Source organism: Neofelis nebulosa, chromosome 1, assembly GCF_028018385.1.
Source record: "Neofelis nebulosa isolate mNeoNeb1 chromosome 1, mNeoNeb1.pri, whole genome shotgun sequence".
Classification (NCBI taxonomy): domain Eukaryota; kingdom Metazoa; phylum Chordata; class Mammalia; order Carnivora; family Felidae; genus Neofelis; species Neofelis nebulosa.
The window spans coordinates 237,719,718-238,207,304 of record NC_080782.1 but is presented as its reverse complement, the minus strand read 5'-3'; the positions used below and the strand labels follow the sequence as shown (position 1 = coordinate 238,207,304).

Sequence of the window (487,587 nt, the reverse complement as noted above, 5' to 3'; positions counted from 1 at the left end):
AAAAAAATTTAAAAAAAAATAAAATAAAAAAAAAAATAAAATCTAGTTTGTCTGATATAAGTATGACTACTCTGGCTTTCTTTTGACATCCATTAGCATGGTAGATGGTTTTCCATCCCTTCACTTTCAATCTGTAGGTAGGTGTCTTTAGGTCTAAAATGAGTCTCTTGTAGGCAGCATATAGATGGATCTTGTTTTTTATCCATTCTGATACCCTTTGTCTTCTGATTGGAGCATTTAGTCCATTTACATTCAGAGTGATTATCAAAGGATATGAATTTAATGCCACATGTTACCTGTAGAGTTGGTGTTTCTGGTGATGTTCTCTGGTCCTTTGTAGTCTTGGTTGCTTTGGTCTTCTTTTTTTTTTTTTTTTCTCAGAGAGTCCCCCTTAAAATTTCTTGCAGGACTGATTTAGTGGTCATGAACTCCTTTAGTTTTTGTTTGTCTGGGAAACTCTTTATCTCTCCTTCTATTCTGAATGATAGCCTTGCTGGATAAAGAATTCTTGGCTGAATATTTTTCTCATTCAGCACATTGAATATTTCCTGCCACACCCTTCTGGCCTGCCAAGGTTCAGTGGACAGGTCTGTTGCTAACCTTAGGTGTCTACCCTTGTAGGTTAAGGACCTTTTGTCTGTAGCTGCTTTCAGAATTGTCTCTTTATCTTTGTATTTGCAAGTTTCACTATGATATGTTGTGGTGTTGACCTGTTTCTGTTGATTTTGAGGAGTTTTCTGTGCCTTTTGGACTTGAATGCCTGTTTCCTTCCCTGGATTAGGGAAAATTCTCAGCTATAATTTGTTCAAATAAACCTTCTTCTTTTTCCCCACTCTTCTTCTTCTGGAACTTCTATGATACAGATATTGTTTCGTTTTATTGAATTACTATTACTATTGGATTACTATTGAATCTTCTCTGCTTCTTCAATCTTCATTGTGACTGTATCCAGTCAGTTTTGCATCCCAGTTACACCATTTTTTATTTCAACCTGACTAGTTTTTAGGTCTTTGATCTCTGCAGCAAGGGTGTCTCTGGTTGCTTTTATGCTTTTTTTTTTCAAGCCCCGCTAGTAGTCTTATGACCGTTGTTCTGAATTCTTGTTCAGATATATTGTTTATATATGTTTTGAGCATGTAGAGACTGTGATTTCTTCTTGGCCTTTCTTTTGGGGAGAATTCCTCTGTCTTGTCGTTTTGGCTGTTTCTGTCTTTTGCGTGTTTTAAAAGCTTGTTATGTGTGCTGCACCTGAGAATACTGCTATATTAAAAAGGGGTCGTACAGGGTCCAGGACCTGGCACTTCAGGATGTGTTTCTGGGGTGTGCCGTGTGCAGTCTGCTGTTGCATTTTGGCTGCTCTTCCCCACCGGTCAGTCCTCTGCCGAGCTCCTCCTTGCCTGCAGTGGGGAGTGTTTGGGCCTTTCACTAGGTGTGCTTTGGTTTGTTTGTTAAGATAAGACTTGCACCTGCCATGCTGTCTCCCTCCGACCGTGGAGATCCTTTTGCCAGTCTGCAGATTGATTTCCTGGGTGTTGCAAAGGATCTGACCTCACTACAGCGGTGTTTCTGTATTTATATTTAAAGTGCATTTCTCGCCACTGCCGTATTGTTGGATCTTGCTTTCTTGTTGAGTCTGACAATATCTGAGTTTTATTTGGAGTATTTAAACCATATATATTTAATGTAATTATCAGTGTAGGTGGGTTTAAATCTACCAGCTTTGTTTATTTTTTATTCCTCTTATTTCCCATTCCCCCCCCCCACTTTCCCTGCCTTCTTTTTATTTTTAGTATTCCATTTTATCCAGTAAAATGTTTTATTAGACATACCATTTTATTTAAGCTTTTAGTGGTTGTCCTACAATTTACAGTGTACCTCTTTAATTTTTCACAGACTATGTTTAAATAATATGTCATGTAAGCTATAGTGTAAAAACTGTATGGTAATATTCTTTCCTTTTCTCTCTCCCTTCCTTTGTGCTATTGTTGGCATATGTTTTACTTCTACATATGTTATAAACCCTACAATACATTGTTACTAATTGTGCACTAAATAGAAACAAATTTTTTAATTAGAAAATAAAATTCCTTATGTTTATCCAAGAATTCACCTTTTTGAAGTTTTTTATTCCTTTGTGTAGATCAGATTTTCCATCCCTTATTACCATGTTCTTTCTGCCTGAACAACTCCCTTTAAACCTCTTCTTTCAGTTCAGGATTGTTAGTGATAAACTCTCAATTTTTGCCTGAAAATGCCTTACCTTCCCCTTTCATCTTGGAGGATATTTTCATTAGCTATAGAATTCAGGTTGACAATATTTTTTCTTCTTTCAGCAAATTTCCTTTTGGGCTTCTCTGAGAAGTCAATGGTCATCTATTTGCTTTTCCTTTCTTAACTTTATAATGTGTTTTTTTTAACCTTCTGGCTAATTTTGAGACTTTCCTCCTCATCCTTGATTTTCAGCAAATTTATTATGCTTGGTTTGTTTGTGTGTGTTTAGCATAGCCATGGGTTGGCTATGCTTCTCAGATCATGCTTGGAAAATTTCCCACCTTTATTTCTTCAGTGATTTTTTTTCTGTTACTTTCTCTATCTGCAGTTCTAAAAATTGCATGTAAAACTGTTTGATATTGTCTTACAGGTAATTGCTCTTTTTCAGTTTTTGTTCAGCCTTTTTCTTTGTGTTTCAGTTTGGATAGTTTCTACTGCTGTGTTCAAGTTTATATATATACATATGTATATATATATGTATAATACATATACATATAATACATATATATATAATACATATATATGTATTATATATATGTATAATACATATATATTTGATTCTGCAGTGTCTAATCTACTAAACTTATTCAATAAAATTTTCGTATTGTATATTCTTTTCAGCTCTAGAAGTTTCATTTATTTCTTCATTTATGGTTTTAATTTCTTTCCTCATTGTGTTCATGTTATCTTGAAGTCCTCAAACATATTTGTAATAGTTATTTTAAAGTTCTTGTCTGTCAGTTCCATTACCTCTGTCAGTTCTGGGACTGCTTCCATTGACTTTTATTTTGGTTACAGATTAGATTTTCCTGCTTTGAATATCTGTTTGAGTATTTTTGACAAGATGTTGGACATTGTTACTATTACACTAAAGTGGATCTGTTTTCTGCTGTTAGAGGGTTTGTTTTTCCTTCCAGGCAGCTAAATTAACTATGGATCCCCCTAATGATTTGGATGCTTATTTTTAAGCTTTCCTAAGATAAGCTTTGTTAAAGCAAGATTATGGGTCTATAGTAGTTCTTGTTCTAAGTGCTGGCTTAGCCTTACTATTAAGGTATGGCTCTGGGGTCTTTGTGGAATATCTCAAGTATTCATCAAGCCCTTTCTACCCTATTTGGTTGAATATTGAATCCTGTGGAAGTTGTAGGAATTGTTCAGCTTAAATGTCTCTGGTAGCTGTCTTTGCCATCGTCATTGAGTTCCACTCCACATATATGTAGGTGAGCATCTAGTTATTCACTCTGTGACATCCCTAAAGAAATGTCTACAGCTCTGTGTATAGCTCCTTTCTCAATAGTACCATAACCAGAAAATATCAGCTGCCTCAGCCTCCCCAAATTTTTAGCTTAGTTTCCCCAGTTCACTGAGAGTACTGTGCTTTGCTTGGGTACTACTTTCCTGTACCTTGGTCTGGAAAATGCCTCTAGGAAGAAAGCCTGGGAAATAGTATGGCTTTTAATTCCTTTCTCTTAGGGATTATATCCCTATGCTGCCCTTTGTCCAATGTCTGAAAATATTTTTCTCATATATTTTTCCAGTTTTCTAATGGTTTTAAGTAGGAAGGCTTGTCTAGTACATTATGATTGGAAATAGAATTACCCTGTGTTATTTTTAAAAATAGCTTTATTGAGATTTAAATCACCAATTCATCCATTTAAAGTATAGGATCCAGTGGTTTTTTAATGTATTCATTTTAACATGGGCAACTATTACTGCAGTCAATTTTAGAACATGCTTATCACCCTCAGAAAGAAACCCTGTAGCTTTTTGATATTAACCCTTTCCCCTTCATCTTCCCACCAGCGCTAAGCAACTACTAATCTCCTTTATATATCTATAGTTTTGCTTATGAACTTCCCAATGGAATATTATATGTGGCCTTTTATGATTGGCTTTTGTTTTTTTACTTAGCATAATTTTTTTTTTTTTTAATTTTTTTCAACGTTTTTTATTTATTTTTGGGACAGAGAGAGACAGAGCATGAACGGGGGAGGGGCAGAGAGAGAGGGAGACACAGAATCGGAAACAGGCTCCAGGCTCCGAGCCATCAGCCCAGAGCCCGACGCGGGGCTCGAACTCACGGACCGCGAGATCGTGACCTGGCTGAAGTCGGACGCTTAACCGACTGCGCCACCCAGGCGCCCCACTTAAAGTTTATCCATGTTATGCATGTATATTAGTATTTCATTACTTGTTATGGTCAGATAATATTCCATTGTACGGACATACCACATTTTGTTTATCCATTCATGGATAACTTTTTGAGATATTAATTAGATTTTTCTCCCCATGTTTTTCTTGTTGTCTCCATTCAAACAGTTATCAGGCTTTTTGGATTATTTCTTCAGAGGAGTCCTTTGATAGGATAGAAAATAAAGGTTCCACCTTTAAAAATTCTGGTTTTTGCTTTTAAAAACTCACTAAATAGAATGGTTGTGAGAAAGGGGACTTTGGACTACAGGAGGAATTTGAAAGCTATCTGTTCATTCCCTCAGCGTGCCCTGGAATGATAATGTGTTCCAGGAGAGGAATGTCTTTGCTGGTGATGTTAGACCACATGTGCAATATTGTGATTTATAAGAAGTATGTATTTGGTCAAGATGGTCATCTGAATGACCAACATACATTTCTCATATATATTTATTTGGTCTTTGTCCATGGTTCCTGGCCCATAGCAACCAAAACCCTTGGGATTCCCTGAGTGATAAGAGCAATGAGAACTTCTTTTGTTTTATTATTCAGTGTCTTGTCATCAGTTCCTGAAAATGCTTTGGACCCTTAGAGGCGAGGTGCTGTCTTTTTATTCCTAATCAATCCCTTTCTATCACAATTGGGTTTATGTTAATGAAGTTACTTTTAGAAAGCACCTAAGGATGGGGCCTGGTTGCCAGGGGAACCAACAATAAATAGAGGGTTGGAACTTTGAGTCTCACCTACCGCTTTCTGAGGAGGGGGAAGGAGTGGAGTTGAATCAGTTACCAATGGCCAGTAATTTAATCAGTCATGCCTTCATGTAATGAAGCCTCCGTATAAACCCAAATGAAAGGTTTCAGAGAACTTCTGGGCTGGTGAACCAGAATGTTTCCATGTGTTAACATGCTGGGCCCAAACTCCACTGAGACAGAAACTGCTTTGTTTGGGACCTTGCCCTGTGTATTTCTTCATCTGGCTCTTGAATCATATTCTTTCATATTATTTAATATCCTTTGTAATAAATTGGTAATCTAATGAGTAGATGGGTATTCTGAGTTCTATGAGCTGCTCTAGCTAATTAATTGAACCCAAGAAGGGTGTCATGGGAACCTTTGATTCATAACCAGTTGGTTAGAAGCACGGGTGATATTCTGGACTCGGGATTGGCATCTGAAGTGTGTATGTGTAGGGAGGGGCAGTCTTGTGGGGCCGAGTCCTTAACTTGTGGGATCTGATGCCATCTTCCAGGTAGATAGTGTCAGAATTGAGTTGAATTGTAGGACACCTGGCTGGTATCTGAGAATTCTTTGGATGTATAGGGAAAAAAGCTCTCCCACATCGCAGAATTAGGACCCAGAATCATTAACAGGCGTGGGATTTCCAGCCTCCTCAAGGGTTTCAGTTTCCCATACTTGGCTCAAAAGCCTCATAAAGTGACCAAAATAAACCATTTGTTTTAGTGGTGACCTGTGTGGGAAGACGACAGAAGAACAGAGGGGTGTCCCGATGCTGTGCACTGTATGAAACCCTGGAAAGTTGGTAGACGCCTGAGGCACAGTCCCAAGAATGATTGTGGTTGAATTTCCTACTAAGTCCTAATGTAATGGACATTACATTCAGTGTACAGAAAATGGGATGTGTTGATTCCTGCACACTGATTTTGAAGCCTGAGATTAGGGTATTTTCCACCTGTTTGAATTCATTGAAATCAAGAGTACCGTGCAGATATTGTACAAGTAAAATATGATTCAAAGTGACAGGACATCCTACTTAGAAAAATACTTTATATTCTGCCTTTGTACGCTCCGCCTTAGTCTGTGAGTTTTCAAAGTACAGAGTTTGTGGGTGACTCGTTTGCAGTTAAGTAAGGGAGGCTTATTCATCATGACAGTCTTTACCTTTTCTCCCAAAACAACTTACACCAGAGCTTAAGTTTTGGTGAAACAGAATGCTTTTAATTTTATACTTCAGACTGAACTGATTATCTCACAACCACAAAAAAGTAAACAAGTTAGGTGAAACATTGAACGCAAATTTTAAAAAAAGCAAATAGGCTTCCCCCATTATTTATATCCAAGGATTGTGACTCTGTCGATACATAAATAACAAATTGGCCAGAGCCACAAGAAATGAGCATTTGGGGGCGTTGGCATGTTCCACAGTCTCGGGGAAGGACATGAGAACACAGGATGTGGTCCAAACCTCACTCGTAGCTGGACTCAGAAGAGATCGGACTATAAGCTCTTACTGGTTTTGATTTTAGTAGCGTCATAAGAACGGACGAGTTCTTCCTGAGTAATCACACCTTGTTCTAGCTGAGAAAATGCGTACCCACCTGAAAGAGTAAAGCACAGAGGAATCTGTTAGGAGCACTAACAGGGAACGTTCTGTTGACAGAAAGCAAGACTCCTACCAGACTGGGCCTCATCGGCCACATCAGCCAGGCCCATGACGGAGGCGGGAAAAGTGGTGAGGTGATGAGGGATGGTAATGGAGCGGCTTGCAAATTTGGCTGTGTTAACATACCCACTCCTGGGGCCACAAGTGAAAGAAGGAAAGTGATTTATGTCCATGTGGCACTGGATTAACTGAAATCGCTCCTGCGTGGAAGGAAAGACAGGTGGTCCCAGCCTTCCCTGCACAGTGTAATCGCCTGGGAGCTGGTGAAATCCCAGGATCCGGCACCGACACCAGACCAGTGCTTCTCAAGTGTGCACCAGAATTCCCGTGGTGGCCACTGGCCCCACGTCCAGAGCGTCTGGTTTCACGAGTCGGCCGCGGGGCTCAAGAACTGATCATTCTGACAACTGCCCAGCCGAAGTGCCTGCCGCAGGCCTAAGTGCCAGGCATGGAGCATCACCGTTTGGGCCGATTTAACCACAAGCTGTGGGTGGACACTGTTATCAGTAGCTTCCAACCCCTGGGGGTTTCCTTCCTCCTCTTTCCTTCCTCCTCTTTCTTTCCTTCCTCCTCTCTCCTTCCCGCTCGAACTCCATCACAACCTCAAGGTGGAAGTTTGCCCTTTTTTTTTTTCTCTTTTCCCCTGTTTTTATTCTTGAGCCTTTTTATATCTTGAGCCCCTGAGCCTTCCAGAGAGCAGGAGGATCTGAAAAGAATACTTCAGATTTGGCCTGAAAGTATATTTCTGCTTGCTTCTGATAAGACTCGTATACAGAGAGGACCTTTTGTGAGCTGAAGTGGCCGCATCACCCCATTCAAAGCTCCGGGTGGTGTTTTAGAATTTTCTTTTGTACGCTAGTGATCTGTTGTGATTTTTTTGACTCATTCTAAACATTTAAACCTAATTTTCCTAAAAAGGTCCCCCAAACTATATAAAGATCTGGCCTCAGAGAAGCAGGATCTGCTGCTACACCAGAGTTAAATGGTGTCTTTTTGGAAACTGGGCCTGGTTTTCCTTTCAGCAGTGTTCCCAGGGAGGGGTGAGGACTGAAGAGGGACAGCAGGGACCATGACCCTCCACCTGCCCAGCCCGCACCCCTCAGCCTGACAGAGATGCGCCATCAGGTCAGCGGCTCAGTCTGACGAACCTTTACCTTCTGTTTGCATCCAAATGGGGAGCTCAGAGGAAGCCTCCAGCTCTTGGCCTCTCCCACTTTTGTCCGTCCTGACAGACGGAAAGTAACAATGGGGCCCTGGGCAAAGCCCTGGATGGACCGCACTCCTGAGCTCCCCCTGGCTGGCTTCCCAGTGCACCTGCTTCCTAGATGCTCAGCCACAGCCAGGGTCCAAGGATAGAGGGAGGGACGTAGAGGTGAAGGGTGAGGGAATATTTCAAGCAGCCAGAATCCAGGGGATGAGGGATGGAGGACGGGTGGGTAGGGGGGAAGCATGAGGGAATTTTCAAGTCATTTTTTTCTTCACCTGGTAAAATGTTTAGCAGATTTCAGAGTTGACCATGTCATTTCTCATTATTTTGGCATAATTGTCTTGTTTAATGCACTTCATTAGAAATTGAGGAGTCTGATCAAATCTTAAAGCCAGAATTTTCTGGCTCAAGAAAGAGTTGTTAATTGCAATTAACAAAGAACTTCCCCTTCTGTTTCTTATTTGAGGAGCTCAGAGCACTTTACAAATTCAAGCTAATATTTTGGTGTACAGCAGAAAAATATACAGGACCCCCAAACCCACAAACTGCCTGAGGGACTTCAAGCAATAAAAGATAATGTTGCAGAAAAAACACCTTAGAAGCTCTTATAATCCTGTAAGATTTCTAACCTTTCAATAACATTCTCTGTTTTAATATTTTTAAAAAGTGGGTCATGAAAATACAATGTTTTTAAAAGTAACTGAAATATATTTTTCTGTTTCTCATATACATTCAGTCAGTGATATTTTCAGGACATTCATATTGGTTTTGTAGTGGTTTTAGGACAGTGTGATTACTGTGTAAAACACCCGTCTATTTGAGTCCAGATACACGTGTCTGTTAACACTCCACACTACCTATCATGACCCCAGTAGCATGAAATGCCAAAAAGGTAGAGACAGTGCAGCTCAGGGACGGTAACTAATATGCCTAGAGTCCCACAGCCAGTCACGAGGCAGAACTGGGATGTAGCTGCCCATCTGTCTGGTTTCCGTGTCTCTTCTCTGGAGCTCGACAATGTGGCACTTTGGAGTGAGACAGACTGAGGCTCCAATCTGGCTTCTACCCATTTCTAGAGATAGAACCTAAGGCAAGGGACAAATTTGCCGAACCGTTTCCTTCTCTGCAAAACGAGGATTCATCCAGTTAACCTGCCATTCAACAAGGATTTAATAACTGTCTCCACATGGTGGCTCCACATATTCAGTGCAGTGAAGCCCGAGCATTTAACAGTGGCCCAAATCACAGTTTTATATCCATAAATATGGGCTCCATTTTGGCCATACTTATAGTTGACGTTGGACAGATGGAAGAAGGAATGGCTATTTGTTGGTATGTATGATTCTGCTTGGAGACTCTTCATTAGTCAGTTCATTCAATGAGATTTGTATAGTGTGTCTACTATGTACATGCATTCTTGGAATGAATTAGTAAAGCAAAAATCCTTGTTATGGAGCTTACCTTCTAGCAATAGAGATACATAAATAAGTACATAATAAGCACATAACATAAAGTTAATCATATGGTGCCCAAGAATGTACTAAAGAGCTGTGAACAACAGAAAAAGTACTTGGACAAAAACTTGAAGGAAGTGAGAGAATGAGTGACACGGATAACATGAGGGATTTGCTTTCTAGGCATAAGTGTTGGCCAGTTCAAAGGCCCTGAGGCGAGAGCATTCCTGATACGTTGTGAGAAGAGCACAGAGGATGGAGTGGAATGAAGGAGGAAGAAGATTAGATGACACTAGGAAAGTAGCGGGGTCCAGACCAAGTAGGTCTGTTCTGACGTTGAATCTGATAGCCACTGCGGGATTTCAAGCAGCAAACTGATGTGCTTGTGCTGACGTCATTTTAAATGCGTCACTTCGGCTACCGTGTAAGAGTCACGGGTAGGAGCAGGAGATGGGTTAAGAGGTTGTTGAAGTAGTGCCGGTGGGCGATGGTGGTCCAGACCCGGGTGCCAGCGGGGGTGTGCGTGGCCAGCGGTCGGTCTCTGAGCACAGTGTGACGGCAGAGCCATCTACTACGTTAGAGGAATTGAGAAGGACTGAAAGGATCGTGGCCCGAACAGTTGGAAGCGTGCGGTGTCTTCAAGCGAAGGCGGCAGGTGGGGCCGGCCGGGAGGGAGAGGAAGCCAGGGGCGGTTTTGGACATCACTGGTGGCCTTGACTGGAGGCGTGTCAGTGGCGTGGCAGGCGTGAAGGCTTACTGGAGCGGGTTCAAGAGAGACTGGGGGGCGCCTGGGGGGCGCAGTCGGTTAAGCGTCCGACTTCGGCTCAGGTCACGATCTCGCGGTCCGCGAGTTCGAGCCCCGCGTCGGGCTCTGGGCTGACGGCTCGGAGCCTGGAGCCTGCTTCCGATTCTGTGTCTCCCTCTCTCTCTGCCCCTCCCCCGTTCATGCTCTGTCTCTCTCTGGCCCAAAAATAAATAAAAAACGTTGAAAAAAAAATTAAAAAAAAAAAAAAGAGAGACTGGGAGGAGGGGATTTGGAGACCCCGGGGACAAACGATGCGATCCGGAGCCGTTGCTGCAAAGGAGCGCGACGGAATGAGGCGCACTCTAATGGGTGACGTGGGGTCCAGAGGAGGTTCTGCTTTGTGAGACCACCTTTTGGAGGCTGGTGAGAACGATCTTATAGAGGAGCGTGGGAAAGTGGCGACGTAGAAGGTAAATGAAGGAGCAGCCGGAGCGAGGCGCTTGGGCGTGCAGGAGCAAAGGGAGTCAGAGGCAGGCGCACGGGAGGGAGAGCCAGTCTGCGCAAACAGGCGGGAAGGCAGGGCACGTGGCAGGTGAGGTGGTGGCGGGAACCCCTGCACGTTCATTTCCGGTGCGTTTTTCTCAGCGATGGAGAAATCAAGGCCATCGGTTGGGAAAGAGGGTGGGAGGGATGTCACCCAAATTTTTAAGACATCTGCCATCCTTTGTTTTCTTGTCCTCGTTCATTTTTTTCTTTTTCTTTTTTTTTTTACCTTTGGTTCCCTTTCAACTGCTGTTTCCTAAGTGTCCCTAGGGTGAGGGGAAGGCAAAGTGGTGGGCACAGGACAGGAAGAGGAAGCAATGCATGTGTGTGCAAAAGAGAAATAGTCAATCCAGAGACACGCAAATCTGTGATATAAAAAATAGACAATAAGGGACACATGGGTGGCTCGGTCTGATAAGCGTCCAGCTCTCGGTTTCGGCTCAGGTCATGATCTCTCGGTCCGTGGGATCGAGTCCCACGTCAGGCTCTGTGCTGATAGTGCAGAGTCTGCTTGGGATTCTCTCTCTGCCCCTACGCTGCGGATGTTCTCTCTCTCTCTCTCTCTCTCTCTCTCTCTCTCTCTCTCTCAAAATAAACAAGCTTAAAATAGACAATAGAATTTTAAAATCCTACAACTTTCAACAAATACGTTGGTCAGAAAGGAGGGGACAGTTAGTCTCCACAAACACCACATGTTCCTTTATTGGTATCACCTTTTGGTTTGACTCATTCTCAGGATCGTACTCAGCACTCACATTGCCAGACGTGAGTCACATGGGACCTAAACATTTCATGTAGGCACTTCTTGGACACATTTCTTTTTGAAGGAAGGGAAAATGAAATAACTTTTAAAGGTTTTCATGCCCAATGTGGGCTATGTTAACATCACACCCCCAATAAGGGTATGTAAGTTTTCTAAGGGTATAAATTATTGGGAGCCAGGTACCACTTTTCCAGTGAAAACGGTAGGCTGGGAATCCATCAGAAGGTCTTGAAAACGCGAGGATGTTAGATTTAAGGATGTTATCATTGAGTGGGAGGCCAGGAATTACTCTTTCAGACCACACTTGCTTTAGGCCAAGCACATGAATTTCATGAATCCAATGGAGCCCTCCTTCTGTATGAGAACTACCTTACCTTTTAAAACATATGTAATACTACAGGTAGTTTCCTTTTTCAAAAAAATTGTGGTAAAATACATGTAACGTAACACTTACCGTCTTAATGAGGGTTAAGTGTACAATCCAGGGGCAGTGAGTACATTCACAGTGCTGTGGAACCATCACCAGCATCTGTCTACGGACCTCCTTTCACCTTCCCAAACCGAAACTCCATGCCCATTAAACACTGAGTCCCCATTCTCCCATCCCCGGGCCCCTGTTAACCCCCAGTCTCCTTTCTGTCTCTATGGGTTTGAGGACTCTCAGCACCTCATAGCAGTGGGGCCATACGGTACTTGTCTTTTTGGGTCTGGCTCCTTGCACTTGGCATAATCTCATCGAGAAGCACCTAACGTTGAATTACTCCTCCTCCTCGTCTGTAGGTGGAGTCTCAGCTTTGCGGCCTGCTTCACGGCACCGATACTCACGCGGGGCGCTTCGATCAACAGATTCATCCTGGAAGACCACCTTGTGCAGCTGGCTGGACAGAGGCAGTTGGAGGCGTTCCGTCTTCACGCTGTGAGTAAACCAATCATAACCTGGCTTTAGTTCATCGGAAAATGAAACAGAACAAAACAAAACAAGTGACGAGGTGAAAGAAAAGAGTCTTCCTCACGTTTCAGAGGGTGTTCATCTAGTTCAACTGAAGTTAAAAAATGATACTATCCAGACACTCAACAAGTGCTTCTTCTAAAATAGGGTTGTGCTTGTGAACGTTTCTTTATTATACAGCTCTCCTAACTGTCCTTCACCGGTAGTTGAACTGAATGACCAATGTCTGGTCCGTCTCCTGGCCTCCCAGAGCACCTTAGAGATTTTATAATGTGTATTTTAAAAATCTTTGTCTCAACTTCCTGTTCTAATGGCAAAGCCATAACTTACGCTGGGTCAAGACTCTGAACCATGTCTATCGGGAAGGGTCAACTCTAGCAAAAGAGCTACCTTCTCCGGTTCCCAAGGCTTATTGTGACACTACACCGGAAGCCCAAGTTCAATACTTTCTAAATTCCACAGAGTGGGTAAGCATAGCGACATAATTAGAGAAGTCCATGGTTTCTTCTTTTTTTTTTTTTTTTTCCTCTACAAGCTGAAAGAATAAAAAAAATACCCAGGCGGCCTAACCTAATCTGCTTTCTCACTCCTAAGATGCCACTAGGCCATAGTGGGGCCTTCTGCTGTTTTGGGATTTCCCATGTATCCTGACATTTGCAGGGACTTGAGGGGCTCACACCCCGCGTGATAAACTGTAGCTGCTTTCGACAGCCGTAAGGGCGCTACGATACCGTGTCCTCCTGCGGGAAGAGGGTCTTCCCTAGAGCCAGCTTCCCCTTCGTGGCTCAGAGGAAGGTTTCGAGGGATGCCTGAAGAAGCAGCTCCTGGGGCGGTGCGGCTCAAAGGTTATTGCACGACAGGGGTGGCCTTTGGAATAGTTGACTACTGGCTTCCCCCTCTGAATTCCCCTCTAGAGTGAAGGTTACTCACTGATAATGTCCTGAACCAGATTTTTGTTTAACTTAAAAAAAAAAAAATAGGATTTTACTTTTGCTCATATATCTAGGAACTGAAGAGCATTTGGCTCTGGGCTTTCCAGAATCCATTTACTCATTTGCATTCCCTCCTCTCCCTCTCTCTCCTCTCTCTCCTTCCCTCCCTTTTCCTTTCCCTCTCTGTCTATGCTAAATTTGACACAGATAAAACATTTACACGGTTAAAAATTGGAAGAGAAAATATGAAAAGTAGAGAATAAACATTGTTTTCCTTTCCCCATCTTCCTGGTTCCTCATTGGTAATCTGTTCTTTACTGGTAATCGCTCGAAGTGCTTTCTTAGCTAATTTTGCAGAGGTGCTTTCTGAGAAAAAGTGCTCATATATTATTATCCCTGCCCTTTGCACTAAAGGTTGCATATTGTACGCGGCGTCTGACAGTTGACTTTTTCGGCTAATACATCCTGGAATCGTTTGCATCTCAGTATCCAGGGAGCTCCCTAACTCCTTTTCACAGCTAGAGAGTATGTTAGCATGACAATGTGCCACAGGTATGGTTGTTCCTAAGTGTTTGCTGTTCCAAATACTGTGGTGGTCCCTACCACTGGGACCTTTGTGAGTATTTTGAGGATGGGAGGGAATGGTACGTTCCCAGAAATGGAATTACCGAGTCAAAGGCCATGTGCAATTATATTTCTGATAGATATTGCCAAAGTAACTGCCATAATTCTTTACTTTCCCATACTTTCACTAACCAAGGGTGGCCAATGATGATGGATGAAAAATATCCTTCCTGTGTACTTAGGATTTTCATTTCTTATTATGAGTAAAGTTGAGAATATTTTAATGAGATTAAGAATCTTTAGTATTTCCTTTTATTTCCTTTTCTGTGAACTGTACTTTGCTTATTTTTCTATTGCTTGGGTGTGGTTGATCTTACTGATTTCTAGAAACAATTTATCTATTGGGGAGGTTAGCCCTATGTTATGTGAGCTTTCTTTTTGCACATTTATATCGTGTTTATCGTTTTGGTTTGGTTTCTTACTGAGATTGATTTTGCATGTGATAGAATGCACAGATCTTAAAAGTACAGTGTAATGAATTTTAACAAAGGTATTTACCTAGGTATCAATCTCCCAGATCTATTTTTTATATCAGTACTATACTGTTTTGATTGCTATAGCAATATATATTAGCTTTAGAAGAGAATGTAATATAGTGTAATAGCTTTGTAATATAGTTTGAAATCAAAAAGTGTGATGCCTCCAGCTTTGTTCTTTCCCAAGATTGCTTTGGTTATGTGGGGTTTCGTGCAAAGTTTAGGATTTTTTTTCTATTTATTTTTTATTTTTTTCTGTTACAACATCATTAGAATTTTGATAGGGAGTGCATTCAGTCTATAGATGACATTGGGTAGTATGCACATTTTAATGTTAACTCTTCTGATCCATGAATGCAGGATATCTTTCCATTTATTTGTGCCCTCTTTAATTTCTTTCATCAGTGTGTTACAGCTTTTGTTATTTAGGTCTTTCACTTCCTTGGTTAAATTTTTCCTTTGTATTTTATTGTTTTTGATGCAGTTGTAAATGGGATTGTCTTCTTTATTTTCAGATAGTTTACTGTTAGTGCATAGAAATGCAGCTGATTTTTGCCTGTTGGTTTTATATCCTGCAACTTTCCTGAATTTGTTTATTCTAACAGTATTTTGGTGGATTCTTAAGGATTTTCTATCTGCAAGCTCATATCAGCAGATAGAGATAATTTTACCTCTTCCTTTCCAATTTGCATGCTTTTTTTTTCTTGCCTAATTGCTCTGTCTAGGACTTTCAGTGCAGTATTGAATAGGAGTGGTGAGAGTGGGCACCTTTGCCTTTTTTTGTGATTTTAGAGGAAAAGTTTTCAACCTTTTACGATGGAGTGTGATGTTATGTGTGGGTTTGTCATATATGGCTTTTATTCTGTTGAGGTGTGTTTCTTCTATACCCAGTCTGTTGAGAGCTTTTATCATGAGAGAATGTTGAATTTTGTCAAGTACTTTCTCTGCATCTATTGAAAAACCATGATTTTTGTCTTTTATTCTATTACTGTGGTATGTCACACTTATTGATTTGTGGATGTTGAACCATTTTTGCATGCCCAGAATAAATCCCACTTGATCATGATACGTGGTCATTTTAACGTACTATTGAATTTAGGTTAGCTAGTATGTATTGAAAATTTTTGCATTTATATTCAACAGGGATATTGGCCTGTAGTTCTCTTGCAGTATCCTTACCTGGCTTTGGTATCAGGGTAATGCTGGCCTGGTAAAAGGAGTTTGGAAGTGCTCCTTCCACTTCTATTTTTTGGAAGAGTTTGAAAGGGATCGGTAAATGTTCTGTAGATTTCACCAATGAAGCCATCTAGTCCTGGACTTTTATTTGTGGGAGGTGTGTCATTACTGATTGAATTGCCTTGTTTGGGTCTATTCACATTTTCTCCATTTTTTAAAAGTGAGATATAATTGACTTATAACGTTTCATTTCAAGTGTACGACATAATGATATGTATAATCACCACAAGTCTAGTTAGCATCCATCGCCATACATAGGTACAATTGTTTTTTCTAGTGATGAGGACTTTTAAGCTCTCTCTTAGTATTTTTAAATATACAAAGTAGTAATATTAACTGTAGTCACCATGCTTTACATTACATCCCCATGACTTACTTATTTTATAACTGGAAGTTTTCACCAATTTCACTCTTCATCAATTTCACCTTACCCCATCACCACCTCTGGCAACCACCAATCTGTTCTCTGTATCTGTGAGTTTGGTGTTTTGTTTTGTTTAGATTCTACATATAAGTAGAATTTTTGTCTTTCTCTATCTGACTTATTTCATTTAACATAATGCCCTCGGGGTCCATCCGTGTTGTCACTAACAGCAGAATTTCCTTGTTTATTATAATTGAATAGTTTTCCATTATATATATATATACACACACATACTACGTTTTCTTTATTCATCCACTGATGGGCATTTAGGTTGTTTCAATATATTGGCTATTGTAAATAATGCTATAGTGAACATGGAGCGGGGTGTGCAGATATTTCTTTAACATAGTGATTTTGTTTCCAGAAGTGGAATTTCTGAATCATATGGTATATCTAATTTTAATTTTAACTGTTTTCCATAGTGGCTATACTAATTTTCATTCCCAGCAACACTGCATAAGGGTTTCCTTTTTTCCACATTCTGCTAACACTTGTTATTTCTTGCCTTTTTGGTAATAGCTGTTCTAACAGCTGTGAGGTGATACATCATTGTAGTTTTGATTTGCATTTCCCTGGTGATTACTGATGTTGAGCACCTTTCCATGTACCTTTGGTCATCTGTATGTCTTTGGGAAAATGTCTGTTCATATCTTCTGATAGTTTTTAATTGGATCGATTGGGGTTTTGCTATTGAGTTGTATGAGTTCTTTATATATTTTGGATATTACTCCTTTATCAGATATGATTTGCAAATATTTTCTCCCATTCTGTAGATTGCCTTTTCATTTTGTTGATGGTTTCCTTTGCTGTACAGGAGCTTTCTCGTTTGATATAGTCCTACTTGTTTATTTTTGTTATTGTTGCCTTTGTTTTTGGGGTCAAATCAAAAAAATCACTAAGACCATTCAAGGAGCATACCTTCTGTGTTTTATTCTAAGAGTTTTAGGGTTTTAGGTCTTACATTCAATCTTTAATCCATTTTGAGTTAGTTTTTGTGTATGGTGCAGATAGTGGTCCAGTTTCATTCTTTTGCATGTTATTGTCGTTTTCCCAACATGTTTATTGAAGATAAACGTTGTATATTTTTGGTGCTTATGTTGTAAACTAACTGACCACATATGTATGGGGTATTTCTAGATACAAATTTCTAGATACAAATTTTTGGATTGTTTGTTCTAATTCTGTGAAAAATGCCATTGGAATTTTGCTAAGGATTGCCTTGAATCTGTAGTTTGCTTTAAGTAGTGTGCACATTTTAACAATATTCTTCTAATCCATAACCATAGAATATTTTTCCATTTGCTGGTGTCATCTTCAGTTTCTTTCATCAGTGTCTTAGAGTTTTCAGTTTGTAGTTTCTGTGTCTCCCTCTCTCTCTGCCACTCCCCTGCTCATGCTCTGTCTCTCTTTCTCTCTCTCAAAAGTAAATAAACACTGAAAAAATTAAAAAAAAAAAGGAACACAACTGGTTTTTGTATATTGATTTTGTACCCTGTGATACAGATTACTGAATTTGCTTATTCCAGCAGGTTTTTTGATGGAGTGTTTAAGGTTTTCTGTATATAATATCATGTCACCTGCATATAGTGACAATTTTACTTCTTCCTTTCCAATTTGAATGAACTCCCTCCCCCACTTTTGTTTTGCTTAATTGCTCTGGTTAGGACGTACAATATTATATTGAATAAAAGTGGCAGGAGTGGGCTTCCTTATCATGTTCCTGATCTTGGAGGAAATGGTTTCAGTTTTTCACTGTTGATTATGATGTTAGTTGTGAACTTGTTACATGTTGAGACCTTGTCATATGTTGTCATAGCTGTGGCCTTTATTAAGGTACATCCCTCTGTACCCAGTTTGTTGAGAGTTTTTATCATGAAAGGATGTTGAATTTCATAAAGTGCTTTCTCTATATCTCTTAAGGTAATCATGATTTTTATCCTTCATTTTGTTAATGTGGTGTATCTCACTGATTAATTTGTGGATGTTGAACCAACATGTTATTGTTGAATTTGGTTTGCTAATATTTTGTTGAGGATTTTGTGTGTATGTTCATCAGGGATCTTGGCCTATAATTTTTGCTTCTTGTACTGTCCTTCTCTGGTTTGGTATCAGGGTAAGTGCTGATCTTGTAAAATGAGTTTAGAAGTGTTCTCTTTTCTTCTATTTTTTGGATGAGTTTGATAAGGATTAGTATTAATTCTTCTTTAAATGTTGGGTAGAGGGGCGCCTGGGTGGCGCAGTCGGTTAAGTGTCCGACTTCAGCCAGGTCACGATCTCGCGGTCCGTGAGTTCGAGCCCCGCGTCAGGCTCTGGGCTGATGGCTCGGAGCCTGGAGCCTGTTTCCGATTCTGTGTCTCCCTCTCTCTCTGCCCCTGCCCCGTTCATGCTTTGTCTCTCTCTGTCCCAAAAATAAATAAAAAACGTTGAAAAAAAAAATTTAAAAAAAATAAATAAATAAATAAATAAATGTTGGGTAGAATTTACCAGTGAAACCTGGTCGTGGACTTTTGTTTATTGGGAGGTCTTTGATTACTGATTCAGTTTTCTTACTGGTAATTGGTTTGCTCATATTTTCTATTTCTTCATGATTCATCTTGGTAGACTGTGTTTGTTTCTAAGAATTTATCCATTTCTTCCAGGTTGTCCAATTGTTGGTGTATAATTGTTCATAGTAGTGTTTTATGGTCCTCTGTATATCTGTGGGATCATGGTAATGTCTGTCTTTTCTTTTTTTTTTTTATTTATTTTTTTTCAATATGACCTTAACTTTAAAAAGCCTCAGGGTACAAATACAATAAAGTCATTCATTAAAATATTTAAAACTGATGGCAACATAATAACAGTTGTATTCCATACTGCTTTTTCGTCTTGGCAGGGCAACTAATAAGACAGGGTTTGGGTTTTTTTTTTTTTTCTCAAATTTTTATTTAAATTCCAGTTAGTTAACATACAGTGTAATGTTAGTTTCAAGTGTAGAATTTCTGATTTATTTGAGTTTTCTTTTTCTCTTCATGAGTCTAACCAAAAGTTTGTCTATTTTTTGAAAAACACAGTAGTTAATTGATCTTTTCTATTGTGTTTTTGCTCTATTTCATTTATTTCTGCTCTGCTCTTTGTTATTTCCTTCCTTCTGCTAACTTTAGGCTTAGTTCTTCTTTTTCTAGTTCCTTAAAGGGTATCATTAGATTGTTTATTTGAGATGTCTTTTGTATCTTAATGTTGGCATTTATTGCAATGAACTTCCCTCTATAGAGCTGCCTTTGCTGCATCACCTAAGTTTTGGTATGTTGTCTTCCCATTTTCATTTGTTTCCAGACATATTTTTATTTCTTTTTTGACCATTGGTTGTTCAATAATATATTGTTTAATCTCTACAGACTGTGAATTTTCCAGTTTTCTTCTTGTAATTGATTTCCAGTTTCATAGCATTGTGGCTGGAAAAGGTGTTTGATATGATTTTAGTCTTCTTAAATATCTTAAGACTTGTTTGGGGGCTGAACATATGATCTGTCTCGGAGATTGTTCCATGTGCCTTTGAGAAGAATGTATATACTTTTGCTCTGAGATGGAATGTTCTATGTGTATCTGTTACGTCCATCATCTAACAAGACATTTAAGGTCAATGTTTCCTTGTTGATGTTCTGTCTAGGAGATCTATCCATTAATGAAGGTGGGGTATTAGAGTCCCCTGCTATTATTGTATTGCTGTCTATTTCTTCTTTTGGGTTTGTTAATATTTGCTTTATATATTTAGTATTCTTATGCTGGGTGCATAAATATTTACACGTATTATATCCTTTTGTTGGATTAACCCTTTTTTCATTGTGTAATGCCTTTCTTTGTCGCTTGTTTTTATTTTAAAGTCTATTTTGTCTGATATAAGTATAGCTACCCTAGATTTCTTTTGGTTTCCATTTGCGTAGAATATCATTTTCTGTCCCTTTGCCTTCAGTCTCTGTGTGTCTTTACATCTGAAGTGAGTCACCTGTAGACAACATATAGATGAGTCTTGTTTTTTTTAATCCATTAAGCCATTCTATTTCTTTTAATTGGATAATTTAATCCGTTTACATTTAAAGTAATTACTCATAAGTATAGGCATACCTCAGTGGTACTGCAGGTTTGGTTCCAGACTACCATAGTAAAGCTAATATTGCAATAAACCAAGTCAGATGGATTTTTTTGTTTTCCCTGTGCTTATAAAAGTCATGTTTATACTATACTGTAGTCTTAGTGTGTCATTGCATTATGCCTTAAAAAATGTACATACCTTAATTAAAAAATAACTTACTGCTGATGACTGATTACCATCACCTGAACTTTCAAGTCATAATCACTGTTGACAGATCACCATAAAAATAGTAGTAATGAAAATGTTTGCAATACTGTGCAAAGTACCAAAATGTGACATAGAGACATGAAGTAAGCAAATGCTGTCAGAAAAGTGGTGCCGATAGACTTGTGGACACAGGATTGCCACAAAACTTCAATTTGTAAAAAGAAAAGGTGCGGAAGAAAAGGGGTATCTGTGAAGTGCAATAAAGCAAAGCACAATAAAACATGATATGCCTATGTGTAGTTAGTGCTTATTTTTGGCTCTGTTGTTTTTTGGCTGTTTTGGTTGTGTACTTATTACCATTTTGTTTGTTGTTTTGAAGGACCGTTGTCCTTCATTTCTTGCTCTCTTTTTTGTGATTTGATGGTTTTTCTGTAGTGGTATGCTTAGATGCTTTTTTCTTTATTATTTTCTTTGTGTATTTACAATAGTTCTTTGCTCTGTGGTTATCATGAGGCTTACCTAAAATGATTTGTAACAGTCTGTTTTAACTTGCTAGCAGTTGAAGCTCAAACGCATTCTAAAGGTCTGCATTTTTACTTTCCCACCCCCCCTTTGTTTTGTATGTCAATTTTTTGTTGTGTTCTATTAACAAATGATTGTAATTATAGTTATTTTTTTTACTTCTTTTGTCTTTTAACCTTCATATTGATTTATCTGTAACCTTTTCAACATTAGATTATTTTGAATTTTACTATATATTTACATTTACCAACGAGATTTATACTTTTCATGGTTTTCTGTTGATTAGTGCCCTATTGTTTCAGCTAAAGAAGTCCCTCTAACATGTCTTGTAAGGCGAGGCCCGTGGTGATAAACTCCTTTCTCTTTTGTTTCGAAAACTCTTTATCTCTCCTTCAGTTCCAGCTTTGTCCAACAGTATTCTCGGTTGGTAGCTGTTTTCCCTTCAGCACTTTGAATATAGCATGCTACCCCCTCTCGGACAATAAGTTTTGTGTTGCAAAATCGGTTGATAGCATTGCCTTGTGTGTGACAAGCTTCTTTCCTTTTGTTGCTTTCAAGATTCTTTGTCTTTGATTTTTGACAGTTTCATTATAATGTGTCTTGGTGAAATCTTCTTCGGGTCATACCTGATGGGGATCTTTCCGCATCATGCACCTGGGTGTGTAGACATATACTTTAAAGTCTCTTGGGTAAATATCTAGAAATGGAACTGTTGGGACATGGGATAAGCTTTTCTTTAAACTGATGAGAAATGCCCAGCTGTCCAGACTGTCTTTTTCAACATCTGTACTTGTTGTTCATCCTTGCCAACGCTTGGGACCGTCACTGCTGAGTACTCACCAGGTGCCAAATATGTGGGTCTTGATTAATCACCCCATTCATTTATTTTATATTCGTCCACTTACAATTTTGCTTCTCCCTAAATAAAATCAAAAATGTGTTTGGGCCTCTTTATTCAGGTCACATCACCCGTTGCTTTTGACCCTTTCCATCTTGGTTAACAAAGTACTGCAAATATAGCAGCCATTCAGTATAGTTAAAGACTTATTCTTTGCCTTATAATTCCTGTATAAATATTCCAGATGCAGAGAAAGCCCACTTAAAACTCCAAGACAGACCAGGCTTCATGGAAGTGCCTTGAATAGAAGAAAAGGAGCATGGCACTTTTACTCAGAAGAACACCCAGGTTATGTCAGACAATTGGAACGGATCTCTCCCTGGAGATAGGTTAGATATAGAGATAAAAAATATTAGTACACTTTGATTCCTAGCATTTGGTCTATTCTTCTCTCAAGGCCATCGGGTCAGGACCAGTGGGAAGAAGCAGCGACTGTGGAAGCGAACACTGTAATTTGGTGTCTTCTTCCCGGGCGGTGGGAGGAAGGGAGCATTTCTAGAAGCAGCCCTGGTCTTTTTCTCTGGCGGTGCCCTCCCCTGACCTCCTGTATCCCCAGCTTCGTCTAGTGGGAAGGACTCAGAGAGAGGAGCTGCTTCCCCTGCACGTCTAAACCTTTCTGCAAGAATCTGCAGGGGAAAGTGGCAGAGATTAGCAGATTCCTTGGCCCAACACAGGTATCTGGGTGTCTGTTCACCAACCACTAGAAGTTAAAGTCAGCATGCATAAGCTTGATGCACCATCTGTTAGAATAATAGCAAGGGAGGTTGTGAAAAGGACGCACCTTTCTTTCAAAATATGTGGGGTGAAATGGAAATGTGATTTTCCAAAACGAGGCATTAAAAAAAAACAAAACAAAACCTTTTGGTGACCAGACATGAGAAGAGAAAGCCATAAGGAGGTATCTCACATTGGTTGTGTGTGTGTGTGTGTGTGTGTGTGTGTGTGTGTGTGTGAGAGAGAGAGAGAGAGAGAGAGAGAGAGAGAGAGTGATGGGACTGTGTGGGACGGGACTGTGTGTAGGGCACTGGAAGCCACTAAAAGGGCCTTGTCTTTCTCTGAGTGAGAGAGTGAGAGGAGAGGTCACAGGAAGGCAGAGAGCAGGGAGTGCTATGGTCTGATTTACCCTGCCAGAGCCTCCTCCCTCTGACTGCTATCTGGAAGGCCAGAAGCAGAGATACCTGGTAAGAGGCTTCTGCAATAATCCAGGAGAAAGATGATGGAGGCTGGACCTGGTCAAGACGGTGCAGGCTGTGAGTAGTGATCAAATTCTCAGGGTTTTTTGTTTTGTTTTGTTTTGTTTTGTTTTGAAGTAGGAACAGTAAGATTTTCTGACACGATGGGGGTGGGATAGGAGAAAGAGGACGTGAGAATGACTTCAAGATTTCTGGCCTGAGAAACTGGAAGGATGAAGTTGCCATCCGCTGAAAGGAGGATCTTACGGGAAGCTGGTGTGGCTGGGGGTGTGAAGTGCAAGAAGCCTGCTGACGTGCACTTAATAAACTTGCGGAATCGTGACCAGTATGGAAGTGCCTGGGAGGGGAAAGGTAGAAAAAGAACAAGGAGATCAGGTTTGTAACAAAAGTCAGGATAAAGGGAAGAGCCTCACCTTTTTTGAAACGCTGTTGGAAGATGAAGTTCTTGAACTCTGCCTCTTTCCATCTTACGAACTTCTTCTAGTAACGTTCTGTTGCAGGTATTTCTAATCCTGTATCGCATGGGAAAGATAAAAAGAACACATGAGCTTTACACAGTGTAAGCAACAATTTCTCCCTCTTGGGTAGCTGGACATCCCTTGCCTACAGGCTGTACGATGAGATGCGATGCGTTGTGCCCAGCCTCCGAGCGAAACCAGAGTCTTGCTTTCCCAGCTGCTACGAGGCGTTACCAGAGGGGGTGCTGCAGCCGCCCCGAACACTGCCGACTCTCCGTGCAAGTCTGTAGATCTGGGTGTGTGTCTGAGTTGCAGGGGCCGTGACTCTGGACGAGTCAATCTGCGTGCATTTTAGCCAGACAGTTGAAGGTTCAGAGGACTGAGACGTGATTCCGTATGACTTTTTCTACCATGGTCACTAGTTGGGAATCTTGATTCTCAAGTTTTCAGCTGTGTGCTGCCTCCAACCCTCACTTGGATCAGAGAGACCTAGGACTACCTGTGCCATTCACAGCAGTCGTAATGGCAGAGTGGATGTGTCCTGTCGGTGCTTGACCACAGGTGTGCGTTTCTGACTTGAAACCGACACGACAGTGCTCTCCCTTTCTGTGGCAACTTGTTTTCATTAGGGTCTCTGTCTGTATTCATGCACTCACCATTCATCCACTCCAGTATTCTTTAAGTTTCTTTGAGCCACAATTAGATACCAAAGCAAAAATAGACATTGTTTCTACTTTCTCTTTTTTAAATTTTTTTAACATTTGTTTCTGAGAGAGAGACAGAGCGTGAGCGGGGGAGGGGCAGCAGAGAGAGAGGGAGACACAGAATCCGAAGCAGGCTCCAGGCTCTGAGCCGTCAGCACCGAGCCCGACGCGGGGCTCGAAGTCACAAACCATGAGATCATGACCTGAGCCGAAGTCGGACGCTTAACCGGGTAAGCCACTCAGGAGCTCCGGTTTCTGCTTTCGCAACGCTTCCAACGTATATAGAGAGACAGTCAACAGACAAGTACACGAATGAGCCATGTCAGAGGGAAGCAGGTATGATGGAAGGGGCCCCACGCGGCACCATTCCGGTGTGAGGCAGAGGTGTTAGCAAAGCGTTCTCTGGAGAAGTGGAATTTGAGCTGGGGTGAAGGAGGAGAAGCCGGTTAGTGAAGGAGGGTGTGGGAGAGCATTCTGGACAGAGGAGACCCACTCTGGGAAACCCCTGTGGCGGGAGGGGCACAGTAAGCATGACCTGAGAGAGGCAGGGGAGATGGGGCCGGAGCAGGCCATCTGTGGCCTTGGGAGGGGTCTGGCAGGCACTAAGAAGTGACACAGAGGACAGCTCACAGACTCCTGGGTAGTCATAGCCGCTCACATCCCCAGACAAGTACGATTAAAAAGTGCAAGAGTTTAGGCTGGTAGTGAGACTTGGTGGTTTATAAATTTTAGGCTGGCTGAGACAGAAAATCACGGGAAGAAGGAAGATTGGGTGATTGGGAGAAATTATTAGAGAGGTCAGTGGTCAAGTTTTGGAACAAAAACCATCAAAGAATGTGATGCCACACACTTCAAAATTGTATTATAAAAGAATTAACAAGCAGGGGTGCGTGGGTGCTCAGTTGGGTAAGCCTCTGACTTCAGCTCAGGTCATGATCTCGAAGTTCCTGAGTTCCAGCCCTGGGTCTAGGTCTGTGCTGCGGGCTCAGAGCCTGAAGCCTGCTTTGGATTTTGTCTCTCTCTCTCTCTGCCCCTTCCCCGCTCACGCTCTGTCTCTCTCAAAAATAAGCATAAAAAAAAAAAATAAATAAAGAATTAACAAGCCTAAACACTATTGTATACTTGAAGAAAAACACATGTGTCTAACTGGTATACTTCAATTTTAGGAATTTTCTAAGCTGTTCCCTAAACAAAGGAAGCTGCCTTTCTCTCTAGTCAGCAGCTGTTCTACTGATATTTTAACTTAAAACCTGTGATGTCACTGTGTTGGCACTGCATTGAATCTCTTGAAATCCTTTTGGATTAAAGTAAAATTATGAACATGTAACAAGCGAACACTTTACCATACTCTTCGTATGTTAACTACAAGGTTTATCTGTCTCAGGTGTATCAGGAAATTGCTGATGGGAAGTAACTTAACAAACGAACAACGAAGGAAATGTAGCTAACAAGATATGGTTTGAATGTTGGAAAAGAAAAGCCATACTTTGACAGGTTCAGAAGTCCGTGATTATTCATTATAAAAAAGCTTTACTTACTGGGTGTCTATCTAACGACATTTTTGGACATCACAATGTAAGGAAAGGTGAAGAGTGATGGAGGAGAACATTTTGTAAAGCAGTTGAAATAGAGGCACAGGCTATATTTGCTGTTTACTCGAAAATGAACAGTTTTTGTTTTATGGAAAGAAAGTTCAAGGTAGAGTATAAACATCTTCTAACACCTGGGAATGGGTTCTAAATAGTAAAATATGGTATTTGTCACTTATGATTTTTCTATAGAATAAACAATAGAACTAAATTGTCAAGGAAGTACGCATGAGACATAAACAAAAAGATCCGTACATAAATAGCAGCATGTGGCAGGTAATTTTCTAAACACTTTATATGTATTAGCTGTTCTAATCGTAATTCCGTGAGCTAAAGTGCTGTCATTTGAAATGTAGATTGGTACGTTAACATTAGGTTGAATTTGAAATCTTACACATTTTATATAAAATAGATATTAAAATGACACCTAAACCACATCAGTTTTCATTACAGCATATATTTGGAACTTTCCGAACTCAAAACCACGCCTGGCTCTAAAGCAGATAGAGAAATGCTCAGTTTGGCTGTCCAGAAAAGCCCTCCCCAGATCATCAGGGCACCCTTCAAGCCACCACATTTTCTCCTCGCTGCACAGCAGGAAGCCCCCCGGGGCGGGGGGCGGGGGCAGCAACCTTGACAGATGAACTTCGCTGTGCTGTGAGTATGTAGCAGTTCATTTAAAAATGCCATCTCAGGGGTGCTGGGTGGCTCAGTCAGTTGAGCAACCGACTCTTGATTTCAGCTCAGGTTTGTGGGGTGGAGCCCCACTTAGGGCTCCACGCCGAGTGTGGAACCTGCTTAGGATTCCCTCTCTCTTCCCCTCCCCACTCACGCGCACGTACACACTCTCTCTCTCAAATAAATAAACGTTAAAAAAAATACAAATGCCATCTCAGGTAAACAATTTGGAAGAATTGAGAAATTAATTCAAGAAAACCAAATTTATGCTTTTTAAGAAATACATACTATCCATATTGTACATGTGCCCAATGAGGTGTTTCAAGCAAAGTTTGATACAACGTGAAAGTGCAGGTGGTTAAGAGGATGAAAATGGAGTGTTTACGGATCTACATCTACCCCTTATTGCCTGATAGGAGAGGACCATCCAGGAGGGTTTCGGATGCCACAGGGCAAAAGATGACTACCTCATTCTGACGTTTCTTACCCGTAAGAGTTTGAGTTCTGAAATGGAGAAACGAATGGTGAGCTAAGAAAGAGCAGAAATAACGCAGCTGATGTGCTGAAGAGCTCATACTGAGGTATTTGTAACGCCACGTGCTGGAACTTAACACCTTTAAAAAAGTTTAACACACTTTCAGGAAGATGCGAAAACTCAAGCTCCAAGTTCCGCAGTGACACCAGCACGGAAGACACGCTTGTGCACTGTCAGCGTGTGGCACATTCTTCATCTACGTGACCGCAGTTAATGCCCAGTCGGTTACTTTGTTCCTCAGTAATTATTTCCGAGGTTAAACTGAAAAACTTGTGGATGGGAGGCGGATTAGGATGTAGTGAGGAATAATTAGGAGAAATATATTGCACGTTAAAATGTAGTAGTTTAAAATTTCCCCAGATCGAGCACTTTATAGAAAGGTTTTTTTTTTTCTTTCCAGAAAGAATCTCATCCAACTTAATAGAAATATTTATACTCAGAGATGGAATAAAGCAATGTGAAGAAAATTGCATTCTGTAAGCAAAAGAAAGTATGGAATGAAACAGGACCAGTACGTATGGCACTGGGGAAATCGATGCTGTGGTATAGATATGAAATGCTCGTTTTAAAGAATGTTTTCATGTTTATTTATTTATTTTGAGAGACCGTGAGGGAGAGAGAGTGTCCCAAGCAGGCTCTGCACTGGTAGCACAGTGCAGACGTGGGGCTCCATCTCACCAACTGTGAGATCGTGACCTGAGTCAAAATCAGGAGTCGGATGCTTAACTGACTGAGCCACTCAGGCGCCCCTGAAATGGTTAGTTTAGGTTGGGAGTCTTCAACGTATCCTAGTTCGGTTGAGGTTTCTGTCTCCCTACTGGCCACAACTCTGCTAGTAGGAACCCTTGGGTACTAAGTAAATAAATGCCTTTGGGGCAGCACATCCTGGAGCACTCAGATTGGAGGTGCCCCCAAAATGGGAAATGGTATGTTTCCAGGGTTTTTTTTTTTTTTTGTTATAATTATTTTTTAAAGTCTGAGATCTGTTAATACAAAGGTGGGTATGTAACTATTAATTACATTAGAATGGTTTCCTCCCCAAATGGCAAAACCTACTGAATGGAAGATAAGATGTACCTGTGGGACTGTGGAGAAGACATTCTGTGCCAGGGCAGAATGTGTACGTTTCAAAATGTGATGAGATCGGAGCCATGGAGATATTCTAGGATTTGTGAGCCCGGAGACACTGGTTTTATCTCACCCCTGCACAACTTTACTCGCATTCCAAAGAGCGGGAACCCATGATCCGTCTCCTTCTCTTCCCCAGGAGAATTTGCTTACATTAAGGAGCAAAGCCTCTCTCCTCTCTCAGCAGAGAAGAGAGGAAAACTGCCGTTCTCCTGCACAGACTCCCAGGTTCATAGTCTGGGGGCTTCCTCCGCTGTGACATACCTTTCATGCCAGGAGGGCTGTCCATCCAGCTCTCCTGGCATGACCCCAGCAGGGGGGCACCAAAGTGGCTGTTGCCACGAGTAAGCACTACTGGCCTGTCTCTGCCCTGAAGCCTCCTGCTTTCAGGATCGAATGAATAAACATGCATATTACAAACGTATTAAGTCCTTTCTCTCCACCTCCCATCGCTAACTTTGGTTGATGAGTTAATAGTGATATAAAGGGTTCTTCAAACGGTTTCTTAAAAGACAATTCTTGCTGAAGGTGGAATGAATGAAAAGACTCCCTCCCCCACACTTGTGCAAGCACGCACGCGCGCACACACACACACACACACACACACAACACACGGAAAGAGAAAAAGAACCTAATATGTTTGGGGGGGGGAGGATTTGAGAAAGATTCACTCCTCTGCTTTGGGGTCTATAAATAATTACATTTGCCCTGATATATAGAGGAATTAAGGAAGAGTTGGACATTAAAAAGCAAAATTAGTATTCTCCCTTCTAGAATATTTCTTTCTCTAACTTCTTAGTTTGAAATTTATGATGTTTATTTTTTAATGTTTATTTTTGAGAGAGACAGAGAGACTGTGAGCAGGGGAGGGGCAGAGAGAGAGGGAGACACAGAATCCGAAGCAGGCTCCAGGCTCTGAGCTGTCAGCACAGAGCGCGATATGGGTCTCAACACCATGGACCGGACCGTGAGATCAGGACCTGAGCCGAAGTCAGGTGCTCAACTGACTGAGCCACTCAGGCTCCCCTATGATGTTGTAAAGCCCTGTTGTTTATGTTACACATTATGTACAATGATCGTGTACAAGTTATTTCTGATTTTTAAAGCTTGTAATTTCATGGGTTCTTTATCTGTAACATTAGGGATTTCAGGGATTTCTAACACCTTAGTTAAAAGCTTTTTATTCCTGGGGCGCCTGGGTGGCGCAGTCGGTTAAGCGTCTGACTTCAGCCAGGTCACGATCTCGCGGTCCGTGAGTTCGAGCCCCGCGTCAGGCTCTGGGCTGATGGCTCGGAGCCTGGAGCCTGTTTCCGATTCTGTGTCCCCCTCTCTCTCTGCCCCTCCCCCGTTCATGCTCTGTCTCTCTCTGTCCCAAAAATAAAATAAAAAATGTTGAAAAAAAAATTTAAAAAAAAAAAAAAGCTTTTTATTCCTGTTGGATTTGGTAAGAAAAAAAAGGGGGAGGGGAGTTTCTGTCATCTAATACCTAAATATTCTGGGGGAACTATATTTAATAGATTCTTATTTCCCATATTTTTAAAAAGTGAAGAATGTCTTTCTAATTTGAACATCTTCCTCCTGTTTCTTATTTTGTTATTAGTTTTTAATCTGTGATCCTCTGGTATCAGATTTTGGTTCCTCTAAAATGGACAGAAGTCCCACTTCTAAAGAGTAAGTGGATGACCTTTCAGGAAAGATCATGAACTAGGTAGTTCACTACCAAATTTACCTCTCATGTATTTTGATAACATCTTTTTTCCCCCCCAAATTGGTTGCTGGGAAATCTACGGTGGTGAAGGCAGAAGACATTTACTTCTAAAAGTCCCATGACTGTTAATATTCATAAAGTGGCAAATTTTCAAATTCAACTTAATTTGAAGACCACATAATTGGAAAAGAAGAATTAACCATGACAGTATATTTTTTTGGTTACTACCTTAATTTTCAACTTACGATGTCCATAGTAGATTTAGAATCAGGCACACAATAGGGACTATGAAGAAACCCAGCCAGAAGTGTGGACAAACCAGGACCACACTGACCTGCAGATAAATAGAAATAAAGAGTATTTACATAGGAATCTTTTAGTTTGTCAGTATTGAGTACCACGTGTAACTTTCAGTTTCCCTTCTCCTCCACAAAAACCTCGAGATGCAGGTGTGGATGCAGTCATAGGAGTCTAGAACTACTCAATCAGTATAAGTACGTAAAACCTAAATATAGTATCAGCTAACTTAATTCAATAGTATATTCTATAAACAGTCAACCAAGTAAATATTTTGATCAAATAAGTTTTATCTCAGGAATGCAAGCGTGGTTCAACCTTATGTTACCTAGCAATACAACTTTACTTAACTTCTAGACATTGTGTGTAAGACATTTGTGCCATTCTAGTCCCCTGCGAAAAATCACTCTTCTCTCTGCCTGATCAGTTGGTAGCTAACTGATCACTTTAGTTGAATCAGGACTGTACTGATTTAAGACTGGGTAAGGCTCTGTATTGTATATATTTTTAATTTTCTGTATATGCTGATGTTTCAACATCTTAACAAAAAACCTTTCTGTGTGGAGACTGCCCCTCCCAGAGCTAGTCAGTTCTTACATATAGTAAGATCTCAGCGGGGAGGATGCCTTTGATCTGCAAACTAATCCACAGCCCTCTCTCCTCTATCTGGCCCATATACCCCAGGAGGCATTATTCCTTTGCCATAATCATTCCAGAACCAGGTAACAGCCAACTAGAAACCACCTTATAGTCCAAAGCCTGCAAAAAATCATTTAAACTAGCCATTCCTGGGCTGTTCACCCTGCTCTGCCTTGCCTTTCCCATGGAAGCCCCAATAAAGGCAAGGCCTAAGCACTCCTCAGCTCCTGTGTTCCTCCTCCTGACCACCCTGGTCTCTTTCCCATGTGGCATGCTGTGATTTATCTTTAGGACCTGTGGGAATAATACATGTTATTAAAATGGCTATAGTAAGTCCTTACCAGTAAGTAATTACTTTAAATGTAAACGGATTAAATTCTCCAATCAAAAGACATAGAGTGACTGGATAAATAAAAAAAGATCTAACAATATGCCGCTGATAAGAGACTCACGTCGGCTTTCAGGCCACATAGGCAAAAGTAAGGGGATTGAAAAAAATATTACAAGTAAATGGTAACCAGAAGAGAGCAGGAGTGGCTATATTAATATTAGATAGAATAAACATTCAGGCCAAATCAGTCATAAGAGACAAAGAAGGTCACTATATAGTATTATGGAGGTCAATTTATTAAGAGGATATGAGAATTATAAGTTTGTTTGCACCTGACATTGGAGCACCTAAATATTTAAACTATAAACAAAACTGAAGGGGGAAATTCACAGCAATATAATAATAGGGAGTTCAATTCCCCACTTTCAACAATGGAAAGATCATTTGGACAGAAAATCGATAAGGAAACAGCTGTCCTCAATAACACAATAGACAAAATGGACCTTATAGGCATATTCAGAACATTCCATCCAACAGCACCAGAATACACATTCTTTTCCAGTGCACATGGAACATTCTCCAGGATAGATTACATGTTGGGCCACAAAGCAAGCCTTAACAAATTTAAGAAGATTGAAATAACATCAAGTATTTTTTTCCCTGATCATAATTATATTTAATTAGAAATCAGTACTAGGAGGAAAGCTGGATAAAATCACAAATAATGTGGAAATTAAACAACACACTACTGAATAATCCAACGCGTCAAAGAAATCAAAAGGGAAACCACTCATGCATCTCTGGAATAAATCCTACTTGGTTGTGATGAATGATTTCTTTAATGCACAGTTGCATTTGGTTTGCTAATATTTTGTTGAAGATTTTTGCATCTGTGTTTATCAGAGATATTGGCCTGTAGTTATCTTTTTTGTAGTGTCTATCTGATTTTGGCATCAGGGTAATGCTGGCCTTATAGAATGAATTTGGAAGTCTTCCTTCCTTTTTTAGAAGTGTGAGAAGAATACATATTAACTCTTATTTAAATGTTTGGTAGAATTCACTTGTGAAGCTATCTATTCCTGGACTTTTGTTTGTTGGGAGTGTTTTGATTATCAGTTCAGTTTCATTACTTAGTAATTCATCTGTTCAAATTTTCTTTTCCTTATTCAGTTTTGGAAGATTGTATGTTTCTAGGAATTTATCAGTTTCTTCTAGGTCGTCTAATTCATTGGCCTGCAATTTTTATAGTCTCTTATAATCCTTTGTATTCCTGTGGTATCAGTTGTTATTTCTCATTCTATGTTTCTGATTTCATTGACTTGAGTCCTCTCTCTCTCATCTTCTAGATGAATCTGGCTGAAGGTTTATCAATTTTGTTCATCTTTTCAAAGAAACAAACTCCTGATTTCATTGATCTTTTCTATTTTTGGTCTTTATTTCTTTTATTTTTGCTCTAGTCTTTATTACGCACATTACTTTGAATTTTTTATTGGGCATATTGCTGGTTTCAGTTTCATTTAGATCTTTTTCTGTAACTTTGTCCTGTTCTTTCATTTGGTACATATTCTTCGGTCTCTTCATTTTGTCTAACTTTCTGTGTTTGTTTCCATGTATTATTAGGGAGGTCAGCTGTGTCTCCTGGTCTTGGAAGTAGTGATCTTGTAGAAGAGAGGCCCTGTGGGGCCCTGCAGCACAGCGTTCCCTGGTCACCAGAACTAGGTGTTCCAGACAGAAGTATCTCCCGTGTGGGCTGCCTGCACCCTACTGTTATGGCTGGGCCACATTTGCCTTTAGCCCCATCAGCTACAGTGACCTCCTTTGCCTGCTGTGGACACACTGGGCAGGGTTTGGTCTCTGCACTGCTGAGGGCCTGTCGATCAGTGTGATACACCGGATTAACAAGACAAAGGATAAAAAACTAGACAGTCATCTCAGTAGATGCAGAAAAGCACTTGACAAAATGCAACATCCATTCGCAATAAAAACTCTCAACCAAGTGAGTTTAGAGGGAACACAGCTCAACATAATTAAGGCCATATAAGAAAAATCCACAGCTAACATGATATGCAGTGGTGAAAAACTGAGAGCTTTTCCTCTAAGATCAGTAACATGACAAGGATGTTCATTTTTACCACTTTTATTTAATGTAGTACTGGGAGCCCTAACTGCAGCAGTCAGACAATAAAAAGAAATAAAAGGCATCCAAATTGGTAAGGATGAAGTAAAACCGTCACTGTTTGCAGATGGCATGATAGTATATATAGAAAATTCTAGACTCCGCCAAACAACTATTAGAACTCATGAATGAGTTCACTAAGGTCACAGGATATAAAATCAATGCACAGAGATCTGTTGTATTTCTATACTCTAAGAATGAAGTAGCAGAAAGAAATTAAGAAAACCATCCCACTTAAAATTTTATTCAAAAAGAATAAAATACCTAGGAATAAACTTAACCAAAGAAATGAAACATCTGTACTCTAAAAACTGTAAAACATTGATGAAAGAAATTTTAAATGACACAAATGGAAAGATATTCCATCCTCATGGATTAGAAGAATTAATATTGTTAAAATGTCCATATTACGCAAAGCAATCTGTAGATTCCATTCAATCTCTATCGAAATACCAATAGTACTTTTTACAGAACTGGAACACGTAATACTAAATTTGAGTGGAACTACAAAAGACACCAAATAGCCGAAGCAATCTTGAGAAAAGAACAAAACTGGAGGTATCACGATCCTAGATTTTGATCCCTACAAGCTATAGTAATCAAAACAGTATGGCACAAAATAGACATGTAGATCAATGGAAAAGAATAGAGAGCTCAGAAATAAACCCCTGCTTATATGGTCAATTAATCTATGACAAAGGAAGCAAGACCATAAAGTGGGGGAAAGACACTCTTTTCAATAAATGATGTTGAGAAACCTGGACAGCTATACACAGAAGAATGAAACTGAACCACTTTCTTACACCATACACAAAAATAAAGTGGATTAAAGTGAGACCTGAAACCATAAAGCTGCTGGAAGAAAACATAGGTGTAATCTTTTTGACATCAGTGCTAGGAATATTTTTCTAGATATGTTTCCTCAGACGGGGGGGGGGGGGGAAGCAAAAGTCAACTATTTGGACTACACCCAAATGAAAAGCTTTTGCACAGCAAAGGAAACCATCAACAAAACAAAAGACATCCTACTGAACAGGAGATATTTGCAAATCATGTATCCATTCAGAACCTAACATCCAAAATATACAAAGAACTTACAGAACTCAGCAACAACAAAACTAAACTAAATTGGACCTGAATAGACATTTTTCCAAGGAAGATTTATAGATGGTCAATAGAGGTTTCCTGAGGGAGGGGCCGGGATGCTGGAGCAACATGGAAGTTCTCTGCTTCTCTCGTCCCTGAAATCCAACCAGATGAGCACCAAGCCATTTTGCACACCTAGAAAATTGATCTGAGGATGAACACAACAATCTGCATAACTCGAGCCACAGAACTTGGCAGAGAGGTAAACTGGGGGAGAGAGGCCATGGAGGGTAGAGAGCTGTTTTTGCAGAGAGAGAACAGAGAAAGGGGGCAGAGTACAGGAAAAGCACTCCCGCTGAAAGTAGCTGGAGGGAAAGAGTGGAAACAGCCACGAGTAACTGGACAAGAAAGGGAGAAAGGAGAGGGTTTCGATACCATTAGGGCTCTATGAACAGGGGAGAGCAGTCAGACATTCCGCAGCTCAATACCTGGCAGGCGAATCCCCGGGAGCAGGCAGTGAGGTCCGAGGTTCTGGGGGCTACGTGGGGAGAAGCAGTTCCCCTGCTAGGAGGGCATTTGGTAGAGGACCTCCCCACAGGCAAAGGTCCCAGCGGACCCCAGGGAACAGCCACGTTTTCTGGCATTGAAACAAAGATGCCAGGATGAGGTCAAACCTGGTGCCGGTTGTGCGTTGTGATTTACCACAGCCCCTTAACCTCTTCTGTGCAATTGCACGAACTTCTGCTGGGGCGAGCCGGCACCCAGCCATTGCTCGGTGAGACCCTCCCCCAGAGGGTTGGAGCAGGTCCAAGCCACAGGGCCCTCAGAAGTGGTGGTGGTGGTGGGGGGGTGGTTGGAAACAGCCCCGTCTGAAATAAAATTCTGGACGGAGGTGCTGCGCGGCAGGATGGCTTGAATGCAGACAGTGTAGAAGCAGGGAGTGGACAGAAAACAGAGACATAGGAGGGTTGCTTGACTGCTGGTCAGTGAGAGTGCGGTGTTCCCGTGCCAGACTGGGAAGCTGGGTAATGCCATTTTCCCCTCTTCCACACACGTGCATCCGTCCATCCCCCTAAGCTAAGCAGAGCCACCTAGTGGAGAATCGAGCCGTTACACCAAGCCCCATCCAACTGCACCAACCAAGCCCTAGAGGACCACAAGTCTCTCCGCCTCCTAAGTGTACAGATACACGGTGCTTTATAGTTTGGCTTCCAGGGCAAACTGGACGTAATTTCGTTTCGATTTCATTCTGTTCGCTGGTCCATCTATTTGGGTTTTTTTTTTCCTTTTCTTCTCTTAATCTTGAATACAGAATAAGAAAAATTTTATTTTTATTTTCCGTTTTTATAAATTTTTAAAAATTTTTTACTATATTTTTTTGTAAATTTTTTTATTCTACTTCCTACAGACCAATAGACACATGAAAGGCTACCTCACATCACTAGTCGTCAGTAATCATCAGAGAAATGCAAATCAAAACCGTAGTGAGACATCACCTTGTATCTCAGAATGGCCAGAAATAAATAACAAATGTTGGTGAGGATGTGGAGGAAAAGGAACCCTTGTGCATTGTTGAGAATGTAAATTGATGGAGCCACTATGGAGAACAGCATGGAGGTCCCTCGAATTTAAAAAGCAATAATGTATGATCCAGTAATTCCAGTACTGGGTATTTACCCAAAGAAAAAGAAAACACTACTTCAAAAACATATGTACACCCCTGTATTTATTGCAGCATTATGTACAGTAGCCAAGACATGGATGCAACGTAAGTGTCTATCAGTAGATGAATGGATAAAGAAATGTGTGTGTGTGTGTGTGTATTATTTTCATAGTAAAAAATGATATCTTGGTATTTATGACATCACAGGTAGACCTAGAGGGTATTATGCTAAGTGAAACACATCAGACAGAGAAAGACAAATACCCTATGATTTGATTTACACATGGAATCTAAAAACAAATGAATAAACAAACAGAAACAGACCCATAAATACAGAGAACAATCTGGTGGTTGTCAGAGGGTTGGGGATGAGAGGATTGGTGAAATGGGTAAAGAGGAGTGGAAGGTACAGGCTTCCAGTTATTGAATGAATAAGTCTTGGGATTAAAGGTAAAGCGTGGTGAAGGAATATAATCAAGGATATCGTAATAGCATCGTATGGTGATGGAGGGCAGTTACACTTGAAGTGAGATAGCATAATATATAGAGTTGTTGAATCACTATCTTTTACACTTGAAATTAAGTAACACTGTATGTTAATTATACTTTAAAAAGAAGGTACAACAACAAAAGTTCAGAAACAAAAGAGGAAACTGGAAAGTATCTCTGGACAAACAAAAATGGAAACACAACATATCAACACTTATGGGCTGTGGCAAAAGCAGTTTTAAGAAGGAAGTTTATAGTAATAAATGTTTACGTCAAGAAAAAAAGATCTCAAACGAGCTAACTTAACAACTTGGGAGCTAGAGAAACAAGAACAACCAAGCCCGCAGCTCGCCAAAAGGAAGGAAATAATAAAGAATAGAGCAGAAATAAATAAAACAGGATTCTAGGACAATGGCAGAATAGGAAGCAATGGGGAGCTGTCTGCCCGCCCCCCCCCCCGACAGTAATTGCACTCATAGGATGTGTCTGTTATAATTGTTTTTGAACTCTGGAATCTGTTGAAGGCTTGCATATTCCAGGGGGTAACTTGCAAAATTAAACTGTGTTTAGTTTTGGTCAATTTCAGCTCTCTGCCCAGTAGCAGCTCCCCATCATGTACTCCCAGCCAAGTGGCACATATTTCTGAAGCATCTCGCATACAGGTTAGGGGAATTTGGCTGAGGGAAAAGGACCCTGTTCTCCAAATATTGGAGGTGTTTGCTCTGATCACGTACTGCTGCTCCTGATCACAGAGGTGCAAAGAGGCATAGTGTTTTCCACAGTGGCCGCACCAGTTTACATTCCCACCAACAGTGCTCAGCAGTTCTCTTTTCGCCACATCCTCACCAACACTTGTCATTTCCTGTATTTTTGATAGTAGCCATTCTGACTGTTCTGAGGCGATATCTCTTTGTGGTTTTGATTTGTGTTTCACTGATGATTAGTAACGTTGAGTATCTTTTCATGTGTCTGTTGGCCAATTGTATGTGAGACTCTTGACTTTTGTATGTATAACAAAAGTAATCAAACTAGGTAACTTCAGCACAAATGGAGTTACTTGCAGGAGGTTTGTTTTTACTGGTTGGGTAAATAGATTTCCTGCATGCTATGCCAAACTCAGAGTGGAAAACCTTTTCTGTGACGTGCGCGTGACGAAAATCAATAGATCTTCTGTATGTAAACACTTTGCCTTTGCTAGCAGTCTTGGCAGTTTTGCCAAGGGTAAAGAGATGATTTATGAATAGAAATAAAAATCAAAGGAAAGGAAGAAATTAAATATATCTTTGCTACAAGCGTCAAGGAGTTTTCACTCTCTAGATTTGAGTATATTTTAAGAACTGAAACAATACATATCCTTAACACCCTGGACCCAGAAACGGGTAGCTCAAGCTCAGAATAACTGGCTTATTATTGTTTGGCTCTCTCAGTGGAGAACAGCTTTCTTCTAGACGTATGCATGAAAGGTGCATTGGGGAAATGATTTTTAAAGGAACTGAGGAACAAGTAAGAAAAAAATATTTCATTTAATATCTAAACAACAAACTGCATATTCCTTCACCTTAACACTCAACTTATGCTTAAAACATTCAGAAAAGTACAAGATTTAAAATGATAAATTTTAGTTTGTGTATGATGTAAGAAAGTGGTCCAGTTGCATTCTTTTATATCTAGCTGCCCAGTTTTCTCAACATCATTTGTTGAAGAGAATGTCTTTTTCCTATTGCATATTCTTGAAGATTAATTGGTCATATAATAATGGGTTTATTTCTGGGTTCTCTATTCTGTTCCTTTGATCTATGCGTCTGTTTTTGTGCCAGCACCATACTGTTTTGTTTACTACAGATTTGTAATATATCTTGAAATATGGGATTGCGATACCTCTAGTTTTGTTCTTTTTTCTCAAGATTGCTTTGGCTATTTGGTATCTTTTGTAGTCCCACTCAAATTTAAGGATTATTTGTTCTAGTTCTGTGAAAATGCTGTTGGTATTTTGATAGGGATTGCACTAAACGTGTAGATTGCTTTGGGTAGTATAGACATTTTAACGATATTTATTCTCTCAATCGAGGAGCATGGAATACCTTCCCATTTGTTTGTCATCTTCAGTTTCTTTCATCAATGTTTTATAGTTTTCAGAGTACAGATCTGTCACCTCCTTGGTTAAGTTTATTCCTAGGTACCTTCTTGGTTTTGGTGCAGTTGTAAATGGATTGTTTTCTTAATTTCTCTTTCTCCTACTTCATTATTAACGTATAGAAATGCAGTAGGTTTCTGTATGTTGATTTTGTGTCCTGCGACCTTACTGAATTCATTTATAAAGTCCAGTAGTTTGTTTGTTTGTTTGTTTGTTTTTTTGGTGGTGTCTTCAGTGTTTTCTACATACAGTATTATGTCATCTGCAAATAGTGACAGTTTTCCTTCTTCCTAACCAATTTGGGTGCCTTTTATTTCTTTTTCTTGTCTGATTGCTGTGGCTGGGACTTCTAGTACTATGTTGAAAAGAAGTGGTGAGAGTAGCTATCGTTTTCTTGTTCCTGATCTTAGGGTAAAAGTTCTCAGGTTTTCATTAAAATTCTCAATTTTAATACAGAATTTATGACAATATAAATATTCTCTCTTAAAATGGGAAAAAAACAGCCTATCACCATTCCCTTACTACAGCGCTTATTCCACCACATTATGAATTAAGGCTCATTTAAATATTTTATGATTTTAACAGCTTTATCAAGGCATAGTTTGACTTAAAATACACTGAACATATTTAAAGTGAACAATTTGATATGTTTGGCATACATTATATCCATGAGCTCATTAACACAAGCAGGAATATAACTAGCACCCCCAGAAGTCTCTTTATCCTTCAGTGTAAGCACTCCTTCCTGCCCTCGTGTGGCATTTACGACCCACCACCCCTGTCTCCAGTTTACTATTGATCTGCTTTCTGTCACTGTAAATTTGTTGGAAATTTCTATAAACAGATCCATACAGTTTGTAAACTTCTTGGCCTGGTTTATTTCTCTCAACATAATTATTTTGAGAGCCATCCAAGTTGTTGTATATGTCAGCAGTTTATTCATTTTTATTGGTGAATAATAATTCAGTTGTATGGTGATTTGTCTTTTTATTCACCAGTCAGTGCACTTTTGGGCTGTTTCCAGTTTGGGCTGTTGCAAACAAGGCAGCCTTGAATATTTATATTCAAGTCTTTTTGTGGACGTATGCTTTCATTTCTTTTGGGTAAATATCAGGGAGTGGAATGACAGGGTCTTATGGTATATGTATGTTATACTTTTTTTCCACTTTTTTTTTTTAACTTAAAGTTTAGTTAATTAACATACAGTGCCATATTGGTTCCAGGATTCAGTGATTTGTCACTTACATACAACACCCAGCACTCATCACCACAAGTGCCCTCCTTAATACTCATCACCCATCTAGCCCCATCTCCCCTCCACCTCCCTCCATCAACCCATGATTTGTTCTATATTGTTAAGAGTCTCTTGTGGTTTGTTTCCCTCTCTTCTCTTATCCCCTTCTTCCCATATGCTCATCTATATGAAATCATATGGTATTTGTCTTTCTCTGATTGACCTAATTCACTTAGGATAATACATTCTGGCTCCATCAACATCATGGCAAATGGCAAGATTTCATTCTTTTTGATGGCTGGGTAATACTCCATTGTGTACATATACCACATCTTCTTTATCCATTAATCGGTTGATGGACGTTTGGGGTCTCTCCATAGTTTGGCTATCGTTGATAATGCTGCTAAAACATTGGGCATTATAGCGTGTTAAATACACGCTATAACACGTACGTTAAGACCTTTATGAAACTGCCAAACTGCTTTCCAAAGCATTTTACATTTTTTTATTAAAAAAAATTTTTTTTAACATTTATTTATTTTTGAAAGGCAGAGAGAGACACAGAACACTAGCGGGGGAGGGGCAGAGAGAGAAGGAGACACGGAATCTGAAGCGGGCTCCGGGCTCTGAGCTGCCGGCACAGAGCCGGAGAAAGCGTTTTACATTCTTAGGCACAGCATATGAGGGTGGCAGTTGCTTTCCCTCCTCAGGGACACTTGGTGTTGACATTTTTATAGTTGCAGCCATTCTCATAGTTGTGTGCTGCTGTCTCAGTTTACTTTTAATCTGTATTTATCTCATAACTAATGATGTTAAGCGTCTTTTCTTTTCCTTTGTTATTCATATGTATTCTTCGGTGAAGTATCTATTTGAATATTTTGACCATTGTATAATTTGGTCATTTTATCTTTATTATTTCCTTTCTTCTCAGTTTGGGTTTCATTTGTCCTTTTTCTAGTTTCTTAACATGGAAGCTAGAGCTGATATTTGAGAACCTTCTTTTTTACAGACATGATTATGGTGCTAAAAATTTCCCTCTAAGTAATGCATCAGCTACATCCTATAAATTTTGATATGTCATGTTTTCATTTTCAGAGTTCATAATGCTCAGTTTCCTCTTTGACATATAAACGGAGTGTGTCTGTTGCCCTTAACTCCTGGATTGACTCTTAAACTGCGAATGTGCGGGGTGAGACTTTCAGAGACCCAGCAGAAAAGAGATGGCAGGTTGAAAAACCAAGCAAAGACGTGGCACCCACCCAGCGCTGGGGAGACAGAGATTGTAGTTTAAGCCTTGCCAAATGGGAATGCCCTTGGTAAACATTCGGGGTCTTCCCGAGATCCCAGAAAAGCCATGGCCTAGATGTAAATGCCTCAAATTAGAAGAAAGTACTACCTACACCATGGAAATAATAACTACCATGGCCTCAAGGGAAAACAAAACTTCAAACAACCCTGGACCCTATCAAAGTCTTTCCCTGATACTGTGCTTCTCACTTCTCTATGGCTGCCTCTTCTTGAGGGTTTTGTCCTTCAAGTCCAGGCATTTCAGCAGCCTAGGACTCTGAATTCTACCTCCCAGTAGAATCACTCCCAGTAAGATCACTGGGAGTGATCCAGTTATCTTCCCAGTAAGATCACTGCATTCACTTTGGGCTTCTTTTCTTGCACTACAAGCTGAGAAATGCTTATAGGGAAGGAGCCAGGGTAAAGAAGGAGAGGATGGAAAAGGCTTCCCTTTTTTTCAAGAATCATTCCGAGTATTATCTCTGTTCGTTTCTAGCCAGTGTCTTCAAACAATTCTTATATCTTGTTTAGTTTTCAGAGTTGTTTTTGTCAGGTTCATCCAATCCTGGCCACTTGGTCATGGCTAAGACAAGAAGTCTCTTAAAATTCTTATTTCCTGGGAAGTGGGCTGCCATGATCCAGGGGTACAAGGGTCATCTCCCATTTCCACAGAGAAAGACAGGAGTGTGAAGGATGACCGTGTGGTAGACAGACCACTGGGATTGAACCGGACAACTCTGGACCTGTGTTTCTCCATTTGGCAAGTGAATAACTTTGGACCAAGGCTACCTCTAGTCTTAAAATCATAATTCTGTGATCCATTTTGTAAGCATCATAGGCCTATTCCCCATAATAGGTATAGACAAAGTAGAATTTATAAATATGTAAACAATTGTAAAAGTCTAAAAATTATATCACCTCTGAGGTTTAACATAAGTGAAATAAAAGTTTCTAATATTTAGAAGCTGGAGCTTCTGGAGGTTCAAGGAATGTCCATTCTGGTAAAACATTTCAAATAAAAATGGTTTCTTAGTTGCCATACATACCTTATAACAAGTACCTAATAATTTAAGCATATAGCACATTAACATGAAAAATATAACTACAATATTAGCTATTTTAGATGATTGTGATTATAGCTTTTATCAGTTAGGCACAAAAGATAACAATTTTGGAAACCATAGCTAAGTAATTTTGAAGTTTGAAGTAATGCGATTTCGATAAAACAATATTATAACTAAAACTTCAACCAGAATTTAGTTGGGTCACCAGCTATTTCTTTTTTTTTTTTTTTTTTAATTTTTTTTTTTTTAACGTTTATTTATTTTTGAGACAGAGAGAGACAGAGCATGAACAGGGGAGGGGCAGAGGGAAAGGGAGACACAGAATCCGAAACAGGCTCCAGGCTCTGAGCCGTCAGCCCAGAGCCCGACACGGGGCTCGAACTCACGGACCGCGAGATCATGACCTGAGCCGAAGTCGGCCGCCCAACCGACCAAGCCACCCAGGCGCCCCTCACCAGCTATTTCTAATTGTATTGATTTCATCTTTTCTTTCCAAATTACTTTGAAAGTAGGTAGCAGACTGTTATTATTTAAAAAAAAATTTTTTTTTAACGTTTATTTATTTTTGGGACAGAGAGAGACAGAGCATGAACGGGGGAGGGGCAGAGAGAGAGGGGGACACAGAATCGGAAACAGGCTCCAGGCTCCGAGCCATCAGCCCAGAGCCTGACGCGGGGCTCGAACTCACGGACCGCGAGATCGTGACCTGGCTGAAGTCGGACGCTTAACTGACTGTGCCACCCAGGCGCCCCACAGACTGTTATTATTAACAAACATAAGTTTTCATGAGGAATGTAAAGCATACTCACCACTGACAGTTACTAGAACTAACCTGCCCTGTCATTTCAGGAGCAACAGGAATGGTGGGCCATAAGAAAGAGTAAATTGCAAAAAACACCAGCCATATAATTATGCTTCCCCAAATTGCCAGATGATTAAACTGCAGAAAGAAAAATATTACAGAAACCCTTCAGCCTTTTCCATTTAAAAGGAAGAAATTATTTAACTCTATCAACTGTCCGGGGCATATGTTCTCACGTGAAGAAAATGACACTCTTTTGATTTCTTGACACTTGAGCTTTCCTTTCTAACATCCTTCTCAGAATAAAGTTTGAACAGAAATCGAGAGGGGTAAAAATTTGACCTCATCGTATATGTCCTGCATGAATAATTCTGGGAAAATGGCCGAAGTTGTGATTCTTAGACTGAATGAAACTGGAGGGTTTTCTGTGTATATCAAGTCCCTGTGTCAGTCAGATCAAGGTAATCTTGGGTGAAGGATCACTGTCTGTGCCTGGGGCTAGAAACTGCCAAATTCTTAATGGTAAATGATAAGAAGGCGGGTCCTTCTGTTGATGTGATCTGTTGCCTTGTATGATTTGTGTTCGCAGAGGAATCGTCATGACAACGAGTAGGAGACCTGTGCTCTAAACCTGGTCGTACTGGGCACCTCAGAGTTACCATCTGTGCATAAATCAGTGATTCGCTAGATGAGATAATCTCTTAAGGGTTCAAGTGCTGTCATCCTAGTAGGTACTGCTCATTGCTTCATCCTATCTGAACAACAAAAATATGGAGGGAAAAACCCCAATCTGCTGTTTATTAGAGTATTTATTGTTACTTGTTTATGAGTCACTTTCAAAGGCAGTTTTTTACACTGTTTGGAAATCATCTCTTACTCAAAGGATTTCTCTCTTGTGGTCACGTAGGAGACGGTGGAGAAGAGAATCCGCTCAAGAGTGTGAGCTTTAAACTCTTCTAACACTTGAGTGCATTTTCATGTAACCATTCCCTTAGAGTTGGCATAAACATGAGCTGCAATGTGAGGCATTCTGCGTGGCTTGGATCCCAGGTGGGTTTCTGTCGGGACCATCCCCTGGGGGACAGCAGTAAGCCACCATTGCTGCTCTAAGATATATTCTGTTATCTCTGCCCTGGCTCCTTCTCTGTACCTAAATAGTGGCTTGCAGAATGTTCTTCCCCAGTGAAGAAGCACAAGCTCCCTCCTGGACTCTCCACACAGGGCAGAGCAGCCTCTGACCAAACGGGAGAACTAGTCCCTTTTCTTTGCTGCCCTGATCCCCAGGCTCCTTCCTACCCAACATGTGAGCTGGAGGGCAGGAGCCTGGTAGCTTGTAGGCCAGAAGAGACCTCTGTGTTTTGTTCAGTCTGCTTTGACCTTGAAATGATGCCGTATTCATAAATGAGATTCACCGTACGTGGGTAGTGTAAGGTCATCGTGGATCTAAGAAACATTCATACTGCAGGGAATTTAATAACAATTAAAAGGAGGAATAGAAAATAACTGCTTTTTTATGTTACATTAATGCAGTATAATACCACATTTACAAGTGGTGTGCCTTATGAATTGCTAATAAAATAATTTTTGTTCGACACACTTCAGTCCCACCTTTATGTTGATGTTCAGTTGGGGACAGTAGCAGTGAGAACTGTGTTGACTACACTGGAGCAGAAACTCATGATGTGCTACATAATCTTAGCTCTCCAAAAGTGACAGACCGGTTAAAATTCATTTTCTGTCATAAACTTTGGAGTGCAACTTGGAAAACAACTTATTTATAGGTGTATATGTACCTACATATAGATTCACTTAAATTACTGATCAGTTTATAAAAACATTCTACATATCAGAAGTTCCACTTTTAATAATATCCTAGGAAAATTATTACTCGTGTCTGTAAATACACAAGTACATCTGTGTTCATAACAATACTGATTATATATCATTTACTGTAACAGAAGTTAAAAAACAATTATTCTAAAAATATAAATAATAAGTATCCAAGTGATAAAATATTATACAGTCATTAAATGAGGTATAAATGTTAAAGATATGGAAAAATGTTAAAGATCTAGTGTCTAGTGAAAAAAAGCAAATCATAAACTATTAGGTACATTAGAATTCTATTTTTATGAAAAATAAATAAATAAAACAAAGACTGAAAAAATAGAAACCAAAATGTCCATGTCATTGACATTTTTATTTCTTTCCTTTTCTGTATTCGCTAAATTTTCTATTATAGTTCTGTACTTGGATAATAATAATTAAGGATCTCAATTAATATCATGATAAATTGAATCTATTTAAGATATAAGGCAGGGAAATGAATTTTTAAAAACATTAGATGATTAACATGCCATCATCAGCTTAAATCATCATTTCGATATGCAAAACAAAAGAAGGTAAAATATGAAGAACAGAACAAGATGCTTATTTTCTAAAGTTTAAAAAGTAAATCATCATGCAAACAACTATACTGGACTGAGGAACTACCCTGAAGAATACTCACTTTATTCCAAGATAGTGTCTCTAAACCAGCTTTCAGACAAACAGTAACAACTACATACTGTGCAAAGAGATGGAAAGGGGAAATAGATTGGGAGAATGTATTAAAATTTCCATTAGGGTCCACATCACCCCACTCCCTCCCTGACTCCCCCTACCCCCGACCCCCCTTCTCCATGTCCAGTGAACTCTGGTGCCATAGTTGCTAATTGCTTTACTAGCTTTTAATTAAGGAGAGAGTGTATTGCCTCTCAGTAAGTGCTTCATATTTAGAAGCCCTTCAAAATATGACAAAAGCCATGCTTCTATCATGAGCTTATATTTACATTCTTTATAAATGGAATGGAAGATTTCTTTCTGATTAGAAATCCAAGTGCCATCGATAAAAAGCACAGTTGAACGAGGGAGATTGAAATCGCCGTAAAAAGCATTTTGGCTTATTCTTGGCCTTTTGCATTTGGACATATACATACTTTAGAAATAGCTCATCAGGCATCTGGGGCTTTTGATTGGGATTACAGTAAATCTATAAATCAATTTGAGGACAGCTGACTTCCTTTATAGTATTGAGTATTCCAATTAATGAGCACGGTATATTTCTCCATTTAGACGTTCTTAATGTTTCCAATCAAGTCTTATAATTTTCCTCAGAAGTCATGGATGTCATTTGTTAGATTTATTCATGTTTTTCCTATTTTTGATACAATGGTAAAATAGTATGTAAATTTTTTATTTTCCAAATATTTATTGTTGGTATATTGAAATAGGATTTCTAATTTTTTAAATATTGGCCAATATCCAGCAGGCTGCCAGCCTCTCTTAGTAACTGTAATATTTTATCTGTAGAATTTTTTTGTGTTTTCTGCGTGCACACTTGTGTCATCTATGGTTGAAAACTAGCTTTTCCCCTTTCAACGTCTTGTGCTCCTCCCCTTATCTTACTCCTCCACGATGGCGAAGAAAGGTGGGAAAACCAAGCAACTTTCTTACTTTTCATCCATTCTTAATCTCAAAAAAAAAAAAAAAAAAAGCTTTCAGTGTTCCATTAAGTATGATTTTGTCACAGTGTGGGTTCCTGTGCAGCAATAGACGTGTGATACACTCGGTGTTTAAAGTCCTGCTTTTGAAGCAGACTTTATGTCCACTCTTCTCGCTCTAGACTCAGCATTGCAGCTAGCCTGCGTCGTCCCATCTAAGCTTCTCCAAAACCTTAAAGGTGGCAAGGCACTGGCCCCTGCCTACCACTCCAAGTTCGTCTTTGCCATTATCCTGAACCTCCCTTGCCCGCCACACAGTTTGCGCTGTGCTTTAGTTCCACTGGCCGCCTTTAATTCCCTGAGAGCATCAAGGAGGTTTACTCCATTCCTCCAGCTGCTATGTTTTGGCTTAGTGCTTCCTCCCAACTCACTGGCACTGGGAACAGCATGTCAGGAAAGCTGGATCAGTGATGTCACCATGCTGCCCCTGCCAACTCTCCCATTTCTCCCCTGACATCTCATTTTGAGGTTTTTAGCATTGGTACAGTCCCCTCTACTTCTTTGGTTGCTGTGCTGAATTGATTTTGCCATAGTTTGTTGTTGCTGGTTTTACTGTGTATATTCATTTTTTGTCTTAGGAGGTTGAGATTCCTTTATATCAATTTACTCGGGCATCTTAAAAGGAATATCATTTATGTTTGTATGCATGCATGTCTGTGTGTGAGGAGGTCTGAAAAGAAGGAAATTTACTATATGCGTATTTCCAAATAAATAAGAAAATACTACCTAACCTCATTTGATGTTTAGGAAGATACAACACAGAGTTAAAAGCCACGCCCATTATCATGAAGTAATAACGACAACCAGCTAAAGTGAAAAGAGGCAATATGCCAATAAATTGCTTCTTATGTAGAAGAAAACATGAGGAAAAACATGGTTTGTGGTTTTGTTGTTCCAACATGTGTTGTTAAATGAAAAAAAAAAAAACCAAACATGCAGAGGAATATGTTTCCACTTGCAGACCAAAAGAATAACATACAACATTGTGAATAAGACACAAAACTCAGAAGCCATAAAGAAAAATATCAATAAATTTAACTACATAAAACCAACATGCAGAATACATGCATGACAAAAATGGCATGAAAAATAATATGCAAAACTGGAAATACATTTATGTAACAAATATGGGGGGAAAATTAACATCCTTAACACATAAATATCTACTACTAATAATAAAAGGACCAACAACCCTGTAGGACAATTGGTAAAGTAATTCAACAAACTTTTATACACACACATACAAAAGAAATGAAAGGGTTTTTTTTTACTTCATGCACATACGCTATCCTCAAAGCAAAAACTGCAATAGAATACCATTTTACCTACTCGATCAAAAAGTGTGGTAAGACTACCGCCAGTGGGGGCTTAGGGAAACTGATATTCTCATGACTAACTGTGTACAACCTATTTGGGGGATAATTTAGTAATAATTTCCAAGATTCACAGTACTCTCTGATCCAGCCAGTTACACTTCTAGAAATTTATCCTACAGATCTACCCACCCGTGGGCATAAAGAATAGACTCTGCAACACTGTTGATAATGGCAAAGGACCCAGAACAATCTTTTCACTAATAGGAGACTAGTTAAATACCATCACCCAGGTACGCTGTGTAGTGAAAAAACAAGATATAAAATAGCATCTCCCTACTTGCACAAAAGAAGAGGATAATATACATTAGGTACATGTATTTCACATTCCTACAAATTACATATTTGTGTGTATATATACACACACACACACAACACACATGGATTTGCAACCACTGTTCCTCCTTGGAAAAAGTATGGGAGCATGAGGGAGATTTAAAACTTACGGAATTCTTATAATGCTTGAACTTTTCAATTAAAAACTAGAAAAAGCGATTGAATCATATGGGTAATCTTACCGTATAAATGAAATTTCCAAGAAACAAATAGTCTGTAGTGTAACCCCCTTGTAAGACCATATCTGAAAAATGAAAAAGTCATTTATTTATTTTTATAGAGTTTTAAATATAGATTTGAATTTATTTTTACCAAAGGTACCCATATTGGCCACCAAAAATGTTTCTCAATTATTGGTCATATTTCTAAAGTGACAACGATGCTCGCTTCACCTGTCGTTGTGACACTTTTCCATTTCCCACTCCAAAGATATATTAAGCAGCAAATGAATCAATAAATTGCAAGGAGCACATGAATGTGATTATTAAACCTAGTTTCACATGCAAGTAAGCCATCTGGGAAACCGAAAGTCCAATCCAATGAGTGACGCTGGAAAACAAGATTAGGATTTTAAGGATTTTGAAATAACACCTCTGACGCTATTCCTTTCCCAGGATTACTAAAATAATAAACCTAACAGGTAACTTAAATTTACAATGGAATTTCATAGTCTCTTCAATTATTGCTAAGTCTGCTATACCTTATGAATTTCATTCTGTATAAAGAGTCAAAACTATCTCAAGACTAGGATGATTTTTTTTCACTTATTTTCACTTTTTATTTTTTTTAATGTTTATTTTTGAGAGAGAGAGACAGAGACAGAGCATGAGTGGAGGAGGGGCAGAGAGGGGGAGACACAAAAGCAGAAGCAGGCTGCAGGCTCTGAGCTGTCAGCACAGAGCCCGGCGCGGGGCTCGAACCCAGGAACCGCGAGATCATCATTACCTGAGCCGAAGTCGGACGCTTAACCGACTGAGTCGCTCAGGTGCCCCTTATTTTCCCTTTTTAAAATTCTCGAATATATACAGGTGCTTCTGGTCCTGGTTGATATGGAAATATTGGGGTGCAAATCCCTGATCTTAATACCAATTCAGAAGCTCACTCATTCCATTTTCTCCTGATTAAGAACTCACTAAAAATACACAAGGCTCATACCCTTTCTTAAAATTGTCTGCAGTGGAATATTAGGGCATCTCATTGACAGAACCTAGAGGTAAATATGTGGGGTCACCTAGGGAAGTGACAATGAGTCTGGATTGTGTATAGACCTAACTTGGTGAGTTTTATTGGGAATGGGGTGACAGTATAGATGAGAACAATCTTTTAACTGCCTAGAAACAGGGAGAAAACTGCAAGAAAAGGAAAAAAAAAGGCCATATTGACTTATGTTGTCCAACTGCACATTCACAAAGGGAAAAGAGAAAGGGAAGCTTTGTTGGGTCACCAGGGAAACTTCCACTATGCACATGGTGATGTGAAACAGAGATTCTTTTCCTTCTGGATACTGTACAAAATCAATGATGCAAATAGAGAAAACCTCCACAGAATCTTTGTCGGGGTAACTAGGAGACAAAAACAAAAAATCCACAATCTCAGAAAGCTAATTAGAGTTTCGAAGCAGCTGAGGTGAGCACAGAAGCTGTGCTTGGTAAGTGATGGTCAAGGCTCCAGGGTAAAGCAAATATCAAGCTGGCTGAGGGCAGCAGACCTCGGAAAATATCGGCAAAAGTACTCCCCTTAAAAGAAACTTCTTCCAGTAGCTGGGAAAGAAAAATCTGGTTTCCTGAGGAATAATACAGAAGTAGCAGGCACAGCATCAATAAAAAGAGACTGTAGGGAAAAAGGCAGGATAGTCTATTCTGCATGATTTATATGGTTATTATCCACTATTCTATACTATACATTTGTGTAATGTATAAAATATGTTTGCATGCTCTGGTTTCTCTTCAAATCGCATAAATCTTTCGCCTTTTACTAAAATATGTTTGCAAATGGTTTGAAAGCAAATAAATAGAAGACCAGCAAAACTTATTAGATGATGTATACTCACCAAGGAATTCTGGAAAAAAACCTATTTTACCCAGCTAACAAAGAAATGATTGGAGAAGCCAGAGCAAAAAAGGCTTGTTGTGAGCGTTTGATATGTTAATTGTAGAATTGAAATGAAGAAAGCAAAACCAAAAACAAACATAGTGTTAGAATAATCGATATGATTGTGGTTATTCAGTGCCCAGACAATGCGGAAATGATGTTAATTCCTACAATATGTGAACGAGATGGGAAGTAGAGTAAGTTTGCAGATTGTCTCAACTATAACTAGGAGTCAAATAAGAACATTCGAAGCTAACAATCAAGTAATGGAATTATAAGTTTATATAAAGTGTAAAGGTTTACCATGTGCAAGATAATGGGATGCTAGAGGAAAGGGAAGGGAAATGGAAGAATGGGAAACAAAATTTTTTCATACTTGGAAACAAATGGATTTGTCCAAAGAAAGAGAGCAATGTCTGTTAAACTTATAATAAAAATAAGCACAAGAACAAAAATCCAAACCTTCCTGAATACCAGAAGACAGTACACAAGGAACTCACAAAGAAATCCAACCGCATAATTAAAGAGTAGAAAAAATATATTAAAACAGGAAATGTGAAATCTGAGATATTGCAAAGAAAACCTATTTTTTGAAAAAAAAAAACATCTCTCTGATTATATGTCAAGAACAGAACAGTTCTATACTGTATACAAGCAACAGGCCTTAAAAAAAAGTAATTCATAAAGGTTGAAAAGCAAATTACAGGAAAGGAAAATACAAATTAAAAGCATACAACATGGTATTAATATTAATTAAGAAATTGAGGGTGAAGAGAATTAAACAAGCACTTTATAATGCCAAATGGCACAAAAGGCAATGAATGTGAAACAACTTGGAGTACTGGAAGAACAAATAACATTTCTAAACCATAAACTATGAGAAATTAAAAGGGAAACAAATATTTTAGTAGGAGAAGACTTTCACTCACCTTTCTCAGTACGTGACAGACCAGTGACAAGAAAATTAGCAAGACCAGGACTCTACCTGCCACCCATGAAGAAGTAACAGTACTTTTCCTCTTGCTATAGTCAATTAGAAAATTGGATGGGGGGGCACCTGGGTGGCTCATTCGGTTAAGCGTCCAACTCTTGATTTCGGCTCAGGTCATGGTCTCATAGTCATGAGATGGAGCCCTGCTTTGGGCTCTGCAGTAAGCATAGAGCCTGCTTGGGATTCTCTCTCTGTCTCTCTCTGTCTCTCTTTCTCTGTGTCTCTGTCTCTGTCTCTCTTTCTCCCTCTGCCCCCTCCCCTGATGATGTATGCGCTCTCTTTCCAAAGAAAGAAAGAGAATTGGATGAAACATATGAAATAATTTCTTCAGACATTGGGTAAAAAGCAGCACCGGACTGTGATCCCTGAGAGACGGGTAAAGAGACCCACTCCTGCCCTTGCTTCATACCTGGAGGCAATTTCTGGTCTGTGCAGGGAGGAAGAGCCCAAAGATGGGTCAACACTTTGGCTAAGTTAGTGAGACAGAGATTGGACCTTAGAGAGGTGGCTGGAATTTGTAGAAATGAACACTGGAAATGAGGGAACTATGCAGAGAATGAGCTCCAGAAATTCTTTGGCTGAATGCCAATCTGTATATGTGTACTGAGAAATTTCACAAGGCCACCAACGAGCAGTTGCTGTGGGAAACCAAGTTACCACAGAACTGCGAGTCAAAACTTGCCAGATCTAATTGCTAGAAATTACTCTTATTTCCATGGGCCAAAGAGACCTTATTCAATATATGAAGCATTCAGTAGACACCCAAGAAGAGATAACCCTTGTATAGGAACTAAATTACTTCTTAAGTAAAAGATACTATAGACTCACTTGAAGAAGAAAAACAAATCTTAGAACGATCAAACTATTCATAAGGAATGTAACTTCCTGTAAAACCAAAGTCCAAGTATTTAAATGTATACAACAGAAAACATTCAACAGCATAAAATTCACAATGTCCAGCACCCATTATAAAATTGTGGTCTATGAAGAAGCAAAACTTTGAACCATAGCCAGGAGAAAACTGGCCATAGAGTCAATAGAAAAAAACAGATACTGCAGTGAATTAGCAGAAAAATCTTTAAGACAGCTATTACAGTTACACTCAATCATTTGAAAGAAAGCAATGAGAGAAAGATGTAAAGAAGAACTAATTAATATTTCTAAAGATGAAGAGTATTAACACATGAAAGGAAAATGTCACTGAATTATTGTTAACCTCAGAGAGGCGGCTAAATAAAAGACCCAGTGAACTTAGGCAAAAGAAACTAAAAATGAACCACAGAGAGAACAAAGATGGTATAAATGAACAGAGATGTGGGAAATATCAAGAGTTCCAATAGATGTGTGCTTGAAGTCCCAGAAAAAAAGGAAAGAGTGAGAGAAAAATATATATAAAAAGAAATGATCAAATTTTTCCATATTTGATGGAATCTATAAATCAGCAGACCCCAAGAGCAATCTCAAGAAGGATAAATGCAAATGAAACAACACCAAAGCATGTCAGTATCAAATTGCTGAAAATCAGCAATGAAGAGAAAAATCTATAGACTACACAAAAATAGAAAACATAATAAATACATGAAGAGAAACAAATAGGAAAAATATCAGACTTCCCAATGAAATAGTGCAAATCAGAAGACAGCAAACATTTTTCAAGTGTTGAAGAAAATAAACTTCCAATCTAGAATTCTGTACACAGAAAATTTTTTTCAAAATTGAAGGCAAAAGTATTTTGAGAAATAAAATTTGAAAGAATATCCATTTCCTTTAAATTTAAAAAGAATTTAAATTATCTTTAGATGCTTATGTTAGAAAAGGAGGCTACAAAATCAATGACCTAATCTTCCAACTTCAACAAGTTGGAAAGGAGCAAATTAAATCTCAGTTAAATAGAAGGGAAAGGAATAATAAGAGTAGAAATTAATACAATAGGGAAAAAGACAAACAGTATATAAAATCAGTGAGACCAAAGTTGGTCTTTTGAAACTGTCAATATCTAGGTGCACTGATCACCACAAAAAAAGAGAATTCAAAATTACCAATGTCAGTAATGAAAGAGAGAATTATCAGTAGTTATCAGTATGGGTATCACACATAATAAGGGAATACTATAAACAAATGTATGTCAATAAATGTGACAACTTGGATGAAAATCTAAAATTCCTTGAAAGATACAAATTAACAAAATAGATTCAATAAAAAAAAAACCCCTGACCATCCTTATATTTAATAATAAGATTAACTTCATAATTAAAAACTTTCCTGGGGCTTCATCAGTAAATTCTATCAAATATTTATGGAAGAAATAATACTAATCTTAAACTTTTTCAGAAAATAGAGACAAGGGAAACACTGCCCAAATCAAGAAGCAAGCACTACCCTGATTCAAAATCCAGACCAAGAATATTATGGGTTAAGTCAGACAAATATCTCTCATAAACTTAAGTACAAAATCCTTAGCAAATATAAACAAATCAAATCTGAAAATAATCACCTTAAGAGATGCATTTAAAAATAATTTGATCAAATCCAAAATCTGTTCACAATAAACAGCTTCAGCAAACTAGAAATTAAAAGAAACTTCCTCAACATGCTAATGGACATCTATGGAAAGGCTAATATCATAACTAATGGTAAAAGGAATTTTTCTTCTTAATATTAGGGAAAAAACAAAACATGTCCACACCTACCACTTCTGTTTAAAATTGTTTTGAAGGTCATAGACTGTGCATTAGTGCAAGAAGAAAGGAAAGAAAAGAAGAAATAAACCTCTCTTTATTCACAATGTGGTATATATAGAAAATACTAAAACAGCAAAAAAACAGTTACTAGGAAAATTAGTGAATTTAGCAAGATCACAGGGTGCAAGTTATTGTGAGAAATAAAATGTATTTCTATATGGTAACAATGAAAAGTTGGAAAATAAGATATAAAAATACCACTTACAGTAGCATCCAAAACTTGCATAGTGATGGATAAGTTTAACAAAAGTTGTGCAAAGACTGTACATTAAAAACTACAACAAATTCCTAGGAGAAATTAAAGACAACTTAAATCATTGGAGAGATATACTATGTTCAGGAACTTGAAAACTTGATAATATTAAGATGTCATTTCTCCTGAAGGTAATCTATAGACTAAATTGCAATCCAAATCTCAGTATTTTTAATTAGAATTTCAACTGATTTTAACAATTTTTATTGAAACTCAGAGGACTTAGAATAGCCAAAATTTTTTTCAGAGAAGTTATATTACCTAGGTCAGGATTTAAATATGAAGTATAATTATCAAGACAATATGGTCTAAGAATAGATTTATGTCAGTGAAACATAGAGATTTCAGATACAGATCCATTCATACAGCTTCAAAGATGCCAACATAATTCCATGGGAAAAGCACAATCTTTTCAACAAAAGGTACGGGAAAAACTGGCCATCAATAGGCAAAAAATAAATCTCAACTCTTACATCAATCCATAAACAAAAATTAAGATCAGAAAACTGAAAAACAAACTTCTAAAAGAAAACAGTATTAAGTGTTTGTAATCTTGCAGTGAGCAAAGGTTTCTTAGGATGAAAACAAAAACACAGACCATAAAAATGTTTGATAAATTGGACCTAAATTTAAAACTTCTGACTTTAACAATATTAAGAAAATTAATCAAGCCATAGATTAAGGTATAAAATTACAGTGTATACGTGACAAAGAACTCTTACCCAGAAAGAACACTAGCAGCTCTGTGGGACAACTACAACAATTCAATTAAAAAATGGGTAAAGTACTTGGAAAAAAAACCTCCCTCAGAGGAGGTATACAAATGGCAAACAATCACATGAGGAGATGCTCTATATCATTAGTCATCAGAAAAATACAAAATAAAATCACAAAGAGCTAGTGTATATTTTAGTGATGTTGTAAACAGTAAGTGAGACATGATAAAATGGGGTGAACTTATGCACATTGGATTTCTAATTTAAGATTATTTGATAGGAAACAGTCAAACATGCAGAATCTGTATGTACATCATACATGTAGTCCCTGATTTATGTGTATCCAAATTGCAAATGGCCTCCCTATAGGATTCGCTTCTATGGTAACAGAACCTTTCCGAGGCTTTTCTGTGAGGCTCTCGTGCTCAGGTCTTGATACTGGCACCCGCCACCACTCCCGCCTTCCTGCCATGAGAGCCTATAAACCACAGCTGCTGGAGGTACCCAACTGCACCTTGCACCCGACCACCTCGACCTCTGTGAACTCTGAGAGGGTGAAAATAGTGGTATCCGAGCAAGTCAGTGACACCATTGGAAGTAAATTAAGGGGAAAATGCGTCCCAAATTCTAAATTTTTAATGACCTTTTGGAATATAAGATTTTCATTAGCTATAAATCACCAGAAATACAGTTAATACCATACAATGCAAAGCATATTAAAGCATTAAAAACAGTGCAAACGTTTTTACATATATATAAAATCATTCCTTGCCTATTTCTTTATTTCTTTACACTTGTACTAGAGCAGTAATTCCCAAACTTGTCTGTACTTCGGAATCTTCTGGTGAGCTTCACAAACCACTGATGCCTGTGGCCGAACCACAGAGATTGTGATTCAGGTCGTTTGGGGGTGGTTTGGGCTTCTGGAATTTTTTAAAAAATCTCTCACTGATTCTGATGTACAGACAAGTTTGGGAACTGCTACATATACTAGAAAATGGTAGGGATGGTGATCCTCTCTCTCTCTACTTACTTTCAAAGTCCTGCATTAATAGATTTCATGTGATACAAGTTAAAACATAACACTATGTAGATAATGTAAGTTTGGTCAGTTACATTTAGTATGACACATTTAGGCTGAATTTACAAAGTAGGAACCTGGAAACACTGGTTGTCATTTCACAGAACTCCCCAATGGTGAGTGAGAGTTTGTGATTACGTGGTTTGCTTGCCTGTTAGGTACGGAACGCCTTTAAATTTGAACATGTATTATACCTATTTGTGTGGTGTTGTGGGCAGTTAAGTAATTCAGTCCCATTAATTTGTAAGGAAATTTGCAAAGATTATTTTATCTTAGTTACTCCTCTGTCCCACCCAGTAAGCACAAATAATCATAATTGTTTATTTCTTGTAGAGAATGTAAGGGTGTTGTGTGTGTGTGTGTGTGTGTGTGTGTGTGTGCGCACATGCTGGGGGACATTTTACATGTTATGAGATTGAAAATTTTAGTGAATCTTAGAGAAAAATGCTTAAAAATGAATGTTTTAAAAAGAATTACTGTATTTTTAAATATTGTTTTAAAAGCAAATTTTATTTTACTTTTGAGAGAAAGAGAGACAGAGTGTGAGCAGGGGAGGAGCAGAGAGAGTGAGAGACACAGAATACGAAGCAGGTTCCAGGCTCTGAGCTGTCAGCCCAGAGCCCAGTGTGGGGCTCGAACTCACAAACCCTGAAATAATGACCCAAGCCGAAGTCGGATGCTTAACCGACTGAGCCACCCGGGCGCCCCAAGAATTACTGTATTTAATACTTGACATTTAACAACAGAAATTCCGTAAGATACAAATTTAATAAAACCATAGTATTTCTTGTTCTGGATTTGCATTCATTATTACCACAGTGGTTCAAATTCCTTTCTCTATTTTGAGGATGAGCTAAGATCCCCCAAATATAGTCTCTTTATTGTATACAATAAGTCTTTACCAGATTTATTGACACATAATTTACATACCATATATCCACACATTCAAAGTGTGCAGCTCAATGGCTTTTAGTATATTAACAGAACCAGGCAACTATCAGCATCATCAGCTTGAGAACACTTTCCTTCCCTCACAGAAGAAACCCCAGACCTCTTGGCTATTACTGCCCCATCCATCCCCCAGCCTTAGGCAAACACTAATCTGCTTTCAGTCTTTATATGATTTGCCTGTTCTGAACATTTCATGTAAATAGACTCATATAATATGTGGTCTTGTGACTAGCTTCTTTCACTTAGTGTAATGTTTTCAAGATTCATCACTGTTGTAGCATGATCGATACTCCATTCCTTTTTGTTAATAAACACTATTCCATTCATTGTATGTATATAGCACATACCCATCATATATCCATTCATTGATTAATGAACATTTGGGTTATTACGAATAAAGCTGCTATGTGTACAAATTTTTCTGTGGCATAGACTTTCATTTCTCTTGGGCATATACCTAACAGTGTAATTGCTGAATAATACGGTAACTCAATGCTTAACCATTACAGGAAATGCCAGACGGTTTCCCAAAGGGGCTACACCATGTTACATTCCTGCCAGCGGTGTATGAGGGTTCCAGTCTCTACATCTTTGCCAGGTCATTGCTGTCTGTCATTTTGATGATAGCCACCCTAATGGACATGAAGTATTACCTCATTGTGGTTTTAATCTGCATTTGTTTAATGATTAATGATGTTGACCATCTTTTCATGTATTAGTTATTTGAATATCCTCTGGGGAGAAAGGTCTATTCAAATCTTTGGCATGTTTTAAAAATTGGGTCTTTTTGTCTTTTTACTGTTGAGTTGTAAGTGTTCCTCATACATCCCAGATAGAAATCCTTGTTATAATGTGTAAATGCTTTGTTCTATTCCGTGGGTTGTATTTATACTTTTTTATTGAAGTATAATTGACATACAATGTTATATTAGTTTCAGGTGTACAACATATTGATTAGACAATTCATTCTCTATTCATTACTCGGTGCTCACCACAGTAAGTGTTAGTCACCATTTGTCACCATAAAAAGTTATTACAGTATTACTGACTCCATTCTCTATGCTGTATTTTTCATCTCCATTTATCTATTTCACCCATTCCCCACCTACCTGCCATCTGGTCACCAACAGTTTATTCTCTGTATTTGTCTAGCATTTTGTTCAATTGTTTTATTCAATTTGTTTTGTTCATTTGTTTTGTTTTTTAGATTCCACACGTAAGTGAAATCATACGGTATTTGTCTTTCTCTGACTTAACTTCACTTAGCATAATAACCTCTAGGTCTGCCCATGATGTCACAAGTGGCAAAAAAAAACCCAACAAAAACAAAACAAAAACCTTGTTCTTTTTTATGGCTGAGTAATATTCCATTGTATGTATATGTATGTGTGTGTATGTGTGTGTATGTGTGTGTGTACACACATACCACATCTTGTTTATCCATTCATCTATAGATGGACACTTGGGACGCTTCTGTATCTTGGCTATTGTAAATAATGCTGCAATAATCCTAGGGGTGTGTATATCTTTTTGAAATTCTGTTTTTGTTTTCTTTGTGTTAATATCCATTAGTGGGATAGCTGGATCATATGGTGTTTATATGTTTCATTTTTGAGGAACCTCCATACTGTTTTCCACAGTGGCTGCCCCAGTTTGCATTCCCATCGACAGTGCATGAGGGCTCCCTTTTCACCACATCCTCATCAACACTGATTTCTTATCTTTTTGGTATTAGCTATTCTGATGGGTGTGAGGTGATATCTCACCATAGTTTTGATTTGCATTTCCCTGATGATCAGTCATGTTGAGCATCTTTTTATGTGTCAGTCGGCCATCTGGGTGTCTTCTTTGGGAAGACATTCAGGTCCTCTACCCATTTTTAATCAGATGCCTTTTTTTTTTATGTTGAGTTCTTTTTGTATTTTGGATATTAACTCCTTATCAAATGTATCATTTGCAGATATCTTCTCCCATTTACTAAGTTGCCTCTTGTTTTGTTGATGGTTGCTTTTGCTGTGCAAAATCTTTTAGTTTTGGTGTAGTCCCACTAATTTATTTTTTCTTTTGTTTCCCTTGCCTGATGAGACATGTGGATAAGTGTGTTGCTAAGCCTAATGTCCAAGGATTACTGTTATATATTCTTTTAAATTTTTTAATTTCAAGTCTCACATTTAGATTTTTAATCCATTTTGAATTTATTTTTGTGTATGGTGTAAGAAAGAGGTCTAGTTTCATTCTTTTGAATGTAGCTGTCCAGTTTTCCCAACACCAATTTTTTTTTGATTTTTAATGGTTTTTATTTTTATTTTTTTTTATGAAATTTATTGTCAAATTGGTTTCCATACAACACCCAGTGCTCATCCCAAAAGGTGCCCTCCTCAATACCCATCGCCCACCCTCCCCTCCCTCCCACCCCCCATCCACCCTCAGTTTGTTCTCAGTTTTTAACAGTCTCTTATGCTTTGGCTCTCTCCCACTCTAACCTCTTTTTTTTTTTTCCTTCCCCTCCCCCATGGGTTTCTGTTAAGTTTCTCAGGATCCACATAAGAGTGAAACCATATGGTGTCTGTCTTTCTCTGTATGGCTTATTTCACTTAGCATCACACTCTCCAGTTCCATCCACGTTGCTACAAAAGGCCAGATTTCATTCTTTCTCATTGCCACGTAGTATTCCATTGTGTATATAAACCACAATTTCTTTATCCATTCATCCGTTGATGGACATTTAGGCTCTTTCCATAATCTGGCTATTGTTGAGAGTGCTGCTATAAACATTGGGGTACAAGTGCCCCTAAGCATCAGCACTCCTGTATCCCTTGGGTGAATTCCTAGCAGTGCTATTTCTGGGTCATAGGGTAGGTCTATTTTTAATTTTCTGAGGAACCTCCACACCGCTTTCCAGAGCGGCTGCACCAATTTGCATTCCCACCGACAGTGCAAGAGGGTTCCCGTTTCTCCACATCCTCTCCAGCATCTATAGTCTCCTGATTTGTTCATTTTGGCCACTCTTGACTGGCGTGAGGTGATATCTGAGTGTGGTTTTGATTTGTATTTCCCTGATGAGGAGCGACGTTGAACATCTTTTCATGTGCCTGTTGGCCATCCGGATGTCTTCTTTAGAGAAGTGTCTATTCATGTTTTCTGCCCATTTCTTCACTGGGTTATTTGTTTTTTGGGTGTGGAGTTTGGTGAGCTCTTTATAGATTTTGGATACTAGCCCTTTGTCTGATATGTCATTTGCAAATATCTTTTCCCATTCTGTTGGTTGCCTTTTAGTTTTGTTGGTTGTTTCCTTTTCCTGTGCAAAAGCTTTTTATCTTCATAAGGTCCCAGTAATTCACTTTTGCTTTTAATTCCCTTGCCTTTGGGGATGTGTCGAGTAGGAGGTTGCTATGGCTGAGGTCAGAGAGGTCTTTTCCTGCTTTCTCCTCTAAGGTTTTGATGGTTTCCTGTCTCACATTCAGGTCCTTTATCCATTTTGAGTTTATTTTTGTGAATGGCCAACACCAATTATTGAAGAGACTGTCTTTCCCCATTGTATATTCTTGCCTCCTTTGTTGTAGATTGACTGTATAGGCTTGGGTTTATTTCTGGAGTCTCTATTCTGTTGATTCATGTGTCAGTTTTTATGTCAGTGCCATATTGTTTTGATTACTGTAGCTGTGTGGTGTATCTTGAATCTGGAATTGTAATACATACCTCCAGATTTGTTCTTTTTCAAAAGTGCTGTGGCTCTTCAGGATTTTTTGTGGTTCCGTACAAGTTATAGGACTATTTGTTCTAGTTGTGTGAAAAATGCTATTGGTATTTTGATAGGAATCACACTGAATCTTTAAATTGTTTTGGGTATTATGGACAGTTTAACAATATTAATTTTTCCGACCACAAGCATGATATATCTTTCCATTTGTTTGTGTCAATTCAGTTTCTTTCACCAGTGTCTTATAGTTTTTGGAGTATAAAGTCTTTTACATCTTGATTAAATTTATTTCTAGGTATTTTATTCTTTTTTGTGTAATTTTAAATGTTTTTTTTTTCTTAAATTTCTATTTCATTAGCAGGATATAGAAATGCAATAGACTTCCACAGGGCACCTAGGTGGCTGAGTTGGTTAAGTGACCAATTCTAGACTTTGGCTCGGGTCATGATCTCATGGTCATAAGATCAAGCCCTGCATTAGGCTCCATATTGTGCATGGAGGCTGCTTAAGATTTTCTCTCCCTCTCCCTCTTCCCTTCTTCTTCCTGTCCCCCCCCAAAAAAAGAAAAAGTAAAAAGAAATGCAACAGATTTCTTTGTATTAATTTTGTATCCTGCCACTTTATTGAATTCATTTATTGATTTGGGAGGTGTTGTGAGCTAAACAGTATTACATCTTTCAATCCACAAATGTTGGATGACTTTATGTCCATTTAAGTCTTCTTTAATTTCTTTCAACAATGTTTTATAATTTTCAAGGTATAAATTTTGAACTTTTGTTAAATTTATTTCTAAGTGTTTTCTTCATTTTTATGCAATGGTAAATAGAATTGTTTTCTTAGTGTCACTTTCTGTTTTCTTATTGCTGTTGTCTAGAAATAAAATTGAATCTTTGTGTGTTAATCTTGTACCCTAAACCTTAATTTATCTTTAATAGTATTTTAATTTTAATAGTATTTAATTTTATATATATATATACACACACACACACACACACACATATATATATATATATATATATATATAAAGTCATGTCATATACAAATAGAGATCATTTTACTCTTTCCTTTCTACACTGGATGATTTTTATTGCATTTTCTTGCCCAACTATACTGCCTAGTATTACCAGAACAATGATGAATAGAAGTACTGTAAATGATAATTTTTTCTCTTTTTTTAAGCATAGTTATTTATTTTTCAGAGCGAGAGAGAGAGAGAGAGCATGCGTGCGAGATGCGTGCGAGAGGGAGAGGGAGAATGAGCGGGGGAGGGGCAGAGAGAGTGGGAGAGAAAGAATATGAAGCATGCTCTGTATTCTCAGCGTGGAGCGTGATGCTGGGCTCAATCTCACAAACTGAGATCGTGACCTGAGCTGAAATCAAGAGTCAGACGCTTAACCCACCAAGCCACCCAGGTGCCCCTCATTCTTGATTTTAGGGGAAAGCATTCAGTCTTTCACCATTAAACATGTTAACTGTGGGAGTTTTGTAGATGTCTTTTATCAGATTCAGAAAGATCAATTCTATTCCTACTTTAGTGAATGTTTTTATCATGAAGATGTATTGACTTATGTCAAATGCTTTTTCTGAATTTATTGAGACAATCGTGTAATTTTTGTCCTTTATTTTTATGATGAATGACATTATTTTTGTGTGTTAAACCAACCTTGCATTCCTGAGATAAATCCCATTTGGTGTTTTTGTGTGTAACCTTATATATATTTCTAGATTTAGTATGTTGATATTTTGATAAAGATTTTGCACCTATACTATTTTATGAAGTTTATTTTAAAATCATTTATGAAAAGACAGAAGACGGAATAATGCATTTACACTGTCTTATATGATCACATAATTTCCTTTATCAATGCTCTTTGTGAACTGGGTTTACTTATTTTTAATCTGAAGAACCTCCTTTAGTATTTCTTGAAAAGCATGTATTACAGTAACAAATCCTGTCATTTTTCTGTTTATATGAGAATGTCTCTGTTTTGCCTTCATTTTTGAAAAATTATTTTGTTAGGCATAAGATTCTTGGTTGACAGGTTTTTTTCTTTCAGCACTGCCTTCTGACCTCCATTTTTGTGTGTGTGTGATGAGAAGTCATCTGTACATCTTAACTGGAGCTCCCTTGTCCATGAGCCACTTTTATTTCTCTGCTTTCAATATTTTCCTGTTGTTTTTGGCTTCCAACATTTTTGCTACATGTGTCTGGGTATGGATCTCTTTGCATTTATCTCACTTAAAGTTCACTGAGCCCCGTGGATGTACAAATTAATGTTGTTCAGCTAATTTGAAGCTCTTTAGCTATCATTTCCTTGAAGAGTTTTACTACTTCATTCCTTTTCTCCTCTGGTTCTTATACCCCATTTGCCTATATTGGTGTGTTTAAAGGCTTCTCATATTTCTGAGTCTGTGTTCATTTTCCTTCATTCTGTTTTTCTCTCTGGTTTTCAAATTGCATACTTTCCATTAATGTAGCATCAAGTTTCATAATTCTTTCTTCTTCCAGTTCACATTTACTGTTGAGCCCCTCTAATGAATTTTTCATTTTGGTTATTAAAACTTTTCAGCTCCAGAAGTTTCATTTGGTTCTTTTTTATAATTGGTTCTTTTTGATAATCTGTTTGATGTGCCTTCATACCAATTTATAATTGGTTCTTTTTGATAATCTGTTTGATGTGCCTTCATACCCTCATACCTTTAAGGATTTCTTATGGTTCTTTCAACATGTTTGTATTGGCTAATTTGAACTCTTTGTAACTCTGACATGTAGGCCCTCTCACAGGAAGTTTCTGTTGCCTACTTGTTACTGGGTATATGGGTCATGCTGCCCTGTCTCTTTGCATGTCTTGTACTTTTTGGTGTTGCTGAAAGCTAGACATCTTACATAATACACTGTAGCTACTCTGGGTACTAGTTTCCCTCCCCTGTCTTCAAGGCTTATATTTGTTTTGATGTTTATTTGTTCTGTGATTTGGCTGGCTATTTTAGTTGAAGTCTATTTCCCCTGTAGTATGAAACCTTGGTATTGCTCCTTGGAAGGTGCAGCCCTGAGCAGGCACACAGTCACCTTGGCTTTATCTGGTCTGTATTGACACTCCTTTTCCCTGATTTTTCCATTAAGCTACCTGACTCACTTGGTATGACACCAGTTGTTAGGCTCCACTAATTACCCACGGGATATTCTATTGTTTTTGACAGTGTTCTAGGGCATTAATTGTACAGCAGTCTGATCTGATTAAATTCAGGCTGGGATAATTTTGAGACAGGTCTTTGAGGTTTGTTCTCACCTCAGGAGGGCTATTTTTATCTGTTTCTGTACCTGGTTCTTTCTGAACCAGGCCTATGGTTTAGCTTGTTGGTCTCAATTAAGAAGAATTATTATCTTTGAGAACATCCCTAGACTTGAACTCTTCCCCCAGTATGTTTCAAACAGTCACTTCCTTTGGAAAGAGTTTTGGGGCTGTCTTTTCTTATGTGCCACCCGTTACCATAGGTAAAACCTTATTGCCACTACCTTTGGTGGTAGTGAGGTTGTCGTCACTGGTCTTCTTGGCTTGCCTTCCCAGCAATCTCTTGGAGATTCTCTTCCCTACAAGCAAGCTGTGGTGAGAGTGATCATGGATCCGGTATTCTTAGCCTATTGTGCCTGTTGTAGAGACTTTGTCCTATGGACATAGGTTGATTGGAAAAGGAGAGCTCTAACCTCTTGGCCACACTCATCAGGAATTTGGCCTCTTCAACTCAAAGTTAGGGGCAGGGGATAAGAAATGCCGGTGGCCTGGCTCTCCTGTGAGATATTGTAACATTGAGTGATCATTGAGAATACTAGTATTCCTAGCCTCTTGGCCACACTTGGCTGTAGTGGAGCTTCCATCAAGCTAGGTTGTGATTAAGATAGGGAAGGAGTAGGTCATGGCTACAATGCCATAGACTCTCAATGTTCTTACTGAGTAGTAGGTTTGCTTGAATAAATGTTTCTTCGTTTGTCTTTAGGACACTATCCAGAGAAGGTGCAGAGTCACGTTTTCATAATTTTGACCAGTTTTGCTTATCTGGGTGGGAGGCAGGTCCAAGGAGCTCCTCACAACTCCATCCTAAAAGGAACTTTTTGTAAACTTGTGATTTTGCTATATTTGTTACCATTTGAAACTTTTGTCCATTGTTTTTACAGTGAAGGCCTTTAGCTATATTAATGGCAGATCCTTTCTTTTAAATACCAACAAATAACACATACAACTCAAACTCAATATTTAAAAAATATGTCCAAGATAAAGGATATATTTCTAGTAACACCCAATGAAAATTAAATATGGTTAAAGAAAAATAATTATATTTCACACCTTACTTTGTGGCTGTGAACCCATTACACAACAATAGCACACTTCATAAATATATCTCCTACATTTAGATGTATTGGACCCACGTTAGTCTGTAGAAAAACTTCATATATAATGTTATTTGGAAAATCGTATATCAGGAAAAGGAGACTTGGTCTAATAATAAAGCGTATTAAACTTGTGGTATAGTCCAAATTGTAGCATGAAGTTTGGGAAGTGAAATAAGAAAATAGACATAAATTTCAAACTTACTAATGGAAGGCACCTATGATTCATTAGAATGATTATGCTTTCTATCAGACCTGCCAACTCAAATATTTCTTAAAAACGAACAATAAAAGCACTAATTCTCAATTTACTTATGTCAGACACAAAGAAAATGCTTTCTAAAGATCAACTGTTAAGTGTCAGCTAGACTGTAATTTTATACATATTTTAAAATTCCCTTTTTGTTGCCTTCAGGTCTTTCTTTGGAAACAAACACACACGCGTGCGCGCACACACACACACACACACACACACACACAGAAATACTGGCCCCAGTGAGAAAAACATGCTCTTTGTTGAATATATGAAACAATGAAGCCTTTACCATGCTCCAGCATTTTCATGGGCAACCAGAAGAGAATGAAGGAATGGACCAAAGCATTTATGCATTGAAACCAAAATACCTAAAAGAAAACAAAGCAAGAAAGTTATGATAGTATGTTGGTCTAAATCTAAAAATATGTGACATTAGGAAATATACTTGCAGTTTGAAACACAGTCATAAAGCCAAAATGTTTTCCTAGATATGGAAAAATTCCATTTCTTCTACTTCTAAAAGAAATGACTATGAAATTAAAGGATATTATTTGAAAACTCATTAAATATAAATGTGTAGGATTCAAATATAGAATATTTGTTATAAAAAGTATAAAAACCTAAATTATCCAGTGAAAAAGAACCAGAAGTAGTAATTTGTAAAAGAAATAAAAATATTTTTCAATCCTTAAATTGTAGTGTTGTAAATATAATTTCTTTCATGTAATACAATCTGCACCTTTACATCGACACCCAGATTTTGGTCAAAGTAAATTTTAATAAACCATATACAATTTTCTTAAAGGAAATATTAATAATATAAAATCTCTAGGGTCAAACAAGAGTACATTGGTTAGGAGATGGTAGAACAACAGCAAAAACAAATCTTTGTTCTTTTAGTTCTAAATGTATCAGTTATTTTTATGTTTGCCAGGAAGACTTACAGATAAAGGACTAGAGGAGAAAAATACGTGGAAAAAAACATATCTGTCCTGTGACCTAAATTTCCTGAAGTAAAGCTGTTTTTAGGAAAGAATGTAAGAAACTGGTTTAAAAACACAACTAGTGCCAAACTGGAAAACCTCAAGATTCATGGAACATTGGGCAGAATACATAGAAGTTTCTGTCTCTGTGGAGAAAAATTATCCTTGGACTTAGCACAACTCCTGTCCTTCCTAATATTAAAATGCAGATCCAAAAGGGCTAAATTGTTTCCAGTTAATGTGCTAGTATTCCAGAACAAAACTCAAGAATAGTCATGGTGATACAAAATAAAAAACTTTTGTGCACAGCAAAGGAAGCCATCAGGAAAACAAAAAGGCATCTTACTAAATGGGAGAAGATATTTGCAAATGATTCATCCAATAAGGAGTAAATTTCCAAAATATATTTGTAAAAAAACTTGTACAACACACACACACACAAACACATAATCTGATTTAAAAATGGGAAGAGAATTTAAATAGACATTTTTCCAAAGAAGACTTACAGATGGCCAACTGACACATGAAAAGATGGCCAACATCACTAATCATCAGAAAAAGGCAAATCAAAACCACAATGAGAGACCACCTTACACCTATCAGAATGGGTAGAATCAAAAAGACAAGAGATAACAAGTGTTGGTGAAGAGATGGAGAAAAAAGAACCCTCGTGCACTATTGGTAGCAATGCAAACTGGTGCAGCCACAGTAGAAAACAGTATGGAGTTTTCTCAAAAATTTACATCTAGTAATGCCATATGATCTAGTAATACCACTACTGGGTATTTACCCAAGAAAACCAAAAACACTAATTCATACAGATACATGCACCACTATATTTACTGCAGCATTATTTGCAATAGCCAAGATATGGAAGCAACCCAAGTGTCCATCTGTACATGAAGGGATAAAGAAGATGTGGTATGTATATACAATGGAATACTGCTCAGCCGTAAAAAAGTAGGAGATCCCACCATTTGCAACAATATGGATGGGCCTAGAGGGTACTATGATAAGTGAACTAAATCAGGCAGAGGATGACAAATACCATATGATTTCACTTATATGTGTGATCTAAAAAATAAATGAACAAACAAAAACCGTAAGAAATTGATACAGAGAATACACTGGAAGTTGCCAGAGGAATGGGAGAGTGGAGGCATGGGAAAAATGGGTGAGGGGGGTGAGGCTTCCAGGGTGGAATGAGTAAGTCATGGAGATAAAAGGTAAAGCACAGGGAATATAGTTAATGGTATTATAATAGTGTTGTATGGTGACTGATGGTAGCTACACTTGTATAGAATAGATGTAGGTAGAATAATGTATAGGCTTCTTGAATCACTGTTTTACACCTGAAACTAATGTAGCATTGTGTGTCAACTGTACTTCAATCAATCAATCAATGTAAAGGGAAGAAATATATTCATGGTTATACAAAAATATCTATCACGTAGGACAAATCCAATTCAGAATTATCAGGCATTAAAAAAAAAGGCAGAAAAACACTACCCAAAATGAGGAAGTAAAAATTAATTAAATCCAACCTACAACCAACACACATATTAAAATTTGCAGATAAGAATGTTGAAAGAGTATAACTCTATTCTTTTCCTTTTTTGAAACAGTATTTATTCTTTATGTTCAAAAGCTTAGTAGGGAAGTAGAAGATATAAAAAATTTCCAGATAGAAATTTAATAGATTAAAAACTATAAATTTTGAGATAATAAACTTACTAGATGGCAGTAATGCAGATTCAGCATTGCAGAAGAAAGAATTAATGGCATAGATATTGCAGAAGTAATTGAAGACAAAATGATAACAAAACACCCAAACAAAACAAAATTTAACAGACAGAAGGATGTATAAAACAAAGGTATAGGTTCAATGAAGTTTTGGACAACTTCAAGTGATCTAACATATGTATAATTGGAAGCAACAGAAGGAGAGAAGATAGGCCAGAAAAAAATATTTGAAAATACAATGGCTGAAAATTTTCCAAATTTGATGTAAACTATAAACCAAGAAACTTTTTTTGTAAAGGACAAGATGGAAAAAAAGTATTTTATTCTTTGGGGGCCACAAGATCTCCATTACAACTACTCAATTCTGCTGTTGTACCTCTACGATAATCATAATGAATTTGTGAATGAATGGTCATGGCTGTTTCCCAATAAAATTTTATGAAATCAGGCAACGGACTAGATTTGGCCTATAGCCCATAGTTTGCTGATCTTTTTTTTTTTTTTTTTTTTTAACATTTACTTATTGTTGAGACAGAAAGCATGAGCGGGGGAGGGGCAGAGAGAGAGGGAGACACAGAATCTGAAGCAGGTTCCAGGCTCTGAGCTGGCAGCACAAAGCCCGACACGGGGCTCGAACTCACGAACCGTGAGATCATGACCTGAGCTGAGTCAGACACCTAACCGACTGAGCCCCGAGGGGCCCCCTCATCTTCTTAGTATAAACCTACAGATCCAAATCCTCAGTGCACCTCAAGCACAGGAACCATGAAGAAACAAGTCACCACAATCCAATTGCTCAAATCTGGGGGGAAAAAAATCTTCAAAGCATCCAGATGAAAAAAGACACATGAAAGGTATAAAGTGAGGATGACAGTAATTCCACATCAAAACAATGCAAGTAAGAAGACAATGGAAATTACTGAAAGAAATAAACTGTCAAACCTAGAATTTTATGCCAACCGAAAATCACTCTCAAAAATGAAGGTCAAATGAAGACTTTTTGAGTTCCATAAAAACTAAGAGTTCACTGCCAGCAGATTTGCACTCCGAGGAATGTTAAAGGAAGCTCTTCAGGCAGAAGGAAATTAGAACACATATTAATGTGAATCCACACAAAGGGTAGAAGATTACTGGAAATAACAAAAGTATGGGTAAAGATCTAAGTGTTTCTCTTACTGTTTAAGTCACTTTTAAAAATAATTGTTCAAGCACAAGTATTAATATGGTGTGGGGTTGTTAACATATGTAAAAGTAACATGTATGACAACATTAGTCCAAAGGTCAGAAGGAGAGAAATGGAAGTGTACTAGTAAGGTTTTTATACTGTATGTGAATTAGTGTATCACTTGAAGTCATACTACACTAACTTTAACAATCCATGGTATAAACCCTAAAGCAAATTCTTTAAAGAAAAGAATTATAGCTAAGAAGCCAACAAGGAGATGAAATGGAATTCACAAAAATTAATCCAAAAGAAGTCAGAACAAGAGAAAACAAGGAAACAAATTATAATTAGGAAAAATAAAAAATGTATAGAAAGATGGTTAAATTTGAACCAAAACACATCAATAAACATACGAAAATGTAAATACTTTAAACACGCAGTATAGAGACGTAATATCAGACTGGATAACAAAGACTACAAACTGCCCACTAGAAGACTCAAATAAATAAATAAATAAATAAATAAATAAATAAATAAATAAATAAATAAAAATAAAAGGATGGAAAAGATATATCATAAAAACACTAAAAAAAGCTGGAGTTGTCATATTACTATCAGACAAAATAGACAAGATCAAAGAAGAAAATAATAAAGGTAATTTCATAATGAAAAAGGGATCAATCAGGACAATATAACAATCCTAAACATTTATACACCTAATAACAGAACTGCAAAATACATGAAGCAAACCTGATAGAACTTCAGGGGATATAGATGAATCCATACTTTGGGTTGGAGATTTTAGTTCCTCTCCAACTGAGTAATTAGACAGAAAATTAATGTAGAAGAATGTAGAAGTTTGAACACTACGAAGTTGACCTCATTTAACATTCTGTCCAAGTAAAGATGAAATATTTATCAGATAGACCATATTCTGAGCCATGAAGTAAGACTCAATACAGGGGAAAGTGGGTGTTGGGCACTGAGGAGGGCACCTGTTGGGATGAGCACTGAGTGTTGTATGGAAACCAATTTGACAATAAATTATATTATAAATTATATAATTATATTATAAAATTATAATATATATAATACATATTATAAATTATATATTATAATTATATTATAAATTATATTTAATATATGGGTGCCTGGGTGGCTCAGTGGGTTAAGTGTATGACTTCTCCACTCATACTCTGTCTCTGTTTCCCAAAATTGAATAAAAGTTAAAAAAATGTTTTAATTGTATTTAATATAAAAAAAAAAAAGACCCATGTTTCTCCCAGGCATCTATATATTTTTTTAATTGAAGCACAATTAGCATAGTGTTATATTAGTTTCAAGTGTACAATATAATGACTAATAATTCTAAACACTATTCAGTGCTCATTATGATAAGTGTACTCTTGCTTCTCTATTTTACCCATTCTCTTACCCACCTCTCATCTGGAAACCACCAGTTCATTCTCTGTATTTAAGAGTCTACTTTTGGACTCTTTTTTCCTTTGTTCACTTGTTTCTTAGATTGCACATATGAATAAAATCATATGGGATTTGTCTTTCTCTGACTGACTTATTTCACTTAGCATTATACCCTGTGGGTCCATCCATGTTGTTGCAAATGGCAAGATTTCATTCTTTTTATAGTTGAGTAATAGTCCATTGCTTATATATACACCACATCTTCTTTACCCATTTGTCTACTGATGGACACTTGGGTTGCTTCCATACCTTGGCTATTGCAGATAATGCTGCAATAAATATATGGGTGCATAGGGATTAATATGCAAAATATATAAAGAACAAGTAAGTTTTTTTATGAGCGTAAGTTCAACTCAATACCAAGAAAACAAATAATGTGATTTAAAAATGGGCAGAGGATGGGCATGCAAGCTGGTGCAGCCACTCTGGAAAACTCAAAAAACTAAAAATAGAACTACCCTACGACCCAGCAATTGCTGGGATACAGGTGTGCTGTTACGAAGGGACACATGCACCCCCATTTTATAGAGTACTATCGACAATAGCCAAAGTATGGAAAGAGCCCAAATGTCCATCGATGGGTGAATGGATAAAGAAGATGTGGGATATCTAGACAATGGAGTATTACTCGGCAATCAAAAAGAATGAAAGCTTGCCATTTGCAACTACATGGATGGAACTGGAGGGTATTATGCTAAGTGAAATTAGAGAAAGACAAAAATGATATGACTTCACTCATATGAGGACTTTAAGAGACAAAACAGATGAACATAAGGGAAGGGAAGCAAAAATAATATAAAAACAGGGAGGGGGACAAAACATAAGAGACTCTTAAATAAGGAGAACAAACAGAGGGTTACTGGAGGGGTTGAGGGAGGGGGGGATGGGCTAAATGGGTAAGGAATCGACTCCTGAAATCATTGTTGCACTATATGCTAACTAATTTGGATGTAAATTAAAAAAAAAAAAAAAATGGGCAGAGGGCCTGAATAGACATTTTCCCAAAGACATACAGATGGCTGACACATGAAAAGATGTTCAACATCACCAGTCATCATGGAAATGCAAGTCAAAACCACAATGAGATATCAATTTATACCTGCAAATGGCTGAATGAAAAAAACTCATGGAATAACAAGTGTTGGCGAGAATGTAGAGAAAAAGGAACCTTCATGTACTGTATAAATGCAAATTGGTACACCCATCGTGGAAAACAGTATGACAGTTACTCAGAATATTAAAAATATAATTATCATGTGGTCCAATAATGGCACTTACTGTGGTATTTACCCAAATGGTACTTACCCAAAGAAAGCAAAAGTACTAATTTGAAAAGATACTTGCAGGTGTCCATATATTTTTAAAGCTTCACTAATGACTGGGATGCAGTTAGGTTTACTCTAAATCTCAACTCCGTGATCCCAGGAAGAAAGCATTCCAGAAGAATCGCTTGTCTCCTCTAAAAATAGGCCTGAGTCCCTCATTTGTATTTTCCAGGATTGCCCCAATGCACAGCATGCCTCCTGAAGCTGCTCTGTGTAGTTTGTGGGACCACACATGGTGCCTTGCTTCTTTTTCTTTAGTTTCCCTCTGCCACATATTGTTATTTAAATCTCAGTTCCCTAGATAAACTAAACTACAAGGTAAATGATTGTATAAGGCTGCATTCCTTGGTTTTTAAATTATTTTTTTTAAGCATCCGAAAAGGAAAAGAGGTACCTTTGGAGTTGAGATGAAAACCTGCATTAAATCTTCTGTTTACCTTTGTGTTGAAAATTTTCCCTGCCTGAGAAATCCTATAGAGTTGTGGGCACCTAAGCAGGCTCTTCTCACTGCAACACTGTTCAAAGATTCCCAGAGTAAGAGGTGGTAATGAAGTGAAAATCTACATAGAAAACAAGGATTTATTAAAAAGAACTTTTAGTCTGTAACTAAATTAATAATATTGTAACAATGTCACTTTCCTGACTTTGATAATGTATTACTACTATTAAGATGTCATTATGGGGGAAGCTGGTTGAAGGATACACAGAACTATTTTTGCATCTTCGGTAAGTCTTAAACTATTTAAAAATAAGAATTACTGGGGTGCCTGGGTGGCTCAGTCGGTTGAGCGTCTGACTTCTGCTTAGGTCATGATCTCGTGGTTCCTGGGTTCAAGCCCCCCACAGGGCTCGGTGCTGACCGCTCAGGGCCTGGAGCCTGCTTCGGATTCTGTCTCCTGCTCTCTTTGCCCCTCCCCCACTTGCACTCTGTCTTTCTCTGGCTGTCAAAAGTGAATAAATAATAAACAATTTTAAAAGTAAATAAAAATAAAAATTATTTACAAAGAAGATATTAATAAGTCACATAGATTCAAACACATTACCAAATCACGACTTAATTTTCTGATCCAACCCTTTGGTTCAGGAGGTTATAACTGTGTAAATGTTGCTTTATGAGCATAAAATGAATACGTTTTTTTCTTCTGTTTAATGAGGTAAGACAAATTGACTATCTAGATATTTTAACAATAGGCATAATACTGCCCAATATATCTACCAATAATGACATTCGTATCCCTCAAAAGAACCAGTTGTTTAAAATTTTTTTTAATGTTTATTTTTGAGAGCGAGTGAGCATGAGCAGGGGAGGGGCAGAGAGAGAGGGAGACACAGAACCTGGAGCAGGCTCCAGGCTCCGAGCCATCAGCACAGAGCCCGACACGGGGCTTGAATCCACAAACTGTGAGATCATGACCTGAACTGAAGTCGGACCCTTAACTGAGGGAGCCACCCAGGGGCCCCAACAACCAGTTGTTTTCTAAGCTAGTTCACTTGACGGGACTGGCACATAGTAATTACTCAGTAAATACTTTTGTGAATGTTAGATTAAACAAAAAATATATTAAAAAATTCTTTATCTTGATAATTATCAGAAACAAAGAGATGTTTCCCAGTCACTTACTCTTCAAATATTTTATTAACGATCATTATGCCAGCGACCGTATTAAATGAAAAGTACATGCCCTTTAAAAAGTTCTGGACCTTGTCAGGGAGGGAACGCTGTAACAGCAGATACAATAACATGAGAAAAATGGGGAAGTAAGGGAAAAGTTTAAGAAGGAGAAAGGGGAGAAAATGAGAGGAGACTAGCAGGAAGACGGAAGTGCGTGAACTATGTCCATTGAGGACTGAGAAGTGCTTTCAGAAGGACTCCTTGGATAAAGGACACTTGAAGCTCACCAGAATTTACATGTTTCTGCTCCATTTGGTTTCAGTGCCTTTGCCAGTTTAACCAGGAATTCTTCACAAAGAGCAACAAGGCTCGCTGAGCAAGTGCTTTTCACACCTCTGGGCCTCTTATGTTTGCTGTTGTCTCATTGGCCAAATCAAGTCACATGACCAAACCCAGAGTCGGTGTGGGTGGGTACACCAAAATTGTGGATACACCAACTGGGGGAGGTTTACTATAACAATCTAACACAACACGCGACTCATGTAGATTTTCTAGAATTTTGTACAAAATATTGACAGCAACTAAATAAAGCATTACTTCTTTTTAAGTTCTTTTGTTTTGTTTTGTTTTTTGACTCATTGCACTGGCTAGGACCTACATATGATGTTGAATCGAAGTGGTAAGAATGTCCATTCTTCTTGGCCTTAGGGGAACAGGTTTTGCCATTAGGTATGATGTTAGCTGTAGGTTTTTCAGAGAAGCACTTTCTTAGTGCTTCTCAGAATGAGTGATAAATTCTCTCAAATGTCTTTACTGCATTTGCTGAGATGATTATATGGTTCTTCCTTTTATATCTTTTTTTTTTAAGTTTTTTTTAGAGACAGCATGTGCGTGTGCAGAGGTGAGGGGCATAGTTGGGGAGAGAGAGAATCTTAAGCTGGCCCTGCGCTCAGCACAGAGGTCATAACCTGAGCAGAAATCAAGAGTCTGCCACTCAACTGACTGAGCCACCCAGGTGCCCCTTCCTTTTAAATCTTATAAAAAGGTGTATTATGCTGAATATTAAATAGTAAACCAAACTGCATTTCTGAGATAAATCCTAATTTGTCAAAAAGTTTTTTATATTGCTGGATTTGATTTGCTAGAATTTTTTGCATCTGCAATCTTGAGGGATATGGGATTGGAATATTCTATTCTATTTTGTCTGGTTTGGTATCTGGGTAATACTGCATCATAAATGAGTTGGGGTATTTCCTCCTCCTCTCTTTTCTGGAAAGATTTGTCTATATTTTGTTAATACTTCTGAAGGTTTTCTTTAATATATGGGAAGGTTTTTAACTAAGAATTTAAAGTTTTTTAATAGATATGGGGCTGTTACGGTTATCTGTATCTTCTTGGGTGATATTTAGTAGTTTGTGTCTTTCAAGGAATTTGTCAATTTTATTCAAAATGTAAAATAGGTCATAAATATTCCTATATTTGCTGATAGCCATTTGTTATCTGTAAGACCTGTAGACCCCTCTACCATTCATTCCTAATATTGGTTAATTTCTATCTTCTTTTTATAGTGTGCTTGATCAGTCTGAATAGAGATTTATCAACCTCATTTGTCTTGTTTTAAGAACCAGTTTTTACTGCCTTTTTTTTTTTTTTTTTTTTTTTTTTTTTTGCTTTACACTTATTTTAATCATGCTGTTTTCTTTTATGTTTATTTTGCTTTGTTTATTCTGGACTTCTTTGAATCTTCCTTTTCTAGTTTGTTCAGGTTGGAGCTTGATGTTAGACCCTAAATTACTGGTATAAGCATTTAAAAAATGTAAGTGTTCTCTAAGCACTGCTTTAGCTACATCTTACATAATTTGAAATTTTTGTTTTTTCTGTTCAAAATATCTCCTAAATATTCCTGCGATTTCTTCTGTGACCATGATGTATTTAGAAGTGTGTTCGTTAATTATCAAATATGTGGGTGTTTTCCTAAGGAATTACTGTTATTCCTTTATTGTTTATTGTTACTGCTATGTAGTTTAAATCCACTGAGATCAAAAGAACATCTTCTGTGTGATTTTAATCCTTTTCAATTTACTAAGACTTGCCTTATCACTCAGCATGTAGTCTATTGATGAGTGTTTTATATGCAACTTGAAAAGATTGTGTATTTTGCTGTTGTTGAGTAGAATTTTCTATAAATGTCAAAGGAAAGTTCTTTTACTGAGGTATAGTTGACTCCTAATGCTACATTAGTCATACAACATAGCAGTCAACAACTCTGTACATGATGCTGTGCTCACTTCAAGTGTAACCACCCCTTATCACCACACAATACTATTATGATATCATTGACTGTATTCACTGTGCTGTACCTTTCATCCCATGACTTATTCATTCGTAACTGGAAGCCTGTATCTTCCACCCACCTTTATGCATTTTGCCCATCCCCCAGCCCTCTGACAACTACCAGATTATGCTCTGTATTCATGGATCTCTTTTGGCTTTGTTGCTGTTGTTGTTAGTTTGTTCACTTGTTTTGTTTTCAGATTCCACATGTAAGTGAAGTCATCTGGTATTTGTCTTTCTCTGACTTATTTCACTGAGTATAATACCGGCTAGGTCCATCCATGTTGTTACAAATGGCAAGATCACAGTCTTTTTTTTTTTTTTTTTTTTTATGACTGAGTAATATCCTTTTGTGTGTATATACATCATCTTTATCCGTTCATCTATGGGTGGACACTTGGGATGCTTCCACGTCTGGGTATTGTAAATAATGCCACCACAAACATAGGGGTCCACATATCTTTCAGAATTAGTGTTTTCATTTCTTTGGGTAAATAGTAGTAAAATTACTAGATCCTGTGATATTTTTATTTTTAATTTCTTGAGGAAACTCTATACTTTTTTCCACAGTGCTTGCACCAATTTAAATTCCTACTAATGGGGATTTCCCTATTGGTTCCCTTTTCTCCACATCCTTGCCAACACTTGTTATTTCCTGTCTTTTTGTTATTAGCCATTCTGATATGTGTGAGGTGATATCTCATTGTGGTTTTGATCTGCGTTTTCCTGATAATCACTAATGTTAAACATCTTTTAATGTTGTCTGTTGGCCATCTGCGTGTCTTCTTTGGAAAAATGTCTATTCAGGTCCTCTGCCCATTTTTCAATCACATTTTTTTAATGTTGAGTTGTATAAATTCTTTACATATTCTGTATATTAATTCCTTATTGCAACGTCTTGCAAATATCTTCTAGGTTACCTTTTTGTTTTATTAATGGTTTCTTTTGCTCTACATTTTATTTTGGTAGAGTCACAATAGCTTATTTTTCTTTTGTTTCCCTTGCCTGGAGAGATATATCCTTAAATATGTTGCTAAGGATGATGTCCAAGAAATTACTGCCTATGCTTTCTTTTAGGAACTTTATGGTTTCAGTTCTCACTTTTAGATCTTTAATCCACTTTGAGTTTTTGTGTATGGTGTTAAGAAAGTGGTCTAGTTTCATTCTTTTGCATGTAGCTGTCTTGAAAAGACTGTCTTTCTTCATTCTTGCCTCCTTTGTCATAGATTAATTGGCCGTTTAAATGTGGATTTATTTCTGGGCTTTCTATCCTGTCCCATTGACCTACGTATCTGTGTACGTGCTGGTGCCATACTGTCTTGATTATTATAGCTTTTTAGTATATCTTGAAATCTGGAATTTTTATGCCTCCAGCTTTGCTGTTCTTTCTCAATATTGCTTTGGCTGTTCAAGGTCTCTTGTAGGTCCATACAAATTTTAGGATTGTTTGTACTAGTTCCGTGAAAAATGCTATTGGTATTGATGGGGACTGCCTTGAATCCATAGATTGCTTTGGGTAGTCTGACATTCTAATGATATGAATTCTTCCAATCTATGAGCATAGTATATCTTTCCATTTCTTCGTGTCATCTTCAGTTTCTTTCATCAGTGACTCACAGTTTTCAGAGTACGGTTCTTTCATCTCATTAGCTAACTTTATTCTTAGATATTTTATTCCTTTTGGTACAGTGTAAATGGGATTATTTCCTTAATTTCTCTTTCTGCTGCTTTATTATTTGTGTATAAAAACATATTTCTGTAGATTAATTTTGTATCCTACAACTCTATTGAATTCATTTATTCTAAAAGTTTTTTTGGTGGCTTCTTTAGAGTTTTTATGTATAGTGTTGTCATCTGTAAATAGTAACAGCTTTTCTTTCCATTTTCAATCTCTTATGCCTTTTATTTCTTTTTCTTATCTGATTATGTGGCTAGGACTTCCAGTACTATGTTGAATAAAAGTGGTTAGAGTGAACATCATCGTCATGTTGCTCGTCTTAGAGGAAAAGCTGTTTTTCACCATTGAGTATGACATATCAGGTGTGGGTGTGTCATACGTGGCCTTTGTTATGTCGATGTATGTTTCCTGTAAACACACTTGAGAATTTTTATCATGAATGATGTTGAATTTTTTTCTGTATCTATTGAGATGGTCATATAATTTTATCCTTCGTTTCGTTAATATGGTGTATGACATTGACTGATTTGCAAATATTGAAACATCCTTGCATCCCTGGAATTAATCCCACTCAATCATGGTGAATAACTGTTTTAATGTATTGTTGGACATGGTTTGCTAATGTTTTATTAAATATTTTCATCTATGTTTATCAGGTGTATTGGTTTGTAGAGTTCTTTTTATGCAGTGTCTTTGTCTGTTTTTGGTATCCAGGTAATGCTGGCTCATAGAATGCATTTGGGAGCTTTCCTTCCTCTTGTTGGGATGGTTGGAGGAGAAAATTGTTTGGTAGAGTCTTTAAATGTTTGGTAGAGTTCACCGGTGAATCCATCTAGTCCTAGACTTATTCGTTAGGAATTTTTGATTACTGATTCAGTTTTGTTACTAGTACTGTGTTCAGAATTTCTATTTGTTCTTAATTCAGTTTTGAGAAGTTATATATTTCTAGGAATTTATCCATTTCTTGGACGTGGCCCAATTTGTTGGCATATAATTTCTCATAATAGTCTCTTATAATCCTTTATATTTCTGTGGTGTTTATTACTTCTAATTTCTGATTTTATTCATTGGAGTCCTCTTTTTTCTTGATGATTCTGGCTAAAGGTTTATCAAATTTGTTTATTTTTTCAAAGAACTAACTGTTGGTTTCCATGATCTTTTTTATGTATATGTATGTATGTATGTATGTATGTTTATTCTCTGTTTCACTTATTTTTTTTCTGTTCTTTATTATTTCTTTCCTTCTACTGACTTTGGACTTTGTTCTTTTTCTGGGTCCATGACATGTAAGCTTAGATTGTTTATTAGAGATTTTTCTTATTTCTTGAGGTAGGTGTGTATGGTTAGAAATTTCCCTCTTTAGAACTTCTTTGCTGCATCCCAAAGATTTTGGACTATTGTGTTTTCATTTTCATTTGCTCCGTGTATTTTTTAAAAATGTTTTAATGTTTATTCACTTTTGAGAGAGACAGACACAGCACAAGCAGGGGAGGGGCAGAGAGAGAGGGAGACACAGAATATGAAGCAGACTCCAGACTCCGAGCTGTCAGCACAGAGCCCATTTGGGGCTCGGAATCACAAACTGCGAGATCATGACCTGAGCCAAAGTTGGATGCTTAACCAACTGAGCCACCCAGGCATCCCATGCCTCCATGTATTTTTTAATTTTCCATTTGATTTCTTTCTTGACCTATTGGTTATTTAGTAGCATGTTGTTTAAAATCTAGGGTTTGTGCTTTTTCCAAAGAGTTTTTTTCTTATAATTGATTTCTAGTGTCATATTATTGTGGTTGGAAAAGATATTTGATATGATTTTAATCTTACTAAATTATTGAGACTTGTTTTGTGGTTTAATATATGATCTACCTAGGAAAATGTTCCATGTGCGCTTGAAAAGAATGTGTATTCTGTTGTTTTTGGATGGAATGTTCTGTATGTATCTGTTGAGTCTATCTAGTCAAATGTGTCATTAAAGACCCTGTTTCTTATTGATTTTCTGCCTGAATGATCTATCTATTGATGTAAATGTGGTGTTAAAGTACCTACTATTATTGTGTTGCTGTTAGTTTCTCACTTTATGTATGTTAATATTTGCTTTATGTATTTAGGTGCTCCAATGTTGGGTGCACAGATATTTATAATTGTTATATCTTCTTCTTGGATTGATTCCTTTATCATTATGCAATGCCCCTCTCTGTCTATTGTTACAGTCTTTATTTTAAAGTTTATTTAATCTGGGGCACCTGGGTGGCTCAGTCGGTTGAGCATCTGACTTCGGCTCAGGTCATGATCTCATGGTTCATGAGTTCGAGCCCTGTGTCGGGCTCTGTGCTGACAGCTCAGAGCCTGGAGCCTGCTTCCGATTCTGTTACTCCCTCTCTCTCTGCCCCTCCCCTGCTCATACTCTGTCACTCTCTCTCTTTCAAAAATAAATAAACATTAAAAAAAAACACTTTAAAGTTTATTTAATCTAATATAAGTATTATGGCTTTTTTCCCCCCATACCATTTGCATGGTATGTTTTTCCATCTCTTCACTTTCAGTCTGTATGTGTTTAAGTCTGAACTTTCTTACAGGCAGCATATAGATGGGTCTTTTGCTTTGTTTTGTTTTTATCAATTCCATTATCCCTTGTCTGTCTGTTTATTTATTTTGAATATGAAATTTATTGTCAAATTGGTTTCCATATAAAACCTAGTACTCATCCCAATAGGTGCCCCCCTCAATGCCCATCACCCACTTTCCCCTCCCTCCTACCCCCCATCAACCCTCAGTGTATTCTCAGTTTTTAAGAGTCTCTTATGCTTTGGCTCCCTCCCTCTCTTTTTTTTTTCCCCCATCCCCTTCCCCATGGTCTTCTGTTAAGTTTCTCAGGATCCACATAAGAGTGAAAACATATGGTATCTCTCTTTCTCTGTATGACTTATTTCACTTAGCATCACAATCTCCAGTTCCATCCACGTTGCTACAAAAGGCCATATTTCATTCTTTCTCATTGCCACGTAGTATTCCATTGTGTATCTAAACCACAATTTCTTTATCCATTCATCCGTTGATGGACATTTAGGCTCTTTCCATAATTTGGCTGTTGTTGACAGTGCTGCTATAAACATTGGGGTACAAGTGCCCCTAAGCATCAGCACTCCTGTATCCCTTGGGTAAATTCCTAGCAGTGCTATTTCTGGGTCATAGGGTAGACCTATTTTTAATTTTTTGAGGAACGTCCACACTGTTTTCCAGAGTGGCTGCACCACTTTGCATTCCCACCAACCGTGCAAGAGGGTTCCCGTTTCTCCACATCCTCGCCAGCATCTATAGTCTCCTGATTTGTTCATTTTAGCCACTCTGACTGGTGTGAGGTGATATCTCACTGTGGTTTTGATTTGTATTTCCTTGATGAGGAGTGATGTTGAACATCTTTTCATGTGCCTGTTGGCCATCTGGATGTCTTCTTTAAAGAAGTGTCCATTCATGTCTTCTGCCCATTTCTTCACTGGATTATTTGTTTTTCAGGTGAGGAGTTTGGTGAGTTCTTTACAGATTTTGGATACTAGCCCTTTGTCCGATATGTCATTTGCAAATATCTTTTCCCATTCTATCTGTTGCCTTTTAGTTTTGTTGATTGTTTCCTTTGCAATGCAGAAGATTTTTATCTTCATGTGGTCCCAGTAGTTCATTTTTGCTTTTAATTCCCTTGCCTTTGGAGATGTGTCGAGTAAGAAATTGCTGCAGCTGAAGTCAGAGAGGTTTTTTTCCTGCCTTCTCCTCTAGGGATTTGATGGTTTCCTGTCTCACATTCAGGTCCTTCATCCATTTTGAGTTTATTTTTGTGAATGGTGTAAGAAAGTGGTCTAGTTTCATCCTTCTGCATGTCACTGTCCAGTTCTCCCAGCACCATTTGTTAGAGTCTTTTTTCCATTGGATATTTGTTCCTGCTTTGTCAAAGATTAGTTGGCCATACTTTTGTGGGTCCAGTTCTGGAATCTCTATTCCATTGGTCTGTGTGTCTGTTGTTGTGCCGATACCCTGCTGTCTTGATGATTACAGCTTTGTAGTAGAGGCTAAAGTCTGGGATTGTGATGCCTCCTGCTTTGGTCTTCTTCTTCTTCAATATTACTTTGGCTATTTGGGGTCTTTTGTGGTTCCATACAAATTTTAGGATTGCTTGTTTCAGCTTCGAGAAGAATGCTGGTGCAATATTGATTGGGATTGCACTGAATGTGTAGATTGCTTTGGGTATTATTGACATTTTAACAATATTTATTCTTCCAATCCATGAGCATGGAATGTTTTTCCATTTCTTTGTATCTTCTTCAATTTCCCTCATAAGCTTTGTATAGTTTTCAGCATACAGATCTTTTAAATCTTTGGTTAGGTTTATTCCTAGGTATTTCATGATTCTTGGTGCAATTGTGAATGGGATCAGTTTCTTTATTTGTCTTTCTGTTGCTTCATTATTAGTGTATAAGAATGCAACTGATTTCTGTACATTGATTTTGTATCCTGCAACTTGGCCGAATTCATGTATCAGTTCTAGCAGACTTTTGGTGGAGTCTATCGGATTTTCCACGTATAACATCATGTCATCTGCAAAAAGTGAAAGCTTGACTTCATCTTTGCCAATTTGGATGCCTTTGATTTCCTTTTGTTGTCTGATTGCTGATGCTAGAACTTCCAACACTATGTTAAACAACAGCGTTGAGCGTGGACATCCCTGTCGTGTTCCTGATCTCAGGGGGAAAGCCCTCAGTTTTTCCCCATTGAGGATGATATTAGCTGTGGGCTTTTCGTAAATGGCTTTTATGATGTTTAAGTATGTTCCTTCTATCCCGACTTTCTTGAGGGCTTTTATTAAGAAAGGATGCTGCATTTTGTCAAATGCTTTTTCTGCATCAATTGACAGGATCATATGGTTCTTTTCGTTTTTTTTATTAATGTGATGTATCACATGGATTGATTTGCGAATGTTGAACCAGCCCTGCAGCCTGGGAATGAATCCCACTTGATCATGGTGAATAATTCTTTTTATATGCTGTTGAATTCGATTTGCTACTATCTTATTGAGAATTTTTGCATCCATATTCATCAGGGATATTGGCCTGTAGTTCTCTTTTTTTGCTGGGTGTGTGTCTGGTTTGGGAATCAAAGTAATGCTGGCTTCATAGAATGAGTCTGGAAGTTTTCCTTCCCTTTCTATTTTTTGGAATAGCTTGAGAAGGATAGGTATTATCTCTGCTTTAAATGTCTGGTAGAATTCCCCAAGGAAGCCATCTGGTCCTGGACTCCTATTTGTTGGGAGATTTTTGACAACTGATTCAATTTCTTTGCTGCTTATGGGTCTGTTCAAGTTTTCTATTTCCTCCTGTTTGAGTTTTGGAAGTGTGTGGGTGTTTAGGAATGTGTCCATTTCTTCCAGGTTGTCCAGTTTGTTGGCATATAATTTTTCATAGTATTCCCTGATAATTGCTTGTATTTTGGAGGGATTGGTTGTAATAATTCCATTTTCATTCATGATTTTATCTACTTGGGTCATCTCCCTTTTCTTTTTGAGAAGCCTGGCTAGAGGTTTATCAATTTTGTTTATTTTTTTCAAAAAACCAACTCTTGGTTTCGTTGATCTTCTCTACAGTTTTTTTAGATTCTATATTGTTTATTTCTGCTCTGATCTTTATTATTTCTCTTCTTCTGCTGGGTTTGGGGTGTCTTTGCTGTTCTGCTTCTATTTCCTTTAGATGTGCTGTTAGATTTTGTATTTGGGATTTCTCTTGTTTCTTGAGATAGGCCTGGATTGCAATATATTTTCCTCTCTGGACTGCTTTCACTGCATCCCAAAGCATTTGGATTGTTGTATTTTCATTTTCATTTGTTTCCATATATTTTTTAATTTCTTCTCTAATTGCATGGTTGACCCATTCATACTTTAGTAGGGTATTCTTTAACCTCCATGCTTTTGGAGGTTTTCCAAGACTTTTTCCTGTGGTTGATTTCAAGCTTCATAGCATTGTAGTCTGAAAGTATGCATGGTATGATCTCAATTCTTGTCTACTTATGAAGGGCTGTTTTGTGACCCAGTATGTGATCTATCTTGGAGAATGTTCTATGTGTACTCGAAGAAAGTGTATTCTGTTGCTTTGGGATGCAGAGTTCTAAATATATCTGTCAAGTCCATCTGATCCAGTGTATCATTTAGGGCCCTTGTTTCTTTATTGGTCCTGTGTCTAGATGATCTATCCATTGTTGTAAGTGGGGTATTAAAGTCCCCTGCAGTTACCATATTCTTATCAATAAGGTTGCTTACGTTTGTGATTGTTTTATATATATGGGGGCTCCTGTATTCGGCGCATAGACATTTATAATTGTTAGCTCTTCCTGATGGATAGACCCTATAATTATTATATAATGCCCTTCTTCATCTCTTGTTACAGCCTTTAATTTAAAGTCTAGTTTGTCTGATACAAGTATGGCTACTCCAGCTTTCTTTTGACTTCCAATAGCATGATAGTTCTCCATCCCCTCACTTTCAATATGAAGGTGTCCTCAGGTCTAAAATGAGTCTCTTGTGGACAGCAGATAGATGGGTCTTGTTTTTTTTATCCATTCTGATACCCTATGTCTTTTGGTTGGAGCATTTAGTCTGTTTACATTCAGTGTTATTATTGAAAGATATGGGTTTAGAGTCATTGTGATGTCTATAGGTTTCATGCTTGTAGTGATGTCTCTGGTACTTTGTGGTCCTTACAACATTTTACTCACAGAATCCCCTTAGGATCTCTTGTAGGGCTGGTTTAGTGGTGATGAATTCCTTCAGTTTTTGTTTGGGAAGACCTTTATCTCTCCTTCTATTGTGAATGACAGACTTGCTGGATAAAGGATTCTCGGCTGCATATTTTTTCTGTTGATTTCCTGCCATTGAAGATTTCCTGCCCTTCCTTTCTGGCCTGCCAAGTTTCCGTAGATAGGTCTGTCACTAGTCTTATCGGTCTCTCTTTATATGTTAGAGCATGTTTATCCCTTGCTGCTTTCAGATTTTTCTCCTTATGCTTGTATTTTGCCAGTTTCACTATGATATGTCGTGCAGAAGATCGATTCAAGTTACGTCTGAAGGGAGTTCTCTGTGCCTCTTGGATTTCAACGCCTTTTTCCTTCCCCAGATCAGGGAAGTTCTCAGCTATGATTTGTTCAAGTACACCTTCAGCCCCTTTCTCTCTCTCTTACTCTTCTGGAATTCCTATTATACAGATATTATTCCATTTGATTGCATCATTTAGGTCTCTAATTCTCCCCTCATACTCCTGGATTTTTTTTTATCTCTCTTTTTCTCAGCTTCCTCATTTTCCATAATTTTATCTTCTACTTCACCTATTCTCTCTTCTGCCTCTTCAATCTGTGCAATGGCCACCTCCATTTTATTTTGCACCTCATTTATAGCATTTTTTAGCTCCTCATGACTATTTCTTAGTCCTTTGATCTCTGTAGCAATAGATTCTCTGGTGTCCTCTATGCTTTTTTCAAGTCCAGCAATTAATTTTACAACTATTATTCTAAATTCTTGTTATGTTATATTGCTTAAATAGTTTTTGAGCAATTCGCTAGCTGTCGCTACTTCCTGGAGTTTCTTTTGAGGAGAATTCTTCTGTTTTGTCATTTTGGATAGTCCCTGGGGTGGCGTGGAACTGCAGGGCACTTCCGCTGTGCTGTCTGGAGTAACTTGTGTTGGTGGGCGGGGCCGCAGTCACACCTGATGTCTGCCCCTAGCCCACCGCTAGGGGGCCACAGTCAGACTGGTGTGTACCTTCTCTTCCCCTCTCCCAGGGGCAGGACTCACTGTGGAGTGGTGTGGCCCCTGCCTGGGCTGCTTGCACGCTGCCAGGCTTGTGGTGCTGCTTCGATGGGATCTGGCCAAGGGCACGTTAGCCAGGGTGGATCCTCAAGGTGCACAGGGGCGGGAGGGGCAGGCTCAGCTCGCTTCGCCGTGGGTGGTCCCCTGTGGGAGGGGCCCTGCAGCACCGGGAGGGAGGCAGGCCCGTGGGAGGGATGGATCCACAGAAGCACAGCATTGGGAGTTTGTGCGGCGCAAGCAAGTTCGGTGTCGGGAACTGGTTCCCTTTGGGATTCCGGCTGGGGGATGGGCGAGGGAGATGGCGCTTCCCAGTGCCTTTGCTCCCCACCGAGCTGAGCTCTGTCGTCCAGGGCTCAACAACTCTCCGTCCGGTGTCCTCTCACCCTCCCCACTCTCCGAGAGCAGAGCTGTTCACTTTTACCATTCCAGATGTTAAGGCCCGCTGGCTGTCGGAACACACTCCGTCCGGCCCCTCCGCTTTTGCCAGCCAGCCTCGGGGGCTCTGCCTTGCCGGGTGGGCTGGCCGCCCCTCCACTGCCCCGGCTCCCTCCTGCCAGTCCGTGGAGCGCGCACCGCCTCGCCGCCCTTCCTCCCCTCTTCCGTGGGCCTCTGGTCTAGGCTGGGCTCCGGAGAGTCCGTTCTGCTAGTCTTCCGGTGGTTTTCTGGGTTCTTTAGGCAGATGTGGGTGGAATCTAAGCGATCAGAACGAGGTGAGCCCAGCGGCCTCCTATGCCGCCATCTTCCCTTGAATCTCCCCATGTCTGTTTTTAGATTTTACTTAAATCCAGGGGCGCCTGGGTGGCTCAGTCTTAAGTGTTCAACTTTGGCTCAGGTCATGATCTCACGTTCGTGGGTTCAAGCCCCGCACTGGGTTCTGTGCTGCCAGCACAGAGCCTGGAGCCTGCTTTGGATTCTGTGTCTCCCTCTCTTTTTGCTCCTCCCTTATTCATGCTCTGTCTTTCTCTCTCAAAAATAAATAAAAGTTAAAAAAAATTAAATTTTGTTTAAGTCCAAGTTAGTTAACATTATTATAATGGTTTCAGGGTAGAATTTAGTGATTCATCACTTACATATAACACCCAGTGCTCATCCCAACAAGTGCTCTCCTTAATGCCCCTCACTCATTTAGCCCATCTCCCTACCCAATACCACTCCAGCGGCCCTCAGTTCTCTGTATTTAAGAGTCTCGTCTCCCTCTCTGTGTTTAATCTTATTTTTCCTTCCGTTTCCCTATGTTCGTGTTTTGTTCCTTAAATTCCACATAGGAGTGAAATCATATGGTATTTATCTTTTCTTAATGGAGCATTTAGACCATTTACATTTAAAGTAATTATTGATAGGTATGTACATATTGCCATTTTGCTCATTGTTTTCTGATTTTTTTTGTAGTCCTCTGTTCCTTTCTACTTCCCTTGTTCTGTTTTCTTGTGATTGATGACTTTCTTTAGCATTATATTTGATTTTATTTCTCTCTATTTCGTGTGTATGTATCATAGGTTTTTGGTTTGTGGTTACCATGAGGTTTGTATATAACTTCCCTAAGTATATAGGAATCTGTATTAAAATGATGGTTACTTACATTTGAACACATTGTAAAGGAATTTCATTTTTTCTCCCCCCTCCACATTTGATGTGTATGTCATAGTTTGCATTTTTTTGTGAGTCCTCTTTTTAGATATAATTGGTTTTGTTTCTTTGGTCTTTAACCTCAATACAAGATTTAGAAGTGATTGTTCTACTACCTTTACTGAATGTTTGCTTTTACCCATGAAATATTTTCTTTTATAATCTTCTAATTATGGCGTTTTCTTTTCCACTCGATTGTAGGTTTTTTCCTTTCAGCATTTTGAGTTTCTCATGTCACTTTGTGTTCCATGCAATTTCTCCTGAAAATCAGCTGTTAGACTTACGGGATTTCCCTTGTACAAACTAGTTGCTCTTCTCTTACTGCTTTTAAAACTCTGTGTCTTTGGGCACGTGGGTGGTTCAGACGGTTAAGTATCTGACTTTGGCTCAGGTCATGATCTCACGGTTTGTGAGTTTGAGCCCCACGTCCGGCTGTGTGCTGACAGCTCAGAGCCTAGAGCCTGCCTCAGATTCTGTGTCTCCCTCTCCGCCTCTCCCCTGCTTGCACTCTGTCTGTCTCTCTCTCTCAAAAATAAACATTAAAAAATTTTAAAAAACCCTCTATGTCTTTAATCTTCAACATTTTAATTATTAGTGTCATGTTGTAGATCTCCTTGGTTTCACTGGAACTCTCTTTGCTTCCTGAACCTAGATGTCTATTTCCTTTCCCAAGTCAGGGGATTTTTTGCCTCTTATTTCTTCCCATAAGTTTTCTGCCCTTTTCTCTCTTCTCCTTCTGGGACCCCTATAATGTGAATGCTTTTTCACTTGATATTGTCCAAGAGATCCCTGAACCTGGGGCGCCTGGGTGGCGCAGTCGGTTAAGTGTCTGACTGCAGCCAGGTCACGATCTCGCGGTCCGTGAGTTCGAGCCCCGCTTCAGGCTCTGGGCTGATGGCTCGGAGCCTGGAGCCTGTTTCCGATTCTGTGTCTCCCTCTCTCTGCCCCTCCCCCGTTCATGCTCTGTCTCTCTCTGTCCCAAAAATAAATAAAAAACGTTGAAAAAAAAAATTAAAAAAAAAAAAAAGAGATCCCTGAACCTATCCTCATTTTTAGAAACTCTTTTGTCTTTTTGCTGTTCCGGTGCTTTCCATTACCCTGCCTTCCAGGTCACTGGTCTGTTATTCTGTTCCTCCAATCTGTTGGTGATTCCCTCTGGTGTATTTTTCAGTTATTGTATTCTTTCAGTTACTGTATTACGAAGAACCTGATTGGTTCTTTTTCATGTTTTCTATCTCTTTGTTGATGTTCTCACTGAGTTCAACCACTCTTCTCTCCAATCTGGTGGGCATGTATTTGACCATAACTTTGAACCTTTTTTTTTTAAATTCTGAGAGAGAGAGACTGACTGTGAGTGGGAAGGGGCAGGGAGAGAGAGAGAGTTCCAAGCAGACTCTGCGCTGTCAGCACAGAGCTCAATGTGGGGCTTGAACTCCCAAACCATGAGATCATGACCTGAGCTGAAATCAAGAGTCAGAGGCTTAACTGACTGAGCCACCCAGGTGCCCCTACTTTGAATCCTTTATTGGTTATCTCCCTTCCGTTTAGTTCTTTCTCTGAGGTTTTTGTCTTGTTATTTCATTTGGAGCGTACTCCTCTGCTTCTGTATTTTCCTTGACTTTCTGTGTTTGTCTTTGTCAATTAGGTGCAATAGCTATTCTCCTAAGCCTGAAGGGATGGTCTTGTGTATGGCTGTCCCCTGTGTAGACTGTGTGTGCCTGGTGACTTTGGCTGGCAGGAGCTGTGGCTGGCACGGGATGGAGTCCCGCATGACTCCACGCTGGGGCTGCCCTGATAAAATAGATGAAGCTGAAATGGGATTGGGTTGGAGTGATCCTGGGCTCTTGGCACAGAGGGTGTCCTGGCAGGACAGCTGAAGCGGAGGTGAGTGCAAGGCAGGACCTGAGGCTTTCTGCGCCGAGGGTACCATGGCAAGACAGCGAAAGCTGAAGTGGGCTCGGGCTGGGGTAGTCCCAGGACTCTTCACACGGAGGGGCCCCTGGCGGGATGACTGAAGCTGTAGTGTGTGCCGGCCTGGGGCCCAGGGCTCTCCACGCAGAAGGAACCCTGGCGGGACCGCTGCAGGTGAGGTGAGTGCAATCTGGGTGTCTCAAAGCGCTCACTGGAAGGGGTGCCCCGTGGGGTGGCTGGCGCTGAGGTGGGCGTGGGCAAAAGGATCCCAGGGCTCTCTGCAGAGTGGACACCGTGGCAGAGCCGCTGGAGCTGAGGCAGGATGCAGGCCAGAGGGTCCTAAGGACACTGCACGGGGGGGTGCCCGGGAAGTCCTGTGGGCCTCGTGCGTCTCATGGTGCTTGGTGCCTCTGTCACCTTGGTGGGGTGACTGGTGCCAGTGTAGACTGATGTCCCGGGGCTCATGGAGGCGGTCGGCTGGCTCGGGCACCAGACCCTGCTCATTCGGGAGAGTTTAAGCCTCTGAAGGCAAGAGTCCATTTACTTAACTTGCCATTTAATTATATCAAGATCTGCTTCATTTCTCCTTAGTTTCTAATAAGCTGTGTTATTAGATTGTTACATAGTTAGGATTCTTAGGATTTCTAATTATTGGGATAATTACAGTGTAATTATAAATGTGGTTCATTTGAAATCTACCATGGTCCTGTTTTCTTCTGTTTGGTGCAGTCTTCTGTTTTACCTTATAGCCTGACTTCTTTTGAAGCAATTGAATATTAAGATTTTATTATATCTCTATTATTGGTTCATTAGCCATAACTTTTGGGGGTTTTAGTTCTTTAAAATTTACAGTATACATATGCAGTGTATCACAAAATTCAAATAATACACTCCCAAATCCCTCCTCACATTCTTTGTGCTATCTTTATCATACGTTTTAATTCTAAATTAATGACAGTTCCCAGAATACATTATTAATTTTGTTTTAAACAGTTATCTGGCATCATGATTGAAAATGAGGGGAAGAGGGAAAGCGTCTTATAAATTCCCACATAATTAACATTTCTGTTCCTCTTTGGACAGATCCAGATTTCATCCTGATGTACTGTTCCTTCTGTTTGAAGAGCTTTCTTTCACATTTCAGGTATTACAGGTCTTCTGGTGATGAGTCTTCTATTTTCTCGGTTCATTTTCAAAAGACATTTTTACCGCATATAGAATTTGGGGTTAATGGATTTGTTTTCTTTCTTTCAGATCTTTAAAGATATTCCACTGTCTTCTGCCCTGCATGGTTTTCAACGAGAAATCTGCTTTTATTCGCACGTTTGTGTTCTGTACACAGTATTGGTTTATGTGGTTGATTTAAAGATTATTCTCTTGGCCACTGATTTTCAGCAATTTGGTTATAAAGAACATTTGTGTGTTTTTTCTTTAGGTTTCTTCTTCTTGGAATTTGTTGAGGTTCTTAGATTTGTGAGCTTTCATCAGATTTGACATTTTCGATCATTGTTGCTTCAAATATTACTTTCTTTTTTGGCGACAGCCTCCCACTTTACAGTGGTTCTTTCCCTAGCTGCGGGTAGACTTTTCTCATGCAGACACAGAGCAGAAGCAATAGTTCGCAGGGGCCAGCTACGGATCTCCGGCGTCACGCTGTCTCTCTCTCTCAGTATAGTTCCCTCTGGCATTCTAGCTGCCTTGGTCCTGCACTCCAACCTCTGTGTCTTCAACTCGCTTAGACACCTGGGCTTTCTTTAGGGTCCATCTTCCTGCATTGTGGCCTGGAAGAGGCCTTCTCTCAAGGATCACAGTCATGAGCAGCCTGTCGTTTAATGTTTGAAAATCATTATTTTATATACTTTGTCTGATAGGTTATTTCTGGCAGGAGGTTTCCTATAGCAGTTAGTCATGCGCGGAAGAAGCAGAAATAATACATGACCTCCAGAAATAGTATGACAACCGATTTAAATTTAGCTCTCTCTTATTGCCAGTAACTATGAAAAATGTCTAGGCCTCCTCTTTTTTCCCCATCTGCAAAATATATTTATAATGAGATAAGATTTAGTAAGTCAATGGCTATTAATAAGTCATCATATATTGTCCTAAAATGTCTATAATTTTAAGTTTCCCACCGTAGCCCTCATTTTACTGTTTGTAAAAAAAAAAAAGTTTCTGTGCTTTTGTTCATTAAAGAAAAAAATAAGACTCTATTGACTAATATCTGTGGCCATGCATTCATATGAATGTTCTTTTTTTTAATTTTCAAAAATGTTTTTTTTTTTGTTTGTTTGTTTGTTTTGAGAGAGGGAGAGCGAGAATCCCAAGCAGGCTCCTTGCTGTCCGCACAGAGCCAATGTGGGGCTTAATCTCATGACTGTGAGATTATGACCTGAGACAAAATCAGGAGTCAGACACTTGACCGACTGAGCCCACCAGACACCCCCATAGTGAATTTTCTGACAGAGAGGAGAGACTGTGCCACTCCCTACCGCAGTATGTAACGACACTTCAAAAACAATAAACAAAGAAACAACGCATCGAGTGTTGTCGTCTGTGACCAAGAGCCTGGGAGCGCAACTGTGTGTATGACCTCAGGTTCAACGGTGTAATGCACTAGCCAGAAGCGCCTGGAGTTGACTTGTAACTGTTCCTAGCACTAGACATCTTTGTATTATCGGACACTTAATGACTTCTGGCCGGGGACTTGTGTCTGTGCTGTTTCAGAGTTTAAGCTCCTAGAAGACAGAATTTGAGGGATTAAGGCACACAGCATCCAGACAGTAACAGGACTGTGACAGTGCAGTACAAAACAAAAGTCATGATATGCTCACCGGGAGCCTATTTGTTACGCTAGGGTTCCCTAACTGCTAATCTTTAAAGTAGAATTAATAATACAAGAAAAATAAACCAAAAATTTTAAGATGAACTTAACCATATTGTTTATTCCCAGTGTTTGAATTTAAAATGAGTTAAGTAATGGTATGGGATTGCTTAGTTGTAGGAAATTCCATTTATTTATTACATTTATTCTTAACATAGGACTCGATATCAAATTCATCATTTCATACAAACACAGGATGATATATTTACAAAAGGACAAATTTTCTTCCAGGTTTAAAGGGCCATGGAGTTACACTATGAACACACACCCACATATACAAAGATAGATAAATATTAATTATATGTATTAAATGGAATTGGTTGAGGTAGAGTTCAGTAATAATTACTTGGCTTAAAAGCCTGAAAACATTGTGCAAGCATTCAGTAAGGAGATTTTGGATGTATTATCAAAATACATTGGTACAAATTTAATGCAGTTGCTATAGATTGAAACCATGTGTGGAGAGCTTGGGCTTCTGCGGGATGTGTCGCAGCAACAAAGGCTCTAAAGATGTATTTGTGCCGCCCGCTATGTATACAGATGATTGACTTAGATACACTTCCCAGACGTAAACAGTAAAGGAATGTCACTGAAGTTTCACATGCTATCAGATAGAGACAGGGAATGCTTACCACATTGTACAAGCCGATGCACCAGCGTTCAAATAAAATCTGCCCAGAAAATCCATTAACAAAGGCGAACCAAAGCTGAAAGAGAACAAAGTTCATGAAGTTTTGTATCAATACTGACCTAAATGTTTCCATTCACTGAAGTACTTAAAATACTATGCTTTATCATTCTTTTTTTCCCATGTCATCAAACGGAATTTTGCCAGAATGTAAATAAAATCAAGCTTGAGTGTTTGAGCTTAACAGAAAGGCAGTACATTTATTTTAGAATTTTTATTTCATTCTTTATTTTTTGATAGAGAAAGAACAAAAACAATTTCAATGAAATGCTTAGATCTGATTGTCCAATAATGCATTGTTTCAGTGAAAAGATCTCTGCCCCTCTGTGTTTACTGCAGCATTATTTACGATGGCAAAAATGTGGAAGCAGCCCAACTGTTCACCAGTAGATGAATGGATAAAGGAGAGGTGGTATATGTACAATGGAATATTAACCATGAAATAGTGTGAGATCCCACCGTTTGCAATAACACGGATGGACCTGGATTGTATAATGCTAAGTGAAATAAGTCAGAGGAAGACAAATACTATATGATTTCACCCCTGTGTGGAATTTAAGAAACAAAAGCAAGCAAGCAACCAACCAACAAGAAAACCCAGCCCCTCAAATACAGAAAGCAGACTGGGACTTGCCAGAGGGAAGGTGAATGAGAGGATGGGTGGATAGGTGAAGGCGATTAAGACTATACTTCTCGTGATGAGCACTGAGTGACGGACGGAATGGTTGAGCCACTATGTCGTACATCTCAAGCTAATATAACAATGTATATTGTTTATCCTCGAGTAGAAGAATTTAAGGCAAAGGACCGGGAATAACTAAGACAATTTTAAAAATACATGGTGAACAGACTCACTCTACCTGATGTTAAGGCTCATGGTGGTGCTACAGAATTCACGACAGTGCGATGTTGGCAGAGGAACAGACACAGAAATCAAGGAGTTAGAGTAGGGAGCCCAGAAACACATCGTGTGTATCTACCTGAGTATGTGCAACTTATTTTAATCGCGGTAAGAACTATGACCAATTTTAGGTGTACAGTGCAGTCACATTAAGTATATTCACATCGTTGTGCAACCGATCTCCAGAACTTTTTCATCTCGCAAAACTGAAGCTCTGTAGCCCTGAACAATTCCCCATATCCCTCAACCCTCAGCCACTGGTCGCCAACACTCTCCTTTGTCTCTCTGAATTTGACTATTTTAGATACCCCACGTAAGTGGAATCATACACTGGCTCTTTGTGTGTGACTCATAGTTAGCCAATGTCCTCAGGGTTCATCCATATTATAGTATGTGTCAGAATTTACTTTCCTTTTAAGGCTGAATAATATTCCATTGTATTTATATATCACATTTTGGTTATCTCTTCATCTGTCACTGGACGTTTGGGTTGCTTCTGCTTGGGTATTGTAAATAATGGTGCATTAAACATGGTGTGTAAATATCTCTTCAAGATTCTTGCGTTCAGGGGCACCTGGGTGGCTCAGTCGGTTAAGTGTCCGACTTCGACTCAGGTCATGATCTCGCGGTTTGTGAGTTCAAGCCCTGCATCGGGTTCTGTGCCGACGGCTCAGAGCCTGGAGCCTGCTTCGGATTCTGTGGCTCCTCCTCTCTCTGCCCCTCCCCTGCTCTCTTCTCTCTCTCTCTCAAGAATAAATAAATGTTAAAAAAATTAAAAAAAAAAAAAGATTCTTGCTTTCAGTATTTTAGATACATACTCAGAAGTGGAATGGCTGAATCATGTAATTCTATTTTTAATGTTTTGAGGAATCATCATACTATTTTCCATAGTGGTTGCACCAATTTTTATTCATACCTGCAGTTCACAAGGGTTCACTTTCTCCACATCCTCACCAACATTTGTTATTCTCTGGGGGTTTTGTTTTATTTTTTAATAGTAGCCATCCTAATTGATGTAATACCTGATTATGGTTTGGATTTACATTTCTCCAATGATTAGTGGCGTTGAACATTTTCTCACATGCTTGCTGGCCATTTATATACTATCTCTGTAGAAATGGCTGTTCAAGTTCTTTACCCAACTTTATGTCAGATTGCTTTTTTGTGGTTGAGTTGTAGGAGCTCACTATTCTAGACATTAGCTTATGAGATATGTAATTTGCGAGTATTTTTCTCGTATCCTGTAGGTATTTTTACTGTGTTGACTGTCACAATCAACACCGAGGTTTTAACATTTGATGTAGAACCACTGTCTGTATTTGCTTCTGCTGCATGTGCTTTCGTGTCATGTCCAAGAAAATTATTGTCAAACACAGTGTCATGAAGATTTTCCATTTTATTTTCTTATAAGAGCTTTATAGTTTTAGGTATTATTTTTAGGTCCTTAATCAATTTTGTTAACTTTTGTAAATGGTGTGTTTGATTATTTATTTAATTTGCATATGGATATCCAGCTTTCCCACCAGCATTTGCTAAAGGGACTATCCTTTCGCCATTATGTAATCTTGGTGTTTTCCAAGATCATTTGGCCATATACACTAGGATTTATTTCTGGGTTCTTTATTTTATTCCATTGGTCTATATACCTGTTTTTATGCCAGTAAAACACATTTTAAATACTGTAACTTTGTATATGTTCTGAAATTAGGGAATATGAGACTTCTCAGTTATTTTTCAAGATTGTTTTGGCTATTCAAGATGCTTTAAGACTCTGTATGAATTTTAGGTTGCATTTTTCTATTTCTCCAAAACATGGGATTTTTGTAGGGATTGCATACAAATCTGCAGATCATTTGGGGTAATACTGTCATCTTAACAATATAAACTTTTACAATCTATAACCATGGGATGTCTTTCCATTTATTTGTATCTTCAAATTATTTCAGCAATATTTTGTAGTTTTTGGTGTACAAGTGTTTTTCCGCCTTGGTTTTCTTAATTTCCCTTTTTGATAGTTTGTTATTAGTGTATGTAAATACAACATTTTTGTATGTTGGTTTGTATCCTGTTGCATTATTGAATTTATTAGTTCTGATCATTATTTTCTGACATCTTTAGGATTTTCCACATATAAGATCTTGTCCTCTGTAAACAGAGATACTTTTACCTATTCCTTTCTGATTTGGATGTTTTTCTTTCTTCCTTCCTTCCTTTCTTCTTCTTTTTTTTTTCTTTTGCCCAAGTGCTCTTACTGGGACTTCCAGTACTGCGTTGAATAGAAGTGGTGAGAGCAGGCATCCTTGCCTTGTTCCTGATCTTAGAGGAAAGACTTTTAGTCTTTCGCCACTGAGCACGATACCAGCTATGGGATTTTCATATATGGCCTTTATTATGTTGAGGAATTTTTTTTTCTTTCTAGCCTGTTGAATGCTTTTATCATGTAAGAGTGTTGAATTTCATCAAATGCATTTTCTGCATCGAGATGATGTGTTTTTTTTTTCCTTTGTTGACTGATTTTCATATATTGAACCATCTTTGCATTCCAGGATATGGTTTCTATTCCTTTTTTAATGTGCTGCTGAATTCAAGTTTGCTAGTATTTTGCCAAGGATTTTTGCACCTGTATTAATCAGGGATATAGGTCAGTAGCTTTCTTGTAGTGTTTTCTAGTGTCTTGTAATGTAGCTTTGGTTTTATAGTAATGCCAGACTCATAAAATAAGTTTGTAAGTGTTTGTTTCTGTATAATTTTTTGGAAGAGTTTGAGGTAGATTTTAATTCTTCTTTGAACGATTGGTATAATTTGCCAGGGAGGTATTTGATTACTGATCTGATCTCCTTACTAGTTATACTCTGTTGATATTTCCTATTTCTTTATTACTTGCCCAATTGATTTTTTACAAAGGTAGAAAACCAATTTAATGGAAAGATAACCTTTTCATCAAATAGCACTGAAGTAATTGAATTTCATGGGCAAAACAAATAGAAAATCTAAACCCTCCACTCTGCACAAAAATTCACTGAAAATGGATCATGACATTAAGTGTAAAACACAAGACTTTTAGAAAACTACACAGAGGAATGTCTTTGGAATCTAGATCTAGGCAAAGAGTTCATGATCCATAAAAGGAAAAATTGTAAATTGGACCACTTCAAAATTAAAAACTCTTGTACTCTGAAAGACTCTATTAAGATGACAAAACAACATGATACAGACTAGAAGAAAATATTTGCAAACTACATATCTGCCAAAGGACTAATGTCTAACATATGTGAAGAACTCTCAAAAATTAACAGTAAAAAATCAATTTAGTTTTTAGACAATTTAGACAAAAGATGGGAAGACACATTTCAGAAGATGTATAGATAGCAAATAAGTATATGAGAAGATATTTAATATCATTAGCCACTGCAGAAATGCAATTTAAAACCACAATGAGGGGGCTGCGTGGGTGGCTCAGTTGGTTGAGTGTCCAACTCTTGGTATCAGCTCAGGTCATGATCCCAGAGTCATGGGATCAAGTCCCAGGGTTGAACCTGCTTAAGATTCTTTCTCTCTCTCCCTCTGCCCCTCTCCCCTACTTACACTCTTTCTCTAACATAAAATAATTAATTAATTAAATGAAACCACAATGAGATACCCTAACCATCTATCAGAATGGCTAAAATACTAAATAGTGATAATATCAAATGCTGGGAAAGATCCAGAGAAACAAAATAACAGATACTTTGCTGCTAGGAATTGAAAATGGTAAAGTCACTTTGGAAAATAGTTGGGAGTTTCTTTAAAAAAAAACAAAAAACTAAATATACACCTACCATATGATCCAGCAATTGTACTCTTGGACATTTGTCCTAAATAAGTGAAAACTTATGTTTGCCCAAAATCTTTATACAAATGCTCTTCAATAAGTGGGTGATAAATATTATGGTCTGGAACAAATGATTGATACAGGGAACAACATGGATCAATCTGAAGGGAATTATACTGACTAAAAAAAAAAATCCAATCTCAAAAGGTTATATACTACACAATTCTACTTTTATAACATGCTTTCTTTTTAAGCTTATTTATTTATTTTGAGAGAGAAAGCATGTGGAGGGGGAGAAAGAAATTCAAGCAGGCTCTGCACTGTCAGTGCAGGGTCCAACATTGGGCTTAATCTTGCAAACTGTGAGATCATGACCTGAGCCGAAATCAAGATCTTGTCTGATGCTTAACCAACTGAGCCACCCAGGCACCCCTACTTTTAGAACATTCTTGAAAGAACAAGAAGGATAGGGATAGGGAACAGATTAGTCACTGTCAGAAGCTACGGGCTACGGCTGGATGTGTATATAAAGGGGTAGCATGAGTGAGATCCTTGTGATGGAATAGGTCTGTATCATTGGGGCCGAGGTGGGGTGGTCTGTCTCGATTTCTGTGATGGTTATATCAATATACACATGGATAAAAGTACATGGAATCACACAAGTGTGGGTAAAGCTTGTGAAGTATGAATCTCAGTCAGTTATATCCTGGTTTTGATAATGTCCTAGAGTTATTCAAGGTGTTATCTTTGGGGAAAATTGGGTGACTGTTTCATGGGACCTTCTAGAAAATATTTTTGGAACTTCCTGTGAATCCATAATTATTTCAAAGTAAAATACTAAACAATATTTTTCCATAGCCAAATTTAAGGCTTATACAAATGCTTAAGTCAGTATGGTGGTTAGAAGACTCAAATTTACCAAATAACTTTGAGCAAAAACCTAAAGCAGAATTGTGTAATGGTAATTTAAATGATACAAATATGGGGAAAAAAACAAAACACTAAACTACCATACATGATGTCAAAGAAAGACCTAACTTTTTCATGAAAGAAAGCATATCTTTTCTTACCTCAATAACATATAACACGACATTTTTGTAGAAACAATATAATATGCATTTTGTCACTCGAAAATAATTCCAAGCTCCATGAACCAACAGAAGCTTCTCCAAGTAGCTAAACTAAAGGAAGGAAACAACAGTCAGGGCAAGTTCAAATGAAACAGCAAAGTATTTGTTAGACCCACTGTTGTAGAATACATACAAAAGACTGGAGACAGATGGGGCAGAAATAGGAAAATGTCCATTTACAGTTCTTGGGCTAACATTCATTCTTGGAAAAGTATAAAATGGCACACACCACGGCATAACATCTTCTCTACAGTCAAAGCTGCTCTTGGGTCAAAGCAAGATGGAGGAAAACAATGTGGCTTAAAGTATTATCATTGCTGTGAAATAGCCTGTTAATGGGGGCCTGAGCATGAATCAGTTCAGTCTCCTGCATTAGTGACTTATTAGTATATATTTTTGAGAGAGAGAAGGAGACAGACAATCCAAAGCAGGCTTGGCACTATAGGCGCAAAGCCCAACGTGGGGCTCAAACCCACAAACCGTGAGATGACGTCAGGTGCTCAACTGACTGAGCCACCCAGGCACCCCTACCAATAATTACATTAAATGTAAACAGTCGAAACACTTGGAAAAAGACATAAGGTGACAAAATGGATAAAATAAATAAGACCTATCTATATGCCGCCTACAAGAGACTCACTTCAGACCTAAAGACACATACAGGCTGAAAGTGAATAGATGGAAGAAAAATATGCCATGCAAATGGAAGTCAAAAAAATAAAAAGTGGGGGGGGGAGGGGATACAATACTTCTATCAGACAAAATAGACTTGAAATCAAATACTGGAGCAAGAGACAGAGTGGGCACTATATAATAATAAAGGGATCAATACAACTAGAGGATATAATTGTTGTAATGATCTATGCACCCAACATAAGAGCACCTAAATAAAGCAAATATTAATAGACACAAAGGGAAACCTTCACAGCAATAAAATAATAGTAGGGGACTCTAATTCCCCACTCACATCAGTGAACAGATCACCCAGGCAGAAAATCAACACATTAGAATGCCAGATGGACTTAAATATATACAGAAAATACCATCCAAAAACAACACAGTAACAATACACATTCATTTTAAGTGCACATGGAACATTCTCCAGGACACATCATGTGTTAGGCCACAAACCAAGTCAAAATAAATTTAAGAAGATTAAAATCATACCAAGCATTTTTCTGACTACAACTGATATGAAGAAGCTAGACATGAATTACAAGGGAAAAACAAAAAACTAGAAAAAGCACAAACACATGGAGCCTAAACAACATGGTACCAAACAGCCAGTAGACTAATGAAGAAATCAAACAGGAGGGGCGCCTGGATGGCGCAGTCGGTTAAGCGTCCGACTTCAGCCAGGTCACTATCTCACGGTCCGTGAGTTCGAGCCCCGCGTCAGGCTCTGGGGCTCTGATGGCTCGGAGCCTGGAGCCTGTTTCCGATTCTGTGTCTCCCTCTCTCTCTGCCCCTCCCCCGTTCATGCTCTGTCTCTCTCTGTCCCAAAAAAATAAATAAAAAACGTTGAAAAAAAAAAAATTTAAAAAAAAAAAAAAAAAAAAAGAAATCAAACAGGAAAATATAAATACATGGAGAGGAATGAAAATGAAAACACAATGGCCTCAAATCCTTGAAACTCAGTAAAAGCAGTTATAAGAGGAAAATGTGTAGCAATATAGGCCTACCTCAAGAAACAAAACCTAACCTTACAACTAAAAGGAAAAACAAACAAAATCCAAGTGATAATGAAAACAGTATGGTACTGGCACAAAAACAGACACAGGTCAGTGGAGCAGAATAGACAGCTGAGAAATATCCCCATGCTTACATGGTGAACTAATCTACAGCAAAGGAGGCAAGAATATGCAGTGGGGAAAAAAAAGTCTCTTCAAAAAAAATGTGTTGGAAAAACTGGACAGCTACATGCAAAAGAATGAAACTGGACCACTTTCTTACATGATGTGGAAAAATAAACTCAAAATAAAATGACCTAAATGTGAGGCCTGAAACTCAGGGCACTAGTGATGAGCACTGCGTGTTGTATTTGATAAATCACTAAATTCTACACCTTGACTAATATAACACTATGTGTTAACTAACTGGAATTTAAATTTAAAAACTTGAAAAAAGGAAAAAAAGAAAAGAAAGGCAGTAATCTCCTGAACATTGACCTTAGCAACACTTTTCTAGACATATCTCCCCAGGCAAGGAAAACAAAAGCAAAAATAAACCATTGGGACTGTATCAAAACAAAAATCTTTTACACAGCAAAGGAAACCATCAACAAAATGAAAAGGCCTACTGAGTGGGAGAAGACATTTGAAAATGGTGTCTTTGAAAAGAAGTTAATATTCAAAATATGTAATGAAGTTACTCAACACCAAAAAGCTGCAAAACATCCAATTAAAAATGGGCAAAAGTGGGTGGGGGATGGGTTAAATAGGTGATGGGATTCAGGAGGGCACTTGTTATGATGTACACTGGGTACTGAATGGAAGTGTTGGATCACTATATTTACACCTGAAACTAATATTACACTGTATGTTAACTAACTGGAATTTAAGTACTTTTTTTAAAAATGAGAGGACAATAGCCACTTTTGCAAAGAAGATATATGATGGCAGGCAAACACATGAAAAGATTCTCAACATCACTAATCATCAGAGTAGTGGAAATCTGAACCGCAATGAGATATCACCTTACACCTGTCAGAATAGCTAGAATCAAAAAGACAAGAAATCCCGAGTGTTGGTGAGAATGTGGAGAATGGGGAACCAACCCTCTAGCACTGCTGGTGGGAATGCAAACTGGTGCAGTCACTGTGGAAGACGGTATGGAGGCTCCTCAAAATATTAAAAATAGAAATACCATATAATCCAGTAATTTCACTACTGTGTATTTACCCAAAGAAAAGAAAACCATTAATTTGAAGATATACGCACCTCTATGTTTACTGAAGCGTTACTGACAATAGCCAAGATAGGGAACCAACCTCAGTGTCCATCAATAGATGAATGGATAAGGAAGATGTGGGGGGTGTGTGTGTGTGTGTGTGTAATGGGAATATCAGACATAAGAAAGAATAAACTCTTGCCATTTGTGACAATATGAATGGACTTGGCGGGTGTTGTGTGAAGTGAAATAAGTCCAACAGAAAAAGGTAAATACCATAAGATTTCACTTACAATGTGGAATCTAAAAAGAACAAGCCAAAAAAGGAGAAATATTTCCCTGGATCCCCAGGATACCTGATACTGGCCAGCCTGGTGTGTGCACAGTGTGTAACAGTTCAAGGCTTATGTCACATATAACTGCTGAGATCATCGGAAGCATGTATCCTGACGGCATTTAGAACAGTTTAGGACAGGATCAGGAGAGTTTGGTGTGGTCATTTCCCTGTTTACAGACACAGGAGCTTTGATCATAGTTGACTGGCACTTCTCGTAACCCAGATACTCTAGCACGTAGGAGCCTCAGTTTTCCCTGTTGTAAAACTAGAACACTTAATCAGAATGGATCTGATTCAAACACTGGGGTAATACACTCCTCATCTATGCTGTAGAATCCTAGGAATCCGTTTTGTTGCCACCCCAGTTTCAGGCACCTGCTTACCTGTGGACAGGGTACTAAATCATCTAGCCTCTCAAAGACAGCCACCACAAGAATAGCCCCAGCAGGGATGTTCTACTCAAAGTATGGGATTATTCCTAGGGAGCTGTTCAAGAATTACATGTGGCTCCCGAATTCACCAAGAGTGAATGAAAAGTCTTATTGTTAGTTGCTCAACTGTGGTGAAAATATTGTATCCATTAAAAGCTGATCTTACATTGATTAAAATATTCTTCAAAAGTCAAAATATTAATATGTAGAAGCAGGAAGTGTTCTTATTAAACAGCTTGGATATTACAAATATGTAGGGGCTGTACATCACAGGCCACACACTCTTCTTAAATGCATTCCAGTAAATGGTACCACTACTGTGGAAGGCAGTTTGGCAGTTTCTTACAAAACTAAACATACTTTTATACTTTTACTGCATGATCTAGCAGTGGCACTCCTTGGTATAAATCCAAAGGAGTTGAAAATTTATGTCCACATACAGAAACCTGCACATGGATATTTGTAGCAGCTTCATTAATAACTGCCCAAAGTTGGAAATAACCAAGATGTTTTTCAGTAGGTGAATGGATAAACAAAGTATTGTACATCCAGAAAGTAGAATATTATTCATCACTAAATAGAAATGAGCTATCAAGTCATAAAAGACATGAAGGGTACTTAAATGGATATTACTAAGTGAAAGAAGCCAATTGGATGGAGAAGGCTACATGCTGTATGAATATGACATTCTGGAAAAGGCAAAACTATGGAGATAGTAAATAGATCAGTGGTTGCCAAAGTGAGTTAGTGTAGAGGGAACGATGAATAGGCAGAGTGCAGAGGACTCTTAAGGAAGTGAAATTACTCTGTATGGTACTGTGATGATAGATACTTGTCATTATACCTTTCTCCAAACCTACAGAATGTACGACACCAAGAGTGAACCCTAATGTAAGCTGTGGACTTTGCACGATGACGGGTCAATGTAGGTTCATAAGTAATAGCAAATGTCCCATTCTGGCAGAGGACGTTGATGGCGGGGGGAAGGCTGGTGGGGGTAGGAGCAGGGGATATATGGGAACTCTATATTTTCTGCTCAATTTTGCTGTGAAGCTACACTAAAATATACAGTCTATTTTTTTTTCATATCTGCCAAGGGGCGGTGCCTACTTTTAAAAAGCAGAAATTGGGAGATTATAAGTCTTCAAGAAATATTCATCAAGAGATGCCACAAAGTAAAGCACACATTACAGATTGAAGAGACTGGGGATTTATAGATTATATCAGCAGAGCTACAGACGCTCAGTGGTATCAGTTGGACCAAATCCATAACTGCTCAAGAAAAACCTTTTTGCTGCAAACTGTATAAGGACGAAACTTAACCCCAAATGTTCTGGTAGTTGCATATGAAGAGCAGCTTAAAGAGTAGGATAGACCTCATGCACTCGACGTGCCCACACCACTGACCTGTGCAATGGCAAAATCTGAGTTGTTGGTGGCCTGCATGCCCTCGTTCCCACTGATTCCCACACCCACGTGGGCCATCTGGATCATCCCAACGTCATTGGCACCATCCCCGATGGCAAGAGTGATGGCCCCTACATGCTTCTTAACCACGTCGACTATTTCTGCCTTCTGGAGGGGAGACAACCTGAAAAAGAAGACAGAAATCACCACTTTTTAGTGTTTTATGTTGGTTTGTTTTACTTCACCTTGTCGTAAAAGACTTTAACATGGAGTCAACGGTAATCTGCACCTAACCACCTTTAAATGACAGCTACTGATAAATTTTCCAATACATTGATCAAGCTTTTAACAGATATAAAAACGTTCCACCCACCAATCTAAAATAAATGAATAAACAGACAAAAAGCAGAATCAGACCTATAAATACAGAACAACCTGATGGCTGGTGGAGGCTGTGGGGTGAAGGGATGGGCAATGTGGGTGAAAGGGGGTGGAAGGTGCACACTTTCAGCTGGAACAGAAGTCACGAGAATACAAGGCACAGCATAGGGAATAGAGCCAGTGATACTGTACTAATGTTGTGTGATGACAGATGGTAGCTCACTTGTGCTGAGCGCGCGTAACAGACAGGCCTCCGGTCAATCTCCAGTCACGTGGTACACCTGAAACTAACGTATCCTTGTGTAGCAGCTACCCTCAAAAATTTGTAAAGTTCCCTCCCCCGCCCACCCAAAGTAAGAAGTAAAGCAAAGAAAGCACACAGTAACTTCTTCAACATCCCCAAAGAAGTACACAGTGGCAGTTGTCTCGTTTACATGGAGACAAACTCTTCAATTTGCCATTCTCCCCACCGCTCCCTGTTTCTAACACCGGCCTGCTATCTTAATTCACATCATCTCGCTACATGAGAGCAAGAAGCGAAGATCTGTTTCTAAACCTGTATAAAGGCATTTCCCCCAAAGGATAAGTATGTGGAGTAGCCTAGGAAAATCAAACTACCCTCAAGTGAACTTTACAAGGAGACAGAGAAACATGAAGATCTCAGTCAGGAGTCTGTGGTGACAATAACAATCCAAAGGTAAGTGATTGAAAATAACAGATGTTTGCTTCTTTCCCGTGGATGTGTCCGGTGCAGATGAGGATACTGTTGATCCTTTCTTTTAACCCAGACAAGCTACGAAAGCAAATTTCGTATTCCTCAAATATTTCAGACTAGCAGACCCTGTCTACACAAAATACTTAACAGACATTCCAAGGAAAGCAGAAGCAAATTTTTTTCTCTCTTATTTATCACTTACGTATTCATTCACTAAATAAATTGGCTACATACCTCCATCCAAAATGATCAGGGACAAAGGTTTTATTTTCGAGTGAGTGTTCATCCCCTTCCCACAAAACAGCTCCTAAAAACTAATTTAAATCTCAACCTTTCAAATTTCAGGTGAGATTATTAAAAACTGAGGAGATAAAGTTCCCTTGACTAGAACACACTCCAAATTTTAAGACAGAAGCACAGACGGAAAACCTTTGGTTTCATAATGAGGAAAATGTGAGTTAACATTAATACACTGTAGATACAGTGTGAAAAGTTGCCGAAGTAGAGGATGTTCCGGAAACCATTTGTAAGTTTAGTTTCCATCTAGAGACACTGTTTTTTTTTTGTTTTTTTTTTTTACTGGAATAACTACAATGATAATAGCTTCACCATTTTGTCTGGCAAGTACTTTTATATTTAAACTATGATATTTGTGAAGAAAAAAAAGAAAACGTACCTCATATTAATACCAAATTTGACTCTTCATACTGTCAAATCTTAATTCTATCGTTTGAGCCAGTGAAGCTCTCCAAATATGAAAAGAGAACTACAGGGACCCAACTAAGCCTTCTCCCCTTGCTAAACATCCTTGAATCCTTCAGTCCTTTTGTGAGGTGGTTCTGGGCCTTTTGCCAAAGCTCCACATCAATTCTGATCAGTTGTTGGCAAGATGTAGAGAAAGGGGAACACTCATACACTGTTGGTGGGAATGCAAACTGGTACAGCTACTCTGGAAGACAGTATGGAGGTTCCTTAGAAAGTTACACATAGAACTACCCTACAACCTAGCAATTGCACTATTAGGTATTTACCGAAAGGATACAAAAATATTGAGTTGAAGGGGCACGTGCACCATGATTTATAGCAGCATTATCAACAACAGCCAAATTATGAAAAGAGCCCAAATGTCCATAGAGGTGGCACATAATATATATATATATATATATATATATATATATATATATATATATATATAGACAAACACACATACACACACATATATACACACACATATGTGCTATGGAATATTTCTCAGCCATCAAAAAGAATAAAATCTCACCATTTGCAATAATGTGGACAGAGCTAGAGTATATTACACTAAGCGAAATAAGTCAGAGAAAGACAACATATTATTTCACTCATATGTGGAATTTAAGAAACAAAACAGATGAACATAAGGAAAGGGAGAAAAAACAGAGGGAAGCAAACCATAAGAGACTCTTAACTATACAGAACAAACTAAAGGTTGCTGGAAGGGAGGTGGGTGGGGGATGGGCTAAATGGGTGATGGGTATTAGGAGGGCACTTGTTGTGATGAGCACAGGCTGTTATATGTAAGTGATGAATCACTAAATTCTGCTCCCAAAACCAGTATTAGACTATATGTTAACTAACTAGAATTTAAATTAAAACTACAAAAAAAAAAAAAAAAAAAAAAGAAAAGAATAGAACTGGATTACCACTATTCTGATTTTGGATCTCCCTCCCCTACATGAAAATAAATCCTGAAATAATAATAGTCTTTTAATACCTATCTGTTAAATGAGCTTAAATTAATAAAACACTTTAGGTCATGTTTCCGGGTATGAGTATTAAGCCAAATTACCCTAATCTTGAAATTTTAGGGTTATACCCAATTGATGATCTTTACATTCATGTCTGGCAAAGTTTATCTTGTCATTTTATTGGCTGAAAAAACATATATACCCCACAGCCATCTATTCACAAAAACTGAAGGGTGAAAAGTCTACTCAGGATAGGAAAAAAAGTCAATATGCTGTTTCAGGACACAAAAATAATAAGAAAACACAGCCCTAAAACACAGTTTGAGAAATTCAAAACAGACATTAACCAGCTAATTTCTGTTCTTTTCATCTGAATGAAAGATGAAAGTATAAAAACCTTCCAAAACATAGTATTTCACGTGTCAACACTCATTGTGATTTTTAATCTATAACATGGAACCAAATAACAAATTCAACAACAATGTAGAAAGAGCACATAATAGATTCCAACCTATAAAACAAACACTCTAGTCACATTTGACTTGATTTAAAAATTGTAGTATTTTTATCTTCTGTTTTCATGGAATTACAAAGATAACTAAACCAACTGACTGGAATAATGTCATGGTTTTTCCATGGCACACACTACTGACTTCTTTATCAATACAATCAGTGTTAGAAATGAAAAATAAAATGGTTTCCATTCAAAATTTGTACAATAGGTTCAACATATTCTATGGCATAGATACTTTCTTGTATATAAAAACAAGTTTTCTTGCTATATTTGTGCTTGGAATTCTCTGCGTAAGCTACTTACAGGTAATCTCATATGCATTAATTATTATTTATTCAGCAAATACTGATGTCCCTACATATGAGCCAGGCACAGTTCTTGATACAGAAAATAGTGCGGAGAATAAAATACATAAGCATTCCTGCCTTCATGAAGTTTACGTTCCAGTGGAGAGGAGACAGACAATAAACCAAGTAAGTAAAACATAAATTATGGCATATGGTGATAAGAACTTTCTTTTAAGTTTCTTTTTCAGTCAGTGCAGAGCCCGATGCAAGGTTTGATCCCATGAACCATGAGATCATAATCTGAACTGAAATCAAGAGCTGGACACCCAACTGACTGAGCCACCCAGGTGCCCCGATAAACTGAATTTTCTAGATTAATTAGATTTTTCTCTCCTAATTATGTTTACCTGAGTGCCACTGATTAAGCAATTGTAACAAATACCATATGACACCCTCCAAGTATCTAAGCTTTTTTATTTCAAAATGACGTCAGTAAGCAAATTATTGGTCAAAACTTTAAGAAAACTTTCTATACCTGTTAATGGCATATAAGGATATTAGACAGTTTCCTTCAGAAAGTAAACAAGTATAAAACTGGAAAATGTGATTAAGAACAAACATTTCAGCCCATCAGAAAATGCCCAAAGGTGGAAAAGAACTCGAGACATGTTTATTCATGAAAATCAGAGAAGTGCAGCAAGTTTGTGACCTTCGTCCTTGGAGGTGTTCCTGTTCCCCTGACCTGGGAGTGAGGGAAAATCTGCAGATTTACTACCCAAGACACGGCGGACGTGGTTTGGAGCAGATGATGAACACCCACATCTTTACCACTTGGGGTGGCTCTCTCAGTTCAGGGAGGGCAGGAAACCAGCTAGAAATGTAACAGGGAGATTGTGCAACAAAAGAATCACGGGAGGGCTGAGGTCAGCAACTTGCCCGTATTCCGAACTGACCACTAAAGTAAGGATAGGCAGGAAAGAGCCCAGAGAGGCTTTCATGTTGTTGTGCCTCTGAAAGCATTCCTCCAACCAGCATATGGCCCTAGCATCAAGGGTAGGAGCGTCAGACTATGACTTGTCTAGGCACAAAATTGTCCAAATAATTGCGTGATGACTAAACTCTGCAGGCACAGGAGAAACTCCTGGGAAGGCAGGCTTAAGAAAAAAAAAAAAGGCTGAGGAAAGATACCAGTAACTGCAAATGAACAGGGAAACATACTTCACAGTCTGAGTCCAGGCAAGTTACGAAAACACTGGGCCAACAAAATGCAGAAGAATAAATTAGAATCCAGATAAACTACACTGTATTTTTCCACAATAGCCACTTATACTCTAAATAAAACAAAATCACTAGATGTGCCAAGAAACTTAAGGGTATTTGTTTTCATTCCCAGTGAACAAAAGCAGCCTGACTGAGAATAGACCTGATATGAGTTAGCAAAGACTTCAAAGCAGCATTATAAATACGCTCACAGAATTAAAATATGTTCAAAGAAAGAAAATTATGATAACTATGAGTCAACAAACAGGATATCCCAACAGAAGAATGGAAACTATTAAAAAAAAAATTAGAAACTCTGGGATGAAGTGAACAATACACTTTGTAACTTAAGATCAGATCTGAGTGGAAGAAATTAGTGAATCTGAAGTTACATCAATAGAAAATACGCAATCCAAAAAGAAAGGAGTTGAAATTGAAAATGCAGTGGCAGTGCCACGGGTCTGTAATCAACATCAAGCATTCAATCATACATGTGATTGGAGTCCCGAAGCAAAGGAAACAAAAGTAGCAAAAACAAAAACAAAAAACAAACAAAAAAACCCCTGAGAAAATAATGGTTGAAAACTTTCCAATCTGGTAACAACAAAACAAAACATTAATTTAGGGATCCATTGAATCCGAAGTAGAATAAATACAATAAGAACCACATTTAGAGCCAACATAGCTAAATGAATGAAACCCAGTAACAAAGAGAAAATCTAGAAAGTAGGAAAACGACACATCACATACAGGGTAACAACAGCGTGAATTTCTCACCAGAAACAAGGGAGCCAGAAGACAAGAGAGTGACAAAATACCAAAGAAAAAAAATCAACCGAGTATTTTCTTTGATAATAGCTTTAAGTTAGAAATCAATAACAGGGAATATACCCAAATGTGTGAGAATTCGATACTTTTAAATAGCCCATGAGTCAAAAAGGAAATCAAGAGAAATTAGAAAATACCGTACTTTGAACTGAATAATGAAAACACAACATATCAGAATTTGTGAAATGTAATTAAATCAGTGCTTAAAGATTTATATCTTGAAATGCTTATAGTAGAAAAAAATTTTAAATCAGTGATAAAAGTTTTTACCTTAAGGGAATGAGAAAAAAATGAGTTCAATCCACAGTAAGGTGAAAGCAGAAAATAATCCAGATGAGTATATATATTGTCTATCAGAATATTATATCATTATATATTATAATACACATATATCACATCATATTAATGTTATATATACATAACATTACATACACATTATAAATATATATCAGAATATAAATAAAAAACTGGACAGACCATGGAGTTGGCCTTTTGAAAATATCAGCAAAACTGGTAAAGCCCTAACTAGACTGATCAAGGAAAAAAAGAGTAAATTATCCATATGAGGAAGGGAAGGAACACCACCACACGTCACACAAAAGTAACAAATAAATAAAGGAATATTGTGAAAAACTTCATGCCAACAAGTTTGACAGCTAGAACAAATGGACAAATCCCTTGAAAGACACAAATCACAAACTTGAAGAAGTAGTAGAAAATATTTGCTTACTAAATTGAATTACTCATCAGAGCCTTCCTACAAAGTCCAGGCCCAGGTGGCATCATCAACAGTGAAGTCTGTCAAACATTTTAGGAAGAAATCATACCAAACACTACAGAAAGTATAGAAAACAGGACAAAGAAACACCTCCCAAATCAGTTTATCAGGTTAGAATGATCTGATAACAAAGCCACTCAAAAACTTGAGATAAAACCACAGACAGATGTCTTTCACGAGTACAGACTAGAAATTCTTCATGACATTTTAGTAGAATATACAGAAAAACTCAGTCATAAAAGTTTGCAGCCATGAAGAAAGTGAGAGACAGACTCTCCTCTCCTCCACCACCACTCCCTCTGCAAAGTACAGTTTCAGCCAGGTCCATACCAAATTGTTTCCATCATTCAGGATGTACCTCGGTCAACAGACTTCAGTTTTGTATTCATTTATGTTTACTGTTCCTCCAATGGGGACCCTTAAAGGGATGATGGGATTAAGGGGAAAAACTAAGACACTGGACCACATAAACCTGGATAATTGAGAGTTGGTGTCGCGGTGGGCTGACAAGTGACCCCTGCAGGAGCTGGACAGGGAGGAGAGTGAGGTCAAGTTGGACCTTCCCCTGCTCCTCCCTGCCACATCCGCTCCAGGTGGCTGTGTCTGTCTACTACCGCTCACTGCTCCTCTAGAGGCAACCGGCTCCGAAGGACTCTTTCCGTCCAGGCACAGTGACTACTCCCCTCCTCCAATCCCTTTGGACCTAGGGGTAGAACAGCTCTTCCCACTGTTACCAGCATGTGTACTATCCCTTTGTTTTCATCTCAGGCTGCCGGCAGCAAGCATCTTTCAGAGCCAAGCACGATGTCCCATTTGCTGAGGTTTATGGGAGAAAGCAGATGTGAAACTTCCCCCGGATGCAGTCCTATGAAGATGCGAGGTCTCTCAACCCCTAACTTGCTGCCAAAAGGGGATCTAGCCTGGGGATAAAGCCTGCACCAGACGGATCAAAAGGGAGACAACATTGGAACCCTACAACAAACCACGAGTAAAGCCAGATTTAGGACCAACCACCACTAGGTCACTGCAAGCCAACTGCTGGAATGTCCATCCTTTGTGGCAAAATTAGCCCATGTTTTCTCTCCTCTTCAATGATGTCCTTTCATTGCTTCCTCCAGCATGAGTAGGAGGTTCAGGTGGAGAGACCGCGAACACTCCTTAAAATACTGTTAGAATGCAAAATGAAAATGGTTCCATAAAGTCTAAATAGTAAAAAGAAAAATAATTCTGGCGAACTGTTGATAAATTTGCTTGCTTCCCTTGAAGTTGGCTTTGCCAACAGAATTTTCAACTATGTGAGCTAATAAATTCCCTTTTAGCCCAAAGGCGAATTTGACTTAGCTTTCTGTCATTTCGGTTCTAACTAATGGAAGGCTATGTCACAAAGAATCCTGAAGGCTAAACTACAGTCGTGACAAGTGAGAGTACAATAAAGAACAGAACGTGCCGAATTCTTGTAGCTGATGCTGAATGAGTGTGAACAAAGAAGGACACCAGGGGGAGACATTTGAAGCATATAGGGAACCTGACGACTGAGAAACCCGTCTAAATCAATACTTAGAAGTCCAAGGCATCAAAACGTCTTCATAATTGGCCCAGTTAATATTTTTATTCAGGAGAAAGGAACAATTACTCTGTACTTAGTTTATTTTCTTAGCTCCATCCATCTTTGTTGTACATGATTTCCCTTTTTAAATTGATGTTTAGACTTCCAGTAACACCGATAACTTCACTTCTCTCTAGGTGTCAGAATTTTTTCAGATATGCCCCTCACTATAAATAGAGGACCTTTGGGGCACCTGGGAGGCTTAACAGGTTAAACGTTCGACACCAGCTCAGGTCATGATCTTAAGGTTGGTGAGTTCAAGCCCCATGTCGGGCTCTGTGCCGACAGCTGGGAGCCTGGAGCCTGCTTCGGATTCTGTGTCTCCCTCCCTCTCTGCCTCTCTCCCACTCATACTCTGTCTTCTTGTCCGTCTCTCTCTCAAAAATAAATAAAGCAGCATAAAAAAATAGGGGTGCCTGGGTGGCTCAGTCAATTAAGCATCTGCCTTTGTTTGGTTCATGTCATGATCTCCCGGTTTGTGAGTTTGAGCCCCATGTCAGGCTCTGTGCTGACAGCTCAGAGCCTGGAGCCTGCTTTGGATTCTGTGTCTCCTTCTCTCTCTGTCCTTCCCCTGCTCATGCTCTCTCTCTCTCTAATAAGCATTAAATTTTTTTAATAGAAATTATTTATTTATTTATTAAATTAATTAAATAGAGGACCTTTGTTCTTACTGGAGACACCTTTCATCTGGTCAATACATCAATAATTTATCATTGAAAAATTATAATCTGTTTTCTACTACATCTTAAGCTTGACGATTAGAATTAAACTCAGATATCTCTCTCCAATTTGAACATATATTTCATCAATAAGGAACTTTTCCTCTACAAAAACTCCTATTTCCATGTCTACATTTTCTTTACATGTTTATGTTAAATATAGCAGGGAAGGGAGAAGAACAGTGAATATATCCTTACCTACAACATAATACCGCTCTACATGAGAGGGCCAAATTGATAAAGCTCCTCTTAACTTCAGGATGGAAGGCATACTTCAGTGTTTCACCATCAATGATGAGGGCCAGGTCATTTTCTTCACCTAACAGGATTCCAAGATCTTGACAGTTCTGATTAACTGCTTGTTGTGTTGCCTAAAACAGAGTGGGGCGGGGGGGGGGGGGCGGGGAACCATTTATTTTTCTCATTTTATATATACATATATAAATATAAATAAAAGACTTTCTGAATCAGTATGGTAGGCAGAGGCATACTTTTTACCTCATTCTTCCCTTCAAGTATCTCACTGAAATGAAAAAGTAAATAACATGAAAAGAAGAGTGACATCATAGATGACCAGCGAAATGCCAAGAGAAACCACAGTGAGATACTACTTTATACCTATTAGCACAACTAGAATCAAAAAGCCAGACAGTAAATGTTGATCAGGATTTAGAGAAACCCAAAACTCTCAAACACTGCTGGCTGGAATGTAAAATGATATAGCCACTTTGGAAAATAGTCTGACAGGTCCTACAGATGGGTAAGCGTGAGTTCACCAGATGACCCAGCAACACCGCTCGTAGGCTTCTACACCCAAGACAAGTGAAAACCTGCGTCCACACAAAACTTGTACGTGAATGTTTATAGCAGCACCATTCACAATTGCCTAGAAGTGAAAACAACCTGATGAATGGATAAACAAAATATTGTATGAATATCCATACAACGGAATATTCTTTAGCCATCAAAAAGTTATGAGGTATTAATGCATTCTACAACATGGACGAACCTTAAAAATACAGTAACTGAAAGAAGCCAGTCACAAAAGACTATGTTATTATGATTCAATTCACATGAAAGTCAAGAATAAGCAAACCCATAGAGTTTGAAGCATATAGGGACCCTGATCTATCAAAGTAGATTAGTGGTTGTTTAGGGTGGGGGAAGGAAGATGAGAGAAATGGTAACTAAAGAGTAGGGAGATTCTTTTAGAGGTGATCAAAGTATTCTAAAAGTTGACTGTGGTGACGGTTGCATGTATGTGTGAAAATATTAAAACAGACTGAATTGTACACATTAAACATAATTTTTGTGTGTGATGTGGATCATATCTCAATAAAGCTGCTTTTCAAAAGGTATAGAAGAGTGAATTCATATCAGCTGGAAAATACAAATGGGTGCTAGCATACCAGAAAGTTCAGAGATTTTTTGAGAAAAATGTCAAAGGTGGGAACAAAATAATGGGAGTGAACTCTACACAACTGAGTCTCCGGTTTCTAAGGGGGGAGTATAGAAGTTTTAGAGACTCATTGTTCAATTTAAGATATGTGGGAGTCACCTCCCTTAGCTTATTTTCCTCAGATCATCCTTCCTTTCTTTCATAATTCACATAAACTGTTGAAAGCTCAAAATTTTAGAGAAATGACTCCCCATGCCAGTAGCAGAGTAGAAAATTCAGATAGTGGAGTATTTTAAGGAAAATACATAACAAAACTATAAGTCATGCAGATTAATGCTAAAGAAAATTCCTTCATCAAATACAAGTGAAATAAAAATAGTATCAGTTACCACTTTCTGTTGCAAGATTAGTGAACTAATAAGCATGCCAAAAGATTTCTTGACTGTTGCCAACTCTTTCATTTCTTCGACTATGTGAAATGAGTGCCATAAAATACTAAATCCTATTTAAAAGCTTATTATTTAACTATTTTGCTTAACTACACTTTTCAGTTCTATTCAGTCATCTGTAGAAATCAGTTTTTTTTTTAATGATCTGTACTTTTCTTAAACATGTTAATGAATGAAATTTTAACAAGATGTGGCACCTGGGGAAAAATTTTAAAACATAACAGGTATCAAGCTCCAAAAGCTTTAATGAAACAATCCTCCTTCCTATTTTCCTCAGAAGGCCTTCATTACTCATTACTCAAATGAAATTACTGTGTTTCCTGAAATCAAAGGTAATTTAATAATCCTTGAATTACCAAGGCCTTTATATAAACCTGCAGGTCTAAAAACAGATGAAATTCAGACACTTAAAATTTGATTTCGTACTGTGTAAGAGCTATAATATATACTATACGTGTATCATATTCAACATTTCCACCTCTGCTTTTTCCACATAGTGGACTACATATCCCATCAGTGATCTCAAATGACTGCAGTTATTTTGCTGACCCCAAAATAATCTGGCAAAATTGAAGTTTTCCTATACGCTAATAACTCTTCTCAAACTTCATTTCATCACTGAACACAAAACTTGGTGCTTTTCTGATTAATAAATTGCTTTCAATTTTACAGTTACTTGGAACATGTAAATGCTTGGAGCTAAAGCTTAACAGTCTTAACATCTTATTTTTTTTCTTCCACTCCTAAATTATTTGTTTTTCTTTACCAGTCCTCCTGCTGCCAATGTTAACAGGAGTGAAGATAATTCCTCCAACATGGTTCACTCTAGAACATGACTACCTGAGCAATTTGCCAACGTTAATTATGTAAAATTCTGCACAGCACAACCTGCAGCACATTACACGGGAAAATTGCATTATCTGCTTCATTATGTAAAGCAAGTGTATCAGTAATGATTATTTAGGAATAATGAGTTCTGGTTTTTTATAATATTAAATATTTTATTTTTTGATGTCTTGAAATGAGTAGTGAGCTTGCTTGCTAAATGGAAAGTGACACTCCTTCCCAATTTTTGTTATAATTGGAGGCTCCATTTTTATTTTGCAACATTATTTTCAATAAATGTGTGAATATGAAGCATTGAGATTGCTTTAAAATCTCTACTAACATGGTAAATTTTTTTTGTAATGTAATTTATTACAAATTGGTTTCCATACAACACCCAGCTCTCATCCCAACAGGTGCCCTCCTCAATGCCCATCACCCACTTTCCCACTTTCCCCTCTCCCCCACCCCCGCATCCACCCTCAGTTTGTTCTCTGTATTCAAGAGTCTCTTGTGGTTGGCCTCCCTTCCTCTCTGTTTGTAACTTTTTTTCCCCCTTCCCCTCCCCCATGGTCTTCTGTTAAGTTTCTCAAGATCCACATGAGTGAAAACATATGGTATCTGTCTTTCTCTGACTGACTTATTTCACTTGGCATAATACCCTCCAGTTCCATCCACGTTGCTGCAAATGGCCAGATTTCATTCTTTCTTATGGCCAAGTAGTATTCCATTGTATGTGTAAACCACATCTTCTTTATCCATTCAGGAATAATGAGTTTTGAAAATGACATAACTCTAAAGTTTACAAGAACTTAAAACATAAGAGAAAATCTTAAAGAAAGTACCAAGATCACCATGGAAATCACAATATGGAAGTGAAATAGAGCTTTCACTCACAAGACTAGCTTCTGGAAAATTCTAATTATGCAACCAAGACCCACAAGGTCACAAACTTTGTAAACACAAATTTGAACACATGTCTCAGCTGCCTTTGCTGTATATAATTTGGAGAAATAAAAAGTATAACTCAGCCTTCATCTAATATTTAACAGTAGAAGAGTTAACAAAACATAACATTTTATTCTGTATTTATTATACTCTTAAGAGACTTATTAAAGACTAGGGGTGCCTGGGTGGCTCAGTCAGTTGAGCATCTGACTTTGGCTCAGGTCATCATCTCGTGGTCCGTGAGTTCGAGCCCCGCATCAGGCTCTGTGCTAACTGATCTGAGCCTGGAGCCTGCTTCCGATTCTGTGTCTCCCTCTCTCTCTGCCCCTCCCCTGCTCACGCTCTGTCTATCTCTCAAAAATAAATAAAACATTAAAAAATTTTTTTTAATTTAATAAAATAGTACAAAGGCTATACACAACCCTCAAAGTATATGCAAACTAAATTGAGAAATAAAGGAAAATATTAGAAAAGATACCACCATTATTATGTGCCATGAAGAGTTAACCATAATGAGAAAGCTGAAGTGATATATCAGATAACATAGCCTTAAAGAGAAAATATTACCAAAAGTAGAGACATTTCATAATGATTAAAAAGTTAATTTTTCAGAAAGAAATAACAATTATATTTCCTAACAATAGAGCCTCAAAATATATGAAGCAAAAATAGGTAGAATAAAAGGGAGAAATATAAAATTCAAAATTACAGTAGGATTTTAATAATTCTTTCAGAAATTGATAGATTGGCTAGAAAGACAACGAGGACAGTTTATTACAACAGTGACTCAGTCACCGTGACTCAACTGATATTTGCACATAGCATTTTACCGAAACCATATACTCGAACATAAAACAAGTCTGAATGGGTTCAAAATGATTAAGACCAATTAAAACATATGTCCTTTGTCCAGAATTAAATTGAATTAAAAACAAGTAACAATAAGACATCTAGAAATATGCCAAATATATGTAAATTTAACACACTTCTAAATAAGCCATGGGTCAAAGAAGAAATTAGTGAAAATTGGATATTTTAAAATAACCTTATTGAAAATATAACACTAATATTTATGGAATACAGCTAAAGCAATGCATAGAAGAAAAATTATGGTTTTAGTGCTTAAGTTAGAAAATATGTTGAAAAATAATCACCTGAATTTTCGCCTCGTGGTAGGCAGGATTTTAAGATTCCCACCCACCAATGTGCATGCTCCATACAATCCCTTCCCATTGACCTCATCTGGTAGGCTCTTTCAAAAGAGGTATTAAAGGTCAGAGACAAAAGGACAGAGATATTCCAAGCTGCAGCACATGTTCTTTTGTTGGCCTGGAAGTAAACTGCCATGTTGCAGAGAGAGCCACAAGGCAGGGACCTACGAGTGACCTCTAGTTCCCGAGAGCAGTCCCTGGCTGGCAGCTAGCAAGAAGACAGGACCTCATACAGACACAAGGAAGTCGATTCTGCCAACCAACTAAGGGAGCTTCAAAGTGGCTTTTTCCCCAGTTGAGACTCCAGATGGGGACACAGCCAGCTGACATCCTGATTTCAGCCCAGTAAGACACTGAGCCGAACCAAAACATGTCAAATTCCTAACCCGTGAAATCCGTAAGACAAAAAAATTTATGTTGCTTTAAGCTGCTAAGTTGGTGGTCATTTGCTATGCAGCAATTGGAAAGTAACACACTGTTCTTAAATATAGTGTATTAATAGAAAATTTGAGATACAGTTAAGGCCAACAGATCAGGAGACAATTGCCGTTCAAAAGACAATTTGTGATACTCACAGATCCCAAGATACGGAAGCAAATAACACAGTGGAGATGGAGGGGGGGGGGGGGGCGGTGGACACATGGGACAGCACTGAGTTCAGTCAGAAGGCAAAGGGAACAGAAGGAAAGTGTGGGCAAGAACCTTTATTGTGCTTTCCACAGAAAGGAACAGGTGAGACAGGGTAAGCAGATGTAGGATTTTGCGAGTTTGAGTAATCTCAGTAGGCTCTGGGGCTTAGGGCAAGTGGATAGTGGCCCAGAATGTGAGAGCCCGATAAAGTAGGTGGTAGGGGTATGGGCTCTGGGTTGGTTGGTTTGCATAAGAAAGGCACATTCACTGGGCATGCTGTTTACTAGCTCTGGGAGTTGCTTAACCCTGGAGGGGAGGGACCTTCCCAGTACCTCCCCAGCAAAGCCCCCAGTAATAGCAAACATCAGAATAAAGATCATGAAAGCCAGGGTTAATATATATACACCTCAAAAAGACTGAAGAACAAATTAAACACGAAGCAGTAGATGGAAATAAGTAATAAAGACAGGAGTAACAATGACATTGAAAACAGACAAAATATGGAGCAAATAACAAAGTCAAAAATCTGGTTCTTTGAAAAGATCAACAAAATGGGTAAACCCATTGCTATAATGATCCAGAAAAAGAGAGAATATAAATTATCACTATCAAGAATTCAGAATTGGGGCGCCTGGGTGGCTCAGTTAAGCACCTGACTCTTGATTTTGGTTATGATCTCACAGTTCAAAAGATCGAGCCCCGCATCAGGCTTTACACCAACAGTGCAGAGCCTGCTTGGGATTCTCTCTCCCCCTTTTTCTTTCTCTCTTCTCTCTTTCTCTCTCTGCCCCTCACCTGCTCATGCTCTCTCTTCCTCTCTCTCCCTTTCTCTCTCTCTCAAATTAAAGTTTAAAAAATTAAACTTTTGGTATTTTAGGAGCAAATAATTGGAAAATTAAGCTGCACATACAATTCCAGTTCCAATATAGCCACATACATAAAGTACCTAGTGACAAATTTAACAAAATATAGTCAAGATTTTTAGTTTAGTGGTACTTGTCTATTTTTGCTTTTATTGCCTGTGCTTTTGTTATCATATCCAAGAAATCAGTGCCAAGTTCAATGTCAAGCAGGTTCCCCCCTATGATTTCTTCTAGGATTTTACAGTTTTGGGTCTCTGTTTAAGTATTTAATCCACTTTGACTTGACTTTTGTTTATGCTGTAATGTAAGAGTCTGCTATGGTCTGAATGTTTGTGTCCCCCAAAATTCATATGTTCAAATCCTAATGCCCAGTGATATTAGGAGGTGGAGCCTTTGAGAAGTAATTATGTCATGAAGATTAATGCTCTTATGGAAGAGACTCCAGAAATCCCTAGACCCTTTTGCCACCTGTGGACACAGCTTAGAAGGCACCAGCTATGACCCAGGAAGACAACCAGCACCAGAACATGACCATGATGGTGCCTTGGTTGTGGATTTCCCAGTCTCCAAAACTGTGAGAAATAAATTTATGTTGTTTATAGGCTAGCCAGTCTGTGGTATTTTGTGATAGCAGCCAGAATGGACTAAGACAGGATCTGATTTTTTTCTTTTGAATGTGGATATCCAGCTTTTCCAAGACCATTTTTTGAAGGGACTATCCTCTCCCCAGTGTGCATTCTTGGCATCCCTGTAATCCATATGCATGGGTTATTTCTGGACCCTATTCTTTCCCATTGGTCTCTGTCTTTATGTCAGTACCGTACTGTTTTAATAATTGTAACTTTGTAATATATTTTGAAATCAGGAAGTATGAGGCTTCTGGCTTTGTTCTTCATTCTTAGGATTGCTTTGGCTATTTGGGGTGTTTTGTGATCCTTATGAATTACAGGCTGTTTTTGCTATGTCTGTGGAAAAAAAAATTGGAACTTCTTGTGTGTGCAGCTGCAGCAAACATTAAGTATGGCCAGATTAGCATAAAACTTTACATTAAAGGCCTTTAGCTCAATTTCTATTACCAGATTCATCATGTCCAGCTTTCAACAAAAAATTACAAGACATGCTAAAAGGCAAGAAAAAGCACCATATCTGAAGAGCTAAAGCAAGCATCAGAACCAGATTCAAAGATAACACAGATTTTGGAAGTATCAGTGAATTTAAAATAAACTATGATCGAGGCTCCTGGGTGGTTCAATCGGTTAAGTGTCTGACTCTTGATTTTGGCTCAGGTCATGATCTCACCGTTCGTGATAGCACAGGGCCTGCTTGGGATCCTCTCTCTCATGATCTCTTTGCCCCACCCTCACTCACAGTCTTTCTAATTACATAAATGAACATCTTTTAAAAATAAGATAAACTATGATTAACATGTTAGGGACTGTAATGGAAAAATAGACAATATATGGGGAAGATAAGCAGAGTGATGGAAACACTTAAAGAATAAAAATGAAATGCTAGAAATAAAAAACACTGTAACAGAAGATTGCCCTTATTGAGCCCAACAATAGACTGGACACAGTCTACAAATTGAATTATGTAATATATAATTAATTAATTAATTAATATAATTAAGCTTGAATTATGTCAACAGAAATTTCCCAAACTGAAATACAAAGAGTAAAAAGAATTAGAAAAAAAATCCCAAATGAAATATTCAAGAACTGTGGGACAATTTAAAAGATCTAACAACATACAGTCAACTGGAATTCCAGAAGGAGAAGAGTAAGAGAACAAAACAAAGAGAATTTTAAGTACTAATGACTAAAAACGTTCTCAAACTAATGGCAAACACATAACCATAAACCCAGGAAGCTTAGAAAACACCAAGCATGATAAATACAAAAAAAAAAAAAAAAAAAAATCTATACCTAGGCATATCACACTCAAACCACAAAATCAAAGGCAAAGAAGAAATGTTGAAAGAAGCCAGAAGGGAAGAATAAAGTAAGAAATAGCAGGCTTCTCATCAGAAACTACACAGTTGAGAAGGAAGTACTGAAAGAACAAGAAATACCAACCTAGAATTCTATATCCAGTGTAACTGTCCTTCAAATGTGAAAGAGAAATAAAGACTTTCTCACACAAAACCAGGAAATTCATCACCAGCTGATCTGCCCAGTAGAAATATTTTTAAAGTTTTTCATGGAGAATAATAATATGTGTCAGAAACTCAGAACTACATTTAAAAAAAAGGATGAAATGGAATAGATGAAATCTATTTAAAATTTAAAGTGAGTATGAAAATTATACAGTAAAAAAAATTAACAGAAAATATATGGCTGTAGCCATTTAATTTTTAAGGGCAAGGATGTTCAGTATTGGATTCCAAAATCCTTTCATTCTTGCAATGTAAATGCCAGGTATCTACTTAAACTTCTGGTAAAGACTGCTATATGCACATATTTTTCTTTCTTTTTTTTCTTTTCCATTTTTAAAATCAAGTATCTGAGTGCTGGGTTTGGTATGATGCTGGGAACAGGGTGATGAAGGACTAGCCTAAGAATGAGGCAAGAAGTGGGAACCAGAGGGGTGCCTGTGTGGCTCAGTCGGTTGAGCGTCCAACTTCGGCTCAGGTCATGGTCTCATGGTTTGTGAGTTTGAGCCCCTCGTTGGGCTCTGTGCTGACAGCTTGGAGCTTGGAGCCTCCTTCAGATTCTGTGTCTCATTCTCTCTCTGCCCCTCCCTTTGTGCTCTGTCTCTCCCCGTCTCTCAAAAATAAAAAAATGTAAAGAAAAATCTTTAAATTTTTTTTTTTTCAAAGTTTTTTATTTATTTTTGGGACAGAGAGAGACAGAGCATGAACGGGGGAGGGGCAGAGAGAGAGGGAGACACAGAATCGGAAACAGGCTCCAGGCTCCGAGCCATCAGCCCAGAGCCTGACGCGGGGCTCGAACTCACGGACCGCGAGATCGTGACCTGGCTGAAGTCGGACGCTTAACCGACTGCGCCACCCAGGCGCCCCAAGAAAAATCTTTAAAAGAAAAAAAAAGAAAGAAAGAAGTCGGAACCAGAGGTAATGTTCCAGTGGACTTGAGTGGGAGTTCAAGACAACTTATATAGATTTTAAGGTGTTGGGGAACACTCAAGTAACAAATTGGGTATACTCGTATTAAATAGAATTTTTAAAATCACTTACCTTGAGTGAGTTTGAATTCAATCGAATACAAGGCATTTTAGTTGATAACAGTTTACAGGAATATGCTACAAAGTGAGAAAGAAAGAGGTCACATATTGCCTTCCACGAGTTCATGTTTTTAATGAAAAATCTATTTATATTCTCTATTCACCATACTGTCTTACAACTAGTTCAAAGTCTAGAGGCTTATCACAAACACTGAGCAAGGGATTGTGGAGGGAAAAAATTGAAACATCGCTTCATTTTTATCTTAATCAGCAATTTAAGTAGAAATGGTTGGGAAACAGCATATAACTAATGGCTAAATCTGTACCTTTAAATGCCTGTGAATTTTTATTTTTATTATCTCTCTGTGACATGAGATTCAGTTCATACTGTGTATCAATTCCACGTCCTGAGGAATCCAGGTTCTGTTGTATCAAGCCACTATGTCAACATATTGTTCCTACTGTACTAATAAAATCCTAGGTGTGGCTAAAAGAAATAAACCCACCCAATGCTCAAAGCATTCAACGTGATGATCAAAGTATACACCTCGGGGGCCACCTGGGTGTCTCAGTTGGTTAAACATCCGAATTCCGCTCAGGTCATGATCTCACAGTTCTCATGGTTCAAGCCCTGCATCGGGCTGTGTGCTGGCAGCTTAAAGCCTGGCAGCTTTAAAGCTTAAACCCCTCCACTGCTCCATGTTTTCTCTCTGTCTCTGTCTCTGTCTCAAAAATAAACATTGAAAACGTTTAAAGATAAATTTATACAGTATCACTTTTTAAAATTTTTTAAAGTTTATTTTTGAGAGAAAGAGAGCATTAAGTGGGGGAGGGGCAGAGAGAGAGACAGAGAGAGAGAGAGAATCCCAAGCAGGTTCCACACTGCCAGTGCAGGGCCTGACGTGAGGCTCGGGCCCATGAACCGTGAGATCATGACCTGAGTCAAAATCAAGAATCAGATGCCTAACTGACTGAACCACCCAGGCCCCCCAGGAGATAATCATTCTTAAATGATCTTCCTCATCAGTTATTGGTTCATCTGATGCTTCCTGTGTAAATCGTGGTTTTTTTCCCTAAAGAATGCAGTGATCTTTAATTTCTATTTTGAAGCCTGTGGATATTCGCTTTGCATTGCTACAGCAGTTTTCAAAACCAGAGTTTCTAAACACTTCTAAGAATTCTAAAGATTCCCTGATACATTTTTTAAATGTTCACTTATATTTCAGAGAAAAATAGGGGGAGCAGGAAAGGGGCAGAGAGAGAGGGCCGATGATCCGAAGCAGGCTCTGCACTGACAGCAGAGAGCCCAATGTGGGGCTTGATCCCAGGAACCATGAGATCATGACCTGAGCTGAAGTCAGACACTTAAATGACTGATTTAAGGTGCCCCAAGATTTCCTGATAAATTTTACTGCAATGTTCATGTTTCCACTTTGACTTTGTCATAAGTTACTGACAAAGTTAACTGCCTAATGCTGTCAGTTTCTGTACCAGAATGCAGGTTGGAGAATTAATATTTGTGCCAGACACAGACAAGCCAGCCTCCACCTGTGGGTTCCAGTGCTGCCCCCAAGAAGAAACTTCTGTCCTGAAGCTGTTGCTGCTGCTGGCTCTATATAAACAAAGGCTAAAAAGTCTCCATATAGAGAGGTTCCTCAAAAAGTTAAAAATAGAACTACCCTACAACCCAACAATGACACTACTAGATATTTACACAAAGGATACAAAAATACCAATTCAAAGAGACACATGCACCCCAATGTTTACAGCAGCATTATCAACAATAGCCAAATGGAAAAAGCCCAAAAGTCCATCAAATGGATGGATGAACAGATAAAGAAGAGGTGATATATATATACATACACACACACACACACACACACACACACACATATATGTATGTAGACACACACACATATAATGAAATATTACTCAGCCATCCAAAAGAGTGAAATCTTGCTGTTTACAATGACATGGATGGAGCTAGAGTGTATTACGCTAAACAAAACAAGTCAGAGACAACTACCATATGATCTCACTCATAGTGGAATTTAAGAAACAAAACATGAAGTAGGGGAAGGAGAGAAAAAGAGAGAGAGGGAGGCAAACCATAAGAGGCTCTTAATGAGAGAGAACAAACTGAAGGTTGCCGGAGGGGAGGTGGGAGGGGATGGGCTTACCGGGTGATGGGTATTAAGGAGGACACTTGGAATGAGCACTGGGTGTTATATATTAAGTGATGAGCCACTAAATTCTACTCCTGAAACCAATACAACACTATATTTTAACTAACTAGAATTTAAATAAAAACTTGAAACAAAAAGTGTCTGAAATAAAAAAATAAATAAAATTAAAAGTCTCCATATATTATGAAAATTTAAATCAGTATGCAGGCACTGATGGCTTACTCGTACCCAGCATCATATTGGGTGCAAAGGAAGATTTATGACAGGTATGTATTATAAGCCTCTTAAAACCTAAGGAATCAAAGCTAACACAAAAGAGGAAAAAAAACAACATACTGGTAAGCCAAATATAATAGTATAAATGCTGCTGAGGTTGAGAAGTAGCAGATTGTGTTGAACTGTGTTATCAGAAAGCTTTCAGGGGAGCCTGGGTGGCTCAGTCGGTTAAGCATCCGACTTTGCCTCAGGTCATGATCTCACAGTTCATGGGTTTGAGCCCCATGTCGGGCTCTGTGCTGACAGCTCAGAACCTGGAGCCTGCTTTGGATTCTGTGTCTGCCTGTCTCCCCGCCCCTTCCCCGCTCACACTCTGTCTCTCTCTCTCAAAAATAAATAAACATGAAAGAAAGAAAGAAAGAAAGAAAGAAAGAAAGAAAGAAAGAAAGAAAGAGAGAGAGAGAGAGAGAGAGAGAGAGAGAGAAAGAAAGAAAGAAAGAAAGAAAGAAAGAAAGAAAGAAAGAAAGAAAGAAAGAAAGAAAGAAAAGAAAGAAAAGAAAGAAAGAAACAGAAAGAAAAGAAAGAAGGGAGGAAGGAAGAAAGAAAGGAAGGAAGGAAGGAAGCAAGCAAGCAAGCAAGCAAGCAAGCAAGCTTTCAGAAGTTAATAGAACTAGTAGTCTTAGAAAACAGACAACAAACATGACAGGAGTCCTCAAACCCGATCCTGACATACTAATTCCTGAACGTATGTCAGTAAGTAAACCTCCCGCCAAGTCCTTGATCCAATTTTGTTTGTAACCAGTAACAAGACTGTTGAGTCTTTTAAGTGCACAGCGTTAGCCAACTTGAGCTCCGTGAGAGATGGCAGTAATGAGAACTGCCACAACATTCACAAAGGCAGCGGCCAACATTTTTAAAGCCCTCGCTGGACCCAGTATTTCAGAAAGAACCGTACATGTGCATCTCATTTAATGGTCACAATCACCAGAGGTATCATGGTTATCTCCATTTTATTAATGAGGAAATTGAGGATTAGAAAAGCCCACAAAAGCACAAGCTTGTAAATGTAAAGGCAGAAGATTCAGGCTCAAAACGTGGTCCTTGTAACTCCGAAGTCTGTGGTTTTAAACCACTATGCTCTAGATTATCTTTGAAAGATACAAAGATGTCAGCTCTCAGACACAGCTCAGTCTTCTTTTTGAATCCAATCCCCAGCCATTCAAACTCACGAAAGTAAGGTGAGAGGTCTCTAACCAAAGGCTATTGCATTTCTTGGAAAAGAAAATGGCCATGAAAGCCTCTAAGAAAACAAATTATATCAGCATGCTCTTCAGTTTATATCAAAGCTCATTGACTCCATTTTTAGCTGGTCTCTGCAGGCGTAGCCTCTAAGGGAGGACAATAAAATTCACTCTGGGACCCAGTACTCAAAAGGTGTCAGGGGACTGTAGGCTGCATTCAGGCAACAGACGTGTTTTGCTTTGCCCTTACAGAATTTTATACATTTGAGCCCACATCTACGTATCAAGATATTTTGCATCAAAATACAGATTTCTGAATCATCTTTTAAAAACAAAAAACCTGTGCCAACAGCAGACTCTCATTTCCAAGAGGCAAGACTACACCGACTGTCCCTGGGGGGCCAGTGTTCCCCCTGTTGGCTTCCTCCTCCGACACGTGTGTACTGCCCCTCACTCTGGTCCTGCTTGATTCTTCCAGATGTTTGCAAGCCCTGCTTTAAGAAATTAGAGAGTTTGTTTCCTTTCTTCCTTCAAGTCCACCAGAGTTACTGTACATTTTTTTTGAATGGATGCAATTTAACATGGCGGTTTTCTAAGAATCCATTATTCTGAGCAAAGAATCCTTCAAGTGAATTACAGACTTCTAACAAAAATAAGTTTCATTCAGTAAGGATAAAAATTCCGCTACTAATAACAATGGCTGTGTCTCATCTAGGTAGGGTTTCAGTCCTGAGCTGAGGGGACAGTTGAAGGCTTAGGAGAAACAAACAGTCCTCAGGTAGCGGGTTTGTAAAGAATGATAGGGTGCACTTTAGGAAGATAGGAAGAGAGCATTCTCCTTTGTGGTGCTGGGTCAGCTGAGCCCCTTCACAGGATATACACTGAGTTACTGTGGTCACTGAGGTCATGGTTATCAAGAAACATAGCAAGTCACACTAAAGCCAAAACATGGGAGAGCTGGCAAGAGGAGAGCATATGCATAGTGTGTCCTCAGATATTTGCCAGGTGGATAAATGAGTGACTACATCGTCCTCTGAGTCCTTAATAATTACATGAATATCTAGCATTCGTGAAGGACTTGTGAATGCTGCACCTCAAGCTAAGGTCTTCACAGAGACTACCTCAAGGCATCCTCACAAGAGCCCTATGAGGTTAAAAATATTATCATTATCCCCATTTTACAGACAAGAAGTTGATGTTTAGAGATGTCAAAATCGATCCTTCAAAAATAACCAACCCTTCACTGACTCTGTGTTCTCTTCCAGCTACACCCTATTTCTCTGCTCCCCTTCACAGCAAAACTCTTTGAAAGACTCCTCTGTGCCCACTGCACCCTCATCAGTGAGGGCTGACAGATCAGCCTACCAGATGTACCCCGATTGGTCCCTCCTCCCCTTCCCATCACATCCTAGTGCAAGTCGCCACCGTCTCTTGTCTAGACGTCCGCAAAGGCTCGCTGCCTGATCTCCTGACTTGATTCGGCCCAGCCTCCACACGGTAGCCAACAGATATTGTTGAAACGCAGATGAGACCGTATTACTCTCCTGCTTGAAAGGGTACACATTTCTTACAGCAGATTCTCATCTCCTGTCTTCTCTGCTTTGTTCCCTGTACTCCAACCACACCGGCCTCTCGACTGTTCCTCGAGCACACACATGCCCGTACCAGGGCCACGGCGCTCACCATACTCCTGGCCTGGAACACTCATCCCAGGGACCTTCCCGATGCTTGCTCCTTCTTTCCATCTCCTTAACAGACGTTCTATTTAATTACCTTCTCCACCTCTTGCTATGCCTTTCTTTGTTTTTATTCTTAGCACTGATTGTAATATAATACGTAGTGATTTGCTTATTAATTTTATCTCCTCTACTCGTATATAAGTTTCATGAAGAAAGAGAGTATTACTCAAGTTTTCATTCCCAGCTCCTAGAGTGTCCTCATATCTAGTAAGTGTCCAATATTCATTAAATGAACGAATGCAGAGTAAACAAATGAGTGGAGACAACAAGTGAAGGGTGTCTGGTGCACACAGACTCATTTTATCATATATGTTCATCTAAAGAGAGCTGGATGCCATGATGATTATGAAAAAAAACATCATAATTTCAATTCCTTGTCACCACTGAAATTTGAATATGCACAGCTAACAGTTAATTTTTCAACTCCTATTCTGCACACCTCAACCCTAAGACACAATCATACAGTAAAGTTAAGGGGGAAAGGGGCCAAAAAAAGTGACATTGGAGCTTGGGGAAAAAACAGCTGAATATTCTAATCAAAATATTTGTGAATAAACATATATAATACAAAGATAGGTATACACATTATAGAGAAAATATGCCGTAACTTCAGGTTTCCAAGGAAAGGAACAAGAAACTACATACTACTCATGTCAGCATTCTGCAGTCTCTATTTCAACAATGTGAAGGAGACACAACAGTTTGCTTTGCTTGGTTTGTTTAAATTTTTTGCCATGCGATGGCAAGGTTCCATTGCACTCCATTTTCCCCAAAGACATATAAAACAATTACTTGAAGGCAGCTCATTCATTCTTGATACTAGGATATGTTTAGAATACCTGTTCAACCAGATTTTTAAAAACTTTGTATCTATTACCTATGTTAATTGCAGTTTCTTGTTTATCTCCTGTCAGGACCCATATTTTTATGTTTGCGTTCAGTAAAGTTGTTATCGTTTCTGGAACACGTGCTTGAAGGTGATCTTCAATGGCTGTGGCACCAAGCAGCAGAAATTCCTAGACGTTTTTTTCAAAGAGATATTTTTTATTATTAGTTAAGATAAAAAAACATTTTAAGACGGAATAAATTGGGCAAATTTTGACAAAAGATACGCATTCTACTTATTATGTGAAGTCCCATACCTGTACACACACGCATACTTTTTTCTTGTCTCTTCCATTGGTCTGTTTGTCCCTAGTTTGTTACAGTATGAGGCAGTGTAGCATGATAGTTAAAAGCATAGACTCACGGATCCATGTCTTAACTCTACAAATCACTACAAGTTATGATCTACGAACGATCATAAGCACGTTACTTAAATTTCCATGCCTTCATTTCTTCATCTATAACTGGCAAAGTAGGGGGAAAATTACTCAGAGAATTATTGTGAGAGTTAACATTTAGAAAGTGAGTAGAATAGTATCCAACATATTATAATTAGGAAATTAGGATCTGAATAGACGTTTCTCCAAAGAAGATACACAAATAATCAAAAAACACATGAAAAGATGTTCAACATCATTAAAGAAGTGTAAATTAAAATCACAGTGAGACAACCGCTTCGTACCCAGTAGGGTGGCTATACCAAGGTATAGATAGTAACACGTGTTGGCAAGGCTGTGAAAAACTTGGAACCCTCATACAGCGGTGGTAGGAATGGTGAATGGTGCAGCCGCTTTGGCAAACTAGTCTGGCAGCTTCTCAAATGGTTACATGGAGCTGCCATATGACCCAGCAATTTCATTCTCAGGTATATTCAGGAAATAAAGAATGCCCACATGAAAACTTCCATGAGTGCATACAGAAGCATTATTCACAGGAGCCAAGTGGAAACAATCCAGACGTCCTTCGACAGAAGAATGGATAAACAATTGTATACCTACACAATGGAATACTATTTGGCACTGAAAATGAATGAGATACTGGTACGTGCCACAATATGGATAAATCCTAAAAACATTAAGCTAAATGAAAGAAGCAAGTCACTAATATTTATGATTCCATTTATATGAAATATCCAGAGGAGGTGAATCTACACAGACTAAAGGAAATTAGTGCCTGCATGGGACTGGGCAAGAGAGTAGGAGGGTACCAGAGAGTGAATAGTAACAGATATGGGGATTGAGAAGGATGTTGAAAATATTGTGTTCATTATGGTGATGGCTGCACAATTCTATTGAATATAGACATTATGCAGCTGAATATACTAAAAACTGTAGATTGTATACTTTAAATGGAGGAATTGTATGGTATGTGAATTATATCTCAATAAAGATGTTGTATTTAAAAAAAAGGAATTATTCAAAGGAAATTTGAGGCCAGAGAACCTCAGAATCAAGTCTAATTCAATCAGCCAATATGTCAGATTCATATTTTACCAATTGAGTGATACTGGCAACATGAAAATTAATTACTTTAGCAGTTACTAAGTTATGATGTACTTACTATCGATACAAATGTGGAGATTGTCTCTCTTACTCTTACCCAACAGGAAACAAATTTAAATTTTATGAGTGTCCTAAGGAAAAATATTCAAGAAGAAAAGAAGTGCTACTGGCCACAAGAGCTAGGAATATCAGAAAATCCCTCCCTATAACTGAAAACAAGTAGAGTCATAACAATGTGCATGGAATTATCTATAAGAACCAATTTCACACAACTAGTTGACCCTGACACATCTTTGGTGTTATATTCCAGTAGTTACCAAAAAGTCCATAAAGAGTAGCCATATAACTAATTAACATAACATCAGCTGGAACTGTGGAAATTAACACAAGTCACCAGGCAGAATATTAGACACTCTTATAGCTAAAAAAAAAAAAAAAAAGATGTAAAAGATCTGTATGCTGAAAACTATAGAAAACTTATGAAGGAAACTGAAGAAGACACAAAGGAATGGAAAAACTCTCCATGCTCATGGATTGAAAGAATAAATATTGTTAAAATGTCAATATTACCCAAAGCAATCTACACATTCAATGCAATCCCAATTAAAACTGCACCGGCACTCTTCTCAAAGCTAGAACAATCCTAAAATTTTAATGGCACTACAAAAGACCCTGAATAGCCAAAGTAGTATCGAAGAAGAAAACCAAAGCGGGAGGCATCATAATCCCAGACTTTAGCCTCTACTACAAAGCTGGAATCCTCAAGACAGTATGGTAGTGGCACAGAAACAGACACATAGACCAATGGAATAGAGAACCCAGAATTGGACCCACAAATGTATGGCCAACTAATCTTTGACAAAGCAGGAAAGAGTATCCAATGGAAAAAAGACAATCTCTTTAGCAAATGGTGCTGGGAGAACTGGAGAGCAACATGCAGAAAAATGAAACTAGACCACTTTCTTACACCATACACAAAAATAAACTCAAAATGGATGAAGGACCTGAATGTCAGACAGGAAACCATCAATACCCTAGGGGAGAAAGCAGGATAAAACCTCTTTGACCTCAGCTGCAGCAATTTCTTACTTGACACATCTCCAAAGGCAAGGGAAATAAAAGCAAAAATGAACCACTGGGACCTCATCAATATAAAAAAGATTCTGCACTGCAAAGAGAACAATCAACAAAACTAAAAGGCAACCGAATGGAATGGGAAAAGATATTTGCAAAGGACATATCGGACAAAGGGCTAGTATCCAAAATCTGTAAAGAACTCACCAAACTCCACACCCAAAAAACAAATAATCCAATGAAGAAATGGGCAGAAAACATGAATAGACACTTCTCCAAAGAAGACATCCAGATGGCACATGAAAAGATGCACAACGTCATTCCTCATCAGGGAAATACAAATCAAAACCACACTGAGATACCACCTCACGCCACAGTGGCTAAAATGAACAAATCAAGAGACTATAGATGCTGGAGAGGATGTGGAGAAATGGGAACCCTCTTGCACTATTGGTGGGAATGCAGACTGGTGCAGCCACTCGGGAAGACAGTGTGGAGGTTCCTCAAAAAATTAAAAACAGAACTACCCTAAGACCCAGAAATAGCACTGCTAGGAATTGACCCAAGGGATACAGGAGTACTGATGCATAGGAGCACTTGTATCCCAATGTTTATAGCAGCGCTTTCAACAATAGCCAAATTATGGAAAGAGCCTAAATGTCTATCAACTGACAAATGGATAAAGAAGATGTGGTTTATGTACACAATGGAATACTACGTGGCAATGAGAAAGAATGAAATATGGCCTTTTGTAGCAATGTGGATGGACTGGAGAGTGTTATACTAAGTGAAATGAGTCAGGCAGAGAAAGACAGATACCATATGTTTCACTCATATGTGGATCTTGAGAAACTTAACAGAAGACCATGGGGGAGGAGAAGGGGGAAAAAAGAGAGAAAGAGGCAAACCATAAGAGACTCTTAAATACGGAGAACAAACTGAGGGTTGATGGGGGTTGGGGGGGAGGGGAAAGTGGGTGATGGGCATTGAGGAGGACACCTGTTAGGATGAGCACTGGGTGTTGTGTGGAAACCAATTTGACAAGAAGTTATATTAAAAATAATCAAAATGGGGGCGCCCTGGTGGCTCAGTTGGTTGAGTGACCGACTTCGGCTCAGGTCATGATCTTGCAGTTTGTGAGTTAATGCCCCGCGTCAGGCTCTGTGCTGACAGCTCGGAGTCTGGAGCCTGCCTCGGATTCTATGTCTCCCCCTCTCTCTACCCCTCCCCTGCTCACTCTCTGTGTCTCTCGGTCTCTCAATAATAAATAGACATTAAAAAAAATTTTTTTTAAATAATCAAAATAAATAAAATTAAAAAATAAACACTGTCTGTTTGCCAGGCACTGTGTACATGCTGGAGACCAGCATTCAGCTGATGATTCACCTAATAACATGAAGAAACCAGTCAGCTTGAGGCCACCGCACTCCCTGACCTTGCCACCCATCTCACATAACCTGGGAAAGGCAAACTTACCTGTTCTTTTTCTTGTCCTATGAATTCCTTACTCTTTTCCCACTTATGACTTCCAGACTAAAACTAAAACTAAAATATAAAATACATCGGTTTGATTGAAAAATAATTGCATAGTAATACTTGTACAGTCTTTCAAGTGCCAGAGGCCAATTTCAACTGCCCGGATTTCTTCCCGGTATGTGGGAGCAACAGACAACTTGCCGGGAACGTAAGGAAGAGGAGGGTTACACAAATCAGTCTCCTTGCTGTGCTGCGTCAACAGACGCGGAGTAATCACCTGTGAGGGTTACTGTGGCACATTCACGTAGTTGGTGTGAAGCTAGGTTAGGTTCCTAATCTTTCAACACACAACTTAAAAACAAAAACATAGACCCAATGATGTCAAGAAAACCCCCGAGTCTAAATCTGCTTTGGCTGTGCTCCTGCAGGAATAAAATGCAGAGTTCATGGAACAAATGACAAAAGAACCCAAGTCAAGAAACTAAGATAAGAATGGACCCAGGAGCCACAAGATCCCTGAGGCCACAACAAGCAAATTCACAATGACCCTCGAGTGACACTCAACAGTCCAGGGTGCAAGAGATCCCCTGGAACAGTAACCACCAGAGAAGAGCACAATAAAATTATATTCATCCATGTAATGAAATACCATGGACTGATCTAAGAAAATAACAGAAGAATATCCAGTGATATGGAAAAAATATCCCCAATTTATTGCAAAGTGAAATTTTTCATGATTCAAGCAGTATTTTCATGGGGAAAATTCGATGGAGATTTTTTTTTTGGCGGCAGGGCGGAGGGGGTAGATTTTTACTTTTAATTTTTATAGGAAAAAATTTGTATATGTGTATTAAATACCTACAATGGAACACCACACATATATGAAGAAAGAGACTGGAAGATTATACACTAGAACTTAGTCATTAGCCCAACATTACAGATGATGGTTATTTACTATTCCAGCTTATTTTTCTGTGAAAAACATGTATTTCTTTTGGAATGGGAAAGGTTATTCAAAAAAAAAAAGGGGGATAACAAGATTGAAGTAATTAGGATATGATTTGGAAAAGAAAGAAATAGTTTTAATATTTTATAAGATATATCTTATGAATCTGCAGTACAAAATGTATACTTCTGAAGAAAAAAAAACACAATTTAACTGAGTTTTTGAAATTACATCAAGACATGAAAACATCGATGAGTGCATGTTTTCAAAACTTTAACTTGGTCTGTAGCATACACATGGGGTATGTTACCTTTTCGATACGATCGTAACATTCTTCCAAACTCTGCCTTCTGTCCTGTATAACTGTACTTGCTTTTTTATACTCCATTAACCACTGTTGATATTGTTTCTCCGTTAAATCTGTATAGGCAATGCAGAGAGTTCTCAGTCCTGTAAGAAAGGATGGAATACAACCTGATCAAGCCATCAGTCAGTGATCAGGGAGAAGCAGAGAATTTGAAAACAAATCCAAAAGTGTTAGAGGTCACGGGAATGTGAAGTCCTTCCAATGGCCCTACCTGATCTGTCCCTGGCTGCCTTACTGATTGATCTTATCTCCTCCCCTCTTCATTGCTTTCTTACTGGTCCTCTTCCTGCTGGTCCTCTTACCTCCCAAAACTTGCACTTCCTCTGCCCTTGTCCTGGAATCTTTTCCCCTGGAAAGCCACATGGTTCTCCTTCCCTTTCTTCAGTTTCTGCCTAACTCAGCCTGCAGAGAGAGCAACCATCACGCTCTGTTCCCCTATCCTGCTTAAATTTTCTCCATGGCACTTATCACCCCCCTGACATTATCTATTATTGGCCAATTCCCTCAGGGCATGAGCTGTCTATGTTTTGTTCACTTCTGTACTGGGAGCTCACAACAGCGCACGGCACTTAATAAATACTCAATATCTATTTACTGAAGGAAGGAGAAGATGAACGAGGCTTTAGTTTTTCAATTTCCAAGTAAGTCAAACAATTGTTAAAATAACAGAATATGAATTTAAATCCCATTTTGTAAAGACTTACTGGGAAAAAAATTAGAAATCATATTTTACTCTAATATTTTAGGCTAACCCCTGAAAAGCATTCAAAGAGTTGGGGATCCCCTAGAAATGAACTCATTACAGATAAGCTAAAGAAGTTGTTATATTGTTTTGAGCCCCATTACAATACAGTTCCTATATGCTTCTACCTGTTGTAACCTGCCTACAGCTCACACCTATTTTAAGATGGCAGTAAAAGGCCCAAAGTGCAACCTTGCAAAATGCCAACACTTCTAGGCAAAACACATGGCTGTGGGAAGCAGAAGCTTATAAACTAAAATGATAAAGGGGGATACAGCTTCCAGGTATTATTAGCTTTACTCTTACATGATACGATACCTTGCTTTTTCAACACTTCTATAAACTTTTTAGTCAGTGTTGTTCGTATTCAAAACTCACTCATGAAATTTTCTTTTTAATTAAAAAAAGTTTTAAGTGTTTATTTATTTTTGAGAGGGCGAGAAAGAGACAAAGCGTGAACAGCAGGGAGGGGCAGAGAGAGAGGGAGCCACAGAACTCGAAGCAGGCTCTGGGCTTGAAGCTGTCAGCACAGAGCCTGAGGAGCTCGAACTCACAAGCTGTGAGATCACGACCTAAACCAAAGTCAGACACTCAGCCAACTGAGCCACCCAGGCGCCCCCTGAAATTTTATTTCTTAAGAGATGGGTGATAAGTCAAAATCAGAAGGATAATAAGAGAATGGCAGGAAAACATTGAGTGGGTCTGCTTTCTGAGTTATATGCACAAAATAGGTAACTTTTTCTCTACTATGGGCCAAGTTCCTAGTACAACAAATAGAAACAGATAATAGATGTCTTTGTAGACAATGCTTTTGGAATAAAGGAAGAACTTCACAGTAGAAACATACTTTTTAGTGTTTGCTCCTAAGCATAAAACACATGGAGAGAGAAAGAAGGAAAAATAATGTCTCAACAGGGTTTATTTGAAGAACCATTTACTTTTAAGCAAACAGAAGGCATTACAAAGTCACATATATGAATGAGCTCCCCTTGCCAGCCAAGCATCAATGACATACATTGTTTATAATTTCAATATTTAAGAAGAGCATTTCAAAAGGAAACGTCATTCTAAACAATTTTCACTTACCTTCTTTGGCAAAATATTCCAGATGGGTTAATGTCTCCTTCACAAAGAGAGAGTCATCTGAAAGTCTCTCATAAATCACTGTATCCTATAAAAAAAAAAAAAAAAAAAAAAAAGTTCCTGTGACTAACATCTTATCTAAGCCTGACAGTCCAAATTCTAAATACTGCATTACAATTTTATTGTCATATACAATAGATGTGAGGAACTCAAGCAGTCCCAGGAAAGGCACAATTCCAAAGAGGATACATTACATACAGAGGAACAGAGGTAACAGACTTTTCACTGAGACAATGCAAGTGATAAGCCAGTAAAGCACGATCTTTAAAGAACTGAAAGAAAAAAATTGTCAACCTGGAATCCTATCTTCTGCAAAAATTTATTTCAAAATGAAGGTGAGAGAAAATAAAGATGAAATAAAAATATTTTTCAGACATAAACAGGATGAAAAAACTTACTGCCAACAGATGCATGCTATAAGATATGGTAAAGGGAATCTGTCAGAGAGGAGATTATAGCAAATAGAAACATGAGTCTGAAGAGCACTGAAAATGATAATGACATGAGTGTGTGTCACACACAGTATTTTTCTTATTTATTTTAACAAGGATAATTGCTTGAGCAAAACTAATAACAATACACTGTGAAGTTTATAACATTTATAAAATTAAAATGTCTGACAAGAGCACAAAGATTGGGTGGAAACAGATGGAAGTACAGAATTGTAAGGTATATAATCACTCCAAGACAGAATGTAATAAATTAAAGATGCCCACTCTAAGACCTAAAACAACTAATCAAATTTTAAAAAGGAGAGATATAGGAATAAAAAAATACTGAAGTAATTCTTGTCATAAATGAAAAAGAACTGGAACAAATAGAAAATAAATGGCAAAATGATGTGTTTAAACCTAGCTGTATCAGTAAGCACATGTAAATGGTTTAATATCCAGTTAAAAGGCAGAGAATTCCAGGATGGATTAAAGATAAAAAACAAAACAAAAAAACAACCAACTACATGCTTCCTAGAAGAATCGTACTTTAAGTATGAAGACACAAATGGGCTAAAAAGAAAGAAAAAAATATACCATAGCAACACTAATCAAAAGAAGCCTGCTATGGCTATGTTATAACCAGACAATAGAGAATTCAGAGTGAAGAAAATTGCCAGGGATAAGGAAAATCATTTTGCACTGACAAAAGGGTCAATTTCATCAAGAGGAATTGGCAATCCTGAATGTTTATACACCTAATGACATAGCTTCAAAATGAAGCTTAAACTAATAGAAGCAAATGCAATGAAGGAAAAGCTAAAAGAACTTGAAGATGAAAAATCACCATTCAGACACAATGATATTTGGGGATTTTAATATCCCCCTTTCAATCACTGATAGAACAAGTAGACAGAGTCATCAAGGATATAAAAGATTTGGATGATAGTATCAGCCAACTTAACTAATAGTTATAAACTACTTTATCCCACAACAACAGAATACTCAGACTTTTTATGTGCATACAAAACATTTAACATTTGATAGGTCATAATATGAACCATAAAACAAGTTCCAATAAAATAAAGGATTCAAGTTATATAGAGTATGTTCTCTACTGAAACAGAATTATGTTATAAATCAATTAAAAGAATAGCTCTAGCAAATTCCCAAATATTTAAAAACACATACTTAAAAAGAACCCATGAGTCAAAGAAGACATCAAAACAAAACTTAGAATATTTTGAATGAATGAAAATGAAAATGCAGCACATCAAAATTTGTGACATTCTGCTAAAGCAATAATTAGGAAATGTATAGGACTAAACATTTGTATTAAAAAAGAAAGAAAGTTCTCAAATCAAGTTCTGCCTTAAGAAACTATAAAAAGACTGAGGTGTTTGGGTGGCTCAGTCAGTTGAGCATCCAGCTCTTCATGTTGGCTCAGGTCATGACCCCAGGGTGGTGGAATTGAGCCCCACATTGGGCTCTGCACTAAGTGTGGAGCCTGCTTAAGATTTTCTCTTTCTTTCTTTCTCTCTTTCTCTCTCTCTCTCTCTCTCTCTCTCTCTCTCTCTCTCTCTCTCCTCCCCCTCTCTCTCTCTCCCTCTGCATCTTCCCTTGCTCACACTCTCTGTCTTTAAAATAAAAAATAAAGAAACTAGAAAAAGAGGAGCAAATGAAGCCACAAGTAGGCAAAATAATAGGAATAATAAAGAGTAGAAGTTAATGAAATAGGAAACAGAGAAACATTGAAGAAAAATCAAATCTGGAAGCACTTTCTTCAGGAATATCAATAAAACCAATAACTAGCTAGCCTACCATATGATTTCACTCATACGTGGAATTTAAGAGATGAAACAGATGAACATATGGGAAGGAAGGAGAAGAGAGAAGAGCGGGAAACAAACCACAAGAGACTCTTAACAACAGAGAACAAAGTGAGGGTTGATGGAGGGAGGTGGGTGGGAGATGGGCTAAATGGGGGAGGGGCATTAAGGAGGGCACCTGTTGGGATGAGCACTGGGTGTTGTATGTAAGTGATGAGTCACAAAATTCTACTCGTAAAACAATACTACATTCTATGTTAACTAACTAGAATTTAAACAAAATCTTGGAAGAAAATAAGTAAATAAAAATGGAATAATTATGAGTTAAAGAAGCTACACGATAAGTCATATATCCTATATGACTTTATATAAAATGTAATAAATGCAAATGAATCTGTAGTTGACAGAAAGCAGACTGGTATCAAAACGTATCAAATTATACACTTTAAATAATGTGCAGTTTATTTTACCTCAATAAAGCTGTTTTTCTTTTTTTTTTTTAATTTTTAATGTTTTGTTTATTTTTGAGACAGAGAGAGAGACAGAGCATGAGCAGGGGAGGGGCAGAGAGAGAGGGAGACACAGAATCGGAAGCAGCTCCAGGCTCTGAGCTGTCCACACAGAGCCCGATGCAGGGCTCGAACTCACGGACCGTGAGATCATGACCTGAGCTGAAGTCAGACGTTCAACCGACTGAGCCACCCAGGCGCCCTGTAAGCTGTTTTTCTTTTAAGTACATATGGCTGTGAACAAATATATACGTGCTTAAAAAAAAAAGGATTTACAGAGGCAAAGCTATTTCCTGAGATTCACCAAATCCAAGCACTTTGGGCTTGAAATGGGGATCAAAATTCCTGCTCTAAACTCTTAGCATCAACAATCTACTCATTAGTTCTCAACAGACCAACTAAGTGACAACAAATTTTTCACTGACATTAAAGCTTAATAAACTCTGGTGTGGATTACCATAAGTTTCAATGACTTGAGTCTTGGGGAAGCTTTGGGGCTACCCAGAAAGGACTTTTCAGCCTTGGCTGATGCTGGCAACGACTAATGGTAACAGCAGATTCAAAGTAACATTGAAAAATAATTGCAAACTTGTAAAAGGCTTCCTCCTGCAAGTTGTTGAAACAGAGGGAAGGCGTTAATACGAATGATGAATCATGATACTTACAGCCCCTTTGCAGTACAGCCGGAGCTTTCCTGTAGGAGTTCGGACAATTACAGACATCCTTTTTCTATTACTAAGACAATATGAAATGCATTATTAGTTTCCATGTTCCTCAGTACATGGTGCTAACACACACACACACACACACACACACACACACACACACACACACACACAAAATCCAAGTTAAAAGAATTCTCAGAGTCCTCAGCTGACCATTAGTGAAAAGGCCAACATGTTTCTTGCCAGCCTCCATTTCTTTTTTCTTTACCTGTTTCTTTAAACTGAGATTCTAATCTAAATCTCCACCTTCTACTACTACTGTTTCTCAGTTACTATCCTTTTCTTCCATGGAAATTTATTAGCACAAATATATATACATATGTGTGTGTATATATATATATATACACACACATATGTATATATTTTACATGTTAATTACATAGTGTGATATGTGTAACATATATTGTGTTTTATATTACTATTATGTAATACATATATAATGTAACATACACTCATGCATTACACATATAAGACATAAATTATATATACATATAGCATATATAATATAATCACTTACGAACTGATGAGGAAAGAGGAAAGCTTCCTTGGTTGTGTATTTTTCAGGCCTCACAACATCTCTGTCAAGTAGACCCTCCTGTCCCCACTCTGCTGCACAGAGATGTTCAACTGCTGGCTTGAGAGATGCCAGTTATTTTTCTGTGTAGTTCTGTCCTCTGGATTTTTTTTCCTTTTTGTTTTTTTATGATTATAGACAGAAGTTAAACTCATTATTTTCATTCCTGAGTTAGCAGCCCAAATAGGCTTGAAGATCTCCCCTCTCCTCCTTATCCCACACCCTGCCAAAGTAAACTGGCCAAAATCTTTTTTTTTTTTTCCTTTTTCCTCATCTTGTCATTCCCTAACCTTAACCTTGGATGGCTCTCCATGGCTTACAACAACTTTTCAAGAGACTCAAACAAACTACCTGCAAATCAGCACCTTCTCAGATATTCATCATATCCTACAATGCTATGTGTTGCACAATCCAGCGGGGAGGGTCCCAGTGAGTAGCCCCACACCTGAACACTTGAGCTAGGAAGCATCTCAATAGGGACAGGGGCCAGCAATCGCTCTAACTGCCTAGCTGTCAGAATGCCACTAAAGGCAATTGAGTCATTCCAGTGTCACCCAGCTAGGAGCTCGTACTTTAAGGGCAGGAAACGAGTGCTCTGGTAGTAGTGACAGTCAGATATGAAGTAAAGGGAGAGCTAGAATCAGCACTGAGATACATTTTCTTGTAATACGGTTTTTAGAAGAAGCTGTCCTCAAGAGACAAGTTGGTAACAACAACTTTTCTGAGGTTCAAAGCTTTTTTTAAAGCATGTCACTGGCCAATAAGTCTTACTCATATGTGGATCTTGAGAAACTTAACAGAAGTCCATGGGGGAAAGGAAGGGGGGAAAATAGTTACAGAGAGGGAGGGAGGCAAACCACGAGAGACTCTTAAATACAGAGAACAAACTGAGGGGGGATGGGGGAAGGGGAAAATGGGTGATGGGCACTGAAGAGGGCACCTGTTGGAATGAGTACTGGGTGTTGTAGGGAAGCCAATTTGACAATAAATTATATTTTTAAAAAGATTTTTAAAATCACCTGGCTTTGGGAAGAACGAATTATTCCTTTCCTAATTTTCTAGCATTTCTCTTTCTAATTTTTCAGATTCCACATTAGAAATGCTCAGATGGTCTAAGAGACTGAGACTCTGTGAGTCTTTAAAACAGTGCAATGAAAATAAAATCATCACCAATGTCCTCACAATAGGCTATGGGGACCAGGCCACAGTAGCTGGACCAGAAGGCCCTCTGAAACCCAAGAGAAGAGAAGACAATGTGGATGCACATTGCCTCCTTTGGGGGTAAAAAAAGGAGTTACTTCACTGTCTTATGTTTAAAGAAATCATTTTGGGTTTATTTGTAAAAATAATGTCCAATATTCATCTATTCATCAAGTGTTTATTGAGCACTTACTGAATACCACATTCCACAGAAGGTGACTCATGCGTTCCTGGGATCCCGAGTCTAGTTGGCGACACAGTCAATAACTAATAACCCGGATGTGAAATCTCAAGTCTGACTCTGACGAGAGCTGAGAAGGAGAGGTGTGGGAACCCCTCTCAGCTACAAAAGGGGATTTGGCCTAATGAGGCCTAAAGAAGTGAGCACCAGGCTCAGATTTAAGGCTCGATGGAAGCTGACCAGAATTTCATGATTCTGCATTAAAGCTTTGATTTACATTTCCAAATCCTAACTGAAGAGTCATGGAAAGAGCCCTGGAGAACACATGAACAAAATGAAAAGGTAGCTTACCTAGAAAACTCCAGGATGTTAAGAATTTCAAATGTGAAGTTTTCTCCCATCTATAGGAAGGTAAGACAACATATTCTTACCTGAGGAAAAAAGTACTCATCTTGCAAAACCGCTCACTCTCCCAGTCGGAAACAAGTTTTACCCGACAACTACACATCTTTTTCAAACCAGAAATTTCCTTACAAACTTGATGAAATGATGGCGCCCTCTTCTGGCAAGAACATTGTTTGCAAACTGGGGAATAGTTAGAAAAATGCTTCTCAGAGTGCAGATTTAAGGCTGAAACACCTCTTTTCAGTATAAAGTCAGCACCACGAGAAACAGTTTATAAACACTCTCATGTTGTAAGGGGACGTGGAGACCATCAACAGACAGAAATGGAAAAACAAGTAAGTCCTGTCATAAAGTCACGCAGTTCAAGTGAAATCCTTAATCCTTAGATAGAGATAAGCATGGAAAGAGACGGCATGCTATAAAATTTTATATCAGTAAAATCTGAATTCTTTTCTAAATTTTTCCAGTTACAGCTTCTTGACTTCCTGTAGCCATGATCAGTTCACCAAGAAGGCAGTGCAGAATTTCAAATAATTAGAGAGTGGTCCATGTGGCATGTACTCTGAGTATAAGGATGAATCATTCAGTCCATTCTGCCAAGGGCTGAATGTCTAGTAAACATCCCTAACCACTGCATTATTACTAGAAAAAAAATTAGTGCGTTGAGCATCATGTTTGCATTGCATCAGTCCTTCCCCATGATATTAAAGGCTTGTGGTAAGTGGTCATCGAGACAAAATATATATATATCGTACATAAATATATATATAATATATATATTTATAAATAATATATATTATATATATGAATAAATAGAATGAACAAATCAACATAATAACAACTCACAAAAAAATAGTTGGAAACATTTCAATTTTTCATAGAAAAAAAGTAGTGTATTTCTTGAAGATCTGATGATTCTGACTCTTTGGAATAGTTCGCTTTCTCTGTGCTTTCTCACTAATTCCGGTTACTTTTCGTACATTAACTCATTTAGTCCTCACAAGAACCCTGTGACACGCACGATAGGGGAACTGGGGTAGACACAGAAGGAACACACTTGAGACAAATGGCTGGGAAGGTGTGGGTCCAGGTGGGCATCCCAAGCACTGTGATCCCAGAGCTCCCAGACTCAACTACTCTACTGCGTCTCTCTGGAAGGGGCACGTGAATCATGAGAATGTAAGATGCTACTCACAGCATTTATGGTGACAGAGGATGGCGTTCTTGTAGTAAAAACAAAGCCAAGTTTCTTCATTCCTTTCACTAAAGCTGCTTCATCTACCAACAAAAAGTCTGTATTAATGGAGAGACTGAATGAAGATATTAACGCTGAATTTAATTTGATACAGATTTCTATTCTCCAGCGCTAAAATACCATGACATTTTTTTAACTTGGCTTTTTTTTTTTTTTTTTTTTGGCTCCAAATGCACTTATCTAACTACCAGATAGCGTTCATGAAAGAGGAAATCTGCTTAAATAGACCCCTTTCAGTGAGGCTGAGATCTATTTACCGGCCTAAATTCCTTTCTTAGTACTCATTACGGTTTTGTTCTACAAGCCATTGATAGAATGGCCACAAAATGCCGCAGTGCCTTAACCTTACTCCTGCCTTGTTACTGATTATGACTAAATGTTCCACCGAGCCCTAGCTCAAAGAGCCGTCTCCACCAACGTCCTTAGGGCAGTCTTTGGGGGTGTGGGGAGCAGGATCCCCAGCGCTGCAGCGTGGCTCAAAACCGCACAGCACCATCAACAGCCCTGATCCATAAGGACAGCTGAGAAGGAGCGACGCAGGGGCAGGCGGGATCAGTGACGGCACCACCTCTTCTCGGGGTTCATCACCTACCGGGTGCTCCAGGAGCACGCGACAGACACCTACCTGGGGAGGAAGCCTGGTAGGTTATATTACCTCCGTCTCTCTCAGGAACAACAGTGTGACACACACATAACAGGGTGAGAAACTCCTTTATGTAATCTCTCGTGGGCTACAAAAAAGGCACAGAGCCAGTGAGTCTCTTCCAACACCGGTGGCACAAGAGTTAGATACAGTCTGCAGGTAGCAACAACTGCGGTTTTCACCTCAGGGACACAGGGAGCCAAGCGCTGACTGCAAACCGCATCGGGCACGCGGAATGTGTTTGCAGAGTGGCTACCAAGGCAGACCGTGCAGGGCCAGGGAGACCTCAGGGAACAAGATGACCCTACCCTCTTGGAGCTTCTCTCCTCCCAGGGGAAACAGGTTTTCTCAAAGCCGGAGGAAATAAGTAGGGGTTGTCACAGAGCCAGGAGGGGCGTATTTTAGGTAGGTGATCTGCGGGGGGGGGGGGGGGGGGGGGGGAATTGGAGGACATAATATCTAAACTAAGACCTAAGTGGAAAAGTTAGTTAGCTGTGTGACTGTGACCTGTGACCGTGGCACAGGCTAGACAAAGGGGATGGACGGCACTTTCAGAGGCTCCGAGGCAGGAGACAGAGTCATAGGTTGGCGAGCTTCAAGTTTGTGTGACTCCAGCATCTTGAGCAAGGGGAATAATGACACAGAATCAGGTGGGAGAGAAAGCCACAGTGACGAGCTAGGATTTTATCTTAAGTGGCGTGCCAGTCCTCCGAAGGTTTTGAAGCAAAGGAAGAACGCGAAAAGATTCATGTTTTAAAAGATCACTTTTAGTTTTGATGGGTGGGGCGCCTGGGTGGCTCAGTCAAGCGTCCAACTCTTGATTTCCTCTCAGGTCATGATCTCACGATTTGGGAGTTCAAGCCCCACATGGGGCTCCATGCTGACAGCGCAGAGCCTGCTTGTGATTCTCTCTTTCCCTCTCTCTCTGACTCTGCTTGTGCTCTCTCTCTCTCTCTCCCTCTTTCAAAAATAAATACACTTAAAAATAAAAATAAATAAAAATAAAAGACCACTTTTATTTTTGAGAAGACCAAGATTTCAAATCAAGTAGATCAGTATTTTAAAATTGGTAAGTGAAGTTATTGGTAAAATACAATAGAACCAAAGCGCTTAAAAGCATTCAGAGATTTTCTTACACAGATTGCTACACAGTAAGATGTTCTTGAGTGATGTTTGGATTCATTCACACCAGTTAGTTTGGCACTCCCCTCATAACATCAGTATGGAATCCGCTGTTCACTATATTAATATCAAAAAAATTTCAAGACCCTCTCTTTCCTGGCTCAGAAAATTATACCTTTTAATAAACCATATATATGTTTTAAAGTTACGTAGCATTACCGTGTTGACATGGAGTGAAAACAGCAGACTTACGTGGTCATCCTCAAAGTTCTGCAACAATGTTGGGTCATTAAATGCACCGGATTCTGTGATGGCAGACGGTGATGCACTGAGGAAGAACAGAGGAGATTTACTGTAATTAAAAGTTCCTGACAGAGCCAGTCAGGGATCAAATGGACCTAAAGTGAACACGCAGCCCCATTTTCTGATTTCAGGAAGTTACACTATGAAGTCTACAGAATTACGGGGGATGCTTGAACAACATGGACTGTGCAGGTCCACTGACACACGGATTTTTCTTGTACAATATGGTAAATGTATTTTGTCTTCCTTGTAATTTTCTTAGTAACACTTCCTTTTCTCTAGCTTTACTTTAAGAGTACAATCTATAATACATGTACAAAACATGTGGTAATCGATTGTTTACGTTATCGGTAAGGCTTCTGGTCCAACAACAGTCTCTGAGTAGTTACTTGGGGAGTTAAAAGCTATACACGGATTTTCAACTGCCTGGAGAGGGTCAGCACCCCTAACCCCTGTGTTGTTCAAGGGTGAGCTGTATAGTAAATATTTAAGGTTCTGTCAAATTATACATCCTCTCAGCCCTCAAGTTGCAAAATGGCATTAGAAAATGCCTAAATCTGTGTTGAAAACCATGTAATTATACAGAGTTTAAGACAGAGTAACCATAAAATCAATAAATCAAAGTCTGGATTCTGGGTTCTTTGACTATCACATGGGAAAGATCCATCCAGGGGAGATTTCTGGGAACTGCCTTTGGAGGTCTGGACAAGGGACAGCTGTGTTACCATATATCAGAACTCCAGTACTGACAAAAAGCCCATTACAGGGGAAAAGGAACATGGGCAAAGTAGAAAAGAATGTTGTCTAGTTACCTTAGGTTGTCCAAAACGGTATCACTTCTGTTTGACAGATTTCTGAGGGAAAACGAGGGAAGTTATAAGGGTATAAATATAAAAAACTTCAGGAATTCTTAAAAAAACACATAAAAAAAGCAGATATAAACCATATTTTTTAACAACTGCCAGTTTTCATTTAAGTTTCAGTCTCATTCAGATATAGCTATGTTATTAGAAATTCATTTAAGTTTTGAAGTAAATACTTATTAATTTGTTTAAAAAATGAGAATTTTCAACAGAGTATGGCAAAAAAAAAGCCACTTACCCATAGATTATACCTGCAATGGTACACTTCTTCAATGTCATAATATTGCAAGTGAGTGTTCCTGTTTTATCAGAAAATAAATATTTTACCTAAATAAAGAAAAACCAAACATGATAAACAACATAAATATAAAAATTAAGAGCAAAGACAAATTTAAGTTCTTTTCTTTAAATCCTCAAAATATTTGAACTTTTAGTAAAAAGAAGTTCAGCCTATAAGAATTCTGCCTTTAATATTTATACTTCTTTCAGAGGTTCTCTTTGTTTTATACTGCAGGTGAAATTTTATGTTAATATGCAAAGTAAATTTCAAGCCATCAAACCTAAGAAAATCAAAACTCCAAGTTCTTTTTCTTGCCACAAGAAATCTCATCAAAGGTCTCTAGAAAACATTAAGTGTATATATAGATAGAAAGATATAGACACACACACACACACACACACACCCCAAAACCAGATAAAGATTATAGAAAAAATTTACAGGCCAATATCCCTGATGAACATAGATGCAAAAATACTCAACAAAATATTAGCAAATCAAATTCAACAGTACACTGAAAAGATTACACAACATCATCAAGTGGAATTTATTCCAGTGATACAAGAATAGTTTAAAAGATCAATGTGATATACCACATCAATAAAATAAAGGATAAAAATAATACAGCCATCTCAGGAGATGCAGAAAAAGCATTTGACAAAATTCAACATCCATTTATGATAAAAATTCTCAATGAAGTAGGGGTTAAAGGGAACAAACTTCAACATAATAAAGGTCAATATGACAAGACTGAAGTTAACACCAATGGTCAACGGTGAGAAGCTGAAAGCTTTTCCTCTGAGATCAGAAAAAAGAAAGGGTGCCCACTCTCACCACTTTATTCAACATAGCATTGGAAATCCTGGCCAGAACAATTAGGCAAGTAAAATAAAAGGCACCTAAATTAAAAAGGAAAAAGTAAAACTGTCACTATTTGCAGAAGACCACACCAAAAACTTCTTAGAATGAATGGATTCAGTAAAGCTGCAGATTACAAATTCAACATACAGAAACCTGTTGAATTTCTATACATTAATAATGACTGTTAGAAACATTAACAATTCCATTTACAATTGCATCAAAAAGAATAAAATACCTAGGAATAAATCTAATCAAGGAGGCAAAAAACCCATGATCAAAGAAACTGAAGAAAACACAAATAGAAAGATATTCCACACTCATGCATTGGAGAAATTAACATTGTTAAAATGTCCATACTACCCAAACCAACTACAGATTCAATGTAATCCCTATCAAGATTCCAGTGGCATTTTTCACAGATTTAGAACAATAATCCTAAAATGTGTATGCAACCACAACCCCAAATAACCAAGGCAATCTTGAGAAAGAACAAAGGAGGTATCATGCTTCCTGATTTCAAACTATATTACAAAGTTATAGAAATCCAAACAGTATGGGATTTGCATAAAAACAGACACGTAGGTCAATGGAATGGAAAAAAGAGCTCATAAATAACCAATGAACATACGGTCAATTAATTTACAACACAGGAGACAAAAATGTGCACTAGGGAAAGGAGAGTCTCTTCAATAAATGGTGTTCAATAAATAAATGACAATCTCACCAATAAACTTGACAACCACATGCAACAGAATGCAGCTGGACCACTTTCTTATACCATGTACAAAATTAACTCAAAATGGACTAAATACTTGAACACAAGACCTAAAACCATAAAACTCCTAGAAGAAAACATAGGTAGTAAGTTCTTTGACATCAGTCTTGATGATTTTTTGGATTTGACACTAAGAACCAAGGCAGCAAAAGCAAAAATAAATAAGTGGGACTACATCCAATTAAAAAGCTTCTGCACAGCAAAAGAAATCATCAGCAAAATGAAAAGGTAACACAATGAATAGGAGAAAATATTTGCAAATAATATATTTGATGAAGGGAGTTAATGTCTAAAATATATAAAGAACTCATGCAACTCAACAGCAAAATAATAATCCAATTTTTAAAATGAGGAGAGGATCTCAATAGATGTTTTTCCAAAGAAGACATACAAATGGCCAACAGACCCATAAAAAGATGTTCAGCACCACTAATCATCAGGGGAATGCAAATCAAAACCATAATGAGATATCACTTCACACCTGTTAGAACAGTTATTACCAAAAGACAATTAAGTGTTGGCAAGGATGTAGAGAAAAGGGGACTCTTGTGCACTGTAGGTGGGAGTGTAAATTGGGGCAACCACTACGGAAAACAGCATGGAAGCTCATCAAAAAATTAAAAACAGAACTACCATATGATCCAGCAATTTCACTTCTGGGTATTTATTTGAAGAAAATGAAAACACTAAGTCAAAAAGATAGATATACCCCTATGCTCATGGCAGCATTATCTACAATAGCCAAGATAAAACAACCTGTCAATGAATGAATGGACCAAAGAAAATGTAGTGTATATGTAATACAGTAATAATTACACACACACACACACACACACAAAATTGAGCCATAAAAAGAAGGAAATCTGGCTGTTTGCACATGAAGGGACTCTGAGGGCATTATGTTGTGTGAAATAAGTCAGACAAAGAAAGACAAATGCCACAGGATTCACTTACTTGTGCAATCTGAACAAGAAAAATAACTAAACTCGCTACAGAGAACAGATTGGTGGTTGTCAGAGGCAAGGAGTGAGCAAAATGAGCAGTGAGCAAAATGGGTGAAGGGGGTCAAAAGGTACAAACTTCCAGTTAGAAAATAAATGAATCCTCAGGATGTCATGGAAAACACGGTGATTGTAGTTAATACTACCATACTGCATGTTCAGAAGCTGCCAGGAAGATAGATCTTAAAAGTTCTCATCACCAGAACTCTGTAACTATGTATAGGGACAGACGTTAACTAGACTTATTATGATGATCGTTTTGCAATATATACAAATACCAAACCATTATGTTGCACACCTGAAACTAATATAATCATAGATGCCAATTATACTCAATAAAAAAAGGAAAAGAGGCAATGTTAAACCATTTTTTTATTATCATGGTAAAGTGATTTTAGATAAAACTTACCGTTTTGACCATTTTGAAGTGTTATTATTGAACACATTGACATGGTGGTGCAACAATCACCACCATCCATCTCCAGAACGTCTTTCTCATCCCAAACTGAAACCTCCTACCACTTCTACAATGACTCCCCATTCTGTCCTCCCTGCAGCCCCTAGCAACCACTATGCTACTTTCTGTCTCTATAAATCTGACTATTCCAAGTACTTCATAGAAGCTGAGTCATGTTCTATTTGTGTCCTTTTGTGTCTGGCATATTTCACTTAGCATAATCTTCAAGATTTATCCATGCTGTAGCCTGTTTCCAGATTTCATTCATTTTCAGGACTGCATAATATTCCACTGTATGTGCAGACCACGTTTTGTTTAATTATTTATTGGACGTTTGAGTTGTTTCCACCATTTGCCTATTGTGAATAGTGCTGCTTAGAACATGTGTGTATATAATACCTGTTTGAGTCCCCACTTTCAATTCTTTTGTGAAAATCCCCAGATGTGGAATTGCTGGAACATATGGTAATTCTAGGTTTCGTTTTCTGAGGTTTCTCCATAGTGTTTTCCACCGTGACTGCACCATCTTACATTTCCACCAGCAGTGCACAAGGGTTCATTTCTACCTCCTCATGAACACGTGTTCTCTGGTGTGAAAGTTTTACAGTCGGTGTCCTGGTGGCTGCCAAGTGCTATTTCATTATGGTTTTGATCTGCAGTTCCTTAAAGATCAGGGATGTTGAGCATCGTTTCAGGTGCTTATTGTTTGTTTATATACATTCTTTGGAAAAATGTCTATTAAAGTCCTCTGCTATTGAGTTGTACTAGTTTTTATACATTCTGAATATTAAACTTATTGTCTTGTTTTCATTTATTTCTGCTCTTATCTTTATGTATTACCTACATAAACAATGTAATTAATTCTTTTTTAACTTTTTAAATGTTTATTTACTTGTGAGAGACAGAGTGTGAGCGGGGGAGGGGTGGGGAGGGGCAGGGAGAGAAGGAGACACAGAATCTGAAGCTGGCTCCAGGCTCCGAGCTGTCAGCACAGAGCCCGACGCAGGGCTTGAACTCACAAACGGTGAGATCATGACCTGAGCCGAAGTCAGATGCTTAACCGACTGAGCCACCTAGGCGTCCCAGTATAATTAATTTTCAAAGCTTGAGTTCCAAAGCCAGTTTTATTATATTGAATTACTACTCTAAAGTAGCTAGAGTCGACTGACAAGGCAAGAGGGATAAACTGATTTTTTTCCCAACTGTCAACAGAAAACATATGTTCTAAAGGATTAGCAAATGATCAGATTTTCACGAGCAGAAAAGTTGCTAGAAAGCGGATTATTCCATCCTCCTTCATTTTTAGTTTTCCAAGGTAAAAAGGCTATTAATGGTGTTCTCAGATCAGGCATTTCCAAGAGCCAGAAATATTCTAAAATAAATTATTTACTGAGAACTCACTATTCAAATGATACTATACAATGTGACCATAAATTAGAAATCATATAAACTAAATACTGGTTAATTAAATCCCTTCTTCACACTGGGTACTGTGCTGAGTGTATTACAAATACATTATCTTACTCAGTCCTGCAAACAACCTTCTGAAGTAGTTGCTATCGACATGCCCGAATTACAGATGAGGCATCAAGGCCAGCAAAGTTACCTAAGAAGCCCATGGTGACACTGCTGGTAAATAGTGAGACCAAGGTTCACTCCCAGGAAGTTTAACTCCGAAATTCTGCTTTTTATCATAATTTACATATTGCTTCCAATTAATTGAAACATGGGAACTTATAATATTATTAAAGAAAAAACATTAATAGCAAAAGTAATTACAAAAAAGTACCAATCAGAAGTCCCATCTTTCCAGGTACCATACGACTGTGGGATTTAGTTGAGTTTTTCCAGCTGTCCTGAGGTATAACTGACAAATAATTGTGGGAGTTTTTAAAAACAATGTATACTTGCAAAGCTGCCACTGTCACTTCGAAGGCAACCAACTGTCCGTTGGTAACCTGGCGCCATTCCTGCCCCTTTCTGTCGCACTGTAGGGGCTCATGACCTGAGGGTACATTTCTCCCAGGATTCCAGTTTAGATTCTACCACTGAAAGGAACTTGCAGTCAAGAATTACAAGCTGCATCGTTGGCCTATTGGCAGCTGTGCGCAGATGCATGGGTTAGATGGGTATGAAATTTTGCAGCAGGCTCCAGATGCTTCCCTGTGGGTCCTCTGCCGTAGGGAAGCAGGAGCATGGCCACCAGTGGCGGATGCCCAGGTTCCTGTGACTGACTCCCTGAAAGCTAACTGAAAACTTGAGAGCTACCTGACGCTTTCACTACCTGCCTCTCCAGCTCTTCTACTCTTTCATAAGCACATTAATAACCTGTATTAGGTCCGTTCGACTTGCAACCCGTGATGCATTATCAATATTTTTAGCTAATAATACTTTTGAAGCTCCACATGGGTATCATGTCAACTACAGCTTATGGCTGAATTCGCACTTTAACTTTGCACACGCTCTCCCTAGATCCGCCTTCTTCAAAGTTCTTGTCACATACCCAGGCCCTGAAGGGGCCCTCACCTGCCCAAGCTCTTCGTTAAGATTGGACGTTCTGGCCATGGCATAGACGTTATCTCCTTCATAATGCATATCTTCATCCTGCGAGAAATGAGCAAAACAGCCAAGCCACGCAGTCAGAACTAGGCTCAAAACGTCTGCAGGTCAACTGGGCTGCCACTGGTCTTCTGACATGGCTGACATGAGAAAGAATTCAAAATGGAGCCTAGAATACCAAGAGAGTCTTGGGTGCTAGTTTCTCACACGCTTTGGCAGAGCTGATTCAGGACAGGCAATGCTACACAGAAACAAATACCAGTGTGTCGTTGGTTTGGTATTGGAAGACTTGGCTTCCAAATCCCGGCTCCGCCTCAGACGCTCCCACAGAGGGTCTGAGATCCCGAGTATGCTTTGCGGCTACTACATCTATAAAATGGGAGCGAGAACACGGATCTCACAGCGCCACCGTGAATTTTAAATGAGAATACACTTAAAAGCACTCTGTCTCATTTTGTGGTTGTCAAAAATAACACTACCCTTCAAGTGACGGGAATTCATTGATACGGGGAAACATTTTAGTAGGACATCTAGCAAAAAATTTATTTCCACAAAAAAATCTTTTTAAGTATAACTAAAAATTGCAAATGCACATTCAAAGTAGAAAATTTGCTCAGTCACATGATACTAAGTATCAATTTAAGTGAATGCATGGTTTTCACCTAAGAAATCTTTTCCTTAGTTTGAAGTCATTCTGGAAAATGGCTGTTTCTGTCACTCTTGCCAACATATGTAAATCTATTGTAAGTCTACTGGACTCTACTCTTCTAGAATATCTTAAATTTTAATGGGCCATCTCTTTGCAGTTGCTACTAAGTCACTAGCTCTTGAGTCTTTCTTGTCAGCTAGGAAAAAACATATTAAGAAACAGTGTCCTCAAGAGTGACACAGAGAGGCCCAGGCACTGCTGAGTCAGGCTGACCCTGATGTTTGGCTCTCCTGTCAGGAACACAACTCGCCTGTGCACCACGGTAGGAACTCAGGCACTCTGATTCTTAAAACCAAAGCCACAGGTCAAGAGAGAACTTTAAAAAAAATTTTTTTTTTTACATTTATTTATTTTTGAGAGAAGAGAGAGACAGAGCACAAGTTCAGGGAGGGCCAGAGAGGGAAGGAGACACAGAATCCGAAGCAGGCTCTAGGCTCTGAGCCACCAGCACAGAGCCTGATGCAGGGCTCGAACTCACAAACCGTGAAATCAGGACCTGAGCTGAAGTCGGACTCTTAACCGACTGAGCCACCCAGGCGCCCCGAGAGAACTTTTTTAAATTTTCTGATTTTCATACTCACCCAGTTTATAAACAGGGCCTGAATATATTTCACAATTTCCAGAGTGACCAGCAGGCTAATGGGGATGAGATTGTGATACAAGATGATGAACACCAATATGTCAAACCCTAAGCTGTGGGAGCTGTAATCTGTGGAAGAAGATCAGAGGAATCATGTCACAGCTTCAGGCAATACCTCTATTCATCTTTGCATTATTACGTTTTAAAATTGTGAAAATTTCTCCATGAAAATTACTATTAAGGGTAAAATTAAATGGACACATAAAATAGTTCTATTTTTTAATATAGTTTATTGTCAAATTGGCTTCCATACAACACCCAGCACTCATCCCAACAAGTGCCCTCCTCAATGCCCATCACCCACTTTCCCCTCTCCCCCACCCCCGTCAACCCTTAGATTGTTCTCTGTATTTAAGAGTCTCTTATGGTTTGCCTCTTTCTCTCTCTGTAACTTTTTTTCCCCCTTCTCCTCCCCCATGGTGTTCTGTTAAGTTTCTCCAGATCCACATATGAGTGAAACGTATGGTATCTGTCTTTCTCTGCCTGACTTATTTCACTTAGCATAATACCCTCCAGTTCCATCCACGTTGCTGCAAATGGCCAGACTTCATTCTTTCTCATTGCCAAGTAGTATTCCGTTGTATATATAAACCACATCTTCTTTATCCATTTGTCAGTTGATGGACATTTAGGGTCCTTCCATAATTTGGCTATTGTTGAAAGTGCTGCTATAAACATTGGGGTACACGTGCCCCTATGCATCAGCACTCCTGTATCCCTTGGGTCAGTTCCTAGCAGGGCTATTGCTAGGAGGGATAGTTCTATTTTTAATTTTTTGAGGAACCTCCACACTATTTTCCAGAGCGGCCACACCAGTTTGCATTCCCACCGACAGTACAAAAGGGTTCCCGTTCCTCCACATCCTCGCCAGTATCTATGATTTCCTGAATTGTTCATTTTAGCCACTCTGACCGGTGTGAAGTGGTATCTCAAAGTGTGGCTTTGATTTGTATTTCCCTGATGATGGGTGACACTGAGCATCTTTTCATGTGTCTGTCTGCCACCTGGAGTTAAGTCTCAGTTAAGCACCAACACTGTAATAGGGCGTGTGCCAAGCGTCAACATACAAGATCTAGCAAGAGACAGACCCTGCTCCCAGGGAGCTTTGGATGCAGCTTGAGAAAGGAAGATGTGTCAGGAATTACGACACAATGAAATCCATGATAGTGCTGAACACGAAGAGTTGCAACGACACAAAATGGAGGGCCCAGAAAGAGGGTGCACAAAAGAAGGTGAGCCCAGTTTTGAGGAAGGGAGTTTGTTAAATGGAGATGAAAGGAAGAGCATGAAGAGGACATTTTATTTAGCTGGAAGTACGTGGCTTGAAGACAAAGAGATAATTAATGATTTTTTAAACTTAGGAAATGAAGGAAAGTAAAGCCAAAAGGAAAATAAAAAAATAAATATCATACTTTGTAAAACCTAGTGATGTACTCATTTTTAAAGAGGTACATGTATTTGAGAGAGTAGTTTTCCAATAAAAGTTCAGTCTAATTTCACAGAAATTTACTGAAAAATATACAGAAGGTATTCAGGAGACATATACAGACTGCTTTCTATAGGTCTTTCTGAAAACTTACATCTCAATCTTATGTATTAAATTTATATGTTGAGTTATAACTGAAAAGAACTAAACAAACTGATTTGTCAGATTAATTAAGCACAAATATGTATACTGAGAGACAAAATTAAATAATTTTAAGGTAAAATTTTATATTCATTTTTCCTAAAAGGGAACACACCTGTAACTCAGAATGATTGTAGTTAAATCTAGATTTCTAAATTCCATCAACCTAAAGGTCAAGTTTAATTCACTATCATATCAATTCAAATTCTTATCACCTTGAGTTTACTAACTTTCCCTTATTTGCCATGATTACACTTTTTTTTTAAAATTGTTTTTTAAGATTTATTTATTTTTGAGACAGAGAGAGACAGAGCATGAACGGGGGAGGGGCAGAGAGAGAGGGAGACACAGAATCTGAAACAGGCTCCAGGCTCCGAGCGGTCAGCACAGAGCCCGACGCGGGGCTCGAACTCGCATACCGCGAGATGGTGACCTGAGCCGAAGTCGGACGCTTAACCGACTGAGCCACCCAGGCGCCCCCATGATTACACTTTTATACTTACTATGCTACCTTATGGTCATAAATCATTCTTTTAGGAATACTAGAGGCAGATATTATTAGGACCGTTTTTTTGGACAGAGAAGTTGAGAAAAGATCTCTAGTGCTTTGCTAAATGTATTAATTACTGAAAATGCAGTTATAGTTTAATTACCCAATACCTTTCTCTTCTTTTAGACTAGAATATCTTGGGCAGAGTGATACAGTCCAGAGTCAATAACAGATTTTTATTCCAAATAAGCCAGTAACTTCCTCTGTGCTTTTTGGTAAATATACAGAATCTATTTCACTTTCATAAAACAAGGGGCTGGGCTAGAAAACAATAGAGTTCTGCTTCTAAATATAAAAATTATTTCTTTTACTTAAAAAATTAATTACTGAGTTCCTATTATGAAAAGGCACTGTTCTTGGAGTTAAAGATACAATGATTCCTGTCCTCAAAAATTCACAATCTAGCTGGAAGGATGGGGCAAACAATGATTATAAAACATGGAAATGGAATGATATCTATTAAGGACATCATTATAGAAGCCAAAGAGGCCTCCTAACTAAGAGAGGGAGATAAGATATAGGAAATGCTGCTGGAGAAGGTAATGCCTCAGCTTGGACTGAAATGAGAAGAGACAGGTATCCAGTCACGAAGAGACCAGAGGTGCACTGAGGCAGAAGGAACTGTAGACAAAAGGCCTAGAGATGCTGAAGCAACTGGTGGATGGAAGGATCACGAAAGAGAACAAAAGTCAGTCTTCTGTGAATACAGACTAAGTACCAGATGATGGAGATAGGACCAGATATGAAAGTCCTGATGTGCCATGCTAAGAGCCAGAGGATAAATAATTTCGGTTTTGCAAGACATACAGTCCCAGTTCCAACTACTCAACTCTGCTGTTGTAGCACTGAAAGTAATCACATGTAAGGGCATCTGGGTGGCTCAGTCAGTGAAGCCTCTGACTTCAGCCCAGGTCACGATCTCATGGTTCGTGGGCTCGAGCCCCCCATCAGGCTCTCTGCTGACAGCTCACAGCCTGGAACCTGCTTTGGATTCTGTGTCTCCCTCTCTCTCTGCCCTTCCCCGACTCATGACCTGTCTCTCAAAAATAAACATACATTACGGGCGCCTGGGTGGCTTAGTCAGGTAAGCATCCGACTTTCGCTCAGGTCATGATCTCACAGTTTGTAGGTTCGAGCCCCACATCGGGCTCTGTGCTGACAGCTCAGAGCCTGGAGCCTGCTTTGGAACCTGTGTTTCCTTCTCTCTCTGCCCCTCCCCTGCTCATGCTGTGTTTCTCTATGTCTCTCAAAAATAAATGTTAAAAAATAAAATAAATAAATAAGCATTAAAATTTTTTTAAAAAAAGAAAGAAAGCAATCACATGTAATACATAAACAAATAAATATGGCTGTGTTCTGATAAAACTTTATTTACAAAAACAAACAATGGGCCATCAGGCAGTGGTCCACCAAGCCATTGTAAACAACAGGATACAGTGAAGCTACTGCATGCATTCATAACTACTTTTTACATACATCTTTCTGGAAACTGTATAAAGAATGAATCTGAGTGGAACTTGACTGAGGGCTGGGCAAACAGTTGGAGAACTGTGGCAGTAGTTCAGGGATGAAAAAGAGTGTGCACAGACAAAATATTGAAAAGGTGGAATCAATAAGACTTTGGAACTGATTGGATGATGAAGGCCATGGGGATAGAAGTGGGGAAAAGAGGAGGAAGCGAGGAGGGGTGAGAGTGACATTTATGTTTCCAGCTTAGATGATGGTTGGATAGCAATGCCTACAATTTACATGGAGAATATTGAAAAAAGACACTCATTTGGGGAAAAAAACTTGAATTTAGTTTTGTACATTATGTAAGAAGTCTACAAGATATCTGGAAAGCAATGTCCAGGCATCATTGAGTTAATAATTCATAGAGGTATCTGGGCTGGAGGCAAGCAGGTAGAAGAGAAATCAACTAATGGATGACAATTGAAATTATTAAAGCAAGTGAGCTCTCTTAGGATTTTCTTGGATAAAACAATCCCTAAGAAGCTAGTGAAGGCCATCCTACAGGAAAAAACATGCACACATAAATATATGACTAAAAGTGTCACAAAATTTTCAGGATTTATGGACCCAAGTTGAGGCATTCCTGGTGAACACAGGATCCTGCAAAACACCAGCATGTAAGAGATGGATCAAGGTTTTCATGAATCAAGTAAGGAACAGATGATTTGTTTGCTTGTTTGTTTTTAATCAGAAGAGGGTGGGACGCTTGGGTGGCTCAGTCTGTTAATCCTCCGACTCTTGGTTTCGGTTCAGGTCATGATCTCACGGTTCATGAGTTCAAGTCCTGCATCGGGCTCTGTGCTGACAGTGCAGAGCCTGCTTGAGATTCTCTCTCTCCCTCTCTCTCTCTGTCCCTTCCCCACTTGCTCTGTCTCTCAAAATAAATAAATAAACTTTAATAAAAAATAAAATAAAACTCAGAAGAGGGTGGCAGAAATCCAATTAAATTCCACTTAAATGACCACTGGGTTTGGCAATTAGGAATTGCCTTGAGGCACAATTCCAGTAGACTGGTTGAAATGGCTAGCAGATGGGAAGGGACCAGGAGGTAAGAAAATAGAAACAGTGAGGGTTGTGTCTCCTTCAAGAAGTCTGACGAAGAAGGCAAGAAAAGGTCATTTGTAGGGTATGCAGAATTTGACATTTTATCAACACCAAAATGTCAGTGACTTCTGTAAGAATTTATGTATGTGTCAAAATAATATAATATTCACAGTCTTGGGCTAGGATAAATTAAACAAGCACATTTAGGTTGAGATTACTTTTTTGAAATCACTGAAAATCTAAAAGCTTGAGCTAAAAACCATACAAGTAACATTTAGAAACCAAGATTGCACAAGAATGAATCCATAGTTTTCTGATACAATCTACAAAGTCTGTATCTTAGCTTCTTTATTTTTAAGATGCTCCCAGACAGATCTGCTCAAGGGAAGTTAGAACAATTTAAAATCCTCAGTTGATAGATGAGAAAAGTAGAAAGATATATGACGGCTAACTGTGAAAACATGGAAAGACCTAAGCAAAAAAAAAAAAAAAGAAAAAAAGACTGAACTTTTAATGGCCAAGTATCAGTTTACCTTTACATCTTTTACCAACCTTCTGGTCCCCTTCAGGGACCCCTGTCTTCATTTGGGGGGCATCATTCCTTGTATACAGAGCACTGTACTAACCCCATAAGGTAGGTATTATCCCCATTTTCAAATGAGGGAAGCATTGCTCAGAGAAGTAAAAAGCCTTGTCCAAGTTCTCCTGGTGACTAAGTGACAAAGCCAAGGACAGAGGCCCTGTGTGTCTGCCTCACCGTCTCATTCCTCTGCCTTGACCCGTCTTCTCTCCTTTATTCTGGAATGCCAAGATTATGTGGCACTGGCAGAACAATCTTAAGAAGGAAACACTCTGTTTCTAAAACTCACTAATCCTCAGTGTCTCAAAAAACCAAAACAAACAACAAAAACTGTTCTGTTCTACCACTTAGAACAAGGGCCTTCCCTTTCAAATAAAAACATGGAAACAAGTGTTTAAAGTCACTTCAAAGCGTTACCACTCTTCAAACGGTAGCTTGTCAACACCCTCGGACACTTACCCTTCGTCCCGATGTACCAAATGTCTCCTCCATGCCCTTCCTTCCAGAGTATGGCTCCCACACAGCTCACCAAGGACATGGCCAGAAGCAGCAGGAACAACACCAGGATCTGCACATTGGTCACCTTCTCAACAGTCGATCTCTTGAGAGGCAATTTGATGGAATTCTGCACCATGGCGAATGCACAGACACCAAAGAGAATGGAAAACAATCAAAGGAATTATAATGCATGAATATTTTTATGGTAAGAGGAGGTCCAAAATCCCAACAGTTGAAAAGGAGAATATGGTTTTTGCCAAGTAAGTACCAACACTGAAGGCACCATGTTGTTGACTGATGGGGCTTTTCCCACTTCAGTCCTTGAGGCATCTTCTACTTATTCACAGAGAACATATTCACACAGCGGACCCACCAACCCACAGTTCTAGGGTTTTTTAAAAAAGCAAATGTGGGGGCGCCTGGGTGGCGCAGTCGGTTAAGCGTCCGACTGCAGCCAGGTCACGATCTCGCGGTCCGTGAGTTCGAGCCCCGCGTCAGGCTCTGGGCTGATGGCTCGGAGCCTGGAGCCTGTTTCCGATTCTGTGTCTCCCTCTCTCTGCCCCTCCCCCATTCATGCTCTGTCTCTCTCTGTCCCCAAAATAAATAAAAAACGTTGAAAAAATAAATAAATAAATAAATAAAAATAAATAAATAAAATAAAAAAGCAAATGTGGTAAATCACACAGTCTAGGTGATCTTCTGTACAGATAAAAGAGAAAAAGACTGTACTAATTTATTGGCTTTACTATTTATAGTTATTGAATTATTTCTGGTTTGAAAACCATGGAAAGATATCTTTTATCTGAGTCTGTTGGGGAAATATTCAAGATTTTACCAGTACAGGGACACCTGGGTGGCTCAGTCGGTTAAGGGTCCAACTTCAGCTCAGGTCATGCATGATCTTGCAGTTTTCATGGGTCTGAGCCCCGCATCGGGGTTTGTGCTGACAGCTCAGAGCCTGGAGGCTGCTTCAGATTCTGTGTCTCCCTCTTTCTCTGTCCCTCCCCACTCGTGCTCTGTGTCTCTCTCTCTCAAAAATAAACATTAAAAAAAATTTTTTTTAAAGATTTTACCAGTACAATAATTATTCTAACACATATTTAGGGACACCAAAGCTCTGGGTTAGGGATACAGGAGAGCTTCAAATAATAACTTTCTATTAGCATTTCAAATTTACCCATAAATTTCTGATAATTGTCTGCATAGGTCTATTAAAATATTGACAAATAAATGTATATTTAACTTTCTTGTATATAACATGTATAATTAGCAAGCATATAAACAGATGTAGATATTTAACTTTGCAACCATACTTTGCCAGATTAAATTTACCATTTCTACATATTTTTTTAAGTAGGTTTCACACCCAGTGCAGAGCCCAACATAGGGCCTGAACTCACAACCCCGAGATCAAGACCTGAGCTCAGATCACTAGTCAGACTCTTAAATGACTGAGCCACACTGGTGCCCCTACATTGTTTTAAGCGTGGAAGCATAAATCCTCAAAGTATATTAGTTATGAAAATATGAGTTAGTAATCTAAATAACTCAGCTTTTTTACAAAGCACAGGAATAAAAATTGAAATCCTAGTTTTAACTGCATTAAGCATATTATTAGAGAACGTCCGTGCATATGTGTGTACGTACTATAATTTATATAATATATACATCTATGTATAATATCTCCAAAGCAATCATGTCATTCCTTCTCTTTTTTTAACGGGTGTAAGTAATGTCTTCAAATGCTATACAATATAGAATAGTTTTGAGCTAAGCGTGTTGTGCTTAAAACCTTTCAGTAAGGAAATATTTACATTTACTAGTTCTTTCTTTCCTGAAGTTGTGAAAAGGCCCACTTTGAGATTTTTGTGATTCTGAAATGACCCAATCAGCATGTATAATAAGCAATGATTTACACCCACAAAATAATGTGGAATAGTAGGATGCACCTTCTCATGAGCTGCTGCACAGACTAGCCACACAGGGGAGATAATGGGACAGGCTCCTTAAATCAACAGTAGGCATTTAAATTTGAGATTGAATGTTGTATCACCAGCTATACAATTAAGTGATAACAGCACGATCATTTGAAGAAAACTGAAGTCAGAAGGGTGTAGCGTTTGAGAGTTGTGCGTTTTACAGCTGAATCACAGGTCACGATTAGGTGGGTCTATGTTGCCCCTGGTTCACTGTCCAGATACAAACTTCTATTTGTGGGTAGACCGTGTCTATATCGCCGTCTTCATCCGGGGTTTTTAGTATACAGAGTGTAAGGAAAACTTACACATTAACGCACTACTGCAGGGTGCAATCCCAGGGCAGGAAGAATGAGAGGAAAAAGAAAAGTGAGACAAGAAACCAGGAAGCAAAGAGAGAGTGGAATGTTACCGACCAGTCATAGCTTTGCAAGAAAATGTACCTAGGGCCCCAGTCACAAGGGCCCCAACTCTCCTCGGACTAGTCTGTCACCATTCCATGCCTTCTTTCTCTGCCATTTACCCTACAGTCACACTGAGCAGCGCTCCCCAAATGGCCCTTGGACACAGGCAAGTCTTGGTCTAGCGCTCTCCCACCTGCCGCGCCTTCATTCTGAACCTCCCACACCCTTGAAACTTTCATCTGCTCTACTCAGCTTTCAGGTCTCGGTTTGTTTACATCGTTCTTCCCCACAACAGCCTCAATGTCAGGTTGGATGGGGCTCCTATAGAAACACACAGCGTGCTACACTTAACCTGCCTTAGTGACCTCTGGCTATTACGTTACCTTGACTGTCTTCCTTCACAGACCGCAGGTAAGTCGAGGGCAGGAAACAGGACTTGTGCCCTACTATACCCCACGGTCTTAGCACAGTGTCTGGCATTACACAGGTGCCAAAGAGATACTTGTGCAAGCAATAGTCAAAGCCAAATGTTATATTTTAGCAGATGGAATAACGGGCGGACTTACTGTCAAAGTATTAAGGATAAGAAATGTGCAAAACATTCCTAGTCCAAAACAGGTGTTTTGAAGGATGTCCTGAAGGGACAAACCAAAGGGTTCTCGAAAGACAGTGATTGGGAAGAATGGTATGTAAGAGTAATAACTTACACAGAACTTCCAATGTCATTTTGGCCAAAATAGTCTTACCACTAATGGGAGCCATGTAGACTAAAATGAAATATGGACCTCCCTTCAAACTTCAGGTTAGTAAACAGAAATGAGCCTCCTAAATTCAAGAGATATATGATGCTAACCCCCCTCACCTCATAAAAAAGGGAAAAATCTAGAGGCAATACAGTCATCACAAATTATTTTACCTGCATGAATTTGGTTTCAGATCCAGTGTAAACAACTATGCCAAGGATCCACTGGGTATTTTTAAGTTGTGTACCTCTTAGCAAGACCTGATCAGGCCCTACTGCAACAGGGCTAAAAATAAAGAGCATGTATACATTACCAAAAAGTTTTTTTTTTTTCTTTTCACAAAGTGAAGCAAGCCTAGGCTTTCATCTTATACATATTTCTTTTTTGTCAAGTTCAACTTTGGGGGGAAATAGCAACAAAAACAAATGTGTCTTCATACAAGGAGCATGGGAAAAAAATGGTTTTATCCTCCATTTCTCACTAACCTAAAGGTAAGTTGATTAAAAGTTCTAGAGAAATAATACCTCTCATACCTAGGGTGACTATGAAACTTAATGTCAAGGAAGACTGGGCAGAGGAATAAATACTTGTGTATTACCAATTTGGTTTTCTATAGAAAAGACTACATGTGGTCATTCAGGGCACACAAAGCAACCTTGGTTTGCCATATTTTCCTGTCCTCCTCCCCTCTGGCACTGGGCTGACTCACTCACTATATAAAAAAATGCTTCCCGGGCACCTGGGTGACTCAGTCAGTTGAGCATCAGGCTTAGGCTCAGGACATGATCTCACGGTTCCTGAGTTTGAGCCCCCACGTTGGATTCTGTGCTGACAGCTCAGAGCCTGGAGCCTGCTTCGGATTCTGTGTCTCCCTCTCTCTGTCCCTCCCCGACTTGTGTTTGTTCGTTCTCTCTCTCTCTCAAAAATAAATAAACATGAAAAACAATGCTTCCATAAAAGTCTTAAGTGGAAGCTAAGCAGAAGTGGAGCAGAAATTAGGGAAAATCCTTCATCATTATCAAACTTCTCTTCTTGGATGACTTTTGAAACTTTGTTCTTCCCACTAACTTAGCCCAAGGGATGTGCCAAGTACTTCTATGCAAAGGGAACTTAGACCTGACTTCTCTAGCCCATTTACAGGTATACCAATTTTAAAAATGCCATATAGGGGTGCCTGGGTGGCTCAGTCGGTTGAGCAACCGACTTCGGCTCAGGTCATGATCTCACGGTTTGTGAGTTCGAGCCTTGCGTCAGGCTCTGTGCTGATGGCTCAGAGCCTGGAGCCTGCTTTGGATTCTGTGTCTCTCTCTCTGTCCCTCTCCCACTCATGCTCTGTCTCTGTGTCAGAAATAAATAAACGTTAAAAAAATTTTTTTAAATGCCATACATTTTCCTCCCATATTTAAGAACCTCTTTAACAGTATATTGATGCCTCCGGTATTTCAAAATCAAGTAAAAAAATGAAAAAACTATTAAACTGAGAGAACAAAAATGGTCATATTTTATGTTCCATTTAAAAAAAATGTTCAATAAGAGAAAAACGATACCTTTTCCCATTTAGATACAAGGTTCCAATGAAGGTATTGAAATGACGATTAGGTCCTTCACATTCTATTTTTCCAGAGAGGCTTGACAATTGTTCTGTTTGCATTTCAGCTGTTTCTAACAAAGCCTGTAAAATAAAGTCAAAGTAAAATTAATATAAAACTTTAATGGCAAAGTTCAGTGTCCTAGTAGTTAACAAAATTATGAAAATGAGGGTCCAAAATGTATTGCACTTACCAGACAACAAATAAGGTACCTCAAACTTTAACATAAAGTTTGTTAGAAAATTTTGCCGTATGAGTATTTTGCAAATATTTTTAATAAGGTTCAAAGAGGTAGTAGGAAAGTCAAATTTTCATCATCTCTACATGAAAATAACATTTTTGAAAGTGTAGTGACTTTAACCAAACATCATGGCATGTTTGATACATTCATAGCTGTAGCTGATGAGGCTGATATCTGGACCACACTTAGAGTAGCAAGGATCTAGAATAATGGCTCCAAACTTTTACATACATCAGATGCACCTGCAAGTCTTGTTGAAACACAGATTGCTGAGATTCACCCCCAGGGGTTTTTTGTTTGTTTGTTTGTTTGTTTTTATTCAGTAGGTCTGAGGTGGAGAGCTAGGATTTGCATTTCCCAAAGGATGCTGACGATGCTGGTCTAGAGAGCATGCCCGGGGAAACACCGATCTAGAGAATGTCTCATTGCAATAAGCAGACCTCAACTTTACAGAGAGGAAAAGAAGATCATCTTCAGGAGAACAAGAATCAAATTGCCATCTGTCTTTTTTTAACAGCAATACGAGACACAGGAAGAGAGTGAATTTTTATTTTTAATTATCGAAATAAAAGACCTTTAAATTCAGAATGTTATATCTTTCCAAATATCAAACAAATGTGAAAGTTTAACGCAAACATTCTCAGGCACGCAAATGTCTTAGAAGTTCTGACGCTCAGAAACCTACATCGAAACAGTTTGGGATGCACTTCTGTTAAAAAAAAAAGATGCCTTAACAAAAATATGAGAGCAAGTTACCAACTGGGAGAAAGCTTTGATGACACGTATAACTGACAAAGAATTGGTATAAAAAATATGGGGGCACCCAAGTGGCTCAGTCAGTGGAGCATCCAACTTCAGCTCAGGTCATGATCTCACAGTTCCTGAGTTCAAGCCCCACATCGGACTCGCTGTCAGTGCAGAGGCTGCTTCAGATCCTCTCTCTCCCTCTCTCTGCTCCTCCCCTGCTCATGCTCTCTCTCAAAAATAAATAAAATATTTAAAAATTTTTAAATATTTAAAGAAGTCCTATAAACCAATAAAAAGTACAAATATCCCAATAGAAAGATGAATAAACAACATGAACAAATATTTCTCAGAAAAAGAAAATATGTATTACCAATAAGCTCAAAAGCAGATGCTCAAGAATGATAGATTAATGAATTTAAAAAGAAAAAGTAGGGGTGCCTGGATGGCTCAGTCGGTTAAGTGTCTGACTTCGGCTCATGTCATGATCTCACGGTTCATGGGTTCAAGCCCCGCATCAGGCTCTGTGCTGACAGCTCAGAGCCTGGAGCCTGCTCCGGATTCTGTGTCTCCCTCTCTCTCTCTGCCCTTCCCCCATTCATACTTGGTCTCTTTCTCTCAAAAATAAACAAACATTAAAAGACATTAAAAAGAAAAAATTGTATCGAGGCTGAAAAAATTAGTAAAAAGTTTAATATGCATTCTAGAAAAATAAAATTCTTAGCAAAACTTTGCAAGGTTGGTGGTTATTTACCAGAATGAAATGCAACTACCCACACTTAACTATAAAATGTTAAAGCATTTCCATGTTAGGAACGAGAAGAGACTGGGTTCTAGCAGAGTTTCTGGGTATTGCCATAAGATGGGGGGTGGGACGGTAAGAAATTAGGTATGATTATTGGAAAGTAAACAACAAAAATAACCTAATTTCTAAAGAAAGAATTTATCACCCACAAAATCCTATCTGCTTGACCTAAAAATTGTAGAAATGTGTAGGAATACTTAGTAAGGTGTTTGGATTTAAGATCAATAAACAAAAATAACTGTAGGTATATCATAACTAAGCCCTTACCCATAGAGGGCAACTGTCTAGTAAAGCCTCTATAGGCAACTCTATAAAGGTTTTTGTGTGAACCTAGGTTTCTACCTCTCTGGAATATTGCAATTACTGGGTCATATAATAGTTGTGTGTTCAATTTTATACAAAACTGCCAAAATGTTTTCCCAAGTGGCTATGCCATTTTATATTCCCACCTGCAATGTATGAATAATCCAGTTTCTCCACATTCTCACCTGCGTTTGGTGTTGGAACTATTTTAAATTTTGACCATTCTGATAGGTGTGTGGTGATACTTCGACTCTGATTTTAATTTGCATTTCCCTAATGGTTAATAATGTAGAAAATGTCTTCATGTGCTTTATTTTCCATTTTTATATCCTGTTCTATGAAATGTCTCTGTCTCTTTTGCCCATTTTCTAAGTGAATTGGTTTGGAGGTTTTGTTTGCTTGTTTTTGTGTGTCTGTTTTGTTTTGTTTATGTAGTTTTGAGAGTTCTTTGTATTTCCAGATACCAGTCCTTTGTCAGACATGTGGTTTGCAAATATTTTCTCCTAGTTTTCAGCTTGTCTCTTCATCCTCAAAAGCAAAAGCTGTTCATTTTGATGAGGTCCAATTTATCAATTTTTCCTTTTATGGATCACATTTTTTGCATTGATTCTGAGAAATCTTGGCCTACTACAGATCCTAAAGATTTTTTTTTCCAATTCTTTCCCCTAAAAGTTGTATTGTTTTACATTTTACATTTAAGTCATGATAAATTATTAATTTTTGCATAAAGTGTGATTTAGGTCAAGGGTTTGAGGTTATTGTTTTGTTTTGCCTGTGAATGTACAAGTGCTCCAGAACCATTTGTTGAAAATGTTACCTTTTCTCTAAAGAATTGCTTTTGCACCTTTGACAAAATCGTTTGGGCATATTTGTATGGATTTATTTCTGGGTTTTCTATTCTGTTGCACTTAGCTATGTGTCTATCCCTTTACCAAAACCACACACTCTTGATTACTGTCGTAGAATGTCTTGAAATCTTATTCCTTCCATTTTATGCTTTCTCGAAATTGTTTTAGTTATTATAGTTCATTTGCCTTTCTGTAAATATTTCAGGATAACCTCATCCATATCTACAAAAGATCTTGCTGGGATTTTCCTACGAGTTCCATTAAATTGGTATGTCAATTTGGGGAGAATTAGTATCCCTTACTGTGTTGAGCCGTCCAATCCATGAACATTGTTTATCTCTCCATTTATCTAGATCTTCTTTAATTTCTTTCATCAACATTGTAATGAAATTTTCAGCATACAGATCCTGTCTATATTGTTAGATTTATACCTAATTCACATTTTGAGTGCTTATAAATGGTATTGTATTTTTAAATTTCAGGGTCCACAGGTTTATTGCCACTATACAGAAATGAAAGTGTTTTGTGTTTATCTGGTATCCTGCATCCTTGCCAAAAACACATTATTTCATTTTATTTTAGATTCCTTGGAAATCTAGGTAGACAACTTTTTTATGTAGACAACTATGTCAAAATCAAATACAGTCTTATTACTTCCCTTCCAATATGTATGCCTCTTTACTGCACTTTCTACTGCTTCCAGTGCTACGTGAGTAAGAGTAATGTCAGCAGAAAACCTTGCCTTGTTCCCATCTGGGATGGGGGGTGGGGGGGAATGCATTTAGTCTTTTACCACTTACATTTCATTGCATATATTTTAATAGTAGCTCTAAGTTTTTGTAGATGTTCTGTACCATCTTGAGAATGTTCCCCTCTATTCCTACGTTTCTCTAATTTTTCTCATTGACATTCAATTTTGTCAGATGCTTTTCCTGCATTTATTGATATTACCATGTGATGTTTCTTCTTTAGCCTAAAATGGTGGATTACATGGATGGATTTCCAATTATTAAATGCACCTTGAATATGTGGAATAAACCTTTATATTTCTTTTCCTATATTTCTGAATTCTATTTACTAGTACTTTTAAAGAATTTTGGTGTCTGTACCCTTGAGGGATATTGAAACATTTTTTTTTTCCACTGTCTTTGTCTGGTTTGGGTATCAGGGTAATAATAACAGCTTCACAAAATGAATTGGGAAGTGTTTCCTCCTTTTCTGTTTTCTGGAGGAGACTATATATAATTGATGTTCATTTTTCATTGCATGTTTGTTAGGATATTCCACTGAAACCACCAGGGCCTTGAGATTTCTTTTGGGGGCATTTTTAAATTATGAATTCAATTTCCTTAGAAGTTATCAGGCTATTCAATTTATCTTTTTAAGCGTTTGTAGGTTTTTCTGTTATGTTTGCCACAATTTCTAGCTTTATTCTCCCATGGGTGGAGAACACGTTCTCCGTGGCTTCAACTTTTTTCATTTTTATGAGGCTTGTTTGATGACACAGGTATCCTGTATCTTGGTGTACGTTCTTTGAGCACCAAAAAGAGTATGTCTTTCTTTTGTTGGGTATTGTTGAATGCTGTATAAATATCAAATAGATCCTGTTGGTTGATGGCATTTAGTTCTGTGTCTTTGAGAATTCTCTGTCTGGTTGTTCTGTCAATTAATGAGACGGGTTGCTGAAGTCTCCTACTAAAAATGTGGATATGCATATTTATCCTTTAAGTTCTAGCAATTTTAGCTTCACATATTTGCAGCTCTGTATTTTGACGCATACACATTAACACTGCTATGTCTTATTGGTGGATCGACTCTCTTGTCATTACATAATAAAAAATGTTCCCTTCTATCTCTGGCAGTTTCATTTGCTCTGATGTCTACTTGATATGCTATTAATAAAGCCACTCCTGACTTATTTTATCTTTACATGACATATCTTTTTCTATCTTTTACTTTTAACCTGCCTATACGATTATAATTAAAGTGAGTTTTGTATAAAAAACTTATATCATCCAGCATATGCTTGGATCATGTTTTTAATCCATTAGATAATATTCTAATCCAATATTTCAGGGCACTTAATATAATTATTGATTTTGTTTGTTTTTTTCTGATTTTGCTTTATTGTTTTTCCTTTCTCCTGCTTTCCTTTGGGTTACTTGAACATTTTTTTAGAATTTCATTTTGATTTGATTGTTTTTTAGTATATTCCTCAGTGTGTAACTATTGTAGTGGTTAATCCAGGCATTACATTATTTATGTATAACTTCTCACAGTTTGTGTCTTCTTACAAGTTTAAACAAAATATAGAAGCCTTGCTTCCTTTTATGTCTCTTTACCCTCCTCTGTTACATACCTTATAGATTTTCTTTCATACATTTACAACCACATCAGATAACTTTATAATTTTTGTTTCAACCATCAAACATAATTTAGAAAGCTGAAGAGAAAAGAAGCGTATTGTATTTGGCCTTATTTTTGCTTATCATATTCTTTATTCCTTGTTTCTTATGTTCCTTTTTTATGGTTTCCTTCCTTCCTTTAGCCATTCTTTACAGTACGTCTTGTGGCAACAAACTCTGTTATTTTTTTCCTTCAATCGGGAATGTTTTAATTCTCTCTTCATTCCTGAAAAATATTTTTGCTACATACTTGATTCTGGACTCACAGTTCTTCCCTATCAGCATTTTTTAAATGTTATGCCACTTCCTTCTGACCTCCATGGGTCTTTTTTTTTTTTAATTTTTTTTTTTTTCAACGTTTTTTATTTATTTTTGGGACAGAGAGAGACAGAGTATGAACGGGGAAGGGGCAGAGAGAGAGAGGGAGACACACAGAATCGGAAACAGGCTCCAGGCTCCGAGCCATCAGCCCAGAGCCTGACGCGGGGCTCGAACTCACGGACCGCGAGATCGTGACCTGGCTGAAGTCGGACGCTTAACCGACTGCGCCACCCAGGCGCCCCAAATAGGACACTTTTTTCTTACCTAGTTCCTCCTTGTTTTTTTTAAAGTACCCTGTAAATAACTGCTGAGGACTCATTACATCTAGACCAGAGTAGTGAGATACTTTTCTTCATGAAAAATAAATAATTGGCACCTGACAAAACTTGACATTGTGAGCTTAAGCATAAAATCAGGATTTAAAAAGGTGTCTTTACCTGCCGTATTTTTAGGTTTGTCTCCCCATCCAGATTAGATGTTGCAACATAACATGTTGCCTCAGGTTCACTAAGGAAAATAAAGCAAATAACATTGAATGAATATCTGTCAAAAAAACTAATTTCCCAATAATATGAACAATGAAATGGGACCTACATCAACAGCTCTGTTTCTTCAAAACCGAAAAGACCACAGTTACTTTTCCGGGAGATATTAACAGTCTGATACCACCAGCCTAAAATTCACCCTGTAGTAGAGAACTTTCTACCCTTCAAAAGCTGTGTGATTACTCTTTAATCTCAAAAAGAGAAATGGCTGACGGTGAACAGGATATGTTATATAGGCCAGGACAGACCAGCATCACAACTAGGTCAAACTTAAAATTCTGTTCTTTTCTAAAATGTGTCCGTGGTAGTTCCCAAGAGCTCAGGCTCTATGGCCTTTACAATGGGGGTAAATCTTTAGGATAACTCTGGACAGAGCTGAAATCCTCAAACACTACATTTGGGCTTCTCCATTTCTATCTAACCTCACCAGTGAAGAAATTAACACTGAATTAACAAACATTTGTCTTGCCAGATTTTACTCCATGTTAAATGCAACTCACTCATGAAAATTAATTATTTGGGGAGGCGGGGAGTGCCACAAAGAATAACAAAAATTGTCATTAAAGTCTTGATTTCAGTCTTATCTCTTTTGACTTATCTCATTCACAGCAGTATCAAGTTTAAAATAAAACAATCTATCAATTTTGCCAGCCAAGACCATATACCCCAAAATAAAAACAGATCTTCATTAAGGATGTCAGTGATATAACAAAGTAAGAACTTCCAAAAACTTTCTCCTCTATGGAACAATGAGATAACTGACAAAAATTACCAGAATCAAGTTTTTCACAACTCTGAAAATTAACTAAAGATTTAAATCAATCCAGGGAGATTTTATTCAAGGAAAAAAAAAAAAAGCCAAATCTTGTTGTTGTTTTTAAAGAGAGCTTTGTAATATTTTAACTTCCTCCTGCCTTGGGCTAAGTAGCAGCTTTAAAAAATAACAGTCCACATATCTAGTACTGAGGGAACATAAAAGAGAATGACCTCTTTCAAAGCCTTATTCCCAAAAAGTTATTATTTCACCTGTCTGATGGTCTCTGGAAGGTCCCACCTGAAGGGCTTGTTTTTATCTGACTTAACCCAGAGCTTACCCAGTGCTCAAATCTAGGTAAACAGTGGTGGGTGTGGGAGAAACATTTGTTGAGAACATTTACAGGAAAGTATTTTAATGTTGCAGCTATCTGAGGTGATGTGTAAGTTAGGGAAAACAACAGACTAACCAAAAAGCCTAAAAGAAAAACTTTCTTTTTAAATTTTTATTTATTTTTGAGAGAGAGAGAGAGAGAGAGAGAGAGAGAGAGAGAGCATGAGCATGGAGGGGACAAGGAGAGAGGGAGACACAGAATCCAAAGCAGCCTCCAGGCTCTGAGCTGTCAGCACAGAGCCCGACGTGAGGCTCAAACTCACGCCCAGGTGCCCCCTAAAAGAAAAACTTCTAATGAAAAGCAACAAAAAAAAATCCTGGAGAGGAGAGAGAATTTGATGGTCAGAGATGCCACATTATATTACTTAAAATGTTCAATTTTCAACAAAAAAACATGAAACATGAAAACCATGAGCAGCAAATAAGTATGAACCATATACAGATTAAAAATCAGTAGGAAGTCTTCCTGAACAAATCCAGACATTGAACTTACCAGACAGGTGTAAATCAGCTATACTAAATATGTTCAAATAGCTGAAGGAAACTATGTCAAAAGAAATAACATATTAGAACGTGTCCCCTCAAATAGGGAATATCAATAAAAAATAGAAATTACAAAAAAGAAAGCAAATAGAAATTCTGGGGTTGAAAAGTATGATAACTGAAACGAAAAACCCACTGCTCAGATTTGAGCAGACTCGAACTGGAAGATAGGTCAATTGAGATAACTCAGGCTAAGAAATAAAAATTTAAAAGAATAAAGAAAAAAAAAACAGAGCCTCAGAGACCTGTGGGACACAAACAAACATAGCAACATACATATAATGGGAGTCCCAAAAGAATTCAGAAAGGGGCAGAAAAAGTATTTAAAGAAATGATACCCCAAACTTCCTAAATTTGATGAAAAGCATTAATCTACACATCCAAGAAGCTCAACAAAATAAGCCTCCAAGTAAAATATTCTCAAAGAAACCACACCTAGACAAATCCTAATCAAACCTGGAAATTAAAGCCAAAGAGAAAATCTTGAGAGCAACAAGAGAAAAGCTACTCACCACTTTGAAGAGATGATAAAAAAGACTATCAAATCTTTCTCAGCAGAAACCTTGGAGGAGGATAGAAGGTACTAGGATGACATAGTCAAAGCACTGGAAAAAAAATTATCAACCAAGAATGCCATATCCAACGAAACTACCTTTCAAAAAATGAAGAACTAACACATTCCCAGATAAATAAAAACAAAGACATTGTTGATAGCAGGCTTACCCTGTAATAAATACTGAAGGGGTTTCTTCAGTATTTATTCAGTAAATGAAAGGTCTTCAGTAAAATGAAAGGTCATTCTTCAGTAAAATGAAAGGTCAAAAGGCAGTATCTCAATCCACATGGAGAAAAAAAGAGTACCATTAAAAGTACCATGTAGGTAAGTATAAAAGACATATATGGCACATATATATATAATATATATATATATATATAATATATATATATAATATATATATACACAGTATATATATATGACCATATATATACTATATAAGTAAATATAAAAGATATATATACTTATATATGTGTATATATATATATATATATATATATATATATATACATAAATTTTTTGCTTGTAACTTTTTCCTCCTTATTTAAAAGTCAACTGATTTCCTAATAAGAAAAAAAAAAACTGTTGTGGTTACCCTTTAGAAGCAGGATCAGCCAGCCACCCACCCAAAATTTGGCTTGAGTGTCAAAACTGATGATGCCACAAACACACCAAAAGGGTGGGAAGATTTATTATATACATGATGAGGTTTTCTGGGGAGAAGAGGGCAGACCTTTGAAGCTGACTCGGAAATGCCTTAAGAGAGCAGGTAAAGGAGACAGGCTTAGGGGTGGGGCTTTTTTGGTGGTTAGGGAGGAAGCCCTCACTCAAGCAGAGGCTTACATGATTTGAAACTCCTGCAGGTGCCAAAGGAGGGAGCACACAGGCTTTTCTGTCAGCCAGTCTAGACATGGGGCAGAGGGGGAAGAGGAAAGGAGGCTTAAAAGCTGTCAGCAAAGATCCAAAAATGGAGTCAGACTCCTTATTAAAAAAAATATATATACATTCCTGTGATAAACCCCATTTGATCATTACATATTACCATCTTTTATACTGTCAGGTTTTAAGATTTTATATTAAAATTAACAGCAAAATGGACTTGTCAGTTTCCTTTCTCATTCTGTATTTGGTAATTTTTTTGTGTCAAGTTTATACCAGTTTCAGAAAATTAGAGGATATTCTTGGTATTTCTTTGAGGAGTTTATTAGAAAATTGGTATTTTCTCTACACTGAATGTTTGATAGAATTTGACAGTTACAGTGTCTGGTCTTGATCGTCTCTTTGTGGGAAGTTTATGTGTTTGTTTAGTTTCATTTTGTTTTGGTTTTTTACTACTTACATAATATCCTTAATGATTATAGGACCATTCAGGCTCTATATCTCTTCTAGAATAAGTTTTGGTATATTTTCCTATGGGTTTATGCATTTCACTTAAATGCTAAAACAAGATCATAAAACTTTCATAAGATCCTCTCTTTACTCTCTGGTGCATTTATAATTATATCAAATTTTCAATTTTTAAACAAATACACATATTTGTGCCTTTCCTTTTCTTCCTTGATTAATCTTACCAAACTTTCATTTATTAGTCTTTTTCTAAGAAGCAAGCTTTGCCCATTTTGATCTTCTCCACTGTTTTTCTTTCATTAATTTCTACTTTTTTTTTTTTTTTTAATTTGAGAGAGGTGGGGAGGGACAGAGGGGGAGAGAGAAAGATAATCTTAAGCAGGCTCTATGTTCACTGCGGAGCCCAATGCAGGGCTCAATCCCATGATCCTGGGATCATGACCTGAGTCAAAATCAAGAGTTGGACACTCAATCAGCTGAGCCACCCAGGCACCCCATTAATTTCTACTCTTATCTCTATTATTTCCTTATGTTTGATTTCTTTGAGTTTATTCTTTTGTACTATAGCTATTTTCTTAGGATTCTTAGCTCTTTTTTTTTTTTGCATTTATTTCTTTTGTAATGAAAATATCTATAAATTTAGTTATAACACAGGAGATTTGATGCATTCTCATAAGTACTAAAATCTAAGTATTTTCCAATTTCCATTATGATTGCCTCCTTGACCCATGATTTACAGGTACGTTTTATTTCTAACACATAAGGTTCCTAGTTATCTTATTATTGAATTCTAACTTAATAGCATTGTGGTCAGAGCAGGTGGCCTATGGGATACCAGTCTCTTAAAATCTGTTGATTCTGTCTTATGACAGAATATATTGACATATATTCCTAACTGTGCTTGAAGATTATGTATACATCACTTTTTGGTATAATACACCAAAAAGTTCTGTTCTATACATGCCATTATTTCAAGGTTGTTATTGTGCTTTTCAAGTATTCTACCTCCATATGGACTTTCTTCTCCATTTGATCAGTTCCTGAAAGCAAATATTAAAACATCACAGTATGATGTGGGGTTTGTAAATTTCTTGTAGGTGTATAAGTTTCCTCTTTTCTCCATAAATTAAAACTTTTATTGTGCAACGGCTCTTTTCTTTTTCTTCAATGAGGCTTTACCTCAACGCTTTTTGCCTCAAAACCTATTTCATCTAATAGTGATACCGTCTCTTCCGGACTTCTTTTCTTTACTATTTTCTGTGTGTATTTTTTCATCCTTTGATTTTAATCTTTGTGAGCACTTGTGTTTTGTGAATTTCTTATAAACATATAGCTGGACAATTTTATAACCTTCTCTTTTTAACTCCTTAAATCCATTTGCTTTAATGATAATTGATGATATATTTTTCTTTATTCTACTACCTGATCATGTGCATTCTGTTTCTCCCTCTTTTTGCCTCTTTTTTCTATTCTTTTAGTTACCTTTGAGGGCTTTTTCCTTCTGCTCAAATAATCTTTCCCCTTGATATGGCTGGAAGTTATATCCTCTATGTCTAATCTTTTAGATATTAAAGTAAATTTTTACACAAATAATCCAGAATTTAAGGTTTCTAGCCAATTGGTATTTTCATCCTCATTCTGAACAATACAAACACAATTCTGATTATCACACTCACAAGACTCTGATGTTTCCTATTATTTACTTCTAGCTTCAGATCCAGGAAACCCAGTGAATCCAAGGGATGGACTTCCAACACTTCTGAAAACCTGTCAGCCATTATCTTTTGGACTGTTGCCTTTTCTTTTCTCTGTTTTATCTCCTTCTAATTAATTAGAGGTTTTTTTCTTTATTTTCCATGATGACATTAAATTCTCTTCTTAAAATCTTTTCACCCCACAGGCCAGGTGAATTCAGAGATCATATCTGCATGAGTCAGCTTGAATTCTCACAGGGAATGTCTCCCCTCCCCTCTGTGCCAAAGTCAAGGCAAGCACATTTCTCTATTGCCCCCTACAGCATGGCAGGTTTTACTTTTCATTCTACCTAAACTAAGATTGTAATTCTCAACTTTATGCAAGAATCCCCTACCCAGTTCTCCACATAGGGGTGTCCCCTGGGCTTTATCCCTGTCTCTTGTACTCACTAAGCTCAACAAAATGGAAGCTTATGGTCTTCATGGTTTGGCAGAAACCCTTGGGGGAAAAGCCTATATTGGCACACGATTACCTTCCAAGATTCTTAGGAAGATTCTTCCAAGATTCTCAGTTCATTCTTGGCTTCAATCTGGTTTTCTTACTTTTATGCCCAATCAAATAAGCACTGGGGTGTGTGTGTGTGTGCGCGCGCGTGCACGAATGCGCAGGTGCATGCATGTGCGTGCACATATGTGTGTATCTGAATTGTTTAGCAGGGGTAGGGTGAAAACTTAGAAATATAATCTACAAAAGTGCCAGAAAAAAGTCCAAGAATAATGATTTTTGTCCCCCCCCCCTTACTTCTCTCCTACTCCAAAAAAAATACTGTTTTCTATATAAGTAGTACTTTTTTGAGAGAAAGGAAGAGGTAAAGAAAGTCACAGAAACAAATAATGTAGAGGTTATAAAAACAAAACACTTTATGGTACATCTCTGGCTCCTATGTCAACCCCATAACCCTAATCAAACCCAAAAGAGAAACACATCAGCAACAGTAAGTTCCTCTGTCCGGTGGGTTAACGCAACCATGACAAAAGAACAAAGTGCATCTGGTAGGAAAAAGAGCTAATGTTGGAATTACTGCTCTTCAAGAAGCTTGGACAATAGCTCTAGAACAAATCTGCTTCTCTTCCCAATAAATCTCTCTATGCTGCAGAGTGACATGTGTCTAGATGGCTAGGAACTTTTTTTTTTTTACCTTGAGATGATTATGACTTATCTAGGGAACCAGTTTACCCAACATGTCAAGTGCAGCTGTGTTCATGACTATAGCCACTCTTACCCACAGATGCCCTAGACTATGTTCTCCTTACAGAGAACAAGAAGGAGGAAACCCAGGAGGGACAACACAGAAGCATGAGGGAGGTGGTCAGATGCCACCTGATGGGAAGGAAATACCCATTGCAGGGAGTCTCTATGTAAGTTTCCTCTAAAACAGCCAGTGAATAAAGCAATGAAGTTCTACAAAGAGAACAGAGACTGTGTTTTTAAATTTGGGTCTCACATGAACCCACTTAATGGTACCAAAAAAAACCACTTACTCTCTGTGCGAGTCACTTTGTTTATAGAATGGGAACATCTCAGAATTGCCATAAGATTAAAATAAGACAGGTGTAAAATTTTCGAATTTTTGCTGAACGTCTGTAGAAATTATAGAAGGGATGGAATTAATCTAAAAATTAGGAAAGAAGAAAATATGCCCAGGGAAATAAAAGAAAAAGATAATAAAAGTATAGAATAGCAGTCAGCAAACTATGGCCCACAGGCCTAATCCAAGCGCTGCCTCTTTTTATAAATAAAGTTTTATTGGAACACGGCCGCACCTATTTGTTTACATGTTGCCTATGGCTATTTCTGATGCCACAACAGAGACTGCATGGCCCCCAAAGCTGAGAATATTTACTATGAGTCCTTTCACAGTAAAACTTTGCAGGTGCTAGTCTATACTATAAAGAGATGGATGGAGAAAGGGGTGAGTAGGGTAGGCCTTTGTTTTCCTTAAAATTTCTCATTCAGAATAAAAGTTCCTTAAATGCACACCAACGTGACTAACCTGGAAGAAATCAGAACCATGTCTGCAGGAAGGAATTGTCCATTTGAGGCCTTCACAATGTCACCCACCTTGACCTTTTAAACCGGGAAAGAAACAACCGAAGCATAAATTCTAAAAGCACAGATAGAGGCAAAACATGTCAAATATTCTTAAGAAAAATTCTGATACGAAAATCCTGAAGCCATGCTAAGAAACTTTGGCTACATTAGAACAATTTTATTTTTTCAGGGATTCATTCCTCTAAAGTAGTTGCTCTTAACCAGAGTCTCTTTTGCCCTCCCCCTCCACCAGGGACCTTTGGCGATGTCTGGAGACATTTTTGGTTGTCACGATGTTGGGGTTTTAGGGGGTCGTGCTATTGGCATCAAGTGCCCGGAGGCCGGGGATACTGCGAAACATTCGACAATGCACAGGACAGCCCCTACAACAAATAATTTTCTGGCCCAAAATGTAAGCTCTGCCAAGGCTGAGAAATCCAAACAGGCCTACTGGTACTAGTATTCTTCCCATGATACGCTGTTCATACACCATCACGCTGTAACTGCTTGCCTAATGATGTGTTTTTCTCTGCTGGTCTGTGAACTTTATGTGGAACAGGGAATGAATGAGTGAATGAATGAATGAACAAATAAATAAATATTTGTTGGCTGAATGTATAAATGAATTCCAACTTGTAAGTAAGAGAGAGATGTAAACACTAGGAACAATACAGAAGGAAAACAATATGAGTTCTTGATGCTTTCTTCTTATGTACTTTTTCTTTGACAAACCCCCTGAGCATTTATTTCCATGGTGCTAAGTATTGAGGACATTAGTCTTAAAAGTGGCAGGCCCTTCCTGGGCAGCTAGAAAAGCAGAGGGGCAGAGGGCAAAATTCTCTCATAAACCAATTTCTAGAACTATGTTGGAAAAAATAATAGTAATATCTTCTGAAGAGGAAGAGAAAAGGAGACTCTATTTTCCTTTTTATGGCATGATCACACAGATCATGTCTACCTTCACTAATTGGGCAAAGGTTAATTAAATACTTCCATATCAAAGTAAAGAGAGAACCTTAAAAGTTGCATGTGTCTACAAATGCAGAGAACACGTGCAACAGCAGGGGAGAAAAATAGATTGACAAATAAACATTCACAACTTACATATTACATAAAAATTCACAATGCAGTGAACAATAAATTTGTAACTTACATAAACGACTAATTTACAATAAGATCTAATAATGGCTAGACTGAGACAAGTTGAAACTTTGTAATTAGATTTCCGCCCCCCCCCCCGAAACAACAGTGACCCCGAAAATTATGCATTCATGGAACTGACAGCAGGCACTCATTCCCCCAAGGGTGGTCATGTCTTACAAGCTCTCTTTCTGTTTTGCCCACAGTACCTCCAAACCAACTCCCTTTTCCTTTTGTAAGCCCCTGATATTTAGAGTGCTCCATTTGATTGTACATGTATAAAAGGAGTCAGACAGATAACAATTCCTGGGCCTTGGCTCTAGCTTTTTGACTTGCTTTTCCAGTGGAAGGCACTGGGGGTAAATTAAAAGTCAATCATGCAGTCACCTCTGCTCTGAGAGAAGCACCCCGCCCACCCGCTGGAGCCTCACTCCTCTCCTCTTGTCATTCTCCCCGGACATTCTGCCATCAGGAATGGAGTGGATCTGTCAGTGGCTTTGTTCTCTTCATCTCAATGAGAGGAGCAAAATGCAATCATGACTGTTTTATCTCTCTTAGGGAAAGAAATACTGATACCTAGAAATCAAAACATTCTTATAATTAGCCTTCAAAGGAATTTTACACTGGTCAGCAATTAATTCCTACTATTTTTAAGTTTATTTATTTTGGGAGAGAGAGAGAGAGACAGCACGCACAGGTGCAAGCCAGGGAGGGGCAGAGAGAGAGAGAGGGAAAGACAGAATCTCAAGCAGGCACCTCACTGTCAGCACAGAGCCTGACCTGGGGCTGGATCTCACGAACCATGAGATCATGACCTGAGCGAAATCAAGAGTCGGATGCTTAACCAACTGAGCCACCCAGGCGCCTCAGCAATTAATTATTGATGAGGACAGAGTCGGTATCTAGCCCCAGTATGCCTTTTATTTATATCCCAAGGAAAATATATTCACGAAAACATCCCCTGAGGTAGTCTCCACATAAAGGCTGCCTTCTACCCTGAGCAACAGTCTGTGAAGCATCATCTTTAGATATTCCAGGAAATGACACAGAAGTAACCCAGAGGCACATTAGGAAGCATGTAGATTGCACCCACTTAGACTTCAATTCAAATCCTAGTTTCACCACTTGTGGGCTGTGTGACCTTGAGCAAAATATACTTAATTCTCTTTGATCCTCTACTTCCTTCATCATGTTTCATAGATAAAAATCTGTAACTTTAAATATGGTAGGCGCCAGGAACGCCTGTGTGGCTCAGTCAGTTAAGCGTCCGACTTCGGCTCAGGTCATGATCTCACGGTCCGTGAGTTCGAGCCCCGCGTCGGGTTCTGTGCTGACAGCTCAGAGCCTGGAGCCTGCTTCGGATTCTGTGTCTCCCTCTCTTCTGCCCCTCCCTCACTCATGCTCTGTCTCTCTCTCCTTCAAAAATAAATAAAACATAAAAAAATAATAATAATAAATAAATATATATGGTAGGCGCTTCTTACTAAGTTAAAAGTTCAAATACATTCTTACCTCTTTCCACATAATCACTTTCCATTCATTCTCTCTGAACACTGAAAAACATATAGCTATATATTAACTGTAACAATTATATTAGGTAAAGTCCAAAATAATAAAAGATACTTTTCCAAAAATCTAAATGTGTTTCTTTACAGGGTACTGTCTTTATTAATTTAACCTTGACATAAAGTGGAAAAATATGTAAACCGTGTTCACACACACTGCACCAAAATAGAGCAATATGTATAATATAACATAACATAAGTATAGACAGATGACAGGTAGAAGCTACGTTAAGTTACTTCCACTCCTGAAAAGTTCGCTGCTACATGCTAAATACTGGCTGATAGCCCAAAAAATAACCTATATTTCTAATCAATTATCAAGATAGCACGGATCAAAACTAGGACTGGGAGAGACTATGTAACACCCAGATCTTTTTTTTTTTTCTTCTAATGTTTATTTTTGAGAGGGAGAGGGAGAGAGAGAGGGAGACACAGACTCTGAAGCAGGTTCCAGGCTCTGAGCTGTCAGCACACAGCCCAACGCGGGGCTCAAACTCCTGAACCGTGAGATCATGACCTGAGTGGAAGTCAGACATTTAACCGACTGAGCCACCCAGGTGCCCCTCCAGATCTTTTCTATTGACGTAAGAATTGCTCATATCCCAAATATTCCAACTTCCCATCTCTTTTCTTTTCTTTTCTCCTAATGAACATAATTGATGATTCTTACATATGGCAACAGTTTCCTTCTGGTTGTTGGTCTTTTGTGTCTCTATTCCTTTAAATAATAGAACGTTATGAAACACAGTATGTGTATCTATTTGGTCAATTTGGGTATTTCCTTACAGTGAGAAGAGATAAAAGCTTAGTCTAATATCTTACCTATTGTGTTCTTTGTGTTGACTAATCTGTCTGCCATATGTCGTTTCTGTTATAGAAAAAAATCCATTACATCGGAAGTTCAGAGTGAATAATTCACATTATAATACAAGTCACAGTAGGTTTAAGAAAGAACAGAGGCAGCAGACCTGTCAGTCTCTTCTTTGTTTTGCCCTTATCTGACTCTCCTAAATGAGAGGTCGTCTAAGGGAGGGGCTAAGTGTGGCCTCGGGAGACGGCTTGCCTTGGCTAACATCCCAGCTCTGCCTCTTACTAATGCAGGCTTCGCAGGTCACTAACCTGTCCGTGGCTCCATTTAAGTGAACACATGCAAACACACACACACACGTGCACGCACACGCACGCACACGCACGCACATTTTACAGGGCCTCCTACATAATGAATGCTACTGAAAACGCTAGCACATTATAGGTTGCTTTCAATGACTATATTTATAGTTAAACACATAAGTAGCAATCGTGGATTTCGCTCCAATTTAGCCCAAGGCTTTAAATCAAGTTTGAGAAATTCTTTCGTATTATAAACCAATCAAAAGACCAGCAACCAAACAGATTTTCCTGCTGTCCTATCTTAATAAGATATGAAGGAATTCGGCACAAGAATATGAATAACAAATAGTTAGCAATTTTGGGAAATGAGCATGAGGATTGTGAGTGAGGAGGAAGGGGCCTCTACTGGAGTGGCCCAGCTGTCTTTATGAGGTAGGGTCAGAGCAAACAGAAAGCAATCTTAAATGTCTCTCTTCTTTTCCTTCACAGCTAAAACCTGCAGGCTCTCGTGAAATTAGAGCTCTGACAAGGTGAAAGGAGAAACGAAGTCACTGCACAATTCCTGACCTCTTAGGATCTTCACCTCTGGTTGCATTATATCCCCAAAGATACTATCATAGTTCTTATGACCACCATTAAGTCCTGCTGGTTTCTCAAACACACACACACACACACACACACACACACACACACACACACTTTAAAATTTGAAACCTTAGAGTTTAATTCACATTTCACATCAACTACAGGTTTAAAGAATTATACCAGTTGCAAAACACGCAGCTAGGAAAAAGAGCAAGAAATACACCTCATGTACTCAAGGCAATAGTTTTGAGAACATTTCACTAACAGTAAACTTACATAATCTTCTACAATCTCTTTGATGCCTGAAATGGTAAGTATAATCATCAAAGGCAAGAGAGTTGTATATTTTCCCGTTGGAGACACATCTGGAATTTGCTGTGAAAACAGAGTTACACTATGAATTCTATGATAAATTTTTCTTGTATTTTGCTTAACACTAAAAGCCAGGCTACTCGTGGCATACCCAGGACATGAAAACAACACACGGTGTTAAATAAAAAGAGACTCTTAGCACATTGAAACCATCCCTCGAGCACGGTGTGAAACATTACATTATGGGAAAGCCACCAGTGCGCCTACTTAACGCTTCAGTCATATGTCACCTTCCCAAGAGAATACTGTTATTACGTTTTGAATTCAGAGGCTTGGACTGTATTCTGAAGCTGACTGTATTTGAAGCTTTCAAAACTTAATTGGCTAAGATAGCATCCTTTCCAAACAGTTAAAGCCAGAAGGTCAGTTATCTTAACCGAATCTTGCTTCTTTTTGAGGTGGAAGAGAAATTTTTTGGAGGCCTGGGAGAATAACGTTGCTTGGGTACAAATTACCTGTGGAGAGGGCTCTGGGGCTATGCCCCACTGTTTAAAGATAGGAGAAATAAAGTGACAAGCAGACTGGCAGTTTTCTGATGGACGCAAGGGTAGATGAGGTTGTAAAGGAGATCCTTTAACAGATTTAGAACAGCTCTCAGGCCTGTATTTCTAGACTTGGGTCTAGAGAGTGGATACTCTCTATGCTGCCTTATTTCCTGCTTGTTATTTCTTTGTGCAGCCAAAGAGTATCTATTCTGAAGCGCTCAATAATTCTTGTGGTTACTTTAAAAGCAGTCAGACACAGAGGAAGAAAGGGAGAGGTTCTAGGATCGCTGAGGCTATCAATGAAACCTGCCATCCAAAGAACTTGCCTCTGCCTGACTTCTCCATCTCTCTGCAGTGCACCCCAAGCCCGTCGTGTTGCTCCCAGGCCCCCCTCTCTCTTTTCCTCAGTTAAAGCCTCGCCGGAGCTGGTCGCTTCACTGTAGCTCCTGACTGTCACTGCCTTCTCACTACAGTCCAAGCTTCTGAATGTAGCTCACAAAGCTTCTCATTACCTGGCCTCGGCCAACATCTTGAGCTTCTTCTCTACACTCCAGACAAAATTTTTACCATTTCCAGAACATTTCACATGCTAGAGAAAATTTTAACACTTTAAATGTTCACAATGCAAAACATATAAGACCTTCTTGGAGAAAAGTCTACCTCTTTCCCTCCCCCACTGGGTCCCTGGTTCTCACAAAAGGCGACCAGTGTTTCCAGTTGCTGTGCCTTTGCTCACACGGTCTTCTGTGCCCCAAAGGTCTTCTCTTCTTCCACTGACCTCTACTTACTGTTAAGCTCCTCATTCTCTAGTCTTTGGCTCAAATGTCTTCTTTTTCAGTACCTTTTCCTGAACCACTCGCCCTCAAGCCCAGCGTAGGCTGTGTTCCCCTAGCACTTTATAAATATTTCTTACAGCACTTGTATGTTAAGACTACCCGCTCTCCAAAGGGAGAACTACGTCTGACAATTCACCCTTGAATTATTAATTTCATGCCCAGGTTTTGGTACACACTATGTGATCTCTATAAATTTGTGCTAATGCCAATCTTCTGTTTAAGGTCAATTCAACAGATTCATTAAATTCTTATCTCAAAGCTTGGCCGTTTTGAAGGCACTGTTCCTTTTCTTTTCTTTTTTTCTTTCTTTCAACGTTTTTATTTATTTTTGAGAGACAGAGACAAGGCGTGAGTGGGAGAGGGGCAGAGAGAGAGGAAGACACAGAATCTGAAGCAGGCTCCAGGCTCTGAGCTGTCAGCACAGAGCCAAATGCAGGGCTCAAACTTACCAACTGTGAGATCATGATCTGAGCTGAAGTGGGACAGCTAACCTACTAGCCACCCAGGTGCCCCTTGAAGGCACTGTTTCTATTCTCAAGGAATTTGCAGTTTGCCAGGAGAAATAAAACCAATTATAATGTATAGCACAGATTACTGCTACAGAAGATAAGGAAGGGAGAAATTAGCATGGGGCATGGCATTTAGTGGAGTTTGGAGGAGGATGGTTTTGAGTTATGCCTTTAAGAGAATGAATGGGTAGGGTGTAGCCAGATGAGTGCCTTCTGGGTTAGAGAATAGAATGAACCAAGGTCTAAAGAGAGGAAGAAAACTGAAGAATTGTGAGGAGACTTGCCTCTTAGATTGTGTTGGGTTGTAGGGTTCATGACAAAAACAAGGTTGAAGAAACAGGAATAAACCAGATTACGGAAGGCCTTGAATTTAAGTGTTTTGAAAAGATGTCATTCCTAAAAGAAAACACAGAGGGAAAGCTTCCAGACTTTGGTCTTGGCAAAGATTTCTGGGATATGACGCCAAAAGCACAGGCAACAAAAGCAAAAACAGACAAGTGGGACTACATCAAACTAAAATTCTTCTGCGCAACAAGGGGAACCATCAAAAAAATGCAAAGGCAGCCTACAAAATAGGAGAAAATATTTGAAAACCCTCCATCTGGTAAGGATATAGAAGGAACTCCAAATCAACAGGAAAAAAAAAAAATAATAATGATCCAATCACAATGGGCAAAAGACTTGAATAGACATTTCTCCAAAGACAACCTACAAATGGCCAAGAGGTACATGAAAAGGTGCTCAATGTCACTAGTCACCAGGCAAATGAAATTCACAACCACAATGAGGTATCACCTCACACATGTTAGGATGGCTATTAATTAAACACAGAAAATAACAAGTGTTTGTGAGGATGTGAAAAAATTGGAATCCTTGTCTACTTCTGTTGGGAATATAAAATGGTGCTGCTGTTACAGAAAATAATATGGAACTTTTTCAAAGAAATTAAAATAGAACTACCATATGCTTCAGCCATCCCACTTCTGGGTATTTATCCAAAAGTTGAAACCAGGATCTTGGAGAGATAGCAGCACTCCCACAGTCAGCACAGAATTATTCACAATAGCCAAGATATGGGAACAACCTCAACGTCTGTCGATGGATGAGTGGATAAAGAAAATGTGGCATCTATACAATGGAATATTATTCAGATTTTAAAAAGAAGGAAATTCTGGGACACCTGGGTGGCTCAGTTGGTTAAGCAGCCAACTTCGGCTCAGGTCAGGATCTCGCGGTTTGTGAGTTCAAGCCCCGCATTGGGCTCTGTGCCGACAGCTCGGAGCCTGGAGCCTGCTTTGGATTCTGTGTCTCCCTCTCTCTCTGCCCCTCCCCTGCTCACGCTCTGTGTCTTTCTGTCTCTCAATAATAAATAAACGTTAAAAAAAATTATGAAAAGAACGAAGTTCTGCCACATGTAACAACGTGGATGAATCTTGAAGGCATTATAATGAAGTAAGCTATAGAAAGACAAATACTGCATGAATCCACTTATGTAAGATATCTAATGTAGTCAGATTCATGGAGTCAGAGTAAAATGGTGGTGCCAGGGTCTAGAGAGAGGGAGAGATAAGGAGTTGTTATTCAATGAGCATAAAGTCTAAGTTATGCAAGATTAAGAAGTCCTAGAAATCTGCTGTACAACAGATGTCTATGGTTAACACTGGTATATCATACACTTAAAATTGTTAAGGGGGTAGATCTCACATTAAGTGTTCTTACTGAAATATTAAAAAAAGAAAAGAAAATTAGCCATTTCAAACTAGCATTTGGACTTTCTTTAAACTCTTTCTTTTAATATAATAAAATTATCCTCTCATGGAGGTGGCATACATTATAAAAGTTAGCCCAATAATATCTCATTAATGATCTAAATCAGGAAGAACTGTGGGCCAGTTCATCTACTGGGCATCAACACGTTTTTCATCCCCCAAATGAGAATTCTGAAGTCTTACTGAGTAACTTAAATATTGTAAGAAGAGAGTTCTCTTCTTGCCGTGTTTCAATTTATTCTGTACGTTCAATTTTTATTTCAGCTAAATGAGCTTTTTACATTTTTCTTTTTTTAAAAAAGCATAATCCAGTAATGTGTTCAGGAATATTACCTGCAATATAGTAATGAACAGGAAGAAAGCATTAGCAGCTTTGCTAAACTGCAGATACAGATATCGAGGGAGGAATGACCATATGCTGTACTTGGCTGTGCTGTAGGCAAAAAGAAAATTACCACTGTCAGTTCACACTCTGAACTCTAAAAACACCAAAGGAAAACCCAGAAGTGGATAAAATATTATTATAAAACACTGACTCTTTTCTTAAGATTTTTTTGTCGTTTTTGAACACTCATTGTTACCTGAAAACAATGTCAGGACAAAGAAAGAATTTTCTCCATCTGAGGAACTAAGAACTACGAATACAATAGATAAGCAAGATGTAGTCCACATTTTCTAATGGCCTGTAATTCTTATAACAGAACTCCTAATCAGCATCTGTCTTATAGTTCAAGGATAACAAGAGCCAGCAATGTTTCTCCCTTCTCTCCCTCCCAGGAGCTTTATCATTAAAAGTTATCTTAAATCCATCTACCCCCAAATGCCTAGGCCATGTCATGGACAAAGAAAACCATCACGGGTGTGTTTCTTTTTTTCTAATGAATCTACTACATTTAAACATCAGAAAGGGGCGCCTGGGTAGCTCAGTCAGTTAAGCCTCTGACTCTTGATTTCAGCTCAGGTCATGATCTCACAGTTCCTGAGATCAAGCACGGCGTAATGCTCTGCACTGACAGTGTGGAGCCTGCTTGAAATTCTCTCTTTCCCTCTCTCTCTCCCTCTCTCTCTCTCTGCCTCTCCTCTGCTTGCATTCTCTCCCTCTCTCTCTCTCTGCCTCTCCTCTGCTTGCATTCTCTCTCTCTCTCTCCCCCTGCCCTGCTTTCTCTCTCTCTCTCAAAATAAATAAATAAACTTTTAAAAATAACCGGAAAGACCAGGAGTTTGGGGAAGATGGCAGAATAGGAGAAACCTGAATCCACCTTGTCCCACAAACACACAGAGATAACAGCTCCATCACATAGAAAAGGCCACACCAAAAAGGGCAGGAAAGGCAGAGCTGCATTTGGGAACCAAGTCCCCAGCACAACTAACCGCAAATGGGAGAGACAGCACAAGTTCCAAAAAGCAAAAGGATGTGACCCCACACAGGGCACCCCCAGCCCTGGGGACCCACACTGATGAGTCCCCATAAAATCTGGCTTGAAGGCCAGTGGGGCTTCAATCCAAAAACTTTAAAATTCATCAGGCTTAACTGTGGGAGAGCCAGAGAGTGAGGGAAAGCTGAGTCCCTGCCCTTAAAGGGCCAGCATACTAAACAATCCAGCCCAAGGCCCAATACAGAAGCAGCAGTTTGAAAAGCACATGGGGTATACATGAAGATTTACTGACTAATCTTAAAACATGTGCCTGGAGGGGCAGGAATCTGCATGAGATTTTTCCGGGAACAAGAGTGCTGGCAGAAGCCATTTCTCTTTCCTTCCCTCAGGCTAGATAGCCAGATGCTTGTGGGAGCCAGCAACACTCTTCATCCACCTTTCTAGCATCAGGTGCCCCAGCCCAGCATTCCCCTGTGGACCCTCCCCATCCGGCCTGCCTGATTCTTCAACAGGCATCCCAGCAAAGCAGCTGCTGCCCAACAGACCCTGCGAGCAGCTCCCACAGGGACCAGCACCGCTCCAAAGGGACTCCTGCCCTGAAGAGAGGGAGACATAACCCCATATAACAACACGCCCACAGTTTCTGCAGCCAGGCGTCTTGGCTGGCTCTGCAGAAAGCAAGCCCTGCCCTAGGGTGCATGTGCAGCTATGGCAGAAAGGCCAACTGCAGACAGGTTGGCTGACTGCTGGCCCTGCCCACCAACAAGCCCACAGTAGCCACAGACATGCCTCTCCACAGTGCAGGGAGCAAACCCTGTCCAGGGCACCAACAGAAGAAAAAATGGGTCATTGCAGCTGTCTGAACTAAGAATAACTGAGGCCCAGCTATAAGTGGAGGGTGCAAGACAGCCCACACAGGAGACACCCTGGAGGATGTTGTCCTGGGGACCAACGGAGATTGCACTATAGGCACCACTCCTATTAAAGACCGCTACATTCAAGTCCAGGAGATGTAGCCAACCTGCCTAATACACAGAAATAGACACGGAGTTACAAAATCAGGAGACAGAAGAATATGTCACAAATGAAAGAACAAGACAAAATCATAGGAAAAGACCAAAATGAAACAAAAATAATATGCTAGATAAAAAAAAAAAAAAAAATCAAAGTAATGGTCCTAAAGATACTCAGAGAACTTGAGAGAAGAGTGGATGAACTCAGTGAGAACTTCAAAAAAGAGACAGAAAATGTGAAAAACCAGTGAAAGCTGAAGAATTCAGTAACAGAAATTAAAAATACAGTAGAGGAAACCACAAGCAGGTTACAGGATGCAGAAGAACAGATTAGTGATCAGGAAGATAGGGTAATGGAAATCAACCCAGCTGAACAGCAAAAAGAAAAACCAATAATAAAAAATGGAAATAGGTTAAGGGAACTCTGCGACATCATCAATAACATTCAAACATAGAGATTTCAGAAAAAGAAGAGAAAAAGAAGGGGGCAAAAAACTTATTTGAAGAAATAATAGCTGAAAACTTCTCTAATCTGGGGAAGGAAACAGACACCCAGACACAGAATGCAGAGAGAGTCCCTAACCAGATGAACCCAAGGACGTCCATACCAAGACATATAATAATTAAAATGGCAAAAAAGTAACGATAAAGAGAATTTTTTAAAAAGCAAGAGACAAGCAGAGAGTTACATAAGAAGAAAACCCCATAAATCTATCATGTGATTTTTTAGCAGAAACTACAGGCCAAAGGGGGTAGCATGATAGATTCAAAGTGCCAAAAGAAAAAAAAAAAAAACAAAAAACCTACAACTAAGAATATTCTATCCAACAAGTTTACCATTCAGAATAGAAAAAGAGATAAGGAATTTCCCAAACAAAAGTTGAAGGAGTTCATCACCACTAAACCAACCTTACAAGAAATGTTTAAGGAAATTCTTTAAATGGAAAGAAAAGGTCATGTAAGAAGAAAATTATAAGAGGAAAAATTTTCACAGATAAAAGCAAACATATAGTAAAGGTGGTAAATAACTCACTTATACATGAGTATGACAGCTAAAAGACAAAGGCAGTAAAATCAGTTATCTACAGAAAATTGGTTAAAAGATACACAAAATAAAATGATGTCAAATATGACATTATATACATAAAACAGAGGGGGTGTAAAAATGTACAAATATAAAAATATAAAATGTACAAATATAAAAATACCAAAAAAATGCTTTTATTTTGTTTTTAATTTTAATGTTTGTTTATTTTTGAGAGGGAGACAAAGACAGAGACAAAGCTCAAGCAGGGGAGGGGCCGAGAGAGAGAGAGCGCTACAGAATCTAAAGCAGGATCCAGGCTCTGAGCTGTCAGCACAGAGCCCAACGTGGGGCTCAAACCCACAAGCTGTGAGATCATGACCTTAATTGAAGTCAGATGCCTAACCAACTGAGCCACCCAGGCACCCCCAAATTTAGTGCTTTTAGAATGTGTTTGAACTTAGGCAACTATGAACATAGACTACAACATACATAAGATGTCATATATTTGATCCTGGTGGTGACCACAGATCAAAAACCTACAACAGATACATAACCAATAAAGAGAAGGAAATCCAATATAACACTAAGGAAAGCCATCAAACCACAAGGAAAGAGAGCAAGAAAAGAATAAAGGAACAGAGAACAACTACAACACCAACCAGAAACAACAACATGGCAATAAATATCTCAATAATTAAATGTGAATGTACTAAATGCTCAAATCAAAATACACAGGGTAACTGAATAAATAAAAACAAGCAAGACTCATTTATAAGCTTCCCTACAAGAAACAAGAAACTTTAGACCTAGAGGCACATACACACGGAAAATGAAAGGATGGAAAAACATATACTATGCAAATGGAAGCCAAAAAAAAAAGCTGGGGTGGCAATACTTAAATCAGACTAAATAGACTTTAAAACAAAGACTACTGCAAGAGACAAATAAGGACACTACATAATGATAAAGGGATTAATCCACCAAGAGAATATAACAATTGTAAATATCTATGAACCCAACACAGGAGCACCTAAACACAAAAAGCAAACATTAGCAGTAATAAAGGAAGAAACTGACAGTAATACAGTAATAGAAGGGGACTTTAATACTCCACTTACATCAATTAATAGATTGTCCAGACAGAAAATCAACAAGGAAACAGTGTCTGTGAACCAGATCAGACTAGATAGACCTAACAGATATAAACAAAACATTCCATCCAAAACAACAGAATCCACACTATTTTCAAGTACATGTAGAACATTCTCTAGACTAGATGACACATCAGGGCACAAAACAAGTCTCAATAAATTTAGGAACATTCAAATAATCTCAAGCATCTTTTCTGACCAAAATGGTATGAAACTAGAAATCAATTACAAAAAAAAAAAAAAGAGCTGGAAAAAACACAAACCCATAGAGGCTAAACAGTATGCCCCTAAACAACCAATGGATCAATGAGGATGACCTCAGTTTGGCTTGTCTGGCATTTTCCTCCTGCTCAGAGTGAGGTGATTTGTTGGGATGGAACACAGAGGTAAAGTGGACTTCTCGTCACATCATGTCAGGGTCCCCATCATCAACACCATTTATTGCTGCTAATGGAAAAACTCAAAAAATACATGGAGACAAATGAATTGAAAACACAATTTTCCAAAATCTTTGGGACACAGCAAAGCCTGTTCTAAGCAGGACGTTTATAGTGATTCAGGCCCACCTCAAGAAATAAGAAAAAAATTCCAAACAACCTAACCTTACACCTAAAGGAGCTGAAAAGGAAGAACAAACTAAGTCCAGAGCTAGCAGAAAGAAGGAAACATAAAGATTAGAGTGGAAATGAATAAGATGAGACTAAAACAATAAAGATAAATGAAATCAAGAGCTAGTTCTTTAAAAAGATAAAGTTGGGGCGCCTGGGTGGCGCAGTCGGTTAAGCGTCCGACTTCAGCCAGGTCACGATCTCGCGGTCCGTGAGTTCGAGCCCCGCGTCAGGCTCTGGGCTGATGGCTCGGAGCCTGGAGCCTGTTTCCGATTCTGTGTCTCCCTCTCTCTCTGCCCCTCCCCCGTTCATGCTCTGTCTCTCTCTGTCCCAAAAATAAATAAAAAATGTTGAAAAAAAATAAAATAAAATAAAAAGATAAAGTTGATAAAGTATAACCAGACTCATCAAGAAAAAGAGAAAATGACTCAAATAAAATCTGAAATGAAGGAGAAGAGGGGTGCCCGGGTGGCTCAGTCCATTAAGTGACCAACTTTGGCTCAGGTCATGATCTCACAGTTCGTGGGTTCAAGACCCACATCGGGCTCTGTGCTAACAGCTCACAGCCAAGAGCCTACTTCCGATTCTGTGTCCCCCTCTCTCTCTGCCCCTCCACCATTTGCACTCTGTCCCTCTCTCTCTCAAAACATGAATAAACATTAAAAAATTAAAAAAGGAAAAAGAAAGGAGAAAAACCAACACCACAGAAATACAAAGGATTATAAGAGAATATTATGAGAAATTATATGCCAAAAATTGGACAACCTAGAAGAAATTCCTAGAAACATACAATCTTCAAAACCTGAATCAGGAAGAAATAGAAGATCTGAGCACACAGATTGCCAATATTGAAACTGAATTAGTAACCAAAAAACTCCAAACAAACAGAGGTCCAGGACCAGATAGCTTTACAGATGAATTCTGCCAAACTTTTAAAAAGAGTTAATACATATTCTTCTCAAACTATTCCAAAAAATAAAAGATGAAGGAAAAGTTCCCAATTCATTCTACAAAGCCAGCATTACCCTAACACCAAAACCAGACAAAAACACTACCAAAAAGAGAAAACAACAGGCCAATATCTCTGATATGAATAGACTCAAAAACCCTCAACAAAATATTACCAAACTAAAACCAACAATACATTAGAAGAACGATTTACCACAATCAAGTAAAATTTATTCCAGGGATGTAAGGGTGGTTCGATATGTACAAATCAATCAATGTGATACATCACATCAACAAGAGAAAGGATAAAAACCATATTATCTCAATAGATGCAGAAAAAGCAACTGACAAAATATAACATCCATTTTTGATAAAAACTCTCAATAAAACAGGTTTAGAGGAAACATACCTCAACATATTAAAGGCCTTATATGAAAAACCCACAGCTAAAATTATACTCAATGGTGAAAAACTAAGAGCTTTTCTTCTAAGATCAGAAACAAGAAAAGGATGTCCACTCTCACTAGTTTTATTCAACAGATCACTGGAAGTCCTAGCCACAGCAATCAGACAAGAAAAAGAAATAAAAAGCATCCAAATTGGTAAGGAAGAAGTAAAACTGTCACTATTTGCAGATGACACTATATTTGAAAAACCCTTAAAACTCCACCAAATGACTATGAGTAATGATAATTTAGTAAAGTTGCAGGATACAAAATTACTATACATAAATCTGTTGTGTTTCTATACACTAATAACAAAGCTGCAGGAAGAGAAATCAAGAAAAAAAATCTCATTTACAATTGCACCAAAAATAATAAAATATCTAAAAGTAAACTTAACCAAGGAGGTGAAAGACTTGTACTTTGAAAACTGTAAAATATTGATGAAAGAAATTGAAGATGACACAAATGGCAAGATATTTCATGATCATGGATTAGAAGAATCAATATTGTTAAAATGTCCATACGACACAAAGCAATCTATGCATTTAGTGTAATTCCTATAAAAACACCAACATTTTCACAGAACTAGAACAGTCCTCAAATTTGTATGAAATCACAAAAGACCCCAAATAGCTAAGGCAATCTTGAGAAGGAAGAACCAAACCAGACGTATCACCCTCCCAGATTTCAGGATGTACTACAAAGCTATAGTAATCCAAACATTATGGTACTGGCACAAAAACAGACACTCAGGCCAATAGAACAGAATAGACAGCCCAGAGGTAAACACACACCTATTTGGTCACTTAATCTATGACACGGGAGGCAAGAATATAAAAAGGGTAAAAGACAATCCCTTCAATAAATGGTACTGGGAAACTGGAAAGCTACATGCAAAAGAATGAAACTGGACCAATTTCTTACATCATACACAAAAATAAAATCAAAATGGATTAAATACCTAAATGTAAGACTTGAAACCATAAAACTCCTAAAAGAAATGTCCATTTGGCATTGGACGTAGAAATATTTTTCTAGATGTGTCTTCTCTGGCAATGGAAACAAAAGCAAAATTAAACCATTGGGACTACACCAAAATTAAAAGCTTTTGCACAGTGAAGGAAACCATCAACAAAATGAATAGGCAACCTACTGAGTGGGAGAAGATATTTGCAAATGACATATCCAGTAAGGGGTTAACATCCTATGTATATAAACCTATTCAAATATAAACGTATTCCCCTCAACCCCCCCCCAAATTAGTGTGATTAAAAATGGGCAGAGGACCTGAATAGGCATTTTTCCAAGGAAGACATATAGATGGCCAACAGACAGATGAAAAGATGCTCAACATCACTAATTATCACGGGAATGCGAATTAAAACCACAATAAAATATCACTTTACACCTGTCAGAATGACTATAATGAAAAATCACAGTAACAAGGATGTGGAGGAAAAGGAACCCTCATGCACTGTTGGTGAGAATGCAGATTGGTACAGCCACTATGGAAAACAGTATGGAGATTTCATGAAAAATTAAAAATATATTTACCATATGATCTAGTAATTCATTACTGGGTATCTACCCAAAGAAAACAAAAACACAAATTCACAGATCTATATGCACCCCTATGTTTATTGCAGCATTATTTACAATAGGCAAGATATAGAAGGAACCCAAGTGTCCGTCCACAGATGAATGGGTAAAGAAGGTATGGTATATATCAAAATGGAAGGACCTAGAGGGTATAATGCTAAGTGAAATAAGTCAGCCAGAGAAAGACAAATACTATATTATTTCAGTCGTGTGTGAATATAAGAAACCAACAAAGAGAAAAGAGGCAAACAAAAAACCAGAAACTTAAATACAGAAAAATAACTGGTGGTTGCCAGAAGGGAGATGAGTCGGGGGATGGGTGAAATAAAGGGGATTAAGAGCACACTTACCCTGATGAGCACCGAGTAATGTATACAATTGCTGAATCACTATATTATACACCTGAAAACTAATATAACACCATATGTTAAGTATACTTCAATCAAAAAAAAAAAAAAAAAAAAGCCTAATGCTAAATTCCCCAATGTAGGATAATGGTGGAGAACTCAGCAGCTCTGTGAGGTTCACTGCAAAGCACTTTACCTTGGGAATGCAAACTGGTGCAGCCACTCCGGAGAACAGTATGGAGGTTCCTGAAAAAGTTAAAAAGAGAACTACCCTACGACCCAGCAATTGCACTACCAGGTATTTACCCAAAGGATACAAAGAGCAGTGATTCAAAGAGGCACATGCACCACAATGGTTACAGCTGTCAACAACAGCCAAACTGTGGAAAGAGCCCAAATGTCCATCAACTGATGAATGGATAAAGAAGATGTGTGTGTGTGTGTGTGTGTGTGTGTGTGTGTGCGCGCGCGCGCGCATGCGCGCGCATGTGTATTTAATGGAATGTTACTCGGCCACCAAAAAGAATGAAATCTTGCCATTTGCAAGATGTGGATGGACCTAGAATGTATCATATGCTAAGCGAAATAAGTCAGTCAGAGAAAGACATAGGACTTCACTCACATGTGGAATTTAAGAAACGAAACAGATGAACATAGGGGAAGTGGAGGAAAAAGAAACTAAGATGAAAACAAGAGGGAGGCAAACCATAAGAGACTCTTAACTGTAGACAACAAACTGAGGGTTGCCGGAGAGGTGTTGGGTGGGGGGGATGGGCGAAATGCGTGATGGGCATTAAGGAGGGCACTTGTTGGGATGAACACTGGGCGTTAGATGTAAGGGATGAATTGCCAAATTCTACTCCTGAAACCAATACTACACTATATGTTAACCAACATGAATTTAAATAAAACCTCGGGGGGAAGAAAGGAAAGCACTTTTACCTCCTAGGTATTGCTAAAGGGCACTCTCGATTGGCAGTGGGCTGCATGGTACTGCTATGAACAGGAGGAACCAGTGAGGGCAGAGGCCAATTCAGAAACAGAAACCTTGAGGGTGAGATGAAGACACAGCCTATTCTTGGTAGTAAACTTGAGAATTCAAAGTTTCTCAGGGTTTGAGACAACTGTTACAGCCTGAAGTATCTACACCAAGTGTATTTTGCAGGTGAGGAGCACATCCTCCTCCTTCCTCTCCTCCCAGCTACACACACTTCTCACCTGATGGAGTTTTTGCAGAAGTTGTTCCTAATGGGCTCATTGAGGTAAATGGTGCGGACTCTGGACACATCTGATCCTTGCAAAGACTGTTGGCAGCCCATCTTTTCCTCCACCTTCTGACAGATTAAAGAGAAATCAACAGGTCCTACAACAAGAAGGCAAAGGAATGTTACCCAGAAGTGCAACTGAAATCAGGCTCCAGGGAACGCATCAAGTGCATTGCATGTTGGACCTCTGTTGAGTCCCCAGGGAGGAGACTGTTTCCCTAGCCTCCAGTTCTTCACCTGTCGCATCCATTTCTCCAGGGGCCAGACATCCAAGACCTCCCCTGTCACCCTGTATTGGCGAGGCGGTTCTGGTTCCCTCATGGCTACCACATCCCCATTCCCTCCCCAGCCCTGGAGGCTCTGGGTGGGCACTGACACTCAGCCCAGGCAGGAGACTGGGGAAGATGCAGTGAGATAGGGCCCAGCAGCTGGCCTCAGAAAAAGAATGGGCGAGGGGAGAAGGTGAATAGGGCTGGGGGAAGCGGAGGGGAGAGTGTCTTGGCTGAAGAGCAGTAGCTCCATGACCAGAGGGCAGCCCCCTGACCAAGATGGCCTTAACATTCCCCTCAGCTTGACTAAATTGGAAATAGCTGTCTTCTTGTCTCTAGTCCCTGAATTCCCTTTCCTTTTTACTAACGTGAAGCATTTACTCTGGAAAAGGTGATTGTATGTTGTTATTCTACTCCCTTTGAAATGTATAGAAATGTCCTGAAAAGCCCCTTGCCAGCTTTAAGATCCATGGGAAAGCTTTTCTCAAGGACCTGGGAGATCCCTGAAATGTAATCATCAAAGAAGTTCTCCATTCCATGGTAGGGTAGGAACCTAACTTCAGGGGGTGCCTTGCTCGAAGTGTAAAATTCTCACAAGTCATGAAGATAAGAGAAAATGTAGTTATTCTTTGGGTAAAGCCAGTTAGCAGACACAGGTGGCCAACAATCCTCCTCCTTCCCCACCCCAGCTTTTTAAAACTCCCCCACCTTTGTTTCAGCCAAGGTGAGCTCAGTCTCTCTCCCCTATTGAAATAGCCTTGAATAGTCTTCCTGGCCCCATTAACTTCACCCAGGTAATGTATATTTTGATATCTCCTACCCCCAAAATAAGTGAGATTTTTGACCAAGGGGCCAAGGAAAGTCTCATTTGTTTCTGACAAGAAATAGAGGCTGGTGTGCCCTCAACAGTAAGAAGCATTTTTATGTCTGAGTCCATGTACCCAGTTTTCCTCAGACTTGCCCAAGGTCCTGTAGCGCAGGATTAATAGGGATATTCAAGTCCTTGAGTCGCGAACTTTCTCACCATCACTGTATGTTTAGTAAGACAGCGATTTCTCTTCAAGCGTCTCCCTAACAATGCATCCATGTGTGAGGGTGAAGAAACAAAAAGTGAGTTACAGTTTACTAAGGGGCTGCTGATGAAAATAAATAAAGCTCTAAACACCTGACTAGACGTGTGTGATCTTCAAGGCTATCAACAGGCTTCAAGGAGGAGCCTGTTGACCTGCTGCCACCTGACAGAAGGGTGCTGGTGACCAAGTGTCCCCAGTTGAAAGGCCTGAGCCTTTAATGTCCCGGCTCACACACTAGGTGCCTCTCACCACACCAACATGTCTCTTCAGCAAATAACTGGTCTCTTAGAGTGGCCCCATTAAATCGTATAATAGTAAAAAGTGAGCCAACATACAATCTATGAAAACGTAATGCAGCCCTTTGCCTATAAAAATGACAAAGCCTAAGGAACAAAAGACAAAGGAAATTCTTGTTTGCACATCAAAAGAGTTAAGTTACAAAACACACAGAAAATACATTTCCTGTAAAAGAAATTAAATATGGCCATTATGAAACAAGAAGTCAAAAACAGAAATATTAAATTATTTTTTGAAGTGATAATGAAACTGCAGAAGAATTTTTAATGTGACCTGAAAGAGCTCAGAAAAGAAATGAAAGAGAAATATCTTAAGAAAAAGGAAAGCCACCTTAGAAGCAACTAAGATAACAGAGAGCTGAAAAGAGGCATGTCCTGCACAGACTATGAAAACTAAGCAAAATGAAATGAGAAAGAGCACAGATGATAAAGAACTGGAGAAAAATTATAGATGTGGGACAAAGGATCCAATGTATGCATATTTCTTGTCCTTAAGAAATTTAAAACACGAAACAAAAATATTGAAAGTCATAGTAGAATAGGTCTTTCTTTAATGAGAACAAAACAACTAAGAAAAATCTAACACAAATTCCAAGACACTTCCTGGTTAAGTTCATTGGGCTTTAAGAATAATGAAAAAAAAAAATCATTATTAGACCAGCAAATCATTTATGAAGTTTGGAAAGAGAGGGACTATTGGGGCCCCACACAGAAGTCATCACTGAGGCAGGAGACCAGATGTCCCATCAAGAAATGAATGAAAAGCTGGTAAACAAGATGTAGAAAGCAGTGATTTACCTGGATACAAAAACAAGGCTCTAGGTAATCATAGGCCATCTTATTGTGACCGAACTTTCTGTTGACACAGCTTAAAATGGTGACTTTTTTTTTTTATTTTTTTTTTATTTTTTTATTTTTGGGACAGAGAGAGACAGAGCATGAACGGGGGAGGGGCAGAGAGAGAGGGAGACACAGAATCGGAAACAGGCTCCAGGCTCCGAGCCATCAGCCCAGAGCCTGACGCGGGGCTCGAACTCACGGACGGCGAGATCGTGACCTGGCTGAAGTCGGACGCTTAACCGACTGCGCCACCCAGGCGCCCCGGTGACTTTTTTTTTTTTAAGGCTTTTTAAATTCACTACTCAAGCGAGTAGCTATTATCAAGCCAAATTTTCATCAAAAACAAAATTCAAGAGAATTAAGTAAAAAATTCAAAAAGCACCTTCCTCCTGAAGAAATGTGCCAATTAACACCAAAATTAACTGTGGGGAAACAGGGGTTATATAAGGCAAGGCTCGGGTCACGCCCAAGATAGAGACTCTGAGAAAACGTCATAGTCACAGAAACTCATCTCAGGGTCAGGGTGAAGTTGAAAGAATGCTGTCCCATTATGCATTCAACCACTCCCACAGGGCCTTGGTATAATTCTGACAAAGGAGGGAGAGACAGAGAGAGACAGAGAGAGATGGGAGGGAGGGAGCTTTCCAGCAGAATAACCCAAACTGGCATCATCAGAGTTGGCCAAGAAATCTCAAGTACTGTCAGTTTAAGATGGTTCAGAATTAGTAGTGCTACAAGGTAAAAGCGGATAAAAACACAAACAAAGAGAGGGAGAGAGAGAGAAATAGGGCAAAAGCAGTGTGTTGGCAGATGATGGCTATGAATTTTTCAGAGGCAAGAAAACCAAGACATCTCAAACAAAGCAAGTCAAGAAGAGTATTACACTTGGATTTATAGTGAAAATGCAGAAAAATCAAGACAAAGAGGAAATCTTAAAAGCGGCCAGAGAAAAATAAGAGGAAGGAATGTTCCCCCCAAATTTTATGAAACTGCATTATGACACCAAAACCAAAGTCAATACAAGAAAAAAACAGTACAAATTCAAATCCATTGTAAGCATGAATATAAAAACCCTTAGCAAGAAATCAAATCTACCAATACGCAAAACGATTACACACCATGACTTTCATGCATTGAATTGCATCTTCACACCAAAAAATGATCCGTTGATGTCCTAACCCCCAGTACCTCAGAATGTGACTTTATTTTGAAATAAGTTGTCTCAGTCTGCTCAGGCTGCTCTAACAAAATACCACAGACTAGGTAGCTCGTAAACAAATTTATCTCTCACGGTTTTGAAGGCTGGGAAGTCTGAGCTCACGGTGCCAGCACGGTGGTTTTGGTGAGGGCCACCTTCCTGGCTCGTAGCTGGTGCATTCTCATTGTGTCCTCACACAGTGGCAGGGGCTAAGGACCTCTCTGGGCCCTCTTATATAAGGCATCGATCCCATTCGTGAGGGCTCCTTCATGCTTCAGCACCTCCCAAAGGCTCTATCTGCTAACACCCTCACCATTGGTGCTTAGGATTTCAACACATGGATTGGGGGGAGGGGGCCACAATCGTTCAGACCACAGCATAAGGTCCTCGCAGCGCTACCCAAATTGAGATAATGTCATAGGGTGGACCCTAACCCAGTATGACTAGTATCCTTATGAAAAGGGGAACTTCGGTCACAGAGACAGACACCCATATAAAGAGAAGACAATGCGAAGAGACAGGAAAATGCCACGTGAACATGGAGGTACCAAGTGGAGTCGTGCTGCTGCAAACCGGGGAACACCCGGAGCAACGAGAAGCTGGAAAAGGCAAAGGATGACCCTTCTCCTATGCATTTCAAGTGGAGTGTAGCCCTGCTGACCTTGATCTTACACTTCTATACTTGAGAATTCTGAGACCATAGATTTCCATTGTTCTAACTAAGTCACCCAGTTTGTGGCACTTTCCCTATGACGAGCCTAGGAGACTGACAATGACCTAGTGGGGTTTATTCCAAGAAAGGAAGTTTGATTCATCATTTGAACATAAAATGATGTAATTTATCATCTCGAAAGACTGAAGGGAAAGAAAACAAACCCTATGGTAATCTCAACAGATACAGAAAAGGCATTTGACAAAGTTCAACATCAAATGATCAAAACTCTCAGCAAGCCAAGAAAATCGGGGAAGTTCTTCAACCTAATGAACGATATCTATGAAAAACATGCAGCAAATATCAGACTTAATGGTGAAAAACCAAATGCTTTCTTCCTAAGACTGGTAATGATGCAAGACTGTCCTTCCTCACCGCATATATACAGTATTGTACTGGAGGCTTTATTCAGTGCAAAAAGGCAAGAAAAGTAAAATTCAAAGAGAAAGGAAAGAAAGAAATAGAAATCTATTGACAAACTACATGATGGCCTACGAAAAATACTCTCAAAGTATCTATTTTAAAAACTGTTCTAGTGTAACATGTAAAAAAAAAAAAAAAAAAAAACAACCTTGGAAATTAAGACTCCCATCTTCATAAAGAGAAAAAAAAAACGTATGACTAAACTGAAAACCAATGACTCTTCTTACATCCATCAGAGAATTGAGGTCACAGGGCAAATTGCCAGCCCCAAATCTAAAGAGATAGGTGGATACAGAGAACCAGAATTTATCTCTGGAGCCCGCAACTGGCAGAAATATGTAGAGGGTCATTGATTAATTGCAGAAGGCTTAACCATGCCCCAGATTTGAGATAAAGTCCTAGAAGGGGACCTTAAGGAATACCACTAGACTCTCAAGGTGAAGATCAGAGAAAAGTCCCCTCATGCTTCCAATAAGGGAAGGGGAAAAGGGACCATTGTAAAATATGCTCAGCACACTGTGTTCTCCTCAACAAGGGCTTGTCCTCAAGGAAAAGTGTTTTACCAGAGCCTCATCAACATGGGAGAAGGGAAATACCTAACTTTAGCTCTTTCTAGTCTTCCTGTCTTACTTAAAAGAAAAACACCCTAAAAAGCACTTGTGAAGAACAAAACCAAATCAAAGGATTATCACAGCTGGAAGAAGTGGCTAAGAACCTATTTAAGAAGGAGTCTCTAGAGAAACCAAAATACACAGTGAATCTACAGCTGCATATGGAACAGTTTCCAGGGGTAGGGAGGGGGAGGCTAAAAACTAGCTTAGCAAACTCCTACACATAAAGTGAACAAAAAAAAAAACCCACATCGGAGTGGGTGGGAAAGGCTGACACCACCTTCCTACAAACCCCACTCTAGGTATGGCAACCCACAATCAGGAGGGAACTCAAAAAACCTGAGCTTCTCCCTGAGGCATGAAGGGTTTGAACCCTACATGTGGCACCTCGACTTTTACCTGCACCTTGGAAAGGAGCCCCCAAAACATCTAGTAGGGCTTGCATCCCTGAGACTCACAAGGCTATGGTGAACTGAGAAAATTGTTCTTAAAAGGTCTCACATGTGCAAACACCCACCCCAGGGCCGAGCACAGAGGCGGCCAACTAAAACGTGCCTAAGCTTTCTGCTAAAGAGATTTATTTTCTCATGTTGACGCACTGGCCTACGGGGCTGACATCTACGTTCACACACATCTGGGGGTCTGCCGAAATTCTCTCCAAATATGGAGGCCTGTGGGCGGAATCTTTGCTCTCCCCCTTTGCCTCACTCCAGCCCTCTGCTATCTCCTAGAGTGGAGCCTGTACCCCCGCCTGGTGACTTCATTTTTACAGCTGGAGGGCTATGCTCATGGGTCCCACTGGACCGTAACCAATGGAGAAAGAGTTTGCACCCAGTCTGCACCCCCAACGTCACAACAGAGAGACAACAGACTGAGGAGCCCAGGCTCTCTGTGAAGCAGGCCAACTAATCTTCACAGGAGTGATCTGAGTGGCAGGGTTCTAATCCAACACATATCTAAAGACTCAGTCATCCTCTCCAGAGACCGTGGAGGGTGGGTTCTGTGTTTGTACTCTGCCACCCTCAAAGCACCAATATTTCCCAGAGGGGAGCTTTTACACACAGCTGGGACCCCAGTTTGTACATCGGTGCCCCAGTTTTTGTGACCGCCACTCAGCGGATGCTGCTTGACTTCCTGGCTCTGGTGGCCAGTGGGGGTTGCATTCCTGGGTCTCATGGGATGGGACTGTAACGATCAGAGAACTGGTTCTCGGCCAGCCCCACTCTCAGGGCGTCACAGGAGCACACGGAAACACATGCCCGGTCGTTCTGCAGAAAAGGGCCATCTGCCGGTCCTGGAGCTTCAGCCTGAGGGCAAGCTACTGGTTTGGCACACAAGGGGCCTGATGAAGTACTCTGCAGATACAGAAGCTGCTGGATGCTGTCTGTGTGCTCTCCCTCTGCCTCACTCCGGGTTGCCAGCATCTGCCAGAAAGGAGCTGGTACCCTCGCCTGGCACCTCAATTTTTGTGACTGCTTCCCAGGGGACACTCTAGGTTGCCTGGCTCCGGTGACCAGCAGGACTCGTGCTTGTGGGTCCCATAAGGCTATAACCAACAGAGAAAGAGTTCTTAACCAACGACCATCCCCAGGGCAGGGCAGAGTGGCAACAGTCTGTGAAACAGGCCTGTTAGCTTTATAGCTGCAGCCTGGGGGACAGCCTTCTAATTAAGCACATGTCTAAGGGCTAACTGGAATCCTCTCCAGAGACCTCAGACGGTGGCACTATCTTTGCAGCTGCTACCCAGGGGACGCTTCTAGATTGCCTGAGTCTGGTGGCCGGGGGAGCTTACACTCACGGTCCTGAAGGACTACACATATTTGTATACATTAAAAACTGCCACCTGAGGGTCTATCTGCCAAGCAGGAAATAAAGACACTAACTTTAAAAGATGTCTGCACACCCATGTTCATTGCAGCATTATTCACAATAGGCAAGATATGGAAACAACCTAAGAGTCCACTGGTGAATGAATAATAAAGAAAATGTGGTGTATATATACACAATTAAACATTATTCAGCCATAACAAAGAGGAAAGTCTTGCCATTGGCAATGACATGGATGGACTTGAGGGCAGTACGCTAACTGAATTAAGACAGAGAAAGACAAATACTGTATGATCTCACTTACATGCGGGAATCAAAAACAAAAACAAACAAACAAGCTTGTTCAATAAGAAGATTGATGATGGCCAGAGGTGGCGATGGGAGATGGGCAAATTTTTAAAGAAGGTCAAAAGGTACAAACTTCTGGTTACAAAATAAGTAAATCCTGGGGATGTAACAAGCAACATAGTGACTATAGTTAATAATACTGTATTGCATATTTGAAAGCTGCTAAGAGCAAATCTTGAAAGTTCTCATGACAAGACTGGGTGCCTGGGTCGCTCAGTTGGTTAAGCGTCTGACTCGGCTCAGGTCATGATCTCACGGTTCGTGGGTTCAAGCCCCGCATTGGGCTCTATGCTGACAGCTCAGAGTCTGGAGCCTGCTTTGGATTCTGTGTCTCCCTCTCTCTCTGCCACTCCTCTGCTCATGCTCGGTCTGTCTCTGTCTCTCAACAATAAATAAATGTTAAAAAAAAAAAAAAAGTTAAAAAAAAAGTTCTCATGACAAGAAAAAAAATTTGTAACTATGCATGAAGACAGATGCTAACTAGATTTGTGGGTGATCACTTCACAATATATACAAATATTGAATCATTATGTTGTACACCTGAAACTAACGTTATAGGTCACCTATATCTCAATTTAAAAAAAAAAACACTTAAACATAGAACTACCATAGGATCTGGGAATTCCACTTTTAGATATATACCCAAAAGAATTAAAAGTATCGGTTGAGCATCTGACTTCAGCTCAAGTTATGATCTCACGGTTCGTGGATTCAAGCCCAGCGTCGGGCTCTGTGCTGACAGTTAAGAGCCTGGAGCCTGCTTCAGATTCTGTTTCCCCCCTCTCTCTCTGCCCCTGCCCTGCTCATGCTCTGTCTCTGTCTCTCAAAAGTGAATAAAGATTTAAAAAAAATTTTTTTAAGTAGGGACTCAAACAGAAACTTGCACACCAGTGTTCACAGCAGTATTATTCACAATGGCCCAAAGGTGGAAACAATCCAAATGTCCGTCAACAAATGACCTGATAAACAAAATGTGGTATGCACATATAATGGAATATTACTCAGCCTTTAAAAAGAATGAAATTCTGATACATCCTACATGGATGAAACTTGTAAATATTATGCTAAGTGAAACAAGGCAAACACAAAAGGACAAATACTACGATTCCACTTATATGAGGTACCTAGAGTAGTCAAATCCATTGAGACAGCAAAAACTAGACTGGAGGTTACTGGGGACTGGGGGAAAGGGAAAAGGAGAGTTATTGTTTAATGGGTATGGGGCTTCTGTCTGGGATGATGAAAAAGTTCCTCAAATACACAGTGGTGATAGTTGCATGATTTTGTGAATGTATTTAACGCTACTGAATTGTAAACTTAAAAGTTATTTGATGTAAGAGACTTTTCAAGATAGAAAATAAACTAAGGGTTGATAGAGGGAAGTGGGTGTGGGATGGGCTAGATGAGTGATGGGCATTAAGGAGGGCACATGTTACAATGAGCACTAGGTTTTGTATGTAAGTGATGAATCACTGAATTCTCCTCCTGAAACCAATACTGCACTGTATGTTAACTAACCAGAATTTAAGTAAAAATTTGAAAAGAAAAAACACAAAACAAAAAGTGGTTTGAATGGTAGATTTTCTGTGTCTTTAACCACAATAAAATAATAGGCGATAGATATTATAAAACCATTATAGTTAAACAGTGACTAGGAACAGAATATTTTTTTTTTCAACGTTTTTTATTTATTTTTGGGACAGAGAGAGACAGAGCATGAACGGGGAGGAGCAGAGAGAGAGGGAGACACAGAATCGGAAACAGGCTCCAGGCTCCGAGCCATCAGCCCAGAGCCTGACGCGGGGCTCGAACTCACGGACTGCGAGATCGTGACCTGGCTGAAGTCGGACGCTTAACCGACTGCGCCACCCAGGCGCCCCTGGAACAGAATAAGCCAGGAAAAGTGATCATCTATACTGGAGAATAATGAGTGGCATTATTAAGTCTTCAGGAAAAGAAAGGCCATTCTGTAAATTGTACTGGACTAATTGGTTAACAGTATGGGAGGAAATTATGTCTCTAATTTCCATCACTTACAAAAATACATTTCAGATAGGCTAAATTGTCTAAGTATGAAAAGCAAAATTTCAAATATTTAAAAGAAAGAATGAAATCTGTATGAGATCAGGGTATGGGAAAGATTACTTCAAAAACGTTCAAAAGCACAGACCATAAAGGAAAATACTAATTAATCTGACTTCATGAAAACAAAGAATCTTTTGTGCATTAAAATAGTAAAACAGGCACCTGGGTGGCTTTGTTGGTTAAACGTCTGACTTTTGATTTCAGCTCAGGTCAAGATCTCCAGGTTCATGGAATTAAGCCCCACCTTGGGCCCAGAATAAATAAACATTTAAAAATAATAAAAAATATATATATTTTAAAAAAGAAAAAATAATAAAACATTAAAAAATTTTAAAAACAAACCACATACCACTAGAGTATATTTTAATGCATATAACTGACACAGGTTTTCTACCCAGATGTTTTAAATGATTCCCACAAATCAATAAAAAATATATATAAAAACATAAGGAAAATGTATGAATTGGCAATTAATTTAGAGAAAGATAAAAGCAAAATAAATATATGAAGATAGCTCAAATTCAATCAGGCTAAAGCTAAATACCAAAGAGCATGACAAGGGTGGGTGAGGGCATGGGGCATTAGAAACCCGGAGGGGACAGGTGGGAGTATAAATTAATAAAAGCATTTTAGAGAGTAAGTGAAGACTGCAGGTGTCCCACAATCCAGTACAGTAGTCGCCCCACATCCATGGGCGATGGGTTCCAAGACCCCCAGTGGATGCTTGAAACCACAGAGAGTACCAAGTCTTATAACAACGATGTTATTTGCTATGCATACACACCTATAGAAGTTTAATTTGTAAGTTAGGCAGGGTAAGAGATTAACAGCAATCATGACAAAATAGACCAATTAGACCAACATACTGTAACACAAGTTATGTGGATGTGGTCTCCCTCTCTCTCTCTCTCTCAAAATATCTGAAAGTACTGTACTGGCCTTCTTCTTGTGATAATGTGAGATGTTAAAATGCCCACATGATAAGACAAAGCAAGATGAATGATGTGGGCATCATGACCTAATGTCAGGCTACTAGTGACCTTCTGACCGTGCGTCAGAGGAGGGTCCTCTGCTTCTGGACTGTGGTCGACCACGGATGACTGAAACCATGGAAAGCAAAACCACAGTTAAGAGGGCACCACTGTATTCCCATTTCTAAATATAACTTTTAAAAAATAACTCATATGTGTATACAAGAAGATGTGAACAAGGATGTGTATTTCAGCACCATTTGTAACAGTGAAAAAAATATGGAAAAATCTCACTGCTTATGAATAAAGAGTTAAGTAAAACCCATCTTAATCATATGATGAAATATTGTGGAGACATTGAAAAGAGTGCTACCAATAGATGATAGATGATTGATATACTAGGTAGAGCTCAAAAATCTAAGAGTGATGTGAAAATGAGGGGCGCCTGGGTGGCGCAGTCGGTTAAGAGTCCGACTTCAGCCAGGTCACGATCTCGCGGTCCGTGAGTTCGAGCCCCGCATCAGGCTCTGGGCTGATGGCTCGGAGCCTGGAGCCTGTTTCCGATTCTGTGTCTCCCTCTCTCTCTGCCCCTCCCCTGTTCATGCTCTGTCTCTCTCTGTCCCAAAAATGAATAAAAAACGTTGAAAAAAAAAAAATTAAAAAAAAAAAAAGAAAATGATATATACATTACTCTACTAAATCATTTATGTAAACTTTTAAGAAATATAACTACAATATTGTGTCTTGCTTATGGATCTATACTTTGTAAATATATATTTGTAAATATATGTATGTAAATGTGTTTTTATTTTTCAAAATATTTATTTATTTATTGAGAGAGAGAGAGAGAGAGAGAGAGAGAGAGAGAATATCCCAAGCAGGCTCTGCACTGTTGGTGCACACTCTGACATGGGGCTCAATCCCGTGAGCTCATGACCTGAGCTGAAATCGAGTTGGACGCTTAACCAAATGAGCCATCCAGGTGCCCCTGTAAATGTACCTTTATATGACTAAAACCACACATAACATATTCAGAATAGTAATTACCTGCAGCAGGGGCCATGGGAGGAAACCAGGAGGACTGAGCCTAGGGGTAATGGTTAAAGGTGATTTTTGCTTTGTTTTATGTTTAATTATTTATTTCTAAAAAAAAAAAAAAAAGAAATTAAATAAAAAATTAAAAACATAAAAAATAAAATGTTAGAGGTTGTGGTGACAGTCTGTTTGTTGAATTTTATACACGTGCACAGACACACATCACACAGACTGACTGCAGTGGCATCCACCAGTGACAGTCCAAATTACTGGGATATTTTTAAGCAGTAGGTAAATTACATAGGAATCTATCATCTCACTTTATCTTTCTCTGGCCACTTAGGGTCGAGGACACTGATCCCAGCCTCTCACACCTGTCCTACAAAATTTCAAGGGCAAGAATCTGCGATGAAGAGAAGGATGGACTCCCTGGGTGAGCCTGGGACATTTGAGAATGGACCCAAGTTCAGTTACTGGAACAGTTGTCCAGCTGCTGCTTAAACGGACAACACACTGAAACAAAGGACTTCCTAGTTACTCACCAGTCAGGCTACGGACTCCACTTTTGACTGGAAAACTGACCTTTTTAGGGTTAATATCCTGAATGTCTTCCCTCAGCCCAAACAGCGCTAATCGGGGGCAGTGGCTGCTGGGCTTGGCCTGGAGTGAGCTGAAACCTTCCCAGCTTGCCTCTGGGAGTTCTGACAGTTGAGGGCTCAGCACCGCCCTCCGCACGGCGCTTCTGAGATGGGGCTGCCCACATTCCCTGTCCTTCCACGCTCACCAAGTGTGCTTTCCTTGTCCTCTGAAGTACCTCCCAGGCTTCAACTCAGCCTAGAAGAAGGATAAGAGAGACTTTCCAAGCTTCAGAGCTAATTCGCTTTTCCTCCGAATGGTGAAAAAAAAGTATGTAATGTGCCTTACTAATAGGTGAACACATGAGGATAAGACCATACCTCACTGGAAACAATGTGAACCTAATGTAGATTTGATAACTGATGATTTCTGCCAATAGCATCATAGAGTAAGTCATCGGCTCTCAAACTTTAGAGTCTCAGGAACCCTTCAGACTCAAAAAATAGCAAAGAACCCAAGGAGTTTTCATATATGTGGCATATATCTACTGATATTTACCATATTAGAAATTGCACTGGTACAAACATTCCTTAAAACAATCCAGCACTGCTTACTGAAACTAAATACATAAGCCCAAACCTCTGCCATCTACTCTAGGATCAATATACCAAACACACACACACACACATACACACACACACACAAACACACTACAGGGCAAATTCATAAGAAGACACATACAAGACATACAAGTTCACAGAGGCAGGAACAGTTGGGAATAACCTAAGTGTGAGTAGAGGGAAAAAATAAGCTGTGGTATGTGAATGCAATAAAGTAATATGCACCAGTCAGAAGCATGTTATATAAAGTAACATGAATAGGTCCTGAAAACCTAATAGTTTATCAGTTAGCCAAATGAGATTTATAGCACAATATCCTTTACATAAAATTGTAAAACTTATACAAAATAAGTATTATATGCTTTTCAAGGAAATATATTCAAAAGAGGGACGACTAGGGCGGGGGAAAACATTAAATACATGAGGGAGTGAGGAGTATGGAAATGCCGGCAGGCAGATAGAGAAAAATCGCTAAGGTAAAATGAAAGAACAAAGATGTAGCCTTTCTGGGCCAATGATTTCGTATTACTAATAAGGAATATGATCAGTGAATGACTCCATTCTGAGCACCTGAGATCCTTAAAAAACAAAGCACTTACTTTACATGAGCAGAAACACTGTTGAGACTTCAGTTAGATTAAATGTTTCTTTAAATGTGAAAACCAGGGGCACTTGGGTGGCTCAGTTGGTTAAGCGTCCAACTCTTGATTTCGGTTCAGGTCATGATCTCCCAGTCATGAGATCAAGCCCTGAATCAGGCTCTGTAGTCAGCATGGAGCCTGCTTAAGATTCTCTCTCTTTCACTCTCTCTCTCTCAAAAACATACATACATACATACATACATACATAAAACTATTCATAGGGCATATATAATAAGTATCCCACAGGAATTCGTGAGTGAGCTGACCTTAAAAGAAACAGTCCATTCTCCTGAATAAGGTTAAACACTATATAATATGAAAGGACAGTTCAAAGAAATGCTGAAAAAAAATAAAATTTCTCTGTTGAACAAATATACTATCACGTTTTTCTAAGTTGGGCTGTCCTGGTATTCAGCAGAGTAATTCTAAATTACATTTCGGGCAAAGTTGTAAGTGCAAGTGAACTACTTTTTAATTAAATATGTGTGAATCTGAAATTCTACACTGATATTTTGTGACATTTTTACAGGATGCAAGATGCTTAAGTACACACAGAAAACTTATAAAACACATCACTTCCGTAACTTCCTTTGATTTTTCTCTGTATTATGCTTTTCCATTATGATATTCCCATAGGCATGTATCCTATATTACATATCTTATAACATACTGTTTGGGAGGCTCTGGAATTACCCGGTTTCCTAAGGAAGAAACCAGAGCAGACCACAGGGAAGCTATAAGCTCTCGTTCAATCACCATGTATTTTGAGCACCATTTATATGTGATCTGTTGCTTTAGACACGATCATAGAGTGATCTACAGGACAGCTTCAGTGGAGAGCCCCACGATGGACGCAAGGAAAGCTTTCCCAGGCCACTTCCAGCAGCCCCATGCCACTCACCAGCAGACAACGTGGACTCTGCAAACCTTTTGTTCTTTTCCAAGCCAGCTCCCACCTCCAATCACATGACTAGATAATGCTCATGAGCATACGTAACACATACAAACATGAAATCGTGGCTGCTCAACTCATGATCCTCCAAGCTGTGATATTTCTAGGACACTACCCACAAAAAGACCCAAAATCTTGAAATAAACACATTAACGCATCCAACTTACATTTCACTATGGAAATATAACATATAGGTACCCACCAAAAGACCCAAAATCTTGAAATGAACACATTAACGCATCCAACTTACATTTCACTATGGAAATATAACATATAGGTAAAAATGTATGGGCATACTCATTAAGCTGTTCAGATAATGAGAATTTCTAATATGCAAAAAAAAAAACAACACCTCACACTTTATGTGAGTTGATATAAACAAAAGTGATTACTGAAATATGGGGCGCCTGGGTGGCTCAGTGGGTTGAGCATCTGACTCCTGATTTCGGCTCAGGTCATGATCCCAGGGTCATGGAATCAGGCCCCATGTCAGGGTTCCACATTGGGCATGGAGCCTACTTGAGATTCTTTCTCTCTCCCTCTGCCCTTCTCTGCTCCCCTGCCTCAAATCAATTTTTTTTTAAAGTGATTGCTGAAATAGTCAAAATCAATGATTATAAGAACACTGAGGTTTTCTGCTGTTCATAAGATTACATGACTAAAATAACAGAAGAAAGAGAATGAGCAAATCATAAGTATATCCTGAGTCCTCTGGGCTATGGGGTGGCCAAGTGCTGAGGGGCTTCTCCTTCATGCTGGACAGCTGTTATCACCTCCTAAAGTGGAACAGGCACCTCCCACCACTCCACAAAAAACAGGTGATACCAGGTTACCTTGTAGTATAGACTTTGCTAAAGTCTTAGTACTAAATTAGAACAGAGCAGGGAGCAACTTGGAATTCAATATCAGACATCATTACTCAAGTGTATGAGCAAATGGTCCCCAAGCCATAGCTTCACATAAGGCTAGCCTGGAAGTCTCTCTCCTTAGCCCTGACCTATAGCATCACTGATGAGAATACTTATCTCCTGGAGAGGAGGGTACTTGGTCCTGTCTTTGATCCTCAAGTCATGGGCCCTGATCCCTTCTCTGGACCAGCCAGGAAAAGCAAAATGGGGAGAAAAAAAAAAAAAAAGCAAGAGACAGTCACTAGTTCAGCAGAAGTGACCTGCCCATGGCCAAGGTAACTACAGGAGCCAACTGTCTCTTCAACTTCTAGTCAATTCTCCCTATACTGTCCGAGTTGTCTTCCCTGGATTCTGTGGAAATAAATGAAGACCAACCAAATGAGAACAGGCAAAGTCCATTTTCTTCTGAGCTTGCTCTAGCAAGGCAGACACCCACCATCACTCGCACTTTGGCAGGGCTGAAAAGCAGGCAGAAAAGTGATAAATTTTCACAGTGGAGGAGAGGGATGGCTCTAGGTGTGCCCCAACTCAAGGCTGTTGACATGGGGATGTGTAGGCGGGCTTCCAAAAATTAGGCATCCTATGCAATTGTTAGGCGTGCACATTTGGCTTTTCCCCAGTTGGTCCTAAAGTGGAAGCGGACACAAAAATTGCAGCTCTCATTTATGAATCAAAGCCTGGTCATCCGGGGGCCAACTGATACAGTGGTTCTTGTTTGGCTTCCAGGGCTGTTACTGGTCTGCCTTCCTACAAGTATGACTTGTAGATATTGGGCTGGCTTCCTGGGCTAGTTGCTGCAGATAGTGGTCAGGGTTCTACTGTTAAATTAGGTCTGGCCATCATGTTTGTACATTCCGCCTCTCAAGTCAAAATTCTCTGGCTCCCCATGGCCTACGGGATCAAGAACAGAGTCTTTAACAGAATACATCCGACCCTTCACCAACTGGCCCCTTAGCTGGTCTTCTGTCCTGTCCCTCCATCCTTTCACGTGGGGATCAAGACACTGAACCGTCCTCAGCACATGGAGCCCCTTCACACCTGACTCCTCCACAGGTACAGACCACCCAATACTGCCCTCCCTCGGCAAACCCTCGCTCAGATGTCCCCTCTTCTCTGCAGCCTTCCCTGATCTTCCCGCTGTTCGCTGTGGCCCTCTCCACTCTGCCCCTACCTCTACGTCAGCACTGCCAGCTGGTTATGATTTCTCAGTACACGTGTCTGATCACCAGGCCAGACACTGACTTCCCCCAGGGCTGAGACTGTCTCATACTTTGTGTTTGGATCTAGCAAGAAGGAGTGCAGTAGGAGTTTGCTCAGTTAATGAACAAATAAGCACACCTCTTATTGATAAGTATCTTGTATGGCTCACGAGAAGGCAAGAGCAAACAAAGGATGGATTCCTCTGTAAGGCCGTCTGCCACTGATGGACAGAACAAATATACGGCTCTTTCACACACACACAAAGTGGTTTATTTTTCGTCCTTCCCTTCCTGTGCCTCATCATTCCCAGGGGAATTACATACATGTGAATATATGGTTTTAATCTCTTCCTACCACCACATTTAAGTTATCAGAGTATCAGTTGATGAAGTGATGTCAGCCCTTCATGTGCCATGACAGCTTGCTTCTGAGTCACTATCCTCGTCTCAAATGTGGAAGGTTTGCTTCCCTGGATGAACCTGAAGGGGAACATCTCATGAGTTCACTGCGCTTGGAAACCAGCACTTTGAAACAGTCAGCTTCCATCCCCTAACTCTGTATTTTTCAAGTGGAACATCACTTATAGCAAATCCTGTAACTGGACGAAGTGTAACGTAAGCCCAGGTGGCGGAAGGCAACCTCTTGAACACACTGAGGGAGAGATAAAGCGACTCGACCCCATATGCTCCTCCACACCACACCCAGCTTCGGGCCCCTCATCAGCTCTCAATAGGATGCCACGACCACGTGATGGGTTACAGTGGAGAGAAACTGACTGCGAGGCAGGCCGTCCTCCTAGACTGTCCACCGGGAGACTTAATGCCCATTCTCATATTAGTTCGGTAGGACCGCCCCAACAAAATGCCACAGACTACATGACTACATGATATAAATCTTATTTTCTCACAGTCCTGGAGGCTAGGAGTCCAAGGTGGTTTCTCCTGAGACCTCTCTCCTTGCCTTGCAGACGGCCACCTTCTTGCTGTGTTCTCACGTGGTCCTTCCTCTGTGGACACACATGCTGGTGGCTCTCTGTGGATTCTAATCTCTTCTGACAAAGGATACCAGTCACAGTGGAGTAAGGCCCACTCTAAAGGCCTCATTTTAACATAATTACTTCTTGAAAGGCCCTATTTCCAATTATAGACACATTCTGAGGTACTAGGGATTGGGACTTCATTATACAAATGGGGGGGGGGGAAGAAGGACATAATTCAACCCATAACAATTGTCAAGGGGTCAGGTGTCTCTGAGGCTTTAGCAGCCAAGGAGCTTAGTGCCAATCAAGGTGCTCATTTTCTGAATCAGGGGCATTTTAAGAGAATCCCTGACACAAAGAATAGGGAGCTTCCACCTCCAGCCTCTGGGTCCCCAGGCATTGTCACCATCTCTTCTCCAAGGTACCTGGTGGGTAAGTGTAGGATATCCTAAGGAGTTATCACATTTTCCTCCCTAAGATAAAGCTTGGCTTACTCATCTTTGGTGCCCTGGTTACCATCACAGCTCCTGGCATCTCAAAAAATTACTTACAAATGTACTTTCTTTGCAAACCATGAAAGTGAAGAAAACTGGGGAGGGTGGGAGAACCAGAAGAGGGTGCCACAAGGGAATCAGAGAGGGTGGGCCAGAAAACACTCTACCGTCCCTTCGCTTTTGCAGTGACCTCCCTGTGCAGAAGCGTTCACTTCCAAGTCACAGCAAGATGCAAGGCAATTTCCAGTTTGAAACTGTGCATGGAAAACAACAAAAATGCTAGCTTTCCTAGGATGCTCTCACACTTACTTAAAACTCATGAGGCTCAAGGGTTAGTGTCTATGTGTTTGACCACAAAAAGGTAGGAACACAGCGCACTCGCCTTCCAGGAAAAACCAGCAGTATACTTGCACTGGACGAACCTAACTGTCAGTCTTAGGACACAAAGTGGTCCATGTCAACTCTTTAGAAGTGAAACTTGGAGAAAGATCTGACCAAGAGAAGGTGAAACCACTTAAGGGCAATGGGGGTCACCTGGGTTGTGAGACCTGATGCGAATAATGAAGGAGAATGAAGACAGACGAATAGGCTGGTAAACTCTGAACTGAAGTTCTACCTTTCTGGTGAGGACTGGCCATTGTTATGTAGGGAAATTTGCCTTCAGTTCACTTCCTAGTATTCTCTAGTCTGTACTTTTACTTTAAGCATGCTCTTTCCAGCCTCCCCTTTAAAGACTGCTATGGATTGAACTATGTCCTTCAAAAAGATATGTTGGTGGCCTATGCCTGGTATCTGAGAGCATGGCCTAATGTGGACATAGGGTCTTTGCAGATGTAATCAAGTTAAGATGATGTCATTAGGTGGATCCTAACCCAACAGAACTGGTATCCATATAAGAGGGGAAATGCCGGGGCGCCTGGGTGGCTCGGTCGGTTAAGCGTCCGACTTCGGCTCAGGTCATGATCTCACGGTCCGTGAGTTCGAGCCCCGAGTCGGGCTCTGTGCTGACAGCTCAGAGCCTGGAGCCTGCTCCGATTCTGTGTCTCCCTCTCTCTCTGACCCTCCCCCATTCATGCTCTGTCTCTCTCTGTCTCAAAAATAAATAAACGTTAAAAAAAAATTAAAAAAATAAATAAATAAATAAAAAGAGGGGAAATGCCATATAAAGTCAGAAACACAAAGAGAATGCCATGTGATGATGGACAGAAAGACTGAAGTGACATATCTACCAGCAAGGGAACACCAAGAAATGACAGCCACTGCCAGAAACCAGGAAGAGGCAGGATAGGATTCTATTCAGAATCTCAGATGGAGCCCAGGTCTATGGACACCTTGATCTCGGACTTGCATCCTCCAGAGCTGTGAGAACACATTTCTGTTGTTTGAAGCCATCTGGTTTGTTGTGCTCCAAGAAACTGACACAAAACTTCAGGACACAACAGCTCTAAGGAACTGATATGAAGACAAACGTCCTGGAAGCAATGTCTATACCGGCCAACCTTACTTCATCAACTCCCATGAACCATTCAACTTAATGAAATTTGTCTGCCATGACTCCACGGAAACCGCTTGCAAAAATCACCAATGTCCTACTTGTCAGAAGCTCCGATAGAACCTTCTTAGAACCCATGTCGCTTCTTGGCAGCATCCTCTTCCTCTGCCCATCTCCTAAATATCAATGGTCAGCATAACTCTGTCCTGGTTCCCTTTCTTTCTCATTTGAAGCCCTCCTACTGCTAGAGCCCATCCATTCTTCAACACCCAGGTCATCATCATAACCATGAGAGAAGCCCAAAGTCAAATCACCCTAAATCTCTTCCAGCTTACATTTTCTATTAAGTCGAGAAATGGTTTCTACAATCTACACTGCTGCCAGAAAACGAACATCCTTCAGCTTACTCTCTTACTCTCCACACATCTAACTTATAAACAATTTCCTCTTAAATACCTTCCCATTAGCCATTGCCAAAAGGCTACTGTAAGCCACTGTTCCTCTCCTGCACTGTTGCAAGACCCTCCTACCTCTAGTTATGCTCTATACTACGATGCTTCTTTCTTTCCAAAATACAAATACGATGCTACTCTGCTTAAAAACACTACTGCCCTTGGGGCACCTGGGCGGCTCAGCCGGTTGAGCGTCCGACTTTGGCCCAGGTCATGATCTTGCGGTTTGTGGGTTCGAGCCCCGTGTCGGGTTCTGTGCTGACAGCCCGGAGCCTGGAGCCTGCTTCCGATTCTGTGTCTCCCTCTCTCTCTGTCCCTCCCCTGCTCATGCTCTGTCTCTCTCTGTCTCTCTCTGTCTCTCAATAATAAATAAATGTTTAAAAAAAGTTAAAAAACAAACAAACAACAACAACAAAAACACTACTGCCCTCAAAATGGAGTCCAAGCTCCTTAACAAGAGTGTTCTGGGGCGCCTGGGTGGCGCAGTCGGTTAAGCGTCCGACTTCAGCCAGGTCACGATCTCGCGGTCCGTGAGTTTGAGCCCCGCGTCGGGCTCTGGGCTGATGGCTCGGAGCCTGGAGCCTGTTTCCGATTCTGTGTCTCCCTCTCTCTCTGTCCCTCCCCCGTTCATGCTCTGTCTCTCTCTGTCCCAAAAATAAATAAATAAACGTTGAAAAAAAAAAAATTAAAAAAGAGTGTTCTATGACCTGACCCCTGGTTACTTACCTGATCTTGCCTCTCACCCTCCATGTTCCAATTAGATTACACATTGAACAACTTTCGGGTCCGTACACACTCAATTCACCTCCTTGCCTATAAACTGTGGCATGTGATACCAAGGACAAGAACTGTGTCTAATTCAACATTCTATCTCCAATGCCAGGCAGTGTGCCTGAAAACTGGCAGGTGTTCAACACTTGTTAAAAATGGGAACGTACTTGTGTATGTTCTGCCTCAGAGCCTTCTCAGAAGCTGAAGTGGAAGGCCACCGGTCTGTTCAAACTCTACCTAGAAACATGGGAGAATTGCTGTTTCCTCTGCTCCCCAGACCCTGTCACCATGCCCCCTCTACGGGCAAACCTTTACCACTGGCAGAAAGCAGACTTCTATCCTTCAAACAAGTAGTTCAAGAAGACATGCGGAACATTCCCGGTGGAATGGAGTTCCCACTGACCACAGTAGTGACCCTGAGAACAAACACACTGTTATAGTAGCTGTTCCTCACTCCATCACTGTCTCCTTATCCCCATCCCTCACTCACGCTTTGCAAGGTGTTACCCAATGGTTCAGCAGTTGAATCTGCAAATACTTTGAAAAAAAAAATCCACATTTGGAGCTCTGTTAAGATTTTCAGCTTAAAATAAATTCAGGGGCGCCTGGGTGGCTCAGTCGGTTGAGCATTCAACTTAAGCTCAGGTCATGATCTCACAGCTCATGGGTTTGAGCCCCGCGTCCGGCTCTGTGCTGACGGCTCAGAGCTTGGAGCCTGCTTCGGATTCTGCATCTCCGTCTCTCTCTGTCCCTCCGCCACTCACACTCTGTCTGTCTCTCTCTCAAATATAAATAAACATGTTAAAAAAATTAAATTCAAATGTTCAGAAACTTTAAAAATGCACTCCTGGGTAACTTGAGTTAAATGAGAAAATAAATAAGAAATTATAAACTGTTTAGGATAATCATTAGTGAATGAAACGTCCTTGGTATCCAAACCTGTGGCTATAGCAATCTTTAGGTCTCGACAGTTCACCACTGTAAGTAGTGGGTAGAGAAATCTTTATTGATAGAGTAGGATCTGAGCTGGTTTTCCCAAAATAAATACATTATCAAAGCCCTTACCCCCAGAAATCCTCCTCACTGGTTTACTGGGGCCAGAGCAAGGACCTCCAACACTGAATCTAGGAAGAAGAATCTAGAGATTGTGTTGACATTTGATGGTCTGAAATTAAAATCATAATGACATCAATAAAGACTCTATGATGCATAATGATGCACCTTTCCACTGACTACATGTAAGAACTACTCAATGGTGATTAACAGTATGTACTTGGAAATAACACATCCCTGAGTCCAAATCCCAGCCCAGCCACTGATTTTGCAGCTTTGGGCAAGTTTTCTTAATTTTTTTCTGAAACCCAATTTCCTCATCTATATGCTGAAGATAAGCTATTGCTATGGGTTGTTACAAATATTAAGATTGAATATGTATAGCATTCAGCCCAGTTTCTGATGCATATACATTGATTAAATAATATTTATTGTTATTACATCTCATTTCATTTCTCCAGAAAGGTTAAGTAAATTGCCTAAAAAGGGAGCGCTAGAATTGGAGCCAGGCTCCTGAATCAGTCTTGACCTTCATGGGGTTTTTTATACGTTATGATTTCTAAACCCAGTACAACACAAATTTGCTCACGATGCTAAACATATACAGCCAAGTTTTTTTCCTTTTCTTTTCACTTGGCCCGCCTTATAACCACACACAGATTATGAAGCTTATCCAATTCTCACAGTGCATGGAGAGCCAGAGCGAGCAGTTAACTTTAACATTCTGGAGCCAACACTGACACTGATAGGCTAATGTTGACCTTGTGACCTTGATAGGCACATTATCTGTTTATATCCCGATCCCTGACAAACAACACCCAACTGATTTTGGTTCCCGGCAAAACCTGGATAGATAGGCTGGAGCCACCCTACTCAAGGTCACTAACTCATTCTCTGTATCATCAAACACAAAGTCGAGAATTACACAGAGGGAAAATAGGACAAAACCAGTATCCATGAACTCCAGGTTGTATGGATTCAGAGATTTATCAGTTCTCTGAATCAATGCTAAGTATCAGTTTCCTGTGGCTGCAGTAACAAATTATCACGAACCTGGTAGCTTAAAACACCAGAAATGTATTCTCCCACAGCTCTCGAGGCCAGAAATCCAAAATTAGTTGTAGTGACCCAAAAATCAAGGTGTCCACACAGCACCTTGCTCCCTCTGGAGGCTCTAAGGAAGAATCTGGTCCTTGTCCCTTCCAGCTTCTGATTGCCAACACTCCTTGGCTTGTGGCCATACCACTCCAATCTCTGCTTTTGTCTTCACATGGCCTTCTTCTCTTTTTCCTGTGTCCAATCTCCCTCTGCCTCCCTCTTAAAGGACACCTGTGATTGTATTTAGGACCCACGCATCTGATCCAGGACAACCTCTCCCATCTCAAGAGCCTTTTTGTTTTTTTAATCACAGCTGCAAACTCTTTTCTAAATGAGGTAACTAACATTCACAGGTTCCAGGCATTAGGATGTGGCTATCTTAGGGAGTGGGGTGCATTTTTCAGCCTACCACAATGGGCTTGTACTTCCCAAAACGCAGCATCTAAGTAATCCATCAGTCTTGCTTCTAAGATGTAAAATGGGCCCGCCTAATCACAAATCTACATTCTTTCCCAAGATTTAACCGGAAACACCTGAAGACTCAACCATGATCCCTAAAAGAGTTGAACTTTTGCTCCTACGGTTCTTCATGCAAGAGTGCTGGGTGTCTGGTGAGTTGCCCCTGTGCAACCATTTAATACTTGCCCGATGAGTCTTCTCGTACATACACCATTGACTGCCTTCGTTTCCTCTAGCACGGTAATTAGTGGAAATAATACATTATAGGGAATATACAGCCTTAAGAAGAAATGCTTTTGCAATGCGTAGCTTAAAAAAGAAAAAACAACAACAACAAAAGCAGAGCAAATCTCGTAAAGGGCCTCTGGGAAAGTAAAGCTGTCCCCTGTACAGCCTTCCAGAAGCTGACCCTCCAAATAGGGAGATAAAGCGGGAACACAAGCACCGACAACACAAGCTGCCACGGAACGAACGCAGGGCTCGCTTTTCCCAGTGGCCGGTGATGCGGAAAGCCATCCTCTCTGCTTCTCGCTCTTCCCCCAGCCCCGGCCACAAACAACCCCGTGAGAGAAGTGCTGGCACTCGCCCCGCTCACAGATGAAGTGGGTGCCAGGAGGCCAGGTCGTCAGCCAGTCACCGGACTTGAAGTGACCCAGCCGGCGCTGCCGTGTCCCCAGAGCGCCCAGCCACTACCTCTCTCGCGCCCGCGTTTCTCTGCAGAGGGCTCGCAGGGGGCCCCGGTGCGCTAGTTCGGACGAAGTGCTGGACAGGGATGTCGCGGGCGGCCGGGTCCGCAACCTGGCGTCGCACCACACGGCCGGCTCGGGGGACTGCGCCCAGCGCGCGCTCCAGCCGGACTCGGGGCCGCGCCCGCCACCGACGCACCCGCGGCTCGGCGGCCTTTGAGCCTCGGCTAGAAGGCCGCGCGCGCGCACGCGCACACGCTCACGCAAAGGCGCGCGCGCGCACGCGCACACCCGTCAAGGGCTAGACCCTGAACTGCCGGAGCTTTGGAGGTGGGCCTCCTGGGCCGCCGTTGTCCGCTCGGCCGGGCGACACCGACTGTCGCGCGTGTCTTAGCCCTATGCTCCCAAATGTGAGCCGCGCTCTGGGTGTGCTGACGCTCCGTCCTCGGATCACCGCTTGCAAACCGCAGAAGAGGGCGGAAGCGTCAGGTTTCTGTCCCCCGCGCCTTTTTTTCTCATCCGCCCACCGCCGACCGGACCTTCGCGCCGGCGACTTCTCCAGAGCTTCGCCCGGTCTGGGGTTCGGGGTGCGTGCTGTGTCTGCAGCCCGCCGAGCCACGGGCCTGAGGACAGCTTGTGCTGCACCATGGGCACCTCTGGCCCTGGCTGCAACGCGGGGGATCCCAGCCTTCGGACTGGAAACCTGGCAAGAAACAACACGACGGAAAAAAAGATCTCAAAACTTGAGCCGGCTCACAAAAGGTGGTTGTTTGGTGGTCATACGGGTCTAATAGTCTCGGGGATAGTGGAGTATGAGAGTTCTTGGGGTGTCCGGTGTAGCTGGTAGGAATGTCAGGCCGCGAACTCTGTCTGGTGAACAAGAAATATCGAGCCTCTTAATATTCTGGATCTCAGTTAATTTCTGACTCCTCGGAACCACAGCCAGTCACCGTTTCCTGCTCCCATCGAATCGGCTGGTTACAAAATAAAAATTACCCCAGTCCTTCTTGGGGTTACCAGGGATTAGACCAAATTCTGACCTGGCGGGGAAATTCATGGTTTAGTTGCCTACCAAAAGACACATTGCCAGTAGGTGACAGGATTCACACCCAGTATTCCTGGATTCCAGAGGTTGTACTCTCAACCAAGATACTAGATCTCTTTCTGCGATGTTTAGCCTCAGCCCTATTTGAAACCAGGTTGGATCACAGTGCTCCGAAGCATAAAGGACACGACCAGAAGTCAGAAGGTGACCTAAAACAAGACTCTATAGTTCTCTGATCTTCAGTTTCCTCTGGATGAAATGGGGTTAACGTGCAAGGTCCAGGAATTCTAGGGAGGGTAACTGTTCGTTTGAAGACCACCCTCCAGCTCATCCTAATGATGGCTCCTGGCCGACAGATTTTCAAGCATAGGTGCAGCAGCTCCAAGGTGAAGTGGCCTCATTGATGCAAAGCTAGATTCTATACCACTCAACTGGTACGCAAGGACAGGTGAGAAATGCTAATGGTGCAAAGGAGGGAGCTACCCACTCCCTCCACTCCCTCTCCACCTCCCCTCAAACAGACATAGACAATGTAACTGTGCCACATGGGAAGAGAGGCTGACTCTTGAGACAATGAGTCTAGTCAAAATGCTACTGATCATTTCAGAGAGAACCCTCACATCATATATGATTGAGTACCAGCTCCTCCTGGAATTATCAGCAGTCCAGCTGAATTTACATTTCACTTTCCAAAACAAATGTAACCAAAAAGAAGAAGAAGAAGAAGAAGAAGAAGAAGAAGAAGAAGAAGAAGAAGAAGAAGAAGAGCAGGACCTTACAGGCACTGCTTAGGCACATTCAATGACTTCCTTGAAGCTAGAGGCCAGTGACACACAAAAGTGTAGACGTGGGCAAGTTTTAAGTGAAATCTGTAGCTATTCTCTCCCTCTCTGTGGGGGCCTTAGTTGGCAAGTCAGAACAGATTCCTGAAGAGGGTTCTGGTTGTGTGAAAACTGATTTGCAGACAAAGGCTTGCACTCCCCTGAGGTAAGAGGGAGTTTTCTTAAATTTAAGATATAATCAAAATGGTTCCTATTGTAACAGACCCTTGGATGCAAATGAACAGCTTTGCTCAGTCACTCAAATGGCAGGCTCATTTAGGCATAAAATCAATCACTGTGTTATTTATGTATATGTTCATGTGAAATTTTACATTTCATTCCAAATAGGAAAGAGATTTTTAATTGCTTCAGTTTGGACATTTTCACCTAAAATCCAAAGTATGCAGAAGGGAAATTCCATTTAAAGGCAATTTGAATGAATGGATGGATGGATGGATGGATGGACGAATGAATGCAGTTGCCCCAATCTTATAGAAACCCTGCCTCTTTCCACTTCTGGGCCCTTTTATAGGCTGCAGGGAATAGGAATTCACCTAGCCTATCCCCCAGAACTCTTGGGTAATGGAAATTTAGGCTGAGTTCTCGACAGATCATGTTGACCCATTCTGATCTTTCAACTCACTGGAGATAGGGATTTCACAGTCTACTCCATAAACCACCTCCGTGTTTAATAACCCTCATCTTTGGAATTGTTTTCCTGGTTCTAATCCAGTCCCTCCTCCAACAATTTAGCATAACCTTAGATCTAGAAAATAACCTTAAAGGTTGTTGTATTAGTTTTCCAACAAATTTAATGGATTAAAACACACAAATTTATTATTTTCCAGTTCTGTACATTAGAATTCCAACAGAAGTCAAAAACTCAACACGAGTCATAAATGTCAAAGTGATAGCAGGGATGCCTTCCTTTTTGGAGGCTATGTATGGAGGCAGAGTGCTCTTTTCTTGCCTCTTCTACCTTTTAGAAGGTATTCCTTGCTTTATAGCCCCCTTCCTCTTTCTTCAAAGCCAGGAATGTTGTGCCTCTCTGCCTGTTATTCACATCATCCTTTGACTGTGACGTCAGCCAGGAAACATTGTCTGGTTTTAAGGACATGTCATTAGATTGTTCCCTCTATAATTCAGAATAATCTCCCCATTTTAAGGTCCTTACCTTCTTCACATGTATAAAATGCCTTCTGCCATGTAAGATAACACTCAAAGGTTCTATGAATTAGGACATAGACATTGTTGGGGGTCATTATTCTACTTACCACAGTCATCACTTCTAATTCTTTTCTATAAGAAGGAATTCCCTGATGGATGCTCCTCTAATCTGAATACTTCCACAGATGGGTAGGTTATTACTTCACCAGGCTGCAAAGGGTAATAATGTCGACCAACCCTAAATGTCAGAATATTCTTATGTTCAGTGCTTGTAGTTCCCATGCATAGTTGTCTTAAGAAGCACAGGAGAAAACCTAAACCAGTATCCCCACTTATACAATCCACCATATGAAGTTCTTAAAATAACAGAAGACAGCCAGAAGTTTTGCCTTTTATTCATTAGTTGAACAAATCGAATACCCATTGTATGTGGGTGCTATTCTAGGCACCCACAGTGATTAATCAGCCAGCCAAAGTCTCCAATCACATAATGCATTTCTTCTAGTAAACAGATGGATAATCCAATAGACAACCTTAGCATCACCTTGAATACCACCCAAGGGTATCAAAATAATTTTTGAAAGAATTTGATATATATTAAAAAACATCATCTGTTTAGCCGACCTGATACTCTATATGGAAAACCCAAAAGATTCCACCAAAAAAACTGCTAGAACTGATTCATGAATTCAGCAAAGTCACAGGATATAAAATCAATGCACAGAAATAGGTTGCATTCCTATACACCAACAATGAAGCAACAGAGAATCAAGGAATTGACCCCATTTACAATTGCACCAAAAAACATAAAATACCTAGGAATAAACCTAACCAAAGAGGTGAAAAATCTATACACTGAAAACTATAGAAAGCTTATGAAAGAAATTGAAGACACCACACAAAAAGGAAAATATTCCATGCTGATGGATTGGAATAACAAATATTGTTAAAATGCCAATACCGCTCAAAGCAATCTACATATCAATACAATCCCTATCAAAATATCACCAGCATTCTTCACAGAGCTAGAACAATCCTAAAATTTGTACAAAACTAGAGAAGACCCCAAATAGCCAAAGCAATCCTGAAAAAGAAAACCAAAGCAGGAGGCATCACAATCCCAGACTTCAAGCTCTATTACAAAGCTGTAATCATCAAGACAGTATGGAACTGGCACAAAAACAGACAGGCAGATCAATGAAACAGAATAGAGAACTCAGAAATAGACCCACAAATGTATGATCAACTAATCTTTGACAAAGAGTAGGAAAGAATACCCAATGGAATAAAAACAGTCTCTTCAGCAAATGGTGCTGGGAAAACTGGACAGTGACAGGCATAAAAATGAACCTGGACCACTTTCTTAACACCATACACAAAAATAAACTCAAAATGGATGAAAGACCTAAATGTAAGACAGGAAGTTATCAAAATCCTAGGGGAGAAAGCTGGCAAAAACCTCTTTGACCTTGGCCACAGCAACTTCTTACTCAACACGTCTCTGGAGGCAAAGGAAACAAAAGCAAAAATGAACTTTGGGACATCATCAAAATAAGAAGCTTCTGCACAGCAAAAGAAACAATCAGCAAAACTAAAAAGCAACCGATGGAATGGGAGAAGATATTTGCAAATGACATATCAGATAAAGGGTTGGTATCCAAAATCTATAAAGAACTTTTCAAGCTCAACACCCCAAAAACAAATAATACAATGAAGAAATGGGCAAAAGACATGAATAGACACTTTTCCAAAGAAGACGTCCAGATGGCTAACAGACACATGAAGAAATGCTCAACATTATTCATCATCAGGGAAATACAAATTAAAACCACAGTGAGATACCACCTCATTCCAGTCAGAATGGCTAAAATTAACAACTCCGGCAACAACAGATGTTGGCAAGGATGTGGAGAAAGAGGATCTCTTTTGCACTGCTGGTGGGAATGCAAACTGGTGTAGCCACCCTGGAAAACAGCATGGAGGTCCTTCAGAAAGTTAAAAATAGGACTACCCTATGACCCAGCGATTGCACCACTAGGTATTTATCCAAGGGATACAGGTGCGCTGATTCATAGGGTCACATGCACCCCAATGTTGATAGCAGCACTATCGACAACAGCCGAAACAGGGAAAGAGCCCAAATGTCCATCGACAGATGAATGGATAAAGAAGATGTGGCATATATATAATGAAGTATTACTCGGCAATCAAAAAGAATGAAATCTTACCATTTGCAACTATGTGGATGGAACTAGAGGATATTAATTAACATCCTCTAATATAAAATTAGTCATCATATAAAATAATGAGTAATTTTCCATTAGCAAAATTTGTTAGAGAAAGACAAATGTCACTCATGTAGAATCTAAGATGCAAAACGGATGAACATAAGGGAAGGGAAGCAAAAAGAATATAAAAACAAGGAGGGGGGCAAAACATAAGAGACTCTTAAATACAGAGAACAAACTGAGGATTGCCGGAGGGGTTGTGCGTGGGGGGATGGGCTAAATGGGTAAGGGGCATTAAGGAAGACACTTGTTGAGATGAGCACTGGGTGTTATACATAGGGGCTGAATCACTGGAATCTGCCCCTGAAATCATTACTGTACTATATGCTAACTAACTTGGATGTAAATTAAAAAATAAATAAATAAAAATTTTTAAAAAAATAAATAATATTGTGTTCATTAAAAAAAGTTTTAATATGGCTAATTAAGTAACATGAAATATGAAAAATGTAAACTCTCAGTGATCCTAACAGTAAGCGGCTAAAAACAACAACAAAAAACAATGTCCACAGCCATACAAAACAATGCGTTAGTAACCATTCCAGGTACTGAGATATCAAGTCCTTTGTCTGAAAGCAGGCAACTAAAAAAAAAAAAAGAATCAAACATTTATTCTAGTTTTTGTGTACAAATGCAGCAGCCCTAGTTGATTAAAGAAAATGTTTTACACAAAATGTGGAAAATATTAAACTTAATTAGAATGTCGGCTTTTTACATGTAATGAATGATCTCACTCAAGCACAGGTCATCAATGAAGGAAACCATTAGATGAAAGTGTGATGGGAACTTCATGGTGGAAAGATCGGCTGTCACCACCTGATCCATCAAGCCATAACTGTGATTAATCGTGCTTCCAAAGATGGCCCCAATGACATCGCCCATCCCTTTTCCTAATGTGACCTGCAACCACCCCATCAAGAGCTAGAGTCTCTTCCCAGTCATTTTGATTTAGACTGGTCTTATGGCTTGTTCTGACCAATGGAATGAGGTGGAAGTCATGCTATGTGTCTTCCAAGGCTGGGCCTTCAGAGACCTGCAACTTCTGGCTTTATCACTTCGAACACACCCTCTTCAAAGCCAGTTGTCTCATAAGACAACCCAGAGACCATTGTGCCATAAGGAAGCCCAAACTAGCTATGTGAAAAGAGAGGCTACATGGATGAAAGCTGACGAGCCAGACATGAAACCTTGTTGCACATACGACCCCAGTGCAGCCACGAGCTGAATGCTGTAGAATGAATGATCCCAGCCAATGTTGTATGGATGATCAGGAAAAACTGCCCAGCCAAGCCCTGCCCAAACCATTATATGTGGAATTGTAAGCAAATAAAAGGGTTATTGTTTTAAGCCAACAACAACAACAACAACAACAACAAAAACTGTCTAGCAATTATGGTGGGGCAGGTAAAACTGGTTAGACCTTTATACATGTATTTTATATTTTAGAATTGTTTACATGTTTAATAATGGAAGAACACCAAAAGCTTTACAGAGACACAGTCCTCTGAAGGTCTCACTCTAGCCCTGAGGGAGAAATAGTTGTAAGTGAAGCAGAACAGTTTCAATTAGAGCAATCAAAGATGGCTTCCTGGAAAAAAGTAGAGCCTTCCAAGATGACCTTCCAAGATTTTAATAAGCAAAGACTAGGCAGGGGACATTCTGTAGATTCCTACTGACACCATGGAGCCAGATGAGAGGGAGAATTGGGGCAGATAAGCCTTTTAGTCTGGGCATATGGCTGAAGATAGGGTGTAATCTGGATGTTTTATTCTAGTGGTTAAATAGAAGTCTTCTTAAAGGCACAGAGAAGACTAGGAATTCAGTGGCAGAGGAATAGCACACCTCTGGCATCTCCTCATACTACCTGCAAAGATTCTGTAAAGCAAGAAAGAACCAAAAGTCAGACATAGAGGATAAGCAAGGCACTTGGAAAGTTGGACTCCCCAGTCCAAAGATATTTTCTCACATAATCAGTGGCACATTGGAATGGGGAATTCTGACTCTGTAATGCCCAAAAGGAAGGTTAACTCGAGCCAACAGATGGTCTCTTCAGAAATAACATGAAGGTGGGACACTGGGGTGGCTCAGTCGGTTGAGCACACAACTCTTGATCTCTGCTCAGGTCATGATCTCAAGGTTCATGAGTTCAAGCCCCACATTGGGCTCAACACCAACAGTGCAGAGCCTGCTTGGGATTCTCTCTCTCTGCGCATCTCTCTGCGCCTCTCTCCCCGGCTCTCATTCCCCAGCGCGCTCTCTCTCTCTCTCTCTCTCTCTCTCTCTCTCTCTCTCTCTCTCTCTCTCTCTCTCAAAATAAATAAATAAATAAATAACTTAAAAAAAAGACGTTCATTGGACTGAGTTATCTGATGACACAACTTCTCCATTGTTGGGAAAGTGATGCATTTTGTAATTAACATTTGAAGTCTCTCCTTCAGTTTGGCTTTCTTCTTAGAATGCTTTGTTGCCAAATGATTGTTTACGTTTGTATATTTATTTTAGGCATATTTGCCTTTAAGATTCAGAAGGATTTGGACTTTTGTTTGGCTACAGATTAACGTCAGTCATAGGTCTGAAGACCTTCTGAATGATTGCTGGAAGTGTTTCTGGCATTGTTTTGTATCCTGTGATGATAATCTTGCTCTCAGTGTTTCCTGTTTTTAAATTCTGTTGGGTCCCTAAGGGGTATGCTCACTTGAAATTCCAAATCCCAATATAAGTGAGCAGGGTCTAAAATGAGAACAAAAAGGTAGTGTAGGGCTAGCATCTGACATAGCAGTCATAGCAGTATAACATTGGTGTCTTATTCTTTCTTGGTGCTCTGCAAAGTTCTGGAAAACTCTGATCACTCCCTTCTGTTACTACGTCTATCACGCCAGGGAACTTGGGCACAATGAGTAGCAACGACCAGTGGTTCCCATTCCTGTGGGGACAAGTGTAATCTTGCTGGGGCAACCACCTAGGACTCGGTTTCTTTCCTTATTTGTACAGAGGTTTGGCTGTTTAAAGATGTAACATGATTGAGACAATTTGAGTGAACCAAGCCCTGCTCACTTAATGTCTACAAATACCACGGAAAATATTCCAAATGTCAAAGTGTACTCTCATAGAGAAAGTTGTTTCTTGGAGGCAGCTCCAAAGTTGACAGGTCTAAGATATGACCTCTACAATGTCAGATCCTTACTGACATTGTAGCTTTACACAGTGGGTGGGAGCTGAGAAAACTTGTTTGCAAGCATATGTGAGATACTCCAAGGAGTTTCATAGAAAGAAGCAAAAACCTTCTTTGAGAAGAGCTGGAGATCATGCTAGTGAAAGTGAGGGCTGTAAAAAATGGTTTACTACTGTTAATTTTATCTGATCTGTCATTGTTCACTACTTCTCTTACCCAAAAGATGTCACGGCTGGTGGATTCATGGGTTCTTCATCATCATCATCATCATCATCATCACCACCAACATTTTAATTCATTGTTCATTTAGTATGAAACAGAAAAATCCAAAACTCCAAAGGATTTTCATATGGTCATATGAAAGGTCAGAGAACTGGAGTGAAGATCTACGAATTCCTTTTCTGAGAATACAGAATCATTATCCAGCTCCAGTGTTCATGAGGCCAAGCTTCATTAAAGTATGCCATAAAGCTACAGTATTAAAAAGCTGATAGCGGGGCACCTGGGTGGCTCAGTCGGTGAAGCATCTGACTTTGGCTGAGGTCATGATCTCGGGGTCTGTGGGTCCAAGTCCGGCATCGGGCTCTGTGCTGACAGCTCAAAGCCTGAAGCCTGCTTTGGATTCTGTGTCTCCCTCTCTCTCTGTCCCTCCCCCACTTGTGCTGTCTCTCTCACTCTCAAAAATAAATAAACATAAAAATTTTTTAAAAAGCTGGTAGAGAAATATATAATGTTCTGTGGAACATTACGCTCTATTTAGACCTCTCTTTCAAGTAGGGGGGAGGAGGTGGTGTATTGGGTATATTATTAAATGCATTATGTTAAATAATTGGCCCTGTTCAGGGGAAATGGTTAAGGTATATTCTTATCTCCAACCATTCATAAAAATTAATTCCAGATGGATTAAATATGTAAATACATCCATTCACTAAATAAATATGCATTAAGACATTACCATGTTCAAGGAGGTAGTAAGTCGGACAAGAATCTCAGTTCTCATGGAGGCTACATTCTAGTGCAGAGTGACAGACAGTAAGCACTTTAGTAGGGATATGTATTATAGAGAAAAACAAAGCAAGCAATGGGAATAGAGAATGGGAGTTTGCAATTTCAAATAGGATGCTTAGGGACGACAACACTACAAAGATGACATCTGGGTAAAGACTTAAGTAAGGTGAAAAAGTTGCCAGGCAGTAATGGAAGGGGGACGTTCCAGGCAGAGGTAGCATTTAATAGAAAGCCCTAAAATGGGAGTACACTTGTTTCAGAAATAGCAAGGAGTGGCTGATGTGACTGAGCACAGGAGAGAATAATGGGAAATGAGGCCAGAGCGGTAGCCAGAGATAGAAAGTTGATAGCCATTATAAGAACCTTGGCCTTTTCAAGTCAGATAGGAAGTAGCACGGTCTGATTTTAATTTTAATGGAATCTATTTTTTGTTTTGAAAACAGAGTCAATGGAGGCAAAGTCAGGGGCAGGGAGACGTGTTAGGAGGCTATTGAAGTCCTCCAGCTGAAAAGAGAGCAATGGCTGGGACCAGGATGGTAGTAGTGAAGGCAGTGAGAAAAGGCTGTTCCTGAATATACGGAAGGCAGAGCCAAAAGGATTTGCTGATGGGTCGGATGTGCAGTCCGAAGAAAAAGAGGAGTCAAGGACGATAAGGCAGGTAAACTCAAAAATGGCCCCCAGGCACTACTGCGTCCTGGTAACCGGGGCCCTTTGTAATCCCCTCCTCTTGAGCGTGGGCTGGACCTAGGGTCTGCTTCTAACCAATAGAAGGCGACAAGGATGATGGGATGTCGCCTCCATGAGTAGGTTACATAATAATGTGACTTCTGTCTTATTAGCCGACTCTCTCACCTTCTCAGACTGCATGCTTTCATGAAACAAGTTGCCATGTTGGGGAGGCCATGTGGCAAGGGACTGAGGGCGGCCTCTGGCCAATAGCCAGCTGGGAATGGAGGCCCCGAGTCCGACAGCTATAAAGAGAAATACGGTCAGATTTTATTTCTTTAGGGAAAAAAATGCATCCAGAAATAGGAATCTATAACACATATAATCAACAAAGTAATAATATCAGTAGGACATATTTGCAGTATTACATTTTAATATTTTAACTTCATAATATATCTAAAGTAATAAGAAAAATATTATAACCCAATAAATACAAACTCAATGAATATATGCAAATGCGTAACAATACAAGCAGGCAATTCACAGGGAGAAAATATGACCTATAAATACATTAAAAGATGCTTAGCCTCACTAATTTAAAAAAAATGCTAATTCAAACAAAAAAATACCATTTTTTCCTGCTTACAACTCTATAAAGTAGGTACAGGCATACCTCCTTTTATTGCACTTTGTAGATATTACATCTATAAATTGAAGGTTTGTGGCAATCCTGCATCAAGTAAGTATGTCAGCATCATTTTTTCCAGCAGTATTTGCATGTTTTGTCTCTATGTCCCATTTTGGTAATTCTTGCAATATTTCAAACTTTTTCATTAATTATGTTTGTTATAATAATCTGTGATCAGTGATTACAACCCACTGAAAGATGATAGTTACCATTTTTTAGCAATAAGGTATTTTTTTTTAATTTTTTTTTAACGTTTATTTATTTTTGAGACAGGGAGAGACAGAGCATGAACAGGGGAGGATCAGAGAGAGGGAGACACAGAATATGAAGCAGGCTCCAGGCCCTGAGCTGTCAGCACAGAGCCCGACGCGGGGCTCGAACTCACGGACCGCGAGATCATGACCTGAGCCGAAGTCGGCCGCCTAACCGACTGAGCCACCCAGGCGCCCCTAGCAATAAGGTATTTTTAATTAAGGCATGTACATTATTTTTTTAGACATAATGCACCGTGAAACAAACAAAAAAATCATTTGACTCATTGCAATATTATTCTGATTGCAAAATTAGCTTTATTGTAGTGGTCTGGAACTGAACCCACAATATCTCCCTCTGAGATATGCCTGTACTAATATCATCCCCATTTTACAGATGAAGAAACTGAGGCACCAAGAGGCTAAGTAACTTGCTCAAGGTCACACAGTTAATCAGTTGCAGAACCAGAATTTGAAACCGTAGGTCTGTCTCCAGAGCTAATAGTCCTAACCACCATACTATCGTGGGGTGTTAGGCAAGCCCCCATCATCTCCCCTCACACACACACACACACACACACACACACACACACACACACACACACACATTCATATATGGGACCATCTTTTGTAATTTCTTTAAAGATGACTTTATTATTTATTTGAACCTAATTTTCCTTGGACATGTTACATGATTTATTCTTTTAGGTCACATCCAGAGAAGGTAAACCCAGAATCCTGTGGGGGAAGACACCAAACAGACTGACATACATATAATGGGAGACCCACAAGAAGAAGAGAATTAGAATGAGGCATAAAAAGTATTTAAAGATATAATAAAATTTTTCCAAAATTTTATTAAAGTTCATAGATCCAAGAATTTCACTGAACTCCAAACAAAATAAATTCAAACAAAACTACCTAGGTACATTGTAGTCAAACTGCTGGCAATCAAAGATAGAGAAAATGTGTTGAAAGAAGCAAAAGAAAGAAGATATGACAAACATACCTTTTTTTTCTCATCAGAAACAACGTAGGACCAGAAGTCAAAGGCAGGGAATCTCTAAAGTGCTGAAAGGGAAATGTTATCAATCCAGAATGTTATATACAGAGAACACATACTTCAGAAATAGAGGAGAAATAAAATATTTTCAGACAACGAAATGTAGTGGGGATCCTAGATAGTGTTAAAAGGCAAGAAAAAAAAGGCATAGATATCAAAAAGAAAAACTTTATTTACGTATGACATCATTGGTACACAGAATACAATTAAGAATCTTTTTGAAAAGCTACTAGAATAAGTGAGTTTAGCAAAATCAGAGAATATAAGTTCAAAATACAAAAATCAACTATATTTCTTTCTTTTAATGTTTATTTTTGAGAGAGAGCATGAATGAGGGGAGGGCGGAGAGAGAGGAAGACCCAGAACCTGAAGCAGGCTCCAGGCTCTGAGCTGTCAAAACAGAGCCCGACACGGGGCTCAAACTTGGGAATGGCGAGATCGTGACCTGAGCTGAAGCCGGACACTTAACCAACTGAGCCACCCAGGCTCCCTGGAATCAACTATCTTTCTATATGCTAGTAATGAAGAGCTGGCAATAAAAATTGTACAAAAATAACATTTACAATAACTTCAAACAACCTGGAAAACGTAGGCATAAATTTAACAAGATATACAAAATACACCAAAAAAAAATACAGATCATTGCCAAAGTTAAAGAAAACCTAAACATATGGAGATGTGTACAATATTGATAGCTTGGAAGATTCAATATTTAAGATGTAATTTCTCCCCAAATTGATCTATAGATTCGGTGCATTCCCAACCCAAATGCCAACATTCTTATGGTTTTGGGTTTTTTTTGCGGGGGGGGGGGTTGTTTTTAAATTTTTATTTAAGTAATCTCTACACCCAGCGTAAGGCTTGAACTCACAACCCGGAGATCAAGTGTCAGATGCTCTTCTGACTGAGCCAGCCAGGAACATCACTCCCCAGCATTCTTTTACTTAGAAATTAACAAGCAGATTATAAAATTTATAGGAAGACACAGAGGAGCTAAAATAGTCAGAGTGTGGAGTGTCATAAGAATAGTTATATAGAACAATGCAGTAGAATAGGAAACTTAGCAATAGACCCCCACATGCACATACTCAACTGATGTTCACCCACCACAGAGCTCGGTGGAGAGGATAGTCTTTTCAACACATGCTACTGGAACAAGTGAGTATCCATATTCAAAACCAAACAAAAATAAATTAATCTGGATTCTTACCTTCCACCACACCAAAAAACAAGCCAAAAATGGATCACAGATTTAAACATAACAGCTAAAGAAGACAAAGAAAGAGGAGGGGGTGGGGGAAGGAAGATGAATTACAGAAGGAGGAGGAGGAAAGAAATCTGTGATCTTGCATTAGGCAAAGACTCTTAGGGAAGACACAAAAAGCATGAATGACAAAAGACAAACACTGATAATTTGGACTTCATCAAAACTAAAAACATTCTTGGGGCACCTGGGTGGCTCAGTCGGTTGAGCGTCCGACTTCGACTCGGGTCATGATCTCGCGGTCCGTGGGTTCCAGCCCCGTGTCGGGCTCCGTGCTGACAGCTCAGAGCCTGGAGCCTGCTTCGGATTCTGTGTCTCCTTCTCTCTCTCTGCCCCCTCCCCCGCTCACACTCTGTCTCTCTCTCTCTCTCTCAAAAATAAAGATTAAAAAAAAATTAAAAAAAAAAAACAAAAAAAACTAAAAACATTCTCCTTCAAAGATGCCATTAAGGGGGCACTCACTTTCGAATGTCCCCTCTCTGTAAAAAGAGTTTTCTTACTATTCTTCCTCTCTAATCTTATGCTCTAATAAACTTTTGCCTGCTGCTCAAAAACAAACAAACAAACAAACAACAACAAAAAACCCAACCTGCCATTAAGAAAATGAAAAGGCAAGTTAAACACTTGGAAGGGAAAACATCTATAATGTGTATATATCTATATATAGTGTGTATGTATATCTATACATATATAGTATAGATAAGTACATAGATATACTTACATAGATAGATATGGATCACAAATGACTGATATTCATTATACATGGAGAGCTCTTACAACTCAATAATAACAAGATAAACCAATGGGGGCAGTGGAGATTATATATAATTACATAGGTAATTATAGATAGATAGATAGATAGATAGGACTAAAGAAGATGTATAAAGAGACAACAAGTACGGGAAAAGATCGTCAACATCATTAATCATCATGGAAACTCAAATCAAAACTACCCTGAGGTACCATTTCACATCCACACCACTGGCTAAAATCAAAGAGCCTGACAGCAGTGGGTTGGGGAGAACGCGGAGCAACTGAGACTCTCATACGAGGCTGGCTTCCCGGGCACCAGGCTCAGAAGAGCTCCACACCTGAAGAGCTCCACTCCGCTGTCACTGTCCTGAAGTTCTTGATAATAATTGTACCTTCGAGCGAGTGTTCTGTAAGTGAAGTCCAATGAAACAATGCAAAAATGCATGTGAGCAGAGCAGATACTCCTAATACACCTGTTTGTTCCTTGATGCTTCCTTCACACCTGGTGTTTGCAGTGTCCCATGAGCACAGACTTCTGATGGACACAATGCATGGGAGTTCAGCAAGGCTCAAAGCAAATAAAAAAGAATCATGTTGTTCCTCAGAGAATTAAAAATAGGATTATCATATGATCCAACAATCCCATTTCTGAGCTTATACCCAGAATGAAATGAAAGCAGAGACTTTGCAGCCCCATGTTCATAGCAGCAGTGTTTGCGATAGCTAAAATATGGAAGAAACTCAAGCATCAGTGGATGAAGGGATAAGCAAAATGTGGCATGTATATACAATGGGATATTATTCGGACAGTACAACATAGATGAATCTTGAAGACATTATGCTAAGTGAAATAGCCAGTTGCAAAAGGACTTTAAAATGCTATAAAAAAAATACTGTATGATCCTCATTTGAAGTACATAATACAGCTAAATTCACAGAGACAGAGGGGTGCCTGGGTGGCTCAGTTGGTTAAGTGTCAGACTTTAGCTCAGGTCACCGTTTGTGAGTTCGAGCCCCACCTCAGGCTCTTTGTGGATGGCTCTTGGAGCCTGGAGCCTGCTTCCAATTCTGTGTCTCCCTCTCTCTCTGTCCCTCCCCTGCTCATGCCCTGTCTCCCTCTCTCTCAAAAATAAATGAACGTTAAAAAAAAATTCATAGAGACAGAAAGCAGAATGGAGGTTGCCCAGGGGGCTGGGGGGAGGGGAAACGGAGAGTTTGTGTTTAATAAGGATAGAGTTTCAGTTTTGCAAGATGAAAAGAGTTCTGTGGGTGATGGTTGCACAATGGTTTAAGTGCACTTAGTGCCACTGAATGTACACTTAAAAATGGTTGATGATTACATGTATTTTACCACAGTTTTTAAAAAAGTAATTATGTTATATCTATGACTGAGGAAGGGGGTCGGGCAAGCACCGACAGCCATAGAATATAATAGAGTTGCCGGATAAAATGCAGTCTGTCCCGTGCAATATTTGGGATGTACTTGTACTAAAGAAATGATTTGCTGTTTGTCTGACACCTAGATTTAATCGTTCATCTCGTATTTTTATTTGCTACCTCCGGCAGTCCTCCTCAAGGGGCCGGCCACACTTTGCATTTGAACCAGAACTTGCTTTGAATGAAGAGAGGTGGCGATCCAAGAAACACGAAACCGCAAAGAACTCTACCATTTCCTTTTTCGCTTGTGTTACCCACTGTGTTAGCCACCTCTTTATGCTATGAATGGAGACGTAAGCCATAAAAGGAACAAAAAAGATCGGGCAACCTATAGTTCCTCTTCCTCTCAGCTCTTCCTTACTCATCAGGAAGCCCAAGGTAGAGTTACCACAAAGTGCACGTGTGGAGAAGAGAAACAGAAACAGCTGAGCTAGTTTCGTGCAGTGTTTCAACTGTCTTCAGAAGAGCGAAATAAACATGTGAGCTATGAAATCCAAACTCTGTCATTTTAGTGAGTCCACTGCAAGCCAAAAGCTCTTGTACCGGCACCGAAAACTTGCTGTTTTGTATTCTTTTATGAGACAATCGGTCAGGTACAGATGTAAGTGGAGCCAGACGAGAGGCTCAGGACAAAACCGAGTTAATTATGCTTACAGGTCCTAGAGACGGGAGCCACACAAGGCTAAATGGGAAGGGCACCAGGGTGGACAAGAGGCAGAAAAGAGGAGCGAAGGGCAGGAGAGCAGGGGGCATGTGTGCTTGTAATGTTGGTGGGGGTGGGACCAGGAGCCACGTACCTAGGCTATGACCCTTATTGGTGTTTCCTTGGAGAAGTCAAGACAGGACAAGAGAACAATGTAGGATAGACTACAGAATAATTTCCGTGGGCTTTAGACTTGAAGGGTGATCCCTAGTTGCCTGGTACCTGGCATGATTAAGTCAGAGGAATATTGCCTGCTGGACGTGCATGGGCCAGATAGAGGAGACAGCTCTGGATTGGTCAGCTTGTATATATCAGAGGCATGCTCAGTCTGTGTTCCTGGCTATCTCTAAGAATTGCCTAGCCCAGTAGGCCATTCTCTGCCCAGTCGGAAAGGGTTTTTAAGATCAAAATATCATACTTTACAGGGGGAAACACACACACATGCACGCACACACACACACACACACACACACACACAATACTGCCTTTTTGATATCATATTAAGGGAAGTTTGGGGTGATAATAGTGGAGATTTTTAGAGTAGGGTATAAGTTGCCCTAAACAGCATAGAAAAAATTACAAGAGTAGAGAGGAGGAACGGAAGTGGAATACCAGTCTCCAGAGGCTGGCCCATAACTGCATTCCCATTCACACGGCATTAGCCAAGAAAGACAGATCTGAAATTTGGGGTTTTTCAAACAATATCCTGGGAAAATTGTATAGTTTGTCAGAAAGATGTTCAGATCAAGGTGGCAGGTCTGGCAGTTATATTGTTGGAGGGCATGGAATGAAATTATTGAAGTATATATAAAAACTAGTGGTTCTGTGTGTAACCAAGGGGAAATAGTGGTTTGGTGGTCATGGTCTGAGATGCAAAGTGGGAGATTGTGGTAGGAAGCCGGAGGTGGGGAGTCGGAGAAGGCAGTGGGGACAGGGGTGTTGAAGTATTGACTAACAGGAAGCAGTTGCCTCCCGGGGAAAACAATAATCTCCATTAATTTTTAGAATGGCCCAGATACTAGTAATTTCTACCAGATTTCTCTTCAGGCACAGGAATATAGGGAGGCGCATTTGAGCAGAGAGCAGGGAATATACCAGGATCACGGGCTAAGCGGACAGTGAGCCCAGAAACGTAAGAGAATCCCTAATATCAAAAGAAGAAAAGCGGAAATGCCTTGCGTCCTATTTGTGTCTTAGGAGAGGCGGTCTATGGGCATTGTTTGGGTGGAGATCTTAGCATCCAGGGTGAAGGATCTCTCCCACAGTGAGCGAAGTCCTCTCCAGTGGTGAGTCTTGGTCAGATACCATGTCATTTGAGATGACATGTTCTCCAGCGGTGAGCTCCTGGGCCAGGGATGTGGGACTGGGGTGTTTCTTCTCAAGCGGGTACTTACTGGAGTTGATGTCGGTCTCAGCGTTTGCCACATTTGGTTGGAACGAATGTTTACTGGAGTGTAACCAAGTGAAAGCACCCAGACTGGCTGTAGTTGCCAGAACGGTGTGCAGCTGGACTCTTGACAGGGTTTTCCGTTTTGTTTTTGTTTTTGTGGAAGTTTAGATTCAAATGGGTCCCAAATCACATGACAGCTGCCTGGCCCAGGGTGCAGTCTACAGTTGATGGATCCTGGAAGAGTATAAATTGGCTAGCTAGGAGGGAGCATTCTCTTCCCAGCCAGAAACGCTTTGGAAATGTCCAAACGTTGCAATGCAAAGAGAAATTCCCATATATATCTTAAACCCGTTGGCGCTGCATAATATAAGGTTGAAATAGCAGTAAACTTTATGTTAATAATTAAGAGCATGAATAGCAAATAAAAACCACCGTGACAAGTCAAGAGAGAGATCGCAGAAGAAAAGAGCTTTGTATTTCCTGCTTTTTGAACAGTGAACCACACGTTTTTAATTTGTACTGGGTCCAGCAAATTATGCAGCTGGCTCTGGCTTACACATTTCTGGGAGGAATGTAAATGGTATGACCATTTTGGAAAACAGTTTTGTGGTTTCGTGTAAAGGCAGCCACGCATTTACCGCGTGACCTGGGGAGGGAAGCCGATTGAGCTAACTCGGTCACATTTGCACCCTACTGAAGAAAGTGAAAGAGATCGTATGATTGGGAGCCCTACCAGAACCACATAGAATGGAGGAAGAGTAATTCCCCCAGAAGAATGGAGAAAGGAATGCTGAGCAAGCCAAAATTAATGGAGGCAGAAAATGGATAAAGGGAGGAGGAGGGTGGTACAAGAAATGAGGATATTCTATTACAGATGGCGAGGCTACAATTTAAGTTTCCCACCCACCTCAGTGAAGCTTTTCTTCTTTGATTCAAGCCTTCGTTAAGGCGTTATCTAGAAAAATGGCTTGTTTCTGCAAAGAATTGCTTTGTAAATTACACCTGAGGCAAATAAACTTGGATTAAACATATAATAATAATAATAATAATAATAATAATAATAAATATGAGGCCCCCGAAGTGCTTTTATGATTTGATGTTCCTACCCGGAAGTTTGGTTTCATACCAGGAAAGCCAGTTGACAGATACCCAGTGACCCAGCTGTGGGACCTATCTAGAAGCTTCCAGTACTGACCACTTGTTCACTACTGGGAGGACAAAGACAAACGGGGTATGTAGGTGTGCCTTAGTAGACTCCAAGATGATGGAAGAAAGAGTGCCATTCTGCCCTTATTCCGTGGATGTAGCTGTTGTAACAGTCTGGCCCAAACTGAAGAGCCTCCACTTGTAAATGTGGAGAACCAAGGTCTGTTTTGGGCACCGCCGCTGGCCTTTTGGTTGACTTGGGCAAATGATTCACTTCTCTGTACTTCATTTGCTTCCAACACAAGCATAAGTTATACCTCCTCAACCCACTGTCAAGTTGGCTTGTTATATAAATGAGTTCATAAGCATGAAATCTCTTGGCAAATGAAATTTCATAGAAAATTAAGATTACATGCTAGTTATCATTATTAGCACGAGGGAGAGGTGCCGGCACCCTCCCTTTCCCTTCCAGATTATTGGCAATGGGAGAAGATCAAATAAGGAGCATGACTGGATTTGGAGAATGACCTTTCAATACACTGCCGTCCATGAAACAAGGATCAGAGAGTTTTGTGGCTCTGGCAGCTTCCTGAGAACCCAGGAAACGGCTATGAATCTGGAAGAGGCATTAGTTGTTAAAACTCAGAGATGGGATATTTTTACAGTGATACAAGGCAGCTTCTTATCTCTTTCCTCACAGCATCACTAAAACAAAACCAAAACCAAAAATGAAAACCTTTAACTGATTCCCAGAAACACAGACTTTGCTTGCAGAAAAGCTGGAGGAGACGGAGGGGGTCAGTGAGCAAGAATAAAAATAGTATGGTACATTTGGAAAGGAAAAAAAGAGACCTCATTATCACACTGGCAGATACTAAGAATAAATGATGAACAAAAGTACCTCAGGGCTAAGCCAAATGGATCACAAATTGGATATGAGTCAGCAACGCAAGTCCTTTATTAGGGAAGCGCAGGCCTGAGTACAATGTTAATAATATTTTCTGCTGATTTTTATGAAGCACTTACTATGTGCCATGGACTTTTAAGTGTATACATGCATTTAATCCCACAGGGTAGGTGTGACTGTTACTCAATTTCACCAACGAGGAGAATGATGGCCAGTAAGTTAAAGTATTTCCACAAGTCCTCCTAGCCATTATGTGGCAAATTGGGGACTTGAGCTGGTATCTGTCACCAAAATCCTGTTCCTAATCCCCGTATTGTAAACTGACCCCCAGAGAGCTCCCTGCTCACGTAGACACAGGTTGCAGTTCTGAGCTTTGGCAAAGGGGCTCGGCAAACCTTATGAGGATTCAAAGGATAGCAGTGAAAGGAATAAGGTGACTTCACTTGGAGAAGAGAAACCTAAGATATGATCCATGGCAATGTTAACCTGTCTGGTGGCAAACCAGTCTGGGTGGTTTGGGAGAGCAGAGGAGTCAGAGTAAACCAGAATCCAACTGTGATTGTTTCCAGAAGCAACCAACGCTAAATATCTGTGGCAGTCGTGAAAACGCAGCATCAAGACAACCTGGTGTGGGCTGTGTAAGTGACTAACAGCCCCCAGGTGTCACACTTTTGGGTCTGCTCTGGCACTCAGGCGCAGGCTGCCCCCGGGCCGCCCCTAGCCGATGACCGAGCCTGAGGACGTATAAGAGCTGGGCCATTCTTGCCCAATGGGGGACCACTCCGTCAGCCCTGACTCTCCATCTGAGAGTCTCAGAACCACCCAGTGGTCTGAAGCGTCTCCTACCCAAGCCTCCTCCTTCTCCCTTCCTTCCTTAGGGATCTTACCTAGAGCCTAGCCTGGAGGTTCTCCTCGCCTACTCCTGCTCTCTCCCCTTTAATCTTAACAGGTGTTTCCCCAGTAGATCCCTCGTATATAATCCTGTGTTGGTGTTCACTTCTCAGAGACCCAAACGGATACAATACTGAGTGTGTAGTGAAAGGGAAATGATAACTTTGTCTTTAAAAGCAGGCATCGCAATTAGTGATTAAGAAAAAGTACAGGCTCTTGGGACCCAAAGAGGATGTGCTTAGAAGACGGTCCACTCTTCTCCTAGGCCTGAGATTCTAAGAGTCTGTATTTGGGGTGTAAATCTAACAGGTTGAATGTTCTCAGCGTATTTTATTTTTAACAAAATTCACTGTATTATGAAAGTAAGAATTATGACCTTAAGGTATTATCTGAATGATAATGAGAAACGCCTGAAATGACATCTTCATTGCACCTGTCACCATCTGTGATCTGAAACCTGCACTGCTCTAACAGATGCTATTAAAATGATTGCAAAAGTGAACAGCGACCAATACTCATTAGAAACAGATGGCTGCAGATCTTAGGCTTGAGCCCTCACAAACCAGCCCCGGAGCTGTCCCGAATCCTTTGAGCAGCACGACTCAGCTCAAACTTCCCCAGAGTCCTAAAGAGTCCAATAGTCTCTGGTGCAGCATTTATTTGCCCTGCACAGGTTAAAAGAGGCCTTTCCCTATACTGAGGCATCAGCCTTACAAGACCAATAGTTAGACATACTTCAGCAGTGAATATGCGGTCAAGCTTTGAATAATTCTTTGCAATTAATAAAGTAAGACATTTAAAAAAGTTACAAGGCTACAACGTCTTCCTTCTAACCAACTGTGGTGTGTGACCTTGAATAAATTGTTTAAGCCATCCAGATCACATACACACACAAAATTCTGTGTATGTGGCAGGTCAACATTACAAACTCATTGAAGTTGTGATTCTCACCCCCTGTTAAGGGGTTATGGTTTTTCTTTGTTTCTCATGAGGACTGGACTATTTCAGAAAATGCCTTTTCATAGGGATAGAGTATACTCCCCTTAGGTGGATGTGGTAATTCTCCCTCTCTGTATATTGAGAGTCAAGAAACTTAAACCTCTGTTCTCACCGCGACAAACTATTTAAAGAGCTTCATGATAATGTTACACTGAATAAGAAGGTGTTTGCTCTTATCAGCTCCCAAGATACAAACAATTCTACTATCAACGGAATAAACACTCTTTAAGATTAAACCTGAAACCTTTTTCTTTGCAAGAAAAAACCCCCAACAATCTGAGTACAGTTAATGGTGAGACACATTCAGAATTAGGCTGTAAAAGGGCCACCGTCTTCTCTAAGGCTCTGGCAACCACTAGGTTCCTCTCCCAGTTGGCTGCGTGGCTCTTGCACAATCAAAATGACCAGCCTATCTGCCCGCTCTTTGGCCGGAAGGCCCTTTGCCCCCTCCTGGTGGTTGGGGAGAGAAAAAATGGAAGCAGTGAGAGATACAAAGGCAGAGCGCACACAACCAAAGCCGCCATTTATCAAACGGGGTGGCCTGATGCGGGAACTCGACCCAGTTGGGCCACTGTGGTAAGTAAACAGAGCAGCTGCGACAGGCCATTGAGGAAAGGGCAACTTGAAATTTGAGAAAGGCCCATCAAAACCCTAGAGGAGAAAGCAGGAAAAGACCTCTCTGACCTCAGCCGTAGCAATCTCCTACTCGGCACATCCCCAAAGGCAAGGGAATTAAAAGCAAAAGTGAATTACTGGGACCTTATGAAGATAAAAAGCTTCTGCACAGCAAAGGAAACAACCAACAAAACTAAAAGGCAACCCACGGAATGGGAAAAGATATTTGCAAAGGACACATCGGACAAAGGGCTAGTATCCGAAATCTATAAAGAGCTCATCAAACTCCACACCCGAAAAACAAATAACCCAGTGAAGAAATGGGCAGAAAACATGAATAGACACTTCTCTAAAGAAGACATCCGGATGGCCAACAGGCACATGAAAAGATGTTCAACGTCGCTCCTTATCAGGGAAATACAAATCAAAACCACACTCAGATACCACCTCACGCCAGTCAGAGTGGCCAAAATGAAGAAATCAGGAGACTATAGATGCTGGCGAGGATGTGGAGAAACGGGAACCCTCTTGCACTGTCGGTGGGAATGCAAATTGGTGCAGCCGCTCTGGAAAGCAGTGTGGAGGTTCCTCAGAAAATTAAAAATAGACCTACCCTATGACCCAGAAATAGCACTGCTAGGAATTTACCCAAGGGATACAGGAGTGCTGATGCATAGGGGCACTTGGACCCCAATGTTTATAGCAGCACTCTCAACAATAGCCAAATTGCGGAAAGAGCCTAAATGTCCATCCACTGATGAATGGATAAAGAAATTGTGGTTTATATACACAATGGAATACTACGTGGCAATGAGAAAGAATGAAATCTGGCCTTTTGTAGCAACGTGGATGGAACTGGAGAGTGTGATGCTAAGTGAAATAAGCCATACAGAGAAAGACAGATACCATATGGTTTCACTCTTATGTGGATCCTGAGAAACGTAACAGAAACCCATGGGGGAGGGGAAGGAAAAAAAAAAAAAAGAGGTTAGAGTGGGAGAGAGCCAAAGCATAAGAGACTGTTAAAAACTGAGAACAAACTGAGGGTGGATGGGGGGTGGGAGGGAGGGGAGGGTGGGCGATGGGTATTGAGGAGGGCACCTTTTGGGATGAGCACTGGGTGTTGTATGGAAACCAATTTGACAGTAAATTTCATATATTAAAAAATAAAAAATAAAAAAAAAGAAAAAGAAATTTGAGAAAGGCATCCTTGGGGGCCCTGGTTGGCTCCAGAGGTAGTGACCTCAGGGTCCTGGGTTCAAGCCCCACATTGGGGGTAGAGCTTACATTAAAAAGAAGAAGTACAAAAGAAAAGAGAATGGCACGCTTTATAGAGTCTCAAGCACTACCATACCACCCTTCGCGATAAATTTTTTAAAATATTTTTTCAATTTCATTCTTTGTTAACTTGCAGGAATATTATTAGATTTTTCTGCTTTTGGCTGTACTCAAATCATATTTCAGAAACATTCTGGGTAGTGTAGATTTTGGGGGGGCTGCCCTGGGGGCATTTCCCCTCTTGCCTCAAACCACAAAAATATGGTAGCTATTGTATCTACAGTAAATGGGTTCCAAGTTTAAAAAAAAAAAATCTGGGTCACCTGGGAGGTTCAGTCTGCTAAGTGTCCAATTCTTGATTTTGGCTCAGATTATGATCTCACAGTTCATGAAATCGAACCCCACTTTGGGCTCTGTGCTGATAGAGCAGAGCCTGCTTGGGATTCCCTCTCACCTTCTTTCTCCCCAAATAACTAAATAAACATAAAAAAAAAAAATCTCACAAACAAGCTTTTAATGTATAAGGTATTTGTAAGCCAGGCCTACCTATATATGAAACTTATATTCATTTCCTTATTAAATATATACTTAGTGACCTACTAGGTACCAGGCATCACACTAGGTGCTGTGGACAAGTTCAAGGAGCTCACAGTTCTTTACAGAAGGTGTAGTGTAAGTGAAGTGCATAATGGGGAGTGAGCAGGGCCATATCATTACTTTCACGGGCTCTTAGCAGCTTTGTGTTGCTGGGCCCCTTTGTCCATAAAAAGTATTAAAATTATGTTCTACTACTGTTATTAAAGAGAAATATAATACAGTTTGGATTACTTGCTCTTTTTTCTCTTGCAGATTTTAAAAGAAATTAAAACATTAAAACAAATTTTTTTAATGTTTATTTTTTAAGAGAGAGAGAGGGGGCGCCTGGGTGGCTCAGTCGGTTGAGCATCGACTTCAGTTCAGATCATGATCTCGCTGTTCATGAGTTCAAGCCCTGCATCGGGCTATGTGCTGAGAGCTCAGAGCCTGGAGCCTGCTTCACATTCTGTGTCTCCCTCTCTCTCTGCCCCTCCCCCACTCGTGCTCTGTCTATCAAAAATAAATAAACATTTAAAAAAAATTTTAAAAAGAGAGAGAAAGAGAGAGAGAGACAGAATGCAAGCAGGGGAGGTGCAGAGAGAGACAGGGACACACGGAATCCAAAGCAGGCTCCAGGCTCTGAGCTGTCAGCACAGAGACCGACACGGGCTAGAAATCACGGACCGTGGGATCATGACCCGAGCCGAAGTTGGATGCTTAAACACCTGAGCCACCCAGACATCCCAGAAATTAAAACATTTTTGTGGGCCTTTAAAATTATCCTGGGTTGTAGACATTGTGCCTGCTATGCTTAACGGAGACATCAGCCCTGGAGATGACAAGGTGAGGGTTTGCAAGAGGTGACATTTAAGGTCAGAGTTAAAGGATACACAGGAATTAATCAGAAAGGCAAGCGGGGAAAGGCCATCACAGGGAGGAAGAATAGCGTGGACGAAACCCTAAAGTGTGAAGGGCAAGGTTAAGGGCCCCCGCAAGGTAGGAAATGAGGTTGGTAAAGGTAAGCAGAGGATAAAATATGAAGAATCTTGTATGTTGTACCAAGAACAGGCAGGAAGTAATGGAGAACAGCTGAGGAGTGTCATGTCTAGACGTGTCTCGTACAAAGATTGCACCTGAGTGATTGTAAGGCTAGGAGACCACGTTAAGAGATGAAGGCAAGGACCTGAGAAATGGGAACGAAAATGATGAGGATTCCAAGAACACGGGTTGGTCAATCGGACAGAAGTAAAGATGCAGAAGTCTGGGTTCTTATTTATTCCCTTCTCAGCCCTTTAATTAGTGCCTGACTACCTACCCATCAGTCACACACCAAAGAAAACCAAGCAACCAAGTTGGCTATGGGAAACAGGCATTTTTCCTGATCACTCTCCTGTTCATCTGATTAAACTAATTTCTCTTGGCCTTTTGATTTATCTCCAGTCCCTCCTGTTCTGACACCCTATTGAAACCCAGTTCTCCATCTCTAAGGGGTATCAGTGCATTGGTCACAATTTTGTACTTGACGTCTGATTCTTTGCGTCCACAGCTATGACTACAAGGTACGCCTGCTGCCCATTCTGACCCCTCGGGCCCATCCTAGCCAAGCCAGTCCCAGCTGACCTCCACACAGGGAAAAGGGATCAGACTTTTCTGCCTTAAATGAACTGGTGAATGGTTAGAGGTGATAGAGTAGGCAGTTAGCTAGGTGTGAGCAGGGAACAGGCATGTGTTTTCTGTTTAGAGAGGAGGAAACCAAGTTTCAAAGAGCTGGCAAACCCCCAGGGGGAGGGGGGAATGCTCTCTTCCCTAGGATCACTACCCTTCAGTGACCTATAGCTTCCTTATGATACATTTACACTGCAGTTCTGACCCCTACCCCCTTGTGGGGGGATGGCTGCCATGACAGTTCTGACAAGCACCATACAGGGCCCAAAACGCCCACTTCTGTTGGTAGGAGGAGTCCCTTAGGAGACCTCAGAGGCCACACCGGCTATGACTCATAACCTATTCAAACATAAAAAGACGACCCCAAACCCTGATGTGTAGCCACCTCTGGACCTGCCTGCTCTCCCATCTCGAGAGTGTACTTTTGCTTTAGCTGCTATTTTTAAAAAAAAATTTTCATGTTTATTTATTTTTGAGAAACAGAGTTGAGGGGGGGAGGGAGACACAGAATCGGAAGCAGGCTCCAGGCTGTCAGCAGAGGGCTTGAAGCCACGAGCCGCGAGATCATGACCCGAGCCAAAGTCAGACGCTTAACCCACTGAGCCACCCAGGCGCCCCTTGCTGTAGCTGCCATTAAACAGCTGCTTAAGAGTTTGGCTCTGAGTTCTTTCTTGGCCAAACTCAAGAACCCAGGCCAGGGAATGGCATGGACTGAGCTCAGAAAAGAGGGTGAGGAACAGTTTGACGGAAAAGGATTACTACTTCAGTTCTAGACGTGTTGGCTCTGAGGTTCCAAAGAGGCAGCCTGGTAGACATTAACCAAAGCAGCCACAAATATGATCCTAGCGGGGCGCCTGGGTGGCTCAGTCAGTTTAAGCGTCCGGCTCTTGGTTTCGGCCCAGGTCATGATGTTTGTGAGTTCGAGCCCCGCATCAGGCTCTGTGCTGACGGTGCAGAGCCTGCTTAGGATTCTCTCTCTCCCCCTCTCCTCTGCCCCTCCCCTGCTCACACTGTCTCTGTCTCTCTCAAAAATAAACAAACTTAAAAAAAAGACGTGGTCCTAGAATTCAGGAGAATGTTCTGAGCTAGAGATGGAGATGTGTGTGCGGAATTCACATAGTAGGCCTTAGGCTATCCGCCTTCGTGAAAGACGGACCCTTAGCTGGCGTCTAGGCACTTGATTTGGGGAGTGTTTCCACCATCCCCCTACTGAAAGAAGTGTCTCAACGTGCCTAAACCACGAATAATGTGGTTCATGCTGAACACTTGCTTTCCTTCTGGGAGTCTGGGATTTTGGTACATGCCAGGCAGAGGTGCCTACATGACCGGCCCCCAATAAAAATCTCGGGCAATGAGTCTGTAATGAGCTTCCTTAACAACAACACTTCTTCCATGTCCCATTTGGTGCTGGAGGAATGCGTGTCTTGTAGGACTGCACTGGGATAGGACTCTTGGAAGCTTGACTGGTTTCATCCAGACTTCGCCCCATGTCCCTTTGCCCTTTGTCTCCTTTCCTTATAATAAATCTTAGCTGTGAGCACAACTATATACTCAGTCCCATGAGTCCTAGCCAACCACTGACCTGGAGGTGGTCTTAGGATCTTCAAACAGAGAGTTATCAGGAACATTAGGTGCTTCAATGATGGGACTGAAAATATAATTAAACCGCTCCCAATCTACGTGCTTGCGCTGGACTGGCCACGTGACCTGACTCCAACTGATCAGAGTGGAATGGTCACTCTGCGTCACCCTTCAGACGAAAATGAAGAAGCCTCCTTCCTATTGTAAAACACACTGTCTGAAATGCAGCAAATGGACAATGGCAACACTCAAGGGAAGATTAAAGAAAGCCCCCAAACCACACCAGAAGTAAAATCTATTTAGCTAAGCAATAGAAGCATCCTTTTAACAAAATACTGAAAGAAAGAAAGAAAGAAAGAAAGAAAGAAAGAAAGAAAGAAAGAAAGAAAAGAAAAAAGGAAGAAAGAAAAGAAAAAAGAGAAAAGGAAAGAAAAGAAAGAAACAGAAAAAAAGAAAAGGAAGGAAAGAAAGAAAAGAAAAGAAAAAAGAGAAAAAGAAAGAAAGAAAGAAAGAAAGAAAGAAAGAAAGAAAGAAAGAAAGAAAGAAAGTAAATGAAAGAAAGAAAAAAAAGAAATAAAAAGAAAAGCCCTAAAGGTGTTGTAAGGGTCACGGCTATTCCCTCTAGTAAATCAAGAACAATACAAGACTTGTGGTGTTTGAGACGAGACCCCAAATGAAACTGTTAAGGAGCTAATTAAAGTTTTAAGGCACTTGTCCAAAAAGCCCCTAACCTATTGTACAGAGACCTGTTCAACATTATGGCAGTTCCTGAACCAAGGATTCACATCAAAGTGCTAAGATCAAACCTGTTCACTAGCATCCTCTCAAACCTTCGAGCCCCTGCCACTCACCCCCACCACCAGTATGGAAATTCTCGCTGGATATCTTTCTGAAAGTGGCCCTCATTCAGGATTAGGCCAGCCAAATTGGCTGACCAAACAACTTAGTCTACATCCAGATAAGAGAGTCAACAAAGAGATGCTTACAAGTCTCCTTATTTCTATCATTCATCCTTCTAAGCTTGCTCAGCAAGATGTGTGTACATTCTATACCAGTAATCAGTGTAATCAGTGACGCTTCTTTCCCCCTTTTTTGTTTGATCTTTATTCCACTTCACTCTATCAGGTAGATAGGAGCCACATTTATCATTTATCCCATAAGCTGGATGGTAAGAAGTCACAATGAATCAAATCCAATCTAATGGAAGAGTGGACACCATCCAGTTCACTATTATGAATCTGAACTCATAAGAGTGGCTAAATTGTGTCACCTCACAGTACAGAAGCTGTAAATGAATTTGTATCGTTTCCCATCGGGGAGAATGTGAAAATGTTTTGCAATGGCACAGAAGACAGTTGGATTCTGGTTATAAATAGGGGCATTTCTGAGGTTAAATGGGTGAGAAGGAAGTGTACATATATACTAGGCAACCAAGAGGTTACACTTTCCAAACAAGACATTAATACAATCGAGGAAAAATACACGTGAAAGCTTTATTTTGGAGAAGATATGGGATTACGCTACTAAAAAAAGGGGGGCGGTTAAGAAAAAGAAAAGTATAGGGGCGCCTGGGTGGCGCAGTCGGTTAAGCGTCTGACTTCAGCCAGGTCACGATCTCGCGGTCCGTGAGTTCGAGCCCCGCGTCAGGCTCTGGGCCGATGGCTCGGAGCCTGGAGCCTGTTTCCGATTCTGTGTCTCCCTCTCTCTCTGCCCCTCCCCCGTTCATGCTCTGTCTCTCTCTGTCCCAAAAATAAATTTAAAAAAAACGTTGAAAAAAAAGAAAAAGAAAAGTATAGGAGCCAACTCAGACTCTTCAGAGATTTAATGCTCAAAATAAATTAAAAAAAAAAACAAAAAAACAAAAAAACTTGCTGAAAGTAATTGAAGATCCCTAATTATTCTAAGGGCAGACATGTTCAGGACCTAATACCTCCATAGTCACTGAAAAGAACTCACAACCTGCCTGTAGACATTGAGGAAAACAGTCACCACTGACACTTACAGTCATGTCCTGTGGAACATGGAACATTTGGCGTTCTCGGTGACAGATGGCTTGCTGGGCAATCATCTTCTGTATTAACAGGCACCCCAGCTCTCTGACCTCCAACGTCCCACAGGATTGAGGAAGAGACCCCAGAGGAGCTTGCTGCCACTGCAAAGGGAAGAACTGCCCACGTATGTGGAGTACTATTTCCACACAACGTCTTCCTCCTCTGGCCAGACGTTATTCAGATGGAGAGGTGCAGGAAGATTGGAAATTCACTGGAAGTTCTTGTCCAGGAGTAGTATTTGTGAAAATACCTCAGACTCAACTTATTAACTACGATCCTTCACACAGGGTCTTCAGGTCCCATCTCTTTTCTGGACCCATCCTCACAATACAGATCCCGCTTTGTAACTTTCAGGAGCAGTCCTCCCGTTGTTTGCGGACCAAGCATTTCTGCTTTTCCAGAATGCAGTTGAGGGGGAAAAGGACAAGCTTTGGAGGCAAACGGTCCTGTGTGTGACTCTGAACTCTGCTACTCGCTATGTGAAGTGGCAATAATACTTCAAGATCTTGGGAGGCTTAAATTACAAATTCACGTTAAAAACTGAAAGGAAAATAACCACAGGGCAAATGAAAGGTAGTCAAGTACAGGTCAATGCTACTTGAAACTATACACATCTGGGATACAAGAGGGAAAGCAGGTGGGAGGCTGACAGTTTTGAAATACAAGTTTGCAAGGCAGCCACACTATAAAGAATAAGCTCTAAGGACACAACATGGAGCACAATATTCAAATGAAGCATTTCAAACTATTTGTTCCTTTCTATATTGGAACCATAAGGCATGCAATCATTGCTAAATAGAGGCTATAAATAGATAAAGAGCCTTTGTATTTGTCATCAGCTTTGTTTACTGGGGAATGAATGAAAATATTACAGAAAACACTCCTTTGTTCCCGACCAGGATACCAATTTACAAAACATATGAAGCCTGCTGCTTAGCGGGAATTTTCCATAAACTGTACAATGTAGTTCTATTTCAAATGCCTATTTGGGGTCCCTTCAATGCTGGTCCTAACCATGCCTTGCAAAGGACCAAGTCAAAGAATCAACGTGCTTGTATTTTTTCCTTTATCCCTACTTGTTTTTCATTTCCCCCTTTCTTTGTTCTCCTCTTGATTTTCCTAACTGATCAAGCCACGGAAGGTAGAACTTCCTGAAGAATATTCCACATGAGCAAAAAATGATGGATTTAGTCTCTGGTCATACTGGGAACAAACGGTATCACTGAAACGAGGGAGAGGTGCATATTTAAGATACATGTCTACATTGGCATAGCTTGAAACACCTCTCTCTCTTCTATTCGGGTGATTTTCCATCTGTGAATATATCGCTCTCCCACTTCATAGTGAACAAGAAACCAAATAATGTCCTTTTTTCCCAACATTTTTATTCTCTTCTCTCTCTTTCCAGTTTCACTGCCATCGCGCTAGGTTAGCTAGTAACTGAGGATGATGATAACCGATGATAAAAATGACCACAGTGGTTCCTTTATTAAGGTTTTTTTGCTTCCCCCCTCTCTCTACTCCACTGTTATGAACACTACACCACACCAATTTTTCTGAAACATGAAAAATGATCTTACCATTCGCCACTAAATTCACCAAGAGACACCAAAAGTTTGTAAGGTGAAGTAAAATTCCTTAGTCTGGCATTTAAAGCATTCAAACCTCCCAGCCCCATGATTGACCTACATAAACCATTTACTCCAAACAAAGTCATGACTCTTACTAAAAGCTTTCCCTCCAGGTGTTAAATGCACTCCCTGAAAACTCCTGTGTATGCATCTTACCTGATGAATATAGTTACTTAATCAGAAGGAAAAACAATCTTGAGATACACGTAAATCTTCCCGAATCTGGTCCTGAGGAATTTGTTCTTGTGGTTTTCCCCAAGCAGTATCACCACAGGAAAACTGTGTCATATATTCATTTAATTCAGTAACTCATTAAATGTTCTCTTCCTGTGAAGATAGGGACTCTGTCCTCAGCTGAATCCTCAGCACCTGTAACACTGTCTGACACCTTGTAGGTGTGAAATTTTTCTTTCTTTGAAAAATAAATCACAGGGGACCAAGAGAAAAGAAGTTCACATACAGCTTTGTTTTAATATTTATTGGTAGAAATAGATCTTCAATGCATACTTCGTGTTCATATAAATTCCACATTCTCTTAAGGGTTTTTTGTTTTGTATTATTTGGAGTTTTTGGCCTCCAAGTAAACTTAACACATTATCTATGCATTTGATTCTTCATAGACATTTTTTTTTTTTTTTAGATTTTAAAAGTAAATTTGAGAAACCATGCATATCTGTATACCTTACTTAATATAATCCAAAGAATTGTTTGCACATTCAAACAAGTCACAAAAAGGCCGAACTCAAGTTAAATAATCTATATGTACTAAAATGTCCATGTTCCATTTCTGAGTAAAGAAATACTTGTTCAGTATTACATATTGCCTGCTGTCTAGTAAGATTGTCAGAGACGCTTCAGTAAATTATCTCTATTTTTAAATATCTACTTCCTCCCAGAGATGATCCTGTAAATGTTACACATTGTGCCATATGCAGTAATAGCCCAAAAGCTTAAATAAGAACCAAACTGGTAGTTTTTAGACGGAATATTTTACCCTTAAAATTATATATCTATATATACATATATGGTATGCTGCATATTAAATTTAACATTTCAAGTAACTTAAATATATAGAGCAAACATTCAGCCAAACACTCTCTCATGAAAAGATATTGTCCTTACAATAAAAAGTTAACGAAAGGCTTATTTAGACACCATTGTCTGGACATGGCACTAAGCCTATGGAAGTTGAAAGTCCACATAAAGTCTGCTGTGCTATTAAGAAAAGGAAGATTGATTGTTAACCTACTGAATTATGCAGATACAAAAGTGCTTAGCATGACGAAATTACCAAAATAAGAACATTTTAAAGATTATTTGGTTCTAGCAATATTGACTATTCTGTACTTGTCGATAATTTAACGTTTGCCATTTTAAGTTTCATATAAATTTTCTTTTTAACAAGTTAAAAAAGCACACAAAAAATAGTGCAAACTATAATAATCTGTTCTTTTTCATCCTGGTTAGCTCATCACAAAGGATTCAACAAAAGGGTGCTTAAATACTCAGCTCTACTAAAATGTACTATTTGAACAGACCCAACGCTTCACCCATTGTTTGCTATGCTGGACCCTAGAACAGGCTGCCGACAGATGGGGCAAGTGCAATTCTCTGAGAGCCAGCGGTCAATACAATGAATGTGAAATTCGTGCATGCAAGGTAATTGCCTGAGCTTGTTTCCAGTCACATAGTCACTGATGCAAACACTACAGATTTTGCCTAGGTCACTATCGATACTGCTATGCTCATAGTTCCGGGTGGAAAGATTGTCAATCTGCTCTTTGGTTAAACCACGTATGTGATCCTCGTCATCACCTTCATTTAGTAAAAAGAAGTGAGCAAGGCGAAGGATAGGTAGTGTTCCAGTTTCAACTAAGTTATTTGAATTTCGCGACTGCCGGCCACCTCTGCTATCACTGTTTCGGGCGGGAGGCCGGGGAGTCTCGTTTTCACCACGCATTTCAGAGCTGTCTTCTCGGGCCCGCCTGTTTTGAGAGGAACCTTCACTGTGCTGGCTGATGTCATTAACTGCACCTACGGTGCTCGGATCTGAGTGCCTCTCTGGTAAATGCTGACCATGTCTCGGAACCTCTGACTCAGATTCGGCCTCCATTAAAGAACTCAATTCTCCAAATCCAGTCATGATCTGCCTTAAAATGGACCGAAGAGCCACTGATGACGGTTCCACAAGCTCATTCTCAGAAATCCTCCGCAGAGGAACTGTGATAGTGCTAACATAGGTTTGAACACCTGACCGCTCTAAACGAGAAATAGTTCGGCGAAAGCCCCCACTATTGCTTTCGATAGTGACTGTATTTTCCGCTAGCCCTACCCTAGATCGAGTTCTACTTGCAATGCTATCCCGATCTCTGTTTTCTCCAGGACGAATCCTTCTCACTTGGAGGTCCAGTGTGATTGTTGGATGTCGTCGTGTAGCAGTTGAAGATCTGCTAGATTCTTCTCCTTCCTCTACTGTTATTCTTGACACAAGTCTGGAGTTAGAGAATGGAGCATAGGCAGTACCTCTACGTTCCCTATCTTGCTCTAAAAAGACACGCGTTATACCTCTCCTCCTAACAGACCTTCTGACGTTTTGCTGTAAAGGTCTACTTTCTCTCTGTGAGTTACGATAAACAGTGCCACTTTGTCTCTGAATTGGTGAGCGGCTTCGACTACTGAAAGCAGACCGTAATCTTATTGGCTCTAATCTTTGGTTTGTATTCCTCACTGTAACATTAGTTCTAGCCCCATTTTCCCAAACATGTGCTGCTCCAAACCGTTGCCCCTCCCTCTGCCTGAGTTCACTACCACCCAACTGGTTTGCGTGACTACCGAAATCAGCACGCGGAGCTCTCGTTCTAGGAATGCCAACTGCTCCCCCAATGCCATTTCTTAATCTTCCCAATGTTGAGAAAGATCCTTCTGCTGAATTCTGCCCCCTTGAACCGAGCCTAGTCCTTGGGATGTTGGAGCTACTACCACTGTGATTCATGGAGGTTTGGCTTCGCGTTCGCCTAGCCACAGGACTGGCTGACCTCTGTTGCCTATTTGTAGTACGATCCCTGCCAAAATCTGAAAGTGGAATGCCTGTCTGATCTTCGCCATGAATTTCAATTTCTCTATTCTCATGATTTATATGGATTTCCAGACTAAACCGAAACTCTCCACTGTTTGGGTTTGTTCGACTCACAGCTCTCCAAGTTTGGTTCCCATTTTGTCCACTTCGGGTTGCGTTTCCCGTGCGTCGAAACGTGTTCAACCATTCTAGCAGAGAATCTTCGTTTGAACTTTCTCTAGGGACTTCTGAGTCTGGAAAGCAAAGCAAATCAACTTATGATCAATTCCTAAAATCTATCTTTAGACTTTTATTAAAGCTTACGAGATAAATTTTTTATTAAATTCAATAATATTTAAGAACATCTATGCATTTTAGTGAATGAAAATGGCAAAAAGTTGGAATTTCTAAAAGAAAAGTATATACTATATGCATAGTATAATACATTCTGATGTATTATAAAACTATAAATACTGTTTGTGCAAAGCTCTGAAGAAATCCTCATTCTTACTTTCTCTATGCCCATTACTGGCAAAATATTAAGGCAAATGAGGAGGCGCCTGGATGGCTCGGTCAGTTAAGTGCTTGACTCTTGATTTCAGCTTAGGTCATGATCTCACCATTCGTGAGTTCAAGCCCTGTGTCAGGCTCTGTGCTGACAGCACGGAGCCCGCTTGGGATTCTCTGTCTCCCTCTTTCTTGGCCCTTCCACCTGCCTGCATACTCAATCTCTCCCAAAGATAAATAAATATTAAAAAAAACTAAAGCAGATGAGAAATACAGCCAATACTAAAACAGTACATTTAAATTGCTTTAGCCATATGGTAAAATCAGTAAAATATAGTGGCAAAACTTATATATAATTCATTGTGAATGGGATTCTTCCGGTAAAGGGAAGTCAACATTTTACAGCTAGAGGTATTTTCATGACCTCAGGAATTTTATCCTATTTCTCAGGAACTGCCAAAAATGTACACTTTAAGAAATGTGGCTTTCTGAATACATATTAGCACTACATGATGTCTTTATGTGAAGCTGGGAAACTTTAGGCATGCTACCTAAGTTCTCTAGGACTGTACCCTTATTTGTAACTTGGAGATAATAAAAGTATAAATGTCATAGGATTATCATGAGAATAAAATACTGGATATAAAATGATTAGTACAATACCTGGCATATAGGAAGCATTCAATAAATGTTAGCCATTATGAATATTTTCTGTTCATTTAGAATGTAAGCTCCAGGAAGATGAAGAGTTTTATCTTGTCTTATTTACTGTTAAATCCCCACCTCTACAACAGTATCTGGTACAAATCAGACTCTCTCAATTAATGTTGAATGAATCAATTTAGAAAAAATGAGCCCCTGATAAACTTCCATAACACTGCTACCACGGGAAGCTTAAGTTTTCCATTTTTAACCAGTGGATTATATAAAGGGAAAAAGTCAATGAAAATCATTCTAATGCACATGAACTACACAGACTTTAACCTTTAAGTTTATTCTACACAAAAATGGCCGTTAAATGAGATGGCTTTGATTTTGTTTCAATCTCTTATAAAAATTTCTTGTAAAAACCATTTTTAAATATTAAAGTTAAAGCTATTAATCAACTGCTGGTGTCAATAAAATAAACCACCTTTAGCCATATCTAAAAGATACAAGCTATTTTACATGCGGTAAGTACATTTTCCATTAAAACATAGTAAAAGGACCAGCATTACCAGCTATAGCAATATGGTGTAACTTCCAAATCTACATATACAGAAAAAAAAAGGAAATCCAATTTCCATTTTAATTTGGAAAGAGACAGGAGTAAAAGGCAGATAAAAAACATGCTAAAGGCAACTTCCATCTTCAGTTACTAGAACGTATGATGACGGTGTGCGTAAAAGAGTTCACTAATAATCTAATGAAACCTGTCCTGCCCTACTCCTTTTACAAATGCACTGTAATGGTCACGTGAACAGCCTGGCCGTTGGGTGCAGCCATGTGACTAAGTTCTCATCAGTGGAATAGGAGTGAAAGTGATAGATCTCACTTTCGGACTGGTGCCTGGACCTCTTTCTGGAACCTAGACCTGCCAGCCAGAACCTAGATGTGGTTGTGACTTAGCTGGATCATGTACACAATATCCTGGAGCAGCGACGTCCAATGAAACTTTTAATATGCAAATATGAAAATACGCAGCAGTGGAAATTTCTACGTCTGTCCTGTCCAATACAGAAGTCACTAACCATATGTGACTACCGAGCACTTCAATGTGGCTAACAGGAGTGAAAAGCTGAATTTTAAATGTTATTTAATTTTACTTAAGTTTAAATGGTCACATAGGACTAGTAGCTCCTGTACTGGATGGTACAGTGATAGAACTACTCTGCTGGCTGGGTTCCAAGAGGATTCATGGAGTAAAGCTTGCCTATCTCCCCTGGACTGTTAACAGGAAAAGAAACTTGTATCTCACTGAGCCGTTGCATTTTTGAGTTTTTAATCGTCTTTGCTCTAATACAATAATCTTAATATGTGAAATGACTTAAAAAAAAAAAAAAAAAAGTGAAACTACCAATAATGAATACCTCTGGGGAAGGAAGTAGAACTGGTAAGAGGTACATTGAGTTGGCTTTACTTTTAATTCTATACACTTCTGTTTAGTTTGAAATTTTTTTCACTTTATTTTTTATAAGAACTTTTTATGACTTAGTGTTTGTTCGGTAACATGACAAACACAAAAATAATAAAACTAACAATAAAGACATGTTTTCTCAATCTTTCTGTATTGCTCTGTAGAAAATTTTAGAAGCGAAGTTTAGTTACATTACTTTAAAAGAAGTAGTGTGTGCATTCTAAGATTAAAAAGAATTATGCTGGTAATTAACTTCATTGTATACTATCTCACATACATGAGCTCCCCAAGGGCAATCTGTGTGTGTAAAGGGTCTTTGTATTCAACCCCTGTCCTATACTGCCTAACTAGGCTGCTTTGCACATGATGGGTAAATACTATCTGAATGAGTACCACATTGAAACTGGAAAACATTAAAAACAAAAGTACTGTCCAAGATCCAGTAAGTTCATGTCTGCCACTGCTCTAATTAAACCTGTTCCTAATGGAAAGGAGTCCACAGTACCTCTGGTATCTGTCCCACTTCTCAAGTCAGGCTGAGATGCTCTTTGTTCCTTGACTCCATCTAATCTCTGCTGTAGTTCTTCTGATGTTATTTCTCCTAAAAACAATAAAAAATTGCTCAGTGAAACTAAATACCTTAAATGATTGTTTTAGGAGAGCTCGTGAAGGGTAAGACTAATAATCTTTAGCGATCTGCAGAAGACATTCTATTATTTTCATGGTCTGTTACATTGATAGACAGTTAAAAATATTTAATTGATGCAAGTATACATTATTTTGGTTGTGTTTTATTAAAATAAAAATAGGGTTTAATTTGAATACTCTTTTAAAAATCCTCTCAGTTGATACACTTAGGAATCTAGAAACCCTAATTCGTAGATTTGTATTAGAGTTAAAAGAAATTTAAAAGGAAGTATTTCTAGGAAAAACTCTGAATCTTTATCTGCTTGAATGTTACCTCAACAGGTCATTATATCAGTCATCAATATACAGTGCGCAAATATGCAATATACAAATATATCCTGTGCAAACATACAAGTTTCAATTAGTTCATTTCTGAAATAAATTTGTAAAAAACTTATGGAACACACTAGACTTTTGAAGCATTAATTCAGCTAAGTAAATAAATAAATTATAACACCTCAAATTAGTTGTTTTTTTTTTTAAATGTTCATTTATTTTTGAGAGAGAGACAGAGACCAAGCAGGGGAGGGGCAGAGAGAGAGGGAGACACAGAATCGGAAGCAGGCTCCAGGTTCTGAGTTGTCAGCACAGAGCCCGACACGGGGCTCGAACTCACAGACCACGAGATTGTTACCTGAGCCAAAGTTGGACACTCAACCGACTGTGCCACCCAGGCGCCCCAGAACTGGGTTTTAAAAAATATCTAATTTACAACTATTACTTAAAAGAGAAACAGGGCCATATATGTAAAAAATTGACACTATTATGTACATTTGTGAGCTCCATGCCTAAGATTCGTACTTATCAAAAAGAGAAGTAAGCCAGTGATTTTCTATTTTGTCATATTCCAAGGGTCTTAAATTCACAAAAATAGTGCCTTATATTTTGGGAGAGGGAAGAAGGGGGGAAAAAACCCTCCTTATTTTGAAACTCCTCCTTACTATAATAAAAAAAGGTGTCTCCTCTTTTACCCATATCTTACCAGGGGTGCCTAGAAGATTGTGGTCTCTCATTAGCCTGTAATCTTCATCACTGAGTTCGTTAATAAACTGATAATAGGCTTCTTCTCTGTGGAGGCGCTCTTGCTGCCGTCTTCTCTCACTTTCATGACGATCATGGGCTCGAGATGAGGCTTCTTCACTACCATCGTCCGATCTCGATCTCGACGGATTCATACTGAGATTCCTGGCTTTCTGTTCAAACAAGATGGACAAGATCCAGGCTGTTAGTCATGGACCACACAGAGCTTCGTGTTTTTGACTTACGGTCTCTTTACTTTCAGTTTAAATTTCGTCCTCTGCTCATATATTCCATATGCCAAATCTTGCAGTGAAGAACTCACACATGAAACGAAAAGCAGCTTCTAGGAGACAGAACACAACTGGACCTACTTCTTTGCTTAAAGCCACTACTTAAAGCAGACTGGATTTGGTTTTACCACGCATTTCTCGTAGCTGAATACCAAAGTGCTCCTCTCATTTCTCTGCCTCCTTCACTCTCTGATAAAGTTGATCTAAAACCCTCACCGATAGTTCGAATATCTGGGTACTTCATGTTAGCATACAAAATACAAGCTGAATTATGCACTTTATGCATGATTTTAAATTGTTTTTTACTTCATAAGCACAGAGCTATTGGGAGGCTATCGTCTACATTTATTTCCAGCAAAGGTATTCTCCCCCAAATAAAACTCACATATGTAATATTACCCTCCGTGGCATTTTCTTAGGTAAAAATAATTTGGCCTACTGTATCTACTGAACAGACTTGGCAGCTGGTCTCTTAAACCTAACGGGAAATGCCACACGCTTGCTCGGAGGACTGTGAATGTGTATAAGGGCACCCTGTGCCTCCCCCATAGCAAACCTCATCCTCAGGCCTGGTTAGTCCCAGAGGTTTCTGAGTGCCCGTGAAACTTCCTGACCTTGCCTAGGCAAACCCTATTTTTTTTTATTATACTCAAGTGTCATTCCTTAGAGGCTTACTTTTGCACAGAAACCAGTGAGGAAAACTACTTGTTTCACAAATATCTTAGAATTTCTTACACGCATCTATTTAGCAAGTCAACGGCTCTCACCTGGGAAGGCACATCAAACTCACTTGAGGAAATTCTTAAAAATAAAGATGCCCTAGGGGCGCCTGGGTGGCTCAGTCGGTTAAGCGACCGACTTCAACTCAGGTCATGACCTCATGGTCCGTGAGTTCGAGCCCCGTGTCAGGCTCTGTGCTGACAGCTCAGAGCCTGGAGCCTGTTTCAATTCTGTGTCTCCCTCTCTCTGACCCTCCCCGGTTCATGCTCTGTCTCTCTCTGTGTCAAAAATAAATAAACGTTAAAAAAAAAAAAAATTAAAAACAAAAATAAAGATGCCCTAGATCTCATCTCAAAGCCCAGATCAGAAGTTTCCAAGGTAGGGCCCAGGTCTACCTTTAAAAGCTAATTTGGGCGTGCTGTGGCAGGAAATAAACTATTCCTTGACAATTTCTAGATGTCAATAAAGGGTGTGTGTGATTACTGCACGACATAATGGAGGCTGGAGGATCAAATAACTAGGTGACCAGAGAAGCAACGGCCGCGCCTCTGACTCAGTGTTTAATAAGCAAACTACTTTAAATACAAAGTAAATTAGTCTACAAGTCTGAACTACGTGTGAGTAAGCAAGTATCCAGTTTCATGTACATGCTAACATTAAGTTCCAAATTTGGGGATTTTATTACAGTGACTATTATGTCCTTTTTTTAAAAGAAAGATCGAATGACACTACCCAATCAAAAGCAAATTAACGTTACTAAAAACCCAAGGTTTGTTTCCATTTTCAGAATAATCAGGACAAGGCCATCATTAGCAAAGAGCACGTGTGCTAGGGAGAGCAGTAATAAAATTTTTGTACTAAACATTTAAAAAATTTGAAACCCATCATAAAAACCAAGCTACCCTGATAATCACTCAAAACTTTAAGAGCTTCTCGGGGCGCCTGGGTGGCGCAGTCGGTTGAACGTCGGACTTTGGCTCGAGTCATGATCTCATGGTTGGTGAGTTCAAGCCCCACATCGGGCTCTCTGCTGTCTGGCCCACTTCAGGTCCTTTGTCCCCCTCTCGCTCTGCCCTCCCCTGCTTACATTCTCTCTCAAAAATAAATAAGAAATCGGGGCGCCTGGGTGGCGCAGTCGGTTAAGCGTCCGACTTCAGCCAGGTCACGATCTCGCGGTCCGTGAGTTCGAGCCCCGCGTAGGGCTCTGGGCTGATGGCTCGGAGCCTGGAGCCTGTTTCCGATTCTGTGTCTCCCTCTCTCTCTGCCCCTCCCCCGTTCATGCTCTGTCTCTCTCTCTCTGTCCCAAAAATAAATAAAAAACGTTGAAAAAAAAAAAAGAAAACAAAACTTTAAGAGCTTCTCGCAGGTAATTTTCTTGTACGATTAACCGCAACTAAACAAAGCGAATACCTTATTTTCCTTTCAACATGCTTTCAATGCACGCAGTGGTGTCCATCCTTCCATTGTTTGTGCTTTTTTGGAGCGCTGCCCATCTGGAGCAATAGGAGAGAATTGAATCATTCAATAAATGGTCTCTTTGAAGGACGGGAATGGCTAACAAAGTCAAAGCTCTGCTGCAAAGTCAAAGCAAAACCTTCAGTGGACCCTGTTAGACGCTCGCCTAGAAAACCAGATCCCCCAAACAATTAGGTCATTAAAACCCCCCGCTAGGCCCTTGTCTCTCCCGCAACAGAAACTAGGCCTTCCCTCCTACACGGCCACAGCTCCTGGGATCACAACTCCCCTCTCAAAGGCCTTCCTTCCCACCCTGCTCCCATTCAGATGTTACCAGGGTCAGGTGTCTTCAGTTTACTTCTGAGCCTTCACTTTCTTGCCACCCCCGCCCTCCGTCCCGCTACTGGTTCCTTTCCTGGCCGTTGCGACGCAAGCTCGCGCCGGGGTACGGTTCGCAGTACAGTAAACAAACTGGGCTCAGGGGCCCAACCAACCTCTTCCCTACCGAGCCTCAAGGAACGCTTCCCTTAGCGACCTGGATTCCCACAGGGAGGCAGGTGACAGACGGTGCATCTGAGCCAATCACCAGTTAGGGGAGGGCATTGAGAGAGCAGTTAACCAATCGGAGGAGAGACGGGGGCCAAGGAGGGCTTGCTTTCCTGAGCGTCGCCCGGAAGTAGTGGCCGACCCGGAGCCTTTCCCCGAGCTCACCTCGCCAGAAGCTGGGCAGTCCTCCTGCCCTGAGGAAAGTTCGCGGCGGGCGGCGCTCCTCTCGGGTCCTGGAAGGTTGTGACCGACGGGCGTGGGCGAGAGGGGCTTGTCTCCGGAGGCCGCTGCGCCCTCTAATCGTCTACTGAAGGGAGAAGTCGGAAGCCCGTGCAGCAGCTCGGGGTCGTCCAGATGACGGGGAGGCTCTAGAGGAGGGACACAGGCCCTGGCCCTTCTTTCCCCGCTGCCAGGTCCCTCCTGGGACAAGCGCAGACGCTGCCCCGCCGGCTGGACGCTCGCTGGTGCGACTGGAAATTGTGTCCGGCGGGATCTAGGATGCTAGCGTTCCGCGCGTTCCGCCCCGTCAGGGCTCGCGGCCGGGACTGGTTGTCCCAGGGCCTCCTTCTAGAGTCCAAGTACTGGGCCGCTCAGCGCTCCTGCAGCCTTATAGTCCCAGGGACACATCCTGATTTCCACCCTTGGGAAGTAGTAGCACCTACTCTGCGCCCTGTTGTGGCTCGTTTAAGGAGCCTGGCTACAGATTGCAACCCAGCAGTCTGTTCTTGTCCCTTTACTGCCCCGGTAGCACGTAACTAATCAGCCAGGCTCTTCTCTTTATTGCTCACTGGCACCTGGAAACTACCAATCCCGATCATTCTAAAGTGCTTTTATCTGTGTTTCTTCACTTTCCTGCCAGGAATGCACTTGGAAACTCCCTGCATTCATGTCTCTAGCTTTAATGCTGAGATGTGACACTTACCAAACTCACTTCACCGTTAATTAAGCCCTTGACTGGGACTCTGCCCAGCCTGGTGTAGGCTCCTTTCCTGACCTCCCTACCATCCAGAAGGCTTAACCATTGCACAGTGCTCACACTGCTATTATTCTTCATTCGTTTGTTCATTAACTCATTCATTCATTCCTGCCTTAACTTTTTCGAAAGTTTATTTAAAAAATATTTTTTTAATGTTTATTTTTGAGACAGAGACAGACAGAACATGAACGGGGGAGGGACACAGAGAGAGGGAGACACAGAATCGGAAGCAGGCTCCAGGCTCTGAGCCGGCAGCCCAGAGCCCGACGCGGGGCTCGAACTCACGGACTTTGAGATGGTGACCTGAGCTGAAGTCGGACGCTTAACCGACTGAGGCACCCAGGCACCCTGAAAGTTTATTTATTTTGAGAGAGCGCACGCATGCACAAGGGAGGGGCAGAGAGGGAGAGAGAGAATCCCAAGCAGGCTCTGCGCTGTCAGCGCAGATCCTGCCTCCGGACTCGATCTTGAGAATGGTGAGATCATGACCTGAGCCAAAATCGAGGGTCAGATGCTCAACAGACTGACCCACCCAGGTGCCCCTTGCCTTAACTTTTGAGGAGCTAGCCTATCCCTACCATTAGGCTTAGTGCCTGTGAAGAAGATGTATAGTCTTAAGCATGGGTGAGTTATTGCTTTAGTAGGGGTAAATGGGCCAAGTCAAGAAAAAAATCATATTGTTACAGATACTAAAATGGAAATACATAAACAGCGACGTCTACCAGGCCCTTTGGGATATGTCTGCTGCATACCTCTATAGACTGATCTCTTCTTGGCATCCCAGAACTACTTGAAGTTCCTCAACAATCATCTGGGAACTCCTAAGCAACACCCAAACCCACTTTTACCTAATTTCCTTTCCCAAGACCCAGATCATATCTCATCCTCAAGGCACTTTTTCTGAGACCTCTGAAGTAACACCCTCACTCCAGCATCCAGCCCAGTATTCACACATAAAACTAGACAGATGTCCCTTTGGGGGCTCCCGTAGCTCCCTCTGTATAACTCTACCTTAGCTTGTATTCATTTACTTAACAAATACTGGGTGCCATTGTGTATTAGGTGTTAGTGATAACATCAGGGAATAAGACAAACAAGGTCCTTGCCCTCCTTGTCAGTGAAAAAGCCACTGAGAAAACGTGATTGTTTTCTGTTAAATTATAGGTCTCCTCCATCTAAGAGTCTAAAATCCTTAAATTTGAACAAATGGTTTTATTCACGTTTATATCCCAGAATTTAGTGTAGCCCCTGACACGCTGTCCTTCGCTTACTGCATGGATGAGCAGAGAAAAATGCGAACTTTCTGCAAACAGGATTACTGCATGTTAGTACAATGACCTCAGAAATTGTGAGTTCAAGTTGAAGAAAGCCACATGTAAGACAACCACAATTTAAGCAGAAGTCATTTTAAGTATCTGTATGAGTTTTAAAGAGTACTAATCCATCAAGTGCAAATACCTTCAAATGTTAAACTAAAAACACACACATACGTGTGTGTGCATGTGTGTGTGTATATATATATACACATATATGTGTGTGTGTGTGTGTGTGTGTGAATCTTGCTGAGTTTGTGGACAGCATTGGAACAGCTACGAGAAATCCAGATTCATCATACTCATTTTTATGATTAACTTTAAAAATTACTCCTTAAGGATTCAGGAAGGCATTAAATGCAACAGTTGAAATACTTATGGAAGGAGCAGCTCTTACAGAACCAACCAAAGAGGAAAGCTGCCACCTTCAAGGTTGCTTCTGGAAGTCCTGACTCAAGAAGGTACTGCAGCAGTTGCTACGGTACAGTGATCTGGAAGCCAACAGCCGAAAGCCTCTGTCACCACCACCATCGGTTACCTCTTAACATCAGCAAAGCCAGTAACTGGGTGCTGAATCACTACTGCAGAAGATCCTCCCCTCTCTACAACCCCTTCACCATCAAGAGAAACAGCCCAAAGGGGGTAGAAATACGGCCTCGGCTTTGGCTCAGTTTTCCACATCTTGGTGAATACATTTGAACTGGCAGAATGTAATTTGCATTAGAACTGTAGTCACAGAGAAGTCTGGGTAATGTCACTTTTAGCGTTCCAGCCTTTATGCAAGATGGTACACTAGCAGAAGGAAAGAATGGAATTTGAGGAAGGAAATCCAAAGCATCCAAAACTAGTCTCAACCTATCCAGTTAGGCCGGAGACTGTCTTGGGTCATGCCCCCTAGAAATAGAGTCTGAGACAAGAATTCCTGTTCAGGTGATGTATTAGGGAAGTACTCTCTGGAGAAGGGAAGTGAAGGAAGCAGGATTGGCCAGGAGGATAAAGAAATAAGAATGAACCTCAGCCGATCCCAAAAATTCACCAGCAGGTGTTATCCAAGAAGGCCAACCTTTTTGTACCTCCATGCCATTAGATGAGGTCTGCAGGGGCAGGAGAACCATTCTCTGGGGAAGGTGGCAGCGTGAATTGTCATCCAACAGAGCAGCTGAAATATAGATGCACTAGCCTATGAAGTGGATTTGGGCAGAGCCCAAAGAGAATTCACTGTAGTCGGCCCTTTGCAATGCTTAGATCACTAACTTTTCACATTAAGTTACTCCATCCAAGCACGATTTTCCCAGACTTCTTATTTGTCACAATTTCTGGGAAATGTTATAAGAGGAGAGTAATAGGACAAACTAGTCTCCACTGCTGCCGCTGGTCTCAACGCCATAACTGATACTCCTTATCTCCACGTCCAACACCCTTTCTAGGTTCCCCTCCACCCCAGCTATCACTTCTGCTAGAATAGGTGGTTTGACTGATAGACTGACCCAGGCACTGTACCCTAGGAGGTTTAATACCCTGGTTATTATGCTGTGGTTGCTGTACTTACCTGTTTATAGTTACAGCCAGACATGGGAACACCAAGAAACGCCCCAGTGGACCACCTGAGGCCAAGCACACTCTGTCTCCATTATGTAGCGGCAGCCCCAATTCCTGCTGATTTGTCAGTCTTATGGCATTAGGAACCCAAAGTGACCAGAGAAGAAACATTGCTCTAAGTTTAGTGGGGCTCTTACAGTGTCCTCTGAAGGAAGCATCCCACGTCTGAGTATCAGGCTCTCTAGGCTAGCAGGGTCTCAAGTCGCAGAGACAGGAAACACAAAGTCTCCAAATGGATCACTGGGAGCGATGGTGAGCAGGCCACTCCTAGTTTTATCCCTTGGTCTCTGGACCCATGTATTCTACCTACTAGGGACCCTTGACCCATGTTATGGCCATTGATTGAAGAAGTGTATTGCATCCTGAAGAATACTGATCCAACCTCATGAGGTGTCGTTTCCAACCTGGAGCCTCAGCTATGCCTTCAACAGGCCATTGCTCCAGTCCATCAAGCTGACAGCTTCCGGCGGTGTGGTGTGTGGTATGTGTTACAACCAGGGGAGCCTCTGGTCAAGTGCCCGCCACCACACCATCTTGCTGTAAAGTGTGCCCCTTGGTCAGCGGCAGCATTTTGTGACGTCCTGTGTCAGAATATCAGACCTCAATCTGAGGCAGTATTCTGTCAGATTCCACATCAGAGTCCTTGGATACTGTGCTGGATGAAGTGCTGTGGGCACGAAAAGCAGACCCACCCTTAGAACACATGTCAAACCTAGTCAGGATGAAATGTCACTGTTTCCATGTCGGGAGGGCTCAGTGCAATCAACTTGCCACCCAGCGGCTGTGCGGCCTTCTTAGAAGCTCAGTACTGGTCTCTGCTGCTGACAGGTCAGACATTTAGTGGTGGACTAACTGTGTTGGCTTTGGAGAGAGAGTCCAAGTTGTTTGACCCATTCGTCCCTCCATCTCTGCCACCATGGCTTCTCCATCCACCAGCCTGCTGTGTCAGAACTCGGGTGACCCCTGATGTAGGCTGACCAACATCTGCTGGCCTACTCATCCTGCTTGAGTTAGCACCTCTTCTGCAGTGGACACTGTCTAATGGGCATCATTTGCCATAAAAATCCTCACGCTCTGTGCTCTCCCGTAGATCCAGCCATCTGTCTCCTCTCCGGCCTTCCCCAATCTTTTTTCTTCCAGCCCCTGACCAATAAGCTAAGCTAACCTCTGTCACTGTAGAGTACCCCCTTACCCTGGCCACCTCTGTCTCCGAAGTCGATGACTAAATACATTGCCTGAAACTCTGCCAGCCGGGAAGATTTCCTTCTACCACTCTCTTTCAGAGCCGCCTCTGAGTGGGGCTAAATCACAGCAGCAGCTATTTTCAGCTTGTATCCGGACCCAGGTGACCCATCCACGAACCAAGCTTGGGTTTTTCCTTCCGTGTCAAATGGTCACAGGGACCCCCTCGAGGCCATGGCTATGTGTGGAGGGAGAAGCATTGGTTCAGCAGTGGTAGGTGACATGGGCATCTCAGCTACCTGTTATGCAGCTCACTACCTAATCCCAGATGCGTGAAATGGCTTACAGCCCACTGCCACTGCAACCCCCTGATCTGCTGACACAGTAAATCCGGCAGAACCCAACTTACGATCACTTGGTGTCTCATTTCAGATGCTTAGTTTCTACGAGGGCCCACTAGCATGACAGGAGCTGTTTTTCAAATGCTGAATAATTCTGGGCTCCAGGTGGCATGGCCTTGCTCCAGAACCCTGGGGTCTGTGCCATGACTCGCCTATTGGGGCTTTCCAGAAGCACTAAGTGGCATTTTTCTCTACAACAGGTACCTCTGGTACCATGGGATCTGCTGGCTCACATGGCCCCAGTAGCAAGGCTGCCTGTGCCTTGGGATGCTTCCTAAAAGGTAGCAACCTTCCAAGCCACTTGATAAATATATCCCCAAGTGCAGTGAATGTGCAAACCTACCGAGGCCCCTGAGCATTCTGCTGTTTTCTTCGCGGTAGAGATGCACAGTCCAATAACTTGCCCTGTGCTTCAGAGTTGCTCCAGCATGCCTAGATCCCTGGACCCCCAAAACCTTCACTGATGGGGCAGGCCCCTGACCCTTTGTAGGCCTTATCTCCTACCTTCTGGAGCAAACGTATATTACCAAGACCCTCAGAGTCCTTGCCGCTTCTTGCTTCTAAGTTCCAGATAACACGGTATCATCGATGTAGCAGCCCAACATAATGTTCTGCTGGATGGACAGGTTGTCCGGGTCCCTTTGGACTATATTATGACAGAGAGAAGGATAATTAACATGTTCCTGGGGCAAGGGTACACCATATTCATGCCATGTGGATGCATACCGCTTCTGATCCTTCTTCCCGGTGGAAAACAGGAAAGAACACCCCTGCAGATTGATAACTGCATACATGTACCAAGGACGTATTAATATACTCTAGTAAAGATACAAAATCTGGCAAATCAGCTGCAATGGGGCCAACAATTGGCTAAGTTTGTGGTGTTCCACTGTCGTATGTCCTCATCTATCAAGCTTCTGCAAAGGTCAGACTGGCAAGTTAAATAAAGCTACGACAAGGAACACCATGCCTTCATTTTCAAAATCTTTGTGGGTGGTATGAATCTCTCCCATCCCCCCTGGCCTGCAATACAGCTTTTTAATTTACTATCTTGGTAAAAGAGAGGTGGTTTTGGGGACTGCTCCTTGGAGTTTCTTACTATAGTAGCTCAAGGAACCAATGTGAGGATTCTGCCAACAGCTAAGCATTCCAATTCTGATGATACATTTGGGAAGCAGAGAAATAACTGAGGCCATGGACTCAGCGGACCCAGTTTGAGATGGGCATGAGTCAGAGCTCCGGTTATTACCTGACTCCCTGTTGGCTCTTCCTTGTACGAATGCGACTTCTCTTTTAACTGGTTGGTTTTGAGTCTAAGAAATGACTCTGGTCTGGAGATTGCACAAGAGACCATGACTTTCTATTGTGGCGCCTGACCTCAACCTTCTGCTAGCCCATTATTAAGTAAGGGTTGTGTTCTATTTACATACAGTTAGCACTATTCTTTCTCACTGCTCATCCCTCTTGCTCCTACAAGCGCTCTGCGGAATCCTCTCCCTGGATCCCTGAAGGTCAGGCCCTTGAAAGTCCAACTTGGCCACCCATCATAGTAATTAAATGGTTCTAATGGTTAAGTGCTTCTATGGCTCAGTGCCGTCACCTGGCCTCTGCTGTTCTGGAATTCTTTAATCCCCTTTGCTACCAGGAAGCCCAGGAATACTGTCTCTTATTATCAGCTTCAGCCTACAGAGAACAGTCTCTTAGTGGTGCTGGTACCCCTTTCACCTGTGAATTTCTTATTGCCTTCGTTTTCTCTGGGAACTCTTGAGAAAAATAATCAGCTGGTGGGCTTTCTGATCTTCTGTAATAGATCCATCCTATCATGCTATTATGGATTGAATGTTTGTGTGTCCCCCCCCCGCCCCCCGCCAATTCATATGTTGAAATCAAACCCACAGTGTGGGGTATTAGGAGGTGGAGCCTTTGGAAGATGATTAGGTAATGGGGGTGGAACCCTCATGAACGGGATTAGTTCCCTTTTAAGAGAAGGCTAGAGAGCTAGTTTGCTGTCTTTCTGCCACGTGAGGATACAAGAAGTTGAATTCTGCAACCCATAAGAGGGTCCACAGGACGCCTAGATGGCTCAGTCGGTTAAGCGTCTGGCTCTTGATTTCAGCTCAGGTCATGATCTCATAGGTCGTGAGTTTGAGCCCCACAACGGGATCTGCACTGACAGCACAGAGCCTGCTTGGGATTCTGTCTCCCTCTCTCTCTGCCCCTCCCCTGCTTGCTCTTTATCTCTTTCTAAAAATAAATAAAAATAAACTTAAAAAAAAAAAAAAAGAAGGTCCTCACTAGATCCCAACCATGCTGGCACCCTGATTTCAGACTTCCAGCCTCCAAAACTGTGGGGGAAATAAATATCTGTTTTTTTTAAATGTTTATTTTGTGAGAGAGAGAGAGAGAGAGAGAGAGTGTGTGTGTGTGTGTGTGTGTGTGTGTGTGTGTGTGTGTGTCTGAGTGGGGGAGGGGCAGAGAGAGGAGAAAGAGAGAATCTGAAGCAGACTCTGTCCTGTCGGCACAGAGCCAGATGCGGGGCTCGAACCCACGAACCATGAGATTGTGACTTGAGCAGAAATCAAGAGCCATATGCTTAACCAACTAAACCACCCAGGGGGTTTCATGGGGAAATGCTCCTACACTGACAAATTCTCCTTTCTCTTGCTTTCTGGTCTACCCGCCTTGCTCCAGCACAATTGTGGTCCTCTCTGACACTTTCTCCCTGTTTTTGCTGGTGAAAAGTTATTTAGGTCCAATTGTTCTTTGGCTTATAACCCCTCTCTACGTACAGCATGACCAGCACGTCCCTAATTGAGTTATGGTGAAACGCGACCCCCAAGTTTTTGGTCTGGTATCCAAAAGTAGGCAGTGGAAAATCCTTGCCTTCATCTGAGATTCCTGAGTGGCAAGGCAAGGAAGGTGCTATCTTCTAGCAAGGGGCAAAGACCACTTCTGCAGGCCCATTAATTCAGGGGAGGGTGGGGGTTCACGTGCCGCACCTACCGGGCAAAGAGATCCGTGTGCTTCAGGGTCCCACTCCCTCCCTCTCAGCGCCCTGCCTTAGGGCAGAACAGATCTGCCTTGACCGAGCATTCAGCCTTCCCTGCAGTGCTGCTGCAAGTTAGACCTCGACCTGCCCCCCCTCAGCTCAGTCTGTTGTCGGCTGCAGGTGATGACGGGCTCTTGAAATGCTGTCAGGAAGGCCCTCTGACTCTCACGCTTCATTTTTTTTTTTTAATGTTTTTATTTATTTTTGAGGCAGAGAGAGACAGAGCATGAGCAGGGGAGGGGCAGAAAGAGAGGGAGACACAGAATCCGAAGAAGGTTCCAGGCTCTGAGCTGACAGCACAGAGCCCGATGTGGGGCTTGAACTCACAAAGTGCTAGATCATGACCTGAGCTGAAGTCGGACGCCCGACCGACTGAGCCATCCAGGCGCCCCTCACGCTTCACTTTTAAGTCACGACGAAGTGACTTGAGCCCGCCATCTTCTTTCCTTGGTACATCAGCGGTGCCCAGCGGTGGCCGTCCACTTGCACAGCCCTTAGAATAACCACTTCCTCCATATCCCTCAACTGCCAGGCAACCAGCCGCTGCGTTCTCTTCCGCCTGTGGCACACACCAACTCTCCACAGGTGAAGGGCTTAGCAGCCGCTCCGCTTCCCATGCCAGGGCTGTCAAGACTCCACTGAGGGCTTTGTGGCCCGTCGCTCAGCAAATGATCCAGCTCCGAAAGTTCATCCTTGCTTCCTGGGATTCCTCCAGGGATGCACTATCTTTGGTCGGACTCCCTAGACACAGAGCCTGAGTCAGTGATTTACTGACGGAGGATTCTTCAGCAAAAATCTTTCAGTAGTGAGGGAAGAAGAGGAGGGGGGAAAGCTGAGCAAACGTTGGCTAACGTCTAACGGAGCGTGGTTCTTTGATTTGGGAAAGAAAATCAATCCGATCTCCCTCTGCGTGGCTAACTCTTTTAGGGCTCATTAGCGCTGGCATCTCTACTTCTGGAGAAGATTCAGTGGCCTTGACTTTGGTTAGGTCTTCTTTCTGTGTGACCTTCTAGTAACTCCTGGTAACCAGGGTCTTTCACTTACCACCTGATATAATTGTCTTCCTATTTGAGGAAGAGAAAGAGAAGTGTTTTCCAAAACGCCTATGTTACTCCTCTCTCTGAGGGTCTTAATATGCCTTAGGGTGAGGGGAGAGGTAGGTAAGGATAGGGATAGGTATATAGTTTACATAACTCCTGTTATACATACAGATAATTCGGATATATTTATAGCTCTACCCTGAATCCCTTAATATCCACTAGCCCAGTGGTTCTCAATTCTGGCTACAATTAGAATCCTCTAAGGAGCTATTACAATTTTTGGCACGTGGGCCTGCCTGCCAAAATATTCAGATTTACTTGGTCTAGGATTGGACCTGGGTGTCAGTGATTTTTTTTTTTAAAGCTCTCAGATTATTCTAATGTACAGTTAGGATTGAGAAGCACTGAACTAGATTGTGAGGTGCATGGGGCAGGCGTATGGTCCTATTCCTCTAGATATTTCCAGGGTCTACCTCGGTATCTGTGGAAGGCATCCAATGATATCGAATAAATGATGGGGCGCCTGGGTGGCTCAGTCAGTTAAATATCCGACTCTTGATTTCAGCTCAGGTTATAATCTCACAGTTTGTGAGCTCAAGCCCTGCGTCAGGCCCTGAGCTGGCCGTGTGGAGCCTGCTTGAGATTCTCTCTCCCTCTCTCTCTCTGCCCCTGCCTGCTCACTCTCGCTCTTTTTCTCTCTCTCAAAGTAAATAAACTTAAAAAAGGATTTAAATAATATCGAATGAATGAATGAAAAAAAGTAGAGAGAGAAATGCAATCTCTTCCCTGTTTGTAAACAAACATACATACACGGACATTTAACAATATTAAATCACATTTGTAAATAAGCTTGACCTGGGGCGCCTGGGTGGCTCAGTTGGTTAAGCATCTGACTCTTGATTTCGGTTCAGGTCATGACTCCCAGCTGGTGGGTTTGGGTCCTGTGTGGGGCTCTGCCCTAACCATGTGGAGCCTGCCTCGGATTCTTTCTTTCCTTCTGTCTGCCCCTCCCCTGCTTGTGCTCTCTCTCCCTCTCTCTCTCTCTCTCTCTCTCTGTGTCTCTCAACATAAATAAACTTAAAAAAAAAAAAAAAAGTTGACCGAAGCAAACTTTCTGTTCTGATTGTCACAGATATTCCCGGAAGAGGTTAAAAGTCACCACATTGTGCCCAGACTCAAAAAAAGACAGTTTTGGCAAATGAGTGGAAGATTAAAGCATATCTATTTTTCTGGAAGAGGCAAGGGAACAGGGATGGACGAGTTCATAAGAAGGTCAACGTCAGTGGGGAAGGAAATAAACATTTATGAGTACCCACCATGTTCCAGACACTATACCAGCTGTTTTCATGGCAGCCAAAAGGGCACAGAGGACCATAGGAGCTCAGTAAATATTGTCGGAGGACTGAGTGCTGATGGAGCAGAGAGAGGGTGGGTGAGTGGAGGAATCACTCCGTGTAAGAAATAGTCCACATATGCCCCATTGAGAACTGTCTTTCTAAAATATGAAGGACATCATATCTGGAAAGAACGACAATGAACTGGGCTGGGAACGAGAACAGGAGACGAGAACTTAAATCTGGAAGTGCTGGAAATTCATTTCAATAATCACTGTTTATGATTCAGAATGCGTATTCCAGAGAAATCATGCAGGGTAATTCCCAGCCTAGCCCCAAAATACACATTTAATCTGCAGTGGATGTAAATTATTAATTGTCCAAATATGGGTTTTAAATTTTGTTTAATGTTTATTTATTTTTGAGACACAGAGAGAGCATGAGCAGGGGAGGGACAGAGAGAGGGAGACACAGAATCCGAAGCAGGCTCCAGGCTCTGAGCTGCCAGCACAGAGCCCCATGAGGGCTCGAACTCACGGATGGTGAGATCATGCCCTGAAGCCAAAGTCAGACGCTCAACCAAATGAGCCACCCAGGCGCCCTTAAGTGTGGGTTTTACTTCCTGTGATCAGCTGCACGTACTATAAAGTACTGCAGAGATGGGAGCAGGGAGATGACGAGGATTTTCTGACAGTCACTTAGAAATGAAGTTTCTGGGGTGCCTGGGGGGCTCAGTCGTTCTGACACTGGCTCAGGTCATGATCTCACAGTTTGAGAGTTCGAGCCCCACTTCAGGCTCGCTACTGTCCGTGAGGAGCCCACTTCAGATTTTCTATTCCTCCCTCTCTCTGTCCCTCCCCCCGCATGCTCTCTCACTCTCAGAAACACATAAAACAGTACAAAAATTTTTTAAAAAAAGAAACGAAGTTTCTAATCTACAAATTATGTTTGAAAATTTGTAAATTGCTGATCAGAACTTAAAACTCATTTCATCAAAAAAAAAAAGTATCCATGGTGGTTTCGTTTCTGTCTAGCCCACAAAGCTTAACTTGGTTGAAATTAACTTTTTTAAAAATTTAATTTGATCCTCCTACTGTCCTTGCCCTTTGAGTTTGTTCTTTATTCAGTTCCTTCTCTTATTATCTGTGTGAACTTGGGCAAATTACTTAATCTCTATATGCCTCTGTGTCCTAATCTATAAAATGACAACCATAGGACCTACCTAATTCTGGGGGTTAAGTGAGTTAATACCTGGCACATAGAAAATATTCAATAAATAATAGCTATTTCCTTTTTTACTTTTTAAAGTGTATTTAATTATTTTTGAGAGAGTGTGCACGCGCATGCACACACAAGTGGAGGGGAAGGGTAGAGAGAGAGAGAGAGAGGAAAGAGAGAATTCCAAGCAGGCTCCAGGTACAATGTTAGTGTGGAGCCCAGTCAGATGCAGGGCTGGAATTCTAGAACTGTGAGATCATGACCTGAGCCAAAATCAAGAGTTGGATGCTTAACCCAACTGAGCCACCCATGGGCCCCAATAATAGCTATTTCTGTTGTGTTATTGTCTGTCTCTGGTTGGCTATCCTCCCCCTACCCCCGCAGAAAGGCAAAGCCTTAGATAAGGATTCATTTTAAAACACTTTACTTAGGAAGTGTTCCCTGGAAAAACCAATAAGGGAATAGGGGAGTGGAACTGGGAAGGAAAGGAGCTTAAGTAAGGGATGCAAGGTCAACTTTGACCTAAATTCATAGAGGGCACAGGACACAGTGCAGGTCCCCCCAGTTGTCCCCGTCAGAGGCTATGAGAGCTAGAGTATTCATACTTGTACCTATAGTTATTAACTGAAGATGGGGGTGGCTTATTTCCGGGTACTTCAGCTTTGCCTGTGAAAGCAAGGTGGGTTCCAGTAGCCTAAAGGTAGCCCCGAGTCAGTGCTCTGAAAGGATATGGTTACCAGCTTGACTTGGCATCTGTTACAACAACATCATCATCATCACCTCCCATAAGACACGCAATGGTATATAGTATAAAAGGCATTGTGTCATGTTCTAAGGATAAAAAACAGTCCTTGTCTTTTCATGCCCTTGAATTCTTCTGAAGACACAGGATAAATACACAAAGGTAAGAGATGTATATATGCAAAATGCCAAGTAAGTGTAGGCAAGGTACTTGCTCTGAGTGTATTGGCTCATAGGAAGGAAAGATGCCAGGAGTACCTGAGTTGGATCTCACAGAGTGGGTAGGGTTTAGACAAGTACAGAAAAGAAGGCGGGGGGGGGGGGGTGTTGCTGGGGAAAAGAGTGGAATGATGAATGTTTTAGGAAGAATCAATAAACTGTTCTAATGTGGTAGTTCTCAACCCTAAATGCTCATTAGAATCACCAGGGAGCTTTAAAAGTCCCAATGCCCAGCGGTAGCCCAGATCAATTACGTCGGAATTGCTGGGGTGATTCCTCAGGTATTTCCAATGGCCACCCAGAGCTGAGAACCACTGTTTTAAATTGGCTAGGAAGCAGCTTCGGAGGAACTGACTAGGAACTACACTAGAGATACGGAAGAGCTCAGATTGTAGAAATTTTAGCTATTTGGAGCCCATGATTTTAATCTCATTCTAACATTTCTATTGCAAGCTGCCTTCCAGCATTTTCCTAAGTGAGGCAAAAGTAAATAGAGAGTCTGGAATATTAGATGAAGGAGTTTGAACTTTATGCTGTAGGCAATGAAAGGTCACATAGGGTCCTTGAAGATTTTTGAGCACGAGAATGATGTAAATGAAACAACATTTTAAAATTTAAACAGGATGTAGAGTTTGGGGGCAAGCAGGACAGTGCCTGATGGAACTTGACCTTGGCTGGTAGGGGGAAGGGCTACCAACAGACAGAAAAAGTTCCAGAGGTTCTGAGCGTGAAGTTGCACGGAAACAAATAGCCTTGGGTATCAGGTATCGAGTGGTGGCAGAGGTGACCCGACCACGTTTGTGTGTGAGAAAGGGAGCTATGCAGTTCACAGGAGATCCATGTTTGTACAGGAACCAGCCAGAAAAAAACTTGGTTCTTCCGGTGATTGGGCCTGAGTAACAGTCCAGCTAGCTAAAGGGTGAAGCATATTGGAAGGAGAAGCCAGAAGAGTAATTTAAGCCTTGAAAAACTGAACATAAAATGAAACTGCGCTCCTATAGATTACTTGCTATACTGTTGCGTAGCAAAATGTATTGTGAACTGAAAAAACAGAAAGTAATATGCTTATTCCAAGAGGAAAGGGGTCCCAAAGAAGAAAAAAGGACAAGGGTATAATACTGTTTGCCAATATAAAGAGGTAAATTTTCCTTAATACTTAATAGAACACAAGAGCAGAATTCATCATCAACAAATGGGAGAGATTTTCAGTTTGGGATGCCCTTACCAGTAACCGTGATAGGAATCTGTTAGCCAAGAAAAGAAGAAATCATTTTTAACCTGGTATTCATATTATTTCTTCAGCTGTCTGTTTTAGCTACTATACCTGCATATTAAAGAAGCAAGGAATGAGGGTGTTTACTTTTTAAATTATCCTGCAACAAATTAAGTTAAAGATATTCACGCTAGTGCTATGCTATAAAAGGGGAAATCCTGTTCTTATTTTCCTCCTTCCCCAGCTTACATGTCATGGTCTGTCATTTTAACTACGCTATTGCCAATAATTCCAACCTCTGTCGCCTCATCTTTTCATTAAACCCAGCTGGCGAGGCTCTAACCCTGGATGAATCTAACATCTGTCTTTGCCAGGCCTCCACCTGGGCTGTTGAGTGCTGGTGATGAAAATCTCACAACAGGGCAGATGGATATTGATATAAATGCATGGCTGTGCCTGCAAGGGGACCCGCGACATGGGCTAGAAGTCCCGCGATGATATCCTGCCAGCTCTCTCTCTCATTCTGCCCAAAGCTTGTTTTAAACCCGTAGCCTTTTCAGACATGAAGGGATACCACTGCCTTCTCCTTCCACGCCTGTCCCCTCACTCACAGAGGCCAACTTTTCTTGTACCTTCTCTAGAAAACCAAAGCCATTTGAAAAGGAATAGCTTCAACTTTTACCAAATCCACAGAGTCACATGTATCCATGAAATATCTGCAGGACATGGCCACAATATTTTGCTCTCCCCATTACTGAGAAGTGAGTCTACTTGTGGACTCTTCGAATCTGGGCCGGTCTTGTATCTAGCTTTAGCCTAAACTTGTTCCTCTCAAAGTCTTTCTCATCTCAGTAACTGGCATCATCTTCAGGAGTCGTCTTGATTCCTTGCGTTTCCTTACCTCCCATCCAACAGAGCAGCAAGTCCCCTGCCTCCCTGTCTGTCCGTTCTTCAATCTTGTCTCCTGGAATCCATTGTTAACATACTAGCCAGGATATTCCTTTTAAAGTATAGATCACATCTGGCCGCTCCCTTCCTTACAACTTTCCAATGGCTTTCTCTTGCCCTAAAAATAAAATCCAAGCCTCTTTTCTATGGTCTTACAAGGACCTGTATGATCTGGTCCCTTCCTACCTCTTTGCCTTCATCTCACACAACGCCCCCTGCCCTTACTCCTGACAATTCTATCACACACGACTTCTTTCCCAGCTTAAAGCCTTTGCACTTGCTGCACACCATCTATCCACCTGGACCACCCTGATCTCTCACCTTAGCAGGATTTTCTCCTCATCATTCAGGTCTCCCTTAAGCATCATCTCAGAGAATCCTTGGCCATCCACCCAATCCGAAGGACTCTCCTCTGGGCTCACTTTCCATCGCACTGCTTTGTTTTATATCCTTCCTGGTACTTAGAACTTTCTCCCTTCTGTGAGCTGCCCACTCGCTTCTTCTTCATCACTCTGAATGAAGGAGCTCTCATATTCTTATATGACACTGCCCCTAAGCGTAACACTTCATTGGTCTAGGACGGGCCCCCCAGCTGAGCTGGACCAGAGCCTTTCCTGTGATTTTTAGAACTGGAGTTGAGAAACACAGTCAATTCTTCTCTCATGACAGGCGTCTGATACAAAATTCAGCAACTGTGAGTGGTCACGTTTCTAGTCATGTGGAAATGAGTCTATAAGAACAAATGACATTCACATGATGAAGGGGAGAAAGAACGTTATTTTTGAAAGTGCTTTTTGGTTCTGGTTGTTTCCAAGGTTTAAATTATATTTTGGATGTGTTTAGAGTTAATTGAGAAATTTCGCATTAATATTTTCTTTGAAAAAAGTTAAAAGGCTAGAGTGTTGATTGATCTAACTTGTTCTTTCTTGTATCTAACACTACTCAAATGTAGATATTTAAGATGAGCTTTTGATGATACAGATGATGAACATTCCACCTGCAGAATGGAAGGTTGGATATTTTCTGTTTAAAGCACACTTTAATATTGAGTGAGAAAACAATTAAAAGTTGTAGAGACAAGAAGTGATCAATTCTGAAAAGACACACTTGGGCGTTTCCATTAATACATCATGATATATCATATATAGCACTAAATTCTTTTGCACACTACAAAAAAAATACATGTTCAGAGGCAAGGCTGGGGCAAGATGTTAAATGTTTTCAAATGACTGCCCCCCCCCCCACAACTTAAGGTCCATTTGAACCTTTAGAGAAATCAATCCAATAAAACACATTGTAATTAAATACCATTATGCAAATCATTAAGGTGTTTATTAAAGGACAGATTTTTTTCCCTTCACCTCTTTCATTTTATTTTATTTTTTTAATGTTTTTATTTATTTTTGAGACAGAGAGAGACAGATCATGAGCAGGGGAGGGGCAGAGAGAGGGAGACATAGAATCTGAAGCGGGCTCCAGGCGCTGAGCTGTCAGCACAGAGCCCGAGGCGGGGCTCGAACTCACAGACTGAGATCATGACCTGAGCTGAAGTCGGACACTTAACCGACTGAGCCACCCAGGCGCCCCAAAAGGACAGATTTTTTTTAAGTACATAAATGACTAAAATACAAAGTAGCTGGGATGTTGCTACACAAGTTACACATAAAGTATAATGGTGCCAACGGTAGGAGGAGTTCATGGTTTAAAAAAGAAAAAAAAAAGGTCATTTTCAGGTATAAGGACCCGGAAAAGTTTCACGACTTAGTTAGGCATTTAAGCTGCACCTTGGAGGATGGGTAGGGCTGCAAAGGTCAGAGATGGTATGAGGAAGCATCCAGCCTTTGAGAACAGGCCAGACAAAGGCATATTTGGCACAAGTATGAAGGACAATGTGCAGCTAATGACGGCCTGAACTCCTAGGATTGGCAGTAAAACAACAGAATGTCTGTCTACTGGCATTGCTATTCACTGCAATTGGGAGGTACAGGGCACAGTATGATAATTTTCAGAAATTTTAAGTTTGAGATGACAGCAGAATATCCCCTCAGGCTGAGCAGGAGGCAGTTGAAATGTGGGGCTGGTGTTTGGGAGGCATGTTAAGACTGGAGATGCTAAATTTAGGATGTAAATAAAACCACATTTATGAAAAGCATGAGCATTATTTGCACATTGTTTGGAACATGGACCAATGAAGGTCATAGACTCTGCTACATCATGATCTCCAGTGACAGTCTAGGGTCGTGTGGCATCAGTATAACCTGAAATTGAAAATCAAATGGAAACGACAGCTCCATGCTCTTGATATGTTCAATTCATTTAAATAACAAATATGAACCCTCATCCTTTGATCCACAGGAAATCCATTCTAAAAACAGAGTGTATTCTTCAAGTTTTTGGAATCCTAACACGTGCCAGGTCCTTCCTAGCTCGTTGCTTTGGCCCCTTCCTGTCTTTCCTAATTGAGTCTCAGGCTGCTGCCCTTTCCATTGTCTCCAAGCATGGACACAAGTAAGGCCAGGCTGATAGCCTGGTGATGACAGAAGGGAAATACCACACAGAAAAGAAAAACCTAAAATTGGATATTAGATATTACTGCTCCTAACACATTAGCCAAGCTCTCCCCAAAAGGCACTGATGTCTATCTCTTCCTTAGCTCCCCATCCTGATGCCGTGTTCAGGGGTCTGCTTACCTCAAACCACCACATTCTTCCAACCTGGAGTTTGGACCCCCAACTTTCACCCTAGCTTTGCAGAGAGAAGAAGGCCTTTCTCTGCCCTGGTCCAAACCTGGCTTCCTTTCCTATCCCAGCATTACTGATAGTAAGAATACTGTCAGTTAGCTTGACTATAGTAATCATTTCACTAGTCATGTACACACACACACGCACACATATCCTGTTGTACCTCTTAAAACTGTACAATTTTTATTTAGAAAAATTCGGTCTCTTCAGGGAGAATTCATACCTTCAGCCATAGGGTGGATCGAGTCAAAACAGTAGTCAGAAGTACATTTTAAGAAGTCTGGGACCGTCAGTGTTTGGACAGTCATATGCAAGTGAGGCAGGGTGGGGGCACCCACGGTACAGAGCCAAGTCCAATCCTATGCTTCCTCCACTGTGGTGGTTTGATTTGTCAAGATCTATGAGTAACTACCTGAACAAAAAGGCACATCCCTCAAGCAATACAAATCTATTTTTCTAGAAGAGTCTATTCTAAATCCGTATCTGGGAAAAACATTGAGTTCTTTAACTCTGCAAAGGAACAGTCCTGCTAGAGAATCACCCACTATATATCACTGAATAGAACATGTAACCTCCTCTAAGTTAGGGCCTTTTAGGGCTCCATTTCACGAAGAGAGAAACTGATGGTTCAACGGCACACCAGTAATAAACAGCTGAGCAGGATTCAAACCTAGGCTCACCTAACCAGTCAGTGTACTTAAACATTAAATAATATTTAATGCGCTAGGTAAAAACAACTTCAATTTAACCAGTGGTGAAGTCACAATTTTATCCAAAGAAATTTATATAAGAGAAGAGCCCCTCTGAGGATTTTTCAAATGGTATCATTGTCATCATCTATCTGTACATCGATTTTTTTAAACTTAAAAAAAAGTTTTAATTAATTAATTAATTAATTAATTTATTGAGAGACAGAGACAGAGCATGAGCAGAGGAAGGGCAGATATAGAGGGAGACACAGAATCCAAAGGAGCCTTCATGCTCTGAGTTGTCAGCATAGAGCCCAATGCGGGGCTCAAATCCACAGACGTGAGATCATGACCTGAGCGGAAGCCAGATGCTCAACTGACTGAGACACCCAGGTGTCCTTGTACATGGATATTTTTAACATAAATACGGTTACTCATTAATTCAACAAATGTTTACTGTGCACCATACTCAAAGCATATTACTAGGTATTATGGAAGATGCAAATATGATTTCCTATAGGCATTTATAATCTAGCAAAAGGAAAATAAAACATAATTTGATGACTACCACAAGAAAGGCAAGAAAAAAAAAGGGTTATGGGGGTTTGAAAGTGGGAGAGATTATATGTCCTTTGGGGAGTAGGGAGCTTTAGTGGAAATAGTAGCAATTGGAAAATGTAAAATAAATACAAACCTACAATTAATAAAAAATTAAAGACACACATCCAAATAAGACAAAATTATTAGACAAAATGAGAGATTATTATCAAGATACTGGGACCCCTTCAGCTGGCACCTTTCCTACCTTAAAATTATCAACTAATTAGTTTCAATGAATCTAGATCCGTTGTTGTAATCATGGCTCAAATGTGCTGTTCTTATAGACAGAGGTGCAGAAGGCCACACTCAAAATAATGTCCCCTCTCAATGGATGGGAAGCATTTAGATAGTCATCTTTCTCAATAGTAAAACTATTCAGGAGTAGCATGGCCACTGGTCATTGATTCATTTTTATTGATGTTTGTAATGTGGGTCAATATGTTGATATCGTTGTGCAGCCCTTATCAGATTGTGAACGACAAGAATACACCAAGTCTGTGAGCTGTTTACAAATATATAGACTTTTTTCGATAATGATAATGCCCTTTAACATCTGGGGTTCGGAAGGGGCGCAAACTGTGATTCCAACTGCAAACTAGCCTCCCTCGCACATAAATTTCTCTGGTTAAGTTTACGGTCCAAATCACACTCTAGCGATATTGCTGTAAAAAAAGACAAGAAAAGAAAAGAAAAAGGAAAAGGTAAAAAAAAAAAAAAAAAATCCCTCTAAGCGATTGAAACTAATCTCTCCTTGGACTACTAATCCCATCATGCAACGCTCCCGTATTACCACTGTGTGGGGTGGAGTCGTCGAAGGGGCGGCAACGACGGTGGCCTGTGCATTCTGGGCAATGTAGTCTGGGGCTCTGGCCGCCGTCAGGACAATCCACGTGGTGCTTCTGGCGGCAGCTTCGGGCAGTGGCTACCCTGCTTCCTCCACCGGATCCTCGAGGTGCGGGCCCCGGCGGGGCCGGACTGGCGCCGCGGAGCAGGCTGCAGGGAGGCCCGGAGGCAGCCCGAGACTTCGCGACGTTTTTGCGACAGCTGTGGCCGTGTTCCGCGAGTTCCCTCCCTCCTCCTCTCTCTGAGGAGGTACCGGCTGTTGTGCGGCGCTGCCTTTCTGTTTGAGTGTATGGGTGAGAGAGTGAGTGAGTGAGTGTGAGCGTGTGTGAGAGAGAGGGTGAGGCGTGAGTGCGAGTGTAAGAGGAGGAGAGCCCGCCGCGGCCGCCCCGCCGCTCCCCGCAGCGGGAGCAGAACGCGCGGCAGGAGAGAGCAGGAGAGCCGGCGCCCCGGGAGCCCGCGGGGACAAGGGCAGAGACGCCGCTCCCCACCCCCAGCCGTCGTCCCTCTGCTCTCCTTCGCCCCGGGGAACCTCCCCGTCCCCCCACCCCCTCGGCCGGCCTCTGCCCCGCCGTCCCCCTGGATGTCCCCCGCGCTCTTGCGGGGCCTCCTCCTGCTCTTGCCGCATCAGTCGGGCTGGTGCTGCGGCCGCCGGGCGTAGAGCGGGCGGGTTCCCGGGGGCTGCGGCTGCCGGTGCTTCCCCGGTCCCCACCCCTGTCCCCCGGCCCCCCGACCCAGCTCCCCGGCCCCGGAGGCTGTGACAATGGACTATGACTTTAAAGTGAAGCTGAGCAGCGAGCGGGAGCGGGTCGAGGACCTGTTTGAATACGAGGGCTGCAAAGTTGGCCGAGGCACTTATGGTCACGTCTACAAAGCCAAGAGGAAAGATGGGTGAGTGTTTGTGTCTGTGCCGGTGTCCGCGCTGGGCGGCGCTCCCGCAGGCCGAGGCAGGTAGCCCGGAGGGAGAGTGGGGCGCCGGCGCGCCGGTCTCCCACTTCCTTGACACCCGAATCTGGCCCTGCCAGCCAGGTTTGGGGAGGAAGTGGTGTACTAGGGATCCAAGCCCACACGAAATCCTGCCTGTGTATTCTACTTCGGTGGCTAATAGGGAAAAAGAGCTGCTACTCCGTGGGCTGTATAGTTTTCAAGGGTTTCGGTTCCAGATTGAAAAAAAAAATCGTAGTAAAACGTCAGTTTAAATGGTTTTCGGGGGGAGGGGTCCATTTATTCTGGTAACCTTCGGGGGGATTTCCTCGCCCGCCTCTGGAGTGACATCCATCAGTCTGGAAGGGAAGCTGTGATCCTTTCCTCCACCAGTTTGTGATTGATTTATTACCAAATTTGGGTTTTATTTGGGAGAAAGAAAGCAGCAAGTAAATGTGATGCTGAAGAGTTCTTCATAGGGATCGTCTGTAACCTCAATGTAGCAATTGTTATTTAGATACCATTAACCTGTGAGTTTTACATAGAACAATGGGGGTTTGGTGCAGGGTGGGTGGTGGGGAAAAAGGCAAGGGACTAATAGGGGCTATCGTGTTCAGGCCTGTTCCCCCAAAATTTAGCTGTTGGCAATAAGCTGTAAATCGTCTCTTTGCTTTAAATATTTTCCCCTACGAATAACTCAATTAAGTCTATGGCTGGTAATGCTTCCAGTTTAGTTTCTTAAACAGGCAAGTGAAGTGTTCATTTTTCCTTTGTCAGTAGATGAATGTCGTGTAATATTGACAAAAGAGAAGGCAATTCTTAGTTGAGGGGAAAATATATTTTATTAACTCCTTGTTTTCCTCTTGTACAAACGTTGTGTTGATGTTGTCTATTGCCTTTGACACTATAGAAAATTGCGGGAGAAATCATGTCAGAGTTTATTATATAATCTTTAGATATCAGTATAAACAAAGTAGCTTTACTCGAATATCAATGTTAATTTGATAGCTGCTGTTTTAACATTTAAAAGAATTGCTTTCCTACCCCCCCCCCCACCCCGAATTAGGTAAGAGGGTTTGTTCAGAACTATATTAGCACTAAAAAAAAGAAACCTTTGATAAAGCTGAAGTAAGTTGGGGGAGCCATATTTATAAATTCTCTAATATTCTGGATATTGGAGAAGGAAGTGTATATTCAACATTTTTCTTAGATTGAGGTATCTTTCTCAAATAACTTAAAAGGGACTCTTAAAGGAAGATGGTGATTCTAATTAATTTGGTATGTGCATTTCAGTGCTTATATGAGCAGTTAAAGCAGTACAGATATCTGCAAAAGATAGGGATTTGAAAACTTGATACTCTGGTGTGCTGCATGTATTTAAAAGTACTTCTTAGTGGAATGGATAATCTGGTGACATTTGAGAAATCTGCATCTGGAGATACCTACCTACTGTTGACTCTGCGTATATTTTTCATCGAAGTATTGTTTAATAATATACTTTAAAAATTATCTTTCTCATATAATATTTTTCAAAAGCCTTAAACCATTTCTCTTTCCCCCAATATTATGTAATTTGGGGCATATTCAGAAAATTCCCAATGCCATGAGATTACACATAGTAGTACATTTGACCAGTCTGTCATCTGCTTTGTAGAATTCTGGTGACTCTAAATTATTTTTAATCTCTCTGAGAGAAGCCAGTTCTATTTCCATAAATTACTGACTTAAGCTAATAAAATATATAAATTTATTAACTTTGGTTTTATATTTTATTTAAAAACTATGGTATTGTTTAGTGGCAGGAGGTACTTTTAACCACATTTTATATCTCATAGTTAGGTTTTAATTTAGACTAAATAATTTTAGAAGAATTAATACAATTTAAAAATAGCTGAATGTACAGCACGTAAACATTTCTTAGTCATTTGTGATAGCTGAAAATTACCATTGCATTTTGGAAAAAAAAAAAAACTTTATAATTTTGGGGCTTGTTTTCCAGCAGCCTTTAATGATTTTGTTTATAGGATGAACTTCAAAAAAATTTAAAAAGGATCAAATGTCGAGAGAGTTTTAAAATTACTTAAGACAGTTTTTGTTTTCCAGAGGGAATATTTTTGGTTTGGCTTCTCACAGCCTCATCACTTGAGTGAAATATAGCATTGTATTTATGAGGTTCTTTTGATCTTATGTCAGTGAAATGTAATTTAATGCATTTTAGTCCTGGTAAAATAAAATTTGTGGCTGTTTAATCTTTTGTAAAAAGATGATGACGAAATAATTTGTTTCTAGTATTGATTTACTTTCAAATTAAATTATACATTCTGTAACTGAAATTTCAGAGTACTCTAGGAACACAGACAATAACACCTTCAAAGAGAATCCTGAGATGTACAATGAAGTGGGTTTTGTTTAGACCTATTTGTCTATTAGAACGAAGGCACATAAATGTATCTTTTCAGTCTTCCAGCAAGCATCACAGAATATGAGCACGTAGTAAAAGAATTCAGACTGGAGGTGTTAGCTTCTTAAATTATTAAGTTTTAGGAAATAAAACAGCTCATAAGGTCATTCCTTTGACTCAAAGAATTATTAATACTATCCTGCTAGTATACCACACTTAAGATAAACTCAGCATTTTAAGGAATGTGGGGAAGGAGGAAATACTTTATTTGAAGCATGATTATATATATGGAAAAAGGGCCTTTTGTAATTGTGTTAATTTCAGATTCTAATAGAGTTAAAGCATAAATGCACAATAAATCTTGGAAATAATTTGTTCTCACTGTCACCATAAATGAGATAGTGTCCTTTGTGTCTGAACACCAAAAGGGTACTCAGTAGGAAGCAGGGAGATTCATTTTCTTTCTGAGTCAGTTGCATTTCCTCTTTGTACAATTTAGGCAACCAAACTCATTTTGTTCGAAAGAATGGAAAAGTGTGAGAAGACAAGACAGTTTGTGTTTTTAAATTCTAAACTCTCATTACAGGGACTGGACATTTCTAGCATTTAAAAATCAATTTGAGGTAAGAGTTTGATCTCCAAAAAAGAAAAGCAAAAGCAGTTTTCTTGAACAGGGTTCTTAATTTGCTGTACTCTGTGTTCAAAAGAACAGATTATATATAATTGGGATTATATGTGTGCGTTTGTGAGAGAGAGAAATATACAGAAAACTTTTGTTGGGGCACTTTTGTAGGCAACCCAAAAATTAGGAGGCAGTAATAATGATAATAGCTAAATTAATGAGTATTACTAGGTCCTGGGCAAAGCCCTTTTACATTCATCATCTATTTAATCCTTACAAAGTACCATATCAAGTCAGTTCTGTTTTTCAGTTTTACAGGTGAGGAAACTGTTAGAAAGGTTAAGCTGTTAGAAAGGTTAGATAAAATTGTCTATGCTTATATGACTAATTAAATGTCAGAGCTGCAATTAGGGGATTACAAAAGGTCCTCTTATTCTAGAGCACATGCTCTTAACCATTATGCCTCATAAAGCTAATATATTAAGGTAAATATAAACCTAGACGTGGAGATTTGGTGTTTTCGTGGGTCATTCGGAAAACATGAATGTCTTACCTATCAGAGGAGTAGTCTTTTCAATTAACTCAATTAATTGGTATACTTTTTCAAAACATTTCTGAACAGCCTTGGTTTTTTCGAGTGCAACAAGTGTTTATGTAGATACGTCGGTGTATCTATACATACACGCATATATACACATATATGTATGTGTGTGGAGGGGGAACCAAAGGTCTTCTGGTAGAAGAAACTCTTAAGTTGGGGAGACAAAGACGGAGTTTGAGTTCAGACTCCGCATCTGATTACCAGTATGACCTTGGGCAAGTCACTTGCCCTTTGTAAACCTTGATTTCCTTATTTGTAAGATTAGAGGGCTTGAGTTGATAATTTTTAAGGTCTTTTCTAGTGTTATGATTTGAGGAAATAAATTATGAATATAAAGTGTAATACTTTTGCAAGATTAGGTAAACAGCCACTAAAACAAATTTTACTTTAGGCAGTGATTCCCTTCTTTGTTTCTTAGTCTCATGCTTTAATGTAGGTTCTCACCAACTGCCTGAAAGAAGTTAGGTCAACTTCCAAAGACATACCAGCTATTTTACCTGTCTTATATTGCTGTAGCATTCCATTATCTTTATCTCTTAAGATGTTGGGATTTATGGACTGTGCTTGTTCCCACTCCAGTGAACCATTCATTTGGTGGCTAGCACAAAGGACCCTTCTGATTCAGTCTGCATTGGGGCTTTAATTCAGTTTTATTTCCTTAATTATGATCAGAACGTGGTGGAACCCTTTATTTCCCCTGAAGGAATCTGATAGTTTTTCTTCTGAATATTGCTGAACCCTGCATATATGTTCAATCTGACTTAAATATTTCTTTAGACGTCAGAAATGCCAAATACAACATACGTACCCATTACTGAGGATTTTGCATGCCCAGGAAAGAGTATTCCTTATAACTTTTTAAAAATGTGATGGAAAGGGACACACTTGAATTTATCTACCTTAGATATTCAGTGCCTTCAGATCTACTGGGAAGGCCACTTTGAGGTTTCATGCTTAAATCCCATTTTCTTAGTAGCAAGACTGGCAAATTAATTCGTTTGGGAGCTGTTCATTTGATTTTTACTTTTTCTGTTTCTTTCAACATTTGAAGAAATCCATACAGTCATTCGTTAACCAATATTTATTGGACTCTTGCATGTGCCAAGCACCGTCCGAAGTACTTACTGGTAATACAAAGATGAATAAGATATTCCATTACTTGAGGAGGTATCTACTGGGGAAACAAATGTAAATAAACTGTAGCGATTTAATAAGCGCTATAATAATTAATACAGGGTGCTAATGGAACACAGATGGAAACTGCCAACCCTGTTTAGGGTTTTCAAGGAAAGCCTCTCAAAGATGGCAGCATTTTGTTTGACTCTTAAAGGAAGGGGAAGATCTCATCAGATAGGGTATTTTAAGAGGACTAGGGTAAGGAGAGGTGCTTTTTTACTGTGCTCTTGCAGACCCCAGCAGATTGTGTGGGTTTGAATTTTTTCTTCTCCCGCCTTCCCTCCCCACACCTTTTGGCCCTTGAGCTCCTGCTGTATGTGGCCTGCTGTGTGCGTGCACTACAGATGATCCACTGTACCCACTGGACATGATGAGGTTTCTGTTATTTCACAATGAGCACCTTAATTCTCTGTGCGGCAGTTTCCCATCACAAGAATGTTGCTGAATCAGAGTACAAGCAGCCTCTGAAATTCAATGTCTGACTTACGAATTTCTCCCTCATATGTAAAGCTGCCATGGCAGAACTCCATTTTGATTACAGCTCTTGATAGCAGATGATTCTACTTCGGTCTCACCTCCATGAGAACTAGGGAGCCAGAGTTTTCTGTGCTGCAAGATGGTGGTGGCAACAAATTCCCAGAGGGAGAATTTCTCTTGGTGGAATCTGATGTGGGAAGAGATGGGAGGTGGGGAGATGGCTTCCAGCCTACTGGATTTCAGCTAGGAAAATAGAAATAATGACAGATTATTATAAATTATTGTAGGCCATTTTGCAAACTTACCTACTTTTCAACAATTATTTCTCTTGGCAAATGTGTTCAGAATTATGATTTACCAACATTTGAAACATGATCCATATGTAATTTGGGAACTGTATATGCCAAAGCAGTGTTGATAAATACATATTATCCCCTGTGGCTGCTGTCGTCTTTCCTGTAGTGCCTTTTATTGTTGAATCTGATCCTCACTGTCTCTTTATTCTTTTTCTGTTCTTTTTCTGTTCTTAGCTGCTGCTAGAGAATGAAAATCCTACTGTCCTTTCCTTCTTCAGAACAGTTTGTAAATCCTTTCCTTCACACCAGCTTCGGTAGGCTTTGGTCCTCTCTTTGTTCCTTAGAAACTACTACAAGCTTTTTTGTCTTTAGGTATTTCTTGTTACCTAAAGTGACTTGATGTTGTGACTAAAAAGTGACTTTCAGCTGTTATTTTGATCCTAATCCTTGAAGACCCTTGAGTGTCATGAGTCTCAAGAGTCTTTATTATGGTCGTTGCTAGAGCCCCAAAACCAGTCCCTGCTGTAGTAAGCTGCCTGCACTGACGGAGTCATGTCATGTCCTTCTGATGCGTCATGGCAGAAAAAACGCTGAGAACCCCCTTTCTAAAATTGAGATGTGTTACATACCACGACATTCACCCTTTCAAAGTGTGCAGTCCACTGCTTTTTAGTACGTTCCCAAGGCTGTACAATCATTACCCCTATCTAATTCCAGCACATTTATTACCCCAAAAAGAAACTCCGTATCGGTTTGCCATCACTCCACATCCCCCATCTCCCCACCTCCTGGCAACCACTAACTACTTCCTTTCTCTGTGGATTTGCCTGTTCTGGACATTTCATGTAAATGGAATTACACAGTGTGTGGCCTTGTTTGTCTTTTATTTAGCCTCATGCTTTTAAGATTCATCTTCATTGTGCATGTATCAGTATCATTCCTTTTTATGGTTGAACAGTATTGCATTCTATGGATATACCACGTTTTGTTTATCCATTCGTCAGTCGGTGGACCTTTGTGTTATTTCTACTTTTTGGTTATAATGACTAATGCTGCTTATAACATTGACGTTTGAGTTGTCACGTGGGATTTTTGTTTTCAGTTCTCTTGGGCATATAGCCAGGTATGGTAACACCATGTTTTGCTTTTTGAGAAACTGCCACACTTTTTCAAAGCAGTTGAGAACCACTTTTGAGTGGCTTCACCTTGACTTCGGTGCAGGACCAAGACCTTTGTTCTTCGTTTGTGAGACCTGACAGTGAGACCCAGGAGTGTTCACTCTCTAGTCCATCGCAGGATTCTGAAGTGCAAATGAATAAAATTGGCTCCTCCATCAAATCAGACCACCATTCTGAACTTTATCTCAGGCAGCACCTTGTGCTGGAAATTTTTCCTCCCGAGCTGAAGTAGGTTCTAACATTTAGCTTCAGAAATTCTAACTACTTTATCTTAACATACAACTCCAGTAATTCCCTCTTCACTAATCACCCCGCAAAACATATTTAGTCCTTCATAGATGTATTGTGTAACTGCTTCAGAGTATATGTGGTTAATGTTTATATGTCCTTTGGGTCTTTCTGGTGGATGTTTATGGCTTAGATATTATAGATTTCCTCTAGGGCAGTAATTGTGTTCCCCTCAGTTCCTGGCACATTGCCAAATGTTGACAGGTACTTAATACTTTCTTATTTTTGGTGTACATGAAATTCATATTTGAAAGTGTCCCTTTTCAATTTGCTGAAATTAAAAACTTGAGCATATTATAGGAGACTAGAAAAGCAGCATCTTGTGAAAATACCCAGAGAAGCAAAGTTTGATCGGCTGGCTATATTGCTATCAGGAACAAAATTGAACAAAACCAAAAGTCAAAGACAGGGCAAACTTTGTTGATCAGGTGAGCCAAATACAAGTCCCAGGTATTTGAAAAATTGAACCACTACAAAGAATAGAGCTTTTTTTCTGAAATATACCTTGTAAATAAATCAATTCAAATGGGAGAGATCAAACCTCTATTTCTAAATTTAAGAAAAATATAATTAGTCTCTGAACCAGACTGACATTTTTGTTTAAATCATGATGTTCCGTGATTGATATTTGAAGTTTATTTTTGTTATGTGAATAAATTATTTAGGCTCCTACGATTCAAGGTAACTCAGTTACTCATCTCTTGAGACAGCTCTCTAAAATTTATGGTTTTATTATATAGCTCATGAGTTCCAACGAATAATCATCCTAAGGACAGGAATTCTTTACATCATGATGCAAGGACCATTGTACATGTTTCTGGACACCCGAATTTAGAGGTTGTCTAGAGAACTAAAGAGATTTAAAAAACCTAAAGCTTGTCCATCAGTGGTGTCATGACTTAATGTTAACCAAGTCCTATTTCTGGGGAAAGCAGACATGAGTATTGAAAAATTATTTTTATAAGGTTTCTGCTTTAAGGAAAGCCAATTGTGAAAATTTGAGTTCGTGTAGAATAAATTTATTTGGAGTTTTTTTTTTTTTCACTGTATGAAAGAATCTCTTTAAGTACATAAGCTCTCTTGGTGTATTTACCACATGACTTAGTTTGCAAAAAATTCAGTTTATACACACTTTCCAAGAAAATGTTGTGTAAAGTAAAACATTACTTGTAATGTGTTTTCTAATGTTGACCCAACATTGAAGATCCTTTTAAATGTAAAGTCAAATCATTTAAGTATTTGATGTTTCATTATAGTTTCTCTTTAGCTATAGTGTTTTGTTTTTGGTAAATTTATGTTTTTGGGGCGCCTGGGTGGCTCAGTCGGTTAAGCAACCGACTTCAACTCAGGTCATGACCTCATGGTCCGTGAGTTCAAGCCCCGCGTCGGGCTCTGTGATGACAGCTCAGAGCCTGGAGCCTGTTTTGGATTCTGTGTCTCCCTCTCTCTCTGACCCTCCCCCATTCATGCTCTGTCTCTCTCTCTCTCAAAAATAAATAAACGTTTAAAAAAAAATTTATGTTTTTAATTTATTTGGTAGCTATTTGCAGAATGTCTCTAATATGTCAGGTTCTGTGCCTGATATTGGCAATTCAGCAGTGAACAGGACAGGGTCCAAGTCTTCAGGGAACTTGCAAACTTTTCAGGGATGCAGGCAAGTAGAAAGGTAATTATAGCATAGTGGGGATAGGGCTGCACTAGGGAAGATGTATAGGTTGCCGTGGGGGTATCTGATCTGCTCTTGGGGGTTCAAGGATGGTATTTCAGTTGTGACTTGAAAGATAATTAGAAGTTACACAAGTGAATGGGCAGTAAATAAGAGTGAGTGAAGGTTGGGGAGTTACAGTGCAGGCTAGAGGAGTAGCATCTGGTTCCGGAATTTCTTTATAAAGGAAGGAGTTCTATCTGGTGGAAAAGGGAGTATGATGTGTAGTAAGCAAATTTTAACTTAAGTTTTTTATTTGAAGTGATTTCGAGAGCTTTTATGTTATGTTGTAGGAGGGAAGGCTAAAGCTGTCTCCAGCACCCTTTGGAGCCACCGTCAAGTAGCATTTGTAGAGATACGAAGAAAAGATAGTATGGTGAGGGAATTGGAAGAATTTCAATACCAGATTGCAGAGAGTGGTAACAGGTAGGGTGAGAGGTACAAAAAATTAAGTTGGAGAAGTAAGTGGAGTCTTGGAAATCATGTCGTGGACTTCTTACTTGATTCTGAAGACAATGGGGACCATTTGTAGGATTTAAACAGGTAACAAGTTCAGATTAATCATTTAAAAAGAGTGCTGGACAACATACTCGGAATAGCTAGTAGCTACGGGGAACTGGGGTTGGGAAAATGTAATAGTAATCCAAGTGAGAGGTGCTAGAGGCTTGAATTAGGGAATGACAGAGGGAATGATGAGCAATTGATAGGACCTGTTGATTTGTTGAATGTGAGAGAGGAAGGAGTCAGAAGAACCAAGGGTAAGGTCTAGGTTTCTGGCATAAGCAGCAAGATACTGCCATTCACATAGATAGCCAAAACAGAAAGAGGAGCAGGTTTGATGGGGAACATGATGAATTGAGTTTTGGCGTATTGAAATGCATGTACCTGTTAAACATCTAAGAAGAAATGTCCGTTAGGCAGATAACATGAGTGTAGTGCTCAAGATAGAGATCTGGATAGGGAAAAACTTGGGAGTTAACCAGGTACTTGAAGTAATAGCTTCGAGTCATCTTGAAATTGCCTAGACAAAGTGTAGAGTAAGAAGAGGTCCTAGGAAAGAATGTAGAGAAACAGATGACCATCCAGGAGGCCAACAAGTTGAGTCCCGAGGAGGAGGAGAAAACTCAGGGTCATTCCCACTGTGCACCAGCAGTGTGCAGTACACAACTTATTGGCTGTACATGGCAACTTGGAGAAAAGCCAAGGCCTTGTAAGGTAAGATCATACCAACCAAGGAAAGAGTGTTTTCAGAAGGAGTGGTAGGCATACCCTATGCCACATAGAGGGCAAGGGAGATAATGAAGTATTTGGGTTAAGTATTTTATTTGTTTATTTTTAATTATTTTAATGTTTGTTTATTTTGTGAGAGAGAGAGAGAGAGAGAGCAAGCAGGGGAGGAGGACAGAGAGAGTGGGAGAGAGAATCCCAAGCAGGCTCCATCCACACCATCAATGTGGAGCTCAAAGCGGAGCCTGACACAGAGCTTGAACCCACGAACCATGAGACTGTGACCTGAGCCAAAATCAAGAGTTGGACACTTAACCGACTGAGCCACCCAGGCATCCCTTGGTTAAGTATTTTAAACAGAAGAAAAATTCAGCAAAAGATTTTTGGACACTAGAGCTGAAATTATAACTCGCTTTGTAGGTTTTATCCAGAATATTTTGTGGTACTTTTATGGGTAGCCTTATTATTCAGGGCCAAGCAATGAAAAGTTTACTTCCACCTTTGTTTCCACATTGGCTTATTATTGAAGCTAAAATTGTATATGTTGACTTGCTATTTGTTTGTACATTCATTCATTCCATGGTATTTGAGATAGTTCTTTTTTTTAAAAAAAATAAAATCGCTTTTTTGTCTGATTATAAAAGAATTATAATTCTCTATAATTATAGGTTTATTGTAGAAAATTCATAGTCTAGAAATGTATACAGAAACTAGAAATTTTAGAAATTTTATTTATTTTTAATGTTTATTCACTTTTGAGAGACAGAGACAGAGCACGAGCAGGGGAGAGGCAGAGAGAGAGGGGGACACAGAATCTGAAGCAGGCTCCAGGCTCTGAGCTATCAGCACAGATCCCGATGCGGGGCTCGAACTCACAAACCGTGAAATCGTGACCTGAGCTGAAGTTGGACGCTCAACCGACTGAGCCACCCAGGCACCCAAAGAAATGTATACGGAAACCAAAAGCCTTAACTCTGCTACTGGAGACAAGTACTATTTTCTTTATCATCTTTCCAAATAATGCTATGAATGTAGGTAGAGAGTAATGAAATCTACGATCTTAACATTTTTTTCATTCAAGAATATTATGCATCTCTTCCTGTCAGTAAATATAGTTCTAAACCATCAGTTTTAATTATTGCAGTCATTACATTATATGTATGTATGTAAATATGTATGTATCTAGTGAACCAGTTCTCTAGTGATAGAAAAAATGTAAGTAGTCTCCAAATTTTAGCCATTACGATTAACAAAGGACCTCCTAGAAAATATGTCTGCAGTTCTCCAATTGTAGTTAGTCCTTGAAATGGAATTTCAGGGTCAAAGGTTATGTACTTTCAACAAGCAAATTTTTCTTATAAAATAAGATTGGGTTATAAAATTCATGTATGCTCATGATAAAAAATTTAAACAGTACATAAGGATACCTAGGACAATCTGAGTCTCCCTCTTTAGAATAGTCATTGTCAGCATCTTCTTGTGTCTATGCATATAGAAGCATATCTATGTATGGAGAGACTTCACAATTTATTGTAATACTTTATTCATTTTGAGCAGACAATAATACATGTATATGAAAAAATGTAAATATACTGAGGAAATGTAGACTTACGTGTTTTCACTCCGTCTCCTCCAGCCACCCAGGTCCTTCTTCCCAGAGCTGTCCACTGATAGCTTTCTTGTGTTAATGCTTTACAGTTTGTGGAAACAAACGTCTTTTGACTTTATTTATGGTATTGTTTTTTGTGTGCAGCTCTTATTTTTAGGAAGTTACCTTTATCACTTATTTCTTTAATGGCTCCCTGGTTATGTGTCAGAATTAGTTAGAAAGGTCCATATGTCATTATCTTTAAACACAAATTGTATGGTATTATGTGTATAAGTCCGTGCCTTGCTTTTTTTCAGTTCATATGTTTTGGTGATCAGTAGCTGCACGTAGATCGCAATTCAGTTCATCAGCTTATCGTTCTGTTTTATGGCTAGAACGTAGTATACTGGTTCCATTGAGGGGACTTTAGGTTCTTTCACTTATATGTGCTTCTAAAAAGCACCGCAACAAATGTCCTTTACTGTCTGCACACGACATTCTTTCAGGTGGAGGCAGAACTCCCCAGGTCCCCAGGTTCCCCACAGGGATATTTGCTGTGGCTGATGCCACTGGTGCAGAGTCAAGTTTTCATGAAGTAAGAGAAGTTAAGTTCCCTTGCTGTATCTACAGGGATTTTTATCCTTCCTGGTTTCTCTCAGTTCTAGAAACTGGTCATTATGCCTCAGCACAAGTTACTGATAACAACCCTGGTACCTTACCACAGGACTGGTGAAGCGCAGGTCAGTTTCCTAGAAATAAATCTTAATAGGCCTGGGCTTAAGGCTCTTCTGTGGACAATCTTAATGTCCTCTAAACAGGTTACACCAATTTTGCTCCCATCAGAACTCCACAAACAAAACTTATCTGAAGGAAGAAGTGGGAATAGATATAGTAATGGGATGTTTGAACCATAGGGGTTAAATACATCGTAAAGTTAGAGTGGTTTAGGTTATTCTTTTGGAACTTTTTGCTTTGAGTTCTCTTTGCCCACATAGCGTTGTGCATTTTAGATTGCTTGCTGGGCTAGAAATATTTAAGAGCCATGTGGAGGTTTAAAGTTGTAGTCATTAGTATGTTTACATCTTATTTCGCGTGCACTTCATCGTATTTCTTGTTTCCCACTCAAAACTGCTGGTACACTGTGTTCCTATTACAAATAACTGACGCTCTGGATATATTCTACCTCCGACCATTTGTTTAACACCGACTCTTACTTTTTGCTTAGATGATCCCTTCTTTTTCCTGTTGCTTGGCTTTGGTCTTCCTTTCATTCTCTACCCAGCACTGATCTTCACCCCAAATTTTCCTTTCTCCCACTTTTTGATTTGCTTTTTCTGTTTTGTAGTTTTTTTTATTTTTTAGCCTTGTGCTTTTGTCACCTGTTTCAGGTGACCTGTGGGCTTGTCTCCATGGACTCATTCTGCCGATAGAATTGCTTGACTGTGTGTGTGCAGCAGAGGTAATCATTCATGGTAGATAAGCAGGCAGGTGATTATCCATAAGATAATTCTGAGGCATTTTAACTTTCAAAGAGACTTTTTAAAGTTTTAAGGACTATTAAAAATAATTCTCTATTCATAGTCATAATTTCTGCTGGACAGAAGTTGGAAGGTATTTACTCTGTATAGGGAGTTAGGAAGCAGAAGGAGTATGCAAACATGTTATCTTCTTATCTTAAAATCTATTTTAGTACAAATGAGTCCAGCTCTACTTGAAAATTTAAACCAGATATCCTGGAGTTGAAAGTAACTATTATCCTTTTTTTAGCCAAGACCAGCTGACCTCTGCAGATCCCCTTCAGGCTTGTGACATGAGCTAGATTCTGAAGTATGTAAGTGAAAAAAACATAAGGAAATCTATCAAAGTAGCACATACTTCTCATACTTCATTTGTTTCTCTTCTGGTTTTTTGTTTGTTGTTTGTTTGTTTTTTGGATTGGACCATTCAGTTCTAAAAGGTGATTCAGCCTGATGTTCTTTAAGTACTTGAAGTTTTCAGTGCCATCAAAAACAAACCAAGTGTAACGCCCGCAAACCCTGTTATTTTGACGTTGATCGCGCGGTGTCTTTGCTCTCTTTCTACCGCACTTTGTAGCGGGACCCGCTGAGTGGAGGTACGCTTGCTGGTTCTCCAATCAGAATGCGGTACAATTACATTTTGCCTTCGTGAAATTCTGTACTATAATTATCCCAGAAACGTTTTGGAATGTAAGATAACATTTGCCACTAGTTATTTATTTTAAAAGTGTTAAAAGTACTTTTGATTTCATTGCAGTGTACTAAGTAGGGAAATTAAATCCCAGTTGTCTTCATCAGAAAATATTAGTAATACCTTCCAAGAAGTTATAATTGTATAGTTTATAAAAGTTTTTTTGTAGCTTTATTGAGATAAAGATTTCCATAGCATACAAGTTACCTTTTTAAAACGTACAGTTCCCTGTTTTTTTAGTGTATTCACAGGGTTGTGCAGTTATCACCACAATCTAATTTTGGAATGTTTTTTTTTCCCTCTTAAAGAAACCCTGTACCCGTTAGCAGTCATTCCCCTTTCCCTTCAACCTCCTAGCCCTAGGCAACCACAAATCTGTTTTCTGCATCTGGATTTGCCTAGGTGGACATTTCATTTAAATGAAATCATACAGTATGTGGTCTTTTGTGATTGGCTTCTTTGACTTAACATAATGTTTTCAAGGCTCATCAGTGATTTAGCATGTATCACATTTTGTTTAGTCATTTATCAACTGATGGATATTTGAGTTACCAGTTTTTGTTACCATGCTGCTGTGACATTGGTGTGTACAACTATACAAGTTCCTGCTTTCAATTCTTTGGGTATATACCTAGAAGTAGAATTGCCAGATCATATGGTAACTCTGCTTAATTTTTATGTAACCATCAGACTATTTCCACGGTGGCTGCAACATTTTACGTTCCAACCAGCAACGCACTAGGGTTCCAATTTCTCCACATCCTTGCCAACACATATTTTCCTTTTTTTTTTTTTTTTTTAAATATAGCCATCCTTATGGGTATTAAGCGGTATCTCATTGTGGTTTTGATTTGCATTTCCCTGATGACAATTATGTTGAGTATCTTGTCATGTACTTTTTGACCATTTGTACATCTTGGGAAAACATAATCAAATCCTTTGCTCATTTTAAAATTGGCTTATCTTTTTATTATTGACTTGTAGGGTTTTTTTTTTTTTTTCCATATTCTGGATACTAGACCCCAATCAGATACACAATTTGCAAATCTTTTTCCCACTCTGGGTTGTCTTTTTACTTTCTTGTTGGTGGTGTTTATAGCACAGAAGCTTTTAATTTTGATACAATCCAATCTATCTATTTTTTTCTTTTGTCACTTGTACTTTGGTGTTGTATCTAAAAACTGCTGTCTGACCCAAGGTCACAAAGAACTTTCTATGTTTTTTCCTAAGAGTTTTGTAATTTTAACTCTTAGATTAGGTCTGTGATCAGTTTTGAATATCATGGGAGTTGGGGTCAAACTTCGTTCTTTTGCTGCTTGTGGGTATCCAGTTGTCCCAGCATCTTTGAATTGTCTGGGCACCTTTGTTAAAAATTGGTTGGCCCTAAATGTAGGATTTTTTTCTTATACCTTCCATTCAGTTTTACTGATCTATGTTTGTTCATAAGCCAGTAGTACCACACTACATTGATTACTGTAGTTTTATACTCCGTTTCAAAATTGGGAAGTGTGAGAACTCCAATTTTGTTCTTTTTCAAGATTTTTTTTTTCATTTTTTAAATTGTGGTAAAATACACTGAATATAAAATTTACTATTGTAGCCATTTTTAAGTATACCATTGACTGATATTAAGTAAATTCTTATTGTTGTTCAGCCATCACCCACCATCTATCTCCAGAACTCTCTACATCTTGTGAAATAGAAACTCTGTATCTGGTCAATGATACTGTATCTGGTCCCCCTACTCCTCTCATCCAGCCTGTGGAAAACCCCATTCTACTTTTTGTGTCTACTGCTTTAAGTATTTCATGTAAGTAGAATCATACAATATTTATCTTTTTGTAACTGGCTTATTTCACTTAGCAGAGTGTCCTGAAAATTTGTCTATGTTTTAGCATATATCAGAACTTTCTTCCTTTTTAAGGCTAAGTAACATTTCATTGTATATACCACAATTTGCTTATCCATTCATCCATTGATGGACACGGGTAGCTTCCACATTTTAGCCACTGTGAATAATGCTATTGTGAACATGGGTGTGCAAATATCTCAGGACCCAGCTTTCAGTTCTCTTAGATGTATCCCCAGAAGTGGGATTGCTGGATCATATGGGAATTCTGTTCTTAATTTTTTTGAGGAATTGCCATCCTGTTTTCCACAGTGGCTGTATCATTTTGCATTTCCGCCAACAGTGCGTAGGGGTTCCAGTTTCTCCACATCCTTGCCAGTGTTTATTATCTTCTGGTTTTTGTTTGTTTTTATAGTAGCCATCCTGATGGGTATTAGCTGGGATCTCACAGTTTTATTTGCATTTCCCTGATGATTAGTGATGTTGAGCATCTTTTCATGTGTTTATTGGCCATTGGTAAGGTCTCTGGAGAAATGTCTATTCAGGTCTTTTGCTCATTTTTGAATTGGTGGTTTATTTTTTGTTGTTGAATTTTAGGAGTTCTCTCTATATTCTGGATATTAATTCCTTATAACATATATGATTTGCAAATATTTTCTCCCATTCTGCAGGTTGCCTTTTTACTCTGCATATTGTCTTTTGATACACAAATTTAAAAAAAAATTATAAAGTCCAGTTTGTCTGTTTTGTTTTGTTTTGTTTTCTGTGCTTTTGATGTTATATCCAAGAAATCATTGCTAAATCCAATGTTTTGAAGACTTCACCCTGTTTTTTTTGTTTTTGTTTTTGTTTTTTTTTACTAAGACTTGTCTAGTTTTAGGTCTTACATTGAGGTCATGGATCTATTTTGAGTTAAGTTTTGTATATGGTATTAGGTAATGGTATAGCTTCATTCTTTTGCATGTGGATATCCACTTTTCAAATACTTGTTGAAAAGATGTCTTTTCCTCCATTGACTGGCCCAAGCACCTTTATCAAGAATCGTTTGACCATATATGCAAGCATTTATTTCTAGACTCTATTCTTTTGGTCTGTATGGTATATGTCTGTCCTTTTGTCATTACCAGAGTGTTTTGATTACTGTAGCTTTGTAGTAAGTGAAATCAGGGGTGTGAGTTCTCTCTAGCCTTATTCTTGTTTTTCAAGATTGTTTAGAATAATCTGTGGTTCATAAAGATTAAACTCTGATTGCATTTGCTACTATCTTTTACTTTTCTAATAGATTGGGATACCTTAGACATATGGCTCTAGGTTACAAAGTTTTCTGGGTAACTGGTTCACTTTTTATTCATCAAACGTTTATTTTAATCACTGTGGATGAAAATCATCCTAAAATGTAGTATACAATTTATATGTATGCATGTATTGGTTTCTGTAATAAACAGTTGTGTTTTCAGAGTTCATCTGCCCATATTGTTTTCCTTTACTCTTCCCTCGTCAGTTGTCAGCTAAAGATGCAACTTAATGCTTTTTAAATTATGGGAGTAATGGTGTATCAGTTGTAGAACTTACAGTGCAAATAAATTCTAAGAAGAAAATAAAATTCACCTTACTTTGGCCACCCAGACATTTTTCTAGTCATGTTTTTTAAAAGTCAGATCATATTGTGCCTATTGTTTTTAAACCTGCTTCATTCCCTCAACAATAAATTATGTATATTCCGTGTCACTTACCATCTTTCTGTTAAGTTTTTAATGTGTATTTATTGTATTGTGTGGTGGTGTCTTATATATATTTATTTTTACATTCAAGTATCTTTTGCAGTTAAAATTTTGTTGCTACATCTTTGTAGACATCCATGGTTTTGTCTGTAGGAAACATTTCTAGAAGTGGCTTTATTGAATCAGGTTTTTGATATATAAGGCCAGATTTTCTCCAAGAAAGTTGAACTTATTTGTAATCTCATTCATAATGAACAGGAGTAATGTTTGGCATTTTCTTGATCATTATCTCTATTATATAATTTTAAAAATAATTTTCTTTTAATCTTTGCAAATTTGATAGGAAACCTATGGAATCATGGTTTTACGTCTATTTGTTTCATTCATATTTAAATTTATAGTTTCTTATTTATTCATTATTTAATTTCTTTTGTGAATTGCCCATATTTTGCCTGTTTTCCTATCATTTTCTTTAAATTTTTTTTTAAAGTGCCTTGTTTATTGGGATATCAACTCTTTTTTTCATATTGTAAGTATTTCTGATTTTTCATTTGTCAATTTTTACACTTAGGAAATATTAATGTGTAATAAAATCTCATTGTCTTACTGCCTCTGACTTTATTATATACATTTTTTCTTACATTTTTTTTTTTTAATTTTTTTTTTTTAACGTTTATTCATTTTTGAGACAGAGAGAGACAGAGCATGAACGGGGGAGGGTCAGAGAGAGGGAGACACAGAATCTGAAACAGGCTCCAGGCCCTGAGCTGTCAGCACAGAGCCCGATGTGGGGCTCGAACTCAACGGACTGAGATCATGACCTGAGCTGAAGTCGGCCGCCCAACCGACTGAGCCACCCAGGCGCCCCTCTTACATTTTCTTCTAGCGTTTTTATGGGTTAAAAAAGTTTTTGCAGTTAAATTTTATTTGATCAAATGTATTTGTCAGAGCAATGTTATACAGGATTCTAACTGTAGTTTTTGTAGTCCTTTTAGTACTGTTGAATAATTCTTTCACAGCATATTTGAAATGCCACCTTTATCACTACCCTGAGTTCGCATATACACTTGTGTTTCTTTCTGGACTTTCTCTGCTAGCCCATCGATCTGTCTATTCTTGTGTTATTCCCCTGTTGTTTTAAGTCATAGACTATAATAACTGGTGAGGTACCCTTTCATTACTTTTCTTTAAAAAAAATTTAGGTTTTTTGCCCATTTATTCTAAGTAAACTTTAAAAGCAACAATTCAAGTTCTAAAAAATATTTTTTGACGTGGATTTAAGTTGTGTTTAATGTGTTAATTACTGTTTATATTCAGCAGCGTGGTTATGTTTTTATTTGTTCAAATTTTATCTTATGAATCTTGATAAAGCCTTGCAGTTTCATTCATATAGATCCTACATATTGTTTATTACTAGGTACTTTATTTGTTTTAGTAGTCTTATGTGTAGTTTTGTGTGTCATTTGATCTCATGCAATTATTTGTGACATACTTATACTAACAATGACTTGTTAACTATTTGTTATGGAATTTTAAAAACATACCCAAAGTAAAGATAGTTCAGTGAATCCCCATTAACCTACCATGGTGGCCAAATAGCCATAAACTTTCTGTTCCTGTGTAATTAAAAATTTTTAATGGATTTGTGACTCTTTCCTATTATGTTTTTAGTTTTATTATTAATCTCTTTCTAGTTCTTCAATGTTAGGAAATCTAAAGTAACCAGCATTGGCTGGGGGTGGAATATTTTTGCTTTACTTTTGATTTTAAATGGTAATGTTTCTAGTTTTTTTCTGTTAGGTAAGACCTCTTAGTAATTTTTATTTTCATAACATTATTAGATATGAGACTGACATCTTACATGCAATATACTAGCTTTATGAGCTTGGGCAATTCATTTAATCTGAGCACTTTAGATTTCTCATCTGTAAAATGATTTCATCTCACAGAGATCTTTTGTATAACATGGTAAGTTAAAGCACGTAAACAAAGTTTTCAAGCTCTTGTAAGGCCATCTAAGTTTTGTGTACTTTAATATATTTATTAATCTTGCTTTGTTCAGTTATTCGTGATTCCCTATTTCTCCAGTGCCCAATTAATGCTAATTCACATCTGTCAAGAAGAATTTGAGATGTTTATTGGTAGATGATTTTCCTAAGTATGTTTTGTTTTCAGATAATAAGCTATAGTGCTTCTGCTATAACGTCATGGTTGTGTTCCTGAGAAATGTTTTATGATGAAAAATCCCTTAAAGAAACAGCTGTTTCATTGGGAGAGGGGATTACAGGGTTTCTGCTGACTTGCTATGATATATGTATTTTTATAAGCGTAACCTGGAAGTACTGTATCCATTGGCAAGTTAACAGAAACAAATCATGTTTACTCCTTTACCATTTAGTCTACTCAGAAGATTCTTAGACATCCCTATCACCTTTGTCCTTGACCATGCATTCTTTTGTTTATTACGGGCAGTGGTAAACAAAAGAAAAAACAGTGCTTGGGTAAACAGAACAATTCTATTCCAGAAGAACCCCAGACACTCAAACAGTGCATCTGTCTATGTGTGCATCTATCTATTGTTTGGATGCAACTATTATTTTTCCTACTTACTCTATGCTGATTCCATTTTGCATTGTAATAACAGTGCCTTCACATACTGATTCTTTTCCCCTAATTGGTGAGGTTATAATTACATTATGTTATAAAAAAACTCATGCTATAAGAGACTTGCCTGTGTTTGCTAGTATAGAGCAAATAACAAGTACTGTAAATACTTGTTGATTGCAAATGGCCAGATGACCCTTTTCATATATTGAAACACACTGTTGTTGCTCTGGCTCAGTGCAGGTGTTCAAGCTTGGCTCAGTAAACTATGCATTTTGAATAGGATCTGGTTGTATAAATATGTTTGTTCTTGTTATAAGCATTTGAATGGGTTCCAGAAAGTCGTAGGGGGAGAGTATCTCTAGAAAACACATATTGCAGGGGTGGGAGTTGGGCAAAGGAAGCAGGTATTCACTGTTATCACTTAGACCACGTATTAAAAACAAAGTAGAAAATGTAATTCTACTATTGTACAAAATTGTAGTACCTTTTTACTTTTGACAAGTGTTGTCATTTTGTAGGAAGATAACTAGAACAGGTTTGGAGAAAGGCAAGTAAAATTATTGGGAGAAGGGTGTTATAATATATAAACTAAAAGGGTTTGGGTCTTTCAGGTTGGAAATTAAAGGGGTGGATTTGAAGTTTAGGAAACTGGGACTATACAGGTAAGTTGAATATGAATTTCTTTTTTTTGTTGTTTGTTTATTTATCTTGAGAGGGGGTGGGAAGGGAGAGAGACTGAGAATCCCAAGCAGGCTTCATGCTGTCAGCACAGAGTCCGATGCAGGGCTTGATCCCAGGACCCTGGGATCGTGACCTGAGCTAAAATTAAAAGTTGGACACTTAACCAACTGAGCCACCCAGGCAATCCTGAATATAAACTTGTTTCTAAATCTTAGGCTTATGAGCTGTTTTCGTTTCCCAATCTTGGAGTAGGACAGTTGGGTAGAAGCTCTATAATAGTTTATTTTGTTGCTGAAAACATAATTTCTAGAAAAGTTTAGGTATATTCATGAATGATAGATCCACAATTAGTTACTAAATGGAACTTGAGGTTTTATCCTCTGTCTTCTGATAGTTAAATCAAGGGGTATAAGCATACCTTCCCATATGGGTACTATTTTAAATCTAGAAGACTAACAGAACTTCTTTGGGACCCAAGATGTGGAACTATGACTATGTCTGAAACTAAAGATGCACTTTGGCACTTTAACATGAGCAATTTTTTAACAGACCAAGTTGTCTAAGCATGAGACAATTTTCCCTCCCTCCCTTTCTTTTGTTTCCTTCCTTCCTACCTTCCTACCTTCCTACCTTCCTTCCTGTCCAGAGAGCATGCAGAGAGCATACGAGCTTGGGAGAGGGACGGAGGGAGAGAGAGAACCTCAAGCAGCCTCCATGCCCAGTGTCGAACCCAATGCAGGGCTCAATCTCACAACTGTGAGTTCATGACCTGAGCCAAAATCAAGGTTGGATGCTTAAGAACTGTGCCTCCCAGTTGCCCCAGAGAATTCTTTCTTTATACACATGGTCTCGGCATATCCTAAATGACAAATTGATGGAGTTGTGAAGGAAACTCAAGTATTGGGTGGATGTTTGGACTAGATGACTTGTATGATCCTACCAGCTCTGAGATTTTATATGAGGATCCATTATCAGAGAACTTTGGACCAATGGGCTAGATCTAGAAAAAGTATAGTAAGTTATGATGAAACCTGGAGATGGTTGGTTTGCCTTTCAAAGTTGATGAGCAACACACTTACATTTTTTGAACAGTTCTTTAAAATTTTTTAAACTAATGAAATGGGCACAGAAAGAAGTATAAACAGTATACATAATACATAGAAGAGCATGAACTGGAAAGTAACAGTGCTCCATTCCTCCAACCACCCTATTTCCTTCTCCGCCTAGTGGTGAGGGAAAGGGAGGGTCGAGAATTATTCTGAGGTTTCTGGCTTGAATAACAGAGTTGGTGACGGTGCCATTAATGGAGAGATGGAAAAACAGGAAGCTGTGTGGGACAGTCTTATTGAATTGTCTTACAGTGTTTTTCTTATTTAATTATTTAGGTCTCAAATTCTGTTTGCCTTCTAGTGACATCTTCAAAGATGTCAAATCATTTCAAAAGGAATAGGAGTAGACATGAAGAGGTTTTTACCGGACAAATTTGGGGCAATTTGAACATCAAAAAGAATAATAGATTATAATATGTCAAATAAAGAATCCATGAATCCCTATTGACAGTAAAAAAGTTCGGAAGAGGGAGTTCTTTATAGAAGAATGCCATTTGATAAATGTAGAAGGAATGATAGAATCAGAAAAAAGCATTTTGAGACTCCCAGTATAATTGATTCAGGCAAGAGTCATCTATGGATACTAAAGTCGTATGGTGAAAGTTTGTTGGGATATAGAATATGCCTTTCATCTCCAAGTATCACCTCATGAATAATTTTTTAATTGCAGAGAAGAAGATATACCTTTACATATGGAGAGTTCTGGCAGTCACCAGCTTAACAAAATGATCGATCTTAGCATCATAGACAGTGGGAGAGCCCATCATTATCTGATGTGATGCAATTAGAAAATTTTAACAGTGCTATTAATGTGGTATACTCTGAATGTTATATGAGCAAAGAGAAGGGTCATATAACCTGTAGTATGGAAAGACTCTATGATAAGGATTAAAGACTCTGATAAATATTAAAAGCGCAGTTGGAATGTGAATGCTGAATACAATATATGCACTCTATATAAAACTTCTCTCCCAGGTCCCTATGAGATTTCTTGAAGGTTGCTTTAAATCTACCCCTTTTTTGCTTTCCTTTAACTGATTAGTTAGCATTCATGTGAGTTGATATCTCATTGTATGGAGATGTGTGAACTAGGATATATTTATATTCATTCAAAATAATTGGTATTGTTTAGGTTTTAAAAGAAAATAATCGGTTTCTTTTTTTTCTTTGTGAGAATTTTTTATTTTTTAATATTTTATTTATTTTTTTCTTTAAGTTTTTATTTCAATTCCAGTTAGTTAGCTTACAGTGTTGTTTTAGTTTCAGGTGTACAATGTAGTGCTTCACCACATCCATACATCACCAGGGGCTCATCACTACAAGTGTACTCCTCAATCTCCCACCCATTTAGCCCATCCCTCTACCCACTTCCCCTCCAGTAACCCTCAGTTTGTTCTCTATAGTTAAGAGTGTTTCCTGGTTTGCCTCTTTCTTGGTTTGCCTCTCTGTCTCTGTCCCTCTCTCATATCAAATGTAATATGTGTTTGTTGAAATTCTGGAAAATAAAAAAATCATATATAAAATGTTTAAATGAACACATATAGAAAGACAAACATAGGGGCACCTGGGTAGCTCAGTCAGTTAGCATCTGACTCTTGATTTCAGCTCGGGTCATGGTCTCTCAGTTGGTAGGTTCGAGCCCTGCGTTAGGCTCTGCACTGACAGTGTGGAGTCTGCTTTGGATTCTCTCTCTTCCTCTCTCTCTCTGCTCCTCCTCCTGCTCGCTCTCCCACACCCCTCAAAATAAATAAACATTTAAAAAAAGACAAACATAAATTCAGACTGGAAGTGAACAGCCAAGGTATTCTTTCTGAGTGGTAGATAAATGACTTGTTAACATTTCAAAATGTCTGGAGTGAAGCTGTATTATTTCCTATTTAGTCATGAGGATATAAAGTAATGTATTCAGCAGACTTAGTTTAGAACATTTAAGTTGTCATATAGTCTAATGTTAAGGTTTATAAGAGTATTCCTTGGACAAGTTTTTATGTTTATTTTAATGCAAATTATAAATCACTGACTTTTTGGCAGAAATATTATTAGACAACTAAGTACACCATTGCCAGTTTTTGGTTTTGTTTTGTTTTTTAGTGGTATATCAGTGGCTTAATAAAGATGTTTATTTCTCTTTCTTTACTGAGCTGGTCAAGAGTTGAGCGAAGATAGAGTGGATTTTCCTGGAGTTTTCTAGAGACCCAGGTGCCTTCTTTCTTGTTACATCATTCTCTACTCTTGGGCCTTGGAACTCCAAGTATGATTCCCGGAAACAGCAGCAACATATGGGAGCTTGTTAAAAATGCAGAATCTCAGGCCCAGCCCAGACCTACTGAGTCAGAATCTCCATTTTAACAAGATTCCTAGGTGATTCGTGTACATACTAAGAACTGCTCTGTGGTTTGTCTATATGCTCAGTGCTTGCTTCAGCAGCACGTGTGCTGTCTTTATCTATATGCTCAAAGATGGCTTATTACCCTGTCTTACTCCATCCTTGAGAAGGAGGAAAGAGGAAGTGGAGGGCATGCAGATTTGTTTTAAGGGCATGAACTGGAAGCTGCCCGTATTACTTTTGCTCATATGTCAGTGGCCACGAGGTTGTCATGTAGCCACACCTATTAGTAGGTACAAGGGAAACAGGAAACTCTAGTATATTTAGTTAGGTGGATATGTGCTCAGCTATGCTTGGTGGGGCTCTGATAATAAAAGGAAGAAAATTATGGATATGGGAAGAAACGAACAGTGATACTTTGGCTGGATATGGAATTCTAGGTTGGAAATTAAGAAAAACACACACACCAGAATTTTGAATATATTGTTATCTTCTAACTTCAGTGTTGTTGAATGCCATTCAGTGTTGTCCAATGCCATTCAGACTCTTGATCCCTGTATATAACTTCTTTTTATTTTTGAAAGCTTTTAAGATCTGCTTTTTAAACTTCTGTTTCTTTAACTTTTATGAGTATATACATTTCTGGGTCTTTTATGCTGAGAGTATAGAGATGTGGGAAGGGAGCTTTCAGTTAGCAAACACATCTTTCAGTTGTATAAAATGTTAACTATTTGATAATTTCTCTTTACATTTACTTTGTTCTCTTTTTTTGGATTTTGATTTTCAACTTTATCTTTCAGCCTTTCCAGTTAATTTTTTATTCTGCTTCCATATTTATTTCTGTCATCTGAATATTTTTATTTTGTTTTATTTTTTTATTTTTATTCAAAAAATTTTTTTAATGTTTATTTTTGAGAGAGAGAGAGAGAGCGAGAGAGCGTGCATGCAAGTGTGTGGGGGAGAGGCAGAGAGAGAGGGAGACAAAGAATCCAAAGCAGGCTCCAGGCTCCAAGCTGTCAGCACAGAGCCCAACGTGGGGCTCAAACTCATGAACCATGAGATCATGACCTGAGCCAAAGTCAGAAGCTCAGCAGACTGAGCCACCCAGGCGCCCCTGTCATCTGAATATTTTTATATAAACTTGTTTATGTTTTATGGATACAATAGCTAATGTCTCTGTCATTGTATAGATGTTTTAATTTCTCTTCTCGTTGGTGCTTTGTCTTTGTTTCTTCCGAGCTATTTTGGTCTCTCCTTATTAGAGGCTTTCCTTAAGTGTGGTGATTCTCAGCAGCCAATTCATACTTAAGCATAAAGCAGTAAAACATTTGCCTGTAGAAGCAGATGCTTGCTTATGAAAAGATCAGGTAGGGAATAGGCCATTTTTTTACGGACCCCCTAGATTTCCGTATCAGTACAACTTTTCTCGTGGGCTTCCCCAAAAGATGACCAAAATATCTTATTAATAAAGCAAAGCCTAGTTTACTGCTATAGTAAGGGAGTCTTCTGTCTTTACGGAATTTTAGTAGTGTCTCAGAAACAGGAAGGGTATTTATGAGGATGTTGGGGTCTGCTTTAATATAGATCTTTCACTGCAAAAGCCTGAATGGGATAAGGCAAAGATAATGGCACTAAGTAAGAGTTTCTGATCAAGTCTTTGATGAGCTTAGTTGGGTGACTTATTGTCCTGGGAAGGGGATTTGTTTTTTGGATAAGTGTATCTTGGGGACCTGAAACAAACAAGGTTATTTATAACTTACTTTCCTGGGTAAGAGTTCCTGGATTAGTAAAGCTGTATTAAGTCAAATAGTAAAGCCATGTTAATGTAGACAGTGTGTGGTTTTAGGTGGCTTTGGTTCTCAGATCCCCTTCCCATTAATGTCTGGAAATATGATCAGTCCAGATCTTTATCACTCTATGAGGTGTTATGATGAAATAAACTGGGGATGGGGGTGTGAAAGGGGAAGATGGTCACTTTAGTCTTTGTAAGAATCAGAGTTTCCTCTCCTCCTGTTACGTGGTCATTTTGGGGTCATTTGACTGGACAGTGGCTATGCAGCAACATTTAATACTCTGGAGGTCACGCCTAGGCACTGCAACACAAATTCTAAGAAAAGGATTATATCAGAGTCTGCAGTCTGCAGGAGCCAGGAGTGCCAAAAGTAAGGCAAGAAATTAAGCCAAAATTAAACCACTTCATCCAAAAGAGCCCACTAAATCAGATGTGTGGTTATTGACAAAATTATCAAATTTATGATTATTTCCTTTGCTTTTCCAGTCTCTGTAATAATAGTAAAGATCCCAGAGAGGACTGAAGGGGCTAAAATGTTGTAAGCATGCCATTTATCCCAAGACAAACCAGTATTATATCTAAAGTAGCTTTTTTCAAAACCCTAAGACCCTAAGAATAGGGTCCTTATGGGTAACATAGTTAAAAGTAACCCTAACAGCAAAAGAAGAAAAAAGATAACTAGGAAAATGAAGAGCAGAGTAATAGAGATTAGAGCATGACAGTCACTATTCTGTGGATCTTGGTGTAAAGGTCTTTAGTTGAAGCTCTCTCCTTCCAAAGACCTTTTGCTGCTAGAAGACTCATAAGAATCCTCAGTTCAAGTTCTCTGGGTGCAACTGTCTTGCAGCAATTCAACACTGACATAGGTCTTAAAAAATTTTTTTTTTAATGTTTATTTATTTTTGAGAGACAGAGATAGAGCATGAGTGGGGGAGGAGCAGAGAGAGAGGGAGACACAGAATCCAAAGCAGGTTCCAGGCTCTGAGCTGTCAGCACAGAGCCTGACGTGGGGCTTGAACCCACGAACTGTGAGATCACGACCTGAGCCAAAGTCAGACGCTTAACCGACTGTCACATCCAGGCGCCCTGCTGCTTGTACCTATTAATGTTAAGACTGGGTATATTGCATGAATCCCTGGCAGACAGTATTTGGCTATGTCTGCTTGCAGTAGTGTAGGTCTAGTATCAGAGTTAACATTCTTAAACGTATGGGCTGGTGTGTAATAACTCATAATTGGGGAGTGCTCAAGCTCCAGAGGGAATTGATTTCATTGTCGTTAAAACCAGTGGCAGTATCTTAGGCTGTGGAAGTTTGAGAGACTCTAAGACTTTTGCTAATATTAGTTTCAGAACCTTTCTTGAAGGTTGGACAGTGACATTTCTGAGTAAGTGGAAGGGCTTTAAAAACTCTTTAATAATAGTATCAGCAAATGGGTACCTCTCATCAGAGAGAAAGTTGGAATTTCTGAGGTTGGGAACACATAGTTGAGTAAGGTTTTTGCTACTCTTTGAGATACAGATTTCCAACAAGGAAGGGCTTCTGTCTACCCCAAGAATAAGCAAACGATGATCACAACATATTCAAAACCCTTGTATGAAAACCATTTGGGGGTGTTCAAAGAGACCTTGAGGTTTAGACTGTTGTCCATGCTTCACGGGTACTGCTGTTGTTTTTAATGTTTACTTATTTCTTTATTTTGGGAGAGAGGGAGGGAGAGAAAGTGCACAGGAGCAGGGGAGGGGCAGAGAGATAGAGGGAGAGAATCTCAAGCAGGCTCCATGCTGTCAGCGCAGAGCCCAGTGCAGGGCTCATTCCCACAAACTATGAGATCGTGACCTGAGCCAGGATCTAGAGTGGGACACTTAACTGACTGAGACACCAAGGTGCCCCCACATTTCCTGTTTTAAGCAGGGATTATACTGGTGAGACATAAACTGTAACATGCTCAGCAATTTTACTAAAGTTTACCCGCTTTCCTAAACTGTTAGAGAACTGAGTTCTCTAACCAATTTGTCCTTAACATAGTATATAATTTTATGTAAAATTTTTCCCAGGTTTCATTTGTGGACCTCAGATGCCACAGAGAAACTGTGCTGAGACCACCAGAAGCTAACTTGGGTACTTACTCAGATTTCTCCCTAAAACCCTTCTTTTTCCAACTCTGGAGACAATTGCTGGCATCGTGCAAATGGACTTTTCATATCATGAGGGCTAAAATCTTGGTAAGAGATACCTATCTACCATAGCAGTCAGCCAGGGCACATTCTTTAATCTTTGTGTTACCTCTGTTTTAAATGCGCTTCTATCTTTATAATAGTTACCTTTTTAGGAAACGTTAATGCTGAAGTCAAGAGCTCTCACGATTTCCGAGGCATTCCACAATTATGGACTACCTCAAAAGCAGATGTGCTCTGAACCTACATGTATTAACCCTGTTAATGCCAATTAACCTGTTCACTACCTAGCAAACTCTGGTGAATTCATGGGGAATTCTGCCAGTTAGGTGTATCTTGCCTCTAGCAAAGGAGTCACATTCTAGGGGTGAGTTTGAGATCTGTTGCAGCATATTCTGCCTACTATTTACTTGTTTTGTTCTTAAGATTGACCCATCAACAGTGAAGATTAAGTCTGAATTTTCTAGGGGAGTTTCTGTAAGTCTATTTAGGGCATGGTTTGCCAGTAGAGAGTAGTTTCTCCTTTTTTAGGGAGGAGAAAGTAGCAGAGATCAGCAAACTTTTCCTGTAAAGGGTCAGATAGTAAATGTTTTGGGCTTTGTGGGCCATATAACAGTCTCTGTTGTGTATTCTTTTTCTTTTCTTTTCTTTTCTTTTCTTTTCTTTTCTTTTCTTTTCTTTTCTTTAATAATAATTTAACAGTATAAAAATCATTCTTAGCCGATAGGCCATGCTGTGGGCTGAATTTGGCTCGTGGGCCATAGTTTACTGACCCCTTGAGTATTACCATGAATGGAAATATGTGAAGGGTAAAGCAATAGGATTTTATAGGAGCTCAGCCTCCTTGCTGAGACATGTTCTGTCTTTGCAGTGAGCAACAAAGATTGTACAGTGTGAAGGACCTTGGGGTTAGAAGAAGATCCTTAAATTAAGTGGACAAAAGCCTTTACTGTGGCTATTTTTAGACCAACTGGGTAATCTTTTACCACGGGGTCAAGAGAAACTTTAGTAACCTCTCGATCTCTGATGATTCTCATCAAGTGAAGTCAGAACACTAAGGGCTTGTTCAGATCTCTCATGGATGAATAGATAGAAAATTTTATGATAACTAACTCAGAGTAGGAAGTGACTGAAGTGCTCTTTTTTATCTAACAAAAGATCTGTACGTGTTTAGGTTTCCAGGGAAGAGCTTTGGTTATTGAGGAGGTCTTGGTTAAATTGTCAAATAATCATACTGTCACGGAAAAGTGGGAACCCATTGCCTGCAGTGGTCAGGGAGATCTAGGAATCTTTGTAATTGTCTCTTAGTTTCTTGGAAAGTTTTGAACAATTTATAATCTGTCAAGAATAAGGGATTTATCTCCTTTGGATAAATGATGTGCTAGTTAGTGTACTTTAATAAAGTCATAACTTCTCTTTGGAAATCTATGTCCTTTCTGAGATACAACAGAAAAAATGCAGTCAGCCTTGGGGCTTACCTCATCTTTCAAACATGACAAAAGATCATCCACATATTAGACTAGGGTAGAAATCCAGGGAAATTTAAGATCCTTGAGGTACAGGTTGAGGACTTACTGCAAAATTGGAGGGTGCCCCAGTATATACCTAGGGCATAAATGTCCAGATGTACTGTTGATTTTCCCAAGACGAACAAGTATTGACTGTTTTGATCTAAAGAAACACTACAGAAAGACACAGATCTGTAAGTGGCAGGGGGCAGTGAAGGTAAAATACTATGTTGGTTTGGTTCTGTTTATAAATGAGGTAGGTGGGGGAGGTGAATATTCTGTTTCATATTTTTTAATCACGAAGATGGGAATATTACAAGGATTAGTGTCAAGTACAGTGAGTCCTTTCCCTATAAGGTACTCAGTTGTTTTTAGCCCTTCTTTTAGCTGCTGCTTTAGGGAGTACTGTCCAAATGTGGGTACGTATTTAGATGGGTCAGTTTAGTCTTGATGGGTTCAGCCCCAATAAATCTGCCGATGTCAGTAAAATTTTTGTTTTTTGCAAGAGGCATACTTCCTAGAGATGTTCAAGTTGGGTTTGATTTAAATAAAGGGACGCCAGTAAATCCATGTCCAAATTAGCTATGACCTGATGGAAAAGGAAGACCTCAAGGATTTTGAGGAAAGAACTATTAGGAGAGCACTTCATATGGTAATTCCTTTTGCACAGTGGGTCTTTCCCTATGAAATCACTCGGAGTGACATCAAAGAGGAGGAAAAAAATACTCCTTTGTCAGAGGTCTGCCAGTGAGTTGAGAGTAGTGGTACGTGAGAATGTCTGAGGGTTACTGCAGATGCCTTCAGCAGAGTAGTTTGTCAGCTCCAGGGCAGAAGTTCTGTAACAGGGGTAGGGTTTAAGGTTTTTATAGCATCAGTATTAACACAGAGTTTGCAGGGTTGCCCTTTACTATTTAAAGAAATTTCTCCTCTTGAGTTTGAGGATAAAATAGCATATTCTCCATCACCTCACCTTACTTACTGACTTTTATTTTTTTTCCTTCCCTTTCTTAGCAGTGACAGAACTATTGTTTTTCCATTTCCTGTCTGATTATAGTATCTGCAAGTGTCTACCGGGAGGCTCACTTTATTAACTTAGAAGTTCTACCCTCTTGGTATTCCTTAATGGTTATGCTAGATATTAAAACATGCATTTTGACTCATCAATGTATAATATTAATTGGCGCGTTTACTCTTTTTCCAAACAAAGAATATTACAATGTTTCAAATCCATTTACTCCTCCCAACCCTGACTTAATTTGACCATGTTGTTGTATCTTTTAATTTTGTGTGTTTAATACCCTACAAGATACTATCATTATTGTATACAGTCAATATTCATTTAGAAGTACTATTATCTTTACCATTTCTCAATCTTTCCTGCATTATTGTACTTCCTTTTTGGATCATTTTCTTACTACCTGAAGAATACCCTTTTTGCTTATGCTACTGTGATTGATAATGCTTCTTGAATCTGTAATTTGCTGTCATTTGTTTCAGAAAATTCTCAGCCATTGTCTCTTTAAATAGTATTTGTGCCCCCTCCCCCTTATTCTCTCCCCTCTCCTGATGGGACTTAGTTATGTTAGCCCTTCTCATCTGTATTATCCATGTCTCTTATCCTCTCCTTCGTGGTTTTCATTTTATCATTCCAGTCTTTATTTTGAATATTTTCCTATGATACCTCTTCCAATTCATGAATAATCCCTTCTGCTGTGCTTACTGTGCCTTTAAATCCATCCATTGTGTTATTTTTATTTTTTTTTTTTAATTTTTTTTTTCAACGTTTTTATTTATTTTTGGGACAGAGAGAGACAGAGCATGAACGGGGGAGGGGCAGAGAGAGAGGGAGACACAGAATCGGAAACAGGCTCCAGGCTCCGAGCCATCAGCCCAGAGCCTGACGCGGGGCTCGAACTCATGGACCGCGAGATCGTGACCTGGCTGAAGTCGGACGCTTAACCGACTGCGCCACCCAGGCGCCCCAATCCATTGTGTTATTAAATGCACTTATTTTTTCAGTTTTATGATTTGTTTTCTCCTCAGAAATCTGTTGTGTCCTATTCTTGGGCTTTGAGACTCTCAGAATTCTCCGTCTTTTGTTATCTTAAACACTGTTTGTACGGTTGGAGACTTCAGAGACCATCCGGAGCCTTATGAGTCTGTTTCTATGGTTTGCAGTTCCTGCTAGTTGTCTTGTCTCCTCATACGCCTGGTTACTTATTTTTTTACGAGTGTAGACATCGTACTTGAAATTGTTCTTTAGAAGAAACTTACACGTAGGAGATGGCGTCTTTCAACAATGTCCACTTTCATTAGTACCTGAAGGTACTAGCAATCTAGGACTACATTATTCTGTTTTCAGTCTTTGATATTGGAAGCTGAGTTGCAGTCCCCGTGAGTCAGTAAACTTCTTGTTCATACTCATTACTTTTAGAATACTGCTCTTTATGGTCTTAACCGATGTGCATGGGCATTTCCTTGTGTCCTTTCCTTCTTTCTCCTTGGCTTCAGCGATCCTTGGACTGAACATAAGTTCTGTCTCCTTAGCCCTGCAATGTTACCCAAAGCATCACTCAGCTCATCAGTAGCCTCGTTGTAGGACTAGCTTGTTAATTATTTACTTTTTATACCATGTAAGTAAGTTAATTTTATTTTATTACGGTTTTTCTTAGAGTCACATGGCATTTATATTCTCTCTTTTTTTGTTTAAATAATTGGAATCCTTTTTTTTTTCCTTTTCAAATGAAAGGTTATGTAGAAAAGTAAAAGGCAATGAGAATGCAAGCTGGTGCAGCCACTCTGGAAAACAGCATAGAGGTTCCTCAAAAAACTAAAAATAGAACTACCCCACGACCCAGCAGTTACACTACTAGGCATTTATCCAAGGGATACAGGTGTGCTGTTTCGAAGGGACACATGCACCCCCACGTTTATAGCAGCACTATCAACAGTAGCCAAAGTATGGAAAGAGCCCGAATGTCCATCAATGGATGAATGGATAAAGAAGATGTGGTATATATATATACAATGGAGTATTACTTGGCAATCAAAAAGAATGACATCTTGCCATTTGCAACTACGTGGATGGAACTGGAGGGTATTATGCTAAGTGAAATTAGTCAGAGAAAGACAAAAATCATATGACTTCACTCCTATGAGGACTTTAAGAGACAAAACAGATGAACCTAAGGGAAGGGAAACAAAAATAATTTGAAAACAGGGAGGGAGACAAAACAGAAGAGACTCCTAAATATAGAGAACAAACTGAAGGTTACTGGAGGGGTTGTGGGTGGGGGGATGGGCTAACTGGGTAAGGGGCATTAAGGAATCTACTCCTGAAATCATTGTTTCACTATATGCTAATTTGGATGTAAATTTAAAAAAATAAAAAATTAAAGAAAAGTAAAAGGCAATAAAAAGGTCTGGTTAGGTTGAAGCAGAGCCAACGCCTTGATTTTTCCATATTTTTCTTCCTTTACCTCCTACTGCTCCTGATCGATCTCTTTAAAATTTTAAGACCCTATGAAAGTTTGGAAAACTTACCTTACAAGGAAATTTCACATCAAAAGCTTTTAAACATATTTGAGGCATATAGGGAGATATAATAAAAAACATAATAACTCCTTTGTCTACTTAAGGAACAAAACATTACAAAATTAAAGTTCCTTGTGTACTCTTCTGTGGGAGGGAGAATAAATCTCGCCTACCAAAGATAATCCTGTCCTTATCCCTGGAACATTTGGATATGTTAAGTTACATGGCAAAGGGAAATTAAAGTTTGAATTAAAGATTGAATTAAAGTTTCTAATCAGCTGACTGTAAAATAGGAAGATTATTCTGGATAATTTGGGTGGGCCCAGTGTAATCACGATAGTACTTAAAAGTGGAAGAGGGAGGTACAAGTGTTAGGGGTGTGACAACAGAATCAAGATCAGAGTGATGTGGTAATGAGAAGGACTTCACCTACATTTCTTGTCTGGAAGATAGAAGAGGTTTATGAGCAAAGAAGTGTGGTGGTTGCCTCTATAAACTGGAAAAGGCAAGGAAACTGATTCTCCCTTACAGTCTCCAGGAAAGAATACAGTCCTACTAGCACCTTGATTTTAGCTCACCAAGACCCATGTTGGACTTTCAGCCTATACATATGTATGGTAATAAATTTGTATTGTTTTAAGCCAAGTTTATGGTAGTTTGTTACAGCAGCAGTAAGAGACTAATACACTCTCTCTGATCAAATTTATATCTCTCACCCTAGAGGTAACCAGCACATTGGTGTTACAATTCCTATGAATGCCTTTATTTTTTTTTAAAGTTTATTTATTTTTGAGAGAGAAAGAGCGCAAGCATGGGGGGTGGGGTGGGTGGGGGCAGAGAGAGGGAGACACAGAATCCCAAGCAAGCTCTAGGCACAGCTGGGGCTGCAGGGCTCAAACTCACTAACCGTGAGATCATGACTTGAGCCAAAGTCAGATGCTTAACCAACTGAACCACCCAGGTGCCCCTCCCCTGAATGCCTTTATACTTTTATACTGTATATATGGCTTTTTAATACTGCATGTATATTTAAGTAGTGCTGTGCATATGTTTAAACTTCATATAAATGATATTGATGGTACTTTTCATTCTGCAACTTTGTTGTAAACATTGTTTTTGAGATACACATGTTGAAACATGTAGGTATACCTTATTCTGTTACTGTAAATTCCATTATAACTTGTGAAAATTATATAGGTATTCTCTTAAGGTACATTTGGATTGTATGATAAGTAGTTTTGTTTTGTTTTGTTTTGTTTTTAAGGGAACCAGCATTTTAAAATGAGAAGAATTCACATTAAAATATTTATTTCTGGCTTGTCCTTAAAAAAATTAGGCTATTCATAAACAATTTTCTGGAGTTGTATTATCTATTATAATAGCCACTAGCCGCATGTGTCTTTTTAAATTTAATTATAATGAGATAAAATTCAGAGTTCCCTCTCGGTCGTTCCACCTTATTTCAAATGCTCAATACTCACTCAAGGCTGATGGCTACTGCCTTGGACAGAGCGTAGGACATTTCCATCTCACAGACAGTGTTTGGCTATTGTTGGAGCCATAGATCCCTCCTGAGGGTGCATTTGCTGTTCAGTTCACCAAAGCTCTCATATCACATGCACTTTTTTGGCCCTTTCTCTGACAGAAGGTACTTGTTCAGGAGCAAGTTTGCTGAGGTTTGAATCCTAGCCAGCTGTTTGACTTTCCCAACTTGCAGACCTTTTGGTATATCAGTTTTCTTATCCGTGAAATGGGGCTAAGTAGCTGTTGTTGGCATCACACATGCTAATATATAAGAAATACTTAGAAGAATACCTGGTGCGCTATAAGTGTGTATAAGTATTGGTTGTCCTTATTGTTGTGTAAATTATCTGCCTGATCTGTCTGGATACTTGAGTATGCTTTCTTGCCCTTAGTAGCAAGTTCAGCAACAGTGAAACTTTCTATACGCTGAATGCCCTTCCAGTGACCACCCTATCTTTCATCTTTCTTAGAGACATATTTCTTAAGAGTTGTTTATTCCTATTACCTTTAGTTCATCACTTTCCATTTACTCTTCAGTGCACTGCAGTCTGGCTTCTGCCTCCATCATTCCATTTAATTCTACTTGGCTAACGTCACCATTCTCTCTGTTGCTAAGACTATGGATACTTACAGAGTGAGTATCACGTAGTGAGTAAGAATTCAGGTTCTGGGTTCTGCCTAGTTTGCTAGATATATAGCTGTCAACGAGTTAACTTGCTTTCTCTAAGCCTTAATGTGTTCAGCTGTAAAAAAAAAAAAAAAAAAAAAGGATAGAGAAATTTTTTCATGGGTGTTGTGAGAAATGAATCAATCATTACCTTTACAGTGCTTATAACAGTCCTAGGAACATTGTAGTCATTTAGTGAATGCCTTCTATTATTGTCATGATCATTGTATATTTTAACAGGTTTCCTTTTCTGTAATATTTTCTTCTCTAAGCTTTTGATTTATCATACTTTACTTGTTTTTATTTTGTATATATGGCTTCTCTTTCTCATTCTACTGTGGGAATTTCTTGTCTTTTCTCCAAATGTAAAAGTTCCTCATAACTAGATCCTTCAAGCCTGGATTTCAGGCCTTCTCCCCGCCCTCCCCCCACTCTCTTCCTATGTAATGTCATCAGCTTGCCAGCTTCAAATATCATTTAAATGCTGAGGACTGTCTGATTTGTGTCTCCAGGCCAGACATCTGTTCTGAGCTCAAGACCCATTTATACACTCATCGACTCACTTTCATTTGGATGTATGAAAAGTTTCTCAAACTGAACATGTACAAATTTGAATTGTTTCTCTGTATTTTCCTTTACAGTTGGCAACATTATCCACCTAATTACTTATGTCAGTAATTTGGAAATTATCTTGGGTGTATTTCTCTTTGAGCCTCCAGTCAGTCACCAAGACTTGCTCATCCTTACGTTCAAAATATAGTTCCAGTCTGTCCTCTTCTCACGATCCAATCAGTTGCGTCTTCTCTGCTCTTAATCTAGACCAAGCCACTGTTACCTCTTGGCTAGAAAACAGACATAGGATTTTTTTTAAATTATGTACACCATTTCTAAGTATATAGTTCAATAGTAGTAACATTCACTTGTGCTCCCATCACCACCATTCATCCCCAGAACTCTTTCATCCTGCAAAGCTGATACTCTGTACCTATTGCAACTCCCCATCCCCCTCTGCCAGCCCCCGGCAACCACCCTTCTGCTTTCTGTCTCTCTGAATTGGACTGTTTTGGGTACCTAATAGAAGTGGAATCACAGTAGTTGTGAGCCATACCTACTTTTCTAACTTCATTCTCAGTAGCATACCCTGTTAAATATCTTCACTTCTTTTTCTTTACCATTTCTTTCTGTTCTCTTTCTCTTCTGTCTCTCTGCGTTCTTCTGCTCCACTGCTCCTCTTTGCCCTTTCTTCTGTTCCACAAATATATATTCAAAAATATGGATTAAGGGGCACCTGGGTGGCTCAATCCATTAAGCATCCGACTTTGGCTCAGGTCATGATCTCAACAGCTCATGAGTTTGAGCCCCGTGTCAGGCTCTGGGCTGACGGCTCAGAGCCTGGAGCCTGCTTCGGATTCTGTGTCTCCCTCTCTCTCTGCCCCTCCCCTGCTCTCTCTCTCTCTCAAAAATAAATAAACATTAAAAACAATTTTTTAAATATGGATTAAATTCTCCAAAAAGTATAGAATGACTGAATGGAAAAGAAAACAAAATGCAAATATATTTTGCCTACAAGAGACTCTCTTTAGCTTCAAGGATACACATAGGCTCAAAGGGAAGAGTGGGAAAAAGATACTCCATGCAAGTGGAAACCAAAAGAGAGTAGGGATAGCTGTACTTATGTCAAAGTAGATTTTAACTCAAAAGCTGTAACACAAGGTAAAGAAGGCCATTGTATGATGATAAAGGGATTATATCTTTATGGGGTATAACAGTTGTAAATCTATATGACCCCAACATTGGAGCACCCAAATATATTAAGCATATGCTAACAGATATGAAAGGAGAAATAGTATAATATAGTAGGAACTTCAGTACTCCACTTTCAATAATGAATAGATCATCCAGGCAGAAATCAATAAGGAAACATTGGATTTGAACCAATGTTTTGTATATATATAATATATATATTGTATATATAATATATACTTAAAATATGTATCTATATATAATATATATATACCATTACATCTAACAACAGCAGAATATACATCCTTCTCAAGCACATGTGTATCATTTGCCGGGATAGACCATATGTTAGGTCACCAAACAAGTCTTAGCAAATTTAAGAGGGTTGAAATCATACCCATTATCTATTCAGACCACAGTGGTATGAAACTAGAAATCAGTAACAGGAAGGAAACCTGGAAAATTCACAAATATGTGGATATTAGACTACACACTCCTGAACAACCAGTGGATCAAAGAAGAGATCAGAAGGGAACTGAAGAAGTAGTTTGAAACAAAGATGAAGTCACAGCATATACCAAAATTTATGGGATGCAGCAAAAGCAGAGGAAAATTTACAGTGACAAATGCCTATATGGAGAAACCTGAAAGATCTGAAATAACCTCACTTTATAAATCAAAGAACTAGAAGAAGAACAAACTAAACCCAAAGTTAGTAGAAAGAAGGAAATACCAAAGACAATAGGAAATATCAATGAAACTAAGAGCTGGTTTTTTTTGACAGATGGAACAAACTATTAGCTAGACTAGAAGAAGGAGAAGGATCAAGTAAATAACATCAGAAATGAAAGGGGACATTACAACTATACCAAAGAAATATAAAGGATCATAAGAGATTACTGTGAATGATTATATGCTAACAATTTAGGTAGCCTAGAAGAAATGGGTAAATTCCTAGAAACACACAGCCTACTAAGACTGAATCATGAAGAAATAGAAAAATCTAGTCCTAAAGTAAGGAGATTGAATCCCAACAAAGAAAAGCCTAGTACCAGATAGTTTCCTGGTGATTTCTAAACATATGAGGAAGGATCCTTCTCAAACTCTTCACAAAAATTGAAGAAGAAGAAACACTCTTAAACTCATTTCGCAAGGCCAGCATTACCCTGATATCAAAGCCAGATGAGGACACTACAAGAAAACAGGCCAGTATCCTTCCTGAATATAGATGCAAAAGATCTTGACAAAATATTAGGCAACTGCTTTTAGTACCACATTAAAAGGATCATATGCTGTAATCAAGTAAGATTTATCTCCGGGATGCAAGGATCTTTCAACATAAACAAATCAAGAAATGTGATATATCACATTAATGGAATGAAAAATAAAAATCATATGATCATCTGAATAGATAAAGAAAAAGCACTTACCAAAATACAACCTCCTTTCATGATTGAAACCTCTGGACAAAGTGGATATAGAGGGAATGTGCCTCAAAATAATAAGGCCATGTAAAATAAGACCGTGGCTCACATCATACTCTGCAATGAAAAGCTAAACACTTCTCTTCTAAGATTAGGGTGCCTACTCTTACCACTCCTGTTCAACATTGTCATAGTAGAACAGTTAGGCAAAAAAAGATAAAAGGAAGAAGTAAATTTGTTTGTTTGCAGATGATATGATCTTATATATGGAATATTCTAAAGACTTCACCAAAAAACTGTTAGACTTGGATTCAATAAAATTGCAGGATACAAACAACTTACAGAAATTTGCATTTCTATGCACTAACAACAAAGCATCTAAAAAGAAATTAAACAATCTTATTTAAAATAGCATCATAAACTTTAAAATACTTAGGGGTAATTTAACCAAAGAGGTGAATATTTGAACAATGAAAGAAATTGAAGACAAATAAATGGAAGCATATCATGTTCGTTAAATGGAAGAATCAATATTGTTAAAATGTCATACTACCAAAGGAGTCTGTGGTTTCAGTGCAATCCCTGTCAAAATTCTGATGGTGTTTTTCACATAAATAGAAAAAACAATCCTGAAATTCGTATGGAACCACAAAAGACCCCGAATTGCCAAAGCAATCCTGAAAAAGAACAAAAATAGAGGCATCACCCTTCCTGATTTCAGTCTATCATACAAACTTATAGTAAAACAGTATGGTACTGGTATGAAAATAGACCAATGGGACAGAATTGATAGCCCAGAAATAAACTCTTGCCTATACTAATATGTGACTGATATCTGACTAATAATACTAATATGTCATCTAATATGTGACTAAGGGGTGAAGAGCCAGTTAGATCTGTGCTTTTGTAATTCAGAAGGCGAATGCTATGAACAAGGGATGGCAATAAGGTTGGAGAGCAGGGATTTGATAACTGACTAGATACGTGAAATGAAGAGGAAAAATAAAATAATTTCCTGATTGTGAGTAAATGGTAAACCACAGAGTTTGACAAGTTGTGAAGGTCTGAGGACCACTGCTGAAGGTGAGACTGGGGGTAGGCCAGTGTTTAAGAATTTCTAAGCACGGAAGCAGATCCCTCTGGACTTTATGTCCTTTCATTTCACCTGCTTTCTTTCATGGTCCAGAGTTTGCAGGAGAGGGGAAAGATCTCTGAGAGATTTTGTGGGTGTAAGTTTTCTTTTCTTTTCTCTTTTTCTTTTCTTTTCTTTTCTTTTCTTTTCTTTTCTTTTCTTTTCTTTTCTTTTCTTTTCTTTTCTTTCTTTCTTTCAAATTGTTTAATGTTCATTTATTTTTTGAAAGAGAGACAGTGGATTGGAGGAGGGGAAGAGAGGGAGACACAGAATCCCAAGCAAGCTCCAGGCTCTGAGCTGTCAGCACAGAGCCCAACATGGGGCTTGAACTCACAAACCTTGAGATCATGACCTGAGCCTAAGTCGGATGCCCAACCTACCGAGCCACCCAGGCACCCCTGCAGGTGTAAAGTTTCTAATTGGTCTTAGGTGTCCATCACTTTTAACTTCTTACTCACCAGATATTCTTTAATTTATTTGACTTTTTTCCTTATCTCACATTTTATTTTGGAAGTATCTTAGACTTCTTACATGTAACTTTCATTATTGATCCGTTCTGAGAAATATAATGTGGAAATACAAACCAAAGAACATTTCCAAGTTTTTGTAAAATCCTCAGTTTAAATACTTTTGCTGTTAATTCATCTTAAAGAAGGAAATCAAACATTAAATCCAAGTTAACTCTGAAGCTGTGGCTAATATGTTTTGGAAAATTGGGTTACTAGGATGAAGTAGCTTATGTGTTTGTAGTTCTTTATAGGTCGTTTCATATCTAGATCAGTGCTTCAAACTCAAAATAGATTTATAATTAGTTGGCCTTCATGCAGGTATTCTTATTCTTTGATGTCAGATTTATGAAGTATATGTATACGTTTTCATCTTGAAGTACTTTATAATAGTGGGAATGAAGACAGAAGTTACCCAGAGTCACCAAGCTAGTCTTGCAAGTGCAGTGATGTGTAGTGTGAGAGAATTTGTCATTGCAGGAGTATGTGCTGGACCTGCTGTGCAGTCATAAAAATATATTCACTTTTCATTATAATCCTATAACTGTCTTCTCACAATCGATCTTTTCTCCAGGTGTCTATTCAACAACAGTTTTACAGGCCTTTAGTTACAAAAGTTGTATCAGCCTGATACATGTTACATGATACAGATTATTTCACAAAATAATGTGATCTATTGTTTTGTATGACAGGTGTCATTTAGAAGTATTTAACTCTTTAAAGGTATACAACATTGATTTATTAGTAGTAGCAAGGCTTTTCCAACATGTAGGAGGTGTTAAGAGTTTGTTAGAATCTAAATTTGTACCTCTTTTGTGAACTGTTTGAAAATTGGTTTTCCCCACTACCTTTACGTTTTGGGATTAGTCTAGTTCTGATAATCATAAGATGTTCCCCCCCCCTTTTGTATAGTCTTTTGTGCATTGTCTCTTGGCTTCAAATCACTCAAAGTATATACTTTGTTAAATCATAGCTTTTATACACAATTTAAATTTTTTTACCTCTTTGCTATTTTTTAGTTTTATATAACTAAAAGATCATAGATCTGTGAATGCTACAAATAAAACTTGAAACTTAGGGTAGTCTTTTGTTTTAAGGTCTCTTGGTCCTCTTTTTGTTCATAGAATATAATAGCAGCTTTAACTTTTTTAAAGTTTATTTTTTTTTATTTTTATTTTTTATTTTTTTTTCAACGTTTTTTATTTATTTTTGGGACAGAGAGACAGAGCATGAACGGGGGAGGGGCAGAGAGAGAGGGAGACACAGAATCGGAAACAGGCTCCAGGCTCCGAGCCATCAGCCCAGAGCCTGACGCGGGGCTCGAACTCACGGAGCACGAGATCGTGACCTGGCTGAAGTCGGACGCTTAACCGACTGCGCCACCCAGGCGCCCCAACTTTTTTAAAGTTTATTTTTGAGAGAGAGACAGAGAGAGTGAGCAGGGGAGGGGCAGAAAGAGAGGGAGAGAGAGAATCCCAAGCCGACTCTGCACTGTCAGCACAGAGCTGATATGGGGCCGGAACTCACAAACTTGGGAGATCATGACCTGAGCTGAAACTAAGAGTCAGATGCTTAACCGAAAGAGCCACCCAGGTGCCCTGATAATAGCAGCTTTAAATGAAAAGCTTCTGATAGCTTGTACTCCATGCATTGCCGGATAAGTTGTTAGGAGGGAGTTTGAATCTGTGTGTGTTAATGATAAGCAAAGAATAGTCTATTTATTAGCTCATCTTGGTAGAGGAGGTGTATTCATTTACACATGACCCATTTATTGCTGTAGTGAACTTGCCTAAGAGTATTTTACCGGAAGCAATTTGTAATACAGTTGGTAGTCACACTTCCTGAACAGAGCCAATGTAGCATATGGTTGGAGATGCTTTCCGCAATCAAACTGCTGGGTTTGAGGTCCCGGTTTGCTGCTCTCTAGCATTGTGACTATGGATTCCCTGTTTCCTTTTATGTAAAATGGGATAACAATAATGTGTTGTTGTGATGCCATTATTAAACAATGCTTGCACATAAAGGACAGTCTGTGTCATCAGTTATGTCACCTACATAACTGATACTTGTTTTTTTATAACTGAGTTAAAATAGTACTGTGGGCAGTCAGTAACTTAATTATTACTAAAATTATCTTCTTCCTCTGTGTGTGTGTGTGTGTGTGTGTGTATACATATAGGTGTGTATATATGCACGCATATACACACATATAGTTAGCTATATTTATCTGTTTGTGTATATCTCTACTGTATATATGCAGATATATAAATGTACATATGTGTATATATGTATTTATGTGCATGTATTTGCATATGTATTTTAAAATGTGCTTATGTATGTGTACATAAATATTTCTGTAGAGAAACATGGAGCCATGCTGGCTATATATAACTATATACATGTAAATTACATATTTTATGTACACAATTTCAGAGCATGTGTGGCATGAACTTTAACATGTATTTATCTTAAGTGCTTAATATAGTACTTGGCTGTGGAAAGTGCTTGGTACATATTATAATATTTTTCTAGGCATCTTATTCCTTGTCTGCCTGCCAAGAAGTCAACATTTATTGAATATTCACCTGTGGAGAAATGGGCTTTCTGATATTTTGGAAAGTTGGAGGCAAAGGTATATAGTTCCCATTCCTGGGAAATAACTTTGCTTCCTCCCTTCAGATAATAGTGAGTTTGCTTTAAGAACTAGGAGAACACAGCCCTTGTAAATCCACTAATAGAGTAATTTTTTACGGAATGGTATGAAAGTGTCAAATGTGAAAGGTTAGTTAATGTTAATATTGCTACAAGACTTCAGCTTCTCCAATCTGGCACGGCCCTGCCTTTCAAGGAGAGACTCACTGGGAGCTGATGCCCCTCCTTTACCCCCATCCACTCTGAAATATGCTGCATGTTTCATTATTCTGTGTGGCCCTCTGCTTTCTGGTTAGATGTTACGTCTTCACCTAATTACAGTGAGACCCTATCCAGTTCTACCTTATGTGTAATTGGTGCTGGGGCAGTGAGTGAGTGAGTGGAAGGAAACAGGGAAGAAGAGAGAAGTTTCTTCTTGCCAGTTTTTAACTTGTTTGAAGCACTGTATTTGGAACTGTTCTTAGGCAAGGTAAGTTTATCACTCCTTAATTCCACTCCTGTTTATTTATGTATCGAAAATAGCAAATTTTAGTTTTGGAACTTGTTACCCAACTTTTAGATTATTGACGGTAGCTTCCTAATTACCCTTCTTGCCTCCAATGTTGATATTTCTGTTGTGTGCTAATGTGTGATCTTTCCGTAAGTTTAGTCTAGTCAGACCTTGTTAATTTTATTGTGTTTAACACTGTCAAATATATCTATGTAATTCTGTTGAAATTTTCTTAGTTTTATTTATCTTTGGCATATACCAAATTTAATTCTTTTCCCACTGTAATTTTTTCCCCAGAATTCTAGGAAACCCTATTTTTGTACTTGAGTAGGGATAGTTCCATTTAACTGGTTGTTTCTTGTTTTTCTGTACATAGAATTGAATTGAAAATACTGTTAAGTACATGGCATACTATCATTGTCACTCTGTGCAAGGTCCTATATTTTATTTTTCATTCTCCCGTCTCTATCCCATCTCTTCTCCTACTATAATCAACTCCTGTTCTTTTCTTTTCTTTTGTTTTCTTTTGTTTTCTTTTGTTTTCTTTTGTTTTCTTTTCTTTTCTTTTCTTTTCTTTTCTTTTCTTTTCTTTTCTTTCACTTCACTTCATTTCATTCATTTATTTATTTAGAGAGAGAGCTCGAGCAGGGGAGGGGCAGAGGGAGGAGAGTCCACGGGCAGTGTCCACGCCCAGTGCGGCACCAGGCTTGATCCCACCACTCTGGGATCATCACCTGAGCTGGAATCAAGAGTCAGACACTCAACTGACTGAGCCACCTAGGTGCCCTCTCATTCTGATTTCTTGAGTATAGATCCTTTCAGCCCCTATTTTAATCTAAATATACTTGTACCCATGAAAATATTGCTTGGGTATGGTTTAGTCTCATTCCTCTTAAAAATGTTATGTTTCTGCTTAGCTATATGTAGACCCAGTTCATTGCTTTTGACCAGATATTCTCAATACTGTATATGTACACACCATGTGTTACTTATGTATACATAGTATGCCCCTATTTGCTTCCACAACAGTGTCCTCCTTTGACACTATATGAAACCTTTCCTATGGTATATAATCAATCAGGAAAGAAACTGCTGGTGTAGGAAGTATACATACTTAATACCACTACTCCAGATTGCTTTCGAAAATGTACCAGTTTATACTGTTATTAATAGTACATGAGGTTACCATTCCTTTACGTCTGTCACCAGTTTAAATGAGAACCTTTAAATAATGTTAAATGTTAATCTTTAAAGATACTGGAAACAAAAATAGAAGGGAAGAGTGAGAGGGTAGAAGTCTATTGATTTCTTTATGTAGAAAAACTTTCGTAGCCAGATTTTTATTTATAAATTCAGGTTTTACGCTGTGTTGCTAATGACAGAATAAACCCTCTGCATGTGAGAGACAGAGCTGTAATGTAATGACTTCAGATCCCATCCAGTTCATTTGTTCAACAATGAGCATTCATAACAATCTTTTCAATTACAGAGTGTTGTTGACAAGGTAGAATGTACATTAAGGGAGAAGAAGACATTTTTAGGGTGTCGTAATAACATCAATCTTGAATAATTAAAATAATACTTGGAGTATAATATGAATATTTAAGAAACATTTGAGTATATTCGTATGCCTGATGTAATAGTACTTTTAAGAAAACAGTATTTGGGGCCAAGTGGAAATAAATTAGTGGATATGTGAAATAGCAAGAAAGACCAACCATTTGGGAGAAAAATACTATGCATTGATTTCTGGTTTTAGCGTTTCTTAGTTCTTGGACCATGAATGTTAAGGAGAAGAAAAATGATTATAGACAACGAATATTAAGATATGGTTCTTGAAGTCAAGATGCAGTGACTATAAATAACTTTATAGAGTTAATGTTCAGAAAAATGGCACTTTGAGAAGTTGATTTAAAAAGATTGGTAAGTAGTTTACTTTGATGGAAAACCCCTCACATGTAATGATATTTGATCATGTTACTGTAATCTTATAACTGAACAGACAGACAGGAAGGGACCAAGAGTTACTTTCTGACTTCCAAGCTCAGCAGTTTGTTAAATTCTGCATAGCTGTTTCTCCAAACAAGGTGAAGATGAGTTTAAAGTGTGAGAACTAACAAGTTTAGCGTGAATTGCTTGAGATCATGTAGATGGGAGATACTCACTTGTCGGTTTACAAGAAGGTTTATAATTTCTTGGAGCTTGGCATCTGGAGCTGCCAAGAAACTTGAAAGTAATTCCTGATAGGGCATTCTTTTTCACTGCTGTATCTTGGAGACTATACCTGTGCCAAGCACAGGAACCTCCCCCAAAGTGCCAAGAAATCCCCTCAAATCTAGAATTAGTAATTTTAGTAATTTTTAAAATAAACTTGGGTTGCTGACAAAAAAGTTAATTTCTAGATTTCATTTGTCAGGCGATCAAAAGAGTCGAATGTGTTAATATGACAAGGGATTTTAAGCAAAATATAGTGTGGCTAATTAGAATGTGCTCTCAGAGTGTACCCAAATGAAAGGAAGTGTTGTTTCAGTTTGCTTTAATGCACTATAACTTCATGTGAGATTATTGGGCATAAGGCCATCAAGAATGCACCGGTAGTCAAAGTTTATTAGTCTGCCGTAGCAAATGACAGTGGACATCTGGGAACTGTGAGGTATCTCAGCAAGAGGGAGTGGGCAAGGGCTTCGGAGGGTTTGGGCTTGGGCTGCATGGTCTTAAGGAAAGACTGGGGGAGTAGATCAGCTCTGGATTGGATACTCTCATGAAATGGGGTCTGTTTGGTAATTGGGTATCTCAGCATTCTCTTCAAGAGTAGGAGTGAAGCAAAGCTGGGACTCACTGGTAAGAGAACAGTAATCACTCATAAAAGGGCCATTTTAGTCATTCTGCAGCTGTGGTGTTGCCTTAGGCAAACTTTATTTCCTGTGTGCCTTTGTACTGGCATTGCCTCTAATCTGTTAGGTATATCACAATCTGATGATCAGCGGAGTTTATTTTCACTGTTCTCAGCCCCTCATTTTGGCCAAATTCAGCCATTCAGGACACTGTTCTGTAAAATCCAGATCTTCACTCTTGCCAGAATTCCATTGATCAGGAGGCTGTTCAGAGAACCTCAGTTGTTGGACTGAAGTGAGTTCTTTATGTATACTTTTTGTTGTTGTAAGGTTAGTTATTGAATCATCCAAAGCAAAAATGGCTGTGCACATGTAGGACTCTGGAGTCATTTGAGCACTGCAGTATGGCACATGCTGAGATTAACAGGTTTTGTAATCTGTTTCTAAGCAAAGAGCCAAGTCCCAAGTGTGGTTTTGGTGTAGACAGAAACTTTGCTAGGTTTGACATCACAGGGGCTCCCTGTTCTGTTTACTATTTTGAGTTTACTATTTCAGGAGTTGCTTAGTAGTTGAGTGTGATTGCCCAGGAACTAGAGTGAGCGGAGTTGCACCCAAAAGAAAGTGGCTAAAATCTCAGTAATTAGCTTGTTTGCATTATTTTAGTGAAATCATGAGCAAATTGTAGCCAGGTATTGGATTCATACAAGGAGTGATTAGGGATATAAAGAGCAATGTTAAGGGTATTGTTATTAGACATAGCAGATGTCTATTAATAATTCAGAAATTTAAACCAGCATAGAGGATAGAAAAGAGCTGTGGAATGAGACCATGCAGATTTAAGCCTGACAGTCTGGTTCTTGCCATTTAGATCTTGTTCCATGGGTCCTGGGTGGAAGCTGTCTCATTCTCTAGGATCATCTTCTGGAGGATTCTTAGGAATCCTCAATTTGAGGTCTCTGGCTGGGACGGTCTTCCAGTAATTTGAGGATGTGTTGTTATGTCACGGTAATTGAGAGCTGTGCATCCAAGGAGTTCTGCTGTTGTAGTTGTCAACAGAGTATGGCAAGGTCATTTCCATGGGGGTTCAAGTGCAGTCTTTCCCTAATGATGCTTCAAAAATAGCCAGTCACCTAATCTGAGAGCGTATAGAGCTGATTAAGTATCTAGCCAGGGAAGATAAGGTTGAACAGCTCTGGAAAATTAGGTTAACCAAAATTTTTAGAATGGGAGAAAGCAGCTCCTCTATTGATGTGTATATAATACACAAGGATGTAAGGCTTTAGTCAGTGGTTACCCAAGGAGTTAGAACATATTGTGAACAGTGAGGACTTGAACCAATCTGCAAGGCTTCTTGATTTCTACCATCAAGTGTGTTATGTTCGTTCTTAATTGACTAGGATACTGAAACCTAGAAACAAAAATATTGAAACAGTCATTGTACCAGTTTTTCTCTAAGAACATGAGTCTGCCTCTTCTCAGCTCAATGTACATAAATCACCAAACATATGTACATATGTATATATATGTGTATATATGTATATGTACATACACACACACATATGTATATGCACATTAATACATTTTATTTGCATTTAATGTATAACGGCTGAACTCCTTTAATTTGTCAAATAAATCAATTTGGAGAGAACAGAGTTTTTAAAATAAGAAATCCAAAGGTACGTGAAGTGTAAAAGACATCCGCTTTATTATTTTGATTTTGGGACCTAAATTCACAAAAGGCAAAATCAGATGATAATAATATGTGAACTTTAGTCGTGGTATCCAAAGGTAAAAAGTAGTTCCTAAGCCATATTTGAAAATACTAATTGCAGTAAGAACAATAATTATTAGGACCTTTAATCTTTTTAAATAGATTTTATTAAAAATTATTTAAAATATGTCTAAGTCCCAAGGATGTATCTTTAAGAGCATTCTGTCCCAAACTGGAAATACTAAGGTTATTAAAAATACCAAATACTTAAGCAAGTTAGGGGGCTGAATTCACATCTCTGTAGCATTCGGCCAGGGCAGCTCATTGTCGTGCACAATCGCTGAGATTCGTGCTGTGGTCTAGCATATCCTCCCAGACCTTTTCCCTCGGTAGCCGTCATACTGCAGCACAACAGTGACGGTTGCTTATGATCTGCTTACAGATTATTGCATAATAAAGATAATTACATCTTCAGTTTAACACATTACGCTTCACGTAATTCACAATTTTTACTACGTAACTAACAGTGATTGGTTCAGCTGTTTCTTTCTTTCTTTTTTGCTTCTCCCGTAAAGCATGACTTTTTCCATGAAGGAAGTACCGTACTGATTTACATTCTGGCTCAAGCTCCTTGATCTGGCTGACGACTCTGTAATGTTTTTCTGTCATTGCAGCTGACAATGTAATTCTCCAGAACAGGCTCTTACACCCCAAACAACTTCTTTTGACACTGTAATCAATACCTTATGATTTTACGTAGTGCACCTGGCTTCTAAAACTGCTGTTGAGAAGTCCACAGGTATCCTGATTCCTGATTCTTTTTTTAAAATTTATTTTTATTGAGATATAATTCACATATAGCATTGTGTAAGTTTAAGTTGTACAACTTGTTGACTGATAAACTTGTATATTGTAATATGACTACCACTGTAGTGTAGCTAACACTTTTTTTCCCCCCCTAGTGGGAACAATTAAGATACAGTCTCTTAGCAACTTTGAAGTTTATAATATAGTATTGTTATCTATAATCACTATCCTGTTCATTAAACATCTCCCTGTGCCCCTCGCCCCAGGTAGTCACCATTCTACTTTCTGTTTTTATGAGTTCAGGGATTCCACATATAAGTGATATCGTACAGTATTTTCTTTATGGGATTTATCTCACTTAACTTAATGTCCTCAGGTTCATCCGTGTTGTCACAAATGGCAGGATTTTCTTCTTTCTCGTGGCCAATATTGATCCTTTCTAAGTGGCCCATTACCTGTCTCCACCGGAAGCTTGTAAAATCCGCTCATCTCCACTTTTCTGAAAGATGTAGGTATTGTGTCTTGATGTGGGTCTGTTTTCAGCTATTTGTGGTGGGAACTCATTGGACCCTTTCAGTTTTAGAAACCCTATCATTCAGTTTGGGAAGTTGCCTTGAATTACTTCTTTTCTCTGTTCTTTCTTTCTTAACTGCTAATTACTTGTATATTGGATTTCATGGACTGGTTGTCTAATTTTTCTGTTTCTCTTTCACATTTCTTATTTTATTCTATTTTCTAGAAATATCTCTTCAGCTTTATCTTCCACTCAACCAGTTCTACTTCCAGAGTTATCTCGTACTGTCAGTTCTCTGATCTTGGAGGATTTTGCTGGATGCCTCTAATTGGTCCTCAGTTTTCTTCACTGTCAGTGTCTGATCTAGTTTTCTCTTGGGTCTTGTTAATCAGTTAGTGTTTGTCCACTTACTTTCTAGTTTCCAAAGTTTTGTGCTGCCTCCTCTCCATTTCTCATCCATGTGAGTTAATATTTTTAAAAAATTTCTTTGCCATTGTTTTAGTAGGGTTTTAGGAAGGAAGTGAAATTTCATATGTGTGTTCATTACTCTTTTGTACCAAAACACTGCTCATTTTTTTTACCCGCTCCTTTACGGCCATTTTCTATTACTGGCTTTACTCTTTCGTCATGGTTCCATTCTCTTCCTTTCGGCTTCCTCATGTAACACACTTTCCCTCAGCTTTCTTTATTATTTTTAATGTAGTATTTTCTTGTCATACTTACGTTTTTTTACTCTCCCTGAAGTGAAGCACATATACTCTGTGTACCCCTCTTTGGACACAGATGACACAGCTGACCCCCTCCCATCTTCCCTCTGCCTGTTTCTAAAATCTCATCCATCCTCAGGACTGTGAGCATGTTTCATGATGTTAAACTGCTGCTGCTACTCTCTGCTATTCTCTGAGCATGTCACACCTTCCCCATCTTCTGTATTTTTGTACGTATCGTTCCCACTTTCTGCAACGTCTGCTCTTGCTACTGATTTCTCTCCACAGCCCCTCCCTCCTTTCCTCACAAACTTCTGAAATCTTGAAAATCTCTGCTTAGGTAGCCTCTTTCTGAAGCTTTCTTTCATCTTGCTTCAACCCTTCAAGTTGTAGTTGGTCCCTTCTATTTATAGCACTTAAAACACTATATTGCAATTATTTATTTATGCAGGCTGACTACTTGAACCGGGTCATGACTGAAACTGGGGAACAAATCCTTTTCCTCTCCAATGTGCCTTTTTACTAAAAAGTGACTGTGTGGATGGATATATAAATAAATGTGCTCTGTAAACCACAAAGTGCTGTTATATTATGACGGTAATTCAATGATTTTCAAGAGGAGGTTGCCTTTTTGATTATCAAACATCTAAAGTTTTTCTATTCTCCCATTTCACCTTTCTTTCTCATCACTTACCTTTATAAAATATAACACATGTAATTACTTGGGATGGGGGAGAGAACTGTTTGCAGATTAGAATTTTTCAGTTCATTGAGAAGACATTTGCATATGGCAGCTTGGCCATTTACATACGAGAGAAATTCAGGGCTGTTGTTAAGGAGGTGAATGGGTAAGTCTTGGGTTTAATTTATTTTCTTTCCCACCACTCTCTTTCTCCTTGGAGTGCCCAGATCTAGGATGCTATCCTCAAATAGTACCTATAACAATCCCTTGTACTCACTCCTGGGTTAACCATCTGGTTAAACCAGTACCGTGTATGTGAAAGTGTCTAGCAGACGTATTCTAGTCCTGACGTCATTTTATTTTTGCATCCCCCTCTTCAACTTCATGTTTTTAATTCTTTCACACATCATTCAGACATAGTGAACATTGAGTGTAGGTACACTTAATGTATTTTTAAAATAATGAGTGCCCATGGGGCTTTACTAGAAAGTATGTTATAAAGCCGATTGTCATAAGACAGATCTTTTTTTCAGAAAAATAATGTTGGAATTGGGATTTTTTTTTCCCCCACAGCTAAGGATTTGGTGTAAATATATTGCAATCACGAAGATAAAGCTACGTATGTTTTAATAATTCGAGATAATAAAGTAGTAAATGTACTTAAATGAATAGATTTTATTCAACCAAACCTCCTTTCATCCTTTCAAATCTTGAACTCTACCACCTTTGCCCGTACTTTTATTTTGTAGGTTTATTGATTTGGAGAGGGAGTGGGGGAGGGGGAGAGAGAGAGAGGGAGAGAGAATCCTAGGTAGTCTCCGTGCTGGGAGCATGGAGCCAGATGCGGGGCTTGAACTCAGGAACCGTGAGATCATGATCTAAGCCGAAGTCCGGAGTCGGGACGCTTCACTGACTGAGCCGCCTAGGTGCCCTCCTCTTACTTTTAGTATATGACCTAATTTCCAACATCGGGAAGATTCGAAGCCGTCAGGTGAGAACCCTCCCTGAAAGTGTTTCTCCTTCTAGCCTTGTTTAATCTCTCCTCAGCATTTTCGTCTTTGCTCTCTTAACTTTTACCTGCCTCTCTCCCTCTTCCGTCAGCAGCTCCTTCGCTCTGGATTCTTCCTGGCCGTGCTTAACCTACTCAGTTCTCTTCCCTCTTAAAATAATAGTAACTCTGTAAGCTGGCGCATCAGTCCAGCTACCGGTGTACTTTCTCCCTCTCAGATGTCTCCGTTTATCATCTTAGTTTGCTTGTGCCCCATTCGTCGCCAGCTGCTGCAGTGCGGACTCTGCCGTTACATCACCTCAGCTGTTCTCGCCCGGTCTGCTCTCTGGTGACTTCATCGTTGCTAAGTTCAGCGAACGCTTCTTCACCTCGCTAGTCTCCTCCGCAGCTTTCGCTACTATTTCCTATTCTACCCTTTTTGAAACTTTTTTTTTTTTTTCCACCTCTCTGGCGTCACTTTACTCCCATGGCTTTGATTACCGTGTGTGTCCTAATTCTAGTAAACGCGTGTCTTCAGCTTTCTCTCGAGCTTTAGACTTGTTGGCTCAGCTTGCCGTCCTCACTCTGGTATCTCGGATGTACCGCAGACACGACCTACACAAAACGGAGCTGGCTTCTTCTGCCCTCGGTCCTTTTCCTCCCGTTTCTTATGTCGGTCGGTAATGTTGCTGGTAACCTGCTGCCTCGGCACAAGTCGTTATCTTTGGCTCCTCCTCCTTCCTTGTGACCAGTGTCCTGTCACCAAGTGCCACTGGTCCTGCCTCGCCGAGGCACTCCGGTCCGTGTCCTCCGTATAGAAACCACCGTTGTGCAGCCACCGCCGCCGTCTCTCAGCTGAAGTACTTTAACGCTGTTTACTTTTCAGGGGCTTCTCTGCCTCCTGTTCTTATTTGCTCTCCCAAAGCATTCAGAAGGCAGCCAAAGACACGTTTTCCCAATAAAATAGGATTGATATTCTCTTATGAAAGAGATCTTTAACGGAGGGCTTCCTGTTATTCTTGGAGCGGAAAGACTTATGTTCTGCTTCCCGATTAATGTCCTGAGCCTCATCCCCCGTTGTTTACGATGTCTGTTCTCCTCAAATGCTTTTGTCTCGCCTCATGCGTCTTCACGCTGTGTTGCCGTCTTAACTCAAGCCGCGTACACGTACACAAATACACATACCCCCACATCAGCAGTTCTCACACTCCGATCTGGGAACCGCTCGTTACCCCCAGAATCCTTTCAGAGAATCCGAAGGTCAACACGATTTTCCTCCTAGTGCTGTGATGTCACAGTTGACCCTTGAGTACGTGGGGGTTGGGGGCGCCGACAGCCTACGCGGTCACCACGGTCCACAATGCACATATAACTTTTAGTTCCCTAAGAACTTGACTGCTTAAGCCATAAGATCACATAAACAGCAAATTAAACACACGTTTTTTTGTGTTACGTATGTTATTTCCTGTGTTCTTAACAATAAAGAAAGCTTGAAAAAAGAAAATGTTACTGAAGCGAGAAGAGAAAATATATTTACAGTACTGTATTGTATTTGTTGAAAAAAATCTGCATATAAGTGGACCTGTGCACCTCAAACCCATATTGTTCAAGGGTCAGTGGTATTTCCTTTCTCACCGTCTCGTGAGTGTACAGTGGGTTTTTTCCCCAAAGGTGTCATAACGTGACATCATCGCTCTGCTGGCTAACGGATAGGTGCTGTGTATTCTGTTTTTAAAAGTTCCCATTTTTAAAATCGAAGAGGGTAAATACTGATAGATATGACGAACAAAACCTCGCAGGTCCTCAGTAATATCCAAGAGAGTAAAGGGGTCCTGAGTCACAACAGTGTGAAAATTGCCACTTAGGCCCCAGTTGAATGGTGTTTCTTCTGAGAAGTCCTTGCTTAGGTCCTCCCCCAGAGTAACCGTTGAGTAACCTCTGCGGTTTGCGCTTGCCCTATCATAGCGCTTAGATTGTACTGCGGTATGTTAGTTACTTATCTGTCTAGGCCAGCAGACACGGAAAGCTCCATAGAAGAAGGAACTCTGCTGTAACCCCCATACCGAGCACAGTTCTGAATACATAGTAAGTGCTTAGTAAACACATGTTGAGTGAATCTCTTCAAAGGTATTTGGGAGATAGGAGGACTATAACATGTTTGAAATTATAACCGTCTTGTACTTTACTGATGCATTCATTTCTTAATTTTTTTTTGACCCACCGATATCCGAATGGGTTTTAGGAAGCAAGGTTATGTGCGTGTGTGTGTGTGTGTGTGTGTGTGTGTTGAGGGTACAGTACACACGCACACGTGTGTATAAAAGGAAATCTATACGTATCATTGCTGAAAGTCTGGAGCTCCATTTCTGAATCTTTGTCTTCCCCAAACCATGGAGGCTTGGACAAGTCTTTTTATTACTTTGAATGTAACTTTCCTCATCAAATAATGGGATTGAACTAGATTATCTAAAAACTTCTTCCTATATGATACTATTTAACACATGTGAAAAGTGGTCTGTGTATCAAATATGTGGCTTATATTTATTTATATTTTATATTCCTAAAAATGCACATAAATTTAGTTTTATCTGTATATTAAAATCACTTTGTTTTTGCAGGAAAGATGATAAGGACTATGCTTTAAAACAAATAGAAGGAACTGGGATCTCTATGTCGGCATGTAGAGAAATAGCAGTAAGTGAAGCTCTTTTTATAATCATTATCATTTGACTCATGAATGTCAACCATGTGGTCTCTGAATTGTATTTGTCACATATACACATTAATTGAAAGTTGGTAAATATTTTTCATATTGACCATTTGTAGAAAAATCTATTTCTTTCCTAAGAGAACTAAAGGTGGCATGTAGTTCTAGCAAAAATGTCTGCATAAATTCATTTATTTGGGAGTACGTCAGTCTTAGTTGTTTATATAAATATATATTTTTCTGATAAATGTCACTAAATATTAAGGGTCCAGTTATTATTTCATTGGGTGCAATAAAAGTAACTTTGTAGGAACCTATATGTTCATTAAAACTAGTATTTCTATTTTAATGAGATTGATGTCATTACATGAACTTAAAATGAGATTGTGTTACTTGATTTTTATTGTATCTGTTCATTTGAATATGTTAAAAATATGCGCTGTTTTCTTTTGGAAACTTAGCTTTCCATATGGCATTAGAATCTCATTTTAATCCCAGAGGAAAATATTCATCTTAATGCACTATTAAATAATTATTCACAGATTTAAACTGAGTTTTACTTTCTTTTTTTTTTTTTTTTAATTTTTTTTTTTTTTAATTTTTTTTTCAACGTTTTTTATTTATTTTTGGGACAGAGAGAGACAGAGCATGAACGGGGGAGGGGCAGAGAGAGAGGGAGACGCAGAATCGGAAACAGGCTCCAGGCTCCGAGCCATCGGCCCAGAGCCTGACGCGGGGCTCGAACTCACGGAGCGCGAGATCGTGACCTGGCTGAAGTCGGACGCTTAACCGACTGCGCCACCCAGGCGCCCCAACTGAGTTTTACTTTCATGAGATTTACTTCAGTTTTTACTATTGTGGCACTGTGGGTCCAAATTTATCTTTTCTGGCTGTAATCAGAATATTATAGAATATATATTATAATCTTGTTGCTTTTAGCCCTTGTATCTATCCACAGATAATAGGCTATTGTGAGCTAGATATATTAACTTAGATAATTTTACTCATTTAGTAGATTTATACCACTGGGTTTTCATTCATTTGTTGTATGTCATGTTGACAGGAACTAGAGTAGGTAAAAGTAAAGAAACAGAACAGTCAGGGTCCCTGGCCTTGAGTATTTACATGCTGATGAGGAAAGACACTCATATATCTTATAATAATGGTATACCAAGCACAGTGGTAGAACTGTATGGAGAATGGGAAAAGGATCTACATCTAACGGAGAAAATCAAGGAAGGTTCCAGGAAGACATGTAAGAATTACCTCCACGAGGGAAGAGTAGAGGTGAGGTGGAGGGTATGCCATGCTGGAAATTATCTTTCATGTAATTGATAGATTTTTAATGCTCTTGAATCTAGAGGAAGGATATCTGTACATTAACTATCAGTTCTTCCAGCATCTACAGTCCTGTATATTCTAGTTAGTTTTAAAGAATTAAAATCCGGGGCACCTGGGTGGCGCAGTCGGTTGGGCGTCCGACTTCAGCCAGGTCACGATCTCGCGGTCCGTGGGTTCGAGCCCCGCGTCAGGCTCTGGGTTGATGGCTCAGAGCCTGGAGCCTGTTTCCGATTCTGTGTCTCCCTCTCTCTCTGCCCCTCCCCTGTTCATGCTCTGTCTCTCTCTGTCCCAAAAATAAATAAATGTTGAAAAAAAAAAATTAAAAAAAAAAAAAATAAATAAATAAAGAATTAAAATCCATTGAACTGTGGTTAGTGATGTTAGATGTCATGATAGAGATTTTCTTTGGAGGGGTCAGGGAGTGATGGAAAGTGGAGACAAGGGAACTTTCAGGATTCTAGTAATGTGCTGTTTCTTGTTCTTGTTCTGGGTTTGGTTACGTGGGTTTAGTATGTGAGAACTCACCGAGCTGTGCACTTAATGGGTTTGTGTGCTCTTCTCTGTGTTTATTAAACTTCAGCAAAATGTTTTGAAAACAGCTCATTTGGGGCGCCTGGGTGGCGCAGTCGGTTGAGCGGCCGACTTCAGCCAGGTCACGATCTCGCGTCTGTGAGTTCGAGCCCCGCGTGGGGCTCTGTGCTGACAGCTCGGAGCCTGGAGCCTGTTTCCAATTCTGTGTCTCCCTCTCTCTCTGCCCCTCCCCCGTTCATGCTCTGTGTCTCTCTGTCCCAAAAATAAATAAAAAACATTGAAAAAAAAAAAATTTAAAAAAAGAAAACAGCTCATTTTAGGAACAGACATTCTTCATGTGTATGTTGATAACTGTAAATGAAGTTAAGCTCGGAAATAAATATGAACACTTATTTTTAACGTATATGATTATGGTTTTTCAACCTAAAGTGAGCACAAATTTTTATTTTTGATGAAATTTACTATTTTTTCCTTTTCGTGACTGTTGTTTTCTGTGCCTGACTGAAGAAATCTTTACCCACGGATTGTGAAGATATTTTCCTGTGTTTCCTTCTAAAAGCTATATAGTTTTGGTTGTACGCTTTAGTTTGGGTTCTGTTTAATTCATTTTTGTTTGTATACATGTGATGTAAGGTTTGAGCTTCTCCCCTCCCCTTGTAAAAACTTAAATGACTATGTAAGTGTGAACTGTTCTGGGCTCTCTTCCATTCTTACTGATCTCTTTGTCTGCCCTTATGCCATTATGAGGTCACTCTAGCTTTACAGCAAGATTTGAAGTAAGATTGTATAAGGCCACCAGCTTTAGTCCTCTGTTTCAGGATTGTTTGGGCTATTTTAGGTCCTTTTCAGTATCATATGAATGTTTGAATCAGCTCATTTTTATTTCTAAAATATGCATGCTGGGATTATGGTTTGGATCAATTCGGGGAAAACTAATATCTTAATAATATTGCATTCAGTCCATGAAACTCAAAAGATAAACTTTCTGTTTTTTAATATTTTCTTTAATTTTTCTCAATAGTGTTTTGTAGTTTTACCTCTTTTCATCTTTGTATTTTTTTTCTTATTGCACTGACTTGGCTTCCATATAATGTTGAAGAGTAATGAGGGCGGACATCTTTGACTTGTTCCCAGTCTTGGGGAAAGTGTTTTCAGTGTTTCACTATTAGATAAAATGCCAGCTATAGGTTTTTATAGATGCTGTCAGTCAGACTTAGGAAGCTCTTTCTAGTTTTTTCATAAGTGGTATTGAATTTTATCAGATGCTTTTTTTCTACGTGTACTGAAATGACCCTATAGTTCTCTTTTATTCTGTTTCATTGGTAGACCGCATTGATTTTTAATGTTTGTCCAATTTTGCATTCTTGAAATAATCCCTGCTTGGTTGTTTATTGCTAGATTTGATTTACTAGTGTGTTGTTAAGGAGTTTTAACTGTATGAGTTTGAAGGATGTTGTTCTATAATTATCTTTTCTGTAATGTCTTTGTCTTTGGTATCAAGATTATGCTGTCCTCGTGAAACACGTTATGCAGCATTTCTTCATCCCCTGTATTCTGAGTTTCTGTAAGATTGGTAGTTTTTCTTCTATAAATATTTGATAGAATTCACAAACTAATATTATATCCTTAATAGCATCTAGTATTTGATATTTTGTATTTTTTATGTAGTTTGTCTATTTCACGCAAGTTGTTGATTTATCAGCACCTAGTTGTTCATATTATTCCCGTATCTTTTCATATCTGTAGCTTCTGTAGTGATGTCCTGTTTCAGTGGAGGTTGGTAATTTGTATTTTCTCTCTATATTATCGATCTCTACTCTCTATTATTTTTTTTCCTTCTACTTTTGGCTTACATTTCTTTTTTATCTTCTTAAGGTGGAACCTTAGGTCATTGATTTTTATTTATTTATTTTTTATTTATTTTTTTTTTTTATTTATTTTTGAGACAGAGACAGAGCATGAACGGGGGAGGGTCAGAGAGAGGGAGACACAGAATCTGAAACAGGCTCCAGGCTCTGAGCTGTCAGCACAGAGCCCGATGAGGGGCTTGAACTCACAGACCGTGAGATCATGACCTGAGCCGATGTCGGCCGCCCAACCGATTGAGCCACCCAGGCGCCCCGGTCATTGATTTTTAAATGGTTCTTTTCAATAAGCAATTAAAACTGTAAATTTCCCTTTAAGCTGTGTTCTACTTGCATTCCATAAGTTTTGTTACATTGTATTTTCATTATCATTTAGTACAGAATATTTTCAATTTTCTTTGTGATTCTTTTCTTTTATTGATGGGTTATTTAGAAATACATTGTTTAATTTTTTAAACATGTGTGGAGCAGAATAGAAAACCCAGAAATGAACCCACAAGTGTGTCAGTTAATCTTTGACAAAGGAGAAATGAATTTATAATGGGAAAAAAGACAATCTCTTCAACACACAGTATTGGGGAAACTGGACAGCTATATGCAAAAGAATGAAACTGGACTACTTTCTTAAACAGTACACAAAAATAAACTCAAAATGGAATAAAGGCCTAAATGTAAGACATGAAACCATAGAAATCCTTGAAGAGAGCACAGGCAGTCAATTCTCTTCACATCATCCATAGCAACACTTTTGTAGATATGCCTCCTGAGGTAAGGGATACAAAAGCAAAAATAAACTGTTGAGACTACATCAAAATAAAAAGGTTCTGCACAGCGAAGGAAACAGTCAACAAAACTAGAAAGCAACCCACTTAATGGGAAAGATATTTGCAAATCAAGTATCTAATAAAAGGTTAGTGTCTAAAATATATAAAGAACTGATAAAACTGAACACTCAAAACAAATAACCCAGTTAAAAAATAGGCAGATGACGTGAATAGGCATTTCTCCAAAGAAGACATCCAGATGGCCAATAGACAAAAAAGACGCTCAACATCACTCATTATCAGGGAAATGCAAACCAATACTGCAATGAGCTATCACCTTATACCTGCCGGAATGGCTAAAATCAAAAACAGAAGAAACAATACGTGTTGGCGAGGCTGTGGAAAAAAAGGAATCTTCTTGCACCATTGGTGGGAATGCAAACTGGTGTAGCAACTGTGGAAAACCGTATGGAGGTTCCTGAGAAAGTTAGAAATAGAACTACCCTAGGGTCGCCTGGGTGGCTCAGGTGGTTAAGCGTCTGACTTCAGCTCAGATCATGATCTAACAGTTTGTGGGCTCAAGCCCCACGTCAGGCTCTGTGCTGACAGCTCAGCAGCTGGCCGCTGCTTCAGATTCTATGTCTCCCTCTCTCTCTGCCCCTCCCTCCCTCCCTCCCTCCCTCTCAAAAATAAACATTAAAAAAAGTTTGTTTCTTTTAATAAAAAAAAAAAAATAGAACTACCCTAGGATCCAGTAATCACACTAACTGGGTATTTACCCCTAAAATGCAGAAACACTTGTTCAAAGGTATACATGCACCCGTGTGTTTATTCCAGTATCATTTACAATAGCCAAATTATGGAAGCAGCCCATAGCTATCGTCAGACCTATGGCATAAATTCAGAATTTATTATTTTTGCCATATTGTAAAGTTTTAATATTATAAATCAATGTCATTTTGAGAATATTGGAGATTTTCTTATCTTCTCACAGCTACACATGGTATTTATTAACAAGATACAGCTTCAAATATTATTAATTTTTTATTTATTTGTACTTTAAGAGTTCAAATTAAGGGTGATATTAGATGGCACAATTAGAATGAATTAAGTTTGTAATGAATGACATATTAAGACGTTTATATTTTTAGCAGTGATCTTAGTATTCAGGAAATTACGGGAATTTGTTCCCAGTAGAATTAGAAGAATTTAGGTGATTTTTGTGATGGAAACCACTGCTTAAGCTTATTCAAACCTTTTCTTTAATTTTTTTTAACTCAAAATCTTCAAAAAGGCAAAAAAAAAAAAACAGCCTTAGAAAATGTTAAGAAATATGTAACTACATGCTGTGGGCTCTGTACAGGGTGATGAAATGCTGAAGTTCTTTTCATCAGCTTTGAAAACTGGGATGTTCCCAGTGCCAGAGTACCAATGTCAAAGCACTGTCTGTGGCACTTAAAGCCCTAGCCAGATAAACCTGTGCTTTACTTGGCTTGACCACTTACTAGCTTGTAGGGCCCAAGGCAAGATAACTGTGTTTTTGTTTCCTCATCTGTAAAATGGTAACAGTGTCTCATAGGGTTTATCGTGAGGAGCTTAGCATACTTCTTTGGACACAATAAACTCCAGGTAAATGTTAGCTGCTCTCAGTAATGGGTTACCACTACTGCAGCCGCAGCCTAGGATTGCCTGCTTACTTGCATTTGTCTCCCACTGGCGAACCTCAGCAAGTCTTAGCACATTTTATGTCCAGGACCTAGTGTATCTCCCACAGTGGCTGGCATGTAGGAGGTATTTGGTTAATGTTAGCCCTGCTAAATGTAGCACAGCTCCCTGGTTTTTTGGAAGTACTTCAATAGAAATATTTACTTAGATGTAATTCCCCACTGAGACTCGGTTCCATCTCTAATCCCACAGTGACCCATCCCCTGATAAATCTCCCTTAAAAAAACACCCCGCATAGAGTGTTTTACTTACTCACTAATAGTAGTTATTTACTGAGTTAGTTTACCAAGGCTGCCATAGCAAACTACTATGGACTGGGTGGCTTAAGCAACAGAAACTGACTCTCTCCGTGGTAGAACTTGTAAGTCCAAAATTGGAGAGTCTGCAGAGTTGGGTTTCCTCTGTGGCTTCTCCTGGTTTTGCAGACGACTATTCTCTTGTGACCTCTTGGAAGGTCCTGTCTGTACCAGCTGCCCTTGTGTCTCTCTGTGTGTCCTACCTAATCTCTTCTTATAAGGTCACCATTCAGATTGGATTAGGGCCACCCTAGTGACCTTATTTTAACTTAATTGCCTCTGTAAAGGTCTTATGTTCTGATACAGTCACATTCTGAGGTACTGGCAGTTAAGGCTTCAACATATGAATGTGAGGGAGAACACAGTTCAGTCCATAACACTTACTGTTACTTACTTACTATGATAATGATAGCACTGACTGTTAATATATTTTTAAATGATTACCCTCGAAGATTTGTTGTCTGACTCATCAGGTAGATGTTTTAAAAATAGAAGTGGATTTTTTTTTAAGTTTATTTATTTATTCTGAAAGCTAGGGGAGAGGCAGAGAGAGTGAGGAGAAGAGAGAGAGAATCCCAAGCAGGCTCTGAACTCGTGCAGAGCCCATTGAGGGGCTCTAACCCACAAACTGCGAGATCATGACCCGAGCCGTAATCAAGAGTTGGATGCTAAACCGACTGAGCCACCCAGGCGCCCCAAGAAGTAGATTCTTAAGAGAAGTAGACTGGTTTTTATGATGAAAGCAGTGATCTTAGTCCACAGGTCAGAAGCCAAAGGGTGTTTTGTGTGATGCCTGTACATTTGTATATATTTTTTAATTCACAAATTCATTAATCATCAAATACCTAATGAGTGCCTACCAGGTGCCCAGGCAGTGTGCTAGAACCTAGCAGTGAAATGGTGAGCAAGGCACTGTGCCTGTCACTGTGCATTTCACACCCTAGTATATATTTAGACATCTGTGCTTATGAAGTATAATGAGAAATAGCCCCCCCCCCCCCCCCCCAGAGTGTTAGGTCTTGGAAGGTATTGGTATTAGAGTGTTGGCTTTGTGTTTTAAAAGTCAATTAATTAGTTTTAAAAGCATTTAAAGCCTGATTGTAACCACTACCCAGGACTATGACCATGAGCAAATTATTTAATACCCTCAAACCACTATTTTCTCATTTATAAAATAGAAACAATATAAATATTTCATGCAGTAATTTATGATTAAGCGAGATAAGGCATGTCCTCTGCTTATTTAGCACCATGTTTGGCCCTCTAGAGAACTTAATAAAGTATGTTGCTGGTTGTTTCCCCCACTTCCCCAGTACAGGAGCTAAGCCTCATCTTGGAAGTAAAATTGAGGGGTTATCTAAGAATAGCTTTATATGCAGGTTTCTAATGGAGTTTGTTGTAATTTCTACCCTGCCACTTTCCAGAAATGATTTGAAATAGTGCCTGAGAAGTGTGTTCCAATCGTGAGATAATAGAGGAAACGCTTGACCCAGAACTAAGGTGAACTTAGCACTAGGGCTGGCTCTCCAGCCAGCTGGATTATCCTGGGTGACTCCGAGGTCTAGACTTCCCCTATCAGATTCTTTGCCTTGTTTACTAATTAGGAAATGGTTAATCTTAAATACTGCCCCTTTAGGTTTCTGAGGATTTGTGCGTACTCTCTAAAGTCTCATAGCTTTGAAATTATATTCTAAAAGCAGAAATAGATAACTTGAATTTAATCTTGCTTCTGAATAAAATAATGATCACTTTCCAGAGAATAATCGTTAATGTAAGTGATTTAACATACAGTCCATTCATAGTCTTTCCTTTGCTGAATTCATTTTAGAGTCCCTAATATATTGTTAACATTGTATTTATATTAATTCTTGTTTTGGTAGCAGTGTTCTTATAAAACGTACTGAAGTCGTAAGTTCCAAGACCTTGACTTTCTCACATGGCTGTCATGTATTTGGAACACATTTGGAAGCCACTGTGTAAGTCGGTTGTAACTGATAAATACGTAGTATGAGGCTTCATGAGAAATTTTTTCTTGTCATTGTTGGAGCTGTTGTTTCTTTTTTTGCTTGACAAGGTAGGAATACTTTTTAACCTTTTAATCCTAATGGATTATTAGGACCACATTGGTTATGAAATGGGAATAAAATAAGGAGATAAAAGATTTTAGATAAAAGAATGTCCTTCTAGGAAATGAGAAAGGTTAAACCCATAAAAATGTGTTCTACTTAGATGTTTCTGTCAGCATAAGTTCTTTATTATTTTATTAAAGGCTAAAATATTTTAATCAATTTTACTATATATTTGAAATGCCTGAGAAAATAGGTACCATATCTCACAGAATTACAGATCTTAATTCTCATCTGCTATTTGATATTGATAAATGTTGTATTTTCTAATGTCGTGATTAGTTTTTTTTTAAAGAATTGCAAACTACACATTTAAGTTCAATTGTTTTATGATGTCAAAACATAGACAACTAGCAAAATGGGAGAAAACATTTGTAAATCATTTATCTGATAAGGGATTAATATCTACGCTAAAGGATCACAGCAACAAGAAGAAAAAAACAATTCAAAATTGGGCAAAAGACTTTGGATAGACATTTCTTCAAAGGAGGTATACAAATGACCAATGAGCACCTTAAAGAAGATGCCTAACCCATTGTTAGGGAAAAGGCAAATCAAAACCACAGTGCGATACTACTTCATATCTGTTACAATGTGGCTGTTATTAGAGAGGGGGGAGAAAAAGGAAAATAGGTGTTGATGAAGATGTGGAGAAATTGGAACCCTCATGCGTTGCTGATGGGAATATAAAATGGTACAGCTGCTGTGAAAACCGGTTTGGTGTTGCCTCCAAAAGTGAACCACAGAAGTCTCAGACATACGATCCACCAGTTCCACTCCTGGGTATATTTCCAAAGAATCGAAAGCAGAGACTCAGGTAGCTGTATACCAGTGTTCACAGCAGCATTATTTACAGCAGCCCAAACATGGAAACAACTCAAGTACATCAGCAGATGAATGGATAAACAAAAGGTGGTACATACATACCGTGGAATGTATTCAGCCCTAAGCAAGGAAGGAAATTATGACGCTGCTAGTGCTACAGTGTGGCTTAACCTTCAAGACATTATGCTAAGTGAAATAAGCCAGACACCAAAGGACAGATACTGTAGGATTCTAATACTTTAAAAGAGGTACCTAGAGTAGGCAAATCCATAGAGACGATGTAGAGTAGAGGTTAGCAGTGGCTGAGAGAAGAGAAGGGAAATGGGGAGTTATTGTTAAATGGGTACAGAGTTTCTGTTTAGGATCATAAATAGTTCTAAAATGGGTAGTGGTGATGGTTGCAAACATTTTGAGGAGACTTAATGCTATTGAATTGTACACTTAAAATTGTTAAAATGGTAATTTTAATGTTATGTATTTTATCACAAAAAAATAAAAATGAAATAAGAAAACCAACTAAACAATAACAGCAAAACAGATTTACTCAATTATATCTTTTCCAAACAGTTTTTCCTCATCTGTATGGACACTTTTAAAATAGTGTGGGTAGTTATGAGATTTTTAGGATTGATTACCATTGGGTTTTTATTGCCTGTGAATTACAAATGGTGTGGTTTATTTAACATGATTTTCATAGCAAAAATTTTTAATGGATCTTCCTTATTTTGCAGTTACTTCGAGAGCTTAAGCATCCAAATGTCATCTCTCTTCAAAAGGTGTTTCTGTCTCATGCTGATAGGAAAGTGTGGCTTCTGTTTGACTACGCTGAACATGACCTCTGGGTAAGGTGAATTGTGGTAGGCATCAAGTCATTGGTTTTAGTCAGGGATTAAAGGTGACTAAAAACAATTTTAGGAGTTTATCTTACTGTGAGATTTACATTTTTTTAAGTAAAAGTGACCTCACAGAATATGGTTGATGAATTACCAAGACTAGGGTATTTTGCTTTGTATTATTACTTTTTGATCTTATCAATTTGATCTTTGTAACGTGCTACAGAAAACAGTAGAATCTGAACAGTATAAACGACTATTTGGTGTGGTATCTTAGCTGCAGATTTTTGATAAAATTTTTAAGGTAACTGTAATAGCCATTTTGTTCTAGGATTTAAAAGCAGCATGTTTCCTTTTACTCTGTAAAGGAATATAAGATGAGAAAGTGGTATCCGTGTGTAGGGAGACAAATACGTTAGAGCTAGTCATTCTGTTATTTGTCATACAACATCAGGCAAATCTCTTAATGGCTCTGAGTGGGGGGGGGGCTCTGAAGTTATAGGCCCCCCCCCCCCCCCCCAATCTGTAACATGTGATACTTTTCCTGCTTTTCTACAGGATTTTTTGGAAGAGCAGTTTTGTATTTGGAAAGCTTTATAAGCTAAGTGTAGTATATAAATCTAACATACTATTAATCATTTCCTGGATATTATTCACACTTAATACCATATTCTAATGGATTGCTTATTTCCATAAACAGAAATTCAGTATTGTACTTACTTGAATTGGGCATGGTCTCGTTTAGGAAGAATTCTTTGTGGAAGACAGCTTCCAGTCAAATCCTTGAAGATTCTCAAAGTCAAGTGATTACAGTCTCTTAGATGAGTTTTATTAGGTTAGCTAATATAATGACAAAAATGATGTTACATTGATAAAAATTATTGTAAACTGAGAATTTATTTTTTTTATTTTTTTTACTTTTATTTATTTTTTTTATTATATGAAATTTATTGTCAAATTAGTTTCCATACAACACCCAGTGCTCATCCCAAAAGATGCCCTCTTCAATGCCTGTCACCTACCCTCCCCTCCCTCCCACCCCCCATCAACCCTCAGTTTGTTCTCAGTTTTTAAGAGTCTCTTATGCTTTGGCTCAGAATTTAAATTTATCTTGGCTAAAGAGCTGAAGTACAAAGAGCTAACTCAGTATTTTGCATTTACTCAGTAGATTGTTTTTAAAACCGGTATTTACGAAAGTCTTGGGCAACTATCAGATTTACTCTGTTAATCATAACGGTTATGTTTTTTGAAACTCTGAAGTGCAATCTTGGGGGTAAGAGTTTAGATATATAAAATGAAAATCTGTAGCAAGATAGCCAAAATAATTTTGAAATATACTCACAAAACTTATATGCTGATCAGTTTTGTGTAAAGAACATGTTAACACAGACTACAGTTGAGAAAATAAAACAAGTAAGCGAAAACCCAGTATTACATTGAGTTAATTCATTAACAAGTGCTTCACCTCTGTGAACTCTATTTTTTCTGATATTTAATAAGTAATTTAATAGGATCTTTAAATATTTTATGTGTTTTGTATACTGGCCTATATGTATATTTCTGTACTGGCTGTGCATCTCTTGAGATAAATAAAAGAAAACAAACATACATACAGATCTTCCTTGACCTACGATGGAGTTAGATCCTGATAAATGCATCGCAGATTGGAAGCATATCAAGTCAGAAGTACATTTCATACACCTAGCCTGATTGCTGAACATCATAGTGTAGCCTAGTCTACCTTAACTGTGCTGAGAACACTTAACATCCCCCCCCAGTTGTTGCAAAATCTCCTAACACAGAGCCTGTTTTGTAATGAAGTGCTCGGTACCTCACATCATCTGTTGAACACCATCCTGAACTTGAAAACCAGAATGGTTGTGTGAGTGTGGAATGGTTGTAGCGCGTTGGCCGTTGCCCCTCGCTGAGGTACAGCAGCTGCCGCCGCCTGGCATCCTGAGCGAGCACTGGCCTGCGTGCTGCTAGCCCGGGAAAAGATCCCATTTCAGAATTCGAAGTGTGGTTTCTGCTGAATGCTCGTCGCTTTTGCTCCATCACCACGTCAAAAAATCATAAGTTGAACCACTGTAAGTCAGGACCATCTGTACTGGTATGCAAGGGATTATAATATTCTGGCTCAGTTTCAGGTATCTTCAAAATAATTTACAGTTTTCACTCAGCTGCACTTTGTAGATGTAAAAACAAAATTTTGAAGTGAAACTAACTTCAAAACTAACTTTAACTAAGTAAACAGTAAATAGTTTGGAAGGAAGTTCACCTCCTGAAAATAGTAAAATAGTTTTCGACTCTTGCTAATTTCCAGAATTAACCTCATTTACATAATTTTAACCCTAACAGATTTCAGAAGTGGAAACTTCTATGGGTTTCATATACTTTCAGATTTATAAGAAGTATTTTTCACTGTGTGGATTTCTGTTTTCCATGAGTAAATGCAATTTGATTCAAATTATTTTTGTAAGTTATCTGTACAGAATTGTTTTGAACTGAAAGTAGACATCACATTTTCTATTCTATGAAACTATTGTCCACAGTCAGTGCTGGTTGTAAATATTTTTGTTGTTGTTCACTTCTGTTCTTTTAAAATAAATCTGATCAAATCAAATTGGGATTCTGTTAATAAAAATTTATTAAATTAGTGTGGCCGATATTGAATTGGACGCTCATTCTCAAGCCTAACATGAAATCAAATTATATGATCCAAATTTATGAGAAATTGTGTAGGCTGGTTTATAAACATAATTTGTAATAAGTCATGATTTGTAATAGTGGAACATAGGAGATCGTATTGTATTCAGTATAATTTCTAGCTAATATGTGATATTTAATTTTACGTGTCGATATAATAATTATACTTTCGCAGATTATGCCGCATGCAGTGTTCCCAGATGTGTATACATGGGCATCATTGGCCTTATTGTCCTCTTATTAATACTCATTTAAGTCAAATAAGTACTTTTAATGTTCATTTTAATAAAAATAAAATAATTCCGTTTACTAAAACCTCCTTTATCCATTTCATTTTCTTATTTTAATTGGAGTGTTGAATTAGCTGGGGTAAGGCAGCAGAGGATAACAAAAACAGTTGCAGTAAAAAGAGTCATTTAAAAAAATCACTTAGGTGTTGGTGAAATTTCATGCTAAGCACACCGCATATTTTTTATATAGCCCTGGAATAAAAAACAAAGGTAAGCGACTTCCCCAGTGTAGTTTTTTGTAGTTATAACATATTGGTAAAAAAGTAATTTGTTGAACCCTAATGAAAATGTTAACTGAAGGGGTGCTTAACTGGCTTAGCCAGTGTGCAACTCTTGATCTTGGAGTTGTAAGCTCGAGCCTCACGTTGGGGATAGAGATTACTTAAAAATGTCAACTGGAGGAGTGCATATGGCATCATTTATTGTACCTCCCCTACATATTCTTTTCTTCTCACTCTGTCAAGTTTTAATTTTTATAAATAATGATGTATTTTAATCTATTTTGATTAAGTTCTGAAAACCACTAGCTCTTAAGGTGAACAGACTTTATTGTCACACCATTTCTTAGGATATGTGACAGAACATTCTAGATTATTGAGTTTTAGCTCCATTTTGCTTGGCTGTTTTAAAATACTTTGGGCAGATAACAGAAGAAAATTAAAATAGTGTTATGCTGCTAATAAAGTATAGATTAATCATACTACATGCAGGCTGACACTTTTACTTTCCCACCAGGTAGTCTTTGCTATATATTTTTTTTCTTTGGAAAGTAAAACTTCTTCACTCATGAATTACGAGTTATTCCTTATCCTTGTTCTACTTTCTATGTCATAAGAAAATAGGAGGTGAAAATGTTGACCTGTAATATAAAATATGTCTGTCCTGTTTTAGTTGTGTTTACTGATGTCAAGAATATGGTTGATATTCACCCATAAGTACTGCTCAAGAGTCTTTTCTTCTGCACATGAGGTACCAGGCATATGCCTAGTGTTACACACAGCAGAGTTGATTTCAGCTGATTTGTAGGTGTTCTTGCAGTTTAAGAGTGCTTTAATTAAAACGAAGAAACCTGTCAAGAGAGTTTGAAACATGGGATCTTGTTTCTACCGAGGTACATTTGTTTATAAAGCAATTTTCCTGTTTATAAAATCGTATTGTGTTTTACGGGATGTCCACTAATACTGTTCCTAGAAAGTTTTTAATGAATAGTACAAGGCTATTTTTTTCTCATCTGAATCTTAGCTATTTCTAAATATTTCCACTGTGAACTGGTCATTTACATGTGATTTCTTTATGCTTCTGTGTATTTTATTGAAATAATTTCCCTGTGTGCTTCCTTTATAACCCATGTATTATAAATAGGTAACACATTTATGCTATGTCAGCCAACCCATAAGTATCTCTTGAAATTTGTTCTGTTTATTTTCTTTTCATTTAATTAGTACAGATAAAACAGATTCTGTTCTTGAAAATTTCTACCAGGTAAACAGGGGTCAAGTATATTCTGAAAGTATTTTTTAATTATACTTTTAAAATAAAATCACATTGCCCTCAACTTCTCTGTTGTAATCATTTGTTTTCTGAGACACGATCATTTGCTCAGGAAATGAGATTTTAGCTCCAGTTAGTAGGAAATTTTAAGTTTATGTTATCCAGCAGAATATGAAATTATATTTTCGATATCTTTGGGAATCCCTGAGTGTTTCTTTTTCTGTTAGGAAAATATTATACATCAAGTGATCTTTCCCTCTTTTCTTTTTTAAGCTTCTGGTGATATTTTTCTTTCTTTCAGCATATAATCAAGTTTCACAGAGCTTCTAAAGCAAACAAGAAGCCAGTTCAGTTACCTCGGGGAATGGTGAAGTCACTATTGTATCAGATCCTAGATGGGATTCACTACCTGCATGCTAACTGGGTGTTGCACAGGGATTTGGTAAGTTGATATGTAGTTAGGTTTAAGCAGAAGGATGCATTTATAGTTGGTTGATTTTCTAGTTGTCTCTACATATCAGTGCTGCATAGACTTGCAAACCTTGTAGAAGGGTGAGAGTGCTGTAGTCTCCTTACAGTCTAGCCTCATGCTGTTTATATGATGCATCCTGCTTCTCTGACGTATACTGGCTGGGGTTCCCTGAAGAGGTGAAAGAGGGCACATTTGTTTTCCTAAGCTTTTGTTTACTTTTAACTTTATAAATGAAGTCTAATTGATTATTAGATGCTAAGCAAACTCTAGTAATTGATATATTTGTGAATAACTTGGAAATGAAACTTCGGAGCCTACTGCAACTAAGTTACATATTAGAAGAGGAGATCTTAATTCAATCTGCTGGGTTGTTGTTGTTTTTTTTTTTATGTTTATTTTTTTGAGAGATAGGGATCAATCTGCTTATTTTTAAGCCCCACTATATTAGTAGCAGTCTTTTGACCAGTAACATTTATTAATCATTATTGAGTACATTATCGAGGAGCCTTGCCATGTTAATGCACATTAAATTCTTAAGAATTCCACATGGCAGAATAATTTATGCCTTTTTATAAAATCCATCTAGCATGAAATTTTTCGTTAAATTGTGCGTTGTTCATTCATCTTCCTGGATGTAAATGATTTAAATCTCAAATTCCCCATATTGCATAATTACATTGTGCTTTGTTGTTCTTTTCTTTGTAAAGGTGGTAACTATAGTAAAGTTTGTGACAATGCCTTCATTCCAGTTACAAACACAGCGCTGGAAGTGATGACTTGGTCTCTGATCATATGTGTCACATAGTCACTGATAGTGACTTAGTCACTAGTCACTTAGTCACTTGGTGACATAGTCGATAGTGACTTAGCTTTTAGCCCTGCAGACTTTGAGATGGAGCTGATCTGCCCCTTGCACATGGTCTTTCTGAGCTGCTCTGTATTTAATGCCTTCAGATCAGATGTTGCAGTGTCGTAATTTCTTGTGCTTTCATCTGTTTTCAACAAATCTCACAATATGCTTAAGGGTACTTATTTTATCTCCAGATCACATACCTAGAAAGCATTTAGACTAGTACCGATAACATCAGAAATTCGGTTGAAGGAACTTTTTTCCGTATGCAAATTTTATTTTTAATATTATTAGGGTATTTTATTTACAGTGGAATTACAGAAGTGAGACAAATCGTTGGTTCCTTATGAAGCTGAAAGTAAATTTCAACTTTTAGGGGAGTCAACTATTGATACTTTTAAGCTACCGACCTTTTTTATGATCTCCGAAAGAATAAAATATGGCAAAAGGGCATTTTTCCCTAATTATGCTGAGATGACACTACATTTTCTTTTTGTTGTAAGTTATTTTTCATCGTGAAAACATGTCTGTTTATTAGATGAATACAAATTGAAAACAAATCAGCATTTCAGTTGTTATGTTAAATATATAATATATTTGAACCACTTACAGTAATACCAGCTACAGTAGTGAAAAATAGTTACAGTTTAATGTTTTTTTAATTTCTCTTTTGGGAAAGCTCTTTCTATTGGTGTGGCATAGACAAGTTCTCTTTGACCTAGAGATAGTGTGGGACGCTTCATTTTGGAGGTCTCCCCGTCTTTTAGTGGTGTGCCAAGAGGTGGGGGCCAGTGGGAGCAGTGCACCCTAGATGCCAGCATCAAAGGGATGCACCGTCTGAAGGTGACTTAAAAATAATAAACAGACTTTTGTAAGAGAATAAACAGGGGGACACCTGGGTGGCTCAGGCGGCTGAGCGTTGGGCTTCGAGTCAGGTCGTGATCTCGTGGTTCTTGACTTCAGGCCCTTCATCAGGCTCTCTGCTGTCCACGCAGAGCCCACTCTGCATCCTCTGTCCCCCTTTCTCTCCGCCCCTCCCCTGCTCACGCTCTCTCTCTCTCTCTCTCTCTCTCTCAAAAATGAACATTCGTTTAAACAACGAGAAAAAAACATGAAAAGAGGTTACTTTTGATTGTCACCATATGCTGGCAGTTGGGAACAGTGTCAGTGATAAAATATTCTTGTTCTCTGAGAAAACCATTCCCACTCCTCTTACCCCTCTCATCTGCCACTGCTGTCAGTTGTTTATTTACCCAAAATATTTTCCGACCTGTCATGTATTGTCTGAGTACTGCTACCTCCTTTGACTCCCCCACTTAGAGTGAAAGCTCTTGAATCATTTGTGTATGACTGTTCACACCTAAGTCTCTTGTGCATTGTAGACACACAAGGGCCCACGGAACCATTGGGTCATTAAAGTGGTAATATCTGCCCCCAGTCTGGATCTTACCGGTTCAGGTGCTTACTTCTTGAATCAGTCCTCAGTTTCTGTAAGAAAGATTCGTTATCATAGTTTTTGTTAAAATGTGTCCACCTTCCTACCGACTAAAAAGTAAATTTTGGAGTTTTGATGGTATGTAATGCTCAACTATAATTACATTAGATATTCATATTTGTAGCAAAAAAGTACTCACTCTGAAGGATGTTCTTCAGAACCTGATAACTTGACTTTAACTCTCTCAAATATTGTTATTTGCAGATGAAATACTTATCCTATTAGAACAAATATAATTAATGGCTGATTATATTCCTTGCTTCTTTGCAGTCAGGTTTAGATGAAATGTGGCAATACTGACCTAAACAGACCTATGTAAGATTTCTAATGTTTCGAATTGCTGACATGCCACGAGAAACATCAGACTAAGATGGATAATTGGCACAGACTCCCTAAAAATATCATTTTAATAATGCCCTAGAATGTTATTGAAAGTTTGCTTAATAAAATTGTCTTCATCATTAGTAGAAATAATGATCTGAGATGGTAGAATAATGAAGTTCTTTGTTTGATATGTGCAGTTGAACTTTAACAGTTAATAATCCTATTTAATAAATAAAGATTAATTTCATCACCATTAATCATCACATAGTAGCAGATCAGTTACTGGGGTCTGTCGTCCTTGGTGAGAAATAGAGATTTAATAGTTCTGAAACTCTGGTTGGACCGAAGTCGGTAATAATTGCATATGTGTGTGGATGTTTTATGAAGAATGGGCCTGCGTGGCGCCTGGGTGGCTCAGTCGGTTAAGCGTCTGACTGGGTTTTGGGTCAGGTCATGATCTCACGGTTTGTGAGTTCGAGCCCCACATCAGGCTCTGCGCTGACAACGCGGAGCCTGCTTGGGATCCTCTCTCTCTGAGCCTCCACTGTTCACACACACACTCTCTCTCTCAAAATAAATAAATAAATAAACTTTAAAAGAAAAAGAAGAAGAATGGGCCTGAAAAAGAAACACATGAAATATTTATTTTTGTGCAATAATTTGTGAATCCAAGTCAAACTTTTTTGGTTTTAGAACATTAAAATATGTATGTATAAGTTGGTTTGCTTTACACCGAATCTATTTGCCTTAATTAGAGATAAATAAAAACAAAGGTATATGTGTTAGCTTTGTTCTTCCCTTTGACTACACTCTTTCCCTTCTTTTATTCTCCTCTCCTTGGGAAATGAAAATAGTCTGACCAACAGGCTATAGTCCTGGTTCTGGCCCTAACGTTTGTATTAGGATCCTCCAGAGAAACAGAATGTGTATGTGTGGAGAGGCAGAGAGATTTATTTTAAGGAGTTCCCTCGGGGAAATTGTAGAGGCTTGGTGAGTCCAAAATCTCTAGGGTAGGCCAGAAGGCTGGAGACTAAGGGGAAGAGTTGCAGAAAAGTCCAAAGGCAGTCTGCTGGCGGAATTCTGTCTTACTCAGGATAGGTTAGTCTCTGCTCTGTTGTGGCGTTGGCCTCTGACTGAATGGGTAGGGCCCACCCGTGACATGGAGGGTGAGCTGCTTTTCTCAACGCCTACCAATTTAAATCTTAATCCCATCCAAAAACACCTTCACAAAAACATCCAGAGAAAGGTTTGACCAAATGTCTGGGCACCATGGCCCAGCCAATTTGACACATAAAATAACCATCCTGTACAAATGAGTAAACAGAGGCACAGAGTTGAAGGAATATGGGACCAGTTAATTCCAATTTTTACTCCCCAATTATCTGCTTATATAAAAAAGGAGTACTGGGTTAAAGAATATTAAGATTTTTTTGCCCGATGCTATAAGGAGGAACTAAGTGTGAAATCTTAACGAAAGCTTTGAATAAAGATAAACTTAAGTGAGTCAGAATAAGGAAAAGTTTGAAGTCTGTTAGCCTGTTGGATTGAGTTTGGTGGTTTTTCGGAGCATGAATAAAAAGACATTAAACACCGAATCCTATCTGATACTTTCTGTGTAGACGCAAAAGTGTGATTTGGCAGCGGTGTCTGAAGTCTTTCCTCTTAAGAGGTTGTCCTTCTTGACTGAATTAAAGCACATTGGCAAGGCCATGAGAAGTTGTCCCTACTAGTGCCTCTGCTGTGACCATTTCAGGTCACCCAGCCACCCAGCCAACTCCCTCTCTTGTCTGTCCTCTTTCGTAGAAAAGATTAGTTTTTATATAACTTTCTAAATTTAAGATTGGTTTTCTTGCGCAGTTGTGAAATAAATGTCTAAGTCAGGTTTCTTTTTTAACTAGGAGACATTCTGTGATTGGGTTAAAATTTGAAAATCTCTGTTAAGTGTATGCACGCTAGTATTTGTGAATTGAAGTGAAAGCTGGCTTTAATCTTCTTTCCTTCCATCTCACTTCATATACCTGTTTCCAGCCAACTCAGAGATTTCCCTGTGTACTTGAACCCCCTCTTCCCGTCATCTCTAGTCATCTGTCTCGTTTAAAATTCTATTCCTCCTGGGGCGCCTGGGTGGCGCAGTCGGTTAAGCGTCCGACTTCAGCCAGGTCACGATCTCACGGTCCGTGAGTTCGAGCCCCGCGTCGGGCTCTGGGCTGATGGCTCGGAGCCTGGAGCCTGTTTCCGATTCTGTGTCTCCCTCTCTCTCTGTCCCTCCCCCGTTCATGCTCTGTCTCTCTCTGTCCCAAAAATAAAATAAACGTTGAAAAAAAAAATTAAAAAAAAAATAAATAAATAAAATTCTATTCCTCCTTTAAAGCGCTGCTCCTGCTACCTCACCAATAAAGCCCTCCCTGATCACCCTAGCTAGGAGTGAGAATGTTTACATCTAAAGTCCCATAGCAGTTATTTTGAATTACCCAAGGGGCACTTGAACTAGTTTTGGTAGTATGTTCTCTATTTGATTATAAGTTCCTGAGGGCAAAGACTGGGTTCCTCTGTGTTTGTATCCCTCCCAGTGCCTAGCAAAATACAGTCGGTATATACAGTATTGCTTATGTTTGTTGAATGAATGAACTAGCTCATTTGTAGCAGAAACAAGGTGGCTTCCAAGATGGTTCTCCATAGGTTATTTCTGCTACCACCTAATGTTTCTCCCTGTCTGCAGATGTGCGCACACTCCTTTTTACAGCCTACTGTCTTATCACTGCTATGGTTTACTGAAGTGAAAGAGGGCAAAAAAAACCCCTTTGTTCATAATTTTTAATTCTTTTCAGCAGCCTTCCTCTTTCTACCTAGAAGAATTCAGCTCTTGTCAGTCAGTCCAAAGACCATTCAGCTAATGATATCCATCTGTTGATTTCTTTTATCACACTCTTTTTCTACCCAGTATTTTTGTTTCACCCAGTGAAACCTATTTCCTGACGATTTACCTATTTATTCGTGTTCTCTTTATGTCATTTATTTTTTCCAGTGTTTTTCTTAAGGTTAGGACATCTCCATCGTGGTTCATTTACATCCCTTACTTTTTTTCAAAAACATCTTCAAGTCCCAAGTGTGTGAATTATTCAATAATTGTAGATAAGGCAGCAGTACCTACCTTGTGAGCACACAGCAGTTCTGAACTTACAACTCTCATTTCACTTTTATACTACATTTAAGTGACCAGTTCATTACTGGTCACAATGTAAATACTTTAATTTCTAGCTAATAGTTATTCACTTTTAATTTTGTAGTACACTTAGTGTTGGCTGAATTTTATGCTTTTGTTGAAAATAGTCATCCACCCATATCAGCCAGACCATAGAAATGGTTTACACTTAATTCAACTCTAAATGTTAAGGACTTGGGCTTTCAACATATTTCCTAGGAAACTTAGGAAAGTAGAGTGCTAGTTAATAAAACTGGCCAGTTGGCCATTAATTTTTGTTGAGTATAAATCAAGTTCTCATGGTCATTAATGTGTTCCACTTTTTAAAAAGCTGATATTCAAAATCTCATTTTAATTGTTACCCTAATGGCTTTAGCATAATGGTAATTAACTTGGAACTACCAGGCACATAGGGGTATTTCCACCTTGTTGCCCTAAGTGGAGTAGAATATTCAGTGAGAGATACTGTAACTTTTCATCATAGTTTTTTTTTTTTTCTTTTTTCATTCAAGCTGAATTACAAGGCTGTATATGAAATTTGGAGTGCTTTGTTGGAGTATTGCAACAAGCTGCTGTAATCACTCTTGCCCGAAAGCATTTCAAAATAGTTTTTTAGGCCACAGTGAATTTCTTAGAAAATAAGTCTCTACAGAGATTTCTTTTAGGAGTATCCCAAAGGGGATGTGCTACTGTGAGAGAAGTACACGATGTGAGATATGAGATAGCCCAGTGGGCCACAGTATATACATATGTAAAAGAGGTTCAAGCCATTTCAAAGCTTTCATCTGAAGTAAAAGAAAAAAAATCTGATAGTGCTGTTGCCCTGCAGTTAATTTTAATTATACTGGGTGGCTTGGAATCACTTGGTGGGGCTTCAGCTGTCCTTGGTGAAGGATGAGTTGGTTTCCTAGCAACCATTAAATAAGATCAAAATCTTTTGAGTGAGCCACTGACTCAAACTCGATTTCATAGGTCCTGCTTTATCTTGGCATCTTACGTATTGATGGTAGCATGATGGATTATTGGGGTATTCTGGATCTGATTCTCTTTGAGTGAAAGATTGCCTGGTTTATTAATTTTGCTTACTGAACATTATATATTTGCTCATGGTGATATGGTTTGTTTTGAAGTGCATTTTTTATTGTCTGCTGAATTCTGTCACTAATAAGTGGAAAAACTGAGAAGCAAAGAAGCTAAATGACGTGATTCTGGCTACTTGGAGAACCGTAACAAAGCTGGATCACTAAATTCAGGGATTTTTCTTCTAGGTTGGTGATTTTTAAATTGCAGGTTGTAAGCCATAAATGAGTCAGGAAAGCACACAACACAACTAGCCTTTTTATTTTTATTTTTTTAATGGAATAGAATAGAAAAAGTATCAGAGTATATCATACGTATTAAGGGCAGTTATTGTTTCATGAAATTTTTGTTTTACTTTTATATGTTTATATGTGAGTGTGTTCATTTAATATTAAATTGTTTTCTTGCTGTGGGTATTTGATATGGTTAGGAAAAGAGAAAAAAAACTTAGTCAAATCTTTAGAAAATACTCCCAAATTATAGGTCCTTTGATGTTTTGTGCACACTCCTTGACAGTGATGATAAAATTATTTTGAATAGCAGCCGCCCATTAGGGAAAAAAAAATTCAAACTAGGGTTTATATATGGGCACGAGAATTTCAGGCAGGTTTCCCTTTCTTCCTTTAATATCTTTTAAATTGTCTGAATTGCTTGCAGTTAACATATATTGTTATAATCAGAAAAAAAAAGTGTTTCATTTGGACTAGAAACTGAGGAAAATGTCTGTTCAGTCTGTTATTGAAGTTCACACGTAACATTCAGTGTAGTTTAGGGTATTTTTATGTTGGTAAAGGATGATGCTATTAAAGAAAAAAAGTAAAAACGTGCACTTTCTTTCTGCCCAAAAAGAAGGGCCAGTAAATTCTTCGGGGGGGTGGGGTAGGAAATGACAAGCAGAAAGGATCCTGAGATTACTCATATGCTGGAACAGGAGAGCAACAAAATAATTGAACAGTTGGAAGAAAGGAGCCTACATTTGCAGCCTCTGCTCTGTTTTTTGCCCCTTCTCTGTGCTTTAGCTTCCATAAAATGAGTGTGGGGACCATGTAAGCATGTTTCTTTAAAACAGATTTTGGGAAGAAAAATGCTCTGGGAAATGTCAGGTTTAATCATGCTTGTTACTTGAGATTTCTTTCATTTATTGGGAGCTCCAGTGATTTACTCTAATTTTCTTATTTGTTTGATTGTATAGCATTAAGATTGTATCCATAAAATTTAGGTTTGAGGATAAAGCGTGGGTTTTATTGATAACAGCTGATTGAGGCAAACTTAAATGAGATTTCCATTGATTTCAATTATTATTGTGAATGTCATGCTTATTCTAAAGCGTGTTTACTTAAATGACCAATTGGAAATTTTCCTTGAAAATATTTGATTGTTTGTAAACAATGTTTGATTTCTTGACAAATGCCACATTTGCTTAATTTTGATATTAATGTTGAGCATACACAGTGGACTGCATTCTATCATATGTAAATAATGAAAAAGTAGCCCGCTTGATTTTACTAAATGGCAGCTGCAAATGTCATACATTTTATAAAGACACGTTACAAGTTGGCAATAAAAATGCTGCTCTTTGGTTTACATGTTGCTTGTTAGGCTACTTTTACATTCTGAATGAGTCTTTTCAGATACTTTATCAACACACTGCTAGAATTTTTTTAGTCAAATTTCTCACCAATCAAGAAGGGTTATTCTAAATAATCTCGTCAAGGTTTTTGTTTTTGTTTTTTTTTTAAGAGTTTAAGACGATATTTTTGAGTGATCCTGAAAATTCAGTAGAAGTAAAGGATTATCAGAGTTTTGAGTCTGATCTATCTTTTCTCTATTTTTCTCTTCTTTTGACATAATTGACGGGATAACATCATTATATCATTTACATAACTGCTTGCATATTTTTTAAAAATGTTTTGTTTACTTCGAAGGAGAGAAAGAGTGTGCTTAAGCGGGGGCGGGGCAGAGGGAGGGAGAAGGAGAGAGAATCCCAAGCAGGCTCCGTGGTGTCAGCACAGAGCCTGACACAGGGCTCAATCTTATGGCAAGATCATGACCTGAGCCAAAATCAAGAGTCAGATGCTTAATGGACTGAGCCAACAGGTGCCCCAACTGCTTCCATTTTTTTTTTTTTTTTTTAATTTATTTTTGGGACAGAGAGAGACAGAGCATGAACGGGGGAGGGGCAGAGAGAGAGGGAGACACAGAATCGGAAACAGGCTCCAGGCTCGGAGCCATCAGCCCAGAGCCTGACCAGAGCCTGACGCGGGGCTCGAACTCACGGACCGCGAGATCGTGACCTGGCTGAAGTCGGACGCTTAACCGACTGCGCCACCCAGGCGCCCCATGCTTCCATTTTTTATAAACAAAATTTACTATCATCCAGAGCAGTGTGTTTCCAAAAACAGGGCAGATTTGGGAAGGTTTTGTTTAAAGGACTTTTGAATCATATTAAAGACAAGAATTTACCGGGTCCCTGATACAAGTTATTACTACTGGATATAGTGTTAATATATCCTTTTTCTCTTTTGGCCTTTAGACTTTTACATTAGGAAAAGAGACATACTGTCTATAGTCAAAATACCAAGAAATGCTTTTTCTAAAAATAAGTTTCAGAATTTTTTGTATTATATTCTGAAAAACATATTAATATTCCAGTCTAGCTTTCTAATAGTAGAGTCAGGCCTTTTAGAATATTAGAGTATTATATTGTCTTCTAGACTAATGAAGATTTGTCAAAGTAATTTAATCTTTAAAGATAGAGTATATTAGATAAGGTTTTGTCTTATCTGAGCTAAAATTGTTATCTAAACCTGTTTAGATCACAGGCTCCCTTGGCCATATATATCTTTCCGTCTTTTTCAGTTTGATAACTGTAGGTCTTTACTGGATACAAGCAAATGAGAAATGGTTATATAAGAGGGTAAAAGTAAGTCTTCCTACAGAAATAAGCACATGCAGCTAGCCATATTTCAAAGTCAGTTCAACATAAAAGTTCAGGACTTTGAGTAAATTTTTATAAATGTTCTAATCAACCCATAGGATTTTTTTTTTTTTTTAGATTGAGTAAAACTAAAAGTTTCCTCAGGTACAATTAGATATTAAATTAGTAATAGTTATTGAATTAACTGTTGAAGAAATATTTCTTTATCAAAGTTTCCTGCCCCTAGTACAGTTAGGATTTTACTTGTTTTTCAGAGTGTCCCTTTGTTGTCATAACCTATGTCCATTTTTATTATTTATGTATAATTTGCCTTCAGATATATATCATGCCATAGATATAATACTTTTAAGTAGGTATATAATCTAAGGATCCCTAACTCCCTTTGCCACAATAGGTGTGTGAGTTTCTAAGATTAGTTTCAATTCTCTGAATTCATGGCCTTTTCAAACTACAGATAGGCTTGTAATTTAGGTCAGTACAATTCAAGATGCCTATTTAACGAAAATGTAAATGATGGGAGATAGACTGCTAAGTTTTTTAATCATTAGTTTAAAAATCTGTGTATGTAAACACCATATACCATTTGAAATGAAGAGCATTTTTTTGTGTTCCCTAATGTCATAAACTAATAGACTATAAAGTTGGAAGGCATCTTAGAAGTGACCATTCCCATTCCTTACCCGGTGTAGTGATTCTTGGGAATGCATGCAGCAGTAACCATGCTGTCACCGTTGAGCATTTCCAGCAGCGACTAGTGTTCTGTCTTAGTGCGGTACACTTGTTACATAGCTGTATGCCTCACAAGGCAGAGTCAAAAAACCAGAATGTATGACCCTGACCTGTCTCTTCTTCTGATTGATCTTCTCTTTTATTTTTATTTTTGTTTCCTTTTGATTAACACCGGCTGGCAAAATCAGGTAGTCTGGGCCTTCATGGTAAGGAGGAAGAGGAGAATCTAAAAATAAAAAAGTAGGTAAAAGGTAGGAAGAAGTAAAGAATAACAACAGAAAAAATTAAGAAGAAAAATAAAGGGCTGCGTTCACCCTCGTGGGACTGAGCCCTGCATCGGGCTGCATGCTGAGTGTGGAGCCCTATTTAAGATTCTTTCTCTTCCCCTGCCCCTCTCCCCAACTCGTGCAGGTGCACACGCTCTCTCTCTCTCTCTCTCTCTCAAATAAATAAATAAATAAATAAATAAATAAATCATTCCTTTTGATCTAGCAATCCTACTTTTAACAAACTCTCTTACGGATATTACTAAAAAATGGTGAAAAGGCCATCACAGCATTATTGATAATGACAAATTGAAAAAACGTACCTGTGTAACAACTGGAAAATGTGCAAATTGTAACATGCAGAAAAATTGACCTGTTGTGTAGCCATTTAAAATTATGTTCATGGGTGGGGGAGCCTGGGGGTCTCAGTCGATCGTCTGACTTCGGCTCAGGTCATGATCTCATGGCTCGTGAGTTTGAGACCCTTGTGCTAACAGCTCGGAGCCTGGAGCCTGCTTTGGATTCTCTGTGTCCCTCTCTCTCTCTCTCTGCCCCTCCCTCGCTCCTGCTCCTGCTGTCTCTCTCCCTCTCTCCCTCAAAAGTAAATAAACATTAAAGAAAAATCTTTTTAAATTATGTTTATGGGGGAAGGGAAACAAAAATAAGATAAAAACAGAAAGGGAGGCAAACCATAAGAGGCTCTTAAATACAGAGAACGAACTGAGGGCTCTGCTAAGGGGAGGGGCTAAGTGGGTGATGGGCATTAGGGAGGGTACTTGGGATGAGCACTCAGTGTTGTATGTAAGTGATGGATCACTGAATTCTCCTGAAATCATTACTACACGATGTTTTAACTAACTTGGATTGAAGTGTAAAAAAGTAATAAAATTATGGTAAGTGTAAGTAATGTTGTTATAACGTTAAGAGAGAAAGCAGATCTCAACATAGTGGAAGTAAAATGCTGAGTGAAAAATACGTCAACAAAAGAAAATATACCAAAATATTATGGTTAAATCTGGATGGTAGGGGCTCCTGGGTGGCTCAGTCAGTTAAGCGGCCGACTTCAGCTCAGGTCATGATCTCATAGTTTGTGAGTTCCAGCCCCGCATTGACCTCTGTGTGACAGCTTGGAGCCTGGAGCCTGCTTCGGATTCTGTCTCTCTCTGTCTGCCCCTCCCCAACTGTCTTGCTCACTCTCTCTCTCTCAAAAATAAATATTAAAAAAAATATTTTAAAAAAATGAGATATTTATTCTAGTTTTAGCTGGAGATAAATTCCTAACCAAGTAAATTCCTGACTATCACTAAAGATATGATAGATATGCTGAAATGTAAAAACAAGAGTAAAAATACTCTTATAGAAAACAATAGTATAAATGCTCTTATAAAATATAAAATGTAAAGTTTGTAGCAAGAAGAAAGTAATATATTAGAAAAATGGCAAAAATAATTGAATCTACCTTTGCTAACTAGAATATAGAGAATTGATGTGAATATTTAAGTTTAGTAACCTAAGCCTCCTCAGGTAAATCTAGAGAGAGTAAATCATAACATGCGTATCAATGAAAGATCCTCAAATTAAAATATTTAAGTTATGTATCAAGCTAATAAAAATTATAAAATCTTACATGGATACACATTGCTTTTGGTTTTGAGGATTGCTTTTATCATACTTAATGGTATTGTTTTGTATAAAAGAATGTTGAATTTATACAATTGATACTTGAACCTTTCAAGGGCAAAATCTGTTAATGTGTATCCAAAAAGACCTTAAGAATGTTTATAACATTTATGCAAATAATTTGACTTTCTAGGAATTTATCATAGGTACATACAGAAATGTTTGTTATGGCATTATTTTTCTTTTATTAAGAAACTAGGAACAACCTCAACATTTTAATAGGAGATAATTGGTATAAGTTACAGGGAATCCATATGATTCATGAAGATTATATCAGGAAAGTAATTTTCAGACTAAAAAATCTTCATGATATACTAGTGAGGAAGGAGGGTACAAACAATATATTTAGTATAATGCCATTTTTTATTTTTATATGGAGGAAAAAATAAAAAGGCATACTGATAATGTTTATAGTGGCCCTCTGTTAGTTTAGAGATTATATACAGTTGCTTTGTTTTTAGTCATCTATTATCAAGCACATTGTACTTTCTTTATTTCCCAAGTTATATCCATTGAGCATGTATCCACCTTTGAAACTTAAAAAACAAACTTTTGTGGGGCACCTGGGTAGCTCAGTTGGTTAAGCATCCAACTCTTGGTTTCAGCTCACGGTTCATGAGATCGAGCTTAGTGTCGGGCTCTGGACTGACAGCAGAGCCTGCTTGGGATGCTGTCTCCCCCTCTCTGTCTGTCTGTCTGTCTGTCTGTGTCTCTCAAAATAAATAAACATTAAAGAAAAACTTCTGGTTTTAGAACAATAAAGCTCTTGATATTACTTGGTCTGATAATTCTACATTTGAGATTTCATCCCAAGGAAATTACCTGGTGTATGTGTCAGGGTGTTTGGGGTTTGAGGGGAGGCAAGTATAATTTATACAAACATTGTCAATGGGAGCATCGTCAGGGTTGATTCCAGAAGTGGGGGTTTGGGGCAAATACAACCAGCTGTCTATTAATAGAAAAATACAATGTAGTTAGTAAGTGTAATGTACAAACATCCAGATTTGTCCAGAAGATAATACTTGGGAAGACAACACAAAACAGTATTACTCACTGATTACTGTTATACTATCAAATATATAAATTAATATTGTTTAGAATAGTATTTGGAATTACAGTGATTTTCAGATTTAAATATAAACTTTGTATACTTTTTTTTGGTAAATTTAGTTAAATTCTTTTTATTTTATTTTATTTTTTATCTTTTAAAATTTGCATCCAAATTAGCATATAGTGCAACAATGATTTCAGGAGTAGATTCCTTAATGCCCCTTACCCATTTAGCCCATCCCCCCTCCCACAACCCCTCCCTCCAGTAACCCTCAGTTTGTTCTCCATATTTATGAGTCTCTTCTGTTTTGTCCCCCTCCCTGTTTTTATTTTGTTTCCCTTCCCTTATGTTCATCTGTTTTGTCTCTTAAAGTTCTCATGAGTGAAGTCATATGGTTTTTGTCTTTCTCTGACTTATTTCACTTAGCATAATACCCTCCAGTTCCATCCATGTAGTTGCAAATGGCAAGATGTCATTCCTTTTTGATTGCCAAGTAATACTCCAGTGTGTGTGTGTGTGTGTGTGTGTGTGTGTGTGTGTGTGTGTGTGTGTGTCTCCATACACACACACACACACACACCACATCTTCTTTATCCATTCATCCATTGATGGACATTCGGGCTCTTTCCATACTTTGGCTACTGTTGATAGTGCTGCTATAAACATGGGGGTGCATGTGTCCCTTCGAAACAGCACACCTGTATCCCGTGGATAAATGCCTAGTAGTGCAATTGCTGGGTCCTAGGGTAGTTCTATTTTTAGTTTTTTGAGGAACCTCCATGCTGTTTTCCAGAGTGGCTGCACCAGCTTGCATTCCCAAAATTTAGTTAAATTCTTAATAATGAAACTGGAACTATTTTGAAAACTAAAAGATTTTTGATATCCTGTCTCTACCCCTTAATACCTCTCCCTTAAGATGTATTTGATCTCCTTAATGTTACTCAGTTTTCTAGTCTTCGAGTAATAGGTACTTTTTTTCTTATTGGGCACTTTATTAGATTCTTTGCTTAAACTATGGTTACAACATACCTTAAAACTTTACAAAAATACAATTAAATAAATCCAACTTGGAAAATACATTTCCATCTATAAGAAAATATACACATATATGTATTAATATATGCACCCACACATTCTTTATTAGGAACAAATGAGCTCTAGCTTTGCTTTAAAATTAAAGTTTATTTCTGTTGCCATGTTTCTGTTCTGTGCCCCCATGTTTCATTGTATGAAATGAATATTGTTTCTGGTAGTCTGTGACAGTAAGAAAATGACTGTTGTGTCATTGAAAATAGGACATTATATTCCAGGTTGATCTTGTTGCACTTAAACTAGTATTTTATGCCTCAATTGCCTAAAAGGGACAGGTTAAGAATTTTGTAAGTTAAAAATTCAAAATTTATCGTTTTAAAAGATAGCAATTTTAAACTAATAATGTGAATCATGTTTATTATTAGAAATACTTATGATCATATTCACAACGTGGTGAAAGACCATTTTATTTACTTTTGTATCACCTAGATGAAAACAAAAAGTAGAGTAGTAGTCTGGACTGGAGGGATGTAGGAGAGGCTTATTGAGAAGAATTGTCATCTATTATTAGCATGATTACTGCCATGTAGTTAATGCTTGTTTCAAAGTATCTTGATTAGCATCGACTCTGACAAAGAACCTAATTCCTATTCTCCCTAAAAGAGGACTTGTTAGGTAAGTAAAAGATTCGTCAGTGCACCCATGTGTTTCGATGCCCTAGTGCATGCTGTCTCCATCCCCCGAGAGGGTGCAGACCCAGCCTTGCACTGGTTTCGTAGAGGACATTAGTAAATTCTGGAGGCACCGTCTCCCGTTGCTTATCTTCCAGACCAGCTCCTGAGCTTTCACACGTCAGCTGTCATCACCTGTGCAAAGCCTTTCCTTGCCTGAATTTACCCTACCCATTAGTCTAAACTGTCTGCCCCTGGCTTGCTGCTCTGTTGATCTCTAGGCCTCACTGCCTCTTAGTTCCTCAAATACAGGGATAAATGTAGAGCACTTGAACTGTTGACTGTAGAGGATGAAGTTACTGGTTATAAAGTAACATCTGTTTTCTCATCAGGAAGCAGAATTTGTTAAATTCTATACATTTTTTTTTCGAATTTATACAAAAAGCAAGAATTAACTTTACTAGAGTAGTTGATAATTTCTTCTTTAGCTTAAAGATGTTCAGCAGCAATACTGGGGTAAATTTTAATATTAGAGGTAAAAAATTAAAATTCATAGCTTGGAAGAAAAAGTGAAACTATGATAAATGGTCTTCCAGACTATTCACTGGATTTCCAAATTTCTCTCTAACTCCACTCCTTACAAGGTTTCTTATAAAACAGTTTTTTAAATTACCGAATATATGTCTATTTAAGACTTTGCTGCTCATGTTTGAATCTCATATATGTATATCAGAGTTAAAGTTTTTAGTATGTATTGTACATATTGATTAACAACCAAGCTGAAAGTTATTATCTAGAATGTGTGCCCCCAGAAAGTGTACAATGTTTTGTGAAAGTTAAATTCTGAATAAATCTTAGAGAACAGCACTGGCAGTGGTTTCTCATGGGCAGCTGTATTTTGGTTTTTGTGTGTGTTTTTTTTTTAATAGATCCATCAAGAATCAAACTTTCCTGTTGACTGCAAGTCTCCATTTTGCCTTGACACATTAGTGCGCATATGAAGACCCCATTTTCACCCCTAAAATAAGGTCTTGGCAGTTATCGGGACAGATAGGCTATCATTCTCCACTTCTGCACCTCTGTCAGATATATCTGATATTGGCAGTTTCCGGATCAGCCCAATTCTTGTCTTTCTCAAGATAGAGCTCCCTGCAGTCTTTAACCTTTTTTTTTTTTTAATCAGGATTGACCCCCGAAATGAAACCAATTTGCCATCTCTGCTGTGTGCCAAAGTCATCAGTGAACTATTTCACAGCATGACAAATTCTGGAGAAGAGAATGCCTCTACATGAATGGTTTTCTCTGCAATACAAACATCTTGCTTTAGGAAATAATTGAGTTTTGGGGGAAGCATACCAACAGAAAACAAGAAAAGCCATAAGCCTGTCCTATGAAACAAGGACATGTTCTTTTAATTACAAACAGGTTTTTGTTTTGTTTTGTTTTGTTTTTTTCTGGGAGAAACAAAACAGCAATAGAAGGATATAATAGTTTCAAACAAGAAGTATACTTCAGGTATCTCATTGATTTATTTTGTCGTTCAATAGGCAATAAAAGGTGCTCTGTAATGTCTGTGCATAGCGTAGCTATGTTTGAAGATGTTGCTATGATGTAATAATACTTCTAACACGTTGGACCTCTGATCTCCATAGCAAAAATATAGTTATTAATAGAGTACGTGCCTCATTAAAATGTAAAATTCTATACATGCTTTCAAAGTGATTATGTTGAATAGCATATCAAAGATAATGGACTGTTTATCACAGTTCTGGTTATTACTAATTTGATTCATGTATTGTCACTAACTACTTGGAAGTTTTGGCTCTAGAGCTAAAAATCCCTACCAGATTCTCCTAGTAGACAAAGAAGAAAGAAAAAAGAAATTAGCTTTTTTGGGGAATATTATGTGAGCGTACTACAAACAAAAATTATCAAGTCTTTGAAGCCTTCCTTAATACTGCTTACGCAACAAAACAGAAATAATAACAAAAGTACTTTTGATCTTTAGGGCCTTTCTGCCTGTTTTCTCTTGAGACTTCCATTAGATTATATTGATAAAAGAAATTTAGTGTTAGATTTACCTACTGAATCAAAACATCATACCCTGGGGCATATAGAAGGCTACCGTGGAAAATAACATGAGGAGGGACCCGTTGTGTATAGTGTTACTGAAACAACACAACACCATTCTCTTTTGCTTGTGACTATATAGCATGGCCCAAACTGAATTTTAAATTCACTTACAGAGGTAATGTTGGTAATGGCTTTTATCCCCAAGACCTGCTTCAGATCATAAATAGGCAGTGAGTTGCCTAGAAAAGCAATTTGTAACTATTAACTAGAGCTGTGGCCCCAAGCCCCAGTATTAGACCAGACCTTGACAGAGAAGCTGTGTATTCCCCACCTCATGCTGAAACCCAGGTTTGGAACTCGACCAGTCTGATGAGTCGAGAACAGAATGAGGAGCAAGAGAGGGTGTTTGTCCCCCTTTACCTTGTAGCATGCTGACTGATGCCACTCACCCTAGGGCTTCTCAGGTATGGGCCCAGCTGCTGAATGAGTAAGAAAAAAAAAAAAAAAAAGATTTTCCACTACATCTAAAATAAAAGGAGGAGAGAGATGTCCATGTGCTCTGCTCTTGCTAGATATGGAGATTGCATTTTAGGATTGAGCACTGAAGTGTGGTAAAAGTCCATCACAGCAAACCAGTTAAGCAACCTGCATCTCTGGAGAAGGGGGTGGGACTTAGGGTATGGCTGAGGAGCAGGAGCCATGGGTGAAGGAAGGGTCTTTAACGTTTAGTTTAGACGTGACTTTATGGTCTGAATTGTTTACAATCAGAATGTATTCGTGTACTATTTATGTCATTAAGGGGGGGTGTGGGGAGAGAATCAGATTTTGCCAAATAACAAAGGAAAGGTCTTTGGGGACAGAAGTAATGGGATAGCAATGACTTAGTTTTGAAAGGTCTAGTCACAGGACACTGAAAACAGTGTGGGTGGTGGCAGGTGGGACGGGAAAGATTGGTGGGAATGAGCTTGCAGGTGCCTTGCATCCCCTCATAAGGACTTTGGGTCTTATTCACGGGTGGTGAGAGGCTAAAGTAGAAATAGTATTTTAGTAATAAGGCATGGCAAAAGGATTCAAAGACTTTTGAAATGTTCACCTATACCACTGTCACCAACTCTTTCGGTTCTTCTAGTTCTTACTCACTGTACTTTTTTTAAAACCTCTTTGTAATCACGGTCTGTATATCATTTTGTGTTGTGCTGTTTTCACCCAATCTTGTAAGAATTTTCCGTGTTGCTGAGGAAGATTTTAGGCAAGGGAGTCACATGATCAGCTTCCTCTCTTAGAAAGGTGACCCTGGCCACGTTACAGAAGATGGATTTGATGGGGAAAGAATCCTGATGGGGCTAAAGAGTAGGGAATGGGTTCAAGAGATGTTCAGGGAGTTCCGCCCCAGTGGACCGTAAGAGAGTTCTAGCACAGGCATGGAAGTTCCCTCCTAAGCCCACATTGGTAGTTGAGAGCAAGCCTCTCCCCTCTGCCAAGTAGAAATGCTGCCTGATTCCTCTTGGAAAGCCCTCCTGGGCCTTCAGCACTTTACACTAGTCTCAGAGATCTGACTTCATCTGGAAGTGGGCTGAGCTCTGAAAGTCTCTGCAGAGGGTAACCCAGTGGTGATTGATGAACATGGTGCACAAAAGCAATTTTATTTGTGCTAGGCAGTACTTACACGTAGCTCCTGGGGAGTATTGTTAGTTCTGTACTTCCTTTTGCTACCTCGCAGGTTATCCCAGGGGGTCGGGTGTGTGTGTGTGTGCGTGTGTGTGTGTGTGTGTGTGTGTGTGTGTGAATGATAGAGGTTCCAAAACCTTTTTCTTGAAGGAAACATTATCATCATTGCTATTGTTATTATAGTATGCATTAATTGAAAAACTTGATTCACAAAGTTACTTTCAAAATGATATATTAGGAAGGGAGCATTAGGCTTAAGACATGGGGTAGATTCTACTGTTGCCCCAATCTTGTAGATTATACTCACAGGGCAAGTCCTTTAATCTCTCTGGTGCCTAGTTTCCGCACCTTGAAAAATGTGGGGAGTTGTAATTTCTGAAATATATATGCTACCATTTCAGCAGTTCTTTTCTTTTTGCTGGGGAAAAAATTTTGATCTGTAGTAGTTGATAGAATAATATATTCTATGTTCCATTTTGTCAGTAATAGCACGGAGGCTGTTACCAAATATGGTTAGGCAAGCCTGTGAATTGGTTACTACTGTAAACAGGTTTCATAAAAATCTTTAATTTTAAGGTTCCTTTGATCTATTTGAAGGGCGTTCTGATCTAGTTTCACTTCTGTTTAGCAGACTGGTAGAATTAAAGACCAAGTAGACAGGCTAGCAGGGTGAGAAAGTTTTGGGGGTTGCTCTCCCCCCACAACCCCCTTCCCTTCCTTCTTCCCCTCTTCTTACTTCTTGCTGAGGAGGGGGCGAACCTCACATGTCAATATAGTAGATATCACTCACTCTAACAGATTGTAGATGACAGTTAATTTAGAGACTATAACACTGTTTAAAATTTTACTTCTGTAAAATCTCCCTTTAAATTTTAGCTTCTCTTTTTATTTAAACATAAAAACCTCAAAGCCATTGAGGTCATAGAAAATTCCTCTTAGCTTTGCTAATTCATGTAGGAAAGACTTTAGTAAATTGACTTCTCTAGAATTTATTTGTTTAAACATAGGTACATACTTTGCCATTTCAAAAGAAAAGAACAGAGATATCAGGTGGCTCCTTCCCTCCTTCCTTTTACTTAGATTGAAGTCATCTTTGAAGATAACATTTTCCCTTAAAGTTGCAGGGCATTTTATATATAAGTTGGCAGGAAGCACAATATTTAAACTTCCTGTCAGATGCTCCACAGTAGTGAAAACAGACTGATAAAAGGGCCAAGAAAAGCCTTCGCTCTACATGCAGAAGAGCACTGCCATATTTGGGCCTTCATGAAGTTTGCATATTGCTTTGCATATATACACAAAGTTTCCTTGGTGACTTCCTGTGTTCGATTTTAATTTTTGAGTAAATGAGGTTTTTTAAAGGTGGATTTATGTTATATTGGCATATTGTCTATTTAAAAGAAACCACTACTGTCTACTGAAAAAAAACACTATTTTGTTTCCACAGAAACCTGCTAATATTTTAGTTATGGGTGAAGGTCCTGAGCGAGGAAGAGTAAAAATTGGTATGTTTTATCTTTGATAAGTCACAGCGTAGCACTCTTTTAAAACTTTTGCAGGCAGCTGTATCACTTCTAATTTTTGCTGTAATAATATGCATATATTCATGTAGTTCCATCCGATCAAAGCCATTTCTAAAGAGTTTACATTAAAAGTGAAAAATGTTTCACACTCTTAAAAGGTGTCAGACAATCCTTAGAGATTGAAGTGTTCTAATTATAAAATAAACCATGGAAGTTTCTTAGAAACCTTTGCGTTCATTAAAAATAGCCTATAGAGGTGAGTGGCTTCTATCCCTGTTAGAAGCCAGCCTCACCTTTAGTCACAAGGGCATACAGCGTGCTAGTAATTATACCATCAGTTCTGTTCACCTGAGCCAGATTAGATCAGAACATATGCCTCTGTTGACCTTGTCTAGATCAGAAATTACAAACTAGGAAAACCGTTAAGGCTGGATAGGTACAGAACCTTAAGTTCAAACTAGCCTGTCTTACTATAGAAGGCCTTTGCCTGATGGGGGACAAAAAGTAACAAGCATTCTATACCTTGGCGTGTTTTCTAATAGCTCTGTTTTCTTATATATGAAAGCAAAACTTTACCCATTTCTGGTTTGGTACCTATAAAGATAGAACTAAAATTTATTTATTCTAACTGGTTATTTTTTTCATTGTCTTTTCCAAGTTGTGTTTGTTGCATTTATTTAGTTTGTCTTGTGTGTGGGTAGAAGAAATGTTGTAACTAAATTATATTTAAAGGCAGCAGGATTGTGGGAGTATACAAAAAAGTAAATAGTGATTTCTGATTGAAGGTTTAATATAGATCCGAATTATCATCTGATTTGTACCACTTTGCCAACAAAGAAAAACCTAGGTGTTGCTAATCCCTCTTCCCTGTCCTCCCCTATAAAGTCCCCAGATCTCACTTTACGCTTTTAATTAGACTCTTAGAATGTTCTTTTATCGTACAAACCTTGCAAATTTTTTAGTATCACAAACATTTGATGCACCTCAAAGTGCTCCTAGTCATTGAGTCCCTTTAAGAGCTAGGCCCTGTCAGTACTTTACCATAGAGTCACCAAATGCTATTAAGTCCTTACTTGTGTTTTAAAAAGCCCAATTTGGTTGCCTCAAGTTCGAATGTAAGTTCAAAGCATGCAAAATAGAAAAGATTCAGCCAACTAGTAGTTATAGGCATGGTTTTACTATAAGATTTGGGGAGATCTTATATAACAAATTAAAATCTAGTTTGGAATTATACTTCTATATAATGTGTATGATGTTAGCAAGTTTGGGGGGATACCAGTGACTTAAAGCATTTACATTTAAAAAGAAATATTAGTTCTTCTATAAACCAGTATTTAGTAATGCGAGTCATGTTTTTAATTCTTTGCCAAATTTCTGTGTTGTTTTTTTTTAACCTCCATAATTGAGTAGGTTAGACAAGGGCCTACTTCATTAAAAATGTATATTAGGAGAGCAAAACCAAACAAACGGTGGATAAGTCTTGACATTTTTGATAGGTGGTATAAATATTGATTGTTCATTCAACATGTATTTGACAAAAGCTACGTGTACTGACAGTAGATTCTAAAAGACATAGGTGAAAAAAGACAGTTTTTGCCTTTAAGATTACAGTGTAGTAGGACAAACAGCCATGCCTGAATAACTACAGTACTTACTAAACTGTGTCAAATGCCACAGCTCCCGTTCTGAGCTAGGAGTTTATGACATTTGTCAAATCATTTAATTTCTTCTTTTGAAAATTTCTTCTTTTTTCCTCTTAAAAACGGGAGGCGATTGAGCTAGATGGCCTTTAAAAAGTCTTTTCCAGCTTAAAAAAGTTACTATGAGTCTTTAAAGTTAAGCTAATAAAATTCAGCCAAAATAAATGGGGGGAAATAGTGGTGTTAACATACTGTATCGTCAACTTCTGATGATCCCAGTGAACAAGGCTTATTGATGCAAATAATGGAAGGCCTTACTGTAACTGATCTGGTGTCTCAATGCTTATTACCAGTACAAAGAATGGACGTGCAGCTTAACAACCCTGTCCCCAGCATTGGTGCGACAGGTGGAAAGAAATCTGCCCAGGGCAGTAGGGTCACCCTTGACCTCTGATAGCAGAGCCTCTCTGTAACCCAGGTGAAGAGCAAATGACAAGAGTTTGCCAAGATTGAAGATCTCAGACTTGGTTTATATTTAGGCTGTTGAAAGGGCTGAAACGTTTTTGGTGTCTCTCCACCCCCCCTGCCCCCCCCGCCCACTCCCCCTGCCCTGCAAATTTAGCACTTTTTTCCTATCTTATGAAATAACAATGGTAAAATTAGAGTAGTCAATTAAATTTGTAAAAATCTATTGACTCAACATTATTATTATCTTTTTTTACAGCTGATATGGGCTTTGCCCGATTATTTAATTCACCTTTGAAGCCTTTAGCAGATCTGGATCCAGTAGTCGTAACATTCTGGTACCGAGCCCCAGAATTACTTCTTGGAGCGAGACATTATACCAAAGCTATTGGTGAGTGGAACTAATTAAAATTCCATGACATTTGAAAAGTGGCTTTGTTGTTGTAAAATATACATATTTCTATATATTAAATCAAATACAGAAAATTATAAAAGTAAGAACAAAAACGGTCCTAAAATTCTTTTACCTAGAAATACCATTATTAGCATTAGGAGGGTATTATTTCAAGCATCTCTCTCTGACAGATAAATAGATATTTTAAAACTTTTAAAACATATGGAATCATACTATGCATTCTAAGTAAACATGTATTTTAAATTTAATTTTACTTGAAAAGAGAAGTAAGCACAGTAAAATTTCTAAACCCTTAAGCTTCAGACAAATGTTTCTTTCAGCAAAAGAAATATTAACTTCTAAAAGATCCCCTTAGAGTTAAGGGGAAAAAATTATGGAAAAAGTGGGAGTTGAAAACATCTTAATTCACTTTTCAATTTTTGACTGTGCTGGTTACCTCCCTACAGTGAACGACTAGGAAATTAGTACTCTTGTACTTCCTCCACACCGAGCTCTCAGTTTATAAGCTATCTTAGAAATGTCATTGTCATCGTTATTATTACTAGCTTGTTGATGTTTATGACATTAATTTTGTTTGCCAGCTGTAATTCCCACCGTTTATTCTCAGGTTGTGTATTATAATGAATTCAGTGCTCAACTACCACAGTCCTTTGACCACCTCTTTTCCATTACTGAGTCTTTATCCCGCCTCATTTTATTTGGCTGAATTTTATCATCTAGTACTTTTCTTATGTGCTTTTCTTTTCTTTTCTCCTTTATTGTGTGTTTTTATTGCTTATTTAACCTGTTCTGCATTCTCCAGAATGACATTGAGCCTGCTTTTTTTCTGTCCCTTGGTTAACTCCATCCTGAAATCATCTATGCTTTGCTGTATTCTGGATTGATTTTAATCCTGCCTTTTCTTTTTTTTTTAATTCCTCTGTGTTGGAGGTGTTTCATTCTGGGCTTTATTATTTTGCTATAGCATGTTCTCAAGTAACTTGCTTTGGAAGGGAGGTAAATTTTCTAGTTCTTGTATTTCTGAAAAATGCCTGTGTCATACTGTATCATGCAGTTTGGCCAGCTTTAAAATTCTAAGTACAAAATAATTTTCCTTCAAAATTTGATGATGCTCCCCCATTGTCTTGTATCATTAGCGTCGCCAATGAAGTCTCATGCCGGTCTTATTCATTGGTGGATTACTTCGGTGGTTTTTCTTTCTGAAAACAGATAAGAATTCTTATCGTTGTATTTCACAGTAATGTGCTGGCTCCTTGGTGAGCACGTTCATCCTGAAGTTCATAGTGGAAAGTCGGTAGAAAACTCTTACGCTAGTCTTTTGATTTCATCCTGTCTACTTTCTTTTTTTTTTTTTTTTTTAACTTTTTTTTAATGTTTATTTATTTTTGAGACAGGAGCGACAGAGCATGAGCAGGGGAGGGGCAGAGAGAGAGAGAGGGAGACGCAGAATCAGAAGCAGGCTCCAGGCTCCGAGCTGTCAGCACAGAGCCTGACACGGGGCTCGAACTCACAAGCCATGAGATCATGACCTGGGCTGAAATCAGATGCTCAACCAACTGAGCCACCCAGGCACCCCTCCTTCTGTCTGCCTTCTGTGTTTCTCTTTCCTAAACTGAGTATGGGCAGATATTGGACTCCTGGGGGTAATCCTTTATGCCACTTTTCTTCTGTTTTTCTGCTTTTGTCTTTTTTTTCCTAGAACCCCTTCTTATTCTCTGTTAATTTTTTGTATTATGGAAAGAAGCTTCTTGAATATCTGTGAGGACAGTGCTGTATTCCTGGAATACTTACCTGTGTTTTCTTTATAGGCTCCCTTTTTATTAATTTGCCTTGGTGTCTCCCTTCCACACGTCGTACTCTTGATCCTTGCCTGTCTCTTCATATTTAAGAGTCACGTTAACAGAAAGGTGCTTGCGAACTTTGTGTACACAGATCATAGGGCTCGTTGATTGGCAGACGTTAGGGTAATCTAGCAGAGAACTTTAACAGGGGGATCCCCAAGTGTCAGCATGCACGAGTCTTTGCCCTGAGACCATTCAGATTCTTTAAGGGAAGAGTCTTTCCACTTTGGGCCCAAGTTTTGTATAGCCCCAGGGCAGCAGAGGGGACTAGGGGAAGGAGAATGAACTGTTTATAGAATACAGACTTTGTAACTGGTGCTGCAAGGACAGACTCTTCACGAAGTTGTACAGGGCAGGCCTGCTTCCCACTCGGCAATAATACTGTGGCCTACAGTCTTCTCTGAGCTGTTCCATCTGCCTTCCAGCTTCCAGAAGTGTTCTTATATATCTCTGCCAAGTCAGGTCTTCATATAGCCAGTTTCTTTTTTTTTTTTTCATTCAGATCTTAGTCAAAACGCTACCTCTTCAGGGAGAGCTGTGATCATACAGTCACCCTGCCTTCCCCATCCCACTTCTAGCTTACTGCCGTGGTAACATTGAACAGTATCTAAAATCCACTAAAGTAGATAGACGTTGCCCAGCTGGTCACCCTGGTAGGCCAGTGCCTACAGGGTACACAGTGAGAACTCGGTACTCTCTGTTGAATAAATGAGCGAATCCTGTCCCCAGTGATTTCCTCCCGTTCAGAAAGGACGTTGCTGCCATTTCAGTGTATATAAATGAGGGAAAAGAAGAAATACTTGTGATTATTTCCCTGTCTTAATCTGAGCCCAACATGTCTTTCTTCAGAAAATCTTTTTTTTTTTTTTTTAATTTAAAAGGTTATTTATTTATTTATTTTGAGAGAGAGCGAGACAGAGCCCATGAGCTATGGAGGGGCAGAAAGACAATCCCAAGCAGGCTAGACGCTCTCAGCGCGGAGCCCAGCTCAGGGCTCAGACTCACGAACCCTGAGATCATCACCTGAGGCAAAAATCAAGACTCAAAAGGACACTTAACTGACTGAGCCACCCAGGTGCCCTCAGAAAATCTTTATGTTCACTAATCTTTGTACCTGCTTTGACATCAATTTCATTTTATAGAAAAATAAAGGTAGATAAAGTTAAGTCAGGGAGATATGGGACTTCTCTGTGCTATCTTTGTGGCTGTTATACAAATCTGAAATGACTCCAAAATAGAATACTTTTTGAAAAGTCAGTTAGAAAGAAGGAAAAGTAAAAGTTATTGAAGCTAGTCCTGTTTTGGGGGTACATATTATTACCTAGGCACATGTTTGGTTATCTTTTTTATACGTGTGTTCTAAGTGCTTAGCATATAAACTAATATGATGCATAGCTATTTTTTTCCATCTAGAAAAGAATATGTAAGAGCAGGGTTATTTTTGATAAGACATATTAACAGACTATACAAAGAAGTTATTGCCTAATCGTAGCTGTTATCAACTGAAAACTTGAGACTTTGAATTGGTTGAAATGAAGTAAAAAATACACCATCACAGAAGCTTGTGTCTCTGACTTCAACTGTTTATTATCTTTTTCTCCAGAAACATTTTATTGTGAACATTGCACTTTGTATAACCTGTTACTATTCACGAGGACAATCTCTAGTCTGGCAGTTTTGATGCACGGCTGCTTGTCACAAAGCTAAACTACCAGCCATTTGTCCAAATGGCTTTATAATTTGGAAAGGAGAAGGCCTTTCTTCATATTTTTCCCCTTTTACTCCCTCTCATCATCAAAATTCATTGGATAACTGTTAGAGAAACGAGAAACCAAAACGTATGCAACTTAATCTGACTCGTAGCCTTAGCTCCGTCACTCGCTGGGGCGGGAGGGCAGTGTATACGCGCTCATGCTCGCCCTTAGCAAAGATTTAGTTCTTTGGCCTCATTTTTTGAAAGTGAGAATTTAGCCTAGATCATCTCCTAGATTCCCGTTTAAATCCAAAAGTTCTGTGATGTTGGATAAAACAATTGCTTCTGAGGTAGGGAAGTTGCAGAGGGGACTGACTGGAGTGTAGATGATTGCAACCAAGGTCAGTGCCAGACCCTTTGTGGTGGTGGTCCCCACCCCATGAATACCTGACTTGGCCAAGATCAACCTTGGAAAGCCCTTTATTTTTATGCAGACATTGACTCAAAAGTGTTACAATATAGATATCTTTCAAATTACTTTTTTGAAAGCGAGAAATCATACATAAACCATTTTTAACATAAATTTTTAAAAATAGAATAAGGGAATAAAAAAGGAAACTTCTTCCTCGATTCCAGTCTCTCCACCACATTCGCATTCCTCCTACTACCTGTGTAAGTAGCCTAAGGGTCCATTAAAGTATTCAACAAATTCCTCACACCACACACAGTGAAAGCTACTTATCAAAGAACTTGCCTGGTGTTTTTACTTCCCTGTCAGATCATTGTGGTTTGAGCAGCTGATAGAAGAACCTTTGTAGTTGATGCACAGATTACTTGCTCAGTAGTTCATTTCAGGGGCATCCTTTAGAAGGGTGAAATCTGCTAGTGTAGTTAGTGGATTATGTTACACTGAAGGATATTAAGAAGCAGCAAAAGAGCATAGAGGGAAATGCTGTCCCCACCTGCTGTCGCCAACAGATTTTATCCACTTCTATAGACCTGCAAGCTGAATCATTAAACCAGAGCGAGTAAATAATGGGTCAGTAAACATTGTACTCCCAGCGACAAAGTTTAATTCAGTTTTAAGTATTTTGGGGTTTTGTTTGGTTGACTTTGTAGACCAGGCTGAAAGAGGAGTTTCAGTTTTTAATCATCACTAAAGCAGTCTTAAAATTTTACTGAAGTATGGTACACTCAGATGTTTGTTCTCAAATAACTGAATGCCCACTGATTATGTGGCATTCTGTTAAGTGGGAAATGCATTATAAGATAAAGAGAAATGAGAATTTACTCTTTAATTAAGGTAGACACTTGCTATTAATACATCTATTGATTAATACATTATTTAACAAGCCCCCCTTCCCTTGGGTCTACATGGCATGCTAATTCCTATCTACTTTGGCTGGTTAGTTCAGGAGCTATACACAAGTATTACAAATTTTGAGAAGGAGATGAGATACATAGGTTTTTTACCTTGGAAAGTCTTCTAGAAGAACGTAGGCAGGGAGGTGAACAGGGAGGGACTTTTTCATGAACTTGGCACAACCCAAAAAAAAAAAAAAAAATCAGGCAAGATAGGAAGGAGAGACTTATTTACACAGATTTAGAAATTTATCTGAAATAATAGCCTGCTTGTAGCTAACTTAACTTTCTGATTAATGTCTGGATCAGGATTTTGAAGAAAGGAAGGATGATGAGATTGCTAAAGGTAAGAGATAATAGAAAAGATACAAAGAGGTATTAGGGTAAGGTTAGGCAGGGCTTAATAAACTGTTTCGTCCTACTTTCTGACTTTTTATTTTGGAAGCAATGTAGCTTTAAGGATAGCTACACGACTTACTTGCCTTCATCTTCCTTTACCTAGTTTGTTTTCTTCTTTAGAATTTTTCATAGCTAACCAGAATGAGTTGTCCGGTCTTTTGGGTGCTGTGAGTAGAGTTTTACCCATGCAGACTGACCCATCAGCCCCTTTTTGTGATGCTACTTAGTTTGTCTCCCTTCCCTCTGATTAAGATTATCATAGGTCAAGCTATTTATTTGGCACACATGGAAAGAGAATAATCACAAAATCGTTTTTTCCGTGTACTTTCTGACACTAAAAATAATATAGTTTGGCTTGTGTTTCTTGGTACTTTTCCATATGGTGGTATTGGCTGACTTGGTTCTCTGATATGGGAGAAAACTGATACGCAAACACAGCGTCATTTTTAAAAATCGCTTGTCATCAGTGTGTTGTGTAATCTCTAATAAATAGGCGATTAACTTGTTACTCTGAAATGTACATGTGATAATTTTACATTCAAGATCTATATTCCAGTTTTAGGGTTTAGGAATTCTCAGTTAATTTGTAAATTAACATTTTTTCTCATTTTCTATTTATGTGACAGTTATTAACATACCTGATTAATTGCCTTTAATAAAACAGTGATTTTTATTTTTCCCTCTATCATTATGTCTATTTACCATGGTTATAAGATCAGTCAAAAACCACTGATTGAGTGTCTGCTATATACACACTGTTGTACTTACTAGTATGGAGAAGTCAACCTTGTTGGCTTAGGGCTTTCTCAAGAGTGGAAACTAAATAGTTTCAGTTTTAAATTCTAAACTGGCATGTAGCTCTTTCCTCTACTAATAACAGTTCTGTTGAGTAAAAGTTCAGTCTGAATGAAAGTTAGCCTATATCTTAAAGTGAATGAAAGGAATTTGTTGGGTTAAGGAGGCATACATTTGCCTGGCTTTTATAAGTAATTCCAGTGAGTTTATACCCTTTGTGCCTCTTGAAGTAGAATTTTGCTCCCTGTTTTCTTGTCTTTATTAAATTGGAAAATCTGATGCTACTGTAACATAAAGAAATACTTTGAACAAAAAAAGCTGTTCAAGTAGAAATGTGATTTCATTAGAATATTTGAGGTCAGGCACTGTCTTTTTCTTATTGGAATATGACCTTGCTTGCATGAGAGAATAATCATTAGACTTTACAAATTAGCAAGTACATAAACTAGGTGAAGAAAAAATATTTTTACCTCAAAAAATTGTGCTTTTTTTTGGCAAGTATGCCCAATTTCAAAGGCTATTTGGGTTTTCTTGTTTTTGTTTTATTTTTTGTTTAATTTTGTTTGTGGTTCCTGTGCTCCATATGTAGCTTTGTATGTATTTCATAGATAAGGTAATGTTTGAAGCATTTAAAAATTGCCAAAAATGTAGGTAATAAATTTGATTTGAATTTGGAATGAAGCCACTGGGTGGAATGGAGGTATAATAGGGAATGAAAAATTGGGGTGGATTGGGTGGGAATATATTTACAAACAGTATTCCATGATATTTTAAATTATAATTGCTTTAGGAATTAATATGACTTATTAGGAAAACAAGAAACAACCACTCCCCACCACGATAAAAATGCATTTTCTTTTGGAAAGAAGCACTTTATTTTCCTCCTTTCTTTTTCTTTTTTCCTTTCCTTTTTTTTTCTTTTCTTTTTTTTTTTTTCTTTTTGTTTTAAAGATATTTGGGCTATAGGGTGTATATTTGCAGAACTACTAACGTCAGAACCAATATTTCACTGTCGACAAGAGGACATCAAAACTAGTAATCCTTATCACCATGACCAGCTGGACAGAATATTCAATGTAATGGGATTTCCTGCAGGTACACATTATGTTTTTGTTTTTGTTTTTAAATCACTGTTGTTTAAACTTAGATATCTTCATTGGAAAGGTGTGTATCTTAAGCTGATGAAGCCACTCTTACTCAGTTCTTTATATTTGTGACTTGCATTAATCAAAGATCCTTAGAAATAGCAAAATTTAGAGTTCACATATTAGCGTAAAGATATTTGTGGGTTTTCTGAATTCGAGGAGTATATTTTTGTTTCATTTTATTTTGTTTTGTTTTGTTGTTTAATATTTGAAATGGTAACATGTTTGCGATATCTGTATTAAAAGGTGCCTTTAGTTCTTACCAGGGGAAACTATAAATAAAATTCAGTAGTATGTATTTTGGTCCGGCAGTACGTATAATAATGCCATTACTTGGGATTTGGGTGTAAATTTTGAACATTATTTACATTCAGGGCACTGTACAGAATCACATTATGTTGAATAATCTGAAACATAGAATATTTTTGCTCTATCACCCTGGCTGGTAAGAACATTCTTTTAAGTGTTCTATTAGAACAGCAACCTTGCGTGCACTGATTAGCGGCAGGGAGAAAGTTGTTAAGGTGTCTCATCACAGGCGTTAGACCTCACCAGCTGTGTCTCCATCCCTTGTTATACCACAGAATGGTAGTTCATCAGTCACCAAAAACTGCCCAGAAGTCTAGAATAATGGATTTTTGCTTAAAACACATACATAATATTGGCTAGTGAGGTACTTCTTAGAAATGGTTTCTCATTAGGAAGTTTTCTCAGGTCAGGGTAACTCAAGACTAATGCAGAAATACCTGGGAGTTATAATTTCTCATTCCCTTGTTGGAGTGTTAACACAAATACTACCTGTCTGCAGAATTGGTCAACAGGTCAGTGAAGACTGCTTTTTTGTGATGGGAATTGTATTTATTCACTAAATATTTGAGTACCTGCCATGTGGAGGCACGGAGTTATGCATAAAATCTTGTTGATAGAACGGGCATGATTCTTGCCTTCTGGGAGTTTATATTGTGGTACTCTAAGTAGAATGTTTAAATAATAGCTATGGATGGAGTAGGTGGAGGAGAATGGTCTTTTCTTCCCACTTTTGGATGTGTCCACCATCTCTAAGGCCCGAGGCAAAGGAATATGGCTTACAAGGAGGTGAAAGTGGGGGTGGCTTCTGTAGGAGATGATTCTTAACGTGTAGTTCAATAGTTACGGTAGGCTCAGCTTATAAGAAATTTGAAAAGTAGGCAGCAGGGTTTAGATTTAATGTGCAAGAGAATCCATGATAAGTTCTTGAAAACTAGTGATGTGGTTTATGTTCCATTTTAGAAAGATTAGCATGTGATGGTCGGTAAAAGTCAGTTAAAGAGAGGGAACCGAAGCCTTGCAAGCCAGCTCTTTGCCTGTGTCACGGTACTCCAGGTGTAAGTGATTAAAAAAAAAAAAGGATGGGAAGTAAAGGACAAAAATGGAATTGTTTATAGGAAGTGTGTAATGGAGGGAAAAGTAAAAGATTATCAAGATTTCTAGCTTGAGAAATTGACAAAATAGAGAAATCAGAACAAGGAAATAAGGAGAAAATTCCAAGTAGGAGTTTAAAGTGTGTATTTAGTTGACTTTACAATATGTGGTATTTATGGAGGATAGGTAGTAGCTGTTTGTGTAAGTGGAAGGAAACCTCTGAAGGCCACTTAAAAAATAACGGTAGCTATTAAGCCACCTGTTGTACTACCTGTTGTCCTACGGCACGTGGTAGTCTCTCAGTAAAAGTCCAAGGCCAGCAGAACTAACTGAAACCTTTTCCACCTAATGTACCTAGTAGCTGGGGTTGTTTTTGTTACTGTTACTGAAACTAGCCAAGCCATCAGCTGACTTTTTTGCATACTAGTTATATCCTACCCTGTTCTATTTCAGACAGTTGTTGTCGCTTACATTGATTGCTGACGTAAAGCAGTGTATTTAATAAAGTGAAAGTAAGGAGGGTCATTTTTTTTTTTAAAGTGCATCTTATAGCTATGGAGGGAAAAGATACTACATTTGCCATTGAAGAGATCGGTTGCTGATTTAACCAAGGTATTGAGTGGAAAAGGGGAAAAAGTAGTTTTACAAACAGAAATAGAATGATTTAATAATAGAAATATTTATTAATAGCTTATTCCCCTCTACTTATAGAAATTGAGGTAAAAAATAAATTGAGGTAACTGATAGTAAATTCTATGGAAAGTAGGCACTAAAAAGATAAACTCAAAAAGATAGAGATCTAATGCTATGCAAGGGATGAGAATTGTATTTACAGGTCAAGATAAGATGTTTCTATAGCTAGTCAATTATTTGAGATCTGTGCTTTCATGGAAGGTCAAAGTGTATGGCGTGTAATAAAAATTGAGGTAACTCTTGTTAAAATTCTTGAGAACAGGAACCTAGACAACATAAAATGTTATCAATGTATTCCACAGATAAAGATTGGGAAGATATAAAAAAGATGCCCGAACATTCAACTTTAATGAAAGATTTCAGAAGAAATACGTAAGTTGGAAAGAAAGTAGACCCTTTTTTGATTTCTGCTTTCCCACAATACTTAGGTATAAGATCGAGTACTCGACAGAATACGGAACACAAGGTTATCCTAACAAACAATTTTACTTATTTACTTAATAAATATTTTCCATTATGGCATTCTTTATTGCTCAAGATGTTTACATGATATAAAGAAGATAAGCAGCTAATTTTAGTAGCTAATTTGGGTAGCAAAAAACCCTTTCTGTACCTATTACTTTCTGGAAGCGGCACCAGTGGAAGTATCATAGCTGAAGCAGTAAGAGACTGAAATACCCAGCCTTGCTAGCACTGACTTGCCTCCCCACCTGGGTTGTGTAGTCATTTTACATAGGCTTTAGCAGAGAAGAAGGAATATTTCATTTATCTGCAATGCAAGATCAGAAAATTGGGAGAGAGGACAGTTTATAGGTCTGTGACAAATGTAAAAAAATTTTTCTTTATATTAAAAGACTGAATTAAACGTTTGACCTGTAGTTATTGACATAAGAGTCATATAAAAAATGCTATTCAGTATATATTATTTATGAAATTATTTTGTGTTTACTCAGTGGTATCCATTCATAAGTGACTAGTGTGCATGAATGAAACATGAAATTGATCTAATACTATGCCGATAACGCCATTTTTTATACATATTCTGTACCGGTTGTTATTAAAATGTTTGGAAAAGCCTCAGCCGATGTAAAATTAACCTCAAAATCTAATAGGTATTTCATAGTATTTCTCTTTCAGGTATACCAACTGCAGCCTTATCAAGTACATGGAAAAACATAAAGTTAAACCAGATAGTAAAGCATTCCACTTGGTAAGCTTTAGAGAACAATAATAATTTTTTTTTCCCTTTGATTAGCCCAACCAGAGGTTTTTTGGGGTCACTTTATATGGTTACTTAGCACTCTTAGAGTACTTTTTTTTAATTAATTAATTAATTTATTTTTAGAGTACTTTAATGGTAAATGCAGACATCTGGTTGGTGCATCTTAGTAAAGGCATGAAAATATTTGTTTTTGCAAACCCATAACATGGTTTAACAGACTAACGTTCAGTTATATTAGATTTTCTAAAGGTTGTCTTTGTACCAAGGCTGTCGAGAACATTTTTAAAGTTACATTTATTGGTTTTCATCAGTTATTTAAAAGTTCCAAATATTTCGAAGAATCTAAAAGAAAAACCATCCCACTGCTCAGAAATCATTTTTACAGGTTATTTTGTATTTCAAATCTTTGAAAGATTGTTTATAAAATTTTTAACTCCCAAGATACTCTTACAGACTTGGGTATTAGAAGTCCTTCAGTGATGGTGTGCACTATTTGCATTTTCTGGAAGAATATGAGAGTTGCGTGATTTATTACTGTATAATGGAAAAATAATTTGACCTAGAAACTGAAAGAATCCATGCGCTATCATAATTTATGAGATTATATTCAACTATTGCCAATTTAAATTTGTTTACAATTTAATTTCCACTTTTACATCATTACAATTAAAAATGATTTTCAGCTTTATGTTTTTAAGAAAGTTATATAACATACTTGGAAATTTGGGGGAGCAGGCTGTATTACATTTGGCTTAAAATTCTTTTAATCCTTTATTCCCGGTATTTTTAAATGAGTTCATTAAGTGGGATTTTTTTTTTTTTTTTTTTTTTTTGCCTTGAAAAGATTATATTTTCCTTTATTACAGTACCAGGCCACTTGCAAACATGTCTTCCATTTCTGCTTTTTCTTCTCTGTCTACTGCTTCTGCTCCTACACCTTCTACTTATTTTTATATCATGTCCTATATCCTATATTTCATATCTTATTAGCAACTTAAAAAGCAGTACTTAACTTATCTTATTAGCACACAATATATTATTATCCAAATAATGGTTTCTTATAACGTACTTGAAATAGGACCCAAATAGGAAGGTAAGTTAGATCCTTCAACATACGGATTATTTATTCTAGCAAAATCATGGTAATAGTGGTAGACTGACAGTCACAGTTTGCCCTTCCTTCCCCCCAGTTTGCGGCTCTTTGATATGGTCTGGAGTGGCTCTCACAACCATCACCACTGACATCCCAGAGAGAGACTTCCCTTGCAGCTTATTTGCTCATTTTTGCTGGGGTGACCTACCTTGTGTGGGCCCATCTGAAAACTCGGACGTAACTCCGTTAAAACTGTTGACTATTTTAAATGGCAAATCCGTGCTTTTCCTTTCAACTCTAAAAATGAAGCTGCACTTCCACTGAAATCTCATCAAAATTAAATTTAAATCTCGCCATCCCGGCATTTCTTCTGTATTTCTGAATATTTTATGTCCTTCTGTCCTCTGTGCCCTCTCCCATCAAGTCTCAGCACGTCTGTTGGTTTTCAAGAGTGGTCCTGGTCCACCGCACCAGAGTCATTTGGCAACTTGGTGGAAAGGCAGCTCTTCGGACCCCTGCCCAGACATCCCAGTCATAGCTCTGGGAGCAGGGCCAGCGGTCTGCTTTCGGAAGTGCGCGAGCGGTGATTCCGATGTACTCTGACGTCTGAAAACCACCGCATTAGATCAAAGAGGAGAAGCTGAGAGACCACTATTTAGATAAGCTCTTAAGTCACATGTTAAAGTCAAACATTCTAAAATAAATAAAAAATAAAATAAAATATGTTAGTTCGTAAAGTCTTCAGTCAACTGTGTTTTAACCAAAAAATACTGAATTTTCACGTGAGTGCGACATTTCTCTAGGTAGCAAGGTAACAATAACAATAATAATAGCAGCTAACACTTACTGTCTTTGTGCCAGGTACCATTATGTTTGCTTTCCATACATTAACTCATTGAATCCTGAAAACAAACCTTTGGTAGTAGGCACGATTGTTAATCTCCCTTTGACAGATGGGATTACAAAGAGAGTAAGCACCTTGTCCAGAGTCACTCGGCTCATAAATGTCAAGTCAGGATTTGACCCAAGCAGTAACCTTGGAGTCTCCCATTCATAACCCCTCTGTACTTTACAAGTCCTGTATCAAGCATCATATTTATTTAGACTAGGATAGCACTGGCCAGGAGAGCTTTCTCTGATGATCTGTGCTATCCCATAGGGTAACTTCTACCCACATGTGTCTCTTGAGCTCTAGAAATGTACCTGATATGACTGAGAAATTGTTTTGTTTTGTTTTGTTAGTTTAATTTGGTTTTAGTTAATTTGGATTTAAATCTAAATAGCCACACATGGCTAGTTTATTATTTGTGTTATAATAATGTTTCCCCTTAATAGAAAAAGAATAGAAAAGACAAGAATTTAGTTCTGTCCTAAATCGGGCAAAGCAGTTTAGATAATGTGGATCATTGGTTTGGAGTAAGGCATACGTTTAGTTACTTCTGAAAGGAGAACCAAGTAAGATCATGATTATTAGAATGACTAAATGTGAATTACTACATTAAATAGAAAATAAGTTTTCCTGTTGTTAATTTGGGGGAATAAATACCTTCAAATGGTGGCATTTTCATCAAAAGACATACACTTCGCACACGTGTCCGAGGAGATGACTACGGGAAGTAACGCGGTAACGTTTTTATGACTTACGGTTTCAGCTTCAGAAGTTGCTTACCATGGACCCGATTAAGCGAATTACCTCAGAACAGGCTATGCAGGATCCCTACTTCTTAGAAGATCCGCTTCCTACATCAGAGTAAGTGACCCATGTATTAATTCACCAGCACCGTGGAATTTTTTGGAGCGTGCTTTATTTTAGCTACCAACTCCAAGTTGCCACTCCTGTGACGGGAGGACCTGAGGAAATCCCCACAATAAGCCAGAAATGAGCTCTGATGACCGAGGTGTCATTTAGGCGTCTCTGGCCGTTGTCTCGCTTTGCGAGACGTTGCCGGCTCTGGTTTCAGGCGCACCCCCGTTACTTGGTGGCGGGTCGCGTGTGGGTGCCGCCACTCCCTCAGACTCCCCGAGGCCGCTCACCGCTTGCACTCACACTCTGTGTTCCCAACTGCGGATCTCGTTCCCTAAGAGCAGTGACGTTGCAGCTGGCCTCTACATTTCGGGTATAGTCATCAAGAGTAAGCCTGGGCCAGAAGGAAGTTGAGTCATATTCGATGATCGATTATTTTTATACAGTTCTGAAAAGCCCTCCCACGGCCTGCTGTAATGTCACGGGTTAGAAGAGTCATCTCTTCACAGCTGCAGGAAGGGTGCTGGTTTTACAAACACGGAGGCAAAGTCCACCTTAAAAGATTAAAATGAAGGATCTGAAATATCGATTATTAGCATACTGGAAATCATTTCTCCTTTTTTTTTTTTGTGATCAGTGTTTTTGCCGGTTGTCAGATCCCTTACCCCAAACGAGAATTTTTGACAGAAGAAGAACCTGATGACAAAGGAGACAAAGTAAGTATTAAAGTACATTTCCTGCCTCTCGTTGTGGCCAGTGCGACCGTGAAGATAATTTTGCTTGTATTTGGTTCTCCTTCTGAGTTGAACTTTATTTTTCTGTTTAACCAATTGAGAAGAACCAGCAGCAGCAGCAGGGCAATAACCATACTAATGGAACTGGTCACCCAGGGAATCAAGACAGCAGTCACACACAGGGACCCCCGTTGAAAAAAGTGAGAGTTGTCCCTCCGACCACTACCTCAGGTGGACTAATCATGACCTCAGACTATCAGGTATTTCTAGTGTGTTTTGTTTTGGCTTGCCATATCCATACTTGTATATGGGTTTGTGACCTTTGGGAAATGCAATATAATTAAGAAAAATGCTGACTTTTACGTACCTGGGGAAATGACACTGACACGAGTGTCACTGGCATGGAGAAATACTGACTGATTCAGTAGAGGGAGCTGGCTTTTGAACCAGACAGGCCTAGAATGATCGAACTTAAACTACACCATTTATCAACTCTGTGACCTTGGACAGACAATGGGACATTTCCCGGCTTTAGTTTTTCATCTGTAAAATGAGATTTTTAAAATGAGCCAAGTCTAACTGGTAGCTGTCGTAAGAGTAGACGTGATAAATCCTAGCGCCTTAACTTGCAGCAGCAGCAGCTCAGTCAGCGCTGTCTGTTGTTTTGAGACAGCCGTATGCCGGTAACGATTAGGCACACAGGCTTTCAAATCCCAGCCCAGCCACTGACTTTGGGTAACCTCGAGTAAGTCATTCAGATGTTCCCAGTTTTCTCATTTGCAGAAATGAACAGTGGCAAGTGTCAAGTCGTAACAACAATTTAACGAAAGAACGTATGCTGAGGCACGGTGGCGGGCCTGCCTTGAGTCCGTAACGGATGTCACCACTCTTACCGTCGTCATCATCATTCCTGCCGTCAAAAGTCGTAGTAGCATTCATAGCACCCAAGTTTATTTATTTATTTTGAGAGAGAGAACGTGAGCTGGGGAGAGGCAGAGAGAGAGAGAGGGAAAGAGAGAGAGTCCCAGGCAGGCTCCAAGCATTTGGCACAGAGCCCGACTCGGGGCTTGAACTCAGGAACCTGAGCCGAAATGAAGAGTCAGACGCTTCACCACTGAGCCTCACAGGCGCCCCCTTAGTAAGCGCCTCTTAAGTGGTGGTGGTGATGCTGGTGGTGACTGTAATGGTAAGAGCTTATTGGGTGCTTACTCTGCTAGCTTTTATACTAAGCATGAAACCTACACTATTTCATCATTATCTCAGAAAACTGATGCTCAGAGAGGTTCCATAGCTTTCACGTGTTCCCCTGCCGAGCCAGGGGCAGACCCAGGACACAGACTCAGATCTGACTGCCAAGGCTGCCTGCTTGTGGATCCTGTCGAGTGACATTGTCAGTTCCTTTGCAGAAAGACCTGCTTTGAAAATCATATTCCACCTCCTTGCTCATTCTGATCATATTGCCAACTCAGCCGGGTTTCAGGGTGGAGAGGACACTGAAAGCTTGACCAGTTAGAGTTACTTACCTACCAAAAGAGAAAAGGAGATCTTACTGAACTGGTGAGCTTCCCAGAGCTGCCACTACGGTTCAGGAATAAGATCTTGGCTCTTCGCTTTGGTTGAGGAGGGGGCCAGTCCACCGAACCATGGAAATTCTTGAGACTGCCGGGGTAGCAGCTCTCTTCCAGGAACAAAACAGGGACGTCAAGGGCAGACATCTCTGAGGGTTGATGTTTGTTCAGACATCTCTCTCTCTCCCTATCTGGATGGAAAGAGTGCATCCTTCTTGGCCCGAGAGTGTGTTTGCACACTAAGGCATCCTTAGAATGAAGCGGAGCAGTGCTTGGACCTTTGCTACTGAAACCAAGAAAATGCTGCTGCACTTCTTTGTTTCTTGGTGTTTTCATTGTGGTTGGTTTTTGTAGTGACTTCGATTTCACGTGTCCCCTCTTTTAAAATTCTATTTTGCTAGGGTTGGCAGAATTTCGGATTGTATGATTTATTAAGTACGCTCTGAAAGACGAAAGTAGTAAATTACAGTTAATCAGTTATCACATTTGTCTTGGGAGCTAATAATACGAGAGAGAGAGAGAGGTGCAGGAATGGGAATAATAATATAACAGGTCAAAGTCAGAGGTCTCTAAACTCTATCACTGTTCTTTCCCTTTGTGCTCTTTTTAGAATTGAGAATACCATTCTTGTTACGTTTCTATAATTACGAACTTGTGTATATACCTTGTAGCAGAAGATAAGATTCATTAAAGGGCATAAAAATATTAAATGCCAAAGAGAATTACTCCGTGGTACCTTTTCTTGCCCTGTTCATTGTTTTTCTATTTTTCAGTCACAAGCATGTTGAGAGGTTTCTACCGAAGAAACTAGCATGTAAATTAGCTTTGAATTTCTTAGTGTGCCCATCACTAAGTTCATTTATAAAAAACTCGAGCAAATTAATTATTACTGATCAAGTAGGTACAAAACGGCTTAAAGAGGGAGGTTACTGCTCTAGAGAAACAACGAACTGCACAGCATTGTAATGAGACTCAGCCTGATATTGTTTGCTGGCGATACTCTGACCTCCACGAAGAAAAGCTGATATTAAAAGATTGGGGGTTTTCATCATGTTCCGTCTAGAGCTAGTATATGGCACAAGACTTTGAAATTCTTACTGCCTTGAAATCAGTGACATTTTAAACACACATAAGCCTTGCTGGCTCGGGATGGAGCCGGCTCTTAGAGACGTCTGACTCACATGTCTCCCTCGTTCTCCATTTTCCAGCGTTCCAATCCACATGCTGCCTATCCCAACCCCGGACCAAGCACATCACAGCCACAGAGCAGCATGGGATACTCAGCTACCTCCCAGCAGCCTCCACAGTACTCACACCAGACACACCGGTACTGAGCTGCGCTGGAATGTTGTCCGTGCACCGTTGCTAGCGCTGCGGGACTGACGGTGCAGCTCCCTGCGGGAACCCGGCATGGGCCACGGGAGTGTACTGTGCGCTCACATCCTCAGACTGTCCAGTAGCCAAGTTCCACCACTTTTCACAGACCGGGGTAGTGGCTTCCAGGTTGTACCTGTTTCGGAGTTAGACTTGAAAGAAAGTGCTAGCACAGTTTGTGTTGTGGATTTGCTACTTCCATAGTTTACTTGACATGGTTCAGACTGACCAATGCATTGTTTTCAGTGACAGTCTGTAGCAGTTGAAGCTGTGAAATGTGCTAGGGCGAGCATTTGTCGTTGTATGTGGTGAGTTCTTTCAGTGTAACAGCGTTCTCTGACCAATAGTACACACACACACAAGTTTAACTGGTACTTGAAACATACGGCGTATGTCAACTCAACAAAATCACCAAGACGCAAAGTGAGATTATTTTGGTACATCTTTCATTTTAGTGTCTTATCAGTGGGTTGATTCATTTTTCTACATTGATCAGTGTTTTTTGACCAAGACTATTGCTTGGGTTTTTTTTGAAAGTACAGAAGCCACATAGTTTTTCCAGAAAGGTTTCAAAACTCCCAAAGATTAATTTCCAACTTATAAGTTCGTTTTTATTTTCAATCTATGACTTGACTGGTATTAAAGCTGCTATTTGATAGTAATTAAATATGTTGTCATTGATATAAACCTGTTTGGTTCAGCAAACAAACTGAAATGATTGTCATAGACAGTGTTTTATTTTTCCTGTTGGTGTTGCTGATTAGTGAGCATGCTTTAAGATGAAAAAAGCATGAATGATAACTTCCTCTGAAAGGTGCGGCATCCGATTCAGATATTCTGTCCCGATTTTAAAGCTGGTTGGTGTAGTGCTATTAAACTTCTGTTCAGTTAATTTTCCTTTTTGAAACTCGTTCGCACGTTGTTTAGGGTGCCCTTACTTCAGCAAAGGAGAAGGAGTAGGAGAGCCTTAGGATTTTTGAGGAAAAAAAAAAAACCTATAACATACAATGTACTGTATCAAACTATTTTACATGAATGACACAAGTATTCTGAATTAAAAAAAAATTGAACATTGTTAAAAACAAGGTGTTATGTAATAAATTTATTTTTCATAAATCAAAATACGGAGTCAGCTGTATTTTTATATACACACAGGTGTTTTATTTTAAAATGTGCCTTAACAAGTGGCCTCTAAATAAATCTCTGTGATTGTTTTCATTAATAATGTCTATATATTCTACCTCTGTAGTGGAGTAATGACTTAGGATGTATATATGGGTTCTTTCCTCTGCTGCACTTCGTACTATGATAGATGTGGAATAGACACCTTTCTAATCGAAAGAATTATGATGAGCTTTCCATTTCTAGAATAAGGCGTAATTCTGTCTTATGCTGAGAACAATTTGTTTTATCCCAAATAGTTCTTTTTCCTCCCTCCTTTCGCACAAAACCCAGAAGATTTAAAAAGCTGACATAATTTTTTTCCTAAAAATTCAACTCATTCAGATAAAAACATTCAAAGAACTAAGGAATTCCCAATCCTGCTAGGCCGGATCAGAGCAGTGAGGGTAATTTAGGAGCTAGACCTGTGTTGCCACATGACGTCTTGCCGCCCCGGCTCGTCCGCACAGCGCGGGGATCTGATCACGGAGCTCCCTCCCCAGGGCCCTCAGGAGCTGCCCTCTGACCACAGACTGAGTCAGTCTGACTTCTGTCAGTACCCTAACCCTCCTTCCTATTTCCCTTCACTCGAATTGCCTTCTGTTTTTCCTCCCTGCCTTTGATGCAGTGGCTTCCAACCTCAGTGGGCGTGAAAATGATCTGCAGTTTGTTTTCTCTGGGTCTAGTCCCAGAGGTTGGTTCAGGGGCGCAGGGAGGACACGGAATCTTCATTTTTAACCAGCTCCTCAGTTGGTCCGGATGCGGTTGTCTGAGGAACACAGGAGAACACCTCCAAGCTGGTCTAAAGATTTGAGCAAACGGCAGTTCAGAGACTTGGAGAGAGGGCCGCCCTGTTGACAACCCGCCTCCTGCATGAATTTCAAAAAATAGAACCCTGGGGCACCAGGGCTGCTGAGTCTGTTAGGCGTCTCTTGATTTTCGGTTCAGGTCATGATCCCAGGGTCGTGGGATCCGGCCTCCCACACTGGTTCCACGCTGAGCGTGGAGACCGCTTAGGATTCTCTCTCTCTCTCTCTCTCTCTCTCTCTCTCTCTCTCTCTCTGTCTCTTTTTCTCTCCCCCCCCTTCTCTCTGTCTTTCAAATAAAAAATAAAATTTTTTTCAAAAAAGTAAAACCCATTATGGCAAGTTCCACTGGAAATGTTGGAAACGCCTAGGGCTCAGTTCTCAGATTTTTAAATTTAGCAACCCCTGTTCTCTGAGGGATCCTGTCCAAACTTGAGGAGTTAAACATATTGACATATGTTTATGACATCTTAACATATGTCATATAACATATATATATGTGGCATATGACATAGAAACATATTAACATATGACATATGTTAACCATCAAATTGACATATCCAGCCTATTTCATATACGGGTCCAGCTGCGTATATTTAATTGCATCTGTGGCGAGAAACGTGCACAGACATACACCCCGTCGTCCTCCAGCCCGTTCCTGGCTTTATTTCTCTGTGTTGCACGTATATTTGACTGTTGTCTGTCTCTTCCCTGTACACCAGAAACCCCCCGGGAGGAGCCTGTACCGTCTCAGCCTCTCCTCTTTTCCCTTGGCCCTGGGTGAACGCACCATCCAGGCTCAGGACTCGGGTAGGCCGACGGTTCCCGGATTTCCCGTCCAGACCTACCTGCCGCATCTGACTCATTACTGCAGATTGTCTCTAGACCAAAGATACCCGAAGCGGACTCCGGCCTCCGCCTTCCACCCTGCTCCTTTTACAGACTTAACCGTCTCCGTGGCCACGGACCCCTCCCTCCTGGCCGTCCAGGCCGCACCGACACTGTGGCGTCATCCTTGCTCACACGCTATTCCCGTTCCGCATGAAACCCCGGGCGAACCGCCCTCCCCGCCTTTGCGGCCCCACTCTGCGCCAAGCGACAGCCACCCACCTCTTCCCTAGACTCTTCCACAAGCGTCCCGCCTGTTTCCGCCCTGTCTCCTCAGCCTCCGGCAGCCCGAGGGACCCTTTTCACACAGCTCGTGCCGCTCCTCTGCTCTCGTCCCCGCGGTGCTCCTGGCTCAGTGAGAGCCACACAAGTCCCTGCACGCCGTGGCCGCCCATTTCGTACACCTGTCTTCTGTCACCCTTCTGTCCTGCGCCGTTCCTCCGGCTTGCCAAGCGTGTCTTGTCTCACGTCTCTCACACCCTGTTCCGGCTGCATCTCTCTCCCCAGCTTGGCTCGCTCCCTCACTTCGTCAGGTCTGCTCCGATCTCATCCTACAGAGGCTCTTCGTTTCCACTGTGAAGTAGCAGCCTGCCCCCCGCCTCCCCACCCCAGCCTCCTCCTCTGTCCCCTTCAGCCGGGCTTCATTTGCCCCCATAGCACTGACCGCCACTAACTCCGGCTTGCTTGGTCTTTCTCCCCACCCCACCAGAAGATAAACTCCAGGCAGGCAGTCGTTTTTCCCTGAGATGCCGTTGACCTGTCACCGGTCCTGCTTGCGGGGTGAGAGGTGTCGATTGGGTACACTTAGGTATTCAGCATGATTGCCACAGTGTTAGCTAACACCTCTAGGCGGTCTTTTCGTCTACGGCCACTGGAAACATGCCTTCATAGGACAGTGCTCGTAAATACTTACTGGGTGAATGAACGAGTGAACAAACGACTTCACGTTGGGACGTCAAACGGGATCTCAACTCCAGCATATCCAAAAGAGAACTTTCAATCTTCTCTCCCTCGCCAAGCTCTGGCTTCCTAACTGGCCCCTGGCTCCCACTCGCACCATTCTGTGGCCTGCCTTCCACACGGCACCGATCCTTCCTCTCCAGAACAGTGATCACTGCTTGACCTTGGTATACATCTAGGGTTTTCTTTTTTGTTTGTGTACTTGTTTATTGTCTGTCTCCCCCATGGAGTAAGGATTCAGTAGTCCTTTTAAAGAACAAACTAGAATGGTCATCGTACATGCTCTTAAGCCCTCAGTGGAGCTTCCTGAGTCAGTCACACTCAGGAGGTTATGTGTTTTTTCAGGAGGATGTTTGTAGACATCAATACACTTTTTCTAAAATTTATGGAGAAGGAAAAGCACTAGAATGAAGGAGTGCACAGAAGATGCATTATGTGATTTTAAGCCTTAGCTAGACCTAGGGGCGCCTGGGTGGCTCAGTCGGTGAAGCATCGCACTTCTGCTCAGGTCACGGTCCCACAGTTAGTGAGTTCGAGCCTCGCATCGGCCCCTGCACTGACAGCACAGGCCTTGCTTCGGACCCTCTGTCTCCCTCTCTCTGCCCCTCCCCCGCTCACACTCTTTCTCCCAGAAATAAAAGAATAATTAAAAAAAAAAAAAAAAAGACATCTAAACCCACAATAATCAAGACATTGTGATATTGGAGAAAGAATAGTCTTATAAATCAGTAGAACATGATGAGTCCAGAAAGGTACTGACACATAGAAGGGCGATTGATTTTCCAAAGAAGGGCGAAAGCATTTTAGCAGAGAAAGGATCGTCTCTTCAGCAAATGATGCCGGAGCAATTTGATATCCTTATGCAAAACCAAGTGAGCAGAGCCTTAATTCAGACCTTGAACTCCATACAGATATGAACTCAAAATGGATCATAGACCTAAATCTAAATATGAAACCTATAGAATAAAATGTAGGAAAAACCTTTGTGGCCTCGTGTGAAGCAAAAATTTCTTAGATATAATACCAAACGCACGATGCAGAGAAGAAAAGATTGACTAAGTTAGACTCTATCTTGATTAAGAACTTCTGCCCTTTGACAGACTGTTACGAGAACGGAAGACAAACACTGACTGGGAGAAGATATTTGCAAGTCCCGCGAGAACTTGTCTCTGGAAACAAAGAACCCTTAAAACTCAGTAATTAAAAAAAAAACAAAAACAAAAAAAAAAACAGCAATTTTTTTTATGGGCAAAAGATGTGAATAAACATTTCGCCAAAGAAGATAAACAGATGGCAGATAAGCTCATGGAGAGATTCTCAACAACACTGCCCATTAGGGAACTGCAAATTAAAACCACAATGAGATCCTACTACACACCTATTAAAAAGGCTAAAATTAAAAAATAACAGAGTACCACGTACGTGAAGATGCGGGGCAACTGGACCTCTCACGTCACTAGTGGGAATGCCAGTGACCCCGTCGTTTTAGAAAAGGTGAACAGTTTCTTTTTAAAGTTCAACACACCCTTGTCCTACAACTTAGCTGTCCCGAGTGAAGCGAGAGCATGTTCCCACAAAAACCTGCGCACAATCTTTGCAGGGGCTTTATCTGTAATTGCTAAAAGGTGGAAACCTATCCATACATTGACCGAAACACATGCCGTAAAATGGTGAATTTCCCATGCAGTGAAATGGAAAGTGCGTTGCTGATACACATAACGTGAATGATTCTCAGCTCGTGATGCTAAATGAAGGAAGTCCATACTGTGCGATCTCATTTCTATGGCATTCTGGAAAAAGCAAAATTATAAGAACAGAAAACAGAGCACTAGTTGCCAGGGGCGGGAGGGAGAAGAGGGATCCGCGAAATAAGAACATGTTGGTATGTTTTCGGGTGATGAAACTTCTATACCCTGATCTTTGTCATGGCTACACAACCGTAAACGTCAAAACTCACAGAATTGGGGCACCTGGGTGGCTCAGTCAGTTAAGCGTCTGACTCTTGATTTTGGTTCGGGCCATGATCTCACAGTTTGTGGGTTCAAGCCCCATGTCAGGCTCTGCGCTGCTAGCGTGGAGCTTGCTGGGGATTCTCTGTTCCGCTTCTCTCTGCCCTTCCCCTGCTCGTACACTCTTGCTCTCTCTCCCTCAAAAATAAGTAAACATTTGTTTAAAAACGGGCAGAATCGTTCAGGTGAATTTTAGTGGCTTTACATAAACTCTACCATAGTAGAAGACAAGAGGGGAAGAAAAGGACCAACAATATCCAGTGTTGGCAAGGACGGGGAGTGGCTGGAACTGTCCTACATTATTAGTAGCAATATCCAATAGAACAGCCACCCTGGAAAACAATTTGACAATTGCTTATAAAGTTATACCTATTTCCCAGGGGACCCGGCAATTGCACTCTTGTGTATTTACCGGAGAGAAATGAAAACATGTCCACACAGTGTTCAAAGCACCTTTATTATAGCACCAAAATGGATGTCTACCAACAGATGAATAGATAAATGAACTAGTATATCCATGAAGTAGGGTATGTTACTCAGCAGTAAAAATGGAGATTCAGTAGACTCTTAGTTGTAATGATGGTATAGGTATACATTTTGCAAAACTCCTGAAACTGTACACTTTCAATTGGCAATTTGTAAATGATGTCTTAAAGTCAGTCTGCTTAAGATGCCGTCATCCATAAAGCGCTGAGCACACGCCTCGCCTATAAGCGTTCATTAAATGTTAGCTATAATTAGCATTCTCTCTATATGGAGATATGATTTTTCTGAAGACTTACAATATGACCTACTTCTAGCAGGTAAGTTGAACTTTGGGGGTCACGTCACGACCAGATGTCTCCTAGCCCTTCCCAAATGAACGTAGAGCAGTTACGTGAACGTAAGCAGGATTCTTGACGTCCATAATTCCAGGGCTGAAATAGTTAAAGGTAACTCCGATATCAATAACCCATCATGAAGGTTTTTTTCTTTCTTAAATCCAGGGAAGGTGAGGGGCTCCTGCTCTTTACTGAACAATTAATTCTCCTCATCTCACTTAGGGACAGCTGTGAATTTTCTCATAACCTGAATGTGTTTTGAGGGAGCAATGGACCTGAATCCACATTTACTGAGCACTTAGGATCTCAGAGAGGCTGTTAGGGCCTGTGGCCAAACAGAACTGAAACAAACCACAATCCCTATCCTCAAATACTCATGGAATTTAATTTAGTTGAGGAGGCAGGATACACGTATGGGAAATAAAGCAATGGAAGCCATTATTGGATCAAGCACTAAACGGAAGGTTAAGAACCATAACTATTTCTCTTTTGAGAAGAGAAAGTACAGTGGGAAAGATTTCGGGGGTTGGGTGGGGAGACTGTCGGTGAAAAGCATCAGAAAGAACGTGAGTTTGGGACCTAGGGCTTTGGTTGAGTCGTTCTCCTCCAAGCTCTGTAAATATTAAGAATTGTAGTAACAGGGCGCCTGGGGTGGCTCAGTCGAGCATCCGACTTCGGCTCAGGTCACGATCTCACAGTTCGTGAGTTCAAGCCCCACATCGGGCTCTCCGCTGTCGGCGCAAAGCCCGCTTCGTATCCTCTGTCCCCCTCTCTCTGCCCCTCCCCCGCTTGTGCTCTCTCAAAAATAAATAAAACGTTAAAAAAAAAAACTTACAGAAAACGAATTGTAGTGGTAACTATGATACTTTCAGTGAATCACCGAAATGCGTAAAGGTGCTGTGGAGAGCAAGCTCCATCACTGTTCAGTTGCCTAATTAACTTTGTTATCTCAGCTTGACCCTAAAGTAACACTGCCTGCCTACCATTTGGAGAATTAAGTGCAAATGTACCTGTCTCAGTGTACAAATGAGACAAAATGAAGTTTGGAGAGATCATGCCCTGCAAAGTCAGTCGGCTGTGTGGTAAAGTCAGATTACTGCAGCATCCAGGCCCCAGAGAAAGGAATAAGTCTAAGGTGGTCACCCACGGTGACGTGGCCACTCTGTTCAGAGCACTAAACGTGTCCTGGGCAGCAATGGCCACAGAGGAAATTGGTAAGCTCGTGGAAGGCCAGTGAGGACCGTTTTGTGTACAAATAAAGTCATTTCTTAGGTGTGTTTTTCCACTTAAGTTACAAAGTACAAAGAGAATTTGTATTTTACCGGTTATTGATAATGTCTGTTGAAAGCATACTCAACAGTGTTAATGGATGTAAAAACTGAGGCTGGCTTAATAGACCCTAAAATCCACTTGATAGGCAGTAATTGGCTTCCCAGCTGAGTTTCTTCATTGGTGGAATATATGCTATACATAGGCAAAAATAGATAACGAACAATTGTCTCTGATTTAATCAAGGACTTTTCCTAATACCAAACTACGCTGGACTCCTCTCGTGGTCCCCTTCTCCCTCCAGTACCATAACTGTTTTGCTGTGAGTTTGTAGTGTAGACTGAAGTCATGGAAGTGTGGTGTCATTTCTGTTGTTCTTCGTCGGGACCGCGTCGCTTTTTGGGGTCTTTTGCGGTTCCATGCATATTTTAGGATCGTCTTTTCTATTTCTGCGAAAAGTGCCATTGGAATTTTGATAGGGATTGCATTAAATCTGTAGATTGCTTGGGTACTTTGGGTATTTTGGCAATATTAATTCTTCCATTTAACCAACATGGACTATCTTGCCATTTATTTGTGTTATCTTCGATTTCTTTCATCAGTGTTATAGTTTCCAGTGTATAGGTCTTTTCTCTTCCTCGGCTAAATTTATTCCTGGGTATTTTATTCCTTTTTGATGCAATTATAAATGAGAGTGTTTTTTAAATTTCTTAACCTGGTATTTTTTTTTTTTTTATTGGATGCTGATATTGTGAATTTTCCTTTGTTGGTTACTAGATCTTGTTATATTTGTTTAGTGTTGGATTTGTTCTGGCATACTATTAAATTAACTGGATCTTTTTGATGCTTGCTTTTAAGCTTGTATATCAGGTCCAGAACTGTGCCTGGGGCTAACTAAGTAGTGATACTAAAGAAATGTCCTGAGAATTCTGCCAGATGCCTCAGCAACCACTCTGATTGGTAGGAAGATAGACTCTTCTCAGCCCTGCGTAAGTTCCTGGAAGTGGTTTTCTCTGACCTCAGGTAATGTTCTCTCATGCATGCCCAGATCAGTACTCAGCAAAAGATTTGAAGGGACTCCTCTGCAGATCTCCCAAGCTCCCTCTCTCTGTGCAGTCCCCTGCTCCAATACATGGCCCTGAAATTCTGGCCACCTTAGCTTCTACGTGTATTTTATTTTATTTTATTTTATTTTATTTTATTTTATTTTATTTTAGAGAGAGAGGGCTAGCACGAGAGAGTGGAGGGGGGGGCAGAGGGAAAGAGAGAGAGAGAGAGTGGGAAAGAGAACCCCACTGCTCAGCAATTCTGAACCCCATTCTGCTCCATTGCTCAGCACAGAACCTGACATGGGGCTCGACCCACAACCCTGGGACCAAGACCTGAGCCGAAATCAAGAGTCAAATGCTCAACCGACTGAGCCACACAAGCGCCCCTGTAGCCACCTTAGCTTCTATGCAGTGCAGGTTCTATCTGCTTAACACACACCAACGCCAATAGACTGTATTTGGAGCTCCCTTTCTTGTGTTGGAAACTGCTTTCAAGCAGTAAGCTCACACAAGAGTAAAACTCACTTTGTGCTGCCTGTTATCTGATGTCTGAAAAACACATTTTTAAATATATTTGGTCCAATTTTCAAATTGTTTAAGGAGGAGGGGTCTCTAACGGTTCTTCGGTTCGAGCCCTACGTTAGGCTCTGTGCTGACAGCACGGAGGCTGCTTGGGATTCTCTCCCTCTCTCTCTCTGTCCCTCCCCTGCTCTCTCTTGCTGTCTCAAAATAAATACAATTAATGGGCATTGAGGAGGGCCCTTGTTGGGATGAGCACTGGGTATGGTAGGTAAGCCAATTTGACAGTAAATTATATTAAGATAAATAAGTAAGTAAATAAATAAACTTAAATTTTAAAAATTTGTTTAAGGAGGAAGGGCAAATCTGGTCCTATTGTTCCATCGTGGCTGGAAGCAGAAGTCACAGCTGGAGACAGTTTGGTAGATGGAGAAAACATTGAGCAGATTCACAAGATTTATTAGAATTGTGATGTAAGTGAGTTCGATATTGACAAGACAGTCAATACATTTTCCTAAAACTTGTGTACGTGTCCAAACATCTGGTTTGGCAATCTGGTATATAATGTGATCCTCTGGTTTCCCAATGAGAAGATGAAAAAAAGAAAAGGATAGATAGTAGATAGATAGATAGATAGATAGATAGATAGATGATAGAGACAGATAGAAAAATAGATGATAGATAGGCAGGCAGACAGACAATAGACAGACAGACATAGATATCCTTTAAGAGATGGAGATGGAATTAACTACATATACTTATAAGGTTCAATTTAGTTACAAATATTTAAAACTACACATTACATAAACTAACATTATTTTAGAATATTGCCTCTTCTCACTAGAAGGAAATTATCCATTCTCTCATATGCATCTTTGACTTGATGAGCAATTTTGTCACTGCTATAATTTCTTTTTAAGTTATCTAAACATCATTTTTATGTCACTTGAAATTGTATGAGATACTGGGGCGCCTGGGTGGCTCAGTCGGTTAAGCGTCCGACTACAGCTCAGGTCACGATCTCGCAGTCTGTGAGTTCGAGCCCCACGTCGGGCTCTGTGCTGACGGCTCGGAGCCTGGAGCCTGTTTCCGATTCTGTGTCTCCCTCTCTCTCTGCCCCTCCCCTGTTCATGCTCTGTCTCTCTCTGTCCCAAAAATAAATAAACGTTAAAAAAAAAAAAAAAAAAAGAAATTGTATGAGATACAGCATTTTTTTTTCTTTTTTATGTATATCACTCTCACTGGAAATTTTCCCTGGGCCACAAGTATTCATTCACATCACGGGAAATGGCTTGTCTGGCACTTATTTTTGTTTATTTGTTTTTTTTTTTTTTGTTTGTTTTGTTTTTTTTAATTTTTTTTTTTCAACGTTTTTAATTTATTTTTGGGACAGAGAGAGACAGAGCATGAACGGGGGAGGGGCAGAGAGGGAGACACAGAATCGGAAACAGGCTCCAGGCTCCGAGCCATCAGCCCAGAGCCTGACGCGGGGCTCGAACTCACAGACCGCGAGATCGTGACCTGGCTGAAGTCGGACGCTTAACCGACTGCGCCACCCAGGCGCCCTGTTTGTTTGTTTTTATTCAGCAGTCACCACATGCAAAATACTTTGTGGCTTTTGTAAGTGATTTTTATAAGACTTATTTACAGTATATCCAATAATTCTAACTGGGTGTGTCAGACCCCCAAAGATAATCACTAAATACTAAACTTGGTCAATTGCTTTGTCTCTGTTTTTAAAAATCCATTCCATCAGGTGACCTCTCTAATCATCCCAAACTAGCATTTTAAGATCATTTTAATATTTTTTTAACGTTTATTTATTTTTGAGACAGAGAGAGACAGAGCATGAATGGGGGAGGGACAGAGAGAGAGGGAGACACAGAATCCAAAACAGGCTCTAGGCTCTGAGCCATCAGCCCAGAGCCCGATGCGGGGCTTGAACTCACGGACCGCGAGATCGTGACCTGAGCTGAAGTCGGACGCTTAACCAACTGAGCCACCCAGGCGCCCCGAGATCATTTTAAACTAGAGTTGCAAGATAAAAAATACAGGTGTCCACTTAAATTTGAATTTTAGATAAACAGTAAATTTTAGTATAAATTGCCCCAAATATTGTATGAAACCTACATGCATTACCAAAAAAAAGGTAATTTGTCTGAAATTCCAATTTAACTGGTCATACAGAATGTCCACCTGAAATAAAAATACAGACTTTTATTGGCTAAATCTGGCAATTCTATTTTATTTTCTTTTTTTTTTATTTATTTATTTTTTTGGGACAGAGAGAGACAGAGCATGAACGGGGGAGGGGCAGAGAGAGAGGGAGACACAGAATCGGAAACAGGCTCCAGGCTCCGAGCCATCAGCCCAGAGCCTGACGCGGGGCTCGAACTCACAGACCGCGAGATCGTGACCTGGCTGAAGTCGGACGCTTAACCGACTGCGCCACCCAGGCGCCCCTCTATTTTATTTTCTTTATCAATTTTTTTTAAATTGAGTATAGTTAACACACAATGTTACATTAGTTTCAGTTGTTAGACGTGGTGATTTGACAATGGTACACTTTATGCCGTACTTAGGACAAGTGTAGGTACCAGGCATCCCATACAACAGTACTCCAATGTCATAGACTACGTTCCCTATGTTGTGCATTTCATCTTCCTGACTTATTCATTCTATAACTGGAAGCCTGTACCTCCCACTCCCCTTCACCCATTTTGCCCATCCCCCCACCCCTGGCAAACATCAGTCTGTTCTCTGCATTTATAGGTCTGTTTCTGCTTTTTTGTTTGTTCATTTGTTTTGTTTTGTTTTTTAGATTCTACATGTGAGTTAAATCATATGTGATATTTCTCTTTCTCTAACTTACTTCACTTAGCATAATACCCTCTAGGTCCATCCATGTTATTGCAAATGGTAAGATCTCATTCTTTTTTATGGCCAAATGACATCCCATTATACACACACACACACACACACACACACACACACACACACCACATCTTTATCCATTCATCTATTGATGATACAACCCTGTTTTGGATCCAGGTCCTCCTTGGAAAATCTTTATAAGATGTTGCTTATCAGATGATTCCTTCTCTTTTGAGTGATAATATTGAAAAACCATCTCGCTTTATATTTGGGCATAAACAATAATTTTCACCATCATTTTCTTCCTAAGTACTAATATCATAAGCACTCTAGACTCTTTCCAAGCATTTTCCCTTGGTGGGGGGTAGAAATTAATTCAGAGAACCAAATATTAGAAGACTGTGTTCACCCATTTTCTGAATATTCCACCAGAACCCACATGACTAATTAAAGTACTACAATATTCATGAACACAGGTTTGGGCTAGGTGAGTGCGTTCATTTTTCTTTTCACGTTTTCAGGTTTATTTTCTCTGAGATTTCGGAATACCAGAATTTTTCAGAGGTAAATGTTATCTTTAACATCACTATCCTGATCCCCCCCCCCCCCGCCAGATTGCAGGTATCCCCTAAGCCACACACACTTGTGAGGCAATTTAGATGGCAAATGGTTGTATCTGTGAAGAAATCTAGGATTAAAGAATTCCTTCGGTCAAAATGACTTTTAAAAAAAAGTGTTAAGGAGTGAACAAAACTAATCGTATTTTCTTCATTTGTTCTTAGCATAGTAACAATAATGCTTTCATTTCCCCCTGCTGTATCATTTAGAAAGAGTAATTCAATTTACCTCACTACTGTGGAATCCTGGTGGGGTGTCACATCTTTAATAACTTAACTTGTTCTGTCACTTTATTAAGTTAAGGGGGAAAAATAACATTTGCTACTTTGGATCCTGTTTTAGAATCCATGAAAAAGTGTTAAGTTCCTTTGTGCCTCCTGAATATCCTCAGTTAATACCAAATTGTACCCAGCTTGAAGCATTTCCTGTGATTCAGAAAAGCATTTTTGTTCTGTCCCCAAGGATACAAATTGGAAACAAAGTGATTAAACAAAACAAAACAAAACAAAAAAACTTGGAAGTAACACAATAAAACATCCCTAAGAGGCATGAGAATCTTACATCAAGCCGTTGGTAAGTTTCGAATCCTGCCCAGATGTGCTGAAAATATCCTTCGCGCACAGTGAAAATCTCCACTGCCCTCTTTAAATCAGTGATTTTCTCTTTCTTTCTTTCCTCTTCCCTTTTTGACACAGATGACTTTGCTGTTCTGGGGGAAATCAGAGTGCTCCCTGCCTCTGAGGCCGATGCACTGAGGAGGTCAAGGGAGCTTGCTCCAGCAACTTCTTCACACCCGGCTTAGAAGGAGTTTCTCCCAGCACATTCCTATCCCTAAAGAACACCCTTGCTTCCCATTCCAGAACAATGCTTTCTCTGCCAGCCAGCCTGTTGATACTAACCAGAGCTTGACCAGCCCCTGCAACCCAGTTCCTTACCCGGACTTTTACATTTCACGTGTGCTAAGTCGAGCATCCTTAAAGAGAGATTTAAAAAAAAAAAATTTTTTTTTTAATGTGTATTTATTTTTGAATGAGAGAGAGAGTCAAGAGTGAGAGCAGGAGAGGCAGAGAGAGTTGTCACCGCAGAGCCCGAAGCGGGGCTGGAACCCACAAACCTTGAGATCATGACCTGAGCCAAAGTCAGATGCTTAACCGACTGAACCACCCAGGCACCCCAAAGAGAGATTTTTTTAAAAACATTATTGATGCAACAAATGGCATTTCCTTCAGGCTTTTCTTTTTCCATTTTTTTTTTTAATGTTTATTGATTATTTTTGAGAGAGACAGAGAGAGTAAGAGCAGGGGAAGGGCAGAGAGAGACGGAGACACAGAATCCGAAGCAGGCTCCAGGCTCCGAGCTGTCAGCCCAGAGCCTGACGTGGGGCTCGAACCCACAAACCGTGAGATCATGACCTGAGCCGAAGTCGGATGCTTAACCGACTGAGCCACCCAGGCGCCCCAAAGAGAGATTTTTTTTTAAAACATTATTAATTCAACAAATGGCATTTCCTTCAGGCTTTTGTTTTTCCATTCTTTTTTTATTTAAAAAAAAATTTTTTTTTAACGTTTATTTTATTTTTGAGACAGAGAGAGACAGAGCATGAACGGGGGAGGGACAGAGAGAGAGGGAGACACAGAATCGGAAGCAGGCTCCAGGCTCCGAGCCATCAGCCCAGAGCCCGACGCGGGGCTCGAACTCACGGACCGTGAGATCGTGACCTGAGCTGAAGTCGGACGCTTAACCGACTGAGCCACCCAGGCGCCCCTGTTTTTCCATTCTTAAAGGCAAGCACCCTCGGAACCAAAGTGTTTACAGTATTCTCTCTCATCCAGTAATTACCAAGCCAGCTTCAAGAGATGCCCGGCAGTCTCGGTCTTCCTTTACAGCTTGATTTCTTTCACTGCATTTTCTACTGAATGATGATGTGTGGTTTCTGAAAACGGACCATTCACTCCTTGCCCGAGGAAATGGCATGTTCTGGAGAAGAAGTGTGGAAGACAGAGACCCAGACTGATTTCCGACCTAAGCTGGGCTCTTGGGGCAGCACTGGGGCACAAATCAGTCTGCTTCCCTGTGGCTCAGGGTCAGCGGGGGGACCAGATCCAAACAGGCAGGCTCGGGGCTGGCACCTTTCCAGAGTTCCAGGAGCCATCTGCGGGGGTGAGCGGAGTCTTCTAGAGGGTCTGGGATGGGACTCACGTGAGCTCACGACACCCCCTTTCTACTGCCATTACCCGCCCACCCTCTGTGAGCTTCATAGGAGCAGGAACCGGCCTTACGTACCTCCCCACTGGCGCGGCGGCCGGCAGAGCGGTCCCTTGATGGTTAAGCGTAGGTTAAACTGCTTCATCCGGGAAGACGATGTTTAGGGCTACAGTTTCCAGTTGGCTTTTCCTCAACTCCCAGCCGAGAGCAGAACGGGAGGGGGGATGGCAGGAGGAGACAGTGGCGTGGCACCGAAACTTCAACGAAGTCAAAGGTCTTAACTTTAACGGTTATTTGAAGTAGGTCTGGACTGCTTTTTCTTTTCCTGGGCGGAGCTGCTTAGCCATTTCAATGTTTGATATCTGCTAAAAGCATTGAACGTTTTTAAGCACAATTACTTGCCCTAACGTGGCCCGGAAAGAAAGAAGTAGGAACGGGATTTCCCTGACTCCTGCCCCCTCACAGAGCTCTGGACCACACAGGTGCCCTTTGATCTGCCGACCTTCGAACGTGTTGGGTTTCTTGGGTTACAAAAAAGAGCATTTTGCTCCCTCTGCATCCACGACCTTCTTCCTTCCTTCCTTTCAATCCCGTGATACCAGGGCGTTTGAATGGAAGTGGGAAGGAAACATGCGACCAACTCTGTGCTTGCAATAAGGACCTTGAAGTGACCCGGAGGCCAGTGTCACCATCCTTCCCATTTTTCCTGCCGACCTTTCTGTCGCTTACCGGGTGCCAGGCCACCACGTCCCCAGTCCCGCTCCTATCACGGGAGTAACAGTATCAAGGGTAGGAAACATGTCCCCCTGTGTCCCAACCACCAGCTCACTTGCCTGTATCCTCACTAACTCGGGTCTCCGTAAGTGAGCTCGGCGCCTAGCACTCTATAAGCACGTAATACGTTCCGTGAAGACAAGGGGTGAGTCCTTAAATTTCCTAAGTGCTTTCTATATGTCAGCCCCCACCTCACCATCTGTCTTAATCCTCCCCACAATCTTAGGGCACAGACGTTATTATTATTACTCCCGTTCGCCACACGACGAGGCTGGTGCTTAAGAGGTTTGCATCTTGCCCAAGACGCACAGCTCTCAGGCAGAGCCGGGATTCAATTTCGGCCTCTCTTCCCCTACAGCTTTCGTCTTTACCTCCACAGTGGATCAGTGAGCCCACGATGCCCCCATTAAGTCCCGGAGGGAGGCAGGAAGGGGAGCAGCGATTGGGACAAAGCCGATGCTGAGGGTGGCAGAGGGGAGACCGTCAGAAGTTGGGGCTGGATGTGGACCTACCCGCCTGGAAGACTGCTCCCCTCTTGACTTTCCAGTTACGTAGAAAATAAATATCCTTGGGGCGCCTGGGTGGCTCAGTCGGGTAAGCATCTGCCTTTGGCCCAGGTCATGATCTCATGGTTCGTGAGTTGAAGCCCCGCATCCGGCTCTGTGCTGACAGCACGGAGCTCATGTCAGATCCTCTGTCCCCTTCTCACTCTGCCCCTACCCAGCTCTCTCTCTCTCTCTCTGTCTCTCAAAAATAAATAAACTTAAAAAAAAAAAAAAAAAGGAAAGAAATGTCCTTACTCTTTAAGCCATTTTGAGTTGATTGTTTTTGCTCTTTGCGATGAAAAATACTCATCGATACACTGGACGAACTACGTCTGGGATTCTTCACCCACTACTGCTCTTTCTGCTTACTAATTATTTACTGATATGCTTCTTTTCTATGGGAACATGTTCTTTAATGAAAATTGTAATCGCTATTTATCGTGTACCAGTTGGAGATCAAGCTACATCCACCAATTAGGTTTCTGAAGATTAAAAATGTGTTCACATGCCTTTGTGTTTTGTTTTGTTTTTTTTTGTCAGTTTTCTTTTTCCATCATTTAACGTCTGTGTTTATTTCATGCCCCTAAGAGTTTATGCCAGCGTCTGGCTCTTCATGGAGAAAGAGGTAACACTGATTTCTTGGTGGTGCATTGCAAGCATAACCCTCTGATCACAAAGCCCTTTATCACCCATTCCCAAGCTAATTGATTTCTTTGAGAGCCGAACAATCCCAGCCTTGTGGGAAGAGAGTCTCCCACATTCGGAGAGCAGTGGCTGGTTTAGAAACGCTCTGTCTTTGTCCCAGACGAAGTCTCTTCCGCATCCATGATTACGTCTAAATGATGCTCTTATCCTTAAACAGAGCCCACTTTCTCAGTCCACCAGGAAGCGCCAATTTGTTTAACAGCCTCAGGGACTGCAGGAAGCGGCGGTCCACAGGCCAATCGCACAGCCAGGTGAGCCGCCACCGAGCTCTGGCTTGGGAGAAAGCGGCTTTAAAGGCTGAAAGGGTTTGGTGTCATGCCAACCTGTTTACTAAAGCATCTGCACAGCCTGCCTGGGAAACTGGACGGGCAGGCGATGCTGAATGCTTCCAAATGGGGACACTTGAGGTAGCTGTAATTGTCCCAGCCAGGGGGGACAATCATGAGGGGACAGTGCCCATGGTGTGCGTGACCTCGATGGATGCAGGCCTTCGCAGCAACCACAGCACTCAGGGGTGGACCAAGGATTAATGAGAATGACTGTGTATGTCTGCTGGGTAGGTGGGTGGAGAAAGATGGTCTGATAATATTCTAAGTCCGCTAAACCGGCTTCTTAGAGAAGTATCATTAGACTTCCTTTCCCCAAAGTGAGAATTTTTATAATTCAGGCATCCCGTTGGTAAACACGGGGGCTTCAAGAAACAAGCCCACCTCGGGGGCTGGGAAGCCTTGGAGCAGAGTCTCAGCTTCTGAGATGCCTTCAAAGGAGTCCTACACATCCGGGACCGGATCCCACTCAGCCCCCGGAGAGTGACAGGATGGCACCCTGAGCTCCCTCCTTCACTAAGTGCCCCTCCTGGTTTGTTCCACTTGTATTTCCCAACCCCCCCCCCCCCCCCCCCGCCACTGTGACGGGCACAATCATATTGCATTGTATCTGTGCAGGCAGGATAAAGTCATTAATTTGTTCAACGGTGAACATTTAAAATATGTCAATATTTTTGTAACTGCTTTGGCATCTCTTTATTTGTTAATATATCGGGTGATTTGAAAAAAAAGGATGTGTATGTGGGGGGGGGGGGGGGTTGGTCCTGGACTTTTTCAACCTCAGAGAGCTTCTGCCCCGCCTGGATATCAAGGGTCCTCAGGTGGAAGGGGGCCTTGCTTCTCCAAGTGTGGCCCCTGGGCCAGGACATCTGCATCACCTGGAACTTGTGCAACACACAGAACCTGCCTTTCAGCAAGGTCGCCAGGTGATTTCTAAGCACTCTGAAAGTTCCAGAAGCACAGCCGTAGGCAAGACAAGGAGAAAGTGAGTCAACAACCATAGGCTCTGGCCTGATGACAGCACCCCGTCCTCCGTCTCCGGGCGCCCTGTGTCAGGCACAGTCTTCAGCTCAGCTCCGAGGGCTCTGTCACCTTTGCTGCTGCGTTTGGGGTTAAGGAGTGAGCACCTTCCGATGCGAGGCCCGGAGCTCCCCCGGAGGAAGGGGAAGGTCCCGCAGCTGGGACCGTACTCAATTACCACCAGCATCTTTTAAATCTCGTCAACAAAAAATTTATGGACGTTAGTTTTCTTTTTTGTTTCACGAATCAAACTTACAGAGACAAAGTAGAAGGGCGGTTGCCAGGGGCTGGGGGAAGAAGGGGACTCGGGAGTTGGTGTTTAACGGGGACGGAGCGTCGGTTTGGGAAGATTACCTGGACGTGGATGGTGGTGATGGTTGCTCAAGGAAAATGTCCTTAATGTCCCTGGAATGCATATTTAGAAATGGTTGATCGTAAATCTTACGTATTCTACCACAAAAAAACGAAACAGTCTGGAGATCAATCAGTGGGACCCCCTGGCCGATTGCCCGCAGGGGTGGGGGCCGAGAAAGAGAGGGAGGCCCAGACAGCGCTCCCCCAGAGGCTGCAGAACATTCCCACAGCCACCTGCAGCAGGTCTCCTGCCCCCCCAGAAATGCCAGCGCCCCTGGGCGAAGCGACGGAAGCGCGGCGCTGCCGTGGTCAGCGTGGCCTGTGCGGGCTGGGGCCCACTCGTGGCCCCGCGCAGAGTCAGACGCCCCCTGCCCCGTGAGCCCTCGAGAAGGCGCCGCCCTCCACTGCAGAGAGAACGGGGCAGGTCTGTGTGCAGAGCTGCGCGCAGGGGCAGGAGGCTGGCTCCACGCGTGGCCCCAGGGCCTCCGTGACCCGGGCCCACGTCCCCAGACGATACCGGCCCTCAGCCACACACGCCTGCGCCTGTCCTGCTCCCAGGCTCGGGCCTCCCCAGGGAAGGGGCAGGGGCACGAAGTGAAGGGCAGGGTCCACCAGACTGGGCAGGAGATCAGGGAAGGAACGTGGTCCTTCCTCAGGGAGCAAGGCCACCGGGCAAGGCCAAACCCAGGGCCTGGGCCCCTCTACCCGCGCTGACTCCCATCGGCCCGTATCCAGGAGATGCGATGATGAATAAAGAAAGCCTAATTCCATATGGAGTTGGGAAGCAACAAAGGGAGGGCTCTCACGCACTACCACTTGTGGCAGCTTACCATACAAGCCGGGGCAGAAAGGATTTTCTTCTCGCCTGGCAACAACCCAGCCAATGAGAAGCCTCCACAACCCAGCCAATGAGAAACTGCCACAACCCAGCCACTGAGAAGCCTCCATAACTCAGCCAATGAAAAGCTGCCACAAGGCAGCCAATGAGAAGCCGTCACAACCGGAACTGTAGATCTCCTCCAACGAACTTTTGTTTGGAACAACCCTGCCTAATGCCTTCCTTTCCTCTAGGAGAGGACCTTCTCCTCCTTTGTTCTCGGACGTGCCCATGGTTTGCCATGGTTTGCACGTCCTGAATTGCAGTTTCTCTGCTATTCCTGAATAATCTCATTTTTGCTGGTTAAATAACTGGCCGTTTTATTTTTATGGTTGACAGTGGTGAGGCAGCTCCAAGACAGATGTGTGACCTTCAGACGAGAGGCGGCCTTGGAAGTGGGTTCCCAGGCTCCTGCGTCCGGGCTGCAGTGAGGACCTCGCTAAGCAGGAGGCCAGGGCTCCAGGTGACCCATTTCCTCTTTTGTGCCAGTAACTCTCATTCCACAGCGTCCTCCGAAGCTGTCCTTGAACACCAGCCCGGGAACGGGGAAACGTGCGGTGGGTGGAATTGCTGAGCCCCTGAGACGCAGGGGCCAGAGGACCAGCGGCAAAGCCTCTACTCTGATTCTTACGGGCCAGAACACGGTTGCCGAACCGAGGCTTCCAGAACAGTGAGACAAATACCACCTCTGTGTTTGGACAGTGCTCTACGCTGCTGTGCTGTCTGAAGGTGACAAGAATTGGGTAAATAACTCGAGGATGTTTCCAGCTGCTCAGGCATATTTCAGGCATATGAAGAATCTTTCAGATCGTCTTCTGTGTGGGCGAATTGGGTCATGGGGAGAACCCTTTCGTGTCACCCTCAGGGCCATGGGCAAGACCCAGTGGTTCAAGTCAAAGAATGAAATGCTCAGTTCCCGTCATGGCCCAGGCTCTCAGCCCTCACGTGTCCTGCGTCCTCAGCCTTCTCCCACCCACTGTTTCCTGGGTGCTCTGGGTTCTCATGAAACCATTTATTGGCTTGGCTTCCTGAGTAAATAAAAGATCACAGCATAACGCACTTTCCGGCAGGTCTGGTTGGTTCCGTGGAGCCTGACGGGACAAAGGGATTGCTTTGGGCCAGGCCGGGCGGGTAGCTGCTGAGTCCGGCCAAACCAGCGACCACAGCGTCCCTCAACACACCAGGCTCCCTCAGGGATCTGTCCTTTCACACACACAGTCCGTTTGCCCAGCCTGCTCACCCCTCAACCCTTCCTCTTGGCCTTGCAAACTCCCGGTCAAGCTTTAAAACACTTCCGGTCTCTTCTGTTTGCAATCCTTCCAGGCCACCGTCCTGTTGCCGACGGCACCCCTCGTGGATTGTAATTGTTCATAGGCTTTGCCTGTCTGCCAGACCGTGAGCAATCTGTGGGTAGTCAAACCTGCTTCTTGGGGGCGGGGAGGGGGTGGCGGTTAGGTCTGGAATGGACAGGGTATCATTCTTCTGCTCCCATGACGCGCAAACCCTGAGGCTCTTAGCCAGGCAATTTCAAGGACACCGTGATGGCCACTGAAGGGTGAGGCTGGCCTCTCTGAATTACCTGAGGCTCCCGGCTCAGTTCAGTAGGCCGGGGCGGCCTGGAGCAGCGCCAGGAGGGGCCCAGGAGAGAAGGGGCCTGTGGGAAGGACTCAGAGGAAACGCGGTACACAGAAGAGGTCACGAATGAATGTTTCCCTTAGGAGCTGGCACCTCGTAGGGAGGGAGCTGCCTTTGGGAAACCGCCCGTTGAAAGGCCCTTGGGTGGAAGGTGAGGCGGAGGCCACGGAGGGAGGGCAGGGTGTGGAGAGGCAGGAGGGAAGGCAGGCTAGGGAAGCAACTCGGGGGGAAGCTGTAATCAGCCCCTGTGATGGGGGAGCGCAAAGCCAGTTAAGGACTAAGATGCTTAAGTTTGCAATAGCACTGATGTCAGTTAAACCTCTTCTCTGGCTTCCCGCCACCCCAGTGGGGTGTGTGTGTGTGTGTGTGTGTGTGTCCAGGAAGGTAGGAGAAGAGTTTCCCTCCTGGGCCTGGAAGCAGGAGCTTAGAGGCCAGAGGCACCCCGGCACCCCGTCTCTCTGTACCCTCAAGGGCTTCCCAGAAGCTGGAAGTCTAAAGCAGGGGTTCTCACCCCCAACTGTACACGATAATCGCCCACAAAGCAGGTCTGAAAATGCAATGCCTGGCGTTCACTCTCCCCTCAGAGTCTGGCCTCAGCTGTGTGATGGGGAGCCCAAGCATGGGTGCATTCGAAAATGCTCCCCAAGTTGTTCAAATGGGCACAAGGGTTGAGGACCACTGATCTGAGGGAGTGACTCAAGAAGGGGGTGGGGGTGGGGGCGCCTGGATGGCTCAGTTGGTTAAGCATCCAACTCGTGGTGTCGGCTCAGGTCATGATCTCACGGTTCGTGAATTTGAGCCCCATGTCTGGCCCTGCGCTGACAGGCTTGGGACTGTGTCTCTTTTCCTCTCCCTCTGCCCCTTACCTGCTCGCTCTCTCAAAATAAATAAGCTTTAAAAAAAACGAAGGGAGGGGTTCCGTGAGGCCTCCAAATGGGGAGTGGGAAGCAGGGTAGGGGGCTCAGGGAGGCAGAGAGCTGGCCATCCCCGAGGAAGGAATTTCTGGGGACGTGCAGGGACCAGGGGACCCAGCACTCAAAAGGCTATCAGTGATAGCCTCTGTGTCTCCAGCTCCAGCCCTGTGTCTGCAGGCTGCTAAGGGAGCTCAAGTGCTGACTCATTGAAACTGTGCAGCATCACATAAAGTAGCTGTGAGCTCCCCTGTTGTAGATAAGGACAGAGGAGCGTGGAGAGATGGCACCCGGCACCCAGGTTGGTTAACTGCAGGGCGGGGATTTCAGCCCAGTCTTCTACCTGCCCTGGGCGCCCGCTGCCCACCCTGCAGAGCCGACACAAGGGAGCTGGGCCAGATCCTACTTTTCCGCTGTTGCCCAAAGCTCTGGTCTTGGTGTTATCTTTTCTGTGGCCTTAAAACGATCGCTATGTTCAGTCTGTATTCTAGTTCATGGAAATGAGAATAGAATCTTGGTTGCATAAGGCTATAAATCTTGTGCTGTTCACTCCTAATTGTGCTTGGGGCGGGGGGCGGGGGGCATAGACATTCCAATACGTAAAATTCACAAACAGTCACCGAATGTAGGAATTGCCAGGGACTCTATTGGCAGACCTCTCCAGACCCTGGAGTTCACAAACACTAAACAAAACGGGGCTAAGAGGGCGCCAAAGAAAAGAAGTGAATGGTTTGAATCAAGTTCCCAGTCCCCAACCCAAAGATTTGGATTCCAGGCTGCACTCAAGAATCTATTATTAAATTCCCCTCATGATTCTGATGCTCTAAGACTTGGGAACCAGTGTTGGGCATGGCCCCGTGAACTGGAGAATCAAGCTTTGCATCCCATAAGCCGGTGGCCTAGACTACACAGAGAAGAGGAAAGAGCCCCCACTGGGAGCCAGGACTCTGAATTCCAGTTTGCTTGTACTGGGTGGACACGCTAACAGTCACCAGCGTCCAGACCCTCCCTTCGGTTTTCTTATCTGTGAAATACAAAAATTGGACAAAATAATCCCCAAACCTTTCCTGTGATGGATTTATCTGATTCTGTGAGAGTCGAATTTCTTATTCAGGAAAGGTAAGAATATTTTTAAAGGAATGGGGATCAATTCTCCAAAGGGGGGTTGCCATAATTTTAGTATCTCTTCCTAAATCTGCTTAGGAAATTTGGCAAGTCCTTCCAGCCAGCTCTCTGATCTTCCTTCCTTCCCATCACAGGGACCCTTAATGCCAGTGACCCGTGGGCCTTCCTTCCACTTCTTGCCCCACTCTCAGAAATCTCCCCTCTGGCTCTTGCTTTCTTTCCCGGAAACCCCAGCGTGGCAGTTTTCAATCCTGGCTGTGTATTAGGATCACCTGGGAAGCTCTTCCGTATTACTGGCACTCAGGCCTTACCCCCAGACAACTGAATCAAAATTTGGGGTGTGTGGCTTAGGCATTTGCATTTGTAAAGCTCCCCAGTGGATTGCAATGCATGAGAAAGTTGGAGCAGCTCCCCAGAGCTGGTGGGAAAGCAGGGGTGATAGGTCTCAAGGTACCTCTTTATTCAAGGAAGAGAGCGAAAGTGTAGGGTTGAATTTACAGTATTCCTAGTCTTCTCTGCCTAGACCTACGTGCCAGTATTTTAGATACATCACATCGGTATCCACAGGAGCAAGCATCAAATACACTATGGAAGTGAAATGAAAATACCAGGCCACCTAGCACCACCCTACACCCACCGGTGGACCTGAGTCTGGTCTCCCAGTTCCAGTTTTTCCATTTGCAAAGCAAGCCCAGCATTTCCCTCTGACCTTACAGGGTTGGGAGGTGAATCATATGATGTAATGCACGTGAATTGGCCTTGTCAACTATAAAGCACTCCACAAATTGAATGGGTTTCAGCGCCTTGCATGTGGAAGGAGTTCACTTATTCAACAAAAATATGTCGGTTCTTTCCCAGTTAATGCATGGATTCCATGCAATATCAATACCAATCAAGATGCCAGCAGGCCTCTTTATAGAAATCAACAAACTGATTCTCAAATTTGCATGGAAATGCCAAGGACCCTGAAGAGTCCAAACAGTTTTGAAAAAGAAGTACAGACTTGGAGGACTCACACTCCCTGGTTATGAAGCCACAGCAATCAAGATAGCGTATGAGGGGCGCCTGGGTGGCTCAGTCGGTTGAACGTCCGACTTTAACTCAGGTCATGAACTCGCAGTTTGTGAGTTTGAGCCCCGCATCAGGCTCTGTGCTGATGGCTCTGAGTCTGGAACCTGCTTCGGATTCCATGTCTCCCTCTCTCTCTGCCCCTTCCCTGCTCATGCTCTGTCTCTGTCTCTCAAAAATAAATAAATGTTAAAATAAAATAAAAAAAAAGAAGATAGTGTATGAGTGTAAAGATAGGCGTGTAGTTCAATGAAATGAAATCCCAAAATATATCCACATATATATGGCCATGTGACTTGCTACAAAACTGATAAGACAATTTGATGGAGAAAGGATAATCTTTCGACAAATGATACTGGAACAACTAGATAGCCATAGTTGAGATATATTTATGTGCATGTATATACATATGTCTCCTAGGAAAGAAGAAACAAATTATAAAATTATGGCATCTCCATACAGTGGTATACTATTCAAAAGAAAAAAGGCATGAACTGGAGACATATACATTCGTGTGGATGCCTCACTAAAATACCATACTAAGTGAAAGAAGCCAGACACAAAGGCTGCATATTATTTGATTTCACTTCTGTGAAATTTTGCAAAAAAAGAGAAAGAACTATAGTGATAGAAAGCAGATCAGATAGAAACCTGCCAAGAGTCAGGGGGTGGGAGGCGGGGATTGAATATAGAGGGGCTTAAGGGAACTTTGGGGAGATGGACATATTCTATATCAAGATTATACAACTGTGTACATCGGTCAAAACTCAGAGCTAAAAATGGTGAGCTTCATTGCATGTAGGTTCTGTTTCAAAAAAAGCTGACAAGATTATTGGAGTGTTTGGCTTGCCAGGCACTGTGCTGGGCACACCAAGGTGAATCAGACATGGGCCCTACCTGCAAGCACTTGCAAATAAGTGTAACACATCGCCGAAAGTGCTGTGATAGGGACTCTGCACGCGGAACTTCCTCTTCTGCGAGGTTGATTCTCACCAGGGGAGGGGGAGCAGGCTAGATGCTATCAGAGCCAAGTCTTGAAAGATAGGTAGCTATTTGCCAAGTAATAAAGGAGAGAAAAGCAGTTCTAAGCAGCAAGAGCCAAAGAACAGAACCTCACAAGCTGGAAATAGCCAGACACATTCCAGGAAACGCAAGTGGCCGGTCAAAACATGAGTTTCCAGGAAGAGCGTGTCCAGAGATGAAGATGTTGAAGGGTCTCATACCACACGCTCGGGCGCTCAAGTTTCGTCCTATAAACAAAGAGCAACTACTGAATAGTTTTGAGCTGTAATAAACAGGTTCAGTTTGGTCTTTTATAAATATTAGTCTGGAAGACAGATTGAAGGGTGGTAGCAGCTAGATCAAAGGCTAAGAAGCCAATTAAGAGACGATTGCAGTCACTCAGATAAGATAAACCATGAGTTTTGTTCTGTGGGGTAACGTCGAGGCAAGGGTCATGAGACATATTAAGGCAGCATAGCTGGATGCGTTGGAGGGTGCCGCGTAAGAGAATGATGGAGAGTCAGGACTCCTTGGATCCCAGCTTGGGTGACTGGGTGACTGCTGGTGACATTTTTCAAGATGGCAGATGCAAGGAAGAGCAAGCGTGGGAGGGAAAGCTGAGTCCGCGTTGGTGCATGGTTAGCTTTTGTACAGTCCATTCTAGTAGAGTGTCTACAAGGAAACTGAACACCCAAGAGGAAAATTCAGAAGAGATCTAGACGAGATGTACGGTTCAAAGTAACGCCCACACAGATGGCAGCTGAAGCCAAGGAGTGAACGAGGGTGATCACACAGAAGGGCAAGGAGGGCTTGTAGTTATGGAAGGGATGAGCAGAGAGCAGGAAGCCTTGATGGAAACTAAGAAATAACGGTCAAAGAGGTGGAGGTGGGCCAGGAGAATGTAGTGCAGAGAAGCAAAGGAACAAGCGATCTTTTAGAGAAAGGGATGGTCAACACCATCAAATGCCACCTCTAAGTCAGTCATGATGAAGACAGGAGAGTCCGTTGGAATCGCCAAACAGGAGATCGTTGTGGTGGTGGGACAGGGCCCGGCTGTGGAAGGCCAAGCAATGAATGGGAAGGACACGGAGACAGTGAGCAGGCAGTTTGGGTCTGAAATGGAAGACAGAGGAAAGAGCAGGTTGCTAGGGAGAGCTGGGGGATCCAAGTATTTGTTTTTAAAAATATTGAAGAGGTTCGTCAAATTTAACAGGCTGTTGAGGAAAAGCCAGTGGAGTAGAAGTTGACACCATAGCAAGTTCTTTCTGGCTCTCCCGGGCATAGTTCGGGGCTCCTCCAGCTAGTGCCCACTCTACCCTCTCACACTTTCCATCAAAGCAATAATCACGTCACAGTAGAATTCGCTTGCTGCGATATTGTGATTTATAAGAAATGCATATTTGGTCATTCAGATGACCAAGGTATATTTCTCATATGTATTTGGTCTTTGTCCGCAGTTCCTGGCTCGCAGCTCGCAAGACTCTTGGTCTCTTTCTATTGTGTCTCTACGCCCGGCTCTTCCGAGCCTCAGGGTCTCAGGAATCGATCGAATGCCTGGATTTTGAAGCCAAATAAACCCTGGACTCAAATTCCAGATCTGCCACTTGCCAGCTACTAGCTGCTGTCCTTGGGCAAGTTACTTAACCTCTTGAAGCCTCAATCTCATTATTTATGCCACGGGGGTGCTGAGGGCTGTGGCAGCGTGAAGGTGGGAGGATAAGTAATAATGTTCGGAAATTCCAACGAGATCATGGATACCAAAACCATTGCTGGTTTTTGAAAACATAGACTCAGAAATTCTCTTACAACCTAGATCTGCTCGAACCCTGATGAACAGATTCACACCCCTTTAGAAACCGGGATGCCAAATTATTAGCTCACGATAAGAATGCCAAGCAGGGGGCGCCTGGGGGCTCAGTCGGTTGAGCGTCCGACTTCGGCTCAGGTCATGATCTCGCGCTCTGTGAGTTCAAGCCCCGCATCAGGCTCTGGGCTCACAGCTCAGAGCCTGGAGCCTGCTTCGGATTCTGTGTCTCCCTCTCTCTCTGGCCCTCCCCCCGTTCATGCTCTTTCTCTGTCTCAAAAATAAATAAATGTTTAAAAAAAAATTAAAAAAAAAAAAAAAGAATGCCAAGCAGACCAGGCACCATGATACCGCGCCCCCCCCCCCACCTCCTCCCTGGGGACAGTGCCAGGGACACACTGAGAAATTCTCATTACCCACCTCACATTTTTTAGATTCTGTTATGACTATTATGCCCGTTTCTGCCATGTCATTTTGGCTTCTTTTCACAGCATGTCACATTTCCAAGTTAATTCACACTGAGCTATGACAGCGAAAGTCTCCTTATTTTAAACCTGCAGTCAAAGAGGGTGACCCTTCCCCGAACTTTGAGTCCAAGATCTCGGGCTCTGTCTTACTTCGAGAACTGCACGGCCCCCACCCGACACCCTCCCTCCCACCCCGCTCCAGTCCATTGACGACACTGTTTATCCTCAAAGGAAAGAAAAGCGGGTTTTTATTTATGGGCCAGATGATGTACCATATAGAGTTGCAAAGCATTCCCCACTGGAAGTCTCAGCAGCCGAGAGCCAAGTGCGTTAGTCAAAGGCACTATTGATACGAGGGAACAGAACCAGTGTCCTCAGCTGCCCTGAGAATGTCTTTCCTGAGGTATTTGTCTGGGAGTAGGTCTGACATTTCTGACATTTGCAAGGGAGCCTGTGGGACTGTCGTCTTAAGCAAGGAAGCAGCTGGTCGCCTTCTCCCACCAGCAGCCCTGAAATGTTGTGAAATTCTGTTGTTTTCCACAGCGAGTGCAGGGGCCCTGAGAGATGTGACAGTGGGTCATTACGGAACGCTTAAATCACACCTGGTTCCGGGACCCAAGCGCGGGCCAAGCATGCTCTTTTCCGTCCTCCCCTCTGTCTTTCTGTCTCTCTCTCTCTCTCCCATCCTTCCTTGAACTTTCCTTGCGTGTGTGTACCTACACAGAACTTTAATAAAACCTATAATGAAGGGTAAATATGTTTAGGATAAGACGTACTTCTGTTGTAACTCCTTTTAAATTAAATAAAAATTCCGAAAGGTCAGGAATGTATCACAGGAGTATCAGGAAAGAGCAAACCTCAAACATCTTATTTGAGAAAAGAAACTTCAGCTCTGGTTTTAGGGTTACAGTCCCCACAGAGGTAAGTTTCACGTTAGCCTCAGATTCCAGTGATGGTGGCTGTGTTCAGCTGGATTGTTCCTTTTTTCCTAAGTAAGGAGATACAGAGTGCGTTGTATCTGGGGGTCGTGTTTCCCCAAATTCATAATGTGCTTTCTTGCCCAGTTCTGGCTTGGGATGACTGAGCTGCTCTCATGGGTAACGGGATTGAGGGATCTTCTAAAACACAGGGGTTACCATCACAAGTCTCAGCAGGGGCAATGATGAAACTTCTAAGGCATTAAATACAACAACCCAAAGAAATACCCTAACGAAGGCGTGGCTTTCCAACGTCAGTTAAAATGATTTCTTCCTTAATGATACCTCTCGGGGGTTTTGTTGTTGTCATTTGACCTAATTTCCTTCAGTTGCTGAGATATAGAGGGGGTGCTTGTTAGCTCAGTTGAGGCAGGTAGGTCAGGGAATTTCTTAACTCTCTCCTCTGAGTCCGTGTAGTGATGCTTCCAACATCTCATCCTCACAATCCTGCCTCCTCCACAGCCTCCATATCCCCTCCTGGCTCCGTGACGCCTGGACCTCCCTAAACCTTGTATCTGCCTCCTCTCCCTTACCCCCAACTCCTATCTGTCTACCGTAACCCACTTTTCAATCCCCCTGCGTAGAAACATGCTTACCTTCTCCATCTTCACAGAGGTGAAGGGTTTCACAACCTGCTGGGCGTGAGGGCAGGTGGTTGATCGGTAGCATTTGCCGATGTCTGCAGTGTAAACACATCCACCGTGGGAGTGTGTCAAGCCAGTTGAACAAGAAGCGCGCATAATCTCTGAAAATTTAAACCAGCTCTGCCAGAGGTAGGAGGTTTCTGGGGCATCACTGCAGCCTTCCCCTTAGCTCTGACCTTAACTTGAACTATCTTTCTCCTTCTATTTGTTGTAGAACTTCTCAAGGAGCAGTCCACAATCATTGCTTGTGTCTCCCAGTGCCATAGTGTCTCTTGGGCCTTTACAATCTGGGTTTTCCCTCTTCAAGGTCCTTAGGAATTTTGTGGTTGTTGTTGTTGTGACAACGAAAGCTATCCGTGTGGAATCCAAAAGCAAAAAAAAAAAAAAAAAAAAAGAATCCATCAAGAAAAATGAGTGAAAGTATAAAAGAGATACCATAAATGAGGTTTTTTTAATGTTTATTTATTTTTGAGAGGGAGAGAGAGAGACAGACAGACAGAGCGCGAGCAGGGGAGAGGCAGAGAGAGAGGGAGACAGAATCCGAAACAGGCTCCAGGCTCTGAGCCATCAGCACAGAGCCCGACGTGGGGCTCGAACCCACGAACCGTGAGATCATGACCTGAATCGAAGTCGGACGCCCAACCGACTGAGCCACCCAAGCGCCCCTACCATCAATGAGCTTTGAGTTGGAAACTGACACTCTTGTTCCTTGTTTTCTTTGGCCTTTGCACCACTGGTCGCTAGTGACCTCCCCCTCTACCAAGAACTCTTTTTTCTTCTTTTCCTTTTTTTCCTGGCATTTTTCAAGTTGAATTATGGTTGACACAATGCTACATCCGTTTCAAGCATACGATGTAGTGATACTACAACTCTATGCATGATTTTGTGCTCACCACAAGTGTAGCTGCTGTCCGTCGCCATGCAGCACTACGACGATATCATAGACTATATTCCCTATGATGTGCCTTTCATCCCTGTGACTTACTCACCCCATAACCGGAAGCCCATCCCTCCTGCTCCCCTTTGCCCGTTTTGCCGATCCCCCCACTCCCTCCTCTCTGGCAACCATCAGTCAGTTTGTTCTCCGTATGTGCAGGTCGGTTTCTGGGTTTTGTTTTGCATTTGTTTTCTTTGGTATTTCTCTTTCTATGTCTGATTTCTTTCATGTAGCATAACACCCTCTAGGACTATCCATGTTGTTGTAAATAGCAAGATCTCATCCTTTTTTAGGGCTACGTAATATTCCATTGTATATACGTACCACCTCTCCTTTATTCACGCATCTACCAGGGGACACTTGGGCTGCTTCCATATCTTGGTTATTGTAATTAATGCTGCAATAAACATGGGGGTACATGTATCTTTTTGAATTAGGAGGTCTCCTTTCATTGGCTGCAGCTTCCTGTCCTTCTCCGATATGCCTTCCTCATCTCTCACCTCCTCTTCCCCTGTCCCCACAATGTCCACATCCCCAGAGCTCTCCTCCACCCTCTCCTCTTCCCTTCATCATCTCCATCAACCTTGACGTTGGTGACTCACAGGCAGATCTTTCTACCTGAGACCTCTCTTCTGTGCTCCAGTTCAGTATCCCAGTGGCCTGAAGTTTCTTTCCTCCGAAAAATGCGAATAGTCCGGAATAGACTCCACCAGCTTGACGTCCATATCTTCTCTACTGTCTTCATCTTTCCCATAGACCGAGTTCCTCTACACTCTTCACACATACGTCCTGCTTATTGAATCTCCCGGCTACCTCTTATTCCATTTCACCTCCACAGTTGAGACCATCATTACCTATTGTCATACCTTCTGGCCTCCGGAATTGATAAGAGTTCCTCTTCCACTGAAAAGAAATCCAGGGATGCCAGCGTGGCTCAGTTAGTTGGGCATCTGACTCTTGATTTCGGCTCAGGTCATGATCTCACGGTTCATGGGATGGAATCCCACGTTGGGCTCCCTGCTGACGGCACAGAGCCTGCCTGGGATTTTCTCTTTCTCTCTTTCTGCCCTCCCCCCCAACCCCTACCCCTCTCAAAATAAATAAAATTTAAAAGAAAGAAAGAAAGAAAGAAAGAAAGAAAGAAAGAAAGAAAGAAAGAAAGAAAAGAAACCCAGCCATAGGATTTATATTTATAAAAAACAGTTCTGTACAATCTCACCTTCCAGCTCAAATACCCTTGATTATAACTGAGGCTTCACCTTAGCCTAGCATCAAAGTCCTAAATGACATGACCCCTGATTTTCTCCCAACATTATCTACCTCTCCAGCATTCACCTGCCCCGGGACTTTGTCCATGTTGTTCCCTGTCTGGAATTCCTCATCCCCTGTTTCTACATAGTTAAATCCATCCATCTTCAAAGCCAGGGTCAAATGCCACCCCTGCCCTGAACTTCTTCTTGGAGCTCCCCAGCTGCCAATAATTGCACCTCCATTCTCCGAACTCGGAGCATTTTTCTTGTGTCACATCACTTCCTGCTTCGCATTAAGAGTAATTTGTGGAAGAAAGGAGGAAAACTAACATTTATGAGATCAGTCGTTGCATTAGGACTTTTTGTTAGCTCCTTAAATGTTTACACAACCCTGGGTGGTGCATACTATCACCTCTTGTTACAGAAAAGGAGACAATGGCTCAGAGTGGCACCGTGAAATTGAAATCGGATGACAGCCTGCCTGACTCCACTTGTGTGCTGTCACCACTCAATCACGTGTCTGGCTTAGCTCTCCTCTCATGGTGACCTCCTTGAGACTGAGGACCATGATTTCTCCCATGTTTACACACCTCAAGACTCCCCGTGCAGGGCTGGGCACCCGGCCGTTGCGCATCGGAACGCGAGGGACCGAGTGCAGGCTGGATTGACAGATAGGTTTGCCCACTGCTCATTTCCCTGCGGGTTGCAGCTGTGCATTCCAGAGCTCCACACGCTATAAATATCTCACCGCCATTCACGTTTAGATGTTTCTTCCTGCTCTCTGTGTCCTACTTCTGTGCCTCTCTTTGATTGGCAAGCTGTGAAGGAGGCAGAGATTGAATCGGCGGTTCTCTTTTGTCCAGAGCCCGAGCACAACAATCAACGAACGATTTCTGGTGAGGGGAAAAAAAAGTTGTTTTCCCGAATGATCCTGTGCTGCTTTTCGATCGATTCTCCTTGCATTTCCTCCCCTTCATTGGAACACATAGAAATGGCATGTAGAGTCCACTGTGACCTCACCTCTGTTGGGACGATTATTTACTCTCCAGATCCCTAGCCTATTGTGACCTCTTCTACTCCTCCCGCCCCACCCCTCCTCCCGCCCCCAGCTGGTTGCTCAAAGCCCTCATTCACAAGTGCAGGGGCAGAGCGTCCCCCAAGCCACACCCACGGGCCTGACTTACCTGTTCCTGGTTTCTTCTAGATCTACGCAACTCATCTTGCAAACCAACTGAGACTAGACAACCACTCGTGGAATCATTAGATTGTTCCTTCCTCCTTCCATTAAGCGGTGGCTTCATGAAGTAGTTTAACTAAAAAGTAACTCTAATGGTGGGAACTCGGATACCATGGCCTCCTGTTGAAAAAGATATTTTAGGGCAAAGGGACTTCTCTGAGGAAGCTCCCAGGCAGCAAGCTACCTGGACGGCTGGCCCCACTCACACACCCCCTCCCGGAGCTTGCCTCCAAATCCCCAAGTTTGATTTGCACCTAGGAAGGGATGAGGAGCCAAACTCTCATTGCCTGATATGCAATCTGACGCACAGACCGGCCGGTATGACAAACATAGACGTGGCTCGCCCGAGAGCAAGGGTGATATATGGCCCTTGTAGGGCTGGCCACTCCCCAGGCTGAGGAAGTGTTTGTCAAAGCTGGCCAAAGGGCCTCAAAGACCAGCGAGGACAGTGTTTCTGCTCTTGACTCCTCCTCTATCAGTGATATCTCTGACAGAATGCGGCACTGACCTGTCCCGTGTGCCACACTTTCTGATGCTGAGACAGACAAAGGGGCCCCAGAGGGATGGCCCAGCTCCTGGTCGGGTCAGAGGGGGAGGGGCACCACCCTGGCCCTGTCCTGCAGACGGCAGGGCGAGCGGGACCCTGCACGCGCTCTCGCTGCCTCAGGAGCGCCAAAGAGCCTCTGGCTCCCTTGGTGCGTTGTTTTGATGTAAGAAAACCCGTTTTTATTCTCCAAATTTGTGCATAAATCCCCCGGAGGCCTCGGATTTGAGGTGGGTGGATTTCATGGGCATCCAGGCACTGAACAGCTGTTGTGGGATTTCTGACTTCTGAATGCACATTCATTCCTATGAAGAGCTCCAGGGACATCTAAGCCCTTGGATGCTCCCTCCTCCACTTGTCCTCTCTCTCCGTCCCCAGCACGTAGGTTATTGTAGCTATTACTGCAACTGTTTGGGACTTGTTCAATAAAAAGTCCCTTTTAATCCAGCGTTACTAAAACGGGTTCTAGTTTATTCGCATATATTTATTTGAATCTGTGTATGGTGGGATGAAATGTAATGCTAAGAAGTAAAATGGTTCTTCTGTGACTATAATATTATTAGCCTCTTTTTGGATATTGGGGAAATTTTATTTGTGGCAAGGTGATATACTGAAAAAGAGAGAGCGTATGTCCCTGATATAAGAGTTAGGAATTGGCCAGATAAATTTCAGGCATTACAGGTAGATAAGTAGATAGATGGATAGACAGATAGATAGATAGATAGATGATAGATGAAAGAAATGTATTATATATATTTATATATGTGATATATATACTTAAAATTATAGAGAGATGTTAATCTCAGGTACTGAATGATGGGAGTTCAAAATTCCTTTTTCGTTAAGGAGAAGAAGAATAGAGGTCAGTCTGTGAGACAGAGGAGGATGGGTTGACTTCTCAATGGAGGTGGGGTCTGATCTCCTGCACAATTAGTCAGAACAGCCATTTGTCATGTGCTGGCTCCTGGCCCTGACATTGTGGATTCACCTATAGGGCTCACCGGTTCAAGAGGGACGTATAGATGTTCAGGACTGTTCCCAGCATTGACAGAGGCAGGCCATGGCTATGGCTGTGCTCCCAAGGCCATGACAGTGCCCTAAGGAATTCTTCCTGAAACACTCTGGGAATGCAGACTTTGGAAAGGCCTGGTACTCATGCACTTGACCTTTTAGCTGCCGTACAAGCAGGAAGTAATCCCCAACAGCAACAGCATCCTTGAACATGAATAGCAATCCTGATGTTGCCAGCAGTGTTAAGAAATGAAGAACTCTGAAACTTAACCTTTTAAACTCCTTAACATTTTGAAGAGTTCTTTTCTTTCCCAGAATCATCATTATGAAAAAGCAAAAATGTGATCTTCGCTTCAGAGAAAATAATCTAATCCCAATGCCAGTCTCAGGCCCAGCTGCCATCAAATGGTTTACTTGCTGAGAATACAGAGCCCTACTTCCCACTCTGAATTCTCACATAGTACGTTTGGAGTCGGCCTTGGAACCTGCACTTAAGTCAGCTGGTGGAAAGCCAGACTTGGGGGACACTGGCCTGGTTTAACTCCCCATAAATTTAGAAATCCCTTTCACAGTATCCCTAAGCCAGAGTCTTTACGACATTGTTTCTCTTACTGAGCTGGAATCTGCCACAGAAGTGTTTTTACCCATCTGCCCTGGTTCACCCCTTGGCACAATAAATCAAAGGCCTCTGAACTCAGGGGTTGGGAGGATAGCCCAGGGCAAGGGAGCCGGCGGCTTGTGAATAGGAGTGTACTTGCGTGTGTATGTGTGCAGATGTGTGTGTGTGTATACACGAATGCACGCCTGCAAGTGTTCGGGGCACAGTTTAGAGCAGGTATGAGGCAGGAGTGAAGCTAACATTTAAGATCAACTGGGGGCTTGGCACACCCAGGTCCAACAGCCATCAAGATCTGAGAAGCAGAGACTGGGGCAGGATGGGAAGGACAGGCGTGCGAAAACAGAGTGAACACAAGACCACCTTATTCAAGAGCCTCCAACTGCAATGTTACCGGCCTGACCTCCAGAAGTGGGGGGCTAGACGGTGGGGGCAGAAAGCCGGCATGAGGTACCAGCTGAAGTTAAGGAAACGGGTATGGGGAAAGCCCAGAATACCCAGGAGACTGGAGCAAAAGGAAGTCCGCCATTCCTCCTGGTAAGGAAAGAAAAGAGGTCTGGTAAGGAAGAAAAGGAGCTGCTGGGTGACACCATCAGAGCGGGTACGGCCCCCTTAGTACAGAGCTAAAACTGTGTCTAGGTCTCATGAATGCACGGGGCAAGGGCTCTCATCCGCACAGTCTCCTTCATTCCGAGGACGGACAGGGACTGCACCGAAGGATGGGTCTCGTTTGAGGCTTCGGCTGTGCTGCCAGGATGGAGAAAGACCTAGATCCTTACGTCTCTCAATAATTCTCGGTTTTTGTGGATTTTTTGCCACCCTGGTTGAGTGCCTTTAATTAACAAAGTACCATATTCCAGAAGTGGTCTAATCAGTATGGAATAGAAGTGGAACGAACGCCTTCTTCGTTCCGGACATCAGACTGCTGTTACTGCAGTCTGAACAAGCGCCCACATTGCTTGTTCAACTTTTAGTAAGATTGGTTTACATTGACCTTGAAGACATCCAAACCCTCTAGAACCTTTCCAGAACTGAATAGAAGTCAAGACTTTATATTTTTTCTTTTTCGATTTTATCTGTTAGTGTGGACACACTCTTCTAGATTTGGGAGGTTATTCTGAATCCTGCCCCACAGCCAATGTTTTCGCTCTCCTCCGCAAGTTGACGTCATTGGCAAATTTGATCAACGTGACCTTGATGTCTCCATGTAAGTTTTTAAAAAGAGTTTGGACGACACAGAATTGATATACCTTTTTGTGGTGCGGTAGAAGAGACCTCCCTCCACCTTGATCTTGAATAATTAATGTTCATCAACCAGCTACAAAGTCACCTGCTTGTCCCATCACATACAGCACTTTGTAAATGACTGAATTATAGCATTTATCAAAGTGTATCATAATTACTTCTTTGCATAGCTGTCTCACTCACCAGGCTGTTTCTCCAAGACAAGGACCATGTTTTATTCATCTTTGTGATTTCAATGCAGAGCACAGTTAAGTGTGCAATGTACGTGGTGTGGACTCCTCTGGCCAATATCCCCCCCAACTTGTCTGCAGAGGTAAGTATCAAGAATACTCATAAATCATCTTGCCAAAATGAAGGTACTCTTTTATCTTGCAACTCAATCTATCAAGAAATGTAGAGAGGTATGAGGTTAATTGGACACAAGTTAACAACCCAGAATTATTCATTCTTCTCCATAATGTGCATGGCAAACATAAGCTGAATAACATGCCATCAGTTTGTTAACCTAACCTAGACATTTGTTAGTACTCAAGGTCATGTTCATTGGGCTGTAGTTTCTGGTTTCCACCTTGTTCTGTGTCTCCCACCCCCAAGTTGGGTATCCGTGGTCCTTTTGTCTCTTACCATGCCCCATATTTGCTCAAAGATTCCTAATTATCTCCATGCCTCCAATGAGCCTCACTCTAGTTCCCTGGGACGTCCTCCCTTGGACCCATCTGATCTCCTGGAAAGCCTTCAGCGCCAGCTGCTGGTTTCCTCTCCTTTCTTGAACCACACGCTTCAAGTTAACCAGGACTTGACATGGGTCTCTCCGGCCAGGTCTGGGAGAGAAAGTGGAAATGTTACTTGGGGGGGCCCATGCCCTCTTATGCATGGCCTGGGTCAGGGCAAGGAGATGATGCAGAGTGGCATGTGGGCACTTTTAAGTGCCCCCCCCGCCCCCCCACCCAAGGACTCTTGAATAACCTTGTAGGGAAGAGTCTTCCACAAAATCACGGAGACTGGATTTCCTGCCCGTTGGAAGGAGGGGTAGGAGGAGGCTTGAAGTGATGGAGAGAAGTTGAAGAAAGGGGTCTGTCTTCTCTCATGAATATCTCAGAGCTAATTGATCTCATTACATAAGTCTTTCTTCCCTCTCAGTTTTTAGATCATTTTCACAGAGAAGACAGAGAAAACTAGGATGGGGTATTTCTGTCTTTCGCCGAGCTCTCTGTTACCACCAGGCCAGCTGCCAAGCACAGCTTCAAAGCTTCCGGGCTTCCCGCTTCCTGAATGTCATTCCAAAATTTGCATCACAGTGTCCTGCGTGTCCACCCTCAGTGATGTGCTTCAGTCTTATATACGTGCATTCAGCAGAGAGTTAATCCAGCTGTGCCCCTGACACGGGGTGCACTGCGGGCACAGCCCCGAACAAAACGAGAAAAAAGCCATCAACCCTGCCCTCATGGGGCTTGCAGTCGACCGGCCGGCAGACAAGAAACAAGACAAGCAAAACAAGTTGCAGCTTGGAGAGTGATACCAGCTGTGGAGGCGAATGGAGCACAGAAGCGGATCACGTGCTGGGGCCTGAGGGACCAGGAGTTGAGGCCTGTAATAGTGCAGCCTGGGAAGGTCTCACGGAGACCTCAAGGGTGGGGAGGGGGCGGGGCAGGGGAGTGGGGCAGGTGCCCGGGGAGGGAACCTCCTAGTTGCTTGTTTTGTTCAATGAGGCCAGACTGACGGGAGCAGAGGATTGGAACCTATCCTGTTAAAACTGGAACTCCACAGAGAACCTGCTGGTTTCTCCTTATCTGTGTCAGAACGGACTGTTCTGGACTCTGATGCAGGCATGGAACTAAGTGGCCAGGGATCGTGGTCTCATACGCGGTAGCCTCAGATGGCTGTGCTTTCTGAGTTGTTGATGTCGGACCATCCACTGGCACTTTGCTAATTTATTACATTACTCCTGAGTGCCCATTCTACCTCTGCGAATAAAACATTCCCGACCCCGACTTCACGGGCTCGGGGATACCAAGAATACAAGCAATGGTTCTGCTGGAGGACATAAGAGGTAAACGGGCCCACTGAGAGATCCAGGTGGCTTCTGGTGGGAAAGGATGTCCAAATCCTGTCTTGAAGAATGGACAGAAAGGAGTGGGCCAGGCAAAGAGGTGGGGCAGAGCTTTCCAGACATAGCATGCCCAGGGCACCAGGGCACGTACTCAAGACAGTCTCGGAGTGGTTCCAGATGTTTGGAGGCGGGTGAGGATGATGTGGGGGTTGCTGGGCGTTTGTGGAAAGAAGGATGGCAGAGACAGGAGGGCGGTGAGGGCGGCACAGGCCTGGTCGTGTCTGGTCTCATCAAGGGCTGCACCGGAAGTCACTGAACAGCGTGACTAGGGCAGTGACACGGTCCAATGTGCTCTCTGGTGACACGAGGAGAAGAGAGCACAACAGGGAGCAGCGAGACCCACGGGAAGCAGGGGTGGCCTGAACTCCAATGGCATCACAGAGCACAGCGACAAACGGACAGACTCCAAGATGAGGTGCCCCACTGGCCGGTCGTGGGCCTTTGGGAAGTGACTGGGTCATGTGGGTAGAGCCCTCACCAAGGGGTTAGCGATCTCCCAGAAGGGACCCCAAAGAGCCCCCCCTCCCCCCCCAGCAGCCCCGGAGCCACCTGAGAACAGAGAAAGGCCCGCACCGGAAGGGCAACCTGAGCTGACCGGCACCCCAGTCTCCGAGGACAGCCTCGACATCCGCGCGAAAGAAATTTCCGTGGTTTACAAGCCGCCCAGGCCACGGTGCCTTTGTCTAGCACACGGGAGATGCGCCCGAGCCGAGCAAGTTGCTCTGACCCAGGGCCTGGTTTCACCTGAGAGCGAGTGATTTTCAAACGCTGGCTTCAAACCCACATTTCCAGCTCGGATTCTTGTGTTTCCCATCCCTTACTCGGTTGTGTTTGGCACGGTTGAGTTCGCGGAAAAAGTGTCCTCTGGGTAAAGGAGCTGCTGTCTGGGTCCCCGACAGACCGTCCTAGGTGCAGCTTCCCGTGGGCCCGTCACAGGGAGTCCACGCCTCTGTGGCGCAAGACTCCCAGGCGACGTCCACGTCTTAGTCTGTGCGAACAGCGCTCCCAGGAGCTCGGGGACGGTGTAACCTGCGCAGCCCTGCGCCCCAGTTCCCCTCGGCTGGCTCCTGGCCCTGCCATTGTTTCCGGCGGGACTGGAGCGGGCAGAGCAGATGGGGGGGGGCTCTGGGGACTGTGGGCACGGGGTCCTGCCAGGCTCGCTGCTCTGCGAAAGCGCAGCGACGCCAAACACGGGCTACAAAAGTTCCAAGTGCCCTGCGGGAGGCCCGTGCCAGGCTCCCCTCCCACAGCCTTCAGTGCGTGACTGTGACCTTGCACACACACCCCCTCCCCCCTCGCTGGACTGTGGCTCGCTGGCGACGTTGCTGGGACGCGTCCAGGTTGCCATGGGAACGCGCGGGGGCGCTACCGGTCAAGACCCAGACCCCTCAGAGCTGCTGCAAAATCAACACCACGTACAAGGCCAGGTGCCCAGCAGCACCGTCTCGGCCCACAGCCAACCGGGAAAGGGGTCTGGAAGGGATGTCGGACCTTGCCTGTCGTTGGGGAAAGCGCCCCTTAGTCCCCGGCCTTAGTGGCTCTGTGCACACACCAGAGAATCACTCCCCGGGGCTAGAAGGAGGGGGCGAGAGGGCGTGCAGAGAGAGGTGGGTTCTGGGATCAGGAAGACTGGGTTCAAGTCCAGACTCTGGCACCGGCTAGCCACCCCACTGTCAAACGGGCACCGTACATCTCCCGGGGTTATCGTTGGGGTTAGATGGGAGAACACGGTCAAGTGCGGAGCCTGGCGCACGCCCAGTACCCCTTACGTGCCAGCTGGTGAGGGCGGAAGGTAAACCACTTTTCTAGCCATAGCGTGGGGCCCTTTGCGGATTCCGGGTGTCTTTGTGGGCATTCGGGTCCCGGTGCTTGGTAAACACCCGGGATTCTGCTTCTTCCAAAGGGATTCTGCTTCCCTGAATGGCTCATCCCTTGACATTCCGTCTAATTACTGCCTTTTCCGTTTGCAAGCGATGATCCCACAGTTCACAAGAGCTGGGCCTGGTAAACACCTTTCATCTTTGCAGTTAGGGTTTTTTATGTGTATTCCTTCCCCGCCCCCAGCCCCACCCTGCACCGAAATAGATTAAAAAAACACAACAACACCTCTATTAATACATAGTCATGGTAGAAAAATTAGATAATACAATGCAGATGAACCACAACCAGAAATATAATTAAAATAATCCAGATCTTTCCACCCAGAGACAACCACTGTAACATTGGTTCTAGACTCTTTCCTATGTAAATACATATGTCCTTTTAAAGCAAATTTGACTCATGTTATACATAAGGCTCTTTCTTTTTTTAATATGAAATTTATTGTTAAATTGGTTTCCATACAACACCCAGTGCTCATCCCAACAAGGTGCCCTCCTCCATGCCCATCACCCACCCTCCCCACCCTCCCACCCCCCATCAACCCTCAGTTTATTCTCAGTTTTTAAGAGTCTCTTATGGTTTGGCTCCCTCCCTCTCTAACCTTTTTTTTTCCCTTCCCGTCGCCCATGGTCTTCTGTTAAGTTTCTCAGGATCCACATAAGAGTGAAAACATATGGTGTCTGTCTTTCTCTGTATGACTTATTTCACTTAGCATAATACATAAGGCTCCTTTAAACTGCTTTTCCAACACATGCATGCTGAACATCCTTCCAAATAAATATAGAAGTATAATCCACAGCATCATTTAATTTTTTTATTTTTTATTAACTTTTTTTTTTAATGTTTATTTAGTTTTGAGAGAGAGAGACAGAGACAGAGCGTGAGCAGGGAAGGGGAAGAGAGAGGGAGACACAGAATCCGAAGCAGGCTGCAGGCTCTGAGCCATCAGCACAGAGCCCGATGCGGGGCTTGAACTCACAGACTGTGAGATCGTGACCTGAGCTGAATTTGGACGCTCAACCAACTGAGCCACCCAGGCACCCCTCCACAGCATCCTTTTGAATGGTTGCATGGATATATTATAATGTATTTTACCAATTATTTAAGAGGTTTGGATTCTTTTCGCTGCTATAAAAAAAAAACACTGCAGTGAGTAATCCTGTGCATGTATCTTTGTGGTCTTACATACTTGTTTCTTAAGAAAAACATTCCTGGAGGTGGAATGATATGGAGAGTATATATCTTATGAGGGCTTTTGCTACATATTATTGAACCACTCCTTAGATGTTCCTTTTACGATCCCTCCCATTGAGAACACGAGTCATTTTTCTCATACCCATACCAACACTGGCTTTTAATTTCTCAATGAAAAAAGTACTATTCTTTTACTTTTTTCCCAGCCCATTCTATGAAAAACGCACTCTTGTAATGTTTTCTTCCGTTTGTTGGATTACTAATGAGAATGATAACTTTTGACACTTATTGGCCACTTATCTGTGTCTCTTATGTTATTAAATGCCTCTTCATTGCCACTCTTCACCATTTTCCCGTCAGGACGTCTCTCAGCCTTTGTTGATTTGTACTAGCTTTCTCCAATAAGCTCTTACACAAACCTCTGCCCAGGAAATACTCCCCTCAGTGGGGTGAGAAATTACTGCATGATTGCTCTGGCAGAGGTGCCGTTGAGGCCAAGTTCCCCCAAAGAGGCCCCGAAAGGAGAGCGGTCACCCCCTGAATGGCGGGGGGCGGGGGGTTGGGAGCTCCTGGTGTGGGTTGTTGAAACTGGCACTAACCACAGACGGAGCCTGCACATTTGGCCTCAGCGGGACTGTGTTATTTCATGTAGCAAAGTGTCTACAGATGCATCCATATTGTAGCTTGTGTCAGAATTTCCTTCCCTTTTAAGGCCGGAAACTGTCCCATTGTGTAGATGGACCCCATTTCGTCTGTCTAGTCATCTGTTACTGGAACCGACTGCATTTCGAAGAATAGTGTGCACAGGATTCGCTGAGGATGGGGTTAAATGCAGACTTCAATCAGCACTGCTGGGACGAGGCTGGAGATTCGGCAGCAAGCTTCTGGGCCACCTGCCCTCACAAGCCAGTTCAGCTCTTCGTTCACCGTGCCCCGTCCCACCTGTAGTGATAAGCACCAGCACCAAGGGCTGCTCTTAAAAAATACAGACTACCCATTCTCTCCTTTCTAGCTAGTTCCAACCGCCAACTCCCCAGCCCCGGCCTCTGCCATCTGACAGGTCGGAGCGGCCCTGCCTGGGTCTGAGTGCCTGTCGGCCATGGCCAGGCCTCCTCAGCTGGCCTAGCTCCCAACTCCCTGCAGGCCTCTCCCCGGCTCCAACCCCCGGCTCTGTTTTCATCTGTTATGTATACTTGGCTTCTTTCATTGGGAGCAAAGATCCCGAGGCCAAAAGCCTGTATCCTGTATTCATTCATTCAGCAAATATTTATTGTTACTTTGAGCAAAGCGCCGTTCCTTCTAGATACAGGGGCTACAGCAGAGACCACAAGAGACCCAAATCTCTGCCCATATTAGCTTTCACGCTGATGGGGACATAGATAATACACAAAGGAAACAAGCAAAATTTTAGCTAGAGATAGATACATAGTGAGCGTGAAAAATAAAGCAGGGAGGAGAGAGGGGAATTTGGGGGCAATGATACTTTAGGGAGGGAGTCCAGATCAGCCTTCACTTGGCGATGAAGTCGGGTAGAAATGTGGGGGTGTCAGGGAGCCAGCAGTGCGGGCATCTAGGGAGTTCATTACAGGTAGGGAGAATAGCAAACAGCAATTGCAGAGGGCCTGGGGCAGGAGCATTGAAGGCAATCAGGAGGCCAGTGTGATGGAGACAGAGCAAGGGAGGCAGACGAGGCAAGAAGACGAAGCCAGAAAGGCAGCAGGGTTAGATCACGCAGTGCCCTGTGGCCCAGTGCCGTCCAAAAGAGATCTGGGAGCCACACAGGCATCTCTAAATTTTCTAGTAGCCTTACTAAACAAGTAAAAACAAATACGTGAAATTGATTTTAATATATTTTATTGAACCCAATGTATCTGAAAAATTATGACTATTATTAATATGACATTTTTTTAAATGTTCATTTATTTTGAGAGACAGAGTGTGGGTGGGGGAGGGGCAGAGAGAGAGAGGGAGACACAGAATCCGAAGCAGGCTCCAGGCTCTGAGCTGTCAGCATAGAGCCCGACTCGAGGCTCGAACTTACAAACCGTGAGATCGTGACCTGAGCCGAAGTCGGACGCTTACCCGGCTGAGCCACCCAGGTGCCCCTGAAACATTATTTCAACATGTGCTCAATATAAATACTGATGAGATATTTTACTATGTTTTGGTATTGCCTTTGAAACCCAGTGGATATTGTATACTTACGGTACATCTCAATGTTGGCTAGCCACATTTCGAGGGCTCAATAGCCACATGTAGCTAATGCCTAGCACCGAGGGCAGCAGAGTCTGGGCCATGTGAGCAACTTGACTTTTCCCCTGAGAATGGTTTACAATGTAGGTTTTAGGGGCGCCTGGGTGGCTCGGTCAGTTAAGCGTCCGACTTCAGGTCAGGTCCTGATCTCACAGTTCGGGAGTTTGAGCCCCACGTTGGGCTCTGTGCTGACAAGATCGGAGCCGGGAACCTGCTTTGGATTCTCTCTCTCCCTCTCTCTCTGCCCTTACCCCATTCATGCTCTGTCTCTGTCCCTCTGAAAAATAAATACACGTTAAAAAAAAAAAAGGTTAATGTAGGTTTTATTATCATTCAGGTATGGCAAGGCCAATGGATCAAGGAGACAAGGGGTCGTTGGAAAATTAGTTGGCTACACTTACAGTTCCCAAAAGAAGGGGTACGCCACTCCACACGGGGCCGTGTGGGGAGCCCCAGGGGCAGTCAGGAGGCAGAGGGAGAGGGGAAAGCATGAGGTAAAGACTTTTTGACAGTTTCTATGGGAAGGAACAGGAGAGGTAGGACAGGTTCAGGATGGGTAGTCTGAATGATTCCAATGGGCTCTAGAGCATAAGGCTGCCCCATTTGTCACTACCTGGCCGTACCCGGGGTGACCAGAACAGGTGTTTATTGGCCCTGAGTGCAAGAGTCCCACAGAGGAGGCGCCTGGGGGTGTGGGCTCTGGGCTGGTTGACACGTGTATGAAAGTGCACTCCTCGGTCCCTTGTTTGCCATCTTTATGAGTTAGCCAGTCCTGGGAGGGGCAGTCTCTTGGAGTCCGAAAGCCCCCAAGATGTTCAAAGCATCAGAAATACAAGGTTAACATAGAGAGGAGCAGGAGCACTGTGGGATTGGAGCCAGGCAGGGGTGTGATCGGGCTGCTGTGTGTGCAGGACTGGGCTCGGCTCGGGAGCGATGGAAAGGGGGAAGGGGGGACGCGGGACAGCTAGGAGGCTATAGCGACACTCCAGAGGAAAGGGGGTGGGGGCTTGGGTGAGGATAGAGACTCTGCGTGGGTGGGAGGGGAGAGGGGAGAGGGGAAGAAGCTGCATTTTAGACAAGACAGACAGACAGATCGCTAAGATGACTCCGCCCAGCAGCCCCTAAGCAACTAAATGAAAATAGACACTAACCAGGAGCCTTTTGAGGAAGGCTAGGACAACACATTTGTTGAAATGCTTAAATTCAATAAAATTCCGGGAGCGTTTAGACAGTGAAGTAATTCCAAAACAGACGCAGAGTTATTCTCAGCTGGCTGTCAGCTGGTGAGTGCGCCAGGCCTGGTCGGGTCATTCCGTTTCCCGGGTCAGAGCCTGGGGTCCCCAGAACAGGACAGAACCCAGAGATGGCACGCCATCAGGACGAGCGGAGCGCTTTTTCCTCCCACACGTCTTCATTGGTCCGGGAAATCCCAGGGCTTTGCTGAAGGAAAGACTGTTGTTGAAAGAGCCATCTGTCATCCTGCGATCCCGAGGCAACTTCGTCTATTCGGAAGGCAAGGGGCTGCCTCAGGGTCTGAGGGGCGCGAGCCTGTAGGCCTTGCTCCGTCCAACGGTCCGCCCCACGCCCACGGCTCACGCCACAATTACTCGTTCCCATTTTCTTCGTAATCCAAACACAATGCGTTCACTGGGGGCTCGCATCCCTCATGCGTCGTCACTAAGCCCAGCCCAGCTGCAGGAAGCCCGGCCAGTGGGGACAGTTCCCCTTCACATTAAAGAACAGAGGTGGGTTAAGCCCTACCTAGAGCTCACCAAGGAATAAAGTAAGATAACAGTATTGAGTCAGACAAAAAGCACTGCTTTCCTAGAAAGCAGGCAACACAGGATGGGGACTCTTTTCTTGCCTCTAAAAAAAGGTGACTGATCTGTTAGCACCTAGGCCGGAAATCCCAGATGTCGGGGAAGTGTGCTCAAAGCTGCTGCCTGGGGAGGAGTTATATCTTATTCCGAAGTTGTTCCCACACTCAGCACACATCTGGGACTCACTTCTCCTTGGCAGTGTCCTTCAGAGTCCATTGAAGCCACATTGGAAACCCCATCTCATTTTTTAGAACAAAAATAATGGTATTACTCATTTTGAGCTCGTGTGTCGTCTCCCAGACTGGACTCCGAATTATTTTTTTTGTCACTTCCTAAGCTCATTAAAAAAAAAAAAAAAAAAAGGCCCATGTTCTGAAAGCAATTATATTCAAAGGCTACCAAAAACTTACATTCCTGTTTCACCGCTGATCATCGCAGGGTATATTGTTCCAATTGAATATGTACCTGATCTGAAAAATTATTTATTGAAAGATGATCCTGAATTTACATGCAGAGAAATTTACAAATCGGATGTGTACAGGTTGAGTAATCTGTGGAACTCAACACCCTACTGCGACCAGCACCCCCACTGACTCACAGAGCGTTAACCATGGCCTGGCGCCCACCCCCCTCTTTCTAGGGTAAGCAGCCCCAGACCACGGCCAAGGTCAGGGCAGGCAAGCGAGGCCCCTAGGAGGCACTCACTCTCAGGATTAGCCCTAAAGCCTCCTTACTTCTTGCCCTGGGCACCTTCCTTCCCTCACCCTAGTCCCCACCTTGATCCTGACTTCTAACAGCACTGGTCAGTTCTGCCTTTTGTGCTTTGCAGAAGTGGAATTATCCAAAATGCTGTTCTGTGTCTGACACCTTTCGCTCAACATTGCGTTGGTGAGATTCACCCATATTTTCGCATGGAGCTGTAGTTTGATCGCTCTCATTGCTGTCAGGCAGTGATTCTCACACTTGGGCGGACACCATCGTCACCTGGGGGTTTGCTAAAACACAGACTGCTGGGCCCTGGGCCAGAGTTTTGGAGTCAGTAGGTCTTGGGTGGGACCTCAGAGATTGCTTCTCTAACAAGGTGCCCGGTGATCCTGAGGCTGCTCTTTCCGGACCGTACTTGGAGAGCCGCTGCTGAATATTCCGCGGTGGGAATAGCTCCCCATTCCTTCGTCCATTCTAATGTTGATAAGCAGGTAGGTTTCCAGTCTTGGGCTACAAATGGTGGTTCTCCAGACAGTTTTGCACATGTCTCTTGGTGAACTATGTATGCGCCTCTGTTCGATGTGTCCCTGGGGGTGGAATCGCTTAGAGTAGGCATGTGATCAGTTTTAGAGAGACCGTTTTCCAAAGTGGTTGTGTCAGCTTACAGTCCCACCAGCAGATTATGAGGATTCCTGCGGCACACCCTTGCCAACACTTGATATTGCCCACCATTTTTCTCTCAGACGTTCTGGGAAATGGGTACCAGAATCTCACTGTGGCTTTAATTTGCTTTTCCCTGTTAATGGATAAGACTGAGCGCCCTTTCGTACATTGATTGGCCATTTGGCTGGCTTCCCTTATGAAGTGTCTATTCAAGTCTTTAACCCATATTTCTGTTGGTTGTCTGTCTTTTTCTTATTGATTAGCAGGACTTCCTTATGAGTCCTTTGTGTGCATTGCAAATTCTTCCTCCCTCTCTGTGTGCTACCACTCACTCCCTTCAGTATCTTTTTTTTTTTTTTTATGTTTATTTATTTGTTTTGAGAGAGACAGAGACCGGGTGAGCAGGAGAAGGGCAGAGAGGGAGAGGGAGCGAGAGAATCCCAAGCAGGTTCCGCACCTTCAGCACAGAGCCCAACAGGGCTCGAACTCAAGATATTGTGAGATCATGACTCTTCAGTGTCTTTTTTTCTTAATTTTTTTTAATGTTTTATTTATTTTTGAGACAGAGAGAGACAGAGCATGAACGGGGGAGGGGCAGAGATAGAGGGAGACACAGAATCGGAAGCAGGCTCCAGGCTCTGAGCCATTAGCCCAGAGCCCGACACGGGGCTCGAACTCACAAACCGCGAGATCGTGACCTGAGCCAAAGTCGGACGCTTAACCAACTGAGCCACCCAGGCGCCCCTCTTCAGTGTCTTTTAATGAACAGAAGTTCTTAGTTGTAATGTAATCCAGTCTACTTTTTTCTTTATGCTTAGCATGTTTGTGTCCTGCTTAAGAAATCTTTACCAACTCCAAGATTCCAGATAAATATTTTGAAATAGGTATCCAACACTCGCTTGGAAGCGTAAGCTTGAGTGCAGTCACGCCCAACCTTTGGATCCAGAGCTGTCAACCATGGCATGCGTACTTTCATCAGCCGTGGCAACCATCACACGTTGTCCCCAAGTCTTCCCCTTTCTGCTCCGTCCACATCTTCTCTGCTTCCATCCTGCCCTTCTCCTCCTTACCCTCTCCCCACTGGTTCTTCCATGTGGCCTCGCGTAGCTCCTGCGAACAACACATCCCCTCTAACCGATAGCCTCTCTCCTCTAAGGTCCCCTGAGCTCATAATGGGGCTCCTGTGACCTGCTCCACAGAGCCCGCTGGACAATAGCATCATCCCAAGAAGACTGATTGGCCTGTGTTCTTGGGTCAGACGTGGCCATGGGGTGTCCTTCTTAGACAAGAGTCCTTCCTTTCAGGGAAACATCTCTGTGTCTGCTAAGGAGTGCTCATTCGTTACTTTTTCCATCTGGATGTCTGAAATCTCAAACACCATGGCAGGATTTTAGAATGGACATCAATCTGGGGCGCCTGGGTGGCTCAGTCGGTTAAGCCTCCCCTCCGACTTCGACGCAGGTCATGATCTCTCGGTCTGTGAGTTTGAGCCCTGCGTCGGGCTCTGTGCTGACAGCTCGGAGTCCGGAGCCTGCTTCGGATTCTGTGTCTCCCTCTCTCTCTGCCCCTTGCCTGCTCATGCTCTGTCCCTCTCCATCTCTCAATAATAAATAAACACTAAAAAAAAAAAAAAAAAAAAAAAAAAAAAAAAGAACGGACATCAATCTCTTAACGTTGGATTAGGGGTGAATTCCATTCTGCAGATCTCATGTATCACACTGTAAACATGCCTTCCCAGTCCACCAGGCAGGGCAGCATGGATCCTGGGCAGAGCCCAACCCCAGGGGTGAGCAGGACCCACACAGGCAGGGGGGGTTCGGCATGTTTGTGTTTGGAGGGCACAACAGGGGGCCAAGAAGAGTTCACAGAGAGACGTGGAGGCTTGTAAGGAAGCAACGAGAAGCATAATCATGGAAAGGACGTGGCACCAGGAATGGACAAGCCAGGTACCAGCATGGGTGGCTTGAAAAATTCTCTTAAAATGTGCTCCGTGAACCTAGGACACCTTTTACTATCATCATGTGGTCTTCACCCACAAGGGTCTCGGTCCATTTCCAACACAAAAAGCATCACTCTCGTATGGTTAAATAGAGCTCATTAAAACACCCCTCCCTATTCCTTGACAAAGTGGTAGATGAGGAAGTAGCCCAAACTAGGCACCCTGAATATATGTCCAATATAGATCATTCTAGATTTCCATTCATGGGAAACCAGAGGTAAGCAACAAAATAGTCCAATTTATTTAAGTTTTGCTTTGTAAAGCATTAGATAAATCTTACTCCCTCAGCAGATCTGCCTCTATTTTCCAAGTCAAATGTAACACGTTTTTTGTATTTCCCGAGCACACACCAATGGGTGGGGTGCTGTTGGCAACAGGGGGGAGACCAGTTAGGTGTTTTAAGTGCTGCGCATGGTGTTCGATAGATAAGCCAACTAGTCTGTCTCCACTCCTTTTCAAGGATCTTATTCTTCACTTTTTAGCTCTCTCTACTTATCTTTTTATTTCCTTCCTTCTTTTCTGGTGGTTTCTTTTTCAGCTGTGCTATGGGAAGGTGTGGACTTCTACCTTCTTTGCCCTCATCCCTCTACCCTGGTTAATTTCCCATCACCCTCTGTGAAATCATCATCTTCACACTCCAGTCTAAAAGGAGAGAGAGCACTTTAAGACAGAGCCTTATTCTTGCCACCTGTCTGCTTTCGATCATTTATTGTTTGGGAGTATAGGGATTTCCCCCCCCCATTCACCAGTCGTTAAAATTATATTTAAAACTCGAACGTTAGCAGGGAGCCTGGGTGGCTCAGTCAGTTAAGTGTCGTCTCTTGATCTCAGCTTGAATCATGATCTCACCATTCTGTGGGTTTGAGCCTCACATTGGGCTCTGTGCTGGCAGTGTGGATGCAATGCTTGGGATTCTCTCTCTCCCTGTCCCTCCCCTGTGCTCACACACACACTCTCTCTCTCTCTCTCTCTCTCTCTCAAAATAAATAAATAAACTTAAAAAAAAATCAAAAGTTAGAATTGCAAGAAAATGATCACAGATATATGCAAAGATTACCAGGTTGTTTATCACAACACTGACTCGTATCGCAAAGAAAAATTACAAGAAAAGTAAATATCCATCTACACAGACTCGGTTAAGTTCACTCTTCTTACAATAGAGTACTAAAAGCTATACAAATTACGCTGTAGAATAATATTTGATGATGTGGAAAGCCGTTTATGATATATTGTTGGCGAAAAAGAGGCTAAAGTCAATACGTAGAAGATGATTCTCCTTTCTGCAAATGAACCTAAACTTGCACCTCTAGTCACGAAAAAAAAAAAAAAAAACAATCCCAATGTGAGAACTAAATGTTAGTGGGATCAGTTCTGAGCGTAGGAGAATTATTGTTGGATTTCATTTCCCTATTTGGGCTTTTCTGTATTTGCTGTGAAATCCACGTATACGTTTTGAAATCAGACATAAATGATGGCTCTGAATTTTCTTCATTTAAAATTTCAGTGAATAGAGAGACAGGGCCTTAGCAGGGGGCCCCAAGGAGGCAGACAGGGAAGGAAATGCTCGTTTGGAGAGAGAGCCCTGCTGCCTACCACGTGAGCTCCGCGAGGAGGCCTTGACCTCTTCGCAGGATCGCCAGCTGGACTTTGACCTGACTTAGACTGCAGTCAGCCCCAAAGAGGCCCCTTGCTAGGACACACACTTGAAGACTAGATGCTTAGTGATATACCAGATGTTTAACTTTCTCAACAACCGGGAAGCTTGTTCCTCAGTGTATCCGTCTGCATTAGCCTGCAGGAGCCTGTGTAACAAAGACCACAGACTGGGTGGTTTAAACAACAGAAATGTGTTTCTCCCGGTTCGGGAGGCTGGAAGTCCAGATCGGGGTGTCGGCAGGTTTGATTTCACCAGAGGCCTCTCTCCTTGGCTTGCGGACGGCCATCTTCCTGCTGGGTCCTCACATGGCCTTTCTTCCGCGCATCAAGATCCCAGTGTTTCGTGTGTCAAAATTTCTTTTGGTTATGAGGACTTCGGTCCGATGGGATTAGGGGCCACCCTCATTTTAACTTAATCTCCTCGTTAAATGCCCTATCTCCGAATACAGTCACATTCTGAGGTTTTTGGGGTAGGGCTCGAACATACGAATTTGAGAGGGACACAGTTCAGCGCAAAGCAGCAGCTGTCCTGTTTTCTGAGGGGAGAATGAGCTCAGGTGAGCTCCGGAGGCAAAGGGCCGCCTTAGGTAAGGCATCATGTTTTTCTGAACAACGTATGCGTTTTCCCCTCTGTCCACCAGAGGGCAAACTTTTAAAGTGCTTATTTAAACATGTTAACCTTGGTTTTTAACTCTTTAGAAGCCTAAATAGTTTCTTTTATTTTTAAAAATTTTTTAATGTTTATTTTTGAGAGAGAGACAGGGTGTGAGCGAGGGAGGGGCAGAGAGAGAATCCGAAGCAGGCACCCCTAAGTAGTTTCTCTTTTAAATAAAAGATCATTAGGGGCACCTCGGTGGCTCAGTCATTTAAGCATCTGATCTCACAGTTTGTGAGTTCGAGCCCCGCATCGGGCTCTATGCTGCCAGCTCAGAGGCTGGAGCCTGCTTGGGATTCTGTGCCTCCCTCTCCGCCCCTGCCCCGCTCACGCTCTGTCTCCTCTCAAAAATAAACATTAAAAAAATTAAAAATAAAATAAAATAAAACATCGTTAGAAACAGACAACACTTGTGTTGCTCATTAATGTCAGTTATTCTCAGTTTAAACCTCTCTTTGAAAGTTCAGGGTCACGGACTAAGATAAATTTTCATTAGTGGGTGCGAATGTCTTGACAATTTCAAAATCAGTTGTTCAAAAAAGCGTTTCTTTGCGCACATTACATTTTATTGTAACTTTTATCATTTCGGTTTCATTATCTCAATTCCTAAGCACCTTATGAGATAATTAAAGAGTTATCATGCAAGAACGGAAAGAAAATGAATTTTCAAGTCAAGGAACTTGAATTCATTTGTCTGTTTGTGTCTTCAGTTATTCATCCAGCCAACAGATATTTGTCATCGTCTGCAAGGCAGTGGGATTCAAGGCAGTCCTAATTCTGCCACTTGGTGGCTATCAGACTGTGGGCAACTGTGGGCAAGTCAGATCCCCCGTATTTCTGCTTCGTGGTTTGTAAAAGGGACACGACGCTGACCTAAGATGACTGAGGGCTCAGTGCAGTCAGTGGGGGGGGGGGGGGAGGCGTGAAGGGGGAGGGATGTTTGGAAAACCTCAGAATGCAAAACCTCTGTCAGTTGTCACATACTTGCCAAGTTTAGTCTCCACGGTGTAGACCAGTTTCTTAAAGTGCCAGGGTCAGGGAACACCTGTTTCTGGATCTCTGGGGTGTGGCTATTGCAAGGTGGGGGAACTTTCCCAAAACTTCCTGAGAATCTCTGGGGGGTTAGTGCCCAGGAAAACATGCCTGTTCATGTTTGCCCCCTGAATGCATGGGGATCTGCAGCTTAATCTAGGCAGAGTTTCTCCACGTGGGCACTACGGTCACGTTCTGCCCGATAATTCTTAGTTGTGGGGTCTCTCCTGGGCACTGCAGGGTAGAGCAGCATCCCTGGTCTCTACCCTACGGGCCACCAGCACATCTTCCTCCTCTCCTGCTGTGACAAGTGTCTCCAGACAACACCAAGTGGCCCCCAGAGGTCAAATTTGCCCCTGGTTGAGGACCACTGAGCCAGAAAAATGGAATTGGTCACGCTGCCCTGAGGCAGAGATGTAATCCCAGTCTAGTGCCCATCAGGGTGCAGCTCTGAGAGCCCGGCCCCTGCCGCTCTGTCCACGCCCCCATTCCTAACCTTCTCGTGGTCAGAGCCACCCTTCACTGAAGGACCCCAATGTGGCAGGAATGCTTTCCAGAAACGAACTCAAGGAACACTTGAGTGGACTTCATTATAAATTCTGGCTTAAAGGCGAGAAGCCCGAGGTTCAGAAACCCGCGCCCAAGGTCACAGCTGAGCCCAGATCTGCCTCTGAGCTCATCGCTTTCAGTATCCCTGCACCCACTGGCTATTGATTATGCCCTGCCTTGTCGCTCTTCTTGTGCTACTCACAGTCCAACGGCAGGCCCTGCAAAGACAGGAGCCGGGTCCTGGGGAAGCCGGGGAAGCTTTCAGTGGCGAGGAGCACAGCACCGTGGGTGGTGTCCTTGTTGTTTCGTGGGCAAAATGGGGGGGAGCACCGTGGTCGGGTCCCCTCCCTCAGGAGAGAAAAAACAAAAACAACCTCAAGGCAACCTGGCTATCCGCGTAGGTGACAACGTCCCTCACGACCCTGTACCACGAGACCACTCACTCAGACTACGCGTTTGTGAGTTACCATATGTGGGAGAGACGGAAGTAGAAAATGTATAAAAACCTACTGGGGCTCCTGGGTGGCTCAGTCCGTCGAGCCTCTGACCGGCTCAGGTCATGATCTCACAGTCTGTGAGTTCGGGCCCTGCGTGGGGCTCTGTGCTGACAGCTCGGGGCCTGGAGCCCGTTTCAGATTCTGTGTCTCCCTCTCTCTCTGCCCCTCCCCTGTTCATGCTCTGTCTCTCTCTGTCTCAAAACTAAATAGAAACATTAAAAAAAAAAAAAAAAAAAAAAACAACCTACACCACGTGGCGCTCGGGGCTCAGTTCTTTGGGTACAAACCCAGCGGAGTGAGCCCGTGCCAGCACGAATAAACTTGCTTCCTGGAGAGAAAAGCCTCGGTGTCACGATTCCGTGCGAGGATCCTGCCACAGCATTGCACAGCTTATGCCAACAGTCGCATGGTTTCGTATTCGGGGAACAGAAAGCCGGGGTAACGGGCACGTACCGAGAGGGAAGCGGCGCCCCCGCGGGGACTGACTGCACGGATCCGCTCCCCTGGCTGGCGCTGAGAATCCCCGGGAAGCTCCGAAGCCAGCTCGGCGCACTGGTCCTGCAGACGCCAAAGAGGGGAGGGAAAGGGCCCCGGGCCTCGGGGCTTCCATACGTGCAATGGGCGCAGCACCACTCCCGCTGCGGCGGGTCAACCGCGAGGCATCTCTGAGAGAAGCGGATTTGTGAAGCCACCGCCCGGGGCGTGGCATGTCCTAAGGTGTCCACGTGGTTTCTCTCCCCCCGCTGTCTTCCGACCTCCGGCTCTGGTGCTTTCCTGCCGCCCCGGAGGGCTTTCCGACCTTACTCGTACCCCGGCTGGAGACGAGTGTGGACGTCCCCGTGCGTCATGCTCCCCGCTGCAAGGGTGGGAGGGGACAGAGAGTGTCACGGGGACAGACGCTCACTCCAGTTGGGGTTCCCTCGGGCTCCGGGCTGAGCCAGACCCGGGCTGATCGCTGGCAGGCCGCCAGTCTGGAGGGCAGGCCCTCGGGAGCTCAGCAGCCCTTCCGGAGGGGCAGAGAGACCAGAAGAGCTACCCGAGGCCCGGCGGAGGGTCCCCCTGGAGCCCAGGCCAGGGCGGTGCCGGCCGGGGGCCCCCTCGCTGCGGGCCACGCAGTCAGAGGAGGCTCCAGAAACTCCCACCGCTGCTCGCCACTTTGCCAGCATCTTCTTTCCTTCGCCTGAGCCTCAAGAGCCTTTTTTGTTTTGCACTGTTTGAAGAGATGCTATCGATTTGCACACAGGCTGTTGTTTATTTTACCTTTCTAAGTATTTAAGGCTTCTGGTCTGTGGTCTATAACTTTATCCGTTTTTGACTACCTTAATTTCCTTCCTGCCCTGTTTTGAATTTCTCCCTTCTACTTAAAAAAATATATATTTTTTGATGTTTATTTATTTTTCGAGACAGACAGAGACAGAGCAGGAGTGGGGGAAGGGCAGAGAGAGAGAGAGAGAGAGAGAGAGAATCCAAAGCAGGCTTCGGCTGTCATGACAGCTCAGAGCCGGAGGCCGGGCTGGAACTCAAGAACCAAGATCACCACCTCTGCTGAAGTCCGAGGCTTAACCAACTGAGCCACCCAGGCGCCCCTCTCTTCTATTGATTTTTGTTTGAACTTTTATCTTAAAAAAAATTCATATTCCTCTTCTTGTGGCTTAATAATCATTTATTTTTTTACGAGAGCGCACAAGCAAGGGAGAGGGGCAGAGGGAGAGAGAGAGAGAGAGAGAGAGCAAGAGAGAGAGAGAACCTCAAGAGGGCTCCACACTGAGTGGGGCTTGATCCCACAATCCTGGCATCATGACCTGGGCCAAAATCAAGAGTCAGGCGCTCAACCGACTGAGCCACCCAGGCGCCCCATAAATCATTTTAATTTAAGTGAACATCCTTTTATTGGCCGTGTTTTAGTTTTTCATCTGTCTTCATACTCTTCATAACACAAATTATTTTATCTTTTTAAATTTCCTTCTTATATCCTGTCCTTCTTCGTTTCTGTTTGGTTCTTCTGTTCCTTTGGATGTCTTAGTTTTAGGTAGCATCTGATTTCTTTTTAACTCTAGTTTATAAATGGCGGGCAGAATGCGCATGTGTGGAGTGAGGAGGCCGAGAGGGGGCCCAGGCCGTCAGCAGAGGCCCCGGGCTAGTGCCATCTCCAGCCCTGGAGACGTCCGCTTCTCCGGCTCACCGTGAGACAGCTTCCAGCCCCTCCTATGTTCCCTGAACCAGGGTCCATCCATGTCCCCCAGAGGCCCCCAGGCTGCAGGTGGCTGTGGGCAGACGACAAACAAGCTTCCAAGAGTAATAAGAACAATAAAGACAATGTAGCAAGAAATGAAGGTAGAGGCTGAAGAGTGACAGCGTGAGGGCAGGTGACTGGGGAACTTAGCAGAGAAAGTGGCAGTCCCCTGCTCCAGGTTTCTTTCTTTCTTTCAAGTTTATTTATCTATTTTGAGAGAGACAGAGCGTAAGCGGGGGAGGGGCAGAGAGAGAGCGGGAGAGAGACCATCCCAAGCAGGCTCCGCACTGTCAGCACACAGCCCGACATAGGGCTCGAACTCACCGACTGTGAGAGCCAAGAGTCGGACGTTAACCGACCGAGCCACCCGGGTGCCCTAGATTTTTTTTTTTTTTATTTCCTAAGATGCGGTCAGGTCTCTTCTCCCGGCAGGTGGTTTTGTCTGCGCGCTGGGAGCCAGAGAAGGCCTGAGGCAGGAGGCCCAGACGACGTGTCAAGGAGCTTTCAATTCTGTGATTGTACGATTCATTCTTAGTAACCGTTTGCCTCTGTGGGTTCTTTTTCTGTTGTGTCTTTTGGATACGTGGGACTCCTGGAAATAAAAGTTGTTGAAAAATTCCATTCGGGAAGAGCTGCCGGAATGGTGTTAAGGTACCATTTACATGGTAACCGTGTCCCCGTTAGGAGGCACCGAAAGATGGAAATCACATACAAACAAGCAGAAGAATTGGTTTCTGCCACCCGTAATGATGGGGCCTGGGCCAGCCAGGGAGATGACGCACTCCCAGCAGGGGGAGGGGGGTGCTGGGGGCAGCTGGGGGGACACGTTCTTGCCTCTCCTCTCACGGGGAGGCCGGGCAAAGCTGGCCTGCAAGAACAGGGAGGGACGGGGCAAGGTTACTGTAGGGGGTTCAAGGTTGAGAAGAATTGAGCTCTAAAAGGGTCACGATTATTCAGCGAACTCCATGCAATAGTCAACGTCGCCGGGCATCCTGGGACGTGTCTACCCGTGGACAGCTTGCCTGGGGACACCTGAGCTGGGCAGCCTCGGGAGCTGGCTGCCGGCTGCAGGCTGGCCTTGTCTCCTTCTCTGGCAAGGAGGTCCGGCAGCGCTGGCCGGGCCAGTGCCATCTGGTGAAGCTGGAGGGAGAGGTAGGTGTCTTCCACCCTCGGCTGCCGGTGCATGGGGCCCGCAGGTAAATACCGAGTGAGCTCCCGTGAGCTGAGCCCAGCAAGTCTGTCTGCAACAGGTGATAGGGCTGCGGTGGGCTTGTCAGAGAGGCTCTGGGAGGGGGTGACAGGATAAAGAGAGGAAGGGGTTGGGATCATCCAATAAATACCTGCGACGGCAGCTCCCAGTGGATCGCGTGGGCAGACCTAGCCCTGTACGGGGCTCAGGACTAATGAAGCCGCCTGGGGGGAGGCTCTACCCGGGATTGGGGCTCAGCAACTCTGGTTGGACTTGAGTGGGAAGCCTGGTGCTCTGCCTCCTCCCAGCAGGGCCCCCAGCAGGGCCATTAGAGGGCCCTCCAGGGGCGGGGCCTCTCCCAGGCTTCCCTTTACAAAGACAAGAAAATTCGGGTCGGGACTGAAACCGCACGACTCTCCTTTCGCTTCACCCTCCACGTAGGCAAAGACCAGGAGCCCCGCCAGCCTCTCTAGAAGGCTGGGGGCTCGTGGGAAAAGATTCTTCCGGCATCTTCTGACATGCTTCACCTCCTCCGAAAGAGCATCACGCTTGCCACATGGCATTGTAATTGCCTTTTTTGCAGTTGGGTCCCGTCACCCGCACATAGCTCGAGGGAATTCGACTGTAGGTGCTCAAAAGAACATGTGACATAAAAAGCAACATCCTGTGTGTGATCTGGCCCGCCGTCCCCCACCATGCACAGGTGCCCCGGAGTGCGGCTCTGCGAACGTTCGTACCCAGTTCCGATCCTCTCTTGCCGGGAGCATCTCACATGCTGGCGTTTAGAGCTACGATTCATATTTTTCATACAACATGACCTCAAAACACAAGTCAAGCCAAATGCTTCGTCTGGTGCTCAGCCACAGAAAACAGCCATCTGTTCCGAGGCTGCGGGGAAACTGGCTTTGTTGTATTTCTTGAGAGGCTGTGTTTCAGATGCCAGCCAACGTGCCTCCTCCCTGAGGGATGTTCCCCTCCCCACCCCCCAAGAATAATTTTGATTATACTTGATTTTCTTCTTGATGCTGAAATCTACCTAAGCCCTGCCAGAAATGCAACTCCGTTCTAGCTTTCTTCCCGGCTAAGCTGCGAGCTCCCCGAAGGGTGGCCCATATCGAATTCGCCCCACACGGTAGGCACAGTCCTGTGCATGAACAGAGAAGCCTGAGGGGAGCTGAGGGTGGGCACCTGGACGGTCTTGCTCGTTTACCCAAGGCGGGGGGCGGACTGAGATTACAGACGATGATCCGGTCATCCTCCAGATCTGCACGAAGGAGATGAACTCCTGCCTGTGCTCTGCTCGCCTGCCGTGCACCCCACCTTTGTGAGGAGGCGCGGCCTGACACGCTGTAAGTGCTTCGAGCTTCCAGGATTCCACGCTCGCGTGTCTCGTTTGCTCACTGGACACGCGGTCTCCGGCTCCTTCGCTGGGTCCTCTTTCTTTTCCTAACCTGGAAACACTCGGGAGCCCCAGTCTCAGTCTTTGTCTCTGTCCTCTCCTCTTCCCCACCTGCACGTGCAACTCAACGTGGTCCTGCCCAACCCCGCCGGTGTCCGTATCGTCGTGCCCCGCGCTGTCCCATATGGTAGCCACCAGCCGCGCACGGCCACGGAGCGTGTGAAATGGGACAAGTCCACGCTGGGACGTACTGTCCGTGTCGATCCACACCGGATTTTGAAGGCTTAGTATGGAAAAAACAAAAAAAGTAGAGTAGCTCATTAATACTTTTGTATCGATTAGATGCTGACATGGCAAAAGGTCGGCTCCGCTGGACGAAGTTGAACGTGTGAAAAGCAGTGTCACCTGTTTCCTCGTGCCTTGTTTTTAGCGTGACTGCTGGAAAGTTCTGAGGTCTCTAAGTGACGCACACATTTTCTCCTGTTGGACCTTTCTGATCGCCACACTGACGACTCCTAAATTTCTATCTCAAGCCTCTTTTCTTGGAGGTTTAGAGTGGCGTATCAGTTAAGCTTCTCCAGAGACACAGATCCAATGGGATGTAGGCGCACACATATATGAGCGTGTGTGTGTGTGTGTGTGTGTGTGTGGAGAGAGAGATTTAAGGAATTGGTTCACATGGTCGTGGGGCTGGCAAGTCTCAAATCTGCAAGATAGGCCAGCTGGCTGGAAACCCAGGGTAGAGTGGATGTTGCAGTCTTGAATCTGAAGGCAATCTGCTGGCAGAATTCCTCCTTCCTCGAAGGTCCTCAGTCTTTTAAGGCCTTCAACTGATTGGATAGAGGGCAATCTGTTTCACTCAAAGTCTACCGATTTAAGCGTTAATCTCATCTAAAAAAAAAAAAAAAAATACACCTCCACAGCGACACCTGGACTGGTATTTAACCAAGTATCAGCACCATGCCCAGCCAGGTCAGCGCATAAAATTACCCGCCCGTAAAATAAGTGGTTTGGCCAACTTGGCATCTCCACAGAGTGGTCTGATGGCCATCTTAGACTTCCTGTGCCCCAAGCAGACCTCTCTGCTTCCCCCCCCCCCGCCCCCCGCCGCCTTCCTTCCACCCAGTTGTTCAGCCCAAATCCTAGGAGTCCTGGGCAACACCTTTCTTCCCTCACCTCTCCTCTCCTGTCCATCAGCCAAGTCCTGATCTAACGGCTCGGCCGTTAGATCAGATCCTGATTCTGACACCACCCCACTGGTCCAAGCCACCATCACCTGTCACCTACATGTGACAGTTGTCCAAACCATCTCCCTGCCTTCCCTGCCACCCACCTACACACGAATCCCACAGCAGCTACACTCTCCTGTTTAAAACACCAGCTTACCAAGGAACCCCCAGTCTCAAAACTCTAATGGCTTTCTATCACATTCAGAATCAAATCAGAAATCTTTACTGAAGCCCACTTGGCAAAGACCTGCCCCTGCCAGTCTCTCTGAGCCCATAATCCACTGCTCACCTTGGCCAAACTGGTCTTCTCACAGTTTCTCAGACGCGTCAAAGGCATTCCCGTCTCCGGACCTCTGTGCTCTTGGCCCTCCTGACCTCGTCTTCTGCTCTGTCCTTCCTCTCCTTCCCTGCTAAGGCAGCCTGCCAGGCCCGCCCGCTGCTAAGAACCACCCCCCTTGAGCCAACACGTGGCTTTTTTGCACCTCATGGGGTGCTGACTTGGCTGTGCGAGCCCTTCTGACCTTACTTGCTGTGGGCTGAAGGGACTTCAACGCCAGGCCACGCTAACATCTCCCGGGCTCGGTCTGTCATCGGTAATGACAACGACAACAGTTTCCATTTCATAGGTTTGTTTTGGGGAATTAAAGTGGCAGTCTTCATAAACCGCTGGTCCATAGAAAATATTCTCCAAATACCGGCTAAAACACTGCTGATTTTCTTCGTGAAACTTACGGGTCAGGAACTGAGAGCCGTGCAACAGGACAGGGGCAGCCTATAATCCAGATTTCTGTCTGTTTGTACCAACCCACCCCTCAGTAAGAGCCCCAGGGGTGGAATTATTTGGGGGGAGGGTGTAGGGCACAAAATTCAGTTTTTAAAATGAATTGGGGCATCCGGGTGGCTCACTGGCTTGGACTTCCGACTTCGGCTCAGTCATGATCTCACTGTTCAGTTCAGGAGTTTGAGCCCCGCGTCGGGCTCTGTGCTGACAGCTCAGAGCCTGGAGCCTGCTTCGGATTCTGTGTCTCCCTCTCTCTCTGCCCCTCCTCTGCTCACTCTCTCTCTCTCTCTCTCTCAAACATAAAACAAATTAAAAAAAAATTTTAAATGAATCAGATCTCACATTAAGTTGATTTATTTACTTGAGAGAGAGAGAGAGAGAGGCAGAGAACAAGTGAGCAGGGAAGGGCCAGAGAGAGAGGGAGAGAGAGAGAATCCCCAGCAGGCTCCCGCACTGTCCCCGCAGTCCCAGATGAGGAGCTCGAACTCACGAACAGGGAGATCACGACCTGAACTGAGGTCAGATGCTTAACCGACTGAGCGACCCCGGTGCCCCCAGATCTCACATTAAAGACAAAGTTGGCAATGGCCGCTGAGAGAAGGTTCCATATTTTCCCTTTTACTCCGAGTCGGCTTTATTGGGTCTGAATCACCACTACCTTTCAGCCTTCCTTTCTTCCAACCCAGCACGTTTGGCCTGAAGGTCCCAGCAAGGGATGTACTGACTCTAAGGCAAAATTTGTCATCCCAGCGAACGGGCTCCTCACTGAAGCTCGGACATAAAATGGCAAGTGCAGCCCCCCCATCCGTAAAAAGACAGAAGGAGGCAACACGCTGCTTTCAACGACTTTCGGTCTCTGGATGCAGGGGAACTGTAACCGCAAACTGCTGATGGCATTTGCAGACGTCACCTCAGAGTCTTCGAGAAACGCAAAATGGGACGAGCACCAGGGGACCAGAGACAGATCACGTGGTCGGAATTTTCAAAAGGTGGAAACAACGAGAATAGACCGAACTCCAGACGGAACACGCCTCAGTCCTGCTCTGCTGATCCAGAAAGGGCTTTCGAACTGTGTGTCGCTTCAGGGTCATTACACTAGACACGCTTATTGCGTCCTGGAAACGGGCAGATGTTCGCATTCACACGCTAACTGCTAACAGTTAACAGCTTCCTGGGCAACAGGGGTTGATCTGTTAATAATCTCTTCCATTTATTGGCCCCCTCTGCGCCAGGAGAAATGCTAAGTGCTTTCGTTGCATTTTCTTATTTAATCCGTCCTGCCGCCCTTCGAGGTTTGCATTCGGAGGAAATTGAAACTCAGAGAGGTGAGCTGGCGTGTCTGCAGCCACCCAGGGAGAGTGAGGACAGCTGAGGCTTGGGCACAAATGGATCTAATTTCAAAGCAATGGCCCTTAACTATTTCTCTGTCCTGCTTAGAGAAACCCCGGCCACATTTCGAGGAACAAGAACCAACGAAGGAGATGGAAAAAGGCAGTCATGGGAGCAGGGGGATGAGGCTTCTGTGAAATGTCTCGCTCCCCTCCCAGCTAGGGCGAACTTTCCGTGTTGGAAAGAACAACGTTCATGCGGGATGAACGCGCTCTCCACGAAAATGCCAGGAGCTGCTTTAAACCAAGGGTTCGAAGTCATGGCGGGGGAAGTGAAGGTGACTGGATGAATGGGAATCTAGACACTCGCCCTGTTTATGTCATGGTAAATGTCTTCCGTCTGTACTAACAACACCCATCCTCTGAAACCAACGTGGGATTGATATTCTGTTCACAAAAACAATTCTCCAATTTTCCCGTGTTCTACTCTAGATCACTTCGTCCTTTTCTAGTCACAGGCCCTGGCAGGCAGCAAATGGGACCCTCAGACCTTCACACTATGTACCTTCTGAGAGTTTCACGAAGGGGCTATTCATGAAGATTCGGACAAGATTGAAGGAGACCGACAGGTCATGGTCTCAAGACTCCTTAGCTCACCTGCCCTAGAAGGGCCAAGAGCAGGGGGCAGGTTCCAGAGCCTGGAGAGTGTGTCTTCCGCAGAAGGAGCAGCAGAGGGGAGGGGCGGGGGGAGACCCGGAGGGGTACGTGCTCTCACCGCACTTTCTTCCCAACCCTTGACCCCTGTCAGCGCATCCTAATGGAAGTCACTGAACAAGAGACACTGTTACTGTTCCCAGCACACAGATCAAGGTAGAGAAAGATGGAAAATGGATTTGGGTGGGGTTCACAGAAGACACCTACCACACTCCCCTACTTCCCCAGAGAAAAAGTGGAATGAAAATAGTTAAAACAAGCAAAAAGAAAAAAAAAAAAAAGGCCAAGTGATGCAATGAAGTAATAAATTGTTTTAAAAAATCACAACAAAAAGCACCCATTGAGAGGTCACAAAGAGGTCCTTGAACAGAAAATAACCCCAAGGCTGTGTGATTTGGCCTGGCACATGCCTTACATGCATTTGAATTTGTTGCCAATATTTAACACTTTTTTAATGTTTTTATCTTATCTTATCTTATCTTATCTTTGTGAGAGAGAGAGACGGAGCACAAGCAGGGAAGGGGCAGAGAGAGCAGGACACACAGAGTCTGAAGTAGGTTCCAGGCTCTGAGCTGTCAGCACAGAGTCTGACACGGGGCTCGAACTTATGGACCGTGAGATCATCACCAGAGCTGAAGTCGGACGCTTAACCCACTGAGCCCCCTAAGCGCCCCTATAGCCAATATTTAAATATTGGGGGATTTTACACAGACATCTGGATTTCCTGTTTTTCTTTTCTTTTTTTAAATGGAATAACAATTGACATACGATGTTGTGTTAGTTACGGGCATACAACGCAGTAATTCAGTGTTTATGCACACTGCAAAATGGTTACCCCACTGGGCCTAGTCACCATCCGTCACCGTACAAAGTTGTTACAGGATTATTGACTGTATTCCCTAGGCTGCACATTATATCCCTCTGTCTTACTTATTGTATAACTGGAAGATTCTACCTTTTAACCGCTGTCACCTCTTTTGTCCACCCCCCCCACACACACCACTCCCCTCTGGCAACCATTCGTGTCCTCTCTGTATCTATGAGTCTGTTTTGTTTTGGTTATTCCTTTGTTTTGGTTTTTAGATTCCACAAGTAAGTGAAATCATAAGATATTTCTCCTTGTCTGATTTAGTTCACTTAGCATAATAGCCTCTAGGTACATCCATGTTGTGGCAAATGGCAAGATTTCCTTCTTTTCCATGGCTGAATAATATCCCATTGGTACATCTGTTCTTTATCTATTCATCTATCAATGGAAATTTAGGCTACTTTCATATCTCGTCTATGATAAATAATGAACATAGTTCATTAGTTTTTGTTCCCTCCAGGTAAATACCTAGAAGTAGAATTACTGGGTCATACGATAGTTCTATCTTTAATTGTTTGAGGGGCCTCCATACTATTTTCCGCAGTGGCTGCACCAATGTTCATTCCCACCAACAGCACACAAGGGTTCCCCTTTTCTCCACATCCTTGCCAACACTTGCGTCTTGTCTTTTTGAGGCTAGCCCTTCTGACAGGTGTGAGGTGACAGCTCGTTGTGGTTGTGATTGGCATTTCCCTGATGAGCAGTGATGTTGAGCACCTTTCCATGTGCTTGTTGGTCATCTGGATGTCTTCGTTGGGAAAATGTCTATGCAGTTCCTCTGCCCCCTTGTCAAGCAGGTTGGTTGTTTTTTGATATTGAGTTGTATGAGTTGTTTATATATTTTGGATATTAGCCCTTTATCAAATACGTCATCTGTGAATATCTTCTTTCATGCGGTCGGTTGCCTTTTCATCTTGTTGATGGTTTCCTTTGCCATGCAGAAATCTCTTTAGGTTGTTATCGTCCCATTTGTTTATTTTTGCTTTTGCTGTTCTTTTTTGAGAAGACAGAAAAAAAACAACAAAACTGCTAAGACCGATGTCAAAGAGCTTACTGCCTATGTTTTCTTCTAGGAATTTTATGGTTTCAGGTCTCTTACATCGAAGTCTTTAATCCTTCTGAGTTTATTTTTGTGTATGTGTAAGAAAGCAGTCTAGTTTCATTCATTTGACGTAGCTGTCTCGTTCTCCCAGCACCATTTATTGAAGAGGCCGTCTTTCCTCGTTTTCTATTCTTGCCTCCTTTGTTATAGATTGACTGACCATATAATCATGGATTTATTCCTGGGCTGTCTGTCCTGTTCTGTTGATCTATGTGTCTGCTTCTGGGTCAAAACCATACTGTTTTGGTTATTACGGCTTTGTAGCGTGTAGCCCCTCCTGCCTGGGACACAAACATATCTGCCTTCATCAGCAACCCTCAGGAAGTACCTTAGATATCACTTCACTCCCTTTAGGGAGCTGTGTCTCAGAAGCTCTTACGGCATCCCCAAGCTAGTGATGATCTTGTTCCGTTATTGCCTCTAGACTAAATCTAAAAGGACAGGGATTGGGCCTCTCTTGGCTATTGTGCCCACAGGACCTCTTCATGAGAACCACTCAATACTATTTGACAAATCCATGGCCACACTTTACCCACTAACAGTTTTAGAGAAATGAGAGGCAGGTCCTGTCAGAAGCTCCAGTTTTGTCTCCAAGATAACCAGTACGAAAGAAGCAGCTCCTGGGAGAAAGCGAGCGAGTGTGAGAGAGGCCAGCCCACTTCCCGGCAAGGGCCGGCCCTGGCAAGCTCTTGCAACTCCGCCTCTCGCGAGAAAACATTCGGTTTGTAGGTTGTTCCCACTTGGCTTTGAAAAACCAAGAACACGTTCAATTTAACGACCATTCAGCATTAGTCAGCATGGGTTCACAGAAGTCCTCACTCTACGTATTTATTAAGAAATCCATCGACCCTTATTTTTCTAGACAGGGCAATTTCAGACACTTCCTGTCTCCAAGAAGTCATTGCTAATATTGAATTCCAATAGTATGTGAAACTGTGGCCGGCGGCCAATAAAAGATGCTTTAAAGCCCAGCCCTCCCCTGATAGCCCGGCAATTTGTGAGCAACCTAACGGGCAGTGGAATTCATGGCATTCTGACATCCAAGCTGCTCTCTTTTGGTGGCGAGAGCCAAGGCGGGATTGATAACCCCAAAGGAGCCAGTTTGGGAATCAAAGTTGCACGCGTTCACTCACTGCGTTCACGACGAAATGTAATTTTTCCAGAAGACTTGAAAGTGTACCCTGACGTGACAAAGGAAAACACTAGAATACCATTTGCTTTCTTCACCTGGAAGGCAGATGCCCTTTCCAGACCTGACTCCAGCAAGGCAGGTGGGGGCTGGCGCCAGTCAGCTCCGGCCCCTGCCTGGTGCCGGACCTCAGGGCCTCCAGAGATGGGAAAGCCCATCTGCTTGCCCAGCATGGCCTCGCTGTAACGTGCGCAGCGCGTACCTTGTATTTCCTCTCTGTGGGGATTTGATGTAATGTCTGTCGAACGCAACCAGAATCTCAAAAGCATGGAGCCTTAGGGAGAGAAAGGGCCTCAAGCTGTAAATAGCAGCAGAATGAAACACCGTGTTTTTCGTTGACAGGTGTTCCCTGGGGAAGGTCCCCCCCTCTCCCCCTCGCCACATCCCAGGAGGACCTACAATCACCGGAGGTTTCCAGCGCCCCTGACAGGACGACGTGACGGTCCACAAAGAGGTTGTAGAAATGACGGCTCTGTTATTACAGTGAGATTAAATGTGACTCATTGTCAGGGAACAGGAACCGTCCTACTCTTCTTTCTTTCCGTGGAAAATGGCCTGGGCTGCTGGATTGGGCATGGTCTCTAGAATTAAGTCCATCATGCAGTTAACAGCTGGTTTCACGGAATCACAGGCTGCCACAGCTGCAACAGCACCTCGATGCCACATATCCAAGGTTCCCCGGAATGCGGTTCACAGACGACGCACCCTAAACGCAGAAGGTCGGAGTGACTTCCCGGAGGCTGTCCCGGGAGCTGGAAGCAAAGAGGGGACTACCTTTCCTCACCCAACCTGTTACCTTTTATACTGTGCCGTCACCCTGAGGACACAGCCCTGCTTACTTGGGGTGTAGGCAACGAGCTCTGGGTTTAACTGTCTGCTTTAGTCTGTTTGGGCCGCTATAACAAAACTACTATAGACTGGAAGGTTTCGCCAACAAGCATTTATTTCCCTGGAGGATGGAGGCTCGGAGGCCCAAGATCAAGGCTTCCGTAGATTTGGTGTCTGGTGAGAGTCCACTTCCGGGTTCAGAGACGGCCACTTTCTCAGGGTCCTCACGTGGTGGAAGGAGCAAGGGAGCTCTCTGGGCTCTCTTCGCAAGGGCCTGAGTCCTATCAGCGAGGGCTCTACCCTTATGACCTCCCAAAGGCCCCACCTCCTAATGCCTCACCCTAGGGGTTCAGATTCAGCATATGAATTTTGTGGGGACACAGCATCCGGGCTATAGGGTAGGTACTGGAAGGGCCTAGGCCCCCACAGGTGCTCAGAGACAATTAGGCCTCTCAATGCCCGGCCGCTGTCTCCTCCCCACTTCCTGCCACCTTTTTTTTCGCCTCCTAAATCAAAGACAGAAAAGCACAGGGCAGGAAGGTTCCCAAGATCTCAGACCACTGTGACGGGGTCTGTAAGTCACCGGGCAGACGGCAGTTTTGTCCTGCGTCCAGCCCCTCTTGCCTGCTTCTTTCAGACAGTGTCATCTGTGCTGACTGGAAGTTTAGCCATTTCCTGTTTTCAAAGGAAATACCTGTGGGGGTGCCTGGGTGGCTCAGATCGTTAAACTCGGGTCTTAAGGACTCTTGATTCCGGCTCAGGTCTCAATCTCACGGTTCATGGGATGGAGCCCCGCATAGGGCCCTGTGCTGACAGCACAGAGCCTGCTTGGGATTCCCTCTCTCCCTCCCCCCAGTCTCTCTCTGCCCCTACTCCACTCTTTCTCTCTCTCTCAAAATAGTTATTTTAAAAATTGTAAGTAAACAAATAAATATCTGCAAAGGTGACAATGTCAAGGGGCCTAAGAGGTTTTGGGGGGGGCAAACAGTGTCAGACTCCTCAAGATGAAAGGCCAACCCAGGCAGGAAGAATGGTGCCCGTGGGTTTTTATTCTTTTTTTTTTTTTAACGTTTATTTATTTTTGAGACAGAGAGAGACAGAGCATGAGCAGGGGAGGGAGAGAGGGAGACACAGAATCTGAAACAAGCTCCAGGCTCTGAGTGGTCAGCACAGAGCCTGATGCGGGGCTTGAACTCACGGACCGCGAGATCGTGACCTGAGCAGAAGTCGGACGCTTAACCGACCGAGCCACCCAGGCGCCCTTCGTGGGTTTTTATTCTTAGGGGAACAAACTGCACGACAGCTCGTGCCCAGCCTCCGGCTCATGTTTATTTCTCCGGCCAGTCAGTGAAGGGACTCCCGAGTCATTATGGACCATCTCTGATGCGTGCAGTGATGTGCTTTTCTTGCGGCCCCAATTTTCTACCTAATGTTTCAGGGGGCTGAGGAGCCACGGGTCCCTTGGCCTCCTGGCAGATCTGGGAGGGATGCAGGGCAGGGAAAAGGTGATTTGATCCCCAGGCTTCATGTGTCTGGAGATAAGACCCCAGCGTGTGGGCCAATCCCGTCCTTCATGGATTAGGCTGACAGTCATTAAAATGGGTTTTGGACAAATGGGGTGGGGGTGGGCTAAACAGGGAGACAGGCCAATAGGATCCATCAGTTCTCCTTGCCCTGCACCTCGACGTGCAATACAGATGCTAGATCTCAGAGTATTAAGAGAGACAAGGGCACGTTCATTCTCTCATCCCACGTGCTCACCAGGCGGGAGCGAGCCAGGAACCTGCTCCAACAAGAAGCCAAAAGGCTTGGCTCTCGAAAGTGTTGAGTTCTGCCTCATCCTTAGCTTCCTTAAGAATATTTGCTTTTTGAAAAAAAAATTAATAATAACAATTACTTCAAGGCTTACTTAAAATTGGGTAACCTGATTTGCCCGCAAAACAACCAAGCCTGCTAGTCCCTGGTAAAAAAGGTCAGCATCTTCCTTATTCCAGTGTGTGAGCCAGTCTGCCTCTGGGAATTCGCCAAAGTAAATAATTGTAAATTCTGAAAAATCTACACTCAAAATTATGTTTATTATAGCACTACTTAGTAGCATGAAAGAAGAGTAAACATCTTAATATTTAATGATAGGGTGGTAATAGTTAAGTAAACTGTGTAAATTCCCAGGAAGGAATATTGTTCAGCCATTATAAGTGATAAGAAAAGGCTAAGTTCGCAAAAAAAAAAAAAAAAAAAAAGGATATAAAATTAAATAGTATTTGTGTATCCCTACAGAGGCATGGAAAAAAACCTGCCATAAAATTTCCTAAAGCATTAACAGTGATTGCAGAAGGGCGGGGGGCAAGATCATGGATGATGTCTTTCCTTTCTTTCCCAAGTTTTCAGTTACATAATTGTATTTTTGTAATGGAAAAATATAAATATAACTTTCCAAAAAAAAAATATTGCCCTGGCCCAACTCAAGACATTCCGCTCTTCGGACCTAATAGACAGCTATCTGACTTGAAAGAAATGTCCGTGTACAGGACGTGGTAGTTTAGTGACTCAGCATGAGTCACCCGTGAGTCAACTGAGTGTGAACTGTGTCAGGTAGTTGCTATGACAGCTCGTTAGGTGGTGTTGATAAAAGTGTGGTTTCTAGAACTCCTGCCGTTCTCTGTGCCGGTCGGTCGGGTAAATCAGAGTTTCCGGTCCAGAACTGCACGTGAAGGCCACCAGAAAGTGACTAGGGGTGAGGGGTCGGGGCAATGAGGAGTCTGAGAGTCATGTGACGGGGGCGGCTGAGGTCTCGAGATGGGCAAGTGGCGCTGGGGAAAGAGACGTAGCAACCCTCCCGTCGGTTGTCCTCAAATATCTGAGAAACCGGAACCTTGTTTTTCTCTTACCATCGAATCCAAGGAGGTTGGTGTCTTTATCCAAGAGCCACCAAGGAAAAGGTGGCCCTCGTTCTGATTCTCTATGTGCCACGCACTGGTTCATACCCAGAGGTAGTCCTCCGGGGAGGCGGGCGGCGGGGGGGGGTCTCTCTCCCTTATCCCTGGCTTGATTTGCCGAGCAAAGAATTCTTCCTTCCCTGGTGCTTCAATTCAGACATTAGCTAGAAAATCCCTCGTCAGTGGTTCTTGAGGTTGAGTCGTTGCTCTTCCTGCGTTCTACCGGACAAACCCACGCCGTGCTGGCATTTGTCATCCATTCATGCCACCAATACTTTCATGAGCACTCACCTCGAGCCAGCTCTGAGCTAGAGGAGGGGAGGGAGGCAGCACGGAACCCAAAACACGATGACGCTTTGCCCTCACTCAGCAAGCTTATGTTCTAGTGAGGGAGGGACGTTAACATTTAAAAGGTACTTGCATGTATTAACTTAATACTCATCCCAACCCTGTTGGATAAGTACAATTATCATCTCCATTTTAAATGTTCGTTCGTTTATTTATTTATGAGAGAGAGAGAGAGAGAGAGAGAAAGCACGCATGTGCACAAGTGGACAGGGAAGGGGCAGAGAGAGAGAGGGAGACAGAGAATCCCAAGCAGGCTCCACACTGTCTGCACAGAGCCCGACTCGGGGCTCAGACTCACGAACTGTGAGATCGTGACCTGAGCCCAAATCAAGAGTCAGACGCTTAACCGACTGAGCCACCCGGGGCCCCCTGTTATTTCCATTTTAGAGAGGAGGACCTGGACGCACAAACGTGCTGAGCAGCTCATCCAAGGAGTCAGAGCTGGCCGTCCCCACCCCGGGCCAGGGTTGCCCGTCTGTGGTCCATACTTCTCCGACTCGGCTGCAGCGTTCTTTGGCAACCCTCCATCTGGAAATTCTCACTCGGCTGAACCGAGGTGGGAGGCGTGTGAAGGACTGGGGTGTGGGAAGAATGACTTCGAAGCTGGGGACTAATTGAAGAAATGGTTACCTCTCAGTGACTGTGCACTGTCATCCTCCAGACCCTCAGGCTTCCGTGGGCCCGCTCATGATAGCATCGGTTACGTTTTTTAAGAGCACCCCAAAAATAAAAGATTTCAAGTAAAACATTTCCTTCCCTGGAACACACTTTGGGGAATATTGTCCTAACCGCCTGGGATAACTGCTAAATACAGGCTACAGGTCAGCACTGTGATGAAAATGCCTTCGGACCGGGACAACACGGGGCAGCCGTCCACACCGGGACAACACGGGGCAGCCGTCTACAAAGGTTGGAGAGGATTCTGACACACAGCTCAGAACGCTGAGTTGTCACTAGACAGTGTCATTTTCATGACAACCGTTATAGTTATTAGTTCAATTACTAACTCGTTAAGGGCATGAATCGAATAGGAAATTCTAGATGACCCTGTTAAAATAACGTCGCCCGCAAGCATTTTTCTGTTTTCCCGATACACAGCTGAAGATTTTGAAAAGATCCTTAATGAGGAAGACAAATTTTCCCTAGCCTCTGGTGTCAAATCAAGAGAGAAAGTATCCTATTCAGAGCACTCGTATAGAGCTATTTTTCTCTTCAGGATTACATACATTCCTTTGTGTTTAAAATTAATTTTATTTATTATATCATTAACCTAATATTTCCTGAGTGCCTACCACATGTCAGGCATTTTTTTCTGGGCATTTATCAGTGATAAATGAAGCAGGCAAAACCTCTCATGGAGTTTATATTTTGGGGAGGGAAAGACAGTCAATAAAAAGAATACAAACAGGTGTATAAGATAATGTCACCTGGTGATAACAATTATGGGAGAACATAATACGAACTAAGAGGAGACAAAATGAAGGGCAAAGGTAGTCTTAGATGGGTCACAAGGCAAAGCATCTCTGAGGAAGTGACACAGCTGTAGCTTTAGGGACAACAGTGTAAGGTTCAGACCTGGCTGGGCACGAAGGCCACCTCCCCACAAGCAGTGTGACTTGGGGCAAGTTACACAGCGCCTCTGTCTCCTAGTCACTAAAATGGAGATAATAATCATGTCCACATCAGAGTGGTGTTTATTCATCATTCAGTTTCTAAAAATTTCAAATGCTCCTCCTTTCCTTGTCTGCCTATTTGTCTCATAAATGTGTGGTGACCATATTTGCCGGACACACAGCAAAAAGTGGGCAGGTGCTTTTGCAGATGATTTTGTCTGGTGTGTACATTTTACTCTCATAAAGAGATAAAAGTCAATTGACACTTTGATGCACATGTAATTCAATATGTATATATATATATATATACATATATATGTGCACACACACACACACACATATGGTAAAACTTGGTTTGTGAGCATAATTCATTCCGGAAACATGCTTGTAATCCAAAGCACTTGCATATCAAAGTGAATCTCCCCATGGAAAATAATGGAAACTCAGATGATTCATTCCACAACCCAAAAAAATTCATATAAAAACGATTACAATATTGTAATATAATACAAAATAATAAAGAAAATACAAACTATAAAGAAAAATAAACAAATTAACCTGCACTGACCTTTGAAAAGCTTCGTGGCTGGTGTGAGGGAGACGAGAGAGGAGGGTTATTGTGTAGGACAACTATCACTATCACTAACGAGGCGAATCACGGTATCTGTTGGCTCACTGGAATCCTTTTCTTTTCATGCAACTTTAACAAGGAACCTATCCAATGACTTGCTTTTGCCTCCTTTTGAGGATTTCTTGGAAATGTGACATTGCATTGATGATCATGCACAATCCTACAGCGAGAGAGAGAGAGAGAGAGAGAGAGAATCATTGGCTGAGCTGTGATCATGTGACATTCAATATATGCACTACTCGTAGTGCAAGACGTCGCTTGTTTATCAAGTTGAAATTTATTAGAAATGTTTGCTCGTCTTGCAGGACACTCGCAGAACAAGTTACTTGCAGTCCAAGGCTTTATACGAATATATAAACTTTTAATGTTGAAGTAATTACAAACTTACATAAAGTTTCAGGACTAGGACAGAGCCCCACACACCCCTCACCCAGATTTCCCTTAGCAATAACTATATTCACTCTCATGGGAGGGGCTGTGCAGCAGTAACCTTCTACAGTTGGGCCTGGGTGCTGGTTCACTGAATGTTTGCTCTTTAGGTGTTAAATTGTACACAGAAGTTTTGTCTATTTTTATATTTTACCATTTCTACAGGACTGAAAGAGACAGAACAAGGGAGCAAGAATGAACGCTCCTGGTGAATTTTTCTCCATTCTTTGGTGAAATTTCATTCAAATGACATTAAAGAAATTCTTTGAAGTATGAACTCACAAGGAGAAAAAAGTGGGAGAGGAGATGACAGAATATTTCAACAAGTATTTGGAAGATGAATGAGTAGAAAATGAGTAGAAACTAATTTGGCAGAGTGGGAAAATACGAAACCTCCCTGTAAACCTTCTTCCCTACAAAGGCCAGTGAGGGATTTAGGACATGCCAATAAGAAGCCAAAATCCCATAAAGATAGTTAACTGTAAGGGGACAGGGGGATGGGCTGGAAGGGGAAAGAGGCAAGAGCAAGACTTTTCAAATTATACATCTTTTCACAGTGCTTGGATTTTGATACGTGGAAACGGTTATCTGTTCACAAGAGGAACAAGGTGGAGGGGAGGAGGAGGGGCCGGAAGGGAGAAGGACCCAGAATAGACCCTGTTGTAGGACCCAGGATAGACCTCTGTTGTAGGATCCAGGAAAGGCTACACTGCAGGAGACTCTCCAGGTGTCTAGAAGGCAAGGTGGGTGGGGCTGAGAGAGAGCAGGGTTGCTGGAAAGGTCAGATAAAGAGAGCTGGGCCCTCACTGCCCTCCTCCCTCACCCTCTGCAGAGCCTGAGGCCTCAGGGACACAAGCACCCCCTGAACTGGGGGGAGATGACATTAAAAGCAGAGACACGATGTGTCAGCTGACTGAATGATGAGGACTCTTCCGGCCTCTTCCCCCCCCCCCCCCCCCCCCCCCGCTCAGCTCTCAGGCCTCTGGGAAGCCAGGCTCATACCCCCATCTTACCCCAGCCCCAGACCCCCAGCCTTATATCAGAGGGTTTCTCCACGGGAAGGAGATGGACAGAACATCTGAATTCAGTAGAACAGCTGATTTGAATGAGGGCAGCCTCTGTGTCCCCCCGCCCCCCGCTCTCTCCCAAGGTTCTAAGTGCCCTACAAGGCCTGACTGGTTACCTGTGCGTGGACACTCTCCTCATTCCCAGTTTCCAGAAGGGAAGCCGACATAGGGAGACATTTTTTGAGGATTCTCCTGCATTTAGGGGCAATGCCCATCACACCAGACATTCATTTGCCACCCCTCCAACTGCTCTGAGCCTTTAAACTGGTGTTTGCGATTTCCCTCTTTTTTGCGTTCTTGGTTTTGGGGCGTCCACTGATATTTTTAAATGCCTAAGCTATGTATTAGAGCAGTTTTAGATTCACAGCAAGATCGAGCAGAAGGTGCGGGGATATCCCCCCACCCCACACCCCTGCCCCGACATGTGCACAGCCTCCCCCGTTGTCCGAACCCCCTTCCAGAGCAGGACATTTGTTACAACTGGTAAGCCCCCATCAACACAGCATCGTTACTCAAGATCCATCATTCACCTCTGGGTTCACTCTTGGTGTTGTACATCCTGTGGGTGTGGACACGTATCCACCATTATGGCGCCACACGGAGGGGTCTCGACTGCCCTAAAAATCCTCTGTGCTCTGCCCATTCATCCGTCCCTCCCTGTAACCCCTGGCCACCACTGATCCTTCCACTTCTTCATCGTTTCTCCTTTTCCAGAATGTCATACAGTTGGAATCATAATTAGTATTTTAAAAATAATTTCTATTGTCTAGCAGGGCTTGGAAGAATAAGGACATTAAAAAGTTCATGTTTGGGGTGCCTGGGTGGCTCAGTCGGTTAAGCCTCCGATTTCAGCTCAGGTCATGACCTCGCGGTTCATGGGTTCAAACCCGCATTGGGCTCTGTGCTGACAGCTCAGAGCCCAGAGCCTGCTTTGGATTCTGTGTCTCCCTCTCTTTCTGCCCCTCCCCTGCTCACACTCTGTCTCTCAAAATAAATAAACATTAAAAAAAAAAAGTTCGTGTTTAATATGTCCCATTAGAATGGGAGATAAGGAAATTCCTGTGTTTCTATTCATTTTTCTTTTCAAATGGAAGACAGTTGCCACAGGAGGGAAAAGATATCTTCTATAAGTTGAGTTCAAAACCTGTGAGTGAGGGTTTGATGTGAATACACTCGGGACCCTCTGGAGATTTCAGTTCTGGGGGTGCTTCCGGGAATGTGCGGGGGGAGTCATGGCTTCCAATGCAAGGCGCGAGGCAACAGTACGATGTTCTGGTCTATTCTCACCCAAAACCCTGTTATGGTCGGATTATGTTCTCCTGAAAGAGATACGTGGCGTCCTAACCCTTCGTACTTCAGAAAGTGACCTTATTTGGACGTCCGGCCTTTAGAGATACAATCCAGACAAAGGAGGCCGTGGGGTGGGCTCAGATCCAATACGACTGGGATCCTCTTGAAAAGGGGAAATCTGGACACAGCCACACAGAGAGGGGAGATCACGTGAAGATTGCAGAAGATGGCCATTTGTAAGCCAAAGAGCGTCTGAGGCCACCTGAAGCTGGAAGGGAGGCGGGAACAGAATCTTCCCTGCAGGTTCCAGAGCCAGCAGATCCCTGCCGACAGCATGGTTTGAGCCTTCTCGCCTCCAGAACAGTGAGACAATGAACTTCTGTCGTCCCCAGCCTCCTGGTTTGTGGCACTTTGTTATAGCAGCCCCAGGACTTAGAGCTGGAGTTAGAATTCCACGCGGTGACTTTTCTAGATAGAGACTTGTTGGTTCCTGGTTTGAAGGCCAGATCCAAGAGTTTTCTGTTTTTGCTTTGTTTAAACGGCATTGGCTTTTAAAATATAAACATTGAACTGGACACCCTCCCCCCCCAATCTGGAGAATTCCTGATCCCTTTGGCTAAAGCAGGGGTTTTTCCTCCTTTAGAAAAAAAAAGGTGGGGGGAATGACAGGTAGTTAAATTTCAAGGTCTATCTCCTCCCGGGCTTTGAAGATGAAGAAAAGCAGCTTAATTGGCTCTGGGCTGTCTTGGGGGTGATTTGATACTCTTTTTAAAAATAGAGAGCAAGGAAAATTGTCTCTTGTTGAAATGCAACTCCCTCAGTCTCAGTTTTAAAGGCTGCTTTGCAGGCATCCCTCCTGGCTTCTGGCTAACCCTGCTGGCTCGCTCGTCTGCTCTCCAGGGCCAGCTGGACAGAGCTTCCCCCGGCTTCCCGGCTGCTCTCCCTCTGCCAGGGAGGGCATGTCCCCATCATTTTTAGGATGTCCCCCTTTCAAGATCTGCCCACATCCTGAGGAAGTTTGGGAGAGGAAAATGCACCGCTTTGTCTCAGCCACGCTGTCACTAACCCCCAGTGGAGGAGGGGGTGTTCTGTCTTCATGTTGGCTCAGAGGGAGTCTGTTGTCTCTCCCTAGCCCACACCCCGACCCCGACAGCGGGGCAACTCCGTGTCTCTGGGCCTTCCTTCGAATGTTTGGTGCTGACACGAAAAGGGCCACGGCCACGGTAGTTCAGGGCTGCTAGAGCGTGTTACGCATCGGTAGCTCCCAATTGCCGTGGCTTCTCAGTCCACAGCATTTATTCCAAGTCATTTCCAGTGGATGCAGCGGAGCATAACCCTGGAATTCGAAGAGGAGGGGACATTTTGAAACCTCATTAACTGTTGGCGTCTTTTCTGTGAACATTCTAGGCCATAAAATTGCTTCATTGGGGTATTTTTCATTAATTTTTACTATTTTTTATATGACATTTATTGTCAAATTGGTTTCCATACAACACCCAGGGCTCATCCCAACAGGTGCCCTCCTCCGTGCCCCTCACCCACCCTCCCCTCCCTCCCACCCCCCATCAACCCTCAGTTTGTTCTCAGTTTTTGTTTTTTTTAAAAAATTTTTTTTTCAACGTTTTTTATTTATTTTTGGGACAGAGAGAGACAGAGCATGAACAGGGGAGGGGCAGAGAGAGAGGGAGACACAGAATCGGAAACAGGCTCCAGGCTCCGAGCCATCAGCCCAGAGCCCGACGCGGGGCTCGAACTCACGGACCGCGAGATCGTGACCTGGCTGAAGTCGGACGCTTAACCGACTGCGCCACCCAGGCGCCCCTGTTCTCAGTTTTTTTAAGAGTCTCTTATGGCTTGGCTCCCTCCCTCTCTAACTTTTCTTTTTTCTTCCCTTCCCCTCCCCCCATGGCCTTCTGTTAAGTTTCTCAGGATCCACGTAAGAGTGAAAACATATGGAATCGGTCTTTCTCTGTAGGACTTATTTCACTTAGCATAACAGGGATGGCATTGGGGTATTTTTAAATGCCAAGTTCTTCTGTGCCCTAATGAATTTCAGGCCACCCCTCTTGCATGCACAGGTGAATTGTACTCTGACGAAACATAGGAGCCGTTATACGGACAGATTGATTGATAACAAAAGACCACCAGAAAGATCTCCTTTTCCTCTTGGTTTAGTTTAAGACTGTCCCTGAAGCTTCTGGTAATAGTGTCTGTCGTGGTTTAAGCTCTTGGCCAAGATGGTGAGATAGAGGGACTGTGGGAAAATTTTAAGTTCTTCTCTGGGTCTTTCACCGAGGTGCTAATAGCTCAAACCGTGGAATCCTTTATAAAGGTGTTAGAGGGAAGGAGGTACATCAGGAAAGAATCAGAGTAAGGGTACCGTTATCCCAAATTACAGACCTCTTTGGAATTTGGTGTGATGTGAAATTATAGTCTGTCTTCAGCTTCCTTTTTGCAGCTGTGAGTTGTTTACTATTGAACCATACAACCTTAAATTAGAGAGAAGATGGGAGGGGGAATCCCTGTTTGGGGCACAGTCTATGCTTATCTTTGCAGATATCTCAGAGCATGCACAGCATATTTCTATTAGTTGCCATACGGGTTCATTTTAACACCCACGTCCTGGTTGCTTCTGTAGTCCTGAAAGTGGTGTTTTCATAAATAAGGAGAAATCTAGAAAATCTGGAAGAATTTCAAAGCTGAACTAAACTGCAGCGATCTGGTTTTAACCTTTAAAAAAAACCAACTTCATTGTTAATTTCCCTTCCGACATCTCTTGGGATCTGGCAAAGGCAAACTGCAAAAAGGTCAGCCAGATTGCAGTTGGGCAGAAAATCTTGTTTAGATTATATTATCACAACCAACGAGCAGTATTTGGAAATCGGACGTAAATGAGGCCAAGGAATGAGGGAGGTGGGAAGGACTCGTAACTCTCACGGCGCCCGCCCCAGACCCTGGGCGCTACTGGGCTGGGGCGGAAGCAGCTCGCAGGTTATGGGCCCGCTTGCACCACCCGATGGCCGGTGGTCCGTGGGGGAAAGCATCCAAATGTGAAGGCTTCATTTCCCTCATCTATAAGAAGAGGGAGTTGAAAGAGATGATCTCCAGGATTCCTTCCGGTCCAAAAAAAGTTCTGATTCTAGGCCATTTTCGATTCATTGGCTGACGTTGGGTGCTCATGGGAAGACTTCAAGGAAGAAATGAAGCCTGAGCTGTGCCATGACAATTTGGTTCAAGAGTTCCAGGGGTATTGTGGGCTAGGAAGTGGTGGAACCGATACCTTACAGATAAGTGAGAACGCAACACCCTTAGACGGCTGGATTGACATCCTGTTTCTTCCATTTCCTTAGCTTTACAAACACCTAGAAATAATGTAAAACGCCCAGCACGGTATCAGGAACTTTGTAGGTGAACACCAGACGGAAGCTATTGATGACGCTGGAAGTTGGCCGCCCGTTGAAGCAGGAAGGGTGTGTGTACAGAAGAATATGTGAGTGGGAGAGCTATTGAAAACGTCTGAAGTCTTGAGTCACAAACTACAAATTGTTGTGAGTGGCAGTTGTGACCGTCTGTTGATCTATAAAGAGAATCTGAGAGTCCCTGCTTGAGGAGTGGGACCAGGTGGGCAGAAGCAGGACAGGCCACCAAACTGGGAGACACTTGGCGTGCCACAGTTTTCTCCTGAGATGATGTGGCTCCGGGAATTAACTCTAGAAGTTTCCGTGAGGTTGACAGTAATGAAAAGCATGTGAACAACCACGCAAGGAAGGCAGGGCCAATGCACAGCAGAAAAGTCCTGGCAATGGAAGCTTGGGAGGCAGTCCTGGTCAAAGCGAAAGGTTGGGGGACCGAGGGGAGCAAATGTAAATCAATAAGAGGGTCCCCAACAGGCTGGGACGGCTCCTGCTCATATGGGACACGATACATATGTGTTCATTGACAGGCTAACTGGCTAGATGGATGGCGTCCTTGAAGCTAAAGAGAGAGAGGGCAGAGGATCACAAGAGGCAGAGTGTATGTCTGAAAAAGCTCCATTGTTTCCTTCTGCCCTGGTTACTATTATTATTATTTTATTTATTTATTTATTTATTTATTTTGGTTCCTCATCTCCCTACTTGTCCAAGGACAGTCTCAGATATCCCCAAACCTGGTTAAAGCCCCAACGGTCCCGGACAAAGGCCTTACACAAGGCTTTAACACATGATAATCATCGTGCCCTTTTCAATTTCCCTTTCTCTGGTCATCCTCACTGCTGTTTCTCTAGAGAGGCTCCCCTACTCTGACTCTCTTCACAACAGTCAGTCCTAGGGAGACTTGTGAGTACAGATTCACTCCAGCATAAGCCGTTAGATCGTGTCATGTCCACACTCAAAACTTTCCCAGGGCCCGGCACTGTGTATGAGTTAGAACCCCAGCCACTTGGCTGGGCTGTGTTTCGTCCCCGCACAACTGCCCGCGCCCCGGCTTTCTTCCAGGAACGCTCCACCTCTGCCTGTGTACCTACGCATTTCCCTTGCCTGCAAAGTCCTGGGTCCACCCAGCCTTCAGCCTTGAGGTGCTGATCTGTGTGTCCCTGCTCATCCCTACTCACCCCTCCCCTTTTCCTTTCTGGACTTCATTTGTCCACTCTCTTCCTTGGGCGATTTTTCCGCCGATTCCAACTAGATAATACACCGCTTGAAGGTAAGGACTGCATTTTACCTTCCCTTCTCCACAGTACATAGCATCGTCTGATTAATAGAAAACTATATTGGCATGCATGAGATAGCTAAAGCACGCGTGAATTTACGAAGCCGTTTCAAATACATTTTAGTAGTTAACGTGAAGGCAAGCTACCTTTCCAAAGGCCATATAAAATATAGCCTTTTAAAATCAGAATTCCTGTCTGAGTAATAAGTTGAATCAAATTTTCGGATTAAAAAAAAAAAAGATGGGATACGGGTTTTTCATTTCTTCTGCTAGTTGTTTCCAGGCAACCTTGAACTTGTCAAATAAAAAAGTCTAAGCAGAAGACTGAGATGTATGACCTTACTTTGAGAAGCCTGCTCTGGTCAGGCTAAGCGCACTATTCAGCATTACAAGCAGACATTCTTTAGAGACCAACGTCTTTTCTCACATTCGGTCTTCTCAGGTGATTTCAGGAAGAAAACGTGGTGTAGTGGGAGAACATAGTATTTGGGCTTACTTACTCTGAATCCTTTGAAGCCAGGCTTTATTGCTGTGAGCTTGGGGAAAAAAAATCATCTAAAGTCTCTGGGCTTTGATGTCTTTGTCTCTGAAATGTGTCTAACTGCCCAACCTGCCTCCCTCCTCATGACATCACGTGTACCACGTGACTGAACAGTAAACTGAAGCTGCCTTTTGCGATCATCATCATTGTCGTCGTCATCCGTGAAGCTCCCCTCATCAGCTGTCCCTGCCAGGGCCTGCACACATGTGACTGTGGCCAGTTCCCAAGGTGCGGCCCCCTACCCCACTGCTCCCCACCCCAGGGCCACCTTCGCGTGGCCGGAATTAGAACTGGCTCGGCTCTACCTTCTTGACTACTATGTCCTTAATCCTTGGCCAGCGAGGGCTGACTCCAGCTCGCACCCACTTTGGCCCTTGGCCGTTGGCTTCCGGTCTTTTCCAGCCACTGGGCCCAATCTGGGGTAACGCAGTTCCAGCCTGATCTGGGGGGTCAGTCAAAGAGAGGCCTTTGCCACTTGTTCTGAACTTGGTTGGAGTTCTGATCACCCCTCAGCCCTGCATTTGGCATCTTGCCTTTCCTTATTCACACGGGGAAGGAGCAATTATTGTCCCTGTGAAAATGGCAAGGCCTCCGTTCCCCTTCTCTGTTCTCAGGCAGCGCCAGATAGGGAGAGAGGAAATAAAAAAAGCCACGGGGAACCGCTGAGGCTGTTAACTTCTCCAAACCTCTTTGGTCTTCAGAGACTCATGCTGAAGATCCCCAGGAGAGCACTTCTAAATGAAAAGAGGGAACTGGATTTATTCAAAAGCTACTTCCTCCTTGCAAGATGGAAGGAGCCTTCTGTCTCAACACAAAATATGCCATTTCAGAAGAAAGCTCTTTTTTTTTTTTTTTTCTATTATGGCAAAATACAATGTTCCTTTGTCAGGAATGGGTAAACCTCAGAAGACGTAGCTCTTCCCTCCACAGACGTGAGGACTGACTTCTATATTTTCTATTTTAAGACGGATTCAAATCCCTCATACATGATTTAAGAGCAGCAGTGGAGAACGATTCTTTTGAGGAGAGATTTTTCCAATGGCATTCTACGCCCTCACGTCCAGCGCCCAAGGCTGGACTGGACCTCACCTACTGGTTATGGCTGGGACATCGTTATTCTGGAATGGCAAGCTATCATGAAACATCATTATTCTTCATCCTGACCCCAGGAAGCTAATGAGACAGGCCCAATTATTAAGCCATATGGCAAAGAGATATTTGGGTAAACAAATTTGTATTTCAATAAAATTTAACAGCCCCGTAAGATATAATAATTAAAATGTAAATGACAGTAGGTGCACTGGCTTAAAGCTGACTTCGTAACTTACCAGATGGCATATTGTAGGTGATTTGTGTTTCATGAGCGGAGGTTTTTAGGCAGGTGATATTTTCAGTATTCTCCCTGTCCATTTTGTCTCTTTGGGTGATATTTCTAATTCGTTGTATCACCCCCTGCGATCAGCTTTATTTTATGGAATTGCTTAGGGCAGGCATTGAGTAGTACAGTATATTGAAGGGTTTTCTTGGTTTTGTTTTCTTTGTTTTAATTTTCTCCTTTGCCCTTGGGGGATGAGTGGGGAAGAGGGCAGGAAAATGAGAAGAACAGGAGGTGAGGCTACCAGCGAATTCCCTCTTGCCTGGACTCCCTTTCCCCCCATCAGTCTAAGCCTCCATCAACTACGTGAACATCATCTCCTCTCCGTCTCCTTCAGACACACACGCAGTAGCCTGCAGCCTCCCTTCGGGCAGTCTTTTTCTGAAAGTGGCACTAACCAGCAGGGAGATGTTAGAAGATCTAGATTCTAATTAAGGTCGCCTCTGATTGCGCTAGACAAGTCCCTGCTGCTTGGAAAACAGGCTGAAAAACCTCAGATTAAGAGGGTTGTGGAGGATGGCACAGATCAGGGCAGGGGCTCACATGAGCCCTCTTTCTGCGAACATTATCTAAAATGGGGCTGTAGAGGGCATATGATAAAAATGTCAATAGTCTCCTCCATCGGAAGAGCGGGAGCTAGGGTTTACCTTCCCATAGCTGGGGGCAGGCAGAGTCTGGTGACGGTCTGGAACGCCCTCACCTCTTCCCCTCAGCGGCCACACTGCTGGCCAGAGCTAGGGTCATGAAACTTGGCATCGTGAGTGTGCACTTTGTGTCTGAAATCGTTCTGGTTAATATGGAGAGACTGGTGATCAGAGTAGGTCATCCGATAAGTGTTGGATTAAATTAAATGAATATGTGAATGAATGGTTGTTTAAATGAATGAATGCCTGGTCCCTGCCCTGTTGGGGCTTAACATCTAAAGGAGGGGTCCAGACCAACATACAAGAAGCACGAAGCTCACAATCTCATCCTCTTGGACCTGCTCCCTAACCGGAGTTAACCAGTGGGGAGAAGGGGTGTGTCTGCTTTTCCATCGGGGTTACCAGGAGGGCCTGGGCAAACACGGTGGCTTCCTTTTCATTAGTGGAAACCTAGAAGACCAGTAAGGTTAAATGGCTCCTCTTGGGCCACTGTTGTCCACGGGTAAACACCAGGTGAATATAACTGTTTGTCTATGAGGATAAATATGTCTGTATCGGAATTTATTTTTCAGCAACTTTAAATTTGAAAATATATTACTTCCCAGTATACAGAAAAGCTGCAAGGATAAGAAATGTACACAGAACACCCACACTTCCCTGCTTCACCTACTTTAAGTGTTATTGTTCCATTTGCTTTATTATCTGTACACAGTAATATATGTTTATATTACATTATATCATGTATCATATGAGTGAAAAACTATTTTTCTGAAGTATTTTAGGGTCAGGTACATACAGTTGATCCTTAAACAACGTGAGTTTGAAATGTGTGTGTTCATTTACAGAAGGATTTTTTTGATAAATACAGTACAGCACTGTAAATGTATTTTCTCTTCCTAATGATTTCCTTAGTAACATTTAGTTTTCTCTAGCTTACTTCATTATAAGATTACAGTATATAATAAGTATTACATACAAAACATGTTAATCAACTGTTTATGTTATCAGTAAGGCTTTCAGTCAATAGTAGGCCATATTAGTAGTTAAATTTGGGGGGAGCCAAAAGTTATATGTGAATTTTCAGCTCCTTGGGGAGTCAGCACCCCAACCCCTGTGTTGTTCTAGGGTCAACTGTATATTTGGCCTCTTAATGTCTAAATACTTCAGTGTGTATTTCCTATAAATGAGGCTAGGATCCCTACCCCGATCAGCATCTTTCACAGAACCTCTCCTCCATGTGGCTAATTGGGCTTCCTCATAGCATGGCAGGCTCAGGGAAGTTGGACTACTTTCATGGCTTTAAGAGGGAGCATTCTAAGCAGAAAAGGCAGAAGTTACAGGTCTCCTGAGGACCAGCTCAGAAGTCACATGGCTTCACTGTCACTCATTCTATTGGTGCAGACAGGCCACAGGATTGGTTGGATTCAAGGGCAGGGGAACCCAAACCCACCTGCGGTGGGAAAGAATTGTTGGCCATCTTGAATCCAGCACAACACCCACCATTTTCTTTTTCTTTTTTAAAAAATTTTATTTATTTATTTGTTTATTTTTTAATTTACATCCAAGTTAGTTAGCACATAGTGCAATAATGATTTCAAGAGTAGATTCCAGGGATTCATCCCCTAGGTATAACACCCAGTGCTCATCCCAACAAGTGTCTTCCTTAATTCCCGTTACCCATTTAGCCCACCCCCCACCCACAACCCCTCCAGCAACCCTATTTGGTTGCTGTATGTTTTGTCCCCCTCCTTGTTTTTATATTCCTTTTTGCTTCCCTTCCCTTATGTTCATCTGTTTTGTATCTTAAATTCCACATATGAGTGAAGTCACACGATATTTGTCTTTCTCTGACTGACTAATTTCACTTAGTATAGTACCCTCTAGTTCCATCCACATTGTTGCAAATGGCAAGATTTCATTCTTTTTGATTGCCAAGTAATGCTCCATTGTATGTGTATATATATGTGTATATATATATATGTATGTATATATATGTATTTATATGTATGTATGTGTGTGTATATATGTATATGTGTGTGTGTGTGTGTATATATATATATATATATATATATATATCTATATCTATATATCTCACATCTTCTTTATCCATTCATCTGCCAATGGACATTTGAATGCCCGCCATTTTCTATCTTGTGGTCTAGGCGTTTATGTATGATTCTCTGTCTCCTGCTAAACTCTAAACAGCTAGAGCCTTGGTGGCAGGATTCCTATCTGTCTTAGCAACTTCTCCGATGGTACTCAGCTCACTGCCTTGCACATAGTAAGTGCTTAATATTTATGGAATAAATATTGATTGTAAACAGACTCCTCGATGGTTCAATCTCCTCACATTATTTCTGAGGACCCTGAAACCCTATGAAAGGCCCTTGATAGTCTCAAGGTCACAAAGCCCCATTGTGTTAATCTCCATGACAGTCCTGTGAATCAATGTTCCAGTAGGGAGGTGTGACTGGGGACTAAGGAGGGCTGCTACGGGTTGGTAGGAACTTGGTAGGGAAGAGACTGTTGGCTTTCTCATTTGGTGCCTGTGTTTTTGAGTAACAATCCTGCTTTGAATGGTTAATTGGCTTACCTGGGTCATAATGTATCTGTAAAATAAACTGGAAATATCTTTTTTTCTATATCTACTGGCAGAGTAAGGATACTAGATTTAAAATACCATGGGAAAGACAGGGAGGAGAGATGGGTAGATGGTTCCAGAAGTAGCAGTGGAGACGGTTGAAAGGATGTCCTGTCCACTTTGTCCCTCCTTGGTCTCTGTAACTGTGCTTAAGAATCCCTAACATGAGCATGGTCAGTGAACATGCCAGCAGTTAGCAAGTACTCGGGGTCCCTAAGCGGCTCTGCTCAGAGCTGAACAGGAGGGCTCAGCATTTTCCCTTCAGCACTAGCTTGTCCCTGTCCTCATGTGTGCCCATGCCAAATCAGAACTAATGCCCATGGCATCTGTCTCACAGGCCGATTTGCTCAACTTCAACTTTGGTCCTCCAGATTTTTGTTTTGACGTTTAAAAAATGGCCTCGTCAGTCGATACGCCCTGATTTTTGTGACGGTTCTGAATGAATTCTAACGAGTTAGTGAATCTTTCTGGATCTGTATAGAGATGTAGGAAGATAAATTGCATCCGTCTTCCAGGAGAGTTACGAATTCAGCAGAATGTCAGGCTGGGAAGGCGGGAAGGGAAGCATCTCTGACAGCAGGGCTGTGGAGCAGGCAGCACACGCTGGAAGACTGTGGGCTGTCGGATGAGGCAGACTGGACACAGGGGAAAGATAGAAATGGTCTGCACGTTCCAGACTCCTGGGAAACCACTTGCACCTATTAAGGAGGACTCTCCATCATTTTGGCCATGAAAGCAACATCTCACTTACCCGGCACTCGTTTAGATGGCCAGCTCCAATATCTGCGATGCTGCCATAACCTAGGAAGGAAGTTAGAACATCACTGAGGCGTTAAAAGAGATGTCTCAGAATTTGTGACAAAACTCCGTGAAGTTTTAGACAGGATCTCAACAAACTTGGTTATCTGCCGTCCAACTCACAGCTAGTAAGAAGCAACTTTGGGAAGAAGGCAAGAGGCTTCTAGAGGCAGACGTGAAAAGCAGAAGGAAATCACAACCTGATGGGGGAGGAGCCCTAAAAACAAGTGAAAATCCTCAACAAGTACAGCGTCCTCGGCCCAGCCTGGAAGGAGGCAGATAACTCTGTATTCTGAATTACCTGAGTTCCACGTTACAACCTGATGGAGAAATGAAGATAGATGGGGGCTGGTGGCATCCACAAGGGGTTAAGACATGCTCATTATACTGTCATTTATACCTACAGCTTAGAAATCTATCCCTCCAAAATGATTCAACATTTTTTAAGTTCTTACACTTAAAGGAATAGATTTTAGTTATCCGGAAAATGCATGAAGTAACTGTATTAGTCTGCTTGGGTGGCTGTCACAAATACCACAGGCTGGGGGCTTAGTTAGGCCACAGAGATTATTTTCCCACAGCCCGGGAGGCTGGCGGTCCGAGATCAAGAGGTCGGCAGGGTTGGTTTCTCCTGAGGCCTCTCTCCTTAGCTTGTAGAAGGCCCCATTCTCCCAGTGTCCTCACTTGGGCTCCTCGCCATGCACCTGCAAGTCTGGTGTCTCCTCCTCTTGTTATAAGGACACCAGTCATATTGGGTGAGGGTCCCGCCCTCATGACCTCATTTAACTTAATTACATCTTTCAAGGCCCCATCTCCAAATATGGTCACTTCCTGAAGTACTGGGGGTTAAGATTTGGATGTATGAATTCGGGGGGGACACAGTGCAGTCTGTAAGACCAATACAACTTTATTTCTTTATTTGTGCTTTATTTTGCGTCAACACAACGAATTCAGCCTTGGGGGGCGGGGCGGGTGCAGAAATTAGCAGAGCTACTAGGTAATCTTCTTTTCTAGTTATTCTGAAGCCACTGACAAGAGGGTTGAGGACACAACTGTTTGTGTGTAGTTCTTTCGATCTTTTACCCTCTCTCTCTCTCTCTCTCTCTCACACACACACACACACACACACACACGCCCCTAGGAGAGCAAGTCTTATTTATTCATTTTTCTTACAAATCTTTGAAAACCTCTCCCTTCTCCTGCCACTGCTTTCTTTCAGACCCTTATCATTTTTTTCCTGAATCCCATTATCCGCCCTAGTCCCCCTTCCCACCGTCCCCCCGGGCCAGGTGAGGAGGCGATTTCCCGAAACACAGATCTCATCACACCACTTTCTGCTTGCATCCCTTCAGTAGTTCCCCTATTTGCTTCCAGGATTAAGTTCAAACTCTTCAGTGGCTTTACAAGGAGGCTGACCAAACCGATGCTATCAAGTGCTGGTGAAGATGTGGAGGAACTGGAACTTTCCTACGTTGCCAGGAGCAAAGCAAAGTGATACAGCCACTTCGGGAAACAGTTTGGAAGTTTTGTGTAAACTAAACATGCACTTATCATATGACCCAGAAATCCCACTCCTACATAATTATCCCTAGAAAAATGAAAATCTACCTTCACACGAAAGCCAATATGCAAATGTTTACAGTGCCTTCGTTGATGATTGCCAGAACCTGAAACAACCCAAAAGTCCCTCAACTAAGGAATGAATAACAAGCTGTGGGACATCTATAAACTAGAATACTCCTTAGAGATAAAAATAAAACACACACATTCCTGATACAAGTAACAACATATATGACTTTCATATCCACTGTGCTCAGGAGTCAGATTCAAAAAGCTAAAGACTTGATGAACCCATTTCTTCACACTCTTGCAAAGGAACAAGGCACAGAAAGATCATTGATTGCCAAGAGCTGAGCTGGGGGAGGGGCTGATCATAAAGGGCACAGGACTTTGGTGGCTTGTGGAGCTGTGTCCGTATCTTGACTGTGGTGGTGGTTACACACCTGTATATATTGGTTCAAGTTCCCAGAACTGTATACTAAAAAGAATGACTTTTACCACACGTAAACAGTTCCTTAATTTAAAAAAATGAGAAAACAGGGGCGCCTGGGTGGTTCAGTCAGTTAAATGTTTGACTCTTGATCTCGGCTCAGGTCATGATCCACGGTTTGTGAAATCGATCCCCGAGTCGGGCTCTGCACTGACAGTGGGAAGTTTGCCTGGGATTCTCTCACCCTCTCTGTCTCTGCTTCTCTCTCTCTCTCTCTTAACATAAATAAATAAGCTTTAAAAAATCCTTAAAAAATGAGGAAACAAAAATACTGACCATATGTCCTGATTATCCTGGTACAGCTCAGATTTATGCCTATTGTCCCTGGGTAATTTAGTCCACCTTCCACCTTTTACTCTAAAAAAAAAATGTCCCCAAATTGTACAATCATCGTCTTAGCCCAGGATAAACCCAGAAAGCAGCCCCTGAAATCAGAATTTGTGGACAGACACTTTGTTTTGGAAAGTGATGCCAGGGAGTAGGACTGGAAACTGGGAAATGGTGAAGCAGGGAAAGGGGCAAGGCTAATACTCACGGGGCCGCCCTTTGTGTAGTGGGGGCTTGTCTCCACGGGTTCTTACCCTGTGTGGTTTGGAAAAGAGGAGCGTTTCTACCCTGCTCTCCTCCTGGGTTGGTCAGGCATGGCCCACGGAGTGCTGGGTTCCAGGTTGCACATCCTCGGGGCCACGTGGGTCAGTGTTGGCATCCTATTCAGCATCTGAGAAGCCCCGAGGAGGCGAGGGGAAGGTACAGGCAGAAGCCGAGATGTGGTTCTGTCGGGCTACACCCGAGGAAAGCCAATCGCTGCAGCAGCGGCTGGCTTAAAGCATGGGCAGAGATGGCGTGAGGTGGGACACGAGAGGTGTCCGATTCAGGCATCCTACTTAGAAGGCCCTTTGGTGCTGGGTCCTGATTTCTTTTCTGACCTTACCTCCAGCTCGTCCTTCACGTGCTCGTGACCCAACCACCTGACCCTGGACATTTTGTGCTCTCCCTTGCCTCTCAGTCCCTAAGTTGTTCTTCTTTAGGGCTGCCACCGAAGGTTATATAGGTTGTACATACAACCTATATAACTGCCCAAGGGCTACTGGAACAGGGGACATATCGGGACTGTCATCCAACCCGACCTCCACTGTATCCTCAGTGGAGAGGTGCCCACAGAGCTGTATCTCCCCAGCGACGGTACCTTTTCCTAACTTGCACAAAGGCACCCTGTAGCCTGGAAGCAAGCCTGCTCCTCTTGGAATGTGTCCTCTGGTTTCCATAGCCTCATGTCTCCTGTCCCTCTCTGCTTGCCTACTGTTCATCCTCCAAACTCACCCTAGGAAACATCAGCCTTTCCTAATCCTCCTCCAACCCAGCCCTAAGCTATTAAATACCCCTTGTTATGGGTTGAATTGTTCCTCCCCAAACTCGTACGTTAAGACCCTAAATGTGTACTACCTCAGAAGGTGACTCTATTTGAAGATACGTCCCTTCACTAAGTGATTAAATTAAAATGGCGCCCCTGAGAGTGGGCTCTAATCCAACGTGACTGGTGTCTTTATAACAAGAGAAGGAGACACCAGACTTGCAGGTGCACGGCAAGGAGCCCACGTGAGGACACTGGGAGAATGGGACCTTCTACAAGCTAAGGAGAGAGGCCTCAAGAGAAACCAACCCTGCTGACCTCTTGATCTCGGACCGCCAGCCTCCCGGGCTGTGAAAAAAATAGATTTCTGTCGTCTAAGCCCCCAGCCTGTGCTGTTTGCTTATGGCCACCTGCGCTAATAGACCCCTGTTCTGTGCCCTCATAATACCTTGAGCATATGTCTTTTAGCTAGTATTTCAGAGTCTGAGAATCACTGGTGTCCCTGCTTCCTCCCCCAGCTGGATCATCGGCTCCTGGAGGGCGGTGTGATCTTGTTAGCATTCACTCCCTATCACCCAGTGCAGCGCCCGACATCAATATTTGTAGAATGAATGACTAGGCAGAAAAACCCTTATCTCATTTGGCATCCTGAGAAACTGTAGCTGCTGGTGCCATTAGAGGCTCAAATGAGAGAAGCAAATTTTATGAAAAATATATCCAGAAACGCCGCTTCATTCCATAAAATGTTTCCAATATAGATAATACAGTGTCACCAGCGGGAAATTATGGCTTCCCATTAGCTATGGGGTTGGCTTCTATCTGCGTTCCAAATTTAACTCCTATCACTCTTTCCCTTGATCACTGTGCTGGAGCAAAGATCAACATTTTGCCGCTTGCTCTATCTGCCTCTTTCTGCAGCCACCCCGGCCACCACCCACCACACACGTCCCGCACATGCTGGGTGGGATCCTGCGGCAGTCCGTGCTGCTCTTCTGGAAGGTTCCCCCACTTGGCCCTGACAGCCCTCCTTCCCCTTCTAGGTGCATCATGCCTCTCCTCTGCTCCAGGGATTCTCCCATTTCTGCTTCAGACTGGATCAAACACTTCTTCTGCATGCTGTCTTATACCTGGGAGTACAACTTACCATATCATTTACCACAGCACATCACAGGTACCCATTTCCACGGTTGTCTTCCTGATATACCAGAAATTCCTTGAAAGCAAGGACCTTATCCCTTTCATTAAACACACACACACACACACACACACACACACATGACTTTATCCTTGGTGCCTGGCAAAATGCCTGATATATAAGTTACTCAACACGTGATAGTTGCTATGATCATTTCTAATAAAATAGTAGTAAATCATGGGAAGGACAGTGAGGTATCATATAACGTCAGTATGAATTATTTATAAACTAAATATTTTTTCTTTTCAGGTTCATTTCTTTTCCTTCTGCTAATTTCTTTTGAGCATAAGTTGTTTTCTAACTGCTGGTCTCCAAGATTGGTGAGAAAAAAAATGGAAGAAAAGACAATGAAAGTTTAAGAGGATGAGGGGAAACAGACACACACACACACACACACACACACACACCACAAGTATAATTGAGGACAAGGATTTTACATACTTAAATACCCTAACTGCAGCATGGATTCCCTTAGTGCCCTAAAGTGAAGTGTACATAGTCCTTAGTCTCTGAAACTAGAGACGCAAAACATATCTCTTTCAACAAGGGGCTGAACAGATTAATTAATGCTTACAAAGCTCTTTAAAAATGAAAATGCACACACAAATCCTTATTAGTATTAGTTATGCTCTATATAATAAGCTTTAGATGTGAAATTTATGTAATAAATCAGGTAACATGGCTCAAAAGTAGAAAAAGCATGTACAAAATACACACTGGGCATCCACATTAATCATATAATCAACAACTCCTAAACCCTCATTCCTGACTGAGCTATCAAGAATATAATACGAACTTGGGGCGCCTGGGTGGCGCAGTCGGTTAAGCGTCCGACTTCAGCCAGGTCACGATCTCGCGGTCCGTGAGTTCGAGCCCCGCGTCAGGCTCTGGGCTGATGGCTCGGAGCCTGGAGCCTGTTTCCGATTCTGTGTCTCCCTCTCTCTCTGCCCCTCCCCCGGTCATGCTCTGTCTCTCTCTGTCCCAAAAATAAAAAAAAAAAAATTAAAAAAAAAAAAAAAAAAAAAAAGAATATAATACGAACTTGAATCCTTTGTGTGCTTTCCAATGTGATTATTGGCACAGTGTTACGTTTTGTGATGTAGATTTTAGCACACTTCTAGAAGATTTCCCTTTTTTTATATTAGATACATTAGAAAGACCTCATTCTGATGTGTTTTTTTTCTGGTGTTGGAAAAAAATGACAGCACTAAGAAAATTCATATATTTTCTTTTATAAGACTTGAAATGCTGGGTTTTGTCATAATGCATCTATTGTCGAGGAGACAACTGGGCCATTATAATGATAACAATTTCTTCTGTCACTTTTCTTCAGTTTGGGTGAAAGTCCTTAAGCTCTTTCTAAGAAAGAGCTACTTTTTACTTCTCTGAAACAGGGAGATCCTTATAGGTGATAACACTCCTACTTTATGGTAATTGCATATTTAATGTCTGCCTTCTCCCCCGGATGGTAGCTTCACAAAGCCAGGAACTATGCCTGCCTTCTCATGTGATATTTGGCACACAGCAGGTGTTCAGTATACATTCAGTATACATCTGAAGTGGAGGGGCTAGGTGTGGAGAAAGGGAGAATGAATATTAATGATACTGATACTATCTATGAGAGAGAGAAAGGCAGATGTAGGAAGGGAGGGGCTGGTGGAGAACACACATTTTAGAAAACTAGAGAAAAAGGTTTTGAGATTGAACAGAAGGTCCCAATTTGCTAAGGTGATAAATGTGAGTTCGAACTACTCAGTTATGTACATATGGTTTTGCTAATATTTAAACCTTATGATCTGAGGAAAAAAGAGAATAGCATGATTATCTTTGAAATTGTTTGCCCTAAAGGGTAGGTATATGGCTCATGATAAGTCAGGTAGAACTCGCAGATGTCTGGAATTCACAGTCCTGCTCATTTGGGGGTGCCAACAGCGCCTTGGTGGTATGTGTTTTTTTTTTTTTTAATATAATTTATTGTCAAGTTAGCTAACATACAATGTATACAGTGTGCTCTTGGCTTCGGGGGTAGATTCCCATGATTCATCGCTTACATGCAACTTGGTGGTATTTTGCACGTAAGTTGTATCTCGGTAAGGTATGTGGGCTGACTCTTGACGTTATCATCGGCTATCATTTATGGAGCCCTTACTCTGTCTGGTTGGACTCAGCATTTCACATTGTTTATCTCCAATTCTCACTACTGTGCGTCAGAGACATCCTTAGAGACATTTTACGGAATAAGGAAACTGAAGCCCAAATTCCAAACAGCTGTTAAGAGGCCAAGTGTGGATTTAAATTCGTTTTACTCTAATGATCCTTTTCCTACATTGTGCTATGTTGGGGGAAAGACTGCTTTTTGGACTTAAGCATGTGACTTGAACATGTTGTTTAACTTTAATGAGCGTCCATTTCCTCATGTGGAAGATGGAGGTCTGAAAATAATCTTCAGGCCTATTTTCCACTAAAATTCTACAAATAGAGGGAGGTAAGGCACTCCCTGCTGTGTTTGGAGCTGTCCATGGTCCTGACAAGACAGACCCAATAATGCCATAATCACTTTAGAAAGAAGTCCAAGAGTCCAGAAACGCCTACATTAATAAAGATCTTGGTCTTATTCTCTGGGTCTCTTAAGTAATTAAGCATGCCTTCTCTTACTGCTGAGTGTATGGATTATTCCAGGGCGCAAGCCACTGCAAATTAAAGATACAGGCAAATATGCATGCCCTTCCCCTCTCCAACACACACACACACACACACACACACACACACACACACCCCTGAAATAGTCTATGTGTTCCAGCCAAATGAGCTGTCCATCTTACCTCCATTTTTTATTCTTTTGCCTTGAATTACAGATTCTTTTTCTGGGCAACAGATGTTCTTGAGCCTGAATTTCCAAGCTTAGCCACTCTACGAACCAAGTGAGATTAATTGAATGAATTATCTCAGAAGCCAAATAAGTTCTTTGGTTTTAGTATATTTTTATTCCTTTTTCCATTTACCCACAGGGACATATATTTCACATGTGTCTGTGTCAAGGGACGCATATTTATTGTATAAGCAATAATTTCAAAACAAGATGTAGTGGATACAGGGATGTGAAAACTTAAGATGAGTGCCCGCTGTACGTTTTCTCTGTTGATCATGGGCTAGTCACTGAATTTTGTACCATCATCTCTTACCATTTACAACTTAACCCTAATGTATGACGTAACTTGTAAAATAGCATTAATAATAAACCTCTGGTATTTTGAAGTCTTTTTACTCTATGATGGACTTTGCAAGATTTTTTTTTAAATAGCAATATTTAAATGCATAAGGAGTTCTCTCCATGTTGAAATAGTGTGTCCCACTGAGAGTTAATTATAAGCTGGAGCTGCTTTAATAAGGATATATTGGACCACAGTAAAAGTAAAATCCTAAAAACAACAAGTGATAAAATTATAGCTAGACACTACTTTTAGTGGTTGCTTGAGTCCTTTTTTGAATTCTGTGTTCATTCACAGATCTGTGTATATAAATATGGTTTTACATTTTCAAATACACATACATGTATTTTCTTACATGCATGCATAAGTAAATATATACGGCTAAACTTAAACTGTTTACATTTAAGGCCAGTAAGGATTCATTTTTTTGCTCTCCAAATTATCTTCCTGAGTGATCTGCAAGGAGAAGAAGGTCTTCAAAGGGAACATTTTTTAAGGTCCTTGAAGAAATGCTGAACAAGTGAATTCCTACGTCAAGCCAAGGAAAAGAGTCAGAGAGCCATAGCCTATATGGTGCTCATCCCAGCCTCAAAGAGTAAGATCAGTCTTAGGGAGAGAAACATTTCCCCCAACTCATGCATAAAAAGAGGCATTAGGGCTGGGAGGTCTGAAGGGGACTTAAGACCTTTGGGCTCCTAGAGAGTTTGCAGCTCTGGGGGTGTTGGAAGCAGCTCCCTGGGTAGGGGCAGCATCACCCCAGGATGTTTGGCAGAAACAATTACCAGGAAATGGTGGATGTCCAGCACTATGGGTGGCTGTGCACAGGCCTCGCCAGGCAGCAACAACAGCAGCTCAGGCAGACTGAATAAATCCCTCAGCAGGCAACAAGGACCCAGGGAATGCCCAAAGTCACCTGTGTTTAGGGGAATCGGTAGCAACCTTCAAATCAGATACAACATGCCTTTGCCACATTATTATTTATACTTAGTTAAAATTTAATTTTTAAGTAAATTATAATGCATGGATATGTGTTTCCTTAGAAAACGTTCAACAATTAGAGAAAGGCTGAAATCCCATTTGCTATCACCCCCCAAACCTGGTTCCCTCTTCCTTTTTTTGAAGACTAGTTTATTTCTGCCATATTAAGGAATTGTTTTCCAAAAGAAAAAAGAAAAAGAATTATAGACTGGAAGTCAGTGAGACTACTGGTTTTCATATTGCCTTAAAAAAGTTTTTAATGTTTATTTATTTTTGAGAGAGACAGAGACAGAGACAGCGTATGAGCAGGGGAGTCACAGACAGAGGGAGGCACAGAATCCGAAGCAGGCTCCAGGCTCTGATCTGTCAGCACAGAGCCCGACGCAGGGCTTGAACTCACACACCATGAGATCATGGCCTGAGCCGAAGTTGGCTGCTTAACCAACTGAGCCACCCAGGTGCCCCTTAATATTGCCTTTTTTAAAAATAAAAGAAAATAAAATAAAAAATCAAAGAAGCACATGAAACACCAAGAATACAGGCAGTACAAACAGGGCAAAAAAAAAAAAAAAAAAAAAAAAAAAAGGAAAGAAAGAAAGAAAAAACAAATAAACAGAGCTTCTGATGAGATGTTGGAAATATTCACCTCTATCAGCCCAGTCTCATAAGTACAACATTTCTCAACGGAAGGGAAATGGAGTTAAAGGTCTGGGTCCACGTGGCTGATTGATGTACCGCTCTGATGTGTTGACATAAAGAAAGAAAGAAAGAAAAATCACATTCCCCAGGTTGTAGCTACATAAGGCAAGCCTCTGCTGGCAACGTCTAATCATCTTCCCCAAGGCTGTTGTGTCTTTCATATTGATGATTCAAGGTAGTTAAGAGGTAAGAGGCTGGGCAGCCTTTCACGGGGTGGCCGATTAACATTTTATCAGTAAAATTCCGTGATTTGGACACGTTTCACAGAGCAGACGTGATTCTTAAGGCACAGAATAAATAGTCAAGGTCTCCATGTGCTAGTTAATTTCTTAGTCACATGTTTTAATGGGGCCCTGTGATTATCATTATTTAATTTGATGAGGCAGGTGCTCTGATTGCTGTGAAATAGTCATCTGGTAAATGGTACTTTCATGGCCTGATGGCATTGCTGCAGCTACCCTCTGGCTTACTGTCCAGGGGCAGAATCCCTAGACATTTTGTTCTTTGTAACAGGTCACATGGTGCATGGACAGCTTGGCAGTTCTCCGAGGTGTCAGGCAGGTGAGACAGGAATCCCTTCACATCTAGGGAAGACAAGCCAAAGATAAGTGAGCTGGAGACCAGTGACCAATAAGTCCGTGGTTATTTCATGTCCCCTGCCTTCACATCCAGCCTCTTAGGAGCACCTTCCAGAACACTTGGGCAACCAAATCCTTGTGCTTCCCTTTCTGCAAGAAAGTACTCTGTGAGCCTCTAAAGAAGAGGTCACCCTCGCTTTCTCTCCCAGTCACCGATGCTCAAGCAACTTGGCTTATGACAAATGTGAGCAAAGTATCTCATACAAGTTGTTTGGCAGCCACCGTATTTTTGGATGTATACACTTTTCCTTTCTTTAAATGTTTATTTATTTGTTATGAGAGAAAGAGAATGGGAACGAGTAAGCGGGAGAGAGGCAGGGGTGGGGGGAGAATCCCAAGCAGGCTCCGGCTGTCAGTGCAGAGTCTGATGCGGGGCTTGATCTCACAAACTTCGAGATCATGACCTGAGCCGAGATCAAGAGCCCGACACTTAACCAATTGAGCCACCCAGGCACTCTTGACTTGACTCTTTTTAAGTGTGTAGTTCAGGAGTCTTAAGGATATTTACATTGTTCTGCACGCCAATCTCTAGGACTTTCTCATCTTAAAAAGCTCAAACTCCACATCCATTAAACACTAGTTCCCCCCTCCCCACCTACTCCCCCCCCCCAACTGCTCCTGGCAACCACCCTTCTCCTTTCTGTCTCTGTGAATCTGACTACTCCAGGTACCTCACACAAGTGGAGTCATACAATATTTGTGTTTTTGTATAACTGGCTTATTTCATGTGGCTTAATGTCTTCCGTGTTCAACCATATTGTAGACTGTGGGCTGAATAATATTTCATTGTATGTATATGCCTCATTTTGTTTATCCACTCACCTTTCAACCGATGTTTGGGTTGCTTCCTCCTTTGGCCTATGGTGAATATTGCTGCCAGGAACATGGGTGTGTGAATCACTCTCCTCTCTATCTCTGACTCTCTGTGTTTCATAATCCAACCTTTGGATCTCACCCTGACTCAACGTTCTGCTGCCAGGAAAGGAGATGTGAGAAATCATTAACGCCTCGGTGCAAATGTGCGTAGTGTGTTATTCCTAAATGAGACTGTCTGAATTTTAAAAAGAGGACCAAAGGGAAA

At 40.8% G+C, this 487,587-nt stretch overlaps 3 protein-coding genes and 3 long non-coding RNA genes across 19 annotated transcripts; 3 read left to right on the top strand and 3 right to left on the bottom strand.

The window, feature by feature from the left end:
- Window positions 1-6,397: 6,397 nt before the first annotated feature.
- LOC131488074 (phospholipid-transporting ATPase IB-like) lies at window positions 6,398-219,384 on the bottom strand. 6 transcript variants are annotated; one of them, XM_058689430.1, is made up of 37 exons: window positions 219,198-219,384; window positions 195,075-195,219; window positions 185,675-185,774; window positions 181,647-181,745; window positions 180,498-180,543; window positions 179,623-179,663; window positions 176,933-177,006; window positions 169,484-169,553; window positions 163,338-163,462; window positions 161,964-162,075; window positions 158,629-158,794; window positions 152,798-152,925; window positions 151,475-151,552; window positions 145,816-145,904; window positions 145,527-145,568; window positions 144,664-144,739; window positions 143,272-143,377; window positions 142,587-142,669; window positions 141,338-141,387; window positions 138,972-139,041; window positions 135,481-135,565; window positions 133,596-133,735; window positions 128,280-128,418; window positions 122,034-122,098; window positions 112,714-112,886; window positions 103,704-103,887; window positions 98,580-98,690; window positions 92,742-92,816; window positions 72,665-72,787; window positions 65,819-65,897; window positions 48,545-48,606; window positions 45,621-45,677; window positions 43,142-43,249; window positions 30,155-30,243; window positions 23,523-23,621; window positions 12,402-12,490; window positions 6,398-6,799 (listed from the first exon to the last, which is right to left on the bottom strand). In XM_058689430.1, the coding sequence occupies exons 2-37, from the start codon at window positions 195,173-195,175 to the stop codon at window positions 6,699-6,701; spliced, it is 3,435 nt and encodes a 1,144-aa protein (XP_058545413.1). In that variant the 5' UTR covers window positions 195,176-195,219; window positions 219,198-219,384; the 3' UTR covers window positions 6,398-6,698. The 6 variants fall into 6 exon arrangements, with proteins under 6 accessions (XP_058545413.1, XP_058545431.1, XP_058545422.1 ...); XM_058689448.1 differs by lacking the exon at window positions 219,198-219,384 and adding an exon at window positions 207,352-207,634; XM_058689439.1 differs by lacking the exon at window positions 219,198-219,384 and adding an exon at window positions 207,392-207,634.
- LOC131488093 (uncharacterized) lies at window positions 104,418-112,144 on the top strand. Its single transcript, XR_009250075.1, has 4 exons — window positions 104,418-104,781; window positions 105,145-105,252; window positions 107,377-107,510; window positions 110,959-112,144. It is a non-coding gene; the product is annotated as an uncharacterized LOC131488093 (long non-coding RNA).
- Window positions 219,385-226,148: 6,764 nt separating the features above from the next.
- On the bottom strand, window positions 226,149-261,115 carry RNF6 (ring finger protein 6). 6 transcript variants are annotated; one of them, XM_058689415.1, is made up of 7 exons: window positions 260,431-260,584; window positions 260,052-260,134; window positions 257,594-257,804; window positions 256,430-256,525; window positions 253,437-253,555; window positions 229,544-229,662; window positions 226,149-226,386 (listed from the first exon to the last, which is right to left on the bottom strand). In XM_058689415.1, exons 3-7 carry the CDS (start codon window positions 257,784-257,786, stop codon window positions 226,323-226,325), a joined length of 591 nt encoding a protein of 196 aa, XP_058545398.1. In that variant the 5' UTR covers window positions 257,787-257,804; window positions 260,052-260,134; window positions 260,431-260,584; the 3' UTR covers window positions 226,149-226,322. The 6 variants fall into 6 exon arrangements, with proteins under 6 accessions (XP_058545398.1, XP_058545367.1, XP_058545376.1 ...); XM_058689384.1 differs by lacking the exons at window positions 226,149-226,386; window positions 229,544-229,662; window positions 260,431-260,584 and adding an exon at window positions 260,808-261,115 and having other exon boundaries at window positions 250,710-253,555; XM_058689393.1 differs by lacking the exons at window positions 226,149-226,386; window positions 229,544-229,662; window positions 260,431-260,584 and adding an exon at window positions 260,591-260,723 and having other exon boundaries at window positions 250,710-253,555.
- A 19,739-nt stretch (window positions 261,116-280,854) lies between these two features.
- On the top strand, window positions 280,855-392,379 carry CDK8 (cyclin dependent kinase 8). 4 transcript variants are annotated; one of them, XM_058689348.1, is made up of 13 exons: window positions 280,857-281,636; window positions 335,738-335,813; window positions 346,031-346,141; window positions 350,921-351,061; window positions 371,598-371,655; window positions 374,038-374,169; window positions 381,235-381,378; window positions 383,825-383,894; window positions 384,660-384,732; window positions 387,490-387,587; window positions 388,219-388,297; window positions 388,420-388,575; window positions 391,092-392,379. In XM_058689348.1, the coding sequence occupies exons 1-13, from the start codon at window positions 281,509-281,511 to the stop codon at window positions 391,215-391,217; spliced, it is 1,392 nt and encodes a 463-aa protein (XP_058545331.1). In that variant the 5' UTR covers window positions 280,857-281,508; the 3' UTR covers window positions 391,218-392,379. The 4 variants fall into 4 exon arrangements, with proteins under 4 accessions (XP_058545340.1, XP_058545331.1, XP_058545322.1 ...); XM_058689339.1 differs by having other exon boundaries at window positions 280,863-281,636; window positions 388,417-388,575; XM_058689357.1 differs by lacking the exon at window positions 381,235-381,378 and having other exon boundaries at window positions 280,855-281,636; window positions 388,417-388,575.
- Window positions 392,380-400,499: 8,120 nt separating this feature from the next.
- Window positions 400,500-407,951, top strand: LOC131488026 (uncharacterized). Its single transcript, XR_009250056.1, has 2 exons — window positions 400,500-401,212; window positions 404,927-407,951. It is a non-coding gene; the product is annotated as an uncharacterized LOC131488026 (long non-coding RNA).
- Window positions 407,952-422,823: 14,872 nt separating this feature from the next.
- Window positions 422,824-430,406, bottom strand: LOC131488022 (uncharacterized). Its single transcript, XR_009250053.1, has 5 exons — window positions 428,477-430,406; window positions 428,135-428,331; window positions 427,694-427,891; window positions 424,042-424,214; window positions 422,824-423,750 (listed from the first exon to the last, which is right to left on the bottom strand). It is a non-coding gene; the product is annotated as an uncharacterized LOC131488022 (long non-coding RNA).
- Between the last annotated feature and the right edge of the window lie 57,181 nt (window positions 430,407-487,587).

Excerpts from the sequence above, each read along its gene's own strand:
- LOC131488074 (XM_058689430.1), bottom strand. The coding sequence starts at position 195,175 with ATGGGCTGCCAACAGTCTTTGCAAGGATCAGATGTGTCCAGAGTCCGC. Across the intron at positions 103,888-112,713 it reads AGAGCGGTATTATGTTGTAG|GTTGTCTCCCCTCCAGAAGG; the intron begins GTAAGGATATAT and ends CTTCTTTTTCAG. Across the intron at positions 48,607-65,818 it reads CATGAAAATGCTGGAGCATG|ATATGGTCTTACAAGGGGGT; the intron begins GTAAAGGCTTCA and ends TTCATTTTTCAG.
- RNF6 (XM_058689384.1), bottom strand. The coding sequence starts at position 257,786 with ATGAATCCGTCGAGATCGAGATCGGACGATGGTAGTGAAGAAGCCTCA. Across the intron at positions 256,526-257,593 it reads CAATCTTCTAGGCACCCCTG|GAGAAATAACATCAGAAGAA; the intron begins GTAAGATATGGG and ends TATTGTTTTTAG. Across the intron at positions 253,556-256,429 it reads AAGTGGGACAGATACCAGAG|ACTCAGAAGTCCCTAGAGAA; the intron begins GTACTGTGGACT and ends TTTGCTTTCCAG.
- CDK8 (XM_058689339.1), top strand. The coding sequence starts at position 281,509 with ATGGACTATGACTTTAAAGTGAAGCTGAGCAGCGAGCGGGAGCGGGTC. Across the intron at positions 346,142-350,920 it reads ACGCTGAACATGACCTCTGG|CATATAATCAAGTTTCACAG; the intron begins GTAAGGTGAATT and ends TCTTTCTTTCAG. Across the intron at positions 351,062-371,597 it reads GGGTGTTGCACAGGGATTTG|AAACCTGCTAATATTTTAGT; the intron begins GTAAGTTGATAT and ends TTGTTTCCACAG.